The sequence below is a fragment of the Poeciliopsis prolifica genome, unplaced genomic scaffold, assembly GCF_027474105.1.
Source record: "Poeciliopsis prolifica strain line A6 unplaced genomic scaffold, Auburn_PproV2 SCAFFOLD051, whole genome shotgun sequence".
Taxonomy (NCBI): Eukaryota; Metazoa; Chordata; class Actinopteri; order Cyprinodontiformes; family Poeciliidae; genus Poeciliopsis; species Poeciliopsis prolifica.
Window position 1 is genome coordinate 797,550 of NW_026562426.1, and position 563,413 is coordinate 1,360,962.

Genomic DNA, 563,413 nt, shown 5'->3' on the forward strand with positions numbered 1-563,413 from the left:
TGAGGTCAAATATAACCTGAATTATAAAGCATAAAGCACACATAAGATTATTGGAAATCCATAAACAGAGCCGGGGAGATATATGCTGACAGTAAAACCAGCCGGTGATGTGAGGATAGCCCTTCTGTATTATTGATGGGGCAGAGCAACAAAGACCGCTAACTGTTAAATCACACAACTTGGGTAAGGACTTGCAGTTTGCTGCAGTTGCTTGCAAAGAGAGAGAGGGAAAAAAACGTGTTTTTTCTGTTGTTTGTGCCTTGAAAGCGTTGTTTCTCGCTGTAAACTCTGCAAATAACAGGAGGATTTCTCAGTTTTGCTTTGTTGTGCTAAATTGCTGCTATGGGCAACAGCTTCAGTTCCCATATAGGCTAAAAAATGCTTCATGAATGTAAAGTGCATTGGCACAGCATAGAGTTTATACCATTGTCAGCGCTAGGCTAGGCTGCCCACTAGTGGTAAAAATTCTGAATCGCAGCCTGCAACCCTTCTATGATGGCATAAACTGAAAAAAAGACCACACAAAAAACATCACATTTTCTATATAAATAGAAAATATGTATACCATTTAGAATTGAATAAATTATGAAACGGTAACAAACTAACTTGTGTTCATGCACCTTTTCCTGCCTATCCACAAAGAGCAACTGAAATCTCAATCTCACAACTAGTCTGGTATCCCCATCTTTCCGTCTCCAACCCAGTACTAATTTTAATTCATCATACTCTCCACAAATCCTAGCCTCCAACCTTAACCTCTAATCCATCTTCTTCTTCTTCTAGAGCTCTCTAGGAGGAGACTGAGCCATGAACATTGATTACAGTCCATGTTTAAGATTCTAATGTGATTGAGTCACTTCTTTCTCAAATGGAATGCAAACGGACGTTTAAACAGATTTGTTTTGACCTTCGAGTTCCATCTAAAGAAAAGGATGCGAACCGCCGAACCGAATGATTCAAATGAAGCTAAGTAAATTTTACTTAAACTGTTAAAACATTTCAAAGACATTAATGGTACATCAATTTTCACAGCCCGGTTTCATCGACAGATGAGCAGGCCGAGGCTTCGGAGTGTGAAAACAAAACGTGCTAGCTCAACACACCTTAAGTTTTCACATGGCCGCATTGGTTGCCAAGGTAACCAACCACAACGTGGGCAACTCTGCATGTCCTATAAAATTATTGGAGGCTGAATTTTACATGCATTTTGTGAATCAGGTTTTACAAACAAACGAGAACCACTGTGGTGTCTGTTATAAGCCTGGCGGCCCGCCAGGCTTTACGAGACCCCAGCAATGACCTGTAGTCGCGCTTTCCGAGGTGCATTGAGCGAGCGGTGAGAACGATTTATATGTGTGGACAAAACATCAACGTTATGCGGACTTTCCATCTCAACACGCTGCCCAGCATGTGGCTCAGTCTTTCCTGTAAAGTTCACGTCTTTGGTCCCGTTAGCGGTTAACGAACCAGCGCTAACCTCATCGTCAGCCGGCGAGGAGCTTTCGCGCTCTCCTGCTCGACACGCTTCACGCTGGTTTTATATTATTTTATTGTTATTTTTAGTGTAATTTTATGGCTGCACAATGCGTCAAACCATATCAAATGCTTCGTCTGCTTAGTCAGCCACAGGTAATGCGCGCAGAGATCGGAAAAACTCGAGCAACAAACTTGAGCAGCCAGAACAGTTTCTGTGTCCCCTTATTAAAAACTCAATAGACAGAAAGAGCTACTAAAGCCACATTAGCAGCATTAAATTAAATCCCCCATTTGTTGCGCATCCCTGAGCGCAGTACAGCGGATTTGAGGCCTAAGGCAGAATTTGACCTTTGGCTTGGCTCTGTGGTGTCTGCAGGGATGAAGAAAGTGTTTAACTACCTTATTGGAACGGATTCGAATTCACCGGACAGTAATGTGGAGAAATGTCCACAAACTGACCCGGCTGGGAAGTCAGGGGACAGTTTCAGACTTAGGGAATGATTCTTCCATCCTTTCCAAGGAAAAAAATTGAGTCGTCACAGACATTCATTTGTCAAAGAATTCGTCTCTAAATTGTAAGGATTCCGTTGATTTTGAGCTTCAACGTTCCCCAAATGAGGAACGCTGGAAGGGAATGTGTTGAACGGAAGACTGGAAGGTTGCCATGAGTCACATTTGGTCCTTAAACCTGTATGAACGACACGTGGACTCTGAGTCACAGGGACGTGAAGATCTACTTTGTCGCAGTTCGCAGCCATTCCACTCTACGCTTTCATTTCGTCCTCCGGGGGGTTGGTGTGTTTGTGAATTATTAAAAGGGACAGATGTTTCTCTTTTAAAGAGAGGCCAAGATTTGCTTCTTCACCTTCACAAAAAATGTAAAAATCTCACACAAGATTTACCAAATATATGACTTCAAAATGAAAATCGTCTGAAATGATTACAAAACAAGACAAAAGAAAAAAAACTGATTAAAAAGTTTGACGACGATAGAAGTCGCCTGGCATGTTTAATATCTGAGGTTTTGCGACAGTAACTGGGAATTGTCATGGAAGATTGTATCTCCAACATGGACCCAGCGCATTGGGATAAATTGTTTTCAACAATAAGGGACTTTGTAGAGGCTGGTCTCGGGTCTGACCATCCCTCCTGGTGCTGGAGGGATGGTCAGACCAACTCTCGTCCCCGGGGTTGGTGGAGTTACTGCAGGAGACGGAGCTAATAAATGTGGCTGGCACTTTAAGGATGCATCATATTCACACCAGTCTTCTTTTGTCCAGTTTTATTGAACTCTAGTTCGTTTGCCTAGAAAGCCCAATTGGTTTGGGGAAGTGTGAATGCGCAATCAGACTCCCATGTGCATGAAAAAAGCCAACTCGGGCTCGGCTGGTTTGACACAGAGCAGTGTGAAAGCGAAGCTGGGCTGCTTAGAATTGCACTAATTTTGCAACTTTGGCTCCCAATCGAACCGAGTCAACCGGGTGTGAAAACACAGAGACTTTAGTGGCAATGTTGTTGTTCTCAGTTTTATTTCTGCTCCTCTTGTTTTTCTCTCTGTGTCGGTTATCCGGGCCGCCACGTCAAAGAATACAATCTCAAATTTTCCAAATTCAGTGGAGCTTGACCGCTACTTCTGGATAAATCGACCAGGCCAGATGAGCCTGGTGGGTTTGTTGTGTTTCCAGAGTCCTGGTTCTTCACAGAATACGCTCTAGTCAAACAACGCACAAATCACTCGTCCAGTTTCGGGGCTTTGAGTGTTTACTCTGCCATGACAACAAAAGGCAGACAAGTTTGGGTGTGCCACGCTGACAGTGGGAGGAGCCACGTCAGGTTTCAGGAAGAGCTGCGACTGCACCTGCTGCTCTTAGACTCCTGGAGGCCGGTGGAAGAGAAGGACCGCAGCGCTCCACGTCAGAGACCAAATTAAAAAAAGAAAACATGAGTAAGTTCTGTTTCACATGTTCTCTTAGTTCTCATCGTGTTCATGTTTCATGTGGCATTTGAGACAATAGTTACTACACAAACCTTGACTGAACTTTCATTTATTTCTAAGTATTTTATTGGTAGTTAAAAAACAAGTATTTGTTTATTTTGCCCGAAATCAAGAGATTCTGACTGAAAGGGCTATCAATTTGACTAGCAGTTTGATTTAAGCGGCTGTACGTGTTTTGTCTGCAAACGTGTGTTTTCTCCTGAAGCCAAATCAGGAGCCGTGGGGCCAGAAGGTCCAGATTGTCTGCATTCCTTAGATAGTCTCTCACCCTCCACGGGACAGAGTGACTTTCAAAAAGAAGAAAAAAAAAAAAAAACCTCCAAGGTGGTAAGAATTCTTTGTTACAAAATCATCCATGTCACATCATAAAATCAGTTATGAAACTCAGTCCAGGCCTTTCCTTATCTTTCCTTTATCTCGCCTGAACGACCATCCTGATTTCTGTAGCCGCGAGTCTAAAAACGCCGACATCTGCACATGTGGGGTCAAACGGCTGATGTAACACGACCCATTTCTGGTGCTGCCTGGATGGTTTCAGCTGTTTGCATTCAGACAGGAAGTTCAACTGTGTGTTGGTTAAAAAAAATGAAAGAGAAGTTAATAGTTCTTCATTTGAAGTATTATTCACTCTTCTTTTGCAGAGGTTTAAAAATAATCTAACATCGACTTGTCGACTATGAAGAAATATGAACATGTGATTCCATAGATTATGTTTTTCTGTTTTACCAGACTTAAAGGTATTTTGGTTTCAACAAGAGACACTGCTGTCGTATTCCAGAAGGGTCCACATGCAGATGTGGAGATTGAAACCGCAGACAAAACGCGTTTTCCAGAAAGCCGTGTACACGTGAATCAAATTGTGCGTCAGATTTCAGCGTTTCTAAATGTGCGCGTTTTTAATTCACCAAAAAATATTCAGCCAAGGGAAGAAGCAGTCTGTTCAAGGCAAAACATTTCAAATAAAACGGAGAAATGCTTCCAGGACTTTGTTTTGTCTTTTGCGAACATTATTCTCATTAAAAAAAGAACTGGAATATTTGGACATTTAATTATAAAGTTGTACGTTTTTTTGCCGACTTGAACTGAGTGATTTAAATCTCACCTACAGTTATTTTTGAGGGATTTTTGGTGACTGATCTATTCATCCGAATAACTATTATTTCTTCATATTGTGGTTTTCTGACTACATCGTTGCTAAAAAATAACAAATTTTCTATTGAGTGGTTGGATATTTATTTTCTTATCAAATTAAATGATGCAACAACCTGATTCCTGTGACAGATCCCCCCTGAGTTCATTGTTATTCCACTTTAAATCGAGCCGATTTAACGATATCGAACATTTTGAATTTGTTGGCCGTTTATTCTGCTGTATTTCTGTGGAATTTATTGTGATACTAAAATTGAAGACAAAAAGTTTTTTTACATTCTTTGCTGATTTTTCTCGGCAATTTGATGGCTTTGACTGCTTCTCGCTGCAGTCAAATAAAACTCTCAAATAATATAAAGAAGTGTGATTATTAAATAAGCTGGACACAGTGATAGGATTTAATCATATTTTATAAATGTATCCATCTTTATAGATGCTCGCATGGAACCAAAAGGGCGAAAGTAGTAAAAGTAATTTATAATTTCTTAATTAACCGAGATTTATAGTGGTCAATGTTGGGTTTGTTAACCTGAACATATAAAGAACCACACTAGAGAGTAGTATCACTTCAGCCTCTGCAAAGTCTTAGTGGTTGGTGCCTTAGTGTCTCCAACCCATCCCCCTGCAGCAGCCTGGTTTTATTCAAAGCGGGGCGGGGGTCGGTCATAAAACAGAAACCTAAAGATAAGGGGGTAGCGGGGTGTCTCTGAACTGGCTGAAACCGGTTTGTCCAAGAACAGGATGGTCCACCTCACCCTGTTTCCAGCATGGAGTAGAGAGACAAACCTATTCGTGAGACAACTATTTGCAAAACCCTGTCAAAATAAATGAAAAAAAAAAAAAAATGATACAACGATGAGAGGTTATTCACCAAAATAACAACATGACTGACGGCTCATCCTTTTGGTTTTGTTGTTTTTAATGGGCAGTTTCGGTGCAAATCCCAGACCTGTTTGTTACTCATCATAATTGCAGGTGTAAAAACAACAAACTGCACAATTTCTATTGGCAACTTTTGTCAGCTTAACACTAAAGTTGATGTTTTTGCATAAAACTTCTTCACCAGTGTCTGTGGAGGCTGATTTTGACAAATCAAAAACAAGATTCGTGCTTTGGGATGAATTTAGGGAAGTTTTAGTAAGGATCAGATTTTAAGACATCAAGCTTTGTTTTGAAACAGTACATTGGTAGATCCCAAAAATTGTGTGGAATCAACGACATAATACCCGAACTTCCACACAAATTAGGGATATTTCTCACTTTCCCTTAAAAGACCTTTACTCAGCTATGAGCAATATCCCCAAAATGTTGAAACCTTTCATTTGTCTGGTTCCCAGGTATCAATACTCCGACTGGCCGGGCCCTCACCGAGGACCAGTTCACCTGCTCCATATGCCTGGAAATATTTGTGGAGCCCGTGTCGACACCCTGCGGTCACAGCTTCTGCAAGGCCTGCCTGCAGGGCTACTGGAACCACAGCAAGAAGTTCTCCTGCCCCATGTGCAAGAAGAACTACTCCAGAAAACCAGAGATGAGCGTCAACCGGGTCCTGGCCGAAATATCCTCCCAGTTCCAGGGTCTGGTGGTCTCTGGCGGTGCCTCGGGAAGCCCCTCGCGAGGCGGCTCAACGACTACGAGCTCAGACCCGGGCCACAGCGGCCCTCCAGCTCTGGACACCGGAGAGTTCGCCCGGCCCGGCGACGTTCCCTGCGATGCCTGCATTGGGAGGAAGCTGAAGGCTCTGAAGTCCTGCGTGAACTGCCCTGGATCCTACTGCGAGGCCCATTTGAGGCATCACAAGAAGGTCCGTCTTCACACCTACCTCGACCCGCAGTCACGACTGCCTTTGTCCGCTCATTAACAGGTATTTCCTGCGTGATGTAGGTCAAGACTCTAACGTCACATTTCCTGATCGAACCCACCTTTCACCTGGAGGAAAAGATCTGCAAGAAACACGAACGCCTCCTGGAAGTGTACTGCCGCACCGACCACACATGCATCTGCAAGGCTTGCGCCGAGGCCACGCACAAATCCCACGATATCATTTCCGTCGACCACGAGTTTAAGAAAAAGATGGTGAGCTGTCGCCATTTTCTCCTATTCGAGGTGAAGGTGTATTATATAATCCTGCGGTTACTGAAGGTGTGCAGTCTAAGTGGTGAGGACGTCAATTTGTCAAGATAAGACAGCGGTGACTTATTGCTGCTGATATAAACCTCTCACTCAGATTTGCATTAAAGTCCGACAGTCAATTAACAGGTTGAACACTGATTTTAACAACCAAAATCCTCCATTTTTCCCTCCCTCAGACCAATCTGGGAAAGAAGAGGTCAGAGTTGAAAAACCTAATCAAAGAACGAGCCAAGAAACTGGAAGAGATCAAGCAATCCATCAAGGTCATCAAGGTGAGTCCACAGCACAATGAATATGTTGGTGGGTTACTGTGTAATAAGAGCCAACATCTTACAATGGAAAATCCAAGAAGACCATAGAAATCGACTTTGATTTCTACGTATTTCTTGTAACCAAACAAAAATTTCCAAGTACTGAGGATTGTGTGAACTAAAGCCAAGGCTTTAATAAATTAAAGTTTCAATACACACAGGTCAGACAGTTTAACCCTCTCCAGGCAGGTATTGCAGATTTGCAACAACTTAGCCAGTCTTTTCAAGTAATTTGAGCCTGAGAGGGTTAAAGTCTTCCTAATGAGATGCCAGAGGACAGGCCATGCTCACTGGAGTTTCTCTTTTAACCTGCAGTATGAAACACAGAGGAATGTAGGGCTGCCCCTCCCCCACCCGTTGCGTATACTACTAGTCAGCTGGGTGAAGGCGGCTCAAGTTTGCCGTCATTCAATCGAAAGAAGAGTTTCAAAGTTTGGAAATATTTGTGGTCACTCAGAACAAAGCAATGTTTCTTCCAAGTTTTGGGAAACTTTACAAGAAAGAGGCAAACTAGTCTAACACTTGAAAACTAATGCTAAATGAACATTTTAAATCATGTCATGTTTTCATTGGATCTATTTATTTTTTTACCTTTTGTTCCTTTTTATCCTAACGTGAGAATCTCACGCCTGAAACAAACCTGTGTTTGTTTTTCGCAGCCAATCAGATTCAGTCCTCAACCTGTTCCCAGTGGCTGTTAAACATTTACCCCGACTACAATGGAGCGCTTTTAATCTTCCAGAGCTTAAACGCTTCACCAATGCTTCCCTGTTCAAGGCTGGATTGTTAACCACCAGCTGATAAATACCCCACAGTGCCCCGTTTGCCCCCTTCATTCTGCCGTCTCACTTCACCTTGGCAGAGAATAGGAAAGACGTTCCGGTTCTGGATTTGGTTCTCTCTCCGGTTTGTTTGTTTTTCTCGCCTACATGGACTCCGGTCCCTGTTCCGACGCCGTCCAACCGGTGAGACCGGTGTAAACGCTTCACCGTTTGTATTCTTTCACCTGCGAATGCTCAATTGCTCAGGAGAAGAAGAGAAGGTCTGGAGGATCACACACCTGAACGGTTTTACGGGACAGTCATACAAGCCAAACCGTGGATAAAAATGTCATTGGCCAAACATTGAAATTGATTCAACATTCGTTTTCAAGTGTTACTAGAGGAAACGGCTCATCAGAATGATATTTTTAAATAGAATTCTCATTTCTTTTTACGGCGTTTTTAGTTCTACGTGTCTTGTTCAGGTGAAAGTTAACAGGTTTATTGAAACTCTTTGCTTCATGTTTTGCTTTGTCAAATACAGTTGGTGTTAAGTTACTAGGAGTCAATACAGCCTCAGTGTCTTTCTGTTCACTGTAAACACCCTGCTGTGTGTGAGTGTATCTGTTTATGTTCAGATATATTTGGATCTTATGGAGGCAAAAACTTCTCATTGTGGCCTTTCTGAATTGGATAGCTAAAAACACTTACCTTAATAAAAAGCACACACAATAGTTAATTGTCTGTTCGAATTAAAATGCTTCTAGGATCAAGACATTCACTCCGATACAGAGAGAAGTTTGGGAGTGGAAAGCTGTTCAACCCGCCTGTCCGGTTGAGCGGCGACTGGCAGACAGACTCTCAGGAAATACGGCCTATATTTCACATCCTGAGATGATATGGTTTAGTTTCAGCCTGAGGGATACAGTGCTAAAAACTGCAGGAAATATAACATTATCTTGGTATCTTAAGTTTCAGTTTAAATTCTATACATTTTCTTCTAAATGTTTTTTTTAAGCTTCTCTCATGTCACGTATCAGGAGAAACCAGAAATGAACCGGGTTTTGAGGAAGACAAAATTTGAAATGACAAGAATAATAATAATAATTAAAGAAACAAAATATTTGGCAGCTTCTTAACCTCTTATTCTCTTATTTCTTTTGAGTAAGTTTTAGTTTAAATTCTATACATTTTCTTCTAAATGTTTTTTTTTGTCCTTTCATAATGCCAAACTACAGTACAAAATGCTTCTGATTTTTAAAGAATAATAATAGAAACATACAGTTTATTGTACATTACTTTAACAGCTGGTATACAGATGAAAACGATGAGTATTTTATTACCTTTTTATTACCTTTTATTATTTTATTACCAAACAACCTATTACATTGGTTGTTTGGTTGACAAATAACATTAAGAAAGTCAGCATGAAAGTGATAAAGATTAAGAGCTTTGTTCCCATTTATTTCCATAGAAAAAAAAGTTACATCTGTCACATAACCAATTAAATACCACTGGACCAAACCCCAAGATACCCCAACTTGGGTGTCATGAACAAGACCATCAAGATAGAAAAGCATTGATGGTTAATATTGGTGACACTGGCATGTTGAAAAACAACTAGCTTTAAATACATCCTACTACATAAGTCTGCCAAGACCCAGGTCACACCTCCAAAACACTGGTGTCATTTCGACATCCTCTGGATCTTTTTCCATCTCTTCCAAGACATCATTCACGTACTGTTTTTGCAGGCCAGCTCTCAGAAGGAGCTGGAGGACAGCTGGCAGGTGTACGCCGCGCTGCAGAAGCTGGTGGAGCAGAGTCAGGCCGAGATGGTGGAGCTGATCACCACCAGGCAGCGCGAGGCGGAGCGCCACGCCCAGGAGCTGGCCCGGACCCTGGAGAACGAGCTGAGCCAGCTGAGGAGGAGGAGCAACGAGCTGGAGGCCCATGCGCACACCAAGGACAAAGTGGTCTTCCTTCAGGTAGTCGAGGCTCTACGGAAAATCACAGAATAACGGGCGCCTCCTTTGATGAGCTCAGCGTTTCTGCAGGTTTTACCGGGTCAAACGGAAGAACTTTGAGTGGCATTTAAGACCCGTCTTCACAAAAATGCACAGATCTCATCCAGTCAAACTGCCGATAAATTTGATAGACACAAACAAGTGTCTAGATAACCATCAATAACTATCAATTAAGATAAATTGGTTATCAAGCTAAAAGTTATTCAGCCAAATAACATTCATTTCAAGGCCTCAATTTTAGACAGATGAATTGAAGACTTTTTCTTCAATTCATCTATTAAATTAATTGAAGAAATAATAAAAGAGAAAATTGTTTGTCAAGTGCAAATCTGCTCTTAGAGCCAGCTACCTGGAGGACAATCAGTTGCGGTCGCTTTAGTTCAGAGGCACGACATCAAAAGCCTCTATGAAGCGACGGAGTGTGCTCGCCCTCCCCTCGCCTCTTTATTCCCAGACTTTTCATGTGGATAAAACATAAAATATGTCTTTGAAGTTAGCCTGGAATATTGTTCACACCGGGAAAGAGAAGTGCAAAGGGTCAAATTAGCAAAAAACAAACCTCCTTCCCTCTGTTAAGCTCCTAAGATCAAAAATAAATAAACTCCACGTCGTCGTTTCCAGCGCAGCTTGTTCTCTTTTTTTTTTTTTTTTTTACTGCAGACTTCCTTCTCCTCCCTCCCTCACCCCCAGAGACTCATTAAATTTTCATTTCATCTCGCCGTTCCATGTTGTACAGAACCTGGCCACGCTGTCCCACTCGCCCGAGCACAACGATTGGTCAGGGGTCAGCATCAACACCGACATCTACCTGGGGACGCTCTGCTCCTCTGTCGGCGGCCTCATCGAGAAGTTCCAGGACGAGCTCAAGAGACTTTATGGGAAAGGTGAGAGAGCCGCCGTCACGATGACCCAGTTTGAAATATGAGTACGAACTCCTGGCCATGTGGAAAGATAAATAGTAATAATAAAAATGTTTGTTTTGTTCTATTTTTAGCAGCGATTGTTTTCACATGGCAAACTCAAACACCAATTCATTTCTATTAAAATAGGGGATTGTTGCCTAAACTTTGTTCCCAAACGTTCCCACGTTTGGGAACAAAGTTTGGGACGGTGCTACCAAATAATGTAAGGAAGATTCAACTTTTAGAATGTTTTGTTTTAGTCACTATTCAATAATTATTCCATAAATTTAGCATAAATCGTCTGATTTTAGGTGGCCATAACTCCTGTGGAGGAAAATGTTATTCATTTAGTGTTGACGGCCAGTCAATGGGGGTCAAACCAAACCCAAAACTCACAAGACGATATTGAGTTCAAAGAGATGAGATTTTAATATTACGTTTCAAGAAAACCTCTGAGATCAAATTTATGCTGCAGAAGGCATTCATGGTGCTGTTGTATCGGTTTTGCCACAAATTCGACAAACTGATAAATTTCTTTTCCCGTTTTGATTTTCATCTCTTCGGAACTTGATGCAGCTGTGTAAGGCCCGACGGACAATTATGCTGGCATTTGTTCATTTTTATTATAATTATTGTTATTTGTTTGAATTATTCAAACGGCTCAGTGATTAATCAAATCTAAAAAAAATGATGGAACATTCTACAGATTGTTAATTCAACCTCAACCTTTGTTATCCAACATTTTTAAATCACCATGTGGTCCGTTGTCTAAAATGAAATTAAAACTGTCACTTGAGGATTTTTGGGTAAAACATATTTACAGGGGAATTTGATTTGATCTTAAATGCAAGAATTATACATATATTTTGACGATGTTGTTGTTTGTTCAGCAAATACACTTTTCCTGAGTGTGTGTGCTCCAGTTAATGATGAACTAAATTAGATGACGATTAATCCCATCCATCGTTTCAGCTGGTACAAATGTACAAAATACTTTTCATATTTTTATTTGTAAAAATAGTTGAAAAATAATGTCAATTTTTCTCCCTATTTCACAATTATGTTGAGTTTTGTGTTTTTCTGCCACCAAAAATCCCCAAAAGTGTTGAAATGTAATGTGTCAAAATGTGAACAAGATAATTCTTCCAGAAAAAGGTCAGGAAAAAAAAAAATCAGCATTAAATCTCCTAGATTTCTTGGTTTTGCTGCAAATATCCCAGAAACCTCATTATCCCGTGTCTCATACAGACAACTTGGTTTATGCAAATGTGAAATCAGGCATATGTAGGTCAGCGAATGCGCTTTCCAGAATAGGAGAGTGATTCATCGTTGCGTTTTACACATCCAAGATGACTGGACAGATGGAGAGTGCGTCGATGCTGCAGCGGAGCCATGACAGCAGCACATGTCTGGAGCGTTTCCAGCTCCAGACCCGAGCATCGTGCTGAACACGAGCACGAACCATCTGCTTTAGCCTGACTTGTTTTGCCTGATGACGTGTTGACTTATTGTCTCTCTCATACTTTGTCTTTGTTTTTTTTTTTCATTCCTGTCAGAGTTCCGGAAGGTGCAGAACTATGCAAGTGAGTAATCCCCTTTGGCATTTTGTTTTTCTGTATGATTTAAAATGTGTCTTGAGGTTCTTAACTCTTGGGATGTTCAGTTCTCCTGAATGCCCACAAGATGGAGCCACTTTCTGTCGCGTGTGACCTCAATCCAACTGAATGTAGCCCATTTGATTGGCTGGCCGCTGCCTTCCCACTCAATTCCGCTCAGTTTTCATCTCCTTTCTTTGCTCCGTCTGGGATTTCTCCCATTGAAGTGGATTTCTCCCATTGAAGTGGATTTCTCCCATTGAAGTGGATTTCTCCCATTGAAGTGGATTTCTCCCATTGAAGTGGATTTCTCCCATTGAAGTGGATTTCTCCCATTGAAGTGGATTTCTCCCATTGAAGTGGATTTCTCCGGTAGAATTTCAACCAGGCCAATCAGTGAACAGAAGAAGTTGTGAACAGTGACACTGATTTTCTCCTCTGTTTTAGAATTGAAGACTTGTGAAACAAAATGCTCGGTCACCGTCTTACCCTGCTTTATCCTCTCCTTTCCAGGTGAAGTTATTTTGGACCCGTCCACAGCCCAAAAGAACCTGGTCATTACTCACGAAGGTCAGCAGGTGAAATACGAAGAGCACAAGGTTTCCCACTCGGAGGGTCCGAAGCGCTTCAACCCGGCCCTCTTCGTGCTGGCCCGAGAGGCCATCCACTCCGGCCGCCACTACTGGGAGGTGGAAGTCGGGCGCAAGACGGCCTGGACGCTCGGCGTGGTGCGCGCCACGGCTCGCCGCAAGGGCGAAATCAAGCTGAACCCTGAAGGCGGCTACTGGTGCCTGTGGCTGAAGAACGGCGAGGTGAAGGCGCTCGCCGAGACTCGCCTGCCGCTGGCGCTCATGTCCCATCCCAGCAAAGTAGGACTTTTCTTGGATTACGAGGCCGGCCAGCTGTCTTTCTACGACGTGAAGACACGCCAGCACCTCTACACTTTCACGGATAAGTTCATCGAGAGCGTGTACCCGATCTTCAGCCCCTGCCTAAGCCAGGACGGGAAGAACAACTCTCCTCTGGTCATAACACAAGTTAAGCACACATAAGCAGTCAGAGAGTGGATGGTAGACCGAGAGCTTGGTGTTTTTTTGTTGGAACGAGTCGTCTCATGTTCAAGGACTTCACGATGACCTCACTTGTTCGCAAAGCGAACAAAAGCAGATCGAGCTCCTGCCGCCTCGGTCTCTAGTGAGTCATCACTACTCCACCGGAAGAAAAACTGCGTTCAGTCACTTTAAACTAACAGATTTTTTTATATATATATTAACAAACAACGTCATCTTTAATGTGACATTTATTCTGTTCAGCTAAAATAATAATTTTTTTTTTTTAATTCATTAGAATAAAATCTGGGGCTACTGAAGCACGAAAAGTTCAGCTGACAGTTTATCTGCATCCTTTACTTAAAATCAGAGTTTGTCAGAGGATTTCATTGGCACCAAAAACCAAAAACAGCAAAAAAAAAAAGATACTACAATCGATGAAAAAGTTCAGTGACTGAACCATTTCCCATGAAAGAATGAGTAGAAATAAAAGTAGGTTGCAAGACTGCTAAAAGACTGTATTGGTAAGGAGCTGGAGTCATTTCTGCCAACTAAAAGTCGTTGTCCATGAGTATCAAGTATCTCTTATTGTCTGCATGTCTGGACCAAAGGAAGTGAAGTTTATTTGGTTTCGTTTTACAAAGGGAAACATTCAGGTCTTATCAAAACCTCCTAAAACCTTCTGAAAGATTGAATCATTGCTCAGTGAAAAACATCAACATTTTGACCGTAATTCCAAAAGGAGTGTCGACGCTGACATCGAGCGTCTTCAAAACAGTGTCACACGTGCTCTGGGGTTATATAATACTCCCCCCACCACCATCTTCTTGTAACATTGCTATGCATCATCATCATGGGAGGCTCTGAATATTCAAGTCATTTCAGGGCCTCAGTGAAGGAACCAAATATATTATTGCACATGTTTGAGAGAATTGTTGGGCTGTGGTTGCTTTATGGGGTTTGGGTGTTCAGTAATTTTATGTCAGATTCTTTTTGCACCTTCTTTCTGTAGTTTTCAAATAAAGATTGCTTCTGAATCAAAAAGGGGGAATAGTATTTGTCCTTATTCTGAGGTTAGTACAAGAGCAAACTCATCCAGACCGTGAAATTCCTCAGCGCAGTTCAGTATATCACCAGTAGATGGCGCACTGGATCAGTGCTCTTGACGTGTCATGGGATCTTGGATTTGTTCATCCATGCACTCCCATGTTCAGATGTTTATCCAAACATCCGTGTTCACTGCAGGCCTTTACGAAATGGAGAGATGAAAACGGCGTGTTTGCACCAGGATCACGACTTCAAACTTTCAAAATTCAGCTCCACAGTCAAGCTAAATTTGTAAAGTTTTTTTTTTTTTGCTCTTTTGAGATTTTGACAGTGATGAAGGATGACCTGGGTACACACAAAAGAAAGTTTTAGAGTTGCAATTGTATTACACCCTATGGAAATGCTCCCCATGTTAAATGAGGAAATATTGGTTTGAAATTGGCTCATTTTTTTTTCACAGGTTTGGATTGTTTTTTTGTTTTTGTTTTTTCTCTCTACTAAGAGTCCTAAATTAATAAAAATATAATGAATTTGTATTAATTTAAATGACAAAAATTATAATTACAAAAACAACCTTTAACTTATGACAGAGTCTCCATGCTAACATCTCTAAATATACTGAGCTGGTCGACCTTTTCTCTTGTATTTCCAACAATTGAATCCTGAATTAAATTAAACACATTTTACAAAGTAGTTTTAATGAAACAAGCTTCAACTTGTGTGTTTTCATGTGGTTTTAGTGAAACTGGTCCTAAAAAAATACTTCAAATGAATACAAATACTGACTTAAATATATATTTTTTTCAATCAACATTATAATGTAGCCTCTACGTCTGAGTCCGGTTAGAGTTGTAGTTCCTCCTGAGGTCAGGCCGTTGCCAGGGGGCTTAAATCTGTATCTAGGGTGAAAGCAAGCGATGGGAGGGGTGGGGGGTTATTTTCGGGTCTGTGTCGCGGGTCAGTGCTGGGGGAGCTGGAGGTGGCAGTGGTCAAAGCTGGTCTCAGATATCAGCGCGCAGCGGAGTCTTAAGGCAGCTGCTCCTTGGTGAGTGTCTGTGCTACAGATACTGTGTTTAGTTTTTCTGATTTTCTGAAATTCAACACATTCGGTGCCTATTTTCCAGAGGGATGTTGCTGGATTGAGTCATTTTGGCAAACCAGTGAGTGGTGTCTGAATGAAAAGCCGTGACGTTGACAAAATTACTTTCGGTTTGTCTTTTAATCGGTTTTACTGCTGACGCATAAAGTCCTTGAAAATGATCTGACTGCAGGAAAACGGTGGGTAATTACAAAGCGAACACAGATGTGGAATGTAGGTCATGCAAGCCAAGTTCGCATGCTGAAAGAATATTTTTGGAAAAGTGTCTGTCCTGTCATGAATGCCGAGGCCTTTAGCCAGGAGCCATCATCGTCTGAAAGGCAAACACATTCACTCAGGACTCTCTGGTATAAGTGGGACAGTTTACCAGACCTCAAAGTTTGGTGCGTCGCAATTCAAATTCAATAAACCCGGAAATAAGAAAGAAAGTACAAAACTACGACTGCAAAGAAACCTTGATAAAGAGCCCAAGAGGTTTTAATCTGCATGGATAATGATGATGAATCATTACATTTAAAGCATAGAAGATAAACAACATTACAGCAACTATTGTCCAACTGAGGAGGATGTAGTTTTAAATTGCTAAATACAAGCAATCCTCACTCTTATGCATTTTCTCCACCCCTTCAAAAATGACTGACCATGAAAGTTATCGGTTGAAAACAGGCTAAATGTATTGATTTTCCAAAATTTAAACAAAAGATTCATACTTTTTTCAAGCTTCTTTTCCAAACACACTTTGTGTTTTAACGTGTTTAGTTGTTTTCACAGTTAAAGATTTTGCTGTTTTTCTCCATTATTAAAAATATACAAATATATTTATAAATTTTTCAGGTTAGAGCTTTGAAGAGTTCTGGTAATTTTGTCATTTTATTCTCACAGTCTTTTCATCTTCTTGATTTTTTCAGGTATGATCCGTCTTCCACGGAACATTTCATACCGACCTTGTGTTCTTTCTTAAATACATATAGTGGCTGCTATGGAAGCTGATCATTTAATATATATATATATATATATATATATATATATATTTTATATATATCTGCTTTGAGAAAATGGGGTTATGTGTGCATTAATTTGGTTTGACATTTCATGAGTCAACCGGTCCATATGGTGTCAAACCCAATATCTTGCAAATAGGAAATCTACGTTTATAAATTGTTTATTTTTATCAAAGGACATAAACTTGAAATGGATCCAAATTAGACCCGGACAAAATTATTGGTACCTCTCCCCCTAATGACGGAAAAACCCTCAATGGTTAGTGAAATGACTTGAAACTTGACAAACGTATTAATGAATCAAATTTTATGCAGTATAGCTAATTTTCAGAGTTTTGTTCCAATTTGTATTTTTTTTGTCCAGTAAATTTCATACAACTATGCATTTTAGGATGACACCCAACATATTTAGCTAACATAACGACTCCAGATCACTCATTTTCTATGTCTTGTCTGCGTAGTTCAATGTACTTTTTCCTTTTTCAATTTATTTGATTGTATTGACATTTAGAGGGGCGATGGGGGAAAAAAATCGACCTCAAATTAAGAGGAAATCAACAAAACTATACAATCACCATTCTTAAGTCTGTTTTAAGAACTTTAAGAACTTGACGTTTTGTTCCATTACTGTGCATGCATGTGACCCCGAAGACATTAAAAGCCGTCTAACTCTAGAAACCTCAATGTCACAGCAGGTCTGGTGCCCCATTCAAAGGCTGGTTGCTTTTGCTGAAAATGACCCTGCCTCTCCGCCGTGTAGGAATGGCTGCCACTGGGAACCTGTCTGAAGAGCAGGTCCACTGCTCCATCTGCCTGGACGTCTTCACCAACCCCGTGTCCATCCCCTGTGGGCACAACTTCTGCCAGACCTGTATCCTGGGATACTGGAAAACCAGCCCTCTGTATCAGTGTCCCATGTGCAAGAAGTCCTTCCACAAACGTCCCGACATCAGCGTTAACACGGTGCTGAGGGAGATTGCAGAGCAGTTCAAGCAGATAAGAGTCAAGAGCACCGAAGTGAAGGGAAGTGGGGAAGAAAGCACAGGTAAGACCAAGAAGTGGATGATGGAGAGGAAGGTGAAGGAGGATGAGGAGAGGCTTCTGGAGAAAGGTCAGATGCAGAACCTTATGGAGGAGCTGAAACAAAAGCAAGAAGAGAAGAAAAAGAAGCAGGAAGTGAAGGAGAGTCAAGGGGAGGAGCTACCGCCATTAATCCCTCCAGTTTTGCCATCTAAAGCTTCTCCTCCACCTTCACCTCAAGACTTAGCTCAAGCTCTGCCACGAGAAGCATCACCTCCACCTTCACCTGGACCAACTTCCCCTGCACTTCCTCAAACGTCCCCAATATCCCTGACCCCTCCTCTGCTGTGGGAGGAAGTCCTCTGCGATGTTTGCCTGGGCGACGGCCGCCCCAAAGCCGTCAAATCCTGCCTTGTGTGCCTCACCTCTTACTGCGACGAGCACCTCAAGTCTCACTCCACCAGGTTCACCAAGCACAAGCTGATGGAACCGGTGGCCAACATGGAGGACAGGATGTGTCCCAAGCACGAGCGGCTGCTGGAGCTCTTCTGCAAGAAAGACCAGACCTGTGTGTGTGTCCTCTGCACAGAGACAGACCACAGGGCACATTACACCGTCCCTGTGGAGAGAGAATGGACTGAGAAGAAGGTGAGAAACACCGACCGACGCCCAAAACTGTGTCTCTGCGTCAACAGTCTGTTTATCAGTCTATCACAAGCCTACACAAAGACACAGAGGCAACGACTATGCAAAGACACAAACACACATAGCTAACAATTATGTTTTTAGACTGTGGTAGGAAGCTGAAAGAACCTCATGCATGGGGAGAAAAAGACTAAAAACTCTCCAGGCTGGGGATAAAACCTACAATCATCTTACTGCAAGGCTACAATACATCAATCAAGTTTACACACAGTCAACTGAGAAAACTAGTAAACATTACATTTCGCCAAGTGCCGTCATTACACATCAAAATGTTAACTAGTCCGTCACTCTGACCCTAATTCTGGAGTACTGTCTTTTTTTCCAAAACCTAACTTTCAAGAACCTTTCAGCCCCACGTTTTAGGTGCACACCGCTCTGGAACAAAACCAGACTGTTCATGATCATTTATACTCGATTGTATCAAAAGTCTCCTGTGTGCTAAGGGGGCCCAAGTTGGAGAACCATTGACAACAATACAGAGATAAATGTTGCCGTCTATCAATCTGGGATGGATTTAATAGGTCACATTGGACACGTCAAATCCAGTCCTTGAGAGACACCACCCTGCAGCTTTCAGATACATCCCTGCAACACGCTTCAGTCAAACAGCTGAATTGCCTCAACGGCATTCACTCAATCTGTAAACGCCTGGTGAAGAACCATTGACTCGGGTTTGTTAGAGAAGAGGCGCACCTAAAAGTGGCAGGGTGGCACATCTCAAGGACTGAACGTAAACAGGTAAAGTATTAGTATTAATTCTACATCTGCCATCAACGTTTGTGGGAAATTATGTTACGCAGGCATTGCTGAAAAAGACAGAGATCGACGTCCAGCAGATGATCCAAGACAGAGTGAAGAAGGTGGAGGAGATCAAGCACTCCTTGGAGGTCAACAAGGCGAGTCACAGCGAGAGTCATTCAACTGAACTCCTGTTAGCTTCAATCACAGATCAAGATTTGTATGACAGTATGATACAACAGCCATCACACTTGTATTTAGTGTCGATCCATATCGTTTCAATGATATGATAGTTGATAGTGTGTTTTTGCAAATATGCACACGACACCCTTTCATTGTTTGTGTTCAACTTTCACTTTCAGGTCAGCGCTCAGAGAGAGATTGAGGAGAGCATGCAGGTCTTCTCGGAGCTGGTGCGCTCTATCCAGAAGGCTCAGGCCGAGCTGGTTCTGGTCATTGAGGAGAAGCAGAGGCAGACGGAGAGGCGGGCCGAGGGCCTCATCGCCGAGCTGGAGCAGGAAATCTCGGAGCTCAAGACGAGGCATGCGGATTTGGAAAATGTGAACAGAACTGACCACATTCACTTCCTGAAGGCAAGGAACAGCTTACTGAAATGCAGTTTTGTTGTTTGTCATTCCTTGTGTTGTCATTGCGGTTGTCTTGCAAAGGTCAACGCCGTCACTTCCATTGTAGCTAAAGAGGAAAACAACCCACCTGGCCTTTTACGGTCAAAGCAAATCAAGCCGCAGCAGAATCTGATGTAACCCACGGTGGCGCGCTGCAGATATGCTCTCCTCTCCAGTCTTATCATATCACGGCCTCAACAACAGATCAAATAAGCTCTTCTGACATACTGACCGGGAATCTGAATGAACAGGAAAGGTGAGCTGTCAGTCAGTAGGCTGCAAGGCGAGTTAGTTAATCGGTTAGTTTTACTGTGTACTTCCTGGCCGATACAGCAAAATCAACAATTCCTCCTATTAATTCAAATTTGGTGGGAAACAATGCAACATTATGGGGAGAGTGTTGTATTGTTTCCTTTCCTTTAGAAAACTGTTAGAAAACCACTCTAAACCACCTGGAAGTGTAATGATTTGATAAGTTTGAGTTCAGATTCAGGACAAACCAAATCATCCCTGGGAAAGTAAATCGTATGGCTGTTGCCTCGAACAATGTCTGTTTTTATGCCATAGCTGTTGGATCACACATCATGTTCACTGCTTCACAGCGGGGCATCAAACCAGACTGTTTATGATAATTTATAAACAGAGTGAGGCCCCGTGGCCCATGGTTAATTCATGTCTTTGTGAATCACTCTGGTCTGTAGTAGCATGTAATGTACTCTCAAGCATTAGTAGGGAGAGATATGGAGTTCCTCAGGGCTCAAAATTTGGTCCAATTCTATTTTAATCAATACAATCTTCCTTTTGGGCTAGGAGGAAATATACACACTTTCAACACTTTGCTGATGACACTCGTCTGTTCTCATAAACTAAGCCTGATACCTGTAAATATCAACAGAGGTTCCAAGATTGCCCTGAAGACCTCAGGTAGAGCTGAAACAAATGCATAGAAAAACAAATTGCAGAACTTTTGACAATCACACAGTTTTGATTAATTAAAAATGATGGTATAGTCCATAATGCTGCGCTTTGTTCTGTGTGTGCTTGGATTATTTGAAACCACTCAAGGACTTTGTCAATGTCAACGTCAAATTTATTTCTGTTTCACTCTGTAAAAATGGAGTGAAAAACACAATGAAAAAAATTTATTAAAAAGCCTTAAATGTACATCAATCCATATTGAAAATGCTAATTGTCTATGATGTCATTTGTCCACAGAGTTTTCCAGCCTTAAGCGCCATCCCATCTGTTAAAGACTGGTCTGAAACCAGTGTTCCCACAGACACAAGCGTTGGGATGATCAGGAGATCTGTGTCTAAACTGGAGACGGCATTAAGTGAAATGATTGACAAGCTGTCTGCAAGTGGTAGGGATTCTGACATTTTTCTCCAAACGAGTTTAGAAGAAAAGTAAAAACATCGTCCTAAAGACGGTGTTTAGCTAACAAAAAATGTTTTTTGACTCTTACAGAGATTAAGAAAATTCTGAAATATTCAGGTAATTAATAACTTTTCTTCTGTTTGATATTTGTCGTTTTGCATCTGGAACTACAGCGTATTAGGGCCATTTTTTTTTTAGTATAATATTTCTGAAATGTTTTTTGTCAAACATTAACTTTCTGTCTACAGACATTTATGAGTTTAAATAGTTGAAAATTGTCAATTTAAAATTTTACAGTCGTTGAAAATTGTGACTTTTTTGGGGGGGTTTTCCAGAACATTTATGTACTTAATCTCAAAATTTGAATGTTTTTGGAAGAAATTTACTTTTTTTAAAAAAAAAAGTTTTTATGTATAACAGCCCAAACACGGCGTAGCTGAAAACCGTTCTGTAGTTGAGTCCTATGTTTTGTGCCTGCAGTGGACGTCATGCTGGACCCAGACACTGCCAATCCATGGCTCCAGCTCTCTCAGGACAGGCACCAGGTGAGGCACCTGGGGGCCTGGCAGGAACTCCCGGACAACCCTGACCGCTTTGACACCGTGGTCATAGTGCTAGGCAGAGATGGCTTCACTTCAGGGAGACACTACTGGGAGGTCCAGGTGGGAGACAAGGATGACTGGTACCTAGGCGTGGCCAAGGCTTCGGTCAAAAGAAAAGGTAGGATCTCTGTGAGCACAGCCCAGGGTTACTGGGCTCTGGCCATGAAGAAAGGCCAGGGCTACCGGGTGTCAACGTCGCCGCCGCTGCTGCTTTCGCTCGACCAGAAGCCAAAGAGAGTAGGTGTGTACGTGGACTGTGAGGAAGGACAGATCTCGTTCTATGACGTGAGAGCTCGGATCCACATTTACACGTTCGAGGATGCCTTCACGGAGAAGATCCTGCCGTTTTTTTACCTGTACTGCTGCGACAAAGCTTCTGACACAATGGCCATCTGTCCGGTGCAGGAGAAAAACCTCATCTAATAAAACTCAGTTTAGACTTCATGATGTAGATGAAAATCCTGGCATAGACTGGATTTCTGACGCACACCTTATTTTACTAAAACTGCATTTTCATGTATAAATGTTGGGTGTAATACAAAGGGTTGGACGTAAATGGACAATTGAGGTGCATCGATTATGTTACGACAGATGTGACACACTGGTATGTCTTGTGTTTCTGTCCCCCAATCATCCCACTGTGTTGTGTGAAGTGATTATCCAACCTAACTATAGCATACCATTGTTCTATGGACTTACAACTGAAGGGAGTCCAGATAATGTGGTACGAGTCACTTGTACTCACAGGCCCAAGTTGTAGCACTCAAAGGCAATGACGCAAAAGTAACTTTCTAAAAGGCTTGTCAATTAATCAAAAGCTTGTTTGTCTGCAGGAATTTAACATGCTGTGCAAAATACTTGTGTACAAAGTTTGAATTGCACACACATTTGCCACTACTTTGTTTCTACGTTGTTTTCAGAAACTGCTCAAGAAAAATAACATTTTGAAAAATAGATCTGCCAGCCACTTTTTTAGATACACCTGTTCAATTCAACAGAACACGTCAAACCGGCCAATCACACGGATTTTAGGTGAGGAAAACTGATTCCAATCAAACTTTGGCGCAGTCGTTGCCAGACAGGTTGGTAGGAGTATTTTGGAAGAGGCAGCAGTCAATGTAACAGCATGGGTTCATTTCATGAAAAGTTCAAACTGCTGAAGGTGGAGTTACTGGTGTGGTGGCTGTTTTCTCAGCACACTTTTTTGGTTCCCTCAGTACCAGCAGAACATTTTTGATGGCTAGTGGGATAATTCCTCATGTCATAAAACTCAAATGTTCTCTGCTTTAGTGAACAGAATGAGGAGTTACGGTTCCCTAATGGCCCAAGCCATCAGCCATAAGAACGTGAGAACTGGAGAGTCGTAATGTGGACGTACTCCCAACAGGTCTGCATCAATGATATGATCGTGTAATTTTGGACTGAAACTCATTGTTTTGAACTAGTGCAAAACCAAACCCCCCTTTAAGTGGAAGGTTTTTGTGTTTTTTCAACACCTGTTGGTGTCTTACTCACTCAAGTCAAAAAGTTTGCAGTGAAATGCAGGCCTGTTACTGCATGACACAGCTTGATGAATTGACTCTAACAATTATTTCCTGGTCGAAACGTTTGCTATAGCAGGAAAGAGATGAATTCCCAGTCAATATAGAGTTCCATAGAACCATTGTAAAAAAAAAACAACAACAACAAACAAACAAAGAAAATTTGCTCAAATCAGCTAAAAATAATTCTACATGCTGGAGTTTGGGAAGTGAAATTTGCGTGTTCTGAGGTGATGCAATGATGTTACTAATATCTGACACAAACCATGGAAAAGTAGGAGTCAAACCTTACGTTTGGTTAAATGAACGGGAAATAAGAGGTGCGTTCCAGATGACGCAATGACAGAATGTTATTTTTTACACAATCCCAGGCCTTACAGGTACATGGAGATTATATTTTGTGAACTTTGCCGTTTTCCCATTTGGATTCAATTCAGTAACTGCATGCGTGCCATGAAAAGCAAAGTTCTGCCTTGACTTGTTTGGTCGTAACTTTAAAGTCTGTAGGATGTAAGAGAAACGTGTAAAACAATAAATGCTCTCCAGAACATCATCAGATTTTTTATTTATTTATTTGTATATCAGGTCTTAAGAACAACAACAACAAAAAACAGGTTTAAGTTTTGTTTTGGGGAAATGACATGACCTGGCCACGCCCACTAAGTGCCAGAAGCTGGACCTGCTTCTCCGTTTCTTGCAGTGCCGTTTCCGTGGAAGAGGTGAACCCTGGAGGCATTCTGCAATTGAATCTTACAAAATGCACACGAGACGCTGTTAGAACTTGTGGAATTTATTGCAAAAGCGATACCCGGGTGAGTTACTACTCGACTGATCGACTTGTTTCCAGATGTTGCTTTAAATTAATACCGACTGTGTTACAAAGCTCTATAATTTGTTACTCGGTTCATGCGGGCATGACTCACTGGGTGTGCCAGAGTTGATTTTTTATTTTTTTTTTCCTCCATTTCTGGGCAGATTAGATTGCAAACATCGAAATCATTTTTGGGAATCTTTCAGCGTTGTTATTGTTGCTGTGCTTGGTGGACTCTAGTCTGGATCTATACAAGCCTGCAATTCATCAGAAAAGCTGTTTAAAGATGCAACTCATTTGTCGTTGCTCATATTCACCGATGACAGTGGCCCCAAATTACTATGTAAGGCAATGTTTTTAATTACATTGACTTTTATCAACTACATTCATAAAGCATTCTATAAAAAATTGTGTAAATATAAAATCCCCAAATCTAATACAGTCGTAGTTAATTCAGCCTCTTTCACACAATTTCAACCGATTTTCCTTCCTGCGTTTGCATGACTCAACCTTCTTAGGTTGTAGACGTTGGTCAAACAAATTCTGCTTTGTTTGACCAACGTCTATGAAACTAGACAATGAAAAACACCAATTAAAAAAAAAACATCAGTATATATAGCCTGTAATTGTATGATTTTACTGAATAACAGTCGTCTTTGCTACTGTCAGCAATGCCAGACTTGACTTATGAAGAGGGGAGGAGAGTGAAGTTGTCAGCGGATAAAGAAAATTTTCCAGATTCACAGGTTGTGGATGTTGAGCCTGTATGTAGCATTTTAGTTGGATTTGGATTCGGTGTGAGGAGATTATGAGAAAACCCACTGTTAATATCTTGTAACCAGTCAAGAAGAGAAGAAGCGAAGTAGATGAGGAAGAGAGGTAGAATTTTGTGTCATTTACAGAGCGGCGGAAATCGATACTATATTTTCCGCAAATATTGCTCTGAGGGTAAATATTATAGTAGTTACTGGTGATTTTGACCACTGTGCTGCGACAGCGCCAAAAACCAGACCAAAACTGTTCATACAAGTTGACACTGAGGTGCGATTTGTGAGCTATAACTCTAAAACTTTGGATAGAAATAGGAGACTGGAAATCGGTCTGATATGAATAAGGTCAACGCGGAGTAAGCCAGCTTTCTTCAGTATTGGTGTTTAGAGCAGTGCAAAAATAGAACTGAAGGTGAGGCAAGAATGAATTACATCAGTAATGAGAAGCAAGACGTTTGTGAAACATTAAGAAGCTCTGACTTATAGATTGTTCCTTTTTTAAGATGGAGTTAGCAGTCTTGCAGGTGATTTCTGCAATAAATGAAAAGGTTTCTGACACCAGGGGCGATGAAGAACTTTGTCCTTCTTTAACACAGATTGCATAATGTCAACACACTGCATCCTCGCTTCGCTGCCAGAGGAGCATTTCCGCTGTTCGCTCTGTCTGGACCTCTTCACCGAACCCGTCACCACACCATGCGGCCATAACTTCTGCAGGACCTGCCTCGGCCAGCGATGGAGCGATGGCGACTGTTACCGGTGTCCAAAGTGTAACAAAAGATTCCCCACGAAGCTAGAGTTCTCCACGAACGAAGTCATGGAGGAAATGTCGGTCCAGTTGAAGAGACGGAGAACCGAGGCACTCGAAAGCGAGAACGCCCCGTGGCAGGTGAAGTGCGACGTGTGCGCGGGTTTGCGGCTCAAGGCGTCCAGGTCGTGCCTGGTGTGTCTGGCGTCGTACTGCGACGGACACCTGGAGCCTCACCGGAGGGTCCCCGCCCTGATGAGACACAAGCTGGTGGAGCCGCTGGAGAACCTGGAGGAGAGGGTTTGTGAGAAGCACGCCAGGATCCTGGAGTTTTTCTGCAGACGCGAACAAGCGTGCGTCTGTCTGCTGTGCTGCGGAGCAGAGCACAGAGACCACGAGACGGTGCCTGTCGAAGAGGAGGGGGCTCTGCAGAAAGTGAGGCCTCGCAATCGTTTGAACTGGCAGTGTTTTACAGATTTCTGTTGCCACTACAAGACACTTCAGATCATTTTAACATCAAAGATATATATATATATTTAAAAATCTTTAAATAACATTAACCACTGAATATTTCATAGATGAAGTATTAGGGCCATACTAAGAGGAAACATTTTAAAAATGTGAGAAATGATACGAGAATAAAATCGTTCATGACTAAAGTTTAAAAATTGTGAGAATACAGTCGTAATAATATAGAAAAAATGTCAGATTATTGTAGGAATATTACAAAAATTGTTATACAGGAAAAATAGGAAAAGTTGACATACTGCACGAACAAAGATGAAATAATACAAGAATGAAATTTAAATCATAATAATTAATTTTTTTATATTAACAACATTCTCAGTGCTGACAGCCATTAACTCTCTTCTAGGAAAACCTTGAATCCAAACAAGCAAAAATCAAAGTCATGATTGAAGAAAGAATTAAAAAGATAGAGGAATTCACCTCATCATCAGAAATGAGAAAAGTGAGTGTCTGAATCATACTTATATTTACAGGACGGCTTAAAGTGACACTGCATTCAACAATATTTGTGTGTTTCGAATAGGCGAAAGCAGACAAACAAGCTGAGGACGGCGAGAAGCTGTTCATTAACCTGCTGGGTAGAGTGCAAGAGATTCGAAGCAAACTGCAAACAAACATTGAGGAAAAGGTGGGGAAATCCAAGGAAAAAGTCCAGTTGATGATTGAGGAGCTACAGGAAGAGGTGGCGGCTCTGCAAAGGAAACACTTGCGACTAGAGGAACTGTTTCAGACTGAAGACCACTTTCAACTTCTACAGGTTAGTCAGTTGACTGAGCTTTACGTCACGTTGAGACAGGAAACCGGTCACGTTCTTTAAAAAAGCTCTCAATATTTTCTATATGTAAAGGCCTGCATGTGCCTTTATGCAGGCTTTGTGACACGACACAAGAAAGTTAAAAAATCTTCAAGTTAAGAATTTTGACCTTCACTCAAACTTTTGCTTGACGGAAAAATACCATGAGAGAAAAAAACCTACATATGGGATTGTACTAGATTAAATTAAACTTCATGATAAAATCTCAGACCTTTGATGAAACTTAAGGCCAACTTACATTTATTTTTAAGAATTTAAGACATTTTCGTGCCTTAATTTTAGAAACACGAACTGAAGGCTTTTTAAGGATGGGCGGACACCACTATTTGTTCAAAATGTGATAGTGGATCATTCAAACTGTTTAAAAAAAAAAAACATTATACTCCTCTCACTGACAGATGAGAATTGTACATATTAGCTGGTAAATGTAAGTCTGATGACAAGCTAAAAAACCAAAAACAGACAAAACTTTTTATCTACCTGCTCTAATATTGAATTTGATTTAATATTAGAGCTGGAATCTGAAAATTGGTCTGATTTCCAGATTCAGACCGATCTGGAAAATTTTCTGATTGCACTTCAGTGCAACTTATCAGTTGCACTGAAGTCTGGAAATTGTGCAGAAATGCCAAAAAGCATTATCCGCCTATCAATCTGTTCAGACTTTGAAGACTCTGAACGCCACGTCTGAGACGAAGGACTGGTCCCAGACCAAGGTTTACCCAGACATCTGCATCCAAACAGTGCGGAGAGCCATGGATCACCTAATGACCAGTTTTCAAACCGAACTGAAAACGCTGACAACCATTGGTAATTATTCTTAGATTCGTAGATCTCTCTTGGTTGTGATTGACCCTGACAATAACGATGTTTTTTGTTATTTTCCTTCTACAGAACTGACCAGAATCGGTCAATACAAAGGTCAGTGTCTGAATTCTGCTGGTTTTATTTACTTCATCCTGTCTTCGAAAGATACTAACCCTTCCTGAACTTTGACTTCTTTTCTTTTTTTTTTTAAGAATCTGTCACTTTTGATGACTCCACCGCCGGCCCTGGTCTTAGAGTACTGGAGTACGGGAAACGTCTGAAGTTCTCCAAAGAAGCCAGGTCACCATCGTATGAGTGTCAAAGGTTTGACTTACCCATGGTTTTTGGGAAGATTGGCTTCACCTCCGGTCGGCACTACTGGGAGGTAGAGGTGGGCCGCAGAAACGACTGGCATGTCGGTGTTGCCCTGGAAATGGTGGACAGATCAGACGATGTAATTGTGAAAAAAGAAAACGGGTTCTTTTCCATTGGAAAGTCTGGCTTTGATTACTATGTTCATTGCTCACCACAGCGAGTTCTTCATCTCTGTACCAGGCCCAGTACCATGGGGATTTATCTGGACTACGAGGAAGGCCGGGTGTCCTTCTACGACCTGGATAAGAGGCTCCACATTCACTCTTACGTAGGAGAAAGCTTCACCGGGAGGGTTTTCCCTTACTTCTACCTGCACAGCAAATCAAAGAGATCTGAGGCGCTAGTTGTTAATCCCTACAGGTTCTCGTTCAGTCTTTCACAGTCCAGTTGAAAAGGTTGTAACATGGGGATATGAGTTCACTGAAACCAAAGTATCTCCATCATTCCTGCTGTTGGTCCTTCATTTATGTCACCACAGCTGTTGAGTTAACTTTTCTGTGGCTCCATCAGGCAACTAACAGTAGAGTTCAAACATGTTGACAAATGTCCTGAAATGTAAATCTGCACCAATTCTCTTTTTTTTTTGTGTAAACTTGGAAAACATTTTAAGCACAAATTGTTTGTAAATAAACTAATAACCTTTTTTCATTTGATGCTCTTACCCCCTGCTGGGAAGAAAATGGTACTTTTTTTTCCAATTCTGCTTGGGTCCTCATACAATTTGAGGTAAACTCTTATGAAATTATGATTCATTCCTTATAAGATATGCTCGTCTAAAGTAGGGCTTCACAATTTTTGGAAAATATTTTTGATTTCATTGCCTATAGTCATCAGTTTCAGGACACTTTTATTTGGGTATCATTGCCCACCAATCCATGAAAGGACATCAAACTGGTTTGGACATTAGGGGGCAGTAGAAACAACTTATCTGGCCAAATTACATGCTACTAAATATTGATTCCAAGTAGTCGTTTACGATTGGCTGGTATTGAGACGATCATTTCTGTACAGCTCCGATCTAAAACATTATACACTGGTGAAACATGTCACTGAATATCAATTGGGGTTTTAACAGTGTTGAAAAGAAACATACTGATTTAAAGTGCTTCCTTTGTGCTATAGTCTTGAAAGCTGGTCTACAGCCACTTATGTCAGTTATGTTGCTGTGGAATTCAATGATTCTAAAAGGTCAAAGGTCCAAATGTGATTTCCAGATTAGGTCGAAGGTCTTAAACTGTGTGTATTGAACGAACACCTTTCATCACTTTTGCTTACAATTTAAAAGCAAAAGAAAAGTCAGTTTAGAGAGACTAGAAACCTTTGTAATCATGATTGGCTCTGATTCTTGCCAGTGAGCAGTAAATCTTTATTTTATTCAAAATAATCGTAATAATTTATTAAAAACTTCTCCTCAAAAACAGCCAAATATGACGAGGTGGATACACTGAAGCATGGATGTGGCCTGTAGTTTTATCTGTCCTTGTATTTAATAGATACATCATTCATCCTTTACCACAACATCTCCTGAAAGTGATCCTGGCTCTCCGCAGCCTGACCCGACGAATCAACCAATCGTATCTCCACTTTTAGTAAACGGAAAAAGTCCAAAAGATTTTTGGTACTTGTGGATTATGAAGAACATTCTCATAGCGCGTCCCTGATGGTCAAGAAAAAAAATCCTCTTTTAGCAGGGAAAATAATCTGTTCATAAGTACATGTGTCAATGTTGTTTTTTCAAATTTCCGCTTCAGCTTTCGATTGATCGGATTTCAGATTCCTTAGCTTTAGTATCTAGTATTTACTGAAGTCATATTTAGGCCTGCTGATGTTGGAGGAGCTGTTGCTGTTTCTGGAATAATCTTCAAAAGTGGCAGCGGAACATGGGAGAGGCTGGAGACTCGGAGCGTCAATTCCCTGACGATTGTGACGTCACTGTGAAGCGGTGAACACATCTGTTTACCTCCCTCTCATTCGCAGGAACCAATCACAACATGATTTTTTTTTTCCACCTTGACCCCTCGGGCACAAGAGACGGGGAGTCCGGACGGGAATATAAGTTCAATGGCATCCAGGAAATTACAGTTCTGAAACCCCGCCCATCTCTTTCACCTCTCCGCACAAAGGTGCGTCTATATCTACACAGGAACAAGAACAATAAAAAACAGCAGATAAGAAGCCAACTTAACTCTCCCAAAGCTTCACAAAGGACAAGTTGGCAATACTTTTTGAAAGAAGGGTATGTACTTTTAAATGATTTTTTTAGATTCCTGTCTCAGGTAAGTAATTATCCAGGCTGTTATGACAGGTTTTGTGTTTTGAGCAACTTATGTTTCATTTTCACTTCTGATTCCTAAATCTATTGCCAGAAAAAAAAAAAAAAAAAGACTTAACTGTAAATAAATGGCAGCAAACGAGACAATCATCAGCTCATCTTGATTTATTATTTTTATCGTTATGAAAGCCTTTTCACTTCTGATTTACTGAATGAGTTTTGATCATTTAATGTCATTAAAAATGACATTTCTAATGTTTAATTTCTAACGCTCTGACCTATCAGGGATCAAGTCAGGGAGAAATGATATTTGTGCCAAAATGCTTGAGTACACATGCAATAATAGGACTCAACGTGACTGTAGGGTACAATCAGAAATAAAACTGGAATATGTGTGACTGAATATTTCCAATGCTTTATTTCTTGTTGTTTAATTAAATCCCTCAATATTTATGGACTCGTTTGTCGTTTAAAGCGTGTCGAGGTAGCATTTGTCCCTTTATGAATCAGTTGGGTTGAACCAAATTACCTCTGATCCAAAACGGCGGGACAAACAACAAACTGCAGTAAACGAGCTGTTTACTGCATGGATCACATGACTCGACTCTGTCAAAGGTCATGCCCCCATTACTGATGGCTTTTTAAGAACTCATTTGAAGGATGATTGAAAATGAACTTTGCATGTTTTCAGTTCTCTTAGGTTTACTTTGATTCTGATGACAAGAATTGATGGGAAATAAACAGAAAGAGAGTCGGATGGTGATTAGGTCTCTGGGTTGTTGTTTTGTTTTTTTCAATTCGTCTCGGTAATGCAGGACTGTACAGGCAGGTGGATTTGATCGATTTGCACTCAGCCGGAAAACCAGAAAGCAAACCCGACCCGTGAAAGGAATCACCTGTTACAGACTTTAGAAAGGTCTTACATGGGCAGCGTAAGGACACCCAAAAGATTTGAGGTTTAAAATTTGTCAGACACTTTAAGATCATCTTGACTTTTCAACAAACTCTTATTAGTGCAGGTCAGGACATACATTTTCATCCACTCTAGACATTTAAATGAAGCTGAACAATTAATTTCCCAGGCGACAGACTGGCGACCTGACCAGGGTGACCCCGCCTCTCGCCCGGAACATTGGCTGGAAAAATGCACCAGCACCTCCCAACCCCATCAGGGACAGGGGTGTAAGAAAATGGGTGGATGGGTGGAATTAATTCCCCCGCTCCGCTCGATGGATTTACATGCAGCCGACAAACAGGAAAACAACTGTGACTTATAAAACAAAAAGAGGTATGATTACATAACTGCTGAGTCAAAACCAAGACAAGCAGCATTTGTTGTTGTTGTGTAAGACTTCCAGAAATCTTCTGGTTCTGGTTTCCTCTGCAGCATTCAGCTTCTGTGCATCAAAATCTGGAACAAACTTCTGGAAAACAACAGAACAGCCGGTTCCTTGAAATCAAGGATTGAACCCCAGCTGTTCAGAGCTGCTTTTGATTCGTATTAAATGAAATATCGATGATGATACTTCATAAAATTTTGCTTGATGATGGTATTTAACAAAAACGCAACGTTTACTGCTCGTTTTATAACTAGAAATTTTTTATTATTATTATTGTGTAAAGCTCTTTGAAACGCCTTGTTGCTGAAATGTGCCACACAAACAAGCTTTAACTCCACTCCCACTAACTGTATCCAGGTAAGCCCGAACCCGCTGGGCGAAGGCCGCATGCTGGATCCAGCGGCGAGCCCGGACCGGGCGTCCACACCCGCTGACTGCCGCATCTGCCTGGATGAGTTCAGCAGCCCGGCGTCTCTCCCCTGCGGACACCGCTTCTGCCTGGAGTGCATCGGGGAGTACTGGAGGCTCGGCGAGAGCTGCCAGTGCCCGCTCTGCATGGCGGTCTTCCCCACCCGGCCGCCGCTCAGGACCGAGCGAGCCGAGAGCGAAGCCGCGCCGCCGCTCAAAGCGGGAGAGGTCCCGTGCGACGTCTGCCCGGCGCGGCGGGCCGCGGTGCGGTCCTGCCTGGACTGCCTGGCCTCGTACTGCTCCGCTCACCTGCGGCCGCATTATCAGACGGAGGACCTCGGGCGCCACCTGCTGGTCGGCGTGGCGAAGAACCTGGAGGACTCGAAGTGTGGGCTGCACGGGAGGAAGCTGGACAGGTTCTGCCGCAGCGACCGAACCTGCGTGTGCGCCACCTGCGCCAGGACGGAGCACAGAGGCCACCATGTTGTTTCTGTCAGCAAGGAAGCTGCCAAGAACAAGGTTGGTTTTTGTCTGAACACACACACAAAAAAAAAAAATTATCAAAGTTTTTGGTAAAGTTTGACAATGTTTGAATTTTTTTTTCCACATGAAAAGTGAAGCAAAAAGCATTTCCTGTGAGTCAACCAAAAGATTTATAAAATATTTATATTTATAAAAGAAACAAGTGATCCAACTTAAAAGAAAACATTGTCACAGGTAATCAAATGCATATATTTACCTGGTTAAACTTAAGTTTATAAAGCAAGCCTGACAAAAAAATATATATTTTTTTTAAACTTTGAGTGTTTAAATATTTCAGCAATATTTTATGTTGTGTGTGAGTTTTGTGGCTTTTTTTCATGGTGCGTTGAAGAACCAGTTAAACTTTTAATTTAACTGTGTAATTGGGTGCAATTTCTGTTGCCCTGCAAACGGCTCTTTGGTTCGACAACAGAGGCTGTTTATCATTTCAAAATATTTGTGCACAAGGATCTGTTTTTTTCTTAGAATGTAGAAAATCATAAATTCAGATTTCATTTTTGTTACCGTCCTTTTGCATGAGATCTTCTACTAAATTTCCACACCAGAATAAGTATCCATAATATTATTTTTTTGTTTTGTTCACATCATTTCCCACAGACGTCACCATTCCATTGAAAGAAATAGAAATGTATCAATCCTCCATTTTATAAAATGTTTTATGTTTTTAGAGCTAAAAACATATAAAAAGGGGGGATTTCTAAAAGATGACCACAGCATTTCTATAGTAGATATTGAAAATGTTCATGCAATAATTGTGGCTTTAAAAGAGTTCAAAACAGTTTTCAGGAAAACACACACATCCTATAATATAACAAGCTATAACTTTAGAAAAAAGGCATCGACTTTGATGCAATCGTTGTTTCCTCCGCAGACTAAACTGAAGCGCAGACGACTGAAGCTTCAGCAGGAGATCCAGGAGAAGCTGAGCGTGGCTGAGGACGCGGAGCGGACCGCAGGCCTCCGCGGAGCAGAACCTCCAGCAGAACTTCGGGCGCAGAGCAGGAAGCTGGTCAAACAGCTGGAAGAGGAGATCAGCGAGCTGCAGGAGAGGAACGCGGAGCTGGAGCAGCTCTTACAGACCGAAGACAACCTTCACTTTCTGCAGGTCTGACATGTTGCCACAGGTCGACTCACTGGGCAAAAAAAAAAAAAAAAAAAAGATAAGGAAAGGAAAGGAAAAATTCAAACGGTTGTTTGAGTGAATGGGTCTTTTCGTTTCTCCACAGCGATTCCTACACTCCTGTTCATGAATGGAACGACAAGCTGCTCGACATCTGTGGACCAAAAAACTAACATTGTGACATATAAATATAAATATATATATTTTGTTCTATAAAGATGTAAACTCTGTCTCCTCTTGTATTTCTATGCACACCTTCACACTCTCTGACCAAACGTCTTCATTATTTAATTGATTTATTTTGAATGTGATATAAGTGTAAACACATGAACAAGGAATACACAAGACATATATTTCTGTACGACAATAATCTTAAAAGATTTAACACATTGTAACTCAGCTAAAATAATATTTTATGTTGGGCATGAAATGCATTAAATTGCCAGAACATACACACACAGTTTATGACCAGCAACTCTACATTTAGACGCCGTTCGATAAAGTGTACTGGACTCGTTATTCCCCTTGCAAAGTGATTATATAATGTTTTGGGTTTTCTCTTAGCAAGTCATCTTACCTAGTTCAGTTTTGGATATATCTATTCTTGACAAAAGTTTTGAGAAACACTTGTGGATTCTTTTTGTGTAATTCCTTCCCCTGGAAATAGCAGTTTCATAGTAAACAAATCTATAAAATTGGAAAATATTACTCTTCAGATTTGCACTCAAGAGACAATTTTTGTTGTTTCTATTTATTTTCTCCAGAGAGCAACCTCAATGGAGATAATCTCCAAAGATAATAATTTGGAGATTGTCGTCTCCAAAGAATCTTATCGATCAAAAGATTGGTACGTTTTCAGTCCTTACCTCCCACAACCGAAACTGTCCAAACCTCAGTAACTCTCCGGTTTTCTGTGCTCTTTATGAATTGCTTCATAAAGAGCAATTCAAAGGACTGTATACGTTATTACCTGCTTCCAGGCAACGCCCAGCAGCATGCAAATAGATGACGATGGCTCAGCTCCTGTCTCTAAATAGAGGAGGTGCCTGAATTAACCTTTTATGTAGAAATGAAAGTCAACACAAGAAGGAAGTCAGAAGGGAAGAACAGAACAGGGCAGGCACCGTTAACGGGAGCAGCTCAGCAGCCTGCAGGTAAACTCTGGATCTTGCACTTCTGCTTTTGTGAACTTTTTGTTTTCAATTTTTTCTGACACTTGTTTTGGAGCATGTAGGCGGGTGCTTCATTTTACTTGGGACTTGTATGGTGGTTAATCTTGTCACGCTCGGTGCATGTAGTTCAAAGAGAAATTCTCTTCTGTTTCACAAAGAATCAAGCGAGTTGTAGCATAAAAATCTGTGCAGCTTCAAATTCTTCCTTCTTGTTCAGTCTCAGGATGAGAACTAGCCAAACCACCGCACTCAGGCAGTTCACCTTCGGGGTCTGTGATAGAACACCATCAAAATTTCTTATATGTATTGTTTTTGCACAATCTACCTCAAAATGAGTCAATATATCAAGTTTATTATTGCTCAATCTTCACAAACCAGATCTTATTCTTACCACTGAAAGGTGGCAAAATATTCTAACATGATTGTTAATATGGAAGACATCAGACAATGTAAGTGTATCACATACACTACCTTAAATGATCATAATTGATTACTGCAATCGACTTTACTCTGGATGCCATTATTGTCTCAAGACAGATATTCGACCAAACATTTGTGGGTGACAAAAAAATATTTTAAAGGAGAAGCTTTTGGCGAGCTTCTCCTTTCGTGCTCCATTTCTGTAGCGCTGCCTACCTCAGGACATCAGGCAGGGAAGCTAGCTTAAAAATCCACTTCTTTACTTCTGTCATAGTTTTAAACTCTACCTTTTGTCTTGCTTTATTGGTATTTTATCTATTTTTAATCTGTGCTGGTACATATTTGTCTTATGTTCTTGTAACTGTTCATCACTTTGTATGAAAGTGCTTTAAAGTCATCGTTAATAGTCCCAGTGTGTGTTGCTGTTTGCAACATTCCAAAAGCAGATATAGTTTCTTCCGACATTTTCTAATTGGGTAATCTTGTTCCGGTGTATTTTCGCAGACATGACCGCCGCGGCCGAATCCATCAAAGATGACTGCTTTCTGAAAAAACACCTAACATGCCCCATCTGCATGGAAACATTCACCGATCCTGTGACCACATCTTGTGGTCACTCGTTCTGCATGAGGTGCCTGGAGCTCAGCGTCTCCTCATTTCAGGTTGATGATGCCTGTCCTCTTTGCAAAAGGCTTCTGAAGGAAGCCCCCAAGGTGAATAATGTCCTGAGAGACATTGTCAAAGAGGTGAAACGCACACTGGGTCAGAAGTTTGCTGGGGCTGCCGGCGAGGTGCCCTGTGATTCCTGCACGGTGCCCCAGAAGAAGGCAGTAAAGTCCTGCCTTGTGTGCGTGGCTTCATTTTGTTCAGCCCACTTGCAGAACCATTATTTTGCTAAAAGACTGAAGGGCCACAAACTGGTGGAACCTGTGGAGAACCTGGACACAAGGGCCTGCCCCACTCATGGGTGCCCGCTCGAGCTTTACTGCAGGAAGCAGCAAACATGCGTTTGCGCTCGATGTTTGGATGGCGGCCATGGGGAAGTTGTCTCTGCTGAAGAGGAATGGCAAGTGAAAAAGGTATAAACATCTTGATTCAATTACAGACATCCGAGTATTAATTATGAGTTTCTGCAATATGCTGAACAAATACTAATTGTGTAGGTGAACAACCGTTGAGGTCAAAGTTACAGAGGAACATTTTTCAAGCGTTACAGAGATGATGTTTGGCAAGATTTGCTCTTGTTTTCGACAGGATCAAATTGAGAACACCAAGGCGGAGTTACAAGAGAGAATCATGACAAGGAAAGCAAAGATTGATGAGATCAATGAAGCTCTGAAGAGTTGTGAGGTATAACGAAGGAGTTGCAAGTATTACAAAAGAGGTCAAAAGGTTACCGCTTGGTTGAATGAAGTCTCTTTCTCAAGCATACCATACCGAGAAGATTGGTGCCTGCTCTGTGCCTTAGCATATTTGCTCAACAAAAAGGAATATCTAAAGATGGTTTTCTAATTAAACTATTAAATCCAGACTGCACTCAGCATCATCCAGTCTTCAGTCATTTGGATTGTATATGTTAGTGTATCAGGCTCCCTAATGGGACGCCATTATTCGTCAGGAAGAATTGTCTCAAGAAAGATATTCGACCAAACGTTTGTATTTCGGGGGGAAAAATAACATTTGTTAAAACATAATTTTTCAAATTTTTTAGGAGCTGGTGACGAAAGAGTGGTGGGACATTGATGCTCTGTTCAGAGCTGTGGTTGACGTTGTGAAGGCAGCTAAGGCAGAGGCACTAAACCCACTTGAAGACAAGCTGCGGTTCTTAGATAAGGAGTCAAAAAACCTCAAAGATGAGTTGGAAGATGAAATCAACAAACTCGAGACAACAATCTCAAAGCTAGACGACATATCGGCACTTGAAGATCATGTCCTATTCCTACAGGTCAGAGGTAAATGCAAGCTTCCCTTTGAAGCTTGCATCGCTTTTCAATATCTTCATCAAAAAATGCATATAAACGGTAACTTCTTCTTGATCGTGCAGAGAGGTTATGATAATTAATTTAGCTCTGTTGTTTTTTTTTTCTGTTTTTCCAGAGGTACCCATCTGTTTCAGTCCAGGATGTCAAGAAAGACTGGAAGAACATTGAACTTGACACCACTCTTTCTTTTGGCTCCATGAGAGAAACTGCAACAACAATGATTGAAAATATCCAGCAGCAACTGGAGAAGCTGGCCGCCATTGGTAAGACCTGACTTTACAGTGATGAAACCCAAATCGTTGACATGATGGATCAAACCCAAATTTTCTCTTCGCAGAACTTATGAGATTTCCAAAGTTTGAAGGTACATTTCACTTTCTTCTCTCATACGCTGTCTCAAAAGCAATTGATTTGTTTCTGAAAAATGCTTGTTTCTGCTCCGATTCTGGGTTCCCAGTGGACGTGAGGCTGGACCCAGAAACCGCACACTGCCGCCTGGTTTTCTCCAATAATGGCAGCAAAGTGGAAGACAGAGGAGAAAACCGGGAAGTGGCAGATTCTCCAAAGAGATATGACGTGCTTGGCAGCGTCCTGGGACTCAACACCTTAGCAACTGGGAAATCCTACTGGGAGGTGGAGGTTGGCAGCACAACCGGGTGGGATCTAGGTGTAGCCAGAGGCAGCGCCAACCGCAGGGGACGACAAGCTTTAAACCCAGAGAATGGCTACTGGGTTCTGGTACATTTTGAAGAGTGTGATGTACCCAAGCCTTTTACAGTGTATGCAGTCATGACAGCTCCACCTGTTTCACTTTCTATCAAAGACAAACCAAAGAAGATTGGTGTGTTTGTGGACTATGAGGAAGGCATCGTGTCCTTCTACGACGTGACGGCCCGGTCTCACATCTACTCGTTCTCCAAGTGCTCATTCCAAGACGAGCTTCGTCCGTATTTCAGTCTGCACATGAAATATGAGATGAACTTTGAGCCTTTGACTATTTCAAAAATAAAGCATTGAAAAATGAATTAGGACTGGAAGCATTTGCCCTTCTACATTATTCGGTCAGAGTATTCAGACCTAACTTTGAGTAGAAGAGAAGAATTCAATGATTTGATGCGTCAGAGAAGAACATTTAAAAAAAAAAATCAAGCCAACACAGAGTGTGTTTTCATTTATAGTAACTGTAGCTTTACGAGGAAGAGTCATCACCTGGAAACAGTTTAATTCCAGGAAATGAGTTTGAGATGTTTTGTGTAAATCTGTGTGTGAACAGACGAAAGGGAGTTGCAAACTGGGATCAAGGGTCAAAGTATGTTTTCTGTCCCCAATTGGCCACTAGTTTTACATCATGGTGAGACTTTTAGGATTAGAGAAACAAGGAAAGAAGTATATAAAGCCTATCTTTTTTTTATACTCACTTTGTAATATTGTTTATCAGTGTTTGTATATTCATGCTGAATGTTTATTTCCTTTGCTGCAATTTGACATCTTTGCTTGCTTGACACCTTGGTGGACAAAACAACAGGAACTTTGGTTATTCTATCATTTCTTTTTAAATAATCTGCAGTTTTGAATTCTTGAAATACTTTTTCTCCAAGTTTGTGACATAAAAACATGGTTAAAAAAAATAATAAAATATTTTGTGTCGTGCCTGAGATTTTGATGATGTGCTATGATGGCAAAAATAATAAATAGTACATGGTATGATGTTATGCATATGATTAACTCAGCAGAAGAAGAACACAAAGTTTGACTTTATGGTGTGGAGAATAAGGTTTGGACTAGAGGGCTTCTCTCAACCACTTCAAAATAAAAGCCCAAGTAAATTAACTAACTACAATCAGAGGTTGGTAGAGTCCCCAAACATACTCAGATCACTTAAGGTTTAAAAATTACATCAGACAGACCCAAAAATATCAAGCTATGTGGAAATTTTGGTATTTAATAATTTAATAATTATAGAATAGCAAAATCGGTGTAAAGGTAACTAGTCAAAATGCAAATGGAGTAAATGAAAGATTAGCGCCACTATTAGCGCAGTAGCGCGTTATACACATTGTAAATGTTACAAACACAACTGCTAGTTTTTTTTTTTTTTTTTGCCAAAGGGCGATGTGCATTGTGTAAATGACTGCCATCCATTTTTGCATTTATTGAGAAGTCATTGCTTTATGGCTGCTGGACCAACATGCTGACTGGTTATATCGTTAACTCAACTTGACGCTGCGCCATCACATAAAACGGTGCTAGTTAGCTTTACACGATAACATGTTTGCAGTCAGTTGTCTGTTTTCCATTGGCAGTTTATTTACTGCATGTAGACATTTGTATACGTTTGTGTGCATTTTTTTATTCTTTCAAAAACTAGACCGACACACAACTGCAACAGTAAGAGGTCCCATAGAAAACACACAAACAATTGTTTTTTTTTTCTCCTTTGGAACAGAAATGAAAGATGAAACTTTACAAAAAACACTCTGAACTCTTTGGGTTTTCCAGTCAAACAGGCTTCACACTGAGCAACAGAGACGATTTCAGACATAAAACTTCCTTCTACAGACAGTGAAAAACCTCTGGGCAAATGAAGGGATTTGATCTGTTGCACAACATCCAGCACGCCCCGGCCACATGCAAGTAAATGATGTGGTTGCTCTGCTGCCTGCCAGCCTCCCTCCTGTGAATAAAGGAGGTGCCTGTTTGTACTTTTGATCAGAAATGAAACTTAACACGGGGAGGAAGTCCACATCGAAAGACACACATTCTCACTAGGAGGGAGTAGAAACCTGTGAGCAGAGGGAACGCTCCGCAACCTAAAGGTAAATTTCTGCTCTAAATGCAACATTTTTCATCATGAACCTTTGATTTAAAGCAGAACATGCTTTTGTAATCCTGAGTTATAATCACACAATGGGAGTGACACACAGTGGCAAGTTGTAAAACTGTAATGTAAAAAAAAGGTGAGGTGTGTTGGTGTGCACAGACAGTTTCATCAGCTTGCAGGAAGTGATGGTAAATTGTAATGTTTTTTTTTTTTGTAATTTATTGAAAATTAAGTAAGTTGTCTCATAAACAAAATTAATTGCAAATTCCAAATATGAAACACAGTCCAGGAACAGTTTATTTTCTGAATAGTAACACTCATGTCTGTTACTGTTTGGATGCATGCAGGTGCACAACAACATTTCCTCTGTGCGCCGGCAGACAGCTGATCATACATCACAAACAAAGTGCTCGAAATATCATAAAAAGTTGCACAACGACAGCAGTCTGCTTATCGGTGACCTTTGAACCTCGTTTGTTTAAGTTACTGACAGCGCCACAGCTTTCCAGGCCACCGCCTGCTCACACACAAACAGTGCAGCATGTTGGTAATGATTCATTATTTAAAACACAAAAGCTTTAATAAAGGAGAAATTCATTTCACCCGATGTATAATTTGTACATAGAAATGTACAGTTAACAAAATCCAATCGGATCTAAATGCATGGATTCCAATTCAATCTTGATTAGTGAACATTGCAGGCAAGTCAGTGTATTACTCAAAATGTCAATAATAATAATAATAATAATAATAATAATAATAATAATAATAATTGAAGAAAATTTAAATTGAAGCACCAGTCAATTTTTTCTACATTTTGTCCTGTTACAAATGAAATGTTTTATACATTTTCTAACCCAAACCCAGTTTTCCACAGAACATTTTTGAGGACACTGAAACATTTTGGAAGAAAACTTTCCCTGAACTTGGTGATGGCAGTGTCATACTGTGGGAATGATTTTCTTCAGCAGCAACACATGCATGCGGCAGTAGACCTGAAGTTGAAAGTTGTCTTTATAGTATTATTATTATCACCACTCTAAACGTAAATCCTGTTAAAATGGCCTAGTCAAAGTCCAGTGAAATATGGCAACCCAGCTCACATTTTCCAGCTACAGCTGTGTATTAGTTTAGCTTTAATTTAGAAAGTGTGAGCTTTCTTAAGGGGATGGTTTAAAAACATGAATAAACAAAAACAGGGCTTAAAAATAAATAACAAAATGATGACCAACAGTGGTTGGCAGCGCTAACTAACAAGCTAAATGTGCCAACTGTCATAATCACAGGCATCAGTGTGACCATAGCTGAAACACCACAACAACATGGTATTTAATGGAAGCTAATGCTAACGTGCTGCAATGAACCATCTCGATACCAGCAATAACTTGTTGCTGCATGGCATGTCGCCATGGCAACAGGGTCAAACCAGTTATTACAGTCCTACCAGAAAAAAAATCACTTAGTGGATGCAAAGTTTGCTAAAGATTTTCAAAGCTAGCAAAAAGGTTAAAGGGCTAAACAAAGGGGAGAACAAATTTAATTTATTAGCTGAAGTATCCCCACCACTGTTGATCAAACACCTTCATCAATTTTTTCATTTAATACAAGAACACATACTGGTTTCGATGAAATATAAATGTGGTTATACTGAGACATAAAACGTAAGAGTTTTACGTCTAGTGAGTTTCTGATAATGAGGAACTTTTACACCGAGTCGCTGACCCTGTATTTTTTAGCGGCTAAACTCTTCTGTTTAGCCGCTAAACAGAAGCGGCTAAACAGAAGCCGCTGTTTTAGGGATTTTTTTCATTAGCAAAAACAAAAAATGTCATTTAAAAAAGTTTCAAATGGAAGCTTTGACTTAACTGAGATATTTTCCCTAAGCAGACATGGCCGCCGTCTCTGTTCCAAACAGCGATGCCACGCTGGAGAAGAATCTGACCTGCTCCATCTGCATGGATATATTCACCGATCCGGTCACAACGTCTTGTGGTCACTCTTTCTGCAAGAAGTGCCTGGAGCGCAGCATCTCCCCATATCAGGTGAACGACATTTGTCCGCTTTGCAAAACAAAACTCAACACCCCTCTAGATGTTAACATTGTGCTAAGAGACATCGCCACGCAGATGAAAAACACCATTAGCAACAGGAGTTCAGGGGCCCCTGGAGAGGTACCATGCGACGTCTGCAAGGAGCCGAAGCAGAAGGCGACAAAGTCATGCCTTGTGTGCCTCGCCTCATATTGCCCAGACCACTTGGAGAACCATTCGAATCCGAGACTGAAGGGCCACAAGCTGGTGGAACCAGTGGAGAACTTGGACGAAAGGGCCTGTCTAGTCCATGGACGCCCGCTTGAGCTGTACAGCAGGAATCAGCAGAGGAGCATCTGTGTTCTATGTATGGAAGGAGGTCAGGATGACGTGGTCTCCACAGAAGAGGAGTGGCTCAAGAAGAAGGTGAGCTAAACTTCCTGATTCATTCATCTGCCACCTTTTTTACCTATTTAAGCCTTTCGGCATTTTCTAAAGAAGATTTAAGAGACTCAAGCTACTGTTAAACAGTAGCTAAATTGAGCAAATTTAGGCTGAAACATTTAAAATGTGGCCGCTTGTTGTCTTTTACAGACTGAACTTGAGAACACCAAGAAGGATTTAGAAGACAGAATTGAAATAAGAAAGATGAAGATGGATGAGATAAAGAAAGCTCTCGAGAAGTGCAAGGTAAGCATAAGAGGCAACAATGTCTAAAGGACCAGTGCCAAAGTAAAACCCGTTCAAAAATCTAGAGCTTATTGGAGCAAAAATCTTCAGTCGAGCATCTAATACTAACTCTTCTTCACAACTGAAATGTCAGACAGAATTCACTTTATTTTAGACTATAATATTAGGCTGTTCTTTATAAATCACAGCTTCACCACTACGTTTGGTCATGAGGTTCTGCCTCATGCTTTGCCCTCTGCACATTCAACGTTTGGCTTTTGGCCACATGTACATTTTACTATTGATCCTACGCAGCGTTTTACAAAACAAGACCCCAGATGCGCAGACATTGCAACTCTGGAACTTCATTAACAAAAAGCAATGGAGGCCATAGAAAAGCATCGGCAGATAATAATTAAAGATGCGCTAACAGCAGCTTTTAAAATTAATTTCTTCTCATTTCCAGGACCTGATTGAAAACGAGTGGTGGGATATCGAAGCTGTTTTCACAGCACTGATTAACATTGTGGAGGCAGCCCAGAAGGAAGCTCTTAGGTCACTAAAGAACAGAAGGGAGGCAATGGAAAAAGAAGCAAAAAACTTGAACGATGAGATGGAAAACGAAATCAACAAAATTGAGAAAACAATCACAGAACTAGATGACATCTCATCACTAGAAGATCACATTCTTTTCTTAGAGGTCAGAGGAAAATCACTTTAGAATCTAAACTGGTTTACAAAGTTATCATCAAGGATTTATGTTAAAAAGAAGTGCATCTAGGAAGCTTTGATGCTTTGAAGTCTGTTCAGTAATCTGTCTCTTTTGTGTCTGTTCAGAGATACCCATGTCTGTCATATCAGGATGACATGACTGACTGGACGGATGTTGAACTTGACACCACCCTGTCTTTTGGCTCCATGAGAAAAACTACAACAAGAATGGTTAAAGAAATCCAGCAGGAGCTGGAGAAGCTGGACACCACTGGTAAGAGTTGACTTCATTGTGGGACAGTAATAAGACCCAAAACGGCTAGTGTTGACGAAAAACTTAATTTTCTATTTTTGCAGAAATCAAAAGACTTCAAAAGTTTTCCGGTACGTAGCGTGTTTGACTATTTTTCCTTAACGGTGTCTGGGAAATAATGACAATACCTGCATTTTCATTGACTGTTTAATTGCGTGATTTGACATTTTGAACATAAATTTAGTGGAATATTGCAGTTTTGTGCACATCTGTAATGGAAAAGCAACCACTGAGCTCATAATATATTTTCAATTTGATCTCAACAGTGGACATAAAGCTGGACCCAGAGACCGCACACCAACGCCTCATACTTTCACCTGATGGGAAGAAAGTACAAGATGGAGGAGAAAACCAGGAAGTGGCTGATTCTCCTGAGAGGTTTGACGAGTTTGGTAGCGTCCTGGGACTCAACAGCTTGACTACTGGAAAGGCTTACTGGGAGGTGGACGTCAACAACAAGAGCGGATGGGATCTAGGTGTAGCCAGAGGCAGCGCCGACCGTAAAGGGAAACTGACGCTGAGCCCAGAGAAAGGTTACTGGGTTCTGGTGCATTATGAAGCGGAGAACTACGCCGCTATGACAGAACCACCCACCCGTGTTTCCCTCGATAGGAAACCCAATAAGGTCGGGGTGTTCGTGGACTACGAGGAAGGTCTCTTGTCCTTCTACGATGTAACAACAAAGTCTCACATCTACTCGTTCACAGAGTGTTCGTTCAAAGACGAGCTCCACCCGTACTTCAGCCCACACATGAAACAGGAAAAGACGAACTCTGAGGCTATGATTATTTCAACTGGAAATTAATGTGACTGATGAAGAAAGGAGGTGTTTAGCATCCATTTGTGTTTAACCATTCCAGTTTATGTAAGTGATTTCAAAACTTGGTTTTGTTCAGCATTAGACTTGGGGTGGGGGGGGGGGTATTACAATAGACTGCTACAAAGAAATTAATGGGAATTTTTTTTGCTAAATTAAGTAAAAAAGAAAGAAGCAACATGCTGACTAGCTAAACCACGCCTACTTTCATCCTTTATTATTCAAAACAAACCATTGTTAGCTCTTGTGTGTAAACCACTGGAAGTAATTAGATGTACTTTTATTTTGTTTTGTAATTACGTTTTTTTAATCTGGAAAATATTTAAAATGAAAAATCATAAAACTGACTCATTCAATATAGTTTTATGTACTTTTTATATATAAATATGTACATATGCCAGTCATTCAAGTCATATATCTGGCATTTCTGGAGCCAAATACAGTTAGGGTTAGAGTTAGGGTTCGGATTAGTCATGTGGTGGTAATTGTTATCCAGGTTATTGTCAGAAAAACTTTAATTTGAATCTGTTTTTTCAATACTGTGTAAAACTTATGGGAATCCACATTTTTTCCAGTTTTACTCCAACTCAGAAAGTTGATAGCTCTGAATCACAAAGTAAATCTCATGAGGCACCACACAGGTATTTTTTTTCAACAATTCTTTATGTCTTGGTAGTTTATACTCATTTCGGTGAAATTAAGGAATTGCATTAATTAAAAAGCTAATTGCTTAGCATTTTTGCATAAATGTTCTTTTAAAAATAGCTGGTGAAACATGTATTGTTGAGTGTTGTGTTTTCTGTTTTCTGTTATATTTTATTTTATTTTTTATTTAAGGAGATAAACAGCCCTACAGAAAGTCTTGCTTGTGATAGGAACTACTGCACTGACTCACATAATAAAAATCAGAGAGATAAAGTACAAATACAGGCAATTCTTGGTCATATTCGGAGTGTGGCTGACCTTACAAAATACAAGAAAACAATTTTGATGTTTTATTCTGTGGTCTGATGTGCATTTACCCAGATTGATAGCTGTCATGTGAATCTCATTGAAACTTCATTAGTATATCTGTGTAGAAAATAAGGAAGAAATGTTTATAGTTTGGGGTTTTAGAAAAATGTGTGCAGTTTTTTTTAAATATACAATGAAATTAGAAACATAATGCTGATTATCAGTTGCTTTGAAAAGCATCTGCATAAGTCTTACATCCAGATCTGATCAGTGTGCAGCATAACTAATGTTTGATCCTGACCTCACTGACCCATGTTTTATGAAGACTCAGTTTGAGAAGTTTTTTTTTAAGATATTAAAACAATGGAGCAGAGGCTTCCTGCTACGTTTAGCTTTCTGTGCTAAACGTAGCACATAAACACTTTTGGAGTTTTTTTTTTTTTTTTTTTTTACACTTGTTTTTCATGACTATTTTCTTTAAATTTCAAAAATAAGAGCAAGAAGTTAATTATCCAGCAGAATAAGTAAACAATATCAACAAAATGATTGTTTAAAGGAATATTTCAAATCTTTAGCCATGCGTATGATATTTCTATTTTAACTTTGATGATTTTCAATGTTGTGAACACCTACCAAAAACCAGTGACTGGGTTTTTTTTTTCTTTTTAAAGAAGTGACATTAAAGTGACAAACTTGGACTGAATGCTGTGATGAAGCTGTGTTGCTCAGTGAGAAATAAAAAATAAAACCGTGGTGCTGTTTTTCTCAATCATTGGTGCTTCACCTTCTGTTTTGGCTTGAAAAGGATGAATGAAGCTTTACACCTAGTTTTAAAGTCAAACAGGCTCCACTACTGAGCAGCACACTCTCTGTAAACATGAACCCTCGTCCTGGAGCCCATCAATACCTCCCACAGAGTCTTATCAGTGGCTCAACATGCAACACGCCCCACTACGTGCAAACAGATAATTCTCATATTTATTTTTGTGCCAGTCTTGCTCTCTTTATAAAAGAGTCCAGCTGGACTTTTGATCACAAATGAAACCCACGCAGGAAGGAAGGAAGTCCAAAAGTTGCATCCTGAAGGTAAAAGTCTGTGGAGCTGCACTATCTGCTTCTTGTGAGGATATGATTGACGCCGACACCCTGCCCCATGTTTTTAGCAGCGACTGTTGATTTTATGGTGCAAGGCAGCGTGTCAGTAGTTGGGCAATTATTTTCAGGATGAGAAAATTTCATATGCAAAGAATAAACAACACATAAAAGATGATCAAGTCAAATGAAAATGTAGAATTACAGTCAAACTTAATACTATGTGTGTGACTAATACCCCTATTATTAATTCTTTCTCAAAAACACTTTGTGGGAAGGAAAGAAAGCAAAAGTATTAATGTTCACTTTTGAACTAAGACAACTTGATGCCTTTTTAATAATTGCTTGCTGGATTCAATGTTGCAAATGTTGCTGCTGAAGCATAAACTCCAAGACTCAACGAATTACCAATGACAGAATTGTTTTTCAATGCAACTTTCTATTTGATTTCAGAAAGTGAACCGAGTTTATCTTTACTATGTGACTCTTTTTTAAACAGGCATGGTGTCCACCTCTAAAGGACGGCTCTACCGCAACACTCCTGAGTCCTGCAGAACGTGCCTAGAACGTTACATCTGGTCAGTTTAGATTAAAACTGTGCAAGTTCGCCGCCCCAAGAATTGAAAGAAAATTCCTGATGTCAATATTCTGCTGGAAGATAGGGCCCAAAAGATGAAGAGCACAAAAAGTGTAGAGTGTGCCACGGTTGGGGAAGTTGCTTGTGACATCTGCACCGAGCCAAAGCTGAAGGCCGAGAAGTCCTGCCTTGTGTGTCTCACCTCATATTGTGCGCCCCACTTGGAGAATCATCATTCAGCTAAAAGACTCAAGGGCCACAAGCTGGTGGAACCGGTGAAGAACTTGGACGCAAGGGCCTGCCTGACTCATGGACGCTCACTTGAGCTGTACAGCAGAAAGCGGCAGACGTGCGTCTGCGTTTGCTGTATCGAAGGAGGTCAAGAGGAAGTTGTCTCGACGGAAGAGGAATGCCTAAAGAAGAAGGTACCGTAACTTCGTGACCCTGTTTGTCTTATCTGTTGAGCCAATCGCCATTTTATGACTGAAAGGAAACGTTCATCTTTGAAAATGTTTTCTCTCTGTACCTGTAGGCTGAACTTGAGTGGACCAAGACAACATTACAACAAAGAGTTATGATGAGAAAGACAAAGATGGTGGAGATCAACAAGGCTCTGAAGAGTTGCAAGGTACATGCGCCTCAAAACAGGCCAACGTCTGTCATCCTTGATGGGACAAAATATAATCAAATTAAAAAATAAAATATGCAATTAGATAGGCGCTAATTGCGTCTCCGTTGATCTTAAAATTGTGCAAATTGGAATTACGAAAATACATTTTCTTAAGTGAAATATGGCAATTGAAAAAAACCTCAAGTGTTTTGGTATCTGCTTTTTTCGCACCACACAAGTCATGCGATCAACAACATAATGTTACTACTGGCAGAAAATAAGAAGATGACAGCAGGAAGTGGTATGAGGAAGATTTTCAATGACTTACTAGCCAAAGCTCTGACTGCCTGAAGCTATTTTTTGCTGCATCTTTCGAATCTTCAGGGTTTTCGAGTCGAGGTAGCGTTGGCTTTCGCAACGACTACACGTCTTCAACACAATCACTGGTTATTCTCATTTTCAGGAGCAGCTTGAGTGGTGGGACATTGAGGCAGTGTTCACTGCTGTGATTGCCATTGTGGAGGCAGCCAATACAAAAGTAGTGAAACCGCTACAGGACAGGAGGGATGCGCTTGAAAAAGAAGCGAAAGACCTCAAAGACGAATTGGAAGCTGAAATCAACAGACTTGAGATGACGATCGCTGAACTGGACAACATATCTGCGCTTGAGGATCACATCCATTTCCTACAGGTCTAGTATCTGGAAATATTGTTTTTGAGTCAGTGTGGTTTACAACACAGTCGTTTTCATCTTTAGTGTGTTTTCTTTGCATGTTTTCTTCCAACTCTCTACAGAGGTACCCATCCATTTCCATCCGGGATGATATGAAAAACTGGAATGATGTCAAACTTGACACTTCAGTGGCTTTTGGTTCCATGAGAGGAATCGCAACAACTATGATTGAAGAAATTCAGCAGGAGCTGGAGAAGCTGGTCACCACTGGTAGGAAGTGTTTTTTTTTTTTTTTTGAAAGTGGAAACTGTTAGAGTATTGTTGAGTAAAACCCGTCCTCTGACGTTTACAGAACTGAACAGACTCCAAAAGTTCACAGGTGTGGTATATCACTTACTTAACATTTTCACAAGAAAGCTATGGTTTACATCCTCAAATTATTTGTTACCTTTCAACAGTGGACATAAAGCTGGACCCGGAGACTGCAAACCGACGTCTCGTACTTTCGCCTGATGGGAAGGAAGTACAAGATGGAGGAGAAAACCAGGAAGTGGCTGATTCACCGAAGAGGTTCGATGTGTTGGGCAGTGTACTGGGACTCAACAGCTTGACTACTGGGAAGGCTTACTGGGAGGTGGACGTCAACAACAAGAGCGGATGGGATCTAGGTGTAGCCAGAGGCAGCGCCGACCGTAGAGGGAAACTGACGCTGAGCCCAGAGAAAGGTTACTGGGTTCTGGTGCATTATGAAGCGGAGAACTACGCCGCCATGACAGAACCACCCACCCGGGTTTCCCTTGAATGGAAACCCAATAAGGTCGGGGTGTTTGTGGACCAAGAGGAAGGTTTGGTCTCTTTTTACGATGTGACAGCCCAGTCCCATATTTACTCTTTCACTGAGTGTTCATTCAGAGGTGAGATCTACCCGTATTTCAGCCCACACTACAGACAGGGTGAGGCGAACTCTGAAGCTTTGGTAATTTCTTCTGGTCACCATTCAGAAATTGTTTAATGGACTCAATTGTTAGCTCAGCTAACTTCCTTCCCACATCACCATAACTCAGGTCAAGTCTCAATTATCAATATGGGCATTTTTCACTATGGTTACTCCTTAATACAACAATGTATTACCTTTCACAGACTACTTCAACACAACTATTGTTCCCTCACTTACTGATGGAAATGTAAAATTGAAGTGAAATAAAAAATGGAATTTATGACATGTAATTTCAAATGTTCCCCCCATTTTTATTAACCACTGTTTGCAGTGTATTCAGTTAACAATGGATGGATGCAAAAAATAAAAAATAATGCTGAAATTTGAAAATAATTTTAAAATAAATAAAAACATATTTATGTATGTAGATCTTTGTATCCTTACATATTGTCATCTTCCTAAGATAATGTCCTACTTCTTTTTTTTCTTTTTTTTTTTGGGTTTTGCCAAAGGTGATTCTGATCAAAGGAAAATAAATAAATAAAATGAACAGTTTTGGCCAAAAATGATTTCGGCCATTGTTTTAGGAAAGTGAAGATAAGGTACATTAATATTTGATGGAGGTGAAAGGGATATTCAGTTTCTGTTTGAGCACTTCTGCTACAACATATCAGTATCTTGGTTGTTCACTAAAAATATATTTTTTTAAATCCATCTCTTCCACACATAACCCAACATTTGTTGTTGTGAAACCGCCTATCCTCGCAAATAAAGTTTGCTTTCTGAAATAAGCCAATTTGACTTTCGTTTTGAGTTCACAAGTTGTCCCAGTACCTTTGAACGTGTGGTTCTGGTTCTGGTGGCCCAGACAGACTCGGGCCTGGGCTTCAAGGCAGAAGTGAAACTGAAAGCACAACAAGCCCTCAGCATCGCGCTGCACCGAGGTGGAAGGAAGATCGTTTCATTGTCGGAGCGGAAGCAGCGCAGAGGGGAAGTCAGAGGTAAGACGTTTATTAACGTTTCTGAAAAATGCTGCGTTTTTTGTACACGTGCGTGCGCGCGCGCCCCCGTGTGTGTGTGTGTGTGTTTGTGTTTTACTCCCAAGTTGATTAATACGCAGCATCATCTATTGTTATATTTGCTCATTAAAGCGTGAACCAGTTTCTCAGCTATCACTTGGAGGAAGTCACGTGTTTCTGTTTTGCAGACTTGTAGGACAGAAACGTGGTCGTTCAGTGGATTTTCACTGATTCTTCCTCAAATAATTCACAAGCAACTTTTACGTGGTAAGAGGCAGACAATGGGATCAGTAAGCTTACATTTTGAAATTTAAAGGAATTGATGCTCTGTTTGGAAATGACTGGGCAGCCATTTCACTTTTCTTTGTTCTTCGTTTCCTTTTTCTGCATCTCTTCTGGTGATCTGAGGTGTACACTGTACAATTTCTCCTTTTTTCTCTTTTTTTTTTTTACCTCATCATAAATCATACTCATAATCCGGCGATTATGATCTGTGTTTACTACCGGTAGCAGAACTGTACAGTTGTGACCCGATTCGGTAATATAGATGTGGTTTTTACACAGCTCTTACTTTTCATGTCAGTCCAGCTTAGTTGGCCGATATATCGTGTCAATATACATATCAAGTAAAAAAAAAAAAAAAAAAAATCATATTTCTTACAATATCTATTTTGTATGAATGTGATGATTTGTTGATGATTTGTTGGGCAATCATCAAATTGATATTACAATCTGTTTTGCTTGAATGTAAAACACTTCACGTCCAGAAACGCCGCCCATCTTTAAAAGTTAAAAAGGTTTGTCAAAGGAGTCAAGAGCTACGTTAATTTAGGACATTATTTGACCATCCCTGTTTTTTCGTAGCCTGTTATTTCCTAATCAACGCCGCTAGATGCTCATCTCCTTTCACTGTTTCGTCTGGACTTTCTACTATTGAGATGGATTTCTCTGGTAGATTTTCTACTGGGCCAACAGACAGCCAAGTAGTGAATAATGACGTTGATTTTCAGTGATGTTTTAGATTTTGCGTCCTGCCTGTCATAGTTTTGACAATGCCAGCGGAGACAGTTTAAAAACCAAACCTTCGATCTTCCTTGAGCATTACAGCAGACTGTAATAGACTCATCGCCACAAGTTTTCCAGAATCCACCAAATTGTTCATTAATTAAGAAAACTGATTTGCTATGACAGCAGACAGAAAGATGTCTTGGGTTTGAATCCTAGTTAGCATCCCCGCATTAACAAACTCAAAGTAATGTTAATTTTGGGGGATTAAACAATTTGTCTGAGACATTCTTCTTTCAGGAAATGGCTAATTTGATGTGTGTTTACAATCACTTACTAACTGGCACACTGCTGGATTGAAGTTTTACTCATCAGACACAAAGTTACACTTCAGATAGAAACTAGACAGAATGGGAACAGCCCAGAAATCACAAAGGCACAAACCAACTTAAGCACTTTCTATCTAATGTGCACAAAATCTTTTTGTACTGTGGGAGGAAGCCGGAGCACCCGGAGAGAAACCACTCATGCTCATGGAGAATATGCAAAGCCCATGCATCGAGAACCCAGGTCAGGATTCAAACCCAAGACATCTCTGCTGTCATAGCAAATCAGTTTCCTAATTTATGAACAATTTGGTGGATTGTGAAATTTCCATGATGGGTGAAGGATTTAAACTCCTTGGTGTTCATCAGGACTACAGACTGGACAGTGAAGCTTCTATAAGAACGGACTAAGCAGACTGGAGCAAGCTGAGATCCTTCAAGATTTGAAGGATCTCAAACCGGCTGAAGAAAATGCTTATCCGGCATTTTCTTCAGCCTGATAAGCTGAAGAAAATGGATGGACAATTGTCATTACTCCCTCTTACACTTTTTGAGAGTTTTTCACTGTTCATTGACGTATTCATCCATATCACAATGACTAATATCTCTGGGCTTGCTAAAAATTAGGCAGATGTAAAATGCTGTCAATCAAGACAACCGACAACAACACTTTTCAACCTCACGTTCTCCTCTTCATCAGAAACTTCCACAGTCGAGGAAGTATGTACTGTAGTCTCTGCTGCAGAAGAAGAGACTACAGAACTATCACCTCTCGGTATCTCCATACTCGAAGACTGTTCTTGGCCAAGAACAGACGAAGCCTCCACTTCCACAGCAGTCTTTTTCGTCAAATTGCAACTTTGCTTCCCATGTAGGGAAGACCTGAAAAGATAAGCGTCAATGACATCGTAGTCGTCGATGTACTCATCCTGACAGCTCAGATTTTGCTTTGCATCATCTTCCCCAGCCGGGGAAGGATTAAATAAAAAAGCATTAAAATCGTCAATCGGCTCAGAGGAAGCACTTCCCTCTGAGCCGTCTTCTCCAGCCGGAGAATCGAAAAGAAAATTATCATAATTTTCCAGGGACTCGTCCTGAGATGTCCCTGTATCAAATTTTATACTGGGAAATACTTGGTTTAAAACATTTCTGACTCCGGTTGTTACCAAATACCCTACTCCAAACGACAACGGGAAAAAAGCTGTGATTAAAACCTCTTCCATATCAAAAATCTTTCCTACACACAAAACTAACTGTCGAAGAGAGCAACTGAAACCTGATGTTTTGAGACGCAAGCCTTTATAGCCTCAGATGTTCTTTGATATCATAGATCTATGTCATAGATGAGTTCATAGATGAGGTCATAGCTGCTATGAGCTGCTGCAGTTCTGGGCAATGTCTTTCTTCTTGCCATGGAAACAGTCAGTTCTGCATGATTCAAACTATTAACCCTTTACAATCGCCTCACTTTATCATTCGGATGTCGGAAGTGAAAGATGGGAGAATCGAACAGAGTGACTTACATTATTTCCACAAGTTGTTTTTACCAGTTTATTCGTGGCTTCTTCTTGTTGGAGTGGAGATAACTGGTCTGTGAACGTAACAAACCTGATTGGGGCTCATAGACAAGGCAATTTACAAAAGTTGGAGATTGCTGGCTTCCAAACCAACGCATACTTCCTCCACCCTGAAGCGTTAAGTTGCACCCCCACCAGGCAAAGCATTGTTTGTTTATTTGTTATAGGGTGTTTTTCATTCAGTAACAGTCACAGCAAAGAATCTCTTTGGTGAGAATCACAATATAGTACAGTCAGACTGTGAACACATAGGAAGACTGGGGTTTGGTGTTTTTCCACTGGAACGCCGTAACCACTGTTCTGCGTGCTGACAGCTTCAGGGAATAAAGTGACTAGTCACGTGTTGCTGGGCTCAAGTACAGATGACATCCAGAGTTGTCTTGGCAAATTACAAAAAGGTTTTTATTTACCTTTATACAAAAAGTCAGCCTGTCAACACTCGGTGCCTAACGCTCCCCAGCAGAACGGGAGAAAAACAGTATACTGCCGAGCAAACGGCACGTTCCAGGAACACACACCACACCGACGCATTCACTGACATAAAGGAAATATGAGACAGACACAAAACCTAACCATGTTCAGAAGCAATTAAGAAGCTGCAATGAACAATGAATGAACTTATAAACAAAACAAATTGGGTGGGGTACCTCAAATTAGTGCATCACTTAGAATTCCTTGCAAAAGTATTCAGACCCTTTGAACGTGATGCTCCAAACACAAACTTGAATGTATGTTCTTGGGGCACAATATGATAGATCATTGCAGATTAGTGCAATGATTTAATTATAGTGTGTTGTTGTCTATCCCATAAAATCCTTTTAAAATGAACTGAAATTGGTGTTTGTAATATCACAAAAACAGGCATGTTTAAGGCACAGTAGTCAGTTTTGCTAAAAATCGTCAAGTTACAAAATATATCATTCTGTGTTGGCCTCGTCTCCAAGTATTGAACCAGCATTGACAGCCGCCTCTCTCAGCTCAGCAAATGTTTGTCAATTTCAAACATTGACAAACATTATGACATGTTTGTCAATGGGACAAGAGCCCAGACCCTCTGGATGAATCAAATAGTGCAGGACAAGCTAACAATAAAAGGTACACAAATTTAGCTTCAGAACTTGTATTTTACAATATAATTTTAATGTTTGTATAATATACATCGCATCCATACAGTATCTTATTTTTATTGGATGAATTTAAAAGGGTTTGTTATTACATGATATTTGCAATAGACAAAGAAATGTGATGTAATCCAACTTCACAACCAGAGGCTTGGGGTTAACAGCATGGGCATTTTTGTCGTAATCTGTCTCCTCAAGACCAGTTGCAGAAATGAGCCTTCAGGTTTGCCACTGCTGTGGTTGGACCAAAGTGACGACCTATCACGGCCTGAGGGTCCACCAGGGAAGGATGGGCTGCACCCCGAGGGGTGCGAGGATCGCAGAGCCTCAGCAGCAGTACACGTGGAACCTCGGAGGACAGACAAACGTTAACTTGACTTACAAGCTGGACGTCCGGAACGCTGTCAAAATCGGTGGGCTGTCCAAATTGTGTCTCAAGATTCTTTCTGAACAGAGGGGTGACTCAAAGACTGACAAATGACTCTTGAAATTATGTCATGGACAGAAAGTTCAAATTATTATTCAGACGTGAGCCTCCAGACGTGTCACTGCGGCTGGAAGAAAATGACGAATTATCACGGCTTGAGGACCCACCAAGGAATGATGGGATGCACACCGAAGGGGGTGAGGATTCCCAAGGAAGAGCAGAGTGCCCAGAGGGACCCCTGGAAACCACAACTGGATATCAAAACACTTCCTGTCGCAAAGAAAGTTAATACGAAGAAGGAGGTATACAAATGACAATTGAGCAGTAATAGTGTCAGTTCATTGACACTAAGTGAAAACTTCTCCCGTTGACTTGACAGAATTCCCCAGAAATACCAAGGATGAGAAACTCCACATCAGCAGCAAAGGTCAAAAAAGGGAACAAGTCAGGTATATGCGATGGTCAAATGTGGCCCTCATAGCAATTAGCCAAATTCCTGATTAATTTCAGCGTTTCCTTTTTTCTCATAACTCCTCTTCTCAAAAAGCTACAAGGTCAAAGTCAACGCATCAGTTGGAGGAACGCTTCACACCTTTAAAGGTAAAGACGAAACACTAAGCTTTGATTATTTAGCGGTCAAAGATACTTTAATTATTCAAGACAATTGATCACAGAGCTAAAAAAAAAAAAACAACAGTAAGAGATTACATTCCCAATTATATACCAACGTTGTTGCTTAACTTATTTATCTGGGATGAAATAGTTGCTGGTTTTATTAAGTATCTTGGTTGTGATAAAGGATTATCATAGTAAATTGAAAATAAAGCTATTATTAACTATTATTTAATCACCAGGCTTTAAGGAAAATGGTTTTTGAATTGTCAGTCAAATACACTATATCAGATGTGATGAAAAATGAGCAGAAGAACATGAGAGAGGAACATTTATATCACTAAAGACAAACATTTGAATAACATTTGAATAAAGCTGAACGATTATAACTTACAACTGTACAAGTCTGTCTGTTTGAAGGTATTTTGTCACCACTATGTACAAAAAATGTTAAATACACAAGCAGCTTCCTCTTCTCGTCGCTACTAGCTTCTATAAGCTGCCGAGTGGCTAAAGCTAAGTATCTAAATATTAGCTGGATACTTGTGGTCTTCTCAACAAACCTCCTTGTCTGTTTGAAATCGTATCAGTTAATTTATTGATTTATGTAATTACAACTGAACAATTCCATGAAGTTTTGTGCTTTACTCTTCAAATTGTTTTGGGTGCTGAGTTTCTGTCCAGTGGCGAACTGGGACCAAAAAAACAAAACAATAAAAACACAAAATAAGGTGTCGTCCAGACAAGCCCACCAAATTTATAACGCACGTATGCGTACATATTTTGAGGCCTTCTAATGGGTTAACCCTACTGTGCAAGTCTTCAACCACATACCTTGAGTTAACAAGATTCAGCGCATGCGAACATGTGAAATACTGACAAAAAGTGTTTGTGGTTAACCAAAATAAAAAATAAAAAATGCGTATGACATACATTTAAAGTGGTAAAAGTTGTCAATACAGTCACTATTTAAAAAAACAACAATATTTTGTATGGTTTCTTTCTTCAGTCGTCGGAGGAGTACCGGGGCGCCGTCGGCTGCTATAGCCACAGAGCAACAGCATCTAGAATCAAGGCGGAGCCCGTGTCACGTACGCCTCAAGAGCATTCTGCTCCATGATTTTGGAGAATGAAAAAGGAAATTAAGCTTGAAAGTAAAACCTAATTCTCCTTTTATCGTTTTATTCGCAGCTCTGGAAGTCTATATTCCAAGATACCCAGATGGCCGCAGTGCAACCTCAGCAGAGAGCGACGAGTCCTCGCTTTATTTGCAGGTAGAGCTGGAAAATCTGTGACCCACTTTGATACAAATTCTTCAGTTACATTTTTCCTCTCTTTTTTTAATATTTAGGACAAATTCTTTCTGTATTTCTGTTACATTTTGCAAATTCCCAAACTGCACCGTTCTTACATTGGGAATACTTTTTAACATTTCAATAATTTCCAACCTTTTAGGTGAACCATTGGATCGGCGAAATCCCAGCTGTCGAACCGGAGGACCGATACGGATCTTTGAGTGAACATCCAAGAGCGCCAACTGAAGTCCCACAGGGAACGAAGGACTCACTGTCGCCGACGTCGGGGCAAGAAACGCCAAGATCTCAGCTACTAACAGAAATACAAAACTGCTTAAAGAGATTTAAAAAGAAGAGAAATGAAAAAATTATGAACTCTGGTCGCGATGTAGAACCATTTTTTCCATTTTTGGAATAATTGCAATAATTTAATCCAAAACCAACAGCAAATAGGTACAACCGCAAACTCTGTATGTATTGTCTAACTATGCATCTCTATGAGTCAGACTGTGGATGAATCATCAAGGATCTCAACCAACTCAGTCATAAAAGCTGAATCTATGGAGAAGAACCAATCATGTATGTACTAAATGATTAGTACGACATAAGAGTGAACCGAAGAGCCACGAAGCTGAAACTGACCACCTGACTTTTTTACTTCCAGGTCTTGCAACCCCACTCAAGAAACCCTCTGAAACAAAATCAGCAGCTGCTGAGCAGGTAAACAATTACCTCCTCATCAATTTGTCTCTTCTTACAGATTTGTGTTATACACAGGTTTTCACTAAACGGATCCATCTACATGACAAGTGATGTACTAGTGGGTGTAGTATAGAAACAGAAAACCCAACATCACCCAGAAACCATAACTTGATTAAAGGGGCAAGTTTGAATAAGTCATTTGAAGCATTCTGTGAAAAAAACATGGCATTTTGAAGTTGATGGCACGAAATTACAGTCCAGAATTTTTTCTTCAGTCTAGAATGCCATTAATTTCATTCAGAATTATGGCATAATTTAATTGTAAAGTTGACTGGAGAGCTGATTGGGTATTTAGAAAATGAAGCAAGAACCGCTAAAAAAAAAATAAATCACATCTTTCAAATCAAAAATTATATGATGAGTTTGCTTAACCCTGTTCTCCTTCTCCCAAAAATTAGAAGAAAAAAAAAACCCAAACGCATTTGACTGAAAGAGAAATGGAGCAATATTTTTAGACTGATTCATGACTGAATCATTTACAATTGAACTACATTGATCCGTCTATTTTTTTCTCTTTATTTTTTAGATAAATGAATCTGTCAGCAAATGTTCAACAACTCAACCTCCGGTTCCAGCTAAGAGGAAGAGCTTACTCCTATTCACTGGGACGCCAAAGAAAGAATCTTCAGCCAGCCCCAATGGAGAAGTGAAGAAAGATAACAAGAAAGAAGAACAGATGCAGGTTCAGTATTTGATGATTCATGTAACATCATAAGCATACTAAATAACCTTTGCTAGATGACTGTGCAATAAGGTTTGCAAAACTCCAAGGATAGGAGGGAATTTTATTTTGTACTGTAGTCAATCTCTTGCTGAACCAACAGCCAAAGAAGAAAGTGAACGTTTTCAATGTCAAAATAGCTCAAATCTCAAAGACTTTGTAGCTTTTAGAGAAAACGGTAATGAACAAAAAGCATCATGAATACCAAGGAACACTGTAGATACATCGGGGCTAAAGACGTAGAAAACTTTGAAGCAGAGCTTGGCTGTTAAACCTTCGGTGCCTCTGTCATTCTGTGATTGTTTGCATTTATCAATCAGATGGTTAAATATAACATTAGCATGTAAAATGCTAGTTTATTACATTTGAAATATGTTAACCAGCAATTATTGCACTCCAAAAAATCCTTATGGTATGAATATTGTGCACTGATGTTGCGATAACGATGTATTCTGTCCCTATAGCACATAAGTTTCTTCTCCATGTGTCTTCATCACCGTTTTTTCCACAAACATTTAGCATCTCCTGTGTATCTTGTATGTGGCAGAATGGGAGACAAACAACAAAAGTCAGCTCATCTCTGGAGGAGAAAAACTCACGTACGTAGAAAATGATCAGGCATCAGAACAAAGTCAGCGGCTTAGAAAATAAAATGAATTGTGACTCTCCTGTTTCGCAGACACAAAAGTAACGTCATCCGAGCAGGTAAGCAATAATCTTCTATGAAGTCTTACTTTTTATACATTTTTAAACTCTTTTTTTATTTACCTAAGGGTGGGGCACACTGCTCAAAAATAAAATTACAGATTTATTTAATAATAGATCTAATTTCAACCCATTTTCAATTGAAAGTTCAACTAATTCACAAAATCCATTCCACTACTTCCATGCTACGTCTTGCCACAGTATTTATTTTTAGTGACTTATTTGACCTGTTTTCAGGTGAGCCGAACAGCGCCCCCTGTGGTGCCACCAAAAAGGAACTTGCGTTCATTCCGAGTGAAGCAGCTGAGTGGGCGAAACGTTACTAACGACTTGGAAAGAGCCAACAGCGAAATGAAGGTACAGAGCTTTACACTTGGTAAAAATGTAGTTTTCTACTGGAAGCCTGTTGGGTTTCTTGTGTTAAAGGTTTATCCTCGGCCCCGGCTCTAACCACTCTACCTTATTTCAGGTGAAAGAACTGGTGCGGATGTTTTCCGCCTCGGCAGCCCAGGAGAACGCAGTAGAAACGGAGGAGAAACCCGGATCAGAACACCCACGAGTAATGCTTTTATTTTATTCAATACCATTAGAGTGTGGGTCTGTAAGAGGTGTGAGTCCATCAACTAAGAACGGCGCAAATTGAAATGACAAAAGTAAAGGATGCAAGTTTTTCGCTATGTTTTTGCACTGGGATCAGGTGGTTTTTCCAACCGCATCAAAATTAGTCTATTTCACAAAACTGCGATGGAAACATCACATGATCAACAGTCAGATGTTACTACTGGCGGAAATGACAAAGAAGACGACAGGAAGTGGTAGAGGATCGTTTCTTTTCCCTGCCAGATCGTTTCTTTTTCCTGCCAGTCCTCTCCCAGTGATCATTCAAAGGTGTTGACCCCACAGCTCTTCTTATTGGTAAAAATCACTGACTACAATTTCCTCGAAATGCTGAATACATAGCTTATCCCAAGTAGGCGGGGCATGTCGCTACAATGCCTGAATAAGATGTCGACGTCTCCTCTGATGGCTGAATTATGAACACATAATTCTTGTATCCATGAATTATGTACAACTTTATTGTGTGAACAAGCTTGCTCAAGTGTGACTTTAATTTCGTTAATTAATGGAAATGCCGGAGTTGCGAGATTGAGGGGGGTGAGGGGGGGAGGGGCAGATATTTGCTGAACATTTGTCCCCATTTGTAATGGATTGCACTTGGCGGCATTGAATCTTTCAGGTGAAGCTTCTCGCTCAAAGACATCCTGCCATGCCGGCCCAGGAACCCAGAATCCAACCAAAGGTGGAAGACAGGCAGGAGAAGGTGAATACACCATGCTTCTGTGACTTTAGCTATTAAGGCATTAGTGCTCATCACACACCAAGCATTTTCTTATTATCTATAAGCATCTTAATTATTTGCAAAGTCAGAAATTTAAATCATTAATGTCCCTCTGAGGAGGATTTTCATTTTAATGGCAGGTACCATTTTGAATATCAATTTTATTTTGCCATTCTTTTTCCTGTTTGCGTAATGTTGATTTGATGGAATGTGCTTGGTGAAGCAAATGCTCAGAAGTTCCCAGTTATCAATAAAATTCTCAATTCCAAGCTTTAAAAAAAAAAAACAATACTGGGACACGCCTTACACGCCTTACTGGGACTCAATCCAAAATGGCTGCCAAAAGTTGTACTCTTCATGTTCAGTTATTAAACATGTTTATGACCAGGCACGATAAGATAGTACTGCATTATTTCCGTGAGAACTTCAGGTATCCCGTGATACACATATCATAATATGCAATATAAAAAGATAAAAAGAGACAATGTGATAACCACAGTACACACATACAAGATAAGTGACTTCATAGTGTGAAACTGACTACATGCTATAAAGGTGTAAAGGACAGAATGCATTACAGTGTGTTGTATAAAATACATGCGATCAATTTTAGATTTAAATAGTAGCCTAAAAGTTTTATTATGGAAGTCAGAAAGTCTTTTTAAAAACAAAACCTCTAGAATAACAGCTAAAAACATTCAAACTATTTTACGATACAACTTTTGACGTATGATGAGGTAGTTTGATGTTGTGGAGTTGTTTGGCTTTTGCCGATTCAAGTCCTCTACGTAACAACCCACCTGCAGGTTCGATATTAAAAATAATTCACCACAATAAATGTTTTTATTTTATTTATCACAGCGAGCAACAGACATAAAACCTGACGTAACTCTGACAGCGGCAGAAGAGCCACAGGAGGAGGCTCCATCAATCTGTAAGTGTCTTTCCTCAGAATGATTCCTGGGTGTTCTAGAAGTCAAAGCTCGCCAGCGTTTTCTGTTCTCTGCAGTGTGTGAAGCAGCAAAACCCGACGCTCCCGCCAGCATGAAGGTACGACGGGTTCCTTGTTGGATATCCTACAGAGGGGAAACAAACTTCCACGTTGATATTTTTGCGCAACGCTGAATGCTTTGCAGGTGAAGGAACTGGCTCAGATTTTTTCGACGCAGGAAGCGGCGGCCGGGCCGAGGGAGAAACGCGGCCGAGGACACGGATCATTACAGGTGTTTCATTTAAAGCTGTATCCACCACCAGATGAGAATGAGATTCCTTAATTTGTTCTTTTATTTGAATAATGGTTTTCCTGCTTCTACTTGCTACTGCATTGTAGTTTGCCTTGTTTATGATTTGGTGCCTTTTGCTCCTTTGTTTGTGTTGCTGGATCTACTGAGAAGTTTCATATCTTACAGGTAAAACTGATGGCTCAACGATTTTCACAACCCACGTCCACGGATGCAATAGGTCAGCTAAAAAAGGAGGGTAATGACAGAGTACAACGAGCACAGGTACCTGTATTTTTCGTTTTTTCTGATCTCAGTCTATAAACTTAATATAAGACGCATTAACTTATTTGCTTCTGTGTAAAATCTGCTAATATTTTAATAGAAATTTGTAACATCTGTGGTCTAGAGGTGAATTTTTGTTATGAGCCTTCTGATTTAAATTTCTGACTTTGCAAATAATTAAGAAGCTTATAGATAATAAGAAAATGCTTGGTGTGTGATGAGCACTAATGCATTAATAGCTGAAGCCATGTTTGATTAGTGATTTAGCTGAAGTCATGTTTGATTAGTGCTTTAGCATTAGCTGAAATTATGTTTGATTACTGCTTTAGCTTTAGCTGAAGTCATGTTTGATTAGTGCTTTAGCATTAGCTGAAATTATGTTTGATTACTGTTTTAGCTTTAGCTGAAGTCATGTTTGATTAGTGCTTTAGCATTAGCTGAAGTCATGTTTGATTAGTGCTTTAGCATTAGCTGAAGCCATGTTTCATTAGTGCTTTAGGTGAATCCATGTTTGATTAGTGCTTTAGCATTCGCTGAATCCATGTTTGATTAGTGCTTTAGCATTCGCTGAATCCATGTTTGATTAGTGCTTTAGTTTTAGCTGAAGTCATGTTTGATTAGTGCTTTAGCTTTAGCTGAAATTTAAAAACAGATGAACCAGCAGACAGGTCTGGGAGAAAACTGTTAAGACGTTTAAATAACAATTACATTATAAAACGATATATCAAGCTTTAAACATATTACATAAACACCAAAAATTGCTCCTACTAACTCAGGTTCACTGAATATTAATGCAGAGTTGAAACATTTTAATGAAAATATTGTCTTGTGGCCTTTACTGAGTTAAGACAAGGAGTGTACACACATGACATTATATCTGTCCAACGTCGCAGAAAACATGGTTTTTCAGTACATGTGCCGCTTTGAAAAATGTAATAGTGAATATTATAATATTGAAGTCTTATCTTGGTGGAGGCGACACCCTGAGGCTGAGCAGCTCTTCTTGTTCCAACAGTTGAAGCTGCTGCTTAACAACTGGGCCTGTCTGAGTGTGCTAAACCACAACGGGGAAAGATTGAGTTAAATAAAAACAACAAACAAACTGGTTTTCATAAAAGTCGTCAAACAATATGCAGCTCCCGCAGTGTTTAAGTTTCCATGAGAGAGAAAGCACGTGTTGCGTTTTTCCACATTCACCTTGTTTTCTGCAGAGACTCGCCCTCTGATTGGGTGCATCTTAAACATGGTGGTTCCACACAGATCATCTGATTATCAGTAACTTAATTTTTAATGGAAGATTTTTTATTTTTTGTCATATTTGTTACATGAATGTTTTGTAGCAAGTCTTAATTTGGTCTAATCTGTGTTTTCCAGCAGAAGTTACCAGACTCAACATGTAACCCGTCGGAAATGAAAACTGCAGCACAAAAGCCCACCATGCATCAGGAACACAAACCCTGTATGAATACCTCTGCTAAATAATCACAGATCTTCAAAAATCCTGTTATTCTCAGTTGTATCACGATAACTTTCTGATTTTTGCAGATGAAGCATCTCAGGTCGCAGGTTTGTCCACGAGGTCAAAGGTAAGACATCACTTCAGCCTACTTTAACAACACTTCAGACTCTGGCTTTTCCATCCACCCTGTGTTTATGGTGCCATCAGAAGGTTGACTCATTCTTTTATGTGTTACAGGTGAAGGACCTGGCTCGGATGTTTTCAACTAAGACCATGTAGGGAAAAGTTCTCCTACTAAAAGAGAGCAATGAAAATCAAAGGCATTACTGTAAAAAGTTTGGAAGTGGAGAAGGAAGCATTTCCAAGAGTATCTCTCCATGTATGCATCCGATATCAACTATTTTTAAAATGTATACACTTTTGGTACAAGAGCCTCATGTTTCTGTGCAACGTCACCTCAAACTAGAATGGCTTCATCACCTGTTTCTGGTTGATTCATATCAGACTTGACAAAAAAATGACAGCATTCAAAACAAACAAACAAAACAGCTAGGCTAAGCTAACATTAACAGGCTCATGCTATGCTTTGATATGCCTTGTTGATGGTTTGGCTCACAGGATACTCCATCGCAGTCCTTGTTACTGAAAATGTTCTGTCTTGTAAATTTAAAAGATTCCTTCCTTTGAACATCGTAACATTGAATGAAGAGTGTTTCGGCTGCTTTCTGTGATCAAGGGACACCCTGTGTTCATGGATATGTAGCAAATGTAAAATTGGAGATCTTCACTGTGTAGGTATTTGACAGCTTCGCAACTCCCCTGCAGGTTTGAATGGGAGTTAATGCAACTTATGATGTTTTTGATTCCATGACGTAAACAAACAAATGGGTTGCGTGGGTTTTAGGTCCTTATCCAGAGGCTCAACAGAGATTAGGAGTTGAGAGGCGTCAGCGTGTTCACACATGCAGGAATGGTCTGACTTTAGGAGTTGAACCGAAACGCTGACACTCAGGTTGAACTGCTTCCTGTTCCAACTGAGAGAGGGAGTTGGTAGCAACCAGATGGGTTGTTGTCTGGGCATATCAGTCGGCAAAGGGAATGCTTAGGAAACCAACAAGTACACAAGCAGCTTTCTGTGTAATTCGTCAAGCGTCAGCGCAAACCTGCACCTGCCAGGTTTCTATTTCCCCTGAAATAGAAACCTTAAAACTTTGGTTTCTATTTCGAAACCACATCATAGAGTGGTGTGGTTTCTTTACATCTACTGGTTTACTTGGTGTTACAGAAGAGTTGTACCCTTTGCACAGGAACACGATGTTTCTGGACAGATATCAGAGGGCTGCTGCACAAAACCAGGAAGACGCGGTAGCGCGTTGGTTACCATGGCGATTTATCTTGTGCAGCTGGCATGCTTAGCCAGGCTAACAGCCGGGCTTAGCTAATGTTGCCAAGTTATCTGTTCAGTCACGCCGATCAGAGTTTCGTTCGTGTTCTGTCATTTTGTCATCGTCACCTGATCCATTTAGGCATTGTTACGGTTCGGTCGTGTTTCTGAATATGGCTGTTCTAAGTATATTGGAAATGACAGATCTGAAATTAAAATCATGTTGACGACTTTAGTTTAGCACACAATTGAAAAAAATGCACAGTTTAAGTCACGCAACGTTTAAAACACGAAATTATTTACATCATAAACAAACCTTGTGTCTATTGAGGAGGCTGCTAAAGAGGTACAATTTAATGATCGTTACAACTTAATGTGTCTTTTAGTTAAGCTGTCTTTGCACCAACTGTGGAACAGAAAATTGTGCCTCCAACATAAAAAAGCATCCTAAGTCAACATTGTTAAAAGTAATTAAAAAATAAGCAGCAAAAGTTTTTATTTTTTTAAGTTTTTGACCAAATGAGATAATGTTTCAGAACATTAGGGTGACGACTGAAGAACATTATTGTATGAATGTTTAGAACAATTTGATTGTTACAACTTTTTTTTATTACGTTGTTGAAGGTTGTGTGTCTTATTAAAGGTACTCCTATTCCATGTTTTGTCACATTATAAAAGTGTTACTTATTCGCTCCTACAGAAATGTTGCTTGTTTTCCTCCCGTTGTTTCGTTGCAGTTTTGTTGTTGTGGGTTCTACCAGAAACATAACCTGACTTCCTGTCGCTGCACATTTAAAGGCTTTAAGCTCACATGTATGTTCTTATACATGACAAATAAAAAAATGTTTTATATTTAAATTTGTGAAACTAACTCTTGTCCAGTGTTTTTACTTTAGTAGTTGATGTGTTTTTAGTTATGTATTTTTTTTTACCTCATATGGGCTTGAAGATATATTTGTGCTCAGTGCTTAAATGGCTTCGTTATCTCTTTCCAGTGGCAACTCCAGAAAAATTTTATATCATTACTGAAAACATTTTTCCTAAGAAGGGGCCCATGGCCCTCTTCCTCCCCCTTTTGGGAACACCACTGTATACTTCGCTCTGAATTTAGCTTCATGTAATGGAAGGCAAATGAAAATATTCATGGGTAAATTTGACAGTTATATCATGATTATTTACCTTCTTTATTTAAAAACAAAAAACCCAAAGTAATCTCAATAAATGTCTAAAATTTATTGAGACAAATTAGTGTTGTGAAAAGTGGTTCGCCCAGGGCGCCAGACAGGCTGGGGCCGCCTCTGGGTCTGACCTCCTTGTTTGAAGTTAAAAGCAAAACTGGGTTTGATTTGGAAATGAAGGTCATAAATTCTGCAGTAACTGGTTGAGTTACTGCAGTTGATGATAACATAACTTTTGCTCTCTAGCAGGATCCTGTTTCTGATGATCAGTGCTTTAGTGCAGTTCTTTCTTCATATGAAGTTTGCATGGGTGAGCAAATACACATTTTGTATTTACTCAAGTTGTCTTCGGTAGATTATTTGATCACGTGAAGAACAATGTTATTAGGGCCATTGAAGATAGAAAAAACTGGAGTAAAGTTGTGCGATAACTCAATTTTTATTTTATTTTTAAATTTTGTTTTAAACGACCATTTTGAGATTCATCTCACAAACGTTCTAGAGGGGGGGGGAATGGACATGTCTGAGTTTCAAAAGTCAGAAATGCCACCCCACCCCTGTCCTGCATCTTTCTGTTGGCTGAAATGAAACCGAAAGTTTTCAGCAGTCAAATGAGGTGAGGAGAGGCAGAGAGAGGAGGAAACGAGCGTCAGATCAGGCTGAGGCGCAGCGGCGTGAGGCAGCGTCAGGTGAGTGTCTGCACCTTCACCTGGCTTTCAGTAGAAGAGTGAACGAAATGTGAGTTAGCTGTTCAGCGTTATGCTCGTTGAACTGTGAGGATGATTTGCAGGCTGCGAAGAGTGAAATAAAAAAGTAGAACAACAACAAATAATCGCAAGTATTTAAATGATGATCAGGTCCTGCGAAGGCAACAGTTTCAGCGGGGAATTAAAGAAATGTGACCGTAGAAAGGAAAAGCGGGGTGAAATGGATTCGTGCTCAGGTGGAAAGCAAAACTCGGGAGTTTTGCAAGCGAGGCGTGTCTGCAGCTCGGGGAACGTCAGCCGCACAGTTTCTGCTTCCCGACTTAAACAAATCAGATGCAGAAACAATACATCTCTCTGTGGACGCTTCTCTCTGTGAAACGTCCACAGAGAGATGTACACACACAGATGTACACACACAGATGTACACACACAGAGTAGCTACTTCTGCAGAAGTGAGTTCTGATTTTAACATCGCGGTGTTTTCACGAGAGACGATGGGCATTTGTTTAACCCCACTAGAAAACTGGTTTCTCAACTCAGTGGTTCCCAAAGAATGTCTGGGGCCCCATATGGATTACAATAAAATCCCCACCGAAAAAAATCAACTGGGCACACGGATCGTTCATAAACCTGTACAAATATTTTGTTTTCAAGCTCCACTGAAGTTTATTTCACATTTCAGGTTGCAACAAAACAGTGAAACACTTTTTGTGTAACTGGTTTTGCGTCCTCCTCTAGGGGGCGCCCCACACAGTTTGGGAGCCACTGACTTCACGTCAGTTTTATTCCCTCAAGTTATAACTTCGTGCAAGGAAGATGGCACATTATTTTGAAAGCATATCGCGCACTAAAATCTGAAAAGTGCGGCGTGCATATGCACTGTATCCGGGCGGTTTTGGAAGGAAATGGGCCACCAGTAACAGCCCACGTGAAATGAAAACATCCGTGACAAAATGTGTGTGAAACAGCGCCCTCATCTGGTCAGAACCGGGATATTTATTGAAACGTATCCAGCAGCTGGTTAGCCTATTTATTTACCTAGACATGCAAACATTGGTGTGGCCATTCTTGTCATAATGATGATCATTATGCAAGCTCAAATATTAGCCATGACAAAAATATCCTGCATGTGATCCTTCGAAATGTTTTGTAAAGTTGTAATCCCGGTTACCAGACATACAAAGAATTTCAGCTTGTATTGCAATAATAATAATGCAAAATTTTATTTAAACATTATTTATAAATGTAAATAAACAAATTCGTTGACATTTAATAAGCAGATTTCAAAGTAAGGGAAACAGATTTGTCTGATGCTGCGTTTTAATTCACCTCAATGTTGATGTATTTATCAGCAGTTCTTTAAAGTAGTTTTTTATTCTTACAGTTTGTGTTTAAATGAGTACAATCTGCAACAAGTTTTAGTCTTAAGGCTCTGAGCTGTGCAACACAACCAGTACCACTAGAGGGAGACAAATCATACACTTCCTGGCTCTTATATTCTAAACTCTGGAGTATGGAGGGTGAGAGGTGGTAAAATTAAATAAATATACCATAAAATACATATGTGTAAATCTCCCATTAATTAGTTAAGTGCATCATATTTTTTTAAGTGCATCACTAAATAATTAAATGTTACATAATTGTGAGATATGCAATTTAATAATGAAACGTTCCATGAGATAATTGCATTTCTTTCCAGATAATTTCTATCTTTGTAGAAAATTCTGTTTAATAATATATTTACTGATTGCACTTTAACAGAAACGTCAGGAAAGACTTGTTCAGAGGACCCAGCAGAGAAGGTAAATCATGGTTCGGCGCAGCTGGTCTCACAAGTGGCTGAAAAGAACTGATGTCATTCCTGTGTTTCTCTCAGGATAGATCTCCGATCCCAACCCGTCTGACATGAGTCTGCAGGTTTGCCACTGCGGTTGGTCCAAAGTTACCTCTTACCACGGCCTGAGAACTCACCAGGGGAAGAAGGGATGCACACCCAGGGGAATGCACATCCCGGAGAGCAAACAGTTTACTTTCTTTCCACAAAGTTACAACCAACCAAGACTAATCAGTTCATTTGACCTCCCTATGGGTATTTTTAAGACTCCTTTGATGTTTGGTAAGTGCTTCAATTTATTGGTCTGGCTGTTTAATTACCTATTGTTATTTTTTCACTAATAGCCAATGATCATTTTGTCTGCCTCAACTGGATTGCAAAATGTTTTTGATTGGCCTGGAGTCTGAGTATTTGTGGGTTTAGTGGCAGTACTTGTTCAAAAATGTATTTCCACCTTTTATGTTTTGCAAAAACCAGAGGCGGTATGTTTAGTGTAGAAAAATTAAATCCAGTTTTATATGATTTTGGTATTTCACATTTTAAGTGAGAATAATTCAAGGCCAAACTTTTACTTGGGTGTTTAAATCAAATGACTACTTCAAAGTCATCTCATTTAGTTGTTTTCTGTCGCTAATACTTTTAGCAACCTCATCAGACCATTATGTCGCTTAGCAACACAACAAGCTAACTCAGCCGTCTGAAAATCCCAATGGCTAAAGTCCACTGTTGTTTTGTGCCAACATGTTGAAAATGTGTTGAGATGAAAAGTTAATGCACATAAAATAGCCCATCATTTTGCTTTGATCCTAAAATGTTTCAACCTAGAGAAACTTACCAGTCCAGAGTTCGCACACAGCTATCATGTCAATGCAGGACAGTCAGTATATTTTGCTTGCTAGTAGAAAATGGTGGAGAAACTGTTTCCATAACTTCCTGTATAGCATCGGACCTTCAGGTTTTTCTATTATGGATGCGTACAATGACACTTGATGTTTACAAATTTTCTCTGTTGTCAACTAATCACCAAATAATTCTCTGCTGCATCTTCTAAAAGGACGTTTCTGAAAAGATTTAGGTAACTAATTACCTGTTGATTGAAATAAATAATGTTTTTTTTGTGTGTCTCCATAAGAACCTTCAGAATTTGAGAACCTGGATGCTTTCCATGACCTGGGAACTCATCGTCGGATGGTGGGACCCACACCAAAAGAATTAAGAATACCAGAGAGTAACCAGAACTTCCAGAGCAACATGTTGGAGCAACCTAATCAAATGAACAACTGGTCAATTGTGAACACTCCAGTAAAGGAGGAGGTATAGCTCATTTCAGATATGGATACACAAACATGTAAATGAGTTCTACCAATCATTGACAGGTAAATGTGAGAGTTAACAAGCTAAAACACCTTTTACTTCTGTCTGACAGAAACTGTTCATCTCTCCAAACCTTCCCACCCAACTGAATTATGGGCTGACTCAAACACTCAGACAGGACATGAACCAACGAAGTATGGAGGACTGGCAAGATCAAAACATGATATCAGATGAAAAAAATGAAATAAGCTGCTTTAATCATCTGCCTTTCGCTTCCTACAGTGGTCAAAACTGAACAGGATTCTCAACAAATGGTTCCAACCTTGAATACTACCACAGTTCCACTTGGTTCCCAGGTACAATAAGTTTTCAGTTTAAGTTTTTTGTGGATGAAACTGTGTCCTTAACAATGTATCCTCAATACGTTTTTCAGCAGACAGATGCATCACCACGGTCAACAGATCTGGTGAACTCTCCACCATCACGGATCCTGCAAACCGAGTCCGACTCATCACGTGAGTTTTATAAACAACATATTAAATATGTGTAGCGACATTGAGTGCGAGTAAGGTTTGCCCTCTGTAGTTTTTCAGACTCCACAACCTTCCCGTCGTGGCTCTCCATCCTCGGAAAACGCACGCAGATCGCTTGACTTCTCTTCTGTTGTTTTGGTACGGTAACTTTCTTGTGAAGTTAAGTGTATTGGTAGAAGTCTCATTGATTCTGAATGTGGTGTACTACTCCTAACATATATTGATCAAAAAACCCATCAAAATGTAAAAATGCTTTTAAATTTAAATCTTAAAGCTGTTTCTTTGCCATGATGCCTTTCAACCATGAAATAACCTAAACCTACTGAGGTAATGGCCTTTATTTTGAGTCATAATACAGAATGACCCAAAATCTACGCCATATTACCACCACCAGATGGTGCTGTTTTGCTTTTTATTTTTAACATGACCATAACACATGAAGGGTGTTGCTGTAAAGTTTGACACAGCTGGGCACATTTGTAAACCTCTGATTTTTTTGACTTATTAAAAGGCCTATTTTTTTGTTTTGTATTTTTTTTACTGTAAATCTGACCTCTCAATAATCAATAAACGTCTGATTAAAAAAATAATTTTAATGCTGGTTCATTGTTTTATGCTTAACTTTTTGCTCTGTTACAGGGTGCAATAGACTCATTCATTGAAACAAACACACACGAGGATGCAGTTACTGACAAGAAGAAAGAAAGAGAGGCTGAAAGGCTGCTGCAGGTGAAACATTTTTAGTGTGCCATCTATGACCAGACCTGAATTATCACAATTTTTTAAAACATTTTTATATGACTTGTTAGCCTATTGGGGTGTAACTGTTTGCCATGGTTACCGTCCTTTATCTTGTTGATGTGGCTAGTGTTTTAATATTGAAGATTATCTCCTTTTTTTCAGTTTCCTAAGCCGTTGTTGTCAGTGATAAAATAAGTTATGTTGCAAAATGGCTTCAGTAAATGGAATGTGCCTCAAAAAAAAAAAAAAATGGCCGAAGCTTCAGTTGCCAGACATTATTTAGTTGGGGTTTTGCAACAATTTTGGTCAGCTCTCAATGAGACACATGAAGTCCCTCTGAATAAGACAAAGTGTCCATGGTGCCCAGAGGTGCCAGAATATGATTTTTCTAAAACTGTAAATTTCCAATTCATATTTAGAATGCAAATTGTAGAATAGGAATTGCATTTGTACCCATTTTGGTCACAATAAGCAGTCATCTTGACAGCAGGAAATATCGCGCTTGTGTGTGTATTTCTACACCTACCTTCACCTTCTTTCAAGGCACAGCAAGACAAGATGAAGACCCTGTTACGGCAGAAAATTCACATCCGGGAGCAAAAGATGACTGAAGTCAGATCAGCCGTGAAAAACTGCAAGGTAAGCTGCAGACGCTGCCGCCGTGTTGGACGATTTTGGATTTATCAGTTGTACCCACGGTATATCCCCATCCCTGTTTTCAGAGTAGTTTGGATGCTGAATGGCTGCAGATCCACACTGTCTTCTCAGAGGTGATGAAAGTCGTGAACGATGCCCGGACGAAAGCTCTCGAGCCAATCGAGAAGAGGTCAGCCACGTTTATCTCAGTAACATTTTTAAAACATCCTTCGGGATGCTTTGCAAAGTTTAACTTTGTGACGTGGACACATCTAACAACACGGGCTGTGATGCTGGAGCTTTATTTTCCTCAGCCACTGCATCTTCCCTTGCCACTGAAATGCATACAAACTAACAGAATGGGAATTTGATTAAACGTTGTGCATACTTGAGATGACAGCAGACCAATTTTATCGAGTTGATGGATAAGTTTTACTCAAACTAAAAGCCTTGTGTGTTCTGCTCTTAGGAGACGAAAGGTAAAAAGAGACGAACAGAGTCTCCTGCAGAAGCTGCAAGGAGAAATTGATCGACTCAGAGACTCCATTGATGAACTAGACAGAAGCCAGGACTTACAGGTGAGGAGTCCCTCCACCTTCACACTCTTTTTTTAGTATTATTTTAGCAAAACACTTTCACTTTCTCTAACTCTTGTCCTTCTTTGCTCCTTCCTTTGAAACACACAGGCCCTTTCACTTTCAAACTTGGATAACTCCAAAGAGATTCAAAATCTAAAAGTTGACACTTCCTTCTCCTTTGGCACCCTGAAAGCAACAACATCTACCATGATGAAAAACATCCAGTGGCATCTGGAAAACCTCTCTTCCCTCGGTAAATCTTTGTTTTTCCCAAATGACGCAATTTTGCTTAGTCGTCAGTCTAAGCAAGTCTACTGGAGTGTCAGATGTAAAAACAGCATTTGTTACATTTCCAACTGGTGAGGTTCTCTTTCACACTGCATTGTGTCAAACCCTTTGAAAAACCTGTTACCTCCTCCTCGCCTGTGGTGGCGCTGCACCCAGAACTACTGAAGGAAATTACATGAAAGCCTCTGAAGAAGACACTGAGCAGAATTTTCTTTTTCAGGAAATGCAAACAAAAATGGGCCTGATTTTAGCAGTTGAAGGATTTCTCTATTGTCGTTTGGAAAAATCCACCAGCGTCATACTTCCGCGTTTCTTTTGGCTGTTACTAGAATGCCTTCTGTTATAGTCCGCTTAACATTCATATATGCATTTAAACCACATCTGACTTTTTTTTCTTGGTCAGCATCAGAATTTTATTAAACATTCACACCTCTCTAAACAAACTGGACATTCTAGGCAAACAACAGGAGTTTGATTATAGCTCACTAAACAGAGCTGGTGTGAATAAACCCAAAATATGTATTTCTTTTTCTAAGGATCTGTGTTTTACCCACATTCTGTTCTTTTTCCACAGAGCTCAAAAGAATTACAACCTTTGCAGGTGTGTATACCCAAAAATGTATATGTAACATGCACTGTTCTGATACTGTACTTTTTTTATTTCTTCTGTTTTTGTCTCAATTAAAAAAGTTATTTTAGAGCATCAAACAAAGACTAACATAGCAAATGAAACTTTAATGAAATATTTCCTCAGTGGTGGGCACTGCTGACAAGAAATTAGCTAAACCTCAGGCAATATTTATAAACATTAGCTCCACTAACAGATGCTAACATGGGATGTAGCAGAAGCTAATGCAAAAGAACTAACTTTAGCCATGTCGATATCCACATGGCTGAAGTTATCGATGGCACAACATATGCCGCTTTCAAAGTTAGAAAAATGCTAAATTACGTTTTTCTAACATGCTAACTTTGCACTGTGCTAATTTTTCAGAAGTATGCACAGAAGAAAAAAACACAATGTAAGGGAACCTGACCCAGTGTGGAAATTTAATGACCATATCATAAGTTACATGTGATTAACCTTTAACTTAATATCATATGTTAAATGTTTTCCCTCTGAGAAAAGTGAAAACCAAATTCAGGCCTCATTCCTGGCCCTACTTGTGTTTTCTTCATTCTGTATCTATTACTCAGACTCCATCAGTTCCTCCATCATGTTTCCTTCACGTTTCTGGCACATTGAGCTAATTGGTTCAATTGTAAAGCATTCAAGTACTAAGGATAAATAGTTCTGCTATTCCTCAGCCTGTGCCTATTATTCTTGTTGTTGCCAATCTTGTTGTTTATTGACCACCCTTTACATTTACAATGTATTCATCATGCTTCTCCCATCCTTGTTGTATTTTGGTTGTTAATCCCATCGTGACTCTTGTCAAACCCTTAACTCTTCGGCCATTTTCTGACCACAGTGGATGTAAAGCTGGACTCAGCCACGGCCCACCAGTGCCTCGTCCTGTCCAACGACGGGAAAAGCGTGAGAGACGGAGGAGAGAAGCCGAAAGCTCCTGACAATCCGGAGAGGTTCGACACATTCGGCAGCGTCCTCGGGATCAATCGCCTGAACCGAGGCAGGTCGTACTGGGAAGTCGAGGTGAAAAACAAAAGCGGTTGGGATCTGGGTGTGGCACGGCGGAGTGCAAACCGCAAAGGGGTGCTCAAGGTCAACACGGACAATGGTTACTGGGTGGCCGTGCATTTCGAAGACAGGAAGTACGCAGCCCTGACGGTACCCCCCACAAGCCTCCCGTTGAACAAGAAACCCCAAAAAGTCGGCGTGTTTGTCGACTATGAGGAAGCAGTTGTGTCGTTTTATGACGTGACGAACAAGTCGCACATTTTCTCGTTCACCGAGTGTCTGTTCAATGACGACGTTTTCCCTTATTTCAGTCCACATCCTAAAGTGAATGATAAAAATGTTGATCCACTGATTATATCTGCTGTATAAAAGCAGATGACATTACATTGAGTCGTAGGATATTGTCACCATAAAAATCTTTGGAAAAATACCATGTAATAATCACTGGTGTCACACGAGCGGTAACAATTTGTAGCAAATAAATTGAACCAATGTATTTTAATATATTATATTCTTTACTTTTATTAAGTTAATATACAAGTTTATTTTTTCAAATGAACATCCATGACATCCTATTTCGCCAGCTAAGAATGATGTTATGCTCAGTGGCTCAGACACTCTGCAAAATTTGAAACATACAATTCATGTAAGGCAGATGACCATTGATCTTTATACGTCAGGAAACGGCTACAAGAGCTTAACTCCTGACGTAACATCTCAGTAGTCAAACCAAACTGGAACATTTTTGAAGCTCCAGCTATGGCACAAGGTTCAAGAAAGACTAGGTGAAGGCCGATGACTGGCAACTAGGCAACATTTCCCCTTACGTAACTCTTACATAAGACAAAATGTTAGATCAGATTCTTTTGAAAGTGCCAGGCTGACTTAAATTTTCTCTGGTTGCTTAAAGCACCAACTGAACAACATACGCAACTAATAAAAGGCTAGTAAACATTTCTCTCATTCACAAGACACAATCAAGACCCGTTTTTCCAAATTCAAATATGTCCAGTCATCAAAAACAGTTGCAGTCATGGCGTGGAAGGTAAAGTAGCATCTTTTAAAAGTTAAAGTTGAAAAGATTGTTGAAAAAACAACAGCTGCAGGCTAGCTACCTAAGAAGAGAGCTAAAGTAATTGTGTTAAGAAACCCAACTATGAGAGGCACCACTGGCTACTTATTTTAACAAACTTTTTTAAAATTTATTATTTTTTACCAATACTAGTGCTTCACTATCGTCAAAAACATTTCAACAGCAACTTAAAAAAACATGCAACATCTTAACTGGGATACTTGAAACAATATCAATATAAGAATGTCTTAATCTGTATATTTTTTAAAAAGATGAGAAGTACAGTTGGGAATTTCTTCTAATAATCTTCTTTAGGGTTGTGGAATATGATTGTGATGTAGATAAAAGTGAATACATAATATTAATGCACTGTTTTATTTTGAAATCAGTTAAAAATGTTTTGTTTGGCTACTTTATTTGCATGTGTTGCAGAATATTACCCCATTCACTTTTTCCTTGTTTTTTCTCTGTACAATTTTGGTCACCAACACACTGAGAATGTGTTGGTTTTTGACTTTCTGCAGATCAGATGTAATGGTGGAAGTGACAATAAAACTTCATTGTTCAAAGAAATGCAAATTGAGGACACACACACAAAAAAAGTATGTTTTTCTTCAACTGTAAAATTATTATAATAAAAGGGAAGGTATATTTTGAATGATATATTTTTATTGAAATAAATAATGTAATAAATCTGTTTAGTGAAACTTTCATTTACTTTTATTTGGATCTAATAAATATAAATCACAAAAAACAAGACATACACATGTTAAAAAAAATAAAGAACAAAAAACAAAGAACTGACAAATTTATGGGACAATTAATCTTGGCTTAAAATATGGGACATCCCGGCTAATTCGGTGCAGATAGCGCCACCATAATTTTTCAATGACCGATCACGTGAACAAGCTTGTTCACATGTGATTTGAAATAATTTCTTATGTAATGGAAACACCACGATTGTGAAATGTATTTTTTGATTAAGCAGAATATCGACAAAGATTTGTGTACATTCTGTAATGGAAACAGCAAGTGATAAAGAACAATGATCAGAAAACAAATTCAAAAACCAATGGATCCTGATAAAGAAAAAAACGTAAATTCAGTCATATATTAGCCGCTCAAATATACTTTGTAACATATTTCCCAAACTTTTAACAGCCAGGAAAGCAACTTGGCTCGCACATCTGTTGCTGTTTGCCACATAGTTTCCCAACGCCATGTACACACACATCGCAGTGAACCAGTTTGCAGAAGTTGCACCTATAGGAAGCACTTTCAGTACTTTCCTGTGAAGAATGAATTATTCAACTGGCAGTTGGTTCCACCCAAGCTGAAGTATAAAGGAGTAGCAATGTTTCCACATTTCCACGTTTCTTGACGAGGACTCCACTTTCAGACGACAGATTCATTCACAGAGAAGGTGAGCAACACCTCGTCACACCAAACCAATGTCAAGAGTTTTAACATGAAGTAGTTAACTTAGTGTATTTTAGATGGCCAGCAAACTTGTAACAGGGCTTACTGAATTTTTAGTAACAAAAAATAATGTTTCACAATGTACATCAAAATTTAACTGGTGTAAGGGACTGTTAAATTCCCCCAAGCTGTTTAAATTCCCATCAATACTTTTTAGATGTTTTTTTAATGTTTTTATTTTGCTTCAGCTAAAGCCTTATGATCTCTTGGCTGCTTCTGTAAAAAATGCTCAATGTTGGGCAACGGTGACTTGTTTCAAAACTGTTTTGAAATGCCACGATTTCTCTGACCGTTCCTCACCGTGTTCCATCAAATGGATTGATGCTGAGATTACGAACAATGCAACTATTTCCATATAAAGTGGCTTCAATTTGTTTCAACTAGATTTGATTGTATGGTGTCAGTACTAAGCGACTAGGATTAGTAGTAAAGTTATAAATTCATACATTTCTCACTTTTATTTGTATCAAATTTTTAAAGTTGTGTATGTTACTGGTCTATCACAAAGTCATGGTTTAAAAGGTAAATATATTATAGACTTCTTTAAGTATATTGTTTAAAATAAGCATGGGGGAATCTTTCTGCCATAATCCAAGAGCACACATTTTCAATCTGAAAGCAGAATATTATGTCTTTTGTTCTCAAAACTTTTAATAATTTTACTTATGTTTTTATTTTGAAAGCAGGACTTACTTCTCAAAACATGTAATGCTTGTTCTCAAAACTTCTCCCACTCAGACTTAGTCTCGGCTCGCTTTTGGAAATGCCTTTTGGCACAGTCGCCTGGCAACCTCTGAGCCAATAGAATGTCTACGTGTAACTACAACACCATTTAAAAGATCATTGTTGTTGGGGGATTTTTGCATTATACAAAACACCTGATCTTAGTATACACATGAGACTAAGAGTAAACTCAATAGTCTCATCCCCCAGACTTTCAAAACAGCAGTTATCAAACTACTGATAAGAAAAACAACAATTTGGACAAATCACTGCTGCAGAACTACAGGCCAATGTCCAACCCCCCATTCATAATCAAAATGATTGAAAAATCTGTTTAGAAAGTTAAATAGCCGATAGCTTTGATGTCTTTGAGTCTGGTTTCTGGTCTCAACACAGTACTGGGACTGGCTTCATAAAAGTGTTCAGTGATATTTATATAAACTGAAAGTGAAGAACATTTTCAGGTTTAGAGGTCTAATCCTTCAAATACGCATCGTTCCAACTACCCGAAACTACAAGAGTAAGAGCAAAAGAGTCGGGACAATGTCCTAAGACGCAATGCCTCAACAAAAAATAACCATGAGTTAAAGTCTGGTTGGTCAGTGTGATAGAATTCTCAAACACTCATCATTATTTCAAAGTTGAAGAAAAACTGTGTTGTCACAACTAGTCATAATTGTGATGTCATCAGCACTGTATGTATGTAGCAAACTTCTACTTTCTTGTCATTGCTTGCTACACAACCGAAGAGTTTAGACTTATACAGCGCTTTCAGAGTCGAACGGTGAGATTGTTTTTCAAGACTGATTTGAATAAGTATTGTTTTGTAAAAGCATTTCGTATTGAAGGCAACATTACTCCAATGGTGGGATGAGACCCCAGCCACGGGATTGGAGAGCTGAACAACATCCGCAAGACTGGATAGAGAACAGAGGGAGAGCCAAAGACTTGGCTCCCTTTTAGAAATGTAGAGAGCAAGATGGTTTGACAAGAACCAAAAGCTGGCCTACACACAAAGAGAACTAGAGCTGGCAAAAATGTCTTACCAGGAACTTGAAGCAAGATCTGAAGAAAATATTTCTGCTCTAATACAGCGAGCAGCAATATTTAAGCAGAGCGTGGCTAAACAGATGGAGGCTTATTCAGAAAAAATAATGAGTAAGGAGAAGATTATCGATAAGCTTGAATCTGAGAAGGACAGTCTCCTAAAACAATTGACTGCTGTCCAACAACTGCACTCCGGCTGTGAGCTAAATTACAAAACAGAGCAGGAAAATATGAAAACTGAGCTTCACGACAGAGACGAATTAGGACCTCCAAGACAAAAAGTGGCAAACCATCAAGAACCAAATGAGACGGACGCTACGCCTGTAAACATCATCTCTGACCCTGCATCTATGGATATGGACCATCTCTTAGAGGAAACCCTGCCAGAGGACATTGAGGTACCTCGTCCGTCTCCCAAGGAGGTAAATGATTTTGTAGAAGACATGCTGATCAATATGGAACCAATGGAGGTGGAATATCGTTGTGTGACCAATCTGTCAAAGGAACCAGTGGAGGCAGTCGCCAAAGAAAAATCATTGTGGGAAAGGATACGACACAGTTTGGGACTCAGAAAACCACAAAAGTGGAAGAAAAGCAGAAAAACTTCTGAAGAAAGCAACTAGGAAAAAATGTAGTTAAATTCTAGACATTTGCAAAAGCCCAAAATATGTATTATTTTAGACCCCAAAAAAAATGGCCATGGCCGGCGGTGCAGAAGCGGAGGCGGCCGGCGGAGGCGGCCGGCGCAGGAACGGCGGCCGGCGCAGGAACGGCGGCCGGCGCAGGAACGGCGGCCGGCGCAGGAACGGCGGCCGGCGGTGCAGGAGCAGAGGCGGCCGGAACAGGAACGGCGGCCGGCGCAGGAACGGCGGCCGGCGGTGCAGGAGCAGAGGCGGCCAGAACAGGAACGGCGGCCAGCAGTGCAGGAGCAGAGGCGGCCAGAGCAGGAACGGCGGCCGGTGGTGCAGGAGTGGAGGCGGCCGGAGCAGGAACGGTGGCCGGCGGAGCGGCATGAGGAGCAGGAGCTGGGCAGGCTGAGCAAAAGTCCGGCTTGGGAGGCTGAGGGTTGCCAGCCATGACGGCATAAGCGGCCTCACGCTCCCACTCTGCCTCTCTTTGCAGCTCCACCAGACCCAGCTGATGGAGGTGAGCGGACCAGTACTCCAGCTCCAAAAGGAGTCAGATGGCCACTCCGAGACGCCGGTAAGCAAAATATGGCTCCGCCAATATCTCCCTGAAGTCCTCGATTTTCCTGATGAGCCTCCTGTGGTCCATGATGAAACTGTGCCTCACCGCATTCCTCTTTGATAGGGTCCTTCTGTCATGAGGATGTGTCTCTGTATTGTCGTTTGTTTGAGCCGCCTGTTAGACCAGTTGCTACCGGTGTGAGCCCTGGCTTCCGCTCAGGCGTGCTGCCTGGCCGCGGACTACTTGTTGACTGTGTATTCTGGACTGTTGTTTCATTAAATTTTCACCATTCACCGTACCTGGGGCTCCAGGTACGGTGGCGCCGGCCTCTTCCACCACACCACAATTCCTGACAGATTACAACATTTGAAGTTGAATATTGACAACACAATCTTCGTTATAGTCTGTCATAATTGTTGAATAGTGAGATATGTCAAGTATCAGTGACATTCAGGTCGGATGAATGCGACCTGGACATTAGGTCACATTTAAATCGGATTAGAAAAGAAGCCGACCTTTTGTTGTTCAGACTGTAACGAAAAGGTTGAATACAGGTCGCAGTACGTGAAAAAAAATTTAGAACTGCGTCGCATCAGGCCGCAGTGTGAACGTGGCGTAAAGTCTGAAAGCAAGGGGAAGCATTACAAGCATTACAAGTTTTGAGGAGAAAAACATGAAGCCCAGCTTTCAAAATGAATAAGTAAGTAAAAGTATTACAAGTTTTGAGAAGAAAAAATGTGAAATCCTGTTTTCAGACTGAAAATTTGCACTCTTCGATTGTGGTAGAAAAATTTCCCCATAAATCACGTTTTGTTCATAAATGTAAAAGTATTTAATTTTAGGGTTTTAATATCATTTTACCAACTTATCAACTGATTGTTTTGTGCTATTTTAGAGAGAATGAACGCTGCTCTTGTGATTACTGTCCTTGGCCTGGTTGTTGGTGAAAATCCAGCCATCTGCGTTTTTCCCTGTCAGAGGACGGCATCCAACAACGCATTCAACAGATTTGTTCGCAAACACGTCCTCCAGGCTGCATTTGACACTAATTCAAAGACTGAATGGGAAAGGTGAGTGAAAAAGAAAGAAAATTCAACCATTCAACACCCTGTTTAGATGAGAATCGATTACTGTACACAGGGGCGCCGCCAGGAATCTTGGGCCCCAAATTTAATTGGGCTCCCCCTGAGCAAATACTACAACAGTTTCTTGAGTCTCTGACCCAATGAAGCGTCACAATTTTAAAGATTTGCAACTGCCTCGCTTTCTTTGGTCACAATATTTACTGCTTAGGAATTTTACATGCAACTGTCTGTATACAATACAGAAAATAGGTTGCTTAATTTTTTTTTACTATTATTATTAGTTTTCGCTTATTGAAATGTCCCTCCTCACTTGCAACAGTCACAGACAATGTGCAAAATATACGTAAAACAATCCAGACTACTCAAAAGATGCTATGTAGTTGCATTTTGTTCAAGCTGCAGTACATAATTTTAATAAAAAATATGTTTTCTCCATATTTGTTAAAGCTGTCACCATGTTGTGATGGTTTGCGATGCGACAGATGATCCGTGGAAAAAAAAATCATCTTCTCCACCTGCTCCTTAAGATGCTATTACTGGCTAACGTAATGCAACATTCTGACCAAAAACAACCAATCACAACCAGGAGTAGGGACTTAGTGCTGTCCATCAACCTCATTCACTCACTGCTAAATGTGCTAATGGTGGAGAGACATCTTAGTGTTACCGCAAAACTGTTTTTCTGCCATCATTGGTAGCTGTGGTAACTAGACTGCAGTTTGAATTTGTATAGCTCTGTGCTATACTAACTGCACCATAGCACAGAGCGAGGGCGAGGGAGGATGAGCAGCCACATGAGACTGTGATTGACAGTGCTAAATCCCGCCTCCTGCCTCTGATTGGTTGTTTCTAGATACCACTGGGAGAAGGCAGAGGAAATCATTTTTTCACAAATTATCTCTCATGCCATAGTGTTCACAACACAATGACAGTTTCAACAAATATGCACAAAAAAAGTTTTATAAAAGTTACATGCTGCAGATTTAATTTCACTTTGGAGAGGACGGGTCAAGACGGACGTGGCAACCGATATCTGTCATTTAAACGCAAGCCACGACAAAACTGTGTGGACTGGAGGCTGTTTTTTTTTAATCATTTCTAAAGATGGTTGGAATTTCTGTTGTGTAATTGTAAAAAGTGCAGAGACACAGAAATCCCTATAGATTCCCTGGAATGATGCTAACGAGCTTGTCATTGAACACAAGGGAGCTCACCTTTTTCACTCAAGAGTTAGAGCTGCTTCTGACTGACCCATTTGTTGTTAAGTGTGGTAAGAGGGCACAGGGGACAAGTTAAATATATGAATGTCCTGGTATTTATTTTCCTTAATTCATTAAATGCTAGTGAAATGAAGGCTAACCGTACTCTGTAGCTAAGCTAACTATGCTGAATGGTTGATAATCTCAGTCGACCCACCTCTCAGAGAAAAACTGGGTTACAAATTCACACTCTTCTCTTTTTCTCTCTCTTATCGCTCTATTAAAAAAAAAAACTTCATTATTTTTCTGGGCAGCATAGTAGTCGTTTTGGTCTTAAACTGACTGAAGCTGAAAACGTCACCGTCAGGCGCGAAGCAGGAACGAACCATTTCATGCAGAACGTGGGGGGCGGGGGGTTCAGTGCAAGTATGAATGTGTGCTTTTTGGTCTGTGAGGGTAACATTTAATTTTTTCAATGAACAGAAAGAAATTATAAGTTACGCTACCTAGTTTAGAGCCAAAAAAGGTGTGAATTTCTACCACAAAAACTTGGAAATCTTCAAACTAATATGAGAAATATTCTAGAAAATAGTCAAACATTTGCAAAAATAAATAAATAAATAGGTGAATCTCAGAAATTTCCTTGACAAAACTTGTGAACTTCTGACTTTCAAAAGTTTCTATTTTCTGAAAGTTGAAAATGTTCAACTTTTGAAACTCCGAAATTTCCAAGATTGAACATTTCTGAGATCCATCTCAAAATGTTTGTTCTTGCAAATGTTCAACTTTCGTAGATCTTTTTCAAAAGTCAAAACAATGCCATCTTTTGAATCTTCAGCTTTTTGAACAGAGAAATGTCTTGTTTTTTTCTAGAAAATTTCTGATATTATTCTCAAAAGTGAGGTTTTGGTGAAAATTTACTTTTCTCTTTTCTTCCATATATCCCCCTAATAAGTCATAGTGGTTTTATTAGCTGTAAGAGGTGATTTGCTGCTTTAATTGGCATCCTGTAAATATTGGCCGCACACTTGTTACCAGTATCTCAGTACTTCTCTGATTTGTGAATTAGTCAACGGTTTGGTTAATTAGCTGCAGTGAAAAGGGGAGCAATTTATAACATCTATCCATTTGAATAAATGGAGGCATTAAAGGTGTGAAACATTTACACTTGTAAATGTGTGTAAAACACTCATTTTGTTCATTGAACAAAATGAGTGTACCAAATCTTTCAAATAAATAAACACAAAATTTTGATTGGGGGTTTTTTGTGTTTTTTTTTTCCTCTTTAGGTACTTGAGAAACTTAAATCTCTGTGACAGACCCAGGCAGTCCTTTGTGAGGCGCGGAGACCAACAAAGTTTCGTGGAGATCTGCAACGGCAACGGGAAGCGTCAGAATGGCAACCTGTGCACCAGCACCCGCTCGGTTCAGCTGTACGATCTCAGAATCCGTCAGAGTCGTCAAGGTTGCATCGTTACCAATTTAAGACACGCACTTCGATATGTGACTGTCGCTTGCGACAAAGTCGACAACCTCTGCCGTCCTGTTCACTTTGACAGCAGCCAACCCAACAGACCGAGCCGCAGAGCTCAGAGCTGCTGAAATCTGGATGTAACGCCGAAACGTAACGCGTCTTTGATTGGTTTAGTGTTTGATTCATCCATATGTGGTCTTTGGTTTGGTTTGCCTTTTTAGCTGTGAAAGAAAGTGCATTATTTCTTATATTTCAATGTTTATGCTCATTTTTGTCCTTCTAATGTATTTCTGTTAGTCATGTTTTCTCAGCCTTTGTTCTGTTTTAGTTTATGGGTTTTCTGTTTTTCTGGTGAGCAGAACCATAAACCATTTCCTTGTAAATAACACAATGTGTCATTAACCTTTTCTAATTCCATCAAAGTCCACAATACAATATTCTAGTTCAAGTTTCAAATAATTATTTCATTTATAGGTTTTCTAAAGTTTCGAACACAACTTGACATGTTGATGCCCATCCATTCACATTGAAACACGGTCGAAGTCTGTTTGCCTCAGTCCCTTTAACTATAGCACCAGAATTAAAGGGACAGTGTTATATTTTCCAGGCACATAGTTATAAAAATGTTGTATGTCAAATAGCTTGACTTGGTTATTTAAAGCCTTGAAATCACACTTTCTTACTTGACCCTAGTCATTAAATGATGCACTTCAATTAGGTATTCACGCACTTCAGCCGGTCATGAGAATTATTGTCACTTTGAACGAAAATCATAACAAGTTACCTGGTCAAACCTCCAAACTACCAGCTTATCGTCATTCTGAGATAATAACAATAAAACCAGTAGAAGCAGCGACTTATTCTTATTTCAAGTCTTTTACTGCCACTCAGTGAATCTCTTTTTTTCTTGTTGCTGCAGTCGATCTAGAATATTTCATTTCAGCTTTTTAATAAATGTTGGGAAGTTCCACATTCCTCAAACCGAAGGATTGAGATTCTTCTGTATATTCTGCCATTCCTTTGCTTACATCTGATACACCAAGTTGCCACTGAACGTGGTGTGGAACCTGGATCCCCAAACAGTTGAATTAGATTGCAGTTTGATGTAGATCTGGTCCCCCGGCTGCAGCTGCAGATACACGGCGTTCCCTCCGTTATCAGCGACACCGGGGGGCGATGGGTAATCATGGGTCATGGCGACCACGTCGTCATTCTTGTAGAGACTCAGCATTGTTCTATGTTCCTTTCCGTCGTGATAGAAGAAGCTGAAGAAGTAAATACCTGCAACGGGTGCAGCAAAAATTCCTGCACACAACAATTATGTTCAATAACCCAGACAATAAGCACACAGTTAAGCTGTAAGGGCAAAGTGGATGATAAAAATGCGAGTGCGGCTCTATTTACCCGTAACCTTGTTGTAGAAATTGCCCACATTTGTTAGAACAGTTTTGTAGATAACGTTTGTGCTGGTGTCAAAAGGTCCAAGGACATCTGATTCTCCAACTGTGGCACTGAACGCCACTTTGGTCGAGTCTAGGCGGATAAATATTAAAAACCAATGAAATGAAGCATCGCTTTATTTGTACTACTCTTCGCCAGGTTCCTCACCAAACATTTACCTTTTTTCTTCAGCTCGAGGACTTCCTGTTCGAGCTTCATCAGCTTCTCTTTCATGACTGGCAGAGTCATGTCTGTAACCTGCTGGGCCACAGTGAGGCCGCAGAACGCCACCAGCAGCAAAACGGCGACTTTCATTTTGATCATGTGTAGCTCACGTCTTCAAAGCTGCTCCTTATATGTTCCTCCCTCTCAGTGCAAGAGATCGTCTGTGAATCTTTAACGACAGCTAAATGAAACAGAGGTCAGTCGTCTGTTTACTGTTGCAGTTCTGATGTAAGGCTCAAACAATGTTCTGACTGTGTAAACAGGTCATATTCCTTGATTTCCTGAGTTGTGACTTTGCCATTTATAGAAACTGAAATATCACTCAGGGTTATTTCATAATCATAAACCGTATGTATAACGGTATAGCTGACCTGCTGTATGCACATCAGACGCTCTGCATATGAAAGCAACAGACTGTGCATGTAAACCACACAACCCGGTCTGAATGCTCTAGTTCACTGGCTCCTTGTAGAATAGACTTTAAGGTACTTCTGTTAGTTTATAAATGGTTAGACGGTTTAGCACCACAACACATTAAAGATCCGCTGTTGTTGTACCAACCTTCCAGACCTCTGAGCTCTTCTGGTTCTGGTTCTGGGGCTGCAGAGCAGAACCAGAACCGGAAACATGGAGAAGCAGCACTCAGCTTCTATACACCGCAAATCTGGAGCAATTTTTCAGAAAACTGCAGAGTTCCTTTAAAGTTGTGGTATGTTATTTTTATAAAAAATATGTTTTTTTGTTGTTGTTGTTTTTACATATTCATTGAAACTATCAGTTTAATATGAGACAGAAAAAATTGAGCTCCTCCCTGAGCTGTCATGACCATCTGAAGAAATGCAGCGCGGCCAATTCGTCCCCACCAAAAACAACCAATCACGGCAAGGAGGCGGGTCTTCTCGCTGTCAATCAACCTTATGTACTTGTTGCTCTGTATGCTAATGGTGGAGAAACAACTTACCGTTATAGGAAAAACTGTTTATCTGCCATCATCGTTGGTGCTAACAAGTTTTAGCATTCACCTTAGCAGTAACCCAGGGGGAAGGAGAAAGGGTGATTGACAGCCGTAAGACCCGCCTCCAGACTTTGATTGGTTGTTTCTAGTTAGCACTGAGAAAAGGCAGAGGAGCATAACTTTTTCACAGATTATCTGTCTTAAAATGATCAAATTATTAATTTTTTTAAAGTTGCGTACTGCAGCTAAAAACTATTTGATTAATAATAACTAGAAAATGGATTAATTTTAGTCTTTTTTCTCTTCTAGTTTGTTGTGATGATGAGTTTTTGGATTTTGATGATGACGTGAGTCAATATAATATAATATTTGCTGCCTCTATGTTTTTATCATTTGTAGAACTTCAAATTGCTTTGTTCCTCAACTGTGCTACACAAATGAAATTGCTTTGCCTTGGAGAGTATGTATGCACCAACACAAGTATTGTCTTGGTATTAATGCATATGCAGAACTACACTGCAAAAAAGAAATCTGTCAAATTTATGGTCAAAAACTTTGAAATACCAACGGTTACAGTTTGTAGCATCCAAAGCATTATATTGCCGTAGAAAAGAAAAGAAATTACCATGACTCAAGAAACATAAATGTCATGTAATATTTACAGAAGAAATATAGAAAAACACTGACATTTATTGCGAAAATCTTGTAAAATTCATAAAAAAGTTCTAGTACCAGGAGTTAATTACCCTCAGATTAATGGCACTAATTGGCCAAAATTACAAATCTGGCTGATATTTATATAAATGATGTAAAACTACTTTTTAGCTGATTGACCAAATGAACGTTGAGGATACATTAGAAGGAAAAGGACATGTTTTCCGACATATTCCCAAAAAAACAAATAAAAACTTTTTGGTCTACAACAGCATCTCCGTTTCACCTGAGATGAAGACTGGAAAGGCAAATGACCTCAAAGCTTTAATGTGAAAAGGAACACGCAAAGGTCGCTGTAAATTCAGTCTGATCTTATTTGAAGGTGCACATGCATAATATTTTTTATCAATGCTGTCGAATCCTCCTGCTACACAAATGTTTGGCCTGATTTGACTGCCGGTTCCCAGCAGGGGAGAGTCTGTGCTGCCAGTGTGAGAGGGGTGAAGGCTGCAGGTGATGAAACCTCTGCTGCAACCACAAACAAGTATGTTTTATCTTTTATTTAATTTTTCATCTGAAGAGTTTGAACAGGTCACTGTTCACTTTGAACTCTCCATCCTTTCCCGGACTTGTTGTTGAGAGTCGATGGGAAAAAAAAAAGAGAGGGTGAGACAGGGCAGCAACCGAAAACTGATTTTTTAAAATTTTATTCTCTTTCAGGATCTCACTGAAAGAGCAGAGCGACAATTTAAATCCAACATGTATGGATGACAATTCTCAAGTCAAGAAACTGTGGGCAACCTTGACAAATTATGTCGACTTAAATCAGTAAAGCTTTAGGAAACCATGCATCCTTTTCCTTCCACGTCAAACGGATCCTCAACTTTCATTTGATCAAGCAGCTAAAAAATACATTTGTAATGTCGCTAAATGTGAAACAGCTCAAATCAGTGAATGCCTTTCCAAGCTACCACATAGATGATGCATATAAAACTTTGTTTTACCTTCACAAGGAATAGCAGGTATATATTTGATTAGAAATCAGGACAACTGCATCATCAGCTGGCAACAGCCTCTAAAGTGTCTCAAGGGCTTTTTGGAAAGGTCACATGAGTCGTTGCTGCATTCCCGTAAGCCCTCTGATAGAGTCAAGGTCGAGAAAACAGAACAGTAAATAGAAACGTTTTGACAGTATCAGCCATTTGGCAGGTATTTGCTGACTTGGTTTTTGTTACATTCCATGTATTTATCAATCAGCTGTTAATTTTTAACAATTTGTACAGATAATCTGTCGTTATCTATACAGATAATCTGATCACACAGCTACTGATGGGAAGTGTAATTAGGGTGAATCCTGTGCAAAGTTTGAACCGCATGTGCCTACTGACATGTACTCTTTAAGTGAAATAAATCTCAAAGATTTTGAACTTGAATGTGTGAGTTGGTGGAAGATAAGCTTACAGTTGCAGGTTGTGTCAGTGGTCTTATGACTCATTCACATTCCCAAGAGTTGAGAAAACTGGGGTTCGTTTAGGTCAGCACTTCAAGAAATGTGAACGATGAAGATGTCGGGAGAGTGAGTTTGTAAGGAAAGTCAATGCCGGTACTGCAACGTGTACAAGACATTTGAGAGTATAGAAGTTATGTTACTTTCTCAAACCCAACGTACATTGACATCAAATAAAAACTGAGCACTTTAATTTGAGCATAAAATGTAATATACTCACTGCAATATTTTAAAGTGGACTTATAGAGCAAAGATGAGTCGTATATTGCAATACTGATGTAAAAAGACACCTGTACTAAAAACAGTGCACTATTTTCAGCAGTGTAAGGTCCCTGTGTGGCCTGACTTATTTAATGGCCAGATAGAGGTAGAGCACTGTTGCCAACTTAGCAACTTTTTTTCCCTTACTGGATACTTTCATGACAACATGTGAAGTTGTCATGAAAGGATAAAAATGATCTGAGAAGTAAATCTTTTATTTACTTGGATTACGTTTCATTCACATACCTATTCAATAAATTCTAATATTACTGAGACGTCCATTTAATCAGGAACTTTATTACTAAATGAAACTCATTATGGAGACGAGTTACACACAGATGAATGTTTTAAAGCCTTTATTTCTTTTAATCATGGAGCCTAGGCGTAAATTTAAACTGGGAGACAGAACACAGCTGATCCCCATCACTCACGCCACGCCGCAGCCAACCAGGACCGGCGCCTGGCGCCGCACCAGCCAATCATCCTGAAGCCAGTCACTTTCAGAAGCCTAGCCACCGGGTGTCTGTCTGCCTGCTCGTCAGCCGTGCTTCATCCCGCCACCTCCCCATCTCCACCTTCAGCCCGACGAACATCCTCCAGGCCCACTCTTCATTCCTCCTCCCCAAGGCTCCGCTCCATCACCAGGATTCGGACCGGGGGGAAGACTATCCTGAGCGTCGCCGGACCGATCAGCTGCCCTCGGCGATCCTCAGCTCACAAGTCTTCCGCCGGGTTCGAGCGCCAAAGAACTTGTTCATTAAAAATCTTCTAACTGCTATCTTTCTCTGTGTGAGTCGATCCAGATTGAAATGATTTTGCACTTACAGTTGATGAAAACATGAAATTTAAAAGTTGAGTATTCCACCACATTACATTTGAATTGGACAATGATCGTCACTGGAATGCGTATTTTTATTGATAGAGTGACTGTAATTTCTGTTCGTATCAAGTCAAGCTTTATTGATGGGCGTAAATCCATTTATACACAGATTAAAACACCAAAAAACCTTGTCCCCTCAGATTTTATAAAAAAACAAAACATAATAATTCTGGAAAAATCTGGAATTACATGAATTCAAACAAATGAAAAGTACATATAAAACACTTTGCTAAAAGAAAACTAAATTAGAGGGCTGACAGCAAATACTTAATTCTCTTTTGTACACTTGTGATTGCATAGAAGAAATTTTCTTAAAGGTCCTATGGATCATGTCCATATTGGACAGATCATTTGGTCAGCAGAGGTTTTCTCCTTATAGGTCTTACATAAAGACCATGTCAAATGTCGACCTAAGAGAATCAAACCTGCATCACTTTAGACGCTGTTCAAAGTTCTCCTGTGACATCCTGTTCATTGTTCTGTGAGATGACGATGATGGAGTCAATTGTTTTTTTTTTGGGGCGGGGGGGGTTTGCACTGGTCGCAGACAACAATAGTTTTTATTGTAACAGTTATAATGTTGTGATAATAAAGGCATAACGCCATTTGATTTAAGTTTGAGATCAATTCCAATCAGATTCTGTGTTCAGGTCATTTAGTGTTGCACTTCCAAAGTGTGTGTGTTTCGTTTTAAGAGAAGGCAAATGTAATATCTGGCACACGCAGAAGTGCAGCTGTACATTTGTTGTTCTACAGTCAAAAGAGAAAGTAGAGCTGGAGGCAGCAGGTCATCTCTCTTTATTATTAAGAGATTACATGAACTATGACCTAGTTCTGTTGGTCTTATCAGGTTTATTGTTCATGAGAAATGTCAACTGAAGAGAATCGAGGAAAGACGACAAGTAGAAGATTGTGTATCTTACTGGTGTTGACTACAGAGGATGACTTATCTATAGATTGATAAAAATATGATATAAAAGGAGCACAATAGAAAACATCAACACTGTGTGCCAAGCTTGGCTGCACTTTATATATTTGTTGATCAGCTGTTAATTTTTAACTGTGTGTTTTGAGCATTTAGTCTCGTTATGTTGGTTCACTGGAAGCGTCATAAGGAAGAGTAATTGCAATAATTGTATTGTTGTTGAAACAGATTCTGAATAACCCTGTTGGGGCAGCAGAGATGAGGTCAAGGTCATTCCAGATCAAAAACTGACTGCAACGAACACAGAAATAGAAAAAAAAATCTAAAACAAGCAAAAATAAACAACTAAGTTTTTAAACTTAAAACCAGTGCCGTGGTGTGTGACCTTAAACAGACCAATGTTTAAGATTTTTTACTTAAAAAAATTCTCCAACGTATTGGATTTCTACCTATTTTGTAAAGAATAATTGGCTTAAAATTTTCAACGTTAATGTAAATATCATTGTTGGTTAAAGGCAGGATTTGTTGGTGTAACAACAAATGTTGTTACGTTTGGGTCTAAGGTTTTGGTCTCTAGTGCATCCAGGTTGGTTTGATAAACTTTTCCCTGAATAAAAGTCACCTGAAAAGTAAAATATTATTTACTGAGGCAATCTTTCATTTAAAGACTTATTTAATACATTTAAATTTTATTGCCATGTCTGTTTATTTCAGGACTTACACACCTAATGAAACAGACTAGTTACACACAGATGGTTTGAAAGCCTTTATTTTTGTTGTAATTTTCTTCTTAGTTAATGAAAACATAACATTTAAAATTAGAATATTACATCAGACCAACAACAACAACAAGAAATTTACACAGGAATGCAATCTTAAAGTATGTTTATTATCTGCTTAAAAGTTTTTAATTTTCTAAAAGTAAATTAATCTGACAATGAGCCTCATTGAAATGCATATTTTCATTTACTGACTATGGCTGTAAATTCTGTCCAGATAAATTAAATCCATTTCTACATAGATTAAAACACCATAAACCATTATGTCCATAATGTCCATGTTCTCCACTAGATTTATGTTTAAATTTGGAAAATTCTGGAAAAGAAATGCCTCCAGATTATACAAATACATGTCTGTATATTTTCTTTTTCCATTCACATCTTTCATGCTCTTGTTAGAAATGCTCTTTTCTGAAAAATAAGGCCTTTATTGCGCTTCCACAGTGATTTTTGTGATTTGCTTATGAAACAGAAAAAACACTAACCATGACATTGACATTGAAATAATCAAATTGATGTTCAATCTTTTGTCAGACTTTATGGAGAAGAAAGCCGCTAAATGTAGTGCCATAGGGGTTTCCCCAAACATGCCTGTTTGCATCCAGCTGGATGTAGACCTGGTCTCCCCGCTGAAGCACCAAGAAGGCAGCATTCCCTCCATTATCAGCTCCATCATAAGACGACTTATGATCAGCGCTCCACACAACAACCTGATTGTTCTTTTTGAGTTGTAGACCCACAGATTTTCCTCCACCAGCATGATAGAAGAAGGAGAAGTAGTACATGCCTCTAACAGGTGCAACAAAGATACCTGTGGAAATATTGAGTCAAATCAATTCTGTTGCCTTGTGAAAAACTCTGACTTAATGTTTATGCCCTTAACTGAGCCCTTTGAGTTTTGGAGGTGATAGTTAAGGGGCTTTTAATGCAGGTTTAAATTTTTTTTTTATCATGTAATGACTTTCATTTGCTCATATAAGATTTTAGGTTTAAATTAGAAAGTGAAAATTTGGACATATAAAGTAATATTTCCAGATTATCTAGAAAGGGAAATTACAACAACTCAATCTACCTGTGTGCTGGTTGTAGGCATTGCCCACATTTGTTATGACTCTTGTGTAGATCAAGGTCTTGGATGTGCTGAAGGGTCCGATGGCTGAATTCCCAGCTATTCCAGCACTGAAAACGATCTTGGGTGCTTCTAGATAAAAACAGATAAATGTAGAATAGTTGTAGCTGTTTCAAAAGCTTCAGTGAAACTGCTAAACCAGTAAAAAAAAATTATTTTACCTTTCTCCTGGAGCACCAACACCTGGTTTTCTGTCTCTTCTAGCTTTGTCTCCAAGGATTTACATTTCTCATTGAGAACCAGAACCTGGTTTTCTGTCGCTTTCAGCTTTGTCTCCACAGCTTCTAGTTTTGCTTTCACAGCACCGAGCTCCTGGAACAAGACTGATATTTCAGATATTTCTGTTTCATTAACATCATTCTGGGCCAAAGTTAGACCACAGAACAAAACCAACATCCAAGTAGTGAAATTCATATTGATACTGTCCCCAAACTCAGACTAAATCAAATAATTTCTGGTCCTTTTATATGTTGTTTTTTCTTTTTTTAAATTGTTACCTGCTTAATGTTTAACAACAATTGTTGACAGAGTGACTGTAGGGCCTATTCATGACCACCAAGGATTATATCCTGCTTAGATAAAGCTTTTATCAGAAGATATGTTTTCCCAGTGTACTGGGTTTGTGTCACGTTTTTCGTTGCTTGGCTTGACCTCTAACGCCTGAGAACTGATATCCATACTTAAACTGTGTATGATTTCCAAAGTATATTGTGGTTTTGGAGTTGTGATAATATGTAAGAGAGTAGAGGTTGAGTGTTTAAAAGATTTTTCTCCAGTGAGCGCCGCAATAAGAGCAGGTGGATCAATAGTATCCACACCGGGATAGTAAAGAAGGTCTTCAAAGAAAAAACCTGCTGACCAAAAGGTCCATCCAAACTTTCCAAACCAACATCTAAGTGATCCATAGGACCTTTGAGAAAATATGTGGAATTATTAAAAGATTATTAAATATTTGTTTTCAGACTTATAATTTAGGTTTCTTTTAACAAGGTGTTTAGCATGTAGTTTTTATCTCCCGCCAGCAGGTAGCCGCTCCATCCCACTGATACATAGTTGTGAATATTGTGTAGTTCAGAGACACGGAGCTTCTCAGCTGTGTGAGTTAATTGGAAATGAGTAATACTGATGGAGCCTGGCCTGTTTTTTTTTTTGTGCGTGTTTTTTTTAATGCCTCAGAATTGTATTTACACTGTCTGTTAAATGATTATGGTTGTTTGAGCTCCTTGCCTGCATATTTTCAGAAGCTAACAGCTAGCCTCTTCTGACTAAGCTTTATTCAACGGGATTTTATACAGTTGTTGTTTGAAGTTCTCATTTTCTTCTTGAAATGTATTATTTGTCGTGAGACTATTATCAGCAGGTTTGATTACTATTTATGTTTGGTAATGATGTACATTTTTATAGCTAAATTCAGTGAATAGCAGGTGATCAACTTCATAGCATCGTGGTAGAGTTTGATCATGTTTATTCCCTGATACCTGTATGGAGGAACATCAGTGCCTAATTATCAATAGAGAGGTAAGCGTCATTGCCAGTTAAAACAAGCATTTATTGGCAACTAATATTGCCAAGGTTGGTGCAACATGGTCTTGGTCAAAGGTTAACTTAGTCATATTCCAGCTGCTTTGGTAAAAAAATTAAAAAAAGAATGAAAATGATCTCTGAAGTAAATCTCTTATTTACTTAGATTATGTTTCATTCACAGACCTATTTAATAAATTATAACATTACTGAGACCTCCATTTAATCAGGAACTTTATTACTAAATGAAACCCTTTATGGAGACGAGTTACACACAGATGGATGTTTGAAATCCTTTATTTCTTTTAATCATAATTTTGTGCTTAAAGTTGATAAAAACATGAAATTTAAAAGTTGAGTGTTCCACCACATTACATTTGAATTGGACAATGATCGTCACTGGAATGCATATTTTTATTTAATTTCTGTTCATATCAATTCAAGCTCTATTGATGGGTGTAAATCCATTTATACACAGATTAAAACACCATAAAACCATAATATCCTTTCAGATTTTATAAAAAAAAAAATTAATAATAATTCTCGAAAATTCTGGAATTACATCAATTCAAACATTTGTATGCTTTTATGAATGGCTTGTTGTATATATATTGTATATATATATTGTATATATATGATATATATATATATATATATATATATATATATATATATATATACATATATATATGATTTGAAGATCACTGACTGTCTAGTCAGTAGTTTAAAGCCATTCTAATGATCACATCAATGTTTTTCAGACCTGATGCATAAGATAGCCACTAAAAGTAGTTGAATAGTGATTTCCCCAAACATGTGTCTTTGCACCCAGCTGGACATACACCTGGTCTCCCTGTTGCAGCTCCATGAAGGCAGCATTGCCTCCGTTATCAGCCCCGTCATTCTGTGTCTTGTGATCAGTGCTGTCCAGAACACGCACATTGTTCTTGAAGAGATACAGACGCACTGCATGTTCTCCACCAGCATGATAGAAGAAGGAGAAGTAGTACATGCCTCTAACAGGTGCAACAAAGATACCTGCGGAAACATTGAGTGAAATCAATTCTGTCACCTTGTCAAAAACGCTGACTTAATGTTCCAAAAACATTTTCTACACTCCTAATTTGCATATTGCATATTGGCTTGAAATCCCTGAAATATTTATTTTCAGTGAATAAATTTTTCAGAGATGAAACTTTTCAAATTAATCTCTGAAAGATTCTAAGAAAAACTTTAATATGTCTGTTGTTGCAAAATTTTGACTTTTTGGATTACAGAAATGTCCTCATTCATTCTGGAGAATTTTTGAGGCAAAAAAAAATTTGTAGAGCGTTTTGTTTGCTCATGATGTTCTACTATATTAAAAATATTGCTATTTTTATTTAATTAAGAATTATTAAATCAAACTGAATACTACAAATAAAGACAATTGATAGAAATTGGTGGATCATTTTTACATTTAATGGTGCAGAAAAAGTTTTTTTTTTTTCTCAAGTCTATTTCTTATTGTGCTTCTGAATCAAAAGTGGCCCTAAATGTTAATAACGGAGACAACACTTGGTTGTAAAGAAGGACTTATTTTAGGAGATAGACCTTACATAAAACAAAATGGGAAAAAAAACATAGTCAGGCAGTTGCTCAGAAAGGTATACCTTGTCAGAAAACATTGTTTTTTTAACTTTTTTTTTCATTGCCTTATTGTTTGCTAATTAGGCGTGCTACCATTTAATCCCATCTACAGCCCTTTACACCCAATTAAATAATTAATGAAATTATGTTGGAAATGGTAGAAAAGAAGTGGATTGACACACTTTTCAATCATCCTCACGCTTTGCATACTCATCCAAATGCTTAAATTGGATTTCACAATACTTTTTTTGCTCCTGGACAGATAGCAACATTTTTTGACGAGCGAAGTTAATTTTCTTTAATTAATGTCTTCATCCCACTGGAATATGAAAAACTTGCCACTTAAATGTAGTAATTATTGGAAAAAACAAATCAACTTACCTGTGTGCTGGTTGTAGGCGTTGCCCACGTTTGTTATTACATTTCTGTAGATTAAGGTTATTGGTGTGTCGAAGGGTCCAACAGCTGAATCCCCCAGTATTGAAGCACTGAAAACCACCTTGACTGCCTCTGGATAAAATATAAATGAAAAATGGTTTGATCAGCTTTGTAAACCTCAGTGTAACTGCTAAACCGGTATTAAAAAAAGACTTTACCTTTCTCTTTAAGTGCCAGAACCTGGCTTTCAGTCTCTTTCAGCTTTGTTTCCACAGCTTCCAGTTTAGCTTGCACGGCTCCAAACTCTCTGAGGAACTTACACGTGTCAGGAAAACATGACCCGATTTCATTGATTTCTTCTGTTTCAAGTGAAATTTCCTGGCCCAAAGTTAAACCCCAGAAACACACTAACAACCACACACTGAAATTCATCCTGGTTCTGTAATGTTGGCTACTCTAAATTACTTGATCCTGGTTGCTGTTTTTGTAGAGCTTTGGGATTAATGATTAACTGTTGGCAAAACATGCTGTCTGTGCATCCTCCGTTTGCTATTTCAGTGATTTTGCAATGTTGAAATATTTCTTGGAAATCAATGTTGGTACTATCAGAGTTGGCAGACATAGAGATGCACATATAGATTTCATTCAAAGTGACAATCGTAGCAATGAGGAGAATTGTATACTTCATTTTTGTTCGGGCGAAGAGCCTAAATGGCAAAAACCTTTCAAACGTTTCTGTGTCAGCATGTCTTTAGTGAGTCGCTGCATCATGTGAAGATAACGCTTTTAAGGATTACTCTGATACAAGAAAGAGGTAAGTATAGGTTAGTTTCACTAGAAGTTTGGCAAACACAAGCTTGGTTTTTGATTCAACAGTTGAATTTAGTTGACAACAGCGAAGACATGTGTTGTCTGTGATTGGTGTAAAAACCAGAGCTTTATTTTCCTTTGGCATGTTACGTTTTCATTTTTCCATTTGCTACTTTTTCAAAAGGTTGTTGTGGCTGGCACCATGTTCAATGTCCCGGAGCCTCACGCGGTTGGAAATGTTGCCAAGAAAATGCTTTCTGTGACCCTCTGCTCTCATTGTAAAATCTTTTGCCAAATTATTCAAAACAAAGAAGCTCAGGCCAGGGGTTTAGGGGTTTAGGTTAAGGACAGCATGGAATGATGAGGCATTATTTGTTTGTTTTTGTTTTGTTTCATTGTTTTGTCCTGTGGCCCCAGGAAAACTAATTGGTCATTTTGGTCTAGAACAGCCACTGTTGCAGGTCATAATACTGATGTCATCCCTTCATCCATTGTCTAAGTCATTTGTTCTATAATTATGATGCACATACCTTTATTTGTGTTAGTTTTGCTTACTTTGAGGATTTACGTATATGTAATTTATTTTCAAAAATCTGCTAAAAATTAAGGCCAATTAAGGATTAGCTGATGGCCTTCAGTACAATACAGACCCAACTCTGTATTGTTGTGTCTGGTTTCTCTCATCCTCCTCTCGACGAGGGTCTTCACATAATGAGTTTGTCAGCAGGATTCTGGAGAACTGGACTTTTTACTGAGGAGGTAATTCAGCCATATAATTCAGACGTGTTGGACTAGGGAGATATTTAAAAGTTTCAGAAAACCGGCCCTGAACCCCTGAGCTAGAGGACTCCTGCTCCTCACAGAACACCATCGATTCTCTATGGGGCTCCAGTCCAACACAGACAGCAACATCATGGTCATAACCTCAGCATTTAATGGTCTTGATACATTTGGCATTGCAACAGTTGGAACAAATCAGAAAAGTTTATTTTCATCTGAAAGAAGGACTAGTACCAGGTGACACACTTCTGACAACGCCTGCTTGACTCTAACAATTTCCTAGCATTTCCAAAAGTCCCTCTTCAGCTTGTCACAACCGCCATGCTTCTCTTTGATGCCGTTTACAGCAGTTCTTTGGGACATTGGACTGAGATGATGAGGCATAGCGAGACTGTGTGGCTTGCAGTGGGGAACACAACATGCAGCAGACATGATAAAGATAATCAATCTGATTAGGAAGGTAAGGAGCATGCGGCAGATAGTACCTTCAGGAAGGAGGTGCTGCATGTTCTTTATCTGCCTTATCAGGAAAAAGGAAGGTAAGAAGCCCCCAGAGGACATGGGGGGGGGGGAAATAGTTTGTGTTCTCTCACAATATGCCTGCTGCAATATTTGATGGTCTATTTCATATACAGTCACAAATGTCAATTTAAAATATCATATGTAGTTCATTTCAGAGTGGTCGCAGAAGAACGCCACTGAAAGTGGTGATGTGATCGTTCTGCCAGATGTGACTGTTCGCATACATCCGCACGTACACATGGTCTCCTTGCTGCAGTTGCAGGAAAGCTGCATTGCCTCCATTATCAGCCCCATCATGCGATGTTTTGTGGTCATAGGTTGCCACAACTACATCATTGTTCTTCATAAGGGTTAGATTGACAACTTGTGATCCTGTAGCATGGTAAAGGAAGATGAAGTAGTATATGCCTGGAACTGGTGCAGCAAAGATACCTGGAAAAAATAAGATTTAGGTTCAATAAATATAAAATATGATTCAGTATTTTTTTTAAAGAGGTTTCTCATTTGCATTGACCTAGGCAGTTCATTGCCTAGCATTACAATAGGGTAGCATTAGCCCTGATTAGGCTGGCAACTAGCATAGCCTGGTCACCCATTACTTGTTCTTTTTCTTAAAAAATAGTTGGTAATATATTTCTAAGTGTCATATATTACATGCATTTATATGTTTTTGTGATACTTTACTGTAAGACAGTGACATCATGCATAATTGGTGTCACAAATTGAAGCCACCTCCTGAATCGGAAGCCAGTTTTCACAGCTGTGAACTACATGAAATGTTTATGTTTGATGTCATGTATTACAGTAAACTGTCAAAAAAACAGATGTAAATGCATATAATGAATGACGCTAACAGATAAAATGCCAACTGTTTTTCTTGACGTTTTTTTAAAGAAAAAAGTACAATTCTCAGGTGACCAACATAGTCAACTTAGCCTACCGCATGCTAACTTTAGCCGTTCTGTGCTAATGGACAGCAGAGGACGTAAAAAAACTAGTGGGTGACCAGCCCAGACTTGCTAGTTACTAGCTTCTTCAAACCCAGCAGAATCTCCTTCTCATTTGACAGCGGCAGCCGTTCAGGTATCTGTGCCTCCTATCAATAATTTGGTCAGTATCTAGCTTCAGAATAGATTTAGCCTCTTGTATCAAGGAAGTAGTTCACACTGGGTGGACTTTAGTCTTACTTTTGGCAGTAATATTGTGTCTTAAAATCTTGAACATCTGCAGTAGGAGTGTTTGTAAACTCCTAATCTAGTGACTCTGCTACTACAGGTATTCAAATTTAGAAATATATAATTTAAGAAATAGAAGGACCCACCTGTGTGCTGATTGTAGGCATTGCCCACGTTGATTATTACTCTTCTGTAGATTAAGGTCGTGTCTGTGTTGAAGGGTCCAAGAGTTCCACTCCCACCAGTTGCAGCACTAAATGCTATGTTGGATGCGTCTACATAAAACAATATACATGTATAAAATATATATATATATAAACTGTCTCATATATTTAGTATTATACGCCTTTAAAATGTCCAAAAGCAGTTACCTTTTTTCTTCAGTTCTAGAACCTGGTTTTCAGTCTCCTTCTGCCTCGTTTCCATGGCTTCTTGTTTCTCTTTTATGGTTTCTTGTTTCTCCTTCATGGCTCCAAACTCTTTGAGGAACTTACACATGTTAGGAAAGCATGACCCGGTTTCAGTGGTTTCTTCTGTTTGAGGTAAAACATCCTGGGCCAAAGTTACACCACAGAACCACAGTAACAACCACAATGTGAAAGTCATCCTGGTTCTGTTCCAACATCATCCAGTCTCACTGACTGGATGATGTTTGTTGGTTTTATGAAGCTTCAAGTTACCTGGTTAATGGTTAACTAGTGAGAAACTCCGTTGTATGTGCTCTGTTTGCTTTTTCAATGCTGCTGCAGTGCTGAAAGTTTTCATAAATCAGTGTTGACGCCAAGTTCTCATCGATGCACAATTATGGGTCTCACTTCCGGCAACACGAACACAGCGTTAAGTTTTGTAATGGAATGACCATGATTAGCAGTGCTGCGCCTCTGAAGAACTGACAGTAATAAAGACGACAAAAGCAGAGAAGCTGGTCAGAGATCTGAGCTGAATAAGTTGGATATAGAGATGCACATGAAAATATAATGCAAAGTAATAATCGCAATGAAAAACTTTTTTCTATCTAAATAAATAATCAAAATATTTTAGGTAGTTGAAATTAGACAGAAGGATAAAATTATATCGCCACATCCCCAATTTCAAAGGGATGCAAAAAGATCAAACTATTTCTATGCTGGATTTTGCTACGATTAACTATGAAACTACTATTAAAAAGTATCAGAGGTAATCTTTAACAAAGTCAGACATTTTGATCAATATTGCCAAGCTATGACACCGTGTGATTATCAGGAAATTAATAGCCAAGCAGCTTTTTATCTCTGTCAAGTATAGTTTAATGAATACCAGTGTAGTGAGGTGTGATCTTACAGAATAATCGTTGAACGGTTTGATGTGAAAAATAAACAACTTCTCTAATATACACAACTAGTAGGTCCAGGATGTTGGTCCTTGAAAACTGGTGTTGAAGGCCTCCAGTATAGAGTGTCTGTAGTAATAATACTGTAAGTAAAACATTTCTGCTTAAATTTCCCCACTGATTTTATGTAAAACTAAGTTTTTTGTACTCATTGAATTCTGGGTTTTCTTTATCTACAAGATATAATCATCAAAACTACAATAATTAAAGGCACTAAATATTTCACTCTTTGTATTAAAACTATGAGTTTCAGTTTTTGAAATGACTCACGGAAAGGTTTTACTTCATATTGAATTTTCTTTAGATATACCTCTAAACATGCAACCATGCTTGTTCCTGAAACTTTGTTTTCTTCTTTTTACAGGAAACGTTCCACTAAAGGTCATTTGCCAGATTTACTGCTGATGTTTGACCAAGTTACACAAAGTATGCAAAGCACGTTTCTGCACAAGTAGAAACAAACAAACTGAGAACCACGAGGAAATAACTTGTTTCCTCAAACATCAAATCTGCTACGTGTTTCCTTTCTCTGCGCACACCCAACGGCTTTCTACCATTGATTTAGATTCTTCAAGTTCGCATGTTGTCATGAAAGTATCCAATAAGGGAAAAAAAGTTGCTAAGTTGGCAACAGTGCTCTACCTCTATCTGGCCATTAAATAAGTCAGGCCACACAGGGACCTTACACTGCTGAAAATAGTGCACTGTTTTTAGTACAGGTGTCTTTTTACATCAGAATTGCAATATACGACTCATCTTTGCTCTGAGTCCACTTTAAAATATTACAGCGAGTATGTTACATTTTATGCTCAAATTAAAGTGCTCAGTTTTTATTTGATGTCAATGTACGTTGGGTTTCAGAAAGTAACTTCTATACTCTCAAATGTCTTGTACACGTTGCAGTACCGGCATTGACTTTCCTTACAAGCTCACACTTCCGACTTCTTTGTTTAGAAGAACTCAACTCTTGGAAATGTGAACGAGTCATAAGACCATTGACACAACCTGCAACTGTAAGCTTCTCTTCCACCAACTCACACATTCAAGGCCAAGACTCTCAACAACAAGTCCGGGAAAGGGTGGAGAGTTCAAAGACTGATAAAATTTTGAGTAAGGAGTTCATGAGGAAGTACATCCATATTGCTAAGATTTTCACCGACCAGTCCGAAGTGGACTGGGATGTGAAGTAGTAGTTTATTAAGCTGTGGAAGACTCTCTGACAGTCTGAGATGAATCTCTATGAAAAGTGACGCTAATGCAGGAAACTGGCCTTTTTAAAAGTTGAGAGGAAATCCAGCTCTTGAACAGTAGCCTGTTCAAACTCTCCAGATGAAAAATTAAATAAAAGATAAAACATGCTTGTTTGTGGTTGCAGCAGAGGTTTCATCACCTGCAGCCTTCACCCCTCTCACACTGGCAGCACAGACTCAGGCCAAACATTTGTGTAGCAGGAGGATTCGACGGCATTGATAAAAAATATTATTCATGTGCACCTTCAAATAAGATCAGACTGAATTTACAGCGACCTGTGCGTGTTCCTTTTCACATTAACCCACTTAAAGCTTTGAGGTCATTTGCCTTTCCAGTCTTCATCTCAGGTGAAACGGAGATGCTGTTGTAGACCAAAATGTTTTTATTTGATTTTTTGGGGGGAATATGTCGGAAACCATGCGTCCTTTTCCTTCTAATGTATCCTCAACATTCATTTGGTCAATCAGCTAAAAAGTACGGATTTACATCATTTATATAAATATCAGCCAGATTTGTAATTTTGGCCAATTGGTGCCATTAATCTGAGGGTAATTAACTCCTGGTACTAGAACTTTTTTATGAATTTTACAAGATTTTCACAATAAATGTCAGTGTTTTCTACATTTCTTCTGTAAATATTACATGACATTTATGTTTCTTGAGTCATGGTGATTTCTTTTCTTTTCTACGGCAATATAATGCTTTGGATGCTACAAACTGTAACCGTTGGTATTTCAAAACTTTTCACTGTAAATTTGACAGATTTCTTTTTGCAGTGTAGTTTTGCATATGCATTAATACCAAGACAATAGTTGTGTTGGTGCATACATACTCTCCAAGGCAAAGCAATTTCATTTGTGTAGCACAGTTGAGCAACAAAGCAATTTGAAATTCTACAAATGATAAAAACATAGAGGCAGCAAATATTATATTCTCTCACGTCATCATCAAAATCCAAAAAACTGATCATCACAGCAAACTAGAAGAGAAAAAAGACTAAAATTAATCAATGTCCTAGTTATTATTAATCAAATAGTTTTTAGCTGCAGTATGCAACTTTAAAAAAATTAATAATTTGATCATTTTAAGACAGATAATCTGTGAAAAAGTTATGCTCCTCTGCCTTTTTTCAGTGCTAACTAGAAACAACCAATCAAAGTCTGGAGGCGGGTCTTAGGGATGTCAATCACCCTTTCTTCTTCCCCCTGGGTTACTGCTAAGGTGAATGCTAAAACTTGTTAGCACCAAGGATGATGGCAGATAAACAGTTTTTCCTGTAACGGTAAGTTGTTGCTCCACCATTAGCATACAGAGCAACAAGTACATGAGGTTGATTGACAGCAAGAAGACTCGCCTCCTTGCCGTGATTGGTTGTTTTTGGTGGGAACGAATTGGCCGCGTTGCATTTCTTCAGATGGTCATGTCAATGTCAATGTCAAATTTATTTATATAGCACTTTAAAACAGGTATAAAACTGCACCAAAGTGCTGCACAAGAACGACAGTAGCACAAATAGATAAAAACAGAATATCAAAAATTGCTTCAGTTAAAAGCCAACGAATAAAAATGAGTTTTGAGAAGCGATTTAAAATGATCCAGGCTGCTAGCAGATCTAATCTGAAAAGGCAAATTGTTCCATAGATTAGCAGCAAAAACAGAAAAAGCCTGATCTCCTTTCCTTAGTCGGGTCCGAAGGACTGTAAGTAAAAGTTGATTGTTTGATCTGAGGGTTCTAGACACAAACTGAAATTTTAAAAGGTCCTGAAGATAAGGGGGAGCTAACCCATTTAAAACTTTATAAGTTAATAAAAGAATCTTAAAATCTATTCGATACATAACAGGCAGCCAGTGTAAATTGACCAGTATAGGCCTTATATGGTCACGCTTCCTGGTTCCTGTAAGAAGCCGTGCCGCTGCATTCTGGATCATTTGAAGTCAATGAATATGTGATTTAGCCATGCCACTATATAAAGAATTGCAATAATCCAAACGAGTGGTAATAAAGGCATGGATCAGTCCTTCAAAGTCCTTCAAACTAAAATAAGATTTGATTTTTGCTAAAATCCTCAGGGAGGAGCTCGATTTTTTCTGTCTCACATTAAACTGATAGTTTCAATGAATATGTAAAAAAAACAACAAAAAAAACATATTCTTTATAAAAAAATAACATACCACAACTTTAAAGAAACTCTGCAGTTTTCTGAAAGATTGCTCCAGATTTGCGGTGCATAGAAGCTGAGTGCTTCTTCTCCATGTTTCCGGTTCTGGTTCTGCTCTGCAGCCCCAGAACCAGAACCAGAAGACCTGAGAGGTCTGGAAGGTTGGTACAACAGCGGATCTTTTATGTTTTGTGGTGCTAAACCGTTTAACCATTTATAAACTAACAGAAGTACCTTAAAGTCTATTCTACAAGGAGCCAGTGAACTAGAGCATTCAGACCGGGTTGTGTGGTTTACATGCACAGTCTGCTGCTTTGATATGCGTAGCGTCTGATGTGCATACAGCAGGTCAGCTATACTGTTATACATACGGTTTATGATTATGAAATAATCCTGAGTGATATTTCAGTTTCTATAAAACTAATTGGTTATTTTGGTCTAGAACAGCCACTGTTGCAGGTATTAATCTTGAAGCCATTCCTCCATTATCCATTGTTCTGATGCACAAACCTTTATTTTATTTTATTTTATTTTTTTGTATATTTTGAGAATTTTCTTGTGTTTTTTTTTTTTGTTTTTTTTTTCTTGTTTTTGTTTTTGTTTAGTTTTTTCAAAAATGAGCTAAATATTGAGGTCAGTTGAGTATTAGATGGTGACCATCTGTATTGTTGGCTCTGGTTTCTCTCATCTTCACATCATGAGTTTATCAGAAGGACTCTGGAGAACTGGATTTTTTACTGAGGAGGTAATTCAGCCATTTAATTCAGACGTGTTGGACCAGGGAGGCATTTAAAAGTTTCAGAAAACCGGCCCTGAACCCCTGAGCTAGAGGACTCCTGCTCCTGACAGAACACCATCGATTCTCTATGGGGTTCCAGTGAAACATGTACAGTAACATCATGGCCATTGAACCGGCTCTTGATACCTTTGGCATCACAATAGAAAGGTTCAAATTCCTGCTGGAACAAACATCAGAAAACATTTTCATCTGAAATAAGGACTTTGGACCACTGAGCAGCAACCTGGTTCTTTTCCACTTAGACACTTTTGACAACGCCTGTCTGACTCTAACAATTTTCTGGCATTTCTAGCAATCCATCTTCAGCTTGTCATGATCAGCATGCTCCTCTTTGATGCCATTTTACAAGAGTGTGTTGGAGCGTTGGACTGAGATGATGAGTTGTAGCTATACTGCGTATAAAATTATCATTGATAGCACCTCACACCACATAATGCTTTGGATATTTTACCATTGTTTTTTTTTTCTATCACATCATTTTCAGTAGAATTGTATTTAACATATTTTACGGACTATAAGTCGCTCTGGAGTATAAGTCGCATTTTTGAGGAAAATTTATTTGATAAAATCCAACACCAAGAACAGACATGTCATCTTGAAAGGGAATTTAAAATGAAACTAGAAGATTTCTGAAGAAATTTAACCGGGGCCTATCAAAGTGTGCCCTTCGATTTGTTATGCTAAAAATGAGCATCAATGCTCAGCTTGGCTGAAAAATTACAAAGTATCATGGAGAATCACAAGAATGTTCACTAACATGGGCTTTCACCATTCAGTATGTTAAAAGTTGTGTATAAGCCAAAATTAGTCAAAATGCTAATGTTAGCGTGAATATTGTCAGTATCAGGTGTGGCTTCACTAAAATATTGTCTGTAATTTACTTACTCCATTCAGTATACTAAACATGGTTAATAAGTAAGAGAAATAGCTGATACCTTATTGGGCACGCAGTGATATGAGCCGCATTCCAGGAGACGGAAGAATAATAACGATTCTTCTGTGTTAGTGTTTAAGTCTAATTTTACCTAGTTTTATTATTTATCCCTCCTATCTTGGTAGATATAGTCCCATAAAAATTATATAAAGATCTGTAAATGTACATTTTTTAAATTCTCTTAGCAGTTAGCACTGCAGTTAGCATTTTCCGGTCTGTGTGCAAGTTGATTTCCATTCCGATATCTGCTCCTTTACCGTTTGAATACTCTCTGTTTACTGTGCTGTCAGCTGTTCTGGCTTCTGGCTCACCTTTGAGCCTTCAATTTTCAACATGTTGGCAATTTAATGCCCAGGATTGGTCACCTCCTCCAGGTCTTATTCATTGTTTTTAGTCCAGATCATTTTCTATCTATGTCATTAGTGCTACTGTCTGGCATTTTTCAAACGGCAGGTTGAATTAACATGTTCAATTCCAGTGGTCTCAATGACATCAGTGGTTAGACATCACTGTGATACCACAAAGGAGTCTCTCTCTTGATTGTAGGACACAGAGAGTGTTTTCTCAGACCTGTCCCACACTTCTATCGCGATAGATCAGTCTTCAAAGCACGCTCGAAATTAATCGAAATGAGCAGTATATCGATTTCAGAGAAGCAAGAACTTACCAGAATATGGACGTCAAGCTTTTCCAGATGTGCTTTCATGGATCGAGATGATGGAGCTCAACATTCAAGTCGACTACGACGCTGTCCTTTGTTTTGAGGATGGCGATGACAGCCCCATTGAGCTGGAAGATGAAGCAACAGAGATTAAGGGGGAACCAAGTCCTTCTGGCAACTTGGAAAGTCCAACATTATTGGAAGTCAAGCAGGAAATAACTCCAGCTGCTGACCCTGAGCCTCTCAACTCAGTTGAAAACCGGCAAACTTACCAACCATCTACTGTTTCCCATTCTATCCTCGTTTTCACTGGAGTTGCAGAGTCAAGAAAACAAAAGAAATGTGGTTATGTGGCCTCCCGATACCAATCAAAGTACCCCAAGGCCACAAGAATGATTGGGGTGAAGAGACTAGCCAACACATCAGTGATCTCAGTAGGCAGGTAGACGATCTGAAAAAAGAACTGCAGAGTAAAACTTTTGATCTCAATGAGGAAAGAGAGCGAAGGACTGCATGTCAGACTGAAGTCATATCCCAGCAGGAAGAGATTAAAAAACTGCAAAAAATGCTAGAAAACGAACGTTGCATGAATGTCAAACATGACCATGGAAGAAACGGTCAAGAGATTACAGGTGGCTCAAAGGTTTCTTGTTCCTCCAAACAAGAGTATTCTTCAACAGCTGGATTATTTCAAGAGGGAGGCTGAAAAAAAATGCCTCCAACAACAAAGGTCTGGTCGAAGTAATGTTTGAAGAATACAGAGTGAGACTGAAATATGAGGAGCAGCTGAAAAGTCAGTTTCCAAATTCAGAGAACAGGAGGAAATCTCTGCAGGCTCTGGTTGCAGACATGAAGATGAAGTTGAAACTCTTTGGGCCCTTGAAATTATTTTTTTTCTGTCCCTGACTACAAGTCATGACTGGTAAAAATTTGGTCAAGAAAACAGAAATTGTTTGCTTTTCTTTCAATAAGGCAACAGTTCTCAATCCTTTATTTTGAATTTTAATGATATACAAATTTCACAAGACAAGATCTCACAGTCTTACAATTTTTTTTTTGCATTTTTAATGTATTTTGTGGCCCCTGAGTAGTCTAAAGTTACCAGTTTTGGACCCGAGAAGTAAAGACTTCACCACTGTTCATGGAATGTGGGAGTACGTTTTGTTACAGAGTTCAGTTTAAAAAAATATTTTCAAATTATCAGCAAATTTGAAAACAAAAACAAGACCAACTAACTGTGGCATTTTGTTTTTGTTTGCTCAATGAGTTTAAGTCATTTCCATCAGTATTCAATCATTTTTCAGACTTGGTGCAGCAGAAAGCCGCTGAACGTGGTGTGGTAGTTGTTTCCCCAGACGTGATTGTTTGCAACCAGCTGGAGGTAGACCTGGTCTCCCTGCTGCAGCTCCAGAACGGCCGCATTGCCTCCGTTATCGGACCCGTCGTTCGATGTCTGCTGGTCAGAGCTCAACACCACAATCTCGCTGTTCTTCATCAGGTGCAAGTTCGAAGGATGCAATCCCGAGGCGTGATAGAAGAAGGAGAAGTAGTATATCCCTCGAACAGGAGCAACAAACACACCTGTGGGAGCAATGTTATAGTCGAACAAGCGAGTCGGACATAATGTTCCTCCACATCTCTGAAGAAAAGTGAAATCTTAAAGGCTTCCACTCCTTTACTCCTTAACTTAGTGACAGCTAGTTGCGTTTTCTGAAAAGCTAACTACATTTCTTTTGCTGAATATTCTTGTCCGACTTTGAAGATTTGGAATGGTAAGTTACATATAGCTGTATGATCTGGTTGTAGGCACTGCCGTGATTTGTTATCACGGTTCTGAAGACCAACGTTTGGGACCTGTGAGGGACGGGTCCGATGGGTCCATTCCCACCTGTTGCAGCACTGAAAACTACCTTCAATGCTTCTAGACAAAAACAAACTCAATAAAATATGCTTCAAATGGTTCTAAAAAAAAACTCAGTAAAACTAAACCAGGTGGGTCCTCGAGGGCCAGCATCCTGCATGTTTTAGTTCTCTCTTTTCAGCATGTCGATGTTCTTCTTTGGCCATCATTTGATCCAGACACGTTAAACCAGGGAGACAATTGAGACATGCAGGGTGCCGGCCCTCGAGGACCCACTTTGGGCAGCACTCTTCTAAACCAATCATAAAGAGACTCTACCTTTCTCTTTAAGCACCAGAACCTGGCTTTCGGTCTCTTTCAGTTTTGTTTCTAGTTTCCAGTTTTGCTTTCACAGCATGGAGCTCTTCGTGGAAGCATGACGAGTCAGGACAGCATGAGTGAGTTCCAGTAGACGTTTCTGTTTCAACAGCCAGAGTTAAACCAGAGAACAACACGAGGACACAAAAAGCCAAGTCCATATTGATTCTGTCTTCAAAAACTCAGACTGACACCAACCCTGACTGTCGCTCCTTTTATGCCATTCTAATGCTTTCTGTCTGATGTTGATTATTGGCAGAGTGATTGTAGAGCCCACTCACCAACCAACATGCTCTACTTGCATAGAGCATTGCTCAGAAGATCTGCTTTATCGTGGTGGCCTGAGGGTTGTGACATGTTTTCAGTTGCTTAACTTGACCTCAGTGACCTGAAAATCAATATCCAAAACCAAATACTTTTTTTTACATATATATTAAAGTAGGTTGTTTGTTAGAGTTTTATATTTCTATGCAAAAGGTTATTAGACTGCGGAAGAGTTTGAGGATAATGAATCGACTGTGGACATAACTGGCGCTGATTCTTGTGTTGTTGCTGCTGGACTGGACCGGGAAACACAAGGTTAGTTCTCGACTCTAAATTGTAATGTTTAGTGGACAGCCTGGAACGACGGAGATCATCTGCGACTAGTGGAAAACGCCGAGCTTCATGCTTCTCTGCTGCGTGTTTTTATATTTTCAGTTTCCTCTTTGCAAAATACTGAATTTTAGGTGTTAGACATCAGCACGGCTTGTTCAGGAGGAAGTAAGGAATTTTCTTCTTTAACAACAGCGCCTCCTTCTGGAGTTGTTTTTTTTTTTTTTTTGCTTGTTTTTTTTCAGTTAAATCAAAATTCAACTTCATGAATACACATGCCAGAAAATAGTTCAGACTCAATATTTATGTTCATCAAACACAATTGACTTTAAACCAAGGACGAATAAGTTCCAAACAGACTTGTGCTTCAGAATGTGTTTAATTACAAAGCCTTGAGAGTCATAAAGATTTTTGTCTGTGAATAATTTAGTCAGCTTACATTGATTTAGACCTTTTTTTTCCTCATCTAAATCATTGAAGCCTTAAAAAAGCAACAATAGAAGTACAGCTAGATCCATTTACATGATCTAACAAAAAATACTGTCGACGTTCTTCTGTGTTTTCTCAATCATTCTTTAAAATGTCCGAATTCCGACTGAAAATCAGAGGGAAAAACAATTGCAAACAGGAGTAGTTTATTGCAGAAATTATTCCAAGATCATTCTTCATCTGGCGCAATTTGAATTCTTGATTCATCCCTACATGTGCACACACAATAAATGACTCGAGGGCTGTTAACACAGTAAATTTTGTTTGGAAACAAGAAATTTCTTGATCTGCTTAGCAGATCAACACGTTAAGCATATCACGCATAGAAGCATATGTAGTTCATTTCAGAGTGGACGCAGAAGAGCGCCACTGAAAGTGGTGATGTAATCATTCTGCCAGACGTGACTGTTCGCAGACATCCGCACGTACACCTGGTCTCCTTGCTGCAGCTGCAGGAAAGCTGCATTGCCTCCATTATCAGCCCCATCATGCGATGATTTGTGGTCATAGACTGTCACAACTATCTCATTGTTCTTCATCAGGGTTAGATTGACAAGTTGTGATCCTCCGGCATGATAAAAGAAGGTGAAGTAGTATATGCCTGGAACTGGTGCAGCGAAGATACCTGGGAAAAACAAGATTTAGGCTTAATATAATATAATATGATTCAGTATATTTATTTAAAGAGGCTACTCATTTGCGTTGGCTGACTAACAGGCTTTTAACCGAAAAGGATTGCTGTCCATTAGCACAGAGAGGCTAATGTTAGCCTTGGAGATGCTCTTACTCTCACTCTGAATAGTGCGTTCACATCAAATGCGCTTCGAGCATCAGACGTGTCCGGTTTACATTCAAAGTTTATGTGGAGGCACGTCACGGTCTGTCGCAGCGTTTGACGCGTCAAACGCATCTGTCACGTATAACAAATATGCTGGCAATAGAAAACAAGGGCAAGAGCCACTTTGACACGTCAGACATGCCCTCGACGCGCCTCCAAACGCGCCTGACACTCACAAGGCGTTTGGGGTCAACGCACCATCAAGCGTCCGCATTCAAAGGGCGCGTTGAACTTGGACTCTGCTACTACAGGTATTCAAATTTAGAAATATAGAAGGACCCACCTGTGTGCTGATTGTAGGCATTGCCCACATTGACTATTACTCTTCTGTAGATTAAGGTCGTGTCTGTGCTGAAGGGTTCAGTGTGTCCATAGCCACCAGTAGCAGCACTAAATGCTATGTTGGATGCATCTACATAAAACAATATACATATATAAAAAAAGATATAAACTGTTTCATATATTTAGTAATATATGCATTTGAAATGTCCAAAAGCAGACCTTACCTTTCTTCTTCAGTTCTAGAACCTGGTTTTCAGTCTCCTTCTGCCTCGTTTCCATGGCTTCTTGTTTCTCCTTCATGGCTCCAAACTCTTTGAGGAACTTACACATGTCGGGAAAGCATGACCCGGTTTCAGTGGCGACTTCTGTTTGAGGGAAACCATCCTGGGCCAAAGTTACACCACAGAACCACAGTAACAACCACAACGTGAAAGTCATCCTGGTTCTGTTCCACTGCCTCTTGTCCTCTCACTGACTGGATGATGTTTGGTGGTTTTATGAAGCTTCAAGTTACCTGGTTAATGGTTAACTAGTGAAAAACCCCGTTGTATGTGCTCTGTTTGCTTTTCAGTGCTTTAGCAGTGTTGAAAATGTTTTGTAAATCAGTGTTGGTACTAAGTTTTCATAGAGATACACATAAAAATAACTATCATCATGAACACAATTTTGTATCTAAATCAATAATTGAAATATTGAATGTAGTTTAAAACTGACACAAATATATGCAATTTCAAAAAGATTCATAGATATAAAAATATTCCCGTCTGTTGTAAAACAATAACTTTGATATCAAAAAGTTTCATATGTAAATCTTTAATAAAGTCAGTCATTATGACCAACATGACTAAAATATTGGTCATATTAAACACTATGACCAATATTAATCAATATTTATCTGGACAAGTCTGGACACCGATTGATTATCAGAAAATTTAAAGCAAAAAAGCTTTTTATCTCTGTCAGGTATTGCTTTATGAATACCGGCGTTGTGAGGCGGAATATTACAGAACAATAAATGACAATAAATAATAAACAGAAACACTTACAGAATAAAAGTGTTGCTGTGAGAGACAGACGGCTGTGTAACGATCCGCCTCTCATTTACACAGATAAAAGTTTCAGGACGCTGGATCTTGAACATCGGCACTGAAGTCAGTCTGCAGTAATAATGCTACTGCAAGAGTTTAACATTTCTGCTTAAAATATCCCATTGGTTTTATGTAAGAAAACAAAACAATTCTCACTCATTCATCTCTGGGTTTTCATATCTGCAAGACATAATCAGCAATATTTTTTTGACCTCATATTTAAATTTTTATTGGATGTACCTCATATACAGCTTTGTAGTACAAAATCAATCTCCATCAAGTGTCAGATATTCGACAGAAATCCGCAGTGTAAATTTGACACCTTTTCTGTTTGTGAATGCTGTAAAATTATTTGATTACATTTTAATTTTGTTGCTGAAGCTCTGTTTTTTTGTTTTTGTTTTGTTTTTTGATTTTTTTCAGTTCCCGTTCCACTGGAGGTCATTTTTTCCTGAGCTACATGCTGTGTTTGACCAAGTTACTCAATTGTGGGATTTTTTTTTTAATCTAGAGAAAGTCCACAGGAATTTTCCACTGCTTGAAATGATAAAGTTGTCTGACTGAAAATGAATCAAGTAATGCTGGCCATTTGGTGTAGCCCAAAAGTATTCACAAACAGGAAGTTTATCCTTGACTCGGTAAATAACAATAAATATCTGAGCAACAAAAGTGTCTGATAAACTTCACCCTGTAAATAATTTGGTTATTCCTTTAGAACAGCAATCAGCTTTTATAAGCATCCTAGTTTCAGGAACGTTTGTTTTCATTTGTGATGAAGCAAAGAAAATGATGACAGAAAGAATCAATGTTTTTATAATTAGTCATTTTACTGTTTTAAGTCTTTGTTCTTTTTTTCCACCAAGGATTTGAAAAAGGACAAAGATGCTGAATGACAATGGAGCTTAAGGAAAGAAAGAAATGTGAATGACAACAGACCTCAGAATGAATTAAGGATTATGAACTTTATTAGATATATGTTGAAGCAAAACAAAGAACAAAGCAACATGCTGCACAGCTTTGGAAACATCTGGAGCAAAACAATCATTTACTAAAAACAAAGTCATTCACAGCACTTAGAAAGTGTTTTATTTTTTCACAGTGAAATGTAAAGCTTTTTACTGTCATAATTGTAAAATGTACTTTATATATGTTAATATGTAAAATATTGTCCATACTTTGTTCAGCTGACATTGACTTTTGCTGATCACGCTATAACTCTGAAGAGTCTACAGAATAAGTTGAACTAAAACCAGCAAAAAGTTGAACCAAAGCTTGATATGGAGATTTGGCAAAGCAAAACATTTTCCCAAAACCGGGGAAAAGTTTTCAGATCTCAAACCAGAAATCAGTTTATGGTCTGCAGGTTTCATGGTTATCATCTGGCATGTGGATTTGGCTGCTGTTAAAGTGAACAGGAAGGCACTGGCTGGCAACTTTGTCACAATTAACAGTCACATATCTATATTCGCTCCTGAAATCATCAACTGCGCAACTCCAGTCCTTCTTACTGACGTTGAGGTCGTGCAGCCAAACGGGGAAGGTGCTGGTGCACAGGCTGCTTCTGCCTTGACGCTTCCCGGAGCCGTTGCAGATCCGTATGTAAAGATGTTCGGCTCCTTTGTCGATGAAGGTCTGCCGACGTCTTCCACAGAATTTGTATTTTGTCAGGTAACTGGGAAAAAAAACAAAAGGCATCTGTCAATATCTGGTGTTACATTAATTTTTTAAGAAAAAAAAAGTTCAGGGGAATTTAGAAAGAAAAAGCAGCTGTTTTATTTCATGCAAACACAGGAATATTATACAATCTCATAAAGAAAACAAGTTCTGTTAAGCTCTTTAGAAAATTGATTAGATATTATTTCAAAAGCAACCTGTACATTAGGATATATTTAGTTTCAGGTTAAGTGAGTTTTTGTTAAATGGGTTAACAAAACCTCTGCCTGGAAACATTGGACAAACACTGGCTTAGTGTGACTCTTAAAGCTGTTGACCAATAAGAAAACCTTTAACAAATCAGTCAGTGCTATTCAGGACTGGTGTAAGAATGATGTGTGTTAATGAAACACTTACATTTATTCACCACAGCAGACGGTGTTAAAGAATAGATCATATATCAGTAGAATGTCTTACAGTTTCTGACAAACACAGCAGCCCTGTGTTTTAGTTAAGCATCACTAAACACACCAGAGCAAACTGCACTCTGGTGTGTGTGATAGTTTATCCCATCAAACTGGGACGATAAACGGTTTCCTTTATTTCGGGGTAACTTACCTTCTCCATTTAGCGCTGGAGGTGGTGTCAAATTCGTCTTGCAAGACGTGTCTGTGAGCAAATTCTTTGTATGCTTCGGGGTCATTGTTGTCCATGCAAGGAAAAGGATTGTGGGCTGCGTTCCCGCCGAACACCAGGACGAGCACAGCGACCAGGAGGGCGACCTTCATCTTTCTAAAATGACAAAAAGAATTTACTGACAATTTTACATAAAAACCTCAAATGATTTTTTTTTTTTATTCATTCATGAGCTCAGTTCTGGATAACAAACACATGCAAAAAAATAGATTTCTGTTATTTTTGCAGAGTTTTTGTACCATTTGAAAGGTTTTCCAAGACACATTCTACCGATTGACAAAATCCTCAACATTTGGTCGTTGCTCACCTCAGATCAGTGGCTCTCTGTGAACGAAGACAACCTGCTTCACCTGAAAGTGGAGATCTGCTGCTGAAAACTGCAGATGTTTCTCCTCTTTTATACTCTTGTTTGGCTGTGACCAGCAACGACCAACAGCCAATCGAATCAATTCAAACAAACTCTCCACTTTCACTTTTGTGTCACAAAGACTCCCTTTCAGGCAAACTGCAAATATTCTGGATGTAATCTGGAAAGTGGTGGTTTATCACCTTCCTGTAACTGGGGGCCCAACTAAAATGTTTGTCCACTTCTGGACCACCTGGCTGTGTTTATTTGTACAAACAGGATCCAACACTGCACTGCGTTCAGGAAAAGGCCTGACGTCTCTCCTGCAGTGTTGACCTGAGGTCACTGAGCTGCTGGCCGGGGAGAAGATGTGGTTTTCACCTCAGTCCATCCTGACCTCCTGATTGGCTCCTGTCTCTGCTGCCAGTAAACGCCACCTGCCTTTCATCATCTCAGGCGCCTTTGAGTCATAATGAAACTGCAGTGACATTTTCCTGAGAATGAACACACAGGACTTTAAAAACTCTGAAAAACATCCTTATGATATTTAGAAAAAACGAAAGACCTATGATTAGAAAAATATGCAAAAACCCTTTAGAAAATATTTACAGAAAATCGTCAGAAGGAAAGCATGTACACAGACTGCAGCTTATAATATGCAGCTTGTGCCAAAGCAGGTTATGAAATGTGCAGATAGCAGGCCATTATTTTATCATCAATTCAATTTGGTCACATGAAATACTTAGTCGTGGAAGAAAAGTGATCAGACCGCCTTTATTATTTTGTCATCCAAAACAATGGTTATGTGATCAAGTAGCAACTGCTCTGAAGAGCCACTTTTGTTGTTGACATGATATTAGTCCAAACAAATATACCTTTATTTTCATCGGACATTAACAGGAACAATAAAGTGAAAACTGCATAAAGCTGCAGACATCCAGTGCTGCGTCTCATTGGTTTCCCCTCAATGTTCTTCATTGACATTGTTGACTCATTGTTGAGCTCTCAGTGTGGTTGTAAATTCATTTTTGGTTAATTTTTGGCATTTGAACTTCTATATGGTACACTGTAGGGGTTCTGTGCCATTTTCGTTTTATTAATTTCTTCCTTGTTTTGTAATTGCAGTCTTTGTGTTTTGGTTTAGACAGGAAGTGGTTTTGTTTTTAGAGCTATAAAGATTTATGTTTGTGTTTTTTTTAGGTTTGGAAACTCTGAAGTCTTTTCTTCACCCTTTGTGTTTCCCTGAAATGGAAAAGATATGGAAAAATAAATTATTGACATTAGTTGAGTTTCCTTTGATCATTGACTCTCATGGTTTGTTGTAAATTGTGTTGCATCCTGAGCCACCGTAGAGAGACAGGGATGTAATGATTGTTAAAGGTTCAATGCAAATATGGCTGGAGCTCAATGGGGCCCATCTGGGAGAATATGAAAACCAATAGAGCCATAGATCTGAATTATTAACAATTTCAGGATTTATTGATGGAAAAAGAACAATTACCAAAATTTCTATCTACTTATGATCCTCAACTTGGAACTTTGACCCTTTGACCCTTTGTCCCATCCACAGGGAGCAGACAGAGGAAACAATATAATTATATCTGTTGATTCTTTCTTGACCCTCTATATATATCCCTGAAATATCTTGCCACAATGTTTATGCTACAAATTTTAACTTCTTTCTTTTGATCGCTTTTGACTTTTCTGTCAGGAAAAACAAAACCGTGACTTGAGAAAAGACAAAGACACAGAAAGACAATCGAGCTTATGAAAGAAAATAAATGTGAATGACAACAGAACTTGGAATGAATGAATGATTATGAAATTTTATTGGAGCAAAGCAAAGAACAAAGCAACATGCTGCACAGCTTTGGAAACATCTGGAGCAAAACAATCATTTACTAAAAACAAAGTCGTTCACAGCACTTACAAAATCTTTTGTTTTTGGCTGTAAAATATAAAACTTTATTGTTATGATTGTTACTTCATATATATTTATTAGGGATGCAAAAGTATATAAAGTTTATATTTCCCATAAATAGCATCTTTGTGATTTAGAGATGTAGATAAATTTAAATTCTGCTGTCACATGTAAATAGCTGGTTGTCATGGTGACTTGATGCTCTGGACATATAGACTAATAACTTCATTTAATGGCAACTCTAATTAGGTAAGAAAGAGCAACTTCTCAATTCAAAATTACAATCAAAACTCACAGATGTTTTACAAAAGAAATTAGTTTCTGAATTCTCAGGTCTCGAAATCAAACCACCAACAAAGTTTCTCAACGCTGATAATTTAAAAACTGTAATTTGTACATTGTCTTTCATTGATCATGCGGTATCTCTGAAGTATTTATAAAATAAACTCAACTAAACTTAAGTCAAAGCAGAAAAAGGCTGAACCAAAGCTGGATATGGAACAATGCAGCAAAGCAAAACAGCATTTTTTGCCAAACCTGAAAAACATTTCCAAAGTCAAAACGGAGATCAGGTTATGGCTTACAGGTTTCACCACCCTGTGGCTTGTTGTTCTGGCTGTCTTGAAAGTGAACAGGACGGCATTTGTTGTCAACTTTATCACAAGCTACAGTCACATATTTATCTTCTATGTTCAGACTAGTAACGCTGCAATCTTCCGTATTGACATTGAGATTATACAGGTGAATTTTGCTGGTACTGGTGCACAAGTTGCTTTTCCCTCGACGCTTCCCAAAGCCGTTGCAGATGTTCACATAAAGATTTTCAGCTCCTTTGTCAACGAAGGACTGCAGAGGTCTGTCACAGAGTTTGTATTTTTTCAGGTATCTGAAAAAGCAAAATGTCAAAACCTGTTATTAGATTACTTTGAAAGAAAAAATATTAGCAAGTAAACAAAGCAAATATTTTTTATAGAAATGTTATAACTCTTGTGCTTGAATTTGTTTGCAATTCAAGCACAAGAATTGCAACTCCATCAGTTGCTGGTGACTGGGTGATTTTTATATAGACATACAAACTGTACTATAATGTCTTTATGTGGAATCAACAGGTATCATTATTATTATTATACATATGCCATTAAGACTGTGTGGTGATTTGAGGAGAAGTAACCAAGTAATATTTAATATCATTTGGAAATTGCATTTTAAGCAGCAGTATTGCATCTATCAGCAATATGATTTTTCTTTCTGTCTATCATGACAATCATGCTTTAGCAAGCAGCCCTCAGCAGTTATAGCAAGTCGATGTATGTTCTATGTGGCTTTTGTTTTTTTATTCCTTTGTTTTACTTCATTTGAAAATGTTCTTTCACATTTTCACAGTTTCATACTTTTTCATGTTTGCTTTGGCTGTTGGGTTTTTCATGAAGCACAAGGGAATTAGCCTGTTAGCTTGGATTATTGTGAGTTGCATGTTTTGCAGTTTCCTTTCTTGCTAGTGGAGCAGCCCAGTGTTTTAGTGAAGCATCACCAAATACATTAAAACAAGTCACACACCATTGGTGTGTCCAGTAACTGAATCCCATCAAATTGGGATGATAAATGGGTTTTATTATTCCCAGAGTAACTTACTTTGTCCATTCAGGTTTTGAGGAAGTGAACACGTTCTGCAGAACGTGTTTGCCAACAAATTTACTGTAGGCGTTGTTGTCAGGATTCGTCATACAAGGAGAAGAATTGAAGGCTCCATTCCTTCCAGCCACCATGACAAGGACAGCAATCAGAAGAAGAGCATTCATCTTTCTAAAATGACAATAAAATTATATACATATATTATTGAAAGACTCTTTGTCAAGAAATTGACATAAAAATCTTGAATGAATTTAATCACTCTTTCATTAACAAAAACCTCTTTTAGACAATAAATAGCAACTTTATCAACTTTTAAACATTGCAGGGTATTTGAACCAATTAAACTGTTTCACATGTAATAAGAGACAGACTAATGACAGAAAAATGACAGAATGGTTTTGTTAAAAAAGAAAAGAACAAAACAAAAAAAAAAAAAACAAAGCAGTAAAACAAAGAAAAGGTCAGCTAAAATAAATTCCACAAAAACACATTCCACTAATTGACTGATTTCTCAACATTTGGTTGTTGCTCACCTCAGATCAGTGGGTCTCTGTGAATGAAGACGATCCGCTTCACCTGAAAGTGGAGTTCTGCTGCTGAAAACTGCAGCTGTTTCTCCTCTTTTATACTTCTGCTTGAGTGTGACCAAGAAAGACCAACAACCAATCAAACCATTTTAATCCAGTTTACACCATAATGCCTGTCACAGTGACACAAGTTACAAAGTACTTCTGTTTAGTGGAAACCCTGCAGATAACTTTGCATGCTTGAGCCACAACGTGAGTGTTGAGAAACAGCATCTGTTGCATAAGAAAACACAAGTTCCTTCACTGGCTGCTGTGGCACACAACATTTTGATCAAATCTTTTAATTAGTCTAGAACAATTAAAAATGCATTGCCCTTATAAAAACGATCATTGTGGCTTTTTTTTTTTTTTGCTGAATTGCAACATGTGCATATATGGATGGATTCCGCATTTGCAACCATTCTATACAGGCTTTAGAGAAATACAGAGTAGCACAACAAACAATAAAACAATTTTACTCAAATGGAAATAATGTCAAAATTCAGAAGGATAAATATAAAAGTTTCCTGTTTTTATCCAGATTGAATGAATCGAACCAACAATGCATACAGTCACAGATTAGAACTTGGTTCCAGTGAGTCAAATGTTGTCACATTAGAAGAACCACTTGAGAATATCAACCTTTAAATAAGTAATAAACATTGAGCCCACATTTCTTATAAAACATAAGTTAAAATCTGACTGATGTTTTATTTTAAATGTCAAGTTTTCATTAACTGTAAGCAGAAAATTATCCAAATGAACATTCGGTCAACATCATGTTTCATTTTATGAATATAATTAACTGAAATAAATGGGCTTTTCAGTGATTTCTGAATGACAGAGTATGACTAGATGTCATCAGCAGGGCCATGCACAAAACGTTCAAACCTTCTTTGACTTGACAAACTTGAATGCATCAAACCAACACTGCAATAATTTACAGTGAAAAACTAATCCAAGGTATTACGAACTGTAAAGCGCTAAAACTCTAAAACAAAACCAGTGTGACATTCAAAGTTTTGGGCTTGGCCCTCTTGGTCCTCATTTTAGAAATATTGACTTTTTTGTCTTTGCAATGGACTCTAGAAACACTTCAAACACACTATCTCCCATGTCTCCATACAGCTACAGTACATTAACTGAATTAACATTTGATCCCCTTTAAAGCTTCAATGTTTCCAATTTCCCTCATTTCTGATTCACTATTCCTGCTCTGTCTGTCTTTTCTCTAACTGTGTTTCCATGAACCATAGCAATATATCTGCTTAATGGATACACATTAAGCAGATATATTTTAACTCAGCTAAAAACTGAGTAAAAAAAACCCCTAAAAACTCAAATGTCTTTGATAAATAGATTTTGGATGAGGTGGCTTTTCAGCCGTATTGAAACTTTTTTTCAGGTGGCACGAGTCTCTGCATCACACACTTCACATTAAGTTGTGTTTTCATTGCAACGTGTTGAATTCGCAGCTCTTCTGTAAAATCGCCGACTACAGTTTCCCCAAAACGTCGAAAACATAGCCGCTCCCAAATGCAAGGGCCTTTGTCGCTCCGACCTCTGAATAACGACTTCTCCTCTGATGGCTGAATTATCAATATGTCTCATGTAACTGTTTACATTCGTCGCTGCCTTCTAATGACTTATCATGCCATTAGAAAGCTGATATCATGTGTGATTCTAATTTCATTTCATTTCCACAACAGTCCAATTTCCTTTGGCGTCCTGTTGAGCAACAGGAGCAGCGGAGATGGCGTTGTCGACCTTGGAATCGACCTTGACCAGTCGCTTTGGTGAGCTGCATTTTTATTTGACCTCAACTTTTATATGTAGTGAATTTCTAACATGAACCTTTCTCAATGTATCAGGTACCAGCCGCTTTTAAATAATTATAAAAAAAAAACCTTCAAAATGTCTGAGTTTTGTTTTAGTCCTCTTCTGTCAAACTGATGTCTCATCTTATCTTTGACATCCACATTTTGCAAACGAAAAAACAAACAAACTGTAAAGTCATCGGTAAGACAGTTGCCACTTCTCTCTAACTGGCTGACATTTGTGTTTCCAAAAATGTTTCGTCAACAGGCAACGGAACAATAACAAGTCACACTGGACAAGCTGCATTGACTCTTTCCTAAAAGTGTTTGCCGAAAGTGACCCCCCCACCCCAAAAAAAAAAAAACATTTGACGCTTTTATGAAAGCACACACATGCATAAAAAGGCCTTTGAACTGTGTTTGTTGCCACTGTGTGTCAAAGAGTTTAAGACCCTCACATGGACAAGTTGATTCAAACTAATTGTCATGTTGCAATGATTATTTGTTATTGCAACATGATGACAGTAATGACTGTGGTGTGTTAAACCGCCGGCTGTTATCTGTTCAGTAGCGCCTGCAGCTGCACTGCAGGATGCAAACCTTCACGTTTTCCATTGAGTAACATTTTTTTTTTAATTATAGTTATGTGAGTTTTTATTTTCACCTTTACTATTGACAAAATTGTGGGAAATAATTAATTAAAATGATTCTTTGTGTGAAAACATCCTGTTCGTAACTCATCTCTGTGAGTTTTGTTCGACTGGCGGCTCGACGTTCTTTCTATTAGCTAAATGTGACCAAGCTGTGAAGCAGCTAAATTAAAAAGGGTTGATTTGGCCCAACATGAGCTTGTTACCCTGCAGCTCCCCGGGTTGAGGACAAACATGTCCCTCTCCCACAAAGCAACAGCAGAAAGTTTATCCTTGACTTGGTAAATAACAATAAATATCTGAGCAACAAAAGTGTCTGATAAACTTCACCCTGTAAATAATTTGGTTATTCCTTTAGAACAGCAATCAGCTTTTATAAGCATCCTAGTTTCAGGAACGTTTGTTTTCATTTGTGATGAAGCAAAGAAAATGATGACAGAAAGAATCAATGTTTTTATAATTAGTCATTTTGCTGTTTTAATTCTATGTCCTTTTTATCCACCAGGTATTTGAAAAAGGACAAAGATGCTGAATGACAATGGAGCTTAAGAAAAAAAATAAATGTGAATGACAACAGACCTCAGAATGAATTAAGGATTATGAACTTTATTAGATATATGTTGAAGCAAAACAAAGAACAAAGCAACATGCTGCACAGCTTTGGAAACATCTGGAGCAAAACAATCATTTACTAAAAACAAAGTCATTCACAGCACTTAGAAAGTGTTTTATTTTCTGGCTGTAAAATGTAAAACTTTATTGTTATGATTATTGTTATGGTACTTCATATATATTTATCAGGGATGCAAAAGTATATAAAGTTTATATTTCCCATAAACAGGATCTTTGTGATTCAGAGATGTAAATAAATTTAAGTCACATTTCTGTTGTCTCATGTAAATAGCTGGTTGTCATGGTAACTTGATGCTCTGGACTTATGGACTAATAATTTAATTTAATGGCAACTCTAATTAGATTTTTAAAAAATTCAAAATTACAACCAAAACTCCAAGATGTTTTACAAAAGAAATTAGTTTTTTAGTTCTCAGGACTCAAAGTCCAACAAAGTTTCTCAAAAGCTGACATATTAAAAGCTGTAATTTGTACATTGTCTTTCATTGATCATGCGGTATCTCTGAAGTGTTTATAAAATAAACTCAACTAAACTTAAGTCAAAGCAGATAAAGGCTGAACCAAAGCTGGATATGGAGCAATGCAGCAAAGCAAAACATCATTTTTGTCAAACCTGAAAAACGTTTCCAAAGTCAAAACGGTGATCAGGTTATGGCTCACAGGTTTCACCACTCTGTGGCTCGTTCTGACTGTCTTGAAAGTGAACAGGACGGCATTGGTTGTCAACTTTATCACAAGCGACAGTCACATATTGAGCTGTGCTAGAAAGAATAGTAAAGCTGCAATCTGTATGAACATTGAGAACATACAGGCGAACTGGGCTGGTACTGGTGCACAAGTTGATCCTTCGATTCTTCCCTGAGCCGTTGCAGATGTTCTCTAAAACTTCTTTATTTTCATAATCAACGAAGGACTGCAGAGGTCTCTCACAGAGGCGTTTCTTTTTCAGATACCTAAAAAAAACATGAGTCAAAACTTGGAATCATATTACTTTGGAAAAAAAATCCAGGAAGATAAAAAACTAAATATGTTTTTATACAGATCCAGAAATATTCTGACTCTTGTGCCTGAATTTATTTCACAATTTTATTTGATATACATTAAAGTAAAATTGACATACAGTTGCTGGTGACTAAGTGCTTTTTATATAATCATATAGCTGTTATTATACATTTATGTGTGAATTCAATGGGTATCATTTCTATGCATACGCTATTAAGACTGTGAGATGATTTGAAAAGAAAGTAACAAGTAACCAAGTAATAAAAATTGCATTTTCATTAGTGGTGCTGGATCTACTGCTCTGGGTTACAAAAAATTGTTTTTGTCTGTTTTTTATTTTGTTTGTTTGTTGTTTTTTTTCCCCCCAACTGAATTAGGACTATTTTGCACCGCTGAATCCAATAGTGATGGCAAGTAGAGGTTTATTCCATATAGTCTCTGCTTTTTACACTTTTTTGTTCTTGTGTTTTACTACATGTATTTTTATTTTTATTTTATTTTACTTATTTACTTATACTGCCAGTTTTATACTTTCTTGTACGTTTCCATTGGGTGTTTTATGAATCACCATGGAATTATGCTGTCAGCTTGGATAATTGTCTTAAAGTGCCAATGGTTTTCTCAGTTGAGATGTCACTGAATGCAGACTGAACACATGACAAAGGGTGACAGACTCCCAGAACACTTGACCAATCAGGAAACATTTAACAATTTAGTCTTTACCATTGGTGTAACCACAGATCTACTTTAATTCAACTTTTACAGTGGTTTGTTTGGACATCCCACTTATTCAATACAGCAGATGGTATTAGAGAGCAAATTGCTACATGTCATTGCAATGTGAGCAGCATGATTCAGAGTTTCTTTTCTTGGTGCTAGAGCAGCCCAGTATTGTAGATAGTCATCACTAAATACATTAATCAAACTGTACATTGGCATGTCCAAGAACTGAATCCTGTCTTATTGGATTGATGAATCGTTTTATTCTTTTTAGGGTAACTTACTCTTTCCATTTAGGAAGTGAGGAAGTGTCAAACCCCTCCGGCAGAACGTGCTTGTAAACAAACTTGTTGTAGGCGTTGTTGTCAGAATTATTCATACAAGGTTTAGTATTGTAGGCTGTGCTCTCGTCAAACATCAGGACGGAATCAGTGTCCCTCTTTCTGAAATGACAAAAAAATAAAAAATAAAAATTCTTGAAATACTCTTTGTCAGAAAATTGCCAGAAAAATCTGAAGTGAGTTAACAACTTCTTCATAAAGACTGTTTCAGACAAGTAGCTACTTTGTCAGTTTTTGAAACATTGCAATGCATTTGAACCAACTGAACAATTTTACACATGATATGGGACAAACTAAAGTATTAGTTGTGAAGTTACAGAAAAATGACAAAATGATTTTAAGTGCTAAAAGCATTTGAACTCTGATACCCACAAATAAACTGGTTAGCAACTTGATAAACATATGGTTAAATAAAGGTCAAACAAAAATGAATCAAATGAATGAAACATTTTCAGTGACTTGTCTGAACCCGCCATTTATGGAGCGCACTGAATGATGAAGTGTCACATTTTCTCGCTCAGATATGAGAGTCTGGTTGCTTCCTATTACAATAGTTGTTCAATATTTCCTTAAACCATCACTAAACACACTAAAGCAAACTGTACACTGTCATTTGTTCCTTTAGATTTTGTTAATCAATGGTTTTCTGCACTTCAGGGTAACTTACTCTTTCCCTTCAGGAATTGAGTCAGAGCCGTTCAGACCAGGATAGAGAAGAATAACAAGGACGGCGACCAGCAGGACAAGGACAGCGATCACAAGAGCAGCTTTCATCTTTCTAAGATGACAAAGAGCGAAAAATTACTGACAATGTTTTTAAGCATTTGAACCTAACAAGTTATTTTCTCATTCATTCATATAAGTCATTTTGGACAACATATTCTTTGTAGATCTATTAAATTTTGCGTAAATCTAAGGATCTAATAGATCAGTATTTTAATGTATAATTAACTGTGCTTTTTTGGTGTAAATCCACTGAATTTAATGTACTTACTGCTTGGGACTTTCAAAGATGCTTTTCTTCCTGACAAATATGCAATTTGCATTAAATTATGCCACAAATATGATGCTAGTTTTACCAAAAATGTCAGCTTTCTTTGTATATTATTATGGGCCTGATCTACAAAGACTCCAAATAAGGTAGGTTATGCAAAAAAAAAAAAAAGAAAAACCCAGTATGCACAGAAAGTGGGCGTGTTCCACATGATCTACAAAGATTGACTGTGCAAGTAATTACAGAAGAAACAATGTTGTAGACCAGCGGATTTAAATTACGATTTTGTCACTTTCTGAGATCGTGGAGAGTGTCGGAGATCAGAGCAGCAGTAAAAGAAAAATGAAATAGAAAGTGATTAACAATGAGACGAAAAAGAAAAAGAAGATGAACACAATTCATTTCAATGAGCATACAACGTCTGGTGACCCGTCCATTGTGAACGTCGACCACTAGTCGGAGCCACCAAACACCCTCATGAGTATTAAAGGTGCTAGATAACGAATAAGTGGATGGTACTCAGAGTGGTACAACACCACAGGAAAAACATTCAACCCCCACTGTCCCGGGTATTAAATCTAATCAATCCCTAATATTGATACATTACAATCATCGGCAGAATGTCCAGTTGGCAGCACAGAGTCATCAGCCGTCGCAGCTCAGCAGAAAGGAAAACGAGGAACTGCTGCAGTTTTATTCCCTGCACTGGTTTCTTATTTTTTGACTGTATGTGACCAAACCGGCCAGACCAGTTGTGAAGCTGTAAGCAGCAGCCGTGTGCGTGCAAGATGTACGGAAGACAAAACATGACCAACTTCCTCCACAGCTCTCAGCAGCTACACTCTGTTGGGATTGAACATGAACAGTTCACTTCCTCCAACAGTGAACAGTTCATTCACAGTGATAAGAAAAAAATATATGATGCTGCAAGTGGGTGAAGCTAAACAGTGTCAGCCTGGCCGCTAACAGACAAGAGAGCTGTGCATGTCTACACACCAACCTGTTTGACGTTTTTGGTGGAATGTGTTTGTTCTGAGAATTCCACAATGATGCAAACGTATCAAATTTAAGGAGGCGGACGATCACCAAATGTCAGATACTGCTGATTTTTTTTAAAAAAAAAAATCATCTTTCATCAACTTTAAGAGATTATGATTTTCTTAATGTGGAAAATCTGAAGTATAGCAGAGCTTTTATAGTTAGTAAGACAAGATGTCTTTCTTTTAGTACATCCAATGTAAAAAAATTATTTTTGTGTTTTGATAAAGGATAAAAAAAACATCATAAAAGAAGAGACTTCTTTATTTTCTTTCTTTCTTTTTTTCTTGGTAGATTTTCTTGGCTTGTCAGAAACACAGAGACACACAAGACAGGAGACTTTGCACTCACACACACACGCACGCACACACACACAATATAAAGGTCAGCTCAAATGACCTCCCCTCTGAAATTACTACAAAAATCCTTTTTTTGAATAAAAAAAAACACAAACAGAAAACAATCTCAAGTTTATTACCTACAACAAACATTTTCAATGACTGATTTGTTGAACTTAAGACTGTCCAGTAAAATTTTACTTCTTATTTCAAAGCTGTAACAAGAACAAGTTTGTTCTGATTGTCACTGAAACAAGGTCAGAGTACATTTGAAAAAGAGTCACATCACATTGGAACCCTTTAGAAACTTTGTCTCTGCCTGATTTTACATTTGTTGACGTTGAGTTGTCCAAAGGAGGGAGACAGGCTGTCATTAGGGACATTTTGGACATGAGCCCTTCTAGCCGTCTGTGGGAGAATCGTCCAGTTTTAATGGAAACCTCCTTCCTAGTTGACAGTGTTTCCCCTGAGGTCGGAACAGCAACAAGGAGGAGCATGTGAGGTTCAGAAAGTCAAGTCTTTTATCTGCCAGATGTTTTAGTTAACGGCAAAGAGACGAAAACATGAATTATTAATCGTCATCTTCATCGTCATCATCATCGTTGTCATCATCGTCATCATCATCGTTGTCATCGTCGTCGTCATCGTCGTCTTCATCGTCGTCGTCGTCATCATCGTCGTCATCATCGTCGTCATCATTGTCGTCGTCTTCATCATCGTCATCATCGTCGTCTTCATCATCGTTGTCATCATCGTCGTCGTCTTCATCGTCGTCGTCATCGTCATCATCGTCGTCATCATCATCGTCGTCTTCATCATCGTCGTCGTCATCATCATCGTCGTCATCATCGTCGTCGTCATCATCATCATCTTCATCATCGTCGTCATCATCATCGTCATCATCAGGATCGATCTTCCCAGACAGAACATCCTCTATCCACTGCTCCAGCTCTTCGGCCGTCGGCATGTCATCCTGATCATCCATGTCCATCCACACGCTGTCAGCCTGCCAGACACAAATACATCACCACTAGATTTATGTAGCTCTCTAGTCCAGCTGGCAGGCAAAAAACACAATAGTCAGTGGGTGAACTGGAGCTCGACAGTATGAACAATTCAAATTATTTGCTGTTCTGTTAGTTCTAATCATCTGTTAAACCGGTAAAACAAAACAAGTTATGCAAATTAAAAGTCCAAGGCATTGACATTATCTGTCTTCAACTGTGTCTTGAAGAAGATGTTTGGAAACTGTTGGTTCCGACCAAACCAGAAAATTCCCTCACTAAAAGGTTGAGTATGCTACTGATGGCTACTGGCTACTGGACCGTCTCACCAAGCTTGGACTCTGATTCAGATCTGGTGCCTGGACAGGCAGTAAGATATAACTCCTAGTTAAGAAATCAGCAGAAGTGTTGTGTGTGGAGTATCTTTCGACATCTCGTTGAATCTAAACCACAAAACTGTAAAGGCAGCTTTCAAGGCAAAACAGGATGTTTCTAACGAACGGGCCTGTCATCTTGCATCACAATGTGTGGGTTCTAGCAAATCCTTACGTCCTGAACGTCAACGACTCCGATCTGAGGAGACGAAAGGTCGATGCCAAAGGTTCTCTCCCAGTAAGGAACCAGCTGGAAATGTGAGACAGAAAGAGGGAGGAGGACATTAATCCTTAAGTAACCTAATCCACAAAATAAGTAATGCAGGTTGAAGTATAACAACACAAATAAATCTAGGACTTTTCCCACCAGGGGGAAATTATCAGGATCGATCCAAATGATGCTGAGGTTGGGGTCGTCTGTGTTGTCACGCGCTACTTCCTTCAGGATCTCCAGAAACTCAAAACCATCTGGAGAAAATGAAGTTGACACGTATTCATTCAAGGAATAACTTTTACACTGTGGCTGTAGATGTGGAAAAAAATCAGTCCTCAAAGCAACTAAGCAGAAGGTGCTAAGAAGCAACTTGCCTGGATCATCCTCTTCAGCAAAGGCGACTATGTGCTCTCCATTGATATCGTCTTCCTGTGTTCACAAAAACAGACTCTGTAGGTATTCCACATTTATAGACCAGGTAGAATATCCTAATTATACGTATGTAAATGATTACATTGAACAAATGTATGCAGATATTTCATCTCTCTTACCCAGATCTCATACATGCTGTGTGGTTGGAGCTTCCTCAAGGTCGGTCTAAAACAGGAAAGCATTAAATGATAACCACACATGTTCCTATAACTCCTCTCTTTAATGCAGAAGCCCACCTGTCATGCTGTTCGATGTATTCAACAAGCTCAGACTCGATGTAAGGCTTCCCTGGGATGGTGACGGGTTCTCCCATGAACGGTTCGTAGAAATCCACTTCATTCATCTTCAGTTTTAGCCTTTTGGCAATCTGGAAGGCAACGTCAAATTTATTCTGAATGAAGGCAAACGTCTGAACGCGGCAGACGTTACAAACAATAAAGTTTGTAGAAACAACTACCGGTACGTACTATGGCTGAAGGTGTTGTGATCAAGACCATTGTTAGCATTTTTGATTAAATAACGTTTCTGTGAAATTGCCTCTTTCCATGCCTGTTTCTCCTCCTGCAACCAAGTTACCTAAAGCTTTTAACAATCTGGGGCTTTGCGAATAGCAGTGGATTGAACTCCTGGCATTAAGCTTCTATCTATGTTGTTTGTCGACAGAGTTCACCAGAGTGAGACTGCTGACATTTCAACCTCAGTTGCCGCCGACAATCCATGCAAAACGCAATCAATCACAAATGTAATGATGGCACTTGAATAAAATGAATGTTTTGATTGTTGGTTCTATGTTGCATGGCTTTGTGCTTTTGTGTTTTGATGTAAAGCACTTTGAAATGCCTTGATGCTGAATGTGCTAAATAAAATGCGATTGATTTGATGGACTAATGTGAAGTCGTCATTTCTGTTGTTGCTAAGACACAGACACAACACTCCAATGCTTTCAAGGCAATATCTGGTGACTTTCATCTCGCCTCGATCTCTGCTACACTGCCGACATTTCAACAGTTTGTCAGATGCTCTACCAGAAAAAAACGAAGCATTGGATTGGTTTCACACAGATGCCAGGGATTCATATATCTCCAAACCAACACCTCCTCTGGGTAAATAAGGTCACAACCTTGTTTTTCTCTGCTCTGAATACAAACCCATTGTTCAGAGACAATCTGTAGCAGAAAGTGGTCACAGAAAGCAGAAGAAGCAGGTTGTTTAGAGCCTACAGATAGGTTCACTCTTTGCCAGCCACGTGGAAATGACATCAGTTATTGTGGATGATGATGGCTGTGGGTAGAAAGATCTCCTGTAGCAGTTTGTATTGCAACAAATTTGAAAAAGCCTCAAACTGAAGACATTGTTTTCCTACGACAGCCTCACAAAGAGGATGGAGAAAGGCGGTCCAGAATTTTCTTGATTTTATGCAAAAATCCTTCTTTGCACCGTCATCGTCAAAGGATCCCACAAATGTTGCTTGATATGTCCTCTAAAATATATCAATAATGGCTTATTTAAACATGAGCAAAATGGGACGGCATAGAAAAAGTCACTTTTATTTCAGTCATCCTGTCCTGGTAGATCTTCTGTTGCATGCCGTTTCAAGCAATTTCAAGTATATGAAACGACAAATAAAATGGATACAGAAGGACACATTTCACTGTGTGCAAAACAAGAAATCTGAACAAACCTTGGGGTCGAACGTTGCATAGAATTTGACAAAGGGGTGAAACTCTTCAGCTGCGTCATCATACTCTATGAAGTCTGTAAGAGCAAAATAATAGCTGTCACAATCCCAGACTTGGCACAGAAATGTGAGACTTGAAGCTCAGAATGTGGATCTTTTTAAATTTATGACTGATTGAACCTACGGGGGGACCTCTCGCTCTTGAAGTAGCCGACCAGTTTGATGGTATCATCCATGTTGTAGAAACCCTTCAGCTCTCGGTCGTTGTCGATGATCTCCACAGGGTCTTCAATCACCTACAGCAGACAAGTAAACACAAGCACGTCTAACACTTTCTGTTCATTACTGACATCCATTTTTATCACAGCTATATGCAAGCTTTGGGAGTATTAGTGCCAGGCTTCTGGGTTTATCTCTGTTAAAGTTACTTACATCGTATAGAAACTCAACGATGGTATCTGCAGCCAGCTCTCCATCGTACTCGATTATTTCATTGTCTGCAAAGATATAGATGCTGTCGACTTCATCCAGACCTAGTGAGAAAAAAGATTTCATCATTGAGAAAATCATATTTGTGATATTTACTAACAAGAAAGCTTCCATTCATACAACCGGATTAGGCCGTTTTTCTTCAGCTCTCAGTCAGATCCATCCCTCCTGTGTCTGTCTTTTAGCTTAATGACGCTTTTAAACGCTTCCAATTTTGGGATAAAATTTTATTTTTTTTTAAAGTGGCCCCAAGTCTTACTTTATTTTGTATGTTTGACTTTCATCAAGACACAAACCCAAACGGCTCAATCTTTTTTTTCCTTTGAACATAGAACCGTTAGCACCTGCAAATTTCCGTTCAGCGTCAGAAAACCAAATCTGAAACAGCACTACACTAGCCAATGACCCTAAAGCTACCTTTGGAATGAAAAATGTAAAACAAGTTTAAGTATCTTGAATCTAAGATGTGTCAGGAACTGACCGGTATTTAAATGAGCACTACTGCAAATCGAGGTCTGATATTCAGAATGAATTATCCTAGGATTTTTTTTGAGGACCATATAAAGTGTTTGGTTTCTCTGCAGCTTGTTATGAATGTTTATAGATTTCTTCACTCAGTTTTGCTTTGTATATTTTAAGCTGGGGGGCATATCATGTCATATCCCTGGTAAACACTTGAGGTCACTGTTGGTCCATAAACCATCTGGTCTTCTTTACCTTCCTTCCATACCTCCTTCTAGTGAATCATTAGGGGGAAAAAAACTAAATAATAACATCTAATCTTGAATTGAATGAAGTAGAAATCTAGACAGCATCACCTGCTCTCTAGATGTAATCATATCCTTCGTCTTATTGAGTTGCTAACACAAATTTCCTTATACTGCCAGGTCATTTTTTACTAAACAACGCAAATGAACCCAATTTTGCTGAAGCAAAAATAATACAAAGTTATGCTTTAAAAAAACATAAATAAATAACACATGTGATGTGTTCAGTGCAATGTGTTCAGCCCTCTTCGGCGATAACACACAAAACTCCTTTCTACAAATATCTACCGATTTTGTTTCTATAAAACTTTCATTTGTTTATTATTTGAGCGCATAAGTAAAACAATGAATGTCTTGGAAATTTATGCATTTTCCTTTTTAAAAAGTGCCCAACAAGTGCTTTCAAGTTGATCATTTTGGCCCCGAAAATTTTAACACCACTGGTTTAGACTTCAGTATATTTTTTATTCGGAATGACTTCAACATAACTATGAGAAATTTTGATTTTATTTATAAAAATAAACTGTCTTTGAACCATTTATCATCTTTGGCCAGTGATATATTTAAAAAAGCACTGAGGATTGTGGCCAGTAGGAAAACAAGTCTTAAAAAGTTAAGTCTCTATAAATTCTAGGACATTTACACTCATTTTGTGTTTAACCATGATCTTTTCCCCGGCACTGTTTCCTCAAAGCGTACCCAGCTTCTTGGCAACAGCAGAGGCCTTCTTTTCATCCACCAGACCAAACCCGATGTCCTCGTCTTCGAACTCGTCCAGAACTTGGGCCGCGAGCTAGACAAAGAGACAGTGGGACAAAAACAGCAGGTGGGAGGGATTTGGGGGAAATTCGGGTAAAGTGATATTTCAACATTGAGTTAAGAAGCTCAAAGTTTTCCCGCCAATTCGCAACGTTTGAAGGAGCATTTTCAATCTGAGCAAAACCAAAACCCCACACCTGGCGGGAAGTCATAGAAGAAAACAGAACCGCCACGAGAACAAGACAGGCAGAACACGGGCCAACTACGATGACAGCAAGAGACACAGCAGCAGGTGTGTTGGAGAGAGGAGCGCAGCCCGCCAAAGGCCAAGGTGCCCACATGCGCACACTCATACACGTACAGACATGTACAGTGGAGCACGCCCCGTCATCCACATAGCGTGCTACGTTGTTGCTTTACGTGGTATTTCAGACTTCTGAAACTAAAACCATCTCAATAGTGTGAGGAATCTTATTTGTGTGAAGGCCGCCCGAAACAGTTAGCGTGTAGACTGCGAAAGCAGCATGGCAAAGTGGATTCACAACGTAAGCCACAAATTGGCCAAAAGCAAAAGCACAACTAACTATTTCTAGTGCGTCACTATGTTTTACGTTGCTCTTTGCAGAGCCAATCTTTTAGTCAGTCACAGACATCCATTCTTTTGGCACTAATCTGATTTACTGTTAAAAAGATCTAACTGGATTATCACCATGAATCCATGAAAGTGTTGTTTTATGAAAAGATTTATTGAAGTTAGAGGATATGTTCTCCCAAATCAGAAAAAATAGTGTTTTTTTTAGCTTGATAAACCCATTATGTTCAGTACATCTGTCTCAGGCAATCTGGTGAGTTTTTAGAAACCTGTCTAAGTATCAGTCACTATGTTTTCTGTTCAGATCACCCTGATCATGATCAGGTCAGCAATGCTAAAGATCCATGGTTCTACATACTCTACATCTGCTCAGCTAAACGGGTTTGCAGATGACTCTGTCCCATAACTTATAACAAGGTAATAATTAATCCGGAGGATGCGAACACAGAGTAACAAGCAGGAGTTGGCTGTTTTGAGAAAAGTGAAAGTCTTCATTGACAAAGAGTTCTGGAAAGGCAATTTATTCCCCCCTAATGGGGGGAATAAATAATAATAATAATCCATGAAGATTTGCATCAGTCAACTAAGGAGCAGAGGCTGAAAGAAAAACAACGAAGACAATGATCTGGCCGGGAACAAAGGATCCAGACTGACCTTTACACTAATTGGGGAAGTTAGGAAACCTGAACTGCAGGGAATATAATCAGCAAACTAAGGCTTTACATTGACAAGTAGCATTCAATAGACGGAGCATTGGGCCAAACAATGAAATGAAGCCAAATTAAAACCAAAGAAATCATGAGATTGCTAATTAGATGTGGTGAATCCTGGATTACTGCTGTTAGTTATGTTAAGTATACCGTCTTTAAAAATTAATTAACCAGCATCTAGACATATCTTTACATCATCAAGCAGCCAGCATGTCTTACCATTAAAAAATAGTCATTTAGCGTGTTAAGGTTATGGGGTTTTTCTTGATTTGGGTGACGTATCCTTGGATGTTCATGGCGATTGTTACATGGATTGTTGAAAGGATGGATGGACATGTTAGAAAGCAGCTAATGTATTAGACAGGTGCTTTATCAAACAAGGTATCCTTACTTTTGTCTTTTTCTCACAAATCTGACGTTAAACTTGCACAGCCCAAGCCGCTACTGGACTTTTGAAAGCAGCTCAGCCTCCACTGGTCTGTGTTGCGGGTTTCTACGTCATTTCACTTCCTTTTAAACTAAACTGCAGTCAAGGAGACGAAGAAGTGAAACAGTTAGCGTGTAGACTGCGACAGCAGGAGAACCCGGATGTCACGGCCCGGCTCCAAGCACTCGACACACGAGGCAAAGTTTTGACGTACCTGAAAGATTACGGCTGCTTCGCTTGTGACCAACTGCAAGGAGAGGCAACGCTTTAGGGCGAGGCATTGGGTGGATGTGGCCTCCATGTTTGTTTACAACAAATGGAAATCTTCACTGAAGAACAAAACAAGGCCACACCGACAATCAAGACAATGACCGATTGGCTTCCCACCACAGATCACCAGCCACCTGAAGCCGTCTTGGTACATTATTTTGTTTGGTGTTTCCTCTCTTACAGATTTCTACAAGTTTTTTTTCATTTGTTTTATCCCAACGATGTATGTGGAATGTTTTCTCTGTATGGATTTATTCAGGCTTCCAGCAAGGGTTTCGTAATTAGTGTCTTTGTAACCATTAGAAACTTCCTGTTTTATTAGTTACTGTTGTTGAAACACCACAACCTCTTCACTACTGATGTACTATTCTTTGATTTTTGTGTAAAAAAAAATGGAAATAATAATGATGTTTGTGTCATGAAACCTTCTGTTTGCTCACAATCGCTTGCCCCCCGCATTTCTGCACTTTTCCTATGACTGCAGCCAAAAGTCATTTTCCACGAATCAGACGGCGACAGCAAACAGATTCACTGAACGCAACAAAACAGCAACTCGGCAGCCTTGTGTGGATCAACAAAAGCAACAAAAGTGTTCATCTGAAAAGAGGAATGAGAGACATTCTGCCAAACACAAACAGTCAAAACACATTCAAGCCGAAAGCCTTGATGTGAATGAATCTTTTATTGCAGTCGTGTTGTTCTGACACAAAAGAGACTTGAAAAATAAAAATTACAAATTTGAATTTGAATTTTTTCACTGTGGGGGTGGGGGAACCGCAATTTGAGCCTAGTTGCTTCAAATAAGAAAAAAATATATATTATTTAACATTTTACACTTAATAGAAATGTAAGTTGAGTTTCTAATTAATACTCATTTAGATCACTGTTGCTGAACCACGGCAAGGATTGGCATGATGAGGTCACCATGTTTCCATAGCATGCACGGCTACAAACATTTTCTTTCCCAACATTACAAACACACACACACACATAAAGCCAGATAAACTTTTTAATTTGAAATGTGTCCTTTGACTAGACTGATGTTTCAGATTAAATGCAAAATTCCATTTATTTACCACCAAAGAACAAGCAAAGTAACAGTTTCATAATCTTCTGCCAGATTAAGATCCAAACTTCAGTTTTCCAACATGGCTGTCTCTCGTCACAGACCTAAGTCCTGCAGGATGTTCTCTCTGTATGCGCTCCAACAAGGCTATCATTTTTTTATCCATGCGCTGCCTCATTAGTGAAAAAGGGGCCAGTATGAACAGCAGGGGTCCCAGCAGAATTATGCTACCAGTGATTTGGTTGAAACCGATTATTTTCTTCACGTTGCATTTTTTTTTTTCCCCCTCATTGAATACATTTACAAAGTATAAGTTGAATTTTTTTGAAGGCTTTTCACATCTTCTCCAGAGGGATGGGAGTTTCGTGTCAGTAAAGCACGTTGAGAAAGTCCCCAGCAACATGTCGGTATTACTTTTTATTCACTGTGAATTAAAAGATTTTGAAAGACGCCAGAGTCGTTGAAGTGGCAGCGGGGTTTCCCTTCCTCACACGCTCCCCTCTCGATCAGAGGTCAGAGGTCAGCAGAGTAAAACCAGTTGGCAGTGTTCCCCGCAGCCCACCCGCTGCCAACATGTCAAATGAGAAAACGGAGAGCTGAGTGTCACGGTGAGCCGTGGAAACCGCGTCCGGGCTTCTCGATCCACTTGGCTGCCGGACGACATGACGCCCAAGGTGGACTTTGCATTTCTGGCACCATGTGAGACGGTAACTGTCCACTGCTCACTGTACGCGCATCAGCTCACACATTGGTTCATCAGGTTTAGCTTGGCATGAGCTGTGCTTGTTGCCAGCAGCATGCTGATGAAAGTAATATTGATGGTAACATGGATTCAAATGTAACTGGACAAACCTTAATGATGACCTCTCACTCCAAGCTTTAAGGTTCATCCTAAGTGATCATTGATTCCTTCTTTGCATGCAAATGCCACAAAGTGTACACCAACACAAAAAATGTTCTAATACCGATATTTGATATTATGGTCCATAATCGATATTTATCGATAGTATAAGTTTTTTACTGCCATTTCGACATATTTGGGAAACAAAACCCCACCTGAAACAGACAGTGACAAAATAAAAACAAATATCAGTTATTTATATTGGCCCAGTTATATTTATCAGACCGATACCGATATATTTTAAAAAAAAATTACTAACATTGACCGGTACTGATGTCGATGTAGATATATCGTGCATCTCTTCAATTTTTCCTGGCTTTTGGAACTGTATTTTGTGTAAGCATTTCACACAAACATTAAAGCATTGTCACCAGCCACACCATGAGGCATACTCTGTCAATAAACTTCAAACTAGTTTATTTGCTTTGTTGTTTTTTTACTACAGTCCAAAGTGACTCAGAGTTTTCACCTGGTTCTACGCATAGCTGCGTGGTTTGATTTTTCAGAAAGAAGTTGATGACTCATACGTGTGTGTGTGTGTGTGTGTGTGTCATCCTGTGATGTAAAGTACTCAGGGTTGACCCAAGGGACACCAACTCAACCAGCTGCAGCTTTTACACAAGGTGCGGAAAACGCCCAGCTGTCGTCTCTCGAAAACTTTCAGGGTCAGAGAAGTTTACAAATGCATTTTAAACATGTTCATCCTCAAGAAGAAGTTCGGGTTTGTTCATTCTAATATCAAGTAATCTATATTTCAACATTACTGAGGTAAGCAAAATTTCATTGATAAAAAAAAAACAACTTATGATTTAACTCAAAGTGTTTGAACTTTAGTCACATTTACCATAAAGCACATTTACATGTGTACAACAAGCCAGGACGGAATACTGCAAAAATCTGAACTGGAGAGAAAACTGTGCATATGAAAAATAATATGAAAAATTTTAACTCTGATGCCTCTGAACAGCTTCCCTCAGAGGTCAGCCAGCTCTGTGGAGTCCTGTTAATTTGCTGCAAAGCATGCTGGGAAAACAAATATGTGAAGGTTTGGCTCCAATCTGAGGAGACCAAAATTTAAAATGTCTGGGTTTTATGAGAGAAGTGAGCAATTCTCCAAAGAAGAATGGGCAATAACTGTCAGTGTAAAGAGATGAGCACTGAGTACAAATATGACTATTGTTTCTCCCATTTTTATAAGAAAAATGAAAATAATGTTGGCAGTTTTACAAGTATGCTGGCACGTCACATAAAATCCCAAAGAAATGCCTCGATGTTTTCATCCATGGATGGATGAATTGGCTGCAAATGGAAGAAACAGAAAAACTCAAGTGTGATTTCTGTTTCCAAACGGCAGGATTTAATGTTTCTCCAAGGGAGCGCTGCGTCTCTGAGCATGTGCCCCGGGGTCCACACAGAGCCACAAAGTTCACTGCGACTCCTCCACAGCCAGTCAGTAAATTAGTAAGTACGTAAAATGTCGCGATGCGCCACGCCGAGCTGTTACACGACACTGCACTGTGGCAAGCATGAAAAATTCAGCCACAACAGAATCCAAAACATTCAGAAACACCCATGTAGATCACGACTGCTGCACGCTTCAGCACACAGAAAATATACAGTGGCTTTAGAGATCATTTTGAAAAAAGTAAAATATACATATATATAGTATATTTTAAACTTGATCTCTTATTGTTATTCTATTCTATTCTATTCTATTCTATTCTATTCTATTCTATTCTATATTTATACAGAAATAAGAGTCATCCAGGAGAGGAATCAGTGGAATTACTGATCTCTCACACAGCAGCTTTACCTTCTAAACTCAGACTCTCTCCTGCTTCTACCAAGCCTGCGGGCGGTCACAGCAAACTGTGATGTGTTTTTTTTGTTGTTGTTTTTTTTGGAGCTGTGTAATTGACAGAGACCTGTTGGGCCTGCTGAGAGAACTGGGATATTTAGGCCTTAAATGGGAACATCTCCACTCGTAACATCACAATAACAACTAGCAAAACAGGAGCAATCACACACCGGGTGAAGAGCACACTCTAGTATCCAGGTCCAGGTTTCAGGCAGTGAGTGAAGCGAAGACTTTCTGAGTAATCGTCTGAAGAGACGGGCAAACAAACCGGACCAGACACCGATGACGATGGAAACCTTCTTAGGCTTGTTTTGTTTCCTGCTACGAATTAATACTGTGAGCAGCCACAGATCTCTCTGCTAAAAGTAACAATAATTTTCCTGTGGGTTTGTTACAGCAAAGCCTTTAATCACATTTTTGCCAAGATTTCATATGTTGTGCTAATTTCGTCAATGAAAATGACATCAGATTTCTTTGAAGACTACAGAGGCTGACTCTGTAGATTAAGTTTAATGGGAAAATATAGACTGGAGCCGCTCCAAACCTGCTCCTGGCAGAGCTCCTGATTACAAGGGTCTCAATTAGTTATTTGCACCGTCTCCAACTGGGATGACTTTAACTGTAAATTTTAAATGACTGCTAGATATCAAAAGTTTTCCCAGTTGTTTTGGAGAAATGGGCCAAGTTATTTACTCGCAGGACATTTAAAGGTTTTTTAACAATTAAAATAAGCAAAAACCTCCCAGTGGAGATTTGAGACCGAGGCCTTAAAGGGATTTATTGACCTGGTGGTTGACATCCAGATTTTCTGTCATGGCTCCAGAGACCAGAACTCCAAACCTCTGGTTTATTCACATTCCTGTGAGCAAACTAAATAGTTAGTAAAAAATACTATATTTTCACTATGGGTTCACTATGGGTTTACTTTTGTGATTACTTGCATCTGCTATGACTTGAAAATACTAATAGCAACACATTATCAGTGACGTTCTGACGTTGAGCGCCGCCGGCGCTATCTTTATTCTCGTCCAGCTCTGGGTGGAATGAGGAGCTACGCGTCTGGGTTTCAAAGTCAAGAGATTCACGTTTGAATTTTTCATGACGCACTCCGATCCCCCTCATTTCCTTGACATTTTTCTTCCATGAATAAATGATACAAAGACATTCCCTGATACAGACAAGAGAGATGGGAGGGAAACGCTTAAGCACAGTCAGGATGGGAGCGTGGGGGAGAAATTACCTATAAATCATTGTGAACAAAAGAAATGAACATTGAACATATGCAGAGTGACTGTAGTTAAATCTTTAACGTTATTGAAGTTAGAAACTCCTCAAATTTAGTTTTGATTAGTTGTATTCACACATTTAGTACGGATTTTTTGGACCTGCCATAGCAATGCACGGGGAGGGCAATGTGCCCCCTCACAATATATAATATATATATATATATATATCAAAACATGTGGCTCGGTCCCATGAGGGGAGCTGTTACTTTTGTTGGCATTTCTAGTAACTGTGGCGACATAATTAACAAAAAACAAGCCAAACAAGCATTAGACCCCCGATTCAAGATCTGTCTTTTCTCGAACCTCCCTGGTTGATCGGAGGGCTGTCTTTCCTTGGTCTCCTCTGTTTGTATGGAATCTTCTGTTTGCAACCTGAGTGTGGGTCGGTGCAAAGGCCAAGCCGGGCTACGCATGGCGACGCCTCGTTGATTCAAGGTCTGCCTTTGTTTGGGCTCCTCCGCTTGTAGGGGAACTTCTGGTTGGGTGGAGACTCTGGGATGGAGAGCAAGTTTCAACTTCACCTTCAGGTCTGCAACCTGACCCTGCAGAGATTTCACCGTTTCCTCCTCTGCTTTGCATTTAGAAGCTTGCTCAGTGTGACGTTTGAGCTGCTCCTCATATTTCAGTCTCACTCTGTATTCTTCAACCATCACTTCTATCAGACCTTTGTTGCAGGTGGCGTATTTTTCAGCCTCCCGCTTGAAGTGACCCAGCTGTTGAAGAAGGCTCTTGTCGGCTGTAACTTTGAAAGAGCAAGAAACCTTTGATCCACCTGTCGTCTCAGGCACGTTATTTCCACCTTCACGTTTGACTTGCAGGTGGTGTTCGTTTTCTAACATTGTTTGCAGTTTTTGAAACTCTTGCTGCTGTGATTTGACTTCGGTCTCTTTCCTCATGGAGATCAAAAATCTTACTGTGCAACTCTTTCTTAAAATCGTCCACCTGCTTTATGAGATCAATGACGTGCTGGCTTGTCTCTTCCACGACTTCCACTGAGGGGGTGATCTCGAAGCCAGCAGAGGGAGTCGTTTCCTGCTCGACTTCCAATGATGTTGCACTCTCAAAGTTGCCGGAAGGACCTGATTCCCCCTGGATCTCTGCTGACTCATCTTCCGGCTTAATGGGGCTGTCGCTGTCATCTTCAAAAGGGAAAACCACAGCATCGTAGTCGACTTGGATGTTGAGGTCCATCATGTCGACCTATGAAGGCTCAACTGAAAAAGATTCATGTTCACACACGATCTGTTGTTTCTTTGTGTCCATATTCTGGTGAAGTCCTGCTTCTCTGAGAGGCGGGATATCTGGAACTGATGTCCCGCTTGCTTCAATTAATTTTGAACGAGCTCTGAAGCGTGATCTGTCTTTTCTTATTTATTAGTAAGTAAGTCAATGAAGACAACATGCTGCTGATGCCACATGGGCTAATATTAGCAATTTGCCTCATTTTAACTTGTGCACTAATATCAACACACTGAATGGCATACATCCATGTTACTCAACATGGATGTATGTTGAGTAACATGGGTACATTGCGGTTTACTTTACCACTGGTGCTAACGCTGGGTTCCAACACACAGGCACGCTTTGGCAGGCCCTGTTTACATTTCTTCATAAATGTTAAATTTTTTTTTCCTAAGATTCTGTGAAATTTATTTCTTGACCTCAGTACTGGGCTGTAGTTGATCTTTCCTTTGATGTGACACCTGACATACTCCCCAGATCAATTTCAGGAACGGCCCTGTATCCAGGCGTTAGCAGACTTTTGTTTTTGTAAGCAGCAGCCTTTGCTGGATGTGATTAACGAAATATGCAGCCCTACTGGGATTTGACATTCACCAGCAAAGTGTAGCTGTAAGCCTTTTATTAATTAGGCGGAAGCTTTTTACTAATCCTCAAAGGCAAAAGAGAGGGAGGGAACGTGGAACAAATTCGGGAAGACTGAGAGCTCGTCTAGCCTGCCAACAAGGAAAAACGCTTCATCTGAAAGTAACTGTTGTCTAAACTAATAAAATAGCAATTGTTTTTCTCAATTTAGAGCTTCCTTCAAGGTGACATCTGAAAAACAAAAAAAAAAGACCTTCTGAGAAACACTTTTTTGCCCTTTCACTGATTTTAGAATCTTAAATCACAGTTCTGCTTTATTTATCTATTTATTTACTGTGATCAAAGATCAGCTTTAAAATGACAAGGAATTCAGAAATACATTGAAAATAATAATTTAAAAAAAACACAAAAAAGCCTCTTTTCTTTTTTCTGTCCCCATTGAGACATGTGGAAAGGGATTATGTTCTGACTTTGGGGATGTCGGGTTGGGTGTGCTACTAAAAATCACGGCCTGAAAGTAGTCTACCACGCGGGATTTCTTTGTGAACAAGGAGTACATGTACCTCAATTTAGAGGAGACAGATCTAGCTCCGCTTTTCTTCAAATACTGAGAATGTTGATCAAATAGTTGCATTTTTTGTAAGAGTGAGGGTTTCCTGTCTCGGAGCCCTACGCTCCTGTAGTTCTCATTCAAATCTAAGAGTAAAATGGAATTTACCTTAAACCATTAAAGCGGCTTTACATAATAGCACTTTTTAGTTGCGGTCACAGTAGTGCTCTATTTCTTTCCCTTCCTCTGACATTAAAATGTGAGCTTATAATTTGCCATATTAATTCGAACGTTGTATCTTGGTTTCGAGTTTCGGAAAAAATTGCCGTTTGCTGTTTTTGTGACACTGAGCCTCTGAGTCAGCACAGACAATATCAAATCATCCGTGCTTCCCACAGTCTTTTCACTTCTCCCGTTCCACCAGGGGGCTCTAAAGTTAATTTCACACACAGCACACTGGACATAACTTGGCGGCAGACCGGAAGTGTTTCATGTCACCTTCATTTACCTGTCAAATCTCATTTTGGCCAGGAAACTACTGTTTTCGCCGTGCTCTCGTATTATTTTCCTGTAAAAACTCTGTTAGTTTAGTTTGAGTGATTGATTTGTTTTTTATGTTGCTTCTTAAAGTCGGGATGAGAGAAAAGATTATTATTATTAAGGGAATATTAAACAATAATAATATTTTGACAGTGTAATGTGTCCTTGAGCTCTGCAACTCATTTATTTATCCTTCTGGATCCTTAGGTGTCAATGATCAGCAATTTTAAGTGGCCCCTCTGAGTGATCTCTGATTGGCTGAATAGCCACAGCTGGCAGGCCGTCAGGAAGAGCAAAAGTACAGTAGATCTTTGCTCTTCTCTCTCTCCACCTTGGCAGCTTTGTTGGGAAATTGATCAGACCTAAAAACTTTGTGTGTGACTGTAAGTGGTCTGGGACTTCAGTCTACACCCACAGGATAATGCACCACATCTTAGCGACACAGCAGCGTTCATGTGGTAGCAGATACAGGAAAGGTCCAACTGTCCATGTGAAACATGGCTCTGAACTTTCACTCTGTCTCACGAGAGCTTTTCGTCTCCTGCTCAGCATGCAGGACTGTCTCAGGCTATTTACAGAGGTGACTTATGAGGGCCCAGTGTAAGCTACACTCCACTGATGTAAGGAGACACTGCCGTTCTGGAAAGGCAGCAGGTTGCTGTGGTCAACTGGTGCACTGGCAGAGTGCGGGACTCAGGTGGATTATTTCCGGCTTTGTGATAAAAGAGCTCTTTGGATGGATTTATGAAAAAAAATAATAAAAATCACTGTTGAAAACTCTCACCATTTCTGCTCTAGTTCTATCTACTGATGTACAATGCGACTCTGAAGTTTCCACATGGCTGAAACGCAACATAGCACTGTGGAAAACAGTATTCTGTACTACTACATTTCATAACTTCCAGGTGGAAGTTACTCAGACTGAGGGAGAAGATAAAAGAAAATTAAATTACTGACATTGACATATCAGTCGACAACTAATATGTCAGTGACATATTAGCATGTTTAGTACCTTGGCATGTTTAGTACTAATGCTTAACATGTCTGCTACCTTGCTGATGACAGGAAGCTACTGGATTGTAGCTGCCCTAGAGCAGTCCGACAGCAGCGAAGCTGCCATTTTGCATCATTGACTTTTCTGCCCGTCACCAGCAGGCAAGGCAGATGAAGTGTTTTCCCCAAGGATGCAAATGACAAGAGCAGGTGGACCGGGAATCGAACCGGCAACCTACCTATTGCACAGCAAAATGCACAAACCATAAATGTTGGTCGAAGGAAAGAATGCACCTCCTCAAATCTACGGTTTTAAATCATAGATTTGCTCTCTGCTACGTTATAAAGTTATCACAATTTATTTTTAGGTGTACCAAACCACAGACCAAAGAGTTATTCTCCAATATACTCTTTCTTTTGATCTTAGTTTGAAGTTAAAAAAAAAAATACAAATGATCCAGGAAGTGTAACCTAAAGCCAGATTCCCCCTCTGAAACCAGCCCCCAAAACGTCCCTCCTCTCATTTTGACCATTCATTTGCTTTCAACCTGCAGCAGAGACCCACCTCCAAAGCCAGTTCCTCTATCTGAAGCTGCTTCATGGCGCTTCGATTCCCATCCACATTTTTGTGGTAGTAGATCACCATCACGTCGTACTCCCTCATGATGGACTTGTAGTTCTTGGCAGTGAGGGTATGGACACGGTCTTTGCCGTCATACTCTGGGATCTCCAAGCCCTTCTCTCCAAAAGACACCGCTACCAAAGAGAGGAAGTAGGACCCTAAAAACACCCATGTCCACTTCATGGTGATTGTTAGCAGTACAAACAACTCAAAGCCTTCTTGATGAGGGAGTTTCAGAAGACAAGAAAACACTTAAAATGGTTTCTACTTTCCCGTAAAGGGAGAGTATGTCCAGTTCCTGTCCCCAATAGCTGGAGAAGAGAAGGTCTGACATTGATACTGTCTTTATAAGAGGAATATCACATGGTTTGCTGACATCATTGGCCAAAGAGAAGAGGTGGGACTATCTAGGTGGGACAACCCTTGTCCACAAGACATGGAGCGGCCAAAAAAGTCGGGGTAAGAGTGGGGGGGACTTGTGAGTGGAAGTCAGAAATATCACATGGTGCGTTTAAAGACTGGAGGGGCCTCACTGACACCTGTTGAAGCTGTTGAGACGAGAAGGGACCCTGTTACTGTTGGACGTACGAAGACTAGAGGATGAGTTGAGTTTCTCGGAAGACAGAAGGAACTGACGCCACGAAGAAGGCAAACGAGACGCTATTGAAAATTCACAGAGAAACAATCTGAGGCTTCTGCAACAACCGAAGGAAAGAAACTCAGTCCAAAAGTCCTCTTCTTGAGATGATGGCATTACAAAATTCCTACAAACATCAAAGAGGATGAAGCCTTTTGAGAACCAGATGTCAAAAACAGAGACATCAACGTTCCCTCAACATTGCAGAAATAAGCTTGTTTCCAGGGGAATCTGCGAACCACTGCCACATTAACAAAATCAAAAGAAAAACATCAGTCAGTGTGATGGCAGTGCAACTACAAAGTCCTTCTTATTGTTAATGCTCTGGCAGACTTTGTAGCCACATTCCCTGTTGGACTGAAGTAGAAGATAATGGCCTCCCAGTGTCATGTTGTCCCTGCTCAGCCGTTGGACCAGAGTGTGAAGTTCATTATAACCTGAGGGGGAAAAGAGATGGAAAATGAAACGATAAAAACAGACAGACCTAACACAGTAGTCGCACAGAGCATGTCACAGACAGAGGGGGACACTGTCAGCTGTGAGTTTATAATGAGAGAAGGGGAGAGGGTGGCTATTAATAACAGTATGTAATCCGATCTGTTTTCTCCCCCTGTCAGAGGGCTGATTTCACCCGCGTTATGAGCTGATCTGAATCCATGTTTCTTTGTTGTTGTTGTTGTTTTATTTATTTTTTATCTGAATGCCAGCAAGGGGTACAAGGGAGCTGGGCACTGCTTCACAGGCGGGTCGTCGCCACAGTGTGCTGGCTTTGTACGAGACAACTTCTGAAACCTTTGAGTCACTGCGGGAGGTTTATGAACCGTTCTGATGAGAGGGGAATCATTTTGAACAAACACAACTCTTTGATTTCATTAGTTCTTTGAAATCTGACTCTTAAAACAGCCAACACAGCATTGGGTTGAATATGGATCTATCCTGTTGTTGAATCACACTAGTGTTAGGTTTTCTGACCCAAAAGTGGATTCAACCCTCCTGCGGTCTTAGCGCGATGCTCAGACAGAGTGCGGCAGATGTCACAGTCGGACAGCCGGGAAGCGCATGCGTGATCAATGCGACCCCAGCGGACCGCGCACAGGGCAAAAACGTTGTGGGGTCCAATTGACCCCAACTCTTAAGACAGTGGGCGGGTTAAATGTCTAATGTCTACTGTTAGCATGCGAATCAGCTAGCTTATAATCAGCTTTAAGGGTGTGGAGAGGGTTGAACAGAACAACACATAGACGTAAAGTATAGAAATTACCTATACTTGTATAGAGCTTTATTAAGACTCAAAGTGCTTCAATAACAAACTGTGAGTCGTCTCTTATGACTGTAAGTTTTAGCTGCTCTGACATTGTGACCTCATCCATAATAAAAAATTAGCTTTTCTGGCCAAGTTTGTGTGCACAAAGAGTTTCTTTTACGGCATAAAAATTTCAAGTATGAACACACAAACTCTAGAAAGTTAAAAGGGATACAAAGAACAATATGTAAATATATGTGGATACACTCAGTAATGTTCCCTTTTTCTTTCAAAGGCAAGTTGTGGCAGTACAACTATGCTTTGTTTTTTGCTGAGATGTTTGTAACCTGTTTCTGACCAAAGTACTGGATGGAGTAAAAAATCAAGCCTGGTCATTCTGTTTGCAGTGCTGATATTATGAAGCACTGATCTTTAAATTTATTATTTTTATTATTATTTTGTTCATTTATTTCTAGATTTTCAACCCAGCACATCTAGTTTTAACATATTTTAATCAAATAGCATGTTGTGAAATTATACATTTTCTCCATTAATTCAAGCTATCGGTGAAAGAATATCTTGGAAAATTGGCTCTGGATTTGTAAATGTATTTCTATCACTCAGAGACGGTGACTTCAACAACAAATCCACCAAATTACTGTTTCCTACTCTTATTTATGAGATGCAGAGCTATTCTGCTGACTGAAAGCCTGGGAGCGCTCCTACCAACGCTGTATTAAACATTTTTGAAAATTGAGGACGGAAGACAGCAGAAGACGGGCTTTGGGATTCGTCAAAGCCTCATCAGGGAACGTTCTAGCAGATTTTGACAAGCAGTTCGCTCCCAATTCTTTAGCAGTCAGCTTCCATCCTCAGTGTATCATCAGTGAGAATGGCTTCATTAGACCTCCGCTGTCACTCACAGCTGCTTTTGTTCCTCTCTCTCTCTTTCTCTCTGCAACAGGCAGGAAGTGTCAAAATGCAGTTACCCCTCCATGGTAAACAGCTCCCCCATCTGGCAGAAGCTCATTCGCCCAATCACAGCTCCTTCTTCTTCTCCTCTCGGCGCCTTTTGAAACTCAGAAGCAAAGGTGAGTCTTAAAAACATCAGTGTGGTTTTATATGCAGGTCATTAAACTGTGTCTGCTGTTGCCACAGCAACTGGGTCTTGAGTTGTAAGGTAAAAAAAAAAAAAAAAGAAGCTGGGATAAGCACACACTGACTTAAACAGCCGCTTTAGTTGTCTGTGAAAGTTTTGTTCTTTGACATTTGTCATAAAAAACATATATATGTATATATAATGCAGTATTCAAACTATTATTGCAATGTCATTGCAATAGTGTACAATATTGCAATACACATTGTTGTACATTGCAATACAATAATGGATTGCATTGTTTCCGGTTTTTGAAGTTCAAAAACCGGAAATTCCTCAGTTTCTGGGTTATTAGGCTCACATGCCTGTTTTTAACCGTTTTCAGCACTTGATTCGGTCAAACCGGGTTTTAAATGAGCTCCACACCTCCTCTCTCATTTCATAGTGCGAAAGAGTGACACGCGGCGTCTGGACACTAACGAGATCTAAAGTCTCTCTCACAGGGACAAAGAGCTTGGGGGGGAGGTGGAAGGTGTCGTGGAAAAAACAAACGGAGAGAGTAAGAATTATAGTGAAAGGAGAGAGAATGCAAGGAATGCTAGAAATGATGGCAAATGGGAAATAATAGTAGACTGAAAAAGGAAAACAGCTCAGTTTTTCACCCAATATCCAAGCATTAATGATTTAATTAATGGCGTTAGAGAAACACACAGAAACATATGTCATGCACAAAATCACAATGCAGTTAGAAAGTGGTCAAACTTATTAGATTATTAGTGATTTGAAAATTAGGTTAAGTTTTTTTTTCTTCTCCGAGATAGAAATAAAAACTTCACTTATCACAGGTGTTTGCTTCAGAAAACTAAAAAGCCTTGAAATCTCTCCAGCGTAAATGGATTGATAGAAATGAACTAGATAATTGCAAATTGTAAAAAAAAAAAATTATAATAATAAAAAAAGTCAATTAATAAAGATGGACGCAGGCATCAGCTAAATAATGACACAGTGGCACATTTTTTATGTTTGGTTGTTTTTTCTAAGACACACTGTTTTAAAGTTTTAAAATGAATTTAGTATGGAAAAAATACAGAATGTAACTTAGCTAAAGGGTTTGATATACATCCATTTCTTTGGCTTGGAACTTTCAAAATTGCTGTGAGTTTTGTTGTCAGATGGACGCTTTTTAAAATAATCGTTGAGCATAATTTATTCCATCATATCAAAGTAGAAAAAAAAATCAAACGACTCAAAAAGGTGAGTGTGATCATTTTAATGGCCCTAATCTTGACATATTGTCATTTGTTGAAACCCATGAAAAGCATTTGTAATCTATGAAGGTTTTGGTAGTTTGTCATTTCATAACCGTGAATAATAATCGATTTTCTGTAGTGAATCAACACAAAGCAGTGTTGTGTATAATTAGGAGGTAGAACATGACGTTGATGCATGACATGAAAAAGCTCTTTGATTTCTCAATGAATCTCTCAGATTGGATGGAGAGCTTCTGCAAACAGAAATATTCAAGTCCTGCCACAGATTTTGAGTGGGAAACAGGTCCAGACTTTGATGAATCCTTCCTAACACATGGATATGCTCCGATCCAAGCCATTCCATCGTAGCTCCAGCTTTATTTTCTGGGTCGTCCACCAGGATGTTCAATTTAATATCCTGAGTTGGTTTTTCTCCACACGCTGCTTTGCCCAAAGGCCGTAAACGTTTTGATCTCATTGGACCAGAGCTCCATTTTCCTACGTGTTTGCACTTGGCTTGACGCATGCAGGATTTCATTTGGTTCTCTTTCAACAAAATTTTTTATAAAGACCAGATTTGAAATTAAAGACTGATCTCGAAGGTTTTACGTTACTTTTTCTTTCAGACTGAGCTGACCTAGTGAAATGCTAAAAGATTGAGAGGTGCTCAAATCTGAAACCTTTTTTCCTGCCTGCCTGTCTTCTTTTAATAATCAATTGACCACATTTATTTAAGAATACTGGAGTAAATGGGCATGCACATCCCACTTTTAGTTGTGCAAAATATCTTTTTCAAAATTATGCACTGCATTGTGTGGATTGTGTGGCTGCATGCGATGTAAGAAAATGAAAAAAATTTTCATATGTAGTGCGAGTACCTTTGAGACTTCTTTACTTTGGTTTGTGGAGGAAAAAAATGGAAAAACGACAGAAAGATAAACATACATTTCAGCTGCAGACATATTTGTGTTTGCTTCCAATTTACAAAAAGAAGATGTAACATGTTTGCTAAAATGTTTACTTGACTCACACTGTCATCAGATCTGAATAATCAGTCAGATCAGGGCTGAAATCAGCCCCCGCCAACCCCACCACCACCACAACACACACACACACACACACACCTCCCACTGCGACCGGTCTGGCCCTGGTTGTCGCACCCTCGCTGTCCTGCGCCCACGCTCCGTATGCTGTCAGAAATGTTGCTAAGTGTCTCAATTCACACAAAGCTAACACTGTTGCCAGAGCTGACACATGCAAACACACGAACATGTCAAAAGTTTGAGAAATTCAAAAACAAGGCAGCCAATTGCTCTCCTGCTCAAGTGTGCATCCATAAAAACAGACACCTAAACATTTGGAGCAGGAGATAATTACTGTGCATCCATTTAGAAATCATGTTCAAGTCACCAAAGAAGGAAGAAAAACACAACAGCAAACTAAAAATTAGTTTCTGTGATATGAATTTTTTTTTCGTCAGTTTAGCCATGACATTTTCTGAAAAGTAATTTATTTATTTATTTTTAAGTTTTTTTTGCAGTGGCTCTGAGTGAGTAAAAAGCCACATTGTTTCTTTAAAATCGTGGAATAGGGAAAGAATAGTTTACATTTTCTGACATGGCATACGACCCTTACATATCAATCAATTAATCAATCAAGTTTATTTGTATATCACATTGTAGCATCAAGGTAGCTCAAAGCTCTTTACATCACAAACACACAAAAATAATAAAGACAGTCATACAGTCACCAATAAAGAAACCAGTAACAAACATTACAATGTAATGAATGCCATCATCAAAATCATCAATACAAATCAATGTTCCCTTTATTATGACTCAAAAGCATCTCTGAATACCTTTCAAAGGCATAAAAACGGAGAAAAGTGACTCAGTCCAGTCCATGCAGCCCTGTGCTGTAGAGATTTGGCTCCTTTTTGACATTCTGATCAGATCAAACGTCAGTGTACGCGTTACAGGCAATAAAACAACGATATCTATCACAATAGATGTGCGATCAATATCAGTAGGTAATACAGCTGATAGAATGTTTATCATTTCACTGAACTGCTATCCAGAACTGCATGGCATTCTGGGGAATGTAGGCAGGGGAATAGCATAGTCGATCAGCCTCTTGAGGTCTTAGAAAGGATGATCTGGAGGCAAGACCTAGCAAAAAAAAAAAAGAGAAAAAGAAAACGTTCCGGTTGCAGTTAGCAGTGTTTGTGCTGCTGGGTTCGAATTCCCACCTGTCGTTCTTGTCTCTGCATATCTATCAGTCTTTAGCGTTACGCCCCCTTGCTCTACTGAAGATTCACTGCAAAGTGCCAGGAGCCAAAACGTTCGAACTTGGACTTTCGACCAAGGCTACCTTCCTCCATTGTGATAAATACCAAGTCTGTGCCAATATTTCCGACACAATGTTTATGCAGAATAAACTTCCTGCATACTTTTTGCAGTCTTGTCAAAGTAAAAAAAAAAAATCATATATTGACTGATGCTGAAACTTTAGTGGTTATTTATTATTTTTATATTCTTGTTTCCCTTCACATATCAAATCTTGAAAACAATCGCCTCGTGAGGAGCTGCAGCTGTGCGTTGCCAAGACATCCAACCACTTCAGGCTGCCGACGTTTTCTAAAAAAGCACATTATTTTTCACAGAAAGCAGCGGTGAAAAGAATCCCTAGTGTCACTTCACCCACACTGGCTCACACTATTTGAATTCGCGGGGATCTGGAGAAGGAACGCACGTAATTAGAGCCACTCACGACTCCGCTCATTTTAAGGACGTTTGATGGCAGATGTCTCTAAACAGAAGAAAGTGGTTCATTTTCAGTTGTAGACGTTCTGCTCGATTCAGCAAGTCTGACAGAATTTACCCTCCGCAAAGAAATGTCAACATGAAGAGACTCTTTGACAGCTGGTCGGCGACAGGAATATGAGATGTTGCTAAGTAACCGAAACCCTGACAGACCGAGGGATCACGCTTCAGACCGAACAGTTGGTGAGTGTAGGACGTGTGTACATGCCGTAGTAAGTGTGTGACTGAAAAAGGTGCGAGTTGACTTGAACCAGAAAGAAAAATGCTGAACTTTAAGTCATGGCCTGATGGCTTTTGGAAGCAGGGTGTGTAAAAACACAAACACACACACACGCGCGCACACACACACACACACACACACACACACACACACACACACACACACACACACACACACGTACACATACAAAAAAAATAAGAGTCATAATAAGGATAATTACTGTATGTTCTCAATTGAGGAAGAATACATTGTGGAATAATTTTGCAGTTTTATATTAACCCTCCTGTTGTCCTCGGCTTATGTCGACCGAGGACAAGCCCTTAAAAAATATGTTTTTCAATTGCAGCTGCATACAGAAACTTTAATCTAACAGTCCTGCATCAGAACTATGGTGTGCACAACTCAGGGGGAAGTTTAGGCTCAAGCAATCCAAATGTGAACTTTACAAAAGAAATAAAAATAACCAAACCCAGGCCTCAGGTCAGACTGACCGGAAGACTAAGGAAACAGTATGGAATGGCATCACTGATCTCCGTAAAACTGATATCTTTTCAAATTTCCCCCCCCTCCTGTTGCCCTCGGGTTGACATGACCCGAGGACAAGCCCTTATAAAACATTTTTTTAATTGCAACTGCATACAGAAACTTGAAATCTAACAGTCCTGAATCAGACCTACAGTGTTCACAACCCAGATGGAATTTTCTGCTGCAGCAATTCAAATGTGAACTTGACGAAAAAAATAAGAACAACCTCCTCTTGTCTTCGGGTCAAAATGACCCGAAGACAAGAGGAGGGTTAATAGACATAAAAGGTAAAATATCATGTAGCCCCTGTGGTTTAGTAGACTGCAGAACCTTTAGTTATAAAAATTTACTGATGTTGTATTATGCATTTCATGATGATCAAAACCACACCTGGAGTTCTGCTTTCAATCTTTCATGGACGTTTGAGGAATCCTTAAATCTCCCATGGCATCCATTCTGGGATACCTAAACACCTGCTCTCCCAAAACGTTGCCTATTTCCACTAAGTTCTGCCTCAAGGCTGCAGTTTCCAATATGGTATCTTTATGCTTTACCGAGTGAGTGAGGATCATTTTTAAACTACTGTGAGAAGCACAAAACTCAGGAACATGCGTTTTTCGAAGATGCCGCACAGCTGATGTAAAGTCTGAAGGTTTGATGAGTGTGCCCTGAACTGAACTTCGGGTCGCCGTAGTGACCCTGATCGGACCAGTACGTCCATGAATCCGAGGAATCAAAAGGTCTAAAGGTGATTTTGTAAAGTGGTTCAAAAAGCAAGCGAACGAGTTCTCTGGATGAGTTAAGGGAGACTGGACTAAGATGAAACATTTTTCATAATTAGGACCACTACATCAAAGCCACCTTAGTTTGGTCGTTAACTAATTTATCTGTGTATTTGTCCACTGCCTGTAATAAAGTTGACTTGATCTGTTGAGGAAGAAGCATGAGGGTTATCAAAGTTTTACCGCCTGCAGAATAGAATAGAGCTGAACATCTAACTTTTGTTTCCTCAGTTACATAAAATAAACTCAGTAAATATGTAATTCTTTCCATATCACACCTTGAAGAAAGCCTCAAACTTCACATTGATCAGTTAATTATTCTGACTTTTAATATTTTCAACACAAATCATGAACTAAAAAACATGACAACATACCTACGGATTAAAAATCCCTGATTGAATTTGTATTTGTTTGTGCTGGCAGGTGAACTAATCAGTTCCTGTGATAAATGTTTCTTTCTGTAATCTCTCTGCAGCAGAGCTGGAAGCAGAGTGTTCTTGATGAACTTCTGATTGTCTCTAAACGAAACACCCTGAAGAAAAACTCTGTTAGGAAAGCACAATTTATTGGAATAATGAAGAGGAAACTTTCCTGTTTTTCTGTAATCAATGCATGTTATTTAAGAAAGCCAAAGACACAGAATAGTAGATATTTATTTCTTTGATCAAAATCTAAAGAATTGAGACAAAAAACATCCGTTCTAAGTTGTTAGTTTCGGTCTCGGCTTTGGAGTCGCCTGAGAACAAGCAGAGCATTCAAATATATCAAAACAAATATGAAAGCAAAACTATTGTAGCCCACATAAGTTTTGATTACCACATGGAGAAATATTTCTGAGTCATATAAAAATGAAAGAAAACAACAACAGTGACGTGGAACAGAGCCAAAGTACTACATTTAAGCCAAAAACATTAAGAAGAAAAGAACAAGATATCACAACAATGAACCCCTGATCAACAATCACCGAGAAATGAGGAACTCTATTTTGGTTTACAGAACTCTGCAGAACATTCAAGCCTGAGTCCAGCCAGCAGTGGCTGAGTGAATGTGGTCTGGACTCTGTGGAGGACAGTCATGGTTCCAGAGATGCTGTAGAAGGACAGAAGACCTGCTGTGTAATCCAGGTACACTCCTAGCCTGGAGGAAACTGGACCAGTGATGGAGGTCCAGATGTTGTTGTGACCAAATCTTAAATTGTTTTGGTGACATAATAAAGCCCAAGATGTGTCATTATTTCCAAATCCGCATTCATTCCCCCATCCTGCTCTGCTGATGTTCTTGTATACGACTGCTACACAAACCCATAATCCGCTCCACTTCACCTCCAAGTAACAATGTCCAGTCAGACTCTCTCTGCTCAGAACCTGACACCTATCAGTGAATCTGTCTGGATGACTAAAATAAGACTGATTTTTATTTGTCCTTGTCGCCTTCCTGCTCCCCTCTGATAGTACCAGATGTCCGTTTGCTGTGTTTGGATCTAAGGAGATTTCACATGAATATCTTAATAAACCAGCTCTTCTCTTTGGTTCTGGCGGTGTTTGTGCTGCTGGGTTCGAATTCCCACCTGTCGTTCTTCTCTCTGCATATCTAGTGACCATCAGTGAGATGTTTGTCCACGAGTCTCTCAGGACGTCCTGTAGTTTGTCTCTGAGCTCTGACACAGCTGCCGCCACGTCCTCAAACTGTCTCAGAGGACGAATGTTGATGCTGGATGAGTGCGTCGACTCACTAGATGCCGGCAGTGAGGAGTAGTTGAGGAGAAACTGGCTGAGATCCTCCGTGTGTGAGAGCTGCTCCAGCTCAGCGTCTTTCCTCTTCAGCTCAGTGATCTCCTGCTGCAGCTTCTCCTGAACATCTTTGACTCGACTCACTTCAGTTTTCTGCTGGGATCTGATCTGCTGCTTCACATCAGAGCTTCTTTTCTGGAGGAAACGGATCAGCTCGGTGAAGATCTTCTCACTGTCCTCCATTGTTTTCTCAGCGGAGCAATTGATGGCCTCCACCTCCTGTTGAAGCAGCTTCACATCTTTCTCCTGCTTCTGGATCATCTGCTGGATTTTCCCTCGTCTCTCCTCCAGCTCTCTCTGCCTCTCAGTCCTTTCTGCTGCAGCTGACACTATGTCATGACCTTTATGTTCATCTATCAAACACAGACTACAGATACAATTCTGATCAGTGCGACAGAAAATCTTCATCACCTCGTCATGCTTGGAGCAGATGTTCTCCTGGAGGTTCTTGGACGGCTCCATCAGCTTGTGTTTCCTTAAAGGGGCTGAATCATTATGAGGCTGAAGGTGTTTCGCACATTAAGAGGCCAGATAGACTAAACAGGACTTGATGGCTTTCAGTTTTCTTCCACTGCAGACGTCACAGGCCACATCTTCAGGTCCAGCATAGTGGTGATCAGCAGCTGCAGCTTGCAGTCCAGTCTTCTTCAGCTGCTCCACTAAAGCTGCTAGCATGGTGCTCCTCTTCAGCACAGGCCTTGTCATGAATGTCTCCCTGCACTGAGGACAGCTGTAGCTTTTCTTCCCCTCACCTTCATCCCAGAAGCTTTTAATGCAGTTCATACAGTAGCTGTGTCCACAGGGAATAGTCACCGGATCCTTCAGTAGATCCAGGCAGATGGAACAGGAGAAAGTTTCTCTGTCCAGATGACTCTGCTCCATTTCTGCTCTCCGTCACAGTGACTGTGTTAGCAGAAACCAGTTTGAGCTCTGAGCTCTGAATCACATGTCAGAGCAGAGAGGCAGCAGCCAATCAGCTTTCAACTTCAGCAGATGTTGGTTCCACCCACCTGCAAGGCAAGTTTAAGACCAGGAAGAGGAGGGAGGAATATGAGACTTTGGTTCCATGAGGAGGAGGGCTGTTAAAGTAAAAAAGTTGAACCATATTTACAACAGCTTTCTGTTCCAAACAGCTGATTGAGTCACCAAATCTCTGAACTCCAACATCTGATCTCTCCACAGAATAAGAATCATTGCTGCTAAAGAAATTGGATGGTTGCTCAGAGAAACCTGTTGCCTGTTTTCCTACTGCACTCTAATATCAACAGGACACAGAGAGTCCAATGTTTGCACCATATTCAAACCATTTTGAATATGATCCAGTTTGTTGTTGCTGGCTATGCATCTTTTTAAAAACCTGCAAGACCTGTACTGGACTCTCACCAGACAGAGGCGCTGCAACCAAACGCTCCAGGCAGAGGTCAGAGTCCTTTAACTCCAAACTCCAGCAGAACGTTTACAGTACATCTGATTTTAGGTAGAAAGTTCTGATTCAACCACAAAACCTTCTCAGTTTTAACTTGTGGGACATATTAATATTTCTATTTTGGGGCTTTGAAAAAAACTCTGAGTTGTTATATTTTCTGTTCAAAAACAAAATTAAACAGCAGTTTCATGGTATTTTATGTTCAGCTGTGTATCATCTGCATTTTAGGTGGCTAATGTTGTACTTGTTGTAGTCTGAGCAAGGAAGAGCATGTAGATATTAAGAGTTAATTAAGTGGAGCCTCAACAAAAAGTTACCTGTTGACACAAAGAAGCTCGGTAAGATTTGAACAATTTAAATGTGGTCCTAGAGAGTTCAACCCAGTCCCGTCAACAACATATCATGGTCAACAGTGTCCAATGCTTCACTGAGATCCAACAGCACCAGCATTATGGTTCATCTACACATTTACACTCTGACAAAGGGCCAATTTAAATAATGTGGAGAGCACAGAAACTGGACTGAAAGACTACAATCAAAGATGGTTGGTCATTGTTGGGTAGGCGTGCATAGTCAGTTAGTGGACCCAAGCATCGTTAATTAACTTCTAAAACATACGTTATAGTAAGAAAATCAAGCTTCACTGCTTGTAGTACTGAGCTTTGATTACCCATTTTTGCCAAAAATCCCTAAATGTCCCAAAACAAGTAAGCAACAACACAAGTCGTTTTTCCTAACTCCATGTCAAAGTAAAGAGATGGCCGTCTGTCCACAATGAATTTCTGGATGCATTCAATAAATAGCTTTTCATTTTGTTGTGAAATGATGAACTTAGCATATTTCCCCCCTGTGTTCATATTTCGTACATCACTGTAAATTGCACTACACTAAGTTTTGAAGGATTTCTTCTCCTTGCCCTTTTTTAAGTTGTTTTATATTTCTGGATTTTCCTTGACTTAATGAACAAGAAAGAACGTCAGCCTCAATTTGACTGTGTGAGATAAATTTTGAGAGTAAAACCCAAGTCCCAGACTCCAAGGCCAAGCAGTCGTTAGTCTCAGTAACAAACTTTCGAGGCCTCTTTTCCCTTAAGACGCAGCAACTAATTTTGTGTAATGAAAGAAAAACCCCAGAGCATTTATCCATTTCAGATTATTACGTTCCTCACACACCTTGTGACATAACATCTTCTGTCTGTATGACCATTATAAGAACCCATTGGTTTATGCAGTCATTACTCATCACACCGCTCGGCGAAATGCAATAAGCAGACCGTGTGGAGCAGTCACGACCCTCTGCAGAGGGACGCATTCAGGCGTCAGGAAACGGTCAAATTCAGGCGTCAGGAAACGGTCAAAGTGTTTCATCTGGGGAGCAAACAAAGGCATGAATAAATCACATCAGCCAGAGGGAAAGTGGAGCCTGACTCATTAGTTCAAAATGTAAAAAGTACACTTATTAGAAAAAAACTTTGTGCTTAGAGAGAGAACTACGTGACATAAAAGAGGCATAAAATTTCAACGTGAGGTCAAAATGACAGAATGTTTTTTTAAGTAAAGACAAGTTCCAATCAGCCGAGGATTTCAGAGAATTTTCAAATAACCAACTCAATACATGGATAATCATATCTCTTGTTCCCTTTCTCTCTTGCTCTCAGCTTTTTTCCTCTGCTCCATCCCTGCCCTGCTGTTTTTGTCCTGTCTTTTTCTATATTTTTGGAGCCTTTCTTTGCACAACCTGCAAATCCACTAAATATGGACCTGGTCAACTGGTCTCTCGACGCATTGATCAAATTTCCTCGACGAGAAGTCTGGGCACCGGAAAGCCCTCTTGTCCTGCGGGGACACACCCCGTGGGATACACCTTGGATTTATTCTTGGTAACAGGATTTCTGCTGTTTGGGGCTTGCGTTTTCTCGCCCATCGACAAATTTGTGATGGACTTGACCATATTAGTGAACACTCAGACTGTTGGTGTGAACAGAGACGCAAGTTGGGTGTGAGTCTTGCTGAGACTCACAGCTGGCTATGCATCTTGAGGACTCTTGACGGAATGGAATCGATCTTGGAGAAGTTGCTAGTTTCGGCTCAGTGGAACGACCAAACTAATTTGGATGATTAGGATGAACTGAGACGTATCGGAGAGACTTTAGGGAAAATTAAAATTTATAATCTACCTGACCTAAGACATTCTATATCTGAATTGGCTTTCCCCTGTGTTGCCTTGGACGGCCGCATATTTCCAATCTCCTTGAAGATATGTAAACATAACGCTCCTTCCCACTTCACCCCCTCCTTTTATCTATGCGGCTGTGGAGCTGAGCGCTCCTAAGAATAAAGATGTTATCAAGGACAGCATGCCTCGATAACATCTTTATCGGACTTCTGCTGGGAGGCTGAGCAACGTGGTTTTATGGCCCTGTGATGTCATCGCCTCCACTCATGTCTTTGTTTTGTGGAGCAACTTTAACACTTCAATTCTACCAAAAAATATTATTTCTCCACTGGATGGGATTTGATTCAGGATCCTAAATAACTTTCTTGATCTTCCAGGACTTGAATCTGCTTAGTTTTTAAATTTAAACACAACTCAGGTCTAGGTAAGCTAGTTGACACTCAAGGTACTTATGTTCACAAAACAGGCAAATGTTACCCAAATCATATTTATTTTGCCCATTTCCAACCCATACCTGATGTTTTCATGGCAATCGCAAGTACTCAATTACCCAATTCCAATGTTTTCACCCCCAAAATATCTGCTTTGTGCCACCTTCATTAGTGGAAGTGGCACAAATCGAATTTTCTCCAACTTTTATCTCATTGATCTGAGACTTCCCTCGTAATTCTGCATCAGAAGAAGCCAATTCCCAACAAAAGGTCATTGCTACAAGTTATGCCTTTGTCTTCCTGAGCTTCCTTTGTCTTTTTATGATCTTGTGACAATACTGTTGGCTCCCGTTGCTCAACAACTTTCAAACTAATCCATAGACAGCGACATGACATCCATTTTTACTTTTGTAAACAAAGCGCTGTTGACTGATGTCTGTGTTGTTTGAGGGATTAAATGCGGTCGCCTTTAATTGTTTGATACTACCTACCAAAATAGGTACAATTTCAACAAAAATAGTACAGACATATCAAATGTTTGTAATATATACTTTATTTACAAAATAAAGAGAGAACAGTAGGTTTGACATGCATAATAATGTGGCTTGTCATGCTTGCTTTCTCTCATAAATAATATGCCTCTAAAAATTGCTTAACCAACTCCGAGTTGTGATCTCTTTAAAGCTACCGTGATGATAATAATTTTTGTATTCTCTATGCTAATGGACATGGTGTTTGTAATGTTACTATTCAGCGGAGTAGCACATGACATTAAATGGTCGTCGAGGTGGCTGAGATTGTCATCAGCGAGCAGATATGAACCATTTGTCATTTATCACTCTGAGCCGTCTGTGTCTGGGTTCAAAATGATGTCGGCTGCCCCGGTCAGCTCTAATGACAGTGATTAAAGCATCGCTCTTCTTTTCCGCTGCCGAGGTCATTCAAAGGCACCAGGTAGGAGACAAAGGAGCTGTAAATTATCTGACACAAAGAGTTGCGCATTTAGCCAAAGGCATGTTTAACTGTTACCAGGCCATAAAAGCCTGTTTCCAAGGGAATATTATTGTTTTAATATGAGTGGGTTCTCTCACTTAAAATGCTTGAAAATTCCCTATTCGGTTTCTGCGACCGGCGCTGCCTATATACTAGTGTACTCAGAAAAGGTTGGTTTTTATAAATGTTAGACTTTTGAAAGTTTATTTAATGCCATCAATATATCACAGAAATACCTTGTGTAAATAAGCAATATGTGGTGATATCAGATTTTCTAATTAGTCAAAATGGCTTCTCGTACATTGTTTTGCCCAGTCTTGACATTAGGGCTAATGCTAGCTGCTACAGCAAGCTAAAAAGTTAGTCATTTACCCAGTTAGCCAGTTTGTTAGGTAGCTGGTAAGGTAGCTAGTTTGAATTCCAACAGGGCACGTTGGCAACATTCATCCATTTTTCCTTCCAGTCTCTGAGCTGCTGAAAAATTACCTTGTTAGCTAGCACTTTACAATCCCATTAAATTCTTCTACCAAGAACAATTATTACACATTCCCGCATCATGCCTTACGCATCGGTCGTGACATCATCCTATGGAATGTGTGCTCAGCTACATGCTAGCACTTCACATTTCTCTGCTTCACTTCTACTTTCACATACAGAAAACAATAATGTTGGGTTTTTACTATGTGGAAATCAAAATGTCTATAAAGCAAGGTACATTTTTGGAGCTATTAATTGACATGGCCAGCTAGAAATATTCTCAGTTTAACCTGAGTGGCAGTAAAACCTAAGAAAACTTCACAAGCTAATACATTGGTTTTAACAGAATCAAAGCTTCCAAACATTCAGTTCAGTGATTCCTTGTTTTCATTGTTTCTTTTTCCCCTGATTCATGCTTCTGAATAAGCACATTCACTCACCCTGACACAACAATCCTCATCTGTCGCCGGAGTGGCTGATCTTTCCCTCCCCTCCGTAACATCTTCCATCTATTTCTCAACCAATTTCCTCCATCTTTCTCCTCCTTGCCTGCTACTGTTTCTCTTCCTTCCTCCCCTCTTTCCGTTCTTCCTTTCCTTCTCAGGGGCTGAATCCTCCGACTTGTTTTTGCTTGGAGGGGCTTCCTCTCTGTAGTCCTTTTCATCTCCCCACCAATAAACACACCAGTCTTGTGATGGAAAAAACAAGAACTCGCCTATTTTAGTCTGCTCTTGGGAAATCAGGAAGACACACACAGTGCGATGCTGCATGCACACAAAAACGCACACAAAAACAAAACAGACTTCTTTTCTTTTTTTTTTTTTATTAAAGTTAGCTGTTTTCTTCCTGCCCCAGAAGTACACAAGCACACTTCCACGCCCTCGGAAAGGAGATACAAATGAACTCCAATGGTTTTACAATGTGAAAAGCAGACACGGTTTGGCAAAGTGATATCTGATCTATGAAATTGCAACATTTGATCATTTTTACACTGGATCTGAGCTTTTGATCAACTCTGTTACCATGGGTGGGTTGCCATGGTAATGTAACTATTAATCCAAGTGAATTTTATTACCTAATTAATCCTTGTTCACATTACAGCTCTTGGGGAGAAAAGGGTGGATTACTTTTTCTGTTGGAAACAGAGAGTGGACTTCTTTTCTTTGTTAGCCTTGATTAAATTAATTATATTAGTGTTGCCAGTGCAGCCTTTCAATTATATATTTCTCTCAGTTAATTAGTATCTTATATTCAGGTCACTTTGAGAAAAAAGTGAGGAGAAAGTATTTTCTTTGTTTGTCTCAATGCTGTTTTGAGGATTAAGGCGAAAATAATGTGGTAAATGATGAGGGGAAAAGACAAAAAAGTATCTCTGCATTAAAGTTGAAATGTCTCAAAGACTCACTACAGCCTTGTGTATACGAGCAAGAAAACTATATACTTTAGAATAATATTTTAAAATAAATATCTGGAAAGCATTGGTAAATTGTTTAATATTTTATTTCAGATTTATTCTCAATTTTTTTTACTTCAGTCATGAAACTAAATTTTGACTTTTTTCTTAACATTTCAACTTTACTCAACTTTATTCCTAATAATTGGGGCCTGCCATAGAAATGTATGGCAGGCACCTATTGTTCTTCACTGCAAAATAACTGCTGCTTCCTACTACCGATAATGCGGCCAGTACCGCTGTGTGGCCCCTCACAATATATATTAAAACGTGCGGCTCGATCCCGTGAGGGGAGCTATTACTTTTGTTGGGATTTTGAGTAACTGTGGCGACATAATTAACAAAACACAAGCCAAATTCAAGTCAAAACAAAAGACTAACTGACACAAAACAGAGTCAGTTTCACTCAAAATAGACAGAATTTTGTCTCCCTCTGAGCTGCTCTTTAGAACTACAGTGATGGCAAAATGTCAGAATTACAAACATGGTGGAACAACTACAAGAAACTCATTGCATCTCTGAGTAGTGCTGTTTGTTATACCTTATCTGCATATCATCTAATGGTGGCAAAAGCAACAAAAAATCTAGTGTGGTCTGGACTTAAGATGGAGTAAATGCACACATATTCATGACATACTTTGATTAAATTCATAAATTTCAGTACCGAAGAATTTGCTTAATACCAGGCGAGTCTCTCTAACCTGAGAATGTGAACCAGGACTGGGCTGATTCTGTGACTTGAAATGATTTTAACAACATTCCTGGAGAAGATTCATAACTTATAACTTATAAGTCTGAAACAGGTGTTTCTTTTAAGTGTGCTACACTTAAAAGAGAAATTAATTTGATACATTAAAGAGTGATGTCATCACTACTGATGTCATTGTTACCATTGAAGCTGAACATTCTAATGGTGCATTCACATCAAACAGGTTTTGAGAGTCAGGCGATTCTGGTTTATATTCAAAGTCTATGTGGAGTGTCGGATGCACTAGAGGTGTCAAACACTCCAACAGCCCAGTGAATTAATTAATCAATTCTTTAATTTATTATCTTTGTGTTATTATTATCCATCCATCCACCCATCTATTTTCTTCCACTTATCTGGGGTCGGGTCGCGGGAGTAGCAGCTTAAGAAGGGAGGCCCAGACTTCCCTCTCCCCAGTCACTTGTTTCAACTCTTTGAACTCATTTGTGTGAAGTCTCAGCCGTCCGGGTTTTGGTTCTTCTAATAATCATTCAAAGAAACGACGACTGGACTAATTTTCCCAGAAACGTAATGTGTTTCACAGATTGGAGAAACGGCTAGAGTTTTCAAGATCTCCAGCAAAGCAGAGTTTGGAACCTTTTTTTCTTGTCTGAGTTTCATCTCCACAAAAACGATAAACAACATATGGCTTCTAAAGATCACCGTCTTCCTCATCCATCTCCCACTGAGAGCTATTTAAACCTCTGACATGTGACACGCCATCAGAAACACAGGCTGTTGCTTCACACTTGTGCTCATTTTTATTTTTATCAAGCCGTTTCTCTCAACTTTTGAGAAACAATTGGATAACTTTAGATATCTTGCTATTTACCGATGCTCAGTGTTATGGGATAAGCAGGGGAAGAAGGATGTGCGGGAAGGTGAGTTTGCATCTCTGTCAGTCCAAAGAGCTCTTTTGTCTTGTTTGCAAATGACTGTGCGCATTTGCATGCAATGAAACAGTCTGCCTATTGTACCAGTGAAACCAGCTAATGACAAGGCTATGGTTTAGTTTTTGTAGTGGAAGGTAAAGGAAAGGGTGTGCTTATATTTTATTTGTTCCCATACAAAAAGAGGCTTGCTGATTTCTGGTGGTTGTTTTTATTAAATCTGGACCAACAGGTGAGTTTCGTTACGCTGGATGGACAATTGGTATCAATGGAAAATGTTGAGTTTCTCAGGTACAGTAAGTACTGTAGTTTTGGTCAGAACAGGAAGTGAGATGTCACCATGTTGTGATACTATACGTCAGATAATCTGTGAAAAAAATGAAGTTGCTCCACCTGCTCCTACAGCTACTATTTCCATCTGGAAAAATGCACTGCTCCCGGTCTAAAACAACCAACCAGAGCCAGTGGGCGGGTTTTGGCACTGTAAATCATGCTTGTGTACACATTGCTAAATGTGCTAGCGGAAGAGAAATAACTTAACCCTTTTAGAAGAATCGTTTCTAAAAGTTAGCATGGCTTTCATCGGTGTCCGTGCTAACTAATGTTAGCATTCTTAGCAGGTTCTGCTATCAGGAAGAAGCTGTTGCATAGCAGGGAACAAGAAGGGTTGCAGGGATGTGCGTAAGCTTGATTGACAGCGCTAAGACCCTCCTATCTTAAACATGTGATGCATAGAAGCAGGATTCAGATTCTATGCGATATGTAATGTTTGTTACTGGTGGGCTGGTGACCCATAGATGCCACTATTTGCTGCAGAAATCTGACTTTGTTTAATGTTATCAGTGATGGTCCATTTTTTTTGTTTAGTTGAGTGATCCTTAAATTATTTAGAATATGGTATTTAAGGAGTTAATCCTTGACGATTGAGTAAGATCATAAGACCCACCACGACTCAATCATGAAACCACTTAAAAAAAACTCTACGGTTCATACTTTATAAAGTCCCAAACAATCGTTTCTGAAAATATAAATTGCATTTACGTAACTTTATTGTTGTTGTATAGCTTTTTGGCATTATCTAAAGTCTAAATATTTGGAACGTTTCCCAAAACCAGAGCGTGTAGTGCCTGTGTGCTTCTGGCAAAAAGGGGGGATTTCATTGTCGCCTCGGGGTCAAATGGGTTACAACAAAAGGTTTATTCATGGTCAGAGATTAGATGATCATCTTTATCACGAGTCACCAACCCAGAGCAGAGTCACAACTCTTTCACTTACCACGAATAAATGCATCTTTAAAAGACTGACGGTCATGAGACGTAGTCTTTTGGAAATTTCTTGCGCATTAAATCAGACAAACAGTGGCTCATTCATCTTGCATTAGCGGATCTGTAAACAAATCCGCTAATGCGGAAACATTCATCAAAAAGGGGTATCTGATTTGATGTTTGCTCATCTCTTTGAATTTTATGAATCAACTTTCACAGTGATGCAAACCTTGCTACAACTGCTTTAGAGTTCTTATCAAGTCTCTTACCTCCTTTGGTATTTTCAGTGGTTGACCAGTAAAGTCTTTAAAAGCATATTTTCCTTTCAATAAGCTCATAATTTAGGCACAGTTTTCACACAACCAGTAGAGCATATGCTGTCTTAAAATATTTCTACATAGACATAACTGGTCCATTAGCAGCGTTAGCGAAAACACATCAAGCGCATTGCAACTATCTGGCTGCGATTGTCATGACGTAATCCAATATCGTCCGATGACAACCTTAAAATCGCCTCTCATATTCTATCTCTAAGTCTATATCTTCTCCTATAATATCTTCTCAGAGCTGCAGTTTCCAAGCTTATGCCTCACAGAGAACCCATTGCCCCCTGAAGCCCCCATTGAGCTCCTTCAGACTAGCCAGCAGCAGTTAGCAAACACCTTGTGGAACTGCGCATTGGCTGAGCTCATTATACGAGCTACTTCTCAGTGAAATGCTGCTAAGCATTTTTGTTAAAGAATTAATAGAGGAGCCATGTTGTGAAGACTTCCTGAAGGCGGAGTTTCAGAAAGAGTGGGAGTTTTTAAAGAGACAGAGACCCAATTTGATGCCATTAAATTGCAAAGTCATATTTCTTTCAAGTCAGATTTGACATATGTGGCACTTTTGTGACAACTGAAGTAGTTGATTGATTGTGCTGTAAAATGGCAATATGTGCCTGAAAAGTCCATAATGCTCCCCCTTTAAATAGACACAAATCTAAGTCACATCCTACTTGTAAATTGTGCTGCTGTGAGATGTAGCGCAGAGGTTTATGTGAACAGTGAGCTTGTGGTTGTTTCTATGACTTTCAAACTGCAGGTGTACTGTTTTCAGTCACACCTCTAAATTACATTAATCCCTTTCTAGATACGTATAACCTTGTTGGCATACGTATTAATTGCACCACGTGGTGATCTTTCTTCCTGGACGCCAGGAGAGGGAAAGCAATGAATGATTCAACCACATTTTGAAGGGATCAACTCCCAGCTGTACAATTCCTGCTGTCTGGCTCTAACTTTTCAAAGAATGGAGTTCGTGTTGAATGATGGAGATGCGATGAAGAGAAAAAGAAACAGGAGGAGGGACTGGCCTGGCCTGGCCGAGTAGAAGACATCAGCTTTGAAAAATGTGTATGTGTGACAGTGTGTGTGTGTGTGTGTGTGCGCGTGTGCGTGCGTGTGTGAAACCTGACAGCTGCAAAGTGAGAGAGGGCTCACTCTGCTGCTTTTTATTAGAACCTGAAGCTGGACAGAAATAACAATAAAATCAAAATTAAACACTTGAATTAATTTTTTATGACATTTAGAGCAGAAAATGCAGCTCTCCTAGTTGATTTATAAGTACAATTTCCCATGTTTTGGATTTTCATCAAAAGCACAAGCCAACGTTGTGTTCTACATACAGTGAAACAAATATACCCAAATATTATACTGGGGGAAAAAACAATACATTATACACATGTTTAAGCTGGCTCAGCCCACACTTTACCCAGTTTTCAACAAAAGAAGTTGAAAACTGGGTTTTTGCTGTGTGTTTTCTGTCATCTTTGGTAACAGTGATAACATTTTTTAAGAGTCCTTTCCCACGACTACAGAGTGTTATTGTCTTTAGTTTTAAGGCGTAGAGTTTCTGTTGATTTACGCTGCGAAAGCATCTGGCATTTCCTTGGCTAATGAATAACAGCTAATACTAGGTGAAACAAAATTTTTTTTCAATGCGAAAACTGAACATGGCTAATGTAGTTTTCTATGTACTCTTTCATAGTTTGAAAAGTTCATAACATTCAGAAATTCAGAAATATTCCTTCTACAAAATTAAAGTACTCCGGCATTTACCTTAGAAATGTGAAAAAAGTGCTCTTCATATTGCACACATAAAGTGGGACACGATATGGTGGCACATTGACATTAGTTATAATCATAATTTAATCCAATACACAATTTAACTTAACCAAGTAATTTTATTGTCAAAACAATGAAATGGCAAACATCAAAGCGAAGTTGGCACAATTTTAAACTCCATATTTGTTCAGAGTCAATATTTTACAGTGTTACGGCTGCATTTAGAATATAATTGAATCAAATTATTTATCTCCCAAACCAATAAAAGAAGCAAAAAACCCTGTATGACCTAGATTTATCACACATTTTTCATGTTTAATTTTTATGATTATAAAAAGTCAAACATCTAAAATAAATGTTAATGTTCCTGTAACATTGTTATAGTAACATTAAAATAATATTAATAATAGTAGCAATAATTATAATAATCATTATTATTATAATACTTATTATTATTCGTCTTTTCTTATTTACGCGTCTAATAAAATATTTTTTCCATCGACAAAATGAAAAATTACACTTTTCCCTCAGAGTGAAGCGTCGCTCACGATAGACAATCTCCGAATGAATCGAGACAGCGTGCTCAGCCGTGACGGAGAGAGAGAGGGAGAGAGAGAGAAAGAGAGGGTCAGAGAGAGAGAGAGAGAGAGAGAGGGGGAGAGGGAGAGAGAGAGAGAGAGAGAGGGGGAGAGAGAGAGAGAGAGAGAGAGAGAGAGAGAGAGAGAGAGAGAGAGAGAGAGAGAGAGGAAAAGGCGTTTCCACGTTTCGGCAGCCGGTCACACAGTACCAGACTTCAGCGCGCGCAGATTCTCCGAGAGATTCCGACCAAACCCGAACCCAGCATTCCTCCGTTATCTCCCACGAGCTCAGACTGACAGCTGACCTGAGCCGTGTCCCTTTCACGGCAGCGGCTCCCTCTGACCAAACAAAAAAAAAAAAACAACAAAAACCATTGACCCATCATCACTCGAAGCCGTAAAACTGAACCAGACGAGGTGGACTCAATTCCTCTCACCCCTCCCCAGCACCACGTCTGTGCTCTCTGAGGCCGACACCGACACACTCCGAGGAAAATCTTTCGACCTGCTGCTCCCCTCGCCTCTGTCTTGTAACCGACTCATTTTGCTGCGCCCGGGGTGAGTACGTCTCCGTTCTTCCTGCTTTTATTCCCGTTTCGGGGTCGTCACTTTAAGACGCAGCTCCCTGGAGAGAGCGTCCTTCATTCATTTGTCTGAGCTGGGAGTCGAACCGGCTCCTCCATTCATGGACACGGTTCGCCTCTCCGCGTGCATACCATTGCAGGATGTCGATGGGGAAGAGCACTTCACATTTATTGTGGAAAATGTAGTTTTCTACCAAATGTAAGACATGTGTCGTCTAATTTAGATTAAGGACATTTCCTTTCCTCGGTATACCGTTGATTTTTACAATTGCGTGGCAAACTGGCCCCCTCCCCTCCTCCTCTCACATTCCCTTGGGGGCTTTCAGTCCATCAGCAGTTAAAGTTGTGTCGGAATCGTTGAGGCTGCTGGTTCACATGTCCCAGCGTCCTCATTTATTTATGTTCTGCAGCTGAACCACAACAAGTTAAAATGTAACCCAACTCTTATAACTTGGTGTTTCATTTGTTTATGGTGTCTCCAATTGTTTTGCACCAAAGCTTCTAAAGCAGGTGTGTCAAACTCATTTTTGTTTTGGGCCAAATCAATATCATGAAAGCTCTTAAAGGGCCGGTTGTGCCAGAATGTGTTGATAAAACCTGTTCACAAATTGTTAATATGTCAATAAATTCTTAAAATTACATAATATTTCTGAACATCTTTTCAGTGCCTTCAGAAACTAATAATAAATGCGACTGTTTATTTACTTACTGTATAAATCATGGACTATAATCATACATCAACTAAATTCTCAAGAAACTGGAGGGACTGATTGATATAAATTGGCAGTAAACAGATAAAAACTGCATTGATATGATTGATAATATAATATTTAATCACACTTAGTGTTTAGTATAGTCTGTGGAGGGCCACATAAAAAGCTTCCGCGGGCCGGATTTGGCCCCCGGGCCTTGAGTTTAACACATGTGTTCTAAAGTATTGCGACTGTAATAAAAACCCTCTGGTGGCTGGCAATTTGAATATGAGTGGATGGGGATGGATTTTTTTTTCCTTTTTTTTTATGAATGGATGGGAGTGCACAGCCAATAGGGAAGGGTTATTCTCCCCCAGCTACTGCACTTTATATATATATATATATATATATATATATATATATATATATATATATATATATATATATATATATATATATATATATATATATATAATACATTGGTTTCCCAACGTCTCACTGTTCAAACCAAAATGCATGACTTTTGTTTTGTAATTACTTTAAATAAAAGTCAGAAAAGCAACGATTATTCCTACTGCTGCTAAAACAATTCAACATGCTAATTATTAAAGTTTTATGTCGTGTAATGTAATAAAATTATATAAATTGTTTTATCTGTTTTTGCTCTTCAGACTGTAGTAGTTTTTTTTAGTCAGTCTACTTGTACCTAACCAGTTGTAAGCAGTTTTAACAGCTTCTATCTTTCTAAGGGCATTCTGAGTAAATATAACAATATACATACATATTCATACTTTTTAAAAAAAGAATTGACTAATTTGCTTATTTCTATCATTTCATTTATTTTCTAGTACTGTGTAGAAAAGGCTTGCATACTTTAAAGAAAAATTTGCAGAATATGCCAGTTTCTTTTTCTTTACTCTAACTAATGATGGATTAATTGAACACGAAAATAATTGTTAGTTGCAGCCTTACCCGGCTGTGGAGGTGAACGATTCAGTGACAGTCTTACTCCTTCACTGTTCTGTCCACTTTGGATTCAATGGGACTGAAACAAACCTACAGCATGTTGGTGCAACCGCCGTGCTTGACAGTTGGCGCAAAGTTTCCAGCTTCCAGTGCCTCACCTCGACCACGGCAAATGTATTTCGTGGTCCAATAGAGCTTAAATTTTTGTCATGTTTAAGCTTTACCTCGTACATGTGACCAGTTGCATTAGTATCCAAGAGAACGAGCTGATACATTTTTGCATATGTCCTGCCTCAAAACCATTTGAATGTGCTGGGAGTCTTTTTTTTTTTTTTTTTAGATTTTTAAGTTTAAGAAAGGGTCTCAACAAGATTTTTTTGAACTTTGCATTGAAAGACCATCTTTCAGGATGAAGCAGGGTTATAGATCGAACGGACCAAGCCTCAACCCTTTCAGAAATGTGTTTGCTGTTTTGTGTGTGTGAGCCTTGACTCAGCTTTTTGGAAGCTTGTCTCCTCTTTGTGATATTCATCGATCCGTCTGCTTAAACAGAGGGGAGAGAAAAAAAATCTGGGCAGCACAGCAGAAATGTGCTTCCTCTCTCGGGTTCACTTCCTCTGTGTGTGTGTGTGCGCGCGCATGTGTGTGTGTGTGGTTTCGGATGTCTCCCTCCCCACCCCCCCATCCTCTTCTCCTCCCTCCCACCACCACCAAAGCGGCCGCGGCCGCCGGGGAAATGTTTGTGGTTGACTGTTTGCAGGCTCAGAGTCAAACACAGATTTCGGGAAGATCAGTGTTAAACTGGTGGAGCTCAAAACGGTCAAAACAAAAGAGGAAATGCGTCAGTCATTTTTTTTCTTTCTTTTTTTTGTGACTTGGACTTCAAGTGCTTGGTCTGCAAGCTGCTTGTTGACACACATTTAGACTTAAGATAACTTCACCATCACCACAAGATAAGGAAATAAAACAAACTTTGTTGGCGTCCTTCCTCGTATTATTTATACCATTAGAGGAAGATGTCGCTCTCAGTAAGCTGAAACCCATTTAGTTACTGGATTTATTTATTTTTTTTAATGCCAAAGCTGACTCACGAAAGATAATTAGGGTCACTTCTGCAATCACAGGAAATGAGGAATTGAAAGGTGGATTAGCAAAAAAGAACCTCCCCTCCACCCCCCCCCAAAAAAAAGAAAAAACAGTACTTTAAATTTAGAAAGAATATGTATCATTTCCTCTCGACGTTCAGTGCATTACCAATAGCAAATAATTGCATTCTGAGAACTGGAATGAAATAGGTTACCTGTGTACAACTATAACTAGATCCTATCATCACATACAAGCATAATGGATCAGGAACTGCTTGAAAAGAAATGGTAAAGGGAATCTCCATCAAAGTCAACCTACTTTATTGAAGCTCTGTTAAGAAAAATGTACTTAAGCAATGAAAGAAAACAATGACGGTGAATGTGATCAGTCAGACCTTGGACACCATGCTAGTCCATTCTGCAGAGTAAAGACTTTTAGTAAAGATTAGGGTTGAGTGTTGCTAAGAACCTCACAATTCATTTGTAGATTTTGAGGCCACAATTTGATTTGATAACAATTATATCAATATTGATTTCAATACTTTGTGAAACATGTTGATCTTTGATTTAACCATTAAACATATGAGGTAATGATGATTAAAACCTTCACACAAACATTTTGCAGTTATACTATCAATCCCTATAGTATTCAGCTGCTCATGAGATTGACCCGAGGCATTTATATGTCTTTTACTTTTGTCGAGATCCTGTTTGACTTTAGAAAATGTAATAAAATGTTTTCCGTGCTGTTCATGCTCTGGATTATGAGATTGACAAAGTTTGACTATATTTTGCGCTCGTTTTCCACCAAATCACTTTGAAACAACTGAACACTTTGTCAGAGAGGTTCAATTCCTCCAGGAAAGGGGCATTTACTTTGGGACAAATTGCAACCGCTGATTGGTCAGTTGCTGGCAAACCCACTGGATTGATTTGACAGGTGGGTGTCAAGTCAATTCCACTCATGAAAGTTGGACGTAGGAATAAATAACTTCTAAACACATCTAGTGATAAAAAAGAGAACGATATTGATGAGGCATTGACAGTAAAGGATTCATTTGCACGTTAATCAAAGTGGACATGTAGTCGTAAATGTGCACCATCAATGCCTTCATGATAATTGCAAAAATATGTCCATCTTGTGGCCTTTTTTTAGGTTGCTTAAATTGACTCTAAAAATGTCTCTAGTCTCCAATTTACAATTTGAGTGTCAGGAGAACCTGATATTTGGAAAAGCCTTCACATCACCAAGGTTTCTGCCATGCGATATTCAGTGAAACCTAGCCTCAGCCGGATTCAACAATAAAGGATGTCATCACAGAACACAAGGTAATTAAAGTCACATTATTAACGAAGACCCTCAGAGACCTTTGTGATCTTAAAGGATGTTCTTGGATATCATGGATCATCTAACAGGTCCAGTGATGTGCAGTCTGATCATATCTCCCGGGAAGATATGAATTACAGAGAGTCAACGTCACTGTGGGGTGTTGCATTCCTACCTGGAATCTGTTTCCTTGGACTCCTCTGAACTATGTTTCTCATTGCTGTATAGCATGCAGAGATGACCGAATATGTTTCACCACAGCATAATAAAAATATATTATAGCCAATATATTGTGGTCCTGTATGCATTTGTTGCAGAATAGTGCTGAATAGTGTACATAAAGGTTGTACAATTCACAATGGTAAAGGTAGATTAGTTTTAGTAAAGGAATTAAACTATCTTAAGATTTTTTGGCTACACAAAATGGAGATCATAAATATGTACTTTGTATTATATCAAAACACACACAAGTTTGTGTTTTTCAGTACGACAAGGGGTATGAATACTTTCACAAGGCTCTGTGCAGAGAAAGAGAGCGGTGGCTTCTGCTCGCGGTAGAGCTGAGCTCCATGGGGTCTGACGTTCCAGTCATTTGGGTCACTGGAAGTGATACCGCCTGCAGGACAGAGTCTGTGTGGGCAAGAGTGAAAACCAGCACTGAGAGCCAGGCTCACCGCCCCCACTGAAGTAAAAATGTCTTTAGCCAACTCTTATTTGTTGTGTTTAAACATATCCAGAGGAGTGGACATTCTCCTTGTGGCCAAACAGGAAGTGATCTCCCCCTCCCCACCTCCTTGTTACATCACAGCTTGGTTCCAGTTTTTAAGTACCTGCCATATTTGATGTTTTCCCACTTGCAATGAACAACAAGAATCTAAATTTATCATTTATGTGAGTTGAAAATAAAGATTTACCTTCATTCAGAGTATATCTAAAACATGTGCAGTGATTCATTGTAAACCACCACAGAGGTTAAGCCTTTCCCTCTGACGCTTGTGCAGATTTAATCCCTCTGGCAACTGCTCATGATCTCTCGTCGTCTGCATGTTTTTGTTTCTTCTGCTGTTGTAGAGCTCCGGTTTGTTGACTAGGTTTGGAAACGTTCTGCATCGTTTGTGTGTGTATGTGTATATGTATATATGTATGTATGTATATGTATGTGTATATATATTTCATGTACTGCATGAGAAGCAAATGTCCAGCGATGATTGCATGAGCACAGCTGTGGAATCATTCCATAAATCCAATCTGTCTGTATTTCACAGTGACCAAAATAGTGGATAAAATGACCCAAACACGTAGACTGGCTGAACAACACAAACAGCACTGAAAATTCACTGTACTTTCACACACACACGCACAACAATTGCGCGATTTGATTTAGGACACCCGTTTTTCCCCCCCGGTGGGCATAATCTGCTCTGCAGCTTGCCTCTGAATGAAACGCCTCGGTGGGCCTGATTGGATTTCATAAGACCTAATTCGACTGAGGCAGGAGGGATAGGACGCAAATGCATGCTTGCGTTGTGCTTGAAAGTGTGTATGTGCGTGTGTGTCTCTTTTAGATGCTACAGGATACCATCAGGGGTCAGATCAAGGTGTTAGCCTGTCTTTCACACACACGCATACATGCTCAAATACATTCCGCACGCTAATGTCTGACAGCATGCACCGAAAGCTTCAAAATCAGAAATGTTACAAACTGCATGCAAATAATGTTTTTAAAAAGTTGGTTTTGTTCAGTTGTCAGCCCCAGTTCAACAAAAGGGCCGGCATCCCTCTTAGTGCTGGTTACATAATGAATTTCACATCTGCTACTGACGTTTTTTTTTTTTTCCCCTTACTGACCTGCATGCTGCGCTCCATTCACTTAGCTACGTTGAGGTATAACAGGAAAACAGTCACCAGGGAGCCTCGTCTTCTATTTTTAACAGGCTGGAGGGAAAACACAATGACTTCCACTGCATCCTTTTTTCTATCATCTCTGACACTGACAGGAGGTGCCTTTACTTTACGTTCCAGTGGCGAAATGAAGTCATTGAAACAGACCTGTGAAAAGCGCAGGTGCAGAAAAAGCATGAGGAATGACATGGTATCTATTAGAAATGACATTTGCTAAAAAGCTAACATGAGTTTTAGCATTGCTAACCTCATGCTGTGCTAATTATGAGATGCTTAAAACTACTTTACCATCGATTTTGTTAAGAATCATAAACATTTGGATGTATTTAAAATTATTTTCTTTTTGCCGTTTTCTGCTGGATGCCATTTAAATGTATTCGCCCTTAGTAACATGACACAGTAACACTAGATACCACATTTCAAATACACTTTGTACTTCCTAAGATGTATTAAGTTCATTTCAAATATGTCTCTCAAAAAGAGGCAAAGGGATCAAGAGGTTAAATATGATAAAAAAAATTTTTTTACACATATTTAAAGGTAAACTCACATTATGACAAAACTACTGCTGTTGTTTTGCAGAACACTTCCACACCTACGTTCCCAAAACCCACACACTATTCAGAACGGTAACCCATTTTAAATCACAGATGCTTGAAATATGTGACGGGACTTGATTTTCCAGAGAAATCGCTTACTTACATTTAGACTGGTGTAATATTCATTTTCAATATGCAAGATATTAAAGAGACTTTAAATTAGCTTGGAGTTAGGTAATTATTCAGTTTTTGGTCTATAAGGTTGCATGCACACTTGACACGCTTAGTTTTAGGGCTAAAACAACAATATTATTTCTGTTGACCTGGAATGACTTTATGCAATGAGTAAATAAAAAGAAGCTATTGCTTTAATGTATCTAAAATCAAGGCCTTAAATTTTTTTAAATTCATAAACAAATGTAGGTTGACCTTAGGTCTGTTTTTTTTTCTTGCACGACGAGCTGCTAACATAGTTTACTAGCTACCTGTATAACAGTTTTTTTTTTACATCTATCATCAGTAAGTGAAAATGTATCGCCATTTAGCTGGATCATGCTCATTTTCACCACTTGCTCACTTCTGTTGGTAACACATATGAGGCTAAGTTCATTCTGTGCAAAAAAAACTTTGGACACTATGGAGGTTAAAGTTATATATAGTGTGAGAAGCACAAAGCTACTGCCAAGAGCAGCAAACAGACCACAGAAATTTCACAGTGTTTTGCTATGCCTAATTAACAGCAGGTTATCCAGCCATCCCTACCTTAAAAAGTCTTCAATTTGATTTGTTAAAACTCATCGTGTCGTGTTAGCCACTTCTCTGACACTCTTATCTCTGGTCATAATATTTATTCCTCGACCCATCATCTGCCCTCTGCAGAACGCCCACTCTAACTCTTATCAACAACGCATTACAAACTTGACATTTTTTGCAGGTCATTAGCAATTTCTGCTCATGGTTCCTTATCCATTAATGTTCCAATGCTTTAACCAATATTATTAATACCACAATAAACTAGAACAGGCTCACTAAATATGTGCACGTGTGTGTGTGTGCCTTAGATGCTCGTTGGATGACGATGTTGAATCTTTGTGTCTGTATGTGTGTGTGTGTGATTGTGAGTGAAGGTTGGGGTGTGGGCGGAAAGCATGGCTTTGGAACAGTTGGACTTGATGAGCAATGCATGTACTGACGGGACTCATTGTGTTGGTGAGGTGATTCAGAGCTGTGGCTGCTTATTTCTGGTGCACCGAATTGGATGTGATCTGCACCAAATGTTTGCATGGTTTCTCTAACGGCATTTGTTTTCTGCTCCACGCAGCTGCCTCACCGAGGAGCGACCATCCATGTCGACGAGGAACATTTGCTTTCTGAAATGGCGTGTTAAACGTCCGTATGTGCGAGTTCATTTATGATATGGGTTGGAAACACACCAGCAATGAAACACACCAGCATCTAAACACACATACACACTCATGCTCGCAGCGTCTCCTCGCTTCAGTACAAATTCAGGCGTCAAACTTGTTTGACGTTGCTTATATAACCCTCCGAGGACCCCGAGTACCCACATAGCAGTCGAGGTACTGCGTCTTGCACTAATGCATTTTACCGTCACACAAAGACCCGCCTGGAAGCTTTTATGTAACACCTCGCGCCAAGATTTCTGAGAAGTCAAATGCAAAGCGGGCAGCAAGCAGCAACCCTAACCACATCTGCTCTTGTTGTTTTCTGACATGCAGTCTGAACCCATCTTTTAGAGCATCTGGGCGGCAATGGGTTATGTGAGATTCTCTGAAAGCATCAAAAGAAAATCATTCAATAAGTGCACAGAGGCTCTCTGTCTGCAGAAAACATGTCTCTAAATAAGACTTAGTCTAGTTTTCATCTAGACATATGAATGTAGACACACTCAAATCACTAAAAATTCTGTCTTATTGCTTTTGGGGCTGTGGGTGCAAACCACGGGATCTGGTGTGTCACACATCCACAGAGATAACTCACCTGAGATTGGATAGAAACCATGAAACTGTTTCATGTTTAAATATGAAAATGAAATTGTTTGTTTGTTTGTTTATGCAGACCTATAAAACCATAAAATATGACACATTACAAGCCCTGTTCCCAGAAATTTGTGGAAAATCTGTGGAAATCTGAATCAGTGCAACAGGTACTCCTGCTGCACTGATTCTATTCTTTGACTGATAACTTACGAATAAATCTTTGCTAACCAGGATAAATGGAAAGCGTCACTCAGTTTCCAGGAGGCATTTCTCAGATTTGTTTAGCAGTTTAAGTGTCCTTCCAGCAGTGAAATACTTTATTGTGTGCACACCATCACTGCTAAAACCCTTTCAGTCATCACAGTCATACTGCACACTTTATCACAGAGGTTTAGTCAAAATAAATACTGAGAGGCTGTCCATGTTCGGAGAAAGAACAAACGCTCAACCAGAATGAGAAGAAAATGGTTCAATACTTCCACTGTTCCCCTTGTTCTGTAGCTCCTGGGCTGACATCAGGGAGCCGTGTAGCTAAAACAAATAGAAGTTCAAGGCTTGTATTACATGAGCTGTAATTGAATTTGAGCAATTGTGGTGACGAAAGTTGCTTTTTACCCATGCTGGTAATGACTGCTGGGAGACGGAGCATCGAGCTTTGCTGGTTGCTAAGGCAGGTTTGGTTACTAAGAAACTAATTAGAAATGTGTCAAATTATTGCTGCTGGTGCTTTACAGAGTTACCATGATACAGTGAAGACGATAAAGTGAAAAGAACTGCAAAACGCCTCTGCGTGTTTATCTCCAGAACGATGGACTTTGTTGGCTCATTCGTCTCTTGCTCGGAGTCAGAAACTAGATCTTCATCACATCCTTGTCAATGAACAAGTCGCCCTCACATTAGGCCGGAAATGCTGTTCTGCCAACGAAAGCAGTCGTTTAACCGAGTTATTACCACGGCAACATCAAGGACAGCAACCTGGACTGTCTCGCTGGGGATTCATCGAAAGTTGGGTTGCCACAGAAATCCATAAAGAGAGGCTGTGATGTGCATATGAAGTGCAGCTGCTACCTGATGCAGGATGATGGACGGAGTTTCATTTCCTGTGAACAGTACCAACCTTCCTCCCCCAGTGCCGGTGTGCTCAATCCGCTAATGGAGCAGCAGGGAGGACTGGGGGACGGCGGCAAGAGAGACGGAGTGTAATAAAGGAGCGCAGGTTTTTGAGTCTCGCCTGGAGTCTAACACAGACTGAACAAGTTGTTTAATCTCTAATGGACTCTTAGGGGGTCTGTGTGTGTGTGTGTGTGTGTGTGTGTGTGTGTGTGTGTGTGTGTGTGTGTGTAGGGCCGCTTCCCCTTCCAGTTCCTGATCGTTTGACTCCACTCCGCTGCAAGTGTGTCTGCGCGCGCCTTTCCCTCTCCCCATTCAGCAACCAATGATGACTCATACTAGCACCCCTCCACTCCACATCCTTCTCTTCTTCCTCGCCGGCCTGTTTTTTGTCACCTCCTCTTCCTCTCTTCCTTGTTCGCGTTCCTCCTCTTTCAGAGGCTCAGAGCAGATGTGCCTTGGGCTGGTTACCGTAGAAACTTTGGGTCCTTTAGATTTTGTTAGTCACTGACAAATAAGTGCTTGTTATTGTGCAATTAATAGCTGTTTACAGTGTTAAAGGTCTTCATTTTGGTGCTGGCTCAATAGAAACAAATAATAAAACAAATAATAGGCAAAAGTGGGAGGTAATGCAAAGTAACTTTGTCTTGGGTGTCATTGCAAGAGTTTTCAAAATGCTGATTTTTAAAAAATATAAGACATAATCTCTTTCACAACTTGTCCAAATCAAAGTTATTGTGCTCATTTTAATTTCATGTTGTTGATTTCTTGGTTGTGACTCTCATTAGGCCAATTTAAAAACTACAGTTCGTTAAACACTCAACATATAGTTCAACTATTCTACCAGATAGCGTGACTATTTTTCCAACTATCATTTGCTTGTATGTTTAGTTGGTGCATTTTGTAATGCTTTGCTTAAATAAACAGTATATACAGTAGAGATAACATGATAAACATTTTTTTTTGCAAAAGTAGGAATTACTGTTGTATCTCTGTTTTAAATTAAAGCGGTTAGGTCATGTTACACGTTTTTGTTTTCTTTTATTCTGTGCTGGCTTTTAGGTAAGGGTATCATTATATTGTGCGACTTTCATTCTCCAAAACAACTTTTTTTTCCCCCAGTTTTTAAAGACGTGGCTCAAAACTCTTGGTAAAATATCAATGGTTGTATCCTGTGTTTGCAAAACAGTTAACCAGCAGATAAAAGTCCAAACACAAAGACGCTGGGAAAGAAAATCTTGGCTCCCTTCGCCCCTTTTCTTGCAGCGATGGAAAGTACAACAAAGGCAGCTTTTCCTCCTCCCAGTTCTGTGCTGCTTCCAGCTCCTCTACTAACTCCTTCTTGTCTCGCAGCAGAGCTGCACGGTTGCAGACAGCACTCTTGTTCTGCTTTCCGTACGGGATGCAAATCTGTGTTCATCGAGTTCATTTTTGCCATTTTCACAACGTGTGATTGCGCGTCGAACAGTAGTGTTGATATTTGTGTACGGCTTAAGTTATGTGTGGGTGTGTTATCTGTGCATCTCTGCAAGCTTGTCATGTGGAATGTTACAGGCATGGATGCATGGCCTATTTCCCTACGTGTGCGTGTGTGAATTGTGTATGTGCGTGTGTCTACAGCTGTGGCTTCTGCCCTCTGTGTAAAGTGAGGTTATGGCATCCTGTTCCTCTTCCTCGCTGCATCTCCATCTGGAGTTGATCCAGCCTCAGTGAACTCTGCTTTACAGTAGGATACAGCTCCATTATCACAGTGGAGAGCGTGGGCATCCGGACCAAGGCTTGTTGTGTTACTGCGTGGATGTGTGTGTGTGTTCTTGTTAGTGCTGTTTAATTTATCAAACTGGCATAACTTGTTTTTTTAACAATTTTATTGTATTTTATTTATATATATTTTTTTAAAACTAAAAAAAAAAACATTATCTGCTATGCCTGAGGGTTCTCCCATAAACAGCTGACTAAATATACAGATTAAAGGATAAAGACTACTCATTAAAAAGGTAATTCTATTGACCTTTTGCAACTCCAACACCTAATCACGTTGAGTCACCATGATGGACGATGGACAACCAGCCTGCTTTTTCGGGCCTGGTAGACTTTCCTCATCAAAAAATGACAAGTTTGCTTGGCGTCGTTGTCCGTTTATGTCTTCTGAGATGATATGCGTGAATGAAAAGTTTTTTTTCCTGACGGTATCCTGTTAGTTGCAGTGAAAAGGAACTTTGTCTTTATTTTTCTGCTAAAGAGGAAGCAACTGTGGCTAAAAATCGAGCAGATTTTATGTCGTTTAAAGTTTCTAATAAGGCACAGTGAACATGTTTGGGTCCGTTTCCATCTCAGTTCGGGCAACCAAACGGCAGATGCCTTACAGGTGCCTTACACGGCCAGAACGAACCCTGGGATAGCAGCCTAACACCCGCACTAACGCATATGCCTCAGGTTTGTCAATGCTACCTGCCAACAGCGTTCTGTCGAAGGCGAAATGTTCACACGTCGATGTTGGCGCGGAGGCAGCGACAACGTGGGCTTGTGCAGGTGTCTGTTAGGTACAGATGTGAGCCTGACAATGAAAACAGACGTCGGAGCGAGAGGGGGAGGAGGCGACGTGGCTATGAGGAGAACAGAGCGACGGTTGCCACAGCACATTTCCATTAACAAAATCAGATGAAGGAACAGAACTCATCAATTTGTCAATTAAATTACTTTTTTTAAGCAAAGTATAGAGTGAGCACACTGCAAACAGCAAAAGTGGGTGTCATAAAGCATTGCTTTACATGTCTGTCTATAAAAGTGATTTTGACTATGTGTGTGTGTGTTGGCTCGGCTCAGCATTCATTTCTTTGTCTTTGCATATTGCTGAGGGAAGAAGAGGAAGTACAGAGTACAGAGGTGCTGCTGTTTTTTTTTTCGTTTTTTTTTTAACAGAGCATAAGAAGCCATGTTACTCACAGAGAACGCTTCGGTCTCTTCGGTCAGCCATACTTTGATTGTTTGATGCTGCTGAAAAGGTCAACACATCCGTTACGAGAGGCAGCGATCTTGTTCGGCTTTTATTTCATAGGTTCCAAAAGACAGCTAAAAACCTTTGAGCTGTTCCAACCGCACGGCTCGGACAGCAGTCAACTAAAAAAAAAAACAGAGCTGGGAATTGAGCATTTGCGCTTTTGTGGTCAAAGTAACTTTTTTTTTTTTTTCAAATTTAAAATGCAAAAATTAGTCATTTCAATTATTTTTTCTGCAAGATTTGTTTGTTTCAAACAGACACCAGAGTTTGAAAATCACTTGTCTAAACATAGAATGCTGAGATCACGCGAGTATCATTATGAAGGGGAAATAAAAAAAATCGAGGGAGTGAATGAGAAAGAAGAGAGAGAGAGACAAGATGTTACAGATGTTTGAGGTGGAGAAGGGCAAGTGCTGAAAATGAATTGGGTTGTTGAGAAGAAGCATTGGAAATGATGTGAAAAGAGAAAATGATGCAACATGTTTTTTTTTTCTTTTTTTCCCCCATCCTCGTCTTTCCTCACCTGACGATCTCACCTGAAAACGTTTAACTATTTTTTTCCTCATCAGTTGTTCGCTCTCTTGGAAATATTTTAAGACCCGACATATGATTGTCATTTTAAAGCTAATGTCCCTTTGTCTTATTTGTCTCTTTAATATTCAAATTGGGCAAATTAACTACATGAATTATATTAGAGAGTTTGTTTATTTTCCGAAAGACCAACAGTGCATCAAAGAGAAGCAGCTGTTCTGTCATTAAAATAAGTTTTTTTTAATAGGAATTCTTCAGAATTCATGTTTCTGTATATGTATGCACTTGTTTTATTTCCTGATACTCAGCTTGTAAAACTACACTACTACACTTTCATGAACCCTCATATTAAACCCAATGATGCTTTTCACTCCATAATTAGTTTCTGAAGTGGAAAAGGTAGTTCCTGCTCAGCTTCCTGGACATAATTTAGCTCGTTTTCAACAGTTTCAATCCATGCTGTGAACTTTGACCCCTTGAGGAAATGAACCTGTGCTAGAATGATGTGCTCTCTCATCTGGAGCTCATCTCCTCGTTAGGAGAGTGCCGTAGACGCGTCTCAAACACAGGTTTGAGATGTGTGTGTGTGATGCACACACACCTGCCCGACTGTCATGAGATAATCTTCACAATTTAGCTTGATTTTTCTGATTTCTGGGTGTCTTGTCAAGACGTCTGACAGCGTTTCACTGCAGGCTCGCTGTGTCCCAACATTTGCAGCTCTTAATTAGATTTACTGCCTGACTACCTGACCACCTGTTTCTTTGGCTCTCTTTCTGGCTAAGAGAAACACATTAAGAGGGACAATTCTCAGTAGCTATTTATTTATGTCAGAGTTATGCTGTTTTTTACAGCTTCAAAGCAGAAGCAAAATAAATCTTAATAAACTTGAAGCGACAAAGCTTGGGAACTACAACACATATTCCTCTTGATATATTAAACACTACCATTTGTTTTATGCTGTTGTTGTTTTTTCCTGCTGGTTAAATGCAAAAGTAAGATTTGCCTGAAAGAGTCAGCTATATTTGAGCTAAGAGGAATCATGATTTAAAAAATTATAATAAAATCAGTGAGCTCAAAAACAAAACAACTTAGCCTGAATATATTTAAAAGTTTCCATTTGTCTAATAGTTTTGAAATACCCAAGAAAAAATGTCAGAAAGAAAGATAAGAACATGGCATTTCTTAATTGCATATTTAAATTGAATAAGTAGGGGGGAAAATGACTGGTAGTGTATTGCACAAAATAACTTTAATAAAATAAAGTTTCACTTTATAAAATGGCAAGTCAAAATTTATTTTTTTCAACCCTAATCCTTTATCCAACACCAATAATTGTAGGCTAGCTAACGAAAAAAGCTAACTCAGGTCTGCCTGCAAACCTACGTCCCGGATTGGTTGAAGTAAACTCTGGGGCAGTTTGAATGCCAAGTGGAGACATTCAAACTCCAAAAGCAGAAAGTAGAGGATAGAGGACGACATTCTGAGTAAATGCACACAAAACGAACACGGGAGTTTAGCGCTAGCGGGAGAAATGGCTCGTGATCTTTCGCCAAAGACAAAAAGGAAATCCTACAACTGCTAAGATATCACGCCACTCCATTTTTGTCTACATTTTGTGAAGGAAATTGCATTACAGCCTTTGCCATGAGTCACAACAACAATTAACCTATTCATATATTACAACTGTCAATTTAATGCAAGATGTATTTAGTGGTAACTGTGGCCCAACATGGAGTGTACCTGAAAACCATCTAAATCCAAACACCTAAACACTGCCTATAGGCGGCACTCCAGCAATATGCAATTTCAATTCCTGTACCTGTAATTGAAAACTGTACACATCTTTTGGCAGTCAATTGGTCATGACTTTCAATTTTAGAAACATTCCAATCATTCTTTTTTAAACCTTGGTAACCAACTTCTTGGCCGCTGTATACGTTACTTAGGCGTTCAACTGTGAGGCATTCTGGTATCTGGATTCTGCTGGGCCTTTTGGTATCAGGGGTCCAAAGAGTTCAATACTTTGAACCAACCGTTTCAATCACAAATGCTTCTATATTTGAAGCCCCCCTCACTTTCTGCAGTATAATTTCCCCGCTGCACACAGCATAATGTTTGCAATTTGACATAAATGCTGCCTGGTGTAGTTACTTATTTAGGCCTAACAGGAGCTCAGCGTGCTGCCATTTATGGCATATTACTCTTGATTGGACCCCGAAAGGCGCAGAGGTGAGAATGTACGTTCAAAAATGGGCTCCCATTTTCTTCCCGCTCACCGCCACGTGTTAATCATAGCTGCACGCCTGCTCGAAAAGCCTGCAGGGCACTTTGTGATTAAAGCTGAGGAGAAGATATTTTTGACCCAACTTTTAAGAAGACTCAATTCTAAGGTTTTTTCTGTATTTTTCTGGCGGAGGGGGGTTAACCTAATTTGAAGCAGTTTGTGAGCTTTCGCCTCAGTGAAAGCACATAAAGAAATCAGAAAAATAAAAGTTCTAATTTTGTCTCCACACACCATGCCCCTCCCCTCCTCATCCTCTCTCTTCCCAGAGGCGCAGAGATATTTTTATCCTCCATAAAGCTCAAACGCTAATGAAGCATTGACGACACAAATTCATTTCCATGATTTTTTTTTTTTCTTTACTCCCGCATCTGGCTTCTCCTACCGTAGTTGTGACACAACAAAACCTTCCTCTTTTTTTGGCTCTAAACTGTCATCCTACATGAGTCAAGATTACCCTCAGTCTGGTCTTTACATCCCACCAACAATTGTACGATTGTAAAATATCCTCTTTAATCAGGCATTAGGTCTTAAAAACCTTGAGAGGCGGTGATGTGAGAGGATTCGCTTTACTTCCAGTCCCTTGGTGTGTTTTGACAGTGTTATGAAACGAGACTCGCATCTCCCCTCCGAAGCAGTCCGACAATTTACTCGAGATAGATTTTTCTCGCGAGGGAAATGATGAAAGCTTTTGTCACTATGAAAATACTTTTTCTTTTTTTCTTTTTGACTTCCAAACTCGTGTCATTTTTATCCTTTGGCATCTTTGACAGATGTATTTTTGTTTGATGTGATACAATGGTCTGTCACCAACTTTGATGTTTTGCAGTTGTTGGCCCTCTGGTTCGACTACATAGCTACCCCATTTCTTGCAGTGCATGCCATCTTTTCTTCGACAATGATCTTGGATTTGGGTTGGTTGGTTGGCAATGCGACAAACACATTCTATAGCACTGGATTTCTAATATCTAATGTGTATTTTTTGGCCTTGTTTCAGAAAAGAGCTGCTTTTCTTTTGGGCTATAACTCCATTTGTCATTTTGTCCTACACAACTACTTGATATGGTACTTTTTCCATAATAGCTAGAATAATTTGCCAAAGGTGCCTTTTTTTTTAAAGCTGAGTCTTTATCTTTTCACTTAATCCTTACTTCTTGGGTTTGTTTATTCTTTTTTTGATATTTTTATATGCGTAAGGGACACAGTGCTTAGATACTAAATGTCAACACTACGACAACTAACAAGGTCAGGAAAAATGAGAAGGAAGTAGGTCAGCTAAGCTAGCTTGACTTTGACAACCTTAACATGTAAATGTGCTGCAGAATTCAGTGTATTTCGGTTCAGTTTGAAAAAAGACGAATAATAAGCCTGGCGGGCCACCAGGCTTTACTTGTGCCCCCATCAGGCTTAGCATTGCTTATTTATTTACTTTTTTTTAATGTTTGTATTAAGACTTTTTAGTTGGTGTTCAGATATTAATCTTCCATTCTTCCCATAAAACGCATGATTATCAAGTGATTAACATTTTTCTGTCAATTTTAAACATTTCCAAGTCAAAAACACGACAGGCCGCTGGATGAATGACTGCCAAGCGCCCCAACCACAAGGGGTTTGCAAGTTTTCTGCTACATCTCCAGCGTTTTATGCACACACAAAATTTCTGTGTGTACTAGAACATTCAACGTGCCAATAGCTGCATTTCGCTAAAACAGCCCCACCATCTCCGACTGCTCTTCTTATTTTTTTTTTTTTTTTATTTGTGTAAAATCAGAACACTTGGTGGACGTGAAACTACTTCGAAACGTAAAATGGTCCTGACTGACTGCAGACTACGCTGCGTTATGAGGCTGGTAACCGAGCGAGATCTTAGCCGCCTGAAAACAGGATTAGGATGGATTAGGGAATTAGACCTGACAGTTGTTAACCTGCTTTAGGCTGACCAGCACCACAGTCAGGTCACTAAGTCATGAGTGTTGTTCTAAATAAACTTTGAATAAGGGAAGAACTGTGTCAGAGTGTGAGGAGTTCGGAATTGGCTCCTGAAATCATAAAGATTAAATGGTTCCTCTTCAGATTGTAAGTTGAACTTTTCTTCCTGCATCTATACGCCACATCTGGACTCCCACTTTCTGCCCCTGGCTTTAGTCGTCCAGGCCATCTGGAGTTTTGTAATTCCAACAGCATTTATTTTTTTAAGGGTTTAGATTAGTGAGAATGTAGCCTCTGTGATAGGCGAAGCGCTCTCCACTTTCTGCCTTTTCAGCTTTTGGCCCTCACACACAGCAGCTGTTCACATTCACTCAGCCTACAGGCAACCAGAAGAAGGCAATCGGGTCTGGAACGCATACCTTTGACAAAATATAAAGGAAACATCAAGAAATTTAGAATTTCAACTAATTGTGAAAGCTTTAGTAATCCACAGGTGCATATCAAGTTGTTACATCGATTACAGTTTATCTCAAAAACTATATCATGAGAATTTTGAATCATCGTTGTCGACACGTTTAAATTTGATGTTCAAATCAAAGACAAAACCAACAGTTTTATCGGAAAGTGTTTGTACTATTTTCCCCACAGTTCTCAGCTAAGTGATATAGATCAAGCATATTTTGATTGAATTTAGTTTCACATTTTCTGAAATACAGAACTGTTTTCATTTTGTTCTGCTAGAACTTCATCTGCTTGTGTTTTTTTATTCCCCCAACCTTCGCATTAGATTAACAAAACCTTAATAGCACAAGTGGATTAGGTTTCTGGGCTGATTACAGTCTTTGTGTTTGTAATTAGTCTGTGTAATTAGTTATGTAACATAATGAGAATGAAAAGGGTGAGATGGAATGTAATTGATAACATCCGGTGTCTGATACTAAGACCCAGACTTTAATTTAGCAAATCAGTAGGGGAGATCATATTTTTAACACACTGAAAGATTTCAAAGAGAATTTCTTGCTTTTTTTTATTTTAGTTTTTATTTTCCATTCTATGGTTCCGTTTTTTTTTCTACACATGCAAAAAGATGAATTTGTCTCTTTTTTTTCTCTTTTGAAAGTGAGAGAAAAGTGCAAAAGTCTTCTTTCAGCCAGCTGACCTGTAGAGTGCAGCAACAAGTGAGGGAGTTACAATTATACTTCATGCTCAACACAATAAAAATAAGCATAAGACCTTTAATCTGTCAGAACGGTGTGATGGATTATTCAGCAGTTTTAAAACCTTTGTGAAATTTGACTTTAAACATCACAAGTATTAAATTTAAATTTACTGAGCTTATCCTTGCACCTTTTGTTTCACTCATTCGATCCCACTCACATGGCCGTTTTTTGTTTTTCTCACAGCCTTAAACCTGAGTCCAGGAAGTGTGTCCATGGTAACGTCAGGAAGTAAAAAAAAAAAAAAAACGGACTTCAATTTGTTTAGCCTGGGCTCGGCCTCTGTGGAAGTTCTCACTGAATATCTTGATTTCTTCCTCACTTAAACACTCAGATGTCTCAAGCTGCCTGGTTTGTCACTGGTAGTTTTTGAATCAAAATCAGCAACAAACATGCTGTTTGCATCGCATAATATTATTAGATTATGCTAATATGTTGCAGTTTGGGCAGAACCAGGATAAATCCTGGAAACTGCTGGACAGAAAACTTTGTTTATTCTGGTAGCTTTTTTTTGTTTCATTGACCTTTAACTTCTTGCTTTTCCATAGCTGTTGACCCTCCCCCACTCACAACAAAAAAAGAATAAAAAAATAAGGAACATCTGTATGCAGGACACATCCACACAGTGTTCACAGTGTTGGTGTGTGACTGCCTGTTGTGTTTGTGTGCTGCTTGGAAGGATTGATTGTTGGTCCTGCCTACACAAACTCCTCGGCAATGCCGTTTTTCTTTAGCTCTGGGGAAAATAGGAGGGCGTTAAAATACAAAAACGTGCGTGTAAACACATAAATTTACACATGCAGCTGCGGGTCAGTATATAAAAGAGACTGCCGAGTATTAAAAGGATGTCAGCTTTAGATTCTCACTATACCGGCGTGTGCGTTGTTGTCGGTGTTTGTGCAGACGCAGCAGTAAATCAGCTCACCGGCAGATAGATTAGGAAACAAAACAAAAATCTGATTCCATGGTGCATGCTGCAGGATTGAAGAAGTGGTTTATGGAATAAATGCCAATAACCGTTGAGTGATTATATTTGGCTTGGTTTAAGTTTAAATGACAAAGAAAATATTCATGCCATCAAGTTTGCAGTAAATTGAGATATAAATGTGGCAGGAAGCATGAAAGTCTTCAAGCTATGTTACTGTATCCCTCATAATTTTATGACCAAAATCGTATTAAATGAGTCTCATTTTCTCTTGAAAGAGATGATTTACGACCACTGCCTGAACTTCGTCCTTAAGCCCTCTTCAGTAATCTTTAATCAGCATCACATTCAGCTACTCGTCAAGTTTCATTGTGGCTGAATTTGGGGTTGTGTGAGGCTGTAATTGACCAACACAGTTAATCATTGGTCTACATATTACTCCTGATGTTTCCCACTCGAAAGAAAGAAAGGAATGGTCATTTCAGCTTTGTTTTATGGTCGTTTTTGATCACACATAAAATGTTGCTCATGACGTTGGAATGATTTTTGTTTGCATAGCTACACATTTCTCTTGTTGAAGCAATATTATTTGAAATCTTTTGAAGATATTGATCAATATATCAAAACTCCCCCCAAAAAAATCATATTTTTTATGTGAACTAAATTTACGGACACCTGTCTAAATGTCCTGTTAAGGAATGAAAAAAACAAACAAACATATATTTCAGTAAATGACATTCTGCGTACTCACTGTTGGCAAATTATTTAGGCTAGCTAAATATCTGGCTAATGCTAATTTGTAAATACCAAAGAAGGAAAAATGGTTTGATAATGATTATAAAAGTTGGCTTAATATTGTGGCTATAACTTAATAACTCTTCGCCATGACCTACTATCTTGCACCCACAACTAAATATCTTGTTCCCATAAATTATTCAGTCACGGCCACAAGTTCTTTTTTGTGTGTGTCTCCAGACGAGCTCTGTAGTTTTACTGTACAAAGAAGACAAATTTGGTTTTGAAGATGTTTCCGTTTGCAAAAAACAAAAGTAGGTCCACCCATCCCATTAAATACGGTAACACTGTTTCAAAGCTACAGCTGGCATCAGTTGAGCATCCAAATGCACATTTACCCAATCCTTCACTGATCCAAAAAGAGCAGAACGGCAGAAACATTTTAATATTCTGAGCAGTGAGCTCTAAAAACCTATTACTATGTCTACAGGGTGTTTCTATTGGTGTCTGTTCAGCAAAATCAAAACCAGAAAGAAATGTTTTAGTGTATATCTATATAGCTGGATAGTTAGATGTAGCAGCAAGTGAACAACCTGTTGCTTTCCTGCTTGAAATAAAAGCAGTTTAAGATACACACAAATATTTTTACTTGAATCTTACATTTGTACATGAAATATTGATCACAAAAATTGCATAAAGCTCACATAATTGCCATTATTTATACATAACATTATATAATTGTGAAAGGCCTCCTTGTGATAGAGCTGTTGGATTGCTTGGTCTTGACCCAGAAATCCTACTTTTCTGAGTTGCACACAAGAGTTTCACGGTTTTGTCTCGTTTGTCTCCTGCTGTTCGCAAGGTTTTAATCCTCGTTTCGTTTAAAGGCCTCTTGGCTTCTTTTGCTCAAGCGTTCTATTTATGCCTCAAACTTCAGAGTTTTCCTTCAATAAAGGAGCAAAACAAGACGTTTGCGTCGTGACTTTTCTTTTACCAATTGGTGACGTGAAGCTCCAAGACGACAGCGTTGGGCCCAATAAAGGAGACGAGTGAAACATTTTCAAGTTGGTGGATGATATGGGAAAAAAAATAACAACCCAAAAAAAGTCTGAATCAAATGCTCTATTTATAAACATGGCAAATCTTCTTTTCTCTTCAGCGGAAAATGGGCCAGTGGCCTATATTCTCCGGTGCTTCACTGCTTCTCGTCAGATTAGCGCTTCCTCCTTCCCTCTGTTTTTCTCCTTGCCTTTCTCCTGCACTCTCGCTCTGGGCTTTTGAACTGATAAGTGCTGGCAGCCCTTACTGCCTCATTGGACACGAGGCCCTCTTTTAAGGACTTTTTCTTTCTCCTTTTTTTTTTTTTTTCATTTACCCCCACCCACTCCCCACTCCTCACCCTCTCGTGATGTAATCCAGCGCTCAATATCTCTACTTTAAGAGATATAATCCTCTGCTGAAGTGCAGGGAATATGCAAAAACAATCAGGACATTTGAGGAAGACGCACACCGAGAGGATGTGGCGAACAAAAAACAAGCCAGCACAAGTATTTGGATAAGAGGAAAAACAGATGCGGTGGCGTTTTATCAGATGTTCTGATCTGCGGCATTGTCGCAAAGAGAAAGAGAGACATAAAAACACGACTAGTGGTCAGAAATCAATTCAAATGTCTCATCCTGGTAACATGATCCCACGGTGACACTCCGATTCTGTCTGCGCAGGGCGCTTTGTGGGAGGAAATTGTCACGTTCGTGATGAAAATGGCAGCTGCTGAGAATACGGCCCGGCCGTAATCTCTGGGCTTTGTATTTGACCTTCCAGTGACAGTGGAATGTTTTAATTTGTGCGTAAACTGCTGTACCAGATGGCAGCGCTCTGCTGAGCCCCCAGAACATGACATCTTGAATAAACGGGCAGCAGAAATGTCATCCGCATTAGTCAAGTTTCACAGAAAAGAGATCCCTGCTCTTATCAAAAAACAAGTGCTTAAATATTGCCTGAATGAAAAAACAAAACGTTTCTCCAGTGAATTACAGGTAGGACAGAAATTTTAAATTGAAGATGTGGTGAAACATTAGAAGCAGTTAAAGGGGCAGTATTGGTGTTTTTAAGCTTTAATATTGTTGCCTTGATTCTTTCATTGATGTTTGAAAAATCCTTTAATCTCCCGATTATCTGTTGGGGGATAAGATCAGCTTCCCATGTAAGGATCAAACAATCACAGAGTTCCCACACTCATAAATCAGCTGGCCAGTAAATAAAATCAGTGCAGCCCTAGCTTTTAAAGAGACAGAGGTGTTAAATTAAGACCGGGGCATCAAACTCAGTTTCATTTTGGATCATAGCGAAAGTCTGAACATTCTTAAAGGGCCGGTTGTGCCAAAATGTAACGAGAAAACCCTTCAGACTGTTAAAATATTAATAAATAAATATCAATAAATACTTCAGGATTTTGCTATTGTCTTTGTGGGTTTTTTTTGTAATGTCCAATTGATTAATTAGTACTAATTTAGGAATATTTGTAAGGAATTTTTATGATATTTGTGCTAATGTACGTCTATAAACGTGACTTCTTATTCCTCCTCCCTGTATCGGTCATGAACTATAACTTGACATAAAGTATGGCTGAGGCAGCAATTGATTAAATCCGATGTTTTTGACTCATTTTGAGAAAAATGTGAAATGTGTGATTTGTAAAAACACGGAGGAACTTACTGATGTAATCTGGAGTCTAAAGGGCCACATAAAAAGTTACGGTGAGCCAGATTTGGCCACCAGATCTAAACTTGACATATGGGAATTAAGAAGTCATGTATCTCTTAAGTCATTTTTAGTTATTTAGCATTCTCATAACTGAAGCTGACATACTTACTTTATTGTGCTTTAAAGTTGTCCTGTAAGATACATTGTCTCTGCTGATGACCTTGTCATTTCTCTGATCTGTTTTGCCATCACTCTTGGTTTACTTAGCTCTAGTTTTAGGTTGAGACAAAAGTTTCAAAAGAACTGCAGGACCTCTCAAGACTGAAACAGGAACCAAAACAAACCCAGAAGGAGAGTCAAAACGAGGCCTTCTCTCTTCTGCTAAAGCAAGAACGGATGGAGCGCTGCTCACGGACGACGTGCTGTCCTTCTGTAGCTCAGAGGGACGCCACTTTTGGACAAAGCTGTTCCACAACAATGCGCAGCAAAGGCTAGTCAGGCCCCACAGAGACTGGGACTGCACTTCCTCCACTTTAACTCTCCTGCCTGCAGGAGGTACGGGTTTGTTTGATATTTTACAGAAGAGGCACAGAGAGGCAGGCGGGGTTGGTCCAGCGTCAGAAACAGATCGATGTATGGACACCAGCTTGGTCAGTCGGGTTATTCAGTTGCTCACACGTAGCTGGTGGAAGCCGTGCAGCGTGGGGCTTTTATTACGCGATGAGACATTACTTGTACTGCTGTGTGGCGCGAAAGCAGGCGGTGAGCACATGGCGTACATGGTTGTTAAATGGACAACACGGCGGCAGAGGGGTCAGGAAGTTTCCCCTTACTTTATTGACAGTGACTCTGAAATCTCTGCATTCTTTTGCATCCCGTCAGAGCATTTAGTATAAAGTGCCAGGAAGAAATATGACACCAGTTATCTTTATCTGACTCTTTGTTTCTCATGAGAGAGATATTGCTGACATCAGAGTGAGTTCAGGTTGGTTTCAGTAAGGACACTTTATCTCCTTGAACCAATGAACAGCAAGTCCACACTTTATCGTGCTTCTTTTCGTTTGAGGGATTATTATATTAATGGTGGGTTTTTTGGGGGAGGAACTTCACATTGTTACCTTGTTCAATGTTTGGCATATGAGCTAAAACAAATGTTCCTTGTTATTATGGTACAACTGTAATGTCAAAGGATTCTGAATAATTCAAAAATTTTATAAACCCCAAAAAGAAATTAAATATTGCTGCAATTAATGTCACCCACGTTTCTTCAGAGTTGTAGAAAACGACGGCTTTAGGCAGGAAGGATCTCCTGTTGCAGTCAGTGTTGCAGCATATCTTAAAAAGCCTCTGAATGAAGATGATGTTGCTATTGACAGTCCCATGACTTTAGAGGAGACTCTGCATCACGATCGAATGACTTTGAAATGGTGTCAGCTACAGATATCTGTAAAATCACCAGTGAGATCTTAGTTGAATGTCAGGTATTGAGATCAAATTTCGAACCAGAATTTTTAAACCAAACGAGTGAAATTTCAATTTCCAAACTCAGCACAATTTTATTTCAGTGTCTGTTTTTATTATGAACAAAATGACAAGAAACGCATCTTATCCATTACAAGAGTTTGGAAACATTGACTGGTCGGCAAGGAAAATTATGGCCAACTGCCCAAAACTTAATGGGGTCTGGCGGAGCAGCACTGACAAGCTGCTGCACATAAAAATAACATCTGATGGCGTTCTAGTGTCAAGAAAGGCTGTTCTTAGTAAATGTTGGCGTGTGGCTGGATGGCAGCGTGGGATCTTTATGGAAAAGCCTGTACAGTAGTCATGTGGCAACAGCAAGTGTCGCATGTGAATGCGTGTCGTCACATGAGCAGATGAAGTTCTGCTGCATTAGGCTGCAGTGAACAGCAAAATAAGTAGGCAGAATCAATTTGCACATCAATTTTAACTTTAAGCACAAATGACTGCAAGTAAGTCAGTGCAGTAATGCTCCTTTTGCTTGTAATTGTTCCTCGCAGCGGGTTTTATGATCAGGAAGAAAGAAAAGCAAGGCATGTGGCCTCATTTAAAAACGGTTGTTTTCAGAAATGTGTTTTATTTGGATAAGAGATGGATATGGAGAGAGATTTTTTGCAGTGGATATTTGGTTCCTTCTGCCGCTGTGAGCTCCTGGTTCTCCTACTATGAACTCTGAGAAACTCGCTTCGCTTTTTTGTCATCCAAATGACAGATTTGACAGAAAGAGACGTGTTTCGACAAGGGGTAAGATGACTCAAACAAAGGTTTTTAAGTGGCAAGGCCTGAATTGATAAACACAATTACGTCAAGTTATTATGTAACGGCTAGAATAAAAAGCCGGGCCGTTTCAGGAGAGCCACCACCGTACTTAGAGGACTCGTTCGACGCAGTTCATGGGTGTTGTGAAGATGGAGAGTGGGTGGGACTCCCACTCGCTGCCTCTCGGCTCATCAAAATAAAAACAGAGAAGTGAACAGAAAGGGAAAAGAGACAATGTGAGGTGCTCAAAGGCCAGGATAGATTTAATGAGCATGATGGAAACTAACTGCTCTGTGTTGAGGAAAATGTGAAGGGAGAACACAACAAGGTAGGAGAGAGAAAGGAGTCTCTTCTTTGGGATTGTTCCAGGGCAAATCTGTCTTCTAAAACAAATTTGCACAAACACCAGCAAATATCACGTTTTAAAGAGGGACATATTTTATATACTTACCGTTCTGGACAAGGCCATGCAGAACATTGGAGAGAGCCACCTTCTGAAGCCCGCTCTCTACCTGACAGCGTTTGGGCAGAAGGACGAAGACACTCTCGATGTGACTGACATCGTCTCTCCCCACGGCGTTGCAAGTCTCTCTGTCCACACGGCTTGTAACATCAAATCAGCTGATCGAGACACCCACCTCCTGTTCTCCAGGTTTGGTCTGCAGGAATTGGATCGCTCTACTCCATCTTGGGGATCCACGAGGCCACCAATTATCAGAGCAATCTCGACCACCTGGAGATGAGCCTACGGCCAACACTGCTTGATCTTTTCAGTGCTGAGGGCAAGCTCAACTTTGTCCAGCTCTATGTTGACTCTCCTCATGTGCACATACAAATGCTGTACAGACACCCAGTCAGTGGTGCGCTGGTGACCTGCCGTCTGTCACACCCATAATTCCAGCGGGCACTCATGTCAAGGGCATGGCAGTACGTTGAGCACATGGAGGACCTGACAAACAAAATAAACATGCAGCTGGGACTTCGCATTGAGCACGTCAGGAGATTCGAGAGTGGGGACATACCAGGGGAGATTGATCCGGTGGAGTCCTTTTGCATAAATGTCCTCCACATGTTGTTCACGGAGAACGTCCTGATGGTCCCTTTTAAGGACACAGGTGTGGATAATGGGATAATGTCAACTCTCCAAAAGGTGCTGTGCCACTTTGTGAAGGAGCTGCACAGCATCCTGGAAAACAACACGGGAGTGGCCAGATATGACCCCAGTTGGAGGTCATTTCAACTCGAACTGGCACTGGAGGAGCTCTTTTATGGACATCCTCTTTCCCCATCGGACTTCCAGCTAAGTGTGAGCCTGGGGACAAACACCGTTAACCTCAAAAGCCTTACCCACACCCGACTCTTTATCGGGTTGGCTCCACACACAGCTGGAAGTGCCGGTGAGGTCCCGCCCCCCCTGCACAATTGGACGAGAAATGTCCTCCAAACAAAGAGGCTGGAGCGCATATTTCCTGTGTGCCAGGCTCTGAATGCTGTGCCAGCTCTTTTGGGAGTTAGGGTCATTCACCTCCTCCTGTGCGATGCCTTCAGGAGAAATGACGACATTCCCTTTGCTGCCCTGAAAGCCGAGAGACCACCAGGTCGTCTCTCTGGAAGCATCGATTTAGAGCAGTTCTGTGAAGACCTCAGCACAAAGAATAGCTTCCCAGCACCACTCACATTTGGCAGGGCGCTTGAGATGATGGTCGAAAAGGGAATCGATGTCAAGAAATGCCTGATTGAGGGCTTTGTGGCCGAAAAGTCGCATTAGGGTTTGCCTCCATTTTAATGACTCTGGTACAAAATAAAGTGTTGAACTTTGGTTTAAAATAGGAAAGTTTAAAGAAGAAAAATGTCACCAAAATTAACTATTCTTAGGGAAATGGTTTCATGAAAGTCCAAATTGAGCTTCTGTGGAAATCAGAATACGGCATTAGACTGATGAAAAGAGGGCTTTAGTACTGAAATATTGATCTACTGAAACGCATGCTGTGAAGTTTATTGGTGGTTCAGTATTAACAGATTTTTCTGTGAAACGAGACTATAAAATTAAGCTTGGGAGGCTTACATATTTACATCTATAATAAACGATAGTCAGACTAGTACAATGCAATACTGATTTTGTAGCTGCTTGCAGCTACGACAAATTTTAAGATATAATGCAGCAATACTATAAAGTAAAGTTGAGGCTTGAGCTTTCTGATGAATACAAATAATTTGCTACTTTTTTTTAAAGTCCACATTTTCCTGGAAAGTAAATTCCAGCAGCTGAATAACTAAGGAGCCTGAGAAAGATGAGCGAGGGACACGACAGCTTAAGCAGACAAAAACACAGTATGGGAACGAAGAAGAAAGAGAATGGAGATCAATAGATCCGGAGAGCTGGCGAAGGGAACCCAGACGCTCTGTTCGGTTGTTTTGTTTGGAGAACAGTAAAGACGAGGCTGTGTCTCTTTCCCTGATCGCTGTCAGAGATTTTTCGAGCTGCTTTCCCGGTGGTTTGGTTGCTATGGTAAAAATCTAAAGGCTGGTCTCCGTGCTGAAAGTCCAGCGCAGTTGGCCGGAGTGTTTGAAGAACAGTGTGTGTGTGTGTGTGTGTGTGTGTGTGTGTGTGTGCGCGTGTGTGTGTGTGTGTATCTGTGTGGGCTCATATGATCGTTACATCGTGTCAGTCCAATGATGGCCACTTTTAAAATGTCTCTTTGTCCTCGCTTGTGCGTCTTTGTTTTGACAGTTTTCTGGTTTTAATTCCAAATGATTATTTTTCTTTTTTAAGCCAAGCACATGCATTCATCTGAAAAAAAAAGGTTACACTTCCTGAACTCGGAAGGACACGCACCTTTTAAGGCGTTGGTCGTGTTAGTGCAGGAGCTTTTTACTCTTCAAGTAATGAAGAAGGTGCGAGGTGAAGTAAATAATGGGGATATCGTGAATGAGGTGGGCATCCTTTGCCCTGTCGCTAGGTAACAGTCTCGAGGCCCGAAGGCAAAGCCAGCCCTGGTCTCCATGGCAACATCATTGGTGTGGAGAGTAAAGGGAGTTTTCATGGTTGTTGTCTGAACTGTATAGTGTCTCGTATACGTTACTACAGGCAGGAAGGCGATCAGATCGACTTTGGAACCGACTGGATGGAAGCAAGTGAGTGAGGTCACACTATGTGTTCACACTCTGCCTCGTGTGTTTAATTAAAAACACAGATATTTATTTATCTTCTGAGTTTCTATTCCCAAAGCCCATTAGAGGTGAGCACAAAGAAAACCAAAGGGATCATAAAGTGGCAAGCAACATAAGATGTTTGCTTGTGAAGACCTGATGTAGGAAAGCAGCAGATCGTTAAAGGTGGTTCAGGCAGGTGGAGTGGAAGAGAGCTGCTTTAGAGCTCTTAGAGAAGGGGGGCAATAAGTGCACTTTCATCAAATGAAAAGATAAAATATGTTTTGAAACATGAGCCATTCTTACCTAGTGACTGAAAAGTAGAAGCGAAGAAAACGGTGGCCTCAACATTATCCCCACGCATGCGTAATCTAAAAAGCAGTTTTTATTGTTTCAGCTGAATGGAACGAATCAATGAAGTGCTTTTCTAGGAAGAGGGTTGGCCTTCCTATTAATGTTTTGTCATTTTTATTTTAAATGTTACATTTTTGGGGGTAGGGCACCAAAACTGGCTTTAGCCCAGGTCCTCTCATCCGTCTAAATCCGGCCCTGATTGTCAGTATCAACCTGATCTTGGTATGAATATAGATTCTCTAGGAAATGCACACAAGATGGCCGTTTCATTAAGGCTAATTGTCTCTGTTTGCTAACATAAGTTACTAAAGACATTTACAAATATTAACTCCAAGTCATCTGAATTACAATAGCTGAATTTGAATGATTTTTTGAGGGCAATACGCTACCTCCATACCTGCTGAACAGCTTATAAGGAACTTTCTGAAAATGAGTCAGCTATCACAGCTTTTTCACTTTGTAATTGTAATTTCACTGACAGTCCTCCGCTCTATCACACACACAAGGCAGGCAGGCAGCATAGACAGTGCAGCAAGCAGCCAGACAAAAGCATGTTTGTGTTCAGGAGAATTTCAAGCACAGTGGGTCTCTATGTATGGAAGCAGTGTCAGGCTCGTCCCAGAGAGGCCGGGGAGGATGGTGAGGGTGTAGCTGGAGGGGATTTCACAGACTCTTTTCCTTCCAGCAAGACTACAATAATCATTTAAAATGTACATTAACCCTCTTACTTTATTTTTATTTACTTGATTTTTAACGTTTTCATATGTGCAATGAAATTTCAAGAGAATCTGATCTTTATCAGTGGGAGCGAGGAAGTTTTTCTCCGTTTGCTTTGAGTTTACTCCATCATATGAGTCCATCCACATTTTCATCTTTAACAGCAACTTTTGAATGCTTTGCTTTGTTGCTTAGTGTAAGATTTCATCATGCAAGAGATTGCTATTTATCAAAGTAAGGAAGACAACCTTTTTATTACAAGCTGTTGTCAGGCACCAGCATGACAGAGACTTCCAATCGATTACAGAATGCTTGCTGTGGCAAAATTGAGTTTACAGCAAAAACACACTGACATTTAAAAAAACAAAGTTGTCAATACCTTTCTACTATCACTTTTATCATCATCACAATAACTACCACACCATATCGTGTCAAAATTTCAACATAAAGTAACAGACTTTGAGTGCTGGGGGCATCAATTTCCAACATAGAAATGAATCTGAATTAAATCTGTATTGAGTGGTTTCACCATTATGCAAAAACAGTGGAATAAACCAACATGCCTCACTGTTTAAAATCTCTTTTAAAAACATCAATGCCGAAGCAGACCTTGAATCTTGTGCCACAGTTCTAGGGGGTCTGACTTTAACGGAAGAAATAACACCCAACCGGTGTGTGTGAAGTGAAAGAATACCCATCTCTGCAGTTTTCTCATAACTGCAAAGCTCAGCATGAAACTTTAAATTTAGATTGCTTCACCTCACACCGTCCATTCCTGCAGGGCATCCTGGTTTAAGGCATGGCTGATTCAAGTGGTTTATACTGGTGCGTAGGGATCAGAAGAAGAGGGAGGTTGCACGTTGAAAGAAGGCAACCAATGGAGAACTGTAGTCGGACCCCTCTAACGACACTGACCCCTGTGAAGCATCTGCTGCAATTTCACCACAATATATCATCCCAGGATGATGATTTTGTATTTATTTCTGAGCCGCTCTAAGATTTTCATTACCCTGGTGCCAGGCCCCCAGCTATGAAAGTTTTCTTGAAGCGTTGCAAAATTTGTTTGATATGTCTCCAGCAGCTGGCAAAAAGAGAAAGTTTTGAAATGTACACTGATGTGGAAGTAAAATTTGTGATTAACATTGGAAAAGGTGAAAAAAGAAGAGCAAGTCTTTTATTAAATGACATAATTCTGTTTAATTCAAGGCAGAGAAAGAGTTGGAGCAGCATGATGTATCTGCATAGTGAAGTAAGTAGGTAGACGAAAACCCAAAGTGCAGCCACTTCATGCGTCGATGCGCATTTTTACCCCCCTCCACACACTCGTTAAAAGTACAAAAAAGCAGTGGCTGTCCATTGTGGTGAAAAGCAAGGAGTGCTTTTGGCGACCTGAGACAAGAGTAGAGGCCTGAGGACCCAACACAGATTCACACACACACAATCTGTCATCGAACGCAACAATTGCAGAGTGTGTGTCTGTACACACAAAGAGATGCAAGCCCCCTGTTGTACTAAGGTGAACGACACCAGCCTGTCCCAAGCAGATGAATGTAGTATTCAAAGCAAGGACAGACACACACACACACACACACGCTCACAGTGAAAAATGCACCGTCATCACAGAGCTCTCACCCTGAGGCTGGGACCGCGGATCAACCAAACTAATCAGTTGCTTTAGCCACTATGTCTGAGTCTGCTGGTTAGCTTAGCAGTTAATTAGCAGCTGTTTTGTTAGATAAAAAAAAGTGCCACAGGTGGCCCTCTAGTGGCGGCAGTAAGGAGCTTCCTTTTTATGTAGGTCATACTACTCGTCACGCGTCTTCTGGGTTTTCTGTACATTTTCTCTATTTGTGACGAGACCAAGTGGATCAGCAGCAGACTGAACTGAATGCCATTGCCCATGATGCATCACTGCCGCTGCTCGCCAGCTGCATGGATGCCAAAGAACGACGAGGAAGATGGGGGATTGGTTGGAGTCGAGTCGGGGCTGCCGTTTGTAATGAGTGACATGGAAAATTTGTTTAAACGAGGAGGCATATGGGAAATTAAGAGGATTGGTTCTGATCTAAGATCATGGTTATGCCAGCCCAAAAGCAGCTGTTCTGCTCTGACCTTAAGCACTTCCACAAAACTAATCTGCTGCCTCATTAGGCCCACCAGGGGCCGGAGGACTGAGTTGCTGAAGCAGCCCTGGGCCGTGCTGTTTTTGTGTCTTTTCTTTTGTGCAGACAGTGTGCCAGTTCCTAGCAAAGGTTGGTGTGTGACAGCAGAGTCAAAGACTTGAGCAAGAGTTTCTCACGAGTTGAAACGTCAAGGCTTCATGACCTAAAAGCAACAACTATTTCAAAGATGAACAAAACAGTAATGTAATTTATTGCATTTGTTAAACTATAGAAAAATTTGAATGAAATACCTCCGCCAGTTTCTAGCTATAAAGGGATTAAATTTGCTGGTTACTTAGGAAGGCTATCTTGGCATTGGTATTTCCAAACACTTGTTGATGGTCCATTCATTAAGGGTATCCAATAAGCATATCAGGTACATTCCTTTTTAAATTATGTGGAATTCAAAAAATACTGACGCATTGTCTCTGTATTCACATAACAATGTTTACATCTTTATATTGTCTTACAGACAATATTTTAAATTTCAGATATTCACTTTGCCCATGGGAACGAGATGGTGTACAGCAAAGGTTTCACGAAAGTTTGGGATGTTGTGAGGAAAACAAAATAACATTATTGTCTCTTGTTGGTTGAGGTTAGAGGGCATTGAAGGAATTCTCAACCTTGATATTGCTGTCAAAGTTGTCTTGATGTGTTTTTTTTTTTAAAGTTTTGGATTTTACTTCTAGTAAAAGGTATCAATAATTCATTGTTTTTTTTTCTGGCAATGAAACTAGAGGGGATTGTAGAATCACCTATAACACTGAAGCCTTCCTTTGTTGTTGAGTACAATTGATCTGCCTCTTGGGTCTTTCTTAATTAAAGTTCCAACCTTTGTTTTGCTCTGGTTGGTCCATTGGATCAATCTTTTTCTTTCAGTTGCCTTTCAGGCCAACATAAGAGAAAGCATTTGCGCTCTTTTCAGGGCCCACCCTGATAGTATGCTATTAGCAAAGACTGTTTTCCACTGTGGAATCTGGGAAATCGGTGGGCTGTGGCGTAAGTTTCAATCTCCCTAACTATCTCTCTTTTACTCTCTTCTTTTATCTTTGAGCAGATCATGGCGGAGTACACCTCTTTGCTCAGCGACCTGTCTGAAAACATAACCAACGAGGACTTGGAGCAGCTCAAGTCAGCCTGCAAGGAGGACATCCCTGAAGACCAGAGCAACAACATCACCTCCTCCAAGGAGTGGTTCAGCTACCTGGAGAAGAACGACAAGCTTGCCCAAGGTGAAAAAGCTCAGATTCCAGAATTCTTACAGTGAACGCCTTGTTTCTGTGATTTAACTTCAACTTTGTTAAACCAAACCCTTCCTAATGCAGATAACTTGTCTTACATCGAGCACATCTTCGAGATCTCTCGGCGGCCAGACCTGCTGACCAGGGTGATAGAGTACCGCACCACTGTGCTCAAGATCTCCGAGGACGACGAGATCGACACCAAGCTCACACGTATCCCCTCCGCCAAGAAATACAAAGGTAAGCACATTCTGGAAGCATGGATTCAACAATGTGAGAAACAAGTTAGACGTTTCTGGGACTGGTTTCTTGAGACCTGTCCTGTTTTTGAGTTTTACTTTTTCTCATCTTCTTTCCTCCTTTGTCCTTCTGTCCGGGATCCGCAAATTGATTCCAGCAAAGCACCTTGAAGGGCATCTCTGTTCCTGAAATACACACAGAGAAGGGACAGAGAATCTCTGGCATAAGTCTGTTTCAAATGCACAACACCTAATGGTGATGTGGCAAAAAAAAATCCTGGCTTGTAAATTAGATTTAAAGTCTATGTGTAAAGTAAATCAGTCGCCACGGTGTCTGGCATAATAAAATATAGAGGCAGGCTGAAAGTGGCCAATGCTAGCTGTTGCAGCTGTGTCCCAAATATCAAATTGGCTTTTATTTGAAATAATGGGTTTCCTACAAAAGATTTAATTTATTTAAGCACCTGTTACCCTTGCGTCCTATGCTTGTAGCTCCATCCAGGAGGACAAAGATGCAAAGAGCAAAGTTGAGTATTATCAAACTGAGAGATGAGAGAAGCAGCAGTCTTCCAAACATGGCTGATGTCTGCCCTCTCATGGTTAAACAAAGCAATCGCAAGAATTATTTTGTGGTTTTTGTTTTTTGTTTAATAAGTTTCCAAAGTAAACTTCCTCCAAGCTATGCTGATCATTATTATGTGAAAACCCTGTTCTAAATAAATGAAAGCAGATGGAGTTATTTAAAAAATGTGAAAGGAAAGGAACTTCGTCTGGTGACAGAAGAAAATCTGTGTAGTGCGAAATCTTTTCTCAACATTTATTGTGAAATTGCAAACTTCTCACTTTTCTTGTGTTATTCCATGAACAGTGACAGAAAAAGTACTCAAACAATGTACTTAAGACTTGTTTATTGTCTATATTGACAACTTTCTTTCTCTGTCTCCTCTCTCCAACACACTCACATCTGGAAAAATAAAGACATCATCCGCCAGCCCTCTGAAGATGAAATCATCAAGTTGGCACCTCCTCCTAAAAAGGCATGAGGTCAATGTCCGGAGTCCCAATCTTGGCACCTTGATTTGTTCCACTTCCGGCACTCAGATCATCTAACCAAACATTTTCCATCAGTCCTGTTAACCCACCTCAGTCTCCCCGACACCACCTCCAGACATATACACACACATACACATGCATCGCTCCCTACCATCCCCTGCCTCCTTAGGTACCACAAATGACACTGGACCACGCAAGACGCTGTCAACAGCGTCAACCAATCAGATCGTAGCGACGCAGCCCCTTCCCCAGCTGAGGGGGGATGGGAAGTTGCGGAAAAAAAAAAGAGAGAAAAAAAAAAAAAGACACTTCAAGATAAAATGTGGAGATGGACCAACATAGTATGTGTGTGAGGAGAACACTGAAGTCTGTCCTGGATGCTGAGTGGGTCAGTTCTGAATGAGTGTTTCGTGACGTTGCGTGTCCATGTCGTTTGAAGGTCGCTAAGCATGAAACAAAAACTAGGCTAACCCATGATGAAGCAGAAATTACAGACCCTGTGTCTGAGTAAAATAAAAAACTTACAAGGCTATATTTTATTCTGAAATTCTTAAAAAAAACCTACAGAACTTAAAATATGAAATTACATTTGTGGGAATAAGTGCAGTGATTATGTCACTGCAACTTATATTTTGTCTTTGCAAATTTATCTAAATTTAACTTGATTGTACAACATAGCCAAACTTTTAAGACCATATTAATATTTGAGCACTAAAACAACTAAGTGCTTTAGATGATAGAAAACACTGTCAGAAGATAACCACCAGGTAAGGCTCAATGGTTGAAAAACAAAACAAAATCTTACACATTGTCGGGTTTTTTTTTGTGAAGGTGCTTGTGTTAGCTTGTAGCTAGCTTAATAAATATTCGAGTCTGTTTGTGTTAAGAGGAATAGTCTAGATGCCAAACTCACATCTGTCGATTAGCCAAAAGTTAGCATTAGTGCTAAACTTGAACAAAGATCGAGTCGTTTTTGCCTCCCTGTTCCAAGACAGTAAGCTGAGCTAAGCTAACTTCTTCAAGCGAGCTGCAAGGGAGCGTCGGTTTCCTAATATCAGAGGGTGACTCACGGGAAAATATGTCTCCACAAATCTAGTTGTTCCTTACTGCGTCATTAGGTTCACCGAGTTACTTGAAGCTAAATGCTAATGTCAAATTTTATCAATGGAAGAGTCTCTGTTCCCCCAAGGCTCTGAGCGTTCCCATCACCCTAACATGATTAACGAGGTCATGCTTCAAGAGCAAGAAACATGTCGAATATTTTAGTGAAACATATTTAAAATTGCCGATATTTGCCTTTAGCTTGTAGTCACTTCAAAGAGTTATTTACAGGAGATATTTAGCTGTAACATTTATTTCTTCGCAATGGAAGATCCCTTTTTGTTGGGAACTTTTCATTATTGGGACCAGTCAGAGTGAATGTTCTTTTTAGGGACAGGTTAGAGATGTAAATAAATAATATATTCCAAGAACATATAGTAGAAGTAATATAATGATCCACAGTTTATGCTCTTTGGGGCAAACTCTAGCTCTAGCAAGAACCACATATAGGTTCAGTTAGTGTAGCTAGTTTCAATAAAAAGTTCAGCTAATCCCAAACCATCTAACATCTCTTTGTAAGCAAAGAGAAGTTGGGCTACATCATCCCTACGTACATTTTGGGAGAGTTGGACATTGTATGTTGGTTTTCTCGTTATGTAGCCTGTTTTAAGCATCTTTGTTATCGTATTTGTCGTTCAGAAAACAATAGACCAGTGTATTTTGAAAGACTACTCAAGGCTTCTGAGAGGAAAAATAAAAAATAAAATCAGTTTTACGTGATCATTCAAATTCCTTACTCAAACTTCAACGGTCCCTATAATGCACACAGCGGCTCATTATCGGACCACGCCATTTCCGCCATGCACCGACACGAAAAGAAAAGCTAGCAGACTGTTGAATCTAAACTTTAATGACCACTCTTCTGAACACTGTGTATCTTTTCTCCCATGACAAAGCCTTAGCAGAGTTTTTGCGTTTACTCCCCCTGAATTTTTATTCTTTTTTTTTTTTTTCTCCACAACTGTGAGCATTCAGGCGTGTGAAAAGTAGCGACGGGCGTCGGCGGCACACGCGTTAGGTCAATCAAAGCAGCTCTCCATTTTAAAGAGAGCTGTGTGACTTTTCTTTTTCTTTGTAAAGATTTGCTAAGGACTTCAGTGTTGGCGAGTACAGAATGTGTGTGGTCTATTTTGTTTGTCGTCCTCAAAGCTGTGGGATTTGAAACTGAGGTATCGAGATCTTTCAGTTGTAATGACTAGTTATTTACCCGAGCACTGACTCGCTTGTATTCCTTTGCCACTATGCTCCAATTCAACCCTAGTGCCAACGATCGAGACGTTTCGTTTGGATCACGGTTTGTGTGATCTGTTTTTGTTTTTACTTTATATAGCTTGACTTGTATTGTATTGCTGGACAGATTTGTATCCTATGCATCAATGTCTGTAAGAAAAAAAAACCTTCACAAACTACAATTTTACAGAATGAAATCTTTTCTTTGTCCTTCGCAGGACCTGCTTTGTATTAAATTTGCATGATCTCTTTGCAAAGTAGATTTGACTTTTGGCCGTAGAAACTTGACAATACACACCTTTAGAAAGAGAAAGGGGCAATAGCTGGAAACTGGGGTAAAAACAAACCTTTTTTATGTTTTGGCACTGAATATTACTTTTGCTGCATTCCTTCATCCATTTAATTTTTCCAATACTTCACATTTCAATAACTATCAGTTGTTAGTAATATATTTTTGCTATTTATGCCTATTATTACGTATAAAATTTGGTCTCATGGCATTAAATTGAGAAAATGTATCGTTTCACTTTGACTGTTGACTAAGACAATGCATAATTTAGATCATTTTAACGTTTTTTGGAGGGGCGTGGGGTAAGTTAATTGTCACCAGTTTGTATCTGTGTTTGTTGCCATTCTTCTCGTATTCACAAATAACCACATCATACCTTTGTGTAACAAATGCATGTCGGCGTATTTGTCTTGGTATTGTGAAAAAGTTATAACAACAATTACCAAAAAGGCTAAAAATATTTCTTTGCAACATCCCAAATGTGGACTATGTGTTAAAAATAGCATGTTGAACATATTGAGGTGTCAAATTGATTTTTTTTCTATCCCAGTTTCCAGGCTTGCCCTTGCTTGACCAAACACTCGGTGAATTGGTGTTAGGTCTTCTTTGAATTGGAGCTTTTGAACACAAAGTGAATCCGTCTCACAGGGTAGCAATGACCTCTGCATAACGCTAATTCCCAGTGTTACAATGCACGCCGCTGCCTTGGCTAAATGTCGAACTGCCAGTTCTGTTGAGCAAGTTTGGCTATTTGTACAAACCATACCAAAAGACAGATTTATCTTTGCATGCGTTTCCAATATTTGACATAATGTCATTAAAAGAGGTTAGGGGCCAATGATTTTACCCTCTTTTATTTGAAGTAGATTTTGAATACCAGCTTGTGAATTTCAATGTGTGATTTCTTTTTTTGTTTTTTGCTTTTCTCTTCTCTCCCAAATAGAATTTCAATTAGCTGTGGACTAAACAACTGTTTTGTTTTGGGGGTTTTTGTATAGATTTTGCAAATCTCTTGCTGCCTCATGGTATCCCGATGACCGCTTTGGTTTGAACATGTTTTAAAACCGCGTTTCCGTCAAAATGTGGCTATGCTGAGCTTTTTTTTGTTGTCGTTGTTTTTCCCGAAGATTACTTTCACCAAGTAAGCTATTCATGGGAGATCCTAAAAGGCAGCTCCCATGAACAGCGCAGTCCCTCCGACTTTTAACACAACGCAAGTCACATTTTTGACGTAGCTTAGCTTATTTTCTGTGTAGCCATTGGCGCATAATATCAACATATCAGCCACAGATGATGTCAAATTTGGATTTCCATGTACAAATTACATATCAGTTCGGTAAATGCTGCAAAAGTATAAGCCTATTGTGTTTAAGGTGAATACATAATTAGAACCAATGTGTGAGGCAAACATGCTTCGGACGTATTTAGCATGTGATGCTAACAGTCGACTAAAATCCATTCCAATATTTTCCCTCAAAAAATTACAGTTTTTTTTTCTTTACATTTTAATTGGTTGTAAATATGTATTTTGGATGTATGTCGCAATGTTTGTTTTTAAATTGATTAATTTATTTAATGCCTATATATTGTTTTTACATGTCTTGATTTTGTTTTACTAACTGGAAACATGTCAAAGGGTTGGTTAAAAACCATTTTGACCTTGTATTAATTTCTATCTTCATTTATGATTTGCTGTTTCAGCTTTGGGTGATGGTTTTTCAAAGGTAAAAAAAACAACAAAAAAAAAAAAGAAATACGTAGTATTCATTTATTTGTATTTTCCAATGTGTAACTTTATGTTCAAATGTGTTGTATTTTGATGAGATGTGTCGTGGTCACTGCTTGTACATTTTTTTTTTATTCAGTTTCCAAATCATGACAAAAATATGAAGGTTTTGGCTAAAGTTAGTACTTTGGTCGTTGCTAGCATGTTAGTTCGAAAAAAGGGGAAGAAGTCTCAAACTGTTGAAACTAAGCTATCTAAATCACTCCTATTGGTGTCACAGGATAAAACTATTAAGGTGGAAACGAGCAAAATTGATTTTAATTGAAGTAAACTCAAAACTAAATATGCTACACATCTAGCTAGGAACATATTTTAAGCACAATAGCTAGCTAGCTTGATGAAATCGTTGAGTGGAGTATGTGAGCTAAATCTTTTAAATCAAGGATTTAAGCAACAAAAATAACAAATGCTAACAAAGTTGTCCTTTTATTACCCTTTTCTATTACTTACAAATTACTAGTTCATTTGTTAACACCATAACTTTTTAATGTGCTGTTCAGGGTGTTTTTTTCATTTGCTGCTTTATGGCTCAAGGTAGATAGATGTTAGTGACTAGTCGAAGGGTGTGTGTTTGAGGTGAAGAGGAGGTAGCTGTAAGCCGAAATGAGTCGAGTAAGTAGTTAGAGTTGTGGGGAAAAAATATTTAAGATGTAAGCTGAGCAACATGTGAATATTTGTAACATAAAAGACATCAATTTGTGCAAATATTTACAGTTGGCACTATGAAGTGAAAATGTCACAATGCAATCTTTGTAGATGTATAATTTATTTCTTAACCCGACTGTCACTGTAATAAGTGCTGGTTGAAGCTGCACAGTAACAAACTAGTGTTGTTTTTTTTTTCTTTTCTTTTCAAAGCAGTATTATTAAATATCGTATTACCTGCACACGTTGCAGGCAGCTGGGCTGAACGGACGTAGACGCACGTGGCCGACATTTACCAAATGTCCCGTTGTTCATGGGAAACGGTCTCGGTTTCCGGTCAGTCTGTGGCTGAAGCTGAGAGGCGCGAGGGCGTGCGTTTTTGCGACAGAGTAAGAAGAAGCTACTTTGAAGTGATGTAGTTTAGCGCTTTTCGTTTTAAGCTCGTCGTTGTGTCGGGCTCGGAGGGTTCACGTAAGGCTGGAAACATTCCTGTGGCGGGATTTAGGGCTTTGACGGCAGCCTTACTGTTTTTAAAAATGTGAGTTTTTGTGTGCGGACAGAACCCCTGTGACAGCATCACTTATGTGTATTTTTGTTGTACTCGAGAAAATGAGAAATGTTTTGGGTTGAGCAAGGTTTTTTTTTTTTTTAATCTCTATAATCTCATTCAGTTTGCTTATTTCTCTCGTTTCCTGCTTGCCCGTTTCGTGAATTGCGTCGCCCTCAAATGACGTAGTAAGCGGCAGTCCGTCTTGTCCTCTCATGTTAGTTAGAACTGAACATTCCTAAAAATAAAAGGTAGCCCCGTAGACGTGCTGCTGTTCAACGTCGTACACAACTGACTTGGTTTGAGACAATAAAATGACCCAGCTCTTTCCCAGCGTTATTAACACAGGTGTGCTTAATTTCCAAGCTAACGAGGAGCGATACTGCGTTAGTTATTCGTTCACGTTCCGCTTACATAACCGCGTTAGACGCCATCGGCTCGATGCTGTTACAAGTTTTCTGTTAGAGTGCCCTCTGCTGGGGGTGAGAAGTACTTCAGGATCATGTTGCAGTGATCGTATTAGATAAGAGGGGAAAAATAATCATGTGGCTTTTTCTTTTCTTTTTTTTGTCATGATTTATGAGACTGAACTGAAATTATGCCATTTTTGTCATTGTGCTAAAATGAATATAAATATTATATATTAAAATATATTTGCTAACCAAAGTTGTTCCTGGTGGATCTTTTATTATTAATGTAGCTGAGAGGATACTGTACGTACAGAAAGCTGAGTACAGTAGAAACCTGATGAAATGAGACCTCCAAAGTTTCATTAGGATTGACTTGCATTGAGAAAAATATTTATTAGTAAAGGTCTATATTGTTTCACAGATGTTGCATCAATTTCCCCAGTCCAAAATTCATGACATGAACACCACAACCTTTTAAACCAGTCAAGTAAAGTTGCACATGTCGGTAACAACAGCATTCACAGTGATTTACTATGTTATATTTATGGTGTAGCCAATTGTGAAACAAGCACATCTTTGTTAAATGCAATCAAAATCACCAATAGTATATAAAATGCATTTAAGATATATTGCTCTATGTTACAGATGCTTTTAATCAAATTGAACTCTAAAGTTGGGTTTCAGCTTTGGTTAGTAGGAGCTCAGTATGTCAGCAGTTTTGCAGTTTTCTTGAAGTTCCAGATTTTTGGTGCATAGAAACTGAACGCAAATATGGACTTGACATCTTGCATCGATTATAACATAAAATAAAAACATCGTTATATTGGTGTTCTATCATTACAGGAACACAAAACTACATGAATCGATGCAGAACGACAATTTAGACAACAGGTTTAGTTGTTCATTTTTTGTCTTGTGTATTTAGTCCAGTGTTAGTTCTTCCTCTTTGGTTTCCCTCAGTTCACTTCCTCTCCCCTCGCAGCTGTTCCACATTCCCCTTGCAAAGTTACCTTTGCTCGTTTTAGCCATTGTCAAGGTTACGTTCTTTTATTTTGGTAACTTTCTTGTCAAGGTATCTATGGTAACTGAATGCAGTTCTACCTGAAAAGGTTAACCGCAATAAACAGAAAAGTTTAGCAGAAAAACAGGCAGAAGGATAAATATCAATTAAATTGCAGCTTCAGTCGACAAGGGAACAAGGTCAGTAACTGGGCTTGAAGTTTGTTTGAGAACCTGAAAATATTTATGGAAAAATCTGTGATTGATTGCATTAATGACAGGAATTGTACTGATATGAGTTGGTGAATGATAAGGATGGCTTTAACACATCATCTGCTCTGACCTCGTAAAAATTGACTGGATGCCACAATCATGATTAACTCAACTGGATCCAACGTCATAGTCAAGATTCTCCCAGATTCATGGCCTTCGTCCATGAATCCACGAAGGCCGGGTGTCTGCAGCTTTAGATCCGAGTCTGGGGAATGTTTTGAAGGCGGAGCTGAATCCTGACGGGTTGGGGAAAATCCGAGATAAGGCTGCATGAACTGAGGAAGGTTTCCTCTTTAAGTGAAACAAAAGAGAAAGTGGAAAAAAACAACTGCGTGTCAGATTCAGATTGATATTTACCTCCCTCCCCCCCCCAAAAATAAAATCTTTAAAATCTTGAACGAAAAAGAGTCAGACTGACTGAAGTTAATCCATCCTGAACTCTCACCAGACAATGATGTAAATCTAGATTTTGAATTCGGGCACAGAGTTGTCCTTAATTGTTTACATCATGGAGCGCTACGGCATCTCTATAGTGATGTCTTAGACCAGAGTTCCCGAAATCTATTCCTCGAGGGTTGGGCGTTCCCCTGGCCCAACACGCCTGAATCAAATGGCTTAGTTACATCCTCAGTGTTGGTCAAGTTCTCCTGCTAATGACCTTATTATCGGACTCAGGTGTGTTAATGCTGAGACACAGGAGACCAGCCCTCATGAAGAAAAAAATAACCGGCCAAAATAGATCACATTACACCCGTCATTACCGACTCTCTACTTCTCAATGAACAGAATTAAAAAACCGAAAACTTAAAAAAAACAATTGTAAAGCCCTGAATGGCCTTGAGTCTAAAAACATTTCAGCTGCTCAACTCCCAAAGCATTAAGAGGCTTTTCCGCACATGCGCTATCTCCCCCAAAAATGTACTATACAGTCATAATTTTTATATACTTGAGTATTGTGTCACAGAAATGCCCAAATAGTAGTGGAATTCATTGTACGAGCTTATTATTTTCATATAAAGTGCATCACAATACATGCATTATAGAAACAAATGGAGAGAAAAAGAGAACAGAAAAAGCATTTGCCGCCCCCTGCTCCCTCAAAATTGCTGCCCTGGGCTACTGCCCCCGTCGGCCGGGACTCGGACAACGAATGAATTCATACAAGCGGTAATGTCTTTATATGTGTCCTATGAGGGACACGGCAATACTTTTCTGCCATACACACCAATGAAAAACAAAACACTCCCTGTTAGCAAAAGAGGCGCAATAATTTGATTAGCAAATATGCTGCATTCAAAGCATGTAGGAACAAATCTAACTGACTCACTAACCTGTGCCACTTGTTTTTGTTCATTATGGGTTTCACTAGAAATGAAAGTGGAACAATTCGTTTGTGCTTTTTGTTTCTTTTGTAAAGGAGCCCAGTTTTGCAATATAAATCTTACAGCTTTCCGAACATAGCGTGGAGGTGATTCAATTGTTTTGCTGATTTCATTTTCTATTTTTCCTCTGAAATGACCGTCATCAGAGTGGCTGACACTCCCTTTGCATACCAGCCGTGTCAGACTCGCAGCAGTACCTTCCCCAAGTGGGTTCTGGTTTCATTTCTGCTCTGCTGTCAGAGGGAAGAGGCATCGACTTCACGGAGGCAGACAGAGGCAGACACTCAGAAAAGGTAAGAACAACTTGATACATTTTCACATCTTCTAAAAGCAACCTCTGATTATGTCTAATGAGCCTGGCACCAGAGAGTATATTACATTTATCCATTTAAAAGGCTTATCTTGGCAACAGATCAGTGCAGGATTTAACTCGGGATTATGTAGTTTGGCAGTAATCAGATGAAAGAGTGTTAGACTTAAAGCATCAAAGGCCCAACCGCTTTTATCTGATGTAGTTGGACTGGACTCTCTTTACTTCACGAGATTTTACTACATATAACCCTTTGTTTGGTGTGTGGTATACCTTTATTTATTTTTTTATTGTAATCTGGGCTTTGAGCCAAAAGAAATGCAATCCAAAATTCTAGTTCAATAAAAAAAAAAAGCAGGCTAAATGGAGTCATAGGAAAAGAAAGTCAAACATTTACATCTTCTAGTATTATCAACACAAAACATAAAGGTTCTAGTTTTTACCAGGATTCAAAATGATCTAAAGCCAACCCACCAGGGACGAAATCCACAGATTAAAAATATCAATTATAGCCTAAGATCTGTTCCAGACAGAAAGTCTGCTAGCTTAAACAGCTAGCTTGAACAACTAGCAGACACTCAGCTAAGAAAAGCATCCGTCCATGCACTGCTTGACCGCTTCTCCCTGCAGGGCTTTGGGGGTAGCTGGTGCGTGTCTCCAGCGGTCATTGGGTTTCAGGTGGGTTCAGTTCTGGACAGATGACCAGTCCACCACAGGGCAACACAGAGACACAGGAGACCAATGAAGCTAACCGTCATGTCTTTAGAGACAGTAGAGGAAGCTGGAGGACCCAGAGAGAACACCACAAAGTTATTGCTATAATGCAGCAGCGCCACCTGCTGAGTCACCATGCAGTTCATCGAAGTAAAGCATAACATCTAAAGTTTAGGAGAAGGATACTTTATTGGAAGATTGGTGATCGGCTGAGAACCCCACTGTTGACAACTCAGCGACTTTTTATTTTTATTTTTATATATTTAGCAACATTTCAAACAAAAACAAATCTGTATCAGCCAAAATCAGCTCAGGCTTTTTACAACTCAGCGTCGAGGAGACACTTTCTGTGAATTGGCATGGTATCAACAAACTGAATTTAATAGAAAAGTTCCCTGTAAAAGACCATTGATGTGTGTGGCCTGCAGACAGAGCTCTTTGTGAGCACGTATTATGAAATCGTAAAGGTTTGTCGAGGTATTTTTCAGTTTTTATGAGTCATGGCTTCCTGTCGATCTCATGTTTGTTGAAAAGTCATTTCAGTCCAGAACTGGAGGAACATTTGGGCCTTCAAACTTGAATAATGTACTCTTTACTATATTATTTTCTCTTATGTATGTAAGAAAACCACATAAAGCACCTGATAATTTAACTAGTGAAGTTCAAGAACCTTTTCTTCATGATGTTTTGGTTTTTGTATGGAGAACATTTCTGCTGAACACTTGAAATTTGCGAGTGCAAAACTTTGTCCTCTGGTCACCATTTGTTTTACAAGATCCTTTGTTCCTGGGATTCTATCAGAGTTGATTTTATATGTTATGTTAGTACCGTCAGATATGACACAGCTATTTAAACAAACAGTAAAGTTAATTATCGACTTCTAGCTCTATGGAGCAATTCCTCCAAGGTCTTAAAAGAGACGATATTAAAGAAAATGGGATGTATTTTCCTTGACCTTCGACACCCAAAAATGAGAACAAAGTAGAAATTAGATCAAGAGGGTTGCTCAAACTAGCAAGATTGAACAGAGACATTTTAGAGACGCAACTTATATCTGATATTCTCTCTCGGCCATGCCAGCTGCTTTATGACAAGAAATGAACATGTCAACATAAAAACACTTTGGTACATAAGCATAAATTGGTATTTTTATTTCTTAAGTGACGGATGTTACATTTGATTCATTTTGAAAATCATAGACATCCTTTAGTTGTGTTTTTGGATGGTGAATTAAAGGTCTAACTGTTAAAAGGCACCTGGCGATAAATACGAACAAATCGATAATCATCGATTATGTTCACGTTGCATTTCAGCCCAAAAACTAAACGGTCCAGTGAATCAGACATAGATGTGATCTACATGTTGTGGATTGGATGACAAAATGTTTATTTGTGACTGCAGAGTCTCTCCGCCTCATTCATTAATTATTTAATCCTAAATGGGTTGGGCAGAAACGTTCCTCCAATTCAAAAGTGGGGCAGCTATTCGATTCCCTGATTAGAGTAATAGGGTACCAGAGCTCATGTTAGCTTCCATACAGTCTGGAAGCTATATATATATATATATATATATATATATATATATATATATATATATATATATATATATATATATATATATATATATATATATATATATTAACAGTTGTATAATTGTGTTTAATTTCTTTACTTTGTTAGCATTCAGTAAAATACATTATGTTAAATAATTCAGGATCTGCCAGTATTCAGTTTTATTCATTTTGAATATGCTTCTAAGGTTTTGTACACAGATAGCCCGGTTTTTATTAAAAAAAATATGTCCGTCACATTGATTTGAAGTGTTGGAAAGTTTTCTCAAATCTTCATTTTGGTGACATAAGTAATCATTTTTAGTGATATAAATCAGTTTGGATGTGACTGAAACATAAAAATGCATTATTTCCCCCAGATCTCTGGCTATGTGTGGACTGGGCCTGAGGAAGAAACAAAGTTCCTATTGAGATCAGGTGAAATATAACAAAAGCAATATCTGCTTTAAGGCTGTTTTGTTTTGCAGTTTCACAAATCTTGCATGTCTCTCATCTACAGGTGAACCAGGCAAAAATGTCCAGAAAAACAGCACTGCCCACGTCTGTAGGCAAAACACTTTTTTCGGAAGAAATCAGAGATTACTTCACTGTTCTGGATGTCATTTACGCAGATCAGTTTGAAGAAGAGTCCATAGACCGAGAAACTGCTGAACAAGCAGAAGAGAAGTTTCTCAGAGGAGCAACACCTGAATGGTTAAACTTTCACATTGGTGATCTCGCGGGCATGGGATCGGGATCTGCATTCATCAAAAGAGACGGGTATAAAAGACTTGTGCAGCAGATTCACAAGCGGAGAAACTACATCGGAACACCAACAGTTAAACTGCTTCACCAGCAAGGATGTGGGGGAACCACACTGGCCATGCAAGTGCTTTGGGACATGAGAAAAACCCTCAGATGTGCTGTCTTAATGGGCTCCCCTCTGGAGTGCACAAAGATCGCAAAGGAAGTTGTCCACCTTTTCACAGGAGGCAGCAAGGATGACCTCAACACGGTGCTGCTCTTGATAAACGAAGAGTTTGTCTTGGAGCACCTTCAGGACAGCATCATGGCAGAGATCGAAGAACAGCAGATCGACGTCGATATTCCCGTGGTAATTTTATTCATCTGCGTGAGAAGTGACCACGCCGTCCTCAAAGCTGAACACTACAGAAAGCAAGAGGGGTTCAAGAAGGGTCACGACACTGACTACGTCATCCTCAAAAGAACCCTCTCAGACGCCGAGAAGGAAGAACTGGATACCAAAGAGGAAGAGCTCACCCAAAAATATGGAGCCAAAGTCTCCCAGTTCCATGGTTTCAACATACTACACAGTAATTTCTCACGGGATTATGTCCAAGAAGCATGTGCGGTCCTTAACACAGTTGAAAGGAAAAGGAAACCCTTGAAGACCCAACTTTTGTCCTTCCTGTGCTTGCTGAATGCCTATGTACCAGGCTCCTACCTACTAGAGTCTGACTGCTTAGACTTCCTCAGACATGACAACTCCCTGCAGGGCGACCTTTCACTGGTGACCCTTATGCAGCCTTTCAGTCATCTCATCGTCTCTTTCCATCATGACAAAAGGTGTGAGAAAAGAATCCGGATGGCTCATCCAATGATTGCAAAGTACTGCACTGAGCTACTTTCTATTGCAGGAGTGGCCAGAAGTGACACGGCAAGAAACTTCTTGCACCGATTTTGTCCAGATGAGGTTTCTCCATGTCTGCTTGGCTTCATCAAGGACTTACTGACAAAACGAGAGCACAAAAAGGATGGGTCGATCGAAGATTCGGACATGGAGAAATTTTCGACTCTGATTTTACACATTAACGAGATAGAAGACAAAAACCAGAGTGCGTCAGTTCTCAAGGTGGCATCAAAGAAGTTTGACAAGAACTCTTTGTTCCCCCAGGCACTTGCGAGGCTTTGTTATGGAGAACTTGAAGACTTCAAAGAGGCTGAATTTTGGGCAAAAAAGGCAATAGAACGAGACCCCAAAAAATCCTTCATTGCTGACACTTTGGGCCAAGTTCATAAAAACCATCTGAAGAACAAAAGGCTTTCAGTTGAGCCAAGAGAACTGCTGCAGTTGGCCCAGACGGCCATTGAAGCTTTTGAGCATGAAGAAAAACTTGCAGAAGAAGAACACAGAAAAAGTTTGACAGAAGATGAGAAATCTAAAGTCCTGTGGGGTTTAAACACCACGGGGCAATTCGGTTTCCTTCAGGTCTGTAACATTCTCTTTGACCTTCTCGTCATCCAAAATGAGACTTGGAAGGAAGTGCTTACAAAGAATGTGCCGATGGGCTCAGTCCTGGAATCACTTGGGGATAACAAACTCTTCAGGTTCAGGGACCTCATAGAGAATCTCCGGGAGAAAGTCGAGAAAAAAATGGAATTCTTTGACAACTTTCTCATTTATTCACAGTCTATCCTGAAAAAAGACAAAGCTTACGTTTCTAGAGAAGTTTCGGCGTGCTACAAAAAGTATGTTGGAGACTCTGTCCCCGAACACAATGACAAACTCCAGCAGACTTTCCAGAAACTGAAACAGAAACTGGCCTTCACCTCTGCTGGGGTCCTCTCATGTCAAGACCGAACATGCACCTCACACATTGAATATATCATAGAGTGGTGGAGGGAAATTTCACAAGGAACAAATTCCACCACCGACGCTTTTGTCAACTACATACTTGCGCAGATCATGCTTTCAAACAAAAACAAGGCTGTATCCACTCCTGATTATAAAAATGCTTTGAAACTAAAAAAGCCACCGTCCTCTGTCACACAAGCAGAGTATCACCTCCTATCTCTGCTTCTGTCTTGGCCTACAAATGATGAAGACAAACCAGTCCCCCACCTCTATCAGTTAATAAAAAATTTAAGTCATGCTTATGAGCGAGAATACAAGACGATGTTTCGATCAAGATACCTCCGGCCTCTGTTTTTTCTCGGACCAGGCACAAGCCTGAAGAGGTTTGTTCACCGACGGGTTCTTGAGATCTCATGGACCAAAGACGCGCTACAAGAGTCGAACACAAACTGGAAGAACGAGAGCATCTTCACAGAAGACATGGTTAAAGAACAGCTTCTCAAAGTTGAAGGAGTGGTGCGAAATTACAGAGTCTATGTGAGATTCAGAGGCACTGAAGTCGAGGTGGATGCAAACCGAAAGGACTGCCTCTGTAGATCAGGTCACGTCTCCTTCTACCTGGGATTTACCATCAAAGGTCCAATAGCCTTCAGCATTCAGAGAAAATTACTGGCCACTGAGGGTGAGAAAACTATTTACTACAAAAAAAAAAATAAATACTACATATTTTTTTACATTATAGTATATATAGTTCTGAGTTTTCTCTTGTTCTTCATTTTAGGGGACCAAAAAATAAAAACCCCTGACCACGCAGAAGGTAAGGAAATATCATTTGTCCTGACTGTAACTGCTATTTCAAGTGCAGTTGTGATGCTAAGACTGCAGCAATCACTAACATTTGCTCTCCTTCTGAACAAGTGCTGATGTTGTTGTATAATTGCAGCAAGCAGCAATGGAATGACTGAAACGGGTGCTGATGTGGCCTAGTTAAAGACCAAAGCCGAGACCGAGAGGACTGCTGTGGGGACAAAGTCCGAGATCCTTCGGATAAATGGACATGAAGTCAGGAAGAAGAGCGTGAAAACATTTCTCCATTACTTTACATGACACTACAATGACGTCTCTTAAAGGTTGTTATGTAATGCACTGAGTTTTGCATCGTTTGTGATTTTAGACTTTTGTGAAAATTACACTACGTGACATGATTTAGCTTACATAAAAAAAACTTTACTAATTTTTCTTAAATTATTTTTTTTATCACCATAGAGTAAAAAGGGACACTCGCTTTTTATTTTGTCTTGAGTTTACTTCCTGTACACAACTACCATTTTATCAGATGTTCAGTATTAATTCATTTTTTGTGGTTTTTTTTATTTTGTAAAATTTGTTTTGCTTGTTTAAAATTGTTTTTCACACAAAGTAAAATAAAAAATCTCTCTCTATATATATATAAGAATGAAAGCAGGCATCTTAATCATTTAAACAGTGTTCATTTCTTCTGTGTAAAGGGAAAGTTTTCACCAGAGCAGCAGGTCAGATTTGTTGCTACCGTTTCCGCTCATTCAAACTTAAGATTCATTTCCGCTGAGAAGCGAGCGAATTAAAAACACTCATTTAATGTGTGCTGTGGCCTGAGTGCCTTTAAAATGTGATGGAGTTCACTAATAAAAGTCTAAAAGATACGATGCTTGATAAAACAGCATGTCACTTAAACATAACATCAACCCTTGAGTCACAGAAATGTTTCAAAGCAGGTCGTTTGCTAGCAGAATAAAACTCAACCCAAGTTGGCGGATTTTGCTGCGTTACAATCAAAGACAGTACAAACTGTGAACCTGGCTTGATGTTTTCCACACTGAATGGGGATCTCTACAGCATTAACAGCTTAAAAGTTTTTTTTTTGTTTTTAACCAGCCTCCAAGCAGAAGTCAGACGAACGTCGTCCAGCAAACTGACAGAGGCAACAAAGCCAGCAAGAATATATTACTTGCTCATTTGGGGTGATTTGAGTTAGCACAACGCAATGGAGATATTTGCATGCGACTCAAACTTTTACCTGACATTAAAGAGTTCTGCCACAACAAAATTTAAGACCTCTGATTAAAGTATTTTAGGCCAACATACTTATTGATTGATGTAAAGGGATTTAACCCCAAGGTGCCATTGACTAAACAGTATGACCAGAAAAAAACAACTTAAATTCCGCCAATTTAAAATGCTTGTTTCTGACTAACACATTCATATCTATTGTAAGGAAGCAAAAAACTCTAAACATTTAGATCCACATTGAACTGAAGAGAATAATAATAGGAACACATAAAACTGCAGAGTAACGTCATCTTGGTCTGTTCCCAAACCGTTTTATTTCTAAAAGACGCACAAAAAAAAACAACAACACCAAAAATACAATATTTCTCTACAGCTTCTCTGCTCATATGTATGACAATACAGATTGCAGGAACCTTGAGAGTCTCATTGGTTGATCTGAGCGATGAGCCCCTCCAGCTCTGGACGCGCCTTAAAGCGCACCTGATAATCTGCCTCTGTGTGCTGAGAGAGGGAAAAAAAAAACAGAAGTGGAACGTTACAAACTATTTTAATTTGAGAGTTGCCAAATTAATTAGTTGTCAGACTCATTGCTGTCGGTTTCTAAGACTTAAGGGAAAACTCTAAAAACAAATCTCTGCATCTCACCGTCAGAGAAGCGCAGGAAAGACTTTTACATTCATAAGAAACTGTAATGCAAATCAATAATGCAACAAATGTCTCACTTTGGTGATTCTACTTATTCAGTTTAGTTTATTTATGAAGTACCAAGTCAAATGTCATCGAAAGGCACTGTGCAGGATGTATGCAGCTACATGAAATGATATAAACAAATGAATCCCAATCATACCAACACAATGTGACATCCAGGATCAGATCTGACTCACCTCCTTCACCGAGAGCTGAACTCCCTCCGGTTGGTTCTTCAGAATGACATCCATGAAGACTTGACACAGAGAGGCGTCCAAAGTACTCAACTAAACACAGAAACGACACGTTTCATCACCTTCCACAACTTTCTCCACAATCTGACCAAACCCGCAGTTTAGGAGACTTTTAGAAAGACCTGGACGACGCGCTGGTGGGTCTTCAGGACGGCGTCCACGTATGTTTTGTTGCCTTGTTCTTGCACTAGCAACACTTCTGTGCTTTTGGTTGGCAAAGCATAGCTGTGAGTCGAGGACATAAAAGGAAAATATTACTGTGTTTATGTTTGATAGATTATTTAAGATATGCTCAACAACTTATTTGGCAGTTTAACTCATTGCCCCACATTCAGTCAATTTGTTATTGGCTGAATGTGGGGCAATTTGTCTAAAGTTGGACTTTAGACAATGATCCATATGAACTTCTGACTGAGACCGTAGCTAAACCGCAGCGTTCTCCTGCTGATCCTCACCTTTCTGCCACTTTGATGTTGAGCCGGTTGCAGAGGTTGTGGATGTACTGGGAGTAATGCTCCACCACGGTCATGTCATAACCACACACCTTCACGTTCAGAGTCCCGTACGCCGTATCGGTCGCTGAAACCAGCTCCTTTTGCTGGTTTCTGTCTTTTTTCTTCTTGGGCTGAACAAAAACACCACAAACGGCTTTGTGAAATAAAGCATGTCAGGTGTTTTATTATGAAACATGGTGTGGCTTAAGAAGATCCAATAACTAGATTTGGTCTAAAAGGTGTAAAAGGTGCTGAAACACAGATTTCCTGTAAATTAAGGCTACAAACCCACCTATTGAGAGTAGCCTTTGATTAGTAGTGAAAACATTGATCAACATATTTGATTACATTTGACACAGCCATGAATTTGTGACTGATGTTTTTATGATTCCTTGATGCTGTAAATTGCTACACAAATAAGCTTGACTTTTAGGTCGGACTTGGAGTTGATACAGGTTGATATGAGAAGACATTAATCCTAATGTCTACGCAATGACTGTAGACCATGTGGACACAAAGAAAACCTAATGAATGCTAAAACACAGTATATGATTGCATTTTAATACTTTAAGACTTTGTATCAAAGCAGGGTTTTGGAAACTCACTGCCTGTTTGGGTAACAAATGCCTCCACCTTCCAATCCCGTGAGTCGGCATGTCTCTGTACCGTCTCTCATTTATTGACGCGGTGCCTGAAACAGAACAAAACCGAAAACTCAGAAACACATTGGCAATGAACAGCATGGAGAAGCAATGCTTCTAAGGTTCTGTACTCACACCACATCGGATGCTGAATGGATGGTGTGGCTCTGCAAAGACAACAGAATGAAAAGCAATCAACAACATGGTAACTGCTGTTGAAGTTCCAGCTTTCGACCGCCAGAGGGAGTCAGCCATTAGATCAAACGATGACATTAAACGGCAAGGTAAAGACATACCTGCATATGGACTGATTCAGGATGGATACCTGCTGTGGGAAAGTCACCTGCAGCTGGGTGTAATGAAAAACGAGGGATTTCACACACCTTATACCAACCTTAGAACTATTAGTGATATATTTAAATCTATAAACTATTTTTTTATTACAAAAAGACCAAGCGTTACATAAATGTAATCAGGACATTAAAGATGTGCCATAGAAATAGTTTTTGGTATTAAAACAGCAGAGCTCCGCTAAGTTATGACCTCTGGTTAAAAGCTAACAGCTAGCACGAAAAGCTCCCATTTAGCCTTACCTTCCGGAATATGTGGTTCATTGTGTCTCCACTGAGTTGAAAACGCACCGCGTGAGTCACAGTAAAACTGACAACCTCAACTCAACCACCAAAAACACAAAAAAATACTTCTAAACACGCATTTTTACTACGCTTGAGGAAAACGGAAGCACACACAGGAAGTCGGCACGTCGGATTTTCGGTCCGTCGAATAGAGTAGTGACAAGTGTTCCGTTGTGGTACGTTCCTCCGTCAGTGTTTCTCCATAGACGGGAATTCATACGAATAATAACACGTGTTCATGCCGGTGGTGTTTCTCCACCTTCTCCTCATTCAAATCAAACCTTCAAAATGTATATAAATATCTCTTACATAATTATTTTCTTGAATAATCACAAGTTACGAATTTCTTATCCAAGCCTTCCGGAAACACCATCATTCATCAAATTAAGTTAGAAAATGTCAGTTCAGTCTTATTTGAAGGCTTTGTCAAAGCAAAACCAGATATGGTTAATCTCAGCACGGATTCTTGGTGAAATATTTTTCTTCTGAAAGGAATCAACTCATCAATCTCCCTGATGACTGGAAAACAATATTTCTGTAGACAGACATGTTGGGGTTTTGTTAGCCTTAGGTCAAAATGAATAAGAAGCCACACTTTATTCATTTATTTGTGTGTAAGTGATCTAAATGACTTCCCCTTTTTAAGTGAATTACTGTGTTTAATGACTGATTTATTGCAACACACTTATAGTGCTGAGTTGCTCCTGACCATCAAACTGGACAGACAGATCCTAATAAATATTTAATAATGTCCTAAATAAAACATATGTTCTCATTCAGTTATTGACAGAGTAAGCTGATGTTTTCTGATTACAATCTTTTGTTAGCTGCTTGCATTTGAAAAAAAAAAGACATTTCTGATGCTCTGTGTCAGACAAACAAGATAATTTGAAATACTCATTCATGACTTTATTAAGAATATGCACATCTGATCTTATTTTGGCCCCTTACAATCACAATCAGTGGGAAAAAAAAAAAATCAACCTTTAATACAAAGATGTTCTGTTCAGCCTGGAATATTTGAACGTTAAAGTGCAAAATTTGATACGACCTAAAACTGCTCCTTTAAGATTCATGTATGAAGTGTGCATAGAAACATTCGACAATTCTTTATATAATGCAAGCACTGCTTTTAAAGCCTTACTTTTTCCAACCATCTATGTAAACTTATCACATTGCGATATTTCCCTTCGCTGCCACACACACACTTTAACTTGTAATGCATAAAAAAAAGCACCACACACACACACAGCTTGTTCAACCAGGCTAGAGGTTCTGTGTTCACTTTTTCTTGAGAAACCAAACATGCTGACAAAGTGAACTGAAAGGAAGCAATTAAATGCTTTTTCTTCAAATGAATAAACATTAATTTCTTATCGGGCAAGTCTACCTTTCAGGGAAATATATTGAATTTAGTAAAATATTTATCAAAGTGATAGAAAATGGAGCAGTGCAGCCATGCAAAGGTTTAGTACATATTCTGTCATGGTACATTCATGTTTTTGATGTGAGCCGGATTTTTTACAAAGCACTTTGATGTAGCTTAGCGGTAGCATCACAGTTTAGCATTGGGGTGTCGGGGCAGTTAGCTTCAAGTGGACCCAGTGGGAGGAAACGTTCAAACATCTGGTCCTACCACGGCTAATCGCGTCCCTTAAACCCCTCGCTCTTCGTCATCGTCGTCGTCCTCCTCTTCCTCTGCATCCTCATTGTCTTCGTCTTCATCTTCAACCTCCTCCCCATCCTCCTCTTCCTCTCCTTCGTCATCCTCCTCCCCTTCTTCATCCTCCCATAGGCTTAACTGGTCGGCCAGGTCGTCGTGCGCTTCTTCTTCCTCTTCGTCGCTCCTCATTTCCTCTTCGCTGCTGTCCTCCAGTTCATCTTCATCGTCGTCGTCCTCATCCTCGGCCGCCTCTTCCTCGTTGTCCTCGTGTTCCTCCTCCTCCTCGTGGTCGGAAAGACTACCTGAGAGCCAGTCGGGTTCAGAGCAATGTGATTTTCTACACATTTGGAATGTACTGAACGCTTGAACAACAAAATAAAAACTCACATAAGGAGTTGATGGCAGCGACGATGTGACAAGGTAGATCGTCAAGAAATTTGCTCATTTCCTCCTCCATCCTTATTCCGAGGATCTCCGTCTCCATTTCAACGTATTCGGGATAGAACATATTTTTCCTTAGCTGTCTACGGCACCTATCATAAAGAAAATAGTTACAGTAAGGAGAAACTTGTTTCAAGTTTAACTTGAAATTCTGGTCTTTTTATTACTCTTCAAGTTTCTTGGAGAGAACTCATTTTTATCTGGAAGTCGTTTTAGAAATAAAACATGCTTACTGATATTTAATGAAGACACGCATTAACTAGTCAACGGCATAAAATGCGTCAAATCAGGTTGTGAAAGGAATAAAGAAAGTTTTTGGAGTGATGGTCAACATCCATCACCTCATTGAACTTATGAAGACCACAGCTATGAAACAGATAGTTTCTTGGATTTAGTTTGAACTTACAAAAACAATTCCATCAAATGACATCAAACAGATCAAAGTAAAGATCCCCCAATAAATTATAAAGATGAAATTGGTACTTACTGTTTTCCTGTGGTTCTATATTCCTGAAATCAAGACAAAACATTCAGAAACACAGAACATGAACAAAGTTAGACACAAGTTCTGCAAAACATAGAACATGTATTCAAATGGGTCTCAACTTTTCATTACAGTTTATTTTTTTAATTCAAAGATATTTTTTTTCTCCAAGCCAACTGCTTTAACATTAGTAGGTTCAAATATAAAATCATCACCAGCAGGTATTGCGTTGGAACAAGTTGGCGTACAAAGCTCCACTAGCAGCGATGTCTGTGAGAAGTGCTTACCTCGACAAAGCGGAAGGGGTCACTCTCCTGCACGAGGCTTTCGATGCTGCAGCGCACCTCGTCCAGGCGCGTCTGGTCCTGACAGATTTTGGAGATGTTCTTCTGGATGGCCGAGCCGTTGATCTCACACTGGGTACGAGTGAATTCTCTCAGCGTGAGGATGAAGCGCTGCACTCTGGTCTTCATCTCGTCCTCCAGGAGCGTCAGGCACTGCTCTGCGTCCTCCCTGAACTTCTGGATGAGACGGCAGAGGTACAAACCCCATTATGACTTCATGTTTGTGTTTTTGATCCAAAACATTTTGTACTGCCTTGTTGCTGAAATGCGCCATAGAAATAAACTTGATTTATTAACTGATGTAGGTTAATGGTTTGACCTGGAGAATTTCAAATTGACTGAAGCACAATAAAATAAAACAAACAAAAAAAGCTTTTATGTTGATGTTTCAGGTAGTTTAGATCACTTGGGAAATAAAATCATTCTATATGTTAAAGTCATTTATCAGAGAACATAATCCCAAACCAGGAGTGTCATGAAAGTAACAGTAAACAGGTGAGTCAAATCCAGCTCAACAGGTTGGATTGTTGTGTTTTACCTTATTTTGCCTCTCCTTCTCCTTCTGCTCCTGCAGCTTCCTCTCTGCCAGGCTGTTCTTCCTCTCCAGCCTGTACAGCTGTTTGTCCATCGCGCTCTGGAGGACAGCAATATGGAGGGATTAAATTCGAGTTATATTGCGGAAATTACTAATATGTAGCAGCAAGATGAAAATACCTACATAAAGAAGAAAAAAAAATAGAATTAAATTTGGTCTCTGGAGTTCCTAAAACATTCATGTGATGTAACTAATAAAACAATAATGGCGTCCATAAGAAATCTATATCCTGAAGTAAAAGTACATGTATTCAATGTTTGGAACAAGGCCACGTCTGCAGGGTTTTGGTGGTTTATAACTTTTTTTTTTTTTTTTAGGTGAATTTGTGACATTTCTGCTTACTGTTGTCTCCACAGCAGCAGACTGGAAGCATCTCTTCTATGTGGCATTGTTAAGAGGAAACAAAGAACAGGAAGCGGACAACAGAGAAGCTGGACAAAGTCACATGATTCTTTCATTCCCTGTTCTTATTCATTCATGTCGATTCTATATATTTGCCTTGGTTCAAGTAAATCTGAAAGAAAATTGATTCTTGCTGCTTATGATCAGATTTAGAGTTTGTCGCAGCTCTTCTATGCTTTTTTGTTTTTATTTCAAAATCTCCCTTTCCACACTCAGCCTTCTACGTTTTCTCTGGAGATTGTGTAACATCCAGTACATTTGACATCAAATTTTAAAACTCCTGGCAGGTTCTGTTGGTACCTTCAGATCCTTCATGGTGTTCTTCAGGGTCTTGATGGTGTGTCCTGAGTGTCCTCCCTCTATGGTGCAGGCGTTGCAAACACACATCTTGTCATCCATGCAATAATATCTGGAGAATAACAGAAAATATATATATTTTTTTAAAAGCACTCTGTTCAGAACAAGTAAATCTTAAAATCTGATTACTGTGGGGGGAAAAGCAACATTTCTGTATAGAAGCAAAGCAAATAAGAAAAAAAGAGAGTTGGAGAAGAAAATGTGACATTTCTTCCTCTATTCTAGATGCGTAGGTTGGGGTTTTCTGCATCGTCATTAAAAAAAATTTTTCTTGAATTGAAAAAAAATATACACAGAAATTACAAGAGAAATATTTGAACATGTTTTAACTTTACAATATCTGACTATAGTTTCCAAACGATGTTTAATTTCATAAAAGCAACCAAATGATGCAAAAACCTTTGAAATCCATTTCAACAACACCGACCAACAAAACGTGCTGCAATCATAGATAAAACATTAAGAATCGTCACATGTGACAGTATTATTCCGATGCTTATGTGGAACTATACCATAATTGAACCATTAGTAACTTTGTTCAGACTGGAAAACATGAAATCTTTCTGATTCCTTTTAATTTGTCATAAAAACATACGCAACTTGGAAAAACTGAACTTGTTTCTTGTCATCTCATTTTTTTAAAAAATGAACCAACCTGAACAGATCAGTAGTGTTTCAGAAAATAAACTCCAACCACTGCAGTAGATATGTGATTATAAAAGTGATACATTTGTCTGTTTATGTGTCAGAAGACCTGTGGGTTTAGGTGCGACAGTAACACAAAACAACTTCATTCTGGACACCGCCTGACACTCTGAGAAATTGTTTTCTCAAACAACAACATGGCACCAACTATGATATTACAGATCAATTTCTTAACAGAAAACTGAACTGTAAACATGAGAATTAAAGCAAAAGCTTCACAAACATGCAATCCTCATGTGGTTGAACCCACTTCATACCGAATCATTCATTGGACTAAAGATCATGACTCCTGCCAATTAAATACTGAAAACCTGAAACATTAAAATAGTTTCCCATGGTTACATCAGATGTAACCATGGGAAATGGCTCATTTGTTTGAGGACATTCCTGTTAAAATTAGAGCTGGGTGATATGGCTCAAAAATAAAATCACTTTTTTTTCCCCTCATACTAATTCACCTTCTTTTCGGAAAAAAAAAAAAAAAAAAGCAGTAATTATTTTTTTTAAATGTAGATTATGCCAATCACCCCTTCTGTGAGATGTACAATAAACTTTTAATTAAGAAAAATTAGTCATAATGACATTAACAGAATAAAGACCACAAGATGTCTGAAAATTTACGAGAAAAGAGCTTGGATTATTTTTTTTGTGTAGAGTTCTCACACAAAAAGATGTTACGACTATAATCTTGTATTATTTCAACTGTATTTTATTGTAACATTCACTATTCTATGTAAGGCTTATGTTAACATAAGCCTTACATTCTAAATAAAAGGAAGCTGTAAAATACGCTTGTCAATCAAGATGGTGAAAATACTAGGAAACCATTTGTAATAAAAATAAATAAATTCTCAAAAAAACAAACTATTCAAAACACCCAAAACTCAATTCAAGGATAAAATTCTGTGTTTTCCCCAAGTGTATGATAAGCCTGGCGGGCCACCAGGCTTTGCTTGGTGGCCCGCCACAAAGTGTTGTTTATCGTCACTGTCACATACAAAAACCTTGCTTAAAAATAAAGATAAACTAGGTTTATGACACATTAAACTGAGTGTGGGGGTTCCACATCAGCTGTGCTGTTCCTGCACCTTGCAAGCTGTCATTTCTAAATTATAACTGTTTGTGAAATCAATTTATTGCCCAGCTCTACTTCAAATACACTCTTTTTGTTTTATGATTAGAAGGGATTAGTTTTTTTTGCCGTTTCATTATAAAATTAAGAACTTAAAGAAGAAGAGAGCATCAACTAACACCTGACTCCTACCTGTAGACTTCGTCATGATCCATGCACTTCCTCTTCCAGAAGTCCAGCATTGGGTCTGCGAGAACATGCTCCCGAAACGCCGGCAGCTCCAGGTGCGGCTTCAGGTGCTCCTGGCACATGGACACCTCGCACTTCAGGCATGTCTTGACCGCCAGTGTTGACGAAGCGGCGTCCTCCTTGTCTTTGCCTTCCTGAGAAAGACAAGCACTAGTAGAGGACTTGTCCCCATAGGAGCCAAATCCTGAGGCGCCGGTGGCTGCTGAGGGACAGTAGTCGCACTGAACGGCAAAGATGGTCTTGGCTAGCTGTGCTATGGAGAACGAAAGCGGCTCCTGGCACTTTAAAGCGGAGGCGGTCGCCGTCGTGGCCCTCCGCCTGCGGAGGTAGTCGTCGGCGATGTTGGCTAGCTTGAAGTTTTTCTGGAAGTTGGTGCTGCTCTGGTGGTTTTCCCGGCACTCCGGACAGCGGACGCGGCCGCGCTCCTGCCGTCTCAGCCGGTCGAGGCAGATCTTGCAGAAGTTGTGTCCGCAAGGGAGCAGGTGGGGGTCCCGGTATACTTCAAGGCACACCGGGCAGGTGAGCTCGTCCTGCAGGACGCTGCACTGCTCCGAGTGGGCAGAGGCCATGGCGCGTTTCAGGCAGCAGACCCAGAGGACAGACACCTGCAGGCAGAGGAAGGAGTCGGATGAGGGAAGAGTTCAAAGACTCAGAAGAAGTGGAGAGTGGAATTCAGATCATGGAGATCTTGGATTGCAATGACCTACTCTGGAAAGTCATTGCAATCAAAAGGCATTGTGATTTTTTTTTTTTACCTTTTACTCTTGATTTTTACATTTTTCTTTTAAGATTTCCCTGAAGATATCGTCAACTCCACCAGCTCTCTAAAGCAAGTAACTCTTTGAGGAAACGTGGATGAGACGAGTTACCTTTAAGATTCCGTATGGGATGACAAAGTATTTTTGAACTGAAAGTTATTGAATACCTGCCTCGTCTTGCTTCAGTGAGCAAAGTGTCTGCTGATTTCTCAATGCCTTCCAAACTCCAAGAACTTTTTTAGCAAGGAAAAACAATCCAACTACACATAGTTTCCAAAAACCTGCTGATTCTACCATAAATAGAGTGAGTATATTATAGTTGGGTGGGTTGGTGATTTAATGGAATTAAAACAACATTTAACTCTCCAGTCAGAGATTCTGCAGCAGCCATTTTGCTTGATTTGGAGTCAGTGTTTCAGGATTTCCTGTTGATATTACAAACAATCCCAGGATTTCTCTTCCATTATTTATTTTTTTTTTATTCCTGTGGATGACAGAGCCTTGGTTTCATCTTAAACTTTTGGTCCACTGAAACAGTGTTTAATACCCATCTGCCCAAAGAAAACCAGCCACATACTTTATCGATTTTAAGCATTTTTCTACCACTTTGTGGATAAAGCTACATTTTAACCACCAGGAGATGAACCATGAAATGACAAGTGATCAGCTGGGATTTCAAAATTTAATAAACTTAAATAAATAATAATAATAATGAGAATTTAGGTTAATAATTTATTTGCGCAATTAAACATAGTGGTAAGATTTCCTTTGCTTTAAAATAAATGGATGCAGTCATAAATCTGAGTTTAAGCTTAAGTTTTAGTTGTTCATCCAAAAAAAAATTAATGTAAGTTTCTTTGAAAAAAAAATAAAACATGATCAAATAAATCCTGTTTTTAACCTTTATTTTGCAGTCAGCTAAGATGGCTTTAGTGTAAACAGCCTATGACCTGGAGATAAGCTGCAGGTTGTTTTTCACTGAAGCTAAAAAACCTGATTGGTGTTCTCTGGCACATTTCTGCATAAGTTGGTGATTCTCCACCTGGCAACGCAGGCCAGTCGAAACCAACCCGTTAAACGTGTCAAATTGTAGTCGTAACGAGCCTGTTCAGAGTCAACCGATAATTAGCCAACTCTGCACCTGCTCCACTAATCTCCATTAGAGCCGCTGTTGAGACCGAGGTAAGCTAAAGCAAAACAAGTCAAAAACAAGCATTCCCGACTCCATACCTTTACAACGTCGGTGGTTTATGCAGCCTGGCTTACCTTTAAGTTTAAGGCTGAACTCCCGGTTTCCAGAGCGACAAATGTATTTTTGTCGGTGAGGCTAACGTCTGAAATCTGAAAGCCGCGGCTCACCTGTCGTGCTGTGGCTAACACGTTAACGCCAAAACTCGATTCTTTTCCCCTTCCCTCTCACAAAAAGTCCCCGAACACTACGGTATTATCCCAGTAACAGCTCCGGTCACTGGATGGTCGGCTCTCCCATCTGGAGTTTTCGGTATTTAACGGGAAACGGGCGAGTCCACGCGAACACCTGCACACAGACAAACGGACGGACATCGAACTGAAACTAAAGCAAAGCAGAGGACAGGGTGATGCGGGGAATAGGACGCATTCAGGGTCCCTCGGAAATCTAAGCAACGAACGGTTGATTCGTTTTTAACGTTTTTTTTCAGAAATCTAAATGTTGTGTAGGTCGTTCTTTTAACTATTTTTAAACTTAGTAATAATAATCAGAAACAAATGGCTATCTATGTTTTGCTGAGGAAGTTTAGGGTTGAGTTCTTTTCAACTGTAATATTTGCGTGTCATAATCCCCCCCCTTAATCAAGTGTTTTGAACAGACTGATAATGGTAAGAAGACAACACAACATATGACTAAAGACGTTTTTTTTAATTCAGAAGCACCTGTGTAGTTATATTTTACTTCCTTTTGGATCAAACAGCGTAATTTCCAACAGTCATAAAATGTGTCTGGTACTCAAGGTACAAAAAAGCATATTGTGTTTTATATCTCAGTGGTGTCCAAAGTCTATCCTCCAGCGCCAGCATCCTGCATGTTTTCACAAATCAGGATCAATTGATGGTTCATTAGAAGGCCTAAAAAGAACATGGACATAAGGTTGTTACTACAACCACAGGCAGAACTCAAACATGCAGGATGCAGGTGTTCCAACTATCTGTGCTACTCAGAACACCGGCCTTCAAGGACCGACACCACTAGTCTACTATCTAATTTGTGGAGTGGTTCAAAAGATTGGTCCAGGCAAGTGAAAATAACAACAAAGGTTGTCACAACAGCAAAATTTCAGCTCGACACTGAATGGCATTTTCTTCACCGTGGAAAATTTCAAAGAAAAACAACACCAGTTTTGACTGGGATATCCAAGAAACCAATTCAATTTCATTTTAAACCATCGCAGAGACTGGTTTATAATAAAACACCAGATTTAGAACATGCGAGCAGAATCTCTTCAGGGAAACGTTTGGATTGACAAATATTGAAGTACTTCAGAACTCCATAAGAGACCTTAACAGCCCAAGTAGTGTTTTCATTAGTGTTATATTCAGACTAGGAGAAGTTCTTACTAGGTAATCAAAGAGTGTATTCAGGAAAACATTGAGCAAAAATGGATTGAAGTAATGCAGAGTAGTGTTGAGACGCTTACCAAGGTCAACATATGCTTGACCTTGGTACATACACACATATGCTTCTACACATATTACATTCTCATACTTTCACACAAAGGCCTTTGTATTTGTAACAGATACAAAAACTGAATCATCTTCTCACTCCCATCTCCAAGGAAATAGAGATTTAGGTGACGCAGGACATTGGATGACCACTGGGCGTGTTCTGAGATCATAAACAACGAATCTTCCCGTTTTTATATGATATGCTGTATAGACTCTAGCCCCTTTTTCACTTCTACTCTGTGAGGGTAAGCGTCTCTTTTTTAGCACTAACAAAGAATAAAAACAGTAAAATCTTATTGCTTTGCGTTGGCTGATTTTCTGCTCCGTGTGCTTGCACGTTTTTGGTCTATCGGTTTAGAATACATGATTTCACGACAGTAGTCATTCAATTTTTGTTTAATATAAAATTAGGATACCAAAGAGGAGAAAGGCATGCTTGATTTTCCCCACCCTTCATTTTCTTTTTAAATACTTATTCAACGCTACAACACTCATTGTATTGTCAGTGTACAACATCATAATTTAAAAGTAACATTTGGTCATGATGCTGCAATTCAAGTGTCATGGACTTACTGGATGACCAGTTGCACTGACCTCAACTCCCGCAACTACTAGTTGTGTCCTTATTGGCAGAGATGTTCAAGATCACAGAAAGTAGTGGGAACATATTGCAAAAGTCAGAAAAATATGAGCAGTGCTTCACGGTTAGCACCACTAATTAGTTAATGTAGCTCTCTACTGATCATTATGAAATGGGATATATATTTACATGCACTCCAGGTACACTGTGCCCATGTAGTACCAGTCTTCCAGGTCCAGAACTCTGTTGACAGTCTTCTGCTAAATTCATTTGTAAACTTTCAGTTGAATAAAGTTTGATGTTTGCATTGAAGCTTCGGTTGTCAACTGTTCTTTAAAGAAGATGCTTTTCATAAATGCTCTTGTTTAAAAAGAAGTTTTGTTTGCTTTCCAAATGTTTTTTTTTCCAAAGTGACTTCACTGAGCAAGTATGCAACAAAGAAACCAATGAAAAATACAACTCTTACATGAACAATAAGGTTTTTAATTAAACAAATACATGCGAAAAAAATTAAGTCAATATAGTTTCGAGAACATTTTTGTTGGTATTCCTCAAGTTCTCCGTTTATGATGCAGCGAGGCATCATAATGTTTAGACTAAACAGTTTAAAGTCCCCTCACGTCCTGTGTGCTTTTTCACGAAGCCTTTTTCCATAGCTCTCATATTTATATTTATATAAAACATTTTATTTATAGCACATCAATATTATTCTCTGTTTATATCTTTGTACAACTGTTTATAAATATTTATATCCTGTGTAGCACTTCTGGATAGATGCAAACTACATTTCGTTGCTTTGTATATGTGAAAGTGCAATGACAATAAAGTTGAATTATATTCTATTCTATTCTTACTAAACTACTATAAAACTGAAACAATGTCTGAAAGTTCTTTACTAAAGAATACATTTTAGAACAAATAAACTGTTTTTTTTTGTTTTGTTTTTTTGAGTCAGCCATCTTCTGTGGCATTGGTCTGCAACCTAAATCAATCAACTTTATGAATGATTAAGGGTACTTTATGAATTTTGTTCATAAAGTATCCGTCATACTAACAGCAGCTCAAAGTACTGTACAGACAAATAAAAAAAATAATAATGATAATAATTACCTACCCCAGCCCCACATGGAAAAATACACAATGCACAAACTAGACAGAAATGATTCAATGAAGGAAATAAAAAGACAGGTTATGAGCCTGCTCTTAAAGACAGCAACATTTGCCATTTTGCTCAGGACAGTCAAATAAAACTCCTTCTGAGCCGCAAATGTCACGTGACTTTTGAAATCTCTTATTTTTAGGATGTAAAGTGTAGGTAAAAAATAAAATAGTTTTTTTTCGAAGCACATAGATTCCATCTCAATGACGAGGAAAGTATATCTAGAACATATTACTTTTAGTGTCAATCTTTGCAAATACTGGATGTGCTCATTATGAAGCCCAGCTGTGTCCTCAAACGCCTCCTCGCTCCAATGCAGACCTTGGGAACTTCACAGTTCGGAAAAGCCAGTTCACGCCTGACTCCATTGGCAAAACGGCTCCTTTAACAAAGACCACACACTCACACAATTTTCACCGAGCGAAAATGGTGAAACAACCGAGGACTGTTTCAAAGGTATTCTCCCAGAAACTTCGGCTAAGGCTTTTGCGAGAAACACGAGAAGAAGTATAATTTTTTTTGTGAAAATTACGCAAAAATAAATAAATAAATACAAGTACTTGCTGCTCTGTCCTCCCGCGGAGAAATTCAACTATCTCGTCAACAGACGCTCCTTATGACGTCAAGGCGTAACAGGAACTGAATTTACACAACTCGGCTTAAATATAAAGTTAAATAAGACCAACGAGTAAGACTAATAGCAAGACCTAATAGCCGCAAAGCACTTGGGAAAACTCCACAACAGAAAGCGCGTGAGCTAACTTTGTCACGTGACCACTGCAGAAGCTTTTATTTTGTAGTTTCTTTGTTTATTTAGCGATTATCATTTAGTTTGCCAACTGAATGCCATGTTTTGAACCCGTTTCCCAAATAATTGGACACATACCCAAAAACACAAACAACACAGTAGAGTTCGGCCCACTTTGTTTGCTTTAACTTATGCAGCACCTGTGCTAAGTAAACTAGCTCATGGGAAAATAAGAGTCCAAATAGTACATTTGTATTCCTTTCTTGAAGCAACAAAGGAGTACAAAGTTTTCTATGTTTTTCTCCACTGGTTGTGTCAGGACAATTTGCAGATTTTATTTTTTATGTTTCTTGAAGACGGGCCTTTCAGAATATATTCATCCTTTACCTGATTTTTCAACTCCAGTACTTTCTCAAATTTCTGTATCCTGAGCTGGTCGTGTGCACGGGACGTGCTGGTCTTTCAACCGTTTACCACACAATGTCATTTTTTTTTATATACATTATTATTTATTCCAACTCCACTGCGCACTCAAAAAATAATAATAAAGCTGACTTGCTTCAATTTTTCAATTGTACTGCCTCCAGGCTTGATTATGCCATGCGCTTGCGACTAAACTTTTATTTCGGTCCAGAGTTGCAAAATCCCAAATGTTCATAGTGGCGTGAAGCTCTGGATTCTGTAGTGACTAAACCATGTCTAAAAAAACGACGCTCGTTTTGTACAAATTTGAGACAAACAAATCCTCTCATTTGTCATGTGACAAATACATGACTGTATTTTCTACTTCACACAGCCACTACTCATTTGTAATCAGTCATTTTTAGGCATTCCTCAGTGCTCAAGTCAAGCACAAGAAATTGACTTCTTTTGTTTTTCAGCAATTCACACCTTGATTAAGGACACCAAATCGCCTCCTGTGACGTCATCAGGGAGAACAAAGACCCAAATACTGAGTTGAATAGACAATAGGACTGCACCATTCCTAACTTTATAGCCCTATTAGAATCAGAATACAATCCCACTCTACTGGTAGTGTTTGTGGACACAAACAATGCAGATGGCCAGAAGGTTAAAATGCTGCAAATGTGCCTAAGTTGAGCAGCTACTCGGGTTAATATGTTCCTTGAGGAGACAGCCTGGGGGAAGGAGATGAAGTTTCAATGCATGGCCAAAGAAACTTTCTACGCCGTTTCTATGGCTACTGCACAGAAACTCAGTGGCCACACTGCAGAAACGTCAGGAGAAGTGGTTATGTTTGTTGCAAAAGCCTTCCAGAAAAACAGTTGCGGGGGCTGGGGGGAATGGAGGAAAATCTGTCACACACACACACACGCACACACACACACGCACACACACACGCACGCACGCTCGCACGCACGCACACATACAGTAGGGGACGTGGTCAAATATGAACATTTTCTCCTTCTATTTTCCTCCATGCAGCAGCTGGTAGAAGAACCGTCTCCTCTCTGCAGAGACTCGATTTAGTTAAGATTTTGTTTAAATATAATTTGCTTAGGCATCGTGTCATAGACTTAATAACTGGAAAGCTAAACAAAGGCCCCCAGTGTAAACATTTTCCTGCGTGCCTAATAGCATCGCATGTCTGTCTTCAGACACAGAACACGTCAGTAATGTTTGCATATATTTCTTTATGCAACAAAAGTAGAGCTTTGATCCTGCTCTCCACAGAGCAGCATGACGATGTGGAAGATCTGGCTGGTATTCTGTCTCTCAGGTAAGTACATTTTATGTTGGTTATGTTAGTGAAAATGTAGGTTTTATACTCGGCAACAATTGTTGCCGGTGGGAGACTGCATAGTCTAAATAACACAAATGTGGCTTATTTACACAAATAGGAAAAAAAAAAAAAAGAAAAGAAAAATGATGACATGCATAACCTTTTATAACAAAAAATGGTTACAGGAGTGTTCAGAAATATTTTAGATTCATAAAGATTCAATGCGACATAGTCTCAATGTCTGACCTTTGAACTGAGAGGAGCGGTTCAACTGTGGGAATCACAGAGTTGTAGGAGACATCTTTTTGAGTTTCCTTCATGTCTAGAAGATCTAAAATATCTGATTGTTTAAGCTGTGTGGAAACAGCAAGTTGCATAGAATAAACGGGCAAACCACTGAGACACAGCATAGTGCTGCCTATCTATTATACCAGTGGCAACAGTTGTTGCCACGCTACATTCACTTTTCTCATGATCAAAATGTGAATGAAGGAGAACAATTTTCTGTTTATGAGTAGAAGATGCTTGAAAGAACATATGTTCAAAATATTCTATTTCTATTGTTTTATTGCAATATTATCCTGACGTCCTCTTTTACAGGTTTATGACTGACATTGGCGAGAGCGTTTCAGGCAGGAAGTAAAGAGATCTGGTCTTGTGACCAAAAATTGATATTGCTTAAAGAAGAAGCACTATTATTTTCATTTAAAAACTTCAATTTACTGCCAAAAGTCAAAACAATTCTTTTAGAGCTTCCAGAAGTTTGAAAAAAATATCCAAGCAACAATTGTTGCCTGTAGGGTTAAATGGGTTTTAATTGCTCTAATTCTGTGAAAAAGTTACATTGGTGGAATAAGACCTTGAGAGATTATGAGGAATGTTTGTTTTATTCCTAACAGAGAGGTTCATCCTCTCCACATGCAACCAGCGTCAGTATCACTTTGTCAATGGATCGTTCACCTGGAGTGAAGCTCAGGCCTACTGCAGACGGAAACACACAGACCTGGCGGCCATCCAAAGTCCCACTGAAGTGAACGGAGTTATGAATGTGCTTTCATCTGCTGGTCACACATCGGAGGCCTGGATCGGTTTGTACAGTGAGATCGACTGGAGGTGGTCCGATGGTTTCACAGGGAACGGGGCTGAATTCAGGTACTGGGACATCGCTGACAACGAACCAGATTTGTATTTTGCCAATCAGTTCTGTGTGTCGATTGGTCAGCCTGGGAAATGTTGGGATGATTCCTGCAGCATCTCATACCCATTTATCTGCTACAACGGTAATGAGACACAGCTGCTACATTTGAGTACTGACAAAGACTTGGTCATAAAATGTACAAATGCTGCTGGTTTTCATTCTCTACTGCAGGCACACAGGAGAATCCTGAATATGTTCTGGTCAATGAAACCAGATCCTGGTCCGATGCTCAGACGTACTGCAGGAAGAACTTCAGAGACCTGGCTACCTTCAGGAACGACACCGAAAACCAGAGAGTTCGAAGTTTGGTGCCTAAAGAGGGCATAGCATGGATTGGTCTGTTCAGAGATCCAAACTTTTACTGGTCTGATGGGAGCAGATCTGTCTACAGCAACTGGGCAGAGGTTTTCAACATAATAGGCTCCAGCAGAGTCATTTGTGGCGTCACATGGAGTTCAGGGCAGTGGAGGTTTCGCTCATGTGACACAAAAAGTTCGTTTGTTTGCCACAGCCTGCCAGGCAAGTGTTTAAGTGGTATTCCCTTATTGGTGAGCATGTGGCACAACATGAGCTGCAGCTTTTTAAGTGTTCCTTTTTTTCTCTCTCTGATCCTGTTATAAAAGCAACAATGAAAAGGGTTGTGAAGCTGAGACTGAAGACTGAGGACTCTGTCAATCTGAACGATCCGCGTCTGAGGGAAAGCATCCTGAAAAAGGTAAAGCTTCGAAAGAAACCGTTTCACATGTGAGACTTTGTGTCGGGATTTTCATTTTTCAAAGTGGTTTTGATTTTTATAAAGCTTAAAAAAGAGGTGGTGAAAAAAATGTTAGTAAAAAGAAAAAAAATTTGAAGATTCATTTATTTATTCCTAGATGGTCAAATGTGCTTTTCTCAAAAAAAAAAAAAACAAAAAAAAAAACATATCTCTGAATTGCTTGTTTGTATTTCTGCCATATTGGACTCAACAGAAGAGACAGAATGTATCATGTGACCATTTCATTTCTGTGACCTGTGTGCATTTCTAACATGAAAATTCACAAGAAACGCAAGAAAACGGCTTTTATGTAGCCGACCACTGCAGTGACTGAATCTGAAGTTCATCCATAACTTCAGATCCAGTCATGAAGTTATGGATAAACATTGATAAATATTGACAGTGTTGAACCAACACTGTCAATCCTTTGGAACAATAATGATTCTGATCAAACCCTCACCAGCTGCAGGACAGACTGAACGAGAATGGAATGAATGGAACCACAGTGAAGTGGAGAGAGCAGCCAGATGGAGACGTCTTCAAGAAGAAGACAAGAAGGAAGGCCGAACTCTGAGTTACTAATCTTAACTTGGATTAGTGAATTCCTCTGGTCATTTTCAGTTCACATTCAATTATAAAGTCAAAAACCTGTCATGTTTTTTTGTAATTATTTTGTAATTTTCAAATCTTTAGATTTAAAGTAATTATTCAACTTCACAGATAAATATCTTCTGACTGGAATTTTTCTTTAATTTGTAATCAAAGTCTTGTCTTGAGTCTGGTGGTGGATTTATAAAAGGAAGTCAGGGCGATGGGTGGAGACAAAATGGTGGCGAGTAAAATTGGCTTGAAACTTATTACCAAAGATTAATGATTCTAATCAATGGTGCTTTGAATTGATCTGAGCTACTTTTGATCTGATCTAGTGGATTGATTCCAAACGTGATTGGCTTGTGTCAAACTTTCATTCTATGTGAATATCAATAGTTTTTTGGTCACAAGTCTTTATAATGAGACTGGAGAAAAAAAGACTGAGAGGAAAATGATTATTCTGTTGGAGTTGATTCATTTCTGTCTCTGTTCACCAAGCAGGTTCCTGAACCAGTTTCAGAACCCGAGCAGAACTCTGCATGAATTACCTAGACAAATGGTGAGATTTGGTTATATAAAAAAAAGCAGGCTTAAATTGGAGGAGGGAAAAATATGAACTGAAGTGATGTTTCCTCGTGGATGAATTTAGTGATGGACCAAAAGAAAAACGACCTGATTTCTAGACATTCTGCAGGACAAGTACTAAAAATCAGATCCAGGCATGAAGTTCTGGATAAACATTGTTTTTATGGACAGTGGATGCTGGTGTGGGATAAAATGGCTTATTTTGAGTAGGAAAAAAAATCAACTTTTAGATTTGCACAAACAGAAAAAATGTTAAAATGTGTCTTAAAGCAGTAAAGTTTAAAACAGGATGGGCTCTTAAAGTTTGGTGTGTGGCTCTTAAAAGAGCCGTTGTGTTGTTGCAGCTGCTGGAGCCTCTAAGCTCTCTCTCCGCGGATGCGGCGGGCCAGCTGTATGTCTTTGGGCATGATGGTGACCCTCTTGGCGTGGATGGCGCACAGGTTGGTGTCCTCGAACAGCCCCACCAGGTAGGCCTCGCTGGCCTCCTGCAGAGCCATGACGGCGGAGCTCTGGAAGCGCAGATCGGTTTTGAAGTCCTGAGCGATCTCTCGGACCAGACGCTGGAAGGGCAGCTTGCGGATGAGCAGCTCCGTGGACTTCTGATAGCGGCGGATCTCTCTCAGAGCCACGGTACCGGGCCTGTAGCGGTGAGGCTTCTTCACGCCGCCGGTCGCCGGAGCGCTCTTCCTGGCCGCCTTGGTGGCCAGCTGCTTCCTGGGGGCTTTGCCTCCGGTGGATTTACGGGCGGTCTGCTTGGTTCTGGCCATGTTCCGCTGCTCCGATCGGGATCCAGAGAGAAAACCAAATGTTGCGACCCGCCGACGCTCCGCTGCTCTTAAGCTCAGGCTCTGGGCGTCGCTCTGTGACGTGCAGCTCCGCTCCGGATCCTGGTTGGTCGGCGGCTTCTCCTGCAGCTCAGCCCCGCCCAGAGGCGTCGGATCACGTCTGAATGTCCGCCGCTCATTGGAGGACGCCGCGTTCAAAAAGTCCGCCTCTCCGTCCCGCTCTGCCGGGAGCTTTTCTGATTGGTCGCCGGCATCGTCCCGCTCCTCTGCGCGGACATATAAAGCCGCTTTCAGCCGCTGCCGCTCATATTTTCTCCAGTCTCTTCTGAAACAAACAACAACAGCAAAATGAGCGGCCGCGGAAAGACCGGAGGAAAAGCCCGAGCCAAGGCCAAGACCCGCTCCTCCAGAGCAGGACTCCAGTTCCCGGTGGGCCGCGTTCACAGGCTGCTGCGCAAAGGCAACTATGCGGAGCGGGTCGGTGCCGGAGCCCCCGTCTATCTGGCCGCTGTGCTCGAGTATCTGACCGCTGAGATCCTGGAGCTGGCCGGGAACGCCGCCCGCGACAACAAGAAGACTCGCATCATCCCGCGTCACCTGCAGCTGGCCGTGCGCAACGACGAGGAGCTCAACAAGCTGCTGGGTGGAGTCACCATCGCTCAGGGTGGAGTGCTGCCCAACATACAGGCGGTGCTGCTGCCCAAGAAGACCGAGAAGGCCGCCAAGACCAAGTAGACCAACCCGCTGCTCTTGCCCAGCAACACACGCACAAAAGGCTCTTTTAAGAGCCACACACTCAGCCATCATGAGAGCTTTGCTTCCAACCAAAAACACAAGTGATGACTCTTCATATTTCAAACTATTTTCATGTTCAGTTGTTCATTTCAGAAACGTCATCATCTTGGACCACAAATCAGAGACACTTTGATTTAGACTATAACATCTATTACACATTTTCATAATTTAAACTCCTGGATGCTTTGCATAAAGTCCTTTTATTAAATTCCATCTTGTCATAACCACATAAGTATTTTTGATTTATAATTTGATTTTCTAGACCAACACAAAATAGTTTTTTTTTTCTTTTGCCCATTTTTCTCTTCAAAACACCTCAAACTCATTCACTTTAAAGAATGTCTGTAAGTATATTTCTCTAAACTTGCCACAGATTGTTTGGATTCAGACCTGGGCTTTGACTAGGCCATTAAACGTATAAAGTGATTGCAGTAATGGGGCTGACATTACCGCATTAGAGACAAAAAAACACTCCAAGCAAATCAGAGAGAAAGTTCTAGAACTAAAAGTCTCTGAGTCGGTGGGTTTAATAATCTGAGCTCCAAGTGTCACTTTTTATTTTCTCTTTATTTGTCTCTATTCCACACGTCTTTGTGCTGCTCTGTCTTCTATTCATCCTGAAATAAACCAAATGACAACATGAACTAGAGAAACATAGAAATAAAGGTCAATGTGGTGATTAGAGATTCATCCTGTGTCACATGTGATTTATTTTATATCCATAAACTATAATGTTATAGTGAATTTGGTCAAATTCATCTTGAAAGGATCTGATCCTGAAAGAATAAAAATCTGAAAAGGTTTTTGGCAACAAGAGCCTGATCAGTGTGAAGTGCACAATTCAGAGACTGAGATCCAGACAAAAGTTAGGGAGCAAAAACAATCTTTAATACATCTGCAGACGGAGAGCAAGAAATATACTGCATTAGGCACAAATTAGGATCCGCTCTGAGGAACCCAGAGTTGCATAGTTACTTTATTCATCTCTCTTTACTACCGAGGCAGAGACTCAATCTTCGAAGACCAAACAAAAGAAACAAAGGAAAACATACGAAACCTTGTATGCTCAAAACTGTAATGTTTACGGGAGGTGAAAACTAAACACTCTATCTCCATGCAGGGAAGGCCACGGGAAAAACAGCGAGTTCCCAAATAACTGTCTGGGGAAGTTCAGCAACCCTGGAAACTTACTTCAGCAGACACATCTTGGTTCATTAGTTTGTACACCGTTTCCAGCTGCACAGAAAAACACCTTGACTGTGATTCAAAAAACATTACATTTATATGACACATAAAGGAACATCATTTAATACGAATAAAACCTCTTCACATCAGCATTTGTTTAAATCCCAGCAGAGAAAAAGCTCTAAATAATAAAAGTAATAAAATGAGAAATTATTTAATAATGAGTGTAGAATTTGATTCCTTTAATATCATCTTTAGATCATTGAGAAGAATCGAACATTTCCTGGCAGGAGAATCACAATGAACCTGAAACCTGTGTGTTTATCATGTCTACAGATTATTTCATGTATGAAGGAAATATTTTGTGGAGTTTGTTCTGGAAAAACTCTTGATATCAACAAGTCAGAAAGAACATGGAGTTGTAATAAACTGAAAAAAGACGATTTTCAGAGCAGTTGCTGTTGAATCTTCATTCACTGCAGACAGGAAGTTTATGCCAGAGGATCAACAATCTGCCTCTCGCAGGATCCTGATGTTGTGTTTAGATCCGCTGAAAAACGGCTCCTGTTTTCTCCACCAGTCGCTGAACCGCCGTCATTTTACTCTGATTCTGTCCTCATGTGTCTCAGCCAACAGAAACATGTTTGTTCCTTTGACTATAATGTGGTTTTTGATGTTTTTGGAGGCGAAATTCGAGTAAAACTCCCAGCAAGAGGCAGAGAGAGGGCGAGAATGTGGCCGCTTTAAAGGCTCCTGGACCGAAGGAGAAAGTTGTCGGTCATCAGACTTGAGCTGAGCGTGGAGGAGAGAGACTTTTCTACCTGCTCGAGTCACTTTTGCCTCGTAACGTGTTTGTTTCGGGGGCATTTCGAGGCTAAATGTCAGCGGAGAAAACACAAAGTGGAGCCGCTTTTGCAGACGGCAGCAGAGCAGCGGACCGAGTTGTCTCTTCACGGTTCTCATGTGTGTTATAAGTCCCGCCTCCCGCTCTGAGCGCCACAAGTTCCGAGGAACAAGCGAGTCAAGAGAGACATGGCAGAGGAAGCTCCAGCAGCAGCAGCCGCGCCGGCCAAGGCTCCGGCCAAAGCCCCGAAGAAGAAGTCCGCTCCCCGGGCCAAGAAGGACGGACCCAGCCTCCCGAAACTCATCGTGGCCGCGTGGCCGAGTCCAAGGAGCGCAAGGGGATGTCCCTGGCGGCCCTCAAGAAGGTGCTGGCCGGGAAGGGGGTGGACGTGAGCAAGGCCAACAAGCGCATCAACACCGCCGTCACCAGGCTCGTCACCAAAGGGACCCTGAGCCAGACCAAGGGCACCGGGGCCTCCGGCTCCTTCAAGCTCGCCAAGGAGCCCAAAGCCGCCAAACCGGCCAAGAAGGTGGTGAAGAAGAAGGCTCCCGTCAAGGCCAAGAAGCCCGCCGCCAAGAAGAGCGCAGCGGCCAAGAAGCCCGCCGCCAAGAAACCCGCAGCAGCAGCAGCGGCCAAGAAGTCCCCGAAGAAGGCTCCGGCCAAGAAACCCAAGGCCAAGAAGCCCGTCAAGAGCCCCAAGAAGGCCGCAGCGGCCAAGAAACCCAAAGCCGCCGCCGCCGCCGCCGTCAAGAAGCCCAAAGCCGCAGCCAAGAAAAGTCCGGCCAAGAAACCTGCAGCCAAGAAGGCCGCAGCCAAGAAGACCAAGAAGTAAACTGCTGCTTCAGCCGCTGCATTTCATTCACCAAAGGCTCTTTTAAGAGCCAACACACATTCTGCTAAAGAGCACGAGCTGTCCTCTCGTTTACCCATCATTCACTGCTGCACAAACATTTACATTCATCTACAACTCGCAGCTGCATGGTTTATTAATGCACTTACTTTACACAATCATGGGATTTACACTCAATACATGTACAACACGTCAATACTCACACCTTTTCCTCATGCCACGTCATTATATTACGTCACTCTTCAGCTTATTAAATCACTGTGCACAAATCAGCACAGACACAAGCAGCACTGCTTTATGAAACCAACATGTATAAGATTAAATATGGATTTGCAACAAGTAGTCAAAAAAAAAATCAGAAAAAAATGCAAACAGAATAAACTGTTATATTTAGTTATGAAAACAGAAATTATTTTCATATTTAATCAATACCAATGAATTCGTGAAATGTGTTACTAAATTATATTTTTGGGAAAACAATTTTCTCAAATCTCAAATAATTCAAACTTCACGATAGTTAATGGAGATGAAATTATTCCCTTCAGATGCAGGAGAGGATTTTCATTCACCTGCCTTTTCAGTCTCATCTAAATTGAAGTTTTGCTTTTTGTTTGTTTTAAAGAACGTTCTCCATCGTCAGTCCTGTGGGAGGAGCCGCTCAGCTCAGCTCGGCTCCTCATAGGTCCGCAGTTCACATATAAAGCCGACACTCTGCGGCTCGCGCTCACATTCGTCTCTGTGTTTCTGCAGAAGAAGAAGAAAAACAGCAACATGAGCGGCAGAGGAAAGGGAGGCAAAGGACTCGGTAAAGGAGGCGCCAAGCGTCACCGGAAAGTTCTCCGTGACAACATCCAGGGAATCACCAAGCCCGCCATCCGCCGTCTGGCTCGCCGCGGGGGAGTCAAGCGCATCTCCGGCCTCATCTACGAGGAGACCCGCGGTGTGCTCAAGGTCTTCCTGGAGAACGTCATCCGCGACGCCGTCACCTACACCGAGCACGCCAAGAGGAAGACCGTCACCGCCATGGACGTGGTCTACGCTCTCAAGAGGCAGGGCCGCACTCTGTACGGCTTCGGGGGTTAAACTCGCAACCACTGCAAAAAAGCAAACCAACTAAACAAAACAAAGGCCCTTTTCAGGGCCACACACTCACCTCTTCATCAGCCAGTATTCCTGTAAATGTGGCTTTATAAATCTAATTATTTATGATTAACCTTCACTTCCTAAAGGACAAAGATGGCTTTTTGTGCAAATAACAATTTCTGCAATGAAACCCTTAAAACTATTCTAAACCAGAAAAGTATCATGTGGTTCCTCACCTTGTAAAACTGATGCTGACACCTGCTGGACCTAAAAAATAACTACAACCTTGTTGATACAGTTAACTGAGTGATTTGATGTCCGAGTTACAGTATCATTGTAATTTATTTAGTGAGTAAATATCAACATAACATCATAATCCAAGTGAAACAGTTCATGAAGTTGCATGTCGACTGGATCTATTTTTTCCCCCACAGATTTTGATGAAGACATTTCATAAAACGTTTTAGGAAACATTTGGTCTATTTTGCTCTTTTTAATGCAACTTCAGCTGTAGAGTTTGGATAGATTGCATTTTAGTGTCTCACAGGTTTCATCCATCTGAAGCAGATCAGAGACTAAATTGTACCATTTGATACTTTTTCAGCATTAAAAGCCTGTTTTAATAGTGAACCAAATCTCTTATTTCTCAAGGTCATGACATTGAGTTTTTGTTGGGTCCCACAATTGGTGAACAGAGTTGGGTGTTGCTCAGATTGAGCACTAACAGTATCTTCATATGAAAGAATCACTGAAAACACAAAAAAATCTTGGCAAAACTCAGTTCTTGCTTTGCTTCAAGTTCTCGCTGCCGCAATGTAGAAAACTTGCCAAAGGATGTTGAAAACAAATGATTGCAAGTTCCTGACAACGAATCGAATGTATTTCACTAGAGTAATTTGTAATATGGAACTTTTATATTTCTGTCTGAAGAAACCAAAGGACGTCTGTTATAAAAAGAATGAAGTGTTCATATATCTATAGTATTAGGATTGAATTGGCTAAAAATGAGGCTGTTTACTTTCGTTTCCCTTTTGGCGGGAGTTTTCCCGCCTTTCTTCGCGCGGCTGCGTGCAACGTTAGAAAAGCCACGTGGTTTCACTTCCAGCGCCTCAACCAATCAAAGCCATGAGACGCTACAGCTTCATTTACATACAGCGTGTATAACATCAGCTGTTCCCTCATCAGCAGTTCATTCGTCGCTGTTAGTTTTCAGAGACAACATGCCTGAACCCGCCAAGTCTGCGCCCAAGAAGGGCTCCAAGAAAGCCGTCACCAAAACCACCGGTAAAGGAGGCAAGAAGAAGAGAAGGACCAGGAAGGAGAGCTACGCCATCTACGTCTACAAGGTGCTCAAGCAGGTCCATCCCGACACCGGGATCTCCTCCAAGGCCATGAGCATCATGAACTCCTTTGTCAACGACATCTTTGAGCGCATCGCCTCTGAGGCCTCCCGTCTGGCTCACTACAACAAGCGATCCACCATCACCTCCAGGGAGATCCAGACCGCAGTGCGCCTCCTGCTGCCCGGTGAGCTGGCCAAGCACGCCGTGTCTGAGGGAACCAAGGCTGTCACCAAGTACACCAGCTCCAAGTAGACCGGCTAATGCTGTGAAAACAACCCAACGGCTCTTTTAAGAGCCACTCACTGCATCTGCAGAGCTTTGGTCTTGATGTTTAGATTTGTTTTTTTTTTGTTTGTTTTCTAATTCTACTAAAAGTTAAGATGCGACTAGAATCAGGGTGAAATCTGCACATTTCATGAAATAGACAACTTGGTAATATTCCTTCAGTGTTTCAATAATTCAGTCTACAAAAAGTCAAAACTGCTAGTTTGTTTATGAACAGATCTTTCAGGCAAAAGTATTTAATACTAAACATGCAAACATTTGTGTTGGGTGTGTGTGTAATCTGAAGGATAAACTCACCAGATTGCTCCCATAGCTGCACCCTAGAGCAAAGGGAGCAAAATTTTCTCTGTCTGGAAAAGTCATAGCCTCCCAAAATGGGTCAAACCTTCAGGACATGTGATTTATCATCTTTTAACAAACTGTGACGAGTTCTCGTCTTTGCTGTAAAAATGTCGGAAATGGAAAAACAATCAGACACACTGCATAGCCACATGCTGATCTCTACCACATGCAGCAAAAGGACCTTTTTTGGTCACTGGCCCAATCTGATCACTATGGAAAGTGTCTGGAGTTATCGAAAGATTACTTCAGCTTTCGTTGCTTATCAGATGCTCCTGGTTATACAGCACCTTTGTTTGGTTGCTACCCATCATTGCAAAAGGCCCAGTGATGAATGTAACAGCATATTAGTTCCACTGTACAGAAGCTCTAGTCAGGCATGTCATGCTAACTGTCCAAAAAATAAAAAAAACTTTTTAAATGTGTTAATACCCATAATGAGCTGTAAAAGAATATCTGGTGGAAGATCAAACATAATTTATAAGATTAAATTACTATGGGTCTGATTTTTTGGCAGTATTATGTTCTTGTTAAATATATTAAAATGTTAAACGTCTGAATACATAAAATGAAGTTAGAATGACACTGAATGGAAGAGGATTTATTATGAAACATTCTTATTTGCCAATATTGTAGATGGGTCTGGAAATGAGAATTTATTAAGAGCCGTTTGGGAGCCGAAAGAACCGGCTTTCTTAAAAAGAACCAAAATTCACGTAAATACAAAGCGGTTTGACTCTGTAAAGTACTTTAAGACAACACCGCTTATCGAAGTGATGAAACCCCAAACCGAGAAGAACAGAAAGTTTTAAATAATGAGGATTTGTTGCTCTCATGATAGATGAGTGTGTGGCTCTTAAAAGAGCCTTTTGTGCGTGTGTTGCTGGGCAAGAGCAGCGGGTTGGTCTACTTGGTCTTGGCGGCCTTCTCGGTCTTCTTGGGCAGCAGCACCGCCTGTATGTTGGGCAGCACTCCACCCTGAGCGATGGTGACTCCACCCAGCAGCTTGTTGAGCTCCTCGTCGTTGCGCACGGCCAGCTGCAGGTGACGCGGGATGATGCGGGTCTTCTTGTTGTCGCGGGCGGCGTTCCCGGCCAGCTCCAGGATCTCAGCGGTCAGATACTCGAGCACAGCGGCCAGATAGACGGGGGCTCCGGCACCGACCCGCTCCGCATAGTTGCCTTTGCGCAGCAGCCTGTGAACGCGGCCCACCGGGAACTGGAGTCCTGCTCTGGAGGAGCGGGTCTTGGCCTTGGCTCGGGCTTTTCCTCCGGTCTTTCCGCGGCCGCTCATTTTGCTGTTGTTGTTTGTTTCTGGAGACGAGACTGGAGAAAATATGAGCGGCAGCGGCTGAAAGCGGCTTTATATGTCCGCGCAGAGGAGCGGGACGATGCCGGCGACCAATCAGAAAAGCTCCCGGCAGAGCGGGACGGAGAGGCGGACTTTTTGAACGCGGCGTCCTCCAATGAGCGGCGGATATTCAGACGTGATCCGACGCCTCTGGGCGGGGCTGAGCTGCAGGAGGAGCCGCCGACCAACCAGGATCCGGAGCGGAGCTGCAACGTCACAGAGCGACGCCCAGAGCCTGAGCTTAAGAGCAGCGGAGCGTCGGCGGGTCGCAACATTTGGTTTTCTCTCTGGATCCCGATCGGAGCAGCGGAACATGGCCAGAACCAAGCAGACCGCCCGTAAATCCACCGGAGGCAAAGCCCCCAGGAAGCAGCTGGCCACCAAGGCGGCCAGGAAGAGCGCTCCGGCGACCGGCGGCGTGAAGAAGCCTCACCGCTACAGGCCCGGTACCGTGGCTCTGAGAGAGATCCGCCGCTACCAGAAGTCCACGGAGCTGCTCATCCGCAAGCTGCCCTTCCAGCGTCTGGTCCGAGAGATCGCTCAGGACTTCAAGACCGACCTGCGCTTCCAGAGCTCCGCCGTCATGGCTCTGCAGGAGGCCAGCGAGGCCTACCTGGTGGGGCTGTTCGAGGACACCAACCTGTGCGCCATCCACGCCAAGAGGGTCACCATCATGCCCAAAGACATACAGCTGGCCCGCCGCATCCGCGGAGAGAGAGCTTAGAGGCTCCAGCAGCTGCAACAACAACACAACGGCTCTTTTAAGAGCCACACATCAAACTTTAAGAGCCCATCCTGTTTTAAACTTTACTGCTTTAAGACACATTTTAACATTTTTTCTGTTTGTGCAAATCTAAAAGTTGATTTTTTTTCCTACTCAAAATAAGCCATTTTATCCCACACCAGCATCCACTGTCCATAAAAACTGTTTATCCAGAACTTCATGCCTGGATCTGATTTTTAGTACTTGTCCTGCAGAATGTCTAGAAATCAGGTCGTTTTTCTTTTGGTCCATCACTAAATTCATCCATGAGGAAACATCACTTCAGTTCATATTTTTCCCTCCTCCAATTTAAGCCTGCTTTTTTTATATAACCAAATCTCACCATTTGTCTAGGTAATTCATGCAGAGTTCTGCTCGGGTTCTGAAACTGGTTCAGGAACCTGCTTGGTGAACAGAGACAGAAATGAATCAACTCCAACAGAATAATCATTTTCCTCTCAGTCTTTTTTTCTCCAGTCTCATTATAAAGACTTGTGACCAAAAAACTATTGATATTCACATAGAATGAAAGTTTGACACAAGCCAATCATATTTGATTTTCGAAACATCAAATTGTACAATTATATGGTAAATGGAGCCGCAGCTTTTGTTTTGCCTCATAAAGAGCAGTGAAACACTCACCGGCGGAGTGGATGTAGCAGACAAACGGAAGCCTGGTTGCACAGGACAAAAATGTTCACTTGCCTAAATTTAGCACAGATGTAACTCCTCATATGACTGTGAGTGAGCTAATTAGAATTGAAAAATAGTCCCTGTTGCTGAAGAAGAAGGTGCTGCCATCAGACCAATTGAATATTCAATCTTTGTACAGGCCAATCCAGGGGCAGGCTTCATCAAGCAACACGCTCTGGGCCCTCAGGTTCTCCAGGTCGTTCCTCACTGTGGCCAGGTCGATGAAGTTCTTCCTGCAGTAGCTCTGAGCCCTGGACCAACTCATTTCTTCATCCACATAAACATACTCAGGATCCGGTTTAGTTCCTGTGGTTTAGGAGGATGGAAGACAGAGGTGAGCGGTTGGGCTACCCAAATTCCAGAAGAACTATATAGTTAACTGTACAGTGCTAGAACCATTGCTGTACCCAAATAAAACAAATGCAAGAAAAATGACCCATTTTCAACTACTTAATTATAAAACCCTAGAAGAAATTATAAGTCAATTAAGTTCAAGCTCCTGCTGTCTGAATGTTCTACCCACACATTTCCTTAAGGAAGTCCTGCCTGTTATTGCTACTGATCTGATCCAAATAGTAACTCATCACTCAAATCAGGCGTTTTCCCTCAGGCTTTGAAAACAGCAGTCATCAAACCACTGCTAAAAAAGAACAATCTGGACAAATCACTACTGCAGAATTACAGGCCGACCTCTGACCTCCCATTCATCAGCAAAGTTATTGAAAAAACTGTGTGTAAAAAATTAAATAGTTTCCTCATGATGACCAACTGCTTTGACTCTTTCCAATCTGGTTTTCGTGCTCATCACAGCACGGAGACTGCCCTCGTAAAAGTATTCAATGATATCCATATAAATACGGACATAAAGACGATTACAAAGTCGGCCTTCTATCACCTGTTGGACCTAAGTGCAGGTTTTGACTCTGTCGACCACGACATATTACTGAATCGACTGGAGAGTTGGGTTGGACTCTCCGGTTCGGTGCTCGACTGGTTTGAATCTTACATAAAGAACAGGGATTTCTTTGTTTCAATTGGAAACTTCTTATCAAAGAGGTCAAAGGTCACATGTGGGGTACCCCAAGGTTCAATGTTAGGACCCCTCTTATTTAATATTTATATTCTCCCACTAGCTCAGGTTATAACAGGAAATAATATTAGCTACCATAACTATGCGGATGATACTCAGCTCTACATTACGATGTCACCAGGTGGCTCTGAACCCATTCAATCACTGATCAATGCTTAGAACAGATAAATGTGTGGATGTGCCAAAACTTTTTCCAGCTGAACAGAATCAAAACTGAAGTCATTATTTTTGGACCTAAAGATCTAGAGTCAATGCACAGCTTCAGAAATTACAACTAAAAACTAGCGATCAGGCCGAAACCTGGGAGTAGTGACGGACTCGGACTTGAACCTTGCGAGCCACATAAAGACGATTACAAAGTCGGCCTTCTATCACCTGAAGAACATCTCCAGGATTAGAGGACTAATGTCTCAGCCACATCTAGAGAAACTCATCCATGCATTTATCTTTAGTAGCATTGATTATTGCAACAGCGTCTTTACAGGCCTGTCCAACAAATCAATCAAACAGCTGCAGCTGATCCAGAACGCTGCTGCTCGCGTTCTCACTAAAACCAGGAAGATAGAGAACATAACAGCAGTTTTAAAGTCCCTCCACTGGCTCCCTGTAGGTCAAAGAATAGATTTTAAAATACTGTTGTTAGTTTACAAATCACTGAACGGTTTAGCACCACAACAGCAAAAATCTGCTGTTGTTGTATCAACCTTCCAGAACCTCTCAGGTCTTCTGGTTCTGGTCTGCTCTGCATCCCCAGAACCAGAACCAAGAGAGAAGAAGCAGCTTTCAGCATCTATGCACCAAAAAATTGGAACAAACTTCCAGAAAACTGTAAAACAGCGGAAACCCTGACTTCCTTCAAATCTCAAGTAAAAACGCACCTTTTTAGAATTGTATTTGAAATGTAATATGTAACAATGTATTGTTTATTCTATGTTGCGTAACTTTGTGTTTTTGTGTTTATGATGTAAAGCACTTTGAAATGCCTTGCTGCTGAAATGTGCTATACAAATAAAATTTGATTAATTGATTGATAGAAGCGATTAATGTGAATATCCTTTCTGTGTGCTTTAGGTTGGAGGAAATTTGTCAATTCTCATATCCATGCAAACATACCCATGACTGACTGTAGGTAAATATTGCATCGAAAACATGAGATTTGCATTTATTTTTTTTCAGGAATCAATGACATGAGTTTCTTCAATTGAAACAAATACAAACATGAAGGGCAAACTGGTTCATGTTAAAATGGCCGTTTTTTCTTCCAGGGTGGTTTTTGTTTTCGCCTGTTTTTTTTTTTTTTCAAAAGGAATAATGAACAAGTTAAAAACTGTTCATTAGTAAAGTAAAACATAAACAAGGCTGATCTAATCAAAATAAGACACTGCTGAAGTCTGAGTGGTAAAATTGTGTCTGAGAGTTCAGAGGGGGGTTTTTCCTTGAGGCGAAGACGTACTGAAGCGAAACATTCGAAAGCGGAGACCATGAATGCGGAATGTTGATCTACTAAAAGTGATAATCAGCGCGGCAATATACTGTCCTTACCAAAGTTTGAAGGTCAAAACATAAAGCGCTCCAAAAGTTACCTTTGGTCAATGTCTCTTCCGTGCAGCGAAACCGTTCTGAAGCGAATCTTTCAAAAGCAAATTATTAAAAATCGGAGAGCATAAATGGAAAATGTCCAACTAAAAGAGATAATCAGCCTGGAAACATCCACTGACTTCACCAGAGTAAACATGCGCATCCCTGGTTGGGCTCGAACCACCAACCTTTCAGTTAACAGCCGAATGCGCTAAAAACGATTGAGCCAAAGAGACGGAGGTGCTGCAGTGCTGCAGGTGGTCCTGGCATAGAGGCATCACAGGCGCAACATCTTTGCCTCGCTCGTCAAATCCAATGCAAGACAGTGTTCGGTGGTAAGACAGTGTTCGGTGGTAAGACAGTGTTCGGTGGTAAGATAATGGGGAATTGCTTCAAACTCAAACACTGTTGTCGCCATGTTTTCCTTGCCAGACAGACTAGATTTCTATACTGTCCTTACCACAGTGTGAAGGTCAAAAGATAAAGCGCTCCAAAAGTTACCTTTGGTCAATATCTCTTCCGTAAAGCGAAACCGTTCTGAAGCGAATCTTTCAAAAGCGAATTTTTAAAAATCGGAGAGCATAAATGGAAAATGTCCAACTAAAAGGGATAATCAGCTTGGAAACATCCACTGACTTCACTGGAGTAAACATGCACGTCCCTGGGTGGGCTCGAACCACCAACCTTTCAGTTAACAGCCGAATGCGCTAACCGATTGCGCGACAGAGACGGAGGTGCTGCAGTGCTGCAGGTGGTCCTGGCATAGAGGCATCACAGACGCAATAGCTTAGCCTCGCTCGTTAAATCTAATGCAAGAACTGTGGCAAAAGACAGTGTTCGGTGTTCAGATGATGGGGAATTGCTTCAACCTCAAACACTGTTTTCGCCACGTGTTTCTTGCCAAACAGACTAGATTTCTATACTGTCCTTACCAATGTTTGAAGGTCAAAAGATAAAGCGCTCCAGAAGTTACCTTTGGTCAATGTCTCTTCTATGCAGCGAAACCGTACTGAAGCGAACCTTTCAAAAGCAAATTATTCAAAATCGGAGAGCATGAATGGAAAATGTCCAACTAAAAGGGATAATCAGCTTGGAATCATCCACTCACTTCACTGTAGTAAACATGCACGTCCCTGAGTGGGCTCGAACCACCAACCTTTCAGTTAACAGAAGAATGGGCTAACCTATTGTGCCACAGAGACGGAGGTGCTGCAGTGCTGCAGGTGGTCCTGGCATAGAGGCATCACAGGCGCAATAGCTTAGCCTCGCTTGTCAAATCCAATGCAAGACAGTGTTCGGTGGTAAGACAGCGTTCGGTGGTAAGACTGTTCGGTGGTAAGACAGTGTTCGGTGGTAAGATGATGGGGAATTGCTTCAAACTCAAACACTGTTTTCCATGTTTTCCTTGCCAAACAGACTAGATTTCTATACTGTCCTTACCAATGTTTGAAGGTCAAAAGATAAAGCGCTCCAAAAGTTACCTTTGGTCAATGTCTCTTCCATGCAGCGAAACCGTACTGAAGCGAATCTTTCAAAAGCAATTTTTCAAAATCGGAGAGCATGAATGGAAAATGTCCAACTAAAAGATAATCAGCCTGGAAACATCACTGACTTTCTGGTAAACATGCACGTCCCTGGGTGGGCTCGAACCACCAACCTTTCAGTTAACAGCCGAATGCGCTAACCGATTGCGCCACAGAGACGAGGTGCGGCAGGTGGTCCTGGCATAGAGGCATCACAGGCGCAATAGCTTAGCCTCGCTCGTCAAATCCAATGCAAGACAGTGTTCGGTGGCAAGACAGTGTTCGGTGGTAAGACAGTGTTCGGTGGTAAGATGATGGGGAATTGCTTCAAACTCAAACACTGTTTTCGCACGTGTTTCTTGCCAAACAGACTAGATTTCTATACTGTCCTTACCAGAGTTTGAAGGTCAAAAGATAAAGCGCACCAGAAGTTACCTTTGGTCAATGTCTCTTCCGTGCAGCGAAACCGTTCTGAAGCGAACTTTCAAAAGCGACTTCTTCAAAATCGGAGAGCATAAATGGAAAATGTCCAACTAAAAGAGATAATAGCTTGGAAACATCCACTGACTTTTCTGTGTAAACATGCACGTCCCTGGGTGGGCTCGAACCACCAACCTTTCAGTTAACAGCCGAATGCGCTAACCGATTGCGCCACAGAGACGGAGGTGCTGCAGTGGTGCAGGTGGTCCTGGCATAGAGGCATCACAGACGCAATAGCTTAGCCTCGCTCGTCAAATCCAATGCAAGACAGTGTTTGGTGGTAAGACAGTGTTCGGTGGTAAGACACTGTTCGGTGGTAAGATGATGGGGAATTGCTTCAAACTCAAACACTGTTTTCCATGTTTTCCTTGCCAAACAGACTAGATTTCTATACTGTCCTTACCAATGTTTGAAGGTCAAAAGATAAAGCGCTCCAAAAGTTACCTTTGGTCAATGTCTCTTCCATGCAGCGAAAACCGTACTGAAGCGAACCTTTCAAAAGCAAATTATTCAAAATCGGAGATCATGAATGGAAAATGTCCAACTAAAAGAGATAATCAGCCTGGAAACATCCACTGACTTTCCTGGAGTAAACATGCACGTCCCTGGGTGGGCTCGAACCACCAACCTTTCAGTTAACAGCCGAATGCGCTAACCTATTGCGCCACAGAGACGGAGGTGCTGCAGTGCTGCAGGTGGTCCTGGCATAGAGGCATCACAGACGCAATAGCTTAGCCTCGCTCGTCAAATCCAATGCAAGACAGTGTTCGGTGGCAAGACAGTGTTCGGTGGTAAGATGATGGGGAATTGCTTCAAACTCAAACACTGTTTTCCATGTTTTCCTTGCCAAACAGACTAGATTTCTATACTGTCCTTACCAATGTTTGAAGGTCAAAAGATAAAGCGCTCCAAAAGTTACCTTTGGTCAATGTCTCTTCCATGCAGCGAAACCGTACTGAAGCGAATCTTTCAAAAGCAAATTATTCAAAATCGGAGAGCATGAATGGAAAATGTCCAACTAAAAGAGATAATCAGCCTGGAAACATCCACTGACTTTCCTGGAGTAAACATGCACGTCCCTGGGTGGGCTCGAACCACCAACCTTTCAGTTAACAGCCGAATGCGCTAACCGATTGCGCCACAGAGACAGAGGTGCGGCAGGTGGTCCTGGCATAGAGGCATCACAGGCGCAATAGCTTAGCCTCGCTCGTCAAATCCAATGCAAGACAGTGTTCGGTGGCAAGACAGTGTTCGGTGGTAAGACAGTGTTCGGTGGTAAGACAGTGTTCGGTGGTAAGATGATGGGGAATTGCTTCAAACTCAAACACTGTTTTCGCCACGTGTTTCTTGCCAAACAGACTAGATTTCTATACTGTCCTTACCAGAGTTTGAAGGTCAAAAGATAAAGCGCACCAGAAGTTACCTTTGGTCAATGTCTCTTCCGTGCAGCGAAACCGTTCTGAAGCGAATCTTTCAAAAGCGAATTCTTCAAAATCGGAGAGCATAAATGGAAAATGTCCAACTAAAAGAGATAATAAGCTTGGAAACATCCACTGACTTTTCTGGTGTAAACATGCACGTCCCTGGGTGGGCTCGAACCACCAACCTTTCAGTTAACAGCCGAATGCGCTAACCGATTGCGCCACAGAGACGGAGGTGCTGCAGTGGTGCAGGTGGTCCTGGCATAGAGGCATCACAGACGCAATAGCTTAGCCTCGCTCGTCAAATCCAATGCAAGACAGTGTTTGGTGGTAACAGTGTTCGGTGGTAAGACACTGTTCGGTGGTAAGATGATGGGGAATTGCTTCAAACTCAAACACTGTTTTCCATGTTTTCCTTGCCAAACAGACTAGATTTCTATACTGTCCTTACCAATGTTTGAAGGTCAAAAGATAAAGCGCTCCAAAGTTACCTTTGGTCAATGTCTCTTCCATGCAGCGAAACCGTACTGAAGCGAACCTTTCAAAAGCAATTATTCAAAATCGGAGAGCATGAATGGAAAATGTCCAACTAAAAGAGATAATCAGCTGGAAACATCCACTGACTTTCCTGGAGTAAACATGCACGTCCCTGGGTGGGCTCGAACCACCAACCTTTCAGTTAACAGCCGAATGCGCTAACCTATTGCCACAGAGACGGAGGTGCTGCAGTGCTGCAGGTGGTCCTGGCATAGAGGCATCACAGGCGCAATAGCTTAGCCTCGCTTGTCAAATCCAATGCAAGACAGTGTTCGGTGGTAAGACAGTGTTCGGTGGTAAGACACTGTTCGGTGGTAAGACAGTGTTCGGTGGTAAGATGATGGGGAATTGCTTCAAACTCAAACACTGTTTTCCATGTTTTCCTTGCCAAACAGACTAGATTTCTATACTGTCCTTACCAATGTTTGAAGGTCAAAAGATAAAGCGCTCCAAAAGTTACCTTTGGTCAATGTCTCTTCCATGCAGCGAAACCGTACTGAAGCGAATCTTTCAAAAGCAAATTATTCAAAATCGGAGAGCATGAATGGAAAATGTCCAACTAAAAGAGATAATCAGCCTGGAAACATCCACTGACTTTCCTGGAGTAAACATGCACGTCCCTGGGTGGGCTCGAACCACCAACCTTTCAGTTAACAGCCGAATGCGCTAACCGATTGCGCCACAGAGACAGAGGTGCGGCAGGTGGTCCTGGCATAGAGGCATCACAGGTGCAATAGCTTAGCCTCGCTCGTCAAATCCAATGCAAGACAGTGTTCGGTGGCAAGACAGTGTTCGGTGGTAAGACAGGTTCGGTAAGATGATGGGAATTGCTTCAAACTCAAACACTGTTTTCGCCACGTGTTTTTGCCAAACAGACTAGATTTCTATACTGTCCTTACCAAGTTGAAGGTCAAAAGATAAAGCGCACCAGAAGTTACCTTTGGTCAATGTCTCTTCCGTGCAGCGAAACCGTTCTGAAGCGAATCTTTCAAACGCGACTTCTTCAAAATCGGAGAGCATAAATGGAAAATGTCCAACTAAAAGAGATAATAAGCTTGGAAACATCCACTGACTTTTCTGGTGTAAACATGCACGTCCCTGGGTGGGCTCGAACCACCAACCTTTCAGTTAACAGCCGAATGCGCTAACCGATTGCGCCACAGAGACGGAGGTGCTGCAGTGCAGGTGGTCCTGGCATAGAGGCATCACAGACGCAATAGCTTAGCCTCGCTCGTCAAATCCAATGCAAGACAGTGTTTGGTGGTAAGACAGTGTTCGGTGGTAAGACACTGTTCGGTGGTAAGATGATGGGGAATTGCTTCAAACTCAAACACTGTTTTCCATGTTTTCCTTGCCAAACAGACTAGATTTCTATACTGTCCTTACCAATGTTTGAAGGTCAAAAGATAAAGCGCTCCAAAAGTTACCTTGGTCAATGTCTCTTCCATGCAGCGAAAACCGTACTGAAGCGAACCTTTCAAAAGCAAATTATTCAAAATCGGAGAGCATGAATGGAAAATGTCCAACTAAAAGAGATAATCAGCCTGGAAACATCCACTGACTTTCCTGGAGTAAACATGCACGTCCCTGGGTGGGCTCGAACCACAACCAGTTCAGCCGAAAACTATGCGCCACAGAGACGAGCAGGCTGCAGGGATGGCATCACAGACGCAATAGCTTAGCCTCGCTCGTCAAATCCAATGCAAGACAGTGTTCGGTGGCAAGACAGTGTTCGGTGGTAAGATGATGGGGAATTGCTTCAAACTCAAACACTGTTTTCGCCACGTGTTTCTTGCCAAACAGACTAGATTTATATACTGTCCTTACCAGAGTTTGAAGGTCAAAAGATAAAGCGCACCAGAAGTTACCTTTGGTCAATGTCTCTTCCGTGCAGCGAAACCGTTCTGAAGCGAATCTTTCAAAAGCGAATTCTTCAAAATCGGAGAGCATAAATGGAAAATGTCCAACTAAAAGAGATAATAAGCTTGGAAACATCCACTGACTTTTCTGGTGTAAACATGCACGTCCCTGGGTGGGCTCGAACCACCAACCTTTCAGTTAACAGCCGAATGCGAGGCTGTTAACTGATAACGGTGGTAAGACACTGTTCGGTGGTAAGACAGTGTTCGGTGGTAAGATGATGGGGAATTGCTTCAAACTCAAACACTGTTTTCCATGTTTTCCTTGCCAAACAGACTAGATTTCTATACTGTCCTTACCAATGTTTGAAGGTCAAAAGATAAAGCGCTCCAAAAGTTACCTTTGGTCAATGTCTCTTCCATGCAGCGAAACCGTACTGAAGCGAACCTTTCAAAAGCAAATTATTCAAAATCGGAGAGCATGAATGGAAAATGTCCAACTAAAAGAGATAATCAGCCTGGAAACATCCACTGACTTTCCTGGAGTAAACATGCACGTCCCTGGGTGGGCTCGAACCACCAACCTTTCAGGTAACAGCCGAATGCGCTAACCTATTGCGCCACAGAGACGGAGGTGCTGCAGTGCTGCAGGTGGTCCTGGCATAGAGGCATCACAGACGCAATAGCTTAGCCTCGCTCGTCAAATCCAATGCAAGACAGTGTTCGGTGGCAAGACAGTGTTCGTGGTAATGATGGGGAATTGCTTCAAACTCAAACACTGTTTTCGCCACGTGTTTCTTGCCAAACAGACTAGATTTATATACTGTCCTTACCAGAGTTTGAAGGTCAAAAGATAAAGCGCACCAGAAGTTACCTTTGGTCAATGTCTCTTCCGTGCAGCGAAACCGTTCTGAAGCGAATCTTTCAAAAGCGAATTCTTCAAAATCGGAGCATAAATGGAAAATGTCCAACTAAAAGAGATAATAAGCTTGGAAACATCCACTGACTTTTCTGGTGTAAACATGCACGTCCCTGGGTGGGCTCGAACCACCAACCTTTCAGTTAACAGCCGAATGCGAGGCTGTTAACTGATAACGGTGGTAAGACACTGTTCGGTGGTAAGACAGTGTTCGGTGGTAAGATGATGGGGAATTGCTTCAAACTCAAACACTGTTTTCCATGTTTTCCTTGCCAAACAGACTAGATTTCTATACTGTCCTTACCAATGTTTGAAGGTCAAAAGATAAAGCGCTCCAAAAGTTACCTTTGGTCAATGTCTCTTCCATGCAGCGAAACCGTACTGAAGCGAATCTTTCAAAAGCAAATTATTCAAAATCGGAGAGCATGAATGGAAAATGTCCAACTAAAAGAGATAATCAGCCTGGAAACATCCACTGACTTTCCTGGAGTAAACATGCACGTCCCTGGGTGGGCTCGAACCACCAACCTTTCAGTTAACAGCCGAATGCGCTAACCGATTGCGCCACAGAGACAGAGGTGCGGCAGGTGGTCCTGGCATAGAGGCATCACAGGCGCAATAGCTTAGCCTCGCTCGTCAAATCCAATGCAAGACAGTGTTCGGTGGCAAGACAGTGTTCGGTGGTAAGACAGTGTTCGGTGGTAAGATGATGGAGAATTGCTTCAAACTCAAACACTGTTTTCGCCACGTGTTTCTTGCCAAACAGACTAGATTTCTATACTGTCCTTACCAGAGTTTGAAGGTCAAAACATAAAGCGCACCAGAAGTTACCTTTGGTCAATGTCTCTTCCGTGCAGTGAAACCGTTCTGAAGCGAATCTTTCAAAAGCGAATTCTTCAAAATCGGAGAGCATAAATGGAAAATGTCCAACTAAAAGAGATAATAAGCTTGGAAACATCCACTGACTTTTCTGGTGTAAACATGCACGTCCCTGGGTGGGCTCGAACCACCAACCTTTCAGTTAACAGCCGAATGCGCTAACCGATTGCGCCACAGAGACGGAGGTGCTGCAGTGCTGCAAGTGGTCCTGCATAGAGGCATCACAGACGCAATAGCTTAGCCTCGCTTGTCAAATCCAATGCAAGACAGTGTTCGGTGGTAAGACAGTGTTCGGTGGTAAGACACTGTTCGGTGGTAAGACAGTGTTCGGTGGTAAGATGATGGGGAATTGCTTCAAACTCAAACATGTTTTCCATGTTTTCCTTGCCAAACAGACTAGATTTCTATACTGTCCTTACCAATGTTTGAAGGTCAAAAGATAAAGCGCTCCAAAAGTTACCTTTGGTCAATGTCTCTTCCATGCAGCGAAACCGTACTGAAGCGAACCTTTCAAAAGCGAATTTTTCAAAATCGGAGAGCATAAATGGAAAATGTCCAACTAAAAGGGATAATCAGCTTGGAAACATCCACTCACTTCACTGTAGTAAACATGCACGTCCCTGAGTGGGCTCGAACCACCAACCTTTCAGTTTACAGCCGAATGCGCTAACCTATTGCACCACAGAGACAGAGGTGCTGCAGTGCTGCAGGTGGTCCTGGCATAGAGGCATCACAGGCGCAACATCTTTGCCTCGCTCGTCAAATCCAATGCAAGACAGTGTTCGGTGGTAAGACACTGTTCGGTGGTAAGACACTGTTCGGTGGTAAGACAGTGTTCGTGGTAAGATGATGGGAATTGCTTCAAACTCAAACACTGTTTTCCATGTTTTCCTTGCCAAACAGACTAGATTTCTATACTGTCCTTACCAATGTTTGAAGGTCAAAAGATAAAGCGCTCCAAAAGTTACCTTTGGTCAATGTCTCTTCCATGCAGCGAAACCGTACTGAAGCGAACCTTTCAAAAGCGAATTTTTCAAAATCGGAGAGCATAAATGGAAAATGTCCAACTAAAAGGGATAATCAGCTTGGAAACATCCACTCACTTCACTGTAGTAAACATGCACGTCTCTGGGTGGGCTCGAACCACCAACCTTTCAGTTAACAGCCGAATGCGCTAACCGATTGCGCCACAGAGACGGAGGTGCTGCAGTCCTGCAGGTGGTCCTGGCATAGAGGCATCACAGACGCAATAGCTTAGCCTCGCTCGTTAAATCTAATGCAAGAACTGTCGCAAAAGACAGTTTTCGGTGTTCAGATGATGGGGAATTGCTTCAACCTCAAACACTGTTTTCGCCACGTGTTTCTTGCCAAACAGGCTAGATTTATATACTGTCCTTACCAGAGTTTGAAGGTCAAAACATAAAGCGCACCAGAAGTTACCTTTGGTCAATGTCTCTTCCATGCAGCGAAACCATTCTGAAGCGAATCTTTCAAAAGTGAATTATTCAAAATCGGAGAGCATAAATGGAAAATGTCCAACTAAAGGAGATAATCAGCTTGGAAACATCCACTGACTTTCCTGGAGTAAACATGCACGTCCCTGGGTGGGCTTGAACCACCAACCTTTCAGTTAACAGCCGAATGCGCTAACCTATTGCGCCACAGAGACGGAGGTGCTGCAGTGCTGCAGGTGGTCCTGGCATAGAGGCATCACAGGCGCAATAGCTTAGCCTCACTTGTCAAATCCAATGCAAGACAGTGCTCGGTCGTAAGACAGTGTTCGGTGGTAAGACACTGTTCGGTGGTAAGACAGTGTTCGGTGGTAAGATGATGGGGAATTGCTTCAAACTCAAACACTGTTTTCCATGTTTTCCTTGCCAACAGACTAGATTTCTATACTGTCCTTACCAATGTTTGAAGGTCAAAAGATAAAGCGCTCCAAAAGTTACCTTTGGTCAATGTCTCTTCCATGCAGCGAAACCGTACTGAAGCGAACCTTTCAAAAGCGAATTTTTCAAAATCGGAGAGCATAAATGGAAAATGTCCAACTAAAAGGGATAATCAGCCTGGAAACATCCACTGACTTTGCTGGAGTAAACATGCACATCCCTGGGTGGGCTCGAACCACCAACCTTTCAGTTAACAGCCGAATGCGCTAACCTATTGCGCCACAGAGACAGAGGTGCAGCAGGTGGTCCTGGCATAGAGGCATCACAGGCACAATAGCTTAGCCTCGCTCGTCAAATCCAATGCAAGACAATGTTCGGTCGTAAGACAGTGTTCGGTGGCAAGACAGTGTTCGGTGGTAAGACAGTGTTCGGTGGTAAGATGATGGGGAATTGCTTCAAACTCAAACACTGTTTTCCATGTTTTCCTTGCCAAACAGACTAGATTTCTATACTGTCTGTGGAGGTTCCTCCATCTTCTCAGTGTTCTTGTTCTTTAGTGTTTTAGTTAATTTATGTTATTGATATATTTACTTTTGGTTATATCACTTTTTCTTTGGTGGGTTTTGGTATTAAGTTGTTTACTAAATTGGGTGCACACATTTTAGTAAACGCTTGGTTTATTTAGAATATTAATTATTTTGTTTTTGGTTGAGTTGAAGGACTGGCTGGGAGGAGTTGATTGTCTCAAACCAGTAATTGGAACCAACCATCAGGCTGCGGGAAGCAGGGAATTTGATGTGGAAGACTCCTCCTCTCGCCCTATTGACATCTTCCTCTCACTCTATTGTTATAATATTTATGGTGTTAGGTTGTTTTGTTTTATAGTTGTGTTAAAGTAAAATGTTGTGATTTGAATTTATTTATGTTTATGTATTGGTTGTTTTTGTTTGTTCCCCCACCCCTCCTTGTGTGTGTGTGTAGGCTAGCCTTTGTATATAAATTCCCCTGTGTGTTCATTGAGAAGAGTCAGTTAGTTTGTTTGAGTTGGTATGCTTTAGTTGATTATTTTTGGGCCCATTTTTCTTATATTTCTTTTTGAAATTTGTTGTAAAAAAATCTTTAACTCTTTGAAAAATTAAATAGTTATTTTTTTTATGCCTTTGTCCTTGAGTTTGCTGGTCGGACCATCACAGTTGATGTCAGAAGTGGGATCCTCCAGTTAAGGACAAAGGTATATTTCTTAATTTTTTTCTTTTTTTTTTTTTTTTTTTGTGGAAACTAAAAAAAACCCTAAACCATGAGAGGAGCCAGAGGTGGAGGTGGTAAAACCAAGGCAGCTCCATCAGACAAAGAAGCGCAAACAGAGCATGAAGGGTGAAGGGTGTGGTGCAGTTTGTGAAGAGGAGGAAGTGGATGAAGAAGGGAAAGAGCCAACCATATCTGACTTGGCAGGAATCCTGCAGGCCTACATTGGGCAGCAAAAAGATCGAGAGGCACAGTGGGAGCAAGAAATGTCACGTCAGGATTACAGGTTTAAGGCTCTCCAACACCAGTTCAGTTTATTTCAAGAGGAGTTTCAGGCCCAGTCTTCTGCAGGCCTGAGGCCTATTGTGCAAGACCACGCTCCTCATCTGTTGGATTGAAGCCTGATGTGGATAGTTCACTTCCAGAACCTGCTCTGTCGGCTGTTAAATCAGGTGATTCAATTTCTACACATTTCTATAAAGAACCAAAACTGCAAAAGCTAAGTGAGGAGGATGATATTGAGCATTTCCTCATAACTTTGAGAGGATAGCATGTGTTTGCAGATGGCCAAAAAGTGACTGGGCATTTCAATTGATTCCACTATTGACTGGTAAAGCCAGGAGTGCATATGTACATATGGATATGGAGGAATCGATGAACTATGATAATGTTAAAGCTGCTATTTTACAGAAATATGAAATTAACAGCGAGACTTATCGTCAGAGGTTCCGTTCTCTTCATGTGGAACCGAATGAGTCTCCCAAGGAACTTTATGTGAGACTTAAAGAACTGTATGGCAAATGGGTTCAACCCCGAGGTAAGACTGTTGAAGAGATAAATGACGTCATAATTCTTGAACAGTATTTCCGAATGTTGTCCCCAGAACTCCAAGTTTGGATTAAGGAACGAAACCCCAAAAATGCAGCCGAGGCAGTTTCCCTCGCGGATGCCTTTGTGGCCGCCCGTAGGAAGACTCAACCGTGGGTTTTTAGAACTGCAAAAAGGGAGTTTACTCCAACTTCAGGTAACTCCAGTCGAACTGAAAATGAGTAAGCAGTTTGGAAAAGAAAAAGGTTTTTCCCCCGGTCAAACAAAAAACTTTGAAAAAACGCATCTGCTATCTATGTGGCCAGGAGGGCCCCACAAAGCCTATGTGTCCTCAAAATCCTGCAAACCTCTCTCAGATGTGTTGTTCCCAGAGAGAACCATGTTTTGAACAGACAAACCAGCCACTGATGGAGACTACAGTGGAGATAGAGGGGCAAAAGGTCAAAGCCCTGATTGACACAGGAAGCACCCAGACATTGGTACACCGCAGGTATGTCCCACCGCATATTATTTGCACCTCTGAAACCATACCCATCTGCTGTGTCCATGGGGATGAAAAACAATATCCAACAGCAGATATTTACATGAGAGTGCAAGGACATGTTTACCTGTTAAAGGTGGGTGTTATGGATGCATTACCCTTTCCTGTTGTCTTGGGAAATGATCTTCCAATTCTCCCTGACCTAGTGAATGGTTTTAAAATGTGTAATGTTGTATTGACACGATCCCAAGCAAAGACTTTTGGGGAAGATGAGTCCAGTCTAAGAGCCTTGCCATTTTTTGGGGCTGAGATTGAAGAAGGTCAAACTAAAGAACGCAAGTCTCGTGCACAGCGCAAGCGAGAAAAATTCAAACATACCACAGCCCTTCCTGTGTTACCTGAACCTGAGGTGCAGTTAGACTTTGAAATTCCTGATAATATTAGTGAGCTGCAGCACCAGGATGGAAGTCTGACTGACCTTATTAAGAGGGTTGAAGCAGCAGGTGGAGCTGCAGAGGAATTTCATATGCAAAATGGCATCCTCTATAGGAGACATGGAGATGTACAACAACTGGTGTTGCCCAGAAAGGTCAGAAAAACAGTATTAATTTTGGGCCATGCAATTCCCTGGGCTGGCCACCTGGGGAAACATAAAACCATAGCCCGAATCCAACGGTGTTTCTACTGGCCTGGATTACACAAAGATGTTGCCAGCTTTTGCAGGAGTTGTCCTCAATGTCAGAAAACATCCACCAGATTTGCAGCGAGAGCTCCTCTTCAACCCCTTCCTATTATAAATACACCATTTGACCGTTTGGGCATGGATGTGGTGGGTCCAGTGGAGAAGAGCAAATCAGGTAACCGATTTATGTTGGTTATTACTGATTATGCAACAAAGTATCCGGAAGTGTTCCCTCTGAAATCTGTTAAGGCTAAGACTGTTGCCTTTTGCTTAGTTCAGTTTTTTTCACGAGTGGGGTTCCCCAAAGAAATATTGACTGATCAAGGGACTAATTTTATGTCCAAATTACTGAACGATGTATATAAACTGATTGGCATTAAGGGACTGAGAACCACCCCATATCACCCGCAAACTGACGGACTCACAGAGAGATTTAATCAGACTCTTAAAAACATGCTTCGTAAGTTATCAATGAAACTGGGTCTGATTGGGATCAGTGGCTCCCTTACCTCTTGTTTGCATATCGGGAGGTACCCCAAGCCTCTACCGGGTTTTCCCCCTTTGAGTTGCTTTTTGGGCATGAGGTCCGAGGTCCACTGGCCCTTTTGAAGGAAAGGTGGGAGGGGGAGAAACCTGCAAAGGAACCTGTTAATACAATTTCTTATGTCCTCCAGATGAGAGAGAAATTGGAAAAGATGACCTCATTGGCTCAGGAGTATATGCGTGCCTCCCAACAAAAGCAAAAAACCTGGTATGATCAAACTACTCAGGAAAGAAGTTTTGAGCCAGGTCATAAGGTGTTGGTACTACTCCCTACTGATGACAGTAAGTTTTTGGCTCAGTGGAAAGGTCCATATGAGGTTGTTCAAAAACTGGGTCCCACCACTTACAAGATCTGTACTCCAGATCAGAGACGCCGTACTAGAGTTCTTCACATTAACCTGCTAAAGGAGTGGGTCTCAAGGCCTGAGGGGAAGCAAGATGTATTTTTTATTAGAAGTGTATCAGACGAGGAGGTGGAGGAACAATACCTGCCTCTACCGTCAGCTTCTGCTCTTGACCTGAGTCATCTCTCCCCAGAGCAGCAGTTACAAGTGAGAGCCCTTTGTAACATCAATGTGTTTCAGGATAATCCTGGACGTACGGACTATATTGAACATGAGATTCGTTTAAAAGAGGATGCAGTTGTGAAGCGAAGGAGCTACAGGATCCCTGAGCGTCTCCTTGGCCCTTTAAAAGAGGAGATTGAATTAATGCTTTCTCTGGGTATCATTGAGCCTTCTCATAGTGACTGGTGTAATCCTATTGTCCTTGTACCAAAAAAGGATGGCACCATGAGATTCTGTATAGACTTCCGTTATTTGAACTCTGTTTCCAAGTTTGACTCGTATCCAACTCCACGCATCGATGATTTGATTTGCTGTCTTGGGAAAGCAAAATATCTTACTACCATTGATCTCTCTAAAGGTTATTGGCAGGTTCCCCTTTCCACCAGGTCTCGTGAGCTGACAGCTTTCCGGACACCTTGGGGCCTCCATCAGTTCACTGTCATGCCTTTTGGGCTCCATGGAGCACCTGCAACCTTCCAGAGACTTATGGATAAGGTACTGGAAGGCTTCTCAAATTTTGCATCTGCTTATTTAGATGATATTGTCATCTACAGTGACAGCTGGGAGGATCATCTCCAACATCTTAAGGCTGTTTTTGAGTCTCTTCGTGCTGCAGGCCTGACTGTTAATGCAGCTAAATGTACCCTTGCCAAAAAGGAAGTTCAGTACCTTGGACATATTATTGGCAATGGAGTCATTAAACCTCAGATCCAAAAGGTGCAAGCAATTCAGTCATGTCCTCGACCCCAGACCAGGACACAGCTAAAATCCTTTCTTGGGATGTCGGGTTGGTACCATAAGTTCATTCCTAACTTTTCTACCAGAGCTGCTGTTCTTACAGATATGACCAGTCCCAAGAAATCTAATCAGCTTCAGTGGTCGGAGGAGGCGGACCGAGCTTTTAAGGACATCCAAGGCGCTTTGAGTGGACCGTCAACATTACACTGCCCTAACTTTGACCAGCCATTTATTTTGCAAACTGATGCATCCGGGCGTGGGCTGGGTGCAGTGCTGCTTCAAGGACCTCCAGGGGAACGTCATCCTATTGCTTTTATAAGCAGAAAGCTCTACCCAAGGGAAACTCGATACTCCACCATAGAAAAGGAGTGCCTCGCTGTGAAGTGGGCTTTAGATTCACTTAAATATTATCTATTGGGGACAAGATTCATCCTAGAAATGGACCATAAGGCTCTAAAGTGGCTTGAAAGAATGAAAGACTCAAACAGCAGGATAACCCGCTGGTACCTGGCAATGCAACCATTCCAGTTTGACGTTCATCACATCCCGGGGAAGCTGAACACGACTGCCGACTACCTGTCACGCTGGCCCATGGAGTTTCCAGAAGAGGGGGAGTGTGTGGAGGTTCCTCCATCTTCTCAGTGTTAAGTGTTCTTTTCTTTAGTGTTAGTATTTAGTTAATGTTTTATATTGATAATATTTACATTGGTTATATCACTTTTTCTTTGGTGGGTTTTGGTATTAAGTTGTTTACTAAATTGGGTGCACACATTTTAGTAAACGCTTGGTTTATTTAGAATATTAATTATTTTGTTTTTGGTTGAGTTGAAGGACTGGCTGGGAGGAGTTGATTGTCTCAAACCAGTAATTGGAACCAACCATCAGGCTGCGGGAAGCAGGGAATTTGATGTGGAAGACTCCTCCTCTCGCCCTATTGACATCTTCCTCTCACTCTATTGTTATAATATTTATGGTGTTAGGTTGTTTTGTTTTATAGTTGTGTTAAAGTAAAATGTTGTGATTTGAATTTATTTATGTTTATGTATTGGTTGTTTTGTTTGTTCCCCCACCCTCCTTGTGTGTGTGTAGGCTAGCCTTTGTATATAAATTCCCCTGTGTGTTCATTGAGAAGAGTCAGTTAGTTTGTTTGAGTTGGTATGCTTTAGTTGATTATTTTTGGGCCCATTTTTCTTATATTTCTTTTTGAAATTTGTTGTAAAAAAATCTTTAACTCTTTGAAAAATTAAATAGTTATTTTTTTATGCCTTTGTCCTTGAGTTTGCTGGTCGGACCATCACACTGTCCTTACCAGAGTTTGAAGGTCAAAACATAAAGTGCACCAGAAGTTACCTTTGGTCAATGTCTCTTCCGTGCAGCGAAACCATTCTGAAGCGAATCTTTCAAAAGCGAATTCTTCAAAATCGGAGAGCATAAATGGAAAATGTCCAACTAAAAGAGATAATATGCTTGGAAACATCCACTGACTTTTCTGGTGTAAACATGCACGTCCCTGGGTGGGCTCGAACCACCAACCTTTCAGTTAACAACCGAATGCGCTAACCGATTGCGCCACAGAGACGGAGGTGCTGCAGTGCTGCAGGTGGTCCTGGCATAGAGGCATCACAGGCGCAATAGCTTAGCCTCGCTTGTCAAATCCAATGCAAGACAGTGTTCGGTGGTAAGACAGTTTTCGGTGGTAAGACACTGTTCGGTGGTAAGACAGTGTTCGGTGGTAAGATGATGGGGAATTGCTTCAAACTCAAACACTGTTTTCCATGCCAAACAGACTAGATTTCTATACTGTCCTTACCAGAGTTTGAAGGTCAAAACATAAAGTGCACCAGAAGTTACCTTTGGTCAATGTCTCTTCCGTGCAGCGAAACCATTCTGAAGCGAATCTTTCAAAAGCGAATTCTTCAAAATCGGAGAGCATAAATGGAAAATGTCCAACTAAAAGAGATAATAAGCTTGGAAACATCCACTGACTTTTCTGGTGTAAACATGCACGTCCCTGGGTGGGCTCGAACCACCAACCTTTCAGTTAACAACCGAATGCGCTAACCGATTGCGCCACAGAGACGGAGGTGCTGCAGTGCTGCAGGTGGTCCTGGCATAGAGGCATCACAGACGCAATAGCTTAGCCTCGCTCGTCAAATCCAATGCAAGACAGTGTTCGGTGGTAAGACAGTCGGTGGTAAGACACTGTTCGGTGGTAAGACAGTGTTCGGTGGTAAGATGATGGGGAATTGCTTCAAACTCAAACACTGTTTTCCATGTTTTCCTTGCCAAACAGACTAGATTTCTATACTGTCCTTACCAATGTTTGAAGGTCAAAAGATAAAGCGCTCCAAAAGTTACCTTTGGTCAATGTCTCTTCCATGCAGCGAAACCGTACTGAAGCGAACCTTTCAAAACGAATTTTCAAAATCGGAGAGCATAAATGGAAAATCCAACTAAAAGGGATAATCAGCCTGGAAACATCCACTGACTTTGCTGGAGTAAACATGCACGTCCCTGGGTGGGCTCGAACCACCAACCTTTCAGTTAACAGCCGAATGCTCTAACCTATTGCGCCACAGAGACAGAGGTGCAGCAGGTGGTCCTGGCATAGAGGCATCACAGGCACAATAGCTTAGCCTCGCTCGTCAAATCCAATGCAAGACAATGTTCGGTCGTAAGACAGTGTTCGGTGGCAAGACAGTGTTCGGTGGTAAGACAGTGTTCGGTGGTAGATGATGGGGAATTGCTTCAAACTCAAACACTGTTTCCATGTTTTTCCTTGCCAAACAGACTAGATTTCTATACTGTCCTTACCAGAGTTTGAAGGTCAAAACATAAAGTGCACCAGAAGTACCTTGGTCAATGTCTCTTCCGTGCAGCGAACCGTTCTGAAGCGAATCTTTCAAAAGCGAATTCTTCAAAATCGGAGAGCATAAATGGAAAATGTCCAACTAAAAGAGATAATATGCTTGGAAACATCCACTGACTTTGCTGGTGTAAACATGCACGTCCCTGGGTGGGCTCGAACCACCAACCTTTCAGTTAACAACCGAATGCGCTAACCGATTGCGCCACAGAGACGGAGGTGCTGCAGTGCTGCAGGTGGTCCTGGCATAGAGGCATCACAGGCGCAATAGCTTAGCCTCGCTTGTCAAATCCAATGCAAGACAGTGTTCGGTGGTAAGACAGTTTTCGGTGGTAAGACACTGTTCGGTGGTAAGACAGTGTTCGGTGGTAAGATGATGGGGAATTGCTTCAAACTCAAACACTGTTTTCCATGTTTTCCTTGCCAAACAGACTAGATTTCTACTGTCCTTACCAGAGTTTGAAGGTCAAAACATAAAGTGCACCAGAAGTTACCTTTGGTCAATGTCTCTTCCGTGCAGCGAAACCGTTTCTGAAGCGAATCTCTTCAAAAGCGAATTCTTCAAAATCGAGAGCATAAATGGAAAATGTCCAACTAAAAGAGATAATAAGCTTGGAAACATCCACTGACTTTTCTGGTGTAAACATGCACGTCCCTGGGTGGGCTCGAACCACCAACCTTTCAGTTAACAACCGAATGCGCTAACGATTGCGCCACAGAGACGGAGGTGCTGCAGTGCTGCAGGTGGTCCTGGCATAGAGGCATCACAGACGCAATAGCTTAGCCTCGCTCGTCAAATCCAATGCAAGACAGTGTTCGGTGGTAAGACAGTGTTCGGTGGTAAGACACTGTTCGGTGGTAAGACAGTGTTCGGTGGTAAGATGATGGGAATTGCTTCAAACTCAAACACTGTTTTCCATGTTTCCTTGCCAAACAGACTAGATTTCTATACTGTCCTTACCAATGTTGAAGGTCAAAAGATAAAGCGCTCCAAAAGTTACCTTTGGTCTATGTCTCTTCCATGCAGCGAAACCATACTGAAGCGAACCTTTCAAAAGCGAAATTTTCAAATCGGAGAGCATAAATGGAAAATGTCCAACTAAAGAGATAATAAGCTTGGAAACATCCACTGACTTTTCTGGTGTAAACATGCACGTCCCTGGGTGGGCTTGAACCACCAACCTTTCAGTTAACAGCCGAATGCGCTAACCTATTGCGCCACAGAGACGGAGGTGCTGCAGTACTGCAGGTGGTCCTGGCATAGAGGCATCACAGGCGCAATAGCTTAGCCTCGCTCGTCAAATCCAATGCAAGACAGTGTTCGGTGGTAAGACAGTGTTCGGTGGTAAGACACTGTTCGGTGGTAAGACAGTGTTCGGTGGTAAGATGATGGGGAATTGCTTCAAACTCAAACACTGTTTTCCATGTTTTCCTTGCCAAACAGACTAGATTTCTATACTGTCCTTACCAATGTTTGAAGGTCAAAAGATAAAGCGCTCCAAAAGTTACCTTTGGTCTATGTCTCTTCCATGCAGCGAAACCATACTGAAGCGAACCTTTCAAAGCGAAATTTTCAAAATCGGAGAGCATAAATGGAAAATGTCCAACTAAAAGAGATAATAAGCTTGGAAACATCCACTGACTTTTCTGGTGTAAACATGCACGTCCCTGGGTGGGCTTGAACCACCAACCTTTCAGTTAACAGCCGAATGCGCTAACCTATTGCGCCACAGAGACGGAGGTGCTGCAGTACTGCAGGTGGTCCTGGCATAGAGGCATCACAGGCGCAATAGCTTAGCCTCGCTCGTCAAATCCAATGCAAGACAGTGTTCGGTGGTAAGACAGTGTTCGGTGGTAAGACACTGTTCGGTGGTAAGACAGTGTTCGGTGGTAAGATGATGGGGAATTGCTTCAAACTCAAACACTGTTTTCCATGTTTTCCTTGCCAAACAGACTAGATTTCTATACTGTCCTTACCAATGTTTGAAGGTCAAAAGATAAAGCGCTCCAAAAGTTACCTTTGGTCTATGTCTCTTCCATGCAGCGAAACCATACTGAAGCGAACCTTTCAAAAGCGAAATTTTCAAAATCGGAGAGCATAAATGGAAAATGTCCAACTAAAAGAGATAATATGCTTGGAAACATCCACTGACTTTTCTGGTGTAAACATGCACGTCCCTGGGTGGGCTTGAACCACCAACCTTTCAGTTAACAGCCGAATGCGCTAACCTATTGCGCCACAGAGACGGAGGTGCTGCAGTACTGCAGGTGGTCCTGGCATAGAGGCATCACAGGCGCAATAGCTTAGCCTCGCTTGTCAAATCCAATGCAAGACAGTGTTCGGTGGTAAGACAGTGTTCGGTGGTAAGACACTGTTCGGTGGTAAGACAGTGTTCGGTGGTAAGATGATGGGGAATTGCTTCAAACTCAAACACTGTTTTCCATGTTTTCCTTGCCAAACAGACTAGATTTCTATACTGTCCTTACCAATGTTTGAAGGTCAAAAGATAAAGCGCTCCAAAAGTTACCTTTGGTCAATGTCTCTTCCATGCAGCGAAACCGTACTGAAGCGAACCTTTCAAAAGCGAAATTTTCAAAATCGGAGAGCATAAATGGAAAATGTCCAACTAAAAGGGATAATCAGCTTGGAAACATCCACTGACTTCACTGTAGTAAACATGCACGTCCCTGGGTGGGCTCGAACCACCAACCTTTCAGTTAACAGCCGAATGCGCTAACCGATTGCGCCACAGAGACGGAGGTGCTGCAGTGCTGCAGGTGGTCCTGGCATAGAGGCATCACAGACGCAATAGCTTAGCCTCGCTCGTTAAATCTAATGCAAGAACCGAGGCAAAAGACAGAGTTCAGACCAAGCTTTTTTTGCACCTCTCGCTGGGGCAGCATGTGAACTAGATATGCCACACATTTAGGCTGAAATTTACTTATCTGCAACCCGAAGTATAGAAACCGGCAGAAAGACACCAGTCGCAGGGTTCCCATTAGTTTTTCAAATGAATTTTCTTTGAAAATGAGCGTAAAAGTCCTTCTCCGTTCTCTGTTCTTAAGTCGCCGATTGTTTTACGTTACAATTATTTTGTTCATTATTTGGCATCTCTGATGGGCTGTTGTTTACTTGAAACGTGGATGATTGCTTACTGGCTGTTTCTGGTTGGTTTCTTCTTATAATAGTTAGTTAAAGTTTATATATATATATAATATAATAGTTAGTTAAAATTTCTAGCTGTTCTGATTGGCTGAAATTTGGTGTATCTAATTTAAATTCAATTTTGGCTGCTTTTTAAAAGAATAAATTTAAATCTCTTGAAGCGCAGTACATAGCTTTTATTCTTGTGCCATTTTTGTTTCCTAAGAAAGTAATAAATCCGTTTGTCCTTCATTGATGTGCTCAAAGAAATCATTTTTTATTGATAAATTCAGATGCAACACAAGTCACAGTATCAACAGTAGTAGTAGCAGCTCTTCTCATTTGAAGGGGTCCTGGCTAATGGATTAGGGTGCTCTGGCCCAAAAAAAGGTTGAGAAACACTGTCTTAGAAACAGTTGAAATGATAATTCAGAAAATCGGTTCTCTGGTTCTGGGTTACAGTCATAAAACTGAAAGGGATCCTGAGCATATCTGATAAAGATGCCAGTGAGGACAAAAGACGGGAAAGTCACACTTTAGTAACCAAAAGTTTAAAGAAAATCAGTTTAAACTTATTTCTCCCTCCTTCATAGTTCTGAACAGATTCAAGCGCTTTGCCCTGTGCCTGGAATGAGCCATACTAACAAACACGCCATGACTTGTCTCGATGTAAAACACACAGGTCTAGGAGCAATTTACTAGTCAATAATAAAAAAATTAAATGAATTTATCACATCTTCCATTGCTAGTTAATTGTTTTGCTTCATTATTTGTCTTGAAACAGGCTGCGTGCAGAATGCTGTTAGGCAACTGGGAAGTGGATCTTTCCCAGAGAGTCTGGAGCTGATTTTTGGTCCAAGTACTCCCCCTGCTGCAAGGTGGTTCTCCAGCAATGACACGTTTTCAAGTTGATTTTTAGAAAATGCCATATCTGAAATATTTTTGATGGGATTTATCATGTCTAGAAACACAGATTGACAGTGATTGTAATGAAATATTAGTCTCAAACACAATCCTAGCAACTAACATCTTTTCTAAATAGTTTAAGCTACATTAACATGCAGTCAAATGCATAACTGTATTCATTTTAGGAATTTTAAATGTCATATTTTCCCCTTATATATTTATATATATATGAACAATGAATAATGAATGAATAAACACTTGTAGAAACACTTTTTGTCTGTGTTTTTACAGGGCAACTGAAGCTACATAAGCTTTTGAAAAAATAGGCTTATATTTTGTATAAATATCTGCTGTAAGAAATTTGTCATTTTCAAAGAACCACCATTTCATTTCTGGTTTGTTTTGAAATTAGAAAAACAAACGTTTTCCAAAAAGAGGATAGATACATTTTTCTCTTTATCATAATGGTGTATTTAGACGTACAGAGGAATGCATTTATCTGGAAAAGGACTGAGAAGAAGACAAATTTATTTACCCCCACCCTCTAAAAAAGACTGTGTTGTACATGTTTTTTCGTGACCCATTTTTTTTTTTTTGTATGTGCTACTGATGTCACCCATAATGTCCCCACTGAATTGATATTTCAGTTATGCATTATATGTCATGTATTAATGATATAATGTAATTGTGTATGTCTGCTTTTCAATCATGAATAACATAGTATTTCGCAATTCTGAGTTGTGTATGTTGTGCATTAGAAAGTATTGGTATTATGTTAACCCAGCATCTACTAAATTAGCATACAGTAATTAACCAGAAATAATTTGACAAAGATGTTACCCAGAATCTTAATGAGACATCATCTGCAGTTTTTAGATTATAGCACTTTAATATATGTATATATTTTTATAACAATAGCAGCTTTCCTGGAAGCTGTAAAATACAGGGGGAAAAAAACTTGTGAGCAGAGAAAAGTACATTTATTCAAGTCAATGAACGCTGCTTCATGGACGCAGAAATATCAAGCAAGACACAATGTCCATTGTAAAACACATTTGTTGAAATATAAGCAGCATTTATAAAATTGTTGCAGTATGTTTTTTTTGATGCTTAAACTATAAAAAAAAAAATTCACCTCTAATAATTTTGGAACATCTAAGGAAATGACTCAAATATGAGACATGTGACAAAGTGAAATGTATCTTGTTGCTACGGAGACAGCCTCTTACAAAACAATAAACACAACAGCTACATATTAAGAATAGGACAAGAAAAGCATTTTTTTTGCACTTGGACACCTCGATAAATAACACACCACCACCTCCATTTCTATGTAAACTCGTTTCACTTTTCATGTTACAGATGAAATAGTTGCTTGCATAACTATCGGCTATTGGCTTATTTAAAAACATAGCATGAAGGCTGAGAAAAAAGTATTTTCCTGCTCCAGGTCTTAACTAACTAATTAACTAATATTCTTTCTAAAATCAAATCAAATCAAATTTTATTTCTAAAGCACATTTCACCAGCAAAGCATTTCAAAGTGCTTTACATCATGAGCACAAAAACAAAGTCATGCAACATAGAATAAACAATACATTGTTACATATTAATCTAATCCTGGAGATGTTCTTCAGATGATAGAAGGCTGACTTTGTAATCATCTTTATGTGGTTCGCAAGGTTCAAGTCCGAGTCCATCACTACTCCCAGGTTTCGGGCTGATCGCTAGTTTTAGTTGTAATAACTGAAGCTGTGCATTGACTCTAGATCTTTAGGTCCAAAAATAATGACTTCAGTTTTGTTTCTGTTCAGCTGGAAAAAGTTTTGGCACATCCACACATTTATCTGTTCTAAACATTTATTCAGTGATTGGATGGGTTCAGAGTCACCTGGTGACATCATAATGTAGAGCTGAGTATCATCCGCATAGTTGTGGTACCTAATATTGTTTCCTGTTATAACCTGAGCTAATGGGAGAATATAAATATTGAATAAGAGGGGTCCTAGGATTGAACCTTGGAGTACCCTGCATGTGACCTTTGACCTCTTTGATGAGAAATTTCCAATTGAAACAAAGAAATGCTGTTCTTTAAGTAAGATTCAAACCAGTCGAGCACCGAACCGGAGAGTCTACAGAACATTACTTCATGTAATATTCAACCACCACACTATTCAAGATGCTTACACTTGCAGATTAAGGATATATTGTGGTCACATCATTTGGATGTATTTCACACACTTACCATAATAGATTTTTATAGAAGCAAATATTTTACTTACTTAGAATGATCAATATTATATTTATTTCAACCGGCATATCATCTCTAGATGTGTTTAATTTCCTTTTGGAAAACTTTTCCATCAGGCTTTTTTGTCCACTTCAGGATGAATCCACGCACTCCGGTCTCTTGCAGTCGATTCTGGAGCTGTAAGACAAAATTTCAAGGCCTTTAAAAAGTACAGTTTTCTCAATTTTTGGATCAGATTGGATTTTCCTCTAATCTGAGATATATTAGTTTGTAAAAAAAAAAAAAAAGAAAAAAAAAGAAATAAAACAGATCTTAACATTTACAGATCAGATTTTGCCTCATCTGAGGTGTAAAATAATTTTCATTCCAAACTTGCCTTTGTCAGGATATTTTCCCTCAAAACAGGGTCATTCAGATCCACGGAGTTGTCGGTGCGAAGTCTTATCTTCACAGTCTGTTTCATTACTGATTTGAAATAAGAAATACAGCAATAGGTTGAGTGTCCATTTCAAAAACATGTTTATACAACTTAATAAATGAGTATAAAATGCATTGATATGTAAGTAAGTTTCACTTTAGTAAATGAGCTGAACTTCTGTGTCACGTTTTCAAAAAAAATAGATCCTGGATAGAAGAGGCAGAAATTAGCTTCCTTTATTGGGGGGCTGGTACTGGGCCTCACATTTAGGGTAAAAACCGCCTTCTATAAACTGAAAAGTCTTAGTTAAGATGATCAGGGCATTGATCAGTACGCCTCCTTGCAACCTGGAGACTTTCCAGGCGTGTCCCACCAGGAAGAGGAAACCATATTAAATTGCAAACCCCCGTATCAAGGAGTCAGTCCAAACTCAGAGAGAAAACATGGTATTTTAACTTAGTTATGCATTGCTGCTGTATATGTCAATTCAGATATAAGAAACAAATGATAAAGCCATTCACTTCATTACTGCATTGTAAATACATTCCTAATTACCCCTGGTTAGATCAAGATATTGAAACTGACTTGCAGAAAGTCCAAATGGAAAAAACAACTCTGTTTTTGTCACTAAAAGCTGACCTGCATAATTTAGGTGAGTGATTAACTGATTAAATATAATGAATTTTCAAAGCATATAAATGGCATTTTTTAACTAGAAAGTATAAGACAGAACTCAGCATAGAGAGATAATTGTTCTTAAATGACTAAAATCTGGTCAAAACAAATCCTAATTATCCCCAATTCTTCCTCAAATTCTCCTTTCAGCTGAAAGAAAAGAAGAAAAACACTCACCAGGAGGGCCATAACAGACAAAAGGTAATTTTGTTTCACAGGGCAAAAACTTCCAATTTCCTGATCTTGCAGAAGATGTAACGCCACAAATGACTGTCTTTGAGCCAAGCGGATTCATAACAGAGTCCCAGCTGGTAAATTCGACGCTGCTCCCGTCAGACCAGTTAAAATTTGGATCTCTATATAAACCAATCCATGGATAGTAAGAACCAGGCAACTGGTTCTGAACACGCTTGTTGTCTGCATCGTTTTTTATGGTAGCGAGGTCTATGAAGTTGTTTCTGCAGTACGTCTGAGCACTGGACCAGCTCGTTGGTAGATTCACAAACACAAATTCAGGGACCAACTGCGAGCCTGCAGTTAAAGGGAATAGAGGACAAAGGTGAGCAGAAGTTCTGCATTTCATAAAAAAGTTTTAAGAAGGATGTGTCATATATAATATTGTTAACCTTTGTAGCACACAAACGGGCGATTCTGTGAGCAACTGACATCATACCACTCCCCATAGTATGTGAACATCACGCAGAACTCAACGGAGTAGTGGAAAGTTGGTTCATATCTAGAAGTGTCCCAGTGTCTGTAGTCGGCGCCGCTCCCCGTGAAGCCGTCGGACCATCTCCAGTCGATTTCATCGAACAGACCGATCCAGATGTCAGCGCTATGACCGGCGGACGAAAGAGTGCTCATGAATCGGTTCTTTTCTTCTGAGCTTAGAACGGATGCCAAGTCAGTGTGGGTCTGTCTGCAGTAGGACTGAGCTTCAGTCCAATTCAGAGATTGATTGACAAAGTGGTAGACGGGCTGAAGACGGAGGCAGGAAGAGAGGATGAGCAGGTCTGGAACATAATAGAGATTTAATTGTTTTTCGACCTTCAGTGTTGCTTTGTTTAAAAGCATTTAATACCAGATTGGAAACATTACGTCACTGACCTGAGAGAACCAAGACTCCCAGCAAGATCCTGTCCATCGTGACGCAGCTCTGAGGACTGCAGTAGCCGAGTGTCTCTGGAAAGTGGTCTCTTGATACAAGAATATTTGTCTCATCAGTAGAACATGGTAACTTCGTTGTCACGATTGACGATAGGTAAATGATGTATTCTAATGTGCTGAGTAGATTTGCAAGGTTTGTAGGCTACACAAGCAAATTGTTCTCCTTAAAAACAAACACAATTGTGAATGACAAATCAAGCTGTCAATGTGACACCGAGTGCCACTTTTATAGTTTCTGATATATATCTAACTACATTATGTAGCTGCTGGTATGTGGATTTACAAGTCAAATTTGATCAGACACACTACCCCCACTCAAAAATTTGGGGTCACCCAAAAAAAATGTCCTTTGGCTGTTAAGCTGCTAATTTGTTGAGATAATCTGAGGAAATATCACCTCAAACTGATCCCACTAAAGCTAAACAGGGTCGAGATCTGGTGATTGTGCCGGCCTGTCCATTATAGACAGAATACCATCTGACTGCTTCTTCCCTAAATAGTTCTTGCATGTTTTGGAGCCAAGCTTTGGGTCATTGCTTTGTCAGACAAAACTGGCTTCAATAAAATTCAATCAAGATTAGATTTACAGGTTTCAGTCAAATTTCTTGTTTTTCAGGCCATTTTTAATTAAACTGAACGCAAAAGTGCTCCAGATACTCAGCAAGCCAAATAAAGACCAATTTTAAGTGCAACAATTTTCAGCTGTGCCAACGTAACTGCACAAATGATCAGTTAGCACTTTAACACCACAAACTTGGATTGGCAAAATTTGCAACTGGAGTGATGCTGAAAATGAGCCTCTGTAGATATTCCAATAAAATCCAGCCACCTCCGGTTTTAAACTTTAAATTTTGAAGTATGAAGCAAAAGTATCAGACTAAAAATAGCTTTAGTATCTTTGTTATATGCTTCGGCTTGTTGGGTATTTCTTTCAATCGTATGAATTCATCAGTACATAGGTTGATTATCAAATATAAAGACAGTGAATAAGAGATTTAAATTTAAATAAGAGATTTTTTTTTTGTAATTGTTTTTGTTCATCCGAAGATCTTAATCCTGAAAAATATTCGGAAATCCCCTGCTCTGTTTTCCCATTTAAAATGATTAATTGTGAAAAGATAGTTTATCTGACAGACAGACTTTGATCAGTCATGACAGTGATTGTTCTCATTATATTTTATTTTCCTCTCATACTTAAAGATTTTGGTTCTTTTCTCCAATTTGCTGTTTTCCAAAGTTGGGAGATGCAGCTTCTACAAGACATTTTAAAACTAGTGTGATTTGTTTAAACCAGTCTGTGCTAAATATTGCAAACAAGTAACAGAGTGGAGGGAAACAATAGATTATCTTCTCTGTTGGCACTGGTATATGGAATGGAACAGGAAAATAATTATTTTTTTAAAGAAAGGAGCTGTAGACTAAAAAAAGGAGAAAACTTTAGTTCAGTGGTTCACTACAGGCTTTTATGCAAAGTCTGTAGCACGCAGTAGGCAAATTTAATCAAGGGAGTTGTCAACCTGATCGGACTGGGTGTGTTTCCTAAGTAAATGGCTGTTAAAAGAGGACACCACACAAAACTTTGAAGACAGATAGTGAATAAAACACTCATTTATAATGAAGACAGATTATATTTTTCCAGTGTTTGGCATTTTACCAAAACTCATTTTTGTCCCACTTTGTTATTAGTCCATCTAACCTTCTCGACAGTTTTTGTTTCTCTTTGAATTTGGATGTTTCTGTTTTGCATTGTAGATTTCAGCTCAACCTCATGTGAACTGCTATCAGACAGCTCCTACCACTACTTGAAATAAGTAGTTGGAACATGACTTTGATAAAAGATTGCAGCTCTAAAGATGTTTTGTGCTACATTACAGCTCTGTCCCTCAAGTTCGCTCAATCCGTGGGAATCTATATTGGCGTATCACAGTCTACCGTTAAATATTACTTCTTGGTCACCTTACCGATCTATGACAATGATCACTGTTATCACTGTTGCAGGACCAACAGCCATCTCACGGATATGATGTCACACATGCAACTTTACTCTTCAAATGGAGAGACACAATTAAACTACAGTGCCACCTGCAGGAAACCTGCTTGAGATAAAAGAAGTAAAGGTGACTTCACTGTGGAAATTTTGACTTATTAACTTCACCTGGCTCCACACATACACACACACCCACGCATGCACGCACTCACACACACACACACACACACACACACACACACACACACACACACACACACACACACACACACACACACACACACCCCACGCACGCACACACACACACACACACACAACACACACACACACACACACACACGCACGTTATGTCCACATATAAATCCATTCTGTGTTGCTTAGACTGTCATGAAAAGATCAGGTCAAAGAAATTGGATTTGGGCTTAGGAGGAAAACAAAGGATTGAGACATTCATACTCTTAAAAACTCAACCAGTTGATCTTTGAGAAAAAAAATGTTTATTGGAGTACATGGATATAGACATATGAAGCTGAGATGCTATCAAGGGACATTTTTTCTTGACATCTTAATAATGCAAACAACTATATAGATGCAGCCCCAACCCCACCAATTAAACCAGTTTCTAGTTGCAAGTTTTCCAGAGCTCCTCAATCATGTTTTTCTTTTCTCCTTTTTCATACATTCAAGCAAAAGAAAGAAATTAATTGCTGAGCCCAAAGTTATTCATACCCCATGGCAAATTTAGATTAAGTTTTACTTTTACCAACATGTTTCTACCTTACAGGAAGTAGTATCAATAATTCACAGCGACCCATTCGTAGAACGTCGTAGTGAATCCATGGAGGTGAGCTAAAGATTAAGGTGATGGCAATGAGGCCATCAAAACCTCGCAGACCTGGAGCTCAACCATAAGAGATCATCTTTCAAAATACCAAAATCTGGTCAGAAATTTGAAGCAGTGTTTGATTGCTGTAGTGACAGGATATTTCCCACTCACTGGGAAGAAAATACTTAATAGTTCAACAACCCATTTTCTTAAAATCTAAAAAACAACATATTTTTCAAATGATAGTTCTTTTGCATTATTTTATCGTTTGAGAGATACCCTTTGCTTGTTTTCCACCAGCCTGCTCTGTCCACTCCAGGGAGACTCCATTCACTCCTTTCTCCTCCAAACTGTCCTGGAGCTTGGGGGACAAAAATTTAGTCATTTTTAAATATTTCAACCAATATTTTAAGGACACCCGCTTATACTCTGTTCCCTAAGATATAAATACAGAGCATTTCAACCCGACCTTTTTTAGGATGTTTGCTTTCAGAGCGGGATTGTTCAGACCCACAGAATCTTCCGATTTGATCATCATCGTCACCCGTTTTACTTCTGGTGGTAGATGAGATGGGGAAAAAAACAGCTTTATTCAAAGATTATAATTCATTTGATTGAATACCATTTTCCTTATTGAATGCATAATTTTATGTCTCTGAAGGTCAGTAAAACACTCACCAGAGGGGAGGCTGTAGCAGACAAAAGGAAATCTTGTTTCACAGGACAAGAATATCCATTTCGCTGATCTCTTAGCAGACGTGGCACCACATATGATTCTCATTGAGCCAATGTCATTCCTAACATTATCAAAGCTGGTGAATTGAGAACTGCTACCATCAGACCAAGAAAACTTGTCATCTCTAAATAGACCAATCCATGCCGAGGTTTTATTTGTCAGTTTATTGATCTTCTCGTTTTCTGCATCGGTACTGATAGTGGCCAGGTCTGTGTAGCTCTCCCTGCAATACTTCTGGGCACTTATCCAGTCTTCTGGTTGATTAACAAAAACAAATTCTCGAGTCAGACGTGTTCCTGTACCGAGGAAGGATGGAGGACAGAAGTGGTTACAGTTTTGTACACTCAAAACTCACTCACATAATACTTTCAAACCTAAATGTCATGCTTATTATAATTACCCTTGTAACAAACAAATGGAAACTTGCGGATGCACTCTGAGTCCAACCATAACCCATTCTGGTTAATGGTTACACAGAACTGATTGGCTCCAATGAAATCAGGGTCATAATCTGAAACGTGCCATTTCCTGTAATCAGCCCCACTGCTGCTGAAGCCATCGGACCACTTCCAATTGACTTTGTTGTACAGACCAATCCTGACATCAGAGTCGTGACCGGCAGAATCGACTGTTCTCATCAGCTCATTATTTTCATCTTTGCTGTTAATAGAGGCCAGGTCTGTATATGTTTGTCTGCAGTAGGTTAGAGCTTCACTCCAAGTGGCTGACTGGTTGACAAAGTGGTACTGACGGCAGGTAGAGAGGCTGAGCCACCCTGCAGGAAAATATATTGCATTCTTGAAAATGAAATGTGCTCTGAAACTAGCAATCTAAATCTACTTCTTCCTCAATGAAAGAGTAAAGCAAACATAATCACATTAAAATATTTATCATTTACCTGTGAGAAGCAAGAGTCCCACCAAGATCCTCTCCATTATCAGGCATCTGTAGACTGAAAAAAACCCTGGAGCTCCCAGAATTAAAAGGTTCCTTTTTTGGTGTTTATGCAAATGTTTACCAGGAAATCCATTTTGCATTCTGACTAAAAATATGACATGAAAATAAAGTCTGAAAGTTGATAACAGTGTTTTCATTGAGTGGTGATGGATGGAAGAAGAAAACAGAACAACTCTTTTTGCATTTTTGACATTTCAAAATTTGGTTTATGGAAACAAGCTGATTTCGAAAGCACAGCCGTTTTTAATAAAGGTAAAATAAGGAGGTAAAATAAGGTGTTTATGTTGCCATGGGGGCAAACCATGAAAAAGAAGATGATAGAAAGTAGTTGGAGGAAGATAGCATGACATGTTTTGTTAATGACTTATCGTGTGAATAAACTTGTAACTATGTCATGGAAACAATTGCGAAATTGTGCTTTTTCGACATTTGCAGAATATTGAAAAAGATTTGTTCATATTTGTAATAGAAACACAATTGCTGCCTTTTTTTCTATGTTCTTTTTTTCTCATACTTACCAGTTTATTGTCTCTGCCTTTCCTCCTTTTTCTCCCATGTCCCCTCTTTAATTCCTAGCCTTTTCTGTCTCCCTTCTCTTTTCTTCTTCATCCATCCATTTTCTTACACCCTTATCACCGTTAGAAGGGATGCTGATGCCTATCTCCAGCTGTCAATGGGCGAGAGGTAGGATCATCTTGGACAGGTCACCAGTCCCTCGCAGGGCAACTTAGAGACAGACAGGACATGTAGAAGGAGAGCAGCAGGAGAAGCTACCAAACGCTGAAGAGAAGGAGAGCTGCCATCGATACAGTTACAGCCAGGCATGTTTTTATGTTACACATTGCAGTTTTAGCAAGTTGCTCAAAGTCTAAACTGGTATTGTTGTGCATTTAAGAAGTAAAGTTTGTCTTCGAGCAAATGCCCCTCAAAGTAATTTCAGCGCTGCCTGCTGGGAGGCGGTACCGCTAACCTAGATCCAAATAGACAACAAGTAAAACCTGACATCTGACAGAAAACTAAACATATGAAACAAAAAAATCCCACAACACTGACATCATGACAAAAATGTCCACAGAAAGAGATTTTCTTGCTTCTTTTCCCTGTTTTGGTGTTTCTTGAGTTTCAAAGTGTGTCCCATTGTTTTCCACAGGAGACTGCCTCAGGTTCAGGTTCGTCTGGTTCTTCTCTTCAGCTCCTCAGGAGATGCATCATGCAACTGTAATCTGCTCCAGCTCTCTCTGCAGATGTTTCTCCGTTTCATGCAGGCAGGCGATCTCCTTGGACATTTGTTCTTGGAGATTGTCCTTCTCGGCTCTCAGGTTTTCATTGAGATTTTGCTCTGGCCTGATTTTCTCCTCATAGAATAGCTGCATGTCTACCTGCAGCTTCATATTTTGATCAAAGCTCCTCATAGCAAGTCTTCACTTGGTCCAGCTCTTGTTGAAGGGCGTCATTTCTTTCTTTTTCTACCAGGATTTGTGACATAAATTCTCCCTTGCTGACGATGTGAGGCGGCATCAATTAATCGAGTTCCTGCTGCAGCAGCATTTTCTGCTTGCATTTGATATCACTGTGCACCTGGGAAGTCATAACAGGACGGCTGAGAGACTCTTGATTTGGAAAACTTTTCTTCTGTCCTTAGCTGTCACTGCATCTCCTTGAGTCTTATCTGTCTTACCGAACATCTTGCACTCTGAATTTCCAAAAGAGAGCCATGTCTCTGGATCTAAATGGGAGGTTGATGTTGTCCAGCTCTCCAATCCCACGGCTGGGATCTCGTCCAACCACTAAAGTGCAACCTTTCATATCACATGTTTGGCAAAACAATACTTGTTCAAATCAGCCTAGAAAAACAATCTCACTGTTCAGCTCTGAAAGCGCGTTGCGTACGTCTGAACTCTTCAGTAGAGTAGCAAGCAATGACAAGAATGTAGAAGTTTGCTACATACATACAGTGCTGATGACATCAGATGCATGACTCTAGTTGTGACATCGCAGAGTTTTCCTTCGTCTTTGGAATGATGATGGAAGTGTTTGAGAACTCTACCACACTGACCAACCAGACTCCTCTCCCATATTAAATTGGGCTGGATGAGGGTTTTGTTTACGTCGTTTAAGTTTCTGCTTACATGTGGTTTTGTTGATGTTGTTGCTTATTTAACAATTTTCTTTCTTGTAGTTTATTCCTTTGTATTGGTGTCCTTATGCAACAATTATAATTTGTGAATTTGGACTTGTTTCTGTATGTTTGTGTTTCTTTCTGTTTGTTGTTTGATCGTTTCGGGTTTTCTTCCTTCGTACTTGTCCACCTGCTTCTCCTCCCAGCTGTTCTCTGTCATCTCGTTCTCTCCTGCCTGCACTTTCACCCATCTGTTTCCACTTCTCTGCGATCATCTTCTCTGGTTGCTTCATTTCCACCACAGCCTCAGTATAGAGAGCTGACACCAGAAGTTGACACACACTGAAGGAGAAGACACGCCTTTTTCCTCACTGAAGTCAAATAAGGTAAAACGTCTCTTGGGTAGGTCAGTTAGATTAACCAAAAAGGATTTCTGTTTTACATTTGCCAGGTTTTACATGACATTCTTTTCTTGTCTTGGTGGTACTGTTAGCTACAGCAGCAAAATAGCCCAACAACATGATGCTGCCCGCCTTGTACCTAACAGTTGAAATGATGTTCCTGAACTGCTCCTGTTTCCTCCAAACATAGCGATGGTCGTCATTGCTGGACCGTTTGAGTTTCATCAAACCACAGGACATGCTCAAACTGCTTCCTGGCACGTTTAAGTTTCTTTGAAAGTAGCGTCTTCCTCCTTGCTGAGTAGCGTTTCAGGCCCTCTCGGTACAGGACATGTTTCACCATGGACAATGACACTCTTACAAGCCTCAGCCAGCATCTTCACAAGGTCTTTGGCTTTTGTTTTTGGGATTGATTCCCTAAACTAAGGAAGAGTAGAACAGCATAGAACCGAGCTCGTCCACATTTCAGACAACTCAGGCTATTGTCCTGACTTTATGTAAAATGAAATTAATCAACTACTTTCATTAATGTGCCCAAATGAAGAGCATGAACAAGATGGGAGACAGGAGGGACGTGCTGAGGGGATAAAGTGCAGTCTGAGACCAATGAAGGAGAGAAGGCAGGAGGCTGTAATACAAGCTGGCTCACTCTAGAGGGCGCTGTTGGCATTGGTAAAGTCAAGTAAAATCTGTGTTAGCTGTGACTTTACCACAGAAGAAATCTTAATTAAATAATAAGACAACTATATACATTACAAGAATATAATTTTGGCATTTTCATATTTTTTTTATTTAATAAAAATATTTATATTTTCATAACATGACAGTATAAAGTACATCCTGCACATACTGGCCCCAAACACACAAAAAATGTATTGCTTTGTCTGATAAATTATGTTTTTTTTTTTTTTTTTTTATTTCACAGCACATGGAAGTTGTGAATGAAAACATGGGAGGACCATGGACTCAAGTAAATGTAAAAGTGTTACATTTACTTGAGCAACTTCACAGGGGAAAAAAAAACTGACTTTTAGGAGAAGTTTTACTCTGTTGTGAAAAACATCATGTAATCTAAACCGATAGACCAAAAACGTGCAAGCATACAAGCAGCAAATCAGCCAACGCAAAGCAATCAGAGTTTACGTTTTTTATTCTTTTTTAGCATTAAAAAAGAGACACTTACCATCACAGACACCACAGTGAAAATATTGGGCCCCGAGTCTATACAGCATGTGTTTTAAAAACGGGAAGATTCATTGCTTATGATCTCAGAACACGCCCAGTGGTCATTCGATGTCCTGCGTCACCTAAATCTCTATTTCCTTGGAGATGGGAGTGAGAAGATGATTCAGTTTCTGTATCTGTTACAAATACAAAGGTTTTTGTGTGAAAGTATGAGAGTGTAATGTGTGTAGAAGCATGTGTGTATTTGACCTTGGTAAGCATCTCAACAACTTGTAATTCTGAGTTGTGTATGTTGTGCATTAGAAAGTATTGGTATTATGTTAACTTTGATGAGAAGTTTCCAATTGAAACAAAGAAATCCCTGTTCTTCAATATTATATTTATTTCAACCTGCATATCATCTCTAGATGTATTTAATTTCCTTTTGGAAAACTTTTCCATCAGGCTGTTTTGTCCACTTCAGGATGAATCCACGCACCCCGGTCTCTTGCAGTCGGTTCAGGAGCTGTAAGACAAAATTACAAGGCGTTGAAAAAGTAAAATTTTCAAAATTTTGGGATCAGGTTGGATTTTCCTCTAATCAGTTTGTAAAAAACAAACAAACAAAAAAAATAATAAAAAAATAAAACATGTTTACATTTACAGGTCAGATATTGCCTCATCTGAGGTGTAAAACTATTTTCATTCCAAACTTGCCATTGTCAGGATATTTTCCCTCAAAACAGGGTCATTCAGATCCACGGAGTTGTCGGTGCGAAGTCTTATCTTCACAGTCTGTTTCATTACTGATTTGAAATAAGAAATACAGCAATAGGTTGAGTGTCCATTTCAAAAACATGTTTATACAACTTAATAAATGAGTATAAAATGCATTGATATGTATGTAAGTTTCACTTTAGTAAATGAGCTGAACTTCTGTGTCACGTTTTCAAAAAAATTAGATCCTGGATAGAAGAGGCAGAAATTAGCTTCCTTTATTGGGGGGGCTGGTACTGGGCCTCACATTTAGGGTAAAAACCGCCTTCTATAAACTGAAAAGTCTTAGTTAAGATGATCAGGGCATTGATCAGTACGCCTCCTTGCAACCTGGAGACTTTCCAGGCGTGTCCCACCAGGAAGAGGAAACCATATTAAATTGCAAACCCCCGTATCAAGGAGTCAGTCCAAACTCAGAGAGAAAACATGGTATTTTAACTTAGTCATGCATTGCTGCTGCATATGTCAATTCAGATATAAGAAACAAATGATAAAGCCATTCACTTTATTACTGCATTGTAAATACATTCCTAATTACCCCTGGTTAGATCAAGATATTGAAACTGACTTGCAGAAAGTCCAAATGGAAAAAAACAACTCTGTTTTTGTCACTAAAAGCTGACCTGCATAATTTAGGTGAGTGATTAACTGATTAAATATAATGAATTTTCAAAGCATATAAATGGCATTTTTTAACTAGAAAGTATAAGACAGAACTCAGCATAGAGAGATAATTGTTCTTAAATGACTAAAATCTGGTCAAAACAAATCCTAATCATCCCCAATTCTTCCTCAAATTCTCCTTTCAGCTGAAAGAAAAGAAGAAAAACACTCACCAGGAGGGCCATAACAGACAAAAGGTAATTTTGTTTCACAGGGCAAAAACTTCCAATTTCCTGATCTTGCAGAAGATGTAACGCCACAAATGACTGTCTTCGAGCCAAGCGGATTCATAACAGAGTCCCAGCTGGTAAATTCGACGCTGCTCCCGTCAGACCAGTTAAAATTTGGATCTCTATATAAACCAATCCATGGATCGTAAGAACCAGGCAACTGGTTCTGAACACGCTTGTTGTCTGCGTCGTTTTTTATGGTAGCGAGGTCTATGAAGTTGTTTCTGCAGTACGTCTGAGCACTGGACCAGCTCGTTGGTAGATTCACAAACACAAATTCAGGGACCAACTGCGAGCCTGCAGTTAAAGGGAATAGAGGACAAAGGTGAGCAGAAGTTCTGCATTTCATAAAAAAGTTTTAAGAAGGATGTGTCATATATAATATTGTTAACCTTTGTAGCACACAAACGGGCGATTGTCTGAGCAACTAACATCAAGCCACTCTGCATAGTATGTGAACATCACGCAGAACTCAACGGAGTAGTGGAAAGTTGGTTCATATGTAGAAGTTCTCCACTGTCTGTAGTCGGCGCCGCTCCCCGTGAAGCCGTCGGACCATCTCCAGTCGATTTCATCGAAAAGACCGATCCAGATGTCAGTGCTGTGACCGGAGGACGAAAGAGTGCTCATGAATCGGTTCTTTTCTTCTGAGCTTAGAACGGATGCCAAGTCAGTGTGGGTCTTGTCTGCAGTAGGACTGAGCTTCAGTCCAATTCAGAGATTGATTGACAAAGTGGTAGACGGGCTGAAGACGGAGGCAGGAAGAGAGGATGAGCAGGTCTGGAACATAATAGAGATTTAATTGTTTTTCAACCTTCAGTGTTGCTTTGTTTAAAAGCATTTAATACCAGATTGGAAACATTACGTCACTGACCTGAGAGAACCAAGACTCCCAGCAAGATCCTGTCCATCGTGACGCAGCTCTGAGGACTGCAGTAGCCGAGTGTCTCTGGAAAGTGGTCTCTTGATACAAGAATATTTGTCTCATCAGTAGAACATGGTAGCTTTGTTGTCACGACTGACGATAGGTAAATGAAGTATTCTAATGTGCTGAGTAGATTTGCAAGGTTTGTAGGCTGCACAAGCAAATTGTTCTCCTTAAAAACAAACACAATTGTGAATGACAAATCAAGCTGTCTATGTGACACCGAGTGCCACTTTTATAGTTTCTGATATACATCTAACTACATTATGTAGCTGCTGGTATGTGGATTTACAAGTCAAATTTGATCAGACACACTACCCCCACTCAAAAGTTTGGGGTCACCAATAAAAATGTCCTTTGGTTGTTGAACTGCTAATTTGTTGAGATAATCTGAGGAAATATCACCTCAAACTGATCCCACTACAGCTAAACAGGGTCGAGATCCGGTGATTGTGCCGGCCTGTCCATTATAGACAGAATACCATCTGACTGCTTCTTCCCTAAATAGTTCTTGCATGTTTTGGAGCCAAGCTTTGGGTCATTGCTTTGTCACTGCGTTGTTCACAGGATAGTCAATATCTTTTTTAACCTGTACAAATCCCCCATTTCACCAGCACAAAAACGTCTTGTATTTCCTCCCCATGCTTAACAGATGGCATCATGCACTCATCTAGCCTCTCTTCATTTGTTCTGCATCTCACAAAATTTCTTCTTTGTGCTCCAAATGCATCAATTGCACAGTTGAGCATCTGGTTCTTCAGGTATTCAACTAGTGTCTATAACAACTTGTGTAAACATAACAGACAAGTGACAACACATTATCCTCTTTATCAATATAGATATGGAATGGAACAGGGAGGATTATTTTTATAATGAAAGAAGCTGTGGTCTAAAAAAAATGTAAAACTTATTTCAGTGGCTGTTTTATGCAAAGCCTGCAGCACACAGTAGGCAAATTTAATCAAGGGAGTTGTCAAACTGACAGTCTCGTGTGTGTTTTCTAGGCAAATGTCTTTTAAAAGAAGGCACCATACACAATTTTATTGACAGATTATCAATAGAACTAGAACATATCTATCTATCTATCTATCTATCTATCTATCTATCTATCTATCTATCTATCTATCTATCTATCTATCTATCTATCTATCTATCTCTCTCTCTCTCTCTCTCTCTCTCTCTCTCTCTCTCTCTATCTATCTATCTATCTATCTATCTATCTATCTATATATATATATATATATATATATATATATATATATATATATATGTAGGGTAGGGTTTTATGCAAAGCCTGCAGCACACCCTAACCCTATCTATCTATCTATCTATCTATCTATCTATCTATCTATCTATCTATCTATCTATCTATCTATCTATCTATCTATCTATCTATCTATCTATCTATCTATCTATCTCTATCTATCTATCTATCTATCTATCTCTCTCTCTCTCTCTCTCTCTCTCTCTCTCTCTCTCTCTCTCTCTCTATATATATATATATATATATATATATATATATATATATATATATATATATATATATATATATATATATAGAGAGAGAGAGAGAGAGAGAGAGAGAGAGAGAGAGAGAGAGAGAGAGATAGATATATATAGATATATATCTATATATCCAGTCTGGGTCCTTAGGCAAGACCCTTCAAGCTACTGCCTACCTCATACCATGAGAGATACTAAGTTGCGTAACATGCCGGCTCAGACGTCGCCCGGCCAAACAAGGTCTGCGTCAGGTGTTGGGGAACCAGAGCACCTTGATGACAAATGGGCTACTGGAACAAGACGGAAATGGGCGAGAGATGAAAATGTGGATCTGTTGGAATGCTACTACTCAAGTAACCCTAGTGAGAGAGGTTACATGCAAAGACTGGGAAGGAATGGTTACTTCGACATCCCCAGTCAACACTAAGCGCTAAACAACTAGTAGCTCAGTGTTCCAACATCCGCAAACGGCAACTGCTATCACAACTTGAGATTGACGAGATACAACACAAATGCTACGGCAAAAGGGAGGAACCCGGATGTCAGGACTGTGGGGACTTAACTACAAGTCCCCACCCAGTGAGGGGATACACGGCCCCAATGAGCGAAACAGAGCTGAACGAGACAGCTGCTGACCTGAGAGAGAGAATCATGACCCAATTACAACGGCTGAGTGAAGTACCATCAGAAAGTCTCATTGAGAATGTGAATGCAGCATTGAGAACGATCCCTACCAACACCATAACAGAAACCAATGAGCTGATCTACAACTCAGCATCAGTGATCCTTGAGATACTTGGCTATAAGAGCAACCATGAGACCCAATACCCACCATGGAAAAGACGGTTAGAGGCTAAAATCAAGGTAACAAGGAGGGAAGTGAGCCAACTGTCAGAGCTCCACAAGGATACAATGAAAAGACCAGTACCCAGAAAGTACAGGCAGATGCCCATACCTGAAGCACTCGAGACTGCCAAACAGAGGCTCCAAGCCTTGTCCAGCCGCCTAAAGAGATACACAAGGGAGAATGAATCCAGAAGGATTAACCGGCTCTTCTCCACTCAACCAGCTAAGGTGTACTCTCAATGGCAGGGTAACAATAACAACAGAGCAGACCCACCAAGGCTGGAGACGGAACAATACTGGAAAGGCATATGGGAAAGGGAGGCGTCCCACAACAGCAATGCACAGTGGCTGATCTCTCTACGAGAGGACCACAGCAACCTCCCTGAGCAAGCCCCGGTAACCATCACTGTGACAGATGTTCAAGAAAGAGTCTCAGGTATGAAAAACTGGACAGCACCAGGGCCTGACATGATCCATGCCTACTGGCTAAAGAAACTCACTGCTCTCCATGAGCGACTGGCAGCCCAAATGAACCAGCTGCTACAAAGTGGGACTCACCCTGAATGGTTAACTGAAGGGCGGACAATCCTAATCCAGAAGGATCCATCAAAGGGTCCAGTCCCACCCAACTACCGACCAATAACCTGCCTCTCCACAACCTGGAAGCTCATGTCAGGCATCATAGCGGCCAAGATAAGCAAACACATGGATAAACACATGAGCACGGCACAGAAGGGTATCGGTGTAAATACCAGAGGAGCCAAACACCAACTCCTCGTAGACCGCACAGTTGCCCGAGACTGCAAAACCCGACACACCAACCTGTGCATGGCTTGGATCGATTACAAGAAAGCCTATGACTCAATGCCGCATACTTGGATCATTGAATGCCTAGAGATGTATAACATCAACAGGATTCTGAGAGCCTTCATTGCAAACTCAATGAAGCTGTGGAAAACCACCCTTGAAGCCAACTGCAAACCACTTGCACAAGTGTCCATCAAATGTGGCATATACCAAGGAGATGCTCTGTCCCCGCTACTGTTCTGCATAGGCCTGAACCCCCTCAGCCAAATTATCAACAAGACTGGCTACGGATACAGACTCAAGAATGGGGCCAACATCAGTCACCTCCTCTACATGGATGACATCAAGCTGTATGCCAAGAGTGAGCGAGACATCGACTCACTGATCCACACCACCAGGATCTACAGCACTGACATTGGGATGTCATTCGGACTAGAGAAGTGTGGTCGGCTGATCACAAAGAGGGGGAAGGTGATCCACACAGAAGGAGTCTCACTCCCACAAGGAACAATAGCAGACATAGAGGACAGTTACAAGTACCTAGGTATACCACAAGCAAATGGCAACCTCGATGAGACCACAAGGAAAGGAGCCACAGCTAAATACCTCCAACGAATAAGGCAAGTCCTGAGAAGCCAGCTCAATGGCAAGAACAAAATCCGTGCGATAAACAGCTATGCCCTGCCAGTAATCAGATACCCTGCTGGAATAATCAGCTGGCCAAAGGAGGAGATAAAAGCCACAGATATTAAGACTAGAAAGCTACTAACCATGCATGGAGGGTTCCATCCCAAATCCAGCACCCTGACACTGTACACGAGCCGCAAGGACGGAGGCAGAGGACTAGTGAGTGTGAGAACCACTGTCCAGGATGAAACAACTAAGATCCATAAATACATCAGGGACAAAGCCTCAACAGACAATGTGCTCAGTGAATGTCTCAGACAACAGGGAACAGAGGTTGAGGTGCCAGAGATACCATCATGGGAGGACAAGCCCCTACATGGGATGTACCACCAGCAAATATCCCAAGTGGCTGATATCAGTAAATCCTACCAATGGCTGGAAAAAGCTGGACTCAAGGACAGCACAGAGGCCCTCATCCTGGCCGCCCAGGAACAGGCCCTAAACACCAGAGCAATAGAGGCCCAGATCTACCACACCAGACAAGACCCAAGGTGTAGGTTGTGCAAGGAGGCCCCTGAGACAGTCCAGCACATCACAGCAGGGTGCAAGATACTGGCAGGGAAAGCGTACATGGAGCGACATAACCAAGTGGCAGGCATAGTGTACAGAAACATCTGTGCAGAATATGGACTGGAAACCCCGAGATCAAAGTGGGAAACACCCCCAAAGGTGGTGGAGAACACCAGAGCTAAGATCCTGTGGGACTTCCAGATCCAGACAGACAAAATGGTAATGGCGAACCAACCAGACATTGTCGTAGTGGATAAACATCAGAGGAAAGCCGTTGTGGTAGATGTAGCAATACCAAGTGATTGCAACATCAGGAAAAAGGAGCACGAGAAACTGGAGAAATACCAGGGCCTCAGGGAAGAACTGGAGAGGGCCTGGAAGGTGAAGACCACAGTGGTGCCTGTGGTCATCGGGGCCCTCGGGGCAGTAACCCCCAAACTGGAGCAGTGGCTACAACAGATCCCAGGAACAACATCAGACATCTCAGTCCAGAAATGTGCAGTCCTTGGCACAGCCAAGATACTGCGCAGAACCCTCAAGCTCCCAGGCCTCTGGTAGAGGACCCGAGCTCAGAGGATAAGAACCACCCGCGGTGGGTGAGAAGGGAATTTTTTTTTTATGTATATATATATATATATATATATATATATATATATATATATATATATATATATATATATATATATATATATATATATATAGAGAGAGAGAGATAGAGATAGAGATAGAGATAGAGATAGAGATAGATAGATAGATAGATAGATAGATAGATAGATAGATAGATAGATAGATAGATAGATAGATAGATAGATAGATAGATAGATAGATAGATATAACTACTTTAATCAATGTGCCCAAATGAAGAGCATGAACAAGATGGGAGACAGGAGGGACGTGCTGAGGGGATAAAGTACAGTCTGAGACCAATGAAGGAGAGAAGGCAGGAGGCTGTAATACAAGCTGGCTCACTCTAGAGGGCGCTGTTGGCATTGGTAAAGTCAAGCAAAATCTGAGTTAGCAGTGACTTCACCACAGAAGAAATCTTAATTAAATAATAAGACAACTATATACATTACAAGAATATAATTTTGGCATTTACATATTTTTTTCATTTAATACAAATATTCATATTTTCACAATATGACAGTATAAAGTACATCCTGCACATACTGACCCCAAACACACAAAAAAAGGTATTGCTTTGTCTGATAAATTATGTTTTTTTTAATTTATTTTTTATTTCACAGCACATGAACAACAACAACAAAAACACATGTAAGCAGAAACTTAAACGACGTAAACAAAACCCTCATCCAGCCCAATTTAATATGGGAGAGGAGTCTGGTTGGTCAGTGTGGTAGAGTTCTCAAACACTTCCATCCTCATTCCAAAGACGAAGGAAAACTCTGCGATGTCACAACTAGAGTCATGTTTCTGATGTCATCAGCACTGTATGTCTGCAGCAAACTTCTACATTCTTGTCAGTGCTTGCTACACAACTGAAGAGTTCAGACGTACACAACGCACTTTCAGAGCCGAGCAGTGAGATTGTTTTTCGAGGCTGATTTGAACAAGTATTGCTTTTTTCATGAATGAAAACACGGGAGGAGCAGAGGTGGATACATTGTTATATTTACTTGAGCAACTTCAGGGGGAAAAAAACGGACTTTTAGGAGAAGTTTTTACTCCTAACCCTCCATTTTACTTGAGTAACTATATTGTAAACTATTGCTATTGTCTTTCTGGATACTCTACGCACTGTGAGTAATTTGACTGAATAGAGAACAAACATAATTCACCCCAAAATGCGCCACATACCGATGCAAACCTATAGCTTATGTTAAAGTGAGATTTCTTGGTTGTACTCCAGCTTTATGATATTTGGAGGTCAAGTGAAAATACAATAAACACAATTACTGTACTCTTCCCTTTTTAAACATGCACTGTATACACATAATCTACTGTAAGTTCTAGCTTTACATGTTTTACAGTGAAAAAATAGTAACAGAAAAGGGCTTCTTGGTTTTTTCATATTAGTTTTGTAAATACTAGAATTTTGTGTTCAAATGTAACATTGTTAGTCTTTCTGAAGACACTAACATTGTAAAGTATTGAATCTAATTGTACAATCAAATACGGTCAAGCAGTCAAAACTTGCCTCGCTGTTTTACGGAATATTTTTTTACTCTTACTTGAGTAATTTCTGTTTACATTTACTTGAGTACAACTATGCTAAAGAGGTGCTCCTCTTACTTGAGTACAATTTTTGTGAACTCTAACCACATGCTCCCTGAGTGATGTGGAGGCTTGAAACGCCACATTGACAAAGCTCTGCACATTTCAATGTGTGGAGGACGACGTGCTGGTAGAGGCAGCATGCAGCGGTCTTGTTCATACAGTATTTAAATGCATGCTGAAAATGAGCTAACATAAATGAATCTGGGATTGTATTTTGAATCTCATGGTTCCCTCAGGAAGACTCCTCCATCGCGTCGCTCCCTCCACTTCAGGGCGATTCCATTCACTCCACTCTGCTGCAGTCTGTCCTGGAGCTGGGACACACACACACACACGCACCCCCCCCCCCCCCCCCCCCCCACACACACACACACACGCATTTCAGGAAAAAAAAGTATTTTTTTCAAATCAAACATTCATTCTTATTTGAACTATGCAATGAAAAAAAAACCTGCTGAATTCAAATGCACTTCCTGGATTTGCATTTGTAAATCATCTTGCACAGCAATGTGTCACTTCGCTTGTCGGAGATGGACTGTAACACAAAATCCAAAATGCAATACACAAATGTGTGTGTAATGCATAGACATCATGTGTCCGACTTACCTTTGTCAGGATGTTTGCTTTCAGAACCGGGTCGTTTGGATCTACGGTCTTCTCCACATTCAGTCTCAGCTTCACTGCCTTTCTGAATACTGGTTAATCAAGAAGAGGAGATATTTAATGATCCTTCATATCACACAAGTTAGCTGCTGTTTTTTTTTTTGTGTGTGTGTAGTGCAGGTTTCAGACATGCTGTAAAATACTCACCGCTGTAGCAGACAAATGGCAATTTAGTTTCACAGGGCAAAAATTTCCATTTTCCCGATCGCCCAGAAGACGTAACGCCACATATGACTGGCATTGAGCCAAGTGGGTTTATGACAGAGTCCCAGTTCCTGAAGACGAAGTCGCTCCGGTCTGACCAATAAAAGTTTGGATCCCTGTACAGACCAATCCAGGCTGAAGACATTATTCTGTCAACCAGTATCTGGTTTTCCGCATCTGTTTTCACGGTTGCAAGGTCCACATAGTTCTCCCTGCAGAACCTCTGGGCGCTGGACCAGTTCCTTTGCTCGTTCTGCAGAGAAAATGTGGCCGATTCCTGTGTTCCTGCAGATCAGAGAGTGAAAAACGGGGAACAGGATTTTCAAGAATGTCTTTTTTCTTTAATATTATTATTATTATTATTATTATTATTATTATTATTATTATTATTATTATTATTATTATTATTATTATTATTATTATTATTATTATTATTCTAAAAGCCGTCATTACAGCTCCTTACCGCTGTAACAAATAAACGGAAGGTTCAGCGCACAATCCTCATCCCACCAGTTTCCGGCGCTCCCGGATCTCACGCAGAATTGCGCGGCGCTGTGAAACTCCGGTTCATTCAGGTCACTTCTCCAGTGCCTGTAGCCAGCCCCGGTCCCGGTGTAGGCATCGGACCACTTCCAGTGGATCTCGCTGGACAGACCGATCCAGACGTCAGAGCTGTATCCGGCGGACTGGAGCGTGTTCACAAGCAGGTCCAGTTCCTCGGAGTTCTCCACGGTTGCCAGGTCTGCGTGCGCCTGTCTGCAGTAGGCCTGCGCTGCGCTCCAAGTCAAAGACTGACTGAAAAAGCGGTAATGACGGGTCAGACCGGAGGAGAGGATGAGAGAATCTGAAAGATGAAAATCACACAATCCATTTTGTGATCTGGCCTTGAATCGAAACATTTGTTTAAACAAATACAAATCACTCACTTGCGAGAAAAAACACTCCTAATAAAATCCCTTTCATCGTGATTCTCCTCTGCAGCAGACACCTGCTGTCACGAATGCACGTTGTGTGATGACTAAACAGGCTTTTGAGTCTTAGAAAACGTGTCTTAAGGCTTTAGATGCAAATCATTTGGCAAATGTTTCTGCTGAACACACGGCACAGGTTTGTCTGCTGTGTTTCCCAGGCAAATGTGTCGCCTGGAGAAACACCTGCTGTGTGAGCGCATAGCTGCACGTGTGACACGAACGTCCTGCAAGCTCCACTTTGTGTTGAAACAAGCAAATCGTGTTGTCCCCAGATCAACCTTCCAGACCGCTCAAGTCTCCTGGTTCTGGTTCTGCTCTGCATCCACAGAACCAGAAAAACCAAACATTCGGCTTCTAAGCTCCTCAAATCTGGAACAAAATTCCAGAAAACTGCAAAACTGCTGAAACACTGACTTCCACCTCTTCAGAATTACATCTGATTAATAAGAACTATGTATGATGGTGATTATTGCTGAAATGTACTTTAAAAATTTCACTTGACTTGACCATTGCTAACTGTTCAATGCATATCTATTAAAACTAAATAATAAAAATTTTCTTAAACAATTAACCAAAGTTTTTCAGAAGCTCCTACCAGTCACTTAAATTATTTTCAAAACTGTTGAATCATTGTTTTAAGTTATGGTCCAGATTCAGGGCTAAACATTTCACTTCATTCCATCCATGTCCATCCAATTCCATGTATGCAATTGCAATATTGCTTAATAATATACCCTTAAAGCAAGGATTTAATTGACCAGTAGACCTGAATGCCATGTATTGTCTGATAAACTTGATGTTTCTAATAGAAGAACCAAAATTCATCACAGAGGACCAACAGGTTAACGCAGCTAACAAAACCGAAGAAAAAAATGATTTTTTTGAAATCATGAAAGGTTTCAGCCTTTTTAGGGATCATTTAGGGAGATAATGTTCTCCTTGAATGACCTTGTGCAAGTGTTGTTGCATAACACCACTTTCAAATAGAGAACAGAGTGTGGCTTTGCAATTGTAATACCACTCCCAGGCTTCCCAAACAACTATTTTACATCTGAAAAACAAACAAACTTTGTCAGACGTTTGAGCACCTTTTGCATGGGACCATGCAAAAGGTGCCATGCAAAAGGTGCCATGCCAACCAGTGAAGGTCAATCAATCAAATGTATTTGTTATTTCAGCAGCAAGGCAGTTCAAAGTGCTGCACATCATTAGAAACTTACGTTTTAGTTCACATCAGTAGAGTTGGGCATTTCAGAAATCTTTACAAAAGATATTTAATGTTTCTTAAAGTTTTCTCATTGTGATTAAAGATTTGTAATTTTGTATTTTTTTTTTACTATGAATGTTGGCTGTTTTTCTAACTGGGTTATTACCCAACAATCCTCTGAGGATAAAGTTTCTTTCCAAACTACATTTTGAAATAAACAATTGGGACTTACAATTTTTATTAACTTTATTAACTGTGTTTCTGAGATTTACTAAGACGACTAGAAGAATGGAAATGATTCATTCTTGTGACATGTAAGCTCTGAATGACTAGACCTTGGTACAAGTTAGGGAACTTATGGCATCTTTCCATCAAGATTGCAAAGGACCAACCAGGAATCAGGACTGCTGTATACAAGAAGCTCATCATCTCCTTCTGGCTGATGATTTAACCTGTGAGTTAAAGGACTAACTCACACCCCAAACCCACAAGTGTTTATGATGTGAGCCGCCTGCAAGTTTCACTTATAGCCTTTTTGTTAAACACACTAAGTCGGTTGTCACCTGCCAAATATTGTTGTGTTCTTTTTTTTTAGCCCTTGTGTTAGATAAGAACAACTGTTTTTTTTACTTTTTCACTTTGAACTGATGACTGTAGGACCTGCTTTGTTTCTTTGATGTGGCACCACAGACTTTTGTCTGATTGTGGTTGTTGTGTTACGGTCTCTTCCGGGTCATAATCAGACACCTTCTGTAACCGCAGAGCATCATGCATGTTTCATCCCCAAAAGTACCGTCTGACCAAGGCGCCAAGTCTACCAAGGCAGAGCCTTTGTGATAAGCTCACACAGTTAGGCTCAAAGAATTATTTCAGTGCAACTAAGTGAGCATTATCAGATGCTTACCGGCAGAGGGCAATCGTCTACTTTGCCATATCGTCCAGTTAGTCACAGTGACGATTTGTTTACTTCACCTCGCAACACTTGAATGTTGTCGTGACACAAGATAAAAAGGTTTGCAGAAGCGAGCTTACAAGAAGCACAGAGACAGGACATGAATATGGCCACTTCAATCAAAGACTGCTGTGTGCTGCTCAAGACAGGAACATCAACCTACAGATGTTTTGCTCTTTGTTCAAGTCCTTGTAACGTTCATTACACAGGCTTTAACGGGTACATGTTTCCTTGAAATTCAGCCCTTTGCCTTCTGTAGAACAGTAAAGTTTTTCAGATCTACAACACGAAAACTGCTGTAGCTTCTGGGTTGCTGCTCTGGTCCAGGCTGTTTTACGTCAACTTCAGCTCCACTGGTTTTGTCAGCCCTGCTACTCAACTGTCCTGACGTGTCTTTGTGGTCATAGCTTTGATTGCGTGTCTTCATGTGGCTTCACAGTGAGACCTCCACCCTGTCTCTTCTTAACAGGCATGGAGGGCTTAAGACCGGTCACGACCTGGTTTTTTTCTGGTCTCAGATTGTTAGGTCAACATGAGTGATCACAGCTGAGCTGCATCCCACCGTCTGGGAAACACTGCAACGTTGGTTATTGCTAGTGACCACGAAATCGGGTTGCATGTGAACAACAACAGAGGGCAATAATATGTTTCAACAAACCTCCAAGGCCTTTATGTAACATCTGAAATTAGATCATAGGTGGACTGTGCTTGTTTTTCCAAATTGAATACATCGAAGCATGTTGTAAGATAAGTTCAAGAATTGTTTCTGACTGGACTCTAAATGAAAGGGGTTGTAGCCTTGACGTTACTTCATCTGCTTGAGAAATGAAAAGATATCTAAACTGCAAGCAGCAAAATGCCTCCAACACGGGCCCCAAAGAGGTCTTGCTTTTCAATGCAGCAGCCCACAGGAAACTTATCTCCTCAAAACTGACCTGAATTTTCTGCTTTGAAGCCCGAGTCACAGCAGCACAAAACTCAAGTGGGGCCACAAAGCGGTAGCCCTTCGTGCTTCTGACCTATTTTGATTTCTTAGAAGAGTGTCGCTGTTGCCGTTCTCGCTTACAGTGAGTAACTTGGGTGAAAACCACAACAGTTAATTTATTTACTCTGTCAATGTTAGAAGTAAATCTCACTTGGGCATATATCTCAAATAACCAAGCATTTCAAACATAGTAAAAATAAAGTATTAACATAAAAAAAAATCAGTGAAAACACAAAGATTGGGTAGATAAAAAGCAGAGACAGGAGATTTAAGTGTATGGAACCTCGACATCCATGAGGATGACCTTCATTATCAAGGACGAGACAGGCAAGGAATATATTACCGTATTTTCTGGACTAAAAGTCGCACTAGCTATAAAATGCATAACAAAGCAGGAAAATATATATGCAAGTCACTCTGGAGTACAAGTCGCATTTTTGAGGGAAATTTATTTGATAAAATCCAACACCAAGAACAAACATGTCATCTTGAAAGGCAATAAAAATAGAATAGAGGCAAAACAGGCTGAATAGTTGTACAGTATGCTAACAAACTGAGAACCTGCCTGGTATGTTAGCATAACATATTAAGAGTTATTCAGATAACTACAGCATAAATAACATGCTAACAAGTTTACCAAACCATCCGTGTCTCTCCAAGTCACTAAATCGAATGAAATCTTCATCTTCGGTGTTGCTTTTAAAAGACGTCGCTAACTCCGAAGGTAGAAGAACACAGGCCTGGAGCGCCCTCTTGCGGTTTAGTGTGAAAATAACATGTGATATGATATAATAACGTGTTAATAATTTCACACATAAGTCGCTCCAGAGTATAAGTCGCACCTCCGGCCAAACTATGAAAAAAAAAAAAAACTGCGAATTATAGTCTGGAAAATACGGTGATAAGAGAAGTGCCAAAGAGGCGCACCATTTCATGGTTTTGAGTTCTGAGCAAGACCTTACAGACAGTAAAAGCAATCAAGACTTTACATACCTTCTACTGCACTGTGCTGATTATGTGTTCCCAAAATATACCAGACTCAGAGCTTTTTAAAACATGCCACAGGAGAGATATGTTTAAAAAAATGATTATGTAAAGATGTATGGAAATAAAACTTCATCCAAAATGTAATAAACTACGGAGAAAAAAATTCTAACAACTGAATCATATGGAAACAGAGCAGATTTAATAATTGTGTAAATCCTGCGAGGGAGAGGTACAAGTAAGGATCTCAGTGTGTCTTTTTGATGTGTTTGGTCCAAAGAGTTTATAGGGAGAAGAACAGGAAGTCGTTGCCTTTCTTTCCACCATCAGAGAGCGTTCTGTCATCAACTGAAGTGTCAGTTTTCAATCAAATGAACTACAGGAAGTCACATTTGGGCTCCTTTTTTCTTTCTTCTCTGTTCTGAACACTTTGAACTCAACAATCACTTTACAAAGAAGCAAAATTGCACTTTTGTCCCCCCTTTTCCATCCATCTGAGCAACCATGGTAATAAGAGTGGGCCCTCAAATCGCCAACACAACTGAATATTCCTTATGAATGACAGTAGATTTTAACTTCCTTATAAAGAAACGAGCAGCACATTATGTAGGTTTTTCGGTTTGTACTTCATTAGATCTAAAACCCTGATATGCATGATAAAAATAATAGTTATGTAAAACTTAAAAGTAAGTTGATCACAGTCCCAAAAGTTTCAATCATATTAGAAACTATAAGAATAAGTATTTTTTAAATTAGCTGGATGATGCCGTCCCGCTGTTACATTCTTTGGATGTTTCTTGAAGCCTCACTGCATGATGGACCCCAGAGAGGAGAGGAGATTTATTTTTTAAATATTGTAAATATGAAGCATTGCTTATCTCTGCTTGCCCAGTGTGAAACCATTTCCTGTGAAGAAGTCTGAAATGGGTTGTTTTAAACTTTACCTTTACCCATATATTTTTGCATATTGTCAGAAATAGCCTAGAAGGTGTTTGAAGGGTTTGACAATGTATTACGGCAGATATTAGGGTAAAGCGGTCGGTACATATTTGTTATGGCAAGGTTTTCATTTAGAGGAGTGGGAGTTGTTACAAAGACAAAGTAATCTTTTTCATATTTGCATTTGTTTAAGCCTGTTTTTTTTCCCAATACCAAAATCCCAATAAAAATCTATGAAAGTGTGTAGTTGTAGCTGGAATAAATAATATGAAAACTTTAATTGACTGTTTCCTGTTCACTGTAGCCTATTTACACAATATAACTAGTGTTTTCACGGGGCCATTGTTTGAGTGGAATGACACAGAAACAACGTGGCTGTGAAGTTGACCGTGGACATGTGACCAGGTTTGTGAAACACGGGACGTTGCGTCAACTCTCCTTAGCCAATCAAATACCGTACATCTATGAAAACCGAAAAATGGGTCGAGGTTCTTCTTAATCAGAGCAGCAATCTGAACACCATGATATGCAAACGCCTTGTCGCCTGTCTGATGTTCTTGTTCCTGGGGACAATGGGTGAGTCTATGCACAGGTTCCACATTTTGACGCGTTGTACCAAGCTGCCGTATGTTTAACATGTCTGGGTTTTTTTCAACCACAGCTCAGACAAAGACCCAAAAAATCTTATCTGTTCGCCAAGACAAACACTTCATGTTCGCTAAAGCGGGAGACAACTTGACCCTGCAGTGCTTCTACGAAAACGTTGTGGACGCACGGTTCTACTGGTACAAGCAGAACCTGGGACAGAAGCCCAGGCTGGTCTCCACCTATTACAAGTATGAGGCGAACGCCACTTTCCATGATGAATTCAGAAACAATCCACGCTTTCAGCTGGAGACCGCCAAAGGCAAAAATCACTTGAAGATAAGAAATCTGAGGATTTCAGACTCTGCGGTTTACTTCTGTGCAAGCAGCTACCTGTACAGGCTGGATTTCGCTGAAGGCACAATGGTGTATGTAGAACAAACAGGTTCTCAGCTGCAGACTTCAGTTTATCAGTCGGGGTCAGAGACCGTCCGGCCCGGAGGCTCTGTGACTCTGAACTGCACTGTACAGACTGGGACCTGTGGCGGGGAGCACAGCGTTTACTGGTTTAAAAACTCTGAGCACTCTGAGCCGGGACTCATTCACAGCAAGGGGGGTGAGAACAAACTGTGCGACAACAAAACCAGCGCGCGGACACACAGCTGTGTGTACAAGCTGCCGATTGGCAAACTGGACGCCTCTCATGCTGGAACCTACTACTGCGCGGTGGCCTCCTGTGGACACATTCTGTTTGGAAAAGGGACAAAGCTGGACTTAATAGGTGAGCAGCTGCAATGCAAACCAAACCAAAAACACACGTTAACTATTTTAACTTAAACAGAAAGTTTATGTTGCTGCGTTTCTGCAGATACCAACAACTTGGAGACTTATTTATGGGCCGGAGCCTTTTCTTTCACGTCCCTCCTGAGTGTTTCACTGGCTGTCTCACTGTGTGTGATTAAGAAAAGGAGCTTCAAATGTTCAAGTAACAGATTTATTTTTTCAACACTTTTACAGCTTTAAATTCACAGTCATGCATACAATGTAGTAAAAATCAACATTTGACTCATGGTGGATTTGCTCTGGTTTTGCTTTCTTCCTCCACGTTTATTTGCTTGAGATTATGTCGTTTGTTGCAACACTGAACAAAGACAGCATGAGGAAATCCAAAATGTATTCTCCAAACTATGATTTCACTCAACTTAATTTGATCCGCTTGTTTGAAAACCCTCCAAAACATACAAATTCACATAGTTCTTAAGAAAGAAATGAATAAAAATTTATTCTCGGTGATTTAAATGACTTATGAGAAACTCTTGATATCAGTTGTCGACATGGCTTTCTGTCATGCCTTCCGGAGGAAAGTAATTTGCAAACTGCTTTTTGTACTTTGTTACCTTACTTTTATTTAAAACATAACTGAACGTATTTGTTTAGGATTAGGGCACCAGAAAAAAAAAAAATAATAAATTGTGACTTTTCCCCCTTAAATTCAGACTCTAAATTCTGACTTTAATTTCAGAATTTTGATCTTTTTTCTCCAAAGACTAAAGTCAGGTTGTTTTTTTCAGTGGCACTAATTCCCTTCCATATAATATGTAAATAAATAAATAAATTTTAAAAATGAACAAGAAATACAAAATAAATACATAAATATCTGAACTTCTGCTTTTACCTGCAGAGGCTGAAAAAGGATCACTCAATAATCCAGATGTGAAGGTGAGCGATTTGTTTTTTCATCAGTTCTTTTCTATTTACTGAAAGAACTGATGCATAACAGTTACTGCATCTTTTTCCTCTGTGTAACATTTTTAACAAACCTTTTGCTTTCCAGGATGATTACAATGCACAAAAGGCTCATTATGCTGCTTTTTTTGCGCTGCACAATAGACCACGAAGGAGAAAGGATCCCATCTGGACTGAATGTGTGTACTACAGGATTTAATAGTAGAATGGAACTGGAATTTAAAAAAAAATAAAATACAGTCAAGAGAAGAATTACTCGGAAGCCTTGACAGATTTTGTTCCGACCAGATTTAACATCTGCACTTTGAAATGACTCAGCCAGGATCTCAACTCTGTGGAGTGAGTTCTAATTATTGAAGGATTCTTTCTACTTTCATTCCTTCAGGTCTTCAAAAAAGGCTCAGTTTACCAAATGACTCACACAAAGAAACTGTTGCTTAATGCCATGAAATTGGGCCTCTGTCTCTTTAAGAACGCCTGTTCTTTCCGAAACGCAGCCTTAAGGAAGTCGTCACAACGTCGCTCCCTTTTTAACCCTTCAACTGCTTTGCACTGAGAAGTGATGTCATTACAAAATGCTGTAATGCTCAGAAACATCCAGTCACCAATGAGTTTGGCTCCTTTTATGAACGCAACATAAAAGTTTTGGTTGAATAAAAATTGTTATAAAACAATTTTATCATTTCAGTAAATGTGCTTATCATTCCATGAATTCTGAGTCTATTAATTCTTGTTTTTGATGTATTTTTTTTATCAACATTGAGCTTGAATGTGTCTGTTATTACATAGACATTATAAAATTGCCATAGCTGACTTTTATGTTGCTTGTGAATAATTTCTGTAACTTTTATCATTTTTAAGACGCCAGGAGCTTTTGTCTGCTTTTCTTCTACATTAAAGTTTAACAGTATCAAATGTGTTGTGTTTATTTCACTGAATGTCTGTGACACAGTTTGCTATCAATTTCTGTCAGTTATCTGTTGTAATAAACCACATTCAAGCAGGTCAGATGTATTTTTATTGAGTTGATATATTTTTGCAACCTGAATCGATATCACCGTTTTTAAAAAAAAGAAAAGACTGAAAGTATACCTGGATGAACCACATAAGCTAAAAATAAATACTTGTTATGCTTATGCATGTAAAGTTTATTGATCTGAATAAATAAGAAACGTGTCGAGGTTTTGTTCCAATTATTTTTGGCAGTCTTCACCATGACAACAAACATTTTAAATAAACTGATTTACTTCATTAATCTTGTATTTGGTATGTAATACATTTTGTGATCATTTTTTTAGGTAACTTTTGTTGTGAATTTGTGCGACACGAACAAATTGACAACTCAATTTGCACAGAAAAGCCTCTTCTCCATCGTCGACTCTCACTCCAGCCGGTCAATGTCTGGTCCGTCTCTGTCCCAGTTGTTTTGTTCTCCGTTAGGGGTGTCGTCCTCTCTATGTGGGGGCGAACCATGAGCGACAACAAAGGTGGAAAGTTAAGGTTTCCATTTGGGAGCTATTTTATAACCCACTGTTCTTGAGTTCGTCCATTTTCTTGTGGGAAATCTTTGCTTCAGGCTGCTCTCGTCACTTTAAGGTGACCTGTCGTCATTATGTCCTGCAGCTGGAAACCACAGATTTGGGTGCAGCCTACTCAAAATGCAGATTAAATCTGATTCAGAGTGCGAGGAGATCTTAAATACATAATTAACTGTGGTTGAAGTAATTCTGCAGTGAAGAGTGGACCAGAGGTTTCACACTTTGACCGTCAGTCCTGGGTAAATTAGATTTGGGATCAATTAGGGGCTAGTCGGGTTCAGATAGCTTTATCCCTTAATAAGTGATATGATATATGACAGCATTTTATTCTTTATTTACTCAAGTAATGTTTGTCAAATACTTCAACTTTGTTGAATGATCTGAGTCAAAATGTCTGACAAACAGCAAAAAACAGAAGGATGTGTTACTTTTACCATTGATGGAAGTCAAACCAAAACAGTCCTCTGCCTTCTCCCAGTGCTCCCAGTACTAACTGAAAACAACCAATCAGAGCCAAGAGGAGGGTTCCAGTGCTGTCAATCACCTCGTGTACATACTGCTCACTTCCTCCCTCACATGCTCTCTGCTCCTGTCAGTTGAGCCTGTTGTACATGATGCTAAGGCTGGTTATCAGAGCTGCCGATCATGGCGAATAAAAGTTATCTTGTAACAATGAGTTGTTTCTCTGTCTTTAGCACATTGAGCAGCACGAACACAAGGGTGATTGACAGTGCTAAGACCCTCCTCCAGGGTTCTGATTGGTTGCTTTTGACCGGGAGCGCTGCATTTCTTCAGAGGACCACAGCAACTCGGGGAGGAGATTGATTTTTACTTTTTTTTTTCACAGATTATGTGTCATGACTTGGCGACAGCTTTAACAAATGTGTAAAACAAAACATATTGCAGTAAAAGTTACATACCCCAACTTTAAATGAAAAGAATAAATAAATAAAGTCGATAAATTGTCAAATCAGAGCTTCTCACTTCCCTTTGTGCCCACACTGTTTCCATTGTCAGAGTAAGTCGAGGCCATTTCCGCTCAACACGTAAAGTCTCGTCCTCGACCTGTTTACTGAAGTCGCTATTACACTGGGAGAGTCTGAGCAGTGAAGAGTGAAGGATGCTGAAGTTTTATGTACTCCTGGTTCTTCTCTGCAGAGCTTGTAAGTCACTCCACTTACACATTCCTATTGCATCGTGACGGTAGCTTCTCCATACGGTGACGCTTTAAGGTATCCGTGAACCATTCTGCGGACTTTAACCCTCCGATCTTCACTTGCGTTTCAGACGGGGACGTGCTCTACGCTGACTCTGGAGGCAATGTGACTCTGCGTTGTGTCTACACCTCCAGTGCCTCCCATCTGAACTGGTACAAACAGGTTCCAGGAGAGCCGCCGCAGATCGTATCCTCTTTTTACAAACATCATGCCGACTCCAGGACCTTCCACAAGCAGTTTAAGGACAACAAGCGATTTTCAGTCCACACCGAGGAAGGGCTCTACAATCTGAAGATCTCCGATGTCCGAGACTCTGATTCTGCTCTGTACTACTGTGGCTACACCAGCGTCTCCATCACCGAGTTTAAGAACGGAACATTTTTATTGCTGAAAAGTAAGAGAAACTTGTTGCTTTCCGGAAGCTTTCTGCACTTATTTTGACCGTTTTTATTGACAGCCTTAGAACATCTCGCCTTAGATTCCAGCTGCAAGACTTTCCTCCGCCAGCCGGATTCCGTCTCTGCCCAACCAGGAGGCTCTGTGACTCTGAGCTGCACCATACTGACTGGAACCGTGAACGGAGGCCACAGCGTTCACTGGTTCAGGAAGAACTCGGAGGGATCCGGTTTGGGAACGTTGTACACAACGAAACGGAGCAGCGGTCCGTGTGCAAGGAGCCCAGAGGACGGTCCTGCTGTCCACCGCTGTGTGTACAGCTTACCGAGGAGGAACGTTACCATGTCTGATGCCGGGATGTACCACTGCGTTGTGGCTTCGTGTGGACAGATTCTATTCGGGCCAGGAACAATACTAAATGTGGGAGGTAAGTTTTAAGTTTGTTTCTTTTTTTTCCCCCAAAAAAATCTGCAAGAGTGCTTTATATTTTTTCTCAGAGAAACACCCTGACCCTGCGTTGATGCATGGAGGGGCTGCATCTCTGGCTGCGTCTCTGATCTTGAACATCATCCTGATGTTTGTCATTTGTCGACATTCCAGAAGAAAAATAAGTCATTCAGAAGGTACAACCAGTTTATATTTAGTAGGCGATTCATGTTTTTCTGATGATATCTGATGATATTTTTTTCTCTCTCTCATCAAGGATCACATCAAGATTCAGGAAATGCTGCTGACCCTCAGGTTAGCCATGAGTTAAGTCTGAGTTTGTGGACAGACTCCCAATATTTAGATCTGTTTTGTGTTGCAGGACGAAGTCTTAACTGCGATTCATTATGCAGCCCTGGATTTCAAACTGAAGCCAGATACAAAGAACAGACAGAAGAACCGAGAGGAGGAACCAGTTTACTCCAGAGTGAAACACTCCAACCAGAAGTGACTGAAGGTTTTAAACCCAACAGACTCTGCTGCACTTTGCTGTCTGAGATCTGTGGAGAAGCAAACAACAAAAACATGCACATTCTGGTTTGAACTGGAGATGGATCAGTCATAATGTGACTGGTTTTCTAAGCTCTTTTTTTTTTTTTTTATTTTGACCTACCTAAGAGATAACTTGGGCATCCCTGAAACATGCATTGAGCTTCTTATTGCGTCGGTACTGACGGCACTCAGGCAGAGGGTTTCAGGTTTTAATTTTAAATTTTTTTTTTACCTCAGTCAAGCTAATTGAAGCTTGCCTAGAACTGCCAATGTATAACCTTTTGGAAAAACACAACTTTTCATTTTTGCTTTTAAACCATTAAACTTTTTTTTTTTTTTTTACAAGAAAGGTGGACATATTAACTTTTACTGGATATTAAGATTAGGTATAACATTTGAAAAAATGTAGTACTCGTACTTCTAGTGTCTTTTTGTTGTGGAAATTCAATGTAATTTTTCCTAGAAACCCCCCAAAACAGACAGAAAAACTGGTAAAACCTGTGTTTCTTTTCATGTGCATATTTAAATGCATTGGTTGGAGCCTTTTCCAACTTCAGAAAGAGTTTTGTTTACACTGCTATTTTACTAAAAAATAAAAAGTCAAAGAAGGGACCACATGTGCAGCGTGTATAAAGTTGCTAAAGTGATTTTTTTGTTCCTGACCAAATAAAGTCGACTGAATATGGGATGATTTTTTTTTTATAGATTTGTTTTTTGTGTGCAAAGTCAGTTACTGTCAGCTTTGATGTTACATTTGCTTTCTGCTCAGTCAGATGGAACCACACAGACATGCCTGTCACTCAGCAGACCGCAGGGCACCGAGGTCAAAGTTCAGCATATTTCAGGTTTAACAGGATCGTATCTCCACCAAGTCGCAGAGATCGTGTTTTGCTGCTGTCGCATGCAAAACATGAGACAAATATTAACATTTACGCACTAAAAGAGCATTGTGATGAAGCGAAGGTTGCCATAGTGACTTTTCAGATAAAAGTACTTCAGTCGTGTCGATAATGTGACATTTTGAGCATTTGGCTGAGATATTTAGATGTGCAGTTAGGAAGTCAGCCAGCAGAGAGCAGTAAAAGTCCTTCCTCAACTGCTTCAGAAGTTAACACACATTGTAAGAGCATCCCTGAAACCTTAGGTGTTGTTGTGATGCAAGTCAGGCAAAATTAGCACGTGTAAAAAAAGATTAAAAATTCTGAATACAGGTGAAGCTTAAGATTTTCAGAATGCAACTGAGCATCGTCTCTGTTCAAAACATAGAAGGTGAACCTAGAGAGGGAAGAGCTTGCATGTGCTGCGGTTAGCTGACGTAGAAAGTTGTCTGTTGAAGGTTTTGAAGTTTCGCCACAACACACCACAGTTTCTGTGCTCGGTTTGTGTGAGGATTGCATTAAAACAAAAGCATTTTACAGTAAAGCTGGTAAATCAGCGAGGACATTGTTGTTTTGTTTGCACGCAGTGGTCAAATTTGAGCCAATTGGTCTCTTGGTAATGAAGTGTCGTTAATCTCCGGTTGGTGACTAATATAGCAAGCTTAATGGACTTCAAAAATACAACAGCAACAAACAAACAAACAGAAAAGGAGCTGCCAGCAGTGACCTCAGCCCCAGTGGTTCAGTCGGCCCCACCGCTCCTGACAGGATGTGTGCGGTTGTAGCTCGTCCTGCTTTCAACAGATCTGGGCCACTGGTTCTCCTCACGATCCATTCTTTGAGTTTTGCAGTAGAAACCAACACAGTAGTCATGTCTCTAGTGACAGAATAAACTAAAAAGATGACTTTGCACCACTGCTGCAGCTCATACAGACTATATATTGAAGTAGGAGGGTTTGTGGGCCCCTACAAACCCACAAACAAGGAGTTGGCAAAAGATGCTAACTCCTTGTTAGTAAAAGGAGTTAGCATCTCCCTGTATTCGAGCTGTTCTAATTTGGTTATCTTGTGACAGTTCAGTTGTGCTGCCGATGTGCCCAAGTGATGCCATTTGTTTCCATAGTTCAGCATCACAGAAACCCACAGACTACATATCTGGACAGAACTGACCCAAATGTACTTTAGTAAAACCACAAGCGCAGTGGAACAAGCAGCAGTCATGTTACCGCGAGGTGGTCTGCGCCTCTGACCCATTTTAGCCAACAGAAAGACAACTGTTGTGTAATGTGTGTGACAAATGAAGAAGCACAAAAAGGCTCTGAAACATCTTTTGCTTCATATTTGAAAATGTGTTTTGTTCCAAGTCAGTAATAATAGCTATTTTATTTGAGAGATTTTTTGTTTGTTTGTTTGATTTGGATTCTCCAACTTCATGTTCAGTGGCCCAAACCTGATCTCTGGTTCATGTTAGTCTAATGTAAGAGTACATCTTGACCCGGGTCCATACGATCCGCTCTTTTACTGGACTTGGAAAACTCTCATCAGGAACGCTTGTTGTCTTCAGCTTTGCTGATTCACCAGGATTAAGGATTTGAATCATTGTTTTGAATCAGGATTTAAGAGATGAGCCACAGCATGTATTGAAGATTTTGTTGGGTTTTGTGTAATCTTGATTTTTTTTTTTTCTTTACTGTTGGCAGGTGTTGCATATATTCCTGGCCTCAGTTAGCCAGAAATTGTATTGGGTTACTTATTTGTCTTTTTATTGGGTTCTCAATCTAAATCCTGTCTCCAAGGCCAACAATCCAGCAATATGTATTCCTTCTGAAATACCCTTTGAAGTTGAATATTTAATCAACATTCAGTCGTTCAGCTCTGCACAGACAGTAAGAACAAGCCAGTCATTTGGTTCAAGTCTATCAATCAATCATCCAAGGATCCAACAAAATATGGATGTCCTGTGTTTTTGAAATTTATGTTCCTAGAATTTCGTTGTCCTTTTCAGTGACAAAGTTGCGTAATGCCTCAGTTTTAGTTTTTATTATTTTTCCTACAAAAGTTCTTAGAGAATCTGCTCTGAGACCAGAGTACAACATGTACAGATGCTAACATGCAACCAGCGTCTACTTTTATATTGACAACCAGAAGTTGCTTTATGGTCTAAATGTCCCAAACCAAACCGGCTAGCTCGGCCAATCACAGCTGGTCTTTGCCTCTTGAGAGAATTTGTTCAGAGCAGAAAGAACAGCTCTAAAATGAAATCGTCAAATGTCTGTTTTGCTCTTCTGTAAAATCTGTGAGTATTGAAAACATTTTAAAACAAAATATTGTATTTGTCAGCTGAGTTTTAATCTGCGCTGTTTTTGTTTGCATTTGCGTTTTTTCACCTCATATCCATCTGTCACATACAGAGAGGAGACGTTGATGATCTCCATTATGCGAACTGGTCAGCGTTAGTGTGTTCTCCAGTGCAACGAGCAAAAAGAAATAAGAGTCTAAAAAATGACAGTAAAATAAATCCTGATGAAACTAAAGTTTGTTAGTTTGTCTTTTTTTTTCCACTCTGAGTTGATCAGCAACATGCTTCAGGATCTCTAAACCTCAACAAAGTACAGACACGGCAGAACTGCAGTGGTATCCAAAAGATATCTTCATAACAATAGCTTACTGTACATTTACTGTACACACTGCGGTAAAGGCGGTGTGACCTACGGTCAGGTAAGTTTCCAATGATGGAAACTAGTTCTTGCTGAGCGTAAGCACAACAAGGTTAGCATAAAGCCTCCAACCACAGTGACCTGTTTAAATGTGGTGTTAAAGGACCTGCTGTACCAGTTCGGTAACTGAGTCTGGCCTTGAAGAGTGAAGTTGGCTCAGTTATTCCTAATTGATAGGAAAAATCATTTCTGGTTGCACTTTGCTTCAAACTCATGTAGAAAGACAGCAAATATGACAAAAACTGAATCTTTTGCCAATATCAAAAATAGCATAACGTGTAAGTGGCCTCTACTTTGTTTGGTACTTTTTCCAGCCCAGAGGCCTCCAGAATATTTTATTCAGACATTCATGCAATGATGCTGCAGAGCCACATTTTTGCCATACAGACGGTGCTACTGGTACCAAAGATGGCAGGTGAAGTGTCCAAACACACAGCAGCTGAAATGCCAACTCTCCAGTTACAGGACAAACTAAAACAGTAACCTTCTGAACACTAACATTGCCCAATCACCCCAAAAACACACCACCAACACATGAAGCATCATGCTTTCAGGAAGCTTTTCTGAAAGCATGATGACTAAATGTAGAAAATGCTGAAACAAAAGGCTCAACACGCGGCACATGTTAGCTTCCCAGCAGAACAATGGTCAGAAACGTGCTGCCAGACCTTCAATGGAATTATTTTGCCCATAGTGAATCCATGTATGAGTGGCCCAGTCAAAGTCTATTTCGAGAATGTTTCTGGGGGTAGACTTGATTTTTTTTTTTCACACGTGATCTGTATGTAAATGATGAGGAAAAACTTGTAGAAAAATGAGGCACACCACTGAGGTCAGGAAGACAAGCAGGGTGACAACACCTTCTCTTTCAGCAGCCTGTTAGCGCTGACGTCTGATCTTATCCGTCTCTTTAAGTTCCCCCTTCCAAAGTCAGATTAGAAAATCCAAATGCATAAAAAAAAATCATTAAAAATATCAAGACATCATTAACAGATTTATGTTTCCAGCAACTTCACCGGATCTCTACTGGGTTTATAAATTGAACACTAAAAATACTCTGACTTGTTTTGGACACTAAATGTTTTTAGCATGAAAACTATCTACAGACACAGAACATGTGAGTGTTCTGACATTTATGGTGGGCCAATCATACACAGTCTTGTCTCTTGAAAGTGGAGCAACCAAAGAGATCGTATCAGTGAGGCAAAACCCCTTAAGCAAAATGGATCTTCCAGTATGTGCTGGCTATGCGATATGTCTGCTTTTGGGGAACCTGAGTAAGTTGCGTGGTGTTTTCTGTTCGACTCTAATGCGTTTCTACTCATCAACACTTACTATTCTTATGTGTTTCCTTTCCAGTGTTTGTGACAGGTCTGGCGCCATCATCGTCAGCTTTAGGTTTCGAAGCCGTCGATGTTGGCCGGAATGTGACTTTGAGATGCTCCTATCAGGAAAATTCTGCAATAGGCTTTTACTGGTACAAACAAAGTCCGGGACGGAAACCACAGCTGATGTCGGAATTCTTGAAACATGCTAGCAGAGTCTCTGTGAAAAGTCCGTTCAAAGACGATCCACGGTTCCAACCGGACACAGGCGTTGGCAAAAACAACTTGAAGATCTCAAATGTCCAAACATCAGACTCGGCTGTCTACTACTGTGTAAGTAGCCACTCTTTTGAGTTCGACTTCTTGGAGGGCATCACTATCCAGGTAAAGGACTCAGCATTAAACTTCCAAACGTCAGTCTACCAGTCAGAATTCCAAACCTTTCATCCGGGAGATTCTGCCACGCTGAACTGTACTGTCCACACTGGGATCTGGGGTGGAGAACACAGAGTTTACTGGCTAAAAGACTCTAACGAATCCAATCCGAGAATCATTTATGCGCAAGGGGACGGGAGAACCCAGTGTGAGATGAAACCGAACAGACAAGCTCACACCTGCGTGTACAACCTGCCGCTGGAGAACCTGAAAGCGTCTCACGCCGGGACATACTACTGCGCGGTCGCCTCGTGTGGATCCATCCTGTTTGGAAACGGGACCAAGCTGGACTACAACGGTAGCAGATCGTTTGGCAAACGCAACTTTGCGTGATGAGTTGAGGTGGTGGTGGGATCTCCTAACCTCTGTCTCCTTACAGAAAACCCGGGTTCTTCTGTCCTGCCGTACGTGTTGACAGGAACTTTGGCCTTCGTCGTCCTCCTGATGGGTCTGTTGGCGTACACATCCCACAAGCTGTACAAGATGGAGAAATGCAATCGTGAAGGTGTGTCATATACGTATGATACATGTTAGACCAAAGTGATGTGGTCAGGAGACAGGAAACTATTACTATTATTGAGCTAACCAGCAGACTTGACTGACCTTAAATAATAATAATAATCTGTTCTTTTTATATAATCACTTATATTATGGAATTCCACAATTCAGCTAAAAACCTGAGACTATAAATATTTTTGTTATAAAATATTTCTGATAACTGTGTCTAGACACTCATTCATCTACCAATAGTTCTGAGTCGACTGTCAGATCAAATACTTTTTATGCCCGTTAATAACTGACAATAACTGATTAACAAACCATTCATGTCTTCTCTATCTTTTCTTGTCATGGTTTCCTTTTTTTAAGAGGACCTAATTGCTGCCAAAGCAACTATTTAACCCTTTTAATCTTACCAAAAGGTTTGCAATGGTCATTTTTGATCTAGTACTTAAATGACGGCTTCATTTGACAACGAAACATTTCCCCTATTTAAACGGTGGATCTGAACTGGAAACTTGTATCGTTATGATGCATCTTGAGTGAAATGGCTTCTTCCTCACTGAGTGGCCTTCCAGCCCAGGAAATGTTTAATCTTATGTAGTAAGCCACAATGAGAAGATGAGAATAACAATAAAAAATAACCAGTTCATTAGTTTTGGTCCTCTAGATCTATGTTTATAGAAGCACTCTACCTGCTAGATAAAGTGTTTGAAATAGAAAACAAGAAAAAAATAAAACACTTCCCCCTTTTGTTTTTTATTGAAGCAGATCCTCCAGAGAGATCTTCTGCTGCTTCAGCTCCTAAAGCCCAAGTGAGTATTTTATCTCCAACTACAAATAAAGTCAAACAACAGATAACAAAGGTTGTTAAATTTCTTAAATAAAATTGGTGTTTGCAAAATGGCCTTGGCAGTTGGGAAAGTTCTCAACAGCCATAGTGAGAAAAAAAAAGACATTCTTTTACAAAGTTTTGTGCAATTTGTCACGAGATCTGTTCTGAAAACTGCCCTGTTCTGACAAGCAGGACTCTGTGGATGCGGGTCACCTCCACTACGCCACCGTCAGTGAGAAGAACGTTATCAGACCAGGAGCGCAGAGCGAAGCCGGCGATGCGTGCACGTACTCTACTCTGAAGCAGTAGAGACTAACGTGGCGAACGTGTGGTTTTCATTCATTTGAAAAAAATGTAAATAAATTAACAAAATCTGATCTCCTCCACAGCATCAAACAAATGCTGTCCATGTTTCTGATAAATGTGTGTTCATCACAGAACATTGTACAGTTAAAAACAAAACCACCTGCATTATGTATGGATGCAGCACGAGTCAAAATGTACCGAAGCGACTGGTGAGGTTGGCAAGTCTTCACAGGCCGTGCACGTTGGACCCCCCGCCCCCGGGCTATTTGTGGTCTCTGGCAGGAAGTCTCTGCAGATTCAAAGTGAGACTCTGACTGAAAATACAAGAAACTCAACCTGAGCGAAGACCAGTTTTTTGATAGGATTAAGAGTCAAGTTACAAATGTAATAAAGAAATATTATAGAAGTTGTTCAACGTTCCTGAAGTTTTCAGGCAACTGTTTATTTGTAACACTGATGTGCAAAGATGTGAAAAGGTTTTTAACCCCTTCCTTCCTGTTGTTGTTGCTGGATTTTTCTTTTATTTATGTTATTATTATTTTTAAGTCGGACAAAGATGATCTGAGTAAATGCAAGAGACAATTTCATTTACAATAAAATAAAATAAAACAACTAATCCTTTTGGTAAAACTGAGTTAGGGGACTTTGTTGCGTTTGGAAATATTTTGAATTTTATCATTCGAGCTGAGGTTTGTTCACTTCCTGGTCTTAAGAATCAAGAAACCTCCAAAGTGGGAGATTTCTTTTCAAATTTGCTGTGCAGAGAAATGATCGCATACTGAGCTGAAGAATCTTTTCAACTTCCTGTGCGGTCTACTTTTTGTAGATTAGATCTCAATATGGTTTTCGTGAGACTGATATGCATATTTATGAGCCTTTTGTTTCTTTGTTTTTTGCTGTTGTGGTTCCAGGGAGGAAATTGTTGCTTTGGTGCCATCAGGTGCAGCTTCTCGTCTTCTAAGTACCCAGAATAACAACAATAAAGGACCTCATGGTTTTGCACATCAGTAAATACCAAAGTGTCATTTAGTTAAAACGCACTGAACTGACATTAAACCTAAAATGTTGTAGATGAAAAAAAAAATCAAGGTGTCTGAAAACATACTTTTGCAATTTATGAAGTTTTTTTTATTTCATAAGTTTGACAGTGTTCAGATCTATCCTGAGCAACACTCTTCAGCCGGATTTGAGCGCCCCCTTGTGTTTGATAAAGTAACACAAGGGGGCTCATATTACTTAGCGCTAGACGTGCTAGGTGATATGTGTTTTATTTTGAAAAATAACAAAAGAATTAGGTTATGGTTGAGGAAATTGAGCAGTTTTAGAATAAAATGGTCAACTGTGACATGTATATTTTTTAAATAATTCTTTGAACTTGACACAAGCTTGATGTTATTCCACATGTAGACATTATGACCTTATGAACATATTTTGGTAACTTATTGATGAAAAATTTATTTTGTATGAATTTATTAATTTCTGTGTAAAATGTTTAATGGTTCATTAAAAAAAACTTGATCGAGGGACATGAAAATAATATTAATCTGTAGAAATGACCACTTGAGAATGCATTGCTCATTTTTTATCACCAATTATGAATTGTGCTTAAGATTTTGGTTGGTTGTGTTATAAATTAGTGGTTGACATGGGGATTTAACAGCAATCTGGTGGGGATCAAAGGATCATGTGAAGCCCGTGTACTTCCCATGTAGTTCATGTGTCAAAGGTCATTGGCCCTGACCTTTGACACAAAGCATGACGGATCCATATTTCCTTCTGTGTCAAATTCTGATCCTTCTGTCTGAATATCACTGCAAAAACCAGTTCTTGTCCACATGCTGTTGAGTCTGTGTAAGTTTCCTGTCTTTAGCTGACATCAGTGTGTGTGTGTGTTGTGCATTTAAAGACGGTGCTATATGGTTTGGTGGCAGCAAGTTGTTATTTGACCTTCTGTTGCCTCCATCATCTTCTACCAATTTGTAGATTCTCCTTACATTTCTCATCAGCTGTTGCTCACTGGATTTAAACTTCAACCAATGGCTATCCAAGAAAATAACACCAGATTCTGAATTACTCAGATGAACGTGTGTTGCTCCAACAACACTGCAGCTTAGTTGCACCTATTCCACTGTGAGATTTGATTGCTTCCCTCATCATAATGTTGTCATTCTCATCTAACAAAAGGGCTGCAGCCTCAGACACATGTCCACCAGGTCCGATGTGTTAGTTTTTTTGTTGGATGGACTTCAGTGAAATTTTTGACTCACTTAATTGTTTTGATTTTAGAAAATCTAAGACAAATTCAAACGTTTGCCCTTAAAGATTTTATTTTTTTAAGGAAAATTATAAACATGGTTTGCTATACATATAGAAATTATTAAAAGGTGTGACATTTACATGTATGAGGAGGGTTAGAAACTGTTTATTGCTAAAGGTTATAAGTTTGTAATATAGCTGTGCTCAGCTCCAATTGAATTTCAGTTTTGTTAAAAGTTTTTTTTTTAAAATAGTTTTAAAAATCTGTATAAAAATACTAACTCTCTCACCTAAAGATGCGCAGGACTAAACTTTTTTTGTCCACCTGACCGAACTGCTCATTTCTCTTTGTTTCTTTCTTTCTTTTTTTTCTGTATTTGAAAATTGAAATGGGAGGATCCTTTTTTAACTTTAGGCACTCGCGTTTTCTTTCAGGTCAGACTGCTGCTGCATGTGGCTGTGATAATGAGATCATGTTCCATTTGTAGCCACTCGGCAGGTGACTGAGTGCTTTTCATTCAACGAGGCGATTTCAGCAGGATGATGCTGTCAGAGGCTCTTTTCTGTCTCACATGTGTTTTCTTGTGGAACAAGGGTAAGCAACGCGTCGGCTATTAAACCACTTTATATCTGGCGGCCATTTTAACATTGAAATGTGACTTTCTCCTTTATTTTAGCCGAGATGAGTGATTTGGAGACATTTGTGGATCACAAGACGGGCTTTATATTGGCTGATGTTGGTGGCACCGTGACTCTGCAATGTTCTTTTGATGCAAAAGAAGCCACTTATTTCTGGTACAAACAGACCCTGGGAGAGAAACCACACCTGATCTCTGTGAGTTACAAATTAGAGGAAGGAGGTACTTTTTACGGGGCGTTCAAAGACAAACCACGATTCAGTCTGGAAACTGAACAGGGGAAGAGTCGGTTAAACATTTCCAATTTGCACCCGTCAGACACGGGAACATACTTCTGCGCAAGTTGCCTTTCGTTCCTGCTCAAGTTTGTGAAAGGTGTTACAGTCGTCGTGCAAGATTCAGCTGCGGGAGGCGAAGCTTTGGTCCACCAGGCGCCGTCTGAAACCGCACGGCCCGGAGACTCCGTGACTCTGAACTGTACGGTCCAAACTGGGAGCTGCCAGGAAGAACACAGAGCTTACTGGTTCAGACAGTCCTCAAAATACGATCCAGGGCTCCTTTATCTCCGTGGAGTCACGGCGGACCAATGTCTGATGAGTCCCGACACGCAGACTCACACCTGTCTGTACAAACTGCCAATGGAGAACATAAAAAAGTCTCACGCTGGGACATATTACTGCGCTGTTGCCTCCTGTGGACGGATAGTGTTTGGAAAGGGGATGAAATTGGATTTGGAAAGTGAGTTGTTTCACTGAATAATTTGGTATTTTCTTTTTGCTTATTTGCAAAAACAGAGAAGCTAAAACTTTGTGTTTTTGGTGTTCGGATCTGCAGGTGAGCCGAACTCGCTGGTGCATTTGATGTATTTCTTATGCGCAGCTTTGATTTTCACCATCGTCCTAAATGTTTTACTGGCCGCCAAACTGTACAAGAAACACAACAAAGACAGCTGCCAAACTCCAGGTACCTGCTGGCTTTGTATTCAGGTTAAACACATTTCCTCATTTAAAAAAAAGCCTTTGTCTTTCACAGTATTTCAAGGAAAGTCTTCGTCTTGTCCAGCTGCAGATGGAGAGGTAAATACAACCGAAGGCGTTGAATGAATGCCTAAACGCAAATCTCTTCGACATGTCCCGATGAGATAACTATGTTTTGAAGGAAAATTCGTTCATTATCTCTGATGTGTCCTGTTATCAGGAAGACATTCTCCATTACGCCGCTGTGAATGTCAACCAGCCCACCCGACCAAGAAGGCAGAAGAAAAGTCAAGAGACCGAATGTGTTTACTCCTCTGTGAAGCGTTAGAGATCGGGAAGATTTTTGTCTTAAATGTGTTTTAGTTGGCAAGTTTGGAGTTTAAGTAATTATGAATAATGAAACCGAGTTTTGATGCCCTTGACCTATTTCATCCCAAACTTTACATTCCTGTCTGATGTCTTGAGATGTTGCTTCAGTATTTCCATGTATTGTGGGAAATGCACCAGTTCTTCCACACTCATTCTTTAACGTTGGAACAGTACTGTGAGATTTGAAATCTTCTCTCATTTTACTCAAAAATAAAGCAGTTGCCGTGTGAGTAAACAAATCAGTGGCTGCTTTGAGCACGCGTGGAAAGGTTATTTAAAGACGACCCCAAAGTGATTCTCTGTACAGTTGTTCAGCCATTTACACGCTGATGGTGGCAAGATAGTGGATCGTTGCCACAGCAAGGGATGTTCTGACTGAAACAAGGCTGCGATGCACCAGCGCCACCAGGAGGAAAGGCAGGTGAAGTGTCCAACAGGAGGGTGGAGCAGGGATCAAACCAGCAACCTGCCAATGCTGAGGCAAACGCCTGCCACCATCAAGAAGCTTCGCAGAACCTGTTAAAAATGAAGCAAAGCAGCATTCTGTGAATATTTCTACTAATAAAGATATTTATCGGCAGTAATGTTCATTTATTAAGATGCTCTCCAATCTGCAAGTTTCTTTGAACAGACACGTTTTACCGATTTACCAAAATTCAGAAAATACCTTGCAGAACCTTTGACCATTATCTAAATATGTGTTAAAAATATATATACAATTTAACTTCTCCTGTATAAGTATAAAACAAAAATAAAATATCAGAATTTGTTTTACTTAGACACGTTTGCTGAATCTTTTATATATCTATGCATGTATGCAAAACAGATTTTTAAGTAAAATAAAACACAGAAGCATCTCATGATATACAAGTCAAATAAATCTAATGAACGTTTGTCGCACAGGGCCTGTATGTAGTTCAGTGGCTTTCCCTGACACTGATGTAGACCTTCGTCTCTGCAGAAATTTTTAAAGGACTTTAATGACTTCTGACAGCATCTCAACCGATCCTGTCATCACATCTTCCTGTCTGCTGCCCAGCATTAACAGCAGGCAGTTAACTGACTCCCTCCTCATCTCTGATTGGGTGGCAGCATCCAGTTCGCTCGAAAGAAAGTAGAACATGTTGAGAGAGATTGTATCAGTCCAGCGCAACCATTTAAACATGATGACTGCTCTGAAGATTTTCTATCTGCTCCTGGCAACACTTGGTATGTAATTACATTTCTTTCAATTTTTTAAATGGATTTTTAGCATTTTTAATAAGTTTGCAGCCACTTTTGATTTTCTTCTCAAACTTTCTCTTCGGCTCCTTCGGCAGCTGTGGTACTGTCGTCCCCTTTGGGTTTCAAGTCGGTTCACGTTGGCCGGAACGTGACCTTGAAATGTTTCCTCCAAGGCAAGAGCGGACTGATCTTTTACTGGTTCAAAAAAAGCGCGGGGAAAAAAGCCCAGCTCATGTCCGAGTTCTACAAACACAAACGGGACGGCTCTCCTCGCAGCGACCTGATCACCAGCGATCCACGATTCGAACTGGAACCCGGCGGCAGCGGATTCCACCTGAAGATACTGAGCGTGCGGGTGACGGACTCGGCTACTTACTACTGTGTCAGCCTGTCTTCTCACTCGTTTGAGTTCTTGGAGGGCGTTACCGTCCACGTGGAAGGCTCCGGCTCCGAGACGAGCCACTGCGCGTTTCGAAATGGGACGCACGACGGAAAGCACGGCTTTTACTGGTTCAGAGGCTCCGGAGACTCGTTCCCGAAATTGATGTACACCCACAAAAGCAGCGACGATTTGAGTGACGAGGAAGCAAACACGAAAGCACACAGCTGTGTGTACGACCTGCCGCTGAATGGCCTGGATGAAGCGTCTCACGCTGTGGACTACCACTGCGCCGTCGCCTCATGCGGACGGATGATGCTCGGAAACACAACCAACCTGGACTTAACCCGTGAGTACCGATATCGTAGTTTCTAAATTAAGCCTATAAAATCGTTTCAACTTGTCCTTTCAAAATAAAAGACAGATATTGTCTTCTTCTATGCAGATGACTCAGTTATCATTGTTTGGAGTGCAGCCTGTGTGTTCACCTCTGCCCTCAGTCTCTCACTGGCTTTGTCAGTGTGCAGAATCACCAAGAAAACAAAAGGCATATCTTTAGGTAACGCAGTTTTCAAATGTTTTTGATTTCACTTGTAGATTTCTTTTATTATTAATAATTGATGTTGTCGTTAATCATTTCCTTTGTCACAAGCAGAGTCCCGACCAAAGCGCAACGTGAAGGTGAATTGACCTTTAACATTGAAGCTTCATCCAGTGACAGTCTTCCTGCACTTTGCAGCGACTACACACACTTTTTGTCTTTGCAGAGCGGAGAGAGGAGCTGTCGCACTGCCGTAGCCATGGCGACCAACAGATCGATGAGACAGAAGGACGGAGTCTGGAGTGAATGTGTTTACCGCAGATATTAAAAGGCGGACATTTCCGTGTTCGTGTCTCTGAAGATGCAATACGGAGTTTGTGTTAGAGGTGTGAGGTTTTCATTTTGTATTTCCATTGATACTGTTATCGACGCCTGAAGCTCACTGGTTACAGAATGAACTCCTGCTTCTTGAAAACCTGAGATGTGCAGAGACCTTTAATTCAGGGCTGAAAAGATTTCGGTGTGCTGATCTAACAATCCGACTTAAGAACATTTGGTTCTTCCATGTCTTTGATATCTGTATTTTAACAATATTCTTTCAGTGCAATCCCTTTGCGCTTATTTTTTTGGATGTCCTGAAAAGCATTTTGAAATGATTTCTCTTTGAATGATGCTGCACGAATAAACTTGCCTTTCCTTCGCGGGTTTTCCTTGCAACATTTGTTTTTGCCGGTCGTTTTTATTCATCCCACTTGAAAAAAGTGACGTGAATGAGAGGACGGCTGTGTGAGAAGGGAAAGGTTTGTTTCTTTACTGGATGACTATCACAATAAATCCATCCAAATAAAGCATAAGATACAAATTGTGACTGATCATTGCGTTTCTCAGAGAGAATATGTCTTCCCAGTGCTTTCAGTTGTCATGGAAATAGAGCCGTTGTGCTTTTTCTCTACACTGTTTGTTGAATGAGTCAGCAATCGTTTCTGTGTAACCCTGATAAGGTCTGTCTATAGACTTACTGGCTTCTTTTTTGTTATTAATGCCATTAATTGAGAGTAAATGACATAGAATATATAACATAGCTAACACTGATTCTGTTTTAACGTGTTCCTTGTAGTTTCTCATTGTACTCAGTATGGATCAATCATCAATAAGTGCTATCAAAGAAATTATTTTGAGAGTTGGCAAAGAAAAATCTGGAGTCAGCCATAAATCCTGTCTAGAGGTCAACAGACCTGCGATTAGAAGCACATGATGGTTTTTCATCAACCAAAAATGTAAACTGTTGCTTTCACCTAATCTGCCATCAGTAAAATGGAGGCGGAGCAACGAGAGTCGAGGCGTTTTGGAGATAAGCATCTGTTTTACCTTCACGGGGATCAAAAGTAGAGATAAGCTATTCAGAACACCTGCTGTCCTAGATGTTTCTATGTCTGCGGTTGACAGGCTGCCTCAGCATCAGTCCTGAGATGTTCCGCTTTTTTGATGCTGACTGTAAATGTGCAGCACTGGATCGCTTCATCAATGCTTTGAAAAGAAATCGTTGGCTTTCAAAGTTTGGAGAAATCAATGCAACAGCTGGTGCTGAATGATCAGCTCCTAAAATTCAAATGTCAACAACAAGGTGAGGTTTAATTGGTTAAAAAAATAAAATAAATAAATGCTTGAGAATATTTTCTTTGGAACATGTTGCCCACGGAACGACATAACATAAGGTATGATGGGCCTTCATTTGTCTCAATTGAAAATGAAGCTAAAATCAAAGTTTTAATCAACTAAGAAACTGAGAGAAAAAAATCTCCAGACGCAATTAGCTTGTAAAGAAATATTCCGACTATTCATTGGAACTGAAATTAACTAAAGGGTTGAATAATTGTAGTTTTGGTGGTAAACATTTCCACCCTATGTATTTCTCTTGCTTGTTTCACACTGAAACCCTTAAACGTCCCATTTTGCTGCCCTAACCACAACAGTCTGAGTCATTCAGTCGCTTTAAATAACCTCTTTTGTTTTTCTTGTTTCCTCAGGAATCGACAGATTGTGCTTTTTGAACCAATCAGAGCTGAAAGATGTGGCAGAATGTAGAACATCCTGGTGTCAGTAAGTCTGCATGCTAACTCTCTGCCACTTCAGTAGGCTTGACTGCTGCAAATAAGTGGAAGTACTGAAGCAGATGTGAAGATGGTTTTCTTTGTCGCCGTGCTCCTGCTCTGTTATCTGTGTGAGTACAAGCAAAAAAATATATATATATAATAAAACATAGATTAGGAAATCTTTCTTTCTCCCTGTGTGGTGCACAAACACGATAATCTTGTGTGTTTTGTTACAGGTGAAGCAGAGCTCAGTGACGTCTCTCAGCCCGTTTCGGCACGAACACTTAAGCTCGGAGAATCGGTGACCATCGAATGCGTCTTAAAGAATATCACTGATAATAGAGTGTGGTACAAACTGACAGCAGACAGAAGACTGCAGGTGGTCGCAACTTATTCTTCTCTCTACAAATGGAGTGTGGTCGATGATGAGCTGAAACATCGCTACTCAGTCTATTCCGTTGGGATCAATAATCACCTGACCATATCTGCAGCGTCTTGGGATGATGCTGGAACTTACTTCTGTGGAGTTTTGCGACTACATTACATCCAGTTTGGGTCGGGAACCTTGTTGATGCTACAAGGTATTCAGTCTATTCCCACATCGATTTAGTTTTAGTTTGCACCCATAAATGGCTCGTCTGAACACGACTGATTTGGTTTTGTTTCCTCCAAGGCGTGAAGCTGAACCACTTTGTTATCCAGCCGCCGAAATCCCAGTCGGTCGGGTCAGAGGTCGCCGCGCCTTTCAGCTGCACTTTCAGCGCCGCTCAGTGCACAGCGGAGGAGACCGGCGTGATGTGGCTGAAGACCTGTCAGCGTTCCGCTCCGGAAGTCATTCACGTGTCTGGGAAAACAAACGGTTCCTGTAAGAGAACCGAGCGCGGAGGAACGACCTGCGTTCACAAGCTCCTCATCAGAGACGTCGACTCTGACGGAGGTGGAACCGACTACTGCGCCGCCGCCGTGTGCGGATGGACGCAGTTTGGAAATGTGACCACGGTTTTTGACAGTAAGAGATTCACAAGATATACATCATGTGTATGACAAGATTGATTTGGTTTTATGTGGAAAACACATAAAAAAAGAGTCAAATAACATACAATGAAATAGGCGCTCAATGTAAAATTAAACATAAATGGTTTAACAGCCAAGTCTCTATCAAGCGGTGCACTTCAAATTGGTTTAATGACAAAAAAGAAATTCTAGAAATTTACAAATCCCATCTAATCTTTGAACAATACAGCATAATTTAAAAATGTATTTATTTCGGCTTGACCAATGAAATGCAAAGATTTATTGCACACAAAGATTTATATGCATTGAATTTGATGATCCGGGCCCACAGATCAGAATCAAAAATCAAGTTTTATTCCATATAACATTTCTGATAAAAAGGAGACATAAAGTATGTTATGTCCACATCAGGACCTGCACATTAGGAAGACGTCGCAGTTTTCCAACAGACAGTGACACAACCTATAAGAAGGTTAAGTCACAGTTAACCATTGTGAACCAGCTGCCTGCTCACACATTTTAATTCAAAATTAGATAAAATCAAAAGTCTGGTAAACAAAAGAAAAAAGTTCACAAACAACATGACAGCAAAACACGTCCAAGAGATGTCGAGAGAAGTTATAACTGAGCGCAGAAAACCAATAGAATTAGCCTCAGTTACTGTAATTAATAACCATAACAACATATTTCACTAAAAATGTGTGAGAGTATTTCAAATTTGCGCTATTTCACCACAATTTCTCCTGGCTGAAATGTCTTATCTTTTCAATGACGCTCTGATTTATTCACACTCACATTTATCCACTGCGTGTCCTTCTGTTTGAAGGTGGACTGAACCCAGCTGTTGCTGCACTGGTGACATCAAACATCATTTTTGGAGTCACGACTCTCCTCCTGTCCTGGCTGCTTTGTAGATCCCGGAGAAAAGCTTCTGCTGGTGTGTGAAACTCCGTGCAAAATCACATAAATGTTACTTTTGCATTGAGTTGAGTTGATCTGAGGTTTTCTTTTAAATTGTTCTCCAGGGGCCCCTGGAAGAACTTCAGTTGATCAGGTGAGCTCATCGTTTCAACGTTATGCTGTATGCAAATTTGGATGATTGTTTCATGCAACCGCCTCTCACAGAGTGAAGAATCCGTCATCTATTCGAATGTGTCTTCGCTCCGCCGATCGTCCGCAGTGACGTACAGTGGAGTGGTTTATTCTGACATTAGAAGATGAAGAACAGAACCATCTTGGACTAAAGACAAAGCAGAAATACAGAGTATTGTTGAATAAATGTCTTTAAATAATTTATTGTATAATAACATTAATACTAAAGCATAACTTACTGAGGTAGCAAAGGGAAAATCAAGAATGCAATAGAGATGGTGATATTTAAATATCTGTTGTGTGTTTTTTTTTTTTTTTGGAGAAAACAATCTGAAAAATGATTTATTTCCCTTCATGATGTATAAGGACTGGATAGCTCTGAAGGTTTTTGTTTTCTGATATTTGTTTCATTTCTTACAAGCTGATTGTTCAATAAACACTTATTGATGGATTTGCATTTAACCTTTTCATTAAAGACATACACAGTGAATTATGTTTTATGTTTTAAATACTGTTTACTGAATTATAACTCAGCAGTCTCTGTGGCGCAATCGGTTAGCGCATTCGGCTGTTAACTGAAAGGTTGGTGGTTCGAGCCCACTCAGGGACGTTTGTCTTTATTCCAGGAAAGGCAGTGGATGTTGCCATGCTGATCATCTCCTTAAGGTGGATGACATTCATTGTCTCGGCTTTTGAAAGACTCGCTTCAGTACATCTTCGCTGCAAGGAAAAGACATAGACCAAAGGCAACTTTTGGACTGCTTTATCTTTTGACCTTCGAACTGTGGTAGGTACTGTATAGAAATCTAGTCTGTGTGGCAAGAAACATGTGGCGCAAACAGTGTTTGAGGTTGAAGCAATTTTTCATCATCGGCCATGATGAAGTGGCCCTTGCAGTGCTGCAAGGGCCACTTGCAGCACTGCAGCAACTCCGTCTCTGTGGCGCAATCGGTTAGCGCATTCGGCTGTTAACTGAAAGGTTGGTGGTTCAAGCCCACCCAGGGACGTGCATATTTATTCTAGAAAGGGAAACATAATTGCCATAGCAGATCTTAACCTCAGCATAGGTTTTTCAACTAGTTTCTGTTTTCTCTGCAGCAACTGAACTTACTTGCAGAGCCCCATTCAAAAGCAAACCTTCCTTTCCTATCTGGTGAAGTCTGACTCCTTCAATCTGCATTCCCTGGGATTTCAAAGTGAGCTTGTGACGTTGCACGCGTAATGATGACATTTCATGCTCCATGGCCAAATCTTTAAAAATAATCTTACATTTTCTCATCATAAAGTTTTTTTTAGCCCGATTTCTTGAACTTTCAGAAAATATGTCAAATCTTTTTTTTTTTTTTTTTTTTTTTTTTTTTATTTACATACACTTATCCCCAGTCATGTTTATGACAAAATCATAAACATGACATAACACCTGTCATGAAAATGAGTAAGTTTTCATGAATTCATTTGGGAAATCCTGACACTTTTAATACAAAGTTGACATTATTCAAAATTTCTTTGCTATGACATCTTGACATTAACCAAGAAATCATGATCTGACATAAATCAGAAAAGGTTAAGCGTCTATAACAAAAGGTTCGTTTGATGTTTTGTAACTGAACTGTTTGCGTTGCCACAAGTCACAGGAAAACGGGTCTGAAAGTTCAGTCAGGTTAATTTTACATTTGATGTGAAAACTTGAAGCAGCTGATAGAACTTTTTACAGGAATGTTGCATAGTGATGAAACTGGACATGAGATTGAAAGTCTGTCATCTGCAGTTCAGATTCTACAAAGAACATTTAATATTTAAATTATAAAAGTGTTTTTTCTATTGCTTTTTTTGATGCAATATTTTTCATATTTCTTTATGTGACCGGACACTTCCTGTGGCGATCTGTTGTATTGTGAAAATCAACCATTGTATAGTGGAAACTACGGTGAAAGTGACAGAAGAGGTCAAACGTACATGACAAACCCACAGCATCCCCACCACTTGGTATTTAGTCTTTTTTGTTGTCTTTTTTTTTGCTTTATGATAATTTCAGAAAGTCTAAATAAACACGACGGTGAAGTCTAGTGCATTACTTTCAACTGTGGTAAAGACTGCATAGAAATCTAGTTTGTTTGGAAACTAGATTCCAAAACCTAATATATTGTAGGTGTGATGACTCCTTTCCAGGACCACCTACAGCACCTCTGTCTCTGTGGCGCAATCGGTTAGCGCATTTGGCTGTTAACCGAAAGGTTGGTGGTTCGAGCCCACCCAGGGACGTGTGTCTTTATTCCAGAAAAGACAGTGGATGTTTCCCGGTTCATTATCATTGTTAGTTGGACAACATTTGCCAATCTTTGTCTCTGCGTTTGAAAGACTTGCTTCAGTTGGTCTTTGCTGCAAGAGAAAGACATTGACCAAAGGCAACTTTTGGATTGCTTTATCTTTTGACCTTCGAACTGTGGTAAGTACTGTATAGAAATCTAGTCTGTGTGGCAAGAAACATGTGGCGCAAACAGTGTTTGAGGTTGAAGCAATTTTTCATCATTGAACCAATGAACTCTTTCTTTTGCCACAGTTATTGTATTGGATTTGACAAGCAAGGCTTCGATGTTGCAGGTGTGATGCCTCCATGCCAGGACCACCTGCAGAACTGTAGCACCTCCGTCTCTGTGGCGCAATCGGTTAGCGCATTCGGCTGTTAACTGAAAGGTTGGTGGTTCGAGCCCACCCAGGGACGTGTGTCTTTATTCTAGGAAAGCAATGGATGTTTCCTGCCTGCTCAGCACTGTTTGTTGGACAACATTTGCCATTCTTGGTCTCAGCTTTTGAGAGACTCGTTTCAGTACGTCTTCGCTGCAAGGAAAAGACATTGACCAAAGGCAACTTTTGGATTGTTCGATCTTTTGACCTTCCAACTGTATTTAAATATCATGATGTATCAGTTGATATAAATGATGACCTTACTGTTTTTCTTCAAAGTGCAAAGAAAAAGGGGGAGTTTCAGGTTTTAACTGCTCTGTTTAACAAAGTAAAAATAATATTTATTTCCTTTGTCTCTCTTTTTTTTTTGGCCTCAAAGTAATATTTAAACGAAATGTAAATGTTGAAATGGTTGTTGAGCGGATACTAGCAGAACACCCCACCTCCTGACAGTGAAATCATTGCAACTGGAGCTCAGTTCAGTCCATTCAGGGTCTGTCTGTGATCACGATGGGAAACTTCAGCTTGATACTCGCTTCACTCTGCAGCCTCAGTAAGTACACCTACATGTCTTTTCTCAGCACCTTCACTGGCTCGCTGCACTGCAATCCACCGTTTCACATTCATTGTTTTGAGCTCAACAGAAAGCATACAGATTTTACATTTTTAAAAATTTGTTTTTTTCAGGTTGGGTTTCAGGTTCCCTGTTTCAAACTGTGACCTTCCGACCCGACGGAGACGTCACTCTGAGATGCGCCAACCTCAGCCAGGCTGCCGGTCACATTTTCTGGTTCAAGCTGGCCGACGGACTCAACGTGAGCCGGATCTCGTCCATGTCCACCTCCGACTCAGTTCCCTCGTTGCACGATAAATTTCAGCGGGGCAAATTTACCATGAGATCCAACGTCACAGACGTATTTCTGGACATTAGACGGGTGGAGGTGAACGACTCTGGATTATATTTCTGTGGGTTTTATGCTGAGCGTTTGCCTGCAGTCTTCGCCGCAACATATTTACACGTCGAAGGTGAGATTGTGATCCCTCGTATTTCAAGTGACTTGCTAAATACTGAATCCTGAAGTATTTTCTATTGTTTTCTAGTCAGTCTTTTACATCACATTGAAGAACCAGGTAACCTGCTAAATTGGATCCTGGGTGGTGTAGTCATTTTTCTTGCTATGGTCATCATCAGTTTGGCTGTCAAAATCAAGACTTTGCATACAGGTATAAATATTTTAATTGCAACTGGAAAGTGATGTAAAAATGCCGACAGTATTAAGAGTTGTGGTTGTTTCCAGCTCCAACACAGAGAAATAACGCACAACACTCTGAGGTATTTGAAACAAGTGATATTTTTGCTCAATTAAACCCGTTCCACAGGTTTCCCAGTTGGTGACTGTCGGTTCTTTAATTTTTCAGAATTTGGACTCTTGCACCCAGAACTACGCAGCGCTGAGTTTCCCTCCAAAAGCAAAGAGCAACAGAAGACCAGCAGCAGAAAAAGAGAAGGAGTCATGTGTTCTGTATGCTGCTACAAGATAGACTCACCATGAGAAACAGAAAATGATAGTACAAAAAAGATTTGTGAAGTTCATTTTTTGCAGTTTTTTGTTTTGTTACAAAAGGTTTCTGTTCATTGATTTTGAAAGTTGTAAGAAACGACTACAGGAAACCAAATAAAGCTTTTTGAATCTAGGTGAAGAGGTGAGGTAGAGTAACGCTGGTACATGGAGGCAAAAGGTCCTTTAGTCGCGTCACTGCTTGTTTCCACTGTGGTGACGGCAGATGAGAAAAACAAAATACCACAAAGTCTGCTTGAAGCTGCCTGCATCAGAGCAGCACTGCCTTTCAATTTATAAAGAATGAAATCTGTAAATATTTAAGTATCGTTTTTTTGTTGTTTTTTTTTATGGCAGCCATTCTAATTAAACAGTGTTTCACAAACCTGATCTTCTGATCCAGTGTTTTTTTTTTTTTTTAATAACTGAAAAGCAGAGCCTTACAGTACAGCTTTCCTCGATGCACCATGAGTTCAATCACAGATTCACTGATGGATTTCTGATATCTGAGTGTGACATGCATCACACCAAAGGAGCAACAACTCTTGATGGAGGATTACCAGGAGCTGAAGCACATCATACTTAAACTGCAATAGCAAACAATAGAGTGGACTTGTAATTACCATAAAATGTCATTTCCTTGCCATTGGTCTTATATCAAACTATTGTTTTTGTTACAAATCTCATCAATATTTAAGCAGGAAGAAAAAGCACACAACCAGACCAATGAGAACCTGGTGACAGGTCAAGATTAGATGTAAGAGGATTTTGCAGACTGGTAACTTTCTAGGTAATAATATTGACTGTAGTGTACAAATGTCAGCAACAAATGTCAGCAACCGTTGATCATGACTTCCTCGTCTCAAGGCTGAAGCAGTGGGAGGGTCTCAGAGGCTCTTCACTGGTTTTGGTCGTGCATCACTGTCAGATGTTTTCGTGTTAGTTTCTGTGGTCTGAGCTCACACTGTGCTGCGCTGGCCTGGGGTGTACCGCAAGGCTCTATTCTTGGACATCTGCCTTTCTTTTTTTTTGTTAAACATCTGCTTTCATCTTTTTGCAAACGATTGCCATCTCTATTTCCAATTGAAACGCAGAACACACCGCGCTAGGCCCCTCCTTGACTGTCTGGCTGACATCAGGAAGTGCTTGGCACAAAATGTTATGAATTTTAACGGAAATTATGAACCTTGCACCTTTGGCACTGATGCTGTTTCTATCCAGCATCAGTGCTGAAACAATAACCCATACTTTCATTATGTCTCATTTCGATTGATACGGACTTACATTTGGTGTTGCCCAACCTGCTGTTGCTCCCTTACGGCTCGTTCAGAAAGTTTTTAACGAGTACAAAGAAGTGAGAGAGCGCATTTCACCGATTCTTGTCTCCCAGTTTAATTCCGTCCCCTTGATTTAATATAACACATCTGGGAAAACCTCAATGATGACAACGTTAGTGTCATTTCAGAAAAAAAAAACTGCTTTCCAAATCTCAGACAGAGCCGTTTCTGTTTCAGGTCAGTTATGATTGACATATTATTCCTATGTGTTAAAGGTCAGGATAATTATCTTAAAAATATGGCATTACTTTAAAGTTTACATTTTAAACTGAATAACTTGACAGAAATGTCCTGGTTATCTTTTCGCCAGCTTTTCACAAATCCTTCTCAGAAACTTCACGTGTTCATAGAGACACGTTTACTGTCATAAATGACATCAGGCTTCAGCGATGACCTCTCTCAAATTCAATATTCCAAAAAACAAAAAAAGTGACATGTTCACTCCAAATGTGTGCTTGGGCTATGGACTCAATTTGTTTTTCAATTTGTAGTGATGACAACATAGTTTTTTGTGTTGAATAATTACTATGTGGGTCTAGTTCTTTTGTTATATACTAGCTACTAGATTTTTCGATTAACTAGGATCAAAATGTAAAAGCCCAACAAGGGAAAATATAGTTGAAAAGGAGCTCCAACAACTATAAAATATCTGTAAAATGATACAGATACAAATGAACTGAATTCGATTTTTGTCCCTCCTCCTCAAATATAAAAGCTCAGACCAGATCCCATTCAAAATTAAAAAAATGTACTATGATGATTGCTGCTATGTCGACTTAAGCTCTTCTACAAAGTCTTTCTACAAGCCTTGGAATTATGTTTATATTTTTTCACAATTTCCCCAGAAACATATTTATGGGACCAGACACTAATGCTGGACACGTAGGCCTAGCTAGCAGTCCTACAAGTCACCGTCTCAAAGGAGAAAACGTGATCTGATCAACAAAATCCATCCATTTTCTTGTCCCTTTTTGGGTCAGGAGGGGTTCTGGTTTCCATCTCCAGCTTGATCAACAAGATAAATCGCATATATATAAATATCCTGCCAATAATAATAATGAAAAAAAGCACTTCCTGCATGACAGCACATACAGCATTGTATCAAAGCATTAACTGTGTTAAAGGCTCTGGTTTCGTAGACCGGAAACAGCACAAAGTGCATTAAAAATACTGCAAACTCTTCTATTGATGATTCTCACTGCAGCATCCGCTGTTAGATTTCATAAGTCATATTCAGGCAACTCTCAAAAGTCAGGTATGATTTTTTTGTTCTTACAAGTTTTATGATTTCTAAAGTGACACTTCCGCTGTTTCTTGATATGATTCTGTGTGCTGAACGTCTGTAGTTAGTAAAAGAAAAAGAAGTCAGAGTGATTTTATGCAATTTAGACATAAGTTGCATAAGACATAAGTTCTGTTGCTCACAAAACTTCAAACTGTTCTAAAACATATTTTGCTATAGAATTGCCTTTGCATAAACCCTTACTGTTTTACTAATCAAATGTTTTAGTTTTTTTTCAATGTTTTGTTCGACCACTAATATTTGTTCCACCTGTTTCTTTAAATGTTTCTGACCAATCGGTTCAGACAGAGAACACGCCTCCTCCTTTCTCACTAGTCACAGTTTACCATCGAGTCTCATTAGGTGCAACATGACAAACTTCACCTTCCTGCTCCCCTTACTCTGGACCCTCAGTGAGTTCATCTACGTTTGTATTTTTTGGAGCAATCAATACTTTCTAAGCTGTTTTTAGGGTTGCACGTGACTCTCCTGGATACCCAAAACGCCTCTTTCCTTCCGCTTGAATTTAAACTCTGCAAGCGTTTCATCGTCTCGTTTCAGGCCGCGTCCCTTTGACACTGTGTCGGTTTCACTCGGTGACGGTTCGGGCCGGAGGACACGTCACTCTATTGTGCACCAACCTCAGCAACCTGCCCTCTCACGTCGTGTGGTCCAAACTGGCCGACGACGGCAGCGTGGGCTGCATCTCGTCCATGACCAGCTCCGAGTCCAGAGCCGTGCCCTGTGACGGAGGTCAAAGTAACAAATACAACATGACATCCAACGGGACAAACATCTTCCTGGACATCAAGGAAGTGAATTTATTAGACGCTGGAGTTTATATCTGCGGGGTGCCCAATGATGAGTTTAAAGGAATCTTCGATGCAACTTATTTGCGAGTTGAAGGTAAGACTGAGCCAGTTATAGTCAGCGTAATTAGCAATGATGTATTTTTTGTCAGTCGTTGGAATTTTACAGTGTCAGACCCCGACTTTTAAGAACAAAATGGTTTCACGGGATTTGTTTTGCAGTACAACCATGTCAAAAGTATGAATCGACATACAATGTAACAAACAAAACAACAACAAAAAATCTATGATCCACTGAACATCTATCAGAACAGGGCAGCTCAGATTTAATTTGGTTCACTTCATGTAAAACATGAATATCTTTCAACTGTTTACATCCATAATTGAATATGATCAATAGTCAACTGCAAGGAATCCTGAACTATCCGATGGCTCACTGCGAAAGTGGATATTGGGTCAGTTTGGGACCCTCAGTGAGTTCATTGTTTGTGTTGTTATTGTGTTAATAATCCAGAGGTCTTCCACTAATGTTGTGTCCTCTCTTCTAGGCGAACCAAACCACGTGTCAAACAATTTGCCGATTTTGATCCTAGGAAGTGTTGTTGTTTTCCTTCTCCTGGTCATCGTTGGTTTAATTCTCAAAGTCACGACCTCTCACACCGGTAATCTGCCGATAATCTCTGTCGACTTGGGAGTGAAGATGACTAAACCTTTAAATGGTGAACCACATGAACCTGTCTTCATTTCTTTCAGGTCAAACTAGCAGACAAAGTCAACAACAAAAAGAGGTAATTACACCTGAATCATTTCAGCTGTTTTCTGAAACACTTAATAATAAAACCTGGTGATGTTTTTTAAGTCTTTTTTTGTTGTTGTTTTGCAGAACTTGAACTCGGAGGCTGTGAGCTATTCAGCGCTGAATTTCAGATCCAAAGCACAAGACGACAGAAGGTCCCCTGCAGAGAGAGAGATGGATCATAATGTGATTTATTCTGTCACCAGATAAACTCTGTCACTAGCAATGATGTAGTGCTTTATCATCATGTGTCATTTTATCTTCTATTTCTACTGGGTTTTTTCTCTCTGAAAAAAAACCTGAAATAAAAGTTTTTTTTTTTTTTTTTACAAAGCTTTGGTCAATCCTCACCTTGAGAAACAGAAATCTGCTTTCTGTTTTTCTTCTTCACCTCTTATTTAACTCTGACTTTGTGTTTTTATGCTAGTTTTCTTCATTTTCAGTCAAACTTTTGTTCTCCTTGTTGGAAGATTCATCTCCTCCAGGTTTCTGCAGCCATTTCATGTTCTGTTTTTTTTTATTTTATTTTTTAAGATTTGTCTCCAGTTCGTATCCATGCAGTGGTTCTCGTAAAACGGCAGCTCACACATCATTTATTCTAATCGAGAACAAACAATTAAGGACGTCACCACTTGTAACACTCTGAGTTCCTGTGAGTCGGGAAATTAAACATGACACCAACAGCATCGTGACAATTATGAATCACAGTGGACACATAAGGGACAAAGTTGTGGGGACGTTTACAACAGGGAAAACCTGAAGCAGAGAGGGGGAAACAGTCTCAAGACTGGATCAGAGGTTCAAATTGTAACAGGATAAAGCCTTGAAACACAGGCAGGGCTACAATAGCATGGGTTCGTTTAAAGCACAGTCATGTGTTAGATGGCCCAGTCAAAGTCCAGACCTAATTCTAACTGTAAATCTCCATAATTTATCAGAACTTTAGCGCTGTATCAGTCCGTCATGGTGAAGAGGGAGCTGAGTGAAAAAGCAAAGCTCTCAATTCACCGGTCGATCTACGATCCCACCCTCATCTATGATCATGAGCTTTGGGTCATGACCGAAAGAATAAGATTGTGGATACAAACGGCCCAAATGGATTTTCTCCGTAGGGTGTCTGGGCTCTCCCTTAGAGAAGCTCAGATATCCAGGAGGGACTCAGAGTTGAGCCTCTGCTCCTCCGCATTGAGAGGAGCCAGTTGAGGGTCGGGCATCTGGTCAGGATGCCTTTCTAACTTATAGACTTATAGGCGTCTATAAGTTGGACACCTCAGTGGTGAGGTGTTCCAGTCACGTCCCACCCCTGGGTCCCTTCTGAAGCTGCTACCCCCGCAACCTGACCCCGGATAAATCAAAAGAAGATGGATGGATGGATGGATGGATGGATGGATGGATGGGATGGATGGATGGATGGATGGATGGATGGATGGATGGATGGATGGATGGATGGATGGATGGATGGATGGATGGATGGATGGATGGATGGATGGATGGATGGATGGATGGACGGACAGACGGAAGCCATTCTCAGTGTCGCTTTCAGCAGGCTAAGCAAATCAAACAACTCCCCACCTCCTCCTCATGAAGTCGCTATAAACTGGAGCTCAGTTCAGATTGTGACACTGACTGTGTTCACAACCATGAACTGCACCTTCAAACTGGCTTTACTCTCCTCACTCAGTAAGTACATCTGAAAAATGTTCTCTTCTTCTGTTTTGTACAAAAATCTAACTGAAGGCAACAATTCTTATCATTAACTTATGTTTTTTTGTTTGTTTTGGTAAAACCTGTATTTTCTGAATGCTACAGGTTGGATCTCAGTCTCAGGTTTTCAGTTTCACACAGCGGTGGCTCAGACTGGTGAAGGAGTCACACTGTGGTGCTCCAACATGAGCACTTATCGCTCTCAGGTGTTCTGGTTCAAGCTGGACGACAGAGCCAGATGCATCTCTTCGATGCTGAACGCCGAATCCGCCCCGTCGTCCTACGAGCCGTTCCAGCCGGATAAATTCACCATGGAGTCCGACTCCACAAACATCTCCCTGCGCATCAAACCGCTGGACGCCAACGACTCTGGCTTGTATATCTGTGGACATTATTTTGATGCGTTTCCTACCGTTTTCACCGCAACCTATTTAAAGGTTGAAGGTAAGATTATGAGCTTCCATATTGGTCAGGCCGTGAGATAAAACAAACAAAAAAAAAAAATTGTACCTAACGCTCCTGTAAATATTTACAGAAATATCAGTCGATTCTTCTGAGGAACCTGATGCACCAGAACATTTAATGAACTGGATCCTGGGTGCCATCATCATATTTCTTTTAATTGCCCTCATTGGTTTTATTGTGAAAATCAGGACCTTGTCTGCAGGTACCCGTGATATTTCTATGCAAATTTGACATTTAGATGTCTGTGAATGTAAAAATAAAACCTAAACTCGCCACCTGAATCGTTTTTGGGTGATCTCGTCTTCAGACAGAAAGACTCTGCAACATCATGAGGTAATGGCTGTGTCAGTGAATGTAAGCATCTCGAAATAAACCTTCCATGATTCTATAAGTTAGTAACTGTAAGTCCTTTTACCTGCAGAATTTAGACTCTCATGACATGAACTACGCAGCGCTGAGCTTCCCTCCAAAAACCAAGAGCAACAGAAGACCTGAAGCACAAAGAGATCTGGAGACAAATGTTCTGTATTCTGCTACAAGACAGACCTACTAGTAATGATGAGTTCAAAATTTGTTGATGGTTTAATGTTCATCTGAGTATTTTTCTTTTTTTTTCCAAGTTGACATAAAGTTTTACTTTAACATTTGTGTTGTTGTCTTTTTTCTTCCCTTGTTGGATGGAAAAAGTGAAAGGTCACAGACGTGACGGACTGAGACTTCCGGTGTCTATGTTTAGATGCGAGGCAGAGAGAAGTTGGTGCCAAGTGTTAGCCAAAGTCTCTATGGTAGCATCGCTGCTTGTTTCCACTGTGGTGGCAGCAAATGTGAAAAACCACAAAAGACTTCTTTAAGCTCAGGCCAAACTGCACGCAACCTGACCAGTTATAGAGAATGGAACCAGTTTATTACACATTACAAATGTAGTGGAAGTGATTATTGTTCCAATGTGAAATGTTAACAGCACAGGGTTTATCAGGCCAGTGTTACACTTTATGTGTTATATATTAGACGCCCTTAAGAATAGATGTTGGCAAGTAGATTTTTCTTGTTTCCAATCTATTGCTGTTGTTTTTGTTTTTTGTTTTCTTTTGCACATTTCTTTCATTTGCTGTATTGATTATCTGCCATTTTAATGATGATCAGAGTAAGTAGCCGACATGAATCAGGTGTCAGGGTCCAGCGGGACACGCTGAGGTACAAACAAAGGAACAAAAACAACATAATTAAGCAACAACACATCTAATCAAACGTCTAATCAAGTCAATTTTATCCAACGGCAGAGAAATCAACATCGCTCAAAAGAAGTTTCAAAATCAAAACAAGCACGAGGAATGATAAAAACCAACAATTCAAGCTGGAGAAAAGTGACTGTTTAGAGATTTAAAGCAACACATAGGCAAGCAAAAGCAAGGATACAATTAACAAAGGGACATAAAAAAGATGAAAAGAACAAAGTTTTAAAAAATGTGCACGAGTGATACTCAAATCTTGAGAAAACTGGGAAGTTTTAAGTTTCATTTTAAGAAAAAAACATAAAAATATTACAAAATTGACCCAAACTGCATTTGTTCAGGACAACAATGTGCGCATCGTGTCAAAGCACTTTTTCACTGTGAATGAGTCAGGCGACAATCTGAACTTTGACCCTGATGTGTGCTGTATGTTGATGGAAGAAAAGATAAACTGATATTCCTGTATTTTACGTTCCTGTTTAAATGGCATTATGACAAATGGTGAAATATTCCCCAAAACTTGTACGAAACTTCTGCTTTATGAGGGACGGATGGTTGAGGCTGAAAATTTAAATTGGAAAGTGGAGGGCCTCCACTGCATAAAAAACCACAAACTGCTTCAAAGTTTACCAGACAAATGAGATACAAAAAAAATTCAGCCACACAAAAACAGATGAGTCATTTATTTTCTTATATTTCCTTGAAATAACTTATGAAACTCTGCAGCAAAAAGTAGAAATTGTTTGGCTTTTCTACCAGCCTCAGATTCAACTGTTACACATGTATCACCAGCCTGTGGGGCAAACACACACATCATGAGAGGCAACACACACATTGGCTCATATCAAAGCTTTTACTGTGTTAAAGGTAACAGATTGTCAGACATAAAAGAAAACAAAGAGCATCAAAACTACTGCAGACGAATCTTTCATTTATCTGCAGGACTTGTTATCTTAGTCAGCGCTTTGGGAACGCGCAACATTTTTTTGAATAAATTGTATTTTGTGGTACATGACATAATAAAATTACTTCCGGCTCTTTACAACCAATCACTGCCGTTTCTCCTGTTCTAATAAAATGATTCTCGTCATCAGTTTGAGGAAACACAAAGAAAACTCCACCTCTATACTGAAGGCTGTCTAGAACTGACACTCAGTTTCTTGCTCTAACGGAGCCGAACAACGATGAACATCAATGTGATACTGGTTTTCCTCTTCACCTTCAGTAAGTACAGCTGTCTATGGTTTTCTCAACACATTTATCATTTCTGTTCAGATCGCACAACATATTGACTTCTATAGTTCAGAGTTGTAGTTGAACTCTGTGAATGTTTCAGGTCGGATCACAAAGTCAAACTTTGAGTTTCACTCGGTTTTGGTTCAGCCTGGTGAAGACGTCACTCTGCTGTGCTCCAACACAAGCAGTAATATCGAACACCTATTCTGGTATAAACTGGTTGATGGATCCAATGTCAGCCGCATCTCATCGATGTTTGATTTTGGATATGAAGCTCGTCTATTTGTCGGATTTCAACGTGAGAAATTCGTCATGACATCAAATGTCACCAACATCTTTCTGGACATCAAACAAGTAAATTTCTCAGATTCTGGAGTTTATATCTGTGGAACCAAGTCAGAAAGCTGTCTGAACATCTTCAGTGAAACATATTTACAAGTTGAAGGTAAGAGTGTTTATTATGACTGGTAGTCAATGCTAATGTAATGTTTTTATCTACATACTTGTCCATGTTTTTGAGGGTTGTCATTGTGTAGATTTGAACCTACAATGGTCTCGCTTTGTCAACAGATGATGTAGAGTAGTTTTCTAAAATCGGCCTGATCAGCCAAATAAAATCCACCTACTGGAGCTAATGTGGCTTTATCACCAGCTGATTCCCTAATCTGCTATATTTTACAGGAGCCACCCGACCCAAATGTGGATCAGACCCAGAATCAAAGCAAGGTAAGTTGAAATAATGTGAATGATAAGGAATGAAGCGTTTTCAAGAAGAATATGGAAATAAATCAGATACAAGATCTGAGGCTTTATGACAAATTATCCCAAATATAATTTTTCTATATGTTTACTGTTATGTCCTATATACATTTTTTACTATCTTATTAGCTGCACTTTTAATTGATGTGAATTTGCATTTTAGAGTCTAGTTTCACATTAATAATAATGTTAATGATCAAAATGATACTACTAATAATAACAATAATAATGTAATAATAATATGATATTATCATAAATATGAAATTATTAACATTATTATTATTATTATTATTATTATTATTATTATTATTATTATTATTATTATTATTATTACCACATTGATTTGCTGCTGTTACAACTGAATTTCTCCACTGAGGGAAATTAAAGGATATTTCTGAACTTTTTCTTTTCGATTCTGTTGTTTATGTGAATGCATACTGTACAACATGATTAGTTCATATTTGTAAAATGGAAGTAGATGGAGATGAAATGAATCGTAGAGCAAAGTTCATCCAAAAACCTTCTTATTGATTCATTAAAAATCAGAATCAATGTCTCTGCTGTAGATGGATTCAACAAAATGCTCACTCTGACTCTCGGAGGTTCAGTGATTCTCCTTGCTGCTGTCATCCTGGGCCTGGTTTGCAAGATCAGGACTTTTCATAAAGGTATTTTGTTCTAGTCATTTTGTGTCTTTGTTGCAATCAAACTCACACAAGCAGCTGATGTAAACGCAAGAGTTCCTGTTTTTCAGCTCCAACCAACAGGCAGCATCAACAGCAAAACGAGGTACTGACACAATGATTGAATTCATTTCCTGTTTAAGTCGAGCCTAAAACTTGCTGAGTCGCTGCTCATCCTTTCTTCTTACAGAACCTGGACTCTTTAAACTACGCAGCAGTGAAATTCAGAGCCAAAGCCGACAGCAAAGCAAGGCAAGAGAGAGAGACGGAGAACGGTGTGCTCCGTTCTCTTGTCTCCACCAGATAGGACGACAAGTCTGTCGTGTTCAGCTCCTCTGGTTCCCTGAAGATCCTGACGTTTTCATCAATTAGTCGACGTCCCCCGGACAGAACGCCAAAATGTGGACATGTCCAGGGAAAAGAGGACATCTGGTCCCCCCTACACAACAACAGACGGACACAGTCATGTCAATATCAGCGCAGAGTCATAATGATACTTTATTATTATTTTATGTCAGTCTATCAACATCTTCTCAATGGCTTAAAAAAAAAAAAAGTAAATAAATTGTTTTCATTTATAAACTTTGACCTTTTCTCATATTTGTCAAAGAAACAGTACAATGAATGTTTTTGTAAGTCACACTGATCGCTGTTCAGACTGAGCTGGACTTTTTACACAAGGGTTGTTTTATTAAAGATAATTATAATGAAGTGAAGACAAATATTGGGTGTATGATTGTCACTCATTTACCAAGAGTCCAGATGAGGAACAGGAAGCAATCTTTAAAACTGCACAGTGAGAACAAAACTGCAGAGTGAAGAGTCGGCTCCAGCTGGTGGTTCATTCTGGCTGCATTTTCTAGGTTCTGGTCAGAAGATCTTATCATGTCAGCACTGTTGGAGAAGAAAGGATTGCTTGAACCACTGGTGTGAAGCTGTGGATTGTTTTGAACCAAGACGTTTATGGAGCTCACCACAGACGGTCATGTCATTGGCCTCTTGGTGAGAAAATGAGGCTCTTTGTTTGACGTTGAAGTAGAAAACTATGATCATGATCAGTTCTGGGAAAGTAACGGCAATTGGTTCTGAGCATCACGGATCAACCCCCTGCTGGTGACTTCATCTCATGACAAGACTTTGTATAATCTAAAAGAAAGGTGAGGAACACAATGTTATCATGTTTTCGCATTAAAGCAGTCCAGGAGCTCATTTAGAATCTGGTAACAAGGCAATACTTTATAATTATTAACTTAAAAAAGGTTTTATTGGCTTCAGTGGCCTTTATTTTAAAGTGATCAGATACTAAAGTGGGTAATGAGCCGCGTCTGGGACAAAGGCCTCCATAGATGGTGGTGCTTCACCTCTAAGCCCCTACTAAACCACTGATCTTTACCTTTAATGGATTTCTGCTGACTTACACTCATACTAGTCAACAGCTTTTAAAACAGGACTGACAGAAAGTGTGTAACTTTGTGTGCAACAGGAAGAAGTCAACTTTGACTGATGGACTATCTACTATATTCAATTCACATGAATAAAAGAAATATTCTATCTGCTTTTGGTAATTGTGAATAAATTTCCAAATGAAACAACGTTGAACAGAAACGGAGCAATGACCTTGACCTGTGATCTTCTCATGACAACCCCCTGCTGGTGACTTCATCTTATGACAAGACTTTGTATAATCTGAAAGAGAGGTGAGAAACAGAATATTATTATATTTTTGCATTAAAACTGTCTAGAAGGTCATTTAGAATCTGGTAACCAGCCAATACTTTATAATTCTTATCTTTAAAAAATGGTTTTATTGTCTTTAGTGGCCTTTATTTTAAAGTGATCAGATACTAAAGTGGGTAATGAGCCGCGTCTGGGACAAAGGCCTCCATAGATGGTGGTGCTTCACCTCTAAGCTGCCACAAAACCACTGATCTTCACTTTTGAAAGGTTTCTGCTCACTTTCACTCGAACCAGTCAACAATTTTTAACAAGTTTTGCACCAGTCAAGTGTGTGATCTTTTGTGCAACAGTAAGAAGTCGACTTTGACTGATGGACTATCTGCTCAGGAGCAGCTACTGTATTTAATTCTCATGAATTAAAGCAATCCTCTGCTTTTGGTAAGTGTGCCACAACTGTTACATGAGTTATTGTTCTGCTGCTTCTCCAGCCACTTCTTGTGAAGAACACATTCAAGTGATAAATATGTAACACACACACAGGTTGGTAACACATGCTTAACGCATGGTGCCACACACTCAGTTCATATCAAAGCTCTCAAGCGTTTTAATCTCTTACAGATTCTCCAACTTGAAAGAGCGTTGCATGTTATTCATGAAGACGTTACTTTCAGCTCTTCACAACCAACAATGGTTTTGTTCTAATAAAACGATTCTCGTCATCAGTTTGAGGAAACGGACAACACAAAGAAAACTCCACCTCTATACTGAAGGCTGTCTAGAACTGACACTCAGTTTCTTGCTCTAACGGAGCCGAACAATGATGAACATGAACGTGATACTGGTTTTCCTCTTCACCTTCAGTAAGTACAGCTGTCTATGGTTTTCTCAACACATTTACCATTTCTGTTCAGATCGCACAACATATTTAATTCTATAGTTCAGAGTTGTAGTTGATCTCTGTGAATGTTTCAGGTCGGATCACAAAGTCAGACTTTGAGTTTCACTCGGTTCTGGTTCAGCCTGGTGAAGACGTCACTCTGCTGTGCTCCAACAAAAGCAGAAATGTCAAACCCATATTCTGGTATAAACTGGTTGATGGATCCACCGTCAGCCGCATCACATCGATGCTTGATGTTGAATCTGAAGCTCGTCTATTTGTTGGATTTCAACATGAGAAATTTTTGATGACATCAAATGTCACCAACATCTTTCTGGACATCAAACAAGTGAATTTCTCAGATTCTGGAGTTTATATCTGTGGAATCATGTCATCAAACTGTCATAAAATCTTCAGTGAAACATATTTACAAGTTGAAGGTAAGAGTGTTTCTATTATGAGGTTTATATTATAATCAGAGAAAACATATAGTATCTTCAGTGGAACCGTATTGAACAGAGTCTCTCCATTATTGTTTAAACATTTTTTTTTTTTTTTTTATGGTTTTGTTCCGTCATTTTGTAAATGTGCAGTTTTTGATCAAGAAATTTCCTGCTTTCTCAACATCAGAATATTGACCCAAAAAATTCCTTTTTATAAATAATATTTATAATATTGTAAATATCATCTATTTATAATGTATTTTAACTTCAAATACATTAGTCCAATTTAAAATTATCTTTCAAAACAATAATTTTCCATGGCCTACTCGTAGTCTAGGTAACGTGATATAATTAAATAACATCTACCTCATTTAGGTCTCTAGAGCCAATTTGACTTTATTGGAATCACTGGTCCCACATCTGGATCAGAGCCAGAATCAATGGAAATAGGAAATAAAAAGTTTTCCTAATGGAATGCTATTAAAACAAACAACCTATTTATGACAATTTGTCTCCATAATTTCTGAAAATATGTCACCACAGTAGGTATTAGTTGTTATACTGTTGCTCAGGTGAGTAGAAAAAATTGGTTGGTGAGAAATAAAAGTAGACAGAGATAAGATGGGAGTACGGATCAGTTTCCAGGAAAGTCGACCTGGAAACATTTTCCTTTTATTGTGCTGAGTACACAATTTGTCTTTGTCTCAGTTGTAGATGGACTGGATGGAGTCAACCTGCCCACTGTCATTCTGGGTGGTGTAGTTTTTTTCCTGGTCATAATCATCCTGGGACTGCTTTTGAAAAACAAACCTTGTCACGCAGGTATTTTTGTGGTTGTAATTTTCTCTGTATTTTCTTTTCAACCAACTTAACAATATGAAATAATATGAAATGACACATTGAAAAATGTTCAAGCAGTTTACCAGCTTCAGTGTCTCTGTTTTCCAGGTCAAACCAACAGGCAGAATCAGCAACCCAATGAGGTGATCACATTAAATTGTAATGTTTTTTTTTTAATTACTCAAACCTAAAACCCACTGAGTTACTGTAAGTCATTTCTTGTCTTGTAGAATCTGGACTCTGATCTTGTGAACTATGCAGCATTGAATTTCAGACCCAAAGCAAACAGGACCAGAAGGCCTCCTGCAGAGAGAGACACAGATCAGATTGTCCTGTACGCTGCCACCAGATAGTCTCTCAATATTAATGACAGCAGCTAAGGCTCTATTATTGTCATGAGTCATTTCATTACCTACTTGCATTGTGTTTTCTGTGTCTCTTCTAGCAAAAATGGGGAAAAAAACACAACTTTTAATAATAATAAAAATAAAACAGCTTTGCTCAATCTTGATTGTGTATTATTTGGGTTTGCTTATAACAGAAACTTCTAAGAACATAAACGGAAGTTTAACAAATTTTGTTGTACTACCCTTAGTGTCGTTTCCCTCTACCATGGTTCTTTACCTAAACACACATTACATCAAGAGGAAGACGCTCCAACATCCCTAATGAAACGTTTTTATGAAAGGACAGTCGGTACCACCCTGCACGTTCTGATTCTGCCATATTGCTACTATTGTCTGGTGAGTTTCAGCAGCAAAGAAGAGGAAGTTTGACAAGGCCTTCCCCGAGGCCCACTGAATACACTTTAAAAGAGAAGCTCAAATCTCTTGATGTGAAAGGAGAGAAGCTTTTACCAGCTGTGGTTTTGGTGCAGCGCTGAAGGCTAGTCTCTCTGTGGCTAAATGTCACCGCAGTGGAAACTGGGGAGGGACTATCAGACCTGCTAGAATGAAACTAACATATCAAACATCAAACGCCTCGCTTTTGTTCTATTTCATTCAACTCCTTTGCAGAAACATACATTTTGATGTTACTCATGATAAAAATGGAAAGTTAGTCCAACATGTCTGCTCAGTTTGAGGCCTTTGGTGCTGAAGGTGGAGAGACCAGCAGGTTTCAGTTGTCCTTTCTCACGTTACAGCCTCTTCCTGAGAAACGACGTTCATCTCCGCCCGTTTAAGGCTCACTATGAATCAACGCATCATCAGCGTCACACGACGCTTCTCCTCGTTAAACAAGCTGGTTTCGTTGCTCCCCGTTGTTTCCGGCTCCCTTTGAGCATCTTCAGTTCTTCACCAACTCATCTTATTCCACCAATCATGCCTTCAGAAGACCAGCAGATAAAAGTGAAGAGATTTTTTGTCTTATGTGTCTTTTTTTTCTGATGTCTCTACCCCCTGTGGTAGGGATGTGCAATATCATCGACATGGTATTGGGATCAGTCAATAGAGACAGACATATAGTTTCATTAAGCAGATATAGAAAAAAGCATCAGTATCGGTTATCGGCCAAATGACTTCTAGTATATCGGCATGGATATTGGAGTTTTTCGACAGAAAATCCAATATCCATGTGTCCCTGGCCTGTGGTTTCCTTTCCTCTTTAACATGTTAAAGTGAGAGAAACACAAGACTTGAGAGAGAAAAGAAGGCGACCTGCCCTTAATTTGAAAAGGTCTGCTCTTGTATTTTCACACTCATAAACTTCAACAGATTCTTTACTAAAATGTCTGACACTATTCTTCTGAATCACATTTTAATTGGAAGAAATCAGATGGTTGGTGTTGACATTATTAATGATTTAAGTCTAATTGATTTGAATTGTGTCAGTTTTTACCTATGAAAAGCATTTTGATGTGCTTTACCACTATAGCAGCAAAATACACTGAACCAAATTAAACAAATGTGAAGCGTTTTGCAGTTTGACGTGTTGGTGTTGGTGCTGTTTGCAGCGATTTGCCTCCAAGATGAAGAAAACCTGAGAACACAAGAACATAGATACTGTGTCATTGTTAGCGTTCATTTTACTGCGTATGTGGTGTCATGTTGTTGTTGTTGCTCTGCTGCTCTCACACCAAAATTCACACACCAGACCACACCACCACTCGGCCTAAACGTGTTCCCACGGCAGCAGTCTGATGGGTGTGGTCTGTGGTTGATTTGTGTTTTTGATGCATGACATTTGTCTTTTTGTTGTTGTTTTTTAAGTCTCACTACAATGTTTTGTGTATGATACGTTTTGAAAATCAAACTAAGTACGCTGACATGCAGCAGCTTTGATTTGATCATAGCCAAGATGTTTTCACAATTGTCTGAACAGAGCCGATGCATGAGGCTGTGCGACGCTCAGACCACACTGCGCTGTCTCTTCCTGTCAAACACTCCTGCACATTTCTGTCCTCCCACTGAAGACCACTTGACTCTTTGCACGAAAACATCTGACAGTCATTGGTGTCGTATGCGACTCTCTTTTCGTCACATTTAATCATGCGATACGCTACGTAGACGCTTCATTCACCTCGCGACACTGGGTGCTTGAAACTAAAATGGAGGCTTTACAGCAGGACTTCCTTTCTGATGCAGTTCTACTGATCAGTTTTTGACCAGTAGGAGGCGCTCACAGAGCACTGAAGTCTCTTTCCCAAGGGAATTAGGTTACCTGTTGACTTAAGAAGTCAACAACAACGAAACATAAATAAATGAAGTAAGTCCCTGAAAAAACAACTCTCCAGGTCTAGACGGAGCAGAACTCTGTGAATGTCTGACCACCATTTATCTTCATGCAGGTGGACAAAACTGAATGGGAGTGCATCAAAAATGACACACATGTGTATAAATATATATATATAGTTTTAACCTGCGTCTCGGTTTTTGAACTGTTTACTATCAGTACAAAATTAAGCTATAAAACCTACTTTTATACTACAGGTAGACCAAGAAATGAGTGTTGGAGTAGCAGTATAATTATTCTAGACACTGTTGTTTAGTTGGTTGCTTAAAAAAAAAAAAAAAAAACAAAAACAATCATACCTTTTGCTTGCTACCACCTCCTGTTCCGACATCAGAGTTATTTTTAAAAGTCTGTTTTTTTGGTGAGGACCTTTATGGTGCACTGTGATTTCTAAGATCGACTCTGACCTCAGACATCCAGTGATTTAGATCACAGAACTGGGTCTGTGGCGATGTGTGTGGGCGAGACTCTGCTTCGCAAATCCAGGAGACGACATCATGCCATACCACACTTTTTCTTTTTTTGGGGGGTAAATTTAATTCCTTAATGAGAAATCAGAAGTAGACAACTTGAAGTGTACTTATTATAGTAAAGTTAATTATCTTTAAAAATGTCAGCAAATTCAATAATGATGATCTAGCTCAAACATTTTGCCATCAAAACAAGTGATGAGTCAAAAACAATCAGCATAGAATAATTTTAAAAAATTTAAAAAAACATTATGGTCCAATTTATAAAGCCATCAAATTTTGTTTGCACTAACTGATGGAACAGTAACCCACATTTACATCAGTACAGTGGAGTACACACAGTCAGGTATTTCATTTCTCTGCCTTGATGATCTGCTTCTCTTCTGGTCTGATAATCTTCTCGTCTTCAATGCTGCGTAATGAAGGTTTTCCCTATTTAGGTCACCCTGTACATCAGATGAAAAAACAAAATTGGAACATTTTTGTAACTTGAGAAGAAAGCATTCCTACTGACTTGAGTTATATGAATGTTAAAACACAATACTTCTGCAGGGGTTGTTGAAGGAGGAGACCTTCTGGACTGAGAGTCTGAAAAAGAATGACATATCCATCACTGATGCCGTCTTGAGTTTGTAGGTTTTAGTAAAATGTATTTGAAGTACCTGGGTCTCTAGAGTGGTTTCTCTTGCAGAGAACGAACAACAACACGGCCTGTGAAACACTTAGGAATGTGGTGAATACCAAAGCTCCTGTCAGGAGATACACAGAGTCTGGCTTCACTGCAGAGAGTCAGAAAGAAAACAGACATCAGAGTCTGGAAGAGAGAACTGCATTTGAGGAGAAAACGAAGTAGAAGTTGTTACTCACTCTTCACATTCAGGTTCGTCCCGTTTCCAAACAGTATTTGTCCACATGAGGCAACGGCACAGTAATAAGTCCCGGCATGAGACACAGTGAGGTCCTTCAGTGGCAAACTGAACACACATTCATTACTTTGTTCCCCAGGCTTCCTCTCACATGATCATTGCTCCCTTCATTGGTGTAAATTAGTCCTGGATAACGTTCCTCAGAGTTTCTGAACCAGTAAACTCTGTGTTCTCCACCACAGCTCCCAGTTTGCACCGTACAGTTAAGAGTCACAGAGTGTCCTGGCTGAAAAATCTCAGTTTCTGACTGTTGGACCAAAGCCTGGATGTTTAATCCTGATCCATCGACGTGAATGATGGTTCCCCAATCAAAATCAATCTTGTATGGAGTCCCGGTCATGCAGTAATAAATCCCTGAGTCTGAGGGTTGCAGATTTGTAATCTTCAGGTTGTTTTGATTTTCTTTAGCATCTATAGTGAAGCGCGGATTATCTTTGAACTCATTATGAAAAGTTCCATTTCGGTTGTGGCTGTAGGCAAAATAAATGTGTTTTGGCTTGTGTTCAAATGACAGCTTGAACCAGCCAAACTTTGCAGTTGACATTTGGTCATAGAAACATTCCAGAATTACATTTTCTCCAGCTTTTACTGAAACAAACCGTCTGTCTTGTTGAACCGATGAGGAAACCTGGGAAATAGTCTGAGCTGAAATAAGAAGATATGGATTAATATATGTTAAATCAAACATGCAAAACCATATTGAAATACTCAGAGTCATATCACAATGCCAATTAAACAAACTTACCACATTTTAACGAGAATAAAAATGTCAGACTGAGGGCAAGCTGTCCAGGACTCATCTTGATCAAAGAGCCGAGCTGAATGAGAAAAGCTCCACGCCTTTGTTCCGTTTTAATGGACAACACTAAATTTGATTGACCAATTAGCAGCGAGAGCTGATGTCATGATCACCACCGCCTATAGGCCAGAATGGAAACAAAAAGGCAAACGAGGAGGAGAGAGACTTGTCATGTCTGCTGTAGCTTTAAAGAGGACATGGAAAATTAGCTGCATTCGGTGACGGAAACCCCTGCTCGAGCGTTTTGTTCTAGTTTAGATTGTGTCTGCAGAAATATCACGTACAACTTTGAAACTTATTTATTTTGATGTTTAAAGACAAAGAAATCAGAACACCAAACAAACCACTTTATAAGCGGCCACCATGTCAAGACCGGTGGCTGCTTTTAAAGGGTGAGTACACACAAAATATGGAGCATGATGCTTTTAACCTAAGATTAGACCAAGACTTTGGTTTTCTGTCAAAATCTTTTCATTTGAAGTGTGTCACTAAATCCTATAGGACCAAACCTATAACTTCTTTATCGTCATGTGTGGGGTGTCTTGGGTTATAAAAACCAACCAACTTTAAAATCTTATCATGTGAACAAGGAGTGTCGTTTGGTCTTATGACACCAAAACTGAACTCTTTTAATGGTATTGCACACGGGAGCAACACTGGTTCTGCACATCAACCTAAAACATCAGGCCAAAAATAAAATTTGCAGGTATTAGCAATGAAGGATTGGGTTGTCTTACAGAAGAGGACTGGATAACAAAATGTACTGAAAATATCAAACTGACAATCTTTGGAAAGAGCTGAAGATCAGAGTGTCCAGAAAGAGCCTGCAGAACCTTTCAGATTGGAAGCCAGTTTGTGCAAAAATCACACCTGTGAGATATATTTGACTAGTTCAGACATTTATAAGTCAAGATTTACACTTTTTAAAAGTATTCAATATATTTTTGATAACATGTTCAGGAATGGTGTCTGGTGGCATCCCACTTTTGGATCAATTGGGTTCCAATGTGGTTTGATTTCTTTCTATAAACTGGCTGTGAGAAAGAGGATAGGATCGGACTGACGGGTGATTCCTCACATTCTGCAGTCAGACATTTTACTGGAAGTTGAGGAGATATCAGCTACACAAGGCATCATAAATGTTGGATCATGTAGTGCAGATTCAGTCATTATCACCTCCGCCCAACACATTTACTAGCGAGAAATGTTTACAATTTAAAGACATAGTTATGACTGCAGTCTACCACTTATATTAAGCCATTGGAGACTAAACCAAAGGTGGGTTATATCTGTGGCTTGAGAAGGCCTCCACAGTTTACAGGAACAAAGGCTTCTGGGGGATAAACAAAGCAAAGGTTTCTGTCCCAGATCAGATGCACTGATTGAATCTTATTGGATCAAATCTACAAGAACTAGAAGTCAGAACGCTGCCAAGGCAAAGAAAAGGTTTCAAAATGATTTATTTGAAAAACTGATATGGTGGTGGCAGAAACCAGCCTGTAGAGAGTCAGACAGAAACAGATGGGATTGATTCTTCATATGGACACACTTTGCTGTTGGTTTCAGTTTGAACCTATTGGAGGACTGATAACACTGTAGGATATCGGATGACTTCCAGCAATAGACGTAATTACAGCAGTTTTTTGAGCATATTTTATTCATTTTGATGAGCGCCTTGTTGCACTCAACAAGTACATCGTTCCGTAGAGATTTAACGTCTCTTCTTTGGATTTTGTTCAATTTAAGCTGCTGAATCGTCACTGGTTAATCAGGTTTTATGAAGTCAACTCATTTAATGTGACCTACAGCTTCTCTGGAGAGATCATAGGAAAAATTGAAAATTTTCAAGTAAAAAATAATAATATGGTTGTTCATTTTACAGACTCTGTTGTAGCTTTGAGGCCCTTTGTATAGTGATGAACATTGTTAAATATTTGCATCAGATGACATGACTATTGATGTGAAACAAGTAAACATTTTTAAGCTGTGCCTTTAAAAAACAAAACATCTCACTCTACCAAAGCAGCTGGTGGTTACATAAACCACACAACGTGACGTTTTTCCATCTGAGCATGTGCCTTCCCTCCTTCCCCAATGAGCAACATCCTTAAAAATGTGGTTCAATTACAACTTAAATTACCTCTTTTTTTTTCTTGCACCAGATGTTGTCTTATTGAAATTATATTTAAAAGTGAGTTTTCTGGTGAGGACCATTCGGGAGCATTTTGATCTATGACATGAACTCTGGTATCAGGCAAACAGTGATGTAGGTCACAGAACTGGGTCTGTGGTAACACGTGGGTGACATCGGACCTGCAGACGACGTCGTAACGTGCCACGCTTTGTTGTTTTTTTGTGGTAAATTTAATTTCTTGACGAAAATTCAAGATCAGAAAACCCTCTAAAACTCTAAGCGTGTAACGGCGACTCAGCAGGCAGTTTGTCGTCAAAACGAGAAAACAAGTTAGCAGAGATAAGAAATTACTCATATAAAAGAAATTAAAGATTGGTTCAGTCCAATTTAACAAGTATGATATCTTAGATCAGTTTCCCAGCTTAAGAAACAACAGAGGAGTACACACAGTCAGTCATTTCATTTCTCTGCCTTGCTGATCTGCTGCTCTTCTGGTCTGATAATCTTCCGGTCTTAAAAGCTGCGTAATGAAGATTTTCACCCTGCAAATGAGAAAGGAAAAAAAAATGTCATTTGAAAATAATTGTCAATTAATAAGAACCAAGAACTAATGACACAAATGATATGAATAAAAAAAACACAATACTTCTGCAGTGGTTGTTGAAGGAGGAGACCTTCTGGACTGAGAGTCTGAAAAAGAATGACATATCCATCACTGATGCCGTCTTGAGTTTGTAGTTTTAGTAAAATGTATTTTGAAGTACCTGGGTCTCTAGAGTGGTTTCTCTTGCAGAGAACGAACAACAACACGGCCTGCGAAACACTTAGGAATGTGGTGAATACCAAAGCTCCTGTCAGGAGATACACAGAGTCTAGCTTCACTGCAGAGAGTCAGAAAGAAAACAGACATCAGAGTCTGGAAGAGAGAACTGCATTTGAGGAGAAAACGAAGTAGAAGTCGTTACTCACTCTTCACATTCAGGTTCGTCCCGTTTCCAAACAGTATTTGTCCGCATGAGGCAACGGCACAGTAATAAGTCCCGGCATGAGACACAGTGAGGTCCTTCAGTGGCAAACTGAACACACATTCATTACTTTGTTCCCCAGGCTTCCTCTCACACTGATCATTGCTCCCTTCATTGGTGTAAATTAGTCCTGGATAATGTTCCTCAGAGTTTCTGAACCAGTAAACTCTGTGTTCTCCACCACAGCTCCCAGTTTGCACCGTACAGTTAAGAGTCACAGAGTGTCCAGGCTGGAAAATCTCAGTTTCTGACTGTTGGACCAAAGCCTGGATGTTTAATCCTGATCCATTGACGTGAATGATGGTTCCCCAATCAAACTCAATCTTGTATGAATGGCCGGTGACGCAGTAATAAATCCCAGAGTCTGAGGGTTGCAGATTTGTAATCTTAAGGTTGTTTTGATTTCCTTTAGCATCTATAGTGAAGCGCGGATTATCTTTGAACTCATTATGAAAAGTTCCATTTGGGTCGTACTTGAAGACAGTAGAAATAAGTTGTGGTTTTTGACTCATAGTTAGTTTGTACCAGTAAGCCCTGGCAGCTGTATCAAGGTCACGAAAACATTGCAGAGTTACACTTTCTCCAGCTTTTACTGAAACAAATCGACTGTCTTGTTGAACAGATGAGGAAACCTGGAGAATGGTCTGAGCTGAGACACGGAGAGACGGATCAGTATCCCTTAAATCAAACACGTGAAAACATTTTGATATATTCTGAAAGTCTCGCATTATAATGGAATGAAAAACTTACCGATTTTGAAAAATAACAAAAATGTAAGACTGACGGCAAACTGTGCAGGACTCATCTTCCTCAGCGAGCTGAGCTGAATGAGGAAAACTCCACGCCTTTGTTCATTTTGATAGACGACACCAAATCTGACGAGTTATGTCACGTTCACTACCACCTATAGGCCAGAGTGAAAAAAGTTAGATGAGGAGGAGACTGATGGACCATTTCTACCTGTATTTTTAAAGATTTAGAACATCAAGCTATGCATGGAATAAAATATTTTAATTCATTTTGTATGTTTTTGCAAACATACAAATTCCTTCTAAACTGACATCACTGCATCTTTTCATTGACTTTTTTTATTTTTATGTAATTAATTATTTTTCTTTATTCTTTTCATGTAACACTTTCTTCCCCAGAACAACGCTTTGTTTCATTAAGAGAAGTCAACTTCTGCTTTCTGGTCTTCTCTCTTATGTTGGCTTCCCTCATTTCCAGCTTTATTCTCTCAGCTCTCTGGTGCCGAGATTCACTAGTTCTTTGCCACTGGTGACGTCAAGATGATCAAAATCACAAATGATTTGATTGGTGTAACAAAAAGTCTTGCTGGGCAAATCAGAGCTTGACAGAAGAGTCCTGGTACCTTGAAGAAAGTAATGCCTTTAGTGCAGTTTTCATCTAAGCACATACTTGTGCTCCTATCAGTAGCTATTTATCCACATCTGACTCTTGATTAATGATCAGTTCATAGTCACAAAACTGGAGAACATTTATTTTAGAAACTTTATATTTGATATTGTAATCCCTGTAGTTTAATTTGAGACATATACAGGACAATAAATGTACTTCCTGGTGCATGGATATTTTATTCATCTCAAGTTTCACTGTTGGTGTGAAGAGACGGTTCTGGTTCTGCTTCACCGTCAGTCGACTGGGTTGTTCTGGTTGCATTGCTTTGTAGCGAGTACAGACTAAAACTCTTCACTTCTGTGAGGCAGAGACTTTTAGTCTGTATTTATAGACTGAATACTGATTTAGTCTGTATATCAGACTAAATCAAAAACAGAGGTTTAGTTTGGAAGGTTGTGATCATATCAGTAATGATGTAAAACTCAGGTAGTTTTTGATCTTTATTTAGGATCTCTTGATGTTAACAAAGACACGAGTTCAAAGGTTTGTACAACAATAGTGACAGAGGAGATGGACTTACTTTGGTCACATCTGACAGGTGAAGTTTAATTACAGCTAAATGAACTGGAATATTTATGTTTTGGTCAAAAGCTTAATAAAGGGGGTTTCTACCGCAGACGTTAACTCAGTGGTTCCCAAACATTTTCTCGGCCCCTTGTGAATTACACTAAAGTCCCCTCCAAAAAAGGACAAAAAATATCAACTGGTCACTCACATCGTTCAACCAGATATAAACCTATACAACTATTTTGTTTTCAAACTCCAATGACATTTATTTCACACTTCAGGTTGCAACAAAACACACTACAAACCATCTTTACAGTGAAACAATTTTTGTGTGACTGTTTTTGTGTTTTCATTCATCCATACTGCCTCCCGCGCCGACTCGTAATGGCACAGCGTCCCCTGTAGGGGGCGCGTCTTACACAGAAGCAACTTCAGTTCTGAGGCCCAACACTGGAGTACACGACTTCACTGATGGCGTCCCTTTTCCCTCTGATTTTACTGCTTCTTAAAGCAGCATAATGGAGATTTTCTGCATCCTTGTAATCCTGGGTAAACAACAGAGTAAAGACGTGAAAATGCAGCTTTTCTGCCAACAACAACACTGTACTGTCTTGTGGTGTTGCTACATATGTGACTGCAGAAATATGGCATTATTTTTATATTCTCTTTTCAGCCTGCTTCATGGTGGACCGGCAAATGCAGGTCTAAATCTACCAATCTGATCTTTTTAGGATGTTGTGTAATTCATCAGCATATCTATCCTTTACCAGACTAACTTCTTAATTTCAACAAGGTACATATGATACATTTTTAACGAAAATGCTCTTGGTTTTTCTATCTGAGTTGCAATGTCTCCTGATAAATAAAGGTGTGGCTTAAATACCACGAGTGTTGATGGAGTCTTCACAAGTTATTCAGCATGGCCATATCTTATCTGAAATGGTCCATAAGTCCTTATTGAGTCTCTTTTCCGTCTGACTATACTCAAATTTTTCTTTGAATGACCTGATGTTGAATTCATTTTTTTTGTGCTCTTTCTGCAGCCTTCTTGTATTCTGAACACTGTAATGCATGTAAATAATTAGGAAAAAAAATATCATAATCACATCTGTATGTGTAGCCAGAATTATCACCAGGATGACGCTGAACGCTAAAGCTCCACTCAAGACGTACAGCAGGACAGGGGAGTCAGACTTTTCTGAAGAGAGACAGTGAGACGTTGCAAACATCAGAGGACATTCCCACCACTTCTTGAAATGTTAGACCGTCTGTGAAAAAAAAGATTTGTTACTCTCATAGTCCAGCTGCATCTCCTTTCCAAACAGAATGTGTCCACAGGAGGCAACGGCACAGTGGTAGGTCCCGGCATTGGACATGTTCAGACTGTCTATGGACAGGCTGTACACACAGCTGTGTGGCTGTGTGGTCTGCTTTTTCTGACACTGGTCATCACTGGCTCCACTGGTGTAAATGATCTCTGGAAGGTGTTCTTCAGAGTTTCTGAACCAGAAAACTCTGTGTTCCCCATCGCAGGTCCCACTTTGTACCGAACACTTCAAAGTCACAGAACCTCCTGGCTGGATGATCTCAGATCTGGACTGATCCACCAACGTCCAAATGTTCAGTTTTGGTTCTTTGACATGGACTATAATGCCCTCTAGAAATGTATGCACATATGTATCAATTGCTGCACAGTAGTAAGTAGCAGAGTCTGACAGTTGTGCATAAGAGATCCTCAAGTGGTTTTTGTCTTTGCCAGTTTCCAGCTCAAATCGTGGATCATTGCAAAATTGACCCGTAAGTGAGCCATTTTTCTTATATCTATAAAACTCTGACATCAGCTGTGGTTTCTGCCCTGCAGTTTGTTTATACCAGTAGAAAATCACTCCATCAGTTTCTTTATGGAAACACTTCAAAGTCACGTTTGAGCCGATGTTGACCGATTCAAATGCAGAGACGACGAAATAGTCTGAGCCTCCAAATGAACTGGAAATGGAGAGAAAACACACAGGTAACTTTCTGCTGCGGCTGGAGCACGTTGAAGACAGCAGTATGCATTGAAGAGCCAATAAAAAGACTTTAAAAGTCACAACTTACCCAAAGTGTCCAAGATCAGACATGTCACATAGCCAATAAACATTAGAGGAGTCATTTTCTTTAAATGGTTTTGCTTCACTGATAGGATCTCTTACTGTGCTCTACTTTCTACAGACAGGACTGGTTGTGACAAGCCAATCAGAATGGACTCAGGTCTCACATGATCACTGTCTGCTTTCAGTGTTAATGGCTGAAGGAAATGGAAAGGCGGAAAGAACAAGTTCAGAAAAATATCTTTGTAAGAGTCAGTTATCTCACTTTTCGGAGGGGAAATTGGACATGCCATATTATCAGAAAACCAACAACGTCTTCAAATATGTGGGATAAAGGAATGCAATAGTCGAATCTCTTGTACTGTAAATGAGGAGCATCAAAGAGGCCAAAATAAACAAAAAAGTTGCTAGTCAAGGCCTGGATTGGTTCAATGTCTATTGAAATTGAAATCATCTTACAAAGAGTCTGGCACTAATAAAACCTATATTGTTCCAATTACAGATGACAATAATAAAATGATTAAAAGAAAAAAAGCAACGTTAGCGGCATTCATTTCATTTTGCTCGATTTTCAGGATTTATTGAGTAATTTTACGTAAAAACATTCTTCCTCAGTCAAACAAGCACCGCCAGGAAAAAGAATCCTGAAGTGAAACTGCTACATATTTGGTGTCTCATCTTGGACACAACTTCATTAACGTTCTCAGTCTGGGATGCTCAGGTGGAGGGAAGGTGTTCATCGCTCACACGACTCCAGTGGGGCTTCCTGTTCACCTTCATGACAGAGCGCAATCGCTCACACACCCACATATTTCCAAACAAAAGGAGCATCTGATCAGCTTGGACATTTAGGTGCATCATGTCAACTCTGCAACACCCACAAACTCATATTTTGCGTTCGGTGTGTCCCCACATTGGCACTCAGTCAACTCAGTGCGAAAGCTTCACAGTCTGCACTCCATGTCAATGGCAAATGGTAAACCCAGCAGTTCAAACCTGCTGTTCTGGGCTTTCAAATGGGTCAAACTGCCGTGTGACGTCAGCGCCGAGTACGCTGAGTCTGGGGTCAGGCAGGCTTTGTGGTGAACAGAACAGCGGAGCTCACAGGAAGGCGTTATTCAGACCCTTGTCTTTGGGTAGTTGGAAAGGTGAAAAAAATATATAAATATAAACTATTAACTTTCAGGCGACAGGTGGCATAAAAATTTCATCAATGAGAAATTCTAGTAATTATGAAAATTTCACCCGCAGTGGGTCCAGGACGCCATCCATCAACATCTGACTCCTGATGTTGATGAACACTGGAGAACATTTATTTTAGTAACTTTATCTTTGATATTGTAATCCCTATTGTCTAATTTGAGACATATACAGAACAATAAATGTACTTCCTGGTATATGGATATTTTATTCATCTCAAGTTTCGCTGTTGGTGTGAAGAGATGGTTCTAGTTCTGGGTTGTTCTGGTTGCATTGCTCTGAAGCGAGTACAGACTAAAACTCTTCACTTCTGTGAGGCAGAGACTTTTAGTCTGTATTTATAGACTGAATACAGATTTTGTCTGTATATCAGACTAAATCAAAAACAGGTTTAGTTTGGAAAGTTGTGATCATATCAGTAATGATGTAAAACTCAGGTAGTTTTTGATCTTTATTTAGCATCTCTTGATGTTAACAAAGACACGAGTTCAAAGGTTTGTACAACAATAGTGACAGAGGAGATGGACTTACTTTGGTCACATCTGACAGGTGAAGCTTAATTACAGCTAAATGAACTGGAATATTTATGTTTTGGTCAAAAGCTTGTCAAGGGGGTTTCTACCGCAGACGTCAGCCTAACAACACAAAGAAGCAACTTCAGTTCTGAGGCCCAACACTGGAGTACACGACTTCATTGGTGGCATCTCTCTTCCCTCTCGATCTGCTGATTTTACTGCTTCTTAAAGCAGCATAATGGAGATTTTCTGCATCCTCGTAATCCTGGATAAACAACAGAGTAAAGTCGTGAACAACGCAGCTTTTATGCCAACTACAACACTGTACTGTCTTATGGTTTTGCTACATACGTGACAGCAGAAATATAGCGCTTTTTATATATTCTCTTTTCGACACATACAGGCCTAAATCTAACAACATGTCTTACGGCTGTGTGTAATTCAGCCGCACGTCCATCATTTACCAGACCAGGTTCTCAATTTCAACAAGATTCATATCATGTTTTCAACAAAAATGCTCTCGGCTTTTATGTCTGAGTTGCAATGTCGTCTGATGAATAAAGGTGGCGTTGAAATATCACGACTATTGTTTGAGCCCTCACACGTTTCCTATAAGTTTTGAAATAAAGTTATAATTTCCCTAAAACATACATTAATACCTTAGCCATATCTTATCTGAATCAGTCTACTACACCATAAATCCTGAGTTCAAACTCTTCTTTGGACGACAAGATGTCAAATACATTTTTAAAGAAGGTATTTCACTTGAATGTTTTGTCTTCTGTTTTAACTCGATATCAGTGGGTGTCTTGAACTGCTAGGAACTCAACCCTCAGCTGCAGGCGATTTCCACCAGGGGGATTTCTGCAGGGCTCTGCATTATTGAGTCACGATTCTCCTGCATGCTGCCCAGATACATTTATGACTTAAAGTGAAGAAAAGTGATGTTTCAGCTTCCTCCAGCTGCTACGATTTCTGTCACGTTCTGCTGATCAGCCTGTGTCTCGCAACTGATGGACAATGAATGATGATGTATCTCTATTCTCTGTGCGTCTACAGACATAACCTTTAGCTATGCCTATTTTAGAGGCCAGCCATAGACTGACATGTGTTAGTCTGTTAATACAAAATAATTTGGTTCCTCAGCATTTCAAAGGTCACCGGAGTCTTCCTCTCACCAGATCTTCGTCTCATACCTTAGTAGTAGGTGAAGTTGTGCCAGAAGCTTATGGTAATCAGTCGTCTTTTAAAGCATAACGTCACATTTATGGATTATAAATTCTACTTGGTTTCATGAAATATACCATTTTTTAATTATATTTTTGTTTGCAGTATAATTATCATTCTATTGTCACGTATATTGCTTTATCTTACATTAAATCTACCTCGATGATGTATAATTTAATTTGATTTTAAACTTGTTTCACTTCAAACTTTTTATGACTATAAAAACAAAAGAACACCAGTTTTATATTTATCTCTTCTGTAGTGAACTGTTAACGTTCTTTTCCTCATGACTTGTTTTACAACCTGTTATGAAAAAGCACCTTGACAAATCATATAAAAATGTAACCTGGTGAATCACAGCTCTAGACGACACGGAGTGATACTTAGAACACCAACATTACTTTTGCTCTCCTCTTCTAGCATTCTGAACACACTGAAACATTTCACTGAGACATAAGAACGAAATAAAAATGCTCACATCTGCATTCAGAGTCGCGGCTGCTGAGGATCTCTCTGGAGAGTTTGTGGGCACAAACAAAAGGAACAAAAAAAAAAAAAGAATTGTTACTTCAGTAGGATGTATCCATCAAGTCAAATAAAACAAAATCAGAAATCCAAAAATAATTAAAGCTAAAAGAAAAAAACATCAACAGATTAAAAATGAGAAGAAAAAAATGGACCAAAAATAATGTTTTACTGTTTGACTCTAATAATTTCTAAATTGCAAAGCTAGTCTGTAGCCGAACTTTACCTTTGCAGAACTTGGTTTTGTGCAGTTTTTGAGCCAGAATTACCACCAGGATGACGCTGAACGCTAAAGCTCCACTCAAGACGTACAGCAGGACAGGGGAGTCAGACTTCTCTGAAGAGAGACAGTGAGACGTTGCAAACATCAGAGGACATTCCCACCACTTCTTGAAATGTTAGACCGTCTGTGAAAAAAAGATTTGTTACTCTCATAGTCCAGCTGCATCCCCTTTCCAAACACAATGTGTCCACAGGAGGCAACGGCACAGTGGTAGGTCCCGGCATTGGACATGTTCAGACTGTCTATGGACAGGCTGTACACGCAGCTGTGTGGCTGTGTGGTCGGCTTCTTCTGACACTGGTCATCACTGGCTCCACTGGTGTAAATGATCTCTGGAAGGTGTTCTTCAGAGTTTCTGAACCAGAAAACTCTGTGTTCCTCATCGCAGGTCCCACTTTGTACCGAACACTTCAAAGTCACAGAACCTCCTGGCTGGATGATCTCAGATCTGGACTGATCCACCAACGTCCAAATGTTCAGTTTTGGTTCTTTGACATGGACTATAATGCCCTCTAGAAATGTATGCACATATGTATCAATTGCTGCACAGTAGTAAGTAGCAGAGTCTGACAGTTGTGCATACGAGATCCTCAAGTGGTTTTTGTCTTTGCCAGTTTCCAGCTCAAATCGTGGATCATTGCAAAATTGACCCGTAAGTGAGCCATTTTTCTTATATCTATAAAACTCTGACATCAGCTGTGGTTTCTGCCCTGCAGTTTGTTTATACCAGTAGAAAATCACTCCATCAGTTTCTTTATGGAAACACTTTAAAGTCACGTTTGAGCCGATGTTGACCGATTCAAAATGCAGAGACGGCGACGGAGTCTGAGCCTCCAAATGAACTGGAAATGGAGAGAAAACACACAGGTAACTTTCTGCTGCGGCTGGAGCACGTTGAAGACAGCAGTATGCATTGAAGAGCCAATAAAAAGACTTTAAAAGTCACAACTTACCCAAAGTGTCCAGGATCAGACATGTCACATAGCCAATAAACATTAGAGGAGTCATTTTCTTTAAATGGTTTTGCTTCACTGATAGAATCTCTTAATGTGCTCTACTTTCTACAGACAGGACTGGTTGTGACAAGCCAATCAGAATGGACTCATGTCTCACATGATCACTGTCTGCTTTCAGTGTTAATGGTTGAGACTCGGTCATCTCGATTTACAGAAGGAACTATTACATTAAATGTTCTTAGAAGTTCTCTACGACTCACTAAAGATATCTAGGATAACACTACTTTATCATTGGTCAGTGTAGTGAAATGTCTTATATATTGTAAATCAGGTTAAACTCCAAATTTAAAAAATAAAAAAGTTAGGTGCTAGTTGAGAACTGGTCTGATTTAACATTTATTGAAGACTTACTGCGCTTACTGTACCTGGTACTAAAAAAGACTATGTGAGGTAAAACCATTTTTTACTCGAGATATTTTGAGTGAAAACATTCTTTTACTGGCAAACAAGCAAAACATAATTGTTTTATTGGATGGAAAATCAAATGTCTTGAAACAGCAAGAGGAAAAAATCTAAACGTGATTCTGGTGTCTTGTTTTGGATGCAACTTGGTCAATGTTTTGGGCTTATGCTCTGAGTTGAGAAAATCTTCAGTTTGAGTTAAGGCGTTCATAGGTGAGACGACTCCTTCAGGATGTACATGCAACCAAACATACGGAGTGTTTGATATGTATCAAACGGCGTTGACGTCAGGATGTAACGCAGAAACTCTGCGGCACCAACAGACTCAGGTTTGTGAACTCAGCATCAAGTATCTCAAGATTTGAACTGTGTACTTGTGAAGACGCCTGTAAAGAGCTGCTTCTTCATTGTTTGGCAGTGAAGAAGCAGTATTTCTTGGAGCATCTTTGCCTCCTGCGGGATTAGCTTGGTTTTGAAAACTCTTAATCCCAGCAGAACATATCAACGTTGACATGTGGATCCAATGGTAATCTTTTGGCACATATTCTACATCTCCTCTAGGGTCCTTCACTACCAGTCCACCTGCATGACTGCACCTTTGCTCTAATGTTGGATATTTTATTTTATTAAGTCTCTACTGAGATGCCAGAGCTTGAAAATGAAAATAAGTAGAGTCCATTACCTCGGTAGATGAAGCCAAAGTATTTCTTTTTTTTTTTTTTTAAAGTCCCCAGAAGCATCAAGAGTGGAGAAGACTTACCCGAGGTTTCTGGTGGCCCTGTGCATTGTGGGTCTGTCATGGTTGAAAAATGAATCTAGAGTGTAACACGTACCAGATTTAGAATCAAGACTTATTGGACCAGGACATATTTCTCTATTTAATATTCGAATCTTGACCGACAGTTTTTGGTGTTTAGCTAACAATAGTGGTCCCAAGCTGCTGTAACCTACCTGCCTTGGTGTTTGACATGTTGTGTAGTTACAGATGGTGTTTCAGCTACCTTGGTTGCAAATTTACACCAAAATCAAAAAGAATCAGTCATTTGAGAAGTTGGTACTTGAAAATCTGGCATCAAAGATTTCCAGTAATCCCTACCTTCTAGAGGTTAGCACTTTGTCACATTTTTCCACGTTTTCTGCTTCTCTGACGTGTTCAGAGTCCTTCCAATGAATAACCACTCTTACTCTAGGCCCATTGAGTCAAGTTGTTTGGAAATTACCTTCCAATCCTTGGCAGCAACAATTAATCACTGCTGGTATCTTTTCTACGTGACATAGTAGCAATTGGCTAATACTTTTTAAAGTTTGACCCGTCCCACAGTTCCTCAGGGATCCAGATGTTTCACGTTCTCAAATGGGATTACCTTTTTTACCTAATGGCTGTAGAGGACTAGCAGGATTCTGTGGCAAAAGCTCACATAATAATAAAACCGCAATATCTAATTTCTAACATCTGATTGACCACTGAATGGATTAAAAGGCCCTTTGAGGCCTTTTATCATGCACAATTCTTCAAATGGTAAAATCTGCGCTGGAATATTATGAAATGATTACAGATTCTTTAAAGAAAGCCTTTGGTTTGTGGAACCTTTCCAAGAGGAACATGGGGTTCTCCACTTAAAAAATGTTTTCCTTTTAAATCCGGAGAGACGGAGAGAGACTGTCAGCCGAAGCTGATCTAAAGTCATACATATCCTTTAACCTTCATCAAGTTCAAAATGTCCTGCAGTCGCTCAGCTTCTGTTGTTCCAGTTGTTTACAGCAAGTCCAGATTACACAGATACGGTTGACGCTGGAAGCTCAAGGCCTTGCAGCCTCTTCCGCCTTGGCGAGAACAAGTGTTTCCACTGGTGGAAACTTTTGCTGAGTAGGTCAAACCACCGTCACCACACGAATGGGACAGTAGACGGTAAGAGACAGTTGTGCACCAAAAGATCCAACCGGTTCTCACAGACGTATTTATAGACTGCAGGGGATTTTTTTTCAAGGTGACCGCAGGGTCTACATCTGTGTTCAGTGTCAATCGACATGCATGGGGATTCTGCTGGTGTGGCGTCGACCTGGACAAACGAATCCAGAGTGACAATGACCCAAGATTGAACCAAATAGACTGGAGAACCAATGACTAATGTGCCATTTACTGACGACAATGGTCATATTGGTGCGATTGTTCTGACTGCAACTTATTAGCTACGTATTTGAGACAAGTTTAGCACTAAAGAAGCCTTTTGGATAATGTCAAATGTCTTCAAGAAGATAATGCCCACTTGGTTTGTTTGAGCGTTTAGGATTTCTGAAAGCAAACCACAGCCATTACTGGCTGTGGTTTGCTTTCAGAAACCAGCTTGAAGTTCTGCAGATTTCTAGGTACAGAAAAAATGTCCTTTGCTGTAGCGTAGCACAGGTGGAGTATCTGTTTTTTGGATTGTTATGATAGAAGTCTCTTCTGGAAGAATGTCAATTTTTTTATATTGAAAAATTTGGATCCCAACAAATTTGGACAGTATCACTATGATCACGTTATGCCATAGAAACAGATTTTTTTTTATCTTAAGTTTTTTTTACTATTACTTGTAATAAATTTTTAGCAATACGTCATATTCAGACCTTCAAATATCCACAACGAAAAGCTAATCTTCATATTTTGTTATCTTAATTTAATATCTCTGTTAAACTGCAGTATGTAGCTTTTATTTTTTTTATATATATAAAAGCTATACACACATCACCAGTTTTAAGTGTTGATGATGATTCACTATGAGATAGTTAATTGGTGAGAAAAAAAACATTTTTAAAATCAACCTCCTCTGCCTTCTCTCACTGCTATAAAGAACCAACCAATCAGACGCAGGAGGCGGGTCATAGCGCTGGCAATCACCATCAATCTGGCACAGCTGGTCCCTCTGCTCACCTCGACTCCTTACTCTCTGCATCGCTCCAGTTAGCAGAGTCTGTTGTTAGTGCTAAGGCTAGTTAGCATAGCCACTGATGATGGCGTTTAATTTGGTTTTTGCTCCATCTGTTTTTTTTACAGATTACTGGTCTCATAAGATACTGCTACAACACGGATGCAGTTTTAAAATAAATTTTAAAAACAGATTTTTTTTTTTTAATGAAAGTGAAATATTTTTGATGGACCGGTCACCTGTCTAGGGCTTTAAATGTTTTCAAAGTGGGCAAAAACAGTAAGACACTAGTAAAGAATTAGCTCTGAGATTAGCACATGTCAACATTGAAAGCAGCCCAAGCCTCGCTGACCTCCGCTGCCATCCATGTTCATGATTCAGCAATAAAGAGACTGAGTTTCTGAAACAGAAGAACATGACGATCCCCAAAGCTTTGATGTGAACGTGGCGTAATACAATATTTTTCATGGACTGACTGGGAAAAAGTGGGATTTACTGGAAGGGAAACAGTGTCTGTCATAACACTAAAATCATAAATCTTCCTAAAGCCACTTCAACATCAGCAGTTAATCAAGCAAAAAAAAAAAAAAAATGTGTGTCCATTTGTTACACTAAAGCAGAAGCATATAACTAATTTTTTTAATTTATTTATTTTTTACTTTTAGCAATTAGAAAAATGAGAGAAACAGTTCAAAATAAATAAAATTGTACTCAGGCATAAAAACCTGAAATTTATTTTTCTACATTGGATTGGTGTTTTCTGTTTCTTTTTTTTTCTTAGAAAACACAATATGATCGTCTACATATTGATGTGATCAGACAAGGAAAAGAAGCAAAATAGCTCCCAATATATGTAAAAGGAGCAAAAACTTTTTAAAGGATTGCAAAAATCTAATTTGGGCGCCATGTGGCGGTTGGTAATTTCCTCCACATAGTTATAAAATCTCATTAGCTTTCCTGTAAAACAACACATGCAAAACATACAGACTCAGAGAGACACTTGATACTCACACATTTCACAAAGAAGAAGAAAAACTGGAAAGCTGCATTGACACTGAACCTCTTCTGTATTTTCCGTCCATATTCACAAACGCACAGAACTCTTTCCGTGAGACAAAGGCTGCCTGTGATTGGCTAAGCTGGAAGGTTTTGTTGAAAATGCGGCGCTTGACGCCTTTGACTGTCCAAATGATCTGTCTGATCACGTGACAGACGGGGTGCAGCGGGTTTGGTTCAGCCCTTTAAGTGGCATCGTCTTTTTCTTTTTTCGCAATGAAGAACAGCAAGCGCTGTGATCTGCACACATAAGAATGACTTGGCTTTAAAGTAGAGAAGACACGTTAGCTTTTATGCACCTAAAATGTCCAGAGAACTCAAGCAAATGAAACATGTTTTGTGACATCTGTCAGAATTTTGCTTTGTATTGTGTGTGAAGAGAAAATTTGTGTTTGATTGTTCTCGGTGGTCAACAGTTTGGGTAATTTACGAGAATTTCTGATGTATCCTAGCATTGTCACCTGGGAGAGCGACGAGACAACCTGGCTGTTCAGTTTATTTAGGTCGTCAGCGAAAGTGATTATCCATCCATCAATTTTTTTACACCCTTTTTAAAGGATTGCAAAAAGCAATGGTTGCTTAGTTCATTCCAGATGATGAGTTTTATTGGCCTGGAAACGCATGACGTCATTTAAAGAGGAGCACGTTCTGAATCGCAGACACATTTTAGCATGTGGTGTTTGTCTCCATCGTCGTCATCGTCATTCAATTCAACGGATTGTAAAGATCAAAATATTCAATTGTTTTTATTAGGCTAAAAACAATCGCCAAAAGTGCTTTGGTCTTTTGGGATCAGAGTCACGAACAGCACTTTGGGTAAATATGCATTCTTTAAACTTTATAAATAAAATGGATAAATAAAATAAATCAGTTCTTTGTCTACAAGAATAAAGTAAGCTGGAAGTAACAGCAAGGCGTCAGTGTTACCTGGTGGCACAATATGGCGAGCTTTTTCTATAAATTACATTATCAGATCAGAGAAAACACAAAACCGGTCAGATACAGACTTAAACAGAATTATTTGGACAAAAACAAAATCACATCACTGCTTCGTGTCTCAAAGTTGACTGCCACACCACATTATTGGCTTCCCTATAGCTACACTTCTTTACCACATATGAAATACATGATTGGAAAATCTCGAAGCAAAGAACAACCTGGCCACCTGCTCTCTGCTTTCTGGTTGGCTCTTTCAGTATGGCCAGTTCCAGACCTGCTGCAGCTCCTGTGCCGACGAGACGATACTGGATCCCGATACTCACTGACATAGAGACTGAAGCTAATTGATTCCATGGACCAATATCATTTTTGCACTTTTGCTTCAACAATGAATAAAAGATGAAGACGTTCAGTCGCATCGAGTCGAGATCACAGTTTTCATCTGCTGGACTATTTCTTGTGACGGCAGACCTAAGAGAAAACATGTCACTATAAATTGTAAATTCATTTTAAAATAGGCTGATCTACAATATTTGTTCCGACTATTTCTCACAAACCTATAAAACACTTTGCAGCTCAAAAAGTATTCAGCACATTGGAAAAAAACAAGGCTTGCAAAGCACCTTAAGAAGTAACTCTGTGCTTACAGGATGACTAATAAATAGATCTTTGCTGCATGCGGTCATGGTGGTTTGAGAGAAACAGAATCAGGTCTGTGTTGGCCAGAAAGGTTCCTTTTTTGCTCTGGAAACTTAAAAAATTTGTGGGGAGGTTTTTTTTGCTCCTTTCTGATGTTTTTAGCTTTCTTTCTAAATGCATGAATAAAATTTTGAGCAAAAAGACTGGAATATAAAGGTTAAAATCCAAACTAAAAGCAGGCCTTCTCTCGGTAACCCTATCAGAGGAGCTGCTCTTTCTGCATCAGAGCTACGACCACACATGCATCCTGTCAGGGCGGAGGAGGAGAGGCGCTGACTGAGCCGCAGGGGCAGAGGTCGACGTGATCAGCCAGAGCGGGAACTCAGCGGCAACAAACCTTTTTTTTTTGTTTGTTTGTTTTTTTGTTCTCTCCATTAGTCTCCTGCAAGGAGTAAATTCTCCTCTGTACTTTTCGGAGGCCGCAAATCTGAAGGGTTTCAAGGTTTGATGCTGATTTGAGGCTCAAACGATGCGCCTCATGGCCCCCTTTTCAACCACAGCGCGACCCAGAACGAGGTCTCAGTGTGACAGAAGACATTCTGCAGAGAGTTCAACCTCATCTGCAGCTCTCTGATGAGGCTGCGGCATCAGAGCTCATAGTTAAAAAAAGACAAGATGACAAAGTGAAAAACTCAAAGGTTATTTATATGCCACATGTCACAATAAAAAAAAAGACAGTGCTGTAGAGGTTAAAATTTACTAAATCTGAACACAACAAATGCAGCAAATACATTAAAAACGACAATATTCTTTATTCCCATGAATTATGACCTTTTATAACGAGTATTTAAATAAATTTAGATAGTGACAGCTGCTGCATAAGAAAGTGTTTTAAGTCACAACGAGGTTTGTTGCTGTCACTGCATTCATTTATCCAAAGATTCCAATAAAGAAAACATTTTATTTTTTGAAAATGTTATTTTTAAAATAGTCACTGCTATTTTGCTGCTGTTTTCGTTTCAAATATCCAATAAACGGAACTAGGCCCAAATTACTGGGACGTTTTCTGCTCACGGGTGACTTCCTGGATGATTTATGTGGTTGTTTGGCACCCTGCTGCCCCCTGGCGGCCAAAATGCTTACTTCACTGGTTATCCAGACTCGCATTTCGTCTTATAAACTCTTTAACTGAGGAGCTCCTCACACCAGGGCCGTGCATAGACCTGTGGAGGGGCAGGGGCTCAAATGTCAGAGCAACGTTGCCATTAGGTGACGATGAACCGAGCAGATATACGAGACTTACACACTTACATTCTCCCCTAAAACCGTTGTAAAATAACTTGTCACTCTTCACCGCCATTGACGCTCTGCCTGAACGCCTGGTTGGGACCTGCAATGAATCATGGGATATGGTGGGCTGTGAAGGATACATCGGACCCATGCTTTAAATCTGGAGAAACGAAGAAGGACGCATTTGAAGGAGTCTTCGAATTCAGACAGGCCTTGTTGCCACGCTATGACGTAATCGGCCTACAAATCCGTCCTTCACAGGATGCAGACACAGCTAATCACAGTGTGGTCGTTATTATTATTGTTATTAACAATACTTATGATTTATTAGAATCATGTTAGTATAGTACTTAGCAATATAATAATTACTATTATTATTACTACATATCTTATTAATTCTATATTATATAATTAATTGATTAACTTACTAATAGGCTATATTAATATTAATATCAATATTGCCATTATTACTACTACTACTACTACAACTAATAATAATAATAATAATAATAATAATAATAATAATAATAATAATAATAATAATAATAATTCATGTAAACAAGTTACCTAGGACAGTGGTCTCTTCAGGAGTACTGTCTCCTAATGCAGTTTTTGCTGACTAAGATCTCTGCCATACTAAAAATCAGGAGGAGCGTGACAAATGTACAATAAGAATTTTTAGAGTGAAGTCTGGGCAGACGTTTGCTATGTTCAGCGCGACGTCTTTCCTCTTCAGAGCAAATGTTGCAGCCGGGTAAGATTGCTCGTTGGACCTTGGTAGATTTGCGAAGATTGGCAAAATAGTCCCTTAGGACAGATCTCTTTTTTTGGGGCGGTCTTCTAATGTCATTCTCATCAGAACAGAAGTTTAGTTTTCAGATTGAACTGTCTGAAAACTCACACAGGGGCCTGATAAGTCACAAACTGCCCCAGCTGAGAAAGTTTGTTCTTTAGAAAGACTGGAGAAATCGTTCCCTACTACAGTGGTCTCTTCAAGACCATTGTCTTCTGAAAACTCACTCCAGCTGGAGAAGAATTGAAAAGATAAGCATCAAAAACATCGTATTCAATGCACTCGACCTGAGAGCTACTTTTTTCAAAGTTGATACCTGGAAGTAGTTTGTTGAAAACTTTCCTCACTCCTGTGGTGATCAAATATCCAGCGCCAAAAGTCAGGGGAAAATCTCGGTGACTAAAACCTCTTCCATACCAAAAATCCTTGTAAAACTCAGTGCTGAGGGTCAAAGAGCATATTACCTGATGTTCTGAGATGGAAGCATCTATAACCTCAGATGTTATTTGATCTATGACATAGATCTATAACATAGACAGTGAGGTCATAGCTCCAATGAGCTCACTGTAGTTCTGGGGGAATGTCTTGTTTCTGATCGCTTCTACGGAAACGGTCAGATCAGTTCTGCATGACTCGAAATATTAACCCTTTGAAACTGCATGACTTAATCATTTCAGGCAAATGATTAATCATGATGGACGTTGGACCTGTATATTTCAGCAGGCTGGGGATTAAAACAGGGATTTTAATAGTTAAATATTAAGTTTATAATTAATGATATATTAAAACCATTAATTTAAGTAGCATTTTTTTAATTATTATTATTATTATTATTATTATTATTCTATTAGATTTAAAATTTCAACAGGTTTAAAAATGAACTAGATATTCATACATTGGTTAGTTGGTTAGAGGGCACGGATCCCCCCACCCCCCTCCTCCTCACCATGGAGCCGGAGTCTGAACAACATGGAGGCAGAAACTGAGAGTCATTATTAGACTGAAGACAGCCAGACTAGTTTATTTTGATAAATTAGTGTATTTAGCTAAATATTATTGCTGAGGGGTATAAACAGGCCTTCTGACAGACAGATAAAAAAATAAATATTTTTTTTGGGGAAAAAAAAAAGAAAACAACTCTAAAAGGGCATCAAGGATAAAAGGGGCAGGGGGTCAAGCCCTCTTTCCCCCCTTCACCCCCAACCCCTGCCTCACACACCGTCCCGCTATGAGTTTGATAGACATGTTGATGCTGGAGGTATTGATGATAAGAGAGGCGTTACAGCATCGATCTGCAGAGAAGAGACACAACATCTCCGTAATAATATAGACGCTGACAGTTCATATTCCAGTGTGTGGTGCATGAAAAACTGCCAAAAAAAAAAAAAAAAAAAAACTCTTAACCAGAGCCTTGAATGCCTCAAAAAACATCATTCCATCGTCTGAAAATGGAAAGAAGGGAATATAAATTCAAAATCTTAAAGATTAGAGAAACTTTGAAAATCGGTTAAATAAAATCCAAGTATCAAACAGTTGAATATGTAAAAATAAGGATTGTTATTGGTAATCGTAAGCAATAATTACATTATTATTATTATTATTATTATTATTATTATTATTATTATTATTATTATTATTATTATTATTATTATTATTATTATTATTATACCGGATAAATATGTCTGTTTTCTGTTTTTTTTTTTTTTTTTTTTTTTTTTTAGTTTCTTTGGTTATAATAGTGAAGGTAGTTACCGTCCATTTATTGTCCATCAGTCCTTTTCAAGTCTCCATTAATGAACAGCAGGGTCGCAGAGTCAAGCAGAAACTCTATCCGGTCAACAACCTGTTGACTCCCCATCTAGAAACTCACCGGTAAAACGGCTCTCATGTGTATTCGTTGAACCACAGCGACGCCCAGTGGCCACAACGTGACACAGCCTCTGTTTTATGGCTCTGGTGTCAGCAGAGTGTCTTGATCTGACTGACGTTAGAGCAGTGGCGGAGCTAGACTTTTTTTCAAGGGGTGGCCAAAGGGTGGGCAAGGCTTTATCAGAGGGGTCCATATACAAATGGACCGTTCCATGGAACGAAAGGAAAAAAATATTTGTTTCCTTTTGTTAAAATTAATTAATATAACTAGTGAGGTTATAATTCAAAGCTTTCATATGACATAGCCTACTTACATTTCAGTCATTATAAAACTTAATGGTTTTTCACATATTCTTACCACACACATTTCAAGCAAGAGCTGGGAGATATAAAACATTACAGGGCAGCATGTCACTAAAACATATGTTAAAAGAATCTGTCTAAAACACAACCTAGCAGCACTAGCATGGCTAATATAATAAACAAGGCACTACGCAGCGGTGCACAACCATTTTTTCTTCTTTTTAGAAATGTATGACAAGTGCCGCCTCTCATTAGGAAGGTAACAGCGGTTACCGCTGAGCGGTAAAATGTTGTAAATACCTGCAAAACTCCTCAACTCTAAAGCCTCGGATGTGTTTTGGATCAAGCAGGACCCACATGTCAGTTTAACCAATGAACAGCGTCGGGCATCGGGCTGCCTTCAGGGACAGTCGGAAATTACAGTTTTCCTGGCAAATCTTTGCCGATCTCATCAGTATTATATTTTAAAATTACCATTTCCAGTGGGGTGGCACTAGGGGTGGCAAGGGCTCTGTTGGGGGTGGCAAGGGCTCTGTTGGGGGTGGCAAGTGCCACCCCGGCCACCCCTCTGGCTCTGCCACTGCGTTAGAGGTAAAATCTCAGTAAGTTACGTGGCTTTATTTTAATGCGTGTTATCAAGATTTATTTTGGAAAAAAAAAATTTTTTTGGTCACTCATTTCTGAAAGTAAAACTCATATATTACATAGATTCATTCCCGCAGAGTAAATATTTGATTTTGTGTGTGTGTGTGATTTTAATGATTATGGGTTACATATCAATAAACCCCCAATTCACTGTCTCCAAACATTACACCATGACATGGGGTCAAGAAAAGTTAAAATGTTTTATTAATTGATCTTTTGAACACAAACGTCACTTCCTTTCCATGCGCTCAATACTTTGTCGGGCCTCTTGTTGCACCAACTGCTACAATTACTGTCAAACTAATTCTCATTTTGGGATTCATCAAGGTGGTGAATGGCGTGAAAGTTCTTTTTAAGAACCATAAACAGTTTCTTAAGCCATTAGGAGATAAAAATAAGGGGACTTTTCCTAAGGGGGTTGTCAGATGTACCAATGACCTCTTTCCTGGTTGCAAAGTCACCGATCATCATCATCATCATCATCATCATCATCATCATCATCATCATCATCATCATCTTTAGTTTGTGTAAATTCTTCCGCTTAATAAACAAGTTCATCAGACAGACTATCATAACCCTACCACAGGATCGTGGTATCCTCTCCCACAATAGCTGTGAAGATAAACAAAATAATGGACATATGCTGATCTTTATCAAAGCAGCAATGTGCTGATTAAACCGTCCGATGCTACGAACCGATACATTGATCATCAATCATTTTATTCCTCATCGATTTTATTTTGTGATTTTTACATGCAATGAAATGATTTTTGAATCTTTCTTAGACTAACTACAAAAACATAGATGGTCAGAGAGTGTTTTTTCAAAAGTTTCAATGTCATCATATTGAAGTCAAACGAAACTGATTGGACATTTGAATGCGTCATATTTATTTTTATTGTTTTACATCTTGGAGGTAAATTTTATTACTATTTATGTTCCAGCAATCACTGTGGCGATGAAGACACCCTGGTAGAAAACAATGAAAAGGTATTGACATGGAAAAAATGATGGGTCCAAACAGCAACTATATGATGAACCTGAATGAATGGGACTTTGGTTTCATCACATTCATTAGTCATTTGAATTTTCTTCATCAAAATGAAGATATTTTTAATTTTCATCAGTGTCCTGATTTTAGAATTGTCGAAATAGAATTTTAAAGTAGCACAATAGTACATAAGTTAACTTTTAGGTTAAGATAAACTTAGATACAAATCCAAACTGGGACAGCTGGTGACTCTTTGAACTTACATAAACTTACATAAAGGAACATTTCAGACAGGGAGTATATTGGCTATCAGGGCAATAAATTCTTTACTCAGGGTTGAATAGTTCAGGCAAACACTAACAACTATAGAAGTCTGTTCCAACATATAATCAAACATATTGGTATATTTCTTTAAGCATTAAAAAGTATGTTTTTAATTAGTTAGTTTAGATCCAAACTTATAGTCCTTATTTAGCATTACATTTTGTGCAAGCTTGGTTAAAAACACCAACTAGTTTCTTGTTAAAACATTTTGAGGCAGAGATAACACTGCAGCTGCAATCATATATCAAACTGGACAGCGGCTGGTACGAGAAAATCTAGGCCGTATATCTGCTTTTGGGGCTCTTTAGCAGGAGGTAATAAAATTAACATTAAGACAGCCCACACAAAGGAAAAGAACACACCTCCGATCTAATGCATATATTTAAATGAGGAGAATACGCATCCTATAAAAAATGGTTTGTTTCACAGCAGAAGTTCGAATCGCTTGGTGCTGAGTGAGTGGTTCCCAAAAATGCATTTTTGAATCAGGTAATATTCTGTTTTGTCATTGGGTGTTGACTTCATGATAATCTGGGTGTAAATGGTGGTCTGTTATTCTGTATGTATTTGTATTCACTTTTGGATAAAACTCTGGATATCTTAAATCTGACGTCGTATGATTGCTTTTTTCTCTCTGCACACTTACACAGACACAAGAATTCGGGACAAAGAATTAATTAACGAGCTAAATCAAGTTGTTTCTCTTTTTAATTCTTAACAGAATATAGTATTTTAGTCATGACCTGAGAGAAAATATGTCTGCAAAAACTATCTGTTTAAAAGGGGATTAAGAGCTGGTGAGAATGTGAAAGGCAACAAGAAAAAAAATGTATATTTGCTGAAGGGGAAAAGTTATGATATTGTTTTCCATTGCATCTGTTGCTGAATCCATATTTAGCGCAGATGAGACGTTTATTAGAGCGGATCATCTGGGAGCAGTCTGCCTGCAGCAGCGGGACGGCGCTGTGTTTACATGCGCGGAAAACGCTTCTCTTAAAAATCACTGATTCGCTTCAGCGCGACGTTTTCACCGTGATTCTGTCTCCTCTTTTGTCTGCTATTAGAAACGCAATTAATACGTGGAACTGAAGGCAGTTTTAGATGTTTTTGGAGGCGAAATTCGAGGAAAACTCCCAGCAAGAGGCAGAACGAGGGCGAGAATGTGGCCGCTTTAAAGGCTCCTGGACCGAAGGAGAAAGTTGTCGGTCATCAGACTTGAGCTGAGCGTGGAGGAGAGAGACTTTTCTACCTGCTCGAATCACTTTTGCCTCGTAACGTGTTTGTTTCGGGGGCATTTCGAGGCTAAATGTCGGCGGAGAAAACACAAAGTGGAGCCGCTTTTGCAGACGGCAGCAGAGCAGCGGACCGAGTTGTCTCTTCACGGTTCTCATGTGTGTTATAAGTCCCGCCTCCCGCTCTGAGCGCCACAAGTTCCGAGGAACAAGCGAGTCAAGAGAGACATGGCAGAGGAAGCTCCAGCAGCAGCAGCCGCGCCGGCCAAGGCTCCGGCCAAAGCCCCGAAGAAGAAGTCCGCTCCCCGGGCCAAGAAGGACGGACCCAGCCTCCCGAAACTCATCGTGGCCGCCGTGGCCGAGTCCAAGGAGCGCAAGGGGATGTCCCTGGCGGCCCTCAAGAAGGTGCTGGCCGGGAAGGGGGTGGACGTGAGCAAGGCCAACAAGCGCATCAACACCGCCGTCACCAAGCTCGTCACCAAAGGGACCCTGAGCCAGACCAAGGGCACCGGGGCCTCCGGCTCCTTCAAGCTCGCCAAGGAAAAAAGCCGCCAAACCGCCAAGAAGGTGGTGAAGAAGAAGGCTCCCGTCAAGGCCAAGAAGCCCGCCGCCAAGAAGAGCGCAGCGGCCAAGAAGCCCGCCGCCAAGAAACCCGCAGCAGCAGCAGCGGCCAAGAAGTCCCGAAGAAGGCTCCGGCCAAGAAACCCAAGGCCAAGAAGCCCGTCAAGAGCCCCAAGAAGGCCGCAGCGGCCAAGAAACCCAAAGCTGCCGCCGCCGCCGCCGTCAAGAAGCCCAAAGCCGCAGCCAAGAAAAGTCCGGCCAAGAAACCTGCAGCCAAGAAGGCCGCAGCCAAGAAGACCAAGAAGTAAACTGCTGCTTCAGCCGCTGCATTTCATTCACCAAAGGCTCTTTTAAGAGCCAACACACATTCTGCTAAAGAGCACGAGCTGTCCTCTCGTTTACCCATCATTCACTGCTGCACAAACATTTACATTCATCTACAACTCGCAGCTGCATGGTTTATTAATGCACTTACTTTACACAATCATGGGATTTACACTCAATACATGTACAACACATGTACAACTCAATACATGTACAACACATCAATACTCACACCTTTTCCTCATGCCACGTCATTATATTACGTCACTCTTCAGCTTATTAAATCACTGTGAGCACAAATCAGCACAGACACAAGCAGCACTGCTTTATGAAACCAACATGTATAAGATTAAATATGGATTTGCAACAAGTAGTCAAAAAAAAAAATCAGAAAAAATGCAAACAGTTACGTTATATTTATAAAAAACAGAAATTATTTTCATATTTAATCGCTACCAATGAATTCGTGAAATGTGTTACTAAATTATATTTTTGGGAAAACAATTTTCTCAAATCTCAAATAATTCAAACTTCACGATAGTTAATGGAGATGAAATTATTCCCTTCGGATCAAGGAGAGGATTTTCATTCACCTGCCTTTTCAGTCTCATCTAAATTAAAGTTTTGCTTTGTGTTTGATTTCTTAAAGAACGTTCTCCATCTGTCAGTCCTGTGGGAGGAGCCGCTCAGCTCAGCTCGGCTCCTCATAGGTCCGCAGTTCACACATAAAGCCGACACTCTGCGGCTCGCGCTCACATTCGTCTCTGTGTTTCTGCAGAAGAAGAAGAAAAACAGCAACATGAGCGGCAGAGGAAAGGGAGGCAAAGGACTCGGAAAAGGAGGCGCCAAGCGCCACCGAAAGTTCTGCGTGACAACATCCAGGGAATCACCAAGCCCGCCATCCGCCGTCTGGCTCGCCGCGGGGAGTCAAGCGCATCTCCGGCCTCATCTACGAGGAGACCCGCGGTGTGCTCAAGGTCTTCCTGGAGAACGTCATCCGTGACGCCGTCACCTACACCGAGCACGCCAAGAGGAAGACCGTCACCGCCATGGACGTGGTCTACGCTCTCAAGAGGCAGGGCCGCACTCTGTACGGCTTCGGGGGTTAAACTCGCAACCACTGCAAAAGAACAAACCCAACTAAACAAAACAAAGGCCCTTTTCAGGGCCACACACTCACCTCTTCATCAGCGAGTATTCCTGTGAAGTTTAAACGTTAAACGATGCTATAATATTTTGTGCAACTGAAATCTTGCGCCTTTATATTTATTTATTTCCTTCATCTTGTTGTGCTTGTTTAGTTTCCACTCAGGTTCTCTGTTCTGTTATGATTCACTTTTACTCAAGAAATATATAACAATTGAAACAGCTTTTTCCTCCAGTATTAACTTAAAGTTGACATTATATTAACAAGCGCATGTTCTGAAATCCTTCAGTTGTTAGCAGTTCTGTGCTCGGTTCTACGTTTTGGTCGATTTTACTTAAAAGTCGCTGTTGGGGCTGAAGAGCCAGTCTGTTGTTCCCAACAGCAACATTATTTCTGACCCATGGTCACCGCCGTCTCGTGCTATTCTTTTTTTTTTTTTCCAGAATAGAAAACTTCACCACTGACTTTGTACGAAAGCTGCTACTGAAATATTTCACTGCAGCAAGAAGCAGGTTGACACAAATCTATTTATGAATATTTATGTATAAATGAGCAGATGGACTGGAGGAACAGTTAGGATAGAAAAAGGCGCTTTCCAATAAAAAACATCAGTTTTCATGTTGTTCATTGAGGGCCCTCGTCTTTCCGTGTACATATGATTTTTTTTATCGTCTCTTCAGGAGAGAGTTTGATTTGCTGCTTTCTGCATAAAATGTTTCTTCAGGAAGAAAACGGCTTCAAAGAAAACAGAGAAGAATATTATTGTCTGTTTCAATTCAATATTTTGTAAATATTCTCCTGATTTTCAATTGGAAACTCAACATGTAAATGACCTTATTAGTAATTTGTGTTTCCTCATTTAAAAACGAGTATTTGTTAACATAAGAATTTATGCTTTTATTTTGAAAGGGTTTTAAACGGAAGTGTGGTGAAGTGTGACGCCAACGTTAGACAATTAACTGACAATTAACTGCTGGTCATCGCGCAGAAAGAGAGCGCTCAGGTTGGAGTGAAGCTAATAAAGGAGTAGTTCAGATTAGAGTGTAAACAGTCAGTTGGTTGGCGCTTGGTTGATGGGGAACAAGGTGAGAGTTTTTAATATGTAATATATATTTAGTTTTACTGTAAAATGTGTAATTTGCTTTGGGTGTGACGGTTGCGTTATTATACGGCACTAATATTCGTTGATTAACCGTTAATAGTTAATATGTTGCACTTTATGACAGGTTTAATTACAGAATGTAAGAAAATTGATTTATATGTTAAAGTAAAATGTGAAAACAACACTGTTTGAGTTATTAATGTATTTTATTTGTATGTTCTGTAGCTCTTACGGTGTGTTCACAAAAAAAAAAAAAGGCATTAAATAAACGTTGTGAACCATCAGTTTGAGAGACCATCCATTCAACGGGACCCAAGAGGAGTAAGAGCTTGACCCAAGAGGAGTAAGAGCTTCACCAGAGCTAAGAAAAAGTTCAATCCACCCTCAGCACCGAAGTCCCAGCGAAAGCCACATTAAGGTTCCAGCTCCACGGCTCCAAACAACGTCTTCTGGGATTTGATGGTCAACTTTATCACCCTGTCTTCACCATGGAAACATCTGAAAAGGAAACAGAGTACATCGAGGACCTACCTGTCAACGAGGAAGAGGAGCCTTCATGCTCTGTTCGTCAAAGGAGGCCCACAGAAAAAATGCGAGCATATCAGGAGGAGGAAGCCCACAAAAAGGAAAAACGTCTGCTCAAAGTTTATGATCAATGGAAAAGGCAAGTACGTACGACAAGAGAACAACTGAAGGAGACATAACAAACAGTCAAATTGCTTCACTCCTGGACATCTTAGAAAAGGAAAGGGATAGTGTCATAAAGTTATATACAGAAATAAGGGAAATCATTACTCCCTGCAGTGACACTAGGCGACTTATAGATGCATGCGAAGCGGTCACTAATGACATTATCAAAGTTGCATATGAAAGACTCTCAGGGATAGATGATTATGACAGAGGAAAAGTGAAGGCACGTCTACGTGAACTTCTTACTCCAGACTATGCTCAATCCATTTACAGTTCTTCCATGACACACTCAAGTAAACGCTCAGCTGCCAGTAACTCAAACTCTGCAAGGTCAATAGCAGATGTAAAGAGAGCAGAGGCTGCAGCAGAGTTGGCAGCCAAGGAGGCAGAGTATGAATTGTTATTAGAAGAAGAAAAACAAAAAGAAAGGATTCAGCTCTTGGAGGAAAGGCAGAAAAGGGAACTAGAATCTCAAAAACGTGAGCTAGAGAGATTAAAAGCTGAAAAGGAGTTAAAGGCAGCACGAGCTAGATTAATAACTTATGACCAGGAGATAAAGAGGGAAAGTAGTGTTCATCTTGACTGTACTAGAGCACATCAGAAGGCTTCTGTAGTTTCTGCTCCCATTCAAGTCCCTAACAGCAACATTGTGTCCACCTCGTCTCCACAAGCAGATGTTCTTTATTTAGCCCAAGCATTACAGGATAGTATCACAATGAACAGACTGCCAATGCCTGAGCCCTCCACGTTCACAGGTGACCCAATAGAGTTCATCGAGTGGAAAGCTTCATTTGTTGCACTCATTGACAAAAAGAACATCTCACCTGCAGACAAGCTGCACTACTTAAAGAAATATGTAGGAGGTTCAGCTCGACAAACACTTGATGGCATCTTTTACAGAAATGACGGTGATGCCTACCATGATGCATGGGAACGCCTCAACCAAAGGTATGGACATCCATTTATTGTACAGAAAGCGTACAGACAAAGACTGGCAAATTGGCCAAAGATACAAACAAATGACTCTATAGGATTTAGAACATTTGCAGACTTCATTCAAACATGTCATGAAGCTATGCCACACATAGATGGGTTAAGCATTCTCAACGATTGTGAGGAGAATCAAAAACTTGTTCAAAAGTTACCGAACTGGGCAGCTGCAAGGTGGAATCGTCAAACTACTCAGTACATGAAAGAAAATGGGAAGTTTCCAAGTTTAAAACACTTTACTGAGTTCATGTCTTCTGAAGCTGAGATTATGTGCAATCCAATCACATCTTTTCAGGCTCTCCACTCAACAGACTTCACCAAAATCACCAGTAAAGCTTATCAGAAAGAAAAAAGGCCCAACCAGTGTTCTCCATACACAGGTTTTAACAGAAACGGAAAAAAAACAAAGGTCAAATATTAAACCACCATGCATGCTCTGTCAAGATAACGGACACAAGCTTCATAGTTGTCCTCAATTCAAAGGAAAATCACTTGAGGAACGAAGAAAATACATAAAGGATGAAAGACTTTGTTACGGTTGTCTGAAACCTGGACACAGCGCAAAGGACTGTCGTTACAGACTTGCATGTGAAATATGCAAGAAAAAACACCCAACATGTCTTCATGACTTTAACTATGACAGCGACAAATCACAAACAAACCAAGTTCAAACGAGCACAGAACAAGCTGCAACAACCTTGTCTCTTAATGCAGAATCCAACGAACAATGTGTAAGCACTTCAATGATTGTGCCAGTATGGTTCTTCAGAGCAACAACCAGGTAATGAAAGGCTTGTTTATGCACTCTTAGACACCCAAAGTGACACAGTGTTCATTGACCAAGACGTTTCTAACAATCTCAAGGCTAAGTCAACCCCAATAAGATTAAGACTCACCACAATGCTTGGTAAAAATGCAGTTGTGTCAAGTGAGCGTGTCTCAGGTCTCAAAGTGAGAGGCTACAACTCCTCTGAAATAATTGAACTCCCTCCTGCTTACACTAAAGACTGTATACCAGTTAATCGCTCTCACATTCCTTCCTGTGAAACGGAAGGCAATGGAATCATCTCAAGGAAATAGTGAATGAGATTCCACCACAGCTAGAATGTGAAGTTGGGCTTTTAATTGGCTACAGCTGTTCCAAGGCATTAGCTCCAAGGCAGGTCATCTTAGGAGGAGAAGGTGAACCCTATGCTGTCTGCACAGCATTGGGCTGGAGTATTGTAGGCCCCACATTGTCTCACAATGATTCTTTTAACATGTCTACTGTATGCCACAGAGTCACAGTCAAAGAGCTCCCTTTAATGACTCCCACTGATGCACCAGAGGTTCTTGAGTCTGACTTTAAGGATGATAACAAGGATAACAAATCAGTGTCTCAAGATGATATTCTCTTTCTGAATATACTAAAGGAAGGCATTTATAAAAACAATGAAGGACATTATGAAATGCCACTTCCATTTAAGGAGAGACCTCTGTTACCAGACAATAAGCAAATGGCCACTGTACGACTTCAAAGCCTCAAAAACAAACTGTCAAAGGACCAAAGATACAAGGATCAATATGTAAAGTTTATGAGCGAAGTCATAGAGAAGGGTGATGCAGAGGAAGTTCACAGCGAAGCAAAAGAAGGAGAAAGGTGTGTATTCCCATCACGGAATGTGTCATCCTCAAGAACCAGACGAACTCAGAGTAGTCTTTGATACTTCTGAGCAAAATCCAGCAGATATTGCATCCAGAGGTTCAAGTGCAAGTGAGCTCATGTCATCAGACTGGTTCAAAGGGCCACAGTTTCTGGGACAAGGAAATCCCTCCAGCTGAAAGGATCGACATGAACTTACCACTTGGAGATCCAGAGGTTAAAAGGGCACATGCATTGAACACTTTCAAAACAGAGAAGAAAAGTTTGGCAGACAAGTTAACAAAGTTTTCTTCTTGGTACAAAGCCACTCAAGCCATTGCTCGACTAATTCGCTGTGCCAAAAGAAATAAAACAACAGGTCATAGCACAGTACAAGAAAGACAAAACGCTAAATGTGTTATTCTAAAGGATGTACAAGCAAATGAATATGCAGAGGAGATAAAAATGCTTAAACATGGAAGGGCACTTCCTCACAAAAGCAAGCTGTTTCGAATGGACACTTTTCTTGACAGTGATGGACTCCTTCAGGTGGGAGGAAGGCTGGATGATGCTTCCTTCTCTTCCTCAAACAGCTCAGAGCCATTGACCCCATATCACCTCCTCACCATGAAGTCAAAGGCAGCCCTTCCCCCTCCAGGTAAATTCATCAAGGAAGACATTTATGCACGGAAAAGATGGCGGCAGGTGCAATACCTGGCAGAGCAGTTTGGTCACGTTGGAAAAGGGAGTATCTATCCAACATCGCAACAAGGCAGAAATGGCACACTCCAAAAAGAAACCTGAAGGTTGGAGATGTTGTCATGGAAAAGATGGACGACTTACCTCGCAATGAATGGAGATTAGCACGTGTAATGGACATAGTAACTGATAAAGACGGACTTGTAAGAAAAGTAAAGATTCGTTTTGGAGAACGGAAGATGAAGAATGGACAATGTTCTCAGAAACTTTCTATAGTGGAACGCCCAGTTCAGAAACTGGTTCTACTATTAGAAACTGTTTAATTATAAGCAAAGTTGCATTCTTTCCTATGTTCTGAGTTTTCATAAAAGTTAGGTCATTTATTTTTTAGGAAATCATTACTGCTCTATTTATTTAGTTAAACTTTAATGATTTGGTGGGAGTGTAAATGACCTTATTAGTAATTTGTGTTTCCTCATTTAAAAACGAGTATTTGTTAACATAAGAATTTATGCTTTTATTTTGAAAGGGTTTTAAACGGAAGTGTGGTGAAGTGTGACGCCAACGTTAGACAATTAACTGACAATTAACTGCTGGTCATCGCGCAGAAAGAGAGCGCTCAGGTTGGAGTGAAGCTAATAAAGGAGTAGTTCAGATTAGAGTGTAAACAGTCAGTTGGTTGGCGCTTGGTTGATGGGGAACAAGGTGAGAGTTTTTAATATGTAAATATATTTAGTTTTACTGTAAAATGTGTAATTTGCTTTGGGTGTGACGGTTGCGTTATTATACGGCACTAATATTCGTTGATTAACCGTTAATAGTTAATATGTTGCACTTTATGACAGGTTTAATTACAGAATGTAAGAAAATTGATTTATATGTTAAAGTAAAATGTGAAAACAACACTGTTTGAGTTATTAATGTATTTTATTTGTATGTTCTGTAGCTCTTACGGTGTGTTCACAAAAAAAAAAAAAGGCATTAAATAAACGTTGTGAACCATCAGTTTGAGAGACCATCCATTCAACCGGGACCCAAGAGGAGTAAGAGCTTGACCCAAGAGGAGTAAGAGCTTCACCCAGAGCTAAGAAAAAGTTCAATCCACCCTCAGCACCGAAGTCCCAGCGAAAGCCACATTAAGGTTCCAGCTCCACGGCTCCAAACAACGTCTTCTGGGATTTGATGGTCAACTTTATCACCCTGTCTTCACCATGGAAACATCTGAAAAGGAAACAGAGTACATCGAGGACCTACCTGTCAACGAGGAAGAGGAGCCTTCATGCTCTGTTCGTCAAAGGAGGCCCACAGAAAAAATGCGAGCATATCAGGAGGAGGAAGCCCACAAAAAGGAAAAACGTCTGCTCAAAGTTTATGATCAATGGAAAAGGCAAGTACGTACGACAAGAGAACAACTGAAAGGAGACATAACAAACAGTCAAATTGCTTCACTCCTGGACATCTTAGAAAAGGAAAGGGATAGTGTCATAAAGTTATATACAGAAATAAGGGAAATCATTACTCCCTGCAGTGACACTAGGCGACTTATAGATGCATGCGAAGCGGTCACTAATGACATTATCAAAGTTGCATATGAAAGACTCTCAGGGATAGATGATTATGACAGAGGAAAAGTGAAGGCACGTCTACGTGAACTTCTTACTCCAGACTATGCTCAATCCATTTACAGTTCTTCCATGACACACTCAAGTAAACGCTCAGCTGCCAGTAACTCAAACTCTGCAAGGTCAATAGCAGATGTAAAGAGAGCAGAGGCTGCAGCAGAGTTGGCAGCCAAGGAGGCAGAGTATGAATTGTTATTAGAAGAAGAAAACAAAAAGAAAGGATTCAGCTCTTGGAGGAAAGGCAGAAAAGGGAACTAGAATCTCAAAAACGTGAGCTAGAGAGATTAAAAGCTGAAAAGGAGTTAAAGGCAGCACGAGCTAGATTAATAACTTATGACCAGGAGATAAAGAGGGAAAGTAGTGTTCATCTTGACTGTACTAGAGCACATCAGAAGGCTTCTGTAGTTTCTGCTCCCATTCAAGTCCCTAACAGCAACATTGTGTCCACCTCGTCTCCACAAGCAGATGTTCTTTATTTAGCCCAAGCATTACAGGATAGTATCACAATGAACAGACTGCCAATGCCTGAGCCCTCCACGTTCACAGGTGACCCAATAGAGTTCATCGAGTGGAAAGCTTCATTTGTTGCACTCATTGACAAAAAGAACATCTCACCTGCAGACAAGCTGCACTACTTAAAGAAATATGTAGGAGGTTCAGCTCGACAAACACTTGATGGCATCTTTTACAGAAATGACGGTGATGCCTACCATGATGCATGGGAACGCCTCAACCAAAGGTATGGACATCCATTTATTGTACAGAAAGCGTACAGACAAAGACTGGCAAATTGGCCAAAGATACAAACAAATGACTCTATAGGATTTAGAACATTTGCAGACTTCATTCAAACATGTCATGAAGCTATGCCACACATAGATGGGTTAAGCATTCTCAACGATTGTGAGGAGAATCAAAAACTTGTTCAAAAGTTACCGAACTGGGCAGCTGCAAGGTGGAATCGTCAAACTACTCAGTACATGAAAAAAATGGTTTCCAAGTTTAAACTTTACTGAGTTCATGTCTTCTGAATGAGATTATTGCAATCCAAATCACATCTTTTCATCCACTCACCAACACTTACCAAAATCACCAGTAAAGCTTATCAGAAAGAAAAAAGGCCCAACTCCAGTGTTCTCCATAAACTTGTTTTAACAGAAACGGAAAGCTCAAAACAAAGGTCAAATATTAAACCACCATGCATGCTCTGTCAAGATAACGGACACAAGCTTCATAGTTGTCCTCAATTCAAAGGAAAATCACTTGAGGAACGAAGAAAATACATAAAGGATGAAAGACTTTGTTACGGTTGTCTGAAACCTGGACACAGCGCAAAGGACTGTCGTTACAGACTTGCATGTGAAATATGCAAGAAAAAACACCCAACATGTCTTCATGACTTTAACTATGACAGCGACAAATCACAAACAAACCAAGTTCAAACGAGCACAGAACAAGCTGCAACAACCTTGTCTCTTAATGCAGAATCCAACGAACAATGTGTAAGCACTTCAATGATTGTGCCAGTATGGGTTTCTTCAGAGCAACAACCAGGTAATGAAAGGCTTGTTTATGCACTCTTAGACACCCAAAGTGACACAGTGTTCATTGACCAAGACGTTTCTAACAATCTCAAGGCTAAGTCAACCCCAATAAGATTAAGACTCACCACAATGCTTGGTAAAAATGCAGTTGTGTCAAGTGAGCGTGTCTCAGGTCTCAAAGTGAGAGGCTACAACTCCTCTGAAATAATTGAACTCCCTCCTGCTTACACTAAAGACTGTATACCAGTTAATCGCTCTCACATTCCTTCCTGTGAAACGGCAAGGCAATGGAATCATCTCAAGGAAATAGTGAATGAGATTCCACCACAGCTAGAATGTGAAGTTGGGCTTTTAATTGGCTACAGCTGTTCCAAGGCATTAGCTCCAAGGCAGGTCATCTTAGGAGGAGAAGGTGAACCCTATGCTGTCTGCACAGCATTGGGCTGGAGTATTGTAGGCCCCACATTGTCTCACAATGATTCTTTTAACATGTCTACTGTATGCCACAGAGTCACAGTCAAAGAGCTCCCTTTAATGACTCCCACTGATGCACCAGAGGTTCTTGAGTCTGACTTTAAGGATGATAACAAGGATAACAAATCAGTGTCTCAAGATGATATTCTCTTTCTGAATATACTAAAGGAAGGCATTTATAAAAACAATGAAGGACATTATGAAATGCCACTTCCATTTAAGGAGAGACCTCTGTTACCAGACAATAAGCAAATGGCCACTGTACGACTTCAAAGCCTCAAAAACAAACTGTCAAAGGACCAAAGATACAAGGATCAATATGTAAAGTTTATGAGCGAAGTCATAGAGAAGGGTGATGCAGAGGAAGTTCACAGCGAAGCAAAAGAAGGAGAAAGGTGGTGTATTCCCCATCACGGAATGTGTCATCCTCAAGAACCAGACGAACTCAGAGTAGTCTTTGATACTTCTGAGCAAAATCCAGCAGATATTGCATCCAGAGGTTCAAGTGCAAGTGAGCTCATGTCATCAGACTGGTTCAAAGGGCCACAGTTTCTGTGGGACAAGGAAATCCCTCCAGCTGAAAGGATCGACATGAACTTACCACTTGGAGATCCAGAGGTTAAAAGGGCACATGCATTGAACACTTTCAAAACAGAGAAGAAAAGTTTGGCAGACAAGTTAACAAAGTTTTCTTCTTGGTACAAAGCCACTCAAGCCATTGCTCGACTAATTCGCTGTGCCAAAAGAAATAAAACAACAGGTCATAGCACAAGTACAAGAAAGACAAAACGCTAAATGTGTTATTCTAAAGGATGTACAAGCAAATGAATATGCAGAGGAGATAAAAATGCTTAAACATGGAAGGGCACTTCCTCACAAAAGCAAGCTGTTTCGAATGGACACTTTTCTTGACAGTGATGGACTCCTTCAGGTGGGAGGAAGGCTGGATGATGCTTCCTTCTCTTCCTCAAACAGCTCAGAGCCATTGACCCCATATCACCTCCTCACCATGAAGTCAAAGGCAGCCCTTCCCCCTCCAGGTAAATTCATCAAGGAAGACATTTATGCACGGAAAAGATGGCGGCAGGTGCAATACCTGGCAGAGCAGTTTTGGTCACGTTGGAAAAGGGAGTATCTATCCAACATCGCAACAAGGCAGAAATGGCACACTCCAAAAAGAAACCTGAAGGTTGGAGATGTTGTCATGGAAAAGATGGACGACTTACCTCGCAATGAATGGAGATTAGCACGTGTAATGGACATAGTAACTGATAAAGACGGACTTGTAAGAAAAGTAAAGATTCGTTTTGGAGAACGGAAGATGAAGAATGGACAATGTTCTCAGAAACTTTCTATAGTGGAACGCCCAGTTCAGAAACTGGTTCTACTATTAGAAACTGTTTAATTATAAGCAAAGTTGCATTCTTTCCTATGTTCTGAGTTTTCATAAAAGTTAGGTCATTTATTTTTTAGGAAATCATTACTGCTCTATTTATTTAGTTAAACTTTAATGATTTGGTGGGAGTGTAAATGACCTTATTAGTAATTTGTGTTTCCTCATTTAAAAACGAGTATTTGTTAACATAAGAATTTATGCTTTTATTTTGAAAGGGTTTTAAACGGAAGTGTGGTGAAGTGTGACGCCAACGTTAGACAATTAACTGACAATTAACTGCTGGTCATCGCGCAGAAAGAGAGCGCTCAGGTTGGAGTGAAGCTAATAAAGGAGTAGTTCAGATTAGAGTGTAAACAGTCAGTTGGTTGGCGCTTGGTTGATGGGAACAAGGTGAGAGTTTTTAATATGTAAATATATATTTAGTTTTACTGTAAAATGTGTAATTTGCTTTGGGTGTGACGGTTGCGTTATTATACGGCACTAATATTCGTTGATTAACCGTTAATAGTTAATATGTTGCACTTTATGACAGGTTTAATTACAGAATGTAAGAAAATTGATTTATATGTTAAAGTAAAATGTGAAAACAACACTGTTTGAGTTATTAATGTATTTTATTTGTATGTTCTGTAGCTCTTACGGTGTGTTCACAAAAAAAAAAAAAGGCATTAAATAAACGTTGTGAACCATCAGTTTGAGAGACCATCCATTCAACCGGGACCCAAGAGGAGTAAGAGCTTGACCCAAGAGGAGTAAGAGCTTCACCCAGAGCTAAGAAAAAGTTCAATCCACCCTCAGCACCGAAGTCCCAGCGAAAGCCACATTAAGGTTCCAGCTCCACGGCTCCAAACAACGTCTTCTGGGATTTGATGGTCAACTTTATCACCCTGTCTTCACCATGGAAACATCTGAAAAGGAAACAGAGTACATCGAGGACCTACCTGTCAACGAGGAAGAGGAGCCTTCATGCTCTGTTCGTCAAAGGAGGCCCACAGAAAAAATGCGAGCATATCAGGAGGAGGAAGCCCACAAAAAGGAAAAACGTCTGCTCAAAGTTTATGATCAATGGAAAAGGCAAGTACGTACGACAAGAGAACAACTGAAAGGAGACATAACAAACAGTCAAATTGCTTCACTCCTGGACATCTTAGAAAAGGAAAGGGATAGTGTCATAAAGTTATATACAGAAATAAGGGAAATCATTACTCCCTGCAGTGACACTAGGCGACTTATAGATGCATGCGAAGCGGTCACTAATGACATTATCAAAGTTGCATATGAAAGACTCTCAGGGATAGATGATTATGACAGAGGAAAAGTGAAGGCACGTCTACGTGAACTTCTTACTCCAGACTATGCTCAATCCATTTACAGTTCTTCCATGACACACTCAAGTAAACGCTCAGCTGCCAGTAACTCAAACTCTGCAAGGTCAATAGCAGATGTAAAGAGAGCAGAGGCTGCAGCAGAGTTGGCAGCCAAGGAGGCAGAGTATGAATTGTTTATTAGAAGAAGAAAAACAAAAAGAAAGGATTCAGCTCTTGGAGGAAAGGCAGAAAAGGGAACTAGAATCTCAAAAACGTGAGCTAGAGAGATTAAAAGCTGAAAAGGAGTTAAAGGCAGCACGAGCTAGATTAATAACTTATGACCAGGAGATAAAGAGGGAAAGTAGTGTTCATCTTGACTGTACTAGAGCACATCAGAAGGCTTCTGTAGTTTCTGCTCCCATTCAAGTCCCTAACAGCAACATTGTGTCCACCTCGTCTCCACAAGCAGATGTTCTTTATTTAGCCCAAGCATTACAGGATAGTATCACAATGAACAGACTGCCAATGCCTGAGCCCTCCACGTTTCACAGGTGACCCAATGAGTTCATCGAGTGGAAAGCTTCATTTGTTGCACTCATTGACAAAAAGAACATCTCACCTGCAGACAAGCTGCACTACTTAAAGAAATATGTAGGAGGTTCAGCTCGACAAACACTTGATGGCATCTTTTACAGAAATGACGGTGATGCCTACCATGATGCATGGGAACGCCTCAACCAAAGGTATGGACATCCATTTATTGTACAGAAAGCGTACAGACAAAGACTGGCAAATTGGCCAAAGATACAAACAAATGACTCTATAGGATTTAGAACATTTGCAGACTTCATTCAAACATGTCATGAAGCTATGCCACACATAGATGGGTTAAGCATTCTCAACGATTGTGAGGAGAATCAAAAACTTGTTCAAAAGTTACCGAACTGGGCAGCTGCAAGGTGGAATCGTCAAACTACTCAGTACATGAAAGAAAATGGGAAGTTTCCAAGTTTAAAACACTTTACTGAGTTCATGTCTTCTGAAGCTGAGATTATGTGCAATCCAATCACATCTTTTCAGGCTCTCCACTCAACAGACTTCACCAAAATCACCAGTAAAGCTTATCAGAAAGAAAAAAGGCCCAACTCCAGTGTTCTCCATACACAGGTTTTAACAGAAACGGAAAGCTCAAAACAAAGGTCAAATATTAAACCACCATGCATGCTCTGTCAAGATAACGGACACAAGCTTCATAGTTGTCCTCAATTCAAAGGAAAATCACTTGAGGAACGAAGAAAATACATAAAGGATGAAAGACTTTGTTACGGTTGTCTGAAACCTGGACACAGCGCAAAGGACTGTCGTTACAGACTTGCATGTGAAATATGCAAGAAAAAACACCCAACATGTCTTCATGACTTTAACTATGACAGCGACAAATCACAAACAAACCAAGTTCAAACGAGCACAGAACAAGCTGCAACAACCTTGTCTCTTAATGCAGAATCCAACGAACAATGTGTAAGCACTTCAATGATTGTGCCAGTATGGGTTTCTTCAGAGCAACAACCAGGTAATGAAAGGCTTGTTTATGCACTCTTAGACACCCAAAGTGACACAGTGTTCATTGACCAAGACGTTTCTAACAATCTCAAGGCTAAGTCAACCCCAATAAGATTAAGACTCACCACAATGCTTGGTAAAAATGCAGTTGTGTCAAGTGAGCGTGTCTCAGGTCTCAAAGTGAGAGGCTACAACTCCTCTGAAATAATTGAACTCCCTCCTGCTTACACTAAAGACTGTATACCAGTTAATCGCTCTCACATTCCTTCCTGTGAAACGGCAAGGCAATGGAATCATCTCAAGGAAATAGTGAATGAGATTCCACCACAGCTAGAATGTGAAGTTGGGCTTTTAATTGGCTACAGCTGTTCCAAGGCATTAGCTCCAAGGCAGGTCATCTTAGGAGGAGAAGGTGAACCCTATGCTGTCTGCACAGCATTGGGCTGGAGTATTGTAGGCCCCACATTGTCTCACAATGATTCTTTTAACATGTCTACTGTATGCCACAGAGTCACAGTCAAAGAGCTCCCTTTAATGACTCCCACTGATGCACCAGAGGTTCTTGAGTCTGACTTTAAGGATGATAACAAGGATAACAAATCAGTGTCTCAAGATGATATTCTCTTTCTGAATATACTAAAGGAAGGCATTTATAAAAACAATGAAGGACATTATGAAATGCCACTTCCATTTAAGGAGAGACCTCTGTTACCAGACAATAAGCAAATGGCCACTGTACGACTTCAAAGCCTCAAAACAAACTGTCAAAGGACCAAAGATACAAGGATCAATATGTAAAGTTTATGAGCGAAGTCATAGAGAAGGGTGATGCAGAGGAAGTTCACAGCGAAGCAAAAGAAGGAGAAAGGTGGTGTATTCCCATCACGGAATGTGTCATCCTCAAGAACCAGACGAACTCAGAGTAGTCTTTGATACTTCTGAGCAAAATCCAGCAGATATTGCATCCAGAGGTTCAAGTGCAAGTGAGCTCATGTCATCAGACTGGTTCAAAGGGCCACAGTTTCTGTGGGACAAGGAAATCCCTCCAGCTGAAAGGATCGACATGAACTTACCACTTGGAGATCCAGAGGTTAAAAGGGCACATGCATTGAACACTTTCAAAACAGAGAAGAAAAGTTTGGCAGACAAGTTAACAAAGTTTTCTTCTTGGTACAAAGCCACTCAAGCCATTGCTCGACTAATTCGCTGTGCCAAAAGAAATAAAACAACAGGTCATAGCACAGTACAAGAAAACAAAACGCTAAATGTGTTATTCTAAAGGATGTACAAGCAAATGAATATGCAGAGGAGATAAAAATGCTTAAACATGGAAGGGCACTTCCTCACAAAAGCAAGCTGTTTCGAATGGACACTTTTCTTGACAGTGATGGACTCCTTCAGGTGGGAGGAAGGCTGGATGATGCTTCCTTCTCTTCCTCAAACAGCTCAGAGCCATTGACCCCATATCACCTCCTCACCATGAAGTCAAAGGCAGCCCTTCCCCCTCCAGGTAAATTCATCAAGGAAGACATTTATGCACGGAAAAGATGGCGGCAGGTGCAATACCTGGCAGAGCAGTTTTGGTCACGTTGGAAAAGGGAGTATCTATCCAACATCGCAACAAGGCAGAAATGGCACACTCCAAAAAGAAACCTGAAGGTTGGAGATGTTGTCATGGAAAAGATGGACGACTTACCTCGCAATGAATGGAGATTAGCACGTGTAATGGACATAGTAACTGATAAAGACGGACTTGTAAGAAAAGTAAAGATTCGTTTTGGAGAACGGAAGATGAAGAATGGACAATGTTCTCAGAAACTTTCTATAGTGGAACGCCCAGTTCAGAAACTGGTTCTACTATTAGAAACTGTTTAATTATAAGCAAAGTTGCATTCTTTCCTATGTTCTGAGTTTTCATAAAAGTTAGGTCATTTATTTTTTAGGAAATCATTACTGCTCTATTTATTTAGTTAAACTTTAATGATTTGGTGGGAGTGTAAATGACCTTATTAGTAATTTGTGTTTCCTCATTTAAAAAAGTATTTGTTAACATAAGAATTTATGCTTTTATTTTGAAAGGGTTTTAAACGGAAGTGTGGTGAAGTGTGACGCCAACGTTAGACAATTAACTGACAATTAACTGCTGGTCATCGCGCAGAAAGAGAGCGCTCAGGTTGGAGTGAAGCTAATAAAGGAGTAGTTCAGATTAGAGTGTAAACAGTCAGTTGGTTGGCGCTTGGTTGATGGGGAACAAGGTGAGAGTTTTTAATATGTAAATATATATTTAGTTTTACTGTAAAATGTGTAATTTGCTTTGGGTGTGACGGTTGCGTTATTATACGGCACTAATATTCGTTGATTAACCGTTAATAGTTAATATGTTGCACTTTATGACAGGTTTAATTACAGAATGTAAGAAAATTGATTTATATGTTAAAGTAAAATGTGAAAACAACACTGTTTGAGTTATTAATGTATTTTATTTGTATGTTCTGTAGCTCTTACGGTGTGTTCACAAAAAAAAAAAAAGGCATTAAATAAACGTTGTGAACCATCAGTTTGAGAGACCATCCATTCAACCGGGACCCAAGAGGAGTAAGAGCTTGACCCAAGAGGAGTAAGAGCTTCACCCAGAGCTAAAAAAAGTTCAATCCACCCTCAGCACCGAAGTCCCAGCGAAAGCCACATTAAGGTTCCAGCTCCACGGCTCCAAACAACGTCTTCTGGGATTTGATGGTCAACTTTATCACCCTGTCTTCACCATGGAAACATCTGAAAAGGAAACAGAGTACATCGAGGACCTACCTGTCAACGAGGAAGAGGAGCCTTCATGCTCTGTTCGTCAAAGGAGGCCCACAGAAAAAATGCGAGCATATCAGGAGGAGGAAGCCCACAAAAAGGAAAAACGTCTGCTCAAAGTTTATGATCAATGGAAAAGGCAAGTACGTACGACAAGAGAACAACTGAAAGGAGACATAACAAACAGTCAAATTGCTTCACTCCTGGACATCTTAGAAAAGGAAAGGGATAGTGTCATAAAGTTATATACAGAAATAAGGGAAATCATTACTCCCTGCAGTGACACTAGGCGACTTATAGATGCATGCGAAGCGGTCACTAATGACATTATCAAAGTTGCATATGAAAGACTCTCAGGGATAGATGATTATGACAGAGGAAAAGTGAAGGCACGTCTACGTGAACTTCTTACTCCAGACTATGCTCAATCCATTTACAGTTCTTCCATGACACACTCAAGTAAACGCTCAGCTGCCAGTAACTCAAACTCTGCAAGGTCAATAGCAGATGTAAAGAGAGCAGAGGCTGCAGCAGAGTTGGCAGCCAAGGAGGCAGAGTATGAATTGTTATTAGAGAAGAAAAAACAAAAAGAAAGGATTCAGCTCTTGGAGGAAAGGCAGAAAAGGGAACTAGAATCTCAAAAACGTGAGCTAGAGAGATTAAAAGCTGAAAAGGAGTTAAAGGCAGCACGAGCTAGATTAATAACTTATGACCAGGAGATAAAGAGGGAAAGTAGTGTTCATCTTGACTGTACTAGAGCACATCAGAAGGCTTCTGTAGTTTCTGCTCCCATTCAAGTCCCTAACAGCAACATTGTGTCCACCTCGTCTCCACAAGCAGATGTTCTTTATTTAGCCCAAGCATTACAGGATAGTATCACAATGAACAGACTGCCAATGCCTGAGCCCTCCACGTTCACAGGTGACCCAATAGAGTTCATCGAGTGGAAAGCTTCATTTGTTGCACTCATTGACAAAAAGAACATCTCACCTGCAGACAAGCTGCACTACTTAAAGAAATATGTAGGAGGTTCAGCTCGACAAACACTTGATGGCATCTTTTACAGAAATGACGGTGATGCCTACCATGATGCATGGGAACGCCTCAACCAAAGGTATGGACATCCATTTATTGTACAGAAAGCGTACAGACAAAGACTGGCAAATTGGCCAAAGATACAAACAAATGACTCTATAGGATTTAGAGCATTTGCAGACTTCATTCAAACATGTCATGAAGCTATGCCACACATAGATGGGTTAAGCATTCTCAACGATTGTGAGGAGAATCAAAAACTTATTCAAAAGTTACCGAACTGGGCAGCTGCCAGGTGGAATCGCCAAGCTACTCAGTACATGAAAGAAAATGGGAAGTTTCCAAATTTAAGACACTTTACTGAGTTCATGTCTTCTGAAGCTGAGATTATGTGCAATCCAATCACATCTTTTCAGGCTCTCCACTCAACAGACTTCACCAAAATCACCAGTAAAGCTTATCAGAAAGAAAAAAGGCCCAACTCCAGTGTTCTCCATACACAGGTTTTAACAGAAACGGAAAGCTCAAAACAAAGGTCAAATATTAAACCACCATGCATGCTCTGTCAAGATAACGGACACAAGCTTCATAGTTGTCCTCAATTCAAAGGAAAATCACTTGAGGAACGAAGAAAATACATAAAGGATGAAAGACTTTGTTACGGTTGTCTGAAACCTGGACACAGCGCAAAGGACTGTCGTTACAGACTTGCATGTGAAATATGCAAGAAAAAACACCCAACATGTCTTCATGACTTTAACTATGACAGCGACAAATCACAAACAAACCAAGTTCAAACGAGCACAGAACAAGCTGCAACAACCTTGTCTCTTAATGCAGAATCCAACGAACAATGTGTAAGCACTTCAATGATTGTGCCAGTATGGGTTTCTTCAGAGCAACAACCAGGTAATGAAAGGCTTGTTTATGCACTCTTAGACACCCAAAGTGACACAGTGTTCATTGACCAAGACGTTTCTAACAATCTCAAGGCTAAGTCAACCCCAATAAGATTAAGACTCACCACAATGCTTGGTAAAAATGCAGTTGTGTCAAGTGAGCGTGTCTCAGGTCTCAAAGTGAGAGGCTACAACTCCTCTGAAATAATTGAACTCCCTCCTGCTTACACTAAAGACTGTATACCAGTTAATCGCTCTCACATTCCTTCCTGTGAAACGGCAAGGCAATGGAATCATCTCAAGGAAATAGTGAATGAGATTCCACCACAGCTAGAATGTGAAGTTGGGCTTTTAATTGGCTACAGCTGTTCCAAGGCATTAGCTCCAAGGCAGGTCATCTTAGGAGGAGAAGGTGAACCCTATGCTGTCTGCACAGCATTGGGCTGGAGTATTGTAGGCCCACATTGTCTCACAATGATTCTTTTAACATGTCTACTGTATGCCACAGAGTCACAGTCAAAGAGCTCCCTTTAATGACTCCCACTGATGCACCAGAGGTTCTTGAGTCTGACTTTAAGGATGATAACAAGGATAACAAATCAGTGTCTCAAGATGATATTCTCTTTCTGAATATACTAAAGGAAGGCATTTATAAAAACAATGAAGGACATTATGAAATGCCACTTCCATTTAAGGAGAGACCTCTGTTACCAGACAATAAGCAAATGGCCACTGTACGACTTCAAAGCCTCAAAAACAAACTGTCAAAGGACCAAAGATACAAGGATCAATATGTAAAGTTTATGAGCGAAGTCATAGAGAAGGGTGATGCAGAGGAAGTTCACAGCGAAGCAAAAGAAGGAGAAAGGTGGTGTATTCCCCATCACGGAATGTGTCATCCTCAAGAACCAGACGAACTCAGAGTAGTCTTTGATACTTCTGAGCAAAATCCAGCAGATATTGCATCCAGAGGTTCAAGTGCAAGTGAGCTCATGTCATCAGACTGGTTCAAAGGGCCACAGTTTCTGTGGGACAAGGAAATCCCTCCAGCTGAAAGGATCGACATGAACTTACCACTTGGAGATCCAGAGGTTAAAAGGGCACATGCATTGAACACTTTCAAAACAGAGAAGAAAAGTTTGGCAGACAAGTTAACAAAGTTTTCTTCTTGGTACAAAGCCACTCAAGCCATTGCTCGACTAATTCGCTGTGCCAAAAGAAATAAAACAACAGGTCATAGCACAGTACAAGAAAGACAAAACGCTAAATGTGTTATTCTAAAGGATGTACAAGCAAATGAATATGCAGAGGAGATAAAAATGCTTAAACATGGAAGGGCACTTCCTCACAAAAGCAAGCTGTTTCGAATGGACACTTTTCTTGACAGTGATGGACTCCTTCAGGTGGGAGGAAGGCTGGATGATGCTTCCTTCTTTCCTCAAACAGCTCAGAGCCATTGACCCCATATCACCTCCTCACCATGAAGTCAAAGGCAGCCCTTCCCCTCCAGGTAAATTCATCAAGGAAGACATTTATGCACGGAAAAGATGGCGGCAGGTGCAATACCTGGCAGAGCAGTTTTGGTCACGTTGGAAAAGGGAGTATCTATCCAACATCGCAACAAGGCAGAATGGCACACTCCAAAAAGAAACCTGAAGGTTGGAGATGTTGTCATGGAAAAGATGGACGACTTACCTCGCAATGAATGGAGATTAGCACGTGTAATGGACATAGTAACTGATAAAGACGGACTTGTAAGAAAAGTAAAGATTCGTTTTGGAGAACGGAAGATGAAGAATGGACAATGTTCTCAGAAACTTTCTATAGTGGAACGCCCAGTTCAGAAACTGGTTCTACTATTAGAAACTGTTTAATTATAAGCAAAGTTGCATTCTTTCCTATGTTCTGAGTTTTCATAAAAGTTAGGTCATTTATTTTTTAGGAAATCATTACTGCTCTATTTATTTAGTTAAACTTTAATGATTTGGTGGGAGTGTAAATGACCTTATTAGTAATTTGTGTTTCCTCATTTAAAAACGAGTATTTGTTAACATAAGAATTTATGCTTTTATTTTGAAAGGGTTTTAAACGGAAGTGTGGTGAAGTGTGACGCCAACGTTAGACAATTAACTGACAATTAACTGCTGGTCATCGCGCAGAAAGAGAGCGCTCAGGTTGGAGTGAAGCTAATAAAGGAGTAGTTCAGATTAGAGTGTAAACAGTCAGTTGGTTGGCGCTTGGTTGATGGGGAACAAGGTGAGAGTTTTTAATATGTAAATATATATTTAGTTTTACTGTAAAATGTGTAATTTGCTTTGGGTGTGACGGTTGCGTTATTATACGGCACTAATATTCGTTGATTAACCGTTAATAGTTAATATGTTGCACTTTATGACAGGTTTAATTACAGAATGTAAGAAAATTGATTTATATGTTAAAGTAAAATGTGAAAACAACACTGTTTGAGTTATTAATGTATTTTATTTGTATGTTCTGTAGCTCTTACGGTGTGTTCACAAAAAAAAAAAAGGCATTAAATAAACGTTGTGAACCATCAGTTTGAGAGACCATCCATTCAACCGGGACCCAAGAGGAGTAAGAGCTTGACCCAAGAGGAGTAAGAGCTTCACCCAGAGCTAAGAAAAAGTTCAATCCACCCTCAGCACCGAAGTCCCAGCGAAAGCCACATTAAGGTTCCAGCTCCACGGCTCCAAACAACGTCTTCTGGGATTTGATGGTCAACTTTATCACCCTGTCTTCACCATGGAAACATCTGAAAAGGAAACAGAGTACATCGAGGACCTACCTGTCAACGAGGAAGAGGAGCCTTCATGCTCTGTTCGTCAAAGGAGGCCCACAGAAAAAATGCGAGCATATCAGGAGGAGGAAGCCCACAAAAAGGAAAAACGTCTGCTCAAAGTTTATGATCAATGGAAAAGGCAAGTACGTACGACAAGAGAACAACTGAAAGGAGACATAACAAACAGTCAAATTGCTTCACTCCTGGACATCTTAGAAAAGGAAAGGGATAGTGTCATAAAGTTATATACAGAAATAAGGGAAATCATTACTCCCTGCAGTGACACTAGGCGACTTATAGATGCATGCGAAGCGGTCACTAATGACATTATCAAAGTTGCATATGAAAGACTCTCAGGGATAGATGATTATGACAGAGGAAAAGTGAAGGCACGTCTACGTGAACTTCTTACTCCAGACTATGCTCAATCCATTTACAGTTCTTCCATGACACACTCAAGTAAACGCTCAGCTGCCAGTAACTCAAACTCTGCAAGGTCAATAGCAGATGTAAAGAGAGCAGAGGCTGCAGCAGAGTTGGCAGCCAAGGAGGCAGAGTATGAATTGTTATTAGAAGAAGAAAAACAAAAAGAAAGGATTCAGCTCTTGGAGGAAAGGCAGAAAAGGGAACTAGAATCTCAAAAACGTGAGCTAGAGAGATTAAAAGCTGAAAAGGAGTTAAAGGCAGCACGAGCTAGATTAATAACTTATGACCAGGAGATAAAGAGGGAAAGTAGTGTTCATCTTGACTGTACTAGAGCACATCAGAAGGCTTCTGTAGTTTCTGCTCCCATTCAAGTCCCTAACAGCAACATTGTGTCCACCTCGTCTCCACAAGCAGATGTTCTTTATTTAGCCCAAGCATTACAGGATAGTATCACAATGAACAGACTGCCAATGCCTGAGCCCTCCACGTTCACAGGTGACCCAATAGAGTTCATCGAGTGGAAAGCTTCATTTGTTGCACTCATTGACAAAAAGAACATCTCACCTGCAGACAAGCTGCACTACTTAAAGAAATATGTAGGAGGTTCAGCTCGACAAACACTTGATGGCATCTTTTACAGAAATGACGGTGATGCCTACCATGATGCATGGGAACGCCTCAACCAAAGGTATGGACATCCATTTATTGTACAGAAAGCGTACAGACAAAGACTGGCAAATTGGCCAAAGATACAAACAAATGACTCTATAGGATTTAGAACATTTGCAGACTTCATTCAAACATGTCATGAAGCTATGCCACACATAGATGGGTTAAGCATTCTCAACGATTGTGAGGAGAATCAAAAACTTGTTCAAAAGTTACCGAACTGGGCAGCTGCAAGGTGGAATCGTCAAACTACTCAGTACATGAAAGAAAATGGGAAGTTTCCAAGTTTAAAACACTTTACTGAGTTCATGTCTTCTGAAGCTGAGATTATGTGCAATCCAATCACATCTTTTCAGGCTCTCCACTCAACAGACTTCACCAAAATCACCAGTAAAGCTTATCAGAAAGAAAAAAGGCCCAACTCCAGTGTTCTCCATACACAGGTTTTAACAGAAACGGAAAGCTCAAAACAAAGGTCAAATATTAAACCACCATGCATGCTCTGTCAAGATAACGGACACAAGCTTCATAGTTGTCCTCAATTCAAAGGAAAATCACTTGAGGAACGAAGAAAATACATAAAGGATGAAAGACTTTGTTACGGTTGTCTGAAACCTGGACACAGCGCAAAGGACTGTCGTTACAGACTTGCATGTGAAATATGCAAGAAAAAACACCCAACATGTCTTCATGACTTTAACTATGACAGCGACAAATCACAAACAAACCAAGTTCAAACGAGCACAGAACAAGCTGCAACAACCTTGTCTCTTAATGCAGAATCCAACGAACAATGTGTAAGCACTTCAATGATTGTGCCAGTATGGGTTTCTTCAGAGCAACAACCAGGTAATGAAAGGCTTGTTTATGCACTCTTAGACACCCAAAGTGACACAGTGTTCATTGACCAAGACGTTTCTAACAATCTCAAGGCTAAGTCAACCCCAATAAGATTAAGACTCACCACAATGCTTGGTAAAAATGCAGTTGTGTCAAGTGAGCGTGTCTCAGGTCTCAAAGTGAGAGGCTACAACTCCTCTGAAATAATTGAACTCCCTCCTGCTTACACTAAAGACTGTATACCAGTTAATCGCTCTCACATTCCTTCCTGTGAAACGGCAAGGCAATGGAATCATCTCAAGGAAATAGTGAATGAGATTCCACCACAGCTAGAATGTGAAGTTGGGCTTTTAATTGGCTACAGCTGTTCCAAGGCATTAGCTCCAAGGCAGGTCATCTTAGGAGGAGAAGGTGAACCCTATGCTGTCTGCACAGCATTGGGCTGGAGTATTGTAGGCCCCACATTGTCTCACAATGATTCTTTTAACATGTCTACTGTATGCCACAGAGTCACAGTCAAAGAGCTCCCTTTAATGACTCCCACTGATGCACCAGAGGTTCTTGAGTCTGACTTTAAGGATGATAACAAGGATAACAAATCAGTGTCTCAAGATGATATTCTCTTTCTGAATATACTAAAGGAAGGCATTTATAAAAACAATGAAGGACATTATGAAATGCCACTTCCATTTAAGGAGAGACCTCTGTTACCAGACAATAAGCAAATGGCCACTGTACGACTTCAAAGCCTCAAAAACAAACTGTCAAAGGACCAAAGATACAAGGATCAATATGTAAAGTTTATGAGCGAAGTCATAGAGAAGGGTGATGCAGAGGAAGTTCACAGCGAAGCAAAAGAAGGAGAAAGGTGGTGTATTCCCCATCACGGAATGTGTCATCCTCAAGAACCAGACGAACTCAGAGTAGTCTTTGATACTTCTGAGCAAAATCCAGCAGATATTGCATCCAGAGGTTCAAGTGCAAGTGAGCTCATGTCATCAGACTGGTTCAAAGGGCCACAGTTTCTGTGGGACAAGGAAATCCCTCCAGCTGAAAGGATCGACATGAACTTACCACTTGGAGATCCAGAGGTTAAAAGGGCACATGCATTGAACACTTTCAAAACAGAGAAGAAAAGTTTGGCAGACAAGTTAACAAAGTTTTCTTCTTGGTACAAAGCCACTCAAGCCATTGCTCGACTAATTCGCTGTGCCAAAAGAAATAAAACAACAGGTCATAGCACAGTACAAGAAAGACAAAACGCTAAATGTGTTATTCTAAAGGATGTACAAGCAAATGAATATGCAGAGGAGATAAAAATGCTTAAACATGGAAGGGCACTTCCTCACAAAAGCAAGCTGTTTCGAATGGACACTTTTCTTGACAGTGATGGACTCCTTCAGGTGGGAGGAAGGCTGGATGATGCTTCCTTCTCTTCCTCAAACAGCTCAGAGCCATTGACCCCATATCACCTCCTCACCATGAAGTCAAAGGCAGCCCTTCCCCCTCCAGGTAAATTCATCAAGGAAGACATTTATGCACGGAAAAGATGGCGGCAGGTGCAATACCTGGCAGAGCAGTTTTGGTCACGTTGGAAAAGGGAGTATCTATCCAACATCGCAACAAGGCAGAAATGGCACACTCCAAAAAGAAACCTGAAGGTTGGAGATGTTGTCATGGAAAAGATGGACGACTTACCTCGCAATGAATGGAGATTAGCACGTGTAATGGACATAGTAACTGATAAAGACGGACTTGTAAGAAAAGTAAAGATTCGTTTTGGAGAACGGAAGATGAAGAATGGACAATGTTCTCAGAAACTTTCTATAGTGGAACGCCCAGTTCAGAAACTGGTTCTACTATTAGAGACTGTTTAATTATAAGCAAAGTTGCATTCTTTCCTATGTTCTGAGTTTTCATAAAAGTTAGGTCATTTATTTTTTAGGAAATCATTACTGCTCTATTTATTTAGTTAAACTTTAATGATTTGGTGGGAGTGTAAATGACCTTATTAGTAATTTGTGTTTCCTCATTTAAAAACGAGTATTTGTTAACATAAGAATTTATGCTTTTATTTTGAAAGGGTTTTAAACGGAAGTGTGGTGAAGTGTGACGCCAACGTTAGACAATTAACTGACAATTAACTGCTGGTCATCGCGCAGAAAGAGAGCGCTCAGGTTGGAGTGAAGCTAATAAAGGAGTAGTTCAGATTAGAGTGTAAACAGTCAGTTGGTTGGCGCTTGGTTGATGGGGAACAAGGTGAGAGTTTTTAATATGTAAATATATATTTAGTTTTACTGTAAAATGTGTAATTTGCTTTGGGTGTGACGGTTGCGTTATTATACGGCACTAATATTCGTTGATTAACCGTTAATAGTTAATATGTTGCACTTTATGACAGGTTTAATTACAGAATGTAAGAAAATTGATTTATATGTTAAAGTAAAATGTGAAAACAACACTGTTTGAGTTATTAATGTATTTTATTTGTATGTTCTGTAGCTCTTACGGTGTGTTCACAAAAAAAAAAAAAAGGCATTAAATAAACGTTGTGAACCATCAGTTTGAGAGACCATCCATTCAACCGGGACGCTACACAACATACAAACATAAGTGTGTAATTTACTCTGGATATTTATTTTATTTTGTCTGTCTGAAAACTCGTTTAGAGAGACATTAATAATCATTTTCATAATGTGAAAGATGTAAATGTGATCGACTTAACAGAATTCACAAACCAACTGCAGCTCAGTGGAAAAATTACATTTTATTCTGTAAAAATCTTCCCAGAAATATTAACTGGATAATTTTGAGAATCAAAGGGTTTTTGGGGGGTAAAAAACTTCCTAGTGCCGCTAATAAGAAACATTTTAGCAACATTGTTGCAACTTCTCTTCCGTTCCATTTTTTGTCGTTAAGCTGCAACAGCGAAGTCACCTTATCAAAATAAAAGCATCAACAAATGTAGCTCTTTTTTCTAAAAAAAAAAAAAAAAAAAAAAAAAAAGTAGTTTGTTGAGAGGCATTACATGCAGTTAAAAATCCAGACTGAACTATAACCTGTTACTTGATGTCCACAAACGATCCAGTTCTTTTGAACGGATCTTTCAGGTGATCCAGAACATCTGGACGACGGGACTCGAGTCTTACAGTCACTGTTTGGTTTTATAAAAACCTTTTGTTGTGCTTATTCAGTTTCATTACAAATGTGTTTCCATTAAACACAAGCGCCTCCTCGTTACTCACCTTTTGTTCTCGTCATGGCGGCACCGTGACGCAAACTTCACGCCGCCGCAGAGAACGTTCTTCCTCTTTGGTTAATGTTCATAGCGGCACTTATACCGTTTAGTTACAATTGTCCCAAAGAAAAAAAATATAGTTTCTGCCAAACTCAAAACCTTTTTCCCAGTACAGTTTCATTTTCGTTCTTATATTACAAATGCATAAAAAAACCTTCACGGTTATTGAAAATGTTTTACTTTTGAAAATACATTTTTTTTCTGTAAAAACATATTTACTTAATGCAGATTGTTACAGCCGTAATTGTGTGATGTCGCTTTAAGACAGCTGAAGTTGTTAGTGATGTCACAAGTACGCGTCATTCCTTCTTTGTGGAGAGCGTGGGAGAAACGCGCTGCAGATGGACTCGTGGACATTTATGCTTCGTCTCCCCAACTGCAGAAACGCTGAAGGTTGTTTGGACTCAGTGTTCATTTTTGATAACACAGAAGCTGTTCAAGCAGCTTTGTGACGTTTATTAAAATTAACAGTGGTCAGAGAACCGGTATGGTTGTGAGTCTGCAGCTTCCTCTCCGCCACCGGAATATTACAAGATACAAATGTGTGAACTTCACTCACTAAAATAAAACTAGCTGACTCCTAAAAATACATTACTGAAGTTAATTTTTAGAATTGGATCGTTTGAACTGCTCTTTGAAATAAGTATATCCTGAAGAAGTTCCCTTACAAGAAAATCAACACCAAAGTCAACCCTCAGTTAAGAATATTAGTTATAACACAACAACAATCATGTGGAGATTAAAGACCAAAGCTCTGCAGATGCAGTGGGTGGCTCTTAAAAGAGCCGTTGGGTTGTTTTCACAGCATTAGCCGGTCTACTTGGAGCTGGTGTACTTGGTGACAGCCTTGGTTCCCTCAGACACGGCGTGCTTGGCCAGCTCACCGGGCAGCAGGAGGCGCACTGCGGTCTGGATCCCTGGAGGTGATGGTGGATCGCTTGTTGTAGTGAGCCAGACGGGAGGCCTCAGAGGCGATGCGCTCAAAGATGTCGTTGACAAAGGAGTTCATGATGCTCATGGCCTTGGAGGAGATCCCGGTGTCGGGATGGACCTGCTTGAGCACCTGTAGACGTAGATGATGGCGTAGCTCTCCTTCCTGGTCCTTCTCTTCTTCTTGCCTCCTTTGCCGGTGGTTTTGGTGACGGCTTTCTTGGAGCCCTTCTTGGGCGCAGACTTGGCGGGTTCAGGCATGTTGTCTCTGAAAACTAACAGCGACGAATGAACTGCTGATGAGGGAACAGCTGATGTTATACACGCTGTATGTAAATGAAGCTGTAGCGTCTCATGGCTTTGATTGGTTGAGGCGCTGGAAGTGAAACCACGTGGCTTTTCTAACGTTGCACGCAGCCCGCGCGAAGAAAGGCGGGAAAAACTCCCGCCAAAAGGGAAACGAAAGTAAACAGCGTCATTTTTAGCCAATTCAATCCTAATACTATAGATATATGAACACTTCATTCTTTTTATAACAGACGTCCTTTGGTTTCTTCAGACAGAAATATAAAAGTTCCAATATTACAAATTTACTCTAGTCTGAAATACATTCGATTCGTTGTCAGGAACTTGCAATCATTTGTTTTCAACATCCTTTGGCAAGTTTTCTACATTGCGGCAGCGAGAACTTGAAGCAAAGCAAGAACTGAGTTTTGCCAAGTTTTTTTTTTGTGTTTTCAGTGATTCTTTCATATGAAGATACTGTTAGTGCTCAATCTGAGCAACACCCAACTCTGTTCACCAATTGTGGGACCCAACAAAAACTCAATGTCATGACCTTGAGAAATAAGAGATTGGTTCACTATTAAAACAGGCTTTTAATGCTGAAAAAGTATCAAATGGTACAATTTAGTCTCTGATCTGCTTCAGATGGATGAAACCTGTGAGACACTAAAATGCAATCTATCCAAACCTCTACAGCTGAAGTTGCATTAAAAAGAGCAAAATAGACCAAATGTTTCCTAAAACGTTTTATGAAATGTCTTCATCAAAATCTGTGGGGAAAAAAATAGATCCAGTCGACATGCAACTTCATGAACTGTTTCACTTGGATTATGATGTTGTTGATATTTACTCACTAAATAAATTACAATGATACTGTAACTCGGTCATCAAATCACTCAGTTAACTGTATCAACAAGGTTGTAGTTATTTTTTAGGTCCAGCAGGTGTCAGCATCAGTTTTACAAGGTGAGGAACCACATGATACTTTTCTGGTTTAGAATAGTTTTAAGGGTTTCATTGCAGAAATTGTTATTTGCACAAAGCCATCTTTGTCCTTAGGAAGTGAAGGTTAATCATAAATAATTAGATTTATAAAGCCACATTTACAGGAATACTGGCTGATGAAGAGGTGAGTGTGTGGCCCTGAAAAGGGCCTTTGTTTGTTTAGTTGGTTTGCTTTTTTGCAGTGGTTGCGAGTTTAACCCCCGAAGCCGTACAGAGTGCGGCCCTGCCTCTTGAGAGCGTAGACCACGTCCATGGCGGTGACGGTCTTCCTCTTGGCGTGCTCGGTGTAGGTGACGGCGTCGCGGATGACGTTCTCCAGGAAGACCTTGAGCACACCGCGGGTCTCCTCGTAGATGAGGCCGGAGATGCGCTTGACTCCCCCGCGGCGAGCCAGACGGCGGATGGCGGGCTTGGTGATTCCCTGGATGTTGTCACGGAGAACTTTCCGGTGACGCTTGGCGCCCTTTACCGAGTCCTTTGCCTCCCTTTCCTCTGCCGCTCATGTTGCTGTTTTTCTTCTTCTTCTGCAGAAACACAGAGACGAATGTGAGCGCGAGCCGCAGAGTGTCGGCTTTATATGTGAACTGCGGACCTATGAGGAGCCGAGCTGAGCTGAGCGGCTCCTCCCACAGGACTGACAGATGGAGAACGTTCTTTAAGAAACAAACAAAAAGCAAAACTTCAATTTAGATGAGACTGAAAAGGCAGGTGAATGAAAATCCTCTCCTGCATCTGAAGGGAATAATTTCACTCCATTAACTATCGTGAAGTTTGAATTATTTGAGATTTGAGAAAATTGTTTTCCCAAAAATATAATTTAGTAAACACATTTCACGAATTCATTGGTATTGATTAAATATGAAAATAATTTCTGTTTTCATAACTAAATATAACAGTTTATTCTGTTTGTATTTTTTTCTGATTTTTTTTTTTTTTGACTACTTGTTGCAAATCCATATTTAATCTTATACATGTTGGTTTCATAAAGCAGTGCTGCTTGTGTCTGTGCTGATTTGTGCTCACAGTGATTTAATAAGCTGAAGAGTGACGTAATATAATGACGTGGCATGAGGAAAAGGTGTGAGTATTGACGTGTTGTACATGTATTGAGTGTAAATCCCATGATTGTGTAAAGTAAGTGCATTAATAAACCATGCAGCTGCGAGTTGTAGATGAATGTAAATGTTTGTGCAGCAGTGAATGATGGGTAAACGAGAGGACAGCTCGTGCTCTTTAGCAGAATGTGTGTTGGCTCTTAAAAGAGCCTTTGGTGAATGAAATGCAGCGGCTGAAGCAGCAGTTTACTTCTTGGTCTTCTTGGCTGCGGCCTTCTTGGCTGCAGGTTTCTTGGCCGGACTTTTCTTGGCTGCGGCTTTGGGCTTCTTGACGGCGGCGGCGGCGGCGGCTTTGGGTTTCTTGGCCGCTGCGGCCTTCTTGGGGCTCTTGACGGGTTCTTGGCCTTGGGTTTCTTGGCCGGAGCCTTCTTCGGGGACTTCTTGGCCGCTGCTGCTGCTGCGGGTTTCTTGGCGGCGGGCTTCTTGGCCGCTGCGCTTCTTGGCGGCGGGCTTCTTGGCCTTGACGGGAGCCTTCTTCTTCACCACCTTCTTGGCCGGTTTGGCGGCTTTGGGCTCCTTGGCGAGCTTGAAGGAGCCGGAGGCCCCGGTGCCCTTGGTCTGGCTCAGGGTCCCTTTGGTGACGAGCCTGGTGACGGCGGTGTTGATGCGCTTGTTGGCCTTGCTCACGTCCACCCCTTCCCGGCCAGCACCTTCTTGAGGGCCGCCAGGGACATCCCCTTGCGCTCCTTGGACTCGGCCACGGCGGCCACGATGAGTTTCGGGAGGCTGGGTCCGTCCTTCTTGGCCCGGGGAGCGGACTTCTTTTCGGGGCTTTGGCCGGAGCCTTGGCCGGCGCGGCTGCTGCTGCTGGAGCTTCCTCTGCCATGTCTCTTGACTCGCTTGTTCCTCGGAACTTGTGGCGCTCAGAGCGGGAGGCGGGACTTATAACACACATGAGAACCGTGAAGAGACAACTCGGTCCGCTGCTCTGCTGCCGTCTGCAAAAGCGGCTCCACTTTGTGTTTTCTCCGCTGACATTTAGCCTCGAAATGCCCCCGAAACAAACACGTTACGAGGCAAAAGTGACTCGAGCAGGTAGAAAAGTCTCTCTCCTCCACGCTCAGCTCAAGTCTGATGACCGACAACTTTCTCCTTCGGTCCAGGAGCCTTTAAAGCGGCCACATTCTCGCCCTCGTTCTGCCTCTTGCTGGGAGTTTTCCTCGAATTTCGCCTCCAAAAACATCAAAAACCACATTATAGTCAAAGGAACAAACCTGTTTCTGTTGGCTGAGACACATGAGGACAGAATCAGAGTAAAATGACGGCGGTTCAGCGACTGGTGGAGAAAACAGGAGCCGTTTTTCAGCGGATCTAAACACAACATCAGGATCCTGCGAGAGGCAGATTGTTGATCCTCTGGCATAAACTTCCTGTCTGCAGTGAATAAAGATTCAACAGCAGCTGCTCTGAAAATCGTCTTTTTTCAGTTTATTACAACTCCATGTTCTTTCTGACTTGTTGATATCAAGAGTTTTTCCAGAACAAACTCCACAAAATATTTCCTTCATACATGAAATAATCTGTAGACATGATAAACACACAGGTTTCAGGTTCATTGTGATTCTCCTGCCAGGAAATGTTTGATTTTTCTCAATGATCTAAAGATGATATTAAAGGAATCAAATTCTACACTCATTATTAAATAATTTCTCATTTTATTACTTTTATTATTTAGAGCTTTTTCTCTGCTGGGATTTAAACAAATGCTGATCAGGCTCTTGTTGCCAAAAACCTTTTCAGATTTTTTTCTTTCAGGATCAGATCCTTTCAAGATGAATTTGACCAAATTCACTATAACATTATAGTTTATGGATGTGAAATAAATCACATGTGACACAGGATGAATCTCTGATCACCACATTGACCTTTATTTCTATGTTCTCTAGTTCATGTTGTCATTTGGTTTATTTCAGGATGAATAGAAGACAGAGCAGCACAAAGACGTGTGGAATAGAGACAAATAAAGAGAAAATAAAAGTGACACTTGGAGCTCAGATTATTAAACCCACCGACTCAGAAACTTTTAGTTCTACAACTTTCTCTCTGATTTGCTTGGAGTGTTTTTTTTTTGTCTCTAATGCGGTAATGTCAGCCCATTACTGCAATCACTTTATACGTTTAATGGCCTAGTCAAAGCCCAGGTCTGAATCCAAACAATCTGTGGCAAGTTTAGAGAAATATACTTACAGACATTCTTTAAAGTGAATGAGTTTGAGGTGTTTTGAAGAGAAAAATGGGCAAAAGAAAAAAAAAACTATTTTGTGTTGGTCTAGAAAATCAAATCATAAATCAAAAATACTTAAGTGATTATGACAAGATGGAATTTAATAAAAGGACTTTATGCAAAGCATCCAGGAGTTTAAATTATGAAAATGTGTAATAGATGTTATATTACCATGTCTTATAGTGCAACAGTAAAACTGGAGACCAGAAGTGCTGATGCTCAAAGTTTTGTTTGCAGAATAAACAATCTGCTGCTGATCCACAGCTTTTGCCTTTTGTTTTCTCGTCCAAGATGATGAAGCTTCTGAAATGAGCAACAACTGAACATGAAAATAGTTTGAAACATGAAGTCATCACATGTGTTTTTGGTTGGAAGCAAAGCTCTCATGATGGATGAGTGTGTGGCTCTTAAAAGAGCCTTTTGTGCGTGTGTTGCTGGGCAAGAGCAGCGGGTTGGTCTACTTGGTCTTGGCGGCCTTCTCGGTCTTCTTGGGCAGCAGCACCGCCTGTATGTTGGGCAGCACTCCACCCTGAGCGATGGTGACTCCACCCAGCAGCTTGTTGAGCTCCTCGTCGTTGCGCACGGCCAGCTGCAGGTGACGCGGGATGATGCGGGTCTTGTTGTCGTCGGGCGGCGTTCCCGGCCAGCTCCAGGATCTCAGCGGTCAGATACTCGAGCACAGCGGCCAGATAGACGGGGGCTCCGGCACCGACCCGCTCCGCATAGTTGCCTTTGCGCAGCAGCCTGTGAACGCGGCCCACCGGGAACTGGAGTCCTGCTCTGGAGGAGCGGGTCTTGGCCTTGGCTCGGGCTTTTCCTCCGGTCTTTCCGCGGCCGCTCATTTTGCTGTTATTGTTTGTTTCTGGAGACGAGACTCGAAAATATGAGCGGCAGCGGCTGAAAGCGGCTTTATATGTCCGCGCAGAGGAGCGGGACGATGCCGGCGACCAATCAGAAAAGCTCCCGGCAGAGAGCGGGACGGAGAGGCGGACTTTTTGAACGCGGCGTCCTCCAATGAGCGGCGGACATTCAGACGTGATCCGACGCCTCTGGGCGGGGCTGAGCTGCAGGAGGAGCCGCCGACCAACCAGGATCCGGAGCAGAGCTGCAGCGTCACAGAGCGCGCCCAGAGCCTGAGCTTAAGAGCAGCGGAGCGTCGCGGGGTCGCAACATTTGGTTTTCTCTCTGGATCCCGATCGGAGCAGCGGAACATGGCCAGAACCAAGCAGACCGCCCGTAAATCCACCGGAGGCAAAGCCCCAGGAAGCAGCTGGCCACCAAGGCGGCCAGGAAGAGCGCTCCGGCGACCGGCGGCGTGAAGAAGCCTCACCGCTACAGGCCCGGTACCGTGGCTCTGAGAGAGATCCGTCGCTACCAGAAGTCCACGGAGCTGCTCATCCGCAAGCTGCCCTTCCAGCGTCTGGTCCGAGAGATCGCTCAGGACTTCAAGACCGACCTGCGCTTCCAGAGCTCCGCCGTCATGGCTCTGCAGGAGGCCAGCGAGGCCTACCTGGTGGGGCTGTTCGAGGACACCAACCTGTGCGCCATCCACGCCAAAAGGGTCACCATCATGCCCAAAGACATACAGCTGGCCCGCCGCATCCGCGGAGAGAGAGCTTAGAGGCTCCAGCAGCTGCAACAACAACAACAACACAACGGCTCTTTTAAGAGCCACACATCAAACTTTAAGAGCCCATCCTGTTAATATATTAGTATGTAGTCAAGATGAACTTTTAATAAGTTGAGTTTTTTTTTTACTTTTCTCTAGTAGAACCATGGCCACCATATATTTTATTACATTACAACTGTTACAAAAGAAAACTAAAACTGGCATCTTAACTTGATAAAAAATGGTTGAGTGAAAAATGGCCCAAACTTGGTTCTGATCAACAGACAGTAATTTTTTTGGAGCATGCAGAGAATATGATTGTTGGTTATTGTGTGGGTGCACCACAGTTTTATCAGCTTCATCACTGTGTAATTTATTCTGTTTTATAATGTATTTAGGTAGCTGACATCACATCTATTGTCTGTCATTATTATGTTATCCTACTTCATCCATTTCTAAAAATGTCCAACATGTGTTGAAGAAGCTTTTTCTCACAGTACAAAATATACTATTGTGCTGTTATGAAATGTTCTTGTCCAATATTCAAAATGTTTATTTTCAGAAAAAAAAAATGTGTTTTTTGTGGACCGTCACAAAACAGAAAATATTGCAAATGATTATCTTTCAAAAGTAGCCCAAAAGAATATGTCACAAAGATTCAATGTCCGTCTCTGTGGACATTGAATCTAAAACGGGTCATTTTCCACTCACCTGTCTGCAGGTCATGCAACTAAAGGTTCATGGTTTTTCTTAGCTTGTATTTTCAGTTGATATGGCACATGGAATATGTTTGTAAATAAAGTTGCACGACTTTTTAATTTTATTTTTTATTTTTGAGATGACAAAAAATGTCACTTTTGACACATTCACTGTCATTTGCCTTCACTTCATACATTTCTACTATCAACCGCTAGAGGGAGATGAAGCACCACCTGCTGACTTTCTCACGTTCTGTGTTGAACAGAAAAAAAAACAAACAAAAAAAAGTCATTTTGGGACATTCTAGGAATAGTGCAAATGATATAAGGACGTAGAAGTTTCATAGCTCTTCTTCTATAGTTTTATCTGTAAAAAAACAGCTAAAGACACCCGAACATGTTGGATCAGATCATTTAAAATGCCTGGTCATGTATAACCGGACACATGCAAACATGCAAAGAAGGTCACGGGTCACACGTGGGATTGAAAAAAAAAAAACCTGCAGCATAAACGAGTGGGAGCGGAAACTCAAAAAGCCGTTGATCGGTGATAAAGAGACAGAAACTGACACGACACCCACAGTCACAGTGGGTGTGTGGCTTTGACAGAAACAAGGCGTGTCTCCGTGGGTCCGTCTTTTTCAGCTTCTTTATGTTGACTTGAAATCTGACTGTGATCACTTTAGGCCCCCACAGGCTCTTTTCAAAACATCTGGATGTTAAAACTATACATCACACTTTTCTGAGCGATTCTATTTTTGGTGCCACAAGGATTCAACTTCTCCGCTTTCATTTTTAGAGTTTTGCTGCAGGAATAGTAATAATAAAAAAATACAAATTAAAATAGAAACATTAATTATTTTTTTTAAAGTGCAAAACACAAGCATTGCTGGTTTTCGGAATGCCAAATTTGAATTGAGTTACTGCTCTGATGAGCAACGGCACAGATTTACCGTGAAACTGCTGCAGTGGTTCTTCCCCAGCTGCTGGTCACACTGCTACAGATGCTTTCTGGGAAATGTGAAATGCACGGTTTGTTCTCTCGCTATCTACAACTTAGTCCAAACATGGACCATGTTGAATGTTAGCCATGCACTCAGCATGCTTTATGTCGTTTAGCTCAGTTTTAGCACCGCAGCAGAATTTTAACCGAGTATCTTTTATGGTCATGTATGTTTACAACCCAAACTTGAACTCTGCAAATCTTTAAACTCGATGTACCTTGTTGCACAGTTGTGATTTTAACATCTGAAAACCCAAAGCATTTTCTCCAGGCCTTAATTTTAACATCTTAACTGTTGAATACATGTAATAATTCAGCCGTCCAGCTTACAGATGCAGGCGCGTCCTTTCAACGTTCTTTGAATTGAATGCAGTTATTTTAATTTAAAAACATTCCCAACTATGTTCTGACGCTGTCTGAGCCTTTTGAGCTACACATAACAGATTCAACACCAACTCAGGCTACAGAGGGAAACCCTGGTGAGGCAAGACAGGGCCGGGCGTTCCACAGAAATACAGATTTAGAGATAAAGCATGCTATTCGTGTGAGGGCTTGTCATTCTTGTTTATCAGCTCTTGATACCTGTTTAGACTCGTCACCTTCTCAGCTAACCCTGCAGAAAAACAGAGTTTAATTCTTTGGTGGTAAAGATATTAACGGATCAGTAGGAATGCTTTCTAGCAACAAGTCCCAGTCCAGGTTAGTGTTCCCTCTGGACATACGAGAGGTCCCACTGGCTTCTCTGACGTTCTTCTACAGTCCAAAAACAGTTCTCTCTGAATTGCTCTTAGGTATGACTGTGTGTGTGCAGCGTCTGTGTTTCTCTGTGAAGGACTGGCGACCTCACCTTTCAGCCAATGACCATTGGTGATAGAGACCAGCCCACCCACATCCCTGGCTATGTACAGTGGACAGATCGGAACTTTTCAAGAGAAAACGTTTGAAATTTCTCATTCACTCACTGTTAACCTTTCAGTATCCACTGAGCTGAATCAAACCACACCAGAGAACCAGTTCAACCACAACTAAACCGTCAGTCTGGGTGTTGTCAGTTAGCAGACTAGTTTATGTCTGCACCACGGAGGGGTAAAGCTGCAGAGCAAAACTTTTACATAGAACTGCAGCTCGGTCCACTGTTCTGCAAACACGTACCGGCATCCTTTCTGCTGTAGCGGTTTGAATGAACGGTCAGGCAGTTTGGAATTGCTGGTTTCTCGATTTATTCTGAAAAGAACAAACGGAACAGAACCATCAGCGACCTGATCAAAGCCCTACAACTTTAGCAAAGCTAAAATCAATTCCTGTTACTTTACAGGCGTTAGGTCATTTAAATATTCACATTATGCAAATGGATTTATTTATTACGATGGTGAAAGTTGCTGGCGATAGGCAACAGGACCCCTCCTGACCCCACTAGGGACCAGAGTGTTAGAAAATTGATGGACGATGGTGAAAGTACCAAAAACTAACTTAATAAATCTATAAACATTCTGGATGGGTTTAGATGAAAAAAAAAAAGAAACACCACCAACCTCTCTCACAGGACAACGTGACCAAAGGGGAGGGTGGCAAACAATGTAACAACAATACCACAGAAGAAGAAATAAAGAAGAGGAGCTCCCGAGCTTAAGGTCACAGGGTTATTACAATGACGGGGATTTTTAAGGCGTTCGCAGTCAGGTAAAGGAACAATCCCAACAATAAAAGACATTCTCTGCAGATAAGACGAAATACAAACCTGGTTCCAAGTGTGAAGTTCCAAGTGTGGATCCAGCTCATGTCAGAATTTAAAAGTCCTGTTTGCTCATGTAAAGAGCAAAGCAGTCAAATATGTATTCCTTTTATAATAAATATAAACAATGTATGGCATTTCTTTTTCATCAAATTAAAAAAATAACCAAAACAATGGAATTCCATGTCTGCCAGGGATCAAAAAGCTTCTGGTTGGTTTTTATTCCCTCTCCAATATGGAGACTGATGGAATAGTATGTGTTTTGTTTTATTGATCTAGATTTTACCTGAACTTTTTGTTACTCTTTGACTCGACTTCTTCAGCGAGTCAGTGGTCTTTTTATGGTAATATCAACCTTTCTGGGTTCTGCTATAGCCGAGTGGTGGACCTGAGCACACTTTACGAAACTGAGGCCAACAGTGCGAACGTAGACAGCTTGTCATTGCGTGTTACGGTTTTTGCGGCACTGGCAAAACGACAGAGTAGAATGTTAAATGCCAAAGTGTGTCGATTCCTGAAGGTGGTTCGAAGAAGTGAAGAATTCTTTTGCAACTTCCTGAAAAAGCTCACAAAAAGTGCGAATAATATTCACCCATCCATGTAATATTTTATTTTACGTTGCAAGGGACGTAAAATAAAGATAACTCAAAATCATTTTATGTTTTTGAGTTATCTGTCTGGGGTGTTTCAGTGCACCGGCAGAGCTTGTAAATTATATCGGGATGTATATTTTCAAATTAGCCGCTCCTAAATATTCTAACCTTCCCCTTTAAATGTGATGAACTTCTAAGCATCTCCCACCTGAAGCAGTGAGCTTTCTGTATGACAGGTTGTATAAACTTTAATGGAATGGAATGTATATACATAAATATATAGATATATATGTATATATATATTACTGCAAGCTGTTCATTTTAAATGGACTTTTGACGAGTTATATTCAGAGCTGGAATTAAAAATGCACACTTCGATTAAATCAGAAAAGCTTCTGGTTTTCTGATTTAATCGGAAACAGATATTATATGTTTCTTTAAAGCACTTCTTTTATTTTGAAAGGCCCTAGTTGTGAACTGGTGCTGTATAGAGAAACCAAACCAAAACCATAATGAATTGATCATATGTTGATAATGGAGTTCACCAGTTGTCCCAAACTGACACCGGTTTTCCTTTGTGATGTCAAACATGTTTTTATGCGTAGACACAGAACTTCCTGTTAACTCTTCTTCTGCTGTCAGCTCTGCCTGCAACTTTGCTCCATAAAAAATTAGCAATAATAATCATTTATTCCACAAACCAGTGCAGTGTTGTGTTCAGCGTGATCATCTTTATTACGTTGTTGAATAAAAATGCATCAATTTCTTTAAAAAAAAAAAAAAAAAAAAAAAAAAAAAAAAAAAAAAACATAGATGACATCAGTAAACTTTATAAAAAAACTCTCTAAAAAACCTAATGTTTCTGCTTTGGCGTTGAGACTGAGGAAAAATTTTAATCCTTTAACCTTTATTTTGTTTTATATCATTTTTTTTTTTTGCTGTATTTGTCTAAACAGTATAAGAATAGTTCATAAATGCCTGTTAAATCTGGTGTAACATAATTAAGCTGTTTTTTTTTTTCTGTCTCAAAATAGATTAAGACATTAATTTGCAAACTAAACCTAGCTTTGTTTTCGGCTCAAAATGAAAATAAAAAAACTGTGGTGGTTGACGTTTCGTGATTTACTAATTGATATGTATCAGTTATGGCTTTATGATTGGATTAATTAACTGAAAAGATAAAAACCAAAATCTAATCTTCCTCTGAAACATTCTGTCCTCGTTACGTCCTCTGTTATAAATTCGGTCACAGTGGAGCTAAAATACACAAACGATTCCTTAATTTGAAACAAACTAAGCTTTGTAAATGGAGATTAAATGTTTAACACGTCATACTGGGTCTGAGACCTGCAGTACTTTCTATATGACGCCACTCATCCTTCCTAATGATGGCCTGTCAGCAGTCGTCCCTGCCGTCGCTGAATTGTTTCTGGGTCTCTCCAGATTCTCGTCTTCTTCTAACAGTTGAAAGTTTCCCTAACGACTCCCTCGAACACAGAACCATGACTCGGGTCAATTGGAGCCCTTTCACAAGTCTCGGTTCCAGTGGCAGGGTTGGGAGATTTGAAACGTCCGTCGATCCACCTTGGCTAACACACCCTAACTTAAACTTAAACCATAACTTCTCATTCCCATGTCCAATTGGCTAACCTGAACCTATCCTGACTCTAAACTAACCATGAATGGCTCAAACCGGGGCGGGGGCCTTTCTGTGTTTCACTCAGTCGGTGGTACTGATACTGCACTACGATTGGTCAAGCCTATTGTCTTCAGGCGGCGCAGGCTTGCAGGGTAGTCTCCGGAGGGTTAAAGTTCATCATCTCAGACATGATGCTTTCAGCGTTAGGGACCTTGTTAAAGTCTGCCATGCATTTGAAGAACATCAGTTTGACGTAAAGAGCCACCATGGTGACAAGGAGCATGGACGCAAATCTGGAAAGAGACACAAAGCACGATCAGGGCGTCAGCATACGAGCGTACCTCTGCTTCCCCAACCAATCAGACGCTTCACGGGTTCAGACAGCTAGAGGTCAAGCTAAACCTCAGAAGGAACGCAGCAACTGGACGGACGAGGTCATCTCCTTCAAAGGAGTCTGACAACATTTACTCCGGGGTTTTTTTTTTTTAGAATGTTTCCAACTTCACATTATTTTTAGGTTTTAATCAGGTGGAGAGAAAAAAAAGTGAAATGAGTCACTAATCACAACAAAATAAAGCAGTGAAAAATCCCAACCCTGATACTTACATTCCAGTGAGGATCCACGGGAGGAACGCCTGAGCGGGAGGAACGCCTGAGGACAAGAGGAAGACAAGGTTCAGAGAAAGACAGTCGATGAAAGGAAGCCGGCAGTCGGAGCCGCTGCAGGCGAGTTTACCTGTCGGCTCAGGATCCCCCGTCGCCTTGGCGGTTTTGTTCCAGCAAGTGGCGTCAGAGTATTGAGAGCAAGGGCTCAGAACGTCCAGAGAAAGATCTGTAGGATGCGACAATACAGCAACAACATTAAAGACTTAGACTTTATTGATCTCTTGGGAAGACTCCCCCAGAGCACACACAGCCTCTTCTCAAGACAGTAGAATGTTGAAGAGGCAACTTCAAAAGCTAAAAAAAGAGACTAAAGACGCAACCAAACTGGAGTCAGTGATCAGAGGTCAACGTGACGCAGCAACGTTGAGGAGCAGAGGGGGGGACAGTTTTACCTGAGCAGTTGGTGCACGAAGAACACTGAGTTCCAACTCCATTACCGAGAACCATCGAGCAGTTTCTGATGACGTAGCGACCTGGAGGTTTAATGCACACACACACACACACAGAGTCCTGAAGATTAGCGTCAGGACCATCGTTGCTACGATTTCTGCAGAACTTTCTAACCTGCGGGACACATCGGACAAATCGGTCCTGCCACGCTTTTGTCGAACACCATCAGCATGGCACATGCAACGCTCACCTGGAAACACACACACACGCACACAGTCAAACACACTCACAGTGGAAGAAAATTACAACATTTAAATTCAGTTTTCCATACAATTTGATGCAAAAATCAACTAAAAAATAAAGCTGTGTTTTTTGATGATTAGGATCATCTGTAAATCAGCTTCAAAGTTCTTCAAAGCTTTGCCTCTCCGTCAGCGAGGCCAGTTCAGACATGCTGGACAGAAAAAGCTGAACATTGGAAACAAACTCCGATTGCCACATCCTAGATGTCTTAAACGGACAAAGACATCATGTCAGACCGAGAAACCCCTAAGAGCAAACCAGAACTGTCCACCCAAACATTCACTCACCGCACAACATGAAGCCATGATTGGTTTAGACAGAAACCTGCTCTGGATAACCAGTCCAAACAGGACAAGCCAGGAGAGGACAGAAATTCCAGTTGCTGAATTATTGAGCAATAAAAAAGCTTTCATAAAAACTCAACATCTGCCTCGGATCAGTTCTGAGCCCAAATAGCAGCAATTCCTCACCTGAAGTTTGTTCATGGCGACGAGACTCTCTGAAAAGCACAAGAGGGAGTCGGCTTTCTCGCCTTATTTAAACACGTTGCAACGTGACCTCATGCGCAAGATCCCGCCCAGCAGGTCCGAAACCACGACAACCGTTTGGCAACAGTTGTGACGTGGTGTTACTCACAAAAAATGATCAAAAACAAAAATCCAGGAAAGCATGACAAATCTGATCGGCTGAAACAAAGTCCTCACATAAACAACAGAAAACTTTCATTGTTTAGTCAGAACAGTGACAGGTGGATGATGAAACATTCGTGCTTTTTACATCAGTCAGTCCATCCATTTTCTTCTGCTTATCCAGGTCGGGTCGCGGGGTTAGCAGCTTCAGAAGGGAGGTCCAGACTTCCCTCTTCCCAGCCTTTGGATTCCCCTGAAAGATCGGGGGAATCCAAAGGTCTTCCTAGGACAGCTGGGAGACATTGTCCCCGGGGCCTCCTCCCTTTCACAATGAAAGAAAATTGACGTTTCGAAGCGTTGGATTATTATATTATCCCTTCATCACCAACACATCTGGACCGGTGCCTTGATTTTTATTTTTTTTCCAAGAATCTTTGATAAATCCTTCAATCTCCTGTAGTAACTGTTTCCCTTCATAAACCTTTACTATTCTTAAGTTGTCATGACTTCCTGAAAGTGGAGTATCTGATTTCAAGACGTTACTTTGGGAAGTAAAGTTTTTTTTAAGTCGTGTTTGATATTTATATATATCTAGCATGTTAAAACTGAAAGCAACAAAGTTACTTTAAAATGATTCCAAGTGGCTGGAAAAAACATAATCCATTTACTTCAACTTTGATCAACTTTTAGGTTAAGGTGTCCTCCATGCAGTCAGAGTGGAGTTCATGGAAATAGTCATTTTTCATCAAATCTGAGGGAACCTTCACAGTGGGTCCTTGAGGGCCGGGATCCTGCCTGCTTTGGTGCGTCGATGTTCTGCAGAGGCCGGCTGATGAGCCGTCGTTGGATCCAGGTGTGTTGATCCAGGGAGAGACCTGCTGTTTTTTGGTAATCTATCCTGCGCTCTCCTCACTTTCATAGATAACCCACCTTGTGCTGACGTCGAGCATTGTCCTATGGGAGTGCAACAGCGCCACGGATTGATTCTGCATATCTACGCCAGCGTTTTCAGAAGACACTAGATTGTGTGAAGTCACAATTTTCTTACTCATTTACAAAAACTGGCGCTAGCCTGGTTCAAACCAGTCCGTTGTTCAACGCTTTGCTTCGTCCAAACAGTCTGGACCTTCGGCTGCTGAGAAGCGATTGCTTCCTGGAGGAGTGGACTCTGCTGAGGTTTGAAATTTTACCCAGTCGCTAATGTGCGATTCTCCAGCTCTACGCTGTGAAATAGTGGAAAATGCCTGCGCCGTGAACTGCCATCCTCTACTGTAACCAGAGAAGAACGAAGCTGATCGAGAAAGGAATAGTTGGAGTATTTGAAAGGAATCTGTTTCTGTAGGACCCTGAAACGGTACAATCGTCTTCACTGACGCCTGTCAGATCCTTGGTTCAGGACACAAGTCTCTCCTTCTGACACATCAAAAGGATCACGGAGCCACAGGAAGATCTAAAACACATTTATGCTCATGAGGAAGTCGAAGAATGACGACATCGCAATGAGTGAGTCACAGGCTGAACTGCGGGGGCGGACCGTCCTCTAATCTGGAGTAAAATGCCAAAAATAATTGCTGGGTTGTTTTTGTTTCTTTTCTAAAGTCTTTAATCTTTTTAAAGACCAAAGATCTGTGATGAATCATAACATGAAGAAGTTCCAATTAAGCCGGTTGAACTTGACTCCGTTCGAGTGACACTGGGGTCGTGTCTTTTCAGATCAATGGGAACTTTGAGTTTCAATGAATTAATTAATCGGTATGAATAATCATAATAATAATAATAACAAGGTCAAATAAAATGAGATCCACATTTTGCATCGGTTCAGCCAGAAAGACTGCGGCGTGACGACGCCTTCATTTCTTCCTGAGCAAAAGCAAACGTTCCTTTGCCCTTTCAAAATAAAACAAATATGTTTGTTGATGCAAAATCAGCATCAGTGTAAACGCTGACATGTAGAAAAATGCTGAGCATTTGTGCCCAGACTTGTGTAAGAACTGCAAAAACCTAACAATTTAACGTTTCCAAAACCTGAAGTCTATTACTCACATGCAAAAGCCACTTCCTTAAGTATTAGTTCATCATATTTACTCAGGTAAAAGTTAAATGTACTTTAAAATGTCCTTTTCCCCAAAAAAGTTACTCAAGTAAATGTGACTAGTTTTACCCACCTGTCCTAATTCTGATCATTGAATTACTTTATTCTTATGTTGTTGTTTTTAATCTTTCATTTTTCATTAGTATGGCCTTAACACTCCGCCATAAGATGCAGGGTTTCTTGGCTTAATATTTTTGACTGCATGGTCAAACTTTTGTTTATGAACTTTTCTTCTTTGGACAGAAGTTGTGTTTGTTGCTCAGCATCATTCGATTTACTGATTTAGGGCAAATATTTGTTGGGATCCCAGTTGCCCAGCATGTGATGGAACTGAGGCGAAACAAGTGAAATCAAAGCAGAAACGAACACAAAGCAGCGCTCACTGGTTTCCGCGGCAACGCCACGACGCAGTTTTAGTTTCTTTTTCCCATACTCTTTAATCTCGGGTCGAGATTTTGCTCTGCGCCGACTTTTGGCTCTCCGAGAGTTGGTTTAGTTGTTGCAGCTTCTGAAATCCTTAAACTGACATTTCGTTTTGTGGATTTTTGAGAAACATAAATATTTTTCCTTTTCTTCCTGTCAGTGCCAGAGGCTGATTGGTGGACAGGTTCAGGAGACGCTGTGGCGGAACCAAAAGGTGCCAATGAGGGTCAGCTTGACCATCTTCCTCATCGATGGCGTTTGACAAAATGTACTGTTTACGGCCCACATGAACTTCATCCTCATCCTGCACAATGACAATTGGAAATAATCTTCACGTTAAGCTGGGTTGCTCCTCAGAATTGCCAGATATTTCTCAGGATTCAGTCTGCACTAGTTTTCTAGACTGGCGTCTGACTCGGCCTCGGTTTGGGTTGTGTGGGCAGATTTAATTCGATTTCTATTCAATAATACTTTATTTACTCCAAAGGGAAATTAAAATCTGGTTGTATCTCATATCATCCAAGTATCTCCTCCAGTAGCAGTCAATCTTGAAACTACTCTGAAGAGGCCTCTGACTGAAGGCTGTTGCTGTGAGACGGTTTCATGTTGCTAACCTCTAACTTCCGGCATCACAGATGATCAATGTTAATTTGCAACTCATGTTTGAATCATGTAGTTATTAATGTTTATGACTAAACATATATATAGTAATGAAATTATGAATTAAGTTAAAGGGGCTTACGCAGCCAGCTTTAACCACCAAAAACGTAAGTAATCATTTGTCAATAAATATTTTTTAGGTTAACACTTTGACCTTTAGACGAGTTGAAGACAAATTGATTTTTGTGTTGCATTTTTCACAACCCAAAAAATTAAGGGTTTTACAGAAACAAAGCAACAGAGATGAAGAAAAAAAAACATTTTGCATTAAAAAAAAAAGTCAGCACATAGCACCACAGACAACTAACTTTTTTTTCTTAAAAGTAGAACCGCATAGTTCTTAAGCTGAAAATAGAGTTTTTGTTATTATTTTTTAAAAAAGATGACCTCAAATCATGTTCTTGTCGCCTTCAACACAAAAATAAAACCATTTACAAATTATTTGAGAATAGAAAGAAAACAAAACCAATAGTATTTAATTCATTCCTCTGAGTGAGTTTAATATTTACTCCATATGGATTCACTGGTTGGTAAAATCTGGTGGGATTTACAAAACTTCTCACTTAAGTAAAAAGTTGAAGGATTTCTTCTGTTATTCTTGTGATTTGCTCTGCCTCCGTTTCCTCTCAGTATCGCCGGTGTTTTTCTCCTTTTCACTCATGTTTCAGCAGACACAAATTCGCAAATAAGTGTTTCATATCAAAAAACGTTTCTTTTTTTTCCCACCTCACAAACTTAATAAACAGTTTCAAGTCTTCTGTTTTCTGCGCTGTCGTCACAGTGGCCTCTGGTGGCAGCAAACGCGAACTGCAACGTTTTGATTGATTTAACTCGTCGTCGATTTGTACTGCTTAAAAATGAACAGACAAAATATCAAGACTGGTAAGACCAAAGCTACAGATTAAAATTGCATTCTGTCACGATTTTAAATAATAAAAAATATCTTATAATTCATAATGTAATAAAGTCGGTTTTGATATTTGGATGAACTACTGCTGCCTCCTACTGGCCAAAAGGCACACACACAGCTTCTGAATGTTTTAACATGAAGCTTTGAACGCATGAAAGATCCTAGAATAATATAGTAAAAAAGGTCCAGAATAGCAGTAGATTGTGAATAATGGTCTCCATTCTTTCTCCCAGCAGATATAGAGCCTATAGAAATGAATGAGGAGGTCTTTGTCACAGGAGACTGTAGTTTCTCTAGTGTCCACTAGAGGGGGCGACAGGAACACGATCAGTCTGAGAAAACTCCAAAAACGAGAAATGAAATAGTGACATAAAGAAGTTAAAGCAGGTAAAAAAAAAAAAAAAAAAAAAAAAAAAGTTGTTGACAATATGATGAAATAATACATTAATGAAATGGTTAGAAAAATGCTTGTGCATAAAAAATAAAAAAAAAATAAAAAACAGAAAACATGTACACACTCACACACATACTATAAATATATACCATGACTTCCTGCTCTGGTCAATGTCTCTCTCACCACCTCTAGCTCCGGTGGTTTCGTCAGTCTCACCTTTCCTACAAGCAGGGTGTTTGTTTGGTTGCTTCCTGGTTCGCTCGCGACACCTCTGACCTCGTACCCATAGATACGCCGACTGCAGCTCGTCAAAAACAACAAACAGGCTCCTTTCTACCTTCAGTGACGCACAAATGTGCTCTGCAGCGGCTTTGACTTGGCAGAGCTCGCAAATCTCCAGCAGTGCGATCAAGCGGTGCAATAAAGAGAAACTGATTCTCTTCTGGTGATAGGAAAATATTTTCCCAAGCCAACACTTCCTGCTCTTTCTTGCATTTATCTGAAGCGACAATTTCAGGGTTAGTGTTGCTGCTTAACAGCTGAAGGCAAAGAAAACATTGATGAGTCATTTTATGGCGACTCCACATGACTCAGGTAGTTTGAAACGTGAAGTGCTAATAACAATAATTTGAATTTAATTGAATTTATTTGGCAGGGACACGTTTATTGACATTTTTATAAATAAATGCCAAAAGATGATTTTTTTTTCATGTCGTCTCTGGACAGTGTTCAGTTTGTCTAAAAACTAAAATGGCTTAACTATAAATTTAGGGAATAAATACAATAAAAAAAATTACAATCACTAGAAATACTTACAAATAAAGGAGACTACACAATCATTTAAAAAGAGCATAAGAATAAATTAAACTAAATGAATTAAGTAAAATTAATTTCGCATCTCATGCCAGTCGATATTGATAATTATCAATTAGTTTCTCTTTAAAAAGTTGAAGTACTGGCAAACCGAAGGTGCGACTTTTTCTGTTTTATCCAGTTTTCACCGAACACAGTTATTCTTGTTTTTGTTGTTGCTGTTTGTTTTTGTAGTTTTTTTTTTTTTTTAAGTAATTTGAGGTGAAACCTGAAACGGTTACTCAACAGGTTGATGCTAGGTAAGCAATGACTGAGGGCAGTTGATGCTACCAAGCTGCTTCGCAGGCCTTCAGAGGGTGAGCGACCCGAGCTTTTCTCCCAGAATGCTGTGCGCTTCTGGTTTGGAGTTCAGTGAAATTATGGAACATTCTTTTAGATGGGATATCTATTAATATTGATCGCCTTTCTACAGTGATATTGTTATTGATTTATTGCCCAGCCCCTAATATCTTCAGTGATTCAGATTTTATGTGGATTCTTCATCCAAATGAGTCAAAATAACACTTTTTAATTTAACATAATAACAGTGAAATAAACTTTGTTGGATTTTTGGAACTTGGCCTTTAAAAAAAAAAAAAAAAAAAAAAGAACAAGAGATCAGGTGTGAAAAGAAAATCTCGTCTTCTTGTTCAGTGTGTGAAGACTATGAACATTATCTATTTGACAGTTGCTACTGTAGTTTAAGTTGGGTGACTTTGCCATGAAACTGTTGTTCAATTCCTTTGGAAAACCAGAGCATGCATCAGAAAACACCTGCATCCACAAATCACCAGAAGAACCCTGGTTATATCTGCTGGAAGACAACTTCTATTTTAGAACAGAATCAGCTTCTGGTAAAGTACTATGCATATTTCTCAAAAAGAATAAGGTGAAATGGTCCACAGTAAAAATTCCATCTCCTAGACACAGTTTTACCTTGAAACTGTCTTCAAACAAAGATTTGTGAAATATTCTGTCAAGTTTTTTTTTTTTTTTTTTTTCAGTTAAGGAATGTTCACGCGATATAAACATAACCAACAGGTAAAAACCCAATATAACAGTTTCTTGTTGATGCAAAGTTTTCTTCACAGTATATCAACTTTGCCACAGCCTCTGCCCTTTGTTTGAAGAAAGAGTTGAAGTGACCCCAACTCCACCTCCAATCACCTCGTCACTGAGATCTTATGGACTGGAGCCAATCACAAGGCTGACTTCTAAACTTAACCATTTATATTAGCCAATCACAAACAGAGTTTAACTCATATTTGAGCTTTGTTTGTCTATTAACCCAGAATGCAGACCACGAAGCTTTGGAGATGGAGCTGCTGTTTATGATTCTTTTGATCCTCTGCAAAAACAGTAAGTGTTGGTGGTATTTTTCAGGTTGTTTGACTCTTACAATAGTGAATATTTAGAATTATAAATATTTTAAGCCTTTGCTTTCTGATACAGGTGACATGCTCTCTACCAGCAACGCCTCAGATATGAATCAGCAGACTGGGATTAGGACAGCTACAGTTGGAGAGACAGTGACTCTAGCCTGTTCCTGTAAGCATGATTCTGCATATTACCTCCTTTGGTTTCAACAAAGCCCAGGTGGGAAGCCTCACATCGTATCAAAGTGGATGAGGCAACGCACGGAAGTTGAAATTCCCCCTGCATACAAAAAAAGATTTCGAGTTGTTGCAAACTCCACTAATGACGTCAACGATCTGACGATCTCAAATCTTCAGCCTTCGGATTCAGGGACGTATTACTGCGCTTCTCTGAGATCCGTTGGTCTCGTGTTTGGACAGGGAGTATTCCTCCATGTCAAGACATCTCCATCAAAAAACACAAAGTTGCTCTTTCATCAACCAAAACTGAAACTCCTGCACCTCGGAGCGTCTGTGACCCTGAGCTGCAGGATCTACGTCGAACCCTGTGCAGCAGAGCCAGCAGTTTATTGGCTCACACATGTCGGGTTGAAACCCGCACTCCTGCATCCCAGTGACAGTCACTGTACAAGCGGCTTCAACGGCACATTTCGTGGTAAATATTGCACTTCCTACCTCGTGCTTGATCTGGTGAGGCCCTCAGATGCAGGAACCTACCACTGCGCTCTGGCTTCCTGCGGTTTGGTTGTTTTTGGAGAGGGAACAAAGGTAGAAATTATAGGTATGTGGTCTGGTCAAAGCAGCTTTTCAACCAGATTAAAAGGAATTAAAGCCGTTTTGTTTTACCAAACATTAACGCAAGTACTTTTTTTTTTTTTTTACCATCCCCCATTGTAGTCCCGCTTCTCCTGGTGTATTGTCTGAGTGGAGCTCTGGCACTATCTACCATCGGGGTCTTTGTTTTATCTTCCTTCATGTGCAAGCTACGTTTAAAACTCAAAGAGCACCTGTGAAGGTGAGAGCATGAAATATATGTAAATAATCTCTGCATCAGCCTGACACCATGGCTGGTGTACAAGTTTACAGGACATCCTTTGTTTTGCAGGACTTGATCCCAATGAGAGATTTCCTTCAACCAGAACGGCCATTCAGCAGAAATATTTCAATAATGCGCTTTCCTTAAAAGCCCCTTATAAGTACAGTTGTTCTTATTCCTAGTTACTGGTAAATTTACTGTATTATAGCTGTCCAAATACAACCATGTCTCAGTTTTTTTTTTTGCTTTCATGCTGATCTCCTTTTTCTTTTGCTCTAAAACTTCTTTGACCAGATCAGTTTCACTCACTTCTTTCTGCTTCACTTTCAGTTTCCTTCATTTCATTGTCTTCTACACTATTTCGTCACCACATTTTCAACTTACTTGTTACTTTTCAACAAGTTTTCACGATGACAAGTGTTTCTGGTTCAGTTTATTTCTGTGAACTGACTGTCATTCACAGTGTGTTTGTTGCAGAATATAAAAATGTTTCTAGTTTTACAGCAATTTCCACTTTTTCCACTCATAGCAGGAGCGTGAGCAAGGAAGTCTCCATTATGCTGCAGTGACTCTGAAGAGGAGCAAGGAACAGCGGCTTCGAGGGGACCTAGAAGAGACTTGTGTTTACTGCAGAGTAAAGAGTCCAAAGCACTAGAAGTCTGAAGCAGGAAAACGACAACTCACACGATCGATTTAAACCTGTTTGAATGTGGGGCGATGTTTAACTAATGAGTACTGCAAGTGCAGCATCGCTTAAGGAAAAACAATAAAATGTCAAATGAACTGAAATAGCAACGCTGAAGTTTTATGAATTTCCCCTTCAGTCTGTTTGATGACAGTCTCCAAACCGCACTGTGTGACGGTGTCAGCTGTTTGGCCCTCCACTGCTGTGGTGAAGGTGTTTTTACTGCAAACAAGTTTCCACTGGTGGAAACTTAAACTCCAAACACGAAGACTGGACCTTCTGTCCACACCACTGAGATATTCAGGCCTTGAATTAACCTGCTATATATTTAGTGATTGGTAAAAGGTTTCCCTTTCTTCTTTCCCATGTTACAAAAAAAAAAAACAATAACAAAAAAATAACTTTCAGGATTTTATGTAAATGTGTCTTAAAAATAGGCTTAAAGCTATAAAATACTTTTAAGACTATTTCATAGTTTAGAGGGAAGAAACAAATGATGAAAATGACTCTATGTCTGTTGAGCAGTTATGAAGGTGAGACCTGGAATTGCAAGAACAAGTTCAGATCAACATCAACTGTGGTTTCTTTAGCTTCAGTGCAACAGAATAACCAAACTGCACCAAGAAGAACAATCAATCACAGACGACTTAAATAAAGGAGAAAATGGGGAACCCCCCCAAAAAAAAAAACATGATGTGAAATACACAACTGCAAAAGGTCAGCAAACAAGAATATTAAATTAACCACAGAGCTAATGAATCTTGGTCGAGCATTAATGGCAGACCAGCTGGTTTCAGTAGCTTGTCTTACAAATTAGAGGCGTGCAGATCAATCGGCCACCGATCATGATCGGCCGATTTCTGTGAAAAAGTGATCACTTGAACACTGATCACCTGTATCTCATTCGCAGCCTGCATGTGCAGCTGCACAAGCGCACAGCAGTAAAAGTAATATTTCACCGTTCCTGCTCCACCCGCTGTGAAATCTCATACCGAACCTCTGCTTGAAGCTGCAGCGTGCAACTTAAAAAGAGAAACCTTTGCTATCCTAACACGAGACAGATGATCTCTGAGACAGTAATTAATCTCCTCTGCCTCCTGAATCACTCTGCTCTGTCAGAAACAACCTATCAGAGCCACCATTAACCAGCTGGTCAAGCTATCAGAAAGGATTGTTTATTGTGACGCAGTCTGTGTTTGACTTTGAATGAACGTTTGCTTTTCTACTTGACATTATTTGATATATGTAGATTTATTTGACTCATGTATAATTTATGGCACTGAGAGCCTTACTGTTAAATATTATTTTACTGATTGCAGGCATTTCAGTTGTCCTTTTGACTGAATAGCTGCTGTATTGTGCCTGTAAGTATTTTGCATGTTTTATGCCTGAATTAGGGGAATTTATTGCCAGATTATTCTTTAATTTTGTCAAATCACATAGTATGGCAAAAGTTACGTAATGGAGCTTTAACATAGTTAATTAAAAGGAACTCAAACTATAAAAGACCATAAAAAATGAAAACAACTGAAAGTTATTTCATGTTTGTGTATGACCTATTGTTAGCAATGCAGTACAGCTATGCTCAACAGGAAGTTAGAATAGAAGCCATTGCAGAAAGACAAAGAATGTTTTACTCACTGTCCTTGTGAAATAAAGAGAAACAATCACCCATACAAAAAATAAAATGAAACAATATTAACAGAAGAACATGTAACGCTTCTCTTTATGCAACCTCGATATGAATGAGCAAAGCGCTGACATTTACAGACAAAATAGAAAAAGCTCCACATGTCAAACTTTCTGTCCTCCAGTCACAAAATGGGCAGAACTGAACTGATCCGATTCCACCTCCGGTCGTCTGACGTACCAGATCTTCTAAACCTGAACGAATTGTAAGCCTGGTTTGAAATGTAGCCACTCGTCTTAGCCAATCACAGGCAGCCTTAGTCTTCTTCTAAGAGCTCGGGGGCATCTGTGTACTCAGAATACAGTCTGCATAACTGCAGTGATGGAGCCACTTTACATTCATCTCCTGCTTCTCTGTGAGTATTGACCAGATATGTAGTTGTGTTTCTTTGTGGATTAGTATCATTCTGAAGAAAATAAAAGACGATTTTTACACAAGTAAATCAAACATTGTTATGCATTTCTTCTACAGGCAAGGTGCTTAATGTTTTGAACACATTAGATATTATTCAGGATTCTGGAGTTCGGACAGCTAAAGCTGGTGAGACAGTGACTTTACCATGCTCCTGTCAGCATAATGCCATCACTTATCTTTACTGGTACTACCAAATCCAGGGAGAAAAACCTCGTATCATATCAAAACGGATGAAGCACGACCCGGAAGCCGACATTTCCCCTGCATATAAAGAAAGATTTCGAGTTCTTGTGAAGCCCAACGCTGGCGTCAATGATCTGATGATCATGGATCTTCAGCCTTCGGATTCAGGAACGTATTACTGCGCGATGTTAGAGTTCAGTGCCATTGAATTCGGACGAGGAGTTTTCCTCCATGTCAAGACATCTTCATCGAACGCTCAGCCGTCCAAACAACAGCCAACGCTGAAGAAGGTTCTAAGACTCGGGGACTCTGTGAATTTGAGCTGTAGCGTGTCTGCTGAGCCCTGCGAAGGGGAACGGAACCTCTACTGGTTCAGACGTACCGCCTCCCAACCGCCACTCATGTATCCCAGTGAAGGACTCTGTACAAGCCTTTCTAATGGAACCCTCTACGGTATAAACTGCATTTCGAGCCTCGAGTTGGATCCCGTGAGGTCCTCGGATGCTGGGACCTACCACTGCGCTCTGGCCTCCTGTGGGTCGGTTGTATTTGGAGGGGGAACAAAGGTGGAGATCTCAGGTATGTCGCTGCTGCATATGCCCAATAAGTTAACCAATCAAAATGAATCGCATTAAGTCTATCCTATCAAAGACTGTTGTGATATTTCAGATTTTTTTTTATCTCTGCATGTTGACCTGCACCGCAGTGCCTTCAGTAGTTCTGGGTTCCCTAAGCGTTGCTCTCGTGCTTTCCACCATCGGGCTCCTTGTTTTAAGCTTCCTGAGGTACAAACTGAAGTCAAAGTTATGCTCTTCCTGCAAAGGTAAGGTTTCCATAGTAACTCAACATAATTCAACTTTCAACTCTCACCTGAGGTGTTCCTTTACATGCCGTGGTTTATAGGGACGGGTAAACACCGGATGTGTTGTGAGGCCCGAGACGGTGCTGTGAGTCAACGCAAATGTTCTTGTTCCCTTATTTCACTTAACTTCCTCTACCTTTACCTGAACTTTTTTTTTTCTTTTTTTTGTCAAAAGCAGGAGAATCAGACAGAAAGCCTCCATTATGCAGCTCTGAAGCTGAAGAGAAGCGTTGAGAGACAGCAGCAAGAGGACAACGTCGAGAGTGCCTGTGTGTACTCCAGAGTACGGAGCAGAAAAGAATAAAGCACAACGGTCGACATGAAGGAAATCAGCACCTACCAAAATATTTGAATGAAATAAAGTGCTTTTTTTGTCACCTTTGTGTGTTGTTTGAGTTCTGCAAAATGCCCCCTGGCTTCTGAGCTCACATGCTAATACCTGGTTAAAATAAAGGAAATGAAATGAATACAATAGGCTCATTAAAAAAAAAAAAAAAATCCCCGCGTCTATGAATATCTTTCACGGTGCAAGCTGTGATGGTGTCACTGCTTAGCCTTCTGTGGTGACAGTGGTGGGTGTTGCACTGCAGAAGTTTCCACTGGTGGAAACAAAAGCTCACTCAGACCTCTAACGCACACAGGAAGGCTGGCCCACAGTGGCTTATGCTGCCAGAGAAATGTACAACCCAAGTAATATCACAAGACTATGAAATGATAAATAATACAGAGGCAGTTTGATAACTCATTTGACCAGCAGGAAAAGTGAAAACAAGAAGAGCTTGGGGTTTTGGGTGGAGTATTAGCTCAGCAGATTCCGGTGATTTAGAGAGAGTTGTGCAGAGCTGACAGATTAACGGGATGTATGGAAGCCAAAATGTGACAAAAGTTATTTCACTTGCTTGTTTCAGTTTAAATCTTTAGCTACATCATTCTTAACTAAGTGCAACGGACCAAGTTACTATACCTAAGGTTAACTGATAGTTATTATTAAATCAGTCACTTACATGGTGACAGTATCTATTTTCAGACATGTTCAATTTAAAGTTTGAATGCAAAAAATGAAGTAAATACATTATCACTTTTTTTGCCTGTTGTACTTAGCAGTTACCATGTCACAAAGGGTTTTCGACATGCTGGTACAATATGCGCCACTTCAGTGATATTTTAAGCTTTCAAAATAAATTTAATTGGCAAAAGTAATTTAAGTACCAAAAAAACTAATACATTAGTCCAAGTGGAATGAAATAAATGTCTTTTTCCAAGGTTGTTAAAAGCAAGAGACAAAGTTCTACAATAAAAGCCTTCTATTCAAATTTACACAAAACACATAAACAAATGACATAACATTTCAGGAGTGGGTACATTTGTGTTACCTAGATAATATTGAAATTAGATTATATGCTCGCAAAAACGTTCCTAAACATCCCGATGACTTCTAGCCCAGCCATTGATTTCTCACGCAATTCTGATTTTGGATGGACAAATTGGTAAAGTTATCTGAATTAGCGCAAGATTTTTCTATGTTTATTTAATGTTTCCCACTCAAACAACAGCCTTTACTTGTGTTTTGATTATGCTTAACATACCACAAAGCCTTTACCAAAACTTTTTAAGAAGATTGTCGAGGTCTTTGGTCTGTTTGCAGCTCGTTCTGCTGCTACCTTTTTTTTTTTTTTCTTCAGATTTTATGTGGTTAACAGCCACTGTGTCAAAGGCCCGCGGCACTCTACCAGGAAGTTCGCAGAGGCATTTTTTTTTTTTTTTTTTTGAAATTCACGCACTGCAGCTACACCAAGTGACTGATACTCAAGATGCTTCACATAAAGTGCAATTTTTCAGTGTAAAACCATTTTTAGTTATGGCACAAAAATTCAAATAAATTTAGAATATTTACAAACGTTGGGATAGTGTGACGCCAAGTATAACCCTAAGCCAAAGCGATGAAATATGTCAGAAGTATAATTTTGATGCACATCACAATAATGGTATTCCATTAACCTTTGTATCACTGAAACAGTTGCAGCCCACTGCATTAGGAGAAATACAATTTTTCCTGAGCAAAGATTTTATATATTTGATAAAAATTATAGATAATTCATAAAACAATCAAGCCGATTATATCCAAACATCATCCTTTTCGTCTATCAGTCAGTGGACAATGCATTGATAATGTTTAGGGGGACTCCAACAGGCTAGAGATACCCGACTTTATCAAAAAATGAACAATATTTTCAGGTCACTCAGTGTATTTTTATTGTTACATTTTTAATGGACGTTTTCTACTTGATTACTTGGAACGAGACAGGAATACTTTAATGTAGTCAGTCACACTATAAGTGGTGCAAATGGAAGAAAATAGATTTTCCTACACAAGTGGTGGTAGAAAGATAATCAACGTTACCACGAAGGAGCAGAAATCAGCAGAGGAACATAAAGTGTCTTTATGGGTAGTAAGGCGTTAATTCTCTTCAGCCAATCAGAATCTTCCTCCCTGTGATCAGGAGAGTTCATAATGAGATTCTTTCAGTTTAGTGCAGCAATGACGCCCCTAGTCATCGCCTGGTGTCTGACTTTTCTCTTTTTGGGGAGTTCAGGTGAGTTTTTATTAACCATTTTTGCAAAGAAACACAAATATTTAAAATAGATCTACATTTTCCAGCTAATGAACAAGGTAATCTAACTATTTTTCTCTTTCTCCAGGTCAGAGCACCTTATTACGTCAGGAACGGGCTTTTCATTCTACAGAAGTGGGCAGTAACGTTACTCTTCAGTGTTTCTATAATGAGAAAAATGCGGTGATGATTTACTGGTTTAAACAAAAAGTGGGCCAGAAACCGAACATGTTTTCCAGTTTTTATAAAATGGACAAACAAGGCAAATTTCACGATGAGTTCAAGGACAATCTTCGCTTTGAACTAGAAGTGGGAAAGGGTAAAAATCACCTTCGAATCTCTGATTTGCAGCCTTCGGACTCAGCTACTTATTTCTGCGTCGCCATCGAATCAAACACATTTGAGTTTGGAGACGGAGCTACGGTCAACGTAGAAGAACCTGGTTCAAACGTTCATACTTTGGTCCATCAGCCAGATGGGTCTGTGACTCTGAACTGTTCAGTAGACACTGGAAGCTGTGATGCAGAGACCAGTTTTTACTGGTTCAAAGAGCAAAAAGAATCTCGACCGGGACTCATTTACACTCGCGGAGGCAGAAATGGAGGCTGCAATAGAACAATGACGACAGCAACACAGACCTGTGACTACATTGTGCCACCGATGGACCTTGATGTGTCCAACGACGAGGTTGCCAGCTGCGCCGTGGCTTCATGTGGGTCTTTACTGTTTGAAGATGGAGAAAACATGGAGTCGGCAGGTAAAAAGTAAAAAAAAAAGATTTCCCTTTGCTTGTTCTAACAACTACCCTTCTGGATGAATAGAAAACTGAACTAATAATGATAAAACTGTCATTGAATAACAAAACAACTGAAGGGACATCACCTCCATCAGCAGAAAGTGTGTCATATTTCAAAATCTGCTGAAAAAATAACTGACAATAGTGTCCAATTTAATAACAGAGGGAAACGTTCTGGTTTATTCTTATGTTTAGGATTTTTATATTGTTTCTTACTCACAGGAGCCAAAAGTCAAGCTTACTTCTACAGCACATTTCAGCAACAAGACAGCTCAACGTGCTTTACATCATAAAAACATCACACCGTCACCAATTATGAGACCAGCAATAAACATTACATTTTGTCAAATGCCATCATCAAAATCACCAATACAGATCACCTATACTTAAAACTAGGGAAGTTCAACAAACAGCAAAGGGTTCCTTCTAAATGTATAAAGCCTTTATTGGTTCTTTGTACAGGTGAGCTGAACTCCCCTGAACTTGTACTTTTTCTAAGCGGAGCTCTGACAGTCACCGTCATGTTGAGTGCTGTGATGGCTTTCTCGATATGCAGTATGAAGAAAACAATTCGAGATCATTGTGCAGGTAAATCTCAATTTTGTTTCAAGCTGTTTGCAAATAATTACCTTTCATTAAAATAAAAATATATAAATGATCTGTTTCACAGCAAACTCAGGTGCAGAACCAGCAGAACGCCACGCAGCTGATTCAGAGGTGAGCCTTAATTTCAAATGCAAACTCCATTTTAGTGCTTTAAACTAAAATCTCTCCCATTCTTCATCCAACAATTGTAACGAAGCTACATTAATCAGAGCCGATATTGACACTTCGGGTGAAGTGTGGGAGAACCTTAATTCAACGTGAGATCGTTCATTGATATATGTTTCTATATCAGGGTAACAAAGATGAGAAGAGCCTCCAATATTCCACCTTAAGGCCACACAGGTCAAACGGATCAAGACGACCGAGAGACGAGGCCTGGAGTCAGTGTGTGTACGCCAGTGTAAAACAAGCCGAATCCACACTTCAACAGCAATCTGCTGCAGCAACAGCAGATAATAAATTAGATAATGTTTGTTGAATTTGACGTGAAAGAAATGTAAAAATAAAAATGGTGTTTTGTACATTTTTATGAATTTCCAAGAGCTGATATGTTTCTGTGCTGGTGCCGGCTAAGTCTGTACAGCTGAAACAATGAAATAAATACCTTTTTCAATGACAAAGGGCAACAAGAACAAGACAGGATGAGATTTTTTTTTGTTTGTTTTAATAGGGTACATTTCAAAACTCAATAATGTAGCTTATCTAATCTGCAATCAGAGTAGTATAATTCACTGCAGGTCTGACCAGTGGGGCTTTTCCAAAGAAGACATGTTTCTGAAAAAAACATTGAAAATGTTTTGACTTTTCACAAATAGAATAAAGATTTCAATAACTCTCTGCTGTGTTGTGCAGAATCTTTTTAGGGCCACCCAAAAATGCCTGCAGAAACAATTTAAATTTTTTTTTTTTACAAAAAAATATGTTCTCTCACATTGGTTGAAACTGCCAGCAAAATATGAGACAGATAATCTGTGAAAAAAAAAAGAAGCTCTTACACCTTCTGCCTGAGCTACTATTGCTGCCTGAAAAAATGCAACACAAAAACAACCAATCAGAGCCAGGAGGAGGGTCTTAGTGCTGTCATTCATGGTTGTGTATGTTCTTTTAAATCGCAACTAAAAACACACCTGTTTAGAATTGTTTTTGAAATGTAATATGTAACAATGTATTGTCTATTATATGTTGCATGACTTTGTGTTCTTGTGTTTATGATGAAAAAGCACTTTGAAATGCCTTGCTGCTGAAATGTGCTTTACAAATAAAATTTGATTGATTGATTGATTGATATTGACTTTCACCCTGCAATGTTTATAAAGGGGTTTTCTTAACACTAATGTATCCAAACAAGAGTTTAACTATATTTATCATAATGAAAAAAATAAGAGTCTAAATTTGGACATATAGGTCAGTAATAAAGGTTAAAAACCAAGTATACATAAATATATATATTAATATAACAAGATCTATAATTAGCATAATAAAATTAATAACTCGCTCTCTAGAGATGGGAACCATTTTTGTGTGGCTGACAGATAAAAACACAATTTCTTCTTCTTGCGCTGTCAGTTATTTCAGTTGCGTAGCTCAACTGAAATAACAAGCCAGGTAAAAATACATCCGGAACTATTTACATAGTGAAATTCAAACAGCCTATTGTTTGCCTACCAAAACCCCACAGCAAGTGTAATGTTATGCCACTGAACAAGAAAATATCAAAAGGCATTTTGCTCTCCTGGGTGCTTGTGTGAGTATCATTTTTTTCTTGTGGGCCATCTAAGTTGATATGTCTGGTCAGTTTCTGTTTCTATGGGGTTGCCAGATTAATTATGTTATTGTTTCTTTCTTTTCGTTTTATTCTTGTAGTCTGTTTCTTATTCATTTGCATTTATTTCCACTAGTGGATTTTCAAATTTTCTGCTTTGGTGTTTGGATGCTTTACGTTTTTCACACATCAAAAGAAGTGTGCGACTAAAAACTCTTTGAGTGACACTCTTCTTTTAGCTGATGTGGAAAAGTATCTGTATATTTTCAACACCACATTTTGCACATCCGCAGGGAGCTGGTCAAGACCACGCTTCACGGTGTTGGACTGGTGTGCTAGCGAAGACGGAGTCGTGTATTTCGTCATTGACATGGGTGTTGTCTGCAGTGAACGTTGTCACTTTATTTTCAAGGCACTGATAGAGTGACTGCACTATCAGTCCAAATCAGCTGGTTCCAAATCCAGCTGATGGAAAAACTTTTTTTCGCATCACAAATCACATGATCAGCAGCTGGATGTTACAAGGTATGCCTTCATTGTTTTTGGACAGTGTGCAGCTGGATTTGCCAATCTACCAAAGCTCCCACACAGTTTATAAAAAAGTTTTGTCATTCCAATATGTTGAATCCATAACTCTTCTGTAAAATTGCTGATTACAATTTACCCAAAACACCACATAGTCACTCTCAAATATCAGGAGCTTGTTACTCCAATGCCTGAATAAGATGTCAACAACTTGTCTCATGGCTACCAGATGATGAACATATCTCACGCAACTGTTAAAATCCTTGATTCTCACTAACTTGAGAATCTTGAGAATCCATTTTTCCATTTTATTTTCAGGGAACGAGAGTTAAACAGAAACACTGCAATTGCAAAATTGGGCTTTTTTGACATCAGCAGAATATCAACAAACTCCATGACGTGGCTCTATGTTTATCTGCATGTTAAACTGGATACTGAAGATCTTAATCCTCAGTGAAAACTGTCCTTGTTAGGCTGGTTTATTTGCATCAGAATCTGCCAACGCATATTTTACGTTGTGTGCCTGTTTGTACCAGATCAGCAATAGATTATGCTAATGCTCCACTTCCCCCTCTGTGTGTCATGTTCAACTTCCAGCTCTTTTCAAAGTGAATTATTTCCATGTCCATTTCTGAACTGCATATGGTTCAGATTATTTCCAAATCAAGTCTAATCCTTGGTGATTCACTTGATGCCTAAAGCGTTTTTATCAGTGAATCCTTCCTAAAACGGCTGAGCTGTCCCTGGAGCGCTCCAAACTGTCTGCTGTTCCCTAACCATTCAGTCACCCTCCCTGTAATGTTTTGCATAAACAAACCTTTTTTTTCTCTTCCTAATATTGAAGGCTTCACTGTAATAGAGTACAGTGCAGCATCATGATGAAGAGTCTCCTGCTGGCAGCCTGGATTTTATCAGGTACAACTTATAAACGTTTGATATATTTCTTTTAATGACACTGTAGAAGATGTAATGAGATTTTAAATATCTAAAGATTTGCTATACTTTTCTAGCCTGCCTCAGTTTTTCCTCGTCCCAAGAACGTCAGTACTACTTAGTCAACGAGCCTCTGAAATGGGATCAGGCTCAGAGCTACTGCAGAAAGCACCACACAGACCTGGCTACCATCGAAAACTTAAAAGACGAGAAGCAATTCCTCGACATTGTTTCGTCTATTAAAAGCGACGTTTGGATTGGTCTATACAGCAATATCAGCTGGACATGGTCTCACATACTGAACAGTGACGAGTACAGAAACTGGGAGAGTTCCGATTACGATCCCGACTTTATTTCAGCCAATCAGTTCTGTGTGTGCATTGGAGACAATGGAAGATGGTGGGACTACGACTGTGCGAAAAAACTCCCATTTGTTTGTTATAATGGTAACGTTTCAGTGGTGAATAAAGCTTGTTATTGGAACTGAAATTGTAATCTTACCACACTGACTAATCCTTCTGTTGTCTTAACTTCATACACAGCAGGGACAAGTGAGTTTGTGGCTGTAGATGAAGCAATGAATTGGTCCACTGCTCGTTCATACTGCCAGAGGAAGTTCACAGACCTGGCCACAATCGGGAACAGCACAGAGAACCAACGGGTTCAAACCCTGGTACCGACTGGAAACTGGGCATGGACTGGTCTATATAGAAATGAAAACATTTACTGGTCTGATCAGAGTCGCTTCGGGTTCAGCAACTGGGATCACGTATCGAATATGATTGGTTCCAACGCACGAATGTGCGGAGCTACGTCCAAAGCAAGATCTGCAAAATGGAAGTTTTCACCCTGTGATTGGTCACGGCCGTTTGTGTGCTACTCGTTCAAAGGTGAGTCTTACCCTTCTTTGGTAAAACAAATGACTGATTTAGGAAGAAAATTTTCAAGATAAAATTGCAAACGAATGTGTTTCCTTCAACTAGTGATGAAGAGAATAGTGAAGATAAAACTGAGACCAACAGGTGCTTTGGATTTGAGTGACCCCAAACAGAAAGCTCAACTCCTGAGAAAGGCAAGTGTTTTGTGGTGCATAGTTGCTAGCTGCGTTTCCATTGACTATATAATTGCACAAATCGTAATTACAAAAATAAATGTACTTAAAGAAAATATGGCAATTTTGAAAAAAAAAAAAGACATTCTTCAATAAGAAGGGTTTGCGCTAGGATGAGGCGGTTGTGTCAATTTGGCAATACGGATGAAAAGTACAAATGAAAACACTTCACATCACACGAGTCGCGTGACCAACAACGAGATGTTACTGATAGAAAAGATGAAGAAGATGACAGGAAGTGGGAGAACGGTGACGTCACAGGACGATTACTAATGACTTACTGCTCAAGCAAAAGTTATTCACCCATCATTTTAATTGCATTTCTCATTTAATGGAAACACCGCAATTGTAAAATGTTATTTTATTTTTTCAACATTAGCAGAATATTGGGACAATGATTTGTGCACATTTTTAATGGAAACGTAGCTAGTGATACCTCAAAGATTGCCTCCAAAACTCAAGTTCTGATGAGATTTTTGAAAAACTGTCAACTATTTTTATCTTGCAGCTCCAGGAAAAATTACATGAAAGTGCAAAGTTGACATTCGTTGAGCAGCCGAAGAAGGTCAAGAAAAAGACTGAATTATAGAATATGCACTCCAGTTTTCCACTCTTCTTTTGGAGGCAGTTTAGTCACTTGCGACTCGGGATCTGATGGACTTCTAATGTACAGTAAAGAGGACATCTTAGTCTTTCTAATAGTGATTATTCAGTAAGGTATTCTTTTGAATTTGAATGCATCTTCATAGGTACCCCAAAACTGTATTAAATCCAGTAATTTATTTTAACAGGAGACTAGTATGTTTTTTAATGTCATCATATACAGACAATATATTTAAAAGATTTATTTTTTATTTTCACTGAATAATTACAAAAATCCAAATTTCACTTTTTTGGAATAGTTGAAAATGGCTGAATTTGTTTTTACTTCACTATACTTTTCAGGCATCGGCTATTCCTATTGTTTTTGCACCTTTGTCTACCTATTTTTTTCATTTGTGTGATCAGCAGGGAACTGACAAGTAAGCAGTCGTCCTCCATGACTGCTTAGCCCATAATATAACTTTTATGTATTTAAAAAAATATATAAATTGTTTATCCTGAAGAAACAGATTTTGGGGGTTTGTTCAGCTGTAATCATTAAAATCAACAAGAATAAACATTGGGAAGATGCTGGTTTATGCAAAAAACAATGACATGAGTTTCATTTTTTAAACAGAATAACTCAAAATAAATTTTAGCATCATTCTAATATATTGAGATCCTCTTGTGCTTTGTTCCTATTTCTATTTTTTTTAATCTTCCTTAGTTTGAACTTTGTCAATAAACACGCAACACTTAATTGACAATCTGAACTGTTTCAGTCCGCTGAAAGCCTTACCTGTATTTGTGTTTAATTTTGTGTCATTCCCAGAAGTACAATGATCCCTAAACATATATACTATGTGGAACCTGAGACCGGATTAGGAAGCGATGTTAAAATGGGGTTTTCCATTCTGTTGCCACCATGTAAAGGGAACCAGTTCAGTATGCCTAAAATTGATTCAGAATTTGATCCTGATGACATGATAGCATTCATTATTTCAATATCTCTCCCCAGATCATTTCCTCATACTGTAGGAAAATAACTGAATGACAAATTCTGATTCTGCAAGTACAACCAAGTACCTTTCATTTCCCCCAACAAACACCACACGACAGAGGGTGTTCAATGTGGAGAGTTATCTCGTCACAGGACAAGTTTTATGATTCAAAGTTTAATTTGTTACATTGCTATGCAATAGAGGAGGGCATTTATAATTTATCATGAAACATTTCTGGTAAGAATTTCAACTTATAGGTGTCTCAATAAATTATAATGAATGATGTTATGTAAAAACCAAATTGACAACATCACTGTATTTTATTTTTTTTTACTAGATTGCTCCTGGATGTTCCACCAAAGCATCAATAAATGTAAATTTGAATTTTTTTTTTTAAATTAGTGATAAAATTATGAGTCCATATCACCCACCCACTTTTAAAGTTACATAATTATAAAAATGTGTTTCATCCTGGAAAAAAAAAAAAAAAAAAAATATATATATATATATATATATATATATATATATATATATATATATATATATATATATATATATACACTACTGTATTGTTGGACTGTACCAAATAGACGCCCGTGAGATGGTACCAGGTCACAAGGCTGATTGACCCAATAAAGTTCAGACACACGTACAAGTTATGGGAGTGATTTAATTCAGGATGCAGGTTCAGTGCATTACGCTTCCTGAAGAGACAGCACACAAACGAAGAGATCAAACAAACCAGCGAATAGAAACCAAAGGAAAAGCAGCGTGGTACAAATCACAACGTCAGTGTCATCATCCGTGAAACTCACTGGACTAATACAGTGGAATACCACAATCCCTCACGTTCCCCCTTCTTGCTCAAAGGAACATTGATACAATGACGACACATCACTACGAAAACTAACTGGAACATGAGCAGAATATGTACAAAAGATGATCTAAGGTGTAAACAAGCGAATATAATGTGCCGTATTCAGTATGTGATAAACCCCAAGAGTGGTCGTGACAACAGGAGCTGCGTTTCCATAACGGATGTGCGCAAAACCTAATGTTAGCTAATGTCTTTAAAAAAAAACACACACACACACAATTTCACAATTTTGGGTTTTCCGTTAAATAAGAAAGAAGTTTAAATTAAGTTTGTTTCTTTAAAAAAAAAGAAAAACATTCTGTGCCATCATCCTTCCACCACTTCTTCGTCTTTTCCATCAGTTGTCACATCCGGTTGTTGATCACATGACTCATGTGACGGGTAGAAACATGTTTCAAATGCAGTTTTGGGAAATAATATTTTTCATGGTTTGGTCAAAAGACCACCTCATCCTAGCTTTTTGTCTTTCTCTAAACTGGCGAGTTTCCATTGAGCGAATTTATTTTTCGAATTCAAAATTTTAAGCTCGGTGGAAACGCAGCTGCTGCTGGTTGTCGGTGGTCTGCAAAAGCCTTCAGATGTTGGACCGTGACATACTTCGTAAACCGGTTAGTGCAATCAATCGCACAAAAAGTCATCAGCGAGAGGTCAACAGAAAAAGAAAATGAACTTGTGTATCAAAAATATCCATATACATAATAATTGCTGTATGCAGTAGCTGTCTGCGTCTTTTGGAGATGACAGTCTCACTTCCAGTTGGCGGTACGTGTGAATTATTCCTGCTCGGAAAACAGTCATATTAAAAATGGATACATGGAAAGCAAGCGATGATAATGAAACCGGAAACTTTTTTTGTTGTTGTTTTTTTTGATATCGTCGTTAGGAAAGCCATTTGGCGAATCAATGCAGAAGGAAAATAATAAAAAATAATTAAAAAAAAGATTTATTTTGGTGGACGTGTAAAACGCAAACACACACGTTGATGGGAATATGTACAAATTGGAAAACGCTGTTCATATTTACACATTTACATACGACAAAAGCAAACCTTTAAAGAGACAAGATTTCACCGTGGGCTACGCCTAATATAGGCTGATACAGAATACATCGACATACCTCCTTTCTCCTCATGTCGCAACCTTCGTCTCCAGGGGACAGAGTCCGCTCCGACCCACAACATGTAAGGAGGAGGAACAGAAAGGGCCATTCTTTTTCTTCTTCTTCTACTTCTTTTCATTTTTAACCCTCCCGCGGTCAGAAATGGGGCCCATTAAGAAGCCAAGAGCTTCTTACCCTGTGCGGCGATTCCGCCCGTGACCTTTTTACGAGGTTCATTTCTTTTTGTGTGTGTGTGTGTGTGTGTGTGTGTGTGTGTGTGTGTGTGTGTGTGTGTGTGTGTGTGTGTGCGTGGTTTCGGGAACCACAAACACCTCCTGAGACCGCGGGGGAGTTAAAACACAAATAACATGATAACTAGAGAAATGTCACAGAGCAGATCTAAGTCTGCCGTCTTAGGCACCATGGGACAGACGAGAGCTGACACTCACTTGAAACACCGCACATTGATATTCATACGATTTTAAACAAGGATCTGGAACGATGGTGACTTAGAAAACGGGGGAAAAAAACAGATCAAAGCTATGTGGACGTAACGGTGTAATAGTCCCAAGGAGGTGAGAAGTACCTGTGAGTGGAAATTCCAAGAAAGTGCAACACCGCCCTCTTGTGTTTGCATGCTTATTCCCTTCAGATGCAAGTTCACAAGGGTTTTATTATACTGTACATTCCATTGAGATTATTATTGCCTTGCAAAAAGAGAGGAGTGCTAACTTTGGGGGAGAAGTAAAGTAAGTAAAGGACTAAAAAGCTGGCTCATCTTTCATTTAACATCACTACCCCAACAAGGCTCAAGCACAACCACACAGTGCCTCGGAAAAGTATTTGTACCCCTTCAAAGCTCTATATTTGGACACATTACAACCACAAACTTCAATGTATTATTAATACACCAATTTAAATTGTCGCGTAATGTGAAGTAGAAGGAAAAAACTTCATGTTTGTTCAGTAGAGGTGTGAATACTTGTAAGATTTATCCTTCTGGTTTCAGATTTTCTCTTGAAATTTTGCTTTATTTTTGGATTTCTACCGCAAATTTTGTTTTGATTTGTTCTCAGACAATATTTTTTGTATTTTCTGCATTTTGTTCAATGAGAAAAATTTAACACAAATCGTGTTACTATCACGTTGAAGTATTTTGTTGACACAATTCTTGTCCAAATTCTGTCTATGGTTCGAGCAAAATAAAACTCAAAAGGGAAACCTGAGTTGAGCTTTCTCGCATGCACGCAAAACGCTACAAGACATCGCTCTGATCATAGTGGTGGCAGCATCATGCTGCGGGGGATGCTGCGAAGGGAAAGACTGGAGCAGATAAAAACAATGACAAGAAAATCCTAGGCTTCGAAAACAGCCTGCGACATTAGGAAAGACGTTCTTCTTACCGCTGAAGCTACAAAGGAACGGTTTACAGAAACGTTAAGAGTGGCCTAATCCAAGAAATGATTTAAGTCAAACGGAGAAGCTTTTCTTTTCACAGATGTTCTCCATGCATCTTTGCAGAAAAATGTGGCTTCACAAATAATCGATTTGTTCAAATTTCCACACAATTTGGAAAGGAAAACAAAAAACAACTCTTTATTTCATGGTAGTCAGGAGGATATGCGCTACTTTGTGTCATAAAATACACTGAAGTTCATGGCTGTAACATGACAAATATGAATAATAAAGGTCTAGGTAAAGGTGATACTTTTGCGAGGCCTGATTTCAGTCGCTGTTGGCCTGCACTGATCAACCGTCTTATCAGTTAAATCTAGTAAAGGAAGTTGTGCTACTTCAGCACACTTTTGAAGCACTGAGACACAAAATAACAGATGAACCTTAAACACTTCTTCAGAGTTGAGATGAACTGAAAAGGAGACGAAAGGGACGTGGAATAAAAAAAAAAAAAAAAAAAAAAAAAAAACTTCAAGCAGATCACCAAAAAGTTGAGTTGGAAGAGGCTGTCGGGTAGATCTGATGATTCCAACGTGGATGAAAAAAAAATAAATGAGAGAGAGAGAGACAGAGGAAGTCAGAGTCCCTGTGCTTGTTAGCTGGCTCGGCTAGGCTGGGCTAGCCCGTCAGCGTTGCCCCGTCAGCCATCAGCTGCTCAGGTAACCGTGTAATTCTCTGGAGTTGATGCTCAGGATCACACCTGAGTGGTTGCCTGGAGACGAGGTCGGAGGGGACAGCGGGGGGGACGACAAACAACACGTCCAATCGAATTAGCAATGCGCTAACAAACGAACTGCAGAAATCACAGTGAATGGTGTGAACGGTACTTTGTGGAGTTTTCTAAACAAACAGTGTAACCATGGGAACACATCTCAACCAAATAAACATTATTTTAGAAACATCAAAGAACATTCAACTATGTAGCATAGCATGTCGAAAAGACAGGCGCATCTCAATAAATATTCATAAGTCAATAAATTTCACTGCAAAGTTAATTTGCTTTGATTTTGTTTTAAAAAGGATACACACAATTATTATATTTCTTGGATCTTCTGCTTTTGATGATTACAGTTCACGCCTAAGAAAAACTCCCAAATTCATAGTTACTTGAAAAATGTGAATAATTCATAACTCTATTAAAGACTAATAAAACCTTTTTTGGGGGGGGTAGTCACTGACACCATGCATAAATAGGGTAAACCTCAAAAAGTCATGCCAACGAAGCCAGTTCTCTGCACATTGCCATAACAACCAGAAAGTTGAGTGGAAGGAAAAAGTGCAGTTGTAAAACAAGCAAAACTTTAAAAAATAAATAAATACACACGACTTTTTTAAAATACAAAAACACTTTATTGATTAGGGAAATTAAGCTCAATAACGAATTGAAATAAAAGGTTACATGCTTATTTACTGAGATGCACCTGTAAATATAATCAATTGACTGAAGTGCCTTAAAGAAAACAAACGAAGAGACAACATTAAAATATTAAAAGAAAACGGGTGAAGTCATTCAGTACCTTGGTGTGTGTTAGCTGCTGGAGTTAGTGGCCTGGCTGTTTTAGTAGCAGTGGTTAGTGGTAGTCCTTATAAGAGAACGGAAGGCGGGGCTGCCTCCCGTGTTACCTAGAGTCTGCGAGTCCAGGTCGTCGTCGATGAACTCCTCGCCCTGGATGATGTGCTGCGTGTCCTCGCTGTGGTTGACGGGGCTGGTCATCTCCTGCTCCTTCTCGTTGTGCATCTGGGCGTAGATGTTGCGGTTGCCCGGGAGCTTTCTGAAAAACAGTGGAGGATAGGGGTCCTCAGTCCTAGGCCAAGGACTGTGGGATAGTAGTTTGTTTTTAATGAGACGGGGCTGAAGAACCGCACGGCAGCTTTTCATTCAAGTGACTTTTCGGTGGATATTCGTGTTCCGCGCTCAGGGGCTGTGGTGTCATTAGTGAGCTAGGGGGGAAATAATCAATTAAAAATGCATGCAGCTCGTAAGATATTGTTATTGACGCTAAATTTCATGCAAACTACTGAGTGTGTTTGAAAAAAGGGGGGCAATAAAACAATGGTCACCAGCCGGTTTCAGACCCTTTTGAATCAAGCAAACAATAATTTAATAAAACTATAAAAATCTGCTACAAAAATTGAGCTATTCTGTAGAATTCTTTGCATTTATTGTAGATGGTAATGGCTGTGGGGCAGGAGAGATCTCCTGTAGCAGTCTGTGTTACAGAGAATTAGAAGAAGCCTCTAACTGAAGACATTTTTTTACATATGTTCTTGGAACTGAATCATGACAAGATCTTTGTTTAGTGTTAACATACATCTAAATGTCCAACTTGTCTTATGTAAAACGTGTTTCCTCCGTCACTGGGAGGTGGGGTGATGTCACCACGACCTCCATGACCTCTCTGAATGAGGCCGGACTGTAGGACCTCTTTGAAAAACTACCTCACTGCTGCCATTGTCTTTTTGATTTCATAATAGGTTTGTGTACATATAAATCTAACCAGACTTTCATACTTTGAGAAAATAGATGTTTTGTGTTAAAACTCAGGTCATGCTACTGGCTGTGGTCGAGTGCAGACCAACAGGAAGTGACTTCACACCAGGACAAAGCTCACCTTTTGAACTTGTACAGAATGAACGAGCCAGTGCCAATGACGCTTATTAGGAATATGACAGCCAGCGCCCAAACACCTGGACCTCCAGCTGCTCCGTGGTAGCCTGGAGTGACAAACAAATGCACAGGTTTCAGAGAAGAAGGGACCGATGTCACGTAGAAGCAAAAGCAGGAATTTGCTAGTGTTGATGAGAAAGTTCTAGGGGTGTGTCGGAGAACAACACAGCACGGCGGCCTCAGAGTGGAGACGATTCATTGGGTCGCAGCAACAGGGAGAGAGTTTTTATTTGTGTTTGGGAACGTCTGGTGAACGCACCGCTCTCTGCCGCTGCGGCTACCAAGTCATTAGCAATTAAACCTATTCAATGGAAATAATTATTAGCGTGCCGTTGGGTACGGCTTGAACAATAAACTAAAGTGGAAACGATCACGGCAAACGCCAAGTGAAGCGTCGGTAGCTCTCAGGGTCTACCTGCGTTTGGGTCGGCCAACATCACCAACACCCGCAGACCTCCTCGGACCATGAAGCTGATGTTCTTGTCGCTGACCGCTTGAACCACCGCCGGGATACGCTAAGAAGGAGAAAGTTGTATTAGAGCTGCGTTTACACTGAAGGTGTCTTTATGTTTTGGGAGAAATTGCCCGGTTTTGTGTGGCTCTACCTTGTCTACTAATATACTGCCCTTGGCCGGTTTGGAGTCCAGCGGCAACACGTACAGGTCGGCCGTCGTGGGGAGGCCCGGGTTCACCACGGTAACCAGAGAGTCCTGAGGCACGCCTGTGGTCTGAGGACACGAGTCACAAAGAACGCTGTAAGGCTGGTCATCAAGACGCCGACAGCACAACAATCGCACATTCTACAAAAAAATGAGAATTGCTCAGCTTTGGCGTTTCACAGCTTTCAGCTCAACGTATTTGGGATTTTTACACCAGTTTAGTAATTAAGCTTAATTAATAATTTACATAATTATTGACTAAATAGCAGTCAACAGATCAGTGCTCCGCTCCATATTCATAATTTGCTATAAATGATTCAGCGTTCACTATGTTAATGCTTTGGTATTGCATTTTAGGCAATTCTTTTTAGTTAAAAGGGAATTAAGTTATTTGTTTATTTGCATTTTTAAAAAATGTTTTTCTAATATAAAAATAAGCTTTGGTAGACCATGAGAAATATGTAGATTGTTAGTCCTTCCATTCGATTAATCGTCAGAATAATCGATTATTTGTAGCCCTGAAAAATATATAAAGCCACTGCTGCTGGGCTGATAACAGATTTTGTCAAATGGGCAAATAAACGACTAAAATCCAACAATAAAGGACAGAGCTACACTTCTCCTGGTCATCTTTCATACTTCATCACCGTCATCCAGTGAAAACATTTTCGTCTCTCACAACCAAGTGATCCAGCGGCAACATCAACGTCGTCCACAACAAAGAAAATGACTGGAAATGAGGTGAATTGCAGGGATCGAACCTTGGCTAGGAGCTTGGTGACCACCTGGCCCACGTCGTGCCTCCACTCCGGGATGTTGGGGTTGAAACGGTCCAGGTTCCTGCTGAAGCTCAGCGGGATGACTTGAAAGTTGTCTGGAAGGAGAGCGAGTCGCCACGTCCGTTAGGACCAACACCCAATCGGGCCCGACAAAACATGACCCTAAACCCACGGCTGCTGCTCCGAACGGACAGACGCGCCTCGTCGCCAATCACCTCGGAGGAAACGTGGCGTAGTTTCGGTCTGCATGTTTCCGCTGCCGGCGCTAATAGATGGCAGCAGTTGCCACTCAATTTGTTTCTCTTTCATAAGGAATCGCATGTAAAACTTTAGATCAGCGGCATCAGGGGCCAAAAAAGGTTTTCAAAATAAACATTTTGTTTTTGTTACTTTTATTTACACAATAATAAATGAAAGTAACATTTTCTTTAATTAACTATAGATACAAAACAGAAAAAAAAAAGTTGTGCATGACTGTGTTATGACACGACAGAATCCTGACTTATTTTATGAAGATGTTATTTATCTGTATAACAATTATTCTTTTTATTTTTTATGAAAATGTTATCTTCCCGTAACAAAACTTGTTACAGGTTATTAAGTAAACCAGTCTAGTATTACATGGCCACAAACCTAAGTTAAGTCCCTGTTTATGGAAAAACACACGCAACCATCTTTACCGTGACGCTTCATTAAGTGTAAGATATGAATTGTCTTACCATAGACTCTGACGATCTTTGTGTCCTGCACCATGGATCGGCCGTTGGACGCCTGGACGGTGACGGAAACCTCTCCGCTCTCGGGGAAACGGGTCAAAAGGCTGTTCTGGAGGGTCAGTTTGGGCTGGGAGAGGGAGGCAGAAATGTTAGCTACACGACAGGAAGAACCAGACAAACTAGCACACCAAGAACTTGGGTGTTAAACCTCATAATAATCAAGTTTTTATATATTCAAACATTATTCAGTCATTATGCTGAGTTAAATATGCAGATATGTTTTGATGAGGGAATAACTACAACAGGTAGTGTTATTTTACATAGATCCGCCTATAGGTTTCTGTCAGTCATGACTGTCAGTCATGACTGTCAAACAACAGCTGAATATTTCCAACTTTACCTTTGGGCCGTCGCCGAGCCACCAGTAGAAGACGGTCAGGTTGGCTGCAGTGGGAAGAACTATGGCCGTCAGGTTGACTTCATGGTTTCTCCTGGCGATGGGAACTGCTTCCAGGTGAACTTCCTGCAGAGGCTCTGCACAGGAAATAGTTGTTTTTTATTACCTCAAACAACAGTTAAATGAAAAATCCCTCGCTGCCTTTCTTAGTCTACTGACCAGCTATTACAATTAAACGTAAAAAGCCACATTCAGGAAGACTGACACCGTGTCCCCTGCTGTCTTTACACACCGATGAGCACAGCGGGTCAATCTGAGTTCAACATGTTGCCTGAGGACACAGTGACACATAAAAAGGACTGAACAGGATCGTTGGACGATCTGACTGGTGAAAAAATAAAAACACTTTGGATCAAACGGCCCCTCTTTCGAACGAACGTGGCGGCGTTTCCGCAACTTCTGGACTTCTGGAATGTTTTTCTTCGCTTTTTCTCACTGTCATTCACTATTTAATATTTGTTTAGCATAAATGCTGCCTCATACCTCTTCTGCTTTTAGTTGGCCATGACTCCTGCTCTGTTTTGTTGGTCCATCTCTTTTCACAAACTTGTCCATTTTGCGCTTGTTGGGTCGAGGAGAAAAGCTGAGCATTTCAATAAGTTATTTCAGCTTAAATTTTATAATAACTGGTAAATAGATTTGATTGTATTCTTTGAAAAATTTCATTTTAAAATGAGAAAATTTGCTTTTTTTTCCCTCCCTCATCTTTCCTCCAACTTTCTGAGGCATTTTGGTCAAATGAACTATAAAAAAAGAACAAATTGCAAACATAAAAAAAACAGAAAGGTAAGCAAAACCTAGCGCCCCCTGGTGGCCACCATTTTGAAAAATTTGAGGTTTGATTTTTTTTTGTTTTTTTTAGTAAAATGCAAAAAAAAGTTAAATTGTTGTGAAAACTCAGGACGGAACTTAAACTGATTTATATAATTTTTTCTACAACATGGAAATAATCAGGAGTCACTGCACACGTTTCCATTTTGTTCACCCAGAATTGCTAGAATGCTAGCATTAGCTTTTAATAACTTCCTAGACTTTTTACTTCCTCAAACCGCTTTTGTATTTTTATTTCAGCTTTTCCTTGTAGGAACGATTTTGCTGAAAAGTGGCATTTATTTTACTGATTGTTACACAGGTTTATCTGTCTCTGCTGCGATGTTGAACACTCCCAGGTTGTAAATAAAAAAAGGAATGAAGCGTTTAGGTTTAATGCCTCTGACACAAGACAGCTGTCTGACTCAGGAAAGGAATAAAACACCAAATAAATATGTTCCCTTTAAAGGTCAAAGAGTAGGTCAAACACTGACCTGTGACCTGGATGTACATGGTGGCTTCGTCGTGTCCCGCCAGGTTCTCCGCCTTCACAGTCACCTTGTAAACGCCGGGCTTTTCGTAGCGGTGCTGGATGGGCTCGTCGGTCACCGTCAGGTTCTGGTAAATGGTTCGAACGCCGTCGCCGAGGTCCACCTGGTACCTGGTGCTGCTCGTGTCGCCCTGTTGGGAACAAAAAGACGCGTAAGCCGGTGGCAGAGAAAATGCCAGAGGGAGAAGCAGGGAGAAATCGGCTATTTTATTTTATTTAATTTTTTTACCACACCTGCTCCTGGTGGACAATGAACGTGATGTCATCGCCAGGGGCCACGGCCAGCATTTGACCTTTAATGGCGACCTTCAGTCCTTTAGGGGGCAACAGAGGGCAGCTGTGCTGTTTGGCGCTCTGCTGTTTGTCGAGGCCTCCCTCGCAAGAGTTCGATATCACCTTCCTGTAGCTGAAACACAACGGAGAACAATGAAAGAAAAAGAAAATGCAAGCTAACAGCTAATATCCTACGTATTATAAACGTCTGTCTGGTCAAAGCTGCTCTGGTTTCTGCTACTTTCAGATTTTACCCAACTCTAAGCTGCTTGTCCAAAAACATAACAGGAATTTAACCTTAAGCTGTGCCTCAGTACAGACATAAACCCTTCATTAAAAATTTTCTACTCATCATATCACCACCGGCAATAATTACTCCAGGTACATGGCCTCCAAAACAAGAAGGAATGGTTGTCATATAGAAATAATTTTTTTCAAAAGCAATTGTTCCCCCAGAAAATGAAGAATTAAACTTTGAAAATAGAAAATATCTAAAAACAAAAAATGACAGAACTACTCCAACACACTGATTAATAATAGATCATTAAACATTAAGTGATGTCATTCATTCCTCAACAACAAACACATTATGTAAAAATGAAAATCTGATATTTTCCCCCCATTTTCTTGCTTCCCAATTGGAGTTGTTGCCACAAGGTTTGGGTCTTATTAACACACAGCATGAAATTAGGGGTGAAACCCCCCCCAAAAAAACACAAGCCTTTTTTTTTTATTAAACACGTGACGTACCCAGTGCTAGACTGGTAGCTTTGTCCGAGGTGGCAGCTCTCTGGAGGAGACTCAGGATCAAACCAGAAGTCCGGGAAGCATCGATCACCCTCCGTGTAGGAGCGCTCAAAGCCGTAATCACTGCATGTGCACAACGGTTGCAATCAGAGACTTTATTTTTGTTGTTTTTTTGTGCGTTTCATTGTCTTCTGTGGCCCGCTCACCAGATGAAGTCGCCGTCGGTGCACTGGCAGGGCGTGGAGGCGAGAGCCGAGGTGTAGCTCTTTCCTTTCACGCAGAACGCGCTGTCCTTCCGCTTCCTGAAGGTCCGCTCTCGTCCCATAATGCACTTTTCCCCCTGCGGGCGACCCGGGCGTACCGAAAACATTCACACAAGCTAACACAAAGCGTTTTATCTGCAATCCTACATTCTCAAAAATAGTTTCAAAAACCTATCAAACAGTTGAATTATAGGTGGAAATAAAACAAATGTGTTCGTGGCTTCAAGTATGATCTACCTGCAGGTCTGTGAGCTGCCAAGACTCGTAATCCGACTCAGTGCATTGACTGGGGAAAGACTGCCTGAAGTCCACTTTGACCAGCTCCCAGTCCGACCTGTAGCTGATGTGGCCAAACACACTGAAAACACATGCACACACACGCGCACACGCACGCACACACACACACACACACACACACACACACACACACACACGCACACACAACACACACACACACACACACACACCACACACACACACACACACACACACACACACACACACACACACACATTCGATATTCACTGTTACTTCAGGGCAGAGAGGTCTATGTCTGTACTTCCACGATTTTGTTTTTATTCATCAATAATTAAAAGGTATCAAGATCAAAAGAAAGAGCTTCAATAAGAAGAGCAAAGAACAGAGAAGCACCTATGAAGATTAATCAGAAAAACTGTCTAGAGAGAAACTTGGACATTTCTGAGCTTGGAAAGTAAAAAATTTGCTAGAAAAAAAAATACCATTTTGAGATTAACCTCAAGAAATGTTCTAGTGTTTCAGAAGTCAAAAGTTTTCAGCTTTTTCTAGAAATCTCTGAGACTGATCTAAAATTTGTGAACTTTTCCCAGAAGATTTTAGTCTTGCTTTAGTCTTTGCACAAAGACACAAAAGCAAATTCATCAATGAAATTTCAGAAATAAATCTCAATATTTTTTGGCAGAAATTTACACTTATTTTTTTGTCCTGTCTACAATTTCCGAGTAGCTCCAGAGTAGCAAAGCCTCTCTGACGCAACACGCGGCATCCCTGCACTAGATGGTGCTGTTCTATAATCCAACACAGGCCCACTCCCCATTCGGGAGCTACAGTGAGCTGTCTTCCCGTCTCGGTTGCAGCGTTGCTTCTAAAAGCAGACTGATATGACTCAAGTCAGTGACTCCAGCATATGTTAGTCTGCCAGCGGTGGCCCACCATCACCTTGTTGGAGAGCAAAGCGAGCTTGACTAATACCGTCTTCACTGATATCGTTAAAGACGACGTGATGGATGCGTTTCTGCTGCTTCCTCACCTTCTCTCCTGTTGCTGTCTGACAATATTCAAACCCCCTGAAACCACAAAAGCAACAGGAAGTAGAAAAACCGAAATCCAGTCTGGTATAAAGCCAATTCTGAATTAAGAAAAAACTTCTTCCTCACAAAATTGTACCTCATTGATCTGGTCTATAATAGAAATTATGGTTAAAACAAACGGATGTTTGTGGCTCAAACGTGACATTAGATGAAAATGTTCATGCATACTTTGGCAAGGCATTGAGTCTGTTGCTCAGCTATCAACTCAGATTAATGTACATCAACCGTCACTCGCTGCGTTTCCATTACACGTTTTGTCTATATTCTGCTCCTGTTGAAAACACTTTCAGTGGCGGTGTTTTCTTTAAATAAACACAGTTAAATTCACATGTGAATACGCAATAAGTCATTTGAAAAACATGGCGTACCATCATCCTCTAACCACTTCCTGTTTTCTTCGTTGTGGTTTTCGCCAGTAGTAACTTCTAGTTGTCGAAGTGTGAAGTGGAAACGTTGTTTCCATCGCATTTTTGCAAAAAACCAAAACAACAATTTTGAAGTGACCTCAACAAAAAATTCATCTCATCCTAGCACCAAAACGTTTGATTGAAATCCTAGAGTTTTTCCATCAGGCAATTTTTTTTTTTCAAATTAATCAACTACATGGTCATTGTAGGTGAAATCAAATGGTTCAAGTGATTTCGAGAGGCCCACACATACTTCCTAATGAATTCCTAAACTATGCTGACTGCCATCTTCGTTCTCTCGTCCAAATCTGCTCCCACACAAATTCAAATTAATTCGCTCCAGTTTTTAAAGCGAGACTTATTGCTTTATCTGATTCCCACCAGCCTCGGTTAAATTAGCGTCTTGGTGTTTCGGTGTCGAAATGGCACTTCAGAGCCTCTGGAGCTCTGTCAGTGGACAAACAATACTCTGAAGAGAGCCGAGCAAAAACAAACTCAACGGCCATTAATGGATCGTCTCATTAAGGAACACAGAGAAAAAACGCTAGCGCGGATTGGGCTCTTTTTCTTTTCTTTCTTTAACGGGGGGAGCTTCTGGTGCCAAAAGATATCGAATGCGGAGGCGCTTCAGAGGAAATCTTTCTGGCGAAGAAGTTCCTGCAGGAGAACGGGTAACGAAGTGTGAGCTGGGATAATGATCTGGTGTGTTTCTGACACATTGTTTCCATCGGTATTCTTCGTCTGTCCGGTCTTTGATCTGACCAGCTGTCATTAGTACGAGCGCTGGATTAGCTCTGCTCTGCTCTGCCACCAACACCCAACCTCCCCTCCACCTGTCCTTGCTGTTAAGTCGCCGCTCAAAGACTTCATTATGGGATGGCAGACTGTGGCGTCAAAAAAATCGAAACTCCATGGTTAAGAAATAGAGCCTGGCTAATCTGTCAGACAGGAGCTGCCCTCAACACCCCTCCGACCCTATCTCTCCAGAGCCAGATGGGGAACATCTATCTGTGTGTGTGTGTGCATTTCAACCCATCAACATGGGAGGTAATTGTGAGTGAACCTATATGCCGAAGCCTCTTGTCCTCCTGTCTCTGTGTAAGTGTGTGTGTGCGTGTGTGTGTATGGGTGTGTGCGTGTGTGTGTGTGTAGGTGTGTGTGTGTTGATGTGTGTCCCAGTGTTTGTGGTCTTCTCTTTGCCCTTCTCGACAGATTACAGCCGAAAGATTGGCCTTATCTGTGAACCTGGCCGTGTAGTCTGAGATGATGTGACAGGTTTCACTTCAGTTAACTTCCCTGATGGAGGGATTAGCAAAAAGGAAGAGATGCCAAAAGAAGGAGAGAGAAATTTGAGGTCTTGAAAGTTTGACGTTATAGTCCGAAGACGCTTTCTACTGAATTTCCTCCAGGTTTTCAACGCCAAGGGATTGTCAAGAAACCAACCATTTTTGTAGTCGAATATTTGCAAGACTGTTCAAAGATTTGGGTTTCTAGCTCAAACGTACAGGGGAAACAAAAAAAAGATTACTGCTAAAAAGCCATAAAGTTGGTTTTGACACCTGATTGTCCGGTAGACTCGGTTCGATTAGGGGCCAAAATTGCAACATTTGCTACATTTTAAGCTGCTGTGATTCGCTTTCAAACACCACTGTGAAAGACACTTTGAAAAATCTGTTTCCCTTCTCGCCTGTGGTGGCGCTGCACCAAGAACCACTGAAGGAAACAAAACAAAAACGTCAGAAGACAACACTGAAAACAATAGAGTAAAATCAGATTTTAGTGTTTTGGGTTTCTCTTTTGTCTTTGGTAAAAGACCAAAAGGCTATTTCTCTTGCCAGTGTTAGCCTCGCTATTTGTTTTGGTTGTATTTACCCAGGATTCCCTGCACCATCATTAATTTCCTGCTTTCAGAGCACTTTCCCAAAAGTGTATCTTTTATTTCCCTTTAAATATTTACGTTTGTCATGGAAGGGCATCACCCACAAACAATCTGTCGACATGGATATTGTGTTTAATTAATGTTGAGACCTGTTGATCTGAATAAGCAGCTTTTTGTTGAAAGTATCCAACAGCTTTGAAGATTTTCTTGTATCTCTCTTAGCCTCCTGCCCACTCTGTGTGTTGCTGAGATAAATAGCAGTCTCTGTCCAATCTGTAGGCTAATAGCAAAAATAAATAGACCTCAGTGTCACATCATGTTTATACACCAAGGAAAATAAAAGTCATTAGAAGTTCGAAGAAACTCTAATTAGTACTGAATTTGTTCCCTACTAAATAAACATACTGGACATAAAAGCCAGATGTAAAAAATAATGTTTAGTGTGAACCTAGGCAAATGCAACATGATTTTAAGGCTTTTTAGCCATCTTTAATTGGAGCTCCAATAATTATGGCAGAAACTGTATTTACAGTGCCATAGGGAAAGTATTCGCCCCCCGTCCCCTCCCCTTCATACCATTCTCCCATCTGAAAAATGTACAGTTAAAATATATTTTTTAAAAATTCACACCTTTTCTGAAGCTAAATCAAACCAAACATCTCTTGTTTTAGATCAATTTGAATTACCAACATTATTTGGCTAAATGCCACAATGAAAACATATGTCAGAATTTATTAATGTCTTACTAATAAAAAGACTACCTACAGAATCACTATTCTCTCTCTCGACAGCGTGGCATTACCCTTTTCAAACAATTATGCACAAATATAGATGTGACTGGAGTGTCCAACCATCACAGCGCTCAGGAAAGACGGTTCCAAGTCCCGGAAATGAATGTATTTTGGTCTGAAATGTGCAAACAGAAAGAGGCTAATGTAGCTCAGAAAATTACCTTAAGGATGAGCATACAGTAAATCTGAGCATACCTTGAGTGTAACACTTCATGTTGCTCTAAAGTGTACCATTTACCCAATTTAACATGCAGAGATCTGCTGTACCTCGCTGGATGCTGCAAAGAGCCAGCATGGAGAAACATACACAAAAAAAACAACAACAGCAACAAAAAATGCCAAGATCAGATCTGGCAAAGTGTCAGAGGGGAAAGAAACAGACAGGAAGGAAGGCCATGAGGCTGATTGGGCTGTTTTCTCCCTTCAACCTCCACTGTAATGGCAATTTAGAGGTCAAGACAGAGGAGGGGGGTCTCTGCAGGAAATCGGGTGCGAGAGCAGCTGCGGTTAGCACCACGAAATTGCTTGCCCCGCTCCAACAAATCGCGAAAGACTCGCTGTGATGGAAGAGTAACTTGAGCCCCCTCCTTAAGCATGGTTTGCAGCTTGGAAGGTTCTGTCAGATAACTCATTAGAAACGAGCAGAAAGCAGAAAGTGTGAGGAGAGCTCGGGCAGACGGCGTTTGGCATTGCTGTGAAAAGAGCCTCATAATAACCTTTTAGCATAATGTTTTTCAAGAGCTCTGACAGAGAAATACACCTCTGACTCTTTCTGTAAAGAGGCAGAGTTGCCTGACTCCCAGACTGCAGAGAACTGAGCTTTTTTTTCCGTTTTTTTAAAAAAAAAGAGAAAATCAATGTTTTTTTTTTCTTCCAAACCAGCTGAGGTAAGTTGGTGTATGCTGTAAATTATGCAATGATCCTGCAAAATAAAAGAGAATATGATTGAAAAAGGGAGAGCTGCACATGGAAAACCGCATGTTTATATATATCAAGAGAAAATACTCCATTGTGTTGGAAACACAAGCAAGAACATGTCAAATTTCAGAATCTTAGTAGAAGCAAGTCTGTTCCACATTGATTAGTGTCTCCCAGTAACAGGCTGTCAACCAGATGTATTTTTTATTTGTACGTTTGGGGGAATAGTTTATTAACTCACGTCATAACCAGAGTTTCGTCTCCTGGTTCGCTCAGGAGTCCGTCGACGAACACAGACGTGCTGGTGAAGTTGTGAATGTTCCAGGTTCTGCCTTCGTCAATGCTGAACCTAAGGAAAGAAAAGCATGAGCCCGCATCAAAAAGAAGTCAAACTTTTTATCGAGAAACATGACTTCGGGAAGCACGTATCTGTGCCGAAAGTCCTCTTGGAGAAAAACAAAAAGCTATTCTATTCAGATTTGTGTGAAGAAAGTCAAGAAACTTTTACCTCCAGCCTTTATTCACATTATTTGACAAAACGCCTGATAGAAGTAGTGGAAATAAGAAGCGTTCAAATGAACTTAAATGACTATCTCTTGCAACAACCAATACAATCCATTCTAAATCAGAACAGCTGATTTCAGAAAATGTTCAACCTTCAGAAACTCGGACAAGTGCTAAAAGTTCCCGGTATCAAAAAAATCTCAGAAGTAGAAAAAGGTTGAATAAAAACTTACAAGTCCCAGAGAAAGTGAGGTACAAAAAATTACCCAGCGATCTTTTATCGGTTGCGAATCTCCACCCAAAACTCTGGATGAAAACCAAACTCGTATTTCAGAGGCTTCTTGGATCAGTGAACCATTAATGTTTCATTTCTGCTCTGGTAATAGAAGGGAGCCGAGGAAAGACCTTCCAATCAGGTGTCAGCACATTTCATCATTGCAATTTAAAAGTATTTGGTGTTCTCTCTGTAAGAAAAATTATGTTTCAAGTCATATTGCTAAGCACTTTCAGGGTTTTACAAGTTTATTTTAGTATTGTACCATGGTTTGCACTATGATGACTTTGACCAAGGCCCTTTGAGTTCCTCAATAACCTTCACTACCCTTTCAAACCGGGCTGGTGATTCATTTTTCCTAAAGGTACCAAGGTGTAGTTATGCATGTTATCAAGAGGAAGATAATTAGTGGACTGCAATGATTTCCAAATTATACTTTGCATTAAACTCTAAAACATTGTAACTGAGCGATAAAATCCAACACAGCACACTGAAAGCTGAGTCTTCATGCTGTCTTACTGTGACGTTGGTAAGCAAGTTGTTGTGTTTTACTGCATGTTCAGCTTGAATGATCACTGAGAAAAGAAATGAGTTTACTTAAACTTTCGTCAATATTAAATATACCACTTAAGAGTTGGACTGTGCAACACTGGGAAATTGGATAGTACTATTATTCCAACCAAAACTCTCCGTTAGTCATGCTTCATGTCCATAGAGGGATTCGGCACAGGTTGCTGCGGTTTGGTAAGCCACTTCATGGCCCTCAGTAGTCTGGGGAACGTTTCCACCAAAAGTCGGACGTTAGACGGTTGTGGTTAGACCCAAACGTCTCTGTAACAAGCAGTGACGCTTTTCAGTCCATCAGTCAACGGACTGCGTTGCATGACACCATAAGCTCCACTCTAATCGTCCAGCACCGTTGAGCTGAATGGAGTGGAATAGAGGCCACAACATCTCCAAAGTTTGCATGTCTTAAAAACCAGTTGATTTTCAATGGGTCTTTATAAAAATGCATATTTCCGTCACGTCGATCTAAAAAGTAATATCATACACGTGGGATTGGTTTTAGAAAAGTTTTCGTCCACATCAGAAATTCACCCCTGAACGTTGGTTTAAACATACCAGACCCCTAGCGCAAAGGCTGTGTAGCGCAAAGGCTGTGTAGCGCAAAGCTAAATGCTAGGTCAGCCAATCACAATCCTTCAAAGCCACCACAACTTTTTTGTTGGGAATTAAATATGGCTGCAGGAGATTTGTTTGTGCAGACAGACGTGTAGGTTGAACTACTTTATACAGCGTACTAGAATATGTAACACAAGACGATGATGAATGAGAATCATGTCAAAGGAAGCGTGTGGATGTATTAACACATTATTTGTTGCAGACTGTGATGTGAATAAAAATGGGTTTTCCTAGTGGACTAGGCCTTGGAATGAGCTAAGGCCAAGCTAACAGAAGGTGTCAGACCTTGGATCCATTATAAGGGAAAATCTCCAGAAGAGATATCCTAGTCCCTGAAGACCGTCCGGGTTCTGGCTGATAATTAACAACATAGCATAGTTGGATTTTCATCTTATACACTACACCGTCAAAATTTTAAAAGTTGCCAAAGTGGGATATTATTTTTATGACATTTTTTTTCTTAGCATTGTTACTTTTGATCATGTCAACCCAACTGGAGAATCATCAGCATCTGGATCCTACAGGAGATGAGCACGATTAGGTCGTGCACGTGGTTCTCAAAGGTTCTCTTTGGGAGTGACAAGGAGGAACAAGGTCAGGAATGAATACATCAGAGGAACAGCTCATGTCAGATAAAGTGAGAGAAGTCAAACTGAGATGGTTTGGACATGAGCAGAGGAGAGTAGAAGGATGCTGAGGAGACCTACAGAAAGACCAAGGAGGAGATTTAAGGATGGAGTGAAAGAGGAAAGGAAGGTAGCTTGTGAGAGAGAAGAAGATATAGAATATAGGGTTACACTGAGACAGACGAAAGGTTGTGTACATGCCTATTCTGTGCATCAAAATTTATAAAAGTCCTCATAGTTTGAAAACGATTTTTTTTCCTTTCCTTGATTTTGACCTTTGACTGAATACGATTTAGGGCTTAAAAAACATAATATCAGAACACGGCTGTGCAGGCAGGCATATCCAGTTTGCTATTAAATTCCTTTTTTGGGGGGGGGGAATAAAACAAGAAGAGCCATCTGCTCTCCTTTAGTCACCGTGCCAACAATTTCAGCTGTCGACAGTGGCAGTAGCGCTGAGTAAGTGTGACTGCGTGACGGAGAGGGATCAATGAGGAATCAAGCAGTGTCTCGCTCACACAACACGGCTGTGTGTTTTAATGACGCTCTTACCGGGACAATAAGATAATCAGCAGCGAACGCGCACAGCGAGGGGAAGACAGCACAGATCAACACAGCTCCTGAGGATGCAGTGGCAAAGCCTCATTATGCATCAAAGAACAGCTGAATCTAACCACGTTGGAGGTCTCCTTTCTGTCAACACAACCTGTTGGGCCCTGAATCCAAGGGCTTTGTAATTGTTTGAGTTTCTGCTCAGGTGCACGGATGACGGAAATTGGTTTGGAATTACTAAAGCGCTTTTGTTTTTGTTCTGCTTCTATTTTCCTTTGGAGAGAGAGAGAGAGAGAGAGAGAGAGAGAGAGAGAGAGAAAGAGAGAGACACACAATGATCCCGGAGACGGATTAAGAAAAATGTTACATAATCACGAGGCTTTGATGGGTGAGCCTTTGACTCAAACTCTGAGTAAGATCAGTCGGATCCTGACCAGATCAGATAAGCTATTGCTCTAGCAACTTTGTTTAAAGTAGAAATTCTTGTCAGATCAAACGGGAAACAGCAACCTAAGAAATGTTTCTGTGTTCTTGCATTCTCAGGTCTTGATTTGACTTCTGATCATCGATCATCCACTGGGCAAGAATCTCTTATGAGCTCAAGTGTGGCAATTTATTAACTAGCTAACAGCCCCGTACATCATCGCACACTGATCTTATAACCGGCCTCATGCTTCAACGTTGACTCCATTCCCACGTCTCCCAGTAAAACCACCACAAATTGTGATGTCATTTAGAGAAAGAGGGAATTTGACCTCAGAATTTGACGGAAAACATGGATCTCACCAGAATTGTGCAAAAAAATAATGAAAATTCAGGTGAGATCCAGGCTGGTGGTGTTGTAGTGATGGGCTCACTTCTGCTATTCTGCTAATGAGAGTGGAGCTAATTTTTCAATTAGCTAGCACACTTAGCTTCCCCTAAATTAACTTTTACAAATATATCGCAGAGTGCTAATTTACGTGGCTGCTTTGTAATCTTGAATGACATCGACATCTGTGTCGAAGTTTTGGTGACCGACTGAAGGATTCTTCCGACAGTTCGCGGTTTACGCCAGCAAATAACATTATTTTAAACGACATAGAAAAATAAAATAAAACACAGACACTGCAGAAGAAGACGTAAGCATACATACAACATCTCCAGAGTCGTAGTCGTTCGAGGGCAGATGTAATTTGATTTAATGTCACTTCTTAACGCTTTAGCTTCCACTAAATCCTGTTGGGTGTAGTGATGTAGCAGAACTGATGTTTGTAATTAGTGCTTTAGGGTTAGAGTGTTGTGCTTTTGTGTTCTTGGAGCTAATGTTCATGATTAGTGCTTTAGCGTTAGCACAACTAACTTTTTTAGTTGCCTCCTGTTCAGCGACATTGAAGAATTAGGGTCATACAAGAAAGATGTACCTAATAAAGTGTCAGATGAGTGCATATTCAGCCCATCAGGTTTTCTAAAGCACATAAAACAGTTTATATGTGTGTGCAAAAATATGCACAGCTAAGATTTGCTACCATTTGAATCAGCCACACAGAATGATACAGCTTTAAAGAGTTAGGAAAAGTTTAACACATTGTGACAATCAGCATCTTAATCTCTGGTACTAAAGCAGCAATCATTCACGGTAATTAACCAAAATTAAGTTAATGGCACACCGCTAGTTTCCCAAATAAAGCTACATCTCGCCGCATTAAAACCACATCAGCCTGCAAAAGTGAAATCCATCACGTCGGAGGGAACCTGGGAGGCCTCGGAGCGAGGAAAACGCCTTTAGATGGGCTCCGAAACGATCACTGATACCGGGGGTGTGCGCCAGTTGGAGTTGCAGCAATAACAAATGATCCACTTTACTGAGACTGCCAAATAGTTTCAGCTTAAAATAGATGCAATAAATCAGTTTGAAAAACCCTGGAAAAAAATAAATAAATAAAAATAAATCTGCGTTCCATGATTAGCTGCTTTTTTAAAAATTCCCCTCATCCAGAAGCTCTTTAACAGAGCCGTTACACAAAAACACAGATTTTCTGAGGCCAGAAATATAAGGCAAACAGCTCATTTTTTGTGTTATGTTATGGTTAAAATTAGGATTATTGGACTGATGTTTGAGATTTTCTTCTTGGTGAAATCTTTCTTTCACTGCTTGTTTAGAAGCGAACGCCTTCAGAGGTGGGGTGAAAGACTGAGTCTGTCTACAGGGTCATTTCATCTCTGCCTTTTGGTTTTCATCTTAACATTCCTCTTTAAGGGCAGAGAGATAGCATTCTGTTCAGCTTGTGATATCCTGTGAGAAAGAGTGACTGTCTTTTATGGATTCCAAGACTGTAGCGTTGCGTCAAACTATACTTGTCGAGCACCAATCATTTCTGACAATTTACTTTATAGGTTCCATAATGCTTTTCAATATTGTACTCAAGTTCATATCTTCTGCCCATGTTTTATTTTGCTGTTGTTTATTGGGGGAGAGAAAAAGAAATCAGGCATAAGGAGAGGAAAAAGCCAGGCTTCCCCCCCCTTCAAAATAAAGGCGGGAAAATCAATGTAGACTTCATATCTGTGTTGAAGTGTAAAAAATCAAACTTCAACATAGACGTCCAGGTTTATTCAATTAGCTGAATAAACTTAGGAGAAGCTAAGTGCGCTAAGTGTTTCCAAAGTTAGCAAATACGCTGAACCGCTAACTGAACTCCGCTAGTAGCGCTTTAGGAGACGTGTGCGCACCACTGGGAGTTTGCAGTGAAACTAGAACTGGGTAATAAATAGTTGGTGTGATCTTACTTCAGTATCTTGAGGGGAATAGAAGTGTCCTTGATGGCAACAATGACTCCACCATGGTCCAGATACAGGATGTGATGCTCCTCTTCAAACACCTTTAACAAGAAAACCTTAAGCATTGGAAATGACTTTACCAATGGAAACAATTCAGTGTTTTTCTCACGATCAGCTTCGTAAAACACAATTCTTATTTATGTATTTTTTTTAGCTTAAAAGAAACCCAAGTAAAAATCGGATATTCTATCTATCCGGGTTTCTCCTTGGAATACAAACACTAAAAAAATCAGGCAAAGCATGCTGTACCTGTCTCCATGTCTTCCCACAGTCTGAAGTGATGTACATCTCCTCCTTATACTCGACGAGTTTGGAGCCAAGGTTACCTGAGGGAAAGATGAGAAATGCAGAGCCGCATCAAGAAGAGGGGACTCCCGAAACACACCAAAGAAACAAAGTCGGAGAGAGAGAGAGGAGACACAGAGCAACAGGGCTGAGAGAGGCAGGTCTACAGAGAGCCACCACACAGAGCAATACAGCAGGATTTCTACCTCAGGCCATTTCTTATCCATTTAGTTATCTTCCCAACAAATGCGCACTACTTTCAGGTTGCATCTTAAAAATTGACAGACACCCACGTTCTAAAAATTCCATTTAAATTCCCCTCTGTTTTTCCAATAGTTTGAGTAAGTTCAGGGGAAAATAGGCTCATAAATATAAAAGAAAAAAAAACTGTTTAAATCTGAAAAGAGACGGTTCCACTCACCAGCGCCCATGATGAGGCCCGGTGCCGAGTCTTTAGTGTGGACGGTGCCAGAGACGTAGGGGTTGTCGGCCCAGCGCAGGTGGAGGTGGAGGTGGCAATCCGGCTGCAGCGGAACAACAGGAAGGACGGTAAGCTAGCATATTGTAAACTTCAACATTTCATCCGTCAACAGTAAAATTTCAGCAAAGACGGACATCTTCGCTGGGCGGTTCTGCCGTGAACAGGAAGAGAGGTCAAGCTCTGTTGACCTCAGCCTCAGGGAAACCCTTGACATTAGCTCGTCTTTAAGCTAGGTTGCGCTTTGCGGTATTTTCACCATCTGGATTTCCTTCGACATGCAGTGAGATTAACCATCTTCACGCTGAAAGCTCATTCATCTCCGGAGCCGATCTCCAACAGGTGGGAGACAAAGGATCGAGCCTTACAGTTTTTCTCTTGACTGAACCACCACATGCATCCCACACCCCCACCCGCAGCGCCGGCCGTGAGGCGCCATCACACAGGCAATATGTGTCGTGTCAGCGCTTGAAAATGAAGTCTTCTCTGTGCCTGATAGATGTGGCGACTTAAATCCAGGACAGCAGATATTTTGCCGAGCAATTTTTTTTTTGAAGTATGGGGAGAGCCCATTGTTATGACAAGGTCAGTATCAGAGATCTAACGTGTGTGTTTGTGTGTGTCTTAAAGGTAGTATACGAGCGTCAGCCTCATATCTGCACCTGCCTTCATATTTTTTATTTTATTCTTTTTAGCATATGGTTCAAATAAAGGAGAACGCTGGTGCTCCCCTCTGCCTCCCGGCCGGGTGTGATGTATGAGGCTCAGAATATACAGTTTGAGGGGAGATGTATGGCTCTTCGCTGTCTAACCTTGCGGAGCAGCGACTTTGACAAGATAGATGGCAAGAATCTCACGTGCATTCCTCATACCGCAGCACTCATCCTTTCACCCTTTGTGTTCAGTGCTGAGATGGAACGATTCGTTATCGATGTCTGTATCTGTCCCAATGTTGGGGGAAAAAAAGAAAATTCTAGATCGGGTATCGGTGACAATGTGTAGCCTTGGCCTGTATCATTCATTTAGCTAACATAACCTAGAGTATCAGCAAAAGAATCAGAAAAAAAAAAAACACAAACACACACAGACAATGAAACTTCAAAAGGTATGGCTGGCGAAGTTTGAGATATTTGCCCTGAACATGAGTTGGTGCATTGCCGTCAAAAGTTTTTAAACTGTACTTGTGACTCATACTGTATTTTAAAATATTTGATAAAGATGAAAAGTGGAGCACTTACGACTTTGCAGCTGACCGGCTTGCCGTTCATGTCCGTGGCGGGCGGGGCCAGGGGTTCCCAGGTCCGCCCCTTGTTGAAGGTGATGAGAGTCATCACTTTTCCGTCGACCTTCTGATTGGCAAGGAAGACGCCTTTCACCCCACGCACCTAGGAAACAAAGCAGATGTGCTGCATGCTGAAACATCTGGGACTCCATCTGCGAAGCAGCGCGACGATGCCTCTCTGCCTCTTTAAAGACCATTTAAGGAAAAAATAGTCCAGATTGAGGAAGCTGCGGCAGCGCAGCCCACACAAGGAAGCCTTCGTCCTCAACGCTGAGGACGAAGGCCGATTCCCGACCTGGTGACCTTTGCCGCATGTCTTCTGTCTCTCTCTCTTTAGCCACTTTCCTATCTTAGCACTTTCAAATAAAGGCCACTAGAGCCCAAAAAAATTTAAAAAGAAGATAGTTTCTAAAATATCTTCTGTATTTTTTAATCTTTTTTTAAATGGTGGTGAAGAATAGAATTAAACAAGTTTATCTGTAAACATAAAATAATAATACAGTAATATTACATATATATACTACAAATATAACAAGTGAAGCTGAATCTAGAAATTCTGCTGGAGTACCAGCCAGCATCAACAATGCAGCACAGCTAGCTATTAGCAGTGGAACAATGACGGTGCAGCATTGGAAAAATTAGCTACATTAAACAAGTTTGTTGCATAATTGAAACTAATTGACTTTGGCTATCAACGCCTAGCATGTTACAAATATTCTGTCCTTGACAACAGCTTCTTAGCTAGCGTTAAGCAGGCATGTGGGGAGATGCTGGTAATAACACACAGATCCTGAACGCCGACACAAACGGCAATTAGCTTCAGCAGCGACCCCTGTAAAACTCTTTTTCTTTTTTTTTTTGGTTTTCCCCCTGGCACTCCTTTACTGATTGGCTGCTATTTCTAATGTGATCAAAAAGTGGAAAAACAACACTATAAGCTGCCTAGACCGTTTATTAATACCGCCTCTCAAGACAAATGAGGACAAAACAATAAGTCAGATATTAAAGCCGGGAAGTGTTTTGAGTGCCAACATTTGGCCGTTTGCTCAGAGATTTACGATTGTTCGGTCATTTTATTGGGATGCCTCCCAGTTCGCTCTGCCAGTGTGTAATAAAACACACTTATTCTTACAAATGCACTACTTTACAACCTGAGTGAATATCCTAATGTCAGTACAGTAAATTTATGCCTTTAATGATGGAAAGTCTCACATTTATTCTTGCGAATATGCTGCCCTTCAGGAACCGACAACATCCGAGCTTTTGCTTTTAAATATGTGAAATTGATCTGAAGATTTCTGAAACTGGCTTGTCCATTTCCAGTTTATTTTTTCTTTTATCTTCAATTCTGTTGTGTTGCTGGCAGCGGGAATCTGGTTCCCTAACTGGAAGCTCTTTTTGCTAAAGCTGCAACATGCAATTGCTCTTTGCAGAGTTCCAGAACTTTTGTTGTTTTAGAACACTATTACGGTACGTAGCGCGCCACAGACCTTGGTCTGATCGGTGTGGGATTTCTTCGGCGTGAAAGAAAACATTGTCTTACATGTTAGGTTTATTGGGGTTTTTATTACCATTTATCTGAGGAAATCCCAAGCTGAAGCCCTGCAGCATGTATTTGGGGACAGCTTAATTCCACAAGAGCTCTGGGTAACATTTTCATCTCAGGTTGAATGTATTAAGGTACATATAAGTGATGTATTGCAGGGTAATTTCAAGTTAGCCCAGGGGCGACAAACTCATTCTCATTTTGGACCACATCGAAGATCTGAATGTTCTCAAAGGGCCGGTTGTGCCAAAATGTATTGATAAAACCCATTAAACTGATAAAATGTCATTACAATCTGTTCGTTTCAGCGTTCAATAAGTAATTCTTAAAATTATTACCAATCTTTTCAGATCTGAAAAGATTCTGATCTTCCGCCCAGGATTTCTTGATTGTTTTTTGTGTTTTTTTTGTTTGGTTTTTTTACAATCAAAATCCCAGACTCTGTGCCGCTAACTGAGAAACATCCAGTAGAACCTTTTGCAATATTTGCGCTAATGCATGATGCTAAACATGTTGTATCAATCACGGATGACAACTTGACATCAAGTAAGGCTGAGGCAGCAGCTAGGTAAACTTAATGTTTCTGGCTAATTTGGAGAGAAATTTGCTGTAAAAATTTGAAAAAAAAAATTAAAAGAAATATTGAAAACTTGATTTTGTGAGTTTTTACATATTTGTGAAAGCCCAGAGGGGCTTACTGGTGTATTTTGGAGTGCAGAGGGCCACATTAAAAGCTACGGTGGGCCAGATTCGGCCCCCCGCCCTTGAGTTTGGCACATGTGAATTAGGTGGTCCGTGAGTGTTTGTTAAATGTCTCTGAAAAAGTTTGAGGAACACGAGAACCAGGCCATAATAATAATAATAATAAATCATAAAGATCCACCTACTGTTTGAGTAACACATTAAAAATAGGTTCAGGAGACAAAAGTATATTACATTTTACTAGAACCCTCCCACTGCAAAAAAAAAAAAAAAAAACGGTCGAAAGCCTTTCCTATGATAGATAAATCCCAAGGAGACCAAGTAGCACAGCGGTGGCTCCGGGCTTTTAATGGGATTTACTGATAGTAAGATTAATGAAGGGAAGTGTAAGCGCTATCACCCTTAAATGTGGCTAAGTGGTTCGTTCACTTATAACATCATCAGATGCTCATTTTGTTGCTTAGGACTCGGGCAAACCGTCACGACGTTTCCACCGGTTCCCCGCCAATAGAACATCTGGCTTCATTTGTGCTCATAGTTGCAACTTATAGATTTAATCACTCAATTAATTATTAAGGGAGAAAGTTGAAGGAGGAAAAAAAGACAAACCAACACATTTGCCATTTGTTACGGAGCGCCTCACCTCCAGGATGTCGATGAGGACGCTCTCCTCCGGCTGCTTGGTGCTGCGGATGTTCTCCAGGATCATGGAGTAATAGACGCCCTGCGAGTCCGACTGGTACAGGTTGTACGTGTCTGACTGGTACCACTCCTGGAGGGCCAGGAACACCTGGCTCTCGTCTGTGCTCACTATCTGAACGTCCTGCAGGAGGTAGGAGGGGAGAAGAGATGTTCTTTTAAAAAAAAAAAAAAATCTACACAACAACCCCAGGTTAAAACTTTTACTCCGGACAAAGTGTTGCGCCGCAACAATTTGGAAAAAGACACTCGCTCACATTGCCCTCCAACAACGTGAGACACTCCAAGCAATAACAGATACGATTGCTCGGTAGTACGGAGGGACTAAATGGGGTCAGCTGGATGTGAACTCTGCTGTGCGCCTCCAAAAACCTTCAATATTGGTTTGACCTACGAGGTTCTGAACGATATTCCGCTGAACGCCCAGACTGAATCTGGTGCACAGTGTCTTCTTTTTTTACACACTTTTGTCCATTTGGGTTGCAAGTCCTGCGAGTCCTGCAGCCCAAATGGACGTTTTGATGAGAGAGTAAGATGACAACACAATTTTTTTTTTTTAAAGTCAACACCACCCCTTTAAATAAAATTCTAATTCAAAAAAATACTTCATTGATCCCAAAGGGAAAATAAATGTTGTTGTGACTCATATGAATTAAAATAAAAAAAAACCTTATTGGGGGCAGGAAAAAAAAAAAAGCTGAAAAGAAAATACACAAAGAAAAGCAGATATCTCACACCAATGAAACCAGTACCAGTCAACAAGAGAATTCAGCAAAAAAATAAAAAAGAAACAGTGAAGCGCTTCAAAATGTTAAAAAGCAACAACCATTTGGCAGCTAAAGCAAACTTGCTAAGTGTATTTGTCGGTGCTCCTGGGACTGTGAGGAAAACGGCTTCATCACTCATGAAATAATGTAGCAGCCACACCAGGGCGACTCAGCACTTTTTCCGTATTACTGATTACATTACCATACCGTCTGAAGACAAAACCACCAGCCTGTGGAGGGAAGCACCTCAGAGGGTGTGTGTAATCATTAACACTCTTCCGTCTTGATTATAAAGACACACTCAGGCTCAATTACCTCTGGATTTATTGTCGTTTCGAGTGACGGAAAAGCAGGAGAAAAAAAAGGTGCCCGCGCATCGATCTTCATATTCATGAAAGCAACGTTTCTGATTCAATTAGCCGGCTTTGTTGCAAATTGCGCGCGACGGGATTATGACAAAACGAGCAAACTGAGAAAAACTGTCAGCGTAAAGCGGCGTTAATGTTGAGCTCAATGAATCCATGGGAGAGTTCTGATCCCAATCCAATGCATTACTAACGCCGGTATAAACTGTTCACACTGATCAAAGGACTCATGAGGAGGACATGAATTGGCTTTAGGCATTTTTGACCTGAAAACGGAAACTAAAAAAGTATGAAATGGCGGAAAGGTTGCACTTTTGAAAGCTGAGAATTTAACGACACAAAGAGGGTCTGCTGGACGTGAACTCTGCTGAAATAAACAGAAAATGTATAAGGTTTCACGTTTTCTGAGCTCTTCATTACCACAATGACTAATAATATTAATAGTAACAATAAACAAACTTCCAAGATAAATGAAATGATCAGCAATGTCTAAGTACATGGAGTTCTTGTGGTAAGGTCACAAATTGACAACAGACTGAATTGGTGTGGAGGTTTTGCTTTGTTTCTTTTTCTGTTTCATTATTACGTTTGTCTCTATTTTCATCCCCAAACTGGTGCGATCAGTTTCCTGCAGGATGCTGGGTATTTAACGCTTCCCTGCACAGTTTTGCTTCTGTCACCTCCACCGCTTCTGGGCGATGAAAAGAAGTCGTCTGAAGTTACGCTCCTCATTATTTGCTTCGACGGATGATGATTTAAAGCAGTTTGCACGGCCCACTGTATTAAAAGTGGGGGTCAGTTATGTTTTAATCATTTTAAAGAAAGTAAGGCGAAAACATTCATCAGGTTGTAACAAGTGCTCAATAAACGCAAGTGCGGCCCCGCCCTGTCCCGCTCCTGTCAGCCACACATCCCAGAAAATTTGCTCTCGACTAGTAAATCAGCAAGCAGACATGGAATGTAATGTAATAACGGACTGGCTTATTTCTACTTTGCTTTAATGCAGTGGTTCACACACGTCCAGATGCAGTTTCTCTCAACACGTCTTATGGCCAGGAAACCAGCGGCCGTACAGTTTTTACTCCTCTAAATTGAAGCTCAGATTTACCATCCGAGGCTGACAGGAGCTGCACTTCAGGCTCAGTCGGGCCAAATTCCTTTTTTCTAGACAGTCGGATTGGGCCTGGGTTTCTGAGGCACGTTTAATAAGCTTACCGCACGTCCAGCGCAGTTAGCACGAAACGAGAAATGACGCTGCGAAAACATGGGGGTAGGTATCTGTCTGTGTTTGGTGTGTTGCCCTCCGCCTCCCTGTCCCCGCTCCGCGTTAAACGCCGCTTCACCGCGGTTCACGGCTGACATCCTGTCTCATTCAGCGGCGCGGAGCCGCAGCAGGAGGAGGCGGCGCTGAAAGGGACGCCGACCCACAGCTCCGGCTGCCTTTTGACGTTCAGTCAAGCCGCGCCGCAGAGGAGACGACGTAATCCGCCGCTGAAAAGATTTGGCGGAGGCGGCGGAGTACAGCAAACACACGCATGTGAACCCGAGAGGCTGATGCGGATCTGTGTGAATATCAGCTGTAGAAATTGTTTCGAAGTACAGTCTTGACGCCAGAAAGTTATTGAAATGGCTTTTCTTTCTACGCCGTGCTGAGGTTCAACAGCTTAAAGCTGAGACTTGTGTCAGTGTGACGCAGCAATCCTTCATCAGTTTGCTGACTCATGGCTGTAGCTATAGGCCTATATGACAAAAAAACTACTACAAGCATTTAAAAAAATGACACCATGATACATTATTTCAAAACTTTCTACACTTTTCATGAGAAAGTTTGACAGAAAAAGAGAAAAAAATCTGATGGTAAGAAGTTTGCGGTGTAAAACAGATATTTAGAACTGTTTAGAGTTTTATTAATCTTGAAGTAAATCTGCTGTCGTCACAATAAGCAATACATCGATTAATCACAATCTAATCATTTTCATTTGCATTCTTATGTAGTTAACTGTATTGTTATTATTGAAAAGCTGTCACTTTGAAAAACACTGAATATATTTCACACACAGCATAACATAGCTAGTTTGCATTTTTATTATTCTCATAATTTTTTATTTTTATAAAAGTCCTGACTGGCAGTTTTGCATGATTTCGCTTCCAGAGCATAAAAATCCACTTTGTTTTGTTGAGACTTTATGATCCATTTTAATTGTTTGTTGTTTTGGTTGTCTAGCTTCTTTATTTTAGATATATTTTAAACATCTAATGGTCTCTCAGAGTAAAATTTACTGATCTGAGAATGTGTCTTTGAAATAGCCTGCCTTCATCGTTATATTGTTGAAAATGTTTTCAAAATGACAGTATTATTGTTTCTCGTAATGACTTCTGGGACAATTTATCGCCCAGCAAAACATGCTATTGCAACTCCCCTAAATGTCGTGAAGAAAAGCCGTCTATCTGTCTGTCTGTCTGTCTGTCTGTCTGTCTGTCTGTCTGTCTGTCTGTCTGTCTGTCTGTCTGTCTGTCTGTCTCTCTGTCTGTCTGTCTGTCTGTCTGTCTGTCTATCTATCTATCTATCTATCTATCTATCTATCTATCTATCTATCTATCTATCTATCTATCTATCTATCTATCTATCTATCTATCTATCTATCTGTCTGTCTGTCTGTCCTCTGCTCACTATTTCAGTCAGTTGCTCTCAAACAGCTTCTGAAGTTCTCTGCAGCAAGGCGATCAGTGGGAAGGATTAGAGCCTCAGCAGGAACATCTGGGTTTAGTTCTGGGCTCCCAGTCTCACAGCTTCCTGGTCTGCATCATCACAACAACTCGCGCCGGGAAGATTTGTTTTTAGATTTGACAGCACCCACCACCGCCACCTCCCAGCCAATCAGCTGTCACAGCCGGATGGACGGCGACAATCCGTTCACTCAACTTCCTTTCTCGAGATGAAACTCTGACTTTTCTTTCTTTTCTTTTTTTTTTATTGCGACGCATTTTATAGTTGAAAAAGCAATTGTATATGCAGCCTAAAGGCTCCCCGGTCTTTCTTGGTTTTATCAAAAAGTCACTGACCTTTAAACGTTTTTGTTTTTTTTTTCCTTGCTGCATTCCAGACTAAATCCACAATTATTCTGAAATATCATTAATTATAATCTCTAGCAAAACCAGCTTATCTATTATTTTTTTTCCAAAATAAACTTTTTTTTTTTTTGGCGTTAGGAATGACCTTAAAAACAGTTAAGTGAATAATATGAATGTCAGTATGTTATCAGTGCTAATTACAGAGCAGTCATAGTTTGGTAGCTTTTAATCTAATAAAGTAAGATTACGTTTTGCTTTTCTGGAAGTCTGTTAAGTGTTTTTTTTGTGAACTTAACGGAATGAATTAGATTTGAACTGAACCTGATGGCTTTTTATTTCTGGATCGCTGAGACGGACTTAAAGCCGACTGACTATAAGGAGACGCCAGGAGCTCAGATCATCTCGCCTCATTTGGGTTTCAGCACCGATTTGCAGATGTTCCAAAATTAGAAACATCACATCGTGAAGCCTGAGTTGCTCTCGACATTCAAAATGGTGTCACAAAAACAGAAATAATGCAGCAAGCAGGACTTCAAAGTTTGGTTCTCCGGGTCTGTGCACTGCCCCGCCCCCGTCGTTTCCAGCCAATGGGAGCAATGGCCGACACCCGAATGGCTTTGGCTATAAACCGAAACACACCAAACTAGCAAACAACCACTTTGCTAGTTTGTTCCACTTCTTTTCCGGACCAACCAAGTGGACCAAAAGTCTTTCCCGGTCTGAATCAGGTGCATTTTGTGTTGGCCAACCATCTTGGAAAAAGACTCTTCAACCCCAGGACAATTTATCAAGACTGATCAGTGTGAACAACCTTCCAACTGCAACTGCTGAAATATTAAACCTCTTTTCTACTGTTCCAGGTTTCTGATTGCTCTTGGATAAACAAACCAGGAGAAGAAAAAACAAAAACAAAAAAGGTCGGCCTTCAAAAGAAGCGATTGTAAGCCGAGCAGAAAAGGGACAATTACTGCCTGTGATTTCACAGCCCAACAAATTCAGTGCATGTGCCTATGCGTCTGCGTGCATGTGTGTGTGTGTGTGTGTGCGTGTGCGCGCAATTAATCCATAACTCGGGTCAGGTCTCACAGGACAGAGCCAAACAGCTTTCTCTGATGGCCTCTGCATTTTTTTTTTCATTCCCCGAGCTTTTCAATTATTCACAGCAGAAAAACAGCAAAACACTGCACCCCCTTCCTGCCCTCCTTACAGAAACACACACACACCCTCCTAATCTCCTTCCTTCAATATCTCTCCTCAGGCCCCCGTGTCACTGCCAACACCTTGCCCCATGTCGCTCTACCTAAAAGCTTTGCAAACTGTGACCTATCTGCTCACCCAAGTAAGAGGACACATGCAGAGAGAGGCGAGACGAGGCACAGGGAGCAACTAGGGCGTGTTTTGACTAAACACACACTCTCACACACAGGCGTCCGTATGCCGACGCTCATGCATAAAGTGATTTATCCACCGCCTCCCATCCACACCTAATCAAATTTGATGTTTTTGTGTGTGTGTGTGCAAGCGCATAGGTGCTTGAAGGCAAAAAGGATTGTGTGCACGCAATTCAATCCCTTTCACCTTCTTTAAGGATCAGTGAGTGCTGCAGAGATAGCAGCCAAACCACAGGGACGTTGTAAGTAAGGGAGCTGGAGTCAGATGAAGGCGCCTGTATACGACGACCGACTCCGAGGAGTCCCTTCAATTGACAGACGATTGAAGGGACGATTCTAAACGCTGAAAAATACATGAAGCTCCCCCCCCCCGAGCTCTGTGTGTCATCAGCATAGGTCAATAACACTTTGACTGGTGTTGCCTTAAAACAGCCCCCTGTGCCGCTTCAGCTGACAGCAAAGGTTCCCGTCCGACCTTGGGCCGAAGACAAAGTCGTTTATCGTCTTTTACCGCGGCAGTGACATGACGCACAGGTGGATTGATGTGCGAGTGGGAATATTTTATGCGGCGTATTATTTGTCAGGCCGGTGCCGTAATCTATCTGAGGGGCAAGTGCTACGCTGACACCCAACGCCGATGAGTTTGTATAAGACGGTGGTGAGACTGATTCCCCAATGCAGGCGGGAATCCCCGGAGAAAAGGGTTTGGATATTTCTCTCTCGGTCTTCTGCACAAGCCTTAGCAAAAGAATAGTTTTCCAATTTTTGTCCAATGGCCTTGCCCGACATCTACGCACACCATAGAGAAAATCTCTAAATTCAGAAATATATAACAAGTAAGAAATAGGAAAGAACTGAAACATACAGGATGTTGGCCGTCGAGGACCGACTTTGGGCACCACTTTTCTATTCCAATAATCCTTAAAGAGTCACTAAGATGTCTTTAAGGATGAAGGACAAAAATAAATTTGACTTTGTGCGTATGCTTAGTAAGATTCCACTACAATTAGAGACTGTACTAAAAAGGAAACCTAATAGGAAACGAGTAGTCATCCCTGAGGATCACCAGAAGTAACAGAGGCAACTCATAGATTGACACGAGAGCTTAGAGTTACATCAGCTTTGCTGCTCTTTACCTTCGGCAAGGCGTACTTGGGAAATCTCATCTGGACGAACTCATTGCGCCGATAGGACACATAGTGCTTGGTGCGATTACCTGTTGTGACCTATTGAGACAAAACGAGAAAAAGACACTAAATGGAAGCATCAGTTCAGAACATTGCAAAAATATTTTAGATAAATGTGACATTTAGTTAGAGACATTATATCTAATAACATAGGACTTTCTTAATTTACTTTCTTTTAAATTTAGGCTTTAAAAGACTTGGTATTCTGTGGAGGTATATTTCCAAGATTTCCACAAAATCCCAGTCGCGCTGCCCTCCAGCTGAACCTGACTTCACCAACACAGCTGCAGAGGAAGCTTCATAAAAGCCTTGAGACTGACGGCAGACTGAAGCCGAATATCGAACATGAGAGGTTCACCTACCACTGCACTTTTTGCTCATCACCGGTCAGCTTCCTTTATATTTTTGGCTAACAGTAAATCTTTCAAAATCCTTTCTGAATCTGATGGATAATTAATTGCTTTTGAAAGCATCTATTAATGGGGAATTTATTTCTTTCTTTCCGCTCTTGTTTGAGCAAATCTGAATTTTTGTCAGCTCGTTTAGGAGCTGCGCAGAGAGGCACTGGCTTTGATTGAAGAGAGCAGACGAGCATGGGAATGTGCTTAAATGCTAACGAGCGATCTGACAAGAAAAGAGGAAAAGAAAAAGTGATGAAACCAACCGAGTTTTTAAAACAGAATCGGCGAAAGAGACACTGACTGAACTTCTGAAGAGCAGTGGAACAATTAAGTGTAACTGGACTTTATCCTCAGCTTTTGACAGGATATGTCTGTTTTACTCGTCTTTCTCTTAGCAGAAGTAGGCTTCTTTAAAGTCGCTTTTTAAGAGTATGACATAATGTACATAATTCATATGATGATTCGTACATGCCTATGAATATTTGTGATCGGCATCTAATACTAAAAGGCTGCTCTGTAACTCTGTGAGTTACTTTCATATTGTGTTGTAAATAAAACAGATGCTCACTGTGATGCAATTATTATTATTTTTTACTTAATCAAATGAAAAAATCTGGAGGCTAATTAAGCGTCTTGGGCTCCTTTGTTGCTCTGGTCTCTCTGTTCATTAAGGCAAGTAATTGTTAATTATATGCCATTATCGTATATACAATCACAAAGCTAAAACCCAACACAACTAGGTTAGGCTAGAAGTAATAAAAATAATTCAGCAAGTAGAAAAACATTAGAAACCTCTAGAATTTAATTAACTCTGTGTAAAAAGAAAAATTCCCAGTAAGTTTTAAAAACTCAAACGCCATCATGAAAGGAGTAAAGAGGAAAACTAAGGAAATCACAGAGCTCTGGCTTGTTGACCTTCATCAATGCGTCATAATTACATGATTGTTCTTAGATATAAGGATCTTGTTTCTTCAAAGCTCTGAAGGTTAAAAGAAGAGATGCAAAATGGATTCTATAACCAGATATGATCAAGCTCTTTTTCATGAAAAAGAATCAATATCTTATTAAAGTAGCCCTGCTAACAGTTTAGAGTAATGACCGAGGAATACCAAGTCAAAACTACAAAGAAACTAGCAGCTTTCATGGTTTTTATTTATTATAATTTCTATATTGGAACTTCACAGGTCCCAATACTCGACCTTGAGGAACCCCTCACATCAGATCTGCTAAGTCAAATGTAAACAGATTTGCGGGAATGTTTCACTTCCTTCCAGACTGGTAAGATGTAAACATTTTGAAACTGTTGTGGACCATCAAGTAAACTTATTAAGATTATCATTCATAACCCTGTGGTCAACTTTATTCAATGTAGATTAAAAATCTAACAGAATTAAAAAAACACCGACTGAGGAGTACCTCCTACTAAGACCTGATTGGAATTTCTCTAGTAAATCGGATGTGAATCAGTTGTGGAGCTCGTATTGTTCAAATGTCCATAAAGATCAAAAGTATGCCAAGGGAAGAAGCAGAGGACGTCCAACACTTACCAAAATATTGTGTTCTACGTTTCTTTTGACCACATTCTTAACGAGAATCATTAAAAATAATGATTCTCTTCAGAATCATTATTTTTCTTTAGGAGAATTTAAAGGATACATTTAAAAACTTGTTTTCTCAGTTCCCAATTTTCAATAAGCTCCATTTTATCTGCACATGTCCATTAATATGGTAGAGGTGGGTGAGTGATACTGGGAGAAGTGGGAGAATTCCTGAAGAATAACTATACATGACATTGCTGCCCTAGGCATTTCATTCACTCTAACAAGTAATAACAAAAGTGAAAGCCGCAAGCACACGTTTACACGCATTCATCCACATACGACGCGATACACACAGAGTCGGAGCACAACCCAACAGTATATGACTAATTCATCTCATTACAAGGACTCTGCTCTGCCGTGCCACATGTATATCTTCCTGTTATCGCATGCAAATGGGATTCAGTTATCGGGCTTTGCATGCTCTAGTATACTGTACTGCATAGCAAGTCTATTACAGAGGAAATTAATTCAGCACACAATCCCAGAATAGCAATTCTTTTTCGATTTTATGCACACCGCAGTGCATGAAGAGTTATCTGGACAGGAAGAATTTATCTAGAGGAAAAACTGTCTGAAAGTTAGAGGCTTACCTCTGAAGGCAAACACAGTTACTAATAAAATAAATACATGTCTTGTCTGATGTGTCTTATCAGCATTTAGTTATTTGAAACAAAGATGGCTACATTCATATTAATTTGTTAGTGAACAAATTAATATGAATACAGGTAATGCTGCTTTAACTGAGAGAAAACAAAATCTTACTAAGTGTTTTAGCTCAAGGTTCCAGTGCAAATATATTGGTACGCTTAAAATAAGACACAACTAGCTTACAAGTAACTTTTCAGCAAGAAGTACAAGCTTTTTTTAAGTCAACAATTCCTTTATATTGGTGAAAAACTACTAGTTCCACTATATTTCACTTTTAAAATGGAAAACATGTCTTGTTGTAGACCAATCCTTCAGTGGCCATAATTACCTTTACAAATATGTAGTCGTCTTGCACCAGCAGCGAATTGTGATCAATTCTACCCAGAAACTGGGCGGTCAGCATTTTGTCCGAACAGTTCTGGATGAGGCAGGTAACGTAGAGGTGACCTGCGGAGAGACATGAAGGGACAGGGCGGAAACACTGGTTACCGTTTGAAAATAAAAACAGCTCTCTGTCCTTTCTGTGTCCATTTTGAATATTTAGCCAACCATTATTATTATTAATATTATTGGGTATTCCATAGTGATTCAGACTGTTCACTGTATTTGTGGACTCAGCAATTTGCTGAAACAAAAATCCAAATTATTCATGGAAACTTTCATGAATAATTGTTGTTCTTAAAAATCCACTCTGGATTTTAATAATTTTTTGTCTTAGTAAAAAAATTGCAACTTGACACGCTATTGGCTGGCATTTTCAGCGCAGCCAATCAAAAAGCGCCACTCGTTTTTCTTACAGTCAATTGGCTGTACTTCCAAGGAAGACAGGAAATGTTTGCGTCTGTGCCACGGCAGTTTCCACTGAGCCCATTTTTGATATTTAAAACATAAAACAAACTCTAGATGCCCCACAAGTAGCCATTTAAGTGATGTTAAATGAGCAAAACAAAGATGAAGGAATAATAGTAAAACTTCAGCTTTCACTGTAGACCTGCCACACAAAAAGCAGAGGAGGCTGCACGCAGCGTGACGCAAAAATGAAAGTGTGTTAGAGTTGGGAAAGAAAAGGAAATTGAGACATCTCTTTTGTCCAAACACCATAAGATCTGGCAGCTTCTCCATGGAAATTGGCCGCTCCAGCGTCCAAATGGCCGGGGGAGCTAATCCTCACAGACAGACACAGCGAGGTTAGCACCTGTTGCAGAGCTCACCCACTGCTGAATTTCAATCCAGCAGCTGCATCAGCAATATCAACACATTATCCTACTCAGAGGCCGGGACAAGCTGGCAACAGAGAAAAAAATTTGAATAACACACACATAAAAAGTAGCATACTACCCCATTCTAAGTCTTCATGCACCCACACAGATGTGAGGTTTGGAGTTCACATGTACAATGTTACATTTCAATGGGATGGATGAGTCTGGACCTCCGACCTCTGCAGTGGGAGGAAAGCTTTCAACACATTCAGCCACTGATATGAGTCTTTTCCTATCAAAGTTACAGACATTCTTGAAACTTCATGTTGTCAGTTTGAAATTGTTCGTCTCGCATTTAATTTCTGTACACGTGTAAGCCGAATAAAAGGCCAAACTGAATTTGCTTCAGGGTGATGAACTTGTCGTTCAGCCGCCTCCAGGTGTTCATGAGTCAGATGTATGTTTTCATTCATGACTCTGATACTGCAGAAGCACAGACTCTGTGCCAAACGAACTTTGTGTAGCTTCCCCTGACGTCCACATTGGAACATAGCACTAAGAACGAAAATGAGATGTTTAAAATGGCTTTCCAGGGTGGATTTGTAAGAACAACCCTTCCTGGAGTAATTTTTGTAAACTTAATCTCTAGAGTGAAAAAAGAAATTATTACATAGAAGAAGTGATAGTTTTTGTACCTGGATAACTTTGAAAAACAAAACAACAACAAAAAAAGTAGCTTTACTCTGTCATACTTTTGCTTTTATCGAGTAATATTACTATGAATTATCACATCTCTTACTTGAGAAAGCAAAAGTGAAACAAATATTAGCCAAAAATCCATCAGAGATGGATTTTCTATCAAATGTTATTTTCTATCTGCTGAGAGCAGCACATACTAGGCTAAGCTAGCCGCGAAGTAGACTCTCCGTTTGATGCTAGTACTTAATGTCAGCATTATCTCCACCTGCTGGTGGATTGTAGGTATTACAGTGCCTTCCCGCCTTTTTTTTCTGGAAGGTTCTCTTTGGTTCTCCGACCTCCTCCATTAAGGGAACGTATACTTTGATGGTGACATCTTATATTGTGTGACAGCATTGTTCCTCAGAGGAATAAAAGCATTAGAAAGGACAATGAGAGTAATGACTTTAGCTCTGGGGCGAAAAAAAAAAAAAAAAAAGTCCACATTGCGTTACCTAGTCACCCTCTCTTTATTGGCACTGTACCCTGCCCTCCCCCCTGAGACACTGGAGAGGTGTCCGCTGTAACAAATGGAGTGGCTAATTTATTGAAAAGCCCAGACATTTAATCAAAGCAGCATATGGCGAAGAACTCATTAAAAAACTATTACGGCGGGCTAAGTGTTCAATTCCGGCTAGTGGCTCGTGCACTTCCTTGTGCCTCTTTTTCCACATCTGCAAGCGCGCTCACGTTCGGTAATGAGCATGCGTGTTTATTCTTCCACAAAGCAGCTGAGGTATTGTCCCAAGGAAAACTGTAAGAGGACAAGTAAACAAGATTTCAGTTTTTTTTGTCTCATAAACTGGCTGTTTGAAAATCTAGACTTCAGGGAAATGTGTGTTTGTGTAGGTGTCTCTGTGTGAGTCGGCGTTTCTCAGCCTGTATGCATCTACACATGCTTCCCTGCACATAAGTCTCCCTAGTCACACACACACACACACGGTCATTCTCCATGGAAGCCCCCGTTGCACGCAAGGCTCATGCGTCAATCGATTGGCGTCAATCTTTTCTGGAGTCCCATGCTCTCTCGCCACCCAGAGGCCCAGAGCGACGAAAGGCCTCAGTTCCTCGTCTCACAGAAATCCCCTCGACTCCGCGTCCTTCGCTGTCGCTCGCCATTTAACCTTGGCGCCGCGTGTGACGAGGGGTGGACTGAACAGAATGGTTTTGCACGCCTGGTTGCCCCCGGCCCTGCTTTTGACTGGGCATCTATCTGGGCACCGAATGGAGGGGATCGAAAAAGAGAGAGGCAGGAGGAGCATGTGGTCCCAGGAAGCGCTCCCATGCCTGGGCACCCGGCCCACGCAGACGTCCCCTTCCTCTTCGCACTCGCCGAAGACAGGAGGTCCCTGTTCAGGCCTAAAGATTTCACAGCTCTTTCCTCGAGAGGTTTTGGCCTTTGAGAGGTGTTTCATGAAGAAACAGTCAGCGGTGCCAATTTAAAAACAGGTTTTTCATGCCCTTTGACTGTGATTCACAATGAACCCTCATTTATAGGTGAAGGGTTATTTAAGTAACGGATAAACACAAGTGGACATTTACAATCTCACATGTATGCTTCCATGTTTGCCCTCACAGAGGAGATCAGGAACTGATCTCTGAGGAGGTACGCTTGAGCCACACGTACTCTGCTGCCTTTCTTTTGAAATGCCATTTTGTCTAAGGAAAAAAAAATAAAAATCTCCTCGCCTACCTGATCAGTAGGATTTTCAAGGAGAAATATCAAAATGCCCACACCGTGGGAGAAATTTAAGACACCATTGTCATTGTCATGGCTACAAGGTTTTATACATACAGTAAAAAAAAAAAAAACACTGAAACTTATGTTTTCATTCACAGGGTTACGTTATTTCTTCTGCTTCTCAAACATTTGTCCTTGATCCGTATTCGTCAATGTTTTTTCCAGAAATGTTTTTAAAGATTCTGTCATTTTCCTCAACCAAACACACATTTTCCACACAAACCAAAGCATCTGAAAGAGTTTGTTTTTTATCGTGGTGCAAAACCTGAATGTTCGGCCATTGAAGGGAGGACAGTGTTCCCACTGCCAGTTGGCCTTTCATTGGGCAGACGGGGTTAAAAGCCAAACGCCTGATTCATACGCTATAAAAGATCCACCATGTCTCACAAAAACGTCGCAAGCAGTGGTGTTTTTCTGTTCTCCGATCAACGGACGGTGTTGTGTGACGTCAAAAACATTACTATCCTAAACCATTTCCCTGTGAAGCTACAACTGGAGGAAATGTGAGGTATGGTTTGGCTGCATGAGCTGCTTGTACAATTAAACACACAAAACGGCGTACTGGAACATATCAACCTGCGACGTGCTGTGAAGTGGAACTGACGCATTGGTTTCTTTGACCTTGACACACTAATAAATAAAAGAACCTTCACAGTACCTCCACTCGAGTCTTGCATTTCCATGTGCACCAGATCAGGATCCAAATCCACACCAGACACAGACCTAAAAACACACAGAGGATTTCCATTATTATGAAATGTTTCTGATCGTTTGGTTTGTTAACAGATCTTCATTCAGATACTTTATGTATGCACAGTATCAAAGTCCGATTTTTTGCAGACCGGTGAATACTGATGCAGTGCCAGGTCACATTAACACCACTCTTTGGTGTGAACGTCATTATTGAAAGAAGCGAACAAAATGAATGAGTTGGGTGTAGCGATAGTTCACTTTGGAAATCAGCGAGTTAAATACATAGTGAAAACACAGTGCTGTTTAGAGCTAGTAATGCTAACCACGCAAATGGCATGAATCTATAACACAAGACACTGAAGACATTATCACTGAATTACAGTCATTTTATGTTGAAACTGGGTATTTTTCAGACCAGCTGTAACTAAAGAGAGCGACGCATCGCTGAATACAAAACACTCCAGTTTCCTGTCAACAATAAAAAAAAAAAAGAAAAAAAAAAGAAAGGGTTTTTTCTTATGCAGAAAATAAAACAGGCTTGTGTATTTTGTCAACACAATTTTCAGAAAGATTGAAAACCTAATGGAACAGTTGCCACCTTGGCAATTTGAGACCTCATTTTCTGCTGCTGTGTTGTGATTTTATCTCAAAAAGCAATGGCAAATCAATTAAAACCTTCTGAAATTATTTTTTTAAGTATATTTCTTGTAATAGTATAAATAACAACCCTTTGAATTTTGGTTACGACTACAGTTCTTTTATTTTTAACTTGAGAAGCAGACACATCCTCAGTTAATGGTCGATAAGTGTAACGCAAATAATCTGCCAGGGTTCCTGCATCCTTGTGAAACTGCAAATCATTTATGTTACGGCCTGCTACTTAATCTTAAATTTATAGGAGGTGCTGTGTTTTTATTGCACAAAGTTGTGCCTTTTTATCAAAGCGCTACTGACCAGTAGACTCTGTCCTTGGTCACCCTCTCTTGAAGTAAAGTCCACTTGCGGCCCAGATCGGTTGAAGCGAAGAGCTGGAGACAAGAACACGGTGAGAGAGAAAAACCCAACACTCGGTGCGTTTAGCTTTAATCATGGCCATAACCGGTAGCTTATTACCAGCTGGATCACTCACAATGGAGGTTCAATTGATGGGATGGAATATGAAAAAAAAAAAAAAAAGTCACCCAATCAAGCTACGGAATTTCATGGTTCACCAAGTCAAGATTGAGCTCAATTAATTATTAATCATAACAGGTGAGGACTGCAAAGTGCATGTGTGGTGTGTGTGTGTGTGTGTGTGTGTGTTTGAAGCTTCTTGAGCTATGCTCAGGACAGTGTATTGGTAGTAATATGCGGGTTGGTTGAACCATTGATCGCAGCTATAATGAAATTCTATCGATTTTCATACTCTCCTTGATATCTAAAAAATATATAATTAAAGTCAGAAAAGGTTCTGAGAACAGACCTCTCTCTTTGTCGTGCGACTTTTGACAAAGATTTACTGCCGTTTCATTAAACCTCACCTTTTTTTTTTCCTACCCTCATTTCTCATAATCACCTGAACGTGTGAATTATCCTTTGTGAAATATGTCGTCACTAAAGGCCCTGCCTGTTAAAAATTTAAAGCTCTGAGAATAAAAGCTCAAGAAGCCTGGGTCTTTTTTTTTGTGGCATACTTAAGACTTTATTTACCCAGGTAAAATGTAAAGAGGACTGAAGTTTGAAAACACTGTGGAAACAAAAAAACTGGATGCTTTCAATGGGAAGAAACTACTTCACAGTGTTGGTGGCTGAAGTCTAGACTGAAGTGGTTGGTGTGATGAACCTTATTCACGACGTTTCCAGATGCTTCAGAGGTGAAATCAGAAATTTACCAAGTCTTAACTCCAGTAGGTGAGACTCAAAAGTTACTGCGATAGGCGACAATATTGTAGTTTTGAGACCATTTTCAAGTCATTAATTGGTGACGCCGCAGTGACGCAAGTACAGCCTCTCAAAGATCAATAAACTTTAACTTCTAATGAACATTTCACATTGGAGCTGGAAGACATTTTAAATATCCAAACTAAATAAATAAAACAACAAATAAAACAGACACTGAAGTTTCTGTAAGCAGAACTGTCCTTCAAAATCATGGCTTGTTGAGACCAGACTGAAGACTTAGGCCATCCATTCTTAATTAAAAATTATTGTAACGAGAAAATATTTTTTTTCTTTGCATCCCCTTTAAATAAGTCAAATCTACATTGTGTGAAAATTGTACTGGCAAGGACTGGCGATCTAAATCAGCTTTGTACGTCAAGTGCTTACACGTCTGAAAAGAATTTTAACTCCGGTTTCACAATGAAGACACGGCGACGATAATTCGTTCCTTATGAACTTAGAACGACCGAACGTCATAAATTGTACAAGTCAGCCTGTGATATCACAAGGCACAATTAGCATGACACAAGGTCTCAATTATAGACGAGCGCAGAGACTTTCACACAGATGGCTTGTGCGGCGCGGTCGTTGAGCGACTGCAATGCCTCCTGGCTACAAAGACTACGAAACTAAAACAGCATCTGAAGACGTTTTCAGAGACATGAAGCCACATTATTATCAAGCTGTGGAAGTGTGTGTGTACATTCATTAAGAAGCACCTGAGGATCCCTCCCTGCCCTATATCTGTCACCATTAAATAGCCGGTTTTAAGGCTCGCACTGTAACTGACAATTTCCCTCTAATGAGAACGCGAGACTTTGAAGTTGCATGAGAACACAGCGCATTGTCTTGCATTTGGAGACGCCCTCTACGCCTGAGTTACTTCCATAATAATTGTCAATTCAATAAGTGCTGCTCACTTCTAGTTCGTCTCCCAAGGAGGAAGTTTATATAATCAGGCCAAATGTTAGAAAATTAACAGCGCGCCAGTCTGTCCGCTGCTCATATTTTCTTGTTCTAGCAGCGTTCCCACCACGCTGTGAACAAGAACAGCCATGTAGCAAACGCTCAGTTGCCAAGTCCATGACAGAGACACTAATAAGATGGATTTTCGAATCGGGGACAGACTTGGTGTATTTGAAACAGAAAGTCTCAGAGTCCCTCGTCCCTCACCCGTCCATCCTTGCAGTACACCAGCAGCTTGTCTTCCTCCTTCGGGTGGAAGATGACGGTCTCTGGTGTGAAGGCGACCGCCTGCCGTTGGAAGGAGGAGCCCTCATCTGTGCTGATGAAGAGCATCTGGTCTCGTTCGTTGATGGATGAGCCCACCATGACCACCTGAAAGACCGAAGGCAAAAGAGAGGTCAGAAATCAAACGCCTGGATGAGTAATGTTGCGCAATGGTGATGTTCAGATTGGGGGCCGCCAGAGGGCGCTGTGGGGTGGTCACAGGAAGTTGGACAGACATTTCAAAACAGAAAAAAAAAAAACTTATAAATCCTTTTTAACTTAACTTTTTTTAAGCATAATTTATTTAGTTTCTATGTTCAATTTTTGTGAAATAACATGTAAGTTAAAATAATTTATTTAAATATTCTTGTTTGTTTTGTTACACATAAACCAACAAATCAGTGCGTGTGTTAGAAACCCAAACCAGTTTTCACCCACAGCCTTTCTCGGGGAAAAAAGTCAGTTTTGGAAGTTAGACAAGCAATGTAAAGACAAACTGTAGAATCTGGTAAAAAAAATTCACAATATCTTAACTGATAATTAGATTTTCTACCACAGAAATCACAGCCGTCAGCATGAGGCACCATTTATGCTGAATGAGTGTAGCAATTGTTGAACAGCAAATGTAAAACATCCTAAATGTTGACGCATCTTTACATATTCTGTAGCAGAGTTGTGCATATCATCTCCCACACAAATGTGCATCTTCACGCTTACATTCACCCAGCCATTTTATAAACCTCAAATTTTTTTAATTTTCTTTTTTTGTTAAATCAACTTCAGAAGCGGACGACCTTGGATTGATTATCTATTTAGAGTTTTATAGCTCACAAAGAGAAAGCACTAAACACAGGCCAGACCAGGACCTGCCAAACCACCAATCACATTTATGAGCCATTTAAAGCTACCAATAGCAGAAATCAATAGGAGTTAATGAGCCAGGACCATTCATGCACCGCATAAGAGCAGCGGGACGCTGACCAACGAGGGTTTGTCGGTGTGAATTATAATCCAGACTTTCAATCCACAACACCAGAGCATATTTTATTCAATGTGTGTTTGCTGTCAGATGAAGTAATGCAAAGTGGCAAAGGAAGCATGTTAACATGAAACAATTCAAAAGGTTTTAAATCAGTGAATATGGTTGTTGTACGTGAATGGAACTCAGTATGCCTGTACACTACAAATATCATTGACTCAGCAACATTCAGACACCAACAAGTAGATCAGATTAAACAATTGGTGCGCAAGATAATATTGACGTGCGGTACAAAAAGAAGGCATCCAATTTCAAGACTTCTAAAGTCAACCACGGCTGCTTGACTGCAAATAAGTAAGAACCATGGACAAATTTAATGGATTGGAATCTGGGAAGGGAAAGGTTATGTCACATTTTTGATTAAGTGTCATTAAGGCTATGAGTGTGAAAATGTAACAACGTGCACAATTAAAACTGGAAATCTATATTTACCAAAATAAAAAAAAGACAAAAACCTTTTTATCTCAACTTCTGAAGTTGTATCAGCAAGTCCAGTTAGCATTAGCTAAATCATGACTTCAGAAACTTCTGAGTTAGTTGGAGGCAGACCTGTGGATGTATTTTGAGACCAAACCTGGAACACTCTGCATTCTTGTTTGACCCAATGGGGAAGTCTGTAGAAATCAGCCAAGATATCAGGAAGAGAATTGTGCAGCTGCACAAGCCTGAATCATCCATGACAACTATTCACCGACGCTTGAAGGCACCACATTCTTTTTAAACAATTATAAGCGGGTATAAACATGATGCGACGTCCAACCCTCATACCGCACAGGAATGAGGCAGGTTCTGTGTCTTAAATGTCCAGGTAGTCACCAAGGTCTTCACAAGTCAAAGACCTTGTGAAGATGCTGGAGAAACTGGTGAGACAGCATCATTATCCACAGAGAAACTTGATTTGTCTGACATGGGTTGAAAGGCTGTTCGGCAAGGAACATGCCTCCACCCCAAAACAATGAACAAAACACCAAATCGCAGTTCGCAAACACAGACCCTCATTTTCAGAGACATGTCCTGTGGTCTGATGACACCAAAATGGAGCTGTTTGGCCATGATGACCATTGTTACATTTGGAGGAAAAACAGGGATGAGAAAATAATTCCAACAAATGGCATCATGATGAAAAAACACTATGGAAAGGCTTAAGACATCAACCAGGAAGATGGAACTTGGGCCCAGGTTGGTGTTCCAAATGGACAATGACCCTGGCTGCACAACCAAAAAGGTTACGAAGTGGTTTAAGGACAACAAGGTCAATGTGTCAAATCACAAACCCTGGTCTTAGTCCTAGATAGATCCTGTAGGCAGATCTGAAAAGGCATCTGGAAACAAAGCGGACTACAAACCTGACTAAGTTCTGTAAGGAGGAATGGACCACAACTTCATCTAACTACTATTGAGGAAGGAAACCTAAAACATTTAACATTCAGTCCAAGGCAATCATACCAAATATCATAGAAGTGTATGCAAATTTCAGATTTTGAAGATATTAATAAATCAACTGCTACATTTAATGGTCACCTATCTGTGAATTAGAATAGAATAGGATAGAATAGATTATCGTCTAAAGACGATTGTTTGAATTACTGAAACTGTTGAAATCAATTGTTAAGAGGGTATTTGGAATTGAAAACAAGAACAACCTTTTTTTGTGTGTGTTGGAACTTTATCCCTCTGGGTTTTTGGGTTGAGAGACTTTATGAGATTTAATTATCAGTATGCTTTGTGATTTTTACCAAACGACTAAAACACTTGGACTACCGGAATCTGAAACTTGGTATCATAGTTAAAAATGGGAGCTTTGTTCAGAAAACAAAAATAACTAAACAGTCCTCCAAGAATCCTTTAATGTTATTTTCTTCCTAATGACATTCATTTATAAGCAAACTAAGTAAAGGCAGCCTTGTACTGCAATGTTTGAACACAACAAAGCACTTTGCCAAATTTGAATTTGCAGTTTGCCCGGCATTTCCATCCCTTTTAATCATAAAGCAGGCAGATTTATCAAAACTAATAATGTTTGTATTTATTTAATACTTTTAAAATGTTTCCCCCTCCACTCCCCTTATTCTTCTTTTTCTTTTCTGCTCTCCGTTAAGATAAAAGGTTCAACATCAAATAAGCTTTACACTTGCAATGCACTTAACTGTAAAGCAGCAGCCGCGTGCTGTTCCTATATTATATTAGAGAAATGAAATAAATTTATACGCCTAGAGACACACACGGAGCGACTAAGAGGATGCAAATTCTTTTTGGTATTCTCATCATGACTGCAATTAGGCAGCGTGTGAAGAACGTCTCACATCTTTCTGGCTGGAATTCTTAAGTGCTCTGTGTCTGTGTGTGTGTGTGCTTGTGTGTTTGTCTGTAATGCCTTGTGGGGACCATTTTCCTGACACTACATTGTGGGGACCCACTGCTCCTGGTCCCATAAGGGGAAACACTGTTTTTGGGTTAGGGGTTAGATTTAGGACTAAAGTATAAATTGAGTAGGGCTGAAACAATTCCTCGAAGGATTTCAGTACCTCAATTATTAAAATTACTCAAGAAAAATTTATCTGCCTTGAAGGTTCGTTAAATTACGTAGCGCGCCATGTCCCGCCGGATCATTATTTGTGGTTAGCAGGCCTTTTAGTTCCACCTATGAGTTGTTTTGAAGTGCTTGCAGGATAGTGGTGAACTGTGCTGCGTTTTGTAAGGGTTTGAGGACAAATAAGGACTGTTGCATTTTTGTGGTGCGATGGATGGAGTTTCATGGTCTGGACCTTGAGCAAAAATATTTAACGGGTCCCACAGGTTTTTAACCTGCAACTGTAGCAAGATTAAATTTGGTGTGAGGCCATTTGCAGGTTTGACATGCATGAACTAATAAGATTTAGATAAGATTGTATTTACTTATTTTACAATTTTTACCCTAATATTTGACAAATAAGGTCAATTAAATGCAAAAAAGTTAAGCTCTTGTTTGACACAACCTTTGTGCTGAAAAATATATATTTTTTTATTTTAGATTTATCCAGACTTTTAAAAATACTTTTTTTTCTTCTAATAAACAAATAGCATTGTTGCAGGCAAAACAAATATTTCTGCACATTTTAAATTTTCAGATTTTAAACCATAAATGATCAAAATTGCTTCTATTTAAATTAGTGAACACAAGTACCAGAAACGGTCTGTTTTAGAACATATTTTTTGCAGTACCAGCCTTTCACAAGAAAGATGTAAGACATCTTTCTTCTGATAAATGCTTCACTCTGGTTTTTGCTTTAAGTCCTTGAAAGGCAGAAACATCCATCAGCTCAACCTGCCTCTGTCAGCATGTCCCTTTTTAAAGGACATCACTCAATTTAACCTCGGACACATGGACATTCTCAAACACAAGCGTCCTACTCCATCAGTGCACACACATACACACACATACGCACAGATCAGATCATCAGGCAAATGAACAGGGCATAAATTAGATGCATAAAACCCTGAAAACAATCAGACCTTTGAATCTGAGGGTGTTGGGGCCCAGAGAGCTCTGTGCACAAATGTGCACATATCTTTGTCGATATTCTGCTACGGTAGAATTAACACATCATCCACCACTTCCTGTTGTTTTCTTTGTTGTTGTCGTCAGTAGTAACAACCTTTCAGCTGCCTAAAATAACTGAGTTGATTACAGTAAATCAGCCGTATTTAAAAAATACTTTTTCTTTGTCATGCAGGCCAATCAAGACACTTTTCTCTAGAGCCATATTCCTCCAGTAACACTCAAAACCTCCTACACTCATGTTCAGATTGGTCCTGGCAAATTAGGCATTCGTGCCTTGCTCAGAGGCAAATATCGATATGTGGCAGGAGAAGAAGCTGGAATCAAATCCACGACCTGCTGTTTTGCGAGACGACTATGCACTCCTCATTGAGATGCAGTCTTCCCATTGCTGAGGAGATGACAAAATGATATATAGTAAAGTAGAGATCACAGAGATCCTGATCTGACAGCTTTGAAATGAATCTTTCTTCTGGAAATTAATGACTTCATCATTTCTGCAAGTCAGTTACTGCCTCAAGTAAAGTTCATGAATCTTTGGATCTTGTTTAAGAGAGATGGTAGGATGAAAGAGGGCAATGGATAAATGGATCAGGGCTCTGGCTGCAAAGGAGAAGAAAGAGCTGAGTCAACAAGCGAAGCTCTCGATTTACAGATCCAGCTATGTTCCAACTCTGATCTACGGCGGTGAGAAATGGATCACGACTGAAAAGACAACACGCTGGATAGGAGGAGCTGAAATGAATTTTCTGTATATGGAGGTTGGAATCAGCATTGGAGACAAAGCACGTAGATTTATCAATCGTGGGGAGCCTGAAGCGGAACTGCTACTCTAAAGGATGATGATCGAGACGCCTACTGGATGACTACCCCTGCAGGCTTTCCAGGCACATCACACTGGAAGGAAACCAGTGTGACTAGCCATACTGCCCTCAGTATGGCTAATAAATCTGATTTGATTGGATACCAAAGTTGCAACATTTGTTCCATTTTCAGCTGGTACTGTTCGCATTCACACTGAATTGTGTCAGACGATAAAAACCCTTTGAAAAATCTGTACCGCTCCACATCCCTTCACCTGGGCTGGCGCTGCTCCATAAACTACTGTAGGGGACAACAAAAAAATATCAGAAGAAGAAATGAAACTTGTGAAGCGGAACTTCCTTCGTCACAAAATGGAGTAGCAACAGATTTCAGTGGATGAAAGATCTCTCTTTCGTCTTTGGTGAAACTCCACCCTAGACTTTCACATGAGATTCCCATGTTTGTTTTGGTTGCATTTGCCCAGAGAAACCTGCACTATAGTCCACTTCCTGCTTTGGTAGAAGTCTCTGGCGTTCACATATGCATTCAAACCACACAAGAGTTCATTTCAATGGAACCAAGAACTAGGTTTGTAGCTGGAAAAGAGTCCGCTATTTTTTTTTGTCTGCATCAGTTTGATTCTGCATTCAGCATCCCAAAGTGGACTGGACATTCAAGACAAACCGACTAGAGTTTGATTAAAGCCAACTAAAAAATGCTGGTGCGAATCCCTATAAGAATGGGGCCTGAATGAAGGAAGTGTCATTCTTAATCTTCAGTAAGAAAGTAACACAAAAAAAGACAAGGTGCATCTTCGATTGCTGTATTCCACTTCTGTAATCCTTCTAACAAGTCATTCTGTTGTAATTCGTAGTTCACTTCATGAGCAGGTGTGTTTCCCAACAACCCTTGTGATTCAGGCCAATAAAAAGGCCTCGTCACTGGATGATACAAAAGACGGAGCAGATGTTGTCAGAACCTCACCCCTACGGTCTCCTTCATGCAGCTGCGTAATTTGCCAACAAGTGGCACTCTCGTCAAACTGTAAGTTCTCCTTCAAGCCGTTCACCTAAACTGAGCTCAGAGAGACAACGGTAAAGATTCACAGAAAACTCTGGCACCGGGGGACTGGAAGAGGACTGACGTTCCTCTGTTACAAGGACGTCCTGTGTGTAATAACTCTTGCTTCCCTGCAGCACAGCGGTGCTATTGTATGTGACAGATAAAAGCGGCCTGGAAACTTCCCGTCTCTGCATTGGAAAGCGCTCGGGTGTGAGCCGTTAATGGGACTAAAAGAATCGCGTCTTTGAAGTCCCTGCTCGTTCCGTCAGTGAAAGACAGCAGTGTTGCAGCGCTCTGGGCATGCCCAATATGTTTTCAATCAGTCTGCTCTCGTCTAAAGAGCGGGAATGCACCACTGGGTCTCACTTTCAGAACTCGCTGTTATACAACGACATCGAGAGCCTAGGAAATACTGTGTTGTGTCTGAAAGCCGTGGACCATGTCTGGTCCTATCCTGCCCTCCACCTCCTCTGTATTTTCTTCTCACCTCACAGACACGCCCGTGTGACGCTGAGGTGTGAAAGTGCTGCACCTTTAATCAAGGGATGTCCTGACTGCAACTACCACCAGGTACTGGTAATTCTTTCTGTTTCAGTGCAGCTTTGCAACAACACAAGTCCATTACCGAGATGCATCTTCATGCATTATACATGTGAAGCCTTTTCTAAAGTCGCGAGAGGTGACCGGCAGAGGCAGAAATCTCGGCTGGGACTCACGTCAAAACACTAAGAGGTTCACGCTGGCAAACTTTTCAATAAAAGTCACAAAATTGAGAACTATGTCAAACTTTGAAGTACGTTTAGCTTTTATAAATATATCGGCGTTTTTCCCTCTCCATAACCTTGGATTGTACCTTTTTTTCTTTTTTTGTTTTCCTTCTTTTTCTTATTGCTGTAAAATTCTGCTTTTAAAGTATGTTTGCGCTGGGAGTTAAAAAAGTTAGAGCTTTTCGAGTGCCAGTTGAACATATGTTAGTTTCTTTAAATTGACCTCATGGGAATAAAATTGAGAACAGAGCGTGTGCGTGTTAACACTCAAGAGTGACAGAGAAGACAGGCTGGCTGTCCCAGATTCAACCCTGTTATCCGCCTGCTGCACCTTCCATCTGATGCCTTTTTAAAGGGCTCAGATTATGATTGACAAGGCCTTGGATTCGCTCGGCGCTGCTGGAGTTTATATAACGCACATTATTTCTAACTGGCAGCAACAAGTTGGAAGTACATTTACATCGTGTCCATATACATGTCTATTTATATGTCAATATGCTCTCCAGATCCCCCAAAACAAAGGTGAGCACATTCCACTAATCTGTTTACCTGCTAATAGAAAAAGGTAATTTTCCCCTTTGTGCTTTAGCGCTTTTGCTGATTTTGAAAACATTTAGCTCACTTAAATTTTGTTAAATGATTTACTCGGTAAGTAAGTTTGAAGACTCTGCTGAGCCTTAGCTTACAAATAAAATCTGAATCTATTCATCCTTCACGTCTTTGGATCGGACTGTTCCGTCCCCCTTAGCCGTTTAAATGTCTTCGTCTCTCACTCTCCTGCTCTCGGTGACGGATCTCTCCATCTCCACTGCTCGCCCCACTCGTCTCCCTGCATCCTGTCGATGATAGACGGCAGGGTCTGACTCCTCCATTGTGGAGGACGGAGACAACGATCAGACCTCAGGAAAGTGTTCTCTCTTTTTCTCTCTCTCTCTACCCGGCCGTCTCTCGCTCTCTCTTTTTTAATTACATTTGTCTGTCAAATAAAAAGTGAAGAGGAGACTGAGTGAGAGGAACCTCTGAGCAATTACTCTAGACTTAATTACATAAAGTGAAAAAAAAAAACAACCTATGTTTGGTGAAGTTTTGTGTGTGTGTGTGTGGATGTGTGCGTGTGTGTGTGTGTGTGTGCGTGTGTGTGTGTGAGTTATAAAGGGGCGGATTAAGCTTCTCCACAGAGCTCTACATTTAAAGATCATCATCTTCCATGGGAGGCTGACACTCAGGTGTCAGCTGCCCACACACTCACACACAGGAGCATTTATCTCCCTGGCAGCTCGGCGAGGAGAAAGTTGCACGATAATAAAGTAATACGAGGATCTACACTACATGTCTTCTTCTGCAAAGGATTTAAATGATAGGCTTTCGTTGATTTTGATTTAAAAGGTGCGTAACAGTCATTGCAGAAGGATTCGTTCAAAACTCGCAGCTGATTAGACAGTTAGAGCTGCAGCACTGCACCAGCTTTAACTGTTTTTTTTTTTTTACCCCAACACACTCATATCCTTCAGTTGATCAAACTGTTAGTTTTATCACAAAACGCCAATTTTTATTGATTTGGTCTCCACAGGAAAAAGAGCTGCACCCTAACGAGGAAGTCATGATGGTTCACCAGCTGATAAGCCTGATAACTGATCTGTTTACTCGCAGATCTATAGAATCAAGGAAGCACTTAAACAGATCCTGTCTGACAATAAGACGTTGGCTAAAAGACCTTGAAAGGCAACATATGAGGGCCGGACAAAGATAAAAGTCATTTCTAATGCTTTGGGAGACCAGTGAACCACAGTGAGATCCATTATCAATATATTAAAAAAGAAAAAACCGAACAGTGTTGAAACTCAACCGGAGTGGCTGATCTATCCAAAATACTCAAAGACCACACAGACGGCTCATCAGAAAGTCATAAAAAAAATTTAAAAAAGCGTCACTGGCCTCGCTTGGCACATTTAAGATCAATGTTCACATTGCAAAAATTTTTACAAAGTATGTTTAGTCTAGAGCACATGTTTCAGCAACTAGACTTTGTGAAACATGTGCCTCCATTACATCTTTGGTAAAAAAAACAAAAAAACAACAGCGTTCCAGAAAAGAAACAGAAACACCATCCCAACAACCCAACACTGCGGTGGCAGTGAACTGACGGCACAGGGCTGCTTCGCTGCATCACAACTCGGATGTTTTGCAGTAACCGATGGAACCACGAGTTCAGCTCTCTGCCAGAAAATTCGGAAGAATCATTTCTGGCCATCAGTTGTGACTTCAACCTTTTAAACATGAGTCAAAAGCGAACCAGCAAGTCTGTCCCCCAACGTCAACATCTCCAATCCAGCTGAGACGGTGAGGTGCGCCCTCTGACAGACGTTTATGTTCACAGATATTTCTCATTAAAAACACGGATTTTTTTTCCCCCTTGATAAATTTGTCAACGGATTTGATTTTTGGGACGATCTGAAGCGTATACCTCTGCCAAACAAAAAACAAAAGAGAGAAAATGTTTTAAAAACTTTGGATGCTGTTTTTTATTTGTTTATTTCTTTTTTTTCTCCACATTAAACATTTAAAAATCCTCATTTTCTGCAACTCGCAGCAGCAGGTGTGTTGGCTATCTGCGCACGTGACGTCAAATCAACGCAAAACAGGGTTTTGGTTTTGTTTTTCCTCCCAAGGTTTGTGTCAAAAGCAAATGTTTTCTCATTCACTGGAAACTCGACTCTGATGCGTTGAGTGAAACTTGGCGACACGGCCTCCTACTCTGATTTTTACCCGCCAAGGAAAGGAAACAGAAATCTACTTATCAATTTTGATTACATGGTGCGTCACCTTCAAAGAAGAAAGAAAGAGACATACAACACAGACGGATGGATACGCTGGTCGATGCCAGTCATCAGTTGTTGGAGTCTAATCACCCAGGACGGATTTTGGGAAGCGCTGACGACCTGTTTACACAGAAATCTTGGAAATGGTGTTTCTGACTTGGTGCTTTATTGGCTTTTCTTCTTTGTCGTGTGGTTTTCTTGGCTGCATTTTAAGCACCTCTTCTTTGTACGACAGGAAAGGAAATGGAGTTTGCTGTGGTGCGTCATCTGGAATCCTACAAGAGTGTTAGATTCTGCTCCAGATGATTCAAAGCCTTAAGTCCGACACATCGTCTGGAGGGGCATTTATGTGTAAATCTCACAAACACTTTTCTTAATCCAAGTGAATATGCAGACAGTGAAACTTTAAATACGTCCAAGTCTAAACAAATCTTTGATTTTTTGAAATATGCCAAAGATTATTTATCCAGATACTGAATTTGGGCAATAGTTGCTAAATAAAAACAAAACAACAAAAGAATTTTGGTCCAGAGCAAATTAGTAGTACACAATCCGATTTCAGTTATGTAGAAAAGTTCTATTAAAACATTTATGATTGTGGAGCAATTAGAAAAAAATCTCCTGTGAGACTCTAACATGACACAGAACTCCGGAAAAATTACACAAAACTCCTTTTGTGGCTCTTTCTACGCATTGACCAGTGAACATTTGACCTCTAATGACATTACAAAAAAAAAACGAAACCAAAAACAACCAACAATCAGCCTTTAACTGACAGCCGCACTCTTTAGCAGCAGTGACAAAACGCCTGCTGCTGCAGACAATCAGAAAAAGAACAAAAAAAAAGGTGAATGATGTAAATGCAATACCTGGACAGGTGCCACCAACTGGACGCTTTCCACACAGTTAATCATGCAGCTGAAGTACTCCATCTCAATAAATCAGCTTCCACAAGTCCTGGTGAAAATGAGAACGATCACGACAGCCCTAAACAAAGGAACTGCTTCACGTTGTAATATACGGCTGTCATGTTTAATTTCTGTAAATGCCAAACTCTCAGGTGGAAAAACCCTAAAAAAACTGTTCATCTTTCTTTTCACCTGTTGAGAACTAACAATCAAAAGCAAAAACAAAAAAGGCGTTTTGTGTTTAGTTCAAAGAAAGCAATATGATGTTACAATATATGCCGATGATATTTAGGTCAGTCTGTTTGAATGAATGTGAGATTTTTGGAACTACTACACAGTGTCTGAACTGGGATTTTAATTGATACAAAACAGCAGCTTTAACCCAAAAAGAAAAAAAAATAGCCTTTTGAGTTTAGTTTAAAGAAATTCAACTATTAAAAGTTGATCTGATGTAACAATATATGCTGACATTTGCCTTTAACTGGTCGACTTTAGGTCAGTGTATATGAATTAATTTCAGAGTTTTGTATAAGTCAAAGCCAGTTAAAGGATTTCAATCAAATTTTGAGCTTTCCAAATCAATACGATCTTCATCTATTGAAGATAGGCACTACATAGGCACTTTCTTTTTGCTCATATTTGACAGAGAATGACCAATCAAGCTCCAATGTTAAGTGAGCCCTGATTCAAATTTGTCAAATGATCCATTTTCAAATCTTTTTCTGTTACTGTATCAAACAATGCCAGCTTTAGTCTAACAAAAACTTCTTGTGTTTACTTTGAAGGTAGCAAACTATTAAGAGTTGATCTTATGTTACAGTATATGCTGACGATAGTTGCCTTTAACTGGCTAACTTTAGGTCAGTCTGAATTTTCCATGAGTCAAAGTCAAGTTAAATGTTTCAAGTCAAAATTGCAACTTTTTAACTCACCACAGTCTTCATTTGTTGATCACCTGCAAATTACTCAGAAGCTTTATGGTAGCAAGAAAAACGCATTCTTTTCGCCCAACTTCAGAGTGAGTTGTGATTCAAATTTGTCAAATAATGTTCAAGTTTTTCTCTAGTTTACTGTACAAAAAAAAACACAGACGGAAGCTTTAACCTCAATGTCAAGATGAAATGAAGAATACTAAACTGCTTGAAGACCACACAGCATGTTGTTGACAGCAAACGATGGTTCTGTTGCCTCTCGTGTCTCTGGAGGTCAGACAAACAGGAAAAAAGAACAACGAACCACACTGAAAAGCATAACAACAAAATGATTAGCCATTGCAACTGTGGTGAACAACAACAGGCTGCGTAATTATACAGCCAAAATCCAGACATGAGACCATCAATCTGCACGTCCCTCACTTCAAATGACATTTTCTCTGGACTGTCCGATTTTGATGAACGGCAGAGATCAAGGAGCTGCAATGTGACTACAGGTATAAGAAAACCCCTTAAGTCCTGAAGAAAACAGCCTCTTCCACTTCTCTCAAGCGGGAAATGCAGATGCCATTGATACTCAACCCGCGGAGGGGAAAACAAACCCCGGCTTGAAGCATCACTCGGTACGTGTGGTAAATCATCGATAAGGATTTTATCCAAATGTCTGGATAAAATCCTAATCGCTGCGAAAATAAAACGATGGTAAAAGAAAAACAAAAAGAAAAAAAAACAAGCAGGGAAGGTACAGCTTGTGCCGAACTCCAATTCACAACATTTACAGCCCAGTTAAGCCGCTACGCCTGATTCGTTCTGACAGATTTACCGATCAAGCCAATCAAGTCGCTGAACGGCGCAGAAGAACACTGAGCAAACAAAAAGGTAGGAATGTGTTCAGAAACATGCTTGTTTAATTACACGCTAGGCATTGACTTATTATAGGATTAATCTTTTTCTGCTGTGATTTGATCATCCCCTGTTTTATTGTCCCTGTTTTATTGTGAATGATATACATGCATTAAGTTTGTATTAACCTGCTGTTTGTGACGCCTAAAGTAAAGTAAAAAGATATTACGTGCCTCTTTTTTGACTTGCTCCACTCGGGGGAAGCTGAAGGAGGTCGTGAGCCCACACACCGGTTGTCGGAGGGCAGTTAGTGTGTTTTCTCACTTCGTCTATCACATAAATATTCAATGACATTTTCAATAAGCGTCAGCCTGCCCGGATTTCGACCTCCTCCTCGTCTCGAGTGAAAGCGGCGAGTCGCTCTGAGGTCATTCGCTCCTGAAAAACACCTCGCAAACTCATCCGCCAAAGTACCGCACCACAAGACTGCATCAATATTAGACATCAGCAGTGATTTAGAGCGGCAAAATGCAAAACTCTTGTTTACAAGTGATGCAGCCCGAGTGACAATCCGGCTGTCGAACTACGGAACAAATCAACTTTTGGTCTAAAAATCACTGACGTCGTTTTCTGTTTTTTTGGCGAACTTTCTCCAGTCCAATGCAGAAAAGACCTCAACCTGCAACTTGCAGGTTGAGGTCAGTCCTCAACAGACTCAATGGGGCATCGAGGAGTCAAAAAACTTTGATTAACAATCGTGTCTTAATTTCAACATTTGTGTAGAACCTGAAAGACCAGAATGAAAGGTTTCCAGTGAAAACTTTAATTTCCAGTAGCTTTATCAGTTGAGACATGCGAAGATTGTCGGTTCATTTGTGCCAGTGCAGAAAAACGTTGCTGTTTACTGAAGCTTTTGATCAAAGAGTTTCACTAACAAGTGACTGGAGCGAGAGATTTAAGATTAGATCAACATTTGAAATGTGTTTATGGAAGGTTTTTTTTAAGTGTTTGGAGGTTTTATGTTTCTCCTTTGATATTTGTGTAAAGAATATGGGTGTGAATGTCGCTGCATCATGCCTGAGACGCCTCTTCTGTTCTTGTTTCATTGTCACACATGGTTTTTGATCAAACAAATTTTAACATCAAAGTTTAACTGAGTAAATGGAAAAAAAAGGGTAATTTTTTGAGACTAATAAAAAATTAAAGTCGGCCTAGTCAAAGTTTAAAACAAATTGCGATGCTTCTGAAAGGGTCTTTAACAGATTCATACTTTTTCATTTAAAGCAATTCTGTGAAAGAAACTCACAATAATGTGAAACTCATCCCAAGCTGTCACAGGACTCAATCAATAAACGCTGGCATTCGGTAAAATGTTCATTAAAATGAGTTTGGAAGCAGTTTCAGACAAATCCCTGGTCAATATGAAGGCTAAAAGTCAGTGAGAGTTAAACTGCTAATCACAAAGGGTTAATTAACGACCTCTATGTATGGCCGTTACAGTTAACTGAACAAAAACAATGGAGTCAAACAGGAAGTGAAATTGAGGCTGCTAAAGACAAACAACAAAGCATCTGTTTAATATTATGCTAGATGGATCTCCATGGTGACCCCCTGACAGACACAATTAAAAGCCCTACATCCTGCCAAGACCGTCTCATCCCACACACACACACGCACACACACACACACACACACGCACACACACAGGCACACACACACAGCAGTGTGTCTGCCCTGCCCTGTCAGCTCCGCCTGGCAAAATTCAATTACCACTTATCACCAGTGACAGGGAGCATCACTCTGACTGGCATACATAACGCTGCTGCTGCTGCTGCTGCTGCTGCTGCTGCTGCTGGACACACAAACACCCGGACGGAAACACAAACCCAAACACTATCACTGCAGCCCACTGGAGGGTACGTGCTCCATGTGGTAACTGTTCTCAGTCTGAAGCGCCAATTTAGGAAAATGACACTAAGTTTTCCGCAGTCACCTCCCGAGAAAAAGCGTTTTGCAGACACAAAGTAGCTGAGTTATTCAGCCAAAGAAACCTCAGTCACTTTCAGTAACTGAGGCAAAAACGGTCAAAAGCTATACGAAAAATGTCGTAGCCCGGTTAAAATTCTCCTGCTGTCCGGCTTTGCAATGTGAAAACTTTGCCTGAGTACCTCAGCATGCTGAGTGCTTGAGCCTGGAATAGCGCAAGCGTGCGAATTTCAAGGAGACATGTTCATAAGTGTGTGGTTGTTCAAACACGTAAAAAAACCAAAACAAAAAAAACAAGAGAAGACATTTATGTAAATTGCAGTTTATTTTAAAACCTCTTTAGAGCAGAAGAAGACTGTTTGTTTCAGAGCATAAGACTTGACTGTAGTTATAAGCGTTGCTTAGCAATAGCATGTTTAACTGCACTTCGATGTTTAAATATTTATCCAATTTGCATTTAATTATTTCCATTTATTTACCCATAAAGGAAAAATGTCATGTTCATACATTATTTCTTTATTACTTTTGAACACTTTTGTTTTATTTTATCCATTTGTGTTTACTATAAAGCAGCACTGAAAGCAAAACAAATAAAAGAAAAAGTTTCTGTTTTATTTCTATCCCACGTAAATGCAAGAATTTCCTGAATAAATTATATTTACACTGGTTTATATTTGCATTGGTTCTCCGGAGGACGCAAATCTGCAAATAACATCAACGTCTTCAACAATAGCTCAGCTGCAGCTGACTAACAGTCACTGTATCCATGTGATTGGCTGCTTTTGAGATGAAATAATTAACAGTTCAGGAAATCGGTGCATTATTGATTTATTTATTTGCTCGCATTGTTATTTTTTTCTTCTGTTTGGCCAAAGAGGAACCCAAACGTCTCCCTGGTGTCGACTCGACCCGACTCCAAACTGCAAGTTAGCAGAAAGTGACTGAAACGAGCTTAAAACAAAACAAAACAACAAAAAAAAACACACGCACAAGGTTGGATAATGATCTTAATTGCTGCTGAGAGGTTTCGTGCTGCATGCGTGGGAACAAAAACCCATTTCCTCAATCACTTCGTAACAGCGGTGCAGGGCGATGGAGATGATTGATTCGAACCGATGCGGAGGATTCAATTGGCCGCCTGACTCCGATGAGTGGAAGTTGACGAGAAGTGGGTTTGTGTTACGAAACAAACAAACAAAAAAAACAACAACCAAAAAAACAAACTGGTAAGTGGTAACTAACTAGTGATTGTTATGACTGATGAATGCATTGATTGCGTGTTTGTGTATCGTTTCAGCAGCACTCTCAGCATCACACGGTTCATTAAAAGCTGTGCGTCATTCCAACGTTATGCAGAACTGTGGAATACCATTCCTCTAAATCGCTGCATACGTAGCCACGCCCAAGTAGGCGGGGCTAACTCAGTCAGTGTATGTGCTTGGAGTTCCAAGCCTTGGTTGCTCAGTGCCACTACAAAAAAGCGCGACATGAACTCAAATCTGTTCACCTTTTTTCTTTTAAGGACAAAAAAAAAGAAAAGAAAAGAGAAAAACTGGCTCCAAGTCCAGCGGGTAACGGAAACCGGGCTAAAACTGGCCAGGCGTTTGGAAAACTTTTGCTCTCGCGGACGAACCAGACAGCGCAACATCTCCCACACACAGGCTGACACCTCTGAGAACATATGCTGCGAGCATGAAGGCATAATAATAAGATATTTCAGCCTGGTATCCCCCCATGATGAGGCTAAAAATAGAGCTCCCTTATTACGGCATGGCTCAGGATGACTAATATGACTGTCAGTGAGCTGCACTCCTGTCTTGTTGACTCGAATTCAGCAGCCTGCCTCCGCCACTAGAAAGAAATTCATCTTCACACTGGCTGCTGATAGAGCAGCGGCGGCTCCAGGCGCAAACAGGAGACGGAAACGCGAGCTTTCAAGTTGGAACCGATCACATTTTTCTTTTCTTTTTTTTTTATCACCTCTTTCCCAATTTCTTTTTTTTTTTCTTAAATAACAATCACTTGTCAATTTAGGGGGCGGGACGTAGGAGGGAGCGGTTTTTTGGGAAAATATGAAAAGTTTTCCACCTCGTTCTCAGAAAAGTATGGAGGAGGAGTTTTTTTTAATTATTTTTCCAAAAAAACAAGTTATGATAGTAATTGATTCTGCAGCAGGGCGTCAAGGCAGAGGGAAATGATAAAAATTAAATTACAAGAATGAAGTAGAAATAATGTGTGAATAAAGTTGCAGAATTATGAGAATAGAGTCATGAGGTTATTTTCATGTGTTGACTTTACGACTAGTATTATTTCTACATTATTCTCTGAAAATTTGAAAAATAAATTTTCGTATTATTTAGTCTTTTTTCCCCCATACAACTTCATTGTTGTAATATTATAACTATTCTCTTAATACTAAAATACTATGACAATTTTCATATTATTATGACTTTATTCTTGTATTATTTCCACTATAAACTTGTAATACAATAATTTTACTGCAGTTTAATAATTTTATGAGTTTAGACTTCATTGTAGTGATTAAATTTTATAAACACAAAATGAAATTGGGAAGTGAAACAAATTCCCATTAATAGTCCTGAAAGTTTTTGCACATTAAAACTTCATATAGGGAACTTCATTCGTCTAGGAAGCTGGTTAAAGCTCTCCATGATCTAAGTGGAAGCACTAAACTCCACTTCTTCTTTTCTTTTATTTGTATTTTCTCAAACAGGAGCGTGTGCCTGAAGCTGGAGCATCTGCAGACAAAATGCGTCTCCGCACACAAATCCCTGTGTGTGTGCTCAAACTCCTCTCTGGCAGGCTTTCAATAAAAACACTTTGCTTTCTTCAGCTCTCCTCCAACGGCACACAAAAACCCTCGACGGTCCACACTGCGCTGCGGGCCTCCGCTGTGATTCACTCAGACGAGGAGGATGAGGAGGATGAGGAGCAGCATGATGGAGTCAGGGAGGTAGTATTCAGTTTGGCTGTTTGTCTTCGGCTGTCTCCGAAGTGCTACGAGAACGTGAAGAGCAACTGGAACTGTTCACTTTTCAATCAGGAAGCATCCTGAACATAAAGAAAGTCACGGATAATTGTCCTTCAATTTCATGTTCATGCACTCTTTCGACTCACGTAAGACACCGACGACAGACGCAGGAGTCTGTGAAAGGAAACGTGAGCAGATGAAGAGCCATGACACGGCAGACGAAACGGCTTCGCTCTGAAAAGCCGACTTATGGTCCAACGAGTCAGAGCGGAGAGGAAGACTCCAGCCAGGACCTATAACTCTGTAACATCGCCGTATAATCTTTTATACAGTTTTATGTAGTCTGAACATTACTGAGAATGCTGTGCTCCAGTTTACAGCCACATAAAAACAGAGAGCTGGACTGCATAATCTATTGCTTTTCATGGAACAGCCGATGGCGACAATCTGACATTTGGTGACAGCGGACCACGCGGTCCCGTAATCCATCAGAGAACTCTCTAAGCCAACAGTCATCAACTGCATGACCTACGACTCACTTTCTTTCCTTTTGGTTTGACCTTTTAACACCCTGAAACGACAACAAAATAAGGACGTTTCTGTGGTTTGCTTGCTGCAGTCGGGAGAAGACAGATCGCCGTGTGCGCGGTGGAGCACGTCCAGGCGTGGGCTGACAGTGAACCGCCTCCAGCTTTTCACTGTGTCAAACAGCCGTCAGTTGATTCCCACTATTGATTCCTGCTGGGAATCAATAGTGGGAACCAGTGCATCCAGAGGAGGGGTCTGCAGCGGTTCGTCAACCTGAACGTTAGCATTCCAGTTGTTTGTTGGACAACAGAAGATACTTCCTACTCTGTATTAATCTTCAAACACCAGTGGCCCGACAATCCCTGGCGTTTGAGCTACAGCTAAAATATTTTATTGTTTATTTTGATAGAGAACATGAAGAACAAAACGAGCTAATGCCTGCGTCATAGTGTTTTGCGGCCACAGCTAACCGGTGACCCCGGGCCCCAGAAGGACCTTTAGCAATTGGTTTAAATAAAAGCTTTAGATCAACAGTAAACGCAATAGCAAAAATTGATTGACTTATTTGAAAGTAAAGAAACATGATGTGTGATAGCAGTCATTTTTATCGTCTGACCTTTGCAACATAAACAAAGCAAAAAGAAATTTTAAAAAAATCATAATTTCACTTTTTATTAGGGTTAACCGTAAACCCATATATTTATGAGCAAGTTAAATGTTTAGTTTAGACAATAAAGCCGACATGCAAACAGGACTTTTTCGAAAACGAACATTTTCTCTGCCAGGCCAAATAAACCAAAAATATTTCTGCTATTTTTGGACTGTGCAACTTTTCAGGCGGCACCCACAATGGCTTGTTTGTTTTTGTTTGCTTGTGTTTTTTTAATTTTTTGTTTTTATGTCAGATCCAATAACGACGCTCCAGGTTACCCTCGGCAATAGCCAATCCTTGTCCGGTATGTTGCTTCTCCACGTTCTGACAGTGCAGTCACAGGGTAGAGCAGCATCTTCTTGCGTTCCCATCGCTCTGGTTATTAGCTAGACACTGACACCGGCTCTCTCTGGTAAAACCTAGAAAAATACCCCCTCAGCTGCCAGCCACATGGTGAAGAGGAATCCTTCACCAGTGAGGGGAATCATATAGAGATTGTGTGTGTGTGTGTGTGTGCGTGCGTGTGTGTGTGCGTGTGTGTGCACGTGTGTGTGTGTGTGTTGTAGGAGTGGGTTTTGCTGCTGGGACTCTCCTTTGTTTACCCTCCCAGGCATGTTGGGAAGCCAAGCAGAGCGCGGGAAATTAGGTGAGGGACGAGGGTGAACAGTTGCACGGTGCCCCTCGTTTAATCAGTCTAATTGTTACAATCAGACTCATTTTTCCCGACGCTCCCTCCACAGACACCATCTCCCCGTCTTTGTCGCTATCTTGTTCTACTCACGCATTCCCATCCCCCTTTTATGTTTTCTTTTTTTTGATCTTCAGTTTTTTGGGGGGGTTTTTCAATGCTGTCTTTTCTCTCTCTTAGTCTCCCTCGTATGCCACCAAACTCCCATCTTCTGTTTCTTTCTTCTGGACTCCAGTCACCACTCCGCCTCTCCTGTCCTTGTTTTCTTGTCTTTTATGCCTTCTCGTTTTCTACCCTCCCCAAACGGAGATGTCTGCTTTCTTCTTGTAGCTCAGTTTCGGTGTGTTTATTTCACCTGTTCTTTTTGCAAGTATGGCGACGTTGGAGTGAGTCGGCCGTCTTCGCCGGCTGCATTTCCATTCACAGTGAAATTCGCTCAATGGAAATGCACCAATTTTTAAATCACTCAAATTTCCTGTTAGAAAGTTCTTGCCCTGTGGGATGAGGTGGTTTCTTGGCTGCATCAAAAAAGACGTATTTTGAGAAATTGTAGTGAATATATATATATATATATATTTTTCCGCCTCGCATGAGTCACGTAATCAACAGCCGGATGTTACTACTGCTGGAAAACACAAACACGACAAACAGGAAGTGGCGACAGACAAAACCGGCTGACGTCAAGGTTTTGGTGCCGCTCATAACTGAACCCTCTTTAAAAAAACGATGGATCACCTCGCTTCAAAATTCAGACAACCAACAATAGGCGTTGTCAGAAAGACTGGGATCTATACCGGGTTTGCGTCTGATTTCCACCTCGACTTACTTAAATGTGACTCAAGCTTCAAAATTGTGTGTTCATCAAATAAAGTGTTTAAAGTTTATTACCTGCTGAAAAGAAACTTGCGTTGTTTCAAAAGCTAGCCACGAAGAAGTGGTGATTGTTCAGCTTTCTTAGGCTAACAGCTGCCTGCTAGCCGAATGTTGCTAATGCTAACGTTTGTATTTTCGCTTCCAGTCTCTGTAAATATTACCGGATAATTTGCGGTTGCTAGGGGTAACAGTGCGCTGTTCATGTATTATATTATTGTGGTGCTGATGGCTGAATATGTTTCGTTTATTGACGCTGTGAGGGCAACAATTATTTCACTCAAGTTTATTGTTCAGTTTAGAGGCCACACAAACACACAAGTAAATATTGAGTTTTTATGTATATTCAAGCCCGTATGTATAATTCTGACCCTGTTTGGATGAAAGGAAACTAAACTTTTTGCCAAATTCCTTTTTTTGGGAAAAAAAAAAAATAAATAGTCATTAGTGCTATTGTCATAAAAGAAAACCGGTTCAAAATAATACACGTCACATTCTTGCTCACACAACGGGTGTGTGTTCATTTAATCGCCCTCTGAATTTTTTCCCCCCCAAATTCGTTTCCCCTTGATCCAAACCACTCAGCAAGTCCTCCTACAAACCCGTCTTATTACCTCCATGGGGATCCATAAAGGGGACGGTGATGTGTGATCAGCCTAATGATAATTAAATAGGCTCATCATCAAACAGTCATTATGGCAGATTGGCCTCCCAGCCCTTATTCACCGTGGCAGCTGACAGCCTGACTCCAGCCGTCTGCTGCTGGTTTCAACAAGGTTGATGGAACGCATCGCAGAGTTCCTTTTTTTTGTTTAAGTGCCCCGTTCATGACACCAAACAAACATGAAAACTGAAATTATTCAACTCATAAAGTTGGTGATACATATATTTAAATGAAGACAGTTTATATTGTTTAAACATCCGCAGGCAAAATTAAATATTCTATTTTATACTTTGAATTAGGAAAATATTATCTGCTTGTTATCCGTAAAGTAATGACAGGAGGGAAACTAGTGTTGCTCTGCTCTGTTTTAGCTTTGGCTCTAATATTGCAGTGCTCATGTTTCTATAGGAAAGGTACCATCTATAGACTTTGTGGGCAATTTTGGAAGTGAACTACAACCCATTCTGGGTAAATGCAACGTAAACCAACATGCTAGCTTAGCAAAACAGGGAAAAGTGGCTCCTTGTATTTTACCAAAGACAAAAGAGAACTCCTAACAGCACTAAAATCGTCACACTGCTCCATTTTTGTTTCCATTTGTTTAAGAAGTTAGTTCACTTTCAGTGTCCTGTTCAGTTTGACACAGTGCAGTGTGAAAACGAACCACACCAGCTGAAAATGGAGCAAATGTTGCAATTTTGGTCCCCAATCGAACAGAGCCTACCAGACTACCAGAAAGCTACCGGAAGCTGCATCTCAAGAGTTGGAGCTTTGTCCTCGACGGCGGGCCAGATCCAACCCGGTGTTTTTGAACAGCTGAAGAGATTTAAGAAGTTCTCAAACACACACAAAAGAATCTAAGCAACGCTCCAAATAATTGAATGACATGACATGATGTAAAGGTACAAAAAAACCAGTGTCATCATTTATATAATATTGTCTCTTTAAAAGCAGATGCAGGTCAGACTGAACATTTTATCAATCTCCCTCTACTTCCACTTCTTACCTGTAAAGAAACTATTTGGTTGCAAAGTGTGAGTGTATTTCTCTTGGTAGCTATGCATCTTGAATTTCTGAGGGGGCATCTTAAAAATTTTGAATATGGTGAAGGTTTCGATTTTTTTTCTAAAGTTAGTGGCTAAACACACGTGTCTCTTGGAACATTAGAAGACTTGGGTTTCTAAAAATTATATCAGTGAACTCAGTAGTTGGCCTGGGCTCCTTTTACTGCATCGGTTTCTTTCATTGACAGGAAGCCGTCATCATTAATATAAGCAATATAAAAGGTTTTGAAATATTTCACTCCATTTATAAGGAATCAATTTTCAAATTTCACCACCTAAAAATACACTTCTACGTATTTTGAGCCGCACTTCAAATGGGGAAAGGGTCCAAATCTTGTCGTAGAGGTGTGTTTTTTTTCTCTTAGAATAACTATTCAAACTAAACGCGGGGAGAGGAGAGGCATTTCTACATTTTCTCAGTGTGAGAGTTTGTTGTGTTGTTGTTGCTTGGGCTAGTCGACAGCATCTCTAAAAACAACGACTGTGTTTGTAGCCAGAAATGTCTTATAATCGCAGCAATTCATCAAACCGCGGCTCGTTCTAATTGCTGCCGTGTTTATACAAATCTTCGATCAAGCCAAGTGTGAAACGTCTCCACTCTCTGCATATTGATGACGGTTAGAAACCATTAACTCTCCCCCTCCCCCACATGTTTCTTTACCCAAAGAAGCTGCTGAATACATCTACCTCCAGTTGCTTCGCATACAAGACGGCGTGGAGGAAAATATTAAACCAGTCGGTTCCGGAAAATTAGCGCGATTGAGTCGATTGAATTACCAAAGTGAGGAAATGGAGGTTAGCTGGGGAAGTTGAAACAAGGAGCAATCTTACTCTGACTAGATTGTGGAGGAACCGCTGGGCTCTGCGTTAATTCATCGGCAGTGTTAGGAAACTATGGGGAATGGCGTCATCGATCAAAACAAACATCCGAGCCAGATTATCGTACAGGAATGTGCAATATCAGCTTGGAGTTTCACGTCGACTCGGCAAAATGGGCGTCTTCGCACAGACTTCTATTTTCTTAGCGTTGACAACATATTGCCAAGTTCTGACTGCACAAATTGGTCATTTTATGTTTGGAGTCCAGATTTTTGTACCTGGTATGTAGATTCCATGGTTTTGATTCTGGTTTTTGTTAAAGATGCACTCAACCTTGTATTTTCAGAGATAAAACGTAAACATAACTGTACCTCCTTTTCACAAATCTTTTGGTCAACCGAAAGAATTGCGTCAAAGCTTTCTGAAGCACTCTGTTTTTATTTTTTTTCTCCTCCTGTCTATTTCACCTCCTCCTCCTTATTACACTTCTCTCTCTCCCATCACCCATTATTCTTCATCGCCCTGTTCGTCTTCGCCGCGATTCGGACTGCAGATTAATAGACACCCCGCTTTTAATAAAGTCAGACGTGACCTCGTGTCGCCTGAGCCTCCCCCACCGGACGGAGAGGCTTATTGGAGGAGCTGTGGAAATGAGATGAGATGGTGTGCGTGCGAGTGTGTGTGTGTGTGTGTGCGTGTGTGTGTGTGCGTGTGCATGTGTGTGTGTGTGTTGCTGTTGTCTCAGAGAAAACTGACGGCTGCATAATCCTTGAAACGGAAGAGGAGGGGTGTGGAGGAAATACGCGGAAGGAGCAGCTGCTATTTTGAAGAGATTGTGCGAGTCAACGTGGCTCTTTGCTGAGAATATTCAACAAAGTAGTTCAGTTTAGCAACAGACAATCACAATCTAGAAAAAAAAAATTCTCACCAAAATGACCTTTGTTTGCTCAGCGTCGGAACGATATGAGAGAGAACATTTTTATTACTTTCTGCTTTGAATTACACATGCTTTCATAAACTAAGCGCATCTTTTTAATATTGTGACATACACAAAATTCAATACGAACAAAAAAAAAACCCACCTGATTCTGGCGCCAAAACCTTTGGCTGAAAAACCTTTTTTTATTTTATTTTTTTCCGAAATTGCCTCGTTTCCATCATGCAAGTTTTATTTTGTGACCATATGATCAATGGAAACACGGACCTACTGAGGAGACTATTCCATACCATTATTTTCAAGAAATGTAGTCACCCTTACACACCAGCTTGTATTGGTCTTTCACGTCAAATTCTCATAAAATGCACAAATGAATTCCTGTCAGGCTTTTGAAGTTCTTTAATTAACCACAGTATTATCCCAAGTCCTTCCTTATTATGCCGTCTTCCAAATATTATCTCTTTGAAGAGCTCTGAAACCATCGTTTTCTCTTTGAACTCTGTCTTTTCTCTCACCTCGTCTTTGCCTGCTCTGTTCAACTCTCCTTCAACTTGAAGATTACGGACCACATCAGTGTTAAACCCAGTCAAAACCATGTCAGCTTGACATTCAGCCGGAAGCGCCGGTGGTGAGACCGCTGACCCCCCACCCACCCACACCTTAAACACCCCCTGCGGCCTGCTGCTACTGATGCGTCCTGGTTACAAACAAACAGTCAAACAACGGAGACTAGCGAGGCCAGGAGAAGACGGGGAAACGTAAACTCTGGGAACAGGAACTTGAATTCCCAGAACGTTGGAGATCGTCCGCACACGCAGCCGCAGCGGATTAACCGCTGGCTGCCGGCCAAATCCACGTCTTCGCCGTTGTACTGCGAGAGGCTCACCCCGGGGGAGATGATAGTGATCAAAGCGGGCGTCCCGCTGAGATATTCCCATGACTGTGCATCGGAATGGCAGGCCGCTCCTCCTCCCATCTGATTGTCCTGACACACCCTTTCCATCATTCCCCTCGAAATGCGGTGCAACCCCATCAACTCGCCGTGCGATTAAACATTCAGACTTGTGCTCGATGCAATCATGGATGTGCAAGAGCGCCAATCGGAGGGGCGGTGGGCGAGTCAAATCCCAGAGGAGATCGTTCCAGGGCTGCCGGTTTAAATACTCCACACAGTGTGGATGACGAGGAACCGCGGCGAATGCAAAGCATCCATGAGGTGCAAGCATGGGAATGAAGGCGCCACGCCTAGACGGAGTGTTCCGCATCAATAATGGGAAGAGTCGTTTACGCGACAACGAAGATCTGCAACATCACCATTAAGCTTCTGAAATCTGTAAATCATATCAATGAATTTACATAAAGTTGACATTTTCCATCCATTCACCTATAAACACGTTGCTCGCTGTTGCTTACGTTGGGAAAGTTTGACTACTCTTTTACTTGCCACCCATAGCCGCGGCGCGGTGGTACAATGCTGTTAAAATGAAACGTGGAGATGTAGGTACTATTAATTTAGTGCAGATTGCAACAGCAAAGAGAAAATAACACAAAAATATTATTGTAAAATAACTCAAAACCACTTGCATTGATCTTTTTTCTCATGTGGTGTCGGCTACGCTACACACAAACATGTTGCCACAGCAACTGACTGACAACAGCTCCGCTCATGTTTGAGGACTCAACACCAAAAATCGCTCCAACATTTCCCACTGAAAGAACTGAACATTCAGTCCATCGTAGCTTCATGTTTACACGCTTGGTGTTTATTCTATAATTATTAATAAGTGATTATTAAAACTTCAACAGAGGTCTTGAACTTTTAGCTTCAACTTCACGTGACACTGAAGTCAGTCTTAAAGTCGTGTGATCGAACAGGTGTGTCTAACAAAGTGTCTGTGTGTGTTTAGTGCCGAGCAGAGCCACAAACCCCATTTGCAGTCTGACAGCATATTAGCATTGTTCACTTGGGATGTTTTTATGTGATAATTTGCGACAATGATGACTCCAACGGTAGCGGCGGCGCAATCTCCACCGTGATTCGGCCCGTTTTGCATTTGCTCCGTGTCGAAACTGCTTTTCACCGTCCTAATTCCCTGCTCCGTCTCCTGTGACTGTGCACAATTTGCTGGCTATTGATTTCCGCTGTAACAGGTCAGGGCCTCAGGGAGCGCTCCAGACTGAATATACGGAGGCGGTGGGGGAACAAGAATAATTGATGAGGGGATGAACGGAATTACACTTAGAGGCAAGCAGCTCTTAGAGGGGAAGAAGGTAAAATAAGACCAAAATGTTAAGATGCATTTTGGTTGTTGATCTAGATGACAGATTTCGTTCCGTTGTCTTTCATGTTTTGTGATACCAGGAATTCTGTATTGCTGTGAGGTATTTTTCCCTTTAGTTAACGCGGTGGTTCCCAAAGTGTGGGGCGCGCCCTCTAGTGGGGACGCAGTGCCATTGCAGAGCGGGACGCAGGAAGCGGTACGTATTAATGAAAAAAGACAAAATATGTGTATACGTTCATGTCTGGTTGAACGATGTGTGTGCAAAGTTGATTTCATTGTGAAATTCTTCATTTTTTAAAAAATAGAATACTTCTGGGATTAATCTAAAAATTTCCCCGTTTTGTCTGGCAAATGTTTTGACATGTGACACTCAGAAGATTTCTTTTCTTTTTTGTTTTTTTTTTGCAACATGTCCTCCTCTATATTTCTGTCTAGAATGACCCTCATTTACCGTTGTATTAAAGAAAAAGTTACAGCATGACAAAAAATACCGCAGTTATTAAACATTTAATGAAATATGCAAGATGTGCACAGAAGACAGTTACAGACTATTTATTTACCCAGTAAAAAAAGAGCATTAAAAGACGAACAGGAATGTTAACGTCTATCAAGTTTGTTGGGAGAGGAAAGATATGTGAAAACGCTCCTTTGTGCACCTAGGATTTAGCAACCATGGTCAGCGTAGCTTTGGAACAGCAATACAGACATAGTTATTCACATCAGTTTATAAAAGAATTGTTTCTTTATATCAAGCCATATATCCCTCAAATATAAATATCTGTAGATTAAAATTGCTTGAAATTGCTGTAGGAGCTGGGCTTTGTTGGATAAACAAAGACTTCCATCATAAATTGTCCCTCCAATGATTGTCATGTAAGTCAGATTTATTAGTTTTCATTAATAATCTACATGAAGTCTAATCAGGAGAGAAAGCAAGCAGCTACATGAGCGACAGATTGCCACATTGATTCATAATATGCCTCCTGTTCGTGTTTGACTGTGAAACGGTTAGCTTGATTTATTAGCCAGTTAGCTGATGGAGGCTGCTAACGGTTCACAGGGATCTGTTCATGTTTGTTGGAACACGTCTCTGTAACTGATGACAGAAATAAATATTTTTGCTCGTTTCAGATGGGGAAAAAAATCTAAATTGCATTCAACATTTTATTCTCATTCACTGTTAAGCCTGATGCTTCGTTGCAAGGTCACTTCCTGCTTACATAAAACTACTTCCTGCTGTGTTTGTTCAGAAATGTGACATTTCGTCATTCCACGTCTCACTATGCCATAAGAGAAGTTAAAACGTCAGTCTATTCAGGCAAAGTCACTAGAAACTAAAGAGAATGTGGAGAAGAGTGTTTATTAAATATATCGTCATCATCAATATTTTTCCAGTATAAGAAGATTTTAATTTATAGGGAATGATGCACATTTGTTAAAATTAAATCAGCCAAAAGAATAAAAAAAAAAGAAAATAGTTAAATTACTTTTTAAAAATAAAAATTTTATTGCCTAAAATGCAATAACAGTGTTCCTTAATTGAATGCTTGATCATTTGAAGAAAACAATGTATCCACAAATAAAAAACCCAAGAAGCAATAAATCCACCACTAACTGAGTTGGCGATAATCTCAATAATCACGATTAATCTGAATATTCGTTTCAGTCCTGAACGTTTTTAGATTCAATGAAACATTTCCACAGATTTGCTTGAAGCATCAACAGCTTGGCTCAACATGTTGTTCAGTAATATTTCATAACTTGCAACTGCTGCTTTATTTAGATGGCATTTGTACATGGCAATATTACGCAAGTCTCTGTGCGCGACCAAGACGGCTAATTATCCACCATTATACCGCTAATTATCAACAACAATAGCACTCTGTGAATCTAGAGAAGAATTTCTGCAATTTGGAAAAATAATCTGAAAAACAACATACAGGATGGAGTGTTTCCAGCTGCACAATGGATAGATAACCTCTTACTTTTTTATCCCCACACTTTCTGATTTCTTTCCACTACCATCAAAAACATGGATAGAAATTTTAGAGATAAAGTCAGATATGCAAACAGTCTTTCCATACGTGCCTTAAAATGACATTTTAAGGCAGCTACTGGTGAGAGGGCCTGAAAAACAAAAAGAAAAATAAAAGAGGGGATTTATACCCGGAAAAGCACCGCCGCTCTTAAAAAAAAACAAAAACAAAAAAAAACTGCCCCCGAGAGTAGGAGGGAATACTGAACCCCTTTGGCTCTGTCAGGCTTTTTAAAGACAACTCCACCACCACCACCCATTTCTCTTGTCACTTTTGGAGTGCAGCAGAGTGTTCAGGGTGATGATGGCGATTCACTCTCCTGTTCTGCCCTGGATGTGACGCGTTGATAACATGGAGGCGTCAGAAAAGAAACGACTTCAGAGGCACTGGTGGGTGCTGGTGGGGATTGGCCTTTCTACTTGACTGATCTGAGCCGTCCGTGTTGTCGGAAGAGACCCAGCTGAGAAAAAAGACCTGTGCATGTTACAAGTTCGGCCAAAACGCTCAACATGAATGCCACAAGCCTCTAGCAAATACTAAAAGAAACCGAGAACAGCAATTTAAAGATATCAGTCTGGAATGGGAAGGAAAGAAAGACTAAAAACTGCTGTGTTGTCAGCCATTCATGCTGCATCAGAATGTTAATGTTTCAGAATGACACCAAGGAATCTCGTTTCAGGAAAAACACTTATTTTTTGGGTCTATTGTGCTGAGTTTTCAAATATGATCTTTATCCAGATGTGTTCATAATATGGAGCGACGGCTGCCTGACCAACTGAACAAGTTGACAAAAGCTTAGTAAAGATCCTCCCTGTTTTGTTTTGGTTTTTATTGGAAGGACGGCGAAGCGCGACTGACAGCAGACAGCATACGTTGATTGGCACAGATTCACATCAATGGATAAGTGAACTTTCAAACTCCTCTAAGATCTGTCCAGTTCACCATGAGACCACAGTGCAAATCAATAATTCCACAACCAAACCTTGACCTTTGATCTGCCACAGTTCCGTAAGCATGGAAACCTGTTGGTCACGGTTTCACCGCGGAAGGTTAAGTTTCCATGGTCACAGAACCATGGAAAGTCAAAATAGGTTTGGATCTTTAAAAAAAAACATCTTTGACCTTTTATAGCTGCATGGTCAGTTTTATCACGGAAGGTCACGCTTTTGTGATCAAGGAACCATGACCTTCTGCGTAAAGGTTTGTTTACGCGGAAAAACGTCTTTTTACCAATTGTGGCAGAAGAGCAAATACAGGATCACATGTTGAAATAGCGACAAATTGACAAAAACTGGCCCGACCACAATTCCAATGGAGAAATACCCAACATGGATACAACTAGCATTATTAACTAGAGTTAGTTTTCTGTAATATGCATTTTCAAGTTCTTGTAAAAATTCTTTGTGTGACAGGAATCTTTAACTTATATTTCACCTTCTTTTAAAAAAGGTTCAACCATGAAGTGGACTCGCAACTTAGCCTGTCTAAACGTAACTAACGTCAGCCAAACATTGAAGTGGTTTCTTGAAACATTTTGTGCAGTTACTTGAAAGTTTGGGCTAACTTTCAAGAACCCACCACACCACAGATCGTTTTCCTGCTAATGCAAATTTTCTTGATAATAGACGTACAAGTACTAAAGCCACCTGAACTCATCAACGCTAGCAGCCGATATCCTCTCACCTCAAAATAAAAGTGGCGTTGCTCCAAAACCAATATCCTGATGCTGTGACACTAAACTTCCAACATAATGAGTATGGCTGACTGTCGTCAGTAGAAGAGAGTGATACTGAGCTTCTGAATGAATAGAAGGCAAAGTTACTTTATTTTGATATGTCAGGAGGGAGAGAAAAAGATGATGGAGGTCTATTTTACTAAAAAATGACTAATTCCAGCTTTACAAAACATGAATAGAATATTACAAACCATTAGCACACCGCTATCTGAGAAAGTCACAGACATGCGGACACTGCATCGCCTGTCAGAGCTGAGGTGAGTATTTTACAATAAAAGTCTCGCGATGACCAAACATGGACGGTCTCGCTGCGGTTCGAAGATGCTGGGCCTCTCACATGTCTCATAATCTATGTTGTTTTCATTACCAAAGATAGGGGGCAACGAGACAACATCTCATGATATTAAATGTTCAGAATATTTCTCGTTGAGGTAAATGCCAAACAGAAAGATGCCCCAACTTGACCTAAAATTTTGGGTTTCCAGTTTGATCTGCAAATGCAACAAAGCGATCTGTAAAAATAAAGAGTAGAGGCCTTTCAGGAGGATACGTTTGGTCTTTGAAATCTTCTTCAAAGCAATATTAAAATCTTGTCCAGCCCCATCTCATTCTTGGGAAATCAGTATCTTGTCTCGTCTCATGAGCTTCAGGGATCGTTATATCCCTACAGAAATCCTTTAGCTGAGGTAGTTTGTTCTCTTTCTGTTGCTGGCAACATACTCACCACACATGGGTGGTCTTTGTTTTCATTGTAATTCCCTGACCAGCAGACTGCAAACATCACCTGAAAGCTGTAAACAAGTCAATTTTATCTCTCGGTACTTTGACTTCAGCAGCTTTGAATGCCTTGCAAGGTAAGTCAGAGACAAAACAGTGTTGGGTGGACTTCAACCCCCCCGGGCACCTTGATTCCAAAGTCCTATCACAGAAGGTGACAGGGAAATGTCTTCAAAGGCTTTTATGAAGCAAAAGAATTCACAGGACCTTAAGTGTGAGATTGGCATGACGGCAACATTCTTACGCCGAAATAAAAATCCAGCAAAGAGAGTTTGTGCGGTTGACCTCGCCATCCTCTGGTGGTAAACAGCAGGGACCCACATTAAAAGAAAAAAAAAAGAAAAGCTCAGGGGAAGATGGATGAACAGCAGGACATACAGACTGAGAAAAAAGGTGGGAAGAAGCACAGAAAAAAGAATGATCAGCTAAGCGTGCGGTCACCTGCAGGGTAAGTAATTGGTGAGAGGAACGGAAAAAACCGCCTGCTGCAAGAGTCCATTTTCATCCACTCTGTTCTCACTGCTCTCTGCTCTTGTCACCATGTTCCCTGGGAGGTTTAAAGGTTCGTCGGGAGGGAGGGTGGGTGGGCTGAATGCATGATCTGCACTACAATAAGCGTCACTCTTTCAATATACCTGCGCGGACCTCGGGAAAACGTGACCTGCGCGCTGAAAAACCACTGCGTACGTTAAAGTCTCTGAAGTCGCTTTGTCTGACGCTCTGGACGTTCGGCACAATTAACTTCCAGCAGTTTGCGCCCCACTTTCAACACGGCTTTGACTCGCTGTCTCCAACACGCGCTTCTTTTTTGGCAGTTTCCATGGCAGTGCTGCAGGTATTTCTGGAATCCACTTTGTGTGATATAATGTAAAGAATGTTTTTGTACCTCAAGTATACGAAACCCCACACTGGTTCTATTCAACAATCAAATAGTTGTTTCAAAGATCATAAAATAAGTACGGTCCAATAATGTATACGTTTGTGAACCACTGTTAGAAGAGGCAGTTTCTGTGTGACTGTTACTTTTGAAGAACGTTGTCTTTTGTTTTGACTATGGATGCAAATTGGCATCTTGCTAAATCTCGTGCATTTTTGACAATATTGTACGTTTATTATTATGTTTAAATTATGGGACAATTCTGACTTTGACTGCTCCATTGCAATGCCTTCAATCTCTTGTCTTTTAGCCGTTTTGTTTCATTCGCCACGTTTGCTTTCATCGTCCTGTTAAGGACATGTGACAGATACCCTTCACCTTTGACCCCACAACGCTTCAGGCAAAGAAGTCTACGCTCTACTCGATGATTAAAAGCCAAACCATCACCCGTCCATTGAAATGCATGACAGTGGGCATTAGGTGATTTAATGAACTATAACACAATGTGGTGAAGTAAAACTTCTTAATTTTGGCTTAAGGTCTAAAAGGCAAACACACCACGATTGGTCCGTCTTGTTTCCCAAATGTAATGTCATAAACTTTAACATTCAGCATATGTCAGTGTGAACATTAAAAACAGTAAGTAAGTTTGGTCCAAAACCTCCAGGTGTCCAGTTGATGATAGCTTCGCACAGTACATCAAAAACAACAAAAGAACGACTTTGTGTGAAGGAAGTTAAAAGTTTTGAACCGATCCAATCAGAGCATCTAAGTAGATCTAACAGAAAAATCAGTGAAGGAAAGCAGCTGTGGACAAGACGGCCCTCACAACTCAATATGTCTGAGCTCCATTTGCGAGGCAGATCGTTGAGTTCATTTAAGATTAGCTCAAGGCTATTTTCTCTCTAAAAGATTTGTTTGGTGTTCAGTCAAATAGTTCAGGGCATGTGCCAATACGACAGCGGAGAAATATGATATAATATGTACACCATCAAAAACATCACACCTGCAGATTAGAGAAAATTGAACAGAACTTCAAACTTGTGCGCCAGAATTTTAAGAAGTAGAATTCTCAACTAGAAGTACATGTATACATGAAAGAAATATTTAAAACAAATAAACAAAATCTAACTCAGCTGAATAACTATGTGACGAGTGAAGCCTGGTTCACACGGCAACGTAGCTTTCGAAGTGAAAGAACGACGGCCACGATGCAACAGAAACAGACATCGTTTTGTTGTGTGCTTTGTTCTTTTCTTTTTAATTTGTGAACAGCCCAAAGTCGGTCGGCGCCGTTTCTTCCACGTTCGTTTCCTGTCTGAAGAGTCAATTTTCTGAGTTTCTGAGTGAAATCTGTGTTCGGTGTGTTGTGTTTGCCGAGTGGCTGCAAAACACTGCAAAAATACAAAATCCCACTTTGCACTTTTGGTCTAGTTTCTGTCAGAAATAAGACAAAAACTACTGTATAAGTAACTGTCCAGCAACATGCAGATCTGATAAAAAATAAAAATATAGAGTCTACTGCAATGAACCCCATTGAAAACCTTCCACTGTGATCTGTCAACTTTTTCCGAGTTGAAACATTAGTATTGTTGTTTCCAAATGAATATGAACTTGTTTTCTTTGCATTATTTCAGGTATGACAGCCCTGCGTCTTTTTTGTTATCTTGACCATTTCTCATTTTCTGCAAATAAATAGAATTGTCTTTTTGCTTGGTATTTCGGAGACATGTTGTCAGTAGTTTATAGAATAAAAGAATAATGTTCATTTTACTTACACATATATATATGCCTGTAGAAACTAATCATTTTATGTGATCTCATAATTTTTTCTAGAGCTGTAACAGAGCTTGTTTTTAGTAATTAATTCCTTGATATTGATGAAAAAGTATTAGTTCCAAAATTGTAATATCTTTCCATGTGAACTAGTTTTGGGTATGAAAACATGGTTTTTCTTTTGAAAGGAATGGCGTCCATCGGTTCAGAAGACTTTTCTGCGTCTAAGGTTGCTGTGGCAGCACACAGTGGGACGACGCAGCTTGGGTTAAGACTCCAATCCGATTTGTGTTGCCACCTAATTGTCCAGCGAAATGATTTTCTATTTGTTGCTCCCCTTAATTTGACAATCTTGAAATGTTTAATTCTTCTCCAGCCAACAATGCATCTGCTTTCTGTACAAGGCTCCATTGTACGGGACACACACAAAAAAAAGAAAAAGAAAAAAGAAAACCTTCCAAACAGGAATTAACCGTAAACACACAGACGGGGCTCTTGTTCCAGTTAAACAACCCCCATTATTTGACGTCCCGTGGTGAGCATTAGCATTCCGTCATCTGAGAAATCCCTCTGCACATCCCCGTCCCTGGAGGGGTTTCTGGGGCTCCTGGTATCCAAATAAACATTACAACAGTCTCAATGGGGATTAGCTTAATGTGCAGCCATGCGGTGCCGGTGATATGTTGCTTTAATTGTCCCTTAAATTAAACGCGCAGCAGCGGTTTATCTTCAGATCTCATAAATCTAATAATCCTCCCTCGCTCTCGGTTAGGTTTTATCAAAACGTTCCGTCGTAGCGCTTCCTTCTTCCGATTCCTTCTCAACACGCTGTTCTCTCTTCCTCACACCTTGCAACTCGAGCGACTTTGTAAGACAAAGTGGAGCTAATCGCCGGTTTGCAAATGGTGCCGTTTTTCATCAGCACAAGTAATTTATTAGCCAATTAGGAATGATGAAAGCTCACGGTGGTGCGGTCGGGGATTACTGCCCACCCAGAGCCACGGCGGGATTCATCACTCCAGCTGAAACGCGGAGGAGCGGGGCAAACGCCGGGGGAAGTGGGAGCCACTAGGCTGGAGGAATGAGTTTGGTTCTTTCCATCAGCCGAAGCCGTTCCTGTCACTGCAGCTCTGAGGGAACTTCCAGATGAACCATGAGCAAAACCTCAAGGAATAAAGAGTTCTGGGGGAAAAAAAGTTTCCACCAAGTTACAAGAAGCAGAGGATTCAAAGGTCTGAGATATGAGGCAGGAAAGGAAGGAAGAGAGAAAGAGAGAGAGAAAAAAATTAAAGATACAGGTCAGAAGAAAGACAAAAAGAATGAAAGAAAAGCTAAAAAAGAAAGAAAAAGAAAAATAACTCAGAACAAAGGAAAGGGAAGACCAAAAGAAAGACAAGCTAAAACAGAGAAGGAAAAAAAAGTTACTGAAGGAGAGAAAGACAAAAAGGAAAAATAGTTAAGGGAGACTAAAACAAGTCAAAATGGCAGAGGAAGAGAAGAAGGTCTGAACATGTCTCTCAATATATCACCCAATAGTTTTCCAGACTTGAAAAATACCAAAATGAAGTTCCAAAGTTTTTCCAGACTACGTAGGATCCCAGAAGTATAACAGGAGACAAAAATAATCTAACACCATATTTTAGCTCCGGGAGTTAACATCACTGTTGTTCTGCTGCCCAGCTGACGCCTAAAACAAAGTTCACTCAACGCAACCTGAAAACCTCGCAATTATCTGGGAATACCTGCATACAACAGGTCACATATAGACAGAAATATAGGGAATATTCCTGTCAAAGGTGACAAACCCTTAGATTGTCACAGAAAACACAGATTTATTAACACCAGCCGTGGCTTGAAAAAAAAACAACAAAAACACACAAAAAAAAAAAACATGCAAAAGTCGATTAAAGTCTTTGTTTCTTACCTGAGGATAAAAGAAGGTGGCCGGTTGTTTGGTGGACATGGAAAAGAAGCAGAAAGAAATAAAAAAATCATAATCAGAAAGTCAAAATTATATTATTTCCAGTCCAAGCCTCCCCATAGCATTCAACACAACGCAGTCACTTCAATGAGAATGGATGGTGTTTCTGAATCCATTCTGTGAACGAAGGATCCAACTTGAGATCAACGCTTCTTATTTAATGGAAACACTACAATTGTGAAATTGTGAGCTTTATTTCTTTTCTTTTTTTTACATTAGCGTAACATTGACAATGTTTTGCACACATCAGTAATAAAAGCGTGGCTCAGACCAGTTTTGAGTCTTTTGCAGGTCTCGATGTTCTCTGGCAAACCTCTGCTGCCTTCGCAGAACAGAAAACGCAAATCTGAATCTCTTTAGAAACTGAATTGAAACAAGTCAATCAAATGAAATGATTCCGCATGAGAACGTGCGCCGCGTGGACGAGGAGACAAAACACGCTTTCCGACACTACCTTGCGTCGTGATTTAATTTCACCGCCTTCCAGACTCTTTGAAGTCAAGGACGCGGCTGGTGTCACAAGAAAACAGAGAGGAATGAAAGGCAAGGAGGCTTCAAAGGCGAGAATATATCCTCATATTCATATTTATACTCTGGATGTATGCCAAACGCAAGGTAAATATTTAGATCTCTTAACATGTCTTTAGCTTTTGCTGAAAAAGCAAACATTCTTTTGGAGGTAACTTTCACTTGATTGGTCATAAACAATATCTTCAAACATCTCCTTTTGACCCTTTCATATTCCTTGACTTTGAAACGAGACATTTAGGAAAAAGCTCAGCAATAAATTGTATATTTTTTGCATTTTTCTCTCTTCTTACTTGCTCTGATTACAAATGACTTGTACATCGTCTTACTTACAGACAGACTTTCTTCAAGAGGCTAAATACAACCAAAACAAACATGCGTTTCTCTAGTCCAAGCGAGAGAAACGGCTCATGGTCTTTTGCCAAAGACAAAAAGGAAATCCTACCATCGCTAAAATCTGACGGCACTCCATCCATTTTTTGTTTACGTTTTGTGAAGGGAGTTGCGCTCGCGCCTTCTTTGGAGATTTTCATGTCATTTCCTTCAGTAAATCTTGGCGCAGCGCCACCACAGGCGATTGCTCAGAGGGTTTGGTTTGTTTGACAAAGTGACCTGAGAAAGCAAACACCAGCCTTAAATGTAAAAATGTTGCAAACTTTGTCCCCGGTTGAACCACATCTACAGGTATTGGGTGTATTCAAGAGACAAGAACATATTTGCACAGATTACCACATTAGCAAGTGGGACTGTGGTCTAGGGTCAGGTCATTGGCTAAGCCTAAGCCTGCTCAATCTTGCAGAGTTTGTGAATGGGATGGTGTTTATCTCCTGCAGTAATTGACAGAGAGGCTTGATACACACTGGTCATGCTGCCGCTTTCCACTTCATGACAGGGCAACATAAAGACACCACTTTCAAAGGAAAGGTCAATATATAGTGACCAATAAACCTCATGGCCCTTCTTTTCCACTAGCTTCCACTAGTTCCTCTAGTTACCATTACTTAGTACTGGTCCCTTTTTTTGCAACCTACTTCAGTGGGATTCCAAGCAGGTTGAAAAGGTGACATCAGATAGAAGTGAGTCACTGGTTGGCCAGAGGTTGGAGTCACTGGTTGTGTCACAAGAATCCTACGTACCATTTGGAAAAAAAAAAGAAAAAAGCACTACAGCCATTGAGTGTATTTGGCGTTTCTAAGGACAATGCAAGACCCAGCAGAATATAGCTTTCACATGCTCCATTGTTCCTTTAAATTGGTGTCTCATCCAGATAACTTTGCCCTACTTCTTCAGCCAATTGTGATGGAAAATGTCCCAAACTGTGTAGAGTACAGATGAGGCTTCCTGTTCAGTGTTAGTGGTAAAGGGCCATACAAATCATGTTTTTGAACTGTAGCAGGAAGTTAACAACATAATGCAGAAACATCTGAGCCCAGTGCTTTTTTGCTGCAAAGCAAGAAAGCGCGAACTCACTTGGGTAAAGCATTTTTTTAATACTCAAACTCTGCATGTTTTCAAGGAAAGAGTCTGTTTTTGAAGTTGGTACAAGGCAAATTCATGCATGTCCGTGTGGAACAGAAAGTGACGATAATAGGTCGAGCTAATTTAATAAGAGTATCAAGTTCGTCTGGAAAACTTGATCAGCTCGTATTAAAAATCTACCAGTTTTTTTCGTGCGGTGACCTTTAACATCAAATGTTTTGCTTTCAGAAAGATTCCGTCGCCTCGCCCCTGATGCGGCGATTGTTGACGCGTCTGTTTATTTCAACAAATCCCCGTGGGCCCGGCTGTAATCCGCCCAGACACAGTTCAGCTGAAGTTCACCCTCACCTTCTTCCACTTCCACTGTCACTCCGGCTCCCGCTCCATTTCCCCTCATCACATAACCTCTCTCAAACAGCCTTGTCAGCTCTGAAATATTAAACGCAACACAGCCACCGCTTGCCCTCAAAAAGCTGGTCGAGAAGGAAGGTTGTGTGGTTTTGATATGTAAGGCATGTCGCAAAGAAAGGAGGTCGGCGAACCAGCAGAGAAAGGCAATAGAAAAACACGTGTGACCCGTCAACCTCTGTTACTCAGATACCTATTCAAAAAACATCCGGTCCAACCAAATCCCTAACCTCCTCTCTTCCAGACAGTTGTTATGATACGCAACCGTTGCAACAAGGTGTTATTTTTACAACTGGGTGAAGCTGATTAGTGTCTCAAAAACTCAAATTATACTTAAACTACGACCCCCGGAAGAGTAGAAAAGGAAGTTTAATCAATGCTGGGAGAAGGAGGGAGTTCAAACGGGTAAGCATCGTATCCCCTACTCCAACGTCTCGGCAGCTGTGTGCAAGTCTTTGTTAATTTTCTGCTAATGTTAAAAAAAAACACAATTTTGCAATTGCAGTGTTTCCATTAAGTACAAAGCAAAATAAAAATCAGACGTGTATACATTTGTTCACATAGGTCAGTATAAAACACGCCACGCCGTCATCCTCCCACTACTTTCAGTCTTACTGTTTGCGGTTTTGCCATTGGCAACATCTGGTTGTCGTCTGAAGCTTAAAAGTGTTTCCATTGCAGTTTTGCAAATTGAAACCATTTCTATACGGCCAAAAAACTCCCACCTTTTCCTTGAGTCAAAACCTCTCATTGAAAAACAATGTTGGCGTATTTCCGTATTGAACACTTATTTTGCAACTGTTAAATCACGCAATTATACACAACTTTTGCCCATTTTAAAAACATTATACAACCAGACAGAGAGTTATATGGAGATGAGATGGACTAGCATAGCTTGCCAAGAGTTGACGCATCATCCTGGTCACGTTGCTGAGGAATACCATCAAAAATTTCCCTTATGGATAAATAAAGCATTAATTGAACTGCAGAACCAATGAGAACCTTTGCAGATCACAGAGACCCACAGAACAAGTGGAAGGAAAATGAATGAACTCTTCAGAATTAAAGTGTCTGAAGAAGACTGAGAAAACAGTAAAAAAAAAGTTTTGTTCAAACTTTGTTTCCAGCCACAGAAGAAGTGAGAATGTTTATCTTCAGGCATAGACAGAAACTGTCCTGAGTTTATGGGAAGATCAGTGGAGCTTTATAGAGGCTAAATATGATTCTGGAGGAAAATGTGGTAAAGTCTCCAAACTGGAGTGGAGGTTCACCTTCCTCCAGGACAAAAAAAAAACACTCCTAAACACACAGATATGGTTCAGAACAAACCATATTCTCATCATGTTTGATGTGCTTTGTAGAGATAAACCGGCTGAAAATTCAGCAACATAGCCAGAGGCCTTCCCCAGTCCTGGAGATGCATTTGTAGGGAAAGGCGGTTATACGAATTCAAATGAACATTTTGGATGTTTACTGAAACTATACATTCCTATCTTTTCGCTTGACAGTAATGCACTACTTAAAATGCATTTATCTCGAGAGGAAGATATAACTAAAGGAGGAACAAATCATGAGGTGCTGCTTTGGCTTTTAAGATGCTATTTGAAGGTTCTTTTATGTCTGACAAAAAGTAGACAATTCTGCCAAGATTTGTTCTGATTTCTGACGTTTAAAAAACATAAAATAACAACAAAGAAAAGCACCCTGACCTGAAAGACGATGACCTACACCCACTCTGAGATGAAACTGGATCAGCAAAACCAGAGCGGTGCCGTGTTTTCTGCAACGGTTTGGTCTCAGAGGCAGGAACAACAAACTTATTTTTTTCTTTTTCTACTAGAAAGTGAAAATTAGATTTCCTTGTTTTTTGTTTTTCTTTTTCATTTAAGGGTGTGTAAGTGATGACAAAGAGGTTCATTAGTGATTCACTTGCAGTCAATAGTGGCCAATAAACAATACGTGTTTTACTGCATGTCATCACGTTAATGAGTGATGATGTTTTTATCGCGCTTTATTGGACATGCAGGTTAACATGCAGCTGTGACCACTACATGAAGGGCTTTCTCTTGATTCACATTTAAACCAGATCAATAAAAAATAATAACATTGACTTAAACGCTCCTCGTCTTAGCTCTGATTTTTCTGGTTTGTGGTTATGAATTAGTTGTTCTGTTGGAACTGTATTTAGCTCCAACAGAACAAAAATAGAGCTGCACACAGTTTAAGCTTTGCTTAGCTAAACAGGCTAATCACATGACGAGAAAAGTCAGCCTGTGCCGTAGGCCTCTGTGACAAACAAAGCATGCCAAGCAGATTTATGTGTTTTGTTTAACTAAACAAATAGTTTTGTGATTCAGGTTTTGGCCCACTTTTCACCGCATTGCATTTAGATTAAATTTTCATTTTAATGTGCCCTGCTGGGCCTCCCAGAAAAACTACAAAACCTAGAATCGCCGTCACTCTCAACACTCAGTCATTGTCATCAATCGTCGTTGTTACCAGAAACGTATGTTGAACTTGCAGAGTCAGTGAACCTCAAGTTGCTTCCAACAAGGTTTTAGGTTTAGTTTCACCAGGATAACAAACATGCTGCTGATTTCTGAGCAACGGCAACCTAAATGAGAGACTTTTGCCTCATGTTGCTAAAATATAACAGAAAATGACAATAGCACAAGCTCAGACACTGCTGTTAAAGGCTTGCTCTGTGAAACCGGGCACGAGACGCCTGGAGGCCGTAGAAGCGGCAAACAAAGGCGGGACAGGCAGAATCGCTAAGTTCATAGCAGGAGCCACACGGACAAACAAATCATCTCATGCTTTCATGGAAGATGAAACAAATCAGAGGGACTGAGGTCAAAAGAAGGAGAAGAGGAAGTTACCTCGCGCCTTGCCTGCAGCTAAAGAGTCATGTCTGATGATGTGCTCTGGTAAGTGCTTCAAAGCAAAACTCCGTCACTTGTCTTTGAGTTTATTCAACGGAACCGGCTCGGATTCTGGCCACATGCAGAAATGAAGTGGTTCATTAAAAGGACCTTATGACAATATTACCTCTAAAAACGCATCTACACCTTCTTCGCCTTTGCAAGAAGTGAATCCAAAGATTCACTTCTTGCAAGTGTCCGACATGAAAGATTCATTTGTTAATGATAAGATTGCATTTCAGAGCCCCCCCCCAAAAAAAATAAACACCTTGAACAGGGTGTTTCAAGGCATGAGTCAGAATGTGCAAATTCGATCGGGGGACGTGCTTTTAGCTGGACGGACGCGTCGTACACCTGATGAGTCATTAAAGGTGGCGTCCTCCGAGGAGAGGGCAGGAGAAATCTATTGGAGCTGCTTGTAAATAGCATGGAGTCAGGCAGGCCTGCTGAAAGGACTTCAAGGACGTCGTCATATGTGTTCATTAAGATGGCCACGAAGGGCCGGGCAGCTTATCAACTTCTGCTACTGATCTGTGGTAATGAGAACGGCCCAGCTTAAGAACAAGGGCTGCAAGGACAGGTAATGCAGATCATTAGGAAATCCTTCTCTGGGATAAACACACACGCCCACACACACACCACTGAAGACAAGATAGACCTAAACTATCGCATTTTTCCTCATATAACTTAGAATCCAGAGAAACTTCTGTCAGTTTAGCTAGAGAAACTACTCATTACCTCAGATCAACATTTAGCATTAAACTTTTAATGTCGGAGCAAGACCTTGAGAAACTCCTGTTTGTTTACAAATCTATTTATAGAATAAATGATAGAATGTACCGTCTAACTTTATTAGAACAGGGATCCAGAGAAACCCCTACTAGACCGTTTATTACTGCAAGAAGCAACAGCTTCTTACAGCACATTACAATCCGTAGCTAAACATCATTAGACGTTGATATCCTCTCTTGGCTGTCGCTACGTCTTAGACGGCTTTAAATGTCAGCGGTGGATAACAGCAACTCATGACTGCTAATTTCCAAACATCGGCATTTTTGTCCTGAATTTCTGTGCAGCATGTAAGCATTTGGCTCCTACAATAACCTTTCATTATATGACTGATATTCTAGTATTCTGTAGTTGAATATCTTACAGCACCAAACAGCAAAAGTTTTTTTTTTTTTTTTTTTTTTTTTTTACAATACTAAGAAATTGTGTGGCAGCTTGAATGACAATAATATTAACTTTTAAAAATCACAAATCTTCCCTTTGTGCAAGGTACTGTACCTTGCACTGTACAAGTACAGCTGAGAACATGATAAACCCAACAGGAACAGCTGGAGCTAATTACAGAGGCAGGAGAAGACAAACGAGAAGGTCTGAAGTAACACCGAACACCATGATAGGGAAGAAGCTCTGAGCAACCAAAGCGAACAAACCGACAATCGGCCATCAGACAGTAACTAACAAAATCATATGCTGGCCTGGATGTGTGTGAATATCCACTACTGCTATTTACCATTGGCTGAAGATTCAAAACTTAAAACGTTGCCTCAGGGGTGGAAATGCTCTCACAACAGACCAAATAGAATGTAATGGAAAGAGTTGTGAAAAGACAGGATGGTTGAAATTATCCCTGGTGCTCGGGGAGTAAAGTTGTTCTCTATGAGCTCCATGAGAGATTCACTTCCAGTATTCACAGGGTTTATAGGAACCACAACGGCCCAGGAACAGCTGAGCTCCACAAATACTTGAGACACCCCCTTTAAAAATGTTCAGAACTGCTTATTTTATAAGTTCAAACACCAATTTACCTCAAACTCTCATCCGAAAACACCTCAACGCCAATTTGCAAAATTGACCTTGAAAATATCCAGCTTAAAACTGAACAACAGTCCTACAGCTGTGACTCTTACCGACGTGAAACCTCAGCAAGTCAACACTTTACTCAGGCACAGAGATTTTGTTTCATGCACAATTCAAGCCTTACTATTTTAACACATACAGAAGAAAAAGCTTAATATTGCAAACGTGCGTAAAATGTTGTTTTTCCATTAGCGGAACACTGACAATTAGACATTTGCTGTGTTTCCATTAAATGAGAAACCAAATTGAAAATCGCATGTGAGTAAGCTGACGAGCTTCTTTATGATTACGAGAAGTCGTCGTATCCTCCGTGTGCCGACAAACTACTTTGCACTAAACTTCTTATCTGATGTCAGCTAATTTGGTGCCATTCCACGTTCACAAAAATCCTACTGTCCCAGATACCCCCTGGCTTATCATCCCCTCTAAAACCAACGCTCCATTAAACCGTCACTTTTCGCATCTCTTGCCTCTTTTTTTCCACGACTGTTCGACAGACACACCCCCAGTCAACCGGAATTACTGTCGACCCGGAGACTGACGTGCGCACTGGCGTTAGCTTGTCATATTTCTGTCTTCTGAACCCATTTTAACCTGGAGCACAACGCTTGAACGCGCACAGCTCTCTTTCAATTAGCTTTGCTTGGTCGCCCGCACAGCGAGCGCACGCTGCCGCTGCTCTGGTGCCTGTCAGCAGAAACGTCTGGATCTCTGAAAGACAACCTCCTGCAATTTTGTGACCCCAACCTGCATAAACACAAAAGCAGATTATACTTCAATTCACTCTGAGGCTGGAAAATAAATAAATAAATAAAATAATCAGGTGAGCTCAGTGAAAAGGCAATAACTTGAGGTAATAACCTGTTGTCAAGTATCGGCTGTGGTTCAGTCAAAGGCTGCTGGTTCGATTGAGCCAGTGAAAACAGTTATTTTGAATGCGCCGCTGATTTAATAAACAATTTTTTAAAATGGTGCCCACAACTGCTTTACACCTTAAATCTAGCTGTGCAGCCATTACAAAGTTACAAAAGTAGATTCCCCCTGTTGTCAGAACGCTCAACACATTAATTAGCGGACAGGGGGAAATAAATACAACTAAGCCTTTTTCGTAAACAGAGAAAGAGGAAAAACATTTTAGTAGGACGGTGTGGGAGCGGGATTAGGAAAAGCAATCCTATGGAGGGCTGGACCCAGATACCTGGCGTATGAAGATATGCTATAGAGAGCAGAACAACTGTAGTTGAAACCTTGTTCTCTGTCTACAAACGTCTTGTTTTCTTTATTTTAAGTCTGTAAAAAGCCAATTTCTATTATTATTACTGTTTATTTTAAGGAGATTTTTCAGTGACATTTTATTTCCATACTGTAAAGGTTAGAGTTTGTCATATTTCTGGTTTTGCCTCTATTTGTCTCTATTTTAGGTGTTTAAACATTAAAGAAGCATTACTGAAGAGAGATTCTACAGCAAAATTTATAGCATTGATTTAGTAAGGTTAAAAATTGGTCAAAAGTCATAGTAAACATTTAATATTTATATCTTTTGCTACAAATTATGTTTGCTGCAGCCATTATAGGAGGGCTACTAGGAAAGCTTTCCTACTCTACATAAGCGACGATTGCTTATGTTTTCCTTGCTTCAAACTCAGGTCGAAGGTCAGGACGGACAAAGGACGAATAAATCCAGGCAATTAAATTGGTTCACAACTTATGAGCAAAACAAAATGGTACTTTGTGCCTAGAATTGTAACATCTGCTCTAACTTAGTCAGAAATTTGAATTTAAAGTTGACCGACTTTATTGCTTCTCGTGCTTCACCAGATAAAAATACCTTACTTTAAATACAAGACGCTAAAAGAAATAAACTCAACATAATGTGAATGAAGACTTAGTGGCATCAAAGCGACAAAGCTAAAACTTGAAGATAAAGAAATAATTTGTCAGCCTTCAGTCAAAGGCCTAAACTTATTGAAGGCCCCGTTACCACAAACACAATCTTTTTTCCTGACGTATTTTTCCCCAAATTTTGTTTTTATTTTTCAAAATTCATTATAAAGCAAAATGCTTTAAGCCTGAAAAGGTACCGAATCATATGGCCGGTACAGTCAGTTTGAGATCAACAGAAAAATCCTAAGAAAAAAAAACACCTGTAAGAATGATTTTGTCAAAGTTGCAGCGAGCATTTTTGAAAACACATGAAACATTTTAAAAAAAAATTTTTTTCATTAAAAATGACAAAGTGACTGGATATATACCACTACAAAAGCTCATGCTAATCTGCATCTTTTACAGAAAAGGCAGGCTAATGCTAGCTTGTTTTCTTCGTCTGATCTCAGGCTTCTGGGGGATCATTCGGATCAGAACATCTTCTGAGCTCCTACTAATCGTGTACCAACAGAGTTGTTCTTCCAAAATCCTCTGACGCTCTTTGTGAAATGCTGTTTCATTGATCTTTACTCTGCTGTAATCCAGGCCCATGTGAAGTAACTGCAACCTGACCTCAACTTCACCCACTCAAACATATATTGAAGGAGTTCTTCTGGAGAGGCCGAAGCCACAGTTCTCCTCTTAAGTGCACATGGACAGCTTTTTAGAGGGCTTAGAGTATGTGTCATTGTTTTTTTTTCATCGTCAAAGAGCAGCAATTCAAACGTGACGTCAACCCGTTTTAACTTGGTTTAAAAAAAATAAATAAAATAACCCGTCTATTGGAGATGTTGTGACTGATTTCTATGCCCTAACCTCGCAGAGTTCTGTGTTTGCAGTCTTGTCAGTGAGGGATGAAGGTGTGAAGCAGTGGGAGGGTCACGTCAAGGTTTCTGGAACAATGGCACGTCTGGATTGAAATTTCATCTACGCTTAGAGGGGGGAAAAAAATAGGAAAACAGACAGACCTCCCTCAATAGCAAGGATCAATTATTCAGAGTTGGCCTCGGTGCCACTGCTTTTCTCCTCACAGGGGATGTTAATGAATGGAGGCGGTTTACTCCAAGGATAGTCGGTGGTGGAAAAAAAAAACTGAAGCTGCGTTTGAGCCTGACTGTCAACTAAAAGTCTGAACAGGCCTCAATTTCTTTTATGTCACATTTTAGTTCCTAGACATACCTTTTGAAAAGTTTTGACACTTTTGTTCGTTTCATACTCGAGTGCTTTAGATGCAAAAATACTTTATTTTGCACCTGTTCTAACAGGTTATGACAAGAGTTTGTGTTATGACTTTTAATTTCAGCCAGACGAAACCCCAAAACCTTCAAGATAGGAATGTTCAGCTGATTTTATTTTGTTCTTATGGCCAAAAGTTGGGATTTCAGATACAAGACTAATTAATTAATATGAATAAGACTGACTGCTGATGGATTCATCTGCTGTAGCACGATGAAAAGGGTTTGCTTTTGTTTGACGCATTGCAGTGCACAAGTAAACCGCACCAGCTGAGCATGTAACAAATGCTGCCATTTTTGTCCCAGACGAAGCAAGTCTACTGAACTATCAGTTTATACCTCAGTTTGTGTATAAACTGAGGATCAAGGAGCAAAACAAACTACAAAAAGAATTTAATCCTGTTAATTGTCAAAGCTACTTTCAAAGTATTAGTTAGCCAAGTCATCAATGGAACAAAGTTCTGTCTATTATCTAACAGCACTCATTCATGGTTCAGTATTTGCAGATTTCTCTGTGGAACGTAATTCTTAATTATCCACAAAAATACAAATAAAGAATAAAATTAAATAAATTGAGTCTATTTTTGTATCTTTTTGTGGAACATATTCAAAAGAAAATCCTGTTTTTGAAACTAAAATGCTTAACCGCTATAATACTGACGTTTTTAAGACAGCCGAGCTAGGAGCGACATTCGTTTTTGTCTGATATTAATTGTGCGAAAATGAGAAAGTCTGTAGATATTGGCTTCTGTGGTGATGCTGAGACTGTTTCCACTGTACGGATAAAGTTATATTTAGTGTTTGAACTGTTATAACAGGCAGTTTTAAGAATTTTTAGAGGCGGTCTCAAACATTGGCCAATATTAGCAATTCGTAAGAGGCAAAGATCATGAGTTAGTCAGGGATCAACTTCTACTCAACGGGCTCTGATACGTAACAGAGCATCAACGAGCAAAAGGACTTTGGTGCCAAAAGTTAAATAAAAAGAACAGACAGGAATTAGCACCACAGTAAGTGCCACAATTTCCACAACGACGGACACATTTGAGCGTTGCTCAAAATTTAAAAGTCACTTGTACCTGTAATGATTGGGTTAATGTATGAAATTCATAATACAATTTAAAAAAAAATGTATTAGCAAAGTGATTCATTGCTAACAGTTTATGACAGGCTTAGCATAAAAAAGACCGTTCCCTGGCAATGCACCCCCCTTCTCTTCCCATCGATCAGACTCAGCCGGCTTATCGGGAACAACAATAAACTCACGGATTCTCAATGGAGACAAATTGGGTGATTATCGCTGCGGTGCACAAAATACTTTCATGGCAGGGTAATAGATCACCGCTCGAATCAGGGAAATTCACCCATTCAGCTTTTCTCTGCCTTCACATCCAAGGCGCTCGTCGATAGTGCCGTTCACGCTTGCAAATGAGAAAATCACATGTAACCAGTCAGGCAGCGTTTAAATATATATTTGACTATGTTTAAGTTGTTACGAATGAAAGAAAGAGCTCTTCAGTAAGTTTTACTAGAGTAATTAACATGAAAATGAGTGATGCTCTATGAAATATGCTTGAAGCCAGTGATCTAATTCCTTGTTAGGGATTCAGAGTGTAAAACTCCTGTCGTTATCACCGTGGGCTTTTGCTTGATTTGCAAGAGCCGACGCCGATAAAAGAACAGCCGCGTCGGTGACACATTCTTCGCCCCTCGGCTGCTCGACGCGAGGAGGTTGTGTGTGTTTTGGTTTGGAAGCTGCCGAGTGCCTTCGGGCGGGGCGGCAGCGCGCCTGGATTGTAGCGTTAATTGGGAAGCGGTGACCTTTTTCCGCCAGAGAAAACACACACAGTAGCTGTGAAACGCACATTAGGAGTCAGACCCGTGTCGCGTGGCGCCGGGACAGGCGCTCGTTCGCAGTGCTACGATTCAACAAAGAAATTAATTAAGAAGACAGACACTGCTGTGTGCCTAATTTATGATTCATGTTTATGCAGAAAAAGGGCAAATTCCCCTCTCCCCTCAGTCATTCTTTAGCTGCGGTGATCTTCTGTGAGTTTCTCCTTTTAGCATCTGACCTCACTTTCTCTTTATGTCACTATGTATTATAGAATCCCGCCTCATTATGTCCCTTGACTGTACGGCCTCCTGTATTGTTAATGTCTCTGCATCATTCAGACACTGACATTTGAATATAAACTGAAATTTACTGACTGCGATTTAGAGGAATTTATTAGCTCAGCATTGGATTCAGTTGATTTGAAAATGTACTTGTTACACAATGACCATTTAGACCTGAGAGGTCAGACGAAAGGAAGTAAATTCAATATAAAATTCAAAGAGAAATTTAGCATCATGTTTGTATCTCCAAAAAATATGGTGATGCTAGCTGTGACTAGCTAGCTGGCACTGGACAGTGAAAAAGCTGCAGACAGCTAGCTAGTAGCTGTCACAAGCTAACAGCTGCTAGTAGCAGCCACTATCTGCAGACTGGAATACAACTAAATAAAATTACACAAAGTAATTTGCTAAAATATGAGCTAAATACATTGTTAACGTGTAGTAACTATAGCAAACTTAGCAGTTTAGATAAACAATTAGCAGCTCCTAGCTTACAACTGGAAAATGGTTGACAGTGGTGCCTCAACATCAGTTTGTATTGAAGTTCATTTGTTTGTACCGTTTACTTCAGATCCAGCATAGCATCTAATTATACAAAAAAAAAAAAAATGAATAAAACGTTTAAGTACAATGTGTCACAACTGTTTTGTTTTTCTTTACTAAACGTTTCTTTTAGCTTCTTTAAGGGGATCAAACCAATTTCTACGCAATTAATACTAATAATAACCAATTACAATTTTAATACTTGCGAGCAAATCAGGAAATAAAAGTATGCAAACAGTAACAGGACACTAATTTGTAGACATGTAAACGGTGGAAATAAAAGAAAAGAACAAAACACAGGGACCATGATGAGTACTTGAATATGTCTTTATAAGCTTATCAGTTATGTAACACAGTAATATGCTACTGTACACTCAACATATTCTGCACAATCCCCTCTCTATTTGTCCAACAATAAATCCTACAAAAAAGTTACATGTGAGAAACTTACTTCTACTTATGCCAGCTCACTCAAATGCGTTATTCACAGCATTTGCATAGTCATTACAGTAAATGGTGGCGGAGTAATCATGCATTGTTTGCCGACTATGTTCACCACAATGCAGACAGTCAGACATCATTATGATTTAAATGCTGTGAATTAAATTAAGCAAATGTGTTTGTGAGACCAAATTGATTTTGAAAATGAATGGTAAAAGAAGGAGCAGCGGCGTTCAGTTAGCACTACACTACGCTGCGCTTAGCAGCCAGCAGTAAACATATGCTTCTGGTAATTGGCAACAGAGAAGAAGAAGAAGAACATGAGTTTTGTTTGGTTAAAACTGAGAATACAGCGATGGACTGCAACATACACGTTCTGCTTGTTATGTGCAGCTTGATATATTGTTTTGTATCAAGCTTAAGGTGGCTAGAAACATAGCTCAAGCAGAAACAGACCACAAAAACAGTAATCTTGCCATTTGTAGCTAATGTCATCCACCACAGATAAAAAAACAAAAAAAAAAACATGGCCATAACAGACTGTCAAGATCAAGGTCGTGGCAGCATATCAGCTTTTTTTACGTCCTATAAAAGAAAACCTTTGTCAACTATTATCTTACGTCATTACCTTGTCAGATTAATTCTCTTTTTGTGCCAAACGTGTTCATTCGGAATTCAATCTAGACTAACAAAATTCACCCTATTTATTTATTCACCCTAATCTAAAACTATCAGTTTCTAGACATAGCTGCCAGAGACTCAGAGCTGCACGTTTCTCAGATCATTTAAATCATTTTAAAATCAATGTTGGATCCCCCCCCGACTTCTCAATGACACCCTCCTCTGTGTTGGTCTGTAACGAGACGTCTGGAGAGAATACGTACACGATTGCTGTTGTGACAGGACCAAAGGTGAAAAAAGTTTCATGACAGGAAATGCCTTTTCCCCGACATTAAACCTGGAAAATGACCACTTTTTTTCTCTGTCTATTTTTGTGGCTCGTCAACTCATTTTGCATAGTCTTACAATGTCTGTCACGTAAATAATTTGTAGAGAAAAATGTATTTGAATCTCAGATCCTCGGTTTCCAACCCTGCATGATAATGAAAGTCTGGTGGCCCAAAGAGTCCTCATTAAAAATCAGGCTGGTTTTGCTGCTTTTGCAGTCACCAACTTAAGAATTAGGTTTATTCGTCTGGTGCCCATTAAGACCACCGATGGATAAAATAGTGTGAGAAGAGAAGCGAAGATAAAACTGACTTGATTCCTGGGAGTCTTCCTGCTGGCAAAGAGAAGCATCATGGCAGCCACAGCCAGAGGTTAAAGCACCAATTAGCTACCGTTATTAGAGCCTCATTAGTTTCTGTTAAGTTACTTTGCCTCTCTCACTCGCCGCCTTTCGCTTTCTCTCTTCACACTTCTCCATCAGTGCCCAGCTGTAAATCCTGCACGACCTCACAAAGGCACATAACGTATCTCGTAGAAAAGCGACCGTGTCAGCGATTCCAAGTGTTAATTCTGCTCCCTGCCGCTTTATCCGAATAAGCTGATGAAAGTTCAGTTTGCGGTCACTTTGACACAAATGCTCCTCTGACTCGGCCGAGCTACTCACAATCACTTTGTTAAAGACTGAAACTCAGACTGAAACTCAGACTGTTACTAACCTGCGTTAGCTTGACAAGTGAAAAAGTGTGTCTTGAATTTAACATTGAGGACACTAATGCTAGCTAATCTGCTAACAGGGGAGCTAGATTTTCGTTCAATGCTTTTGCTAACATTGACAACATTTAGTGCACTAAGCTTACCCTGAATTAAATTTCCAAAATTAATTCCAGGTTGTTAATTAACCCATTTTGTAAACTTCCAGTTGAAAAAATATATATATATATTCCATGCTAAATAGCTAAAAAAAAAATTTTATTTGGTAATAATGCCAAACCTTTACATCTCGGGGATAAAGATGTAACATATGGGGGGGAACTGAACAAGAAGTGAGTTCAGTAGTCTAATTCATTGGATGTTCAACAGTTCTCGACTCAAAACAACTGCACCATAAGGAAATGCAGAACTTCCCTCTACCTGCGATAATGAGCTCCCATTTATCTTTTTTCCAGCGCCCTGCATTGTCCTTTAACATTTTGTTTTGGCACGGAATCAAAGAGCTGTGGGAAGTTATCAAAGCAGGGGCTCCTCTGGTTGAGTCGGAGCCAGCGAGTAAGAATGTGGAGCTGTACGAAAAGACGGAATACAGAATTATAAAGCGAGAATACTGCTGGGACTTCTGAGGTCAAGCACATTTTCTGTAATTGGAGTCCTATGAAGCTAAAGCAAGTTAAATGTAAGGCAGTGGTTACAGCCCACCACCCGAGCGTGGCGGCTCCGCAGGAACACAGGGGGTAAGAAAAAATTAATAAAAAAAAAAAGAAGACAGGATCGGGTTGGGGTAGATGATGATAAAATACAAAGTAGCGTCCAAAAACTTTGTTCTGCAGAGTGGAGGCAATGCGCGCGCCGGCCTCGCACACATAAATCAACATCATTAAATCGACCCCCCTCCTGCGTTCCTCAAACTTGGAAAGGTTCGGAGCAGAGCGAGAGTCGGAGAGATGCGCGGTAATTAACACAGCGTTTGGCATGTAGGATTAACTTGGAGACAGGCAAACACTTTATTACATGTAACATCCATGATCTGGAAAACCACCTTCCTGGTAATCATACTTCACATGACGCGTCTCCATGAAGCGTCATAACGGGGCAGAAACCGGAGCTTGTTAGACGGCAACCCACCACCACCGTTATATTATTAAGGATTCTGCTGACTAGTGTGAGAGTGGGACCAAATTATTAATACAAATCCAACTGGATGCCTTTGATCTCTGTTGGTAGTTCAGCTGAGCACAGCCAATCACGATGCAAATTGTCTATTTTCTCAGCTTTTGAGAAATAACGTCATTGGCTGTTTTTTTTCTCCCACTTTATATAACCTTAGACCGTATTGCTATTTCTGTGATCCGGTAAAAATTTTACTTGCTTCTAGTAAATTTCTGATGGTGGATGCTGGAACAAAAACTTGTGTTCAAGTTGTTTAAAATAACATTTTACACCAATCTGATGGTTTAATTACCCAAATAACATAAAAAAAACCAATAATTATAATTATATAATTATTTGGTGTAGAGCACATATGTCCATGCAATGACTTAGTTTACTTAACTATACTACATATAACTATATATGTGATTTCTAATTAAAATGCCAAAAATTTATTACACACCCTACAATTTTAATCCCGTCCCACCACTACGGTAATTAGAAGGCGTACACTCAAAGGAATAATTACCTATAATTCTTATTTTCATGGCAATACTAATTCAAAGTAGAATTTTGTAAAACATACAAACAGAGCATTGGCTAATCAGAAAACATCACTTTTTAACATTTTTCAAGATTACTGCACATGCTTTGGTGCCTTGTGTCAACAAATTTCTGATTCCGACTGTACACAAGCTTTTATTTTTGTCAGTTTCCATTGATTCAACACGAACTGTTGGAAGATCACCGTGGAAAGAGAAAGCTCTGTGTGTTCTCCCAGGGAAGGATGAAATCTGCTCCCTGACAAGCAGATCGTAATGAACGTGGCTAAGTACCATAAAGACGATGACAGACGTGACAAACTTGTGCCAAGTTGAAAGTGACAGCGGCACATTTGGTTGCCATCAGATTAATTGAAAGGGGTGCCGCTGAAAGGGTGCTTATAACTCGCCCTCATAATTACACTGAGTGAGTCTGAGGGTGGCTTATGAAATTAAAGTTGATTCACTTTTGCCTCCTGTGTAAGACGCTCTGTGATAAGACCGTCGAGCTCAAGTATTCACAAGACGAGTTTGATCGCATTTTGTCACAAATAGAACTGCAAACTTGCATGGATTTTATTGGGATGTTATGTGTTGGACATAAATGTGTTGGAAAGGGATGTGTGGTTTGTGATTATTTCACAATTTAAAAAAAAATCTTAAAAATGCATCTTAAATTCAGTCACATTGGATAAAAAGTCTCTGAACAATTTTCAGGGCCTAGCTGCACTTTGGGACGTTCTCACAAATAAGTTTCTTTTTTACTTAAAATCGTTCAACTGCAGATCTTTGTAGATGAAAAGTTACTGTTAATGCTGAATTTCTCCCTATGTGTGCTGTCGTATTAAAAGCCAGATTTTGTAGATGCAAATGCGATAAAATTAGAGAAACTAAATAAACATATTTCTAAAAGTTTATGTTTCTTTACATATTTCTTAGCCTGGTCTGCAAAAAGCCTTTTACAAAAAGGGTCTCCATCCAGACGCTAATTCAAGAAGCAGAACGTACAGATAGTGCACGGCATTCTGGGTAAGTAAAACAAAAATAAACACGCGAGTCTAGCGATAGCAGGAGGAATGATTTTACTGACGACAAAAGAGAAATCCTACAAACGGTACAATCTCACACCACTCCATTTTTGTTATATTTTGTGACGATGGAAGTTGCGCTCAGTCTTCTTCTGAGGTTTTCATATCTTTCCCCTTCAGTGGTTCTGGGTGCAGCGCCACCACAGGTGACGGGGTGCATAGATTTTGTCAAAGGTTTTTCATTTGACACGGAGCGGAGTGAAAGTGAACCCCACTGGCCAAAATGAACGAATGAATGAATGTACTTTGTTAATCACAGACAGAAATTCGCAAATGTAACAAATGTTGCAATTTTGGTTCCTTATGAAACCAAATGTACTTGACTGCAGGTGTGAAAACAACCTAAGGTCGCGTGTAAGACATTGCAGGCAAAATGACTGACTTACCAACAAACATTATGACGTTTTTGCGTCTCAGTCTGTGCTGTGAAACGATGAGACAGTTTATCTATATTCAAATATTAAACAATTCAAACTTTTGTACAAAAAAATGGTCTCTTCACCAAATCCGAGCAATTATCTTGATATATTATGTTTTACTTGTTATCATAGCGTCAGTAGCATCAATATTATTATGATTATTATTAATAGAGATACTATTAGTAATACTGTGGTGATATTGTCTGAAATTACAGACAATATCACCAATACTCCAATACCATTAAGTACATTTATCACAGATAAATATCATTTATTTGTGACATTCAATGCACATCAAAGTATGGATGATAAATATTCCTTCTTTCTGTATGTGGATATTTTTCTTTAAAAAGATAAGTAAGTAAATGTTGAGTTGCATTTTTCTCATTAACCAAATAACAGCTCCCAATTAAACACAGCAAGTTTTAAAATGAAACCTAACGGGGCAGCACATTTCCACAAAATAATCTTCAGAAACCCGTTCGCCGGCGTCTTAATTGAAAAGGGGCATCTGGGATCTGGCGTCGCCGTTCACGTGCCGCTGAACCCAAGATGAGACGCCCCGCTCCTGGGTTTTCCCACTTTACTGCCTTTACTGATCAGACAACAAAAGCAGTAATTAAGAGTCTGCAAACATGAATACTGTCTGCTGTTTGCGCAGGCCCACCGACCATGAAATGAGCCCTAAAGAAGCCATCAGTGTTCCCAGCTTGAAAAGCGTCTTTAGCCGAAATTTGGAAGTTGCTGATGAATGCTAATTGATTGCGATCCCGTCTTGGCGAGTGTTGACACGGCGCCTTTATGTTCTTTCCAGACATATTCGAAAGGGAGTGGGAGTGTTTTAAGAATCTGTGTCGCATGTGTATGGAAGATTTATCTGGTGCCTTCACAGCGGAATAAACGGCGCAGAGCGCACCAGTAGGTCTCTGCTCGAGAAAGCTTGTTTTGCAGCAAAGACAAACAAATTCTTGGCTGAATATCAAAGGAGCTGTGAACTGGTGGGAGTTGTTGCAGAGTTGCGTGGGCATCCGGCTGCGTCCCAGCGGGGATTGAAGTCTGGACACAGGCGGCGAAGCGTTTATTATGCCGCACGGTCCCTCGGTGGCGGGGATAGGCTTTCTTCTCTGTCGACGTGACACTTGATGATCTTCACTTAGTGTCAACTCACAGCTATATAAGCTGAACTGCCGTGGTTCTCGAAACGTCATTTACTTTCTGTGACTTTACAACCTGATCTATAGAAGCAGGACTGAAATCCAACATAAATCACATTAAACAGTGAAATTGAAGTTTTGGGTTTGAGAAAAGTCACCACTTCTGTTTAAGCGTTTCCAGTTTGACACGCTGCAGAGAAACAGTTTGTTGAAACCCAATCAGATCTGTGCAGTGCGGCTGCAGATACAGAGCTGCAAGTCAGAACCAAATCTGCACATCGAATTTTCACTCTAAAATAAATCCTAGATTTAAAGAAATGCCATGATAGATGAGAAACTGTCATGAGTTGCATTTCAATTACAGATTTTGTCAATATTCTGCATATGTAGAAAAAAAACAGTCCAAAAAACAACTAAACAACCTACCATTTAAGAATTTATATGTGAAAAATTATGTCAATCTGGCTGCTCTAAACATTCTACAAGTTGGCAAAAACACAAAAAGTGTGAAACAAAAAATTTGCTCACCACTTCCATTGACATAAGTCACACAATAAAGACACCAAATATAAATGGGCACATCGATTTTTACAAATCAAAAAATAAAGTAAAGAAAAACCACATCCATACGCGCCTCAGAAATGCATCCGACACTTCACGTTTGAAGCGTGTGCACTTTGACTGCAGACGCTTGGCATTTTGCTGTACGCCTAACATTCAAAGTCTATGCAGAGACGTGTTGAAGGCGCATCGGATGTGTGAGCTGTAGCTGCTGTTTTCCCTCGACGCGGCTCCACGCAGACTCTGAACGCACCTGACGCTCAGAATGCTTTTGCTGTGAACACACCATCGGATGTAAAAACATATGAAGTGCTAAGCAGTTTCAAAGTTTGCAAAAACAATTTGCTCTGCTGTTTGCATAAATGTCAAAGTACTGAAGGATATGCAGAGTGTAAATAGGAACATAATTGTTTTTATGTGTCAAATTAGCTAAAAATCAGACTGCTGATGTCACTATGACGGATTTCTATAAAGATGTTGAAACATTTCTTTCGCCTACGGATGAGGTGTAGAGCACTGAACTGAGGTGTGTTGTTTTTTTTTTTTTTACACCGGCTATAATTTCATTTTCTCGGATCCTAATGTAACTCCTATTTTTACTTTAGCTTGAAAATAAAAAACTTGACAGGAAACACTGCTAAGACGTCAAGCGACGTAAGTCAAAGAGAAACAGACGTGATCAACTGAGAAAACGTCATAAAATCAAACATTACGTTTAATAACCCACATCTAAACTTAACCCCCAACAAAGAAAGCATTTTGTCTCACTTCATCACAGGTGAGAAAACATTTCATTTATTCGTTTTGTGTGTGTGTGTGTGTGTGTGTGTGTGTGTGTGTGTGTGTGTGTGTGTGTGTGTGTGTGTGTGTGTGTGTGTGTGTGTGTGTGTGTGTGTGGGTGTGTGTGGGTGTGTGCGTGCCATGTAAGGCAATTGGAGCGAATCTGCAACGTGTGAGAGCCGGTTGCCCTGAAACTATGGATTTGTGTGGCTGTCAAGCAGCCAGTCGTGTTTGAGCTGAGAGGTGCAGAGGATCAGAGGCCCGCCTCGCTTTGCCCCATTGTTAGCCCTGCCAGTTATCGTCATAGTGCACATTCATCTCCATTCAATATGCTGTCACCGTTCCATCCTTGTTCACACGGCATATCTGTGAGCTCATTACCTCGGCAGGATGAGCACACAAACACACATTCGCACAAAAAAAAAAAAAAAAAGACGGGAAAAAAACAAAACAACCGAAAACCACAAGACCTTGGTGCATCGCCGGATTAAAAAGAAGGGAATCGCGCTCTTGTTCCATTATTAATTTGCTTATTTATTCATAGCATCAATAAAACATGGCAATGAGTCTGCAGACTGACAAGGCGTTACCGAACCAAAGGAGAATCAACAAACTGGGTCTGAAGCAGATCACATTGCTCAGTAATTGCCTGGTGTTTTATTCAAACCACCTGGGTTCAGCGTAGCCAGAGATCATGGGAGGCAAAGTGGATCAAGGGGAATTTTGTTAAATTGTGATTTTGCTGCGGCGGCAGAAGCTCCCAGAGAAGGACTGTGGACGGCTGAGTGAAAAATCCAGCAAATAGTCTGAGTAGCTGGTGCTCCGTTTGTGCCGTTAACATGTTCGTAAAACACTCAGAATATTTGCTGTATTTTTTGATGTTGGGGGTGGGGGTGTCAGCTTGGACTATTGGGTTATTATTCAGCCTTTCACAGTAAAAGCAGGACAGCGTTTCCTCTGGGTCGATTAATAACTGTGACTAGGTTTCGCTGAAATTCTTTTGATTCATCCATTTAATCCAGTGAAAAGCAAACCCAATTAGGAAGTCGATCCGGCTGTCCTTTCACTGCATCGTCTTAATCCCAATCAGGGTCTTTGGGGAACGTTTGGTCTTATTCCAGTCACGATTCCAACATTTAACTGTGAAGTAACAACCATGACAACCAGAGACACCAAAGAGCATTTCAGACAACGGACAACTGAGGCCAAGATAGCATACGTACTTTTTAGCAAAATGTTTGCCTTCCTATTAGCTTTTCCCAGTGCGATACTTCAAAGTGTGCATAAAAAGATGTTGATGGAAAATCAACATCTCGGGCGAAGAAGCCGCCGGAGCCTGGAGTTTGTGCTGAATTCTCCTCAAACGCCATGAGTCACCGGCTCCTGTTTATTCTGCATCTGGGAAAACCGCGGCTGTGTTGGAATGCAGGACAGGGGGGATTTTTAGAGGACTTGGGCAAGGAGGACCGTCCTGGATTTTGTTGCCGGTTTTCCCCAAATGTTGGGATTTCGGTGAAACCTCCAGCAGTTAAATGAAATTGACAAAGTTATTTAGAATTTTGCAGTTCCCACTAACCTGTTCAAGTGGGCAACTTGAAAATGCATGAAGAAAATGTTGACGTAAACTTGCCTACTGTTAGTGACTTTTCCCCCAGATCGTTGAGATTTTTGTGAAACCTTTGACCGCTTAAAAAGACAAAACGTTGAGAAAAGTTCTGATCATTCCTACTTGTCACGTTGAAATTCGGCTATTTTTTGAGAGAGGTTCCACATCTGTTCTGACGCTGCTTCATTAAACTCCAAATATAAGCAGGAGAAGCGGTGCGTTGGCTCGGGTAGTTTATGTAGCGATTTCAGGTAGCGGTTGCCGGCTGGTCTGTGACTCTAAGGTGCAAACACAAAAAGACCACCTGTGTGTGGGGAATACTTGACACCACGGCGTTTTAGATGACCACAGTATTCTTTCCTCCACACTTTTCTGTGGTAGAGGACTTTGATCTCAGAACTCGGAGAACAAAAAGTGAGAAAAATTACGTGCTACAAGTCAAAATTAAAAAAAAAAAACAAAACTGAATTTTGAAATTCTAAACTCAAAATTTAGAACTTAGAAAATTAAAGTCTAATCTTTTCTTGAGAAAAAATGGGTCAAAACTCTGAGACTGGAGTCAGAAAAAAAACTGAATTAGCCTATATAATATAAAAAAAGGCAATTTTAGAAATAAAAAGGTCAGAATTCCCTTTTTCACTGGCTCTCAATCCTCTTGCGATTTTTTTCAAAATCCCTGTAAGATACACATAAGTTTGTGGCTTTCATATTTTCTTAAAAAAGTGGAAAAGTTGAAAGAGGTCTGAATACTCGGGTGAGCAGAAAACCTCGGAAAACGCGGACAAGCGAAAGTTTCTTTCCCGTCTTCTTATTAAGCCATTCCCACAGAAACACATTCAACCACAAAAGAGATACTAACATGCTTGCTGACAGATTCAGTTTATCTTCCTTTCCTGCTCCTGCCGACACCATCCCTCCACCCTCTCCCACAACCCGCTGAAGACACACACTCTCGCTCACCAATCGCCACTCCTCTGCTGTTTATCATCTGATTCAATTAAAGCAGGCAAGGCGAAAGGGACCGGAGCCCTCGGGACCACGTTTTAGCGGTGGCAAAAAAAAACAAACGAGCCGAGGTTCAGCCGCTGACATTTAAACGAGAGTAATGAGGCCGCTTGTCTTCGCCGTTTCCCTGCCAGCCGCAGAACTCTCCGGCCACAGCTCCCTTTCTCTGGCCCTGTCGTAGAACTTTGTCTTTCCAACTTTAATTTTTCTGTCATTGCTCTCTCTCTCTCTCTCTCTCTCTCGCCATCACTCTTTCCCAGGGCAATCTCAATACGGCAGCTGTAGCATAAATTCTTGCACTCCTCCCTCCCCGCCGCATTTCGACGTTTATTCCTCCCTCATCACATCGTTCATCATCTCTCAATCCCGCCAGAGGAAATGCGGCGCGCTTTGTGTGTGTCTCTCGCAGATCTTGGGCGAAGAAGCCGCCGGAGCCTGGAGTTTGTGCTGAAGTCTCCTTAAACGCCATGAGTCACCGGCTCCTGTTTATTCTGCATCTGGGAAAACCGCGGCTGTGTTGGAATGCAGGACGGGGGGGATTTTTAGAGGACTTGGGCAAGGAGGACCGTCCTGAACTTTTCAATTTATAATGTCGTATATGGCAGAACAGGATACAGGAAATGTTTCCACACTAATGGCTGCGGGGCGGACTGGATCCTCCTCGGCTTACAGGTCACGGAGAGCCACCGACAAAGGGTGAAGAAGGTCAAAAATCACTGCTTTTTTTTCCCTTTTCTTTTTTGAAATCAACCAATCATTTCTCACCTCAGGCCGACATTTAGAGGAGGATGGCCCGACAGAACGTTGCGAGGCCTCATTAGCGGTGTTGGTCAAGGCTGCGGTGGTTACTCGAATAGCCAAGAAAAAAAAAAAAGACCATTAATATGAAAGTCGCCGGCAGTGTATACATTCAGACATGAGGAGGTGAAAATGTCACACACAGAGATGGTAGAACAGTGATGAAGATGAGTTAGATGAATGCTAATGATCCATATAGAGGGATTTGAAACATTTCTCTTCATGCATAACTTTGGTGTAAGCTGGAATGTGTAACTTTTCCAAAATATATGTATATATATTTTTTACATATTAGTAAAATCTGCCACCATGTTATGAAAGTTCATCAGAGAAAAACAAAATGATCCACTTCCTCTCTGAAGAAACAAACCACTGAAAGCCAAAAACAACCAATCACAGCCAGGAGGAGGGTCCCCGCGCTGTCAATCAACTTCATGTAGTCGCTGCTAAATGCTAACAGTGGAGAAACAACTTACAGGAAAACCATTTATCCACCATCATCAGTAACCGATATTTTTATATTTACGTCGTGGAGCAGGAATTTAACCAACGACCCTTCAGCTGAAGGGCGACCGTCGCCCCAGATGATTTCCTTTGCAATAAAAACTATAAAGGCGACAGACATATTGTTTTAGTCAAATGGATGCATTTTGTTAACGTTTTAATATTTGCCAAATCTTAATAGGAACAGCTACTGTGGGACAACAAATTTCAACAATATGTTTCTGTGGTTTAATATATTCCATAAATTAGCCGGGTTGATAAGGCTAAGCTAACTCCAAATGGACGACAGCATTTAAAATCAACAGCCTGTTGTAAAAATTCACTCTCAAAATTCACCTTGGTTGATATTTAACATTTTCAGCTTAGCTTGTTTTAAACCGCTACATACATTTGGCTAGCCATTAACTTACACCACACTAACAAATAAAGCATATTTACATTTTTAACAAGCTCACCGTGAAAGAGCAAGTACAGTAGAGCTGGAAGTATTGATTTAACCATTAATGTTATCAATCCCTATGCGAGTATTAGTATCAGATGGATATTAGTGTAACAATATTAGTACTTAAATAGCAGTTTCTTTTTCTAAAGTATATGCAAGAATTAATATTCCAAATATCAAGTGAGAGCCTAAATTTTGAATTGGTGAGCAGGATTTCATAACTTTGTAAAGTTTACAAATATTGATATGGTTGAATATGAAAATAGATATGTGTCAACTGTTACAGGAAATGTAGTCTTTCTATTTAGGTTATATGCAGATTACAAGACTTAAGAATGAACAATTGTGTGCAGCAGAAGATAAAATGTAAATAGTTTTATTTTAAATTATGTTACTTTGTTGTTAATTACTTTTTTAACCTAAAATCTTTGCCCAGAAAACATGATGAATTATAATTATGATTGTTATCTTATTGACTAAATGAAGTCAAATTTCCAAATTATCCAATGATAACGACATATTGGGGGAAAATGTTGGTATTTGGAATTGGTACCGGCATCACTGGTCCTGCATCTACTTTTTGTCAAATCGATACCAAAATTCCAAGAATCGCTCACCCACAAAATACAGCACATTTTTCCCATTGACGGATTTTATGACCATCAACCACAATCAATGAAATATCCAAATAAAACTACTGTGACTTCGATCTATTTTTGTCGGAGTCCTTTGACTCAAAATCTGCCAATCGCAGTTAGTCGATTGATCTAGGCCAGGCTTTGTTTTTTATTTCAGTTTCCAGCATTTTTGTAGAATATTATTCTGTTGGTTTGAAAATAAGAGTAAGGCGTTCATTCATTGAACATCTGTGGGAAACCCACAGACAGGCTGGGGGTTCTCTCTTTAATACTACACCAAAGTCTGAATTTCCAAGCAGCTCAAAACAACACAGTGGCTAATGATCCATTCCAAGAAGTAACTGGATACTGCGGTTTGTTTCAGACTCCCCGCTGATATGTTCGGCACCACTTTACATTCGACATTAGCGAGTCTAAAACAAATTACGTCAAAGCAAAAGGAAAAATGATCTCTGGCTTACAACTGAGAAATCGGAGAGAGACAGAAAATAAAAAGAGTCAGCCTTCAAACGTAGCATCCCGTCCTTCTGGGTTTCCTTCAGAAACGTCAGAGGAAGACGAGGGGTTGCGTGAGGGATGGGGCACGCGACAGCCAGCGGCTGCGGGGTAGAAACATGGTGGCGGCGACAGTAACCCCAGCACCTCGGCTTGTCCCATTGATTTCAGCTCAACAGCAAATTGGACCATTTTTCACACCGTCCTGCAGCGGCCCCGCTTGCCTTGTTATTTATTCCTCCATTCAGCAGACGCGTGTGTCAGGGTGGGGCGGACGGAGAAACACGCTTTGCGTGAGACATCGACGACTTTAACGCAAGATAAATATGCTGGCGTAATCATTTAAAGCCAAATACGTGGCCCTCGTGTGAAGACAACGTCTGCCGCCTTTATCTTTCTGCTGTCTTGATTTTCTGCTCTACAGTTACTGGGTTTGGTAGCTGGAGCCGACTAATTTTGATGTCTATCAACAAACTGAATGTAATTAAGCTACTTTGTTTGACTTTTTTTCCATCCATGTGACTTTCAGAAAGTCATCAACTCAACAAAAAGTTGTTGTGAAAAAGCTACCTTAGCATATTCTGCAATGTCGCTAGTTAGCATACTTGTGATAGTTTAGCTGGCTTTTGTTACTTCTAAATAACCGAATTAGCAGAGGCTATCATCAGTGCACCTTTTTTCAAGCATAATGTAGTTTTTGTGAGAAAGCAACGTGTTCCTTCACCGAATGTTCCACAATGGCAATTTATCTAAATTAAGATGCTAAACGACAAAATGCTTGACATTTAAGCTAGACGGCTAAGCTAATTTGTCAGACATTTTATCTGTCTCTTTCAGAAAACCTTGTGACATTCTAACATATTCCTTCACTGAATATGCTACGGTGGCAATTTATTTATCAAAATCAGTTTGCTAAATGACCAAATGCATGACATTTAAGCGAGACAGCTAAGCTAGTCTGTCAAGCATTTTCATCTGCTTCTTTCATAAAGGCCTTTATTTTATATACACTGAAATTATTCTTGGTACTTAGCAAATTATTTGGACCATTAAATCTTTGCCACCCAGGTGACTCATTTTCAAAATGCAACATGAAAGAGGTTTTTGATGGCCTCATAACAGCTACGTGTTGGTTGCCTATTTAGTTTCCTCATATTTAAATCAGCAAATTCTAAAATGTCAACCAAAGTTTTAAAAGCAGCACATATTTCCTCCTACTGTGGTCAGAGTTAAGCTGCTCCCTGATTCATAAATTACTGGCTGTTGAAGTTCTTACCCAGAGCTCCTTCCTGGCGTCCTTCCTGCCTGGATCTTGGCCGGGTCGCTTTCCACCTCCTTCAAAAGTTTGAGTCTGTTTGAAAATGCACCAGGAAAGCTTGCTCTGACAAAACGTTTGTGCATCTGCAGCGCCTTCATACTGGCAACGGAGCTGTAGTTACAGTTTTTTTTTTTTAAACTTACTGCAATTATGGAGAGACATCCATTTCTGCTCCTTGCTTCTTTGGTTCCACATCACAGAACCCATATTGCAAAAGATCAAGAGAAGAAAAAGCCAAAATATGTAGACTATTTGTAATTCTATCACACATAATTGTGTCGTATCGATTAAACCGAATCTCTCTAAATGAGCTTTGTATGTCATTACAGTATGTCCCCACAATGTCAGCATCTCAGCCACTAAAAATATACATCTGATATGGACATCAAAGAAAGTTACACACAACTGAACACAATATTGCATTGTTGACAAAACTCAAATCTTATCCAGCTTGAATGAACTAACCATCTTCTGGACATACATTGGTTGCTTGACGCAAGTTAACCCTCTGATCAATAATAATGATTATTAATTTTGCATCAATAATCATCAATAACGACTGATGCTTAATACTACTTATGCGGATACTACTTGTATGCAAATTCGAAACTTTTACATTCATTTGTACGTGGTGCCAAACCTAAAACATTGAACTCTGGTCAGTTCCTGTGACCATCAGACAAATGCCATCTGCGGTTTTTCATCAAGATGAAGATGGCGTTCACGTCTGTCTACTGATGATCCACATCCTTCTCAATCTGCATCAACCGAGTGAGAGGAATAAAGTTGGAATCTGGCAACCGAGATGCAAAAACTGAATGAAGACAGAGTTCCTTCTGCCTTTCTTTACACCTCAATGCACACACAAAACCACAGAACTGGGAATTCTCTGCATTCTTGCTTTTTTTTTTTCACTCCTCTCCACCTTAAGCCTGTCAACTTCACCAGCCTCGCTTCACTCTCTATGACAGGTCAGCTGCTCAGTACTTTATACCTCTCTAAACCTTCACCTCGTCACTTCCCTACTTTCCGTTTGCATGTCTTTGCCTCCTTTCTTCTTCTTTCCCTCCACACCTGAGAATTCCTGCTCTAAATGCCAAAGCGTAGTCTAACAGAAGAACAAGAGCCTAAGCCACTGTGACAGTTTCTGTTCCTGTTGTGCTTTGTGTTGGGGTGGAGAAACGTCAAACTGCTGAATATGAAGGTGCCTACAAGTAGACAGGGTGTGAATATAATGGATGACTGGCGTCAGGCGCAGCGCCCGCAAGTTGTCCGTCTGTCTTCCTCAAGCTGTCCCGCGTGTTGGCCCACATCACATTCAAAAGTTAGGACTCACACACAGGAGGACAGTTCAGAAATGTTTTTTCGGGTTTCTGTCGTTACGTTTCCGATGTGGAATCATGTAATAGAAGGATGAGTCACAAACACTTAGACACTTGGTAGAAAAACAAGATAGAAGACAGGATTTATTTTGTATTCTATAACGGAAACAGGTTTAAGGATGTCAAATTTATGGTTTATATTAACCACTGGAAATATGATTATTATGTTCGAGGGTCAGTGTTATGTATTTTGCAGCCATTTCATAGCGCAGTCAGATGGCTGTGTTAACTTTCAGTTGTTACTTTGTAATTTAACGCCTTGAAATTGGGTCGCTGTCTCTTTAAGAAGCTCAGGCTCTTTTTGAAGCTCCGCCTCGAGGAAGTCATTACAACATAACTCCTCTATTATTATTCCTTCAAGAACGTTTTTACCATCGTTTCATTGAGAAATGAGCCAGGCAGATGTCCTGTAAGGTGTTTGCTAATTGTGGCTGGATAGTCTGAAGGAGCTGAGTGCGAGACTCATGAGTGAGGGATGCTCTGTGAGGCAAAAGCTCGGGAGCTTGGTAACTGTGGCTCCGAGGAGGAGCTTCACCCTTGAAGGCGGGGCTAGGTCCACTCAGGTGTTTTGCAGAGCTGAATGGCTGCCATTGAGATTAAATGTTTACAATGAGGTAAAAGCTCACAAAATTTGGTTGTGCATATGACTGCAGCGTTGATATTGACAACTATCCCAGCTGAAGTCACGATGAAAGGAATCGGTTAGGGGAAGTAAACGTGGAATCATCCGTTTTCACGGCCTCACATCGACACAATTCAATTCATATAATTGATTGATACATTTCTATTTAGAAAGATGTTCCACCCATTTACTCTATGCTGGCAAACACTTTATGAGAAAGAAGCAGAAGCTAACTAGCACTGCAGAACACTGTGGGTGAGGATGGGAGCGTTTTACGACTACAAAAGCAATAAAAAGGGACCACCTGGCTGTAAATTTGCAGAACTAACCTTATTGCACACTAGAGACGGCAACATGCTGTGAATATTGAGCCCAGCCCGCAACCCGGCTTTGGACTGGTCTCGGTCCGCGAGCTCCAAAACTAGTGAGCCACATCCTTTACGACATCTCTTTATTTAAACTGAAGACAATTACAGACAAACATCAGCTTTTTTAAACATATCAAGCCTTACAGTTTTACTGACAATGGGACTTTTACTATCGTCCTCATTTCCATTTTTGTACTGAGTATTGAATTCTAGATTTCAGATCCCCTTCACCACATAACTTCACCTTCCCAACCTTCAGTTGCTTCTTGGTCGTCACTGCTGGAGCGCTGTTGGTTTTACTCAGAAGGTAATGTCAGCTTACAGGTAGCAAAGTGCACTATCTATTGCTAAATGTTTACAATGAAACATGTGGACACACAGACACAAATGTATTGCATTAAAACTCCCACCGCTGCCCCCTTTGTGTCATTTTTATGTGTGTTTGGACGTCTGGCTCCAATTAAAATCCGAGTCCTACAGTACGGCCGCGGCAGACAGATTAATCCATGCGCAGCACCACAACCACACACACACACACGCACACACAGTTTGTGATGAAATAATAGCCACATATTTCTCCACATGGAAAACAGATAATCACGCACTAACAAGGGGCATGTGGAGAGTCCACACGCAGATACACACAACCACACGGTTGCGTGCAGCAATAAAGGTCTGAAGGACAAAAATCACTTCCAGCGGAAAGAGCGAAAATAGCATCTGAGCGAACAAAGAGCAGATCAAATAAAAAGAAAGAGAAATAGGAAAATATGTGTAAGATTCAGCCTTGATAAGTCTTTGTAGTCCATCCCCGATGGGTAGAACGCATTTAAACATAACAAACGATGGAAAAAGGACATTTTTTTCTTCATCATTTCAAGAGCCACAGTGTGGATCTGATCTTCTATTGCTGAACCTCCTCCTCCTGCCGCAGCTGCTGCACCTTTTCAAAGTGGAGCTGGTGTCTAATGTTGCGGATTTAGTCAAGACGGCACCAAACATTGCCGGGTTTGTAGACACAGCTGTCATGAAGCTGCTGAAAATGTCGGACTGACGCAACTGCTCTCCAAACTACATTGCCTGAGCACAGGAATGTATTTGTAAGTTCCACTGCTTTCTCAGCCACATTCAACATTGATGTCAGAGTTGGCGTTGCATCATGTAATCCAGGAGTCCTTCACTGATCCTATGGTTGATTATTGTGAAGGGTACCATCCAGAGGTAAGTGAGTACAATTTAGATTTGGTAACTGCTCTGTTTTACACCAGAAAAGTGTAAAATGTTGGTCTTTATCTTCTTATGTTGATACGTTCTAGAGTATGAGTAAAATGTAAACGTGAAATATTAGAGGTGCAGGGATTTCCTAACAGTACCATGCTATGGTTCCCTAAGCAGCATTAGCTTCTGGTCGGGGGCCATCTTAGCAAAAACAGACAGAACTCCTGCATATGTAAAGTCAAATGTTTTTTTTTTTACACTTTTATGATCTATTCAATAATTATGACATTTATTGTTTTTCTTTTTGCATAAGATCGGCCTCATACTTTCAATCAGAAAAACAAGCTTGGCAGGAAGCATTTCAGTAAATAATTTCAGCTTAAGTTTTACATTAAAGACTGAAAAACAGATTCGTTTTCATATTTTACTTTTTTTTTCATCCTTCCAGTTTTCTTATTTTCAGCTAGTGTCGCCAGCTGCGCTGTGCAGATAGTCTGCTAATGTTGAGAAACAAATACAAATTTCGCAATAGCAGTGTTTCTGCTAAACAAGAAACACAATTAAACATGAGTGAATACGTTTATCAATTGAAAAAAAACATCATCTTCCAACTACTTTCTGTTTTTCGTCTTTGTGGTTTTTGCCAGTAGCAACATTCGCTTGATGATCATGTGACTCGTGTGATGAATTTATTTTCAAAATGGGGAAATTGTGCAAATATAAGGTCAATGGAAAAACAGCTATTATTATGCAAATTGGTTCTATTCAACAAACCAAAGAGCTCTGGATTTATTTATTGTCAAGCTGACTTGTAACTTGACTGGCTAAACCAATGTAAAAACCTAAAGGTTTATAGATATATTAATCTTTTTGAAAAGATCACATGATGCTAATGCTAATGCTGCTCTGAACAGAGTAATGGAAGCATGATGTAGTTTGGCCTTTTTTCCACCATTTTCAACTCCATAAGGTGATTTTAGCTGGAACAACACAGACGCAAAGTAAAGCGGAGGGCACATAAATTATAGATGCTAGTGAAGATGTATTTCTTATTTTTAGAAGTTATTTTTGTGGAGAAAAAGCAACACACACACAAAAAATCCTTTTTATTTTTCCTTTCTCTCCACACATCTCGAGACAGATGAAGAGGAACGAAGAAATTGTTTCCAACTTCGCCTTCGAGCCGCGCGGACTGAAGTGCCGTGTTTTCCGTCTCCTCATTCCAATGCCAAAGCGGAACATTTAAACGTTACGTTAAAGTAAAAATCAGATCTGCTTGACATTTGCGAGGCTCCGCTCCATCACAAGTACATGTGAGAACAGCTTGACGGCGTACTTGGCAACAGATTGACGGACTGACTTGAAGCTCCCTGCCGTCACTTCAACGTTTTTGTTTAACATTGAATGATTAATGGAATAAAACCAGCTGGGGCAGATAGAGGGGGATTTAACATTGAGTTTTGGGTTTTTATGTCCAGTGTTTGTCTTATGTGCTTTAACAGACACAAATGCAGCTTTTCTGTTTGTTTACCCTACCTAAAAGGAAGAATATGTGGAAATTAAAACTTTAAAAAGATCTTCAAATGTACACTAGGCGTAGAAAAACACTGTAGTTGCCAAATCAATTCTGTCTTTTTGCAACTCTTTGTTCTTATTAGATAAAAGTTCATGTAAATCAACACAAAATCTCTTTTTGAAGATGAATTCTTGTGCTATGTTTCCCTGGGATGACGTCACTATCTGTGTTTCCTGTACTATTGAATTTGTTTGATTTAAGGATGCTAGCAAATCTCAACTCTGGGATCCCATTACTGTCATAGAGGGTTTCCTCCAGAAAACCTGCCAAGGCCAGTGGTATGGAGCGCCAGGTCAGTCAAACAGCAGCTCAGGGTGTTATAAATGTCAACACCTACAAAAAATTTGTACATTCTTGATGCTTTTGAGCAAGCATCAAAATTAGGAAATAACAATGTCTGAGGCCAATGGGCAGGTTCAGGCAATGCCGCCCTGTTCAACGTGTCAACTTTAAACCTAGCTTAAACGATTAGCTTAAACCATCCTTAGTGTTACTGGGGTTCAAAACCCCATATTTAAAATAAACAAACTGCTTAGCCTGGTAGGAGTGAGCATAGCTTAAAGACTGGTGGCCCGTGATCTTGTGATATTTTTGGTGAGACTCTATTTATATGAAAAACTTGCCAGAAGGTGAGTTAAAGATTTCCCATTGAAATCACATGAGAATACGTTTGTTTGCATGATAAGTCGTTAGAAAGAAATGCTGCGCCATCCTCCTACCTACCATTTGCTATCATCTTCTGCATAGTTTGTGCCAGAGGCAACAGCTAGTTGTTGCAAACCGATTTCGATACGGTCTAAAACAAAACAAACAAACAAAAAAAAAACAAAAGCCCCATCGTCGGCACCATAACTTCTTTCTGAAATTTCCATGAAGTAAATGCAGTTTTGAAATGTTAAATTGCAGTCAACGAAAACACAGCTGGTGTAAATGTATAAACTTCTGGACATTGGACTTATACAATCTGTAATTCAACATGTTTCACGTCAGTTTTATTCGGTCTCCCTCTCGCCATCCCGGTGAGATCTCGGATTCCGAGCCCCCCGCAGAGCAGTGGCAAGGATCGGGTAGCAAATGTATCAATTTATATTCTGTACCGCTCGCTGTCAAAAGAAGAGGAGTCCCAAAGAAAAAGATCAATTTTCCAGTTTGAGACCTCGACTTTCATCACCTCGCTCTGCCCTTCGCCGTCTCTCTTTGCTTTTCTCCTCTTTCGCCCCCACGAGTTTCTCCTCCTTGCCCCTCTCTCACCGTGTAATTGCAGGAAGATAAGTGAAAAATTGAGAAAGAAGAGCTGGAAGACGGTGAAATGATGCGGGAGAACAGGGAACACAAAGAGATGGGAAGGTTGTGCGGGCGCAGATATGAGCGAAACAGAAATAGAGATAATAAACAGATTGGGGGAATGTATATGAGAGAACGTTTCGGACCAAAACCAGAATTACATCAACTGTCAATTTTCATTTTCTTTTAGGTGTTTCAAACCTTTTTTTTCTTCCTCCAGCTCCGAAATCTGATCAAATAATGATAACAATAATAATCAACCTGCTGCCAAAATCGTTTGCGTAAAAGCAGACAATGAATCGTTTCTCCCGGGGAAAATACCGGCGCCTGAGAAAACCTCCGCTCGTAAGAACATGTGAGGTGATTGTCGGCGGAATATCTATGAAAACTTTAGATGAAATACTAGAAGCTGCAGTTTGCTTTTAACCTCGGGGCAAAAATAAAATCTCATGGATTATTTACATTGTGGACATTGGCTACTCAGCACCGGGAGCTGCTGAAATAAACTGTTTATGAGGAAAGATAGAGAGAGAAAAAAATCATTGTGAAAGTTAAAACCTCGTAGTGCTTCTGAGCCAAGTGCCTTTGATTGCTGGTGAATTACCTTACTGGGCCCTCTACCAGTGCTTTAAATATTAACGGGACTGAGAGATGTGTACCCATAAAGAGACGATTTAGTTTCCTAAAATGAGAAGAAACAAATTCAAATCACCCTGATTGGACTATCATCGGGAACATTACTCTTCATCGCTAGTATATTCTTAGTTATTAGAGCTGGAAAATGCATTTTCAGCTACAAAGCTTTCTCTCTTTTGGAATGATGCTCTAACTTTGTTATTGGATGGGAACCAGGAAGCAGGTCAGTCCCAGATTGATCCCAGGGTCTCAGGAGGAATCACCAACTCCAGTTTAAGACATTTTAAAGACCATTATGAATTACTTTAAAGATATGTAGCACAATAGAAATATACAAAGGATGATAGGGTTAGAGTCAACTGGGGGTAGCCTGATGGGAAAGTTCCATGAGGAAAGAAAATTAGCAAAAGCTATGTAGAACATACGGGATTAAATAATCGTATTCAAGGCCTCCTTGCATTTTTTAAAAACATATTTAAGACATTTTAAGGCTAGAAAAGGTTATAACCTAGAGCATTTTAGCTGTCAGTCCCTTGTTTGAAATTCTGTGAAATTCATAAAATGTTGCAGTTTTTCAGGCTGATGATGTTTTTCCGCTAAAATGCTCAACAACATTGTGTTCACCTGCAGGTGGCAGTGTTTCTTACTTCTACTACACTGCTGTATCAGAGTTAGAGTAACAACAATCGAGCTAGTTATGCTTGCTTCAGAATAGAAATGCTTGTGTCCCATTTGCATGCTTATTTTTTTTATGCTATATTTTTAAACTTTTTTCTTCTAAATGCAGATTTTGGAAGGAGTTTAATAAAGACAAAATATCACCAAAATATCAAAAGGTACAACAAAAATCAGTCATTTTGATAGCAAAAAAATTAAAGGCAATTGTAAAATGCTGAAGGAATACACTATTTTGGCAGCCATAATGCTTTTAAAAAATAACTTAGTCAATAAATACGGGGTTCTTGACTGAGCATGAATTAGATTCTTAGAAAAAATCTGAATATTGGTATCGCTAAACCGCTAATTTTCAAGTCATGTGGACTGTGCAAGCTTCTTACTTTGTGTGCTGACCCCAACCTGCAATTTTACAAGTTTTTTTTTCTTTTTCTTTTTCTGTGTGGTTTCGGGAACTGACGGTCTGATGGGTTAAGCCCCCTCTTCCCCGCTGTCCGAACGTTGCGTTTGCAGCGATCCTACTGAGCATCGCACTAAGACTGCAGGAAGCTGCACAACCGAGTTAAATTATATTTTTATATTCCAAACATAATTTCGCTATTTGATTGGGTTGGCACACTTTTCTTTTAAATCCATTTTTCTCTCAGTTTAGTTCATACCTGATGTCCTGCCTTCATATTTCCTCTGTATGCTCACAAGGATTGCTGCTTGAACATAAACAGGATGATTCCCTTCATGCTTTTTGGGAGGCTGGAAGCAGGGGACCGTTCATCTTTTTTATGTGAGGGCAGTCTAATACAGTTAGAAAAAGTCAGAAGAAGGTAGCACTGTTTTAGGACTATGTCGCTAAGCAATTATCCTTCTTGTTGTTGTAATTTTCTTTTTTCAGAAACTTTCGCCCTGCCCTTTTCCCCGACGCTGCTTGCAGTCTGAGACACACTTATGCTAAACAAATGGAAATCAGACAGCCACTCACAGACAGCAAACAACAACCTCTGCATTTCCTTGTGGGCTCACTGCGGACGCAACACCGGAACAATGTACATTCCTCCAATTTGACTTTAAAAGTAAGTATGCGGATGGTCAGGTGGAGAAATTATTCACATAGTTCAGCCGGTCAGATTTAGATCTCAGGAAAACATTGTGAGGAGAAAAAAAAATCCCCTCCACACCTGAGACTAGTTGTCATGCAGAACACAGGCTGTGACTCAGCGACATATTAAAAAGTAAGTGGGGGAAGAGAATGGGATTGATAGCACCGGCGTTCTCTGAGTTTGTGTATCATTTTTTTTATACATGTGCTTTGTGCAATCACTCTTTGTTTGTCACCCAGCGGTGCTGCCATGAATGGCCCCCTCTTCCATGCCAAACTAATCCACTACACACAATATTGGATTCATAAAAGATGAGCCGACGGGAGGCTTTAAATGTACTTTTGAGAAACAAAACTTTTTTCTTTGTATCGACTGCTTTGTTTGTTGCCTTGGTTTTATATGTATATATTCCACTTCAAAAAAAGTTGATTCTAGGAATCAAATTACATTTCGCAATGTTTAGTCTTGGCTAAATCAATGATGGTCCCGATTCCTAAAAGCGGTGGATGATTCTCTTTGCTGAGCGTTTCAGCAGATCTGATTGACGTTTCAGAAACTCAGACCAACAGTTCAGAAGGACATTGTTTCACTTTGACGAGTCCAAATTTTACAGATTTATTGAAGAGACAGAGGCCCAATTTGTCAGATTTATTTTAAGTGTTAAGCAGCTTCTTTCCTCCATGTAAACTCAACTCCTGGATTTCCTCTCTGCGCGTCCGGTATGAGGCCACGACGACACTCGTCACTCGCGCACGATTTACGGCGGCGCCATGCATCATTGCCCAATCACGCCACTCTGTCTTCCTGCTGCTCTTTCATTCAGCCGTTATTTATCACTCCATCGCCCCGTACACTCCTCCGCAGTAAAACCGCCGCGCGTTCGCACGGGGGTCAGCGGAAGGCACCGGCAGGTTTAAGAACAACTTCCCCGGCATAAATCACTTCCGCCGCATGCATATGCTCTCGCTCTTCGCTCTCGTGCATAAGAGCTCATCGCTTACAGTCAATCTCAATCTATTCCCCGCTTCGGGCTCAGGCTTTGTCTTCTTGTCAAGGAATGGGAGGAATGCGGGATAAGGAGGTGAGCAAAGAGGATGGAAGGAGAGGAAAAGAAAGAAAAGGAGGGTTAATATTTATGATGTTAGCAGAGAAACAGACAGAATTTCTAAAGGTGGGAAGAATAAATGTCTCAGAAAGATTAAACCAAGCCGAGATATGGTAAGAAAAAGAAAATGGAGTGAAAAATGATAATAATAGGAACGATAACAAGAGTATGGGAAGGAATAACGGAAATACCATTGAAGGAAAGAGAAGGGTCTATTACTGGCAGCAACCTGTTCGAAAAAGTTACCATTTAAAAATGACTCAATATTATCATATTGTATCTTTAAAGCTCTTTTAATGAAATTTGTCAAAGTGAAGTAGAATAGACCCCCAACATCTTCACAGAGAGCTAAAATAGTTTAAAACTAAGAATTTCTATTCTTCAGACATTAAAAATGTCTCAATATGTATTAATACACTCAGTGGAAACCATATGAACACAACCACAGAAGTTAATATCTCCAGACTTCCTTATTTCTGCTCTTAAGAGTTTACAGCCAATCAGCGCAAAAAAACAGGAATGCCGCTCCTGGATTGGCCGCTTTACAAACGCCAGCCAATAGTGTCTCAAGTATCATTGACATTATCGTTTGCTCATTTGTTACTATAAAAACAACTGTTGTCGAGCATTTTGCACAATTCTTTTAAGGTCTTTTCCAAATTGATGTTTGAAGATAAAGCCTTATAAATCCTACAAGTTACATGCAGCTGCCCAAATAAAACCACATTCATGGTTGTTTTAATCAGACGTGGAGCAAGAGTAATTCCTTGTGCATTAAGAATAACATTAACAGTAAAAGAAATAAACAAATAAGTTGAATATTTGTCTGTTTTTCTTAATTGCATTTAGGAGGCACATTCCTAAAATACCAAGCCGGGAAGCGGAGCAGATCCTTGTTGAGTTAAAGAACGTGAAAGAAATAAAAAAACTAATCTGACGGTCACAATCCCAAAGAATGAGTCACAATCAAAAATAGATTCAATTACAGGAAAGCAAATAAATTCTAGCTGGATTTGATACTTAAAAAGTCATCTGTGCAAATGGCTGCAATCACTAAAACAGGCGTGTTGTACCGGCACCGCTGGATGGATCAATAAACGGCCTCCGCGGCACCGCTGATGGAATTTCACCTAGCAACGACTCTCTAACCGCGGACACAATAGGAGATGTCAAGAATAAATGGAAGTAAATGCGACTTGCTTTAATTGGGACGAGGCTTTGTGTGGTACTTAAAGGCAGCCTTCTGTTTCTAATCCACTTTAAATGCCAAATCGAAACTGAAAGACAAAAAATAAAGAAATTCTTTACTTTTGCGTACATGATTGTTCATGCGGGGGATTTGTGAAACCAGTCAGACTGCAAAAACAGAAAATCTTAAAAAAAAAAAAAAATCTTGTTTTTGGTGCCAATGTCTTTGTTCACAAGAAATAAGACAAGTCTAACGTACAAGTCTCTTTATCTTTATTTTTTTTTGCAAGAAATACGAGTCTGGTTTAAGTAAATAATTCCTTAATATGAATTATAATTTCACTTATAGCCAGACATTTTCTCCATATTATGATTTAAAACAAGCTCCTAACTTTTGTAAAAAGCGGTTTGTACACTAGTTTTGTCTTAATTCAAGCGCACCATCATGTTTAAAGTAGAAACCAGAGCAAAAATACTTGGTAGCATTTTCTGCTTTAGCAGGACAGGAAAAGAACAATCAAGAAATCTTTTCATCCCGCCTCTGTTTTCTGCATCCACCCTCACATTTTCTTCAGCCTCCTCCGACTGCATTGAAATATTAACCGAGCCCCATTAAACCCTGGAGTCGAGAAAACACACACACAAACCTGTCTGAAACTCAGAGCACAGGCGCACACACACACACACACACCAGAGGTTCAGAGTCTGCAGAAGCAGTCCGGAGAAATAACTCAGAGCCGGGTGGGCCGGCAGATAGCGGAGCGAAACAGTAAATCCGTCCCCTCTGCCTATTGATCGCAATCGGCGGATCGAGGTCAAGTCGATCCATTTAGGCTCAGTGTGAGAATGGGGCCTGCCGCCGCGGCAGCAGAGGACGAAACACCAGGGTTTCCGTCTGAACGCGGAGCCGCAGGGTCAATGGGTGCGATCGATGCGAGGTTAAAGACGATCACGGCCAACGCTACGCTGTCATCTGAATAGACCGGGAGAAGATTGATGGCGCTCCAGCAGCAGCAGCAGCAGCAACACCACATGTAAAATTAGACATGGAAAAGCCGGCTGAGATAACAGCAGAGTGGGATTAACCTAGAATGTTAAGCTCTTTTTGCAGAAAGGGCAGCAGTTGTTATTAATTTCCCGTTATATCGTAAATTCTCTTATCTTTCCTCCATTAATAACGTCTGTCAGATGAACCGCCTCGCACCACAAACGTTCATGTATTTCGATGGGAATTTATGTGATAGATCAACACAAAGCAGTTCGTAATTATGAAGCCGAAGGCAAAGGATACATTGTACTGAGAGACCTTTAATACTGAGTGCAACCGAATGAAGCCGTCGCCTAACAACTGAACTCTCCTTATCACCAGGAAGACCAAAGGAACACATCAGGGATTTAAAGAAGACCCGGATAATAAAAACAGTACCAAGGATGACTTTTTAATCCATCACCTGGATGGAACAGGAAGTGCATGGCACAAACCTTTTGAGACCTGACAAACTAAATTACCGTATTTTCTGGACTAGAAGTTGCACCTGTGACCAAAAATCAGGTGCGATTTACATACGTGTTTTTTTTTCCCCTCCTTGTGACAGACTTTTGTGACTGATGTCTTAAATGTTGATTGATACTGATCTGATGACTAAACATTGTCGAATATTAGCTTTTTTTGATTAGCTGAGAGCAATATGGTTTAAGTTTGAGAAACAGGTTTTATTTTTTTTTTTTATGATTTATTTTTTTTCGCATCTTTTTTGTTTCTTTCTAACTACTTACACTATTTCAGTTACCCGAAGCAGAAAACCAGAGCTGAAGCTGAAACGGGTCGAAGCATATTCACGTGTTAGAATGAACTTTTTAAACCTCCGCTCTCTAGTCCCTTTGATAATCCGTGCTCAGATTTCAATAAAAATTGATTTTCGGCAACTTCCATTGACTGAGCTCCGGATGGGCAAAACTGATGAGTGAAGACAGGCTGGCAGCTGCAGCTGAACTTGACTCAATAAAGCACCGACATGTTTTAGATTTGCATTTACTGACGCTTGAGGCGAAACTGTGAAACGTTTTAAATCGTCAGAATCCTTGCGTAATGCACCGAGCTGCCGTATGCTGCAGTCCCAGTCAGGAAGTAAGATTGTAATGTCTTTGTTTTTTTGTTTTTTGGGGGGAGGGGGGGTTTGGACTGGTAACTGTAAACTGATGACAGTGGAGGAACTGGCTGGAAAGAAGACAGGAGGAGGACAGCGCCTGGCGTGTCGTAAAAAAGAATCTATCGCCACCATAACCTGGAGCCTTCGGTTTAAAACACTCCATACAATGAATCTTGGCTCTTTCTTTCTCTCTGCTGCTCCTCCCTTCTGCAGTGACACGCTATAAAAACAAAAGAGACAGCGCATCTTGGTGAACTGATGCACATTCATCATGGAGAATTTACTCTCGGAAATCCAACACTGCTTCAATATCGCTGCGTGGGTGGATCCATCAGCCAAGTAACCCTCAAGGTAGTATTAGCTTTAGCTTCTGAGGGCTAACCTCACCCCTGACTTTCCTCTGTTCGCAGCGGCACCACACACACTCACCTGTCAACTTATCAAGCGCCGCGCAGGTCTCAGATCAACGTTTGGGCAGCGGATAAAAGAGGGACCACTTATCTATTTCGCAGGAAACACGGCCGCAAGGAAACAATGATGAAACGGGAGGCTAGTGAAGCTTCTCACTGCGAAACGCTATTTAGAGGCTCAAAGGGGGAAGGCTTGTTTCAACATTTGCTTTATTTTGGGAAAAGTGCTCAGATCTGCTTGACAGAGTTCAAAGCAGAAGCTTGACCTTGTTTTAACAAACTCGGTTAGTTTCACAAGGAGCTAGCTTAAAGTTTCAAGAGGCTAAAGGCAAAACACACACTTGAAATTGAGGGAATAAATACTAAATTTTTCATCATCATCAGAGCCCATGTGGAAACAATGTTTTCACTGTTTTCAGCAGAATTGTATAATCAGCATTTTTGAGTGAAGCGGCTGATTTAAACTAAAGCGGCCCTTCGAGAACATGTAAAATAACTGTTGTTAAGCCCTGGTTTAATTGTGATTACGATAAGAATATGTCAGTTTCACTAGCCACGCACATCCATGATTACTGTGAGGCTAGTGAACAGTCAGACAACACGAGGTAGAGAAAAAGATCTCTAACCAGCCTACCAAACTCACTCCAACAACGCATTGTCCTCTACAGTCAGGTTGGGTTCCTAGTTGCAAAGATTTTACAGACTGCGATCGATTGGTCTTTTGCACAAATGATGGTGGACCATTCCATGAGCAATCAGAAATGTAAGAATCAACCAATCATATTGGATGTACAGTCTTACAATTCACGCCATCTTTCCATCCCACCGTTTTGTCAATTTCCGTCTCGTGAACTTTTGCTCTCCGGATTTGCTTATGTACTTTCGGTGTAGTCTATCTCCTGGTGGTTTGATTGATGGAGAATATATGACAAACTTAAAACGTGTCCTGTGTTCTAACCTGTTAAGCTTTCTTTTCTTTTGCCTTTACGTTTTTGGAATTGCATACAAAAGACATTCCTAGGTCACTACTGATGAACACGAGTCTATAAACGTATGACTGCCGTGGAGAAGCCATAGAGAGAGAAGCAGGGCTGCTCCTACATCAGTCATAAGAGAGAATTGAATAGCCTTGCCTGAGATTACAGAAATTGTTCAGCATCACAGAAATGTCTTCTGAACACGTCTCTTCACATGTGAATATCTTTGAAGCTCTTTGAACTGCCAGCCACTGAAGTAATGTGAATTGGCAGTATCATTCAGTCTATTACTGTTTTCCCTATTGTTCCTTCTTTTGAAAGTTTTTTTTTTTTTACTTACGTCTGAGCTTACTCATCTCATTTCACCATCTCTTTTCATATTTTTATGACTTTCATCTCAGCAGGTGAATAAAGGCAATTTTGAAAGAGCATTCGGTTTGTTTTTGCATCAGTCGGGTGACTCCATCAGTTCCTGTAGCTAGGGCTAAACCAACAGACGTAGCTTCTTAGTGGAATGCGTTTGGCATCGCTTGTTGCGTGAGAAAATGTTTAAATAGTGGAATACCTAAACAGAAAGACACTCGTTCCAGAGGCATGCTGAGAAAAATCCATTTCAGTTTGCTGTGCCATCATAAGGCACGTTGGCTGTGGAATTTAGGAAACTAGCTCTTTTAATTTTGTGTTGACATGTTGCAATTTCATCCCATCCTACATCAATTATACTCACATAAAAGAGCTATTTTGTGTCCAAGTTTAGGTTTTTAAGTATTTTTATTAACAATAAAATGAAAAACACTGGAGGTGTTGACGTGAAGAAACAACAAATTTCACAGAAAACTTGAGATGAAAAAGTTTATGTTTTTTCTTTCAGTTTGGGAAGGTATATTTTTTCTATCTTAAAAAAAAAAAAATCTAAATTATGTATGAAAACCACAACTTTGCTTCTCATAAAGAAGCATTGATGATCATCCAAAAGTTTATTCTCAGTTTCCCCAGAAATTTCTCTATTTAGTCAAATTTCCTCTTCGTTTCATTGCTCAGTTAATGACCCCGGAGGGAGTGCCAACAGGTGTTCATTCATTATTGACAGGAGCCAAATTGTCAATAATTGTCAAAATTACTTGTTGAGCATCAAAGTCTTAATATCGTGATTTTGGGAATAAATACATATTCATAAGACATTCCTCTGTGCTCTTTAATGAAGTGTGCAAATTAGGTTTCCTGATAATTTAATACTCAAAAACCCGAGTGACAAAATTATATTTTATCAAATGAAACTGGTGTCACTTAAATCGATAATTACCCGTTCAATCGGCAATTAACATCGAGTTCTGTCCCCTAGGAATTTCCTCCACATTCATTATTTCCTCCAGGACTGTCCAGACTCATTAAATCCAATCTTTAGATAAACACGGTACTTTGTCCTTCTGTCGCCTTGGTTACCCGTTTCTCCTTACAAAACAAGTTTATAGCAAACAAACGAAGCTCTTCCGCAACTGAGGTAAAAAAAGATCTGAACTCTGCATTGCTGACCTACACTGTATTGCATTTCACTGCACACTAACACACACCACACAAGAGCGTAGCTAATTGTGTTGATTCTAAAGAGCCAAGCAGGAACGACACAAGCGGCCACTTGAGAGGCTTCCCTAGTTATTATGCACTGTCACATTAAAGCGACTCAATATTATAGAACAGGCTGAACATCACTGTTGAGCAAATCCGGGCTGCATCGCCACTGAAGGACTTCCTGAAGAGGAGGAAGCGCGAACCAAGAGGAGAAAGATGTGATGCCGGAACACGAGTCGTCTTTGAAACCTCTAGACAAGTTTCTGATGCTTTTTGGTGATGTCGTTGATTTTCAGAGACTGACCTTGAATCTGGCTTCAACTGATGGCAATCTAGTGCAGCAGAGGGATCTGATCAGGTTGCGTAGCTTCATTAGTTTACCTGAGAGCAAAGAGAGAAACTGGACATTTGGAGGCTGTTTGCCATTTCTGTGGCGCCATCGGATGCTTTTACGTCCCTGGGAAGGTTCTAGATTTAAATTTGCTCACCAGCTGAAGTCTCTAGCACCGTTTCCCTGGATTGGTGTGTGTGTGTGTGTGTATGTGGGTGTGTGCGTGCGTGTGTGTGGTTTTCTGGCTGTCTATAAAAAGTACACTCAGGCATCAAGAGGCACAACGCCTCAGCAGGGATCAACTTTGGCTAAGCCGTTAATGGACCAAGAAATCAGCTTCGGAATCCGCTGGAGGCCTGTGGATTGTTTTAATTTGCGCCCTCAGCTTGGGTGTCTGAGGTGATTTGACCACAGACACAGATCTCCCCCACTAAGCCGCTTTGCTACAGTAAGTGGAGAGAAAAGCCAAGTAAGCACGAGGTGCAGTAATAACAAATTAACGCAGAAAGCATGATTACTACAGCAATGAAAACATATTATCACCATTACAGATTTCTTGTGCTTTGGCTTTTTTTTTTTGTATTAAAATATTTTTGTTGTTGAATTTTGGAGCCCATGAATGACTAAACCCTGTGAATACTTGAAACTCCATCCGGGAAAAGCAATCCAAAGCAACCTGGTCCTCTTAGAAACAGTGATTACAATGAATACCTGGTTGTAGCAACCCTTAGCAGCAACAAGTGTTTGTGACTTAAACGTATGCCTGTTATCTCAAAGGTGAATGAATGACCCGTTTAATGACAAGGTCATTCAAAACCCTTTATTTTGCACTTCAGCGTATGGTCACCGACTTACGACCAGGCAGAGAGAGCAACTCATAGTTCCATCCATAATGGAAAGTTTCTCTGGTCATGATGCCACGAAGTAGCCCTAGACGATGGCACTACCACAAAATATGACTCCCGACCTTTTTTTCCGTAAACTTTTAGTTTAATGTCCGATGTAACGAGGCGCACATTTTTCATTCTTGTTGAAAGTCAATGGAAAATCTTCCTTAAAATCTTTTGGATTATCAGGACGCGTCAGGACAAAAAGTCACATCGGCGTTCTGTCCTTCCTTTGCTCAGCCTCTCACGTCCGTCGTCGACGCCGTTTTAGCCCAGCCCCTTTTTTCTCATCGAGTCGTGGACTTTAGCTGGCAGCGGTAAAAGCCTGTTAAGGTTCTGTAGCTCAGAGCATGATGTGCTGCTTTTTGAGATCTTACATCCAATGAAAAGCTGTTATGCAAGGTCTTCATGTCCTGGTTCTACAGGTTTGACAGTAATTGGGCTTTGGTGAGCTCAAACATTTAAGGGTGACCAAAAAAAAAAAAAAAAAAGATTGCAAATGATCTTTTTGATAGCACTGTAATTACAGGTGAAAGTGTGAGGATTTTTCTATTGTTTTTACTTGATGTTAACTACAGTAGTGTACCCTGTTCCTCATGAATATAAAAGAGAATTGATCAGCGCACTCATCCAGGTGTGAAGCTGAACCCTTCAGACTGATGGGACGAGATGCTCGTCTGAAAGTGCTTCAAATGAACTGGAACCGATGCGATAGCATAAGCTTGTCTATTATCTAGTCTGGCAATAAACCAGAGGACGGAGGTTAAAAGATTAAACCGCCGTGGGACACAATCGATGGTGTGTGTATACCTTCAAACTCTCAACGCAGATCCACAACACCACGACGTTTAAACAGCCGAGTCTTTTCCCGACTTCACCTCTCTATTTGTTTCAGAAAACCTTCTGCTCTCAATCTGCACCCGTGGTACATCCGTCAAAAATCCTTGCCACTTATTAAAGCCGGTTTTACTCCAGCATGTCAGGCAAGCTGCTGTAGCCTTTGGTAACCACTTTATTTTTCATTCTTCCTTGGATCTTTGTGTTGATTTTTTCCTCAGCATCTGGTCTCTCCGCCGCAGGTTCGCCAACCCCGCTCTGCTTTGATCATCCTTGGTGAGTTCGCCCTCAGCCTCCTACCGGTTGTCGCCTTGCCAAATCTCCAGCTCCACAGGCTCATTTCAGGGTCTTGAGTTTCGCTTCCGTACTCCAGCATCTTTAAACATCCAAGCACGTTTTTAGAATGAACACAAGGCTCTAAAAAAAAAAAAAACACGCTCACGAGATTGCATCTCTTTAACATTTTTGATAATTGCTCGCCACCAAAGGGTGGGATAGTTTTTACCCTGAACAAAGGACAATGGATACGGACAATCGCACTTCGTCTCCAAAATAAATCGATTTGGAGGGGGTTAAAAAAAAAAAAAAAAAAAAAAAACATTTTCTACAATTCCAGGATAAGATCTGTCTGTAAATTTGTTCTTATCAACTGACTTGATAA

The 563,413-nt window shown here is 40.2% G+C and overlaps 44 protein-coding genes, 28 non-coding genes and 9 pseudogenes across 87 annotated transcripts in view; 35 read left to right on the forward strand and 46 right to left on the reverse strand.

Annotated features, from left to right (window-relative positions):
- Positions 1 to 3,343: 3,343 nt before the first annotated feature.
- Positions 3,344 to 23,708, forward strand: btr12 (bloodthirsty-related gene family, member 12). Its single transcript, XM_055058594.1, has 15 exons — positions 3,344 to 3,421; positions 5,959 to 6,425; positions 6,506 to 6,697; positions 6,931 to 7,026; positions 9,581 to 9,814; positions 10,590 to 10,737; positions 12,312 to 12,338; positions 12,864 to 13,399; positions 15,409 to 15,491; positions 17,239 to 18,214; positions 19,072 to 19,167; positions 19,372 to 19,602; positions 20,851 to 20,998; positions 21,103 to 21,129; positions 21,493 to 23,708. The coding sequence occupies exons 1-15, from the start codon at positions 3,418 to 3,420 to the stop codon at positions 22,035 to 22,037; spliced, it is 3,810 nt and encodes a 1,269-aa protein (XP_054914569.1). The 5' UTR covers positions 3,344 to 3,417; the 3' UTR covers positions 22,038 to 23,708.
- Positions 23,709 to 23,803: 95 nt separating this feature from the next.
- Positions 23,804 to 28,651, forward strand: LOC129378180 (E3 ubiquitin-protein ligase TRIM17-like). The gene is made up of 7 exons (XM_055058467.1): positions 23,804 to 23,967; positions 25,333 to 25,919; positions 26,359 to 26,454; positions 26,536 to 26,769; positions 27,489 to 27,636; positions 27,721 to 27,747; positions 27,846 to 28,651. Exons 2-7 carry the CDS (start codon positions 25,341 to 25,343, stop codon positions 28,397 to 28,399), a joined length of 1,638 nt encoding a protein of 545 aa, XP_054914442.1. The 5' UTR covers positions 23,804 to 23,967; positions 25,333 to 25,340; the 3' UTR covers positions 28,400 to 28,651.
- A 1,434-nt stretch (positions 28,652 to 30,085) lies between these two features.
- LOC129378182 (E3 ubiquitin-protein ligase TRIM47-like) lies at positions 30,086 to 33,921 on the forward strand. Of its 3 annotated transcripts, XM_055058471.1 has the most exons (5): positions 30,086 to 30,244; positions 31,363 to 31,568; positions 31,978 to 32,547; positions 33,443 to 33,676; positions 33,798 to 33,921. In XM_055058471.1, exons 3-5 carry the CDS (start codon positions 32,008 to 32,010, stop codon positions 33,819 to 33,821), a joined length of 798 nt encoding a protein of 265 aa, XP_054914446.1. In that variant the 5' UTR covers positions 30,086 to 30,244; positions 31,363 to 31,568; positions 31,978 to 32,007; the 3' UTR covers positions 33,822 to 33,921. The 3 variants fall into 3 exon arrangements, with proteins under 3 accessions (XP_054914446.1, XP_054914447.1, XP_054914445.1); XM_055058472.1 differs by lacking the exon at positions 31,363 to 31,568 and having other exon boundaries at positions 30,086 to 30,284; XM_055058470.1 differs by lacking the exon at positions 31,363 to 31,568.
- Positions 33,922 to 34,015: 94 nt separating this feature from the next.
- On the forward strand, positions 34,016 to 38,920 carry LOC129378179 (E3 ubiquitin-protein ligase TRIM38-like). The gene is made up of 7 exons (XM_055058466.1): positions 34,016 to 34,845; positions 35,788 to 36,362; positions 36,538 to 36,633; positions 36,995 to 37,228; positions 37,381 to 37,528; positions 37,603 to 37,629; positions 37,723 to 38,920. Exons 1-7 carry the CDS (start codon positions 34,761 to 34,763, stop codon positions 38,280 to 38,282), a joined length of 1,725 nt encoding a protein of 574 aa, XP_054914441.1. The 5' UTR covers positions 34,016 to 34,760; the 3' UTR covers positions 38,283 to 38,920.
- Positions 38,921 to 39,968: 1,048 nt separating this feature from the next.
- LOC129378287 (uncharacterized) lies at positions 39,969 to 50,260 on the forward strand. Its single transcript, XM_055058595.1, has 13 exons — positions 39,969 to 40,081; positions 41,974 to 42,542; positions 42,711 to 42,806; positions 43,252 to 43,485; positions 43,623 to 43,770; positions 43,854 to 43,880; positions 44,076 to 44,611; positions 47,300 to 47,674; positions 47,782 to 47,877; positions 48,323 to 48,550; positions 48,655 to 48,802; positions 48,885 to 48,911; positions 48,991 to 50,260. Exons 2-13 carry the CDS (start codon positions 41,976 to 41,978, stop codon positions 49,542 to 49,544), a joined length of 3,036 nt encoding a protein of 1,011 aa, XP_054914570.1. The 5' UTR covers positions 39,969 to 40,081; positions 41,974 to 41,975; the 3' UTR covers positions 49,545 to 50,260.
- A 7,023-nt stretch (positions 50,261 to 57,283) lies between these two features.
- On the forward strand, positions 57,284 to 65,550 carry LOC129378181 (uncharacterized). Of its 2 annotated transcripts, none has more exons than XM_055058468.1 (15): positions 57,284 to 57,430; positions 57,516 to 57,571; positions 58,140 to 58,295; positions 58,882 to 58,933; positions 59,014 to 59,039; positions 59,277 to 59,396; positions 59,509 to 59,598; positions 60,277 to 60,360; positions 61,240 to 61,312; positions 61,388 to 61,428; positions 61,515 to 61,601; positions 61,788 to 61,883; positions 63,258 to 63,342; positions 63,429 to 63,469; positions 63,580 to 65,550. In XM_055058468.1, exons 1-15 carry the CDS (start codon positions 57,349 to 57,351, stop codon positions 63,619 to 63,621), a joined length of 1,131 nt encoding a protein of 376 aa, XP_054914443.1. In that variant the 5' UTR covers positions 57,284 to 57,348; the 3' UTR covers positions 63,622 to 65,550. The 2 variants fall into 2 exon arrangements, with proteins under 2 accessions (XP_054914443.1, XP_054914444.1); XM_055058469.1 differs by having other exon boundaries at positions 63,261 to 63,342.
- A 976-nt stretch (positions 65,551 to 66,526) lies between these two features.
- On the forward strand, positions 66,527 to 75,911 carry LOC129378177 (E3 ubiquitin-protein ligase TRIM21-like). 2 transcript variants are annotated; one of them, XM_055058464.1, is made up of 15 exons: positions 66,527 to 66,593; positions 68,373 to 68,413; positions 68,488 to 68,727; positions 69,578 to 69,759; positions 69,872 to 69,953; positions 70,042 to 70,115; positions 70,193 to 70,274; positions 70,345 to 70,430; positions 70,932 to 71,021; positions 71,577 to 71,672; positions 71,756 to 71,859; positions 72,139 to 72,247; positions 72,356 to 72,500; positions 73,110 to 73,136; positions 74,008 to 75,911. In XM_055058464.1, exons 3-15 carry the CDS (start codon positions 68,517 to 68,519, stop codon positions 74,541 to 74,543), a joined length of 1,824 nt encoding a protein of 607 aa, XP_054914439.1. In that variant the 5' UTR covers positions 66,527 to 66,593; positions 68,373 to 68,413; positions 68,488 to 68,516; the 3' UTR covers positions 74,544 to 75,911. The 2 variants fall into 2 exon arrangements, with proteins under 2 accessions (XP_054914439.1, XP_054914440.1); XM_055058465.1 differs by having other exon boundaries at positions 70,196 to 70,274.
- A 2,814-nt stretch (positions 75,912 to 78,725) lies between these two features.
- On the forward strand, positions 78,726 to 83,791 carry LOC129378288 (neurofilament heavy polypeptide-like). Its single transcript, XM_055058596.1, has 5 exons — positions 78,726 to 79,033; positions 79,211 to 79,539; positions 79,618 to 79,698; positions 80,579 to 80,753; positions 83,257 to 83,791. Exons 1-5 carry the CDS (start codon positions 78,726 to 78,728, stop codon positions 83,567 to 83,569), a joined length of 1,206 nt encoding a protein of 401 aa, XP_054914571.1. The 3' UTR covers positions 83,570 to 83,791.
- A 507-nt stretch (positions 83,792 to 84,298) lies between these two features.
- On the reverse strand, positions 84,299 to 85,234 carry LOC129378184 (complement C1q tumor necrosis factor-related protein 3-like). The gene is made up of 3 exons (XM_055058473.1): positions 85,061 to 85,234; positions 84,846 to 84,974; positions 84,299 to 84,746 (listed from the first exon to the last, which is right to left on the reverse strand). The coding sequence occupies exons 1-3, from the start codon at positions 85,203 to 85,205 to the stop codon at positions 84,466 to 84,468; spliced, it is 555 nt and encodes a 184-aa protein (XP_054914448.1). The 5' UTR covers positions 85,206 to 85,234; the 3' UTR covers positions 84,299 to 84,465.
- A 5,956-nt stretch (positions 85,235 to 91,190) lies between these two features.
- On the reverse strand, positions 91,191 to 92,592 carry LOC129378289 (complement C1q-like protein 2). The gene is made up of 3 exons (XM_055058597.1): positions 92,358 to 92,592; positions 92,140 to 92,268; positions 91,191 to 91,878 (listed from the first exon to the last, which is right to left on the reverse strand). Exons 1-3 carry the CDS (start codon positions 92,590 to 92,592, stop codon positions 91,598 to 91,600), a joined length of 645 nt encoding a protein of 214 aa, XP_054914572.1. The 3' UTR covers positions 91,191 to 91,597.
- A 1,799-nt stretch (positions 92,593 to 94,391) lies between these two features.
- Positions 94,392 to 96,200, reverse strand: LOC129378185 (complement C1q-like protein 2). The gene is made up of 3 exons (XM_055058474.1): positions 95,943 to 96,200; positions 95,728 to 95,856; positions 94,392 to 94,755 (listed from the first exon to the last, which is right to left on the reverse strand). Exons 1-3 carry the CDS (start codon positions 96,154 to 96,156, stop codon positions 94,475 to 94,477), a joined length of 624 nt encoding a protein of 207 aa, XP_054914449.1. The 5' UTR covers positions 96,157 to 96,200; the 3' UTR covers positions 94,392 to 94,474.
- Positions 96,201 to 97,445: 1,245 nt separating this feature from the next.
- On the reverse strand, positions 97,446 to 108,722 carry LOC129378186 (complement C1q tumor necrosis factor-related protein 3-like). Of its 2 annotated transcripts, XM_055058475.1 has the most exons (6): positions 108,601 to 108,722; positions 108,364 to 108,502; positions 106,191 to 106,312; positions 99,383 to 99,900; positions 99,158 to 99,286; positions 97,446 to 98,268 (listed from the first exon to the last, which is right to left on the reverse strand). In XM_055058475.1, exons 4-6 carry the CDS (start codon positions 99,615 to 99,617, stop codon positions 97,988 to 97,990), a joined length of 645 nt encoding a protein of 214 aa, XP_054914450.1. In that variant the 5' UTR covers positions 99,618 to 99,900; positions 106,191 to 106,312; positions 108,364 to 108,502; positions 108,601 to 108,722; the 3' UTR covers positions 97,446 to 97,987. The 2 variants fall into 2 exon arrangements, with proteins under 2 accessions (XP_054914450.1, XP_054914453.1); XM_055058478.1 differs by lacking the exon at positions 108,601 to 108,722 and having other exon boundaries at positions 108,364 to 108,582.
- LOC129378290 (uncharacterized) lies at positions 107,143 to 111,087 on the reverse strand. The gene is made up of 4 exons (XM_055058598.1): positions 110,830 to 111,087; positions 110,607 to 110,735; positions 109,835 to 110,110; positions 107,143 to 107,843 (listed from the first exon to the last, which is right to left on the reverse strand). Exons 1-4 carry the CDS (start codon positions 111,041 to 111,043, stop codon positions 107,485 to 107,487), a joined length of 978 nt encoding a protein of 325 aa, XP_054914573.1. The 5' UTR covers positions 111,044 to 111,087; the 3' UTR covers positions 107,143 to 107,484.
- Positions 111,088 to 126,157: 15,070 nt separating this feature from the next.
- Positions 126,158 to 143,727, reverse strand: LOC129378187 (calsequestrin-1-like). 2 transcript variants are annotated; one of them, XM_055058479.1, is made up of 12 exons: positions 143,340 to 143,727; positions 133,701 to 133,733; positions 131,698 to 131,791; positions 130,175 to 130,275; positions 129,927 to 130,038; positions 129,746 to 129,819; positions 128,301 to 128,431; positions 128,184 to 128,229; positions 128,007 to 128,061; positions 127,786 to 127,886; positions 127,594 to 127,668; positions 126,158 to 127,046 (listed from the first exon to the last, which is right to left on the reverse strand). In XM_055058479.1, the coding sequence occupies exons 1-12, from the start codon at positions 143,577 to 143,579 to the stop codon at positions 126,612 to 126,614; spliced, it is 1,497 nt and encodes a 498-aa protein (XP_054914454.1). In that variant the 5' UTR covers positions 143,580 to 143,727; the 3' UTR covers positions 126,158 to 126,611. The 2 variants fall into 2 exon arrangements, with proteins under 2 accessions (XP_054914454.1, XP_054914455.1); XM_055058480.1 differs by lacking the exon at positions 133,701 to 133,733.
- An 8,880-nt stretch (positions 143,728 to 152,607) lies between these two features.
- Positions 152,608 to 154,655, reverse strand: LOC129378188 (tripartite motif-containing protein 16-like; annotated as a pseudogene).
- An 11,808-nt stretch (positions 154,656 to 166,463) lies between these two features.
- Positions 166,464 to 207,296, forward strand: LOC129378189 (astrocytic phosphoprotein PEA-15). The gene is made up of 4 exons (XM_055058481.1): positions 166,464 to 166,860; positions 199,557 to 199,731; positions 199,825 to 199,980; positions 200,958 to 207,296. Exons 2-4 carry the CDS (start codon positions 199,560 to 199,562, stop codon positions 201,020 to 201,022), a joined length of 393 nt encoding a protein of 130 aa, XP_054914456.1. The 5' UTR covers positions 166,464 to 166,860; positions 199,557 to 199,559; the 3' UTR covers positions 201,023 to 207,296.
- An 818-nt stretch (positions 207,297 to 208,114) lies between these two features.
- Positions 208,115 to 216,154, forward strand: sb:cb1081 (sterile alpha motif domain-containing protein 9-like). The gene is made up of 6 exons (XM_055058482.1): positions 208,115 to 208,240; positions 209,841 to 209,987; positions 212,648 to 212,705; positions 212,788 to 215,545; positions 215,645 to 215,680; positions 215,807 to 216,154. Exons 4-6 carry the CDS (start codon positions 212,803 to 212,805, stop codon positions 215,848 to 215,850), a joined length of 2,823 nt encoding a protein of 940 aa, XP_054914457.1. The 5' UTR covers positions 208,115 to 208,240; positions 209,841 to 209,987; positions 212,648 to 212,705; positions 212,788 to 212,802; the 3' UTR covers positions 215,851 to 216,154.
- A 1,039-nt stretch (positions 216,155 to 217,193) lies between these two features.
- Positions 217,194 to 219,756, reverse strand: mrpl48 (mitochondrial ribosomal protein L48). Its single transcript, XM_055058483.1, has 8 exons — positions 219,582 to 219,756; positions 219,285 to 219,337; positions 219,124 to 219,155; positions 218,953 to 219,038; positions 218,309 to 218,478; positions 217,976 to 218,078; positions 217,797 to 217,886; positions 217,194 to 217,413 (listed from the first exon to the last, which is right to left on the reverse strand). The coding sequence occupies exons 1-8, from the start codon at positions 219,600 to 219,602 to the stop codon at positions 217,336 to 217,338; spliced, it is 633 nt and encodes a 210-aa protein (XP_054914458.1). The 5' UTR covers positions 219,603 to 219,756; the 3' UTR covers positions 217,194 to 217,335.
- Positions 219,757 to 220,517: 761 nt separating this feature from the next.
- Positions 220,518 to 228,305, reverse strand: zgc:92594 (uncharacterized protein LOC436996 homolog). Its single transcript, XM_055058484.1, has 8 exons — positions 227,960 to 228,305; positions 225,879 to 226,540; positions 223,853 to 223,961; positions 223,094 to 223,189; positions 222,499 to 222,732; positions 222,215 to 222,237; positions 221,674 to 221,819; positions 220,518 to 221,588 (listed from the first exon to the last, which is right to left on the reverse strand). Exons 2-8 carry the CDS (start codon positions 226,502 to 226,504, stop codon positions 221,278 to 221,280), a joined length of 1,545 nt encoding a protein of 514 aa, XP_054914459.1. The 5' UTR covers positions 226,505 to 226,540; positions 227,960 to 228,305; the 3' UTR covers positions 220,518 to 221,277.
- LOC129378194 (macrophage mannose receptor 1-like) lies at positions 227,678 to 236,543 on the forward strand. The gene is made up of 6 exons (XM_055058486.1): positions 227,678 to 227,875; positions 233,576 to 233,621; positions 234,524 to 234,904; positions 234,994 to 235,341; positions 235,446 to 235,537; positions 236,040 to 236,543. The coding sequence occupies exons 2-6, from the start codon at positions 233,582 to 233,584 to the stop codon at positions 236,148 to 236,150; spliced, it is 972 nt and encodes a 323-aa protein (XP_054914461.1). The 5' UTR covers positions 227,678 to 227,875; positions 233,576 to 233,581; the 3' UTR covers positions 236,151 to 236,543.
- Positions 236,544 to 237,092: 549 nt separating this feature from the next.
- LOC129378195 (histone H3) lies at positions 237,093 to 237,552 on the reverse strand. The gene has a single exon (XM_055058487.1). The coding sequence runs from the start codon at positions 237,517 to 237,519 to the stop codon at positions 237,109 to 237,111; it is 411 nt and encodes a 136-aa protein (XP_054914462.1). The 5' UTR covers positions 237,520 to 237,552; the 3' UTR covers positions 237,093 to 237,108.
- Positions 237,553 to 237,868: 316 nt separating this feature from the next.
- On the forward strand, positions 237,869 to 238,365 carry LOC129378216 (histone H2A-like). The gene has a single exon (XM_055058511.1). The coding sequence runs from the start codon at positions 237,886 to 237,888 to the stop codon at positions 238,270 to 238,272; it is 387 nt and encodes a 128-aa protein (XP_054914486.1). The 5' UTR covers positions 237,869 to 237,885; the 3' UTR covers positions 238,273 to 238,365.
- Positions 238,366 to 240,533: 2,168 nt separating this feature from the next.
- On the forward strand, positions 240,534 to 241,530 carry LOC129378211 (histone H1). The gene is given in 2 exon segments (XM_055058509.1): positions 240,534 to 240,667; positions 240,670 to 241,530. Coding segments are annotated over 2 exon segments (642 nt in total). The 5' UTR covers positions 240,534 to 240,549; the 3' UTR covers positions 241,194 to 241,530.
- A 395-nt stretch (positions 241,531 to 241,925) lies between these two features.
- Positions 241,926 to 242,763, forward strand: LOC129378220 (histone H4). The gene has a single exon (XM_055058514.1). It carries the CDS (start codon positions 241,983 to 241,985, stop codon positions 242,292 to 242,294), a length of 312 nt encoding a protein of 103 aa, XP_054914489.1. The 5' UTR covers positions 241,926 to 241,982; the 3' UTR covers positions 242,295 to 242,763.
- Positions 242,764 to 243,501: 738 nt separating this feature from the next.
- Positions 243,502 to 243,912, forward strand: LOC129378219 (histone H2B 1/2-like). The gene has a single exon (XM_055058513.1). The coding sequence runs from the start codon at positions 243,515 to 243,517 to the stop codon at positions 243,887 to 243,889; it is 375 nt and encodes a 124-aa protein (XP_054914488.1). The 5' UTR covers positions 243,502 to 243,514; the 3' UTR covers positions 243,890 to 243,912.
- Positions 243,913 to 245,104: 1,192 nt separating this feature from the next.
- LOC129378223 (histone H2A-like) lies at positions 245,105 to 245,581 on the reverse strand. Its single transcript, XM_055058516.1, has one exon. The coding sequence runs from the start codon at positions 245,552 to 245,554 to the stop codon at positions 245,168 to 245,170; it is 387 nt and encodes a 128-aa protein (XP_054914491.1). The 5' UTR covers positions 245,555 to 245,581; the 3' UTR covers positions 245,105 to 245,167.
- Positions 245,582 to 245,863: 282 nt separating this feature from the next.
- Positions 245,864 to 246,357, forward strand: LOC129378213 (histone H3). The gene has a single exon (XM_055058510.1). It carries the CDS (start codon positions 245,925 to 245,927, stop codon positions 246,333 to 246,335), a length of 411 nt encoding a protein of 136 aa, XP_054914485.1. The 5' UTR covers positions 245,864 to 245,924; the 3' UTR covers positions 246,336 to 246,357.
- A 4,034-nt stretch (positions 246,358 to 250,391) lies between these two features.
- On the reverse strand, positions 250,392 to 250,465 carry trnan-guu (transfer RNA asparagine (anticodon GUU)). Its single transcript has one exon. It is a non-coding gene; the product is annotated as a tRNA-Asn (tRNA).
- Positions 250,466 to 251,364: 899 nt separating this feature from the next.
- On the reverse strand, positions 251,365 to 251,438 carry trnan-guu (transfer RNA asparagine (anticodon GUU)). The gene has a single exon. It is a non-coding gene; the product is annotated as a tRNA-Asn (tRNA).
- Positions 251,439 to 251,845: 407 nt separating this feature from the next.
- Positions 251,846 to 251,919, reverse strand: trnan-guu (transfer RNA asparagine (anticodon GUU)). The gene has a single exon. It is a non-coding gene; the product is annotated as a tRNA-Asn (tRNA).
- Positions 251,920 to 252,338: 419 nt separating this feature from the next.
- On the reverse strand, positions 252,339 to 252,412 carry trnan-guu (transfer RNA asparagine (anticodon GUU)). Its single transcript has one exon. It is a non-coding gene; the product is annotated as a tRNA-Asn (tRNA).
- A 400-nt stretch (positions 252,413 to 252,812) lies between these two features.
- Positions 252,813 to 252,886, reverse strand: trnan-guu (transfer RNA asparagine (anticodon GUU)). The gene has a single exon. It is a non-coding gene; the product is annotated as a tRNA-Asn (tRNA).
- Positions 252,887 to 253,316: 430 nt separating this feature from the next.
- On the reverse strand, positions 253,317 to 253,390 carry trnan-guu (transfer RNA asparagine (anticodon GUU)). The gene has a single exon. It is a non-coding gene; the product is annotated as a tRNA-Asn (tRNA).
- Positions 253,391 to 254,311: 921 nt separating this feature from the next.
- Positions 254,312 to 254,385, reverse strand: trnan-guu (transfer RNA asparagine (anticodon GUU)). The gene has a single exon. It is a non-coding gene; the product is annotated as a tRNA-Asn (tRNA).
- Positions 254,386 to 254,789: 404 nt separating this feature from the next.
- Positions 254,790 to 254,863, reverse strand: trnan-guu (transfer RNA asparagine (anticodon GUU)). Its single transcript has one exon. It is a non-coding gene; the product is annotated as a tRNA-Asn (tRNA).
- A 1,248-nt stretch (positions 254,864 to 256,111) lies between these two features.
- trnan-guu (transfer RNA asparagine (anticodon GUU)) lies at positions 256,112 to 256,185 on the reverse strand. Its single transcript has one exon. It is a non-coding gene; the product is annotated as a tRNA-Asn (tRNA).
- Positions 256,186 to 256,974: 789 nt separating this feature from the next.
- On the reverse strand, positions 256,975 to 257,048 carry trnan-guu (transfer RNA asparagine (anticodon GUU)). Its single transcript has one exon. It is a non-coding gene; the product is annotated as a tRNA-Asn (tRNA).
- Positions 257,049 to 257,460: 412 nt separating this feature from the next.
- trnan-guu (transfer RNA asparagine (anticodon GUU)) lies at positions 257,461 to 257,534 on the reverse strand. The gene has a single exon. It is a non-coding gene; the product is annotated as a tRNA-Asn (tRNA).
- A 434-nt stretch (positions 257,535 to 257,968) lies between these two features.
- trnay-gua (transfer RNA tyrosine (anticodon GUA)) lies at positions 257,969 to 258,042 on the reverse strand. The gene has a single exon. It is a non-coding gene; the product is annotated as a tRNA-Tyr (tRNA).
- Positions 258,043 to 258,476: 434 nt separating this feature from the next.
- On the reverse strand, positions 258,477 to 258,550 carry trnan-guu (transfer RNA asparagine (anticodon GUU)). Its single transcript has one exon. It is a non-coding gene; the product is annotated as a tRNA-Asn (tRNA).
- Positions 258,551 to 258,948: 398 nt separating this feature from the next.
- trnan-guu (transfer RNA asparagine (anticodon GUU)) lies at positions 258,949 to 259,022 on the reverse strand. Its single transcript has one exon. It is a non-coding gene; the product is annotated as a tRNA-Asn (tRNA).
- Positions 259,023 to 259,457: 435 nt separating this feature from the next.
- trnan-guu (transfer RNA asparagine (anticodon GUU)) lies at positions 259,458 to 259,531 on the reverse strand. The gene has a single exon. It is a non-coding gene; the product is annotated as a tRNA-Asn (tRNA).
- Positions 259,532 to 265,830: 6,299 nt separating this feature from the next.
- Positions 265,831 to 265,904, reverse strand: trnan-guu (transfer RNA asparagine (anticodon GUU)). The gene has a single exon. It is a non-coding gene; the product is annotated as a tRNA-Asn (tRNA).
- Positions 265,905 to 266,331: 427 nt separating this feature from the next.
- Positions 266,332 to 266,405, reverse strand: trnan-guu (transfer RNA asparagine (anticodon GUU)). Its single transcript has one exon. It is a non-coding gene; the product is annotated as a tRNA-Asn (tRNA).
- A 429-nt stretch (positions 266,406 to 266,834) lies between these two features.
- trnan-guu (transfer RNA asparagine (anticodon GUU)) lies at positions 266,835 to 266,908 on the reverse strand. Its single transcript has one exon. It is a non-coding gene; the product is annotated as a tRNA-Asn (tRNA).
- Positions 266,909 to 267,332: 424 nt separating this feature from the next.
- On the reverse strand, positions 267,333 to 267,406 carry trnan-guu (transfer RNA asparagine (anticodon GUU)). Its single transcript has one exon. It is a non-coding gene; the product is annotated as a tRNA-Asn (tRNA).
- A 435-nt stretch (positions 267,407 to 267,841) lies between these two features.
- On the reverse strand, positions 267,842 to 267,914 carry trnan-guu (transfer RNA asparagine (anticodon GUU)). Its single transcript has one exon. It is a non-coding gene; the product is annotated as a tRNA-Asn (tRNA).
- A 431-nt stretch (positions 267,915 to 268,345) lies between these two features.
- trnan-guu (transfer RNA asparagine (anticodon GUU)) lies at positions 268,346 to 268,419 on the reverse strand. The gene has a single exon. It is a non-coding gene; the product is annotated as a tRNA-Asn (tRNA).
- Positions 268,420 to 268,854: 435 nt separating this feature from the next.
- Positions 268,855 to 268,928, reverse strand: trnan-guu (transfer RNA asparagine (anticodon GUU)). Its single transcript has one exon. It is a non-coding gene; the product is annotated as a tRNA-Asn (tRNA).
- A 436-nt stretch (positions 268,929 to 269,364) lies between these two features.
- Positions 269,365 to 269,438, reverse strand: trnan-guu (transfer RNA asparagine (anticodon GUU)). Its single transcript has one exon. It is a non-coding gene; the product is annotated as a tRNA-Asn (tRNA).
- Positions 269,439 to 269,874: 436 nt separating this feature from the next.
- trnan-guu (transfer RNA asparagine (anticodon GUU)) lies at positions 269,875 to 269,948 on the reverse strand. Its single transcript has one exon. It is a non-coding gene; the product is annotated as a tRNA-Asn (tRNA).
- A 3,106-nt stretch (positions 269,949 to 273,054) lies between these two features.
- LOC129378205 (lymphocyte antigen 75-like) lies at positions 273,055 to 275,766 on the reverse strand. Its single transcript, XM_055058504.1, has 5 exons — positions 275,694 to 275,766; positions 275,213 to 275,599; positions 274,764 to 275,117; positions 273,870 to 273,958; positions 273,055 to 273,670 (listed from the first exon to the last, which is right to left on the reverse strand). Exons 1-5 carry the CDS (start codon positions 275,728 to 275,730, stop codon positions 273,569 to 273,571), a joined length of 969 nt encoding a protein of 322 aa, XP_054914479.1. The 5' UTR covers positions 275,731 to 275,766; the 3' UTR covers positions 273,055 to 273,568.
- Positions 275,767 to 278,222: 2,456 nt separating this feature from the next.
- On the reverse strand, positions 278,223 to 294,984 carry LOC129378292 (uncharacterized). Its single transcript, XM_055058599.1, has 13 exons — positions 294,923 to 294,984; positions 294,460 to 294,840; positions 293,940 to 294,281; positions 293,736 to 293,824; positions 293,355 to 293,443; positions 286,006 to 286,214; positions 285,767 to 285,910; positions 282,561 to 282,697; positions 280,201 to 280,444; positions 279,703 to 280,077; positions 279,245 to 279,598; positions 279,036 to 279,121; positions 278,223 to 278,927 (listed from the first exon to the last, which is right to left on the reverse strand). The coding sequence occupies exons 1-13, from the start codon at positions 294,957 to 294,959 to the stop codon at positions 278,823 to 278,825; spliced, it is 2,592 nt and encodes an 863-aa protein (XP_054914574.1). The 5' UTR covers positions 294,960 to 294,984; the 3' UTR covers positions 278,223 to 278,822.
- A 5,566-nt stretch (positions 294,985 to 300,550) lies between these two features.
- Positions 300,551 to 303,620, forward strand: LOC129378202 (immunoglobulin kappa light chain-like). The gene is made up of 5 exons (XM_055058500.1): positions 300,551 to 300,610; positions 300,696 to 301,400; positions 301,488 to 301,604; positions 302,301 to 302,338; positions 302,454 to 303,620. Exons 1-5 carry the CDS (start codon positions 300,556 to 300,558, stop codon positions 302,562 to 302,564), a joined length of 1,026 nt encoding a protein of 341 aa, XP_054914475.1. The 5' UTR covers positions 300,551 to 300,555; the 3' UTR covers positions 302,565 to 303,620.
- A 216-nt stretch (positions 303,621 to 303,836) lies between these two features.
- On the forward strand, positions 303,837 to 306,453 carry LOC129378293 (uncharacterized). Its single transcript, XM_055058600.1, has 4 exons — positions 303,837 to 303,852; positions 305,191 to 305,514; positions 305,599 to 305,943; positions 306,356 to 306,453. Exons 1-4 carry the CDS (start codon positions 303,837 to 303,839, stop codon positions 306,451 to 306,453), a joined length of 783 nt encoding a protein of 260 aa, XP_054914575.1.
- Positions 306,454 to 311,316: 4,863 nt separating this feature from the next.
- LOC129378294 (uncharacterized) lies at positions 311,317 to 313,491 on the forward strand. Its single transcript, XM_055058601.1, has 5 exons — positions 311,317 to 311,366; positions 311,449 to 312,147; positions 312,229 to 312,354; positions 313,119 to 313,162; positions 313,375 to 313,491. Coding segments are annotated over exons 1-5 (987 nt in total). The 5' UTR covers positions 311,317 to 311,365.
- Positions 313,492 to 316,213: 2,722 nt separating this feature from the next.
- LOC129378200 (uncharacterized) lies at positions 316,214 to 318,361 on the forward strand. 2 transcript variants are annotated; one of them, XM_055058498.1, is made up of 5 exons: positions 316,214 to 316,339; positions 316,422 to 317,120; positions 317,217 to 317,345; positions 317,415 to 317,458; positions 317,580 to 318,361. In XM_055058498.1, the coding sequence occupies exons 1-5, from the start codon at positions 316,285 to 316,287 to the stop codon at positions 317,685 to 317,687; spliced, it is 1,035 nt and encodes a 344-aa protein (XP_054914473.1). In that variant the 5' UTR covers positions 316,214 to 316,284; the 3' UTR covers positions 317,688 to 318,361. The 2 variants fall into 2 exon arrangements, with proteins under 2 accessions (XP_054914473.1, XP_054914472.1); XM_055058497.1 differs by having other exon boundaries at positions 317,217 to 317,458.
- Positions 318,362 to 318,849: 488 nt separating this feature from the next.
- On the forward strand, positions 318,850 to 328,631 carry LOC129378295 (uncharacterized). The gene is made up of 12 exons (XM_055058603.1): positions 318,850 to 318,937; positions 319,048 to 319,680; positions 319,777 to 319,890; positions 319,987 to 320,012; positions 320,099 to 320,180; positions 322,202 to 322,546; positions 322,639 to 322,974; positions 327,235 to 327,309; positions 327,444 to 327,782; positions 327,858 to 327,980; positions 328,055 to 328,089; positions 328,176 to 328,631. Exons 1-12 carry the CDS (start codon positions 318,850 to 318,852, stop codon positions 328,296 to 328,298), a joined length of 2,319 nt encoding a protein of 772 aa, XP_054914578.1. The 3' UTR covers positions 328,299 to 328,631.
- On the forward strand, positions 321,901 to 324,336 carry LOC129378207 (uncharacterized). The gene is made up of 6 exons (XM_055058505.1): positions 321,901 to 322,093; positions 322,202 to 322,546; positions 322,639 to 322,974; positions 323,806 to 323,916; positions 324,005 to 324,033; positions 324,105 to 324,336. The coding sequence occupies exons 1-6, from the start codon at positions 322,054 to 322,056 to the stop codon at positions 324,198 to 324,200; spliced, it is 957 nt and encodes a 318-aa protein (XP_054914480.1). The 5' UTR covers positions 321,901 to 322,053; the 3' UTR covers positions 324,201 to 324,336.
- On the forward strand, positions 324,608 to 324,681 carry trnan-guu (transfer RNA asparagine (anticodon GUU)). The gene has a single exon. It is a non-coding gene; the product is annotated as a tRNA-Asn (tRNA).
- On the forward strand, positions 325,005 to 325,078 carry trnan-guu (transfer RNA asparagine (anticodon GUU)). The gene has a single exon. It is a non-coding gene; the product is annotated as a tRNA-Asn (tRNA).
- trnan-guu (transfer RNA asparagine (anticodon GUU)) lies at positions 326,260 to 326,333 on the forward strand. Its single transcript has one exon. It is a non-coding gene; the product is annotated as a tRNA-Asn (tRNA).
- Positions 326,720 to 326,793, forward strand: trnan-guu (transfer RNA asparagine (anticodon GUU)). Its single transcript has one exon. It is a non-coding gene; the product is annotated as a tRNA-Asn (tRNA).
- A 5,548-nt stretch (positions 328,632 to 334,179) lies between the features above and the next one.
- LOC129378296 (uncharacterized) lies at positions 334,180 to 335,261 on the forward strand. The gene is made up of 5 exons (XM_055058604.1): positions 334,180 to 334,219; positions 334,349 to 334,687; positions 334,779 to 334,910; positions 335,016 to 335,041; positions 335,130 to 335,261. The coding sequence occupies exons 1-5, from the start codon at positions 334,180 to 334,182 to the stop codon at positions 335,259 to 335,261; spliced, it is 669 nt and encodes a 222-aa protein (XP_054914579.1).
- Positions 335,262 to 337,121: 1,860 nt separating this feature from the next.
- LOC129378210 (uncharacterized) lies at positions 337,122 to 339,090 on the forward strand. Its single transcript, XM_055058508.1, has 6 exons — positions 337,122 to 337,164; positions 337,277 to 337,621; positions 337,858 to 337,902; positions 338,502 to 338,603; positions 338,690 to 338,724; positions 338,809 to 339,090. The coding sequence occupies exons 1-6, from the start codon at positions 337,125 to 337,127 to the stop codon at positions 338,923 to 338,925; spliced, it is 684 nt and encodes a 227-aa protein (XP_054914483.1). The 5' UTR covers positions 337,122 to 337,124; the 3' UTR covers positions 338,926 to 339,090.
- A 6,646-nt stretch (positions 339,091 to 345,736) lies between these two features.
- On the reverse strand, positions 345,737 to 347,394 carry LOC129378201 (V-set and immunoglobulin domain-containing protein 1-like; annotated as a pseudogene).
- Positions 347,395 to 348,915: 1,521 nt separating this feature from the next.
- LOC129378204 (V-set and immunoglobulin domain-containing protein 1-like) lies at positions 348,916 to 351,347 on the reverse strand. The gene is made up of 5 exons (XM_055058503.1): positions 351,293 to 351,347; positions 350,487 to 351,191; positions 350,282 to 350,398; positions 350,164 to 350,207; positions 348,916 to 350,059 (listed from the first exon to the last, which is right to left on the reverse strand). Exons 1-5 carry the CDS (start codon positions 351,345 to 351,347, stop codon positions 349,940 to 349,942), a joined length of 1,041 nt encoding a protein of 346 aa, XP_054914478.1. The 3' UTR covers positions 348,916 to 349,939.
- Positions 351,348 to 352,439: 1,092 nt separating this feature from the next.
- Positions 352,440 to 354,620, reverse strand: LOC129378208 (uncharacterized; annotated as a pseudogene).
- Positions 354,621 to 354,629: 9 nt separating this feature from the next.
- Positions 354,630 to 359,532, reverse strand: LOC129378203 (uncharacterized). Of its 3 annotated transcripts, XR_008608034.1 has the most exons (6): positions 359,262 to 359,532; positions 358,455 to 359,150; positions 358,252 to 358,362; positions 357,979 to 358,013; positions 356,290 to 356,538; positions 354,630 to 354,755 (listed from the first exon to the last, which is right to left on the reverse strand). XR_008608034.1 is itself a non-coding variant. In XM_055058501.1 (5 exons), exons 1-5 carry the CDS (start codon positions 359,314 to 359,316, stop codon positions 356,416 to 356,418), a joined length of 1,020 nt encoding a protein of 339 aa, XP_054914476.1. In that variant the 5' UTR covers positions 359,317 to 359,532; the 3' UTR covers positions 356,247 to 356,415. The 3 variants fall into 3 exon arrangements, 2 of the variants coding, with proteins under 2 accessions (XP_054914476.1, XP_054914477.1); XM_055058501.1 differs by lacking the exon at positions 354,630 to 354,755 and having other exon boundaries at positions 356,247 to 356,538; XM_055058502.1 differs by lacking the exons at positions 354,630 to 354,755; positions 356,290 to 356,538; positions 357,979 to 358,013 and adding an exon at positions 358,062 to 358,130.
- Positions 359,533 to 372,898: 13,366 nt separating this feature from the next.
- On the forward strand, positions 372,899 to 373,956 carry LOC129378224 (histone H1-like; annotated as a pseudogene).
- A 415-nt stretch (positions 373,957 to 374,371) lies between these two features.
- Positions 374,372 to 374,900, forward strand: LOC129378221 (histone H4-like). The gene is given in 3 exon segments (XM_055058515.1): positions 374,372 to 374,458; positions 374,461 to 374,517; positions 374,520 to 374,900. Coding segments are annotated over 3 exon segments (306 nt in total). The 5' UTR covers positions 374,372 to 374,397; the 3' UTR covers positions 374,708 to 374,900.
- A 21,612-nt stretch (positions 374,901 to 396,512) lies between these two features.
- LOC129378197 (uncharacterized) lies at positions 396,513 to 403,118 on the forward strand. The gene is made up of 2 exons (XM_055058491.1): positions 396,513 to 399,480; positions 403,030 to 403,118. Exon 1 carries the CDS (start codon positions 396,528 to 396,530, stop codon positions 399,096 to 399,098), a length of 2,571 nt encoding a protein of 856 aa, XP_054914466.1. The 5' UTR covers positions 396,513 to 396,527; the 3' UTR covers positions 399,099 to 399,480; positions 403,030 to 403,118.
- Positions 401,267 to 401,719, reverse strand: LOC129378218 (histone H2B 1/2-like; annotated as a pseudogene).
- On the reverse strand, positions 402,903 to 403,242 carry LOC129378222 (histone H4-like; annotated as a pseudogene).
- A 712-nt stretch (positions 403,243 to 403,954) lies between these two features.
- Positions 403,955 to 404,680, reverse strand: LOC129378212 (histone H1-like; annotated as a pseudogene).
- A 1,828-nt stretch (positions 404,681 to 406,508) lies between these two features.
- On the reverse strand, positions 406,509 to 406,930 carry LOC129378217 (histone H2A-like; annotated as a pseudogene).
- A 359-nt stretch (positions 406,931 to 407,289) lies between these two features.
- On the forward strand, positions 407,290 to 407,729 carry LOC129378214 (histone H3-like; annotated as a pseudogene).
- Positions 407,730 to 425,777: 18,048 nt separating this feature from the next.
- On the forward strand, positions 425,778 to 427,374 carry LOC129378198 (carcinoembryonic antigen-related cell adhesion molecule 2-like). 5 transcript variants are annotated; one of them, XM_055058493.1, is made up of 5 exons: positions 425,778 to 425,813; positions 425,930 to 426,634; positions 426,762 to 426,878; positions 426,959 to 427,002; positions 427,093 to 427,374. In XM_055058493.1, the coding sequence occupies exons 1-5, from the start codon at positions 425,780 to 425,782 to the stop codon at positions 427,219 to 427,221; spliced, it is 1,029 nt and encodes a 342-aa protein (XP_054914468.1). In that variant the 5' UTR covers positions 425,778 to 425,779; the 3' UTR covers positions 427,222 to 427,374. The 5 variants fall into 5 exon arrangements, with proteins under 5 accessions (XP_054914468.1, XP_054914469.1, XP_054914467.1 ...); XM_055058494.1 differs by having other exon boundaries at positions 427,096 to 427,374; XM_055058492.1 differs by having other exon boundaries at positions 426,959 to 427,374.
- A 2,082-nt stretch (positions 427,375 to 429,456) lies between these two features.
- LOC129378297 (uncharacterized) lies at positions 429,457 to 431,731 on the forward strand. Its single transcript, XM_055058605.1, has 5 exons — positions 429,457 to 429,511; positions 429,618 to 430,286; positions 430,788 to 430,913; positions 430,996 to 431,042; positions 431,224 to 431,731. The coding sequence occupies exons 1-5, from the start codon at positions 429,457 to 429,459 to the stop codon at positions 431,407 to 431,409; spliced, it is 1,083 nt and encodes a 360-aa protein (XP_054914580.1). The 3' UTR covers positions 431,410 to 431,731.
- Positions 431,732 to 432,612: 881 nt separating this feature from the next.
- On the forward strand, positions 432,613 to 436,417 carry LOC129378209 (C-type mannose receptor 2-like). Its single transcript, XM_055058506.1, has 7 exons — positions 432,613 to 432,675; positions 432,987 to 433,218; positions 434,063 to 434,133; positions 434,229 to 434,597; positions 434,694 to 435,041; positions 435,135 to 435,223; positions 435,771 to 436,417. The coding sequence occupies exons 3-7, from the start codon at positions 434,094 to 434,096 to the stop codon at positions 435,849 to 435,851; spliced, it is 927 nt and encodes a 308-aa protein (XP_054914481.1). The 5' UTR covers positions 432,613 to 432,675; positions 432,987 to 433,218; positions 434,063 to 434,093; the 3' UTR covers positions 435,852 to 436,417.
- Positions 436,418 to 437,495: 1,078 nt separating this feature from the next.
- The window catches only part of sorcs2 (sortilin-related VPS10 domain containing receptor 2), a 270,943-nt gene continuing 145,025 nt past the window's right edge, over positions 437,496 to 563,413 (reverse strand). Inside the window, exons 4-27 of one of the 3 annotated variants that reach the window (XM_055058490.1) lie at positions 481,388 to 481,552; positions 479,249 to 479,322; positions 478,260 to 478,324; positions 474,252 to 474,370; positions 471,223 to 471,312; positions 464,436 to 464,615; positions 461,501 to 461,647; positions 460,206 to 460,308; positions 459,749 to 459,825; positions 459,449 to 459,540; positions 453,783 to 453,890; positions 448,435 to 448,555; positions 448,141 to 448,274; positions 447,938 to 448,057; positions 447,149 to 447,320; positions 446,859 to 447,045; positions 445,498 to 445,631; positions 445,101 to 445,224; positions 444,364 to 444,476; positions 443,549 to 443,671; positions 443,359 to 443,458; positions 442,888 to 442,990; positions 441,899 to 442,047; positions 437,496 to 440,987 (exon numbers count right to left, since the gene is read on the reverse strand). In XM_055058490.1, the coding sequence (XP_054914465.1) occupies positions 440,923 to 440,987; positions 441,899 to 442,047; positions 442,888 to 442,990; positions 443,359 to 443,458; positions 443,549 to 443,671; positions 444,364 to 444,476; positions 445,101 to 445,224; positions 445,498 to 445,631; positions 446,859 to 447,045; positions 447,149 to 447,320; positions 447,938 to 448,057; positions 448,141 to 448,274; positions 448,435 to 448,555; positions 453,783 to 453,890; positions 459,449 to 459,540; positions 459,749 to 459,825; positions 460,206 to 460,308; positions 461,501 to 461,647; positions 464,436 to 464,615; positions 471,223 to 471,312; positions 474,252 to 474,370; positions 478,260 to 478,324; positions 479,249 to 479,322; positions 481,388 to 481,552 (2,865 nt within the window). In that variant the 3' untranslated portion in view covers positions 437,496 to 440,922. Of the gene's footprint in view, positions 440,988 to 441,792; positions 442,093 to 442,887; positions 442,991 to 443,358; positions 443,459 to 443,548; positions 443,672 to 444,363; positions 444,477 to 445,100; positions 445,225 to 445,497; positions 445,632 to 446,858; positions 447,046 to 447,148; positions 447,321 to 447,937; positions 448,058 to 448,140; positions 448,275 to 448,434; positions 448,556 to 453,782; positions 453,891 to 459,448; positions 459,541 to 459,748; positions 459,826 to 460,205; positions 460,309 to 461,500; positions 461,648 to 464,435; positions 464,616 to 471,222; positions 471,313 to 474,251; positions 474,371 to 478,259; positions 478,325 to 479,248; positions 479,323 to 481,387; positions 481,553 to 563,413 lie in introns of all 3 variants that reach the window. The other 2 variants (XM_055058489.1, XM_055058488.1) reach the window with 2 other exon arrangements.

Coding starts and splice junctions, on each gene's coding strand:
- btr12 (XM_055058594.1), top strand. Junction 19,603..20,850: donor ACCACATTCACTTCCTGAAG/GCAAGGAACAGC, acceptor ATTTGTCCACAG/AGTTTTCCAGCCTTAAGCGC. Junction 20,999..21,102: donor TGACAAGCTGTCTGCAAGTG/GTAGGGATTCTG, acceptor TGACTCTTACAG/AGATTAAGAAAATTCTGAAA.
- LOC129378180 (XM_055058467.1), top strand. CDS start 25,341: ATGTCAACACACTGCATCCTCGCTTCGCTGCCAGAGGAGCATTTCCGC. Junction 26,455..26,535: donor CATCATCAGAAATGAGAAAA/GTGAGTGTCTGA, acceptor TGTTTCGAATAG/GCGAAAGCAGACAAACAAGC. Junction 26,770..27,488: donor ACCACTTTCAACTTCTACAG/GTTAGTCAGTTG, acceptor CAATCTGTTCAG/ACTTTGAAGACTCTGAACGC.
- LOC129378182 (XM_055058472.1), top strand. CDS start 32,008: ATGCTGGATCCAGCGGCGAGCCCGGACCGGGCGTCCACACCCGCTGAC. Junction 32,548..33,442: donor AGGAAGCTGCCAAGAACAAG/GTTGGTTTTTGT, acceptor TTTCCTCCGCAG/ACTAAACTGAAGCGCAGACG. Junction 33,677..33,797: donor ACAACCTTCACTTTCTGCAG/GTCTGACATGTT, acceptor GTTTCTCCACAG/CGATTCCTACACTCCTGTTC.
- LOC129378179 (XM_055058466.1), top strand. CDS start 34,761: ATGAAAGTCAACACAAGAAGGAAGTCAGAAGGGAAGAACAGAACAGGG. Junction 36,363..36,537: donor AGGAATGGCAAGTGAAAAAG/GTATAAACATCT, acceptor TGTTTTCGACAG/GATCAAATTGAGAACACCAA. Junction 37,229..37,380: donor ATCATGTCCTATTCCTACAG/GTCAGAGGTAAA, acceptor CTGTTTTTCCAG/AGGTACCCATCTGTTTCAGT.
- LOC129378287 (XM_055058595.1), top strand. CDS start 41,976: ATGGCCGCCGTCTCTGTTCCAAACAGCGATGCCACGCTGGAGAAGAAT. Junction 43,771..43,853: donor GGAGAAGCTGGACACCACTG/GTAAGAGTTGAC, acceptor CTATTTTTGCAG/AAATCAAAAGACTTCAAAAG. Junction 43,881..44,075: donor AAGACTTCAAAAGTTTTCCG/GTACGTAGCGTG, acceptor TGATCTCAACAG/TGGACATAAAGCTGGACCCA.
- LOC129378181 (XM_055058468.1), top strand. CDS start 57,349: ATGAGTCAGACTGTGGATGAATCATCAAGGATCTCAACCAACTCAGTC. Junction 59,040..59,276: donor AAGTAACGTCATCCGAGCAG/GTAAGCAATAAT, acceptor ACCTGTTTTCAG/GTGAGCCGAACAGCGCCCCC. Junction 61,313..61,387: donor GGAGGAGGCTCCATCAATCT/GTAAGTGTCTTT, acceptor TGTTCTCTGCAG/TGTGTGAAGCAGCAAAACCC.
- LOC129378177 (XM_055058464.1), top strand. CDS start 68,517: ATGAGTCTGCAGGTTTGCCACTGCGGTTGGTCCAAAGTTACCTCTTAC. Junction 69,954..70,041: donor ACAGGACATGAACCAACGAA/GTATGGAGGACT, acceptor CGCTTCCTACAG/TGGTCAAAACTGAACAGGAT. Junction 70,275..70,344: donor AACCGAGTCCGACTCATCAC/GTGAGTTTTATA, acceptor TGCCCTCTGTAG/TTTTTCAGACTCCACAACCT.
- LOC129378288 (XM_055058596.1), top strand. CDS start 78,726: ATGAAAACTGAGCTTCACGACAGAGACGAATTAGGACCTCCAAGACAA. Junction 79,699..80,578: donor ATGGCCACTCCGAGACGCCG/GTAAGCAAAATA, acceptor GTGCTATTTTAG/AGAGAATGAACGCTGCTCTT. Junction 80,754..83,256: donor TCAAAGACTGAATGGGAAAG/GTGAGTGAAAAA, acceptor TTTCCTCTTTAG/GTACTTGAGAAACTTAAATC.
- LOC129378184 (XM_055058473.1), bottom strand. CDS start 85,205: ATGATCAAAATGAAAGTCGCCGTTTTGCTGCTGGTGGCGTTCTGCGGC. Junction 84,975..85,060: donor CCTCGAGCTGAAGAAAAAAG/GTAAATGTTTGG, acceptor TTATCCGCCTAG/ACTCGACCAAAGTGGCGTTC. Junction 84,747..84,845: donor TTTCTACAACAAGGTTACGG/GTAAATAGAGCC, acceptor TGTTGTGTGCAG/GAATTTTTGCTGCACCCGTT.
- LOC129378289 (XM_055058597.1), bottom strand. CDS start 92,592: ATGTTGGTTTTGTTCTGTGGTCTAACTTTGGCCCAGAATGATGTTAAT. Junction 92,269..92,357: donor GTTGGTGCTCCAGGAGAAAG/GTAAAATAATTT, acceptor GTTTTTATCTAG/AAGCACCCAAGATCGTTTTC. Junction 91,879..92,139: donor TGCCTACAACCAGCACACAG/GTAGATTGAGTT, acceptor ATATTTCCACAG/GTATCTTTGTTGCACCTGTT.
- LOC129378185 (XM_055058474.1), bottom strand. CDS start 96,156: ATGAATTTCAGTGTGTGGTTGTTAGTGTGTTTCTGGGGTTTAACTTTG. Junction 95,857..95,942: donor TCTGGCACTTAAAGAGAAAG/GTAAAGTCTTTT, acceptor TATTTTATCCAG/AGGCAGTCAAGGTGGTTTTC. Junction 94,756..95,727: donor CGCCTACAACCAGCACACAG/GTAAGTTGATTT, acceptor ATGTTTCCGCAG/GTATCTTTGTTGCACCTGTT.
- LOC129378186 (XM_055058475.1), bottom strand. CDS start 99,617: ATGACTTTCACATTGTGGTTGTTACTGTGGTTCTGTGGTGTAACTTTG. Junction 99,287..99,382: donor TCTAGAACTGAAGAAAAAAG/GTAACTGCTTTT, acceptor TGTTTTATGTAG/ACGCATCCAACATAGCATTT. Junction 98,269..99,157: donor TGCCTACAATCAGCACACAG/GTGGGTCCTTCT, acceptor TATTTTTTCCAG/GTATCTTTGCTGCACCAGTT.
- LOC129378290 (XM_055058598.1), bottom strand. CDS start 111,043: ATGACTTTCACGTTGTGGTTGTTACTGTGGTTCTGTGGTGTAACTTTG. Junction 110,736..110,829: donor TCTAGAACTGAAGAAGAAAG/GTAAGGTCTGCT, acceptor TGTTTTATGTAG/ATGCATCCAACATAGCATTT. Junction 110,111..110,606: donor TGCCTACAATCAGCACACAG/GTGGGTCCTTCT, acceptor TGTTTTTCCCAG/GTATCTTCGCTGCACCAGTT.
- LOC129378187 (XM_055058479.1), bottom strand. CDS start 143,579: ATGAAGTGGACATGGGTGTTTTTAGGGTCCTACTTCCTCTCTTTGGTA. Junction 128,230..128,300: donor TACATCGAACAGCATGACAG/GTGGGCTTCTGC, acceptor TTCCTGTTTTAG/ACCGACCTTGAGGAAGCTCC. Junction 128,062..128,183: donor ACAGCATGTATGAGATCTGG/GTAAGAGAGATG, acceptor TTGTGAACACAG/GAAGACGATATCAATGGAGA.
- LOC129378189 (XM_055058481.1), top strand. CDS start 199,560: ATGGCGGAGTACACCTCTTTGCTCAGCGACCTGTCTGAAAACATAACC. Junction 199,732..199,824: donor GAACGACAAGCTTGCCCAAG/GTGAAAAAGCTC, acceptor TTCCTAATGCAG/ATAACTTGTCTTACATCGAG. Junction 199,981..200,957: donor CTCCGCCAAGAAATACAAAG/GTAAGCACATTC, acceptor GGAAAAATAAAG/ACATCATCCGCCAGCCCTCT.
- sb:cb1081 (XM_055058482.1), top strand. CDS start 212,803: ATGTCCAGAAAAACAGCACTGCCCACGTCTGTAGGCAAAACACTTTTT. Junction 215,546..215,644: donor AAAATTACTGGCCACTGAGG/GTGAGAAAACTA, acceptor TCTTCATTTTAG/GGGACCAAAAAATAAAAACC. Junction 215,681..215,806: donor AACCCCTGACCACGCAGAAG/GTAAGGAAATAT, acceptor GTATAATTGCAG/CAAGCAGCAATGGAATGACT.
- mrpl48 (XM_055058483.1), bottom strand. CDS start 219,602: ATGAACCACATATTCCGGAAG. Junction 219,338..219,581: donor TGAACCACATATTCCGGAAG/GTAAGGCTAAAT, acceptor CATTACACCCAG/CTGCAGGTGACTTTCCCACA. Junction 217,414..217,796: donor TTCAGCTCTCGGTGAAGGAG/GTGAGTCAGATC, acceptor TCCCTCTCTCAG/CACACAGAGGCAGATTATCA.
- zgc:92594 (XM_055058484.1), bottom strand. CDS start 226,504: ATGGCCTCTGCCCACTCGGAGCAGTGCAGCGTCCTGCAGGACGAGCTC. Junction 223,962..225,878: donor GATCATGACGAAGTCTACAG/GTAGGAGTCAGG, acceptor GTTATTCTCCAG/ATATTATTGCATGGATGACA. Junction 222,238..222,498: donor ACCCCTTCCGCTTTGTCGAG/GTAAGCACTTCT, acceptor TCTTGATTTCAG/GAATATAGAACCACAGGAAA.
- LOC129378194 (XM_055058486.1), top strand. CDS start 233,582: ATGACGATGTGGAAGATCTGGCTGGTATTCTGTCTCTCAG. Junction 233,622..234,523: donor GCTGGTATTCTGTCTCTCAG/GTAAGTACATTT, acceptor TATTCCTAACAG/AGAGGTTCATCCTCTCCACA. Junction 235,342..235,445: donor TGTTTGCCACAGCCTGCCAG/GCAAGTGTTTAA, acceptor CTGTTATAAAAG/CAACAATGAAAAGGGTTGTG.
- LOC129378195 (XM_055058487.1), bottom strand. CDS start 237,519: ATGGCCAGAACCAAGCAGACCGCCCGTAAATCCACCGGAGGCAAAGCC.
- LOC129378216 (XM_055058511.1), top strand. CDS start 237,886: ATGAGCGGCCGCGGAAAGACCGGAGGAAAAGCCCGAGCCAAGGCCAAG.
- LOC129378220 (XM_055058514.1), top strand. CDS start 241,983: ATGAGCGGCAGAGGAAAGGGAGGCAAAGGACTCGGTAAAGGAGGCGCC.
- LOC129378219 (XM_055058513.1), top strand. CDS start 243,515: ATGCCTGAACCCGCCAAGTCTGCGCCCAAGAAGGGCTCCAAGAAAGCC.
- LOC129378223 (XM_055058516.1), bottom strand. CDS start 245,554: ATGAGCGGCCGCGGAAAGACCGGAGGAAAAGCCCGAGCCAAGGCCAAG.
- LOC129378213 (XM_055058510.1), top strand. CDS start 245,925: ATGGCCAGAACCAAGCAGACCGCCCGTAAATCCACCGGAGGCAAAGCC.
- LOC129378205 (XM_055058504.1), bottom strand. CDS start 275,730: ATGGACAGGATCTTGCTGGGAGTCTTGGTTCTCTCAG. Junction 275,118..275,212: donor CCCGTTTGTGTGCTACAAAG/GTTAACAATATT, acceptor CTTTAACTGCAG/GCTCGCAGTTGGTCCCTGAA. Junction 273,671..273,869: donor GGGAAAATATCCTGACAAAG/GCAAGTTTGGAA, acceptor TTTGTCTTACAG/CTCCAGAATCGACTGCAAGA.
- LOC129378292 (XM_055058599.1), bottom strand. CDS start 294,959: ATGAAAGGGATTTTATTAGGAGTGTTTTTTCTCGCAA. Junction 293,444..293,735: donor AAGCAAACATCCTGACAAAG/GTAAGTCGGACA, acceptor TGTGTGTCCCAG/CTCCAGGACAGACTGCAGCA. Junction 278,928..279,035: donor AAGCAAACATCCTAAAAAAG/GTCGGGTTGAAA, acceptor TTGTCCCCCAAG/CTCCAGGACAGTTTGGAGGA.
- LOC129378202 (XM_055058500.1), top strand. CDS start 300,556: ATGATATGCAAACGCCTTGTCGCCTGTCTGATGTTCTTGTTCCTGGGG. Junction 300,611..300,695: donor CTTGTTCCTGGGGACAATGG/GTGAGTCTATGC, acceptor TTTCAACCACAG/CTCAGACAAAGACCCAAAAA. Junction 302,339..302,453: donor TCAATAATCCAGATGTGAAG/GTGAGCGATTTG, acceptor TTTGCTTTCCAG/GATGATTACAATGCACAAAA.
- LOC129378293 (XM_055058600.1), top strand. Junction 305,515..305,598: donor AACATTTTTATTGCTGAAAA/GTAAGAGAAACT, acceptor ATCTCGCCTTAG/ATTCCAGCTGCAAGACTTTC. Junction 305,944..306,355: donor AACAATACTAAATGTGGGAG/GTAAGTTTTAAG, acceptor TTCATTATGCAG/CCCTGGATTTCAAACTGAAG.
- LOC129378294 (XM_055058601.1), top strand. Junction 312,148..312,228: donor GACCAAGCTGGACTACAACG/GTAGCAGATCGT, acceptor GTCTCCTTACAG/AAAACCCGGGTTCTTCTGTC. Junction 312,355..313,118: donor GGAGAAATGCAATCGTGAAG/GTGTGTCATATA, acceptor TTATTGAAGCAG/ATCCTCCAGAGAGATCTTCT.
- LOC129378200 (XM_055058497.1), top strand. CDS start 316,285: ATGATGCTGTCAGAGGCTCTTTTCTGTCTCACATGTGTTTTCTTGTGG. Junction 316,340..316,421: donor TGTTTTCTTGTGGAACAAGG/GTAAGCAACGCG, acceptor CCTTTATTTTAG/CCGAGATGAGTGATTTGGAG. Junction 317,459..317,579: donor GTCCAGCTGCAGATGGAGAG/GTAAATACAACC, acceptor TCCTGTTATCAG/GAAGACATTCTCCATTACGC.
- LOC129378295 (XM_055058603.1), top strand. CDS start 318,850: ATGTTGAGAGAGATTGTATCAGTCCAGCGCAACCATTTAAACATGATG. Junction 320,013..320,098: donor GACCAAAGCGCAACGTGAAG/GTGAATTGACCT, acceptor TTGTCTTTGCAG/AGCGGAGAGAGGAGCTGTCG. Junction 328,090..328,175: donor ATAACGCACAACACTCTGAG/GTATTTGAAACA, acceptor TTAATTTTTCAG/AATTTGGACTCTTGCACCCA.
- LOC129378207 (XM_055058505.1), top strand. CDS start 322,054: ATGGTTTTCTTTGTCGCCGTGCTCCTGCTCTGTTATCTGT. Junction 322,094..322,201: donor GCTCCTGCTCTGTTATCTGT/GTGAGTACAAGC, acceptor GTTTTGTTACAG/GTGAAGCAGAGCTCAGTGAC. Junction 323,917..324,004: donor CCGGAGAAAAGCTTCTGCTG/GTGTGTGAAACT, acceptor ATTGTTCTCCAG/GGGCCCCTGGAAGAACTTCA.
- LOC129378296 (XM_055058604.1), top strand. CDS start 334,180: ATGAACTGCACCTTCAAACTGGCTTTACTCTCCTCACTCA. Junction 334,220..334,348: donor GGCTTTACTCTCCTCACTCA/GTAAGTACATCT, acceptor TGAATGCTACAG/GTTGGATCTCAGTCTCAGGT. Junction 334,688..334,778: donor AACCTATTTAAAGGTTGAAG/GTAAGATTATGA, acceptor AAATATTTACAG/AAATATCAGTCGATTCTTCT.
- LOC129378210 (XM_055058508.1), top strand. CDS start 337,125: ATGAACATCAATGTGATACTGGTTTTCCTCTTCACCTTCA. Junction 337,165..337,276: donor GGTTTTCCTCTTCACCTTCA/GTAAGTACAGCT, acceptor TGAATGTTTCAG/GTCGGATCACAAAGTCAAAC. Junction 337,622..337,857: donor AACATATTTACAAGTTGAAG/GTAAGAGTGTTT, acceptor TATATTTTACAG/GAGCCACCCGACCCAAATGT.
- LOC129378204 (XM_055058503.1), bottom strand. CDS start 351,347: ATGAGTCCTGCACAGTTTGCCGTCAGTCTTACATTTTTGTTATTTTTC. Junction 351,192..351,292: donor TTTGTTATTTTTCAAAATCG/GTAAGTTTTTCA, acceptor TCCGTGTCTCAG/CTCAGACCATTCTCCAGGTT. Junction 350,208..350,281: donor AAACCACTCTAGAGACCCAG/GTACTTCAAAAT, acceptor ATTCTTTTTCAG/ACTCTCAGTCCAGAAGGTCT.
- LOC129378203 (XM_055058501.1), bottom strand. CDS start 359,316: ATGACTCCTCTAATGTTTATTGGCTATGTGACATGTCTGATCCTGGAC. Junction 359,151..359,261: donor TCTGATCCTGGACACTTTGG/GTAAGTTGTGAC, acceptor CTCCATTTCCAG/TTCATTTGGAGGCTCAGACT. Junction 358,014..358,251: donor CAAAACCAAGTTCTGCAAAG/GTAAAGTTCGGC, acceptor CAAACTCTCCAG/AGAGATCCTCAGCAGCCGCG.
- LOC129378197 (XM_055058491.1), top strand. CDS start 396,528: ATGCCACACATAGATGGGTTAAGCATTCTCAACGATTGTGAGGAGAAT.
- LOC129378198 (XM_055058492.1), top strand. CDS start 425,780: ATGGAGCCACTTTACATTCATCTCCTGCTTCTCT. Junction 425,814..425,929: donor CATTCATCTCCTGCTTCTCT/GTGAGTATTGAC, acceptor TTTCTTCTACAG/GCAAGGTGCTTAATGTTTTG. Junction 426,635..426,761: donor AACAAAGGTGGAGATCTCAG/GTATGTCGCTGC, acceptor CCTGCACCGCAG/TGCCTTCAGTAGTTCTGGGT.
- LOC129378297 (XM_055058605.1), top strand. CDS start 429,457: ATGACGCCCCTAGTCATCGCCTGGTGTCTGACTTTTCTCTTTTTGGGG. Junction 429,512..429,617: donor TCTCTTTTTGGGGAGTTCAG/GTGAGTTTTTAT, acceptor CTCTTTCTCCAG/GTCAGAGCACCTTATTACGT. Junction 431,043..431,223: donor GCCACGCAGCTGATTCAGAG/GTGAGCCTTAAT, acceptor TTTCTATATCAG/GGTAACAAAGATGAGAAGAG.
- LOC129378209 (XM_055058506.1), top strand. CDS start 434,094: ATGATGAAGAGTCTCCTGCTGGCAGCCTGGATTTTATCAG. Junction 434,598..434,693: donor CCCATTTGTTTGTTATAATG/GTAACGTTTCAG, acceptor CTTCATACACAG/CAGGGACAAGTGAGTTTGTG. Junction 435,042..435,134: donor TGTGTGCTACTCGTTCAAAG/GTGAGTCTTACC, acceptor TCCTTCAACTAG/TGATGAAGAGAATAGTGAAG.